Source organism: Lepus europaeus, chromosome 4, assembly GCF_033115175.1.
Source record: "Lepus europaeus isolate LE1 chromosome 4, mLepTim1.pri, whole genome shotgun sequence".
In the NCBI taxonomy this organism is placed as follows: Eukaryota; Metazoa; Chordata; class Mammalia; order Lagomorpha; family Leporidae; genus Lepus; species Lepus europaeus.
In genome coordinates this window covers 10,191,286-10,704,828 of record NC_084830.1, presented here as the reverse complement: position 1 = coordinate 10,704,828, position 513,543 = coordinate 10,191,286, and the positions used below count along the sequence as shown (strand labels likewise).

The following is a 513,543-nucleotide window of genomic DNA, read 5'->3' as shown; positions in this document are numbered from 1 at the left end:
TGGCCATTGCAGGCATTTGTAGGGGGTGAACCAGTGAATGGGAGATCTATCTCTTTCTTTGCCTTTCAAATAAATATTTTTTTAATGTGCTCTAGTAAAAATCAAGTTGCCGAGTGGATTCAGTCCCACATATAATGGAAATATAAGGCCCTAACTGCTAGACATGAAATATGGCTAAGGTAAAGGTAACAGTGTGCTTATGACAGCTCAGTTGCCATCTCTGTGTCATTCTTAAGATTGAACCTAACTCCTGCTTTGTAAATTACCTGAAGTTTTTTGTAAACAACAACAAAAACGTCTCTAATATCGTATGCCACCCTGGTTTGCTTGTTGTGTCACTCAATAGCTGTGCATTGTAGTCTAATGGGGCTCAGGTACTTCCTGTATGAGGCAGTGTAGTGTTCCAGTGGGGGGAGCTTGGACTCCACATCCTATCTGAGGGAATTTAGTCAAGTGATTAAACTCATCTTAAAATGAAGACAGTGACTTCTACACTCACAGCTTGGATGTAAGGACTAAGTCGACCACTTAGAAGAGGTTCCTGTGCTGTGCCTGTAGTAAAGAGTTCACATTCAGTTGTGTTTGTTGTTAATAATCCTCCCTGAGGCCACTATGCTAGGACTTAAGGACCCTAGGTAGCTGTCTCAGCTCTATCATCTGAGGCCACTCTCCCCACATTTCTAAACCTGCATGCTTAAGATGAAAACTCTGTATGATAGGTGTCCTACATGCATTCTTTCCATCTTGCTGTGACCCTCTTGGCTCTTCTCTCACCTCACAAGTTACGGATCTGATGTTAACTACCGGATTCACGTGGATGAATGTGCAGAGCCAAGGTGGAGCCTCCAACTGCTGCTTCGTCTTGCTCTATCCAGTGCTTTCCTTACACTTTGACTCAGGTAGCAAGGCTATGCTTCAGTCTAATTTTCCTTGACCAGGACCTGAAAGAATGCTTCTCTGAAGGTAGTTAGGGAGTGATCCCAGGAACCCCAGCAAAGGGATGTATGGTGAAATAGGAAGAGAAAAATTCCTAAGGAATCTCATGAAATAGTCTCAGAACCATCCACCCAGGAAATGAGAAAGCTGGGAAAACATTTATCCTCTGGCTTTTGTTCCTGGTCAAGGGTGGCCCTGTTGGCATTAAAACTCCCATGTTTATGGGTTGCATGTGCTTGAATGCTGAGCTATTAGATTATACCACACCTCATTTTCAAGAGAAGTCCTGCATCAGAGCATGGGGAGAGAGGTACAAAGCAGGCAGTTAGATTCCACCTCCACGAGGCAGTCAGAGCCTATGTGGAATTGTTTCTCAGCAGTGTCTGGAGTGAAAGGTGCAATTAGAGAATGTGAAGTCATGCGAGAGACATCTGGGATAGTACCACCTGATGTGATGGTGAAGAACAGGCTAAGTCTGGGGCCAGCCTGTATGTGATTGCTAATTCCCCTCTTGCTCGGTGATAACCTCACGGAGGGCTCTTTAGGTTGCCCCTTGCCTTTGTTACCCTATTCGTCACTGCTAAGGAGTCAGTTCTTTATTGAACTGCTGATTCAAGAAACTAAAGAGCTGATGAGATCTTAAAGTCAGGTTTGTTCACACCTTTGTGTTATACAGATGAGAATTTGGATACATGCAATTAAAACTGACACGGTTAATACTCATTCCCAAATGTTGGTCTGCAGAACATTGAGACTATGCCATCTTTTGACTATGCATCAACTTAAGCACATCTGAAAATTAGGAATACCATTCAGTGCCCCTAATGTAATACTAAAATGTAAAACGTAATCATCTAGGGCTTGTGTTATGGTGTAGCAGGTAAAGCTGACTCTTGGGATGCTGGCATCCCATATGGGTGCCATTTCAAGTCCCAGCTGCCACACTTTGGATCCAACTCCCTGCTAATGGCCTGGGAAGGTGGTGGAAGATGTTTCTAGTGCCTGAACTCCTGTCACCCATATGGAAGACCTGGATGAAGCTCTTGATTTCTGGCTTTGACCTGCTCAATCAGCCATCTGGAAACTGAACCAGTAGATGGAAGATCTCTGTCTCTCCCTCTCACTGTTACTGCCTTTCAAATAAGTAAATCAAAAAAAAAAAAAAGCAATTATCTCAAATGTAGTCATTATAAATCATTAAATGAATTTTAAAAAGTTGAAATTTGGAGGGTTGGCGCTGTGGCGCAGTGGGTGTTAACACCCTGGCCTGAAGCACTGGCATCCCATATGGGTGCTGGTTCAAGACCTGTCTGCTCCACTTCCAATCCAGCTCTCTGCTATGGCCTGGGAAAGCAGTAGAAGATGGCCGAAGTCTTGGGGCCCCTGCACCCAAGTGGGAGACCCGGAAGAAACTCCTGGCTCCTGACTTCAGATCAGTGCAGCTCTGGCCATTGTGGCCAATTGGGGAGTGATCCATCGTATGGAAGACCTCTCTCTTTCGCTCTGCTTCTCTTCTCTCTGTGTAACTCTGACTTTCAAATAAATAAATAAATCTTTTAAAAAAAGTTGAAATTTGGGTATGCTACATTCAAGTCCTTAAAATGACAGTTTTATGGAGATATTCACATGCCATAAAGTTCGGTCCTTTAAAATGTACAACTAAGTGACTTTTAAAGTATATGCATAAACCTAAGCATCGATCACTGTTGGCTAATTCCAGAGCATTTAAATCACCTAAAAAGAAACCCCTTGCCTGTTAATCAGTAACTCAGCATTCCCTACTCTCCCAGCTCCTGGCAACTACAGGTTCCCTTTCTCTATACATTTTTTAAAAATTTATTATTTACTTGTGAGGCAGAGTTACAGACAATGAGAAGGAGAAGCGGAGAGAAAGGTCTTCCATCTGCTGGTTCGCTCCAAAATTAGCCCCTACGGCTGGAGCTAGGCTGGAGCTGGGCCAATCTGAAGCCAGGAGCCAGTAGCTTCTTCCAGGTCTCCCACACAGGTGCAGGGTCCAAACACTTGGGCCGTCTTCCACTGCTTTCCCAGGCCATAGCAGAGAGTTCGATTGTAAGAGAAGCAGCCGGGACTAGAACCAGTGCCTGAGTGGGATGGTGGTGCCACAGGAGGAGGATTCACCTGTTGCACCATAGTGCTGGCCCCTCTGTATAGATTTGCCTGTTGTGGAAGATTCCTATAAATGGAATTATAAAATCTGTAGCCTTTTGTGTCAGATTTCATTTATTTGGAATGTTTCAGGGTTCAAAATGGATGAAACTGGAAAATATCATAGTTACTGAAATAAGCCAGTCCCCAAAGGACAAATACTATTATGTTTTCCCTGATTTGTGATAATAGAGAACCTAAAAGGTAATCTATAGAAGTGAAATTGACACTCTGAGATGTAATGACATTGAACAGCCCTTGTCTCAACTGTTGAGGAAGTTTTTTTTTTTTCCATAATTTTTTGAACTCTTAGTATAGAGTTAATCATATGTGTATAAAGTTAATTGAATATAGAAATTAGTAAAAAAATAATACTGGGAATGGGAGAGGGATGAGGAAGAGGGTTGGGAGTGTGGGTGGGAGGGTAGGCACTGTGGAAAGAATCACCATGTTCTTAAAGTTGTACTTATGAAAAGTATGAGGTTTGTATTGCTTAAATAAAAGGTTTCTGGGGAAAACAAAACAAAATGAGATGTCACTTCAACTGGACCAGGATGGTTATAACAGAGAAAGACAAGAACAAATGTTAGCAAGGATGTAGAGTATTTGGAACACTCACAACTGTCCTGGTAGGAAATGGTGCCATGACTTTCGAAAACAGTCTAGGATTTCACCCACGATTTAACAGAGATGCCACAGGATCCAGGGTTTCCACTTTTAAGTATATATCTAAGAAATGAAACCTATTTCCGCACATACACTTGAATACAAATACCCATGAAGCATTATGTATTACAGACAAAAGTACAAACAACTCACATGTTCATCACCTGAGGTGTGATAAATAAATGTGGTATATTTATACATGCAATATTATTTGATCATGAAAAGCATTGAAGTTCTGATACACGAACACTTCACCTGAAAACATTCCAAGAAATTGAAACAGTAATAAAGGCCCTCCCAACAAAGAAAAGCCCAGGACCAGATGAATTCACTGCTGAATCCTACCAGACATTTAAAGAAGAACTAACTCCAATTATTCTCAAACTATTCATAACAATTGAAACAGAGGGAATCCTCCCAAATTCTTTCTATGAAGCTAGCATCACCTTAATCCCTAAGCTGGAAAAAGATGCAGCATTGAAAGAAAATTACAGACCAATATCCCTGATGAACATAGACACAAAAATCCTCAATAAAATTCTGGCCAATAGAATGCAACAGAACTTCAGAAAATCATCCACCCAGACCAAGTGGGATTTATCCCTGGTATGCAGGGATGGTTCAATGTTCACAAATCAATCAATGTGATACACCACATTAACAAACTGCAGAAGAAAAATCATATGATTCTCTCAATAGATGCAGAGAAAGCATTTGATAAAATACAACACCCTTTCATGATGAAAACTCTAAGCAAACTGGGTGTAGAAAGAACATTCCGCTATACAATCAAAGCAATTTATGAAAAACTCACGGCCAGCATCCTATTGGATGGGGAAAAGATGGAAGCGTTTCCACTGAGATCTGGTACCAGACAGGGATGCCCACTCTCACCACTGCTATTCAATATAGTTCTGAAAGTTTCAGCCAGAGCCATTAGGCAAGAAAAAGACATTAAAGGGATACAAATTGGGAAGGAAGAAGTCAAATTATCCCTCTTTGCAGATGATATGATTCTTTATTTAGGGGATCCAAAGAACTCTACTAAGAGACTATTGGAACTCATAGAAGAGTTTAGTAAAGTAGCAGGATATAAAATCAATACACAAAAATCAACAACCTTTGTATACACAGGCAATGCCATGGCTGATAAAGAACTTCTAAGATCAATCCCATCCACAATAGCTACAAAAACAATCAAATTCATTGGCATAAACATAACCAAGGATGTTAAAGATCTCTACGATGAGAATTACAAAATCTTAAAGAAATAGAAGAGGATATCAAAAAATGAAGAAATCTTCCATGCTCATGGATTGGAAGAATCAACATCATCAAAATGTCCATGCTCCCAAAAGCAATTTATAGATTCAATGCGATACCAATCAAGATACCAAAGACATTCTTCTCAATCTAGAAAAAATGATGCTGAAATTTATATGAAGACAGCAGAGACCTCGAATAGCGAAAGGAATCTTGTACAACAGAAACAAAGCTGGAGGCATCACAATACCAGATTTCAGGACATACTACAGGGCAGTTGTAATCAAAACAGCATGGTACTGGTACAGAAACAGATGGATAGACCAGTGGAACAGGATAGAAACACCGGAAATCAATATAAACATCTACACCCAACTTATATTTGATCAAGGATCTACAATGAATTCCTGGAGTAAGGACAGTCTATGCAATAAATGGTGCTGGGAAAACTGGATTTCCACGTGAAGCACAAAGTAAGACCCCTACCTTACACCTTACACAAAAATCCACTCAACATGGATTAACGATCTAAATCTATGACTCTATACCATCAAATTATTAGAGAACATTGGAGAAACCCTGCAAGATATAGGCACAGCCAAGACTTCTTGGAAAAGACCCTGGAGGCACAGGCAGTCAAAGCCAAAATTAACTATTGGGATTGCATCAAATTGAGAAGTTTCTGTACTGCAAAAGAAACAGGAAAATGAAGAGGCAACCGAATAATGGGGAAAAAAAAATATTTGCAAACTATGCTACAGATAAAGGATTAATAAACAGAATCTCCAAAGAGATCAAGAAACTCAACAACAACAAAACAAACAACCCACTTAAGAGATGGGCCAAGGACCTCAATAGACATTTTTTTTTTTTTTTTGACAGGCAGAGTGGACAGTGAGAGAGAGAGACAGAGAGAAAGGTTTTCCTTTTGCCGTTGGTTCACCCTCCAATGGTCGCCGCAGCCAGCACGCTGCAGCCGACACACCGCGCTGATCTAAATGCCGGAGCCAGGTGCTTCTCCTGATCTCCAATGGGGTGCAGGGCCCAAGCACTTGGGTCATCCTCCACTGCCCTCCCTGGCCATAGCAGAGAGCTGGCCTGGAAGGGGGCAACCGGGATAGAATCCGGTGCTGCGACTGAGACTAGAACCTGGTGTGCTGGCGCCGCAAGGCAGAGGGTTAGCTTATTGAACCGCAGTGCCGGCGTAATAGACATTTTTCAAAAGAGGAAATCCAAATGGCCAACAGACACATGAAAAAATGTTCAGGATCACTAGCAATCAGGGAAATGCAAATCAAAACCACAATGAGGTTTCACCTCCACCCTGGTTAGAATGGCTCACATTCAGAAATCTACCAACAACAGATGCTGGAGAGGATGTGGGGAAAAAGGGACACTAACCCACTGTTGGTGGGAATGCAAACTGGTTAAGCCACTGTGGAAGTCAGTCTGGAGATTCCTCAGAAACCTGCATATAACCCTACCATACAACCCAGCCATCCCACTCCTTGGAATTTACTCAAAGGAAATTAAATTGGCAAACAAAAAAAGCTGTCTGCACCTTAATGTTTATTGCAGCTGAATTCACAATAGCTAAGGCCTGGAATCAACCCAAATGCCCATCAACAGTAGACAGGATAAAGAAATTATGGCAAATGTACTATACAGCAGTCAAAAACAATGAAATCCGGTCATTTGCAACAAAATGGAGGAATCTGGAAAACATCATGCTGAGTGAAATAAGCCAGTCCCGAAGGGACAAATATCATACGTTCTCCCTGATCGGTGACAACTAACCGAGCACCAAAAAGGAAACCTGTTGAAGTGAAATGGACACTATGAGAAACAGTGACTTGATCAGCCCTTGTCCTGACTTAATACTTTATCCTTTTTAGTATTTTTTGTCCTACTTAATGCTATTGGTTGAACTCTGTAATTAATACACAATTATTCTTAGGTGTTTAAATTTAACTGAAAAGTGATCTCTGTTAAATATAAGAGTGGGAATAAGAGAGGGAGGAGATGTACAATTTGGGACATGCTCAATTGGACTTGCCCCAAATGGTAGAGTTAGAAACGTGTTGGGGTATTCCAGTTCAATCCCATCAAGGTGGCATGTACCAATGCCATCTCACTGGTCCAAGTGATCAGTTTCAGTTCACAATTGATCATAATGATAGGATTAAGAGTCAAAGGGATCACATAAACAAGACTAGTGTCTGCTAATACTAACTGATAGAATTAAAAAGGAGAGAACGATCCAACATGGGAAGCGGGATACACAGCAGACTCATAGAATGGCAGATGTCCTAAACAGCACTCTGGCCTCAGAATCAGCCCTTAAGGCATTCAGATCCAGTTAAAAAAGCCCATGGGAGTATTTCAGGCATGGAAAGCCAAGACACTCTGGAAAAAAAATAAAAATAAAAAGACCTAAATGAAAGATCTCTGCGAGTGAGATCCCAGTTGAAAGAATGGGCCATCAAAGAAGGAGGTACCTTTCTCTGAAGGAAGGAGAGTACGTCCACTTTGACTATGACCTTGTCTAAATAAGATCAGAGTCAGCGAACTCAAAAGGCTTCCATAGCCTTAGCAACTCATGACAAGAGCCTAGGGGGATTACTGATGCCATAAATAAGAGTGTCAATTTGTTAAGTCAACTACAGGAGTCACTGTGCTCATACTCCTTATGTAGGATCTCTGTCCTTAATGTGTTGTACAATGCGAATTAATGCTATTACTAGTACTCAAACAGTACTTTACACTTTGTGTTTCTGTGTGGGTACAAACTGTTGAAATCTTTACTTAATATATACTAAATTGATCTTCTGTATATAAAGATAATTGAAAATGAATATTGGTGAAGAATGGAATGGGAGAGGGAGCGGGAGATGGGAGGGTTGCTGGTGGGAGGGAAGTTATGGGGGGGAAAAGCCACTGTAATCCATAAGCTGTACTTTGGAAATTTATATTTGTTAAATAAAAGTTTAAAAAAAAACATGAGTGGGCATCCTTGTCTTTTTCCAGATCTCAGTGATAATGCTTCCAACTTTTCCCAATTCATTAGGACATTGGAAGTAGGTTTGTCTTAAATTCCATTGATTGTTTTGAGGAATGTTCCTTGCATACCCAAATTTCTTAAAGTTTCATGATAAATGGGTGTTGTGTTTTATCTAATGCTTTCTGTGTATCTGTTGAGATAATTATGGTTTTTGTTCTTCAGTTTGTTAATGTGATGTTTCACATTGGTTGTTTGCCAATGTTGAACCATCCCTGCATACCAGGGATAAATCCCACTTGGTCTGGGTGGATGATCTTTTTGATGTGTTGTTGGATTCGATTGGCTGGTATTTTGTTAAGGATCTTTTTGCATCTGTGTTCATCAGGGAAATTGTTCTGTAATTTTCTTTCTATGTTGTATCTTTTGCTGGTGTAAGAATAAAGGTGATGCTGGCTTCATAGGAGGAGTTTGGGAGGATTCCCTCTCTCTCAGCTTTTTTTAATAGCTTGAAAATATTGGAAGTTAGTTCTTTAAATGTATGGCAGAATTCAGCAGCAAAGCCATCCGGTCCTGGGCCTTTTTTTGTTGTTGGGAGGGTCTTTATTAATGATTCTATCTGGCTTGGTTATTGGTCTGTTTAGATATTCTATGTCTTCATGGCTCAATTTAGGTAGGTTGTATGTGTCTAGGAATCTTAATTTCTTCTCAGTTACCCAATTTGTTGGCATCCAGCTCTTTGTAGTAATATCTGATGATTCTTTTTATTTCTGTGGTGTCTGTTGTTACATTTCCTTTCTCATCTCTTATTGATTTGGTTCTTTCTGTTTTTTGTTTGTTTAGTTAGAATGATGGTGTGTCAATTTTACTTCTTCAAAAAACCAGCTGTTCGTTTTGCTAATCTTTTGTATTTTTTTGGTTTCTGTTTTGTTTATTATCTAATTTTAATTATTTTTATACTAGTCTTGGGTTTGGTTTGCTGTTGATTTTCTAGGTCCTTCAGGTGCATTGATAGCTCATTTATTTGATGCCTTTCCATTTTCTTGGTGTAGGCACCAACTGTTATAGTCTTTCCTTTTATCACTGCTTTTTCTGTGTCCCCTAAGTTTTGATATGTTGTATTGTCATCTTAATTTGTTTCCAGAACTTTTTGATTTCTTCAGTGACCCACTGTTCATTCAGTAGCTTGTTGTTCAATCTCCATGTTTTCTAGAGATTCCTCATTCCATTGTGATCAGAGAAGATGCATGGTATGATACTAATTTTTTAATTCGCTGAGACTTGCTTTGTGGCCTAGCATGTATTCTATCCTAGAGAAAGTTTCATGTACTGGTGAGAAGAATGTGTATTCTGCAATTGTAGAATAGAAAGTTCTGTAGATCTCCATTAGGTCTATTTGGTCTATAGTGTAGATTAACTCTGTTTTTTTCCTTGCTGATTTTCTGTCTGGTTGATCTGTCCATTGCTGAAAATGGAGTATTGAAGTTCCCCATTACTATTGTATTGGAGTCTATGTCGCCATTTAGATCTATTAACATTTATTTTAAATAGCTAGGTGCCCTGGAATTAGGTGTATGCATATACATTTATAATAGTCACATGTTTCTGTTGAATTGATCCCTTAATCAGTACATACTGCCCTTCTCCATCACTTTTAAATTTTCTATAATTATTTCACTAAAAAAGTCTTCTAATCTATTATCTCCATGCTTTCAAGAATTCGCAAAACCCATATCTTGGTTTGTTTGATAGTATCCCATAAATCTCTGTTAGTGTTTTTTAGTTTTCTAATTCCTTGGTTTTTTTGGTTTTTTTGTTTGTTTGTTTGTTTGTTTTGTTTGTTTTTGCAGTCTAATTGTAAAATTTCCAGCGATTTGTCTTCTAACCTGGATATTCTTTATTCTACCTTTTTGAGTTTGGTGTTAAGGCCTTCCACTGCATTTTTTGTTACATTGAATTCTTCATTTCTAATATTTCATTTTGATTTCTCTTTAAAAATCTCAATTTCATGAGAACAATTTTTATTCGTGTCATGTATGGATTTCTTTAGTTTATCTATTTGAATCTGATTACCTGTAAGTAATCCTATGATCAATTTTTTGAATTCCATTTTTGGCATTTCTTCAGTCTCTTGATCTTCACATTCTAGTATTGATGTGTTATGTTCTTTTGGGGGCATCTTGTTGTCTTCCTTAGGCTTGTATCTTGAATTTGCTGTGTTTATTATTAGGCATTTTTGGAGGTACTTGGTATTGTAGTTTTTCCCTGTGATGGCTTTTATCTTTGAACTGTGCCTCTCTGGCTTAGTAGAGTCTGCTCTTTCAGTGACTACCCTGAGGCATGTGCTGGGTGTGGTCAGGGAGCTGTGTTCAGTGCACCAGGGTGAGGGGAGCATCCCAGGTGACACCCAGTTGGGTGTGATAAGTTTCCCTCTATCTTTTTTTTTAATCAGAGGGGATGTTTGTTCTGTTTTGTTGTCGTATTCTCATGGTCACCTTCTCTCCTCAAAGGAAACCAGTGCCTGGGCCCTAGCCCCAGTGGGTACAATATTCATCCACGTCGCCACAGGTACCACACAGAGGATCCATGCAGTCCTCAGTGTGAGCCTGGATCATGCAGTAATGACCCACAGCAGGGAATTGGAGCCCAGAGCATGTTGAGCCACTAAAAGCCACGCCCTGCACTCTGCCACACAGCCACAGTGTCTTCACTGTCCCAGCACACAAAGCTAGTACCTTTACTTGCCCCAGCCCCCGTCACTTCTCCCAGCCAGACTCAGACATCTCATCTCGGCTGGTTGCTGGGAGCGTGGAAACCAGCTGGTACAGCTATTAACGAATGTACAAAATGGTACCTACCCTCTTGGCTAGTTACAGGATGCTGATACCAGGTGGTTTGGGAGAGAGAAATGTGACCCCTTTTTTCCTCTAGGTTAGCAGGTACACTGTCCCCCACAGGGCTCCAGGTCGAGCTCACGCCACACTCTTCCCTCAGCTTTATCACCAGTTTCTTGGGCTTCTGCAGTCTGGTCTCACCTCACTCTCCAAAGTCCTGAGTTGTGCGTGTCCACACTCTCCTCATGGGTCACAGTGTCCCTGTAATTTGCATCGAGTTTCCTCCCTAACTCTTCTTTCTGGTTAATTTTTAGTTTTGCTTCTGGGCTGATCTTGATGAGATATAGGAAGCACTGCTGAAAATAAAACACCAACTTGCTTGCCCACATGTGGGTTTTCCATCATCTAACGCCACCCACCCACAAGGGAGACCCAGATGGAGTTCTTGGATCCTGGCTTTTTCTTGGCTCAGCCTTGGCTGTTGCAGACATTTGGATGGAAGATCTCTCTCTCTCTCTCTCTCTCTCTCTCTCTCTCTCTCTGTGTGTGTGTGTGTGTGTGTCTTCATGTCTCTCTGTCTTGCAAAATACATATAGATTTTTTAATTTTATTAAACTCTGGGGCCAGCACTGTGGCGTATTGGCTAAAGCCACCGCCTGCAGTGCTGGCATCTCATGTGGATGCCTGTTTGAGTCCTGGCCACTCCACTTCCAATCCAGCTCTCTGCTATGGCCTGGGAGGGCAGTGGAGGATGGCCCAGGTCCTTGGGCTCCTGCACCCATCCACGTGGGAGACCTGGAAGAAGCTCCTGGCTCCTGGCTTCAGATTGACACAGCTCCAGCCGTTGTGGCCATCTGGGGAGTGAACCAGTGGATGAAGAACTTCTCTCTCTCTGCCTCTCCTTCTCTATGTAACTCTATCAAATAAATAAATCTTAAAGTTTTTTATTAAACTCAGGGCTTTTTATTAGACTTTTTATTATTATGTTTATTACCAACATTCAGAATGCCCGAATCCTGCCATTCTGCTGTTACCTAACCAGAGCATGTTTCCTGAGAAGACATTAACAAGAAACAAGATAGTACTCAAACTACCACTTTATTCCAAGCTACACGACCACCTGGCATCCCTTTGAAAGACTAATGAAGACCATTTGGTCTAAATGCTGCTGTCCCTGGCAGGACAGCACAGGACTGTGGGCCAACTCTATGCTTAGCACCAGAGTAGCTGGACGTTGCTGGTGAAAGAGACCAAGGGAGGTAGGGCCCAGAGAGATTATTGATTGATTGTTTTAGGAAAGTTGTAAGGAAAACTTAATGCTGCTTCCTAGGTTGTGGGCTAAACCGTGTTTGGTAATTGGCTATGTCATTCACTAAGGCAGGAAGAGTGGAGAAACAGCATGTTTTGGGGATGCATAAAGCTGAAATTCAAGGGTGGGCTTTTTGTTTGTTTGGTTTTGTTTTTGGCTAAGTTAACTTTCGGGTGCCTGAAGACAATCAAATGAACATTTAAGATATTATTTAGAGAAATGAGTTTGCAGTCTCAGTAAGGCAGACATCAGTACTTTGTAGGAAGAGGGAAGACAGTGTCTCAATGACTCTGTCCTTGGCCAAACTGGAGTGAGGCTCCTCAGAGCCTCATGCCTAGGCTTCATCCTTGCCCTGTGAGAAATGCAACTCTCAAGTGTTTCTTCCACTCCCTAAGGGACTTGGACAAGCACAGCTTCAACAACTCGAGGGCACAGCGTTAGGATGGTGACCCCTGCACCTTTAAGTTCCTGCTAAGAAAGACCAGTGCTGCCAAAATAATGTATTCTTTGTTGCAGGCAAAACTTGAACATAGGCTCTGTTCTCACTTTTCTTAGAACATTTAGCAACTTGCCAGTGTGAAACTTCCAGAAGAAAATAGGGGAAAACTTCTTGACATTGGTTTTGGAATTAATTTTTTGTATATGACCCCAAAATCACTAGCAGAAAAAAGCAAAAGTAATCAAATGGAACTACAACAAACCCAAGTTCTACACAGCAAAAGAAAAGAGTAAAAAACCCACCTACAGAATGGGCGAAAATATTTGCAAGTCATTTGTCCAATAAGGAGTTAATACCAAAATAAGGAACTGATACAACTCAATATAAAAGAGAACTGAGGGGCCTGCATTTTGGCACAGCAGGTTTAGCCTCTGCCTGCGATGCTGGCATCCCGTATGGGCACCAGTTCGAGACCTGACTGCTCCACTTCTCTGATCCAGCTCCCTACTGATGGCCTGGGAAAGAAGTGGAAGGTGGCACAAGTGCTTGGGCCCCTGCATCTATGTGGGAGACCTGGAAGAAGCTCTGCCTCCAGGCTTTGGCCTAGACCAGCCCTGGCTGTTGTGGCCATTTGGGGAGTAAACCAGTGGATGGACAATTCTCCCCAACCACCCCCCTCCTCCTCTCTAACTCTGCCATTCAAATAGTTTTTTTTTTTAAAGAGAACCAATTAGACAATTGGCGAATGACTTAAGTAGACACTTCGAAAAAGAAGTAATTGAGGTGGCTAGCAAGAAGATGAAAAGCTGCACATCAACATCTCTAGTCATTGAGGAAATGCAAATTATAACCACAAAGAAGTATCTCGCATCTGTCAGGACTACTGTTATCAACAGCACAAAAGACAAGTGTTGGTGAGGATGTGGAAAAGGGGACCTGTGTACACTGTTGGTGGGAATGCAAATTATTGCAACCATTATGGAAAAGAGTATAGTGATTCCTCAAAAAATCAAAAATAAGATGAGCAGCATTTCCACTTTTGAGTAGACATCCAAAGAACTGAAAACAGGATCTCAAAGAGGTGTCTGCACTCCCATGTTTATTGGAACATTATTTGTAATAGTCAAGAGAGTGAAATGTATTATTCAACAGATAAACAGTTGAATATTATTAATATTAACTGAGTATTAATATTAATGTATTAATTGAATATTATCATATTAATTGAATATTAATATTAAATGTATTATTCAACAGATAAACAGTTAATTGAATATTATTAATATTATTAATTGAATATTATTCAGGTTTAAAGAGAGAGAAATGCTGCCATTTGTGACATGATTGGAACTGGAAGACATGTTGAATGAAATAAGCCAAACTTAGAAACACTGCATGAGCTCACATGTGAATTCTCCAATAGACTCATAGAAGCACAGAGTAGAATGGTAATTGCCAGGGGCTGGAGGGAAGGGGGAATGGGGTGATATTTATCAAAGAATACATCATTTCAGGTATGCAAGATGCGCTCAAATGTACAGCATGGAGATGATAATAAAAGATAGTGTATTCTGTACTTACACATTTCATTTAGCAGAGTTTGAGCTCAGGTTGCACTGAGGTTTCTGCACTGGTGCAGTAGCATTGAACAAAACCTGTCTTGCCATTTTAAACAAATTCTGGTGCAAAGTTTTCTTGAATGAGAGCTAATGCAGAGCCCTGAGGTAGAAATATTTAGAGGGTTGCAAAAGAAGAAGGAGTAAGCAAAGAATGAGGAAGAGCAACCAGAAAGGTGCAATGAAAACCAGTAGCGCGTTTAGTCATTTTGCAGATATGAGGGTAAGGTGGAGGGAACAATAGTCAGTTGTGGGATGATGATGGAGATAAGAACAGAGAAGTGTCCAACGTTTTAGCAACAAGGAGGTCATTTGAGACCTTGACAGCAGCAATTTCTGTTGAGTGATGGTGTTTGCCAGATTGACAAAAATGTGAGATGTACACAATTCCTTGAGAAGTTTTTTTGGAGGAGTAATGGGGAAATGGGACCATAAACCAGAAAATAGAGCTGTTAAAGACGGAAGACTTAAGGTCATGTTTGCATGCTGATTAGTATGATACAGAATGCAAGAGAGAGAAATCGATAGAGAACAAAGGGGAGATACTGGCAGGAATTGGATCCTGAAGAAGATGAAGGCATTATGCCCAGCACAGATGGGAAGTTGGCCTTCAGTGAGGAGAAAGAGCATTTTAATTGTAACCAGAAGATCAGGAAGACTATCAGATGGAATGTAGCTTTGGTGGCAGGAAGATGAGAGCGCTCAGTTTCCTCGGCAGATGATTAAGGGAAGTCATTGTTGCTGAACAATTCCTGCTTCGTCTTGCACTTCTGCATGTCTCAGGAGCCAAGGTGTTGCCTTTATTCTGCACTAACTTTTCCAGGATGAAGTATAGCAAGAAAATTTGGAAGACAGAGATAGCATCTCCATTTAGAGCCTTGGGCAGAAATACTTACTGTCCAGTGTAGTAATGATAATAGTTCCTTCCAGGGTCAAAGTCAGGTAGGCGTAACAGATCTGGGTTCCCTAAAATCAGGTTTCTCCTATGTAATGAAAACCACTGTGTGTGTGAGCATTCCCTGTCCCTCTTTCATTATCTCAGAGTGCAATAAAACAATGCAATGTTTTCACTTGTCCAGGTAAATAAAGTCTTTGGTCTCTGATCCAAGCAGCATCCTGTCTTCTGCCAGCATCCTTGCAATGCAGACTAACTTGTTAAATTGCAATTAAGGTAAAATATCAAGTCCTTCAAAGTTCTTGACATCAACTGAGAGTGGGAGGTGGGATATGGGAAGATTGAAGAGAAAAGAAAGGACCAAATAGTTGTTTCGGAGAGCAGGAGAATCGACTAATTAAGCAGAGGCTGAACAGCCATTTGAGGTTTTGTAGTCATGAGCCTGAAGTGCAATGGGTCAGCCCCATTGCATTTTTATCTCCAACAGCATTCGGCTGCATCAGGTAATGATGTGGACAAGGCAGATGCTCATCGTAATGTGGCTGGCCTCACTCAGTGACTGCCCCTGGGCGTGGACACTTAGTAAATCTCCACTGGGTTAAAGGAAGGAAGGAGGATCCAGAAAGGAAGCAGTCTGTTAGCTGCAGCTCATGCCATCAAGGGCATGCCTCCACCCTCATCATTTCAGTGCCCACTGGTTGGCTGCCTACTGTTAGCCCTTGGATATCCTTGCCTGAAGTCTCTGGCCCCTGGAGCCCGCCTACATTACCCGCACTGTGCAGTAGGGAAGAAGGAAATGGCATTCTGCCCAGGAGTATTAACTGCCAGAAGTTCATCTCTCTCCCTCCTGTGTGTGTGTGTGTGCGTGCGCACGTGCACTTTCTGCTTCCTCTTCTGTCGGATGAGATGGCTCTGCAGTGTGTATCCTGCCCTGCCTCCCAAAGTCCTCTGGTAGTATGTGTTCCAGCTGCCCACAGAGGTAATTGACAACAACACAGCCTTCACGGGTGCCTCTCCTTGCTTATTTCTTCACCCTCCTCATGGTGCTGTCTCTGTTTTTCTTCATCTCCCAGATAAACTACTTGCCCCCACATCCTTGTCTAAGGGCCCTTGGCTGAGAGAACCCAAATTTAGGTCATTGGTAAGTTCACATTGTTGAAAGATTCCAAAGTGTTGGATTCATCCAAAGATGCTCATTGCACAGTTTCTCTTGAAGGTTGGGAAAGATATTAACTCTTGGTTTGGCACCAAGATTTTAATTTCTTACAGTGTTGCCAGCTTCAGAGTATTTTCATGGCATGAAAAAGCAAATACTGAACCTTTAGAATCTCTGCTTTCCTGTGTGACTGGGGAGCAAGCAGAAACTTGGTGTTGTATCTGTGGGACTTGGGAATGTAAGAGGTGATGTGAACCAGAAAATGTGTGTTCTCTTTGGACATGCAGAGAGCTTCTAACAGCACGTTGCTTTTTGCCTGGCTTGCAGTTAAGTCTCAGTATTGAATGGGTTTGTGGATGGAATTTCAGGTTTCTACAATCACTGTGATGTTAAACTACCTGTGTCACAGTGGGCATTTGGATCCTCAATTTCCAGCCACTGGAATCAAACCAAGTTTTAAAAAATCAAGTCTGGGGCCAATGCTGTGGTGCAGCGGGTTAACACCCTGGCCTGAAGTGCCAGCATCCCATCTAGGCACTGGTTCTAGTCTCGGCTGCTCCACTTCTGATCCAGCTCTCTGCTATGGCCTGGGAAAGCAGTGGAAGATGGCCCAAGTCCTTGGGCCCCTGCACCTGCATGGGAGACCCAGAAGAAGCTCCTGGCTTCGGATCGGCACAGCTCTGGCTGATGCAGCCAGTTGGTGAGTGAACCATCGGATGGAAGACCTTTCTTTCTCTTTGCCTCTCCTCTTTCTGTGTAGCTCTGACTTTCAAATAAAAATAAATATTTTTTAAAAAATCATGTCTAGGACACAGTGACTCCTCGTGGTACTTGCCATGGCACATGGCCACTCAATGACAAAGGTGGCAAGAATATTTTTGAGGGCAGATACTAGAAGAGCCATCATCTCAGTCCTTAGCATACATCATTGGGGGATTACTAGCAACTTGTCAGTGATGCCATAAGCTGATGAAATACACTCTTATTTTTTTTTAACAACAAGTAGCTTTCAGACATGGAGCTCAGAGTGCTTTGCCCTGCATTGGATCTGTCTCACCTTTACAGACGTCTCATGTGCCAGCATCTATAAGTAAAGATTTCTTAAAAGCAAAACAGACGTGTTGATTGGAGGATTTATTGTGCACTACAGTGAGTATAAAGTGCCCGTGTCTGCCTTTGCCCATTGCACATGCACATGTGAGTTGGCAAACATCACAATGCACGTGGGCAAGGTTCTCAATGCCTCAGTTCCCTCTGAGCCTTTGCTAAATCTGCAACAGGCCAGAGAGGCTGAGAGCCAACAGGGGGTAAGGAAGTGAAGGAGTGGACCTACAGGGTGTGCTTGTCATGCTCTGGAATCTCTCTTCCATGGAGTGGCCTGGTCCCCAGGGAACCAAGCGACTTGCCCAGAAACCTTCTGGTTCTTCTCTGACCCTCCTTGTGGGACGTGGCCTCCTCGCTGTTCTCCTCGGAGCTGGAGCCTAGGGAAGAGGCCGCGGGCCCTCCTTGCATGCCATCTTCACAGGACACCCGCAGGCCCTGGCATTCTTGCCTGCCTGGTGACTTGAGGCTTTGGTTAAAAGACGCAGAGGCCATGCACTCCGCAGCCACCTGGTCACAGGCACACAGCAGCTTCTGGCACAGGCTATGCCCAGCACCTTAGAGAGCAAGAGCAGAGCAGCAGACATGAGGCAACGTGGGGAGGCACAGGAAGGCGGCTGCGGCCACCACACTGCCCCTTGAGCCCCTTCCCCTTCACCCCCACCTTCTCTGCCTTGCTGGCTCTGGGCATCTGAAACGCTGTCTGTGGGGAGGCGTCCACCCTTCTCTTGCTGGGAAGGCCCTCTGCAAGTCCTACGCTCAGCTTTCTCCTTGGATTAATCCACGCTGGTCCAGCAAGACTAGCCTGGCACCCCTCCTCCAGGAAGCTTTACGAAGCCTCTTGTTTAACGAAGGGACTTTCCTGTGGGCTCCCTCAGATCCCCTCTAGGCTGCAGTCAGCACAGGTTGGGTTACCACAATGGACGCTATCTGCTTAGCTTTCGCTTTGGCCCTTGGGCTGCACGGGGACCCTTAAAGGCAGAGGCCACGTATCCCAGCACCTCACTTTGTCTTAGAAAGTGTTTCTGGTGTTAGTGTCCAGGAGATATGTGTGGGCCTAAACTGCTACTCCCTGCTTCTCTGAACCAGCATCTCCCCAATTATCAAATGTAAACTCCGACCACCTTGTTTTAATACGGCCTGATAAAATACAAGAGGAGCAGTTAAATTTGAGTTTTGGATAAACTTCAGCAAGTTCATGGCACTGGAGTGGAAAGTTTATTTTGTTGCAAAAACATTTTGAAATCCATACATATGTGAGGTCTTCAGAAATGTTGTGGAAAATATATATTTGGCTTTCAAAAATTTTTGCACCTAAAAATCTTTTAATTTCATTTTTTCCAAAAACATTTCGAAGTACCCTGATACATCTAAAAATATGTTTGCTTAGGATAGAGTTAGACTAAAAATTATTTATTGTTTATCTGAAATGCAAATTTAATTGGGCTTTATGTATTTTTATTTGCCATATCTGGCAAACCTGCCCAATTTCTTTAATGCCTAAGTTATATTCAGTAGGGGTAGTGTCAATCAAGTGAAAATAATGTGGCTGGAAGGTGCTAGACACAGATAAGCTTTTTGCAGTCATCATTATTATCTGTAGTTGTCAATGCAACAAATATTTACTTATTTGTAAATCTAATCCCACTGTGAAGTGTCCCTCAGTGAGATTTTTTTCTCTATTGACCACACAAACACTCCAAACCTCCTAACCTGGTTTCCACACCAGTGACGGACATGCTGGTGGCACTTTAGCTTTGGGAAGCAGCAGGACGAGAGGAGACAGGCGGAGGTAAGGGCAGCATGAGGACACTCACGGGCCCTGTTCTCCAGATCCACTCCGTCCTGCTCTGCTCTCAGAGTCAAGACAACACACAGCAGGCTCTGAGAAGCCTTCATCCCTCATTAACCACCTGGCGGCCCCTGTGCAGGATACTGCTCGCAGCTCGTAGAGGGCAGGCTCCCGTGCAGTGACCACCCTCCCTAGTAGCTCCTGAGTGGATAGTGGAGGGGAGACAATGTGCTCCAGCCGAGCAGGCGAGACCTTCTGGCCTGACTGTATCATGTGACAGTAACAATCCAGCCCTGTCACTCACATGCTCTAGACCCACCAGGGGCTCCTCCTCCCCTGTGGGACAAGCTGTAAACTGTTCAGTCTTGCACACAGGTGCTTTGGGTTAATGCTGTGGCTCCTGTCTCTCTCCCCAGCTTCCACTTTGCACCACCACCAGCCCCTCGGCCAGCAATGCAGAATCACGGTAGTTCTGAGATACCAGGCATTCCCCGAACACCATGGTCTTTCTCTTTTCCCTTTGCTTGGGACATCCATGCCCAATGTGACCACCCAGGAACCTGTTAACCTCTTGTCTAATCTCAGCTTGCTACCTCTTCTGACTGCTCCCAAATTCTCTGGTCTTCTCTGCCATACTGCACAGTCAAACCTCCTTTGCTTGCACTCGCCAGGAACCTGCACTGTTAGCACTTGTCACGTGAGATTAGAATGGTCTCCTGTCTGTCTTCCTGCCCAGTGATTCAAGGCAAGGATCAGGTAGGTCCATTATGTTCTTGACTTCTGATGAAAGTTTGCTGGGTGAACAGCTGAAAGAATGAGTGGGTGAGTGAGCGACTGAGTGACATGGAAGCACGCCACTCCTGGGACAAGAGCCACGCATGGTGGAGCAAGGCAAGATGGTGGCACACTGTGCCAAAGGGGTGCAACGCAGGGAGGAGGACCCACTGAAGGCTATGCCAGCGGCTTCCCGGCGACGAAGGAGGAGGGGAAGGAAGCTTCCAGGCTCCTGTGAACTTGTAGGGGAGGCCTTTCCTTTCAACTGCAAAGACATCTGCTGATGTGGATGAGGGCGGGGAGCCAGAGGAGGCAGACAAGGCCATCCTCAAGCAAGCCTGATTTGCAGTCAGGCGGGATGCTTACCTGGCGTCGGGGTTGGGATGACAGTTTTCAGATTGGTCTCTGCCTGAAGTTCTGAATGGGACCCCAGGCTCGACAACAGGCGGAAGTGGGGCTGAGCACCCACCTCTCGCTCCAGTCAGAGCCTTCCCACTGTGTATGGGGAAAAGGGTTCTCAGGAAAAGAAAACATACTTTGAAGCCCATTGAGATAGTGAAGGGTCAGTTCTAGTCTGAGAAAATAGGGTTTTACAGTACAGATCCCAATTCTACCACTTATTTCTAGCTGTGTGATCTTGGGCCTAGCTCCCCTGTGAAATGGGAAGAGTGACAGTGGTACCTCAAGGATCATCGTGAGGACTAACTCTGTCCATAGGTCCAAATAACTTAAAATAGCACATAATGTGTGCTCCATAAGCGTGAGCCGGTGATAGTATTCCCAGCCTGTTCTGAACTGACGTTGTGACCTTACACAACCCAGTGTCCCAAAACTCGGTCTCCCAGCAGCGGACTAGGTGTAATAACGTCGCCCCAGAGCTCTGAGAGTGCTGGGTCACGTTCTAGAGGAGGAAGTGCCTGGGAAGCCGTCCGACACGTGAGCTCACAGGTGCTCAGCTGGAGAAAGCACTGATCCCCGAGCAGGTGAACAGCACTTACACTTGGGGGTGTGATCCTCGCACACGACCGCTGAGCGGGGAAGCCTCTCGGGCAGGCAGCCCAGCCTTCTCATCTGCTCCAGGCAGCAGTGGTGGGACAAACAGCACCTAAGACCAAGGAGAAACCTTACTGCCCCGAGTTCCAGTTCATTAACCCAGGATCCCTGCCTGAGGCCAGCTTCTCCCAAGCTCCCTGTAGCCTCAAGAGAAGACAGTGCCTCCTCGTCGGTGCACATACGACTGACTCCTGCGCACCCAGAGCCGGACTGTGTGCTGGTTCGGGTTGTGTACTGCATAAAACACTGCATGTAGGGCAGTATCATTCATTCCACATGCGTCTGATTATTTACAAATTTTCTTGTATTTTTGTGATGACTGTTGATGATAAAGAGCAATTTGCATATTTATTACACCAGTAGATGGAGATAAAGAGTCTTGAAGAAGAGGCAGCTTTTTTAAGTTTACCCAGAGGTTTCATATGAGTTAGCACTAACCCCACTCCCTCCTTTTACAGAATAAAACAGTTAATCCCCATCAAAGGACACCCTCTTTGCCCTCAGCCTTTTAAGAGGGGAGAGTCACTAACCTGAGTGTTAATGAAGAGCTGTGTCTAGCCAAGTAGAACCTCAGAGGAGACAAAGGGATGAATCAGTGTTTGGCTTTTGCAGTTCACCCATTGGGGCCTAATTTAGCCTCACAAGCTCGGTGTCAGCTCTGGCCAGATGGACATCCTTAGACTGCAACCAACAGGGAGCTGCAAGTGCTCCCTGAATCCATTCTTCCCTGCCCTTTCATAATGCTCACTCCGTCTTAGCACAGCGCAGGCAGGGCTGTCACATACTCTCGCAGTTTCTCCACAGTCCTTGTCCTCAGCCCCATGTCAGCTTTACCCTCCAGTCCTCACTGCCTGCTGTTGGAAGAGCCACCTTGCTCACAATGGCTCAAGCTCATCGCCTGCCCCGTTTGGCTGTTAGTACGAAAGAGCAGGTGATCTTGTGTGTACATTTGTTAGGGTTGGATGAGAGTAGATAATTAATATATCACCTAAAGACTGAGTGATTCAGACAATGTACATGTTCACAATACTCATGAAAATCACAGAAATCGTGCATGATGTACAGTAGACTTGGCATAGCCAAGGGTTTCCTCCTGTGACTTTTAGTTTTTCAGTTTCTTCCTAAGGACATGAAAGAAGCCATTTCCTAGCTTACTTGCCTGACTGGTCAAATTTCACGTTTTTGTGCGATGGGTTCTGTCACCAGGAAACAACTATGCTAGGCAGTGGGGACATAAATGTGATTAAACCCAAATAAACCAGGCCAGCTGCTTGTGGTCAATAGGGCCTCCCATAATGGAGAGGATGAAATCATCTCCACTCCCTTCACCTGGGGCTCAGTAGTGTACAGCGACTGCCCCTGGCTGGATTCCTGTCTTTGGCCTTATCTCTCTGAGTGCTTGGGACACAGGAATCGTGACATGGAGTTGTTTTCTTTATCTCAAAGAGCAGACACCGTGTTGTTGAGCTGCTGATTATGAACACGCTTATGATTCCACAGTGTGACATCTTTGATAGGTAAAAACTTCCTTAGTCCTCTGGTGAGAGGTCAGTTTTGAAGGTTGCTTGTGCAGCACAGCCGCTGATGTCCTTCACTGAAAGTCTGGAGGGGTGGAATTAGGGGCAAAGTTGCTGTGGCGGAGGTGGAGGGGAGGTGGGGGAGTCATGCAGCCATCGAGACAGCATCTGACCTGCAGCTGACACGTTCTGTGTTCCTGCCACTACGGTGTCCTTGTATTAGCTTCAACTTTCTCTGCAGTTGTGGATTTTGCTCGAACAGCTTCACCACCTGACGGAATGTATGCCTTCCAATGTAGGCCTCTCAATGGGCCAAGGAGTGAGGCATTCCCCACGTAAATCATTTAAACTTTTTCAACTCTACTTTCAGAATATTTTCCAACTTAGACTGAGTCCTTTACAGCTTCCCATGTTTCCCAAACATCATCAGTTACCTGGGGCGAAGGTTTTGTATGTTTCTTCATCCTCTCCATTATGGGAGGCCCTATTGACCACAAGCAGCTGGCCTGCTTTATTTGGGTTTAATCACATTTGTATCTTCACTGCCTAGCATAGTGCCTGGCATGGAGCAAACAATCAAGAAACATGGGTTGGGGCCAGCGTTGTGGCTCACTTGGTTAATCCTCCGCCTGCAACGCCAGCATCCCATATAGGCACCGGGTTCCAGTCCCAGCTGCTCCTCTTCCAGTCCGGCTCTCTGCTGTGGTCCAGGAGGGCAGTAGGGGTTGGCCCAAGTGCTTGGGCCCCTGCACCCGCATGGGAGACCAGGAAGAAGCACCTGGCTCCTGGCTTTGGATCGGCGCAGCACCGGCTGTGGTGGCCACTGGGGAGTGAACCAATGGAAGGAAGACCTTTCTCTCTGTCTCTCTCTCTCACTGTCTATAACTCTGTCAAATAAATAAATAATAATAAAAAGAAACATGGGTTGGGTGCATATACAAAAGAGTGAATACATTAATGAATGCATGAGGTTAGAGAAAATTCTTCTAAGTGGAAAATTTAAGAAAAATGGCTGTTAACAGTTGTAGAGAGGCTAATTTTAATGTGGTCTCTTATAGAGCAAACCAAGTGGAGACCCCAATTTTTCATGTGGATTCTTGCAAAATAGGCAGACTTGGCCATATCCAAAGTCTTTGCAGTCTACCATCCTAGAACATCAAGGCACTATTTGTGGTCATGCTGAAGTGTCTGGCTCTGCTCCTTCCAGGTCTTTGTGAGGCCAAAGTGATATCCAATGTAGAGGAGGATTCTGACTCTCACAGACACAGGCAGTATCAGCACCAGCCACCCTTACCCGGCCTACCTGTCCAGGGCATCCTTGGGCTCGCCTCTTCCTTCTTGTCCACAATAGCAGCCATAAAATTCGAATTCCTCCGGGCACCGGGATGTCAGGCAAAAGAGCATCTCTCCCAGCTGTGGCATCACCTGTGTGTTGTGCCCACTTTCCAGGTGCAGGAAGGTGAGTCTGTCACAGGCTGAAGGGAAATAGGAACTCTCAGGAGGGCAGTGCTCCAGATTGTAAGAGGACAACTCTGGTCCTACCAGGAAACCCTCTCTCCTGTGCCTTGGCACAACATTCTTAAGAGAAAACTGCAGGTGGGCTCATTCCATTGTCTGGGATGCACTGATGCTCAGAGAGCAAGTCTTTCCCTTCCTTCACAGACTCCTTATTGGATCTCCTTTAACAGGATAAGGACTTGCCATGATGGAAGGTGCTCTCTGGGCCCCATTGTTACTGAGCAGAGCCCAGCATGTTGGGGGTAGGGAGGAGAGGCCCTATCCTCTTGGGCTTTCAGACCACGTCAGCTTTACACACATGGCTGAGTTTGACTCTCAGAGCCCTTGGTTTCCTTTCTCTGTCTCTCTCTAGGTCTCCCCTCCTCCAATGCTTGCTCCTCTGCCTGCAGTGTTCAGATGCTGCACACTCTGCATTGGATACTGTGGAGGACCAGGTCAGATCTTCACAGGTTTCCTCTGTTTCTCCCTCCCTATGTGTTCTTGTGGGTACAGGGCTTTTGGTAAGGGTTTTATTTCCCAAAAAACCCTTTTATTTAAGGAGTACAAGTTTCATACGTAAAACTTTAGGAATACAGTGATTCTTCCCACCATACCCACCCTCCCACTCCCACTCTCACCCCGCCTCCTTCTCCCATTCCCAGTCCCATTCTCCATTAAGATTCATTTTCAGTAACTTTATACACTGAAGACCAACTCTATACTAAGTAAAGATTTCAACAATTTGCACACATGCACACACACACATACACAAACTGAGAACAAGATTTACAGTTAACTCTCATAATACAATTCATTGAGGATGGAGGTCCTGCCTGGGAAGTTAGTGCACAGTGACTTCTGTTGTTAATTTAGCAATTAATACTCTTATGTATTATGTCAGTGATCACCTGAGGCTCTTGACATGAGCTGCCTAGGCTATGGAAGCCTTTTGAATCCACAAACTCCATTAGTATTTAGACAAGGCCATAAGCAAAGTGGAAGTTCTCTCCTCCCTTCAGAGAAAAGTACATCCTTCTTTGATGGCCACTTTCTGCTGGGGTCTCACTCACAGAGATCCTTCATGTAGAACATTTTTGCCCCAGTCTTGGCTTTCCATGCCTGAAATGCTCTCATGGGTTTTTCAGCCAGACCAGGAAGCATTAAGGGCCAATTCTGAGGTCAGAGTGTTACTTAAAGTGATTGTCATCCTATGAGTCTGCTGTGGTGACTACTTCCCATATTGGAACATTCTCTATTTTATAATTCTATTATTATTACTAGACATTTGAGCCTATTTATATGATCACTTTAACACTTAATCTTATCTATATTTTCACTTTAACACTTAATATGATCACTTTAACACTTCAGATGACATTTTTACAATCCAGTTTAATGGGATTTGGGATCCCATGGCAAGTTTTTAAACTGTGCCCTTAGAATTAAGTCCATAGGAATGTATGCAGAACTATACAGCTTTACAGTTACAAACTTCCTCCTCCCTCTCTTACTCTCACTCTTATTTTTTATTGAGATCTATTTTCAATTGACTATATACACATATGGTTAACTCTATGTTAAGTAAATGGTTCAACAAATAGTATGAAGAAGAAAAACCTGTTGCTCAACAGTCAAGACAAGAGTTGTTCAAGTCATTGCTTCTCAAAGTGTCAATTTCACTTCTACAGATTTCCTTTTAGATGCTTTATTCTCACAAATCAGGGAGAACTTATGGTATTTGTCCCTTTGGAACTGGCTTATTTCACTAAGTATGATGTTTTCTAGATTCCTCCATTTTGTTACAAATGACTAGATGTCATTTTTTTTCCAATGGTATAGTATTCCAGAGAGTACATATCCCATAAATTCTTTATCCAGTCTTAGGTTGACAGGCATTTAGGTTGATTCCATGTTTAGCTATTGTGAATTGAGCTGCAATAAATATGGGGTGCAGATAACTCTTTTATTTACCATTTTCATTTCCCTTAGGTAAATTCCCAGGAGTGGAATGTCTGGGTCATATGGTAGGTTTAAATTCAGATTTCTAAGGTATCTCCAAACTGTCTTACGTAGTGGCTATACCAGTTTACATTCCCAACAACAGCAGATTAGGGTACTTTTCCCCCATATCCTCACCAGCGTTTGTTGTTTGTTGATTTCTGTATGAAAGCCATTCTAACTGGGTGAAACCTCACTGTGGTTTTGATTTGCATTCCTCTGACGGCTAGTGATCCTGAACATTTTTTCATGTGTCTGTTGGCCATTTGGATTTCCTCTTTTGAAAAATACCTGTTTAAGTCCTTTGCCCATTTCTTAACTGGGTTGGTCATTTTGTTGTTTTGGACTTTCTTGATGTTTTTATAAATTCTGGTTATTAATCCTTTATTAGTTGCATAGTTTGCAAATAATTTCTCCCATTCTGTTGGTTGCCTCTTCACTTTCCTGAGTGTTTCTTTTGCAGGACAGAAGCTTCTCAATTTGATGCAATCCATTTGTTAATTTTGGCTTGGACTGCCTGTGCCTCTGGTATCTTTCCCAAGAACTCTTTACCTGTGCCAATGTCTTGTAGGGATTCCCCAATGTTCTCTAATAATTTGATGGTGTCAGTTTGTAGATGTAGATCTTTAATCCATTGAGTGGATTTCTGTGTTAGGTAAGGTAGGGGACTTCCTTCATACTTCTGCATGTGGAAATCCAGTTTTCTCAGTACCATTTGTGGAAGAGAATGTTCTTCATGGATTGGTTTTAGCTCCTTGGTCAATTATAAGTTGGTTGTAGATGCTTGGATTAATTTCTGGCATTTCTACTCTATTCCATAGATCTATCCATCTGTTTTTGTACCAGTACCAGGCTGTTTTGTTTACAATTGTCTTGTAGTATGTCTTGAAATCTGATATTGTGATGCCTCTGGCTTTGATTTTTATTATGTAAGATTGCTTTAGCTATTCAAGGTCTCCTATGTTTCCATATGAATTTCAGTATCATTTTTTTCTATATCTGAGAAGAATGTCTTTGGTATTTTGATTGATATTCCATTGAATCTGTAAATTGCTTTTGGAAGAATGGACACTTTGATGATATTGATTCTTGCAATCCATGAACATGGAAGATTTTTCCATTTTTTTGTAGCTTCTAATTCTTTCTTCAATATTTTGTAATTCTCATCATAGAGATCTTTGACATCCTTGATGAAGTTTATTCCATGATATTTGATTGTTTTTGTAGCTATTGTGAATGGGAATGCCTCCAGCTTTTCCCAATTCATTAGGACGCTGGCTGTGGGTTTGTCTTAAGCTGCCTTTATTTTGTTGAGGAATGTTCCTTTTATACCCAATTTGCTTAGAGTTTTCATCATGAAAGTGTGCTGCATTTTATCAACTTGCTTTCTCTGCATCCACTGAAACAATCACAGGGTTTGTTATTGTTGAACCATCTCACTTGGTCTGGATGGATGATCTTTCTGATGTGTTGTTGGATTTGATTGGCCAAAATTTTGTTGGGGAATTTTGCATCTATGTTCATCAGGGAAATTGGTCTGTAATTCTCTTTCTCTGTTGCATCTTTTTTCAGGTTTAGGAATGAAGGTTATGCTGGTTTCATAGAAGGAGTTTGAGAGGATTTCCTCTCTTTCAATTGTTTTGAATAACTTGAGAAGAATTGGAGTTATTTCTTCTTTAAATGTCAGGTAGAATTCAGCTGTGAAGACATTGGGTCCTAGGTTTTTCTTTGCTGGGAGGGTCTTTATTACCAATTCAATTTCTGTCTTGGTTATTGGTCTGTTTAGGTTTTCTGTGTCTTCATGGTTCAATTTAGGTAGGTTGTATGTGTCCAGGAATCTATTTCTCCTAGGTTTTCCAGTTTGTGGCATATAGCTCTTTGTAGTGGTTTCTGATGATTCTGTTTCTGTGGTGTCCATTGTAACACTTCCATTTTCATCTCAAATTTTATTGATTTGGGTCTTCTCTCTCCTTTTTTTGGTTAGTTAGGCCAATGGTGTGTCAATTTTGTTTATTTTTTCAAAAAACCAGTTCTTCATTTTACTGGTCTTTTGCGTTTTTTTTTTTTGGATTTAATTTTGTTGATTTCTTTAATTTTAATTATTTCTTTTCTCCTACTAGTTTTGGTTTGGTTTGCTCTTGTTTTTCTAGATCCTGGAGATGCATTGATAGCTCATTTATTTGGTGTTTTTCCAATTTCTTGATGTAGGCACCAATTGCTATAAACTTTCCTCTTAACACTGCTTTTGCTGCATCCCATAAATTTTGATATGTTGTACTTTCATCTTCATTTGTTTAGAGAAATTTTTTAATTCCTCTTTTGATTTCCTCAGTGACCCACTGTTCACTCAGGTGCTTGCTGCTCAATCTCCATGTGTTGGCATGTGTTCTAGAGATTCATTTGTTGATTTGCAGCCTCATTCTATTTTGGTCTGAGAAGATGTATGGTATGATATTGATAGTTTTGAAATTACTGAGATTTGGTTTATGGTCTAGCATGTCATCTATCCTAGAGAACGTTCCATGTACTGGTGAGAAGAATGTGTATTCTGGAACTGTAGGATGGAAACTGATGTAGCTATCCATTAGGTCCACTTGGTCTATCGTGTCGATTAATTCTGTTGTTCGCTTGCTGATTTTCTGTCTGGCTGATCAGTCCATTGCTAAAAGTTGGGTATTGAAGCCTATGTCTACCTTTAGATCCATTAACATTTCCTTTAAATAGCCACACACCCCATAATTAGGTGCATATACATTTATAATAGTTACATCTTTCTGTTGAATTGATCCATTAATTATTACATAGTGCCCTACTTCATCTCCTTTAACAGTTTTAGTGTTAAAGTATATTTTGTCTGATATTAGGATGACTACACCAGCTCTTTTTTAGTTTCTGTTTACATGGAATATCTTTTTCCATCCTTCACTTTCAATCTGTGCATATCTTTGTTGGTGAGGTGTTTTTCTTTGTAAGCCACAAATTAGATGGATTTTGTTTCTTAACATTCAGCCAGCCTGTATCTTTTAGCTAGAAAGTTGAGGCCATTTACATTCAAGGTGACTATTGATAGTTAACAACTTTGCCCTGCTATTTTCCCATTAATATTCCTATTGTTTACTTTTGATTTTCTTTTACTTTTACTGGGAGATTTTCTGCCTTCACATTCTTTCATAGTGATGACTATGTTTGTTTCTGTGTGCAGCAGAAACATCTTTTAAGCATCTTTTGTAGGGCTGGATGGGCGGTGACAAATTGATTCAATTTCTGTTTGTTATGGAAGGTCTTTATTTCACCTTCATTCATAAATGAGAGCATGGCAGAGTATAGTATTCTGGGCTGACAGTGTTTTCTCTTAAGAGTTTGAATACATCTCACCATTCTCCTCACTTGTAGGGTTTCTGATGGAAAGTCTACTGTGAGTCTAATTGGAGATCCTCTGAAAGTTATCTGGCATTTCTCTCAAGTACATTTTAGAATCTTTTCTTTATATTTTACTGTGGAGAGTTTGATTACAATGTGTTGTGGTGAGATCTTTTCTGGTCATGTCTACTAGGAGTTCTATGTGCTCCATGTATTTGGATGTCCATTTCCTTCTCCAAATTAGGGAAATTTTCTGTTATTATTTCACTAAAAAGGCCTTCTGAATCTTTGCCTCTTTCAACTCCTTCAGGAACTCTTAGAACCTGTATGTTGGATCATTTGATGGTATCCTCTAGATTGTCAACAGTGATTTTTAGTTTTCTAATTTCTTCTTGTTTTTTGTCTGTACAATTTCCTGTGCTTTGTCTTCTGTGTAATCTTATGATCAATTTTTAAAATTCCATTTCTGGCATTTCTTCAATTTCATCATCTTCACAATCTAATATTGAAGTGTTGTGTTCTTTTTGTTGGGGTGGGGGCTTGTTGTTTGTCTTTCTTATTCTTGTTTCTTGAATTGGCATGTTATTCAGCATTTGTGGTAATATTCATTGTTTTCTTCTTCTTCTTCTTCTTCTTCTTCTTCTTCTTCTTCTTCTTCCTCTTCTTCCTCTTCTTCCTCTTCTTCCTCTTATTCTTCCTCTTATTCTTTTGCTGTGGTAGCTTTTTTTTTGACAGGCAGAGTGGACAGTGAGAGATAGAGATATAGATAGAGAAATGTCTTCCTTTTGCCATTGGTTCACCCTCCAATGGCCGCCGCGTGCTTCTCGTGGTCTCCCATGTGGGTGCAGGGCCCAAGGACTTGGGCCATCCTCCACTGCACTCCTGGGCCACAGCAGAGAGCTGGCCTGGAAGAGGGGCAACCAGGACAGAATCTGGTGCCCCAACTGGGACTAGAACCTGGTGTGCCAGTGCCTCAGGTGGAGGATTAGCTTATTGAGCCACGGCACCAGCTGTGGCAGCTTTTATCTTCATACTATGTCTCTGTAGATTCGTGGAGCGTGTGCTTTCAGTGACTACTCAGAGGCTTGTGGTGGGTGTGCCCAGGGAGCTCTGTTCAGTTCTCCAGTGTGAAGGGCTTAACTAAAGGGATTAAAGGGATACATCCAGGTTTGGGTAGCAACTCACTCTCTCTTTCTCTCTCTCTCTCTCTCTCTCTCTCTCTCTCTCTCTTTAAATCAGAGGAGAAGTTTATTCTGCTCAACTGAGCTCCTCTCCTTAAAGGAGACCAGTGCCTGAGTGCTAGCCCCGGTGGGTATGAATTCATCTGCCTTGCCCCAAGGACCACACAAAGGATCTGTGAAATCTTCAGTGTGAGCTCAGATTCCCCAGCAATGTTCCTCACCAGGTAACCAGGAAGCCCTGAGCATGTGGAGCCTTCCACAGTGACTGCCAAAGTCCCAGCCACACTGTGAGTCCTCCCACACAGCCTCAGTTTTTCCACAGTCCCAGCACACAAGTCTCCCACAGTCACCAGCAGCCAGCCCCTGTCAGTTCTCCCTACCAGACTCAGCAGTCGCCACTCAGCTGGTTGCTGGGAACATGGAAACAAGCTGGTACAGTTGTTACATATGTCCCAAATGACTCCCGCTCTTTATTGGCTTGTTACAGGACACTGTTGCAAGGTGGTCCGGGAGAAAGAAATGTGCTCCTTTTTTTTCTCCTCTAGTTTGGCTGGCACACTATCCCCCACAGGGATCCAAACCAGATTCCCTCTAGGCTCTTCCTGAATCTTCATCACCAGTGGTTCGGGCTGCTGCAGTCTGGTCTCACCACACTATCCAGCGCCGATGTGGAGGTCTCTGCTGCTGGGGTCCTGAGTTGTGGGCATCCATGCCTTCCACAGAGGTCCACTGTGTCCCTCTAATTTGCGTAGAGTTTCCTCTGCTGTTTCTCCTTAACTCTTCCTTGACACTGCACTCTTTCCACTTTTTTTATACTATCTTCTCCTAGAATAGAGCAGCAAGCTCCCTCCCTACTCTGCCATCTTAAACCACCCCACATTATCTGGTAAGGTTTCACAGTCAGGAGAGACAAGGAATAGGATTATGCAGACCCAAGTGCCTCATTCTTTCCAATAAGCCCTGGAGTCAATGGTACCAACCCTTTCCTTGTGGGTTAGTTGGAGTGGGGAGAGTACAAGGTCACAGACATGTTTTAGCCCCTCTGAGCCTCAGTGTGCTCATCCTGGAAAGGGGTGATACCTTCTACTCACAGCACCACAATAAGATAAGGTGTCCCCAGGTGCTTTGCCAATGACATACCCACGAGTTCCCAAGGACAGAAAGGACAGACACTCCTCTGACTGCTTGGTTTTGCTCACCTTTTCCAGTTGTCTCCTCTGGACTATTTTCTACCGATGACATCGCCAACCCCAAAGATTTAACACCAGCCGAAACAAGAGATATGCCTTTCACTGTGGAAACAATCTCTGCAGATTCTGAAAATGCACAAGGTTATTGTTCAGATAAGCAGACGACTCGAGGAGATCTGCAGATGGACACATGAGGCCAAATGCAGGCAGATATCTCAAACACCAAAACGTAAGGAGAGTGTGCCTCAAATGGGTGTGCAGACATCAAAGGATATGTTCAGGGATCCAAGAGTTAGATCCATGGATAATGTCCAAAGTTTCTATGAGAATATTAGCACCGACAGGAGCCTACGCTAGATCGGCTGGAAGCATCCCACAGATGAAAATGTTCACAAACTCCCAGGTGTGTGTTTGGGTCATGTTTACTATAATGTGCCACTGCCTGAAGCTCTCCTAGTGCTCATGGCAAGTGAAGAGGTAAAAAGAATGGTGGCTGGGGCAGGTTTTAACCCAGTAGTTAACACTCCAGCTAAGCTGAGTCCCACATCAGAGTACCTGGATTCAAGTCCCAGCTCCAACTGCTGACTCCTGTTTCCTGCTAATGCACACCCTGGAGGTAGTGGTGATGAGCCTAATAGTTGGGTCCTTGCTACCCACATGAGAGACCTGGTTTGTGTTTCTGGGTCCTGACGCCAGCCCTGTGCTTGATCAGGTCATCGCAGGCATTTGAGGAGTGAGCCAGTGAATGGGAGCATATTCTCATTTTCTGTCTCTCAAAAATGAACAAATAGATAATTTAAGGTGCGGTGAGGACATTAAAGCAATTCCTGGTGCACAACGATGGAATCAGGCAAAGCTCCCCCTCAGAGCCCAGTATCTCATTACTCAAACATCGCCTCATCTTCTCATCATACGCAGAATTAAGTGCAAGGTCTGGCCCTCCTCCTGCATCATCTCATCCCTCACAGTCTTCCATTGTCTCTCTGGATCTCCTCTGGCCTGGTATGTCAGTTCTACCTACCCTCTTAGCTGGAGACAGAGCGCTATGCAGCTCAGAGCCAAATCCCTAGCTCAGTCAGGTCCAGGAAAAGGAACTTGTATAGGTTCAGCCCCACCAATCTGCTGACCTGGCTCAGCGCTCAGAGCACTGGGTAATTCCAGGCCATTTTGTGCCATGGATCTGCAGTCTTGCCCCAAGACCACCATCTTGATTTGTCTCATGCAACTGGTCTTCCTTCTCCTGCTCCCCAGTCTGGTTCCAATGGCACCAAAGTCTTATTGCAATCTCACCCTCCTAGGTTGGTACCTGACCCAGTTTTCCCATCCTACAGATAGAAACCAGTTTACTAGGTTCTTTCTACCATGCTGTTGGTTTCTGGAAACTCACCAAGGCAGTAGTGAGTTTGAGTTTGAATTTTAGCTCAGCATTATACTATATGTGTAATCTTGGGCAAACACACACTCCACATTGTGCTTTGTCCACTTGCACAAATAGATCCATAGTACTTTTTTGTCTGTGAGTCCTTCTAGCTAAATACCTAGCAATTAGGAAACAGCCATAGTAACTCACTGGCTCTCCAGTGAGTGTGAAACAACTATACATTGAATCCAAAGATACAGACTTTCCAGGTGGAAAGTTCTAGAAGTACATGGAACTTTCCAGAAGCCCTCATCTGAAGAGGAAAACCTTTCTGGATCACTGGTGCTAACCAATGTCAGGTACCCTCACCCCCTTTATCTGAGGGCAATTGGTGTGAATCCCCCCATCTGGATCACCTGCCCCATTGGGGAATAAATTCCTGCTTCTTGCCCTTTTGACCGCCCATGATGAGGTCACAGTGCATCTCTGACAACAGTCAGGCCAATCCTCAGCCATCTCTCTTCTGGTGCTGACCGTGCACTTCTGGAAATTCAGTTAAGATTTGGGAACTTAGGTTTGACTCCAAGTTTCTAGAGTGTGTGGCCAGCCCAGCTCAGGGACCAAAAACACCACTTTTGATTTTCATCAGAGGACTGAAGGAAAAATAGAGCTACTTTTTACATTTAAAAATGCACAGAAGTCTTTGCTTATTTTTATTTTTTTAAAGATTTTTTAATTTATTTGAAAAATAGAATGAGAGAAAGAGCAAGCATCCATCTACTAGTTCATTCCTCAGATAGCCACAACAACTGGAGCTGAGTCAAGCCAAAGCCTGGGGGCTGAACCTCCATCCTGGTCTCCCACGTGGGTGTCAGGGATCCAAGTACTTAAGCTATCATTGGTTGCAACCAATGTATATTAGTAGGAAGTTGTATTGGAAGTGAAGTAGGTGAGATTCACACTGGTACTCTGATATGGGACACAGTCTTCCCAAGTGGGGGCTTGGCCCACCGCATCACAATGCCTGTCCTCTGTTTTTAAATAATGGTGTCTAGTACTGGCTACCAGAGTATACGTATGAGTGAGTGCACATCGGCTCAGTTTTTCTCTAGGGCAATTTTGCAACATTTCAAGAGCCCTAAAGAGACTGCATTCCTTATCCAGTAATTCAACCTCCAGGTATCTGTCCCAACAAATTAATCAGAAGTAGATGGACATAGAGAAAGGGCATAGCAATTATTTAAAGTAACAAAACATTTGAAATAATCAGTTAAATAAATTATGTTTCCATATGAGGAATTCTTGTCCAGCCAATAAAATTCATGTGATGGGCAGGTGTGGTGGAGCAGCAGAGTATTGGAATATTCTAAAACTCCAAGCACAGCTCAGCATCTCATATCAGAATGCCTGGTTCAAGTCTCAGCAACTCCATGCTTCCAATCCTACAGATGTGCCTGGGAGGCAGTGCCTATCTGTCCACGTGCTTAGTTTCTTGCTACCCATATAGGAGACTCGGATAGAGTTCCTGGCTCCTAGCTTTGGCTTGTTGTGGGCATTTGGGGAGTGAACTAGCAGGTAGAAGCATTCTCTCTCTCCTTCTCCTTCTCCCTCTCTCTTTTTTCCCTCTTTTTCCTCATCCCTTTTTCTGTCACTTTGCCTTTCAAATAAATAACTAAATCTTCAAAAAGAAAATAGAAAACACAGTTAGCCCTCTTTATTCATGGATTCTGCATCTATGGATTCAACCAACCAGGATCAAAAATATATGTGAGGTGCCGGCATTGTGGTGTAATGAGTTAAGATGTACCCTGAAATGCTGGCATCCCATATGGGTACCAGTTCAAGTTCCAGATGCTCCACTTCTGATGCAGTTCCCTACTAATGCACCTGAGAAAGCAGCAGATGATGTTCCAAGTGCTTGACCCCCTGTATCCATGTGGGAGAGTCAGATGAAGCACCTGGCTGGTTCCTGGCTTCAGCCTAGCCCAGCCTTGGCCATTGTGACCTTTTGGGCAGTGAATCTGCATCTCTATAACTCTGCCTTTCAAGTAAATAAATGTTTTTAAAATATATTTGGGAAAAATTGTGTCTATACTGGGCATGAATAGATTTTTTTCTTACCATCATCCCCATATAATACAATATCACACTTCTTTACATTGCATTAGGTATGGTAAGTAATCTAGAGATGGTTTAAAGTATACCAGAGGATGTACTTGGGTTCCATACAAATACTGTGCCATTGTATAAGGGATTTTAGCATTGTGGAACCGGTTCTCTATGGATACCAATGGACAACTGCATAGTCTTCCTATCCTTCCAAATGCATCTCTTTACCAGATAAGTTTTCATTTTTTTCCTGCTAATGTGTCTATTTTTAAATTTATTTTGTGTACCTTTTCATTGCAGAATGATGTAAAATAAATTGGCTTCAATGGTTTCTTCCATTTGGGGTTTGGCCCCAAGGCTGCCTTGGAGCCCACTTGATTTCATACACTGGAGACGAAGACAAGGCAAGAGGAGCTGAGTGTGCTTACCTGGAGGAGGGGTAGCCCTCGCCGCCCCTGTGTCTTCTCCATCTTGGTCTGGATCAGCCAAAAAGGAAGAGAGAGAGGGTAAGTAGTGTCAGCCCTGGCCTGTCTCCCTTGCTCTCCAGCACTGCCTCCCCTCTCATTGGACACAGGAATCCTGGTGCCCTTGGTGTCACCCTGGTCTGCTTCACACTGTGCGATTTCCTGGGAGAGCATGTCAAGGTCACTGGAGTCAGACACAGCCTTGCAGGCGAATGTCACTGCAGCTTGTCAGGCTGGAAGTGAGCGAGTTTGTTGAAATGCCAGTTCCTCCTGAATTTAGGAAAAATGAATACTGGCAGAAAATCCCATTTGTGAACAGAGGTTCGTGCGGCATGGAGGCAATGGAAGAGTGTGGCTGAAGCTGCTGGCTCTGGAGCTCCTGTACAATGCGTTGTTGTTCTTGCTACTGCATGTCAGATACGGTAACAAGGGCTTTCCCACTAGATCTCCATGAGTTAGTACGGTGCCTGTGCTCATTCCGAGATGAGGACGAAGATACACAGGAAAGTTAGGTCACTCACTCAAGGTCACACAGTTAGAAAGAGACAGATGCTGACTCAGCTTGGCTGAAGTTGGCAGTCTTAAACACAATGCCAGGTTATTACTTCATGGCTGGCTGGATGGCCAAAAGCTAGATTTGGTAACTTAAAAACTCTTTGGAAAGGAGGAAACCGCCTTAAATGGAATGTACTCCAAGATCAAGTCCATGGAGGAGTTCCATGAAAATCGGGCTGTGAAGTTCACCGATGTGAAAAACGCTCCAGCAAATACAGAAATCTGGATCATTGCTAAGCTGGGGCAAATTGTTCTCTTCCAAAGCAAAACCTACAGACTTGGAACAGAGGGCTACTAGGCTGGCTAGCCTGGGCAAATGACTCTACCTCTCAAAGCTTCTCCTCTAACTGTAAAATAGAGATAAGAGTGGACTTCTTAGGACCAGGGAGAAATAATTCTGCACAAGTAAGGGGTTTGGATTATGCTGGCACATCAAAGGCCCTCATCAATGTCACTGCCCATTTACTATCCAGTAGTAAATAATTGTCATCATGTATGTGTACTGATTAGTCAAAGGTCTAGGGTTGCTAGTCACCATCAGCAAAGTTAGGTTAATCCTGCTGATGCAATTTGGCCTAGATATTTTTGGGAAGGACATGGTGCACCAGGAGTCACTGTGGAACCTGCAGTCTGGCCTCAGACGCAAGTTACTGGCTGGGTCACCTCCCTCAGCCTCCGCTTCCTACAAGTTCTGCAAAACGAGTATCATAATCTTTCCTGCAGGCCCTGTCCAGAGTGGTCTCCAGAACTGGGTGTGAACTTGCAGATCGCTTTTCTCCACGGCATCCCACTCTATCCTCTTCCAAAGCCCCTCTCCTTACTTGGGCCAAAGACTGTGGTCAGCCTGTCTGCTCCGGTCTCGGCAGTCACTGTGGAAAGAAAACAGCCAACTTCAGGTCTCCGCTCAGCTGGGAGTCTAAATCAGACAGAGGTCAACTGCGAAGGACACAGGCCTGGGGGGGGGGGTGTGCCTAAGAATCTAAAAGACACGGCCCAGGGCAACGTGAGCAGGGGATAAGGCTTTATGTTGGTGCTTAAGTGGGTCCCCATCCAAAAACGAGGGCCAGGCATGTCTCAGGGCAGAAGCCCAGCAAGCAACATCTCTGGGAGTGAAGGGCCGCGGTGTCTCCGGGCAGGAACAAGTCCTTATGCTAAGGCAGCTGCAGAGGGTGTTCAGGCTGGAAGTGGGGCAGTGGAAGCTTGGGGGCCTCCAGTTTGCACTCAGCTGTGTGTCTTGGACATGTTATCTCTGCTGCTCACGTCTTTAGGTGTATACATTCCTAGGTTTGCGTGAACACTGGTGTAGATTCTCTATATGAACAGGTCATTCAGTATCCAGACTATGATTTGACAGTGTGTGCTGATTTTACAGGCATACCACATTCCTGGAAGAAGATGCTTTCTAGAACCTCCCCATGTTCTCTCTCATCAATCCTTTGCCACTCAAAAGGTTGGGGGTAACCATCCCTTTTTCAGGAATTTATAAACTATGGCCTGGCCCTCAGCCTATTTGTAAATAAAGTTTTATTGGAATGTGGACACACGTGTTCATTTACAGATTGGCTGTGATTGCTTTCATGCTACAAGAGCAAAGCTGAGTAATTTCGGCAGAGATCCGGAGGCCTGCAAAGCCTACAAGATTTACTACCTGATCCCTTACGGAAAATGTTGGCCAAACCCCGCTTTGTCAGACGGTGAAATTGAAGCTTTGAGAGGTTTAAAGACTTCCAGAGCCATGTAACTGAAAAATGGGAGAGAAAAGGCTCAATCCCAATCTTCCTGACTCAACACCCTAAGTGTTTCATTGTGAGATGGGAGCTACACAAAGCTCGGTATCTTTTTCTCACTAACCATTTGTGTGATTTTTCCCACATCTTTATGCCCAGGAGCCTACTTCTCTGGAAGTGTGTGTTCCCTGTGGAAGTCATGGATGTGAGTCGCGAATGTGCCGGTCCATGACTTCCCTTTCTCCAGTTAGACTTTGGACTCCGTGAGCAACCTGATTTCACTGCATCTTCCCAGGGGTAAATACCAGCATTTCCTCACACCACAAGGTGAGGACAGTTAAGGCTTAAGAACTGAAACTTTGCAGAATGCAGCACTTGGGGCTTATTCTGTGACTGCCTGGTGGGGCTATGAAGCCTGCCGCAGATCCTCACGTTTGAGACTGGGATTTTCTCAGAACAGAATGGAAGCTGCTGCTGTCAGGACAGGAAATGTAGTAGGGCTTTGGCTGGAGAAGGGGGACCTTTCCTCTTCTTGCTAGACCTGCACCCTAAGGCACAGGCTGGCTGGGAGCTCTTGGGGCTCCTTGGCAACATGGGGGACAGCCAGGAGTGGGCAGCCCCAAGTCCTCTGCCTCTATCTTCCTGGCCCAGCAGTAGTAGTGGCTGGGGGAAATAACACAGTTTCAGGGACCCTGGTGGGCTCCAGAGTGATCTCCCTGAGGGCCGGCTTGGCAGATTTAATGAGTGAAAATCTGGCTGGTGCCGTGGCTCAATAGGCTAATCCTCCACCTGGCGGCGCCAGCACACCAGGTTCTAGTCCCGGTTGGGGCGCCAGATTCTGTCCCAGTTGCCCCTCTTCCAGGCCAGCTCTCTGCTGTGGCCAGGGAGTGCAGTGGAGGATGGCCCAAGTGCTTGGGCCTTGCACCCCATGGGAGACCAGGAGAAGCACCTGGCTCCTGCCATCGGATCAGCGCGGTGCGCGGGCCACAGCACGCCGGCCACAGCGGCCATTGGAGGGTAAACAAACAGCCAAGGAAGACCTTTCTCTCTGTCTCTCTCTCTCACTGTCCACTCTGCCTGTCAAAAAATTTTTAAAAAAAAAGTGAAAATTTAGGATGTCAGATCGGCATATATATGGCAATATATATAATGGGTCAATTCTGTAAGAAAGCCAGACAGGGGACATTTTAGGGGAGCTGATGCTTGGTGACAGAACAATCAGGACATGGGTATGTGGGTCGTGTGCCAGCCCCCTTGGTGGTGGCCCAGTCAGCTATGGGTACAGGGATTAGTTCCGTGCCAGCTCACCTTCCCCTGAGAGGGCTGTCAGGCTGGTATCTGTAGGCTCCACAGGAAACACTGGAAAAACAGAAACCCAAAGCAATGACCAGTGCAACACAAAGTCAGCACCAAGTGTGGGATCTCAAAGAGCAGGCTGCAGCCACTGGACCGAGGGAGGAAGGTAGCCATGAAAGGCCTTGCTAAGGAAGAGCCATCCACCATCTGTCTGAGGATCTCCTCACCTCTCTTACACTCCCCAGAACATGGGGGCACCCAGAACGTCTCAGCTCAGGAGGGACCACAGCCACTGGACACTATTGCACCTGGGCTGAAGGCAGGGAGGGGGTTGCTAACCCCACATTTCCCACCTGCAGAACACCCCTATTCAAAAGGGAGCCAAGATGGTAGGGGGAAAAGAGAGGACGTGGGAAACTTAGAGATACATGATACACACTCACACACACACACACATTCACACCCCAATACACCCGTGCATGCACACTCACACACACATGTCCATACACACATGTGGGCACACCCTTCCTCACTCTCATACACACCCCTGCACACACACACCTATACTTCCCCCACATACTCTTACACACATGTGTACATGTGTACACACACATCCCTACCACATTCACACATACACGTAGACATGCTTGTACATCCCCATCGACACATCATTCACACACTCACACACACACTCACACACACACTCACACCCCAATACACCCCTGCATGCACACTCACACACACATGTCCATACACACATGTGGGCACACCCTTCCTCACTCTCATACACACCCCTGCACACACACACCTATACTTCCCCCACATACTCATACACACATGTGTACATGTGTACACACACATCCCTACCACATTAACACATACACGTAGACATGCTTATACATCCCCACTGACACATCATTCACACACTCACATGCACACACACACACAGGTTTCCTCGTAAACAAATGTGCAAGAGTAGCTGCAGGAGAGAGACCCCAGCCACAGGAGAGGAGGGGTGCTCTGCTGAGGTACAACTTGAACTTGTACTCTGGACTTCTCATCCCTGGGTACCCAAAGGTCCTGGGGCTGGGAGATTGTGGAAACTTCAGTGTACAAGGAATGACAGTCATAAAAGTGAATCCCATATTTTAGAGTAAGAACACAATCCCTGGATGGTTACTAAGAACCCACCCTGCTCTGAAGAGTTGCAAGACAAGCAGCCTCCCTTTTCAAAGAGCTTTCCTCTAAATCCAGGGCGTACACACACCCCTCTCCAACCTCACACACACAGACACTGTACAACCTCACATACACGCACACACTCACACACTTCCAACATGACCTCTTCCACACTCATCCACAAACACACACACACAGGCACACACACACCCCCTCCTGCTGTGGCTCCAGAGAACAGATGAAGGAGAGGGAGGTATGGATAGAGGAGGCAGCAGGTCTGTCTCTGGGGCCCACAGTGATGGGAGCTCACTCAGCCAGGAGGGCCCTGCTACCTGAGCAGTGGCCACACTGCATGGCAGGGCCCTGATACCTGTCCATGTAGCAAGAGACAGGGTCCACACTGAGACCACTGGATGTGGCATGTTTGGGTTTAGCAGAAGCAATCCCATCTTTTGACCAGGGAAAGATAGGCATGTCTAGGCCAGGGGTCACTCCAGCCTCCAAGAGTCAGGCCCAGTGATGGAGATGCATCCACTGACTCCTGTCACTGTCATCCATTACCCTTCCATCACCTTTGAGATCCCAGTGAGAGCCAGCTTCCCTGTGAGGCCTCACCTTTGGGCAGAAGTGTCAGCAGCTCCTTCCTGCTGGTTGTCTCTGGAAGCAAAGCACATGGGCAGTTTTCTTAGAGCAGTGGGCTTGGTGAGGGACCCCATGTGGAATGTGAAGATGGCATCGATCGGCCCCATCCCAGTCCTGCCCTGATTGTCAACCCCTGTGTATGCAAGGCCCCGTCCTTCCTACCCACAGTCTGAGCCAGGCAAAAGGAGGCATCTAGAAAGTTCATGGAAGAGTTGATGCCAGACTGAGCCAAGCACTCTATGGCAGTCTTGTCACAAGTACACAGCAGGTGTTCACAAGTGTCCTTGGACTCTGTGCATAGAGAAATGGAGGAACAGGTTAGAAAGATCTTACGGAATCCCAAGGGACACTGTGAGTTCCAAAACTGAGCTCCTGGTCTGCCCTTTGAGGATCCCACTGCATTTGCACATCAGCACCATCTCTTCAGTTGTATGGACCCACACTCGAGGTCATGCCCACTCACTTTCTCTCACACTCAACCCAACCCATCAGCAATTCTTCTCACCCCACTTTCAACATACTGAGAGCCTGATCTTGTCCCATGTTTCCACTCTGCCACGCTGGCCGAGTCACCATCATTAAATGCTGGCCTGGGATGAGTCCCTGCCTTCTTCCTTGCTGCCCAGTCTCCTCTCAAGCAGGAGCAAAAACAACCTTTGAAAAGCTCCGGTCAAGCCACGTCTTTGTTCTGTGTAGAACCCTCTGATGCCTTCCCATCACCTGACTGTTTCCCACCAGATCTCTCCTTCCTGTCCCCTCACATGAAAATTGTCAGTTACATCTGCACTCCCATATCTATTACAGCACTATTCACAATAGCTAGGACACAGAAATCGCCTACATGTCTGTCTACTGAAGAACGGACAAAGAAAACGTGGCATCTGGTCGCAATGGAATATTCTTCAGCCACAACAAAGGATGAAATTGCAACAACATGGGTAGAACTGGATGTCATTATGTTAAGTAAAGTAAGCCAAGCATAGAAAGGCAAGTATCATAGGATCTCAGTCCTGTGTGGAGTCTAAAATAGTCATCTCATAGGAGAGAAAAGTATCGTGAGGGTTACCAGAGGCTGGGAAGGGAAGAAGAAGGAAGGAGAGGGAGAGGGTTAATTGGTGGGTACTGGGCTGGAGCTAGATCAGAGTAAGAATTGCTGGGTTTCTGTTGCACACCAGGGTACTACAGATAACATCAATGTACTGTATATTTCATTATAAGAAGGAAAAAAACTAGAATATAGAGTTTTGGATGTCTTTGCCATAAGGAAATGCTCAGTGTTTGAGGACATAGATAGGTTTACCCTGATTGCACATTATTCAATGTATACATGTATCAAAACAACACATGATACTCCATAAATGTGTCCAATTTTTATGTGTGTTACAAATGTTTTTTCCCTAAATACAAATAAAACAGTCTGCTAATCAATAATCTGCTGATTTGTTTCCATGCATAAAACATTTATTGTGCATCTGCTCCATGCAAGCGGCAGATGCCATAGCTCCAGCCCTCATGGGCTCTCAGTAAGGACCATGACGATGCCAATGGCCGTGAGGGCTGCAAGTGGATTCTGGGAGCCCTGGGCTTGGCCAGGCCTGGGCCCTTGGACTGTCCATTCTCAGCCCAGCCCCCCGGAGTACCGGGAGATGCTCACCACACATGATCTTCTTGCCGATGCAGTCCACATCTGCACCGAGCTTGCCAGGGTCTTGCAGACAGTCCATCTCAGCCGCCTCCTCGTAGCACCTGCGGTGCTGGAAGCAGCAGCTGTGGCAGGGACGGCAGGGTGAGGTGAGGGTCAGGGTTAGGGGAGGGGAGGGACAGACAGGTTCCGGTCATTCTGTGTCTCTGGATGGCTCTTGGCAGTGATCTATTTCAAATACTAGGTGAGCACACGCACACACACACACACACACCCCATCTGCTATCTTACAAGCTTCAGATGGCAGTGGGTCTTTGTATCCAGCCAGATGCCCTGGATCTCAGGATTTACTGAGATGGCTCAGTGAAGGTCAAGGTCAGGCCTGCCTGGTCCTCACCCTGATGTGGTCATTGGATGCTCATTCAATCCCACTCCCTGTTGCTGTCCACAACTGTTTATGTGGCCAGCCATCATAAACAGCAGCTGTCTGTCTTCCTGTCTTCCTTCTGCCTGGCCTCACACAATAGCTGAGTTCCCCAGCCCTTCCCTGTTTGCTGCTGATGGGAGAAACAGCTCCACCACGTGCTCAGACTGCCCTGTGAAGATGAGGCCCAGGCCGATGTGGGGGTCTCACGTAACGCCTTGAAATGAAGAAACTGACTCTTGACCCATCAAGCTCAAGTTACTAAACCCGAAAACCATGCAGCAAATGGAAAGAAGAGCAGATCAGCCACAATAGGGGCCTGGCACCTTCTGCCTGTGCGCCCCTGCGTGAGATTGCACGAGGCAGCCTCATGAGCAGGTGGCTTCTGTATTGAGAAATCATCCGTCTCTCTACATGCTTGACAGGTGGTGAAGTTGACACTCCCAGCAAGAGGAGGGAGGAGAAAGAGCAAGCCTCATATTCTGAAGGCAGGGAATGATGAAACGCTAAGACCAAGAACTTTGCAGAGATCAGATACGATTGGGTCACACTAATAAAAAGAACACACAGGAGAACACTTGGGGGTGAATGTGTAGCTTGCTTCTGCCCTGCTGTGAAGATAAGGATTTGGGGGCCCAGGGAGGGGCTGTGACTTCTGCGAGGTCACACAGCAAGTTTGTCGCAGAGGGAGTGAACGGCCGTGGCAGGGCGCTATGATTCAGCCCCAAGCATGGCATAGACACAGCACACGGTGGGCAATGTAGGTGCTCCACTGCATAAACACGGAACAAAGTCAGAGCAAGACATAGTCAAGGACCAGGGAATCCGCCTTCTTGGCCAAAAGTGGATTCTAAGTGGAGAACTCCTCTGGCTTGAGTGGGAGGCCTTGGGTTCCAGCTGGGTTCGTTGGAAACTTAATGATGTCTGATGACCACTGAGGGAGGAGGGAGCAGGTTAATATAAACCTGGGCCCTGGAGGAGGCAAGTGAGCTGCCTTCGGATGTCTCCTCAGGCTGGGAGCCACTCCACTGCCTGGCTCCAGCCCAGGAGTGCTACATGGGGAGGGCGGCTACTCCAGGCACAGCCACCAACCTTCCTCGTGCTCTGGGGACAGGAGAAAGTGCTGAGTGGGGTTCTGCAGCCACACAGAGAGACTCTGGATCCTGGCTGTCCGGCTTCCTGGCAACTTGTCACAGGCAAGTTACTGACATCTATCGAGGATAACGTTACCGCTGGGGAAACTGGGTCTCGGAGCCGTCTGCTAATAATGGTTAAGACGTTAGGGTTTAACTCCAGGGACTCCTCCAGACACTTCACATATAATGCTTGTGACAAGCCTGCAAGTGAGGCGGTGCTGTCCTTATCTTATAGGACATTGAAGCCCGAAGAGGACTTGCCTAAGGCTGGCACAGCCACGCAGGGACCCGGCTGGGGCTTGAGGTCCAGGAATCAGGCTCCAGAGCCTCGCTTTTTAAACGCTGCCTTCCCTGAGAGAGCAGAAAAGCTGGGCTGGAAGCCAGGGGATCCTGGCTCCATGGCCTGTGCTACTCCTGCACCTCAAAGTGGCTTTGTGACATTTTGTTGGGCAAATGATCACCTCCCTCCCCCGACACACCCACCCCAGGGAGATTGCACTCCTGCCTGGAGGTTGGTGCAGGAATCACCTATGGAACGCTGGGGAGGACGGAGGTGCTGAGCCTACTGTGGACAAATCCTCAGGTACTGTGTCTACACAGGACCCCAGTTCTGTGCCTGGGAGAGAAGTTAAGGTGGGGCCTTGGCCTTAAGGGCCTTGGTGACTCTCATGGGAGCTGGTTGGCAGAACAGGCCCTGAAACAGGCCGGGAAAGGGGGCTCCTTAATTCCATGGTAGCAGCTGCTGGTTGTTGAGTGCCTACCAGGTGCCACTCTTTGTGTTAGCTCATTCTGCCCACGTGGAGCTTTGCAGCAGGTGCGATCACTGCTATGTGCATTCCCAGGTGTGTACGCTCAGGCACACAGGCTCTGTAAGTTGCCAAAGTCCAGGTTCGGCACAGAGCAGAGCTGACGCTGAACGTGGCAGGTCAGGGGGCTCCTGCCGTGCAGGCAGGAAGTCAGTGGAGACCAGTAGAAAGAAGAAAAATATCCAGGCAGCCGGTGACCTTGGGCAAGCTACTTGATTTCTCACACTGAGAATCTGGGGGCTCAAGAACACATTTATATAGACCCTACCACGTGGTAGGCACTTGGTAAATGGTAGTAATTATTTTTGGAATTTGGTGTGCGATTTTAAGGTGGATATGGCCTGTCTTCCAGGAGTGTGGAAATCCCCACTGCAGTCCATTGAATTGTGTAAAATCGGAGAAATTGGGTGCCACCCGTCGTTCTGCCAGCCGGGGCATTCGTTTGGGACTGGAGACAGTGATGAATTAGTGTTTCATTCTTTGATGTCTAGATACACAAGTTGTTTTATTTTAATAATTAAAGGAGGTGGTAAGGGAGGACCTAGAAGGAAAACATCCCCAGAAAGGGCCTGGCCCAGTGCCCCATATGGAATCGGCCTCTCCCGTCTAAATGTCAACCAGCTCACTCCAGGAATCGGTTTGCTCATGGTCCCTAAAATGGGAAATTGCCCTTTCGTTCCAGAGGCAATTTATACTCCCACTTGCAGGTGTGGAGGTGTTTAATGGCAAAGCCATTATTTTTTGTCAACCAAGGGTAATCACTTTTTTTTTCCTTCATTTATTTTTAATCTTTGAAGAGCCGTTGCAAGCTGACCACCCAGGCAATTGGTTAATTTATGTGTCAGGTACTGTCTTCAGCACGAGAAGTACAAAGACCCTCACACAGAACAGACCTTCCTCAGGCTGCTGAGTGGAGTGCAGAGACAGAACCTGCATGCGCGTGCTAGACTGCGTGATAGGTGCAGGACAGGGAAGCACAGGAGTTTGGGGAGGACAGAGATTGCCCTGGTACCTAAGAGTCGGGACATTCACAGAGGGGGTCCTGCAGGAGAAATTCCAGGCAGAATTGAGCTCTGCAAGATGTTACAAAGGGACTTGTATGAGTCAGTGCAGATGAAAGACTCCATCACACTGGGTCTGGGAACAGAGGGAGCTCCATGGAGTGAGGCATGGCTCAAGGAGTAGAGACTGGGTTCAATTTCCTACTTCTGCCTGTTTTTGTTGCTGATGCTATCATTATAGCTACAACTACTATTACTACTACTTTACTAGTACTGCTGCTACCACTCCCATTACTGCTGTTGTCGCTATTACTACTACTGCTACTGTTAATATGATTTTTACTGTTACTACCACAACTAGAGCCCTGCTTCTAAGGTTGCTAATGCTACTGCTACTGAACACTAATAATTCTCAGACTTCGTAAGACAGGCAGCATTCCAATCTCTTGAACGTGGTAACTTAATCCCAGGTAATAACTGTGCAATAGATATTATCATTACCTCCACTTCACAGATGAAGAAACTGGAACACAAAGAAGCTAAATAAGTTTATCTTAGATAGCAGAATCAGTAAGGAGCATAGACGAGGAAGTACTGAGGCACTGGTAATATCCTTAAACGTTAACAAGTAGCACCAAATTTCCCAAATCGGTGCATGTCCCAATTAGCCCTCCTGTTCCAGTCCCTCCTTGTCACCTCCTTGCCAATGCTTAATGCTTCTAGAGTTTACACCTTGTTGCTAATATGATGGGTGAAACTTGGCATGCTATTTTAATTTGCAATTCCCTTGTAGGGAAGGAGGGAGCATATCTTTATTGGCCTCTTTTCTTTGTAGTCTCCATCAGACATTTACCTGTGCAAAGAATGGATGGTGTTCTGTTTATCATATGCTCAGTGGCAAATTATTGCTTTTGGTTGAAATGTGTTGAAAATGGAACAGAAATCTTCATAGATGCTTTACCTCTCTTGGCCAGAACTGCTCTGAATTAGAAATATTTATCAAATGTTATTATGCAGAAGAGTCACCGGGGGAATTGTTTAAAATTCACACTCCCAGGTTTCACTCAAAGGTATCCTCAGTCAACAGCTGTTGAATGGGTCCCAGGAACTTGCATTTTAACAAACACATAGGTGATTCAGAGGCAGATGAATCCAAACTTGGAAGAATGCTAAAATGAAGCCCCACATAAATTAACAGGTTAATATCCCACTGGAATGAGAGGAGACCAGATTGCACTGTAATGTGAAGATGAGGACAACAGTTGCCTGGGATTAAGGCGTTGTCTGAATCTCCGGGGCAGGGCCGTTTCCATTTTTCTGCTCCGCCCTCAGATACCAACCACGCTGTTGCTTGCTCACCCAACAGCCTTGATCTCTTCTTCCTTACCAACAAAACTGAAGGAAGCGGAGCCTCCTCAAGTCCCTGGCGATGTTTCATGAGCATTCTCAGAGGACCATGGTAATCCCATGCGCTCACATTTTGGGGCTTGCTTACCTGTGGATCTTGCTCACCTGTCAGGCTCATCAAGGGGTAGCCCTTCCATTTCAAATCTACAGGCGCAGCCATAGTCTTCGAAATCCCGGGGGCAGAGACCAGCCACACACTTCATGCCGTTCACGAATTGCAGCAGTGCAGGGAAGTTGGTGAAGACAGCCTGAAGCCAGGTGAAGTGGGATCCCAGGCAGTCTAGGGGGAGGGGCAAAGGTCCTGATGGGTTCTGGGAACCAGGGTCTAGGAAAGGCCCCCTACTCATATACCTGGACTCTATACCTTGGATTTCCCACAACGTGGGCTGCTGGTGCTACTTCAACCTAGCAAGCACCTATTGTGTCCCCAGACTGTTCTGGAAAGTTGGAGGGATGCAGGTTCAAAGCCACAGCCCCTGTTGGCTGTCCACCTAACAGTCCTGACGCCTTCTTCCATGCTAACGAAGCTGAAGGAAGACAAGCCTTCTCCCTAAGGCCCTGGCAGTTCTCAGACTCATGGTCATCCTATGCTTCCATGCCAAAGATTGTGCTGGAGCTGAGAGTGGAATTCAGATCTGGTCATTAAAAACCTGAAGTCCTAACAGCTCCTGGAAAGTACTTCCTACTAGACAATAAAGGCACGTGGGGAAGATTCTGTTGATCTACACCTTCCTCCCCCGCTGAGTGTGGATGAGGTTATTCTGGTTAGAACTGTGGCTGTTTCCACCATGAAGCCTCAGCCTAAAGTTAAAAATCACTATGCTCAGGGCAGCAGTAGAACAAGACAGAACGAGAATGGTGCATCTTCACTAAGGCTATGTGTGTTGAGCTTCTTGGGCCTTCATACTACTTGCTGTTTTAGATAGTGACATGTCTGTATTGTTTAAGGTGCTGTTAGTTTGCTGAGTGGATCTCAAGTGATACGGTGCTGGCTGGTACTGTAGACCTCCAAGCCAGTGTAGGAAGGAAAGGGGTACAGACACAAGCTTATGTGCCAGAAATTGCACTAGGTGCTTTAATTTGTCTAGTAGGTGAGCTTAGTACACTGCACAGTGTGCCAGAAAGCTTTCATTCTGTTATTCCATAAGCCTTGCTTTAATCCTGTCACCTCCATTTCACAGATAAAGGAAAGGTCAGAGACTTTCCCAAAGGATCAGCTAGGGATAATAGTTTGCCCTAAGCATACTGCAAAAAAATTGGTGAGACCACTGTGGATATTTTCTGACTGTAACTCTCATGTTCACCTTTTCCATTCTGTGCTCTTCTGGCTAGAGAACTATTAAGTGCTAAATGGGGTGATCTGATATGACTGACTAAAATGCATAGGGCCACACGAGGCAGCTTGCAGGATCAAGGAGTCGTCTGTGGGCCAGTTCCACCCCTGACTGCTCTGGTTTCTCTCCACCTCATTCACACTCCCTGTCTCATGTATTGTTTCTACAAAGCCCCACCAGAAAAATTAAACGATTCTATACTGATGGGAAAAGCCACTTAGGGTGAACACCTCCCTCGTCACCGTGTGGCTTTAGGTGAGTCACTCAATTCTGACTTAGACTCAGTTCCCACAGCTGTAAAATGAGGACACCAGTCTCTTCCTGGCCAGTTTGTAGTCAGGACAATGACCGGGTGCATCATCCTGCAATGAAAGCCGTCCCTTCGCCCAGCAGAACCCGGGTGTCATGGTTGGGAGCCTGCTAGGACAGCTGCGGGCACTCGGAGGACGGAGACCAAGGCCCTGGTAGCTTCCTCAGATTTCCCACACATACTTCATGCACTGCTACTTAAAAGATACAAGTAACTTACCAAAAACTTCAGCCACACCTTCCACGTTTTTAAACACCCCATTGAAGAACGTGGTATCTAAGTGGAAGAAAGAGAAAATAAATTAAAAAGTCTTGGTTTCTCCCTCTTTGCTCCTCCAGATCCAGAAAGGTCAAAACTTTCCTCGTCTAAGGACAGATTTGATCTTGGACTAACTTTCTAGACACACAGGTTGCCACGGAAACCTGAACACTAACAGTGAGTTGTGCTAGTGGCATTATTGATCAATGATTTAAAAACAAAACTGAGCCCCACATGGGAAGGGGTAGCAGGCCTGGAGGAATGGTGGGTGTGCTGTGGATAGCTGGTGGGCGACCATTGTCTTGGCTGTTTCAGCATGATGACTCCTGCGACTGGAAACGTTCCCACTGAGCATCCTACGTATTCTATCTAGGGAGTTGTTACTAGCGATGTGGATATCCATGCAGAAGGAAGGTGCCGGGCCAGAGCGGCTCTGTGGTTGCTCCCCATGGGTCCCACTCTCTCACACCTCGGGGGTTACCTAGGGGCTCCTGAACTGCTTTATAGATCCTTACGAGGATGCTGTCGCTGAAGAGGGAGGACTTCTGTGGCCCACAGGCATGGAGGCTGCTTTGCTCTGATCCTGCCCAGTGTTGGGTGTGACCTGTGAGTCTAAATGTGTACTTGCAGAAGACCCCTTGAGGGAACAGTTTTCCCTGGGGTCTCTGCCGTTTGTCCTACGGGTTTGTGTAGGACTGTCACCTTGCTTGCAGGGGTTCATGGACAAAGACTGATCAGCTCCTCTCTAAACGGTTGCAGATGAGCCTTTGCTTGAGGGCTGACATCACCAGCTCGCTTACCACACCTTATGTTCTCCAGTGATGCCCACATCAGGACCATGGAGGATTCTCTGTAATCAAGCACCAGAGCAACTTCCCCTTTCTCCTGGATCAAATGTATTTATATCTCTATCCATAGGTGGATCCCCTTGTACCTATATCCATAGGTGGATCCCCCTTATTTTAACTCGAGCAAACAACGCGTCATTCTCTTGTCTGCCTCCTAGGAAGCTCACTTTGAAGCTGATGTACAGTGACTTCATAACTCTCGTGATCCCTTCATTACTTCATTTTCCTACTTTCGCTTTTCAGCAGACCTCTGTCTTGGAGGAGAGACTGGCGGGTCAGGTTGGGAGAGATTTCTGGGGAGATTTGAGTTCCACTTGAGTCACTTTAGTAATGCCACAGCAGTAAGTGGCTTAGGGTATGTTCAGAACATATCGTATTATCTGCCAATATCCTAGACAAAACCTTCTACCCAGATCATAAGAAAAATTCAAAGAGTTTTTACTGATAGTTTTTGTGAGTCCTGGAGGCAGCTCCTGAGGGAGATGTGGTGTATCCAGAACATGGCCCCCTGCAAATAAGGAAGAGAGATGAGGGTTAGCACTGCTGTCACACACCTGCCGCCAAAGGCTGGGAGGTGACAGCCAGGAAGACGGCAGCAATGCATGCCACTCGATTCCCTGCACATTTTCCTGGTACCTGCCATGCGCTAGACCTCTGTGGTTGCTCTTGAAGGTAACGAAGGGGAAGCTGGGATAGCCCTGGTGTGCTTTTCTTTAAATATTTATTTATTTGAAAGGCAGAGTTGCAGAGAGAGAGAGAGGGTAAGAGACAGACATCTTCTATCTGCTGATTCGATCTCCAAATGGCCTGGCCCAGGAGCTTCGTCTGGGTCTCCCACCCAAGTGGCAGTGATACAAAGCACGCGGTTGGTCTAGAGAGATGCTTGTGTTTTAGTATCAAATGGACAGTTTTGGAGGCAGACGTCCGGTTCATGCTGTTGGGAAATCCCATCAATTGGAACCCCGGCCTTCCCAGAAGCACACTGGACACAATCAGCTCAGGGAAGTGAACCCCAACCCCCACTTCCCCACCCCCACCGTGCCATGATGGCTGGCTTTGCCCTCATTGGTTTAGAGCCTCACACCATTGACATTTGGGGCTGGGAAGCTTTCTGTTGGGTGTGTTTTTCCGTGCCAGTAGAACCACCCTCCAGCCAGCTATGGGGTACGTGTGTGTGCACAAACTCTACCAGCCGACACTGAGCAGCTGAAAGGGAAAGAATCTGGGTGAGGAGGGCTCCTGACTGACGAGCAGCCATCTGTCCAGGTCCTCTCTCCTGCCATCCTCCCGAGTAATCGTCACGAGCTGCCACTTCCACCCTCTTCTGATTGAACTCAACCTGTTGGAGTTTGCAGAAAATCCTGCTGGGGAGTCCCTGGTCCTTCCCCTTAGCTATGTGGGCTTGGGAAGACCTAGCCTCTCAGACCTCTTATTCCTCACCTGTAAAACAGGAGAGCAGGGACAAATGAGTCACCCAGGGCCTTTCCAGATCAAAGGACAAGGACCCTAGACTTTGCCCATTCCCCTGCAGACATCCACTGATGGCAATGGAAGAATAGGAAGCTACTGAGAGAGGAAGCTCCGGTTCACTGGCTTAGGGCAGGGCAGTCCATTTAGCACCAGAGATTTCTGTCCCGTCCTCCTGGGACACATGATTCAGTGGCTCAGCCCCAGATCATCAGGTGGGGTGGGCTGAGGGTGAAGTTTAGCTTCACGCTGCTGGATGTGCTTACTGGTATGCACATGAGCCAACGTGGCTGGATCACAGACGTAACCAAACCCTCCTTTGAAGGGGTACCTGAGATACTTGTGTACAAACTGCTACCCAAGTGTGGGATGCAGGCATCCCAAGCAGCAGCTCAACCCGATGTACCACAATGTCTTCCCCTTGGCTCAACTTTAAAGTCAGAATATTGTGCAGAATAAATGAAGCCAGGCTGGCGCTGACTGCAGTTTGCAGGTGAGAAGAAGGTACTTTGCCTTGGGTGTTCAGGGTGGTTGGAGGGGGGGCATTCCTCCATCTAGGTGGGAAGGAGCAGGCCAGTGAGCTGGCCAGAGGCCTCTCCATGTCAGGTGCAGCCACATTGCCTCTCTATCAGGCTCTTGACATGGAGAGGACATTCCTTCTTGCCCGGGAGCTACTGGATTCCAGGGGACAGAGTCCCACACACCCGGAGGGAGACTCCCAATGTCAGTTCCATTGGAGCCCTTGTCACAGCACCTGTGTGATTGCTCCGGCTCTGTTTGCATTTGGGCGCAATTGCCTCTGAAGCTACCAGATCAGTACAACCGCCAGCAGCTAAGAAAACCTGTAACCCACTTAAGCAGCAATTCTGTGATACTGCCTGTTCCTGAGTGATTACTTCACCACTGCCCCTTTGTGCAGCTGATAATGAAATTCCTCTCTGGAGGGTGGCAGGTGGGCGTATTAATACGGTAGGCTCTCTCCCTCACACGCCTGCTTACTCTGCGGCTGTCACACCCACACCTTTGCAATCGTAACTACAAGAGGCACTCTGGATTCTCGGTTGTTTCTCCTGGAGGGCTGAGAATTCGGTCAGTGTCCCGCAGCAGGTAGGGGGTAGCATGGAAGGTCAGAGCAATGGCAGGATAACGTGCACCAGAATAATATTGATTCCAAGCTGGGGAGGTGACTGGCTTCATCCTGCTCAGGGAGCAGAGCCCGTGCTGTGTTTTGCGTCATCGCCATGTCTGATGGTGCCCTCAGGGCCAGGCACTTGTTAGCATTTCATGAAACCCGTACTCTGAGGACAATCCAGCACCTCCTGACCAGCTCATTAGGCCTGCAGCCTCTGTGTCTTGTCCCCTACCTTGAACTTCATGCTCCCACCACGCTGCAATCTATGTGTATAAGACGCCCAACTCCTTGCTGTTATCCTACCTATGCCTGGGCTGTGCCCAGGGCCCTGGGTACCCTCCACCCTGTGCCTGCTCTCCTGGCCTTACAGCCTCCTAAGTTTTCTGGTTCTATTTGCATATGAGAAGAGCAAAGAAATGTGCCCTGAATAATAAGAGCTTTCAGTTACCTGGTGCTCGACCATCTAGGAAAGGAGCAAGTCCGGGTATTTGAGAGATGTACAGATACAAAAGCAAGAGCGTAAGCAGGAAATGGGCCAGAGCCTCCAGGAGAACTTGAACTGCCAAGGAACCTGCTTAGATGTCTTTAGGTTTTTGGGGTGCAGAACTCGGGAACGTGGGGATGAAAGAGCAGGGGACACTGCTGTGCGTCAAAGGCCAGCACTCTCCGGACGGAGAACAGCAGCCCATGACCAAAGGTGGGGCAGCAAAGTGCTCAGGTGAGGGGGAATTGCTCAGGGGCCAGTGCTTCCCTTCGGGGCTCCGTCTTGTTCTCTACGCCATCTCCCACCCCCAGCTTGCACAGCAAGGTGCTCCCCGAAATCCAGTGAGCTCATTGCTGATGTTTGAGCCCCATCACTCACTGGGCAGGGGAGATGAAGAAGTGCCAATAAGTTCATGAGTTGGAATTTGACCACCTCTCCCTGTGTTCCTGTGAGAAAGCAGGAAACGTGGTGTCAAATACAAGACTCACCGGCAGGGGGCACCAGCAGCACACTCAGGAGGAGAAACGCGATCATGGCAGGAGAGCCAAGGGCAGGACTGGGGCTTCGATTGGAGCAGCCTCCTGGGAGAGAAGCGGGCAGATATGATGAGTGTGGCTTCAGGGACCCCTCGAAGGGACTTGCACGAGCTCTGCCCCTCCTCTGATCCACATGGGGTGCAGTAAAAGCAGAAAAGTCCTGGAAGTGCTCTGTTGTGGCTTTGCCTCCAACACGATGGTGTTAGGGAGACCCCATTCTCTGTCTGAGACTCGGTTTACCTGTCTGTCAAATGGAAGCTTCACCGTGAGCTCCTGGAAGACACCACTGTGGTCTCATTGATTACCCTGTGCTCATGGATTGAGGTCGGCCAGGGGTCGGGCATCAAAAATTCAGAATTGAATGCAAAGTGAGGAAAACACACGTTCCCAGGCTACGAGCTGTTCACAGGCCCGTAGAAAAGGGAAGTAATTGATCAATTCCTATAATTTGAACATCAAATAACCCGCACGTTACAATGCACCAGTATTCCAAATATACCTGTGGCAAGCAGGCTCTGAACTTTTGTACTGACATCAAGTAACAAATTTGGTGACCACATGCATGTGGCCTGCTGGCGTGTCTTGCCACGTGCATGTCTGATTTCTCAGAGTCTGCGAATGCTGTATACTGGGCTGCCATCCTAAGGGTTCGGTATTTAGCTGTGCCTTAGCGGCTGCTCCAGGACAACAGGACCGGGTGTGCAGAGCACAGGAACCCTCCTGCATCCCAGTAGCAGCTTCTCTGTGCTCAGATCAGCACAGATCGAAATAAGCACTTACGGGACTTGAGCTAGCCAACCATATATTAGAAAGGGGAAACATGGATCAGGGATTTTTAAAATGATGTTCGCTTCTTGGCACTGTAAACTCCTAAAGAATGTAAAATGGTTGGCCTCTGCTTTAGAACATGATTTTGGGACAAAGAATGAATGACAACATAGCAGGACACAGGCCATCCCAGGGGTCCACAGAGCATTGCTGATAGGGTTGCCTATGTGGTGCACTGAACAAAGGTGCTTGCCAAGGAGGGCAACTAGAGACCAGCACTCAGCTGGTGCTCAGCTCCCCGGCTTGCCCTTGCAGGGTGTCATCAGCCTGGAGAAATGTCTGTGAGTTGTCCTCCCAGAGGCCGACAGAGCCCCACGGGCTGGTGGCTCACTCTGCCTGTGGACAGGGCTTGGGTTGGGAAGGTGTTCCAGAGGACGCGGTGGGCTCTGGGATCAGGGCTCTGTGAACCTGTCCCAGGGCCTAGCCTCGCTTCCAGTGGCTGCAGGATAAATACCTGCCTAATGCGTGAGAAAGGGTCAGATGTGCGTTCTTGGAGAGTCCCACTGGGCTCGGGCCTCCTCTCTGTCCTGCTCCGCTTACCACCTGCTCGGGCCACACAAACGCCTAGAGCAGGTTCATGTTCCAGGCTGGACAGGCGCTCTCTTGTTCTACAGAAACTCGCTTCTGAATGAGTCCTTCTCAGGCCGTGAGAGCTGGTTGAAAACTGAGAGTTTCCAGATGGGAAGTGGAAACGCCACAGGTGAGCAGCAGGTGACACTTAGGGGTGTCCAGTGGCGCTGCTGAGGCCGCCCTGACCCCGGGCAAGGAGGTGACTGCCTGGCGCTGGCTGGGGCAGCTGTTCTCCATCACGCCCTGGAGGAAGGGGCACCTGAATCGCCCAGGCCAAATCCCATTTCACAGATGGGATAACTGTGGCCCAGAGGTGGACAACTTGTGGCAAACACTCCTCCTCCCCACACCTCCTGGCTTCCAGCCCGGCACTGATACACCAGCAGCTACCTACGTGCTTGTGGTGCGGACTGGCTATGTTAATCCACGTGAGGCACTCGGGAAGCCCCTGATCCGGGGAAGTGGCTCAAACACTAGGAATTAGAGGACCAGGCCCACTGGAAGGTAGCGGTACAATAAAGGCCTTCGTGTTGTTTCTTAAGTGTGGTCTGAGAGGGAGCCCCTGATCACCGGCTGAAGCCGCATCCCCAACAGGCATTGCTGCAAGGGGAGCGGGGACAGCTGCCAATCTGGGGCCAGCCAGTCTGCTTCAGCCTTTGCTCCATGGCCAGCTATCCGATCCCAGGGGGGCAGCCTGGTAAATATTCACTGCCTAGCTGCCATGATCACTGTTGTCACTTGCTTAGGAAGGCCTTCAGTGTGGCCAGCTGCTGTCTAGGTTGTGGCTGGACACCGGGTTGACACCAGGTTGACTCTCCCTGCTGACCCAAGAACATGGAAGTCCTGCTGCCAGCCAGAAGGTGGCAGCAGACAGACAGCTCTGAGCTGAGGGTGCCTGAATCTCAGGGTCCTGGGAGAATGGCGCAGGCTGTGGCTGAAACCCAGCAGCCTTCTATGGCCAGCAGGTGCCCTGGGGTGGATGGGGTGGGAATTGTTCCCTGGAAGCCTCCAGGGCAGTCAGTAGCCCTGAGGGGGGCAGTGCTGTCCCTGTGGGCCTGAGAGGGGCTCTGCAGGCCTCTCCTTGGTCTGCAGGTCACGTTTGGGATCCTGGTTCTCCTTACTGTTTCCTGATGAGCAAGTCCACAGCAGCCTGCTGGCTGGACAGACCTGCCGCTGGCCAGCAGGAGGCAGCACATAGCCCTATGGTGGGGGGTTTAGGCTCTGCCTTTTGCTCGTTAGGTGTCCAGAGTCAGATGCTACAGCACCTGGAACACATTTTCCTGGGCAGCAAAATGCACATTTGAAGGCTTTCACGGGGAGTAAATGGGATAAGCCTTACAACAGACCTGGCACCCACTGAGTGCCCAGTCAAGACTGCCCACCATGAATCATGACTGCATTTCCACACCAGGTGCCCTGGGGAGGGTGCTGGGCCCACACAGGTTTGCAGGACCCTTGCACGGTGCTGTAAATTTCTCTCCCAGGTCAACTCACCAGATGCTGGGCCTCTGGTCTTGCATCTCCTCGTACAAGGGCTCAGAGTGGCTTTGGGTTTCTCGCTACATCCTGGAGCGACAGCCAGGTCTCCAGAAGCCCCCAGGAATCCTCCCATCCATCCATTTCTCCTTCCCTGCCTCCTCCTCTTCCCTCCCTCTTTCCTCCCTCTCTGGCTCCCCACACCACCAGAAGTGGAAGCCTACCGTACTGTACTCCGTGCAGTGCAGCTGGATGAGTGGTGCTTGGCCTTGAACAAGGGGGGGACTGTGTTCCTTTATATCCCAAGGAAAGACCCTTAGTCATGTGAGCCCTCACCCCTCCTCACCTGCACAGCCTTTCATGAGTGCTGGCAGGTGGGCTGCCACGGAGGGGCGGAGGGCATCCCGACAGCACAGCTGGGAACAGGTGAAGCCTTCATAGTAAGAGGCCCCCTTTGGAGCCTCAGAAGAGACCCAGGCTCTAATTAGAGCACAATGGCTCGCCTGTTCCACACCCACCTCCCCTCAAAGGCTGGGAGGCCCAGGGATTATGTCCCTGGGGTCATCAGGGGAGCTCTGGGGGGATGAAAGATAATGAGTGTCACATAGGCTCTCCTAAAGGAAGAAAGGCGGGCTTTGTCTGGCAAGAGGAGCTCTTCGGGGTGATTGTTCTTATACGTTCCTGGCCTCAGACCTCGGAATCTGATGCCGCTTTTCTTTAGGGGTTTTCAGTCCCAGCCACGGGGAAGGCTGAGCTGGGCTTTTTAATCGGGTACCCTAGGTTCCTGGCCAGCCCTGCTTCTAAGTAACAGGTGTGATCTCGAGGTTGTCACTGCTTGGTCTTGGCTCCTGCATTTGTTAAGTGGGGATAATTTTATTAGGGTGGTGAGGAGGAAGGAAGCCGTGTGCAATGTGTGGGATGGGGGCTCTTTAAATCCTACTTTCGCTCTCCTCCTTGAATCCCATGGGACATGTTTTCTTTCTTGAGTTTAACAAGCAGAGATAACATTTATTAAGCGCCTGTTGTGTGCCACTGTGTTTCAAAGGATTGTGCCCTTTTCAGCCCCACAGCAACCCTACTGTTGCTGCTTTTGTAATCCCAGGAGGGACAGCATGAACTCTGTTGTACCAATGAGAAAAACACGGTCGACAAGATGGTGACACTTGTTGATTCTCAGGTGTGATGGGATCATTCTTAGGTACAGGTTAGCCCAGCTGCAAACCCTGAGTTGTTCACTCTACCCCTGCCTTCTGCAGAAGAATTCATCCAGTAGTTCAGGGCACAGTTGTGCCTTCCCAGAAGTAGTTGTCTCTCTGCACTGAAACCCTTGTTTGCAGGTCGTTAATGATCAGTCAATCTCACGTGCACAACATTGTTCCTTGTCCTGTCTCAATGGCACAGAAGGGCCACCATGTTTGCACCCTGAAATCAGTGGGGATCTGTGGCTCAATTTCACAAAATTCTCTGTTGAGCATCTCAAGAACATACTGCTGCTCAGCGCTAAACTGTAATGCGAGCTGCACAGGTGTGTTGCTGTAGCCGTTTTTCAGGGATTTGAGAAGCCTCATTGTCCTCCTGTCGCCTACAACAGGGCATCTTAAACTTAGTGCTGTTGACGCGTAGGGCTGATCGCTCTTTTCTGGGGGAGCTGGCCTCCGCGTGGCCTCATTGCCACTAGATTACAGTTGCAGTCCCCAGCAAGGCGTGACAAACTAGAGGGTCTGGAGATATTGCCCAGTGTGTCCTGGTGGGGCAAAACTCACACTGATTAAGAACTACCTGTCTCAATACCCCTGGAGTCTTGGTCTTTTTCTTCTCTGTTGCAAGCATACGGTGAGAATGACATTATGAGAACTCAGACATCAGAGAATAAGGCTATTCCAAATAAGGGCTTAAATTACAGACTTCAGGTGCTATGATAGCACCGAAATTCTCACTCATGCAAACCCACAACATAGTGCATTAAAGCAGAAATAGGGGGACGTGTGTGCATGCAAACACACAGACACACACACTAGGACCATGAAACACCAACACATTTCTTCTTCTCTCCCAGCCACCCCTCTTTCTCCTCCTCACTCCCTCCATGTTTTCTTCTCTTGCCGACCTAGCTCATCTCTTGGGAATGGAAGAAATAGAAATGTACCAGCACTCTTGCTGCTTGAAAGAATGCTGTTTAAGGATATAACCTGTGCAGCTATATGCTCCTGTATCATCTGGGAAGCAATTACTGCCCGTCTCTCTTGCCTCCTCAATTAACCACTGGTGGCCACAAAAACACACATAATGGTAAGGACTCAGTTGACAAGCATCCCTTGATGTCTCTTCATTTCTCTAATCATAACCTAAATAGGGTTTTAATCTGCTCAGGGAGGGTCAAATCTTCCTTACACTGGAGACCTTTGCACTCCAGGCACTGGTCAGTTCATTCTTGGGACCTGTTTTCCTCCTGGCATTATTGTTGCTGAGACCAATGGAGTGACCAACTGTAGAAAACAGGTCCCACATGTTCCTCTGAGCCTTTGCTCTTCATGACAGATTCATGACTGGGCCTCAGAAGCCTCCAGACTGAGCCTTCCCAAGGACGTGGGAGCTGGGTCCATGAGGGCTTTCCCCAGGAGTCAACAGTCCTGGTCTTGGGTCCAGACCTTCAGTCCATCTTCCACCTTCCCTAATGATAATTTATTCCTTAGGGGATCTTGGGGGCCCTTTACTGCAAAATGTTTAAATTACTCTGAACTTCATCAGAGAGTAGTCAAGTTAACCCATTCTTAACGATTGAGGTGGTTTCCTTTATTCCCGTCTGGGTAGCAGTCACTTCACCCTGTGTGTGCCCTTAACCTTTTCAAATGAGGGAATCCTTTCAGACCCCAAAAGTCATGACAATACAGCAGGTACTTATGAACTTGGCACTGTATGACCTTGAGGCTGTCAAGTGTTCCGAAGGTCGAAAAGGGGCCTTTCTGGGCATTGTTGGACAGTAAAGTGGCTACTCGGGTTCCACCTCCCTAAGCACCTCGCTGTTTACACACGGTGCCTGGACACTCAAGTGTCTTTGGTGGGGGGTGTGGTGGGGGGATGGAGAGTGTCACTGTCTTGCATCTTGAACACAAAGTGACTTTTGTTACCAAACGGCGGAAGTGTGATGACCAGGCAGAGCCCTAAGATGATGGTGTGGAGGAGGAGCCCTGCTCCATCAGAAAGAATGCTGTCCCTGGGAACAAGGATGGAAGCGCTCTGCGAGGGGCCACTGCGCACAGACTTGGCATTAATGGGTATTGGAGCAACTGCAGACCTGGGTTAGTTAAAAGGGACCTGATACAGAGAAGGGGTCACATAATATGTGGATGTGCAGTAGAGGGCCAGCTTTGTAAGTATAGGGCACTCACATATTGTACCTTTCAAGCAAAGGTCTGACCTTGGACCAGTCCCAGGGAGCTAGCCTGTGGATACCCTGGTTGAGAAGAGTGTCTCTGTGTAACATAGTGATTTATGCTGAGTCTTGAGTTGCGTGGCACCTGTTTGACCTCTAGAGGGGTGGGGGACAGTGAGTGGTTCAGCCATGTAGGCACTCCATTCCTGTGTGAATGAGCCCAATAAAACCCCTGGACTCCAGGGCACAGATGAGCCCTCCTGGATGGCCATTCTCTGTACACACTGCTGCACAACTTTGCTGGCAGAACTCAGTGCAGTGTGCAACCCCACCTAGAGAAGAAAGCTTGTACCTGGGCTCTCCCGGGCTCTGCTCATGGTGCCTTTACTGACTTTTATCTGTGTCCTTTTGCTGTGACAAATGGCAATTGTGAACACAGTTTTTCCTGAACTCTGTGCATCCTGCTAGTGAATCATTGTACCCCAGAGTACAACATACGTACCTGTGGATTAGATGGTAATAAAAGCTCTACATCTTCTCCCAGTGAACAGGGCTGGGGAGAGCCTAGATCTTGTGGCAGGTCTGATTGGCTAAATATATCCCAGTTTTAGTGTAAATAGAATAAATGCATTCGTGAATCTCTCCCAGTAAGGATTCAGCCTTCCTCAAGCTACCCTCTTGTTTTTTGTCTTTTCAAACTGTTTAAGTCACCCTGGGTACTGTGTCAGAGTCTCTGGCTGGGTCTTATCTGTTCATATTAGTGTGCAGCCTGCCTCCCCATTGTCCAGTTATCATGTGTTATGGACATGTGTTATGGGAGTTTCTTGAGCAGAAATGTTAGGTTTACATGATAGTAAAGCAGGCAGGGGATTCCAGCATTACTGCATTAATTTGAGGCTTCTAACAGGATCCTTCTACCTGCCAAACCTTATACAGCTTCATAGGAGAGAAAGAAAAGCTACTTCCAAAAAGGGCCATGCTCAATGCATCCATAATGTTCTGATGCCTGGATGAACTCTGCAAATGTAAGCCAGCCAGGGCCAGTGAAGGCGCAGCTCCTGAATCCACGGATGGAGACGCATTTTTCTGCCAGGCCTCACACAGACTTGCAGATTTTCTCAAGGCATTTTTGTTTTAAGGCTGAAAAAAAGAGAAGAAACCCAAGGTCCTGAGACAGAAACCCGACAGCTGACATAAATCAGACTATGACAGTGCAGAATCATCTGGGGGCACATGTGGGGAGTCGGAGTCAGAGTGGAGTAGAAAGGACTCACACAGGTCTCCCTTCTAGCTGGCAACATGTCCAGCAAGGAGTAGACTTCATGTCTCTCTGCCCAGAGCCCTTTTTCCAATACCCAGTTGCATCTAACTCACAGCCCCACTTTGCATGACGCTGATTTAACTTCATTAGCACATTGTTCAGTGAATGTAATATTTTGTATAGAGATTTCAATGAGGGCAATGTTGAAAAAAAGAGCTATTATATTCATAAGATTTCCTGTTCCTATCACAGGCAGGGATTTCTGTCTTTGATTTCTGAGCCCTGAAGCTTGGTTTTTATAAAGCAGAATGAAGGTGAAGATAGATTTGCACAAGAAATGAGAGACCCATGGGAGTTCTTATGACTTTTTATAAAATCTAGTTAGATACTTCTTTTTTAAAAAATGTTGATTATATTTATTTTCATCTACTTAAAAGGCAGAGCTGGAGAGAGAGATATTAAGATTTTGATTGATTCTATCCACTGGTTCACTCTACACAGACAGGGCCAGGCCAGGCTAAAACCAGGAGCCCAGAACTCCATCCAAGCCATCACCTGCTGCCTCTCAGGATGCATTAGCAGGAAGCTGGATTGGACACAGAGGAGCCTGGACTTGAGTCGGGCACTTGTATATGAGATGTAGGTGTCCCAAGTGGCAACGACTTAACGATGGGACTCGCATCTGGGAGAGAAGGAAGGAAGAAGGAGGTAAGGAGAGCAGATGCATGGGAGCAGAAAAAACCAGAGAACCTGGCTTCTGGAGAGTTACTGAGTAGCATGCTGGAAAATGGTAAATGCAGACTTGGAGGAGGGCTCTTGTAGGAAGTGAGAGATACAGGAAGGCAAGAAGAATAAAGAATTTCTGGGTTGGCAGGGATCCCAAGGATTCCATTTGGTGCTCTTTAAGAGCCCCAGGAAACCTTGGGTGGCTAAACTATTTTTGAATTTTTTTAATGTAATACCTGATCAAGCCCTGATGACATGAGCAAATAGCTTATATTTGGTTACAGTAAGAAGCAGCTTCTCACAGAGTTCAATATAGTTGCACAGTTCTGAGAAGGCCAAGTCCCTAGGCAGATGGTCCAGCCAGGTGGCACTGATAAAATGTTCACCCATTGGTTTGGAGACCAGAGGACCAGACCGATTGCTTTGGTTTGCAGGACGGGGGGAAGAAACAAGATTGGCATGGGCATAACTGGCATGCGTGCAAGCAAGGCTTTAGAGCCATCGAGGTGAGCAGAGAGGGGTTATAGAGCCAGTTTTGGACTTCACATTGCCTGCTTTTTCCTTGAATTAACTGTATACATTTTCGTGTAGTTGGGAATTTCAATGTTTATGTGCAGTTTGACTTTCGTTTAACTTTTGTCTTTTTAAATTGGCTGGGGACCCAGAGGCTATGGAACTTGCTTGAATTCACACAGAAAGAAACAGTGACTGATTGGACTGACTCCTGCTTTTTAATATATCTCTCATCGTAAATGTCAAGCTGTTGATTAAAGGGGAAACAGGAATAGCCTAGCCTCTCTTTGTCTAGAATGAATGATAAGTAGATGAGCTGCAACACGGCTGTGACACCTGCTAATGCCAGAACATCTTGGAATTCCAGACCCCTTTCACGGAGCACATGCATGCAGGGTCACAGTGTCATCAGGCTATGGACTTACTGTGGGAGTGGGGCACCCTTTTCACCCTTGGGCAGACAAACGTTGCATTCTTCAGAAACCAGGAATAGTGTTCAAGACAGTACCTAGAGATGGAAACCAGAGTTAAGCAATCACTATGTTGTGATGGCTTTCAAAAGATAGGCAGAAGTAAAAGAGCCAGTGAATGAACATGAACCTATGACCATGTACTCACATCACAGAACCCCCAGTCCATCTTTCTAGGGTAGTGAAAGAGTTAGGAGAGGAGGATGGATGGGAAGGAGCTCAGATTTGGGCATTAGCAAAAATGTTCAGTCCTAACCCCACTACTGTTCAGGGTATGTAACTTCAGGTTACTTTTATAGGTCTCTGGACCTCGGTTCCTTTATATAATTGAAAAGTAATAAAGCACCCACAGTAACAGGCTGTTGAGGATTAAGTGACATAGCACATATAAAGTTCTTGCACAGCATCCAGAATACAACAGATGCTCAATAAATGATGGTGTTTGTTTATTTACTGTTGTGGGAGGCAGAGACACAAAGTAGAATGCTGCTGCAGTTGGGTGTACAGAAGACATGGCAAAACAGTGCTCTATTCTTGGGCGGGGCAGCAGGAGTTGCTTTAGGGGCTGTAGTGAGAAGATCACTGTGTCATCAGAGCCCTCAGTGGAGGCTGGGTCACTGGCTTGCTGCACGCCTGTGGAAATGAGTGTCCCCTTCCATCCCTCATCTGACAGGTGCAGAAGTGGGCTAACCATTCCCGAGTTTCTCATCCTGTACTCACTGCATGTGCTAGGGAGCTATGCAATTAACCACACAAGGAAACCTCACTGTAAGATCCCCCAGTTGCTATCACATCCCACTTACAGGAAACTGTAAATTGGAGGAACCAAGCCACAGAGATCAACTGGCTTTCCCAAGGACACAGGGTTAGAGGGGGGCAGTTCTAGATCTTAATCCTGGTAAGCCACTCCCTGTGGGAACACATGGCTCACACGGCTGTTCTAGTAAGCAGTAAAACAAACATGTAAGTCAAGACCCTGCCAGGAAATCGGAACCCATGTGGTTTCAATGAGGGAACTGAACATTGGGAATGAGTCACAAAGGAGTTAGAAGAACTGCGAGAATCATCAGGGGAAGGTACAACCCTCTGGTTAGCAGCTGTAGTAGTCAAGAGGAGGAAGAATTGTAGTCAGGGCAGAGAAGCAAATGGCTTCCTTCCAGGCAGCTGGGACTACACAGGTGGGGCTTTTGTGAGGAGCCCCTGTGGAACCCAAAATCAAAAAAGTGATGGAGCCATTTCTGAAAATATTGCCTGCAGTATCAAGAGCAGGAGAGAAATTCCCTGGCTTCTCCTCTCTGTGGTCCTCCAATCAGCTGCTGTCTCCAGTGGATAAACACAGGAGGAGCTGGTTGGTGAGGTATTCTGGGAAATGTAGTTTTCACAATTCTGGCCCTTGAGGACAGGGCAGAATAGAGAAACCGCATGGAATGAATCAGTAAGGAGGCAAAGGATGAACACAAACAGGGCAATTTTTCCTGTGAGCCTGGACTCCATGTGCTCAAGATATTGTGTCAGAGGCATAACAGATGGAATAATTAGGCTTGGTTACCTCGGCAGCTGACATGACCACAAGGCAATTGGTTGCCACAGCTACAACATAACACGTATGCTAGAAATGAGGCTCCAGCTTGGCTGGGGGTGTGGACAAGGGAGCAACACATCAACAAGGACAACAGTGTCTTCATCAGCAATCCTGGTGCAGCTTTTCAGGTTCTACACAGGGACACTTCGATGCGTCACTTCATTCTGTTCTCACAACAATCTGTCAGCATAAGCAAGAGTGCTGATACCTCTGGAGTAGTGCGACATGTGAGCTGGTGTGTAGGCGGGACCATACTCACTTTGCAGATAAACCAACGGAAGCTGGAAGGTGTAAATGACTAGTCTGAGAACACATAGCCTATGAATGGCAGAGCCTAAATCTGAAACCACATCTGTGGCCATTCAGCACATTAAGCTACCTCCTAGCTGGGGGCCCTTCCTTCATGCTAGTTCATTGCTCCTCATCTACTTTGACAAGGTGCAACACATGTTTTCTAACAGCAACCCCTCCAAAAATGTCTCGGGGAACTTCCAACAACTGCCAATCAGTTCCATCAAACTTCTCCATGGATCACTGTTTTAGAAGATGATAAACACTGTCCCAGCTCTAGCCTCTGTGGATCTCCAAGATGTATGGCCAGAACTTGCTAAGCTACGACCACAGACACATAGCCCACACCTTCACAAGTGCCTCCATTCAATGTGGATGAATTCATTGCTGGATGAATGGAAATCTCCTTGGTCTATGACCAGGAGAGAAACTATTTAAATGAGATACTCCAACCCCAAGCCTCCCGGCAAACATTGCTCTGTAAATGAAGAGCAGATTCATGGCAATGGTTATTACCTTGTCAGAATGTAGTCAGATTTGTGCTAATCCCATGAATATATTCTTCTCCTATAGTCTAAAGGGAGAATTTCTCATGCAGAAAATGCTAGATGGGCACAAAAGAAAATAGTGATAAAGGTGACCTTTGGGCTCTTCAGAGCAGATATCAGCCACAATGCCGTGGATAGAATGATCTGGAACTGGTGTTGAAGCACCCACCATTGCAGAAGTTCCTCCCAGCGCCAGAGCCACTGCACTCACTGTGTAGTCAGCAGCAGCCAGGACAGAGCAGGAGCCGTGGGCATCTGGGGCCCACGGCAGTCCCAGAACTTGTAAGACACCAGGCAGTGAAAGGGGCAGAGCTTCATCGCCCTGCAAGAGGAGTTTATCTGTCCTAGGAATCACGCTGGGGATGGTAAATAGGAAAGGTTTCAAGGGAGGACCACAGGAGGAAGATGATTTTGGGGGAAAGGAGCTTAGGGAATCTTAGTTGAGGAATGGATTGGATGGGGGGTGGGGGGCAGGCTTCAAGGATCCTGTGTGCTTTATTTCGTCTGAGTAAGGATGGAGTAGAAAGCTTGGAGATGCAGCCTGAGCTCTTATTTGTAAATGGTAATTCAAGTGCTTGAAGGGGCAAGCCTGTCCCAACAGGGATATATGTCAGAACATGGTCTTCTATCTTTGCTTTATCCACACTGAGTATCTCAGTGGTCCTAGAAGGCTGCAGGCTGCCTCCCACTCCGTCTTTGCATGTTCCATTCTTTTTGTTTGGAGTGGCTTACCCTGTTTTCTGCTGGGAAAATTCCTATTTCTTCATCAAAACCTATTAGTTATTTCTTCTGGGGTGCCACAGTGTGTTATTCAGAATCTTCTTGTGCACTTGTCATGCTTCTTTGAAATTTGTGTCTTTTTATTGCCAACTTCCTCTCTGCATATTAGTTTTCTTTAATTGGAGAGGCTGTCTTATTGAACAAACATTCTGAGTAATTCCATCCTCCTATTCTGGTATTTTTGGCCTATATCCAGGGCCTAGTATGAGTTTGTGGTACAATTCACTATTCAGTGAAAACACAGAAGAAAGAAGAGACAAGCCCAGGTAAACAAATCCTGTACTGATCTAAATTTAAACTAAAGCTCTGTAAACTTGTACCTTCCCATTTATTCAACAAGCCAATATTTAAAATACACGTTTTTGGCCGGCACTGCGGCTCATTAGGCTAATCCTCCGCTTGCGGCACCAGCACTCTAGGTTCTAGTCCTGGTAGGGGCACCAGATTCTGTCCCGGTTGCCCCTCTTCCAGTCCAGCTCTCTGATGTGGCCCGGGAAGGCAGTGGAGGATGGCCCAAGTGCTTGGGCCTTGCACTCACATGGGAGACCAGGAGGAAGCACCTGGCTCCTGGCTTTGGATTGGCACAGTGCGCCGGCCGTAGCGGCCATTTGAGGGGTGAACCAGCAGAAGGAAGACCTTTCTCTCTGTCTCTCCCTCTCACTGTCTCTGCCTGTCAAAAAAAAATACATGTTTTCAAATATACTGTCCAGAAGAATATGATTGATAGGTTTTTGCCTGAGTGTATAACTTGGATCTATGGATTTCTTATACATAATTAAATTTGTTTGATATTTTCTTCCTCCTAATTATGAAATCCTCAGATTCTGAGGCTATTGCTGATTCACTTGGGTATCCCTATGGCTTAGCACAGTGTATGACTGCCACAAAGTAGATACTCAATACGTCTCGTTAATTGAAGGAAGTGTAAGTGAATGATCTAATACAGCAAGCCGATCCTAAACAATTAGGAATGTACTGTTGCAGAGGTGCTTTCTTTAGGATCAGCCTGTGCTGGGGAGAGATGCTTCCATCCTGCTTACTAACACTGTTGGACTATGGGTATTTGTTGTCACCCCTTCAGGAAGCGGGGAAGTTGCACACCACTCGAGAGATCCTAGAGCAGGACCAGAAAGGAGTGATGGGAAAGAGCTTGAGACTCAGAGGCAATAGATCATGGAGGTCTGAAAAGCTGAAGGATCTTGTGAGTTAATTTTGAAAATAGTATAAAGTATCTGAGAATCTGCCCCCTGGAGTACTGGAGCAGCAATATTTACCTGCATCATTCGGTTCCATATAAACAGCCAAGAATAAATCCAAGGAGAAAGGCGAGCATACCAGCACTGAGGCAGGAAAATGTCCTGACTTAAATGTCTTCACATAAATCACATTTGTGTTCTTATTTCAGTTTTACAACTTCCTCATTCTACTGGAAGAAGACACTAGAGATCTGAGAAAGATCTGGAATCTGTATGGTAGACATATCTTTTGGTCATTCTTCCAATAAAAATCTCATGAGGCTGAGTGAATTGGGGTTCAAGGACCAAAGTCTTCAACAGTAATTCCACTTGATATAATGCAACTTAACTCGCTTCACTTTAATCCAACTCAGTAGAAACTTCTCTCCCCACACATCACCTTGACTCAATTCATCTCAAACCAACTAATTCAACCCAATCCAGCTCAACAAACCCATCCCAACTCAACCCAGTGTATGTCAACCTAACCCAACCCAACTCAATTCAATCCAATATAATTCAACTCATGTCAGTCTATCTTACTTACCATGTTAGGCTCTATAATTGGTTTTGAGGACCCTGAAATGAATGAGTTCCATCACAGCCTTCAAAAAAGTGAGAATTTAGTGGGGGGTAGTCACTGGGAGTCCTCTATTTGAGGTAGTCTCTATCACTTGTCAGTGGACTACTTGTTGCCTGAATACCTTGTAGCCTTCAGAAAAGCCATATATAACAAGAAACTTGCAAAATTGGATATGAAAAGCAGCAAGTGGGCCATGTTACCTCATGACTTCTGCCTTGGAATTTCTCTGGCTCATGCAGAGGCATTGCTGAAAGAAGCGGCACAACTCCATCAGGCATGGGCTGAGCTTCTGGATGGCCAGGCTGAGAGGAGTTGCTGTCATGGTCACCTCTTTGAGGAGTGGCTGAGGACATCCTGGAAGATGCAATCCCAGACCAGTCAAATAATTAAGAGTTTAACAAGCATCTTCCATTGGGTAGCCCCTGTGCCTGGTGAACAGTCTTGCCTTGATATGAATAGCTTGAGATTGACAGGTAAACATAATGTTTGTTCATAATTTCCTGGTAAATCTACTGTGAGAGTTTCCAAAGACAGGTGGAGAGAAGGTGGGAATCAAGTTCCTGGGGGAGATCAAAGGTAGTTTCAGTGAAGAGCAAATATTAAATAAGGATCTAAAACACCAAACAAATGTACCAAGTGGAGGGCATATTGGTGCAAGGTACAGAGTATACAGTGATTCTGTGTCATGTTAAGGGATGAGATGCTGAAGGAAGAGTAGAGAATAATTCAAACGGAGGTGTGTATGCATATGTGTGCACATGAAGATAAGTGTGTGTATGAAATGTGTGTGTACGTGTGTGGTATATATGCACATGGATGTTTTTCCATGTGTATGTACATATGTGTACATCTGTGCAAGGAGGGGCACATTGAAAGATAAAATGCTGAGTCACTGGAATACCAGGCTCCCAGGTTGTGGGTTCTGAGTTTGTAAAGATTATTTATGTTTCAGCAAACTAAAGTTCATTGTTTAATAGTAATATTTTTCTTTAGGAGAAAGCAGTAAATGACAAAAGAAGGAACAACAGATTTTTTTAAATTTCAGTGTTTTGAGATCTCCTGAGCATCATCCTATGAGTATATCTATGTTTCCTCAAATGGAAAGTAAGGAGATCCACGCCTGTCACTTAGAGTGACTGGGAGGAGTAAAAGCAACAATTTATACCAAGCACATTGAAAAGCTCCTGATGAAATGAACAATAAATTACAGAATTTATTTATTTACTCTTTATTTATTTAAATTTATGCAACATCAACTATGTACCAGATGCTGCTACCAGACAGTAAAGATTTAACAACAAATAAGAAAGGACATTCCTCTCTGAGCTTATCTTCTAGTAACTTGGATATAGGATACTGATAATAATCTACCAACAAATGATCACTAATACTATCAAGAAAAATTATCTAGAGGAGTGTTGGATGTCCTTTTACTATAGTTCTGCTTGTCTAGCAGGCTCTCTGGGGGGGTTACCTGTTTGTATGGGAGCGTGCCCTTTTAATTGATTTTTAATTGGATGATTTTACAACTTTGAAATGGAATAAGTTAACTGATAATCACATTAATTCTTGTCTGAGAGCCATGCAAATGCTTGCTCTCCACAGCAATGGAAATAATTATTTTCTGGTGAAGGTGTGATTGATTTTTGTCTAATAAAAAAGAGTTTATCACTACAGGATATTAATTAGAAAATTTATTTGAGAATTTCTTTGATTATATAAATGCCTGTTCCTCAGCTTCTCCATTGAATCAGCTTTAAAATATTCCTGGTTTCCTCATTCATCAATGAGTTGAACAGCATTTTTCTACGTTGATGCCTATTCTTTTTATATTATCATTAGAGTCATGTTTTTATATTCTTGAAAATTATAATTTAGCAGTAGCAGATTTATTGTAGTGGAGAATAATCTTAGACAAAGGCTTAAAAAATGTAGAAAGGAAGTATTTTATCCTAAGTCAACTAGAATATTAAACCTTCCAGAGCACTGATGAAATTCCACCAAGTACCATGACCTTTTCTTTAACATTTATGAGCACCTCCTATGTATAGCACATCTTCCTAGGTCCACACTCATAAGTACCCCACACTCTAGTACATGAACTTACTTAGCCTGAGAGTCAACTCTCATGTTCTCTTCTGAGCCATTACTGCCCCCCACCCCATACACACACAAGCCCTATCCTGCTCCATCTCGGGAAAATGCTCTCAGTTGCTCATACTTGGGCATAATTTTTGTTTCCTTTCTGATACTCATACACCCATCCATGCAGCATCTTGATTCTCTTTTTAAGCATCATCCAAGTCTCCCCATCTTCATGGTCGCTTCCTAATTCTAGTCTCCATCATCACTGGCCATCATCAGCACAACGGCATCTAATTCATCTAATTCCATTGTTCCCAGCCTCCCCTTTAGTCTCTACTCTGCAGTTAGAGAAATATTTCTGCACACAAATCCATTCATTCTGTCCCCATATGTCTCAGAGAAGCCTTGACCAATAAGATCCTGGTGATCTCACTCTTGCCAAACTTTCCAACTTCATCCCACACTACTCTCACCTTTTGCATCAGAATTCAAGCCAAAAAAGGTCTTTCCAAGTTCCTGGGTAACATCAGTTGTTTTATGCCACAGTGCCTTTGCTTAAGCTATGTCTCTGCTTAGTGTATGTGTGAAGAGGCAATCTTGTTTAGATGCCACTTTCCCAACCAACAAACTCCTGAATGTTTTCTCCAGCCATAAGAAATCTCTTCCTCTTCAGATACATGACACTGATTTTTCTCTTAACCTTACCACATTCTTCCTTAAATTGCTGTTGTCTCTCCATATGCTACATCTAGGGAGAGGTAACAAGATGGAATAGCACAGACTTTGGAATTAGATCTGGGCTCAAAACCCAGTCTCTGTATCTATAGAACTCACCAGAACTGCTTAGTTAAAACATTATTATTTACATTGTAAATATGGCTATTTATACAATTGTGAAGAGAAAATAAAAGGGTGCCTGGCACACAGTAGGAATTCATTAAATGTTCATATATTTATTGAATATATGAAAGATTGGATGTCAATGGCTCTGGGGGCATACTATTTTTCTAGATGAAAAGAATAGTTTACTAGAAGATGCCAGAACTCCTTTATTTTACTATTACATTCCTCATTAAGTAGATGATTAGACAGATGATGGATAGATAGCAGATGGATAGACAGATGTCAGATAAATGGATAAATTGTGTATAGATGTATATGATATAGAAGGATAAAAACTAGATAACTATATAGAATGATAGATATGCAGGTACATGGTAGGAGAGTGGTTAGGTGGGGGATGAGTGGATAGGTATAAATCTATTAGATGAATGCATGGGTAGGCAAATGGATATATACATGCAAATATAGATAATATACACAAAAATGATACATAGAAATATGTAGGTGTGGATATAATTACAGATGATACAAAGATACATAGATACAGTTAAGTTATTTTCTAAAACTCCATCTGACAACTGCTCCCATCTGCACCACTAGTGTATCTCTGTAGAACTGGGGAGACAAAGATATAATCATTTCCTTTGGTAGCATAATCACATCTCTGTGTCTGAAAGGCTCATTCACCACAGGCTGAGCCTGGGGCGGGGGCAGAACTGAGGAGATGTGAAAAGGGAGACTGTGCAGGCTCCAGTAATTTAATAATGCCCCGTTGACAAATGGCTGGATGGCTTAGGAACATTCAGGAAACTTGGCTCAACAGAAAAGAGGAGAGTGGGACATCCATAACCTGGAAAAGTGTAGAAAAAGAAACACGGAAGCTCAAGTGTCAGCTACAGGGCCGGGAGACGGTTATCCACTAGATCCACGAGAGTTAAGAGTGTAGAGGTTCTGTAAAACAGAACAGCAGAAATGGCGCCCAGTGAATGGGGATTGAATTTTGGAGTAATCTTTTACGCCTTCCTCCCTCTGCCAACAACCCACCTTGTTCTAAGGGCAGTTTCCATTTTACAAAGTGTCCAGCAAACAGCTCAATGGACGATCACTCAATAACAGTTGGTTAAATGCCCGTTATACAGAGCTCTACCATTCCAAGTCACTCCCACACACACTATCTTACTTAGTACACAACCCTAAGAAACAAACGCTCACAACCATTGTGATGATTCTTGTTTCATGATTGAGAAAACTGAGTCTGGGGACAGAAGGCTTTGAATCCCAGGAGAGGGGCTCTCAACTCTCCATTCCATGAATGCATTCAAAACAAGCACGAGCAGTAATAGTGACCAGGCTCTGGTACTCACTTGAAACTCGGTGAGGTGCTGGGACCAGGATTGACTCTTCCCTGGGGATGAATGACCACTCCATAGGAAGATCACCTGCAATGGGCAACAGAGATCCCCCAAAGGTCAAAATGCAATGGCCTTTGATTACGTGTGGAATCGGAATTATAACTGGTTAAAGACCGCATTCTCGAAATCTATAGGGAAATTGTAGCCAGCAGAGGGGAAGTGATGTATCCAGGAACACATAGCAATTCAGCAGCACAGGGAGGCTTATGAATCTGTTTAAAGTACAATGATCAGCCTGGTCTGACTGCTGGCATCCCCGTCCCCATCACACTGCTGCCCCCAGGCTATGTCTCCCCTGTGATACTGCGTTTCTCACCTGTATGTGGCTCTTTCGGGGCTGGTGCCTTAGTTGGAATTGTGGTCTGTGTGCCAATGGTGAAAGTTCCTAGGATGAGATTAAAGGAGGATGAGCCTTCGTCTCTTTGAAGAGAGCTTGGTTGGGAAGAAGAGAGTCCATGCCGTCAGTCCTGCCCTATCCAATCAATGCCAGTTATTGAGCCACCCAATTCGGCTGGGGCAGGCGACATCTACGGAGGCAAAGAGCACAGTGCCAAAGCAGATAGTGCTGTCCTCTAGGGGTAGCCTACTGTTTGCTACTATCCTTTGCAAAATGTCTCCTGCAGCTGGTCTCAGTGCCCCCATTTGTGGGCAGGACAGCAGGAATCACCAATAATTGAGTGCTTCCTGATGCTATGCATTGAGTGAAACACCTCACGGATGCCACCTAATTTAACTATCACGGCAACTCCGGAAACTCCCATTTTGTAGGCGAGAAAGCCGGGACTCAAGGAAACTGCCTGAAGATGCAGAGTAATTGGCAGGCCCAGTTGTGTCTGAAATAGAGAGCAGAGTTCACAGCCTCCTGGCTGCTGTAATCCAGCTAGCCAAATCCAAGCTTGCATTTTCCCCTTCATTTATGAATGATGTTTAAACCGACTGAACTCATACAATTATGTCAGGCATTCATATGATTAAAATGGCATTCCCAGACCTGTTTGTGCAGTTGAGATTTGAGCCTAAAGTCACGACTTTACATGTATATCTGTTGAAATTCATTTACCCCTCTCCTTGTATTCCTTATGATAGTCAGTGTTTCAACCAACTTTTGCTGAATGCCTACTGTGTCTCACAGGATCCTGAGATGAAAGACATAATTCCTTGAGAAGAACATACCCCAGAGAAGAAAGTCAAGTTCACACACACTATGATACACTTTACTATTTGTGTTTATTTTCACTTAATTTGAAAGGTAGAGAGACAGATCTGCCTCTGCTGGTCACTGCACACACGCCCACAACAGCCAGGGCTGGGCCAGGTTGAAGCCAAGAGTCCACAACTCCATCTGGATAATGTACCTGGATGCCAGAAACTCAAGTACAGGAGTCATCATCCGCTGCCTCCCAGGATGGGAATTAGCAGTGTTGGAGTAGCCAGGACTTGAACCAGGCACCCTGATATGGGCTGTGGTGTCCCCTGTAGCAACTAAAATGTCTGCACAAAATGCCTGCCTCAAATACACCTTACTATTCATTGATCATGGAGAGCATGGGAAAAGGGCTTCTGGCCATGCTGCAGGGCTCAGAGGAAGTTATTTTTAAAAAGTAAATTTTTGTTTTATTATAGTGATAGTAAATATGGAAAATCCATAAAATTGGAATAAAGAAATAAAAATCAGTATGATTCTGCTACCCAGATATGGTCTGGGAACCATAAGCTTAGATGTAAGGTTAATGTGTTATAAATTTCTTCCAGTCTTCTTTTGCTTTGTTTTTCATATACCTGTAGGTACAACCATACACATACAAATACATATGAACACCCAAAATTGGGATCACACTCAATGGTTTTTCTTCTGCTTTTTGGAGCTCTTGCCTTTCTCACTACATGATTACATATTAGCATATGTGTAATAATATTTGTATATATAGTGGACATTTTAATATTCTATCACAAATTCATAATGTATATGTAATTCAATTTTTTCTATACTATGCCAAAAAATAGTTGAGCTGTCTTGAGTGAATAATGCCAGCTTCTAGTGGGTCACTTATTTCAGGGACTGGAAGGGAAAAAGAAGAGAGGTTGGGAAGTGGGTACAAATCAAAGAGGAGGAAGAATCCTGTAAAGAGGGAGTTCCCATTCATGCAAAGAGGATAGGAAATGAGTGGGGTCAGGAGAAGGAGGAGAAAAAGAATTTGCTTTATGATTGATTATGTTGCTTGCCTATGTTTTATTCCTTTTCTGTAAATGTGCAAGTTTCAAAAATTCAGAAAACGTTTTCAAAACAAGAAATGCTAAATTCAGTTGGAAAATTAAGGAGTAGATCATCTTCTCTTACCTGAGGCTGGGCTGGTGGGTGTAGCCATCCCAGCAGGTGGCTCCAAAGGCCCCGTTGTGTGGGTGGCCTCCTGGTCCCCTGCAGTAGACATCAGTGTGGAGGAATGTATTTCCCAGGGAGGCCCTCCAGGTTTTTTCTCACGGATGGTCTGAGCCCAAGTCTGCCTGTTGGCTGTCACCCATGGTGCTCTGGACACCCTTCTGGTAGCTACAAGTTCAAAGTGACAGTTACAGGACATTGCCATGCTGGACCACTTTGCTTCAAATGACATTAAAATATGATCAAAGGGCAACTGCCAAGCACATGTTGTAATGTAGATAAAGAGGCTTAAAGATTACCCTGAACTGTAATTTATGGACCAAATGGATTTTTATTTGCCTAAACACTTGTCAGGAAGGAAAAAGTCTCCAAATCTCTTGAGTCCTCCCCACCCTTCCCAATCAGCTAGGGTGTACGTGTCTAGCGACAGCACCCAGTGGTAAGAACAGTGAGTTCGGGTAAAGAGGTCTTGGGGTATTAGTTCTGCCCTGCCTTCTCCATGCTGTGAATTTTGGAGCAGGTGGCTTAACTCATTTCAGTTTTGTCATTAAAATGAGGATAAAATAAAAATGGTAATTCCCACTCTAAGGCATCACAGGGTTGCTATCAATTACAACCAATCTTTCCTCATTGATCTTTTGAAACTGTTAGATGTTTTCACCTATTCATTCCCATGGTAGAAATTTAAATCATTTCTTGCAAAACTAATCCCATTTAAGGATTTTTACATTTGTAAGTTAATTTAGAATGTTTTGAATGTTCAAAATATTTAGATTTCTCATCCATAACATGGTATATCCATTTATTTAAATGTTCTCTCATTGAAGTTGGTAGTTTTTCCTGTATAAAACTAGCATTTTTCCTTTCAAAGTTATAATTTGGCATTTTATGACTTTCCTTGCGTCTAGCAATCACATCTTTTTTCATAGGCTACAGGAAAGGTTTCTAATTTTATGCAATTGTCATATTGCCAACTATTGTACTCACCTTCCTGTAATAAATGCAAGAACTCTAGTTAGTGAAACTGATTCCTGGTCTTCCCTACCATCCAGTGTCCTTGTTTCTTTTCCTGCCTGCCTCTTTCCAATTGTTACCTTTCTGGGGAAGCCAGTGCCCCTGGCTACCTTGGCTAGGAGCCCGCCATTGACCTCTACATACACAATAGCTCTTTATAAGCTGGGTCGTAACTACGGTGACTTAAACCCAAGAGGAAAGGTGAACATTTACAGGGTTAGGGGTTATTTTCCTTTTTATTTTTGATTAACATAGAAATTATACAGATTTATGAATACCATACATGTATGATACATACATACATTGTGTATTATTCAGTGAGGGTACTACTCCTCAAACATCATTTCCTTATGGTGAAAACATTCAAAATCCTTTCTTCAGGCTTTTGTGAAATAACAGTACATTAACATTATGGCATTATCTTACTGAGCAATAGAACCTCAGAACCTATTTCTCCTAAGTACAGTTGAGTAACATTAGCTCATTTTCCCAATCCCTCTCACCTTCTACCCTTCTCAGCCTCTGGTGGTCTAGCCTAGCATCTGATAGCAAATGTATATTTTGATGAGTGAATGAATCAATTCTGATGTCACTGTTCCATCACGGGAACTCAACAAGGCAATATTGACAATTAATAACAGATTTCCCATCTTTTATACTTTCTCCAAATTTGTGTCTTCAGTGACAACACTGATGATCATGTACAGAAGATGAAGAGGGAGGGGTCTCTTGCATAGCCATTGGCTGCAACTTCTCATACTGGTGTCAAATTGTTAACATATTCTTGGCATTGTTATCTGGCCAGTTGCAAACTAAACTACCCATGCCACAAAAGCGTGACTTCATTTTGCCATTTCATGTGAATTTCAGAAGAGAGATTGCTAAATGATTTGTTGAATTGGAAATACCTCATGCCACCATGTACCATTCTGTAAGATATTTGCTTTACAGGAGGTTGGGTAATGGGTACCAGAGAACTTTCAACACTACTTTTGCAACTTCTTGTGAGCCTTGAATTATTACAAAAGAAAAAGTTATAAAAACAAATGTTAGAGGTCCATTGTATCAATGATACTGGCACCTTGCCTGACGATTGGACCAGTGCTTGCTCCTACTTAAGGGAAGCTGAAGCATAGCTTCAGGTGGTGGAGAAGGGATAAAGGGAAGGATTGTACTTATTCATGTGTGCCCAGAGGGACAGGAAGGAGACACAGCAAAGGAGAGGAGCGGTGAGAAGGCATCTTACCCGTGGTGGGTAGAGTGTGAGGGGCACTACTCCAAATGCCCGAAGCCTCTCTCTCTGAAACAGTCGTTGTCTCCATCCATTGAGGACGACTCGGAGCAGACGGCCGTAGTGTGTTCCAGGCCCAGTGCGGGGGCCCTCGACTTGGTAGTGTTTGCTGGCTTTTGGTTGTGGGCTTTGGAGTCCTGGCTGTTACCCTGGTAGCTCCACCTTCAGGGAGATAACCAACGGCAGCTGTGCCACGTGTTGACACTTCAGACATAAAGAACTGTTGAGCTATGGAAAGGTCATTGAACAGCACGTATAAAGGATACAGAGATTCCAAACTTCCCCTGAACAGTGTCAAATGAGAAAATTAGCGAAAATATCCATCCCTAGTAAAGGTGGGGGAAGAATCGCATAAAGCTGTCAGTCCTGAAAGTACTAGACATTAGGTGATGGGGCTGGAGGGTGGATATGAGGATTACTGGTTCCCACTGGCCATAGGATCCCTTCCTCTTGGTGGTCAAAGATGCCTGGTGGGCAGAGCCCAAGTTGCATTTTGGCTTCCACTTTGCCCTGTGGCAGGTAACTGCACAGAGGGCACATCTGCAAGAGATGGCCTGCAGCCTCATTTCTTCTACCCTGTCTTATTTCTGGGCCCCCTAAGACCCCACATGCACCTGAGCCTTGCTTCCTGGTCTATTGGGCGTGGGGCTAGGTACATCCCAGCCAAGCTTTCACTTAGCCAGACAACTGACTACCAGCACATGAACCTTAGGACCATTTTGTGAATCCGTTCTCTCTTCCTAAGCGTAGGTCCTTACTGAAGTAGCACAAAAGGGAGCCTGATTGAGATTGGAAGTGGAAAGGTATTTCAAGGACTCTCCAAATAAGGGAGATTGACTTGGGCCTCAGATAGGTCCTCACAGTCTGGCAGGTGGAGGAGCCTGCTCAGTGAACCCACCAATGCTATCAAATGTTCTTATCCACACGAATTGCAGTTCCTCCTGCAGCATAACCAAGAGATGCCTTTCAACATACTTAAATAGAATCAGCCCATTGATAAAGTTGGAGATTAATCCTTCATTTTACTGCAAGAGTCACTGATAAAGAGCCTACTGTGTGCAAAGGGCTTTGAGGTGCTCAGGGGAAGGCAGAATGTGGAGCTCAGGGAGAGTCTCTGCCTTCAAGCATCATTCTTTGAGGAGATGCTCCTGGGAATGTCAGTGTTGTAAGACCACCAAAGACTGGGGACCTTTAGAAAGGAGGTAGTGCCTGGGCTGGCAACAGACAGGTAAACAGGGTTCTGAAATATGGAAACATGGGGAAGGAGTTGCAATCACAGATAACAGTGTGAGTGGTCTCACGGGTGGGCATGGAGAAGTATGCCACCTGCTAGACAGGCAGTGATTTTAGTGCAGTTGCTTCCTGGAAAAAGCAGGAGATGAGAGAAATGCATACTCCAGGCTAAGGATGTTGGACCCACTGCTGCTGACGGAGGAGTCCTAAGCAGTAAAAAGAAGCAAGCTCTGTTTGTTAAGGTTATCATCCTCCTTAAGGTGGAAGGATAAAGGAGACTCAAAACCATGACAACCCAAAGGTAGGTGATGAACACTTAGCTAAGATCATCCCAGCCCCAGGAGGTCATCCCAGAGGATCAGTCACATTCCAGGAGCTTTGTGCTTCTAGAAATGCCAGTTCAGTGCAAAGGAGAAAGAGGACCTAAAGATGGTTCCAAAAATTCCACTTGGTGACAGGGAAAAGGCAGGAGCATGGGCATGTGTGTGAGTGGGTAGAGCAAGGCTGAGTAGGAGAGGACTATTGTAGAGTGGCCATGTCTCTAGAATGGAGTCACAAACTCAAATATCTACAGAATCCAAGTATCTAATAAAAAAAGATGCCAGGCAACAGGGAACAGAAAGGACTGTGGAAAATATACAAAAGGGATCCTCCTACGGAAGGCTGGGGACAGTAGCTCCTCAGCTCCAGTTATTTGTGGCCATGGATTTGGAGGAGGGAAGATCCAAGGTTGCCAGATATTTTTTTAGAGGATCCAGAAATTCATTTTTGTAAATGGTGAGATCGTATGGTTTAAAACACATTAAAGCTAAAAGAAGCACCCACAGTGGGAGCCTAGTCCAAAAAAGTCTTCAGGAGTTTGGGAGGTTTGCACTCACTCAGAACACCAGCCACGCCACTGGTAAATGTGTAATTGATAACAGGGGACTTCTCCGCCAGCTCCCAGAAGTCAGAAAGATTCCTGCCTGCAAAAAAACCACACCATCAGGATCAGACTGTGGGTTCACATGCTGGAGAGCTGTGTTGACTTCTCAGCCCAGAGACCTTCCCGAGGGGTGGCTGGGGCTCACCTGACCTTCCCGTCATCACGCAAATGAAGATGCAGTCAGATTCATTGGTTTGACTCACTGGAAGATGAACCAGGACACAACAAGACTTAGCTGTGGGTCTGAATCCTTAAGTCATTGGTTGAAATGAAAATGAAGCTGCAAGTACTTGGGATGCATACAGGAAAAAGAGCCCTGATCTGGTTTCTTTATTTTGTTTGGCAGGACTAAAGGAATGGTGTGATACAGTGTCATGGCTAAGGGCACAGCCTCTGGGGTCCGCTTCCAGGCTTACCGTGTCAGTTCTGCCATGTAATGTGTGAACCCTGAGTGAGCCTCTGGGCTTCTCCAGGACTCACTTTGCTCATCTTTAAAATGGTGAAAATGTCAATCGCACAGCCCTGTAGTTGCAGTTCTCAAATCCCCAAATCTGTCAGATGGAAAGTTGGTAGGAGTATGGTTCATGTGGTTGCAAAGTCAGACTAGGCAGGTGTGAGGCTGTCATTGTCTTTGTCTCACTTAGTGCAAACAGACTCACATTCTGCTAAATGAATAGTGATGTGATGTATTCCAGTAGGCTTCCCTGGATGCTCTTGGAGTTGTCACATCATGTGCAGTGTAGACACTGTGTTAGACCTTCCAAAGTCTGACAATTTGGGGATTTCTAAACATACTTGTGTGTAAAAGGACTGTGAGTATGGAACTGCAGGTCTGTCACAGAATTGCTCTATGGAGTCAATGAGACAGTTCCTGCAGAGTACCAAGTATGGTGCCTGATGGATAAATGAGATCAATAAATAGCCAATCATTATTATTATGTTAATGGGGTACTGTTATTTATATAATTTGTATTGGTTATTATAGTGAGCAAGACCATGGGCTACGGAGCCAGATAGCCTGGGTTAGAATTCCATCTATAAGAGTGATGTTGGTAAGGGACTTAGTCTTTCTATGCCAGTATCCCACCTGCAAAGCGAAGGATAAATATAGTAGTTACTTAATCAGGTTGTAGTGAGGATCCAAGAAGAGATGTGAAAAGCTCTTGGCAAGAGTCTTTGATAATTAATAGTTGATATTGACTTTGACAACTAATAGTTAATATTGAGTCTACTTCTTTCTCCCTCCCTCTCTGCTTTTAAAATGGAAACTGCTCTCTGTTGGGACACTCAGTGTTTCTGAGGACACAAACTCTTGGGGTATTGCCTAGCTCTGTTTTTCAAAGTAGATCCCAGGAAAATGTGATTTTCCTGTGACATGAAATCACTTAAAAATGAGGTATACATTTTTCAACTACTTAAAACTACAGCTTAGGCTCCTTAAAGACCCAATCTAAGTTCTGGCACCAACCTCGAGCCAAATAGTCAGCCTCCACGGATCTCGTTTTTTGTCATCCTTGAAACGATGCCTAGCTCTTCACCAACGCAGTTTGCTCACATCTGCCTACATTTCCCCAACACTGAGCCTTGGGTTCTCCCTCCAGACCCCAGGAATAGTTCTCGTGAAAGATTGAGCCTTTAAGTACTGGTGTCGGCAAGTGGGACACTGATAACCTAAATGAAGCTCTCATGAAGGTTGCTGGCAGCCTGGCTGAAGGCAGAGTGTGGAGTAGGAAATCTCATGGCTCCATCATGCTCCACAGTGGATACCGAGCCTCACATTTGGTGACCACACCTGAGAGGATGGAGGTTGACTTAAAAATCTCCGTGAGGTAGCTGGTTGAGTTTCCAATGATGTCCACCAGGAGGGCTGTGAAATCTGCAAGAGATTTAAGAAATTTGCATTTCAAATTTGGAGACTTCAGGGGAAGAGTATATTACACCTGGATTGTCCAATACAGATTTCACAAGATCGATTTAGTTCCAGATATTGAGGGAGACTAACAATTGTAGAGAAATATTACTGAGTCAATCTAAATGGAACAGCCAACTTCAAACAGGAGGGAAATTGTTGCACCTTTTATGACTCCTGTCATGCTCTCTCACTGCTCTCTGCCCTGACCCCTCCTCTAACAGGCCTCGTTGTTGACTGATGGCTTTTCTCCCTTATCTAACTCAGTTGTGGAATATCAGCTCCATCGGTGCGGCGGGGAGCAGCCCCAAAGTCATTTAATGTGAATTTACACAATATTGAACTTTCTTATTTTTAAATTTTAGTTAAGGTGTATAGATTTCATGTATTTCCCATATACAGATTCAGGAACATAGTGATACTTTCCTCTCTACCCTTCCTCCTGCCCCTGCCCCCACATTGCCTCCTCCCTCTCCTGTTCTCATTCTTATTTTTTTTTTTTACAAAGATCTATTTTCAGTTATCCTCATAAGATTAACCCTACACAAAGTAAAAGGTTCAACAAATAGTATGAAAAAACCACTGTTCCTCAATAGTCGAGGCAAGGGCTGTAAACAATCATCGAATCTTAAAGCATCAATTCACTCTTACAGATTACCTTTTAGATACTCTGTTATTTACCACAGATCAGGGAAAGCATATGGTATTTGTCTTTCTGGGATAGATTTTCAAACTGCAGTGTTCAATTTGGCAGTGGGTTATAAACTATGAGCTATCAAAAGAGACAAGACTGTGTACAAAATAACACCAGGAATCTCTCCTTCTGCCCCACCTTGCTAAGAGAGCAGATGGTGGGAGACTGGGGAAATTTGACAAAATTCCAATTGATACAACCTTGTGGGCTTTCTCTCTGAGCAGAGTTTGAATAGGGCCATTGTTCCACATGGTATGAGCTGTTGACCAACAAAGGCTCTTCATATACTTCTTTACCAATAACTGCCACTACCTCTTCTGTTTACTTGTGGTTTTCCAAGAACAAGTGAGGTCTTGGCTTCTAAAACAAGGGGGAGGTGATCTGGGAATCACAAATAGTGCTTTCCTAAAAAAAGCTTCTTGCACCTGCTAGGTAGTTTCACACTATGCTTTGGATAAATGCTTCTTAACTAATTAATGGGATTCTGCATTTTGACAGGAGCAATCTGACTTGAAAATACAGAATCCAAACAGGCAGGTACATGTAATATAATGAGTAGTAGGATGTGCAGCATCCTGAGATCACACAAGCATTGTACAATGTGCGACCAGAGCTAAACTGTGATCTTACTCCATCTTCATGGACACATGTTTAATTTCATGAATAGATGTGGTACTACCTATGTTGGTGTAGTCATGTGCCTTTGTAGAAGATCGGCAAGTGTAGTCATCTCCCCTTCCATGGATATTGTAGAAATTGAGGAAGGATAGTATTTCAGTACTCATTCCATCTATTTACTTCTACTTTTTTTTTTAACAGGCAGAGTGGATAGTGAGAGAGACAGAGAGAAAGGTCTTCCTTTGCCGTTGGTTCACCCCTTAATGGCTGCTGTGGCCAGCGCACTGTGGCCAGCGCACTGTGCTGATCCAAAGCCAGGAGCCAGGTGCTTTTCCTGATCTCCTATGGGGTGCAGGGCCCAAGCACTTGGGCCATCCTCCACTGCACTCCCAGGCCACAGCAGAGAGCTGGCCTGGAAGAGGGGCAACCGGGACAGAATCCGGCGCCCCGACTGGGACTAGAACCCAAAGTGCCGGCGCCGCAGGTGGAGGATTAGCCTATTGAACCGTGGCGTCGGCCATATTTGCTTCTACTTTTCAAAACTTCTTTGTCTAATATTCATGCAGTGTTTACAGAGTACTAGAGAGTTGTGTAGACACACAAGATGTGGGGTTAATGGGAAAGAGATTTCTAAACAGACAAGTCAAGTGCAATGTTGAAATCCACTATTAATATTGCTTGGAAGCTATAATTCTGGCTCTGGAGCCAGACATGAAAGGTGGAGTCCAGATCCTGCCTAGGACTCAGGAGGTGGTGGAACCTGCCCAAGGTCCCGCGGTACAGGGCAGCCCTTGGATTTCAGCTGAGGCCTCCATCCACCAAAGTTTCACTCTGCCCCATATTCCCACTCCATTCATACAGCCACTTTCTCAAGACACTTTATCAACCCTTTCTTTAGAACTACTTTCACAAACTGATTATTAGCCTTGGGGGGAAAAAAAAAACCTGTTATCTCACAGATGGTCTTTGTTTTACAGAAATTTTTCATTATCTAATTTACAAGCAATGATCATAAATGAATTATTTCAGACTAACTTCATATATAAATAGAAGATAGGGGAAATAACTCCCATGTCTAATCAGTAAGGATTTAAGACTATATCTTAGTGTCAAGTATTGGCCAGAGTGTGGAAAAATATGTGTTCAAAAATTGCTGGTAGGAGTGTAGACTTAGGCAAGATTTCTAGAAGAAGTTTTAGCAATTTGACCACCACACAATTGTTTCCCTGTCAGCCAACACTTCTGGTCCAAGCACTTCATCCTACTGAGATAATTGGGCAGGTATTCCAAGAGATTTTACACAGCTGGTCATCACAGCATTGTTTATAATTGCAAAACTATTGGGAGCAAGCTGAATTTCCATCAAAGAGAAACAAATTAAATCACAGTGCATTCTATAGATGAATACCACAAATTCATGGGAAGAAGATGTATTTATATTAATTGGGACAGAATGGCTTTTTAAAGACATATTGACTAAAGGTAGATTTTAAAACCCTTGAAACAAGATCGATGCTGATGGTTGTCTTCTAAAACCCATTTGCCCATTCTCCTCTAACAAGAGAACATCAGATTGTAGTCAGGCATGCTATGGTTTAACATAATGACTACATTTGCAAGCTCGCTTTGCAGAGTGGGGTGGCCATGAGACCAACGTGAGGGGGACAATTGTGAACCATTCCCAGGCTGGGTTTAGGGTGACAGGCATGACTTTGAATCCCTTTCTTCTCTTCCTTGGAACTGGAATCTGGATGAGTCTCAAGCCACCTTGCACTATGAGAACAGAGCACACCTTATGGAAGGCAGAGTAACAAATTATAAAGCTCCTGGGCCCACAAACACCCAAACCAGAGCAGCCCTGGTTTGCCTGCCCAGATAGAAACCCATGAAAATAATGAATCTGTCCCTTCTTTAAGACACCCTACTTTGGGGTCATTTGTTGAAGTAGGCCAGCCTCTGTTCTACATAGTACAAAGAACGGATTCCTATACATAGAGTAGAATGGCTAGATAAAGGGTAGTTAAGTGGGGTGTATAGGTAAGTTAGATAAGAAGGTAGTTGGCAGGTGGCTTAGATATGTGGGTTAGAGAGGTAGGTTAGATAACTTCGGAAAATGCTCTTCAGAATGATAGTAATTATCTAGAATAGTATCAGGTATTTCTGATTTCTTGGATATAGCTGTCCACGTCGCATAGCATTTTAACATCATCATGTGATGTTTTTTCAAATAAATAGAATTTAAGAAGTTTCACATATATATATAAAAGGATATGTAAATAATGCTCTCAAAGGAGAGCCCTTTGTGCAGAGTTGAGAATATTCAAAAGAAAATGATATAAACCTGGAGATTATTCACAAAGACATCCTTCCCAAAGGCTTTAGGTATTGTCAAGATGTTGCACCAAGTAAGTGTCCAGCCTCTCACGATAGCAATATGAGGGGAGAGTCGACATCAGGCACATGGTGACTTGTCAAGCACCGAGAAACTTGCTGTGATAGGCCAGACTGGCAGCATCCTGTTTTTCAGTAGATAATGATCCATGGATCAGTTCTTTCTAAAGAATTATTTCAAGCATGTAGAAATACATTTTGGCTCATTACAATTATTAATTTTCGCCAGGCAGATGTGACTTTTAAAACTTTTTTTTTTTAATTTATCCGAGAGAGAGAGAGATCCGCTTCATTCCCCAAATGGCTGCAATGACCAGAGCTGGACCAATCTGAAGCCAGCAGCCACTAGCCTCTTCTGGGCCTCCCACATGGGACCAGAAGTCCAAGGACTTGGGCCATCTTCCACTGCTCTCCTAGGCATATTAGCAGGGAGCTGGATGGGAAGTGGAGCAGCCGGGACCTGAACTGGCGCCCTATATGGGATATGTGTGCTGCAGATGGCAGCTACGCCACAATGCCGGCCCCGAATTTTAAACCTTTTTATCTTTCACACAGTCAGGGTGGGGACTCCCACACTGCAAAACTTGGCCCTCAGCAGGGGCTAGGTGAGTTGGTGAGAAATATGTGATTATTAAGAGCTTCTTTCCTCCAAATTGTCTTTGTTGATGAGGTACACAGGATGAGTTAAATAAGATAATGAATATTAAGTACTCAGTGCAGAATCTGGCATATGATACTGATTAAAAATTAGTAATTATTATCTTTAAAATGTACATGCTGGAGCTGGTATTTTGGTGCAGTGGTTAAGCCAGAGCCTGTAATACCACATCCCATTCTGGAGCACCAGTTTGAGTCCCTGCTGCTCCACTTCCTATCCAGCTCCCCATTAATGCACCTGAGAAAGCAGTGGAAGGTGGCCCAATATCTGGGCCCCTGCCAACCACATAGAGGCCAGGATGGAGTTCCAGGCTTCTGGCTTCAGCCTGGACCAATCTTGGCCATTGCGATTGTTTGGGGAACAAACCAGTGAATGGAGGGTCTTTTTGTGTCTGTCTCTCCCTCTATGTTTCATTCTGCCTTTCAAATCTCCAGAATAAAATGTTCAGTGCTTCTCTTAGAAATCCCAGTTTGGGAAATCTCTCTTCGTGAGATAATCTACAACAGGGAAATGCCTCATGTACAAAGATGGTCAGTGCAGGATTCTTTCTATTGGGAAAATCTCATCTCCATCTAAAAGTTCAAGAACAGCATCCTAGCTAAAGATAGGTTACATATCATTATAAATGTCTACACGAATTTGTGATATCATGGACAATAGTCTTAAGGTTTGGCTAAGTGGGGAAAATCTTTCACTAGGGTCAGTCCTTGCTTTCCTTACAGTTTACTCTGAGTAGCCAGGGAAGGCCCTTCCTGGGGTCTGAGTCAAAGCATGTTGCTCTCCTGTACAGGCAAGCATGAAGGCTGCTTTCTTATTTTAGAGTGGAAAATTAAAATCCTTACAGTGGGCCATAAACTTCTATTTTATCTGCAACACCTTCCCCAGCCTGCCCTTACTTATCTGAGCCCATTTCTCATATGTTTCTGCCCTGTCTCACCTGCTCCTGCCATATTGGTCTCTCTGGTCCTCACCCTGCTGCCCAGGGCCTTTGCTAGAACCAGAAACCACAGGACTGGACCCCCACTTCCTACAGGTCCCTCTCAGCTCATTAGAAAAAGCTCCTCTGTTGCTCTTATATGTAGCAGCATCTCTCCCCACCGTCACCTCCCTCATCCCGCTTCCCCTGGCCAGGTGATCAGCAGCATCCTCTGCATTTGTGTGTACATATTAAAGCACATTGGCTATTGCCACATTTTCATCTTTCTAGAAGGCCACAAGTAAAACCAAAGTCACAAGAGTTGCAAACCTCCCGGCTAGCTCCACCCACCTGACAAGTCGTTGGTCCGATTGTTTAAACAGTAGCAGTATCTTGTGGGGAACTTGGCCGGGTCCACTGCCTTCAGGTTAGAAACTGTGAAGGGAAATGGTTCACATGGGGACCCCGGCAGGCTGGCCCTGCAGGGCCCCTCCCCAGCCACCACCACCCCCAGGAAGAGCCAGCCCATGCTCACTGTTGTAAATGGCCACTGACAACTTGTGGAAGGCGAAGGAGCTATAGGAGGTAACACTCAGCAGGGAGAAGAACTTCTTGCTCTCTGCTGAAAGAGACCGGTAGAGGGACACCTACTGAGACATATAGTAATAAATGAATGATAATAAAACTGAGCCAACAGATGTGAGAATAATAGGGCAATAAACAAATGATTAAGAAAACAATAAAATGACAAATTACAGAAGTAAAACCAAAACCCTACAGCATATGTGTCTCTCGGCTCTATGATGTATCTTGAAACCTATTAGCTCTCTGGGAAGCTTCTGCAATGAATATCCATAGTCTTTGTTCTGGTAGATTGATGAGCCATTGATTGAATACCTGCTACTTATAACTTCTTTTGCTAAAAACTGAAAGAACATAGAAGACTGGGAGAATATCATAAGCACTCGGTAGGACCCCTCTTTTAAAGAAAAATTCATAATCCTATTCACTTAATGAGTAATTGAAAACTTCTGATAATAGGCATAATTGCAAAGCCTGTGTATGTACTACGTGTGGAGCTGTTTGCTCTACAAATGCTCATAAGCCTCCCACTTCGTGTTGTTTGCCGTCTCATCGCGTGTTAGGCAACACCCCATAAGCTCTACCCTGGCTACGAGGAAACGGAGAAATGCCGTGTCTTATCCAGGTCACAGAGCAGCCCGGAAGAGAAGCTAGGACAAGACAAAAATGGGCTTGGATTGTGTCTACAGAATGATGTACCTTTTAAAGCTCTGTTCACCATCCCATTCACGAGCTCTGTGAGGTTAAGCGTAGACAGATCCACTGACCTTGCAGGGAGCTCTGAAAGATACGCAAAGATAATGTCACGGACAGACAGTTCCTTAGTGCCAAACTTCAGGCAGATACATTTCCTCCTGGGACACGTGCTAAGCCCACACCAAGTGCCAGGCACAAGGGGTTCAAAGATAAGAGGCACGTCTCATCCCCAGGAGGTGATAGGCAATGACACAGTGATGGATGTCGAGAGAAGTCCGAATGAAACACATGTTCTTAGTGACTATTTTATCTCTATATTTGAAGAGAACAGAAATGGGTGGAAAATGCCATGTCGACGGGAAGCCCAAGGACATCACAGGCATTCTCAAAAGCGCTGCATTTGGAAAGGCTCACAAGTGATGGAGACGTTCAGTCCCTGGCTGCGCAGTGACATCGTCTGGAAAGAAAGATGGTTTTTTGATCCCACAGTAATTACGCTTCGGCTCCAAGAGAAACAGATTTAACGAGGCTGGCAGAAGACCCCAACAGCAGTACTTAAAAAAATAAAATACCCCAGGTGTCAGTGTGTGCAGCCAGGTGGCACGACACGGCTGGATTAAAGTCTCCGCTTCTCACCGATGTGCCTTGAGGACTTTGAAACAACAGCTCATGGATGGAAATAGTGGTTGAGGTTCTTTGTAGTTTTATAATGTCCTTTTCAACTTAACGTTCAGATGATGAGTAGAGAGATGCTTTCATCCCCACTGTGTGTGTGTGTGTGTGTGTGTGACACAGGCCCAGAGAAGTGGGACAATATGCTGGGCGCCACAGAATTGGGGTGAGGTCTCACCTGTGGTTGCAAGAAATACCACCACCTTTTCCTTCCTCTCTCCTCTTCTAAGGCCAGATGCTGGGAAGGGAAAAAGTTATCATCAGAGAGCTGCTAGAGTCCAAAGCCAGCCTCATTGAGCTGGAGAAGGTGGGAGACACCTGCCCCTCTACCTCTAAATCTCCTTGGACTCCCTGTGGCCCAGAATCCCACCTTTAAATAAATATGCAAGATGATTTTAATGGAATAGGTCTAATCTTGTCCACTCCCCTAACAGGGTCAGAGAGAAGTAATTTGCATTAATTTGCACAACCAAGCAGTGGAAATGAAGGGCTCAGAAAGTACTTCTTAGACCTGTGGAGCAGCAAGTGTCCCTTCCAGACTCTCATGCTGCCAAAGACAAACATGTCAAAAGAAGTGTCAAAGGCACTCCTTTATTCATTCAATCAACAGATACCCAGTAAGGGCTGAGCAATAGGCTAGGTGTCGTATGTAAGGAGATAAATGGGAGAGAATGAGGCATTTGGCCACATGGAACTTCCTCTGTGTGGCCTAGGCAGAGAAGAGGAGATTCTGGATGGACAAATGAAGAGGGTCGGCAAGGGAGCAGCTGGCCACTGTGAGCACTGGCCTGACACAGGGAGCCGCAGAGGGCCACCCCGTGGAAGGGACTTTAAGCAGACCTGGAGGATCAGTTGTTTTGTATTAGATATCGACTCATTCTGCTTTTGTTACTGTGACTCACAGAAAGCATTTTGCATGTTACATTTGGATAGAAAAAGTGCTTTATGATAATTTAAAGTTTTATTATTTCTTTGAGAGGCAGGCAGAGTTCCTATTTGCAGGTTCACTCCCTAAATGCAACACAGTGGCCAAGACTGGGCTGGGCCAAAGCTGGGAGCCAGGACTTCAGTCCAGGTCTCTCATGTGAGTGACACAGAAACCTAACTACTTGCACTGTCACTTACTGCCAGCCAGGGTCTGCACTGGCAGGAAGCTGGAGTTGGGAGCCTTGGCCATGTGTTGTGCCCAGGTACTCCAATGTGAGATGGGGGCATCTTAACTACCAGACTAACAGCCTACCCCTCTGTGACCATCTTATAGAGGGAAAAACCAAGGTACAGTACATTGAGTCAGAGTTGGGGGCTGGCCTCCTACCTGTTGCACCAAGGAGAGCCCCATCTTTTTCTCTCTTAACTTCTTTACTTCCAGACACTGAAATAACAATGTTTTAAATGAGTGAAATAATATCCTGGCAGTACAAGCTTGCACAATTTATAACGTCCTTGGAAGCCATAGTGATAGACCAAAATCCCACATCAGGCTAGACACAGGTAGTTCAGCTCTTTGTACGAGTTGTCCTCTCCCAATTTACTTTTTTTTTTATTGTGGTAAGAATATAAAACATAGATCTACCTCCTTAAACCGTTAGGTGCACAGCATCATGTTGTTAACAGTAGGCACTATGTTGTACAGCAACATCTCTAGTACTCACTCATCTTGCATGCCTGAAACTTTATGCTCTCTGAGCCACAAGCTTTCCAATCCACTCCCCACCCCGTCAGGCCAGGGGGGCCACCTTTCTGCTCTGTGCTGCTAAGAGTTGTGACTACGAGGTCTTTCATGTAAGTGACATCATGCAGTATCTGTCCTGTGACACTTGTTTCATTTAGCATGATGGCCTCAGGGTTCATCTAGCAGAATTTTCTTTTTAAAGGCTGAGTAATATTGCACAGTGTGTGTAGACCACATTTTTGTTCTCCATGCATCCACTGAGGGACATTTAGCTTGCTCCTCTCTGCTTGTCAAGTGCCCTGGTGAAAACCAGGTCAGCTCAGTTGTTGCCTGCTTAACCCTATTTGGCTTTGCCAGTTACCAAGTGTTTCAGTTCAATATTAGAGCTTTTGGGGTTAGAGCTGGGAGGGGTGTGTGGGTGTCCTTTCCTGCAGTGAAATTATTAGAGGTGGGGGCTTATGCTACAATGAAAGGAAGTCTGAGACAAGTATTTATGATTAAGTGGGCCAGAAGCTATCCAGCAACCAGAGTCCAACTGTCTCCCTGCACCACCCAGCCCTGTGCACGAGCATCTAGCTCTGTAGCAGCTGCCATGAGCTCTGTGGGTGGCACACTGACCTTGCTTCTCATTTGCCCATGCAGATGAGGGACCCAGCATCATCTGAGCTCCAGATAGCCAGGCTGCTGCTGGGCTGGCAGGATTCTTGCACCTTTCTAGCTGCAGTAGTAGGCCCTGTGCAGTCTTTGTTCTTTTTCTTTTTCATTCTTTCTTTTTTTAAGATTTATTTGAATGGCAGGGATAGAGAGAGAGGAGATCAAATGGCTGCCACGGGCTGTGCTCTGCCAGGCTGAAGCCAGGAGCCACATGGGTGGCAGGGACCCAAGCACTCAGGCCATCTTCCACTGCTTTCCCAAGCCATCGGCAGGGAGCTGGATCAGAAGTGGAGCAGCTGGGACTTGAACCAGTGCCCATGTGGGATGTGGGCACTCCAGACAGCGGCTTTACCCATTAGCCACAGTGCTGGTCCCATAAATAAATCTTTTTTAAAAATGTCACCATAGTGGCAACATAAAGCTGGCACTTTTCTCACTTCTTCAAGCTTAGTATTTCATCACTTTTTATCTTTGTGACTACCTGCAGAGCAAAAGTTCTCATTTAAAAAGGGGAGAACATTAGAGACTCAAATATGGTAAATATCTATGGAAAACTCTCATTATTCAAAATACATTGGAACAATTTGTATTCTCAAGGACACCAGTGGCTAGAGAAGGATGAATTTATTTGTTTATTTAAAAGGCAGAGTGACAGTGGGAAAAACAGATCTTCCATGTGCTTGTTCACTCCCCAAATGCCTGCAACAGCCAGGGCTGGGCTAGGCTAAAGCCATGGGCCAGGAACTCCATCCAGGTCTCCCAAGAGGGTGCAGGAATCTAAATACTTGGGCCATCTGCTGCTGTCTCCCAGGTCCATTATCAGGAAGGTGGACTGAAAGCACAGAGTAGCCAAGACTTGAACCAGCACTCCAATATGCGATGTGGGCAACCCAAGTAGGCCCATGGTGCCCACTGCACCACAACACCTGCCTGGAGGGAGCTTTTTAACTATATAAGCACTTGAACCTTTTGCTATTTGAATCACATGAATGTTCTAATTAAAAACAAATACAATTTTAGAAATAAAAATCAAATTATACCCCAAAATTATCCTGCTTGTTTCCCAAATGCTCAGGAGGAGACACCCAGTCCCTGACTCCTGTGTGTGCTCTGTGCTACAATGCCTTCACCATCACTCTGCATAGCCTGTTTCAGGCCATCAGAATGGGAGAGATGATGATGGCCAACATCAGTACCTCTCATTACAACATCTTCTCTCAAAAACAAAATATCATGATCTTTGTGGATTTGATAAGATCCTGATAATCCAAGTATTCAGTGAGTCATAAAGTAATCAGCAGATCATAGGAACCATTGCTATCACTGTGGAGCTTTAGAGAGTGACAATTTCCACTTAGGGTTGGAGAAACTGGTGTCACTGAAGTCAAGGAATTTGCCCCAATTTGCTAGCTTGGGAGGAACACCTGCCCACTTACCTGTTACAGGTAGGAAGGTCATTCTTTTCTCTCTCTTGATTTCTCCTCTACTGCCAGACACTAAGGTAAATAAGTTTGTATCAGAGAAATTATAACCCAGATATAACATCAGAGAGAATTTAATCTAAAATACCCATTCTGTAGATAAGAACATTAAGATCTGCAATTGTGAATTAATGTGCTTAAAATCCCACATCTATTGTGTTCTTTCATTCAATCATTTGTCATCATTTATTGAAATACTATAATAATGATAAAGTTATTAAGCCCTCCCCCTAGATTTTGCTACATGCTTTGTATACTGTAGAGGCAGACAGCAAGGAAGTGAACTCAAGGATGTAATTATGAAAACGTTGAATACTTTGAACAAAACCATGAGTGTGTTTAATACAGAGCATGATCTTGTCTCAGTGACCCAGAGGCCTTTGCTGGGAGGAGCTGCTGAACTGAGATTTGAAGGATGGAGGGCACTGCTTAGTCAACTGATGGAGTGTTCAGTGTGCGGGGAACACCATGTTCCCAGGGTCTGCTTCCTTCAAATAACCATCTGAAGGTGGACAGTGATGGAGCATAGGAAAGGAGGTAGAGATTTGCAGGAACTAGCACTAATCAGGCACATATGATCAGAGAACGTGCAAAGTGCTTGAGATACTCTCCAAGGAGGAGGGAGTCAATGATGAACTTGGGGGTGTGTGCGAATGAGGAAAGAGCTTGGAAATTGGCTTTTGAAAACGTACAGAAAGATCACTCAGGCTGAAGAGTGGAGAACAGTCAAGAAGAGACAAGAGGAGAGGCAGGGTGCTAATGAACAAAGCTCTCTCCTGATCAGAAAAGAGAAACAATGGTTTGGAAGGGAACAGTAGCAAAGAGAATGCTGTTGCATGAACGAGACTCAAATGCAAAAGTCAAGGAGAAGAAAAAAACAGGCAAAGGGAATTGATGATTACCTAATTGAGCAAACTCAGGATTCCAAGCAGAGATGTTGACTGCTGAGACTCTCTGAGGCACATGAGCACCCAAACTTAACACAGGCTGAGCACCCCCAACCCCAAGATCTGAAACCCAAGATCTGAAACTTTCTGAGCATCCACACAATGCCCAAAGTGAAAACTCTACACCGTGAAACTTTGCTTCACACATGAAGTCATTATCCTCAGGCTAGGTGAATAAGGTGTGTTTGAAGCATAAGTGAAGTTCATGTCTAGACTTGAGATATCTCATGATGGAAATGCAACTATTCCTCAATTCAAAAAATCTAAAAGCCAAAGCTTCCTGTCCCAGTCATTTCAGAGAAGGCTTACTCAACTCATTCCGGAGGTAACTCGACTTACCTGTGTTCCAAAAGGTCAGGACACAGGTGAGGCCTACACACAGCCTTCCTGGAGAACACTGGAGCAGGAATCCCAGCATGGTTGTAGCCACCTGGAAGCAAGCAAGCAAGCAAGCAAATGCTTGAAGGAAACAGGTTGGATCACCAAGTATATTTATGCTGAATGTTCTTTGAGAACAGTACCTGCAACTCATCAAGATTAAAACCTGAAAAAGGCTGTGTACTAGTGAGGAAGGTGAGTGAATGCTGAGATAACTATTTAACTCCACAATCTCATCTACTTAATTCAACAACAGAACCTGAATTCTTGCTTATTTCCCTCTTTCTGGTGGCCTGAGAGGGGATTCTCCACACACCCACCTTGGACCCTTGTTGGTGGAAGCTCCACCGTCTTGTATTTCATTAACTGGTGGCAAGGCCTCCTAAGTCACTAAGTTACGTGGCAGTGGAAGGGAGAGAGCTGGAGGTTTACTTAGCAACTCTCATGCTTTGGAAGGAAGTGATGTGTTTGCTGTTACAGATCATACTGGAATTACTCCACATTTCTCTGTTTTAAGTGCAGGAAATCTAGGAATATGAGGCTGGCTGGAGCATGCCTATTCAGGGAGTATTAGTATCTCTTCCTTGGTTTTCCTGGCTGTTTAGCTGGGACACAGTCTCCAGTTCATCATCACTACTGCTCACACAGAGGAAAATGATACATGAGTACCTATGAGTGTCTACAGCACTGGAGGCCATTTGCTATGCAGAATCAGGATAATTAGAGGTGACAGACTGAGGCTAAAAGGAGTGATGGTGAGGCTTTATTGTGCATTTGCTGTGTGCCAAACAGTACTCAGAATGCTGAAGACTAAACTCTGAAAATGACATGATCACTGTGCATAGGTATGAAAGTAACACCCATTTAAAATGTAGGCTGTGTAAACTTCACTTGAGAAGAGCAGAAATTTTCCATTGGTAGGCACTGGAATCAATCCGGAAGGTGAGCTGGGAGGGGAAGAAATTCCTGAGAATTTGCTGTGCTTGGGTTTACTTCCCGGCCCTGCCATTTGTTATCAGACAAGTTAATAAACTTGGTGTCTCAGTTTCCACATTCAAGGCTGTCACAAGGGCCAAAATGTGTTATAAAAATGATAAAATAGCATATATGGTGCCGAGTAAGTTTCCATAAGAGTGTTTAACACATAGATACAAGATGTTGGTACTCTAATAGTAGGCAAGACAGACAAGGGTTTCCACCTGATGGGATTACAGTCTTCAGTTCTATCTTAGACTGGATCAGATGGCCAAAACTCCTAAACAAGGTTGTCATTATTGCCCTGCAGTCTCCATAGCTATTTTTGGACAATTATTCATAAATCATTGTTTCTTCAATGACACTTGCAGAAAAGCAAGTCATGTAAAGATAGACAATAATAATGTACTGGGGAGGATTAGAATAAGCCAGCCCAAAATATGCCACTTTGGCACATGGATTATTCTGAGCTTCAGGCCATACAGTCAGCAGCTGTAGAAGTCTTCTCAGAGCTTCCCTTATCGGATCCAGTGCAGGAATTTTGGAGGAGTGAATACTGCTGTAAATCCCCTTTCCCGGGGGTATTTCACAACCAGGAGGAAAACAGCTGGCCTTGAGCTAGGCCTGCATAAGCAAAGCTTACTAAGATAGCCCTTATCTTCTATTGGTTCCCCCATATATTTTCCTTCCCACCACGTTCCACCTCTAAATACCTCTAAACCTTCCAAGCCTCTTCCCTTTGTCTTATTACTTCGTTGTGGATTTATTGAATGCTTGCTAAGAAGGTATAAAAACCTCCAAGTCTGACTGTCCCCTTGGGATTTTCATTTCATTTATTTGAGCCCTCCTGCCCCAAACCAATGCAATAAGCCTTTTGCTCCTGTTAATCCATTTTTTGGTCAGTGCAATTTGCAGGGCTCCAGGCACTGAATGTAGGAGGACAGACTGAACAAATGTTCCCTCGATAGTGTAATTTATTGAGCCTCCACTTTGGGAAAGAATTTCTGCTAGTTTGCAGTCATCCTATGAGAGAGATACTGCTACTGCTATTACACAGAGAAAGACCTGGGGATCAGAGAAGGAGCCGCATCCCCCTCATGAGCCCATGGCCATTCCATGGGAGAAATGAAACTTGGACCATCTCTCAGACACTTTTTCCAAAATCTTATTCTGCCTCAACATACCATCCCAGGGGAACACCAAAGGACTAGATGTTGAAAACAAACGAAATTGGTTATTTCAAAGCATTTTGGAGGACAGGAGGGGTTAGAAATCCAAGCAACAATCCTGGGAGAAGGACTGAGAACTTCTGTGTAGTCAATGAGCAAGGAATCTCACCAAGACCCTTGTGGATTAATTCACAGTCCACATTGTATCCTGGATCTGAACGTGCGCAAAGTCTCTGGAGTCTCCACTGGGCCTTGTATTACTTTATCTGTGTATCACAAGGATCACAGATCAACCCAGATTAGTTTAACCTGACAAACAAGCCTGCCTTTCTCAGCATACTATGAAGCAAAAAAGACACAGAATCAGCAGACAGTAGGGAGATGAGAACCATCCGGAAGTAACACTTGATTTAGGCCAGTGCTAGATGTTCTTAACACATTATGATGGCTCATTCACTCAGCCATCTTCCCTGCCAGTCCCAGCTCCCTCTTCATGAAGAGGGACCCAAGGCTTGGGGACTGGTTCAATGGCATTAGGTGATGAGACAATCTTGAACTTTAAAATCAGGTGGTTGTCCCCAGAGTCTGTGAGACAACACCAAAGGTTCAGGGTTTGCCTTTAAGCTAAATATCTAATGAAAGAGTGGTGAAGACTAATATTTGTTGACTATCTAATCTGCAAGGAGTTTGCATATGGTAACTCATTGGTCATCAAAGCAAGACTTCTCATTAGGTTCTACTCTTATTTTACAACTTGAAGAAACTGAGGCTTGGATGTGCAAGTGACACAAGGGAATGCAGGCAGGTCAATCAGGATTGGAACCTTTCTATTTGCCATCAAAATTCACAGTTGGTTGGCTACTGATTAAGAAAACCCAGTCATATATCATTTAATGACAGGGACACGTTCTGAGAAATGCACTGTTAGGCGAGTTTGTCATTGCATAGATATCACAGACTGTACTTACACAAACTGCAATGGCTGTGGCATCACTGGGCTGTATAATCTTTTGGGACCACCTTTGTATATGTGGCCTTTCATGAGGAGCAAGAAAGTACAACTTGGAGCTGTTCCCTTGAGGCCAGCCATTTTGCTTATTCCAATTCTTTCGATTGAAGACTACGTTTCCTTTATCACAGATACGAGGACAAGCCATCCTCTCAGCTGATGATTGCATTAAGATCCTAATCAATAGCTTAAGGGGCAGAATGGAAAGCAATAGACTGTGATCAAGAGATGGAGTCTTAGCTAAGCACAGTGTAGATACTGGATGATAGAAATTGCTCTCGTATCATTCAGCATCCAGGAGCCCAGAGCTGGGAATTATAGCAGGCGCATTCCTTAGCTGGCCTCATGCTTTGGGGGAGAAGAGGAACCAAAGGGGTCTTAAAATATCTACAGTATACAGCTTACCTGGCTCCTGAGCAGGATAAATGACTTCAAAGAACTTACACAGCCAGAAAGATTAACAGCTAGGTCAGAGCTGTGGGGTTTATATGAGCTCTTAGTGAAAGATAGAAGGAGTGGGGGAAGGTTTGACAACTTTGCTTTAAATCCTCCTGAAAAAAAAAATGGAATAATAATCCTACCCAAAACTCTGGGCAGTGTAAGAGGATCAACTCTATTGGAGGAAAAAATGCCTGTGTGATAAGCTGAATAGAATCCGTGAGTGGAATGACAATCCATCGATTCAGCAACGGGTGGGAAACCTTCCTGACGATAATTACGCGTATTCAAGGAGCAGAATAGGAGGCACCTGGTGATGATTTCGCCTTCCTGTCGTACAGGTCTGTGGGCCAAGCACCATCTGGCATACAGACCAGTAGAAATCTTTCAAAGAGAAGGCTGGTCCATTTTGTCAGGTACTTGGAGCAGGAAAGGCAAACCCCATTGCCTGCGTTTATATAGCCTATGAGCTCAGAATGGACCTATATTTTTATTCTGTTTTTTAATTTTTTAAAGATTTAATTTATTTGAGAGGCAGAAGTTAGACACAGAAAGAAAGATCTTCCATCTGCTGGTTCACTCCCCAAATGGCCGCAATGGCTGGGGCTTGGCTGATCCAAAGCTAGGAGCCAGGAGTTTCTTCCAGGTCTCCCATGCAGGTGCAGGGGCCCAATCACTTGGGTCATCTTCCACTGCTTTCCCAGGACATAAGCAGAGAGCTGCATTGGAAGAGGAGCAGCTAGGACACGAACTGGCACCCATATGGGATGCTGGAGCTGCAGGCGGAGGCTTAGCTGACTACATCACATCGCTTGTCTGGTCTTAGGTTTTTAAATGCTTGAAAAAATTCATAAAGATTATTTTGGGATATGCTAAAACTGTATGTCCTTAAACTTCAATGTCCTTTAATAAAGTTTTATTGGAACATTGCTATACTCCTTTATGTATCACAGATGGTAGCATTTTGTCTAGACCAGCACAGTGGAGCATTTGTGATAGGTATTATATGATAAATAAAGCCTAAAATTTTTACTGTCTCTTTATGGGGAAAATTTGCCACCTCCTTGTCTACAGGAACTTATATAGCTAGATTCTTTATACTTTTAGGCACCGCATTCAAGATGCTTATCTTGGCTATAGAAGTTGCCTGCCAACTTATCACTAGTGCTATTGTTGCAACACAGTTTGTCATCTCCAAAACTCATGTTGAAATTTAGTTGTTGGGAGGTGATGAGACCTGCAGGAAGTAATTAGATCATCAGGAAGTATTAGTGTCAGGGGCCGACCCTGTGGCACCGTGGGTTAAAGCCCTGGCCTGAAGCACTGGCATCCCATATGGATGCCGGTTCTAGTCCTAGCTGCTCCTCTTCTGATCCAGGTCTCTGCTATGGCCTGGGATAGCAGTGGAATATGGCCCAAGTCTTTGGGCCCCTGCACCCATGTGGGAGACCCGGAGGAAGCTCCTGGGTTCAGATCAGCACAGCTCTGGCTATTGCGGCTATCTGGGGAGTGAACCAGTGGATGGAAGATCTCTCTGTCTCTACCTCTCTCTGTAACTCTGTCTTTCAAATAAATATAAATCTTTCTTTTCTTTTAAAGAAGGATTAGTGTCTTTCTTACAAGAGTTCTCACTCTTGCAGGACTGGGGTAGGTACTGCAAGTGCTGGTTGTTACAAAGCAGGGCTGCCATCATGCTTTATCTCAGATACCTGTTTGCCCTTCCACTTCCCACCTTAAGTTGAAGCAGCACAAGGCTCTCAACTGAAGCCAAGCAGATGCTGGCACCATGCTCTTGGGCTTCACAGACTGCAAAGTCATGAGCCACAATAGACCTCTGTCCTTTGCTAATGACCCAGTCCCAGGTATACTGTACCTGGACACCTTGCTACCATCTTGTTTCCCTGATTTATTTTCCATTACCTCAGCCATAGTGAACTTTCAAAAAACAACCTAGTTGAGGCATAATGAACATATTATTCAATTCACCCATTTTAAGAATATGGTTCAGGCCGGCGCCGTGGCTCACTAGGCTAATCCTCTGCCTTGAGGCGCCGGCACACCGGGTTCTAGTCCCAGTTGGGGCACCGATCCTGTCCCGGTTGCCCCTCTTCCAGCTCTCTGCTGTGGCCCGGGAAGGCAATGGAGGATGGCCCAAGTGCTTGGGCCCTGCACCCCATAGGAGGCCAGGAGAAGCACCTGGCTCCTGCCATCGGATCAGCGCAGTGCGCTGGCTGCAGCGCGCCTACCGCAGTGGCCATTGGAGGGTGAACCAACGGCAAAAGGAAGACCTTTCTCTCTGTCTCTCTCTACTGTCCACTCTGCCTGTCAAAAAAAAAAAAAAAAAACAAAAGAATATGGTTGAATGGCTTTTGGTAAATCCAGCAGTCACCACATTCTAGTTTGAGTATTTCCTTGCTGCAATAAGATTTCTCCTTCTCTTTCCCAGCTAATCCGTATCTTTTCCCAACGCTGCAAGACAAAACCATGCATCTCCTTTCAATCTACAGATTTCCCTTCTCTGGATAGTTCATGTTTGTGGACTCATAGTATGTCAAAAGAGAAATCTCTTGCATGAAAAAAATTGCTTATTTGAGAGGCAGACAGAACAAAAAGAGTCAGAGTTTGTACACACTGGTTCACTTCCTAACCATCCACAACGTCCAGGATTGGGCCAGACCAAGGTCACGAGCCAGGAGCTCAATCCAGGTCTCACACAAGGGTGGCAGAGACCCAGCTACTGCAGAGCCCATCACTGCTGCCGCTCAGGCTACACAGGAGCAGAAAGCTGAGATTGGGAGCCGAGCTAGGATTTGAATCCAGCCACGCTGATAGAGGATGCAGGCATCTCAATGGCCAGGCCAAATGCCCACCCTGAAAAATCTATTAAAGAATTAGATTATATAATTTGCCTTGCATAAAATCTTCCTACAGCATTTCTAGCACCTATAATAAAATTCCACTTTTTGAATTATTTACTTTAAGGAATACATCTTTATGTATTTAATATATACAGATTTGGGAACATGATGATTTCCCCCCCTCCCACTCATACTTCTTCTCTTCTTTTTCTTCCCTCTTCCTCTCCCATTCTTATTTTTTACAGAGATCAATTTTTCAGATAATTTTTGTACTCATACAATTAACCCTACACTAAGTAGAGAGTTCATTGATTACTATGAAAAAAAAAGAAAAAAAAACTAAAAAAAAAAATTCCTCAACAGTCAAAGCACAGGCTGTTCAAAATCAATGCATTCAAAGTGTCTGCATAGATTACATTTGAGGTACTCTGTTACTATGGATCAGAGCGACCATCTGGTATTTATGTTTTTGTGTCTGGCTTATTTCACGAAGTATAATGGTTTCCAGTTGCACCCATTTTCTTGTAAATCAAAGGATTTCATTTTTTTTCTCCTGCTGTGTAGTATTCCATAGTGTATATATCCCATAATTTCTTTATCCAGCTCTCAGTTGAAGGACATCTGGGTTAATTCCAAATCTTAGCCATTGTAAATTGAGCTGAGACGAACATGTTGTACAGATCACTCTTTCATATGGTGATTTAATTTCCTTTGGATAAATTCCTGGGCGTGGGATGGCTGGATCATATGGTAGGTACATACTCAGCTTTTTGAGCCATCTCCATATTGTCTTCCACAGTGGCTGTACCAGTTTACATTCCTGCCAACAGTAAATTAAGGCACCTTCTCCCCACATCCTCACCAGCATTTGTTGTTTGTTGATTTCTGTATGAGAGCCCCTCTAATGGGGGTGAGGTGAAACCTCATTGTGGTTTTCATTTGCATTTCCTGATGGATAGTGATCCTGAGCATTTTTTCATGTGTCTATAGCCCATTTGAATTTCCTCTTTTGAAAAATGTCTGTTCAGAACCCTTGCCCATTTTTTGACTAAGTTGTTTGTTTTGTGGTTGTTTAGTTTCTTGAGCTCTTAATAGATTCTGGAAATTAATCCTTTGTCAAGTTTCATAGTTTGCAAATGTTTTCCACAATTTTGTCAGTTACCTCTTCACTTTGCTGAGTGATTTTGATTTTCTTTTAATTTGCTGAGACTTGCTTTGTGTCCCAGTATATGGTCTATCTTAGTGAAAGTTCTGTGCACTGCTGAGAAGAATGTTTTTTCTGCTACTGTGGGGTGAAAACTTCTGTAGATATTCGTTAGGTCCATTTAATTCATAGTATCAATTAGCTCTGTTGTTTCTTTGTTGATTTTCTGTCTGGTTGATCTATCCAGTGATGAAAGTGGGGGAGTTGAAGTGCCCTGTTACTATTGTATTGGAGTCTATGTCTCCCTTTAGAGCCTTAAAAGTTTTTTTTAGGTAGCCAGGTGCCTTGTAGTTTGGTGCATATACATTTATTATTGCCACATCTTCCTGTGGTATTGATTCCTTAATCATATATAGTGTCCTTCTTTTTCTCTTTTAACAGTTTTTGTGTTAACATCTATTTTGTCTGATATTAGGATGGCTACACCTGACCTTTTATTTTTCCCTGTTAGTTGGAGTATCTTTTTCTATCCTTTCACTTTCAGTCTATGTATATCTTTGTTGGTCTTTCTTGTAGGCAGCAAATAGATGTATCTTGTATTTTAATCCATTCATCCAGTCTATATCTTTTAACTGGAGAGTTGAGACCATTAACATTCAGGGTAACTATTGATAAGTAACCACTTGGCCCTGCCATTTTTCCATGAATGTTCCTATCATTTATTTTGGACTTCTTTTGTACTTTTACTGGGGGGGGGTGTTCGGTCTTCACATTCTTTCATGATGATGGCTTTCTTCCTGTGTTTCTGTGTATAGCACATCCTTAAGCATCATTTGTAGGGCTGGACAAGTGGTGATAATTTTAAATGTCTTTTTGTTATATAAGGTCTTTATTGGGTTGACAGTTTTTTTTTCTCTTAAGACTTGAAATATATCTCCCCATTCTCTCCTAGAATGTAGGTTTTCTGATGAGAAGTCCGCTATGAGTCTAAATGGAGATCCTCTGAAAGTTATCTGGCATTTCTCTTGTGCCCATCTTAGAATCTTTTCTTTTTGCTTTATTGTGGAAAGTTTGACTACAATGTGTCATGATGAAGATCTTTTTTTAAAATTTTTTAATTAATTAATTAATTAATTTTGACAGGCAGAGTGGATAGTGAGAGAGAGAGAGAGAAAGGTCTTCCTTTTTGCCGTTGGTTCACCCTCCGCTGTGGCCGACGCATCTCGCTGATCTGAAGCCAGGAGCCAGGTGCTTCTCCTGGTCTCCCATGCGGGTGCAGGGCCCAAGCACTTGGGCCATCCTCCACTGCCTTCTCGGGCCATAGCAGAGAGCTGGCCTGGAAGAGGGGCAACTGGGATAGAATCCGGCACCCCAACCAGGACTAGAACCCGGTGTGCCGGCACCGCAAGGCGGAGGATTAGCCTGTTAAGCCACGGTGCTGGCCATGATGAAGATCTTATCTGGTCATATCTGTTAGGAGTTCTATGCACTTCCTGTACTTGGACATTCCTTTCTTTCTCCAAGTTAGGGAAGTTTTCTGTAATTATTTAAGTAGGCCTTCTTCTAGTCCCTTCTCATTCCATACCTTCAGGCACTCTTAAGACTCATATGTTGGGTCTTTTGATAGTATCCCCTATATCTCCAACACTGTTTTTAAGTTCTCTGATTTCTTCTTGTTTTTGATCTGACTATAACATTTCAGAGATTTGTTTTCTAGCTTGGATAGTCTTTCTTCTGCCTCTCCAACTTTGATGTTAAGACTTTCCATTGTATTTTTTATTTGATCTATTGAATTCTTCATTTCAAGTATTTTATTTTGATTTCTCTTTAAGATCTCATGTCATATGTAGTTTTGTTCATGAATTTGCTTCTGAGTAATCTGATGATTAATTTTTTGAATTGCATTTCCAGCATTTCCTCAGTCTCCTCTTCTTCATATTCTAATATTGAAATGCTGTAGTGTTGGCTTGGGGGACTTATAGTGTCTTCCTTATTCTTATTTATTGAATTTTTGCCTTTATTTTTAGGCATTTGTGGAATTTTCTTTGCCTGATGGCTTTTACCTTTGATTGGTGTTTCTGTGGCTTAGTGGTACATCTATACTTTCAGTGAATACCAAGAGGTATGTGCTGGGTGTGGCCAGGGTGTTCTGTTCAGTGCTCCAGGATGCTATGAGTATCCAGGGTAAGATCCCAGTTGGGCATGGTATCTCTCCTCTGGTTAACTGGATGGAGAGGAATGTTCACCTCTGTTGGTGCAATCAGTCCTTCTTCTCTCAGCTGAGGAATGCCCAGGTGTTAATCCCTAGTGTGCTCAGCACTCATCAGCACTGCTTTATGAACTACACATATGATCTGTGGAATCTTTCCTATGAGCTCTGTTCCCACTGCTATGAGTGCTCTAGGCAACCGAGGATTTTGTGGAAGTGTGTAGAAGCACTCTGTGGGTGCCCAGAACCTAGTCACACTCTGCCTCCTCTCATGCAGTCACTGTTTTCTCAGTCTCAGCTCCCAGGGCTCTCAGGGTCCTGGAGTGCCAGTGGGGCTACTCTGCCCGCTAGCAATCCTATCTGCAAGGAAACTTAAGTGTCCTAGAGCTGCTGTGAGTGGTCCTTCCAAGCTGATTTTGATGTCAGTGGGGAATGTCAGTTTTTCTCTCTGGTTAAGTCTGTGGTTGGGAGGCATGCAAAGTATCCACCTGCTGCAGCCATGCCTGCTTTATAATTATGCTGGGCAAGTATGGGAATCCCACAGGCGGCACTTACCCTCCACTGGGGCAACTCCCCTCTTCTCCACTGCCAGGCAACTGGTACAGTGGAGGCCCTCTTCCTCAACTGCTTCTGCACTGGAGTGGTTGCCCTTGCAGACAGGATGGAGGACGACCCCAGTATTTGTTGGGTGCCTGCACAGGAGCTGCTACCTGCCTGGGTCCAAAAATGGCTGCAGGTCTCTGCTGTAGCAGGGAAGAGGGGGGAGAGATGTGCCATCTTTTCTCTCCCCACCACCCGCCTCTGGGTGATCAGTCACCTGCTGCTGTGGGGGATCCACATGGAACTTTTTAGAAGATAAAGTTCACCAAGCTCTCCCTCCTGCTGTATCAGCAGCACTGTGGGTTTGTCCACTGTCACCTGGTTTGCTGGGGTGGGCATCTTCCTCCTCAGATCCAAGCTGGTGGATCTTTTGCTGCATGTCTGCTCTTTCAGCATGGTCTGGACCACTTCTACTACTCATGTAGGATTTCCCACTGCAGTTTCCCCCAACCCAGATTTATCCTGAGAGTAAACTTTCTCCCCTCTTTTAAAATATTAACTTTGCCCTGTGCAAATCAGACCATCCTGTTGCTAGTCTATCATCTTGGAAGCAAAATTGCACTTTATCCTGACCCAGAAGAACTGATGTAGTAGTTTCCTTCCTATGTCTCTGCCACATGTCATGATACCTGCCCCTTGTTGATAGCCTGCCGGCAGTAGCCTTAGGACCTTTGCACTGGCAGTTCCTGCCAGTTGGGATGCTCTTCCTCTGCCCTTTCAAATACTAGCTTCTTTGTATCTCTAGTTATCACTGTAAATGTCACCTACTGAAGGTGTTGAACCAAAGGAGATGTTGTAATTATTCTTCTCAGCACCATAAACTCTAATTTTATTGTATTTGTTAGTTGGCTTGCTCCTCTACCATCTAGCTCCTTGCCAAAGATCTCAGATCCTTGACACCAGGGCCCCTGATCTTGCACATTCATTTATCACCATGTCTTAGCATATGCAGTGCCTGAAGACTCAGTTCTTGGATGTCTTCTCTTTTCTCTCCACGCTTGTTCACTTGGGGATCTTATCCTACCTCATGGTTGTAAATGTTATGTATACTTGGGTTGATAGACATAGATATGCATATATAAATATAAGCTATAGCCCTGAACAATTTCTCTGACTTCATGCTCAACTACTTACTGGGCCTTTTGATGAGATGTCTTATATGTGTTTCAGATTTAAGGTATACAAAGCCAGGTTCAGCTGTTATTGCCCAATCTGCTCCTTCCTCAGTCTGTATCTCAGTTAACAGTAACTTCACTTATCCAGGTACTAGTACAAAAAACTCTACCATCATCCTACATGATTCTACCTATCTCACCCCTCATATCCACTACATCAGGAAATTCTACCATGCTCTTAAAAAATTGTCCATATTTCAAATATTTCACACTTTCTCCTGTTATCACTCTGCTCCAAGCCATTCTTTGTTCTCACTTGCATATTGCCAGTACAATATTGCTTATGTCCTCTCCCCATCCACAGCAGCCAGAGAAATTCCTTTTCTAAAAACAAATCAGATTTTCATCACCCTTCACACAAAAGCTCTGCAGTGATTTCCTTCTGACTCAGAGTAAAAGCCAACGTTCTTATAATGGTCTAGGAGATCCTTTATGACTTGTTTCTTGGTGCTTCTCTAATTTCATCTCTCATTTCTTTCTTCTACTAACTCTGCTCTGGCCTGAGGCTGAACTGCCCAGAACCAGAAGATAAACTGGGCATGTTTTCATATCTAATGTAGGGGCAGGACACAGAGCAATTGGACTTTTTTCAGGGCAGACACTTTACATGTCTGCAGTGTGGGGAAGCCACTGGGTCCTAAGCCCTGTGGATGCCCGTGCTCATTGTTGGAAGCTGACATTATTGGGCACAATAATTGGTTCCCAGGAGTGCCTGGGAGGTGAGGTTATTAATGGGCTTTTGCTCCATTTCTGCAGATAGAGAGGGATTTTCTCAGGGATATAATTTTTATGTTCTTTCTCTGTAGGTCATGCCATCACCAGAGATGAGGGGTGGCTAAGTTTTGTTAGCTAAGGAATATGTGGTGGCAAGAGGCAAGCCCTTTGCAGAACTGTAAAGTTGGCCACAGGCCTTGGCTGTGTCAGATGTGGATCTTGCAGATAGATGATGGCTGTCCAGCAGATGATCAGTGGTTGTCTACCTTGCCTTTGAAAGGCTGTAGGCACTGTTTCTACAATGAACCAAGTCTGTGGGTCATGACCAGCTCGCCAATGTTCAACACTGTCTTTTGATTCACAGAGTATGTCATGGCACTCTGGCTGAATTTCACTTTACCGTTGTGTATGCAGTGTTTTCAAGGAGGTTTATGTGCTGGATGCTGCTGATGCCCTGTCCCATATCCTTTCTCCCTACCTTTTGGTTTTCCTGGAGTCGCGGTGGAGTTCCCAGCAAGCCCCTCATTGGCCATGTCTCCCTGCTTCCCTACCTTAGGACTTCACTGTGTTGAAGCTTACTCAGCTACAGCACTGGGAAACATGAGAGCATAGGGGATTTAACACCCAGGGACAACCCTCAGCCAACAAAGAACAGGAGTCAATAACACAGAGTGAGTGAGTGCCCTCATTGGAAAGGTTGTTTGGTGCGTATCACATAGCCTCTCAGAAGGTTTCCCATAGAATTGAGCCCAGTTGCTCACAGGGATTAGCTCCCTCATTAATGGCCTTTGTCCCTCCTGGTTTCACTCTACTCCCTCAGATTCTGTGGGATTGTCTTGCAAGTAAACTACTTATACCCAACATCGCATCTCTATTTCTGTGCACACTTAAATTAGGACAACTTGCTGTGTGGACATAGGACAGAGGCCAAAGCTGTCTCTCAGTGAACATCTGCTCTGTGCTGGGTCCTTTGCTGAGTGCTCTACAGTGATTGGTCCAGATGATGAGATTTCAAGGTAGGGTAGTCTCCCCATTTTATAGACAGTAAACCAAAGCACAGAAAGCTTAGATAACTCTCCCAAAGTTCCCACCCCAACTATCTCCCTCTCGTAAGAAAGCAGTTCTCCCTAAGGTACTGACAACAGAGAGAAGCAACATGATGTAAGGATCACTAATTTTCTATCCCATCAATTCAGTCTCTCTGAGAAACCACTCTTTCTTCAGCCCACATGGCCACATGGTCTGGGAGGTGAAGCTTCTCTAAAAGAAATAGTATGATGCTGCAGAGTAGATGGTCCTGGGTTCAGGTTATGACTGTTTTACTTACAGGTCTCAGTTTTCTGTTATAAAATGGGAGTAATAATGCCTAAAACTCATAATAATTGAATAATGCTTTAAGTAAACCATGCACCTCCACACACTGTGCTGCAAGTGGCACCAAAGGGGTGTTTGATTAACACCATGCTCTCAGAAGCTACTTCCTTCTCTTAGGGCAGGTGCAGAGCAATGCCTGAAACCATGATTAGAGCCACAACCTAGACTGTACAGGTGACTTCCTCTTCCAGCTCACGCTTTGACTCCGTTCTCCCTCGTAACGACTCTCAGGACCCACTTTCTGAGCTGCTTCCTCCAGTTCATCCCAGACCTTTCCATTCTCTTCTTTACTGCCCAGTGATTCTTGGGAATAGTCCGATTCTTCTGCTTCTGATGAGTAATCTTCATAACTGCTCTCTTCCTCATAGTCATCATCTGATGCAGTAAGTCTCTTTGTGGCTACAAGCTTTACTTTTGCATTTGATTGTTTTTTCCCCCTCAATGTCATTATCCCTTCAATTACCTGTGTTCTTTATCCTGCCTTCCTCTCGCCATCTTTCCTCATATTTTATGAATACATTCCTCTCCCCAAGTCTCCTGTAACAATAGCAAAATGAAATGACTTTGTCACTTAATGTCTTCAACGCTTGGTCTACATTTTTCCTAAAGTCCTTTACATCTAGATTCTGACTCCCCCTTCTCATGGAAGAGTTCCTTAAAACTAGTTACATTATGTTAATCCAGTGACCTCTTTCCCACTCACATTCTGCATGACCTCAAATTCTTGGCATCACTCTACCTGTGAACCACCATGATCCCTGCATTCCCAGTCTTCCCTCTCTTTAGTTCCATGACCCTCTCCTCATTTCCATCTCTACCGTCAACTCTTTCCTGACTTTTCTTGTGTATTTCTCTTCCTTTGCCCACCTTTAAGGTGAATTTTCCTTGAGGTCCATGCTCTTCCAAGATTTGCCTTTCTATTTCAGGTGCCATAATTTCATTGTGATTGCATTTTTGTTTCTTAAAGATCAGCTTGGGGCTACTTACCAGGCTTCCTTTACCTTTGGGTTCAGACTTCCTTTTTGTTGGGTTTAGTTAACAGTAAGTAGCTCAGAGCTTCAGAAGTGGGGAAGCGACTGAGGTTATAGTAGTAATTCCCTGAGCATCATCTCTGCTGGTTAGGTACTGGTTGGTTGTGTACTGTGCCCAAACAGCCCAACCGAGATTACAGCCCTTTACAGGTAGATCTTGCAATACAACTCTGGGTCTGGCCCTTGCAGGGCTAAGTGTGTGTAGGGCTCCTTGCTGTTGCTAGCTCTGCTGGATGATACCATCCCAAGTTGATTTTGCTAAACCTTGATCAAATTTTTGTAGGTAACCCCTTTGTTAAAATCTCAATTCGGCTGGTGCCGCGGCTCACTAGGCTAATCCTCCGCCTGCAGCACCGGAACCCTGGGTTCTAGTCCTGGTTGGGTGCTAGTTCTGTCCTGGTTGCTCCTCTTCCAGTCCAGCTCTCTGCTGTGGCCCAGGAAGGCAGAAGATGGCCCATCTGCTTGGGCCCTGCACCTGCATGGGAGACCAAGAGGAGGCACCTGGCTCCTGGCTTCGGATCGGTGCAGTGCGCAGGTCATAGCGGCCATTTGGGGAGTGAACCAATGGAAGGAAGACCTTTCTCTCTGTCTCTCTCTCTCTCACTGTCTAACTCCGCCTGTCAAAAAAAAAAAAATCTCCTCAATTCATCTAAATGTGAATGTGGCTCTTTTTTCCTACTTGGGCCCTGAATGGTAAAAGTGTTAGAGAAGCAGGGAAGAGTCTGAAGTGAGCAATCATAACAGTGAGTTCAATAAAGGTGAACACATTTATTCCTTATTTAGCAAACAGGGATTTTTATTCAAAATAAAAGATTCTACTGAATTAGTAGGTAAGAATAGAAGAGTCAGAAAACGGAATTACCAAAAAACATTGGCTTTAATCTTATGTGTAAGAGAATTGGGGTTGGGAGGGGCTTCTAGAGGTTGCCGTCAGAGTTGTAACAAATACCCTGTTAGCTGCAGGAAGGAGTCTGAACTCTGATTTTCCTCTCTTTGGTCCAAAGGATAACACCAAGTTCATGCTGACTCTGAGAATTACTCCAGTTTCTTAATGTGGCTGATATGCTGTAAACTGGTCCCAGTGACCTCATCTCCCGGTTCTCACTTGTGTGATCTCCTCTCCTTGAGAATGGGCAAGATGTACCACTTGTCCTTAACTAGAAGAATCCAGCAAATGGGAAGAGATGCCCATCATGTGACTACGTTATATGAGACTACAACTTCTATCTTGCCAGCAGCCTCTCCCTGAGTGCTTTGATGAAACAAGACCTTGGCTATCAGTTGCCCTGTGGACAGGCCCACAGGACACAGCCCTGAGAGGAGCCTCTGCCCAACACCCAGCAAGAAATGAAAATCCTCAGCCCAGTGACCCTCCAGGAGACTACTCACGTGAGCTTGGAAGTGGACTCTTTCTTAATTGAAAGAGAAGATGACAGCTCCAGTTGACTGTTTCATTGCAGTCTTGTAACATCCTAAAGCCTAGTTAAGTTGTATCTGGACACCTGATCCACTGGAGCTGTGAGATAAGCAATTTGTGTTGCCTATAGCTGTACAGATTGTGACAGTATTTTTACCCAGCAACAAACAGGTAATACACTCACAGATACCATAGCCACATTCACTTGCGGTTTCATTCTTGAGCACTTACTGTGCTTGTTTCTGGGGGTAAAGATTTAGGAAAACTCAATTTATGTCCTCAGGCAACTCACAGACTAGTGGTGATGGTGGGAAGGAGACAGACAGTGAAACCAGTGAGAACATCAAGGAAAGAGCAAGAAATAAATCTTGGTTGTAGGTAGGCCATTGATATTTATGGGTTTTCTTCTGCAGAAGTCAGTGCTGTTCATCTTCAATAATACAATTTAAGAAGAGCCATTTTGAAACAAATAACATTGTTACACATAACCATTGAAACATCTATTTATTAATAAGTGGTGCAGTATTTTTGAGAGAGAACATAAAAAATCAGATAAGAATAGTTTGCATAATATATATGGAAATCAACCTAGTAAAGTTGTTCAAATATTAGACAGAGCCAGAATATAAATTACACATACAGTTTAAAAATTACAGGAAATCATATTATAAAGAGCACTAAAGGCCACTTGTGGAATAGTTGTGTTCCCGTGTAAGCCAGAATGTGAAGGAAGCCTACTCATAGCACGGAGACAAATCCAGGGAGCAAGGCACCAGAATTCTATGCCGTAAAAGGGGTTAAAGAAAATACAATCCAAAATCAAATACAATGGTTTCATGTCATGGAAACCTCAATTTGTTTTTCAATAACTGGTGTTTTCCACCATGGTTCCATTAAAAAAAAAGGGGGGGGGGGACAAGCCATCTCCCATTTGAGACAAGGCAGACATCATTTTTCTCTTGAAAACAAGGACAGAGTGACAAATCGGATGACGTTCACTTGTCCTCGTTAAGGACATTCTTCAGGATGGGGTAGAGCGGGCTTTGCCTCTCCCTAGGCAGAAATCTCTGCTGCTTAACAAAAGGACTCCCCCAGTTCTTTGCATTGAGTCCACCCCTCACCTCTCAGGGGAACATTGGAGGGTGGAGTTGCCCCCCTCCTCCTCCAAAAAGTTCTAGAGGGGAAAGAAGGGCCCAGTTACCAGATCGAGCGGTCTTCCATGGGGAACCTGGATGCTTTGCAATAAAGACAAAACTGTTCTGAGCTGTTGGCCTCCCAGACAACATTTTTACAGACTACCCAATTCTAGAAGGTTTCAAAGCTCTGAAGTAAATGTCTAAGGACAAAAGAACAGAGTCAGCAGACAAGCAGATGCTTGAACTTGTTCGGTTAAAAACAGAAAAATGACAGGAAAACCTTTCGAGAGAGAACAAGAAGTGCTTGTGAGATTATCTGCAGTCACACCAAACTCTGCGAGCTAATGGATTCCAACATGAACCAGGTGAATAATTTATGCAGCATAATCTTCTGCCCCTGACAGTGGACTATGAAACCACTTGAAAGACCTGCTCAATAGCCAAGTGGAGCAGCCACCAGGCATCCTTCTTGTCTCTGGGGAACCCATGGATCTGTGATCACCTTACTATCAAGCCATAGAGGAGAGCAAGGCATTGTGGAGAAGTACAAGGCATGAGTTCTGAGCATTTCCACTCATCTGGGAGACTTCGAGTCAGGGAGCAGAGTAGCAGAGAGTGATCTTGTAGGTACATGGGCTTGGTTAAAATCTCATCTACCTCTTATAAAGCTTGACCTTTGGCAAGACCTCTCCCCCCTCAGCTTTAGTTTCCTCATCTATAAGATGGACGCAGTAACACCTCTCACGGGAGTCTGATGAGGTGCATGGAATCAAAAGAGCAAAGGACCATGTTACATGTAGCTCACTCCTAGTGAGGGATTAGGATAAGTTTATTTCCCCACCTCTGACCTCAGTTTATAATAGGAAAACATGCTCTCACCTGTCATTCCTCTGAGAGATCAAACTGCAGTCCATCTGATAATTCTAAGAGCAATCAGTGTGTTTTCTGATGTAGTAGGTTAGGCTTTTGACTGCTTAATTGTAACCATCCTCAAGTTACTCATACATAGACTGTGTCAAATAATTATTTCCTTTTGAAACTTACTCGAACCCCAGAAAAGTGCTATTTGGAGAAAGAAGATAGGTAGAATGACAATCTAGAATGACTGAGTCAATGACTGCTATCCAACAAACTGGACCACTCTTTCTGTCCACTGAGAGCTTTTAGTTCAACCTGACTCAGAGACCAGAACATACTTACTACTAGGTTTAACTGGATTGTGAAACCAGGGCTGTTGGGGAACCCTGAAAAACTCTGGCAAATCTATCCCAAGCACAACCTAAATAGAAACCAACTACAGAGATACTCATTTGAGCCATCAGAGATGTGTTTACTTCCTAAAATAACTTCCTAGTAATAGAAACAGGAGATGCCTCATGAGTTGAATCCTGTTTGCTTCCTTGTAGCCTCTGGTGAAGGTCCTAAAATATGCAGTTATGACCTATTCAATCTGGGTAGTTTTTTGGGACAAAGTAGGAGTAACCAGGCTGTACTCTGGTGCAACTTAGAGATCCTAATACAAAGGAACATTTTTGGTAGAACTGGAAAATTGGGGCCGTAGAGATTCCAAAAGAAATCATATCCCATTTCCTAAAATCAAACCCATAGAATTGTTTTCAAGGAGGAATTCTGTTTCATTGGTTTACAGATGAGGGTACAGCCTCAGGGTATAACTCTGGAGCTAAGTCCAAGTGATGGATGCAAGAGGTGAACCAGTTCAAGTGTAGCAAGACAAGCTGGGTACAAAGAGAAGACAAAGGAGTAGAAGGTGGGATTGCTTCCATGGTCAAGGGATAGTCATTCATTTCATTTGTTGACTGAATCCAACAGCAGAGGTTTTTGCAAGGCCTTCTACAGATAGAAGGGGTTTGGAAGGAGGCATGTCACCGTTTTGCAAGGCATGGGAAATGGGAAGAAGCCCTCAAAGTATATGTGTGTTTGCAGTTTCTCAAGAGGGCCACAGAATTACTCATTTTCTGGACTCATCAGCAATAGTTTGTTAAAGCTTGCTATTTCACTTTTAGATTTTTATCTCCAACATCTGACCAGAAGTAAGGAGACTTGGTTTCTAGATTCACTCTGTTAGTCCATCACTTGTCCACTCAGGAAGCCACCTGATGGTTCCCTTCACTCTGGGCCTCCGCCTCCTGAACCTGGGTGACCGAGGTGTCCTTTTGTTCTGTGCACCTAAGAATCTATGATCATAAATCAAAATATAGCACTAGCTGCACTTTTCCTACAGGGATGCTGAAGATGAAGCTGTGAAAATTGCAGCAAATTCTCCTGGGGTGCGTTTGAGCAAGTTGTGATTCTTTCTGTTCATTGCTGGGTGTTGTTGGACAGGTATCATAGGACAACCGTCAGCATTAGACTGGCGTTCCCCAGGGAACCAGGAGTCCTTTCATGTTCAATTATTCCTACCATTTGGCTTTAACCCCTACAAGCCGTCCTTTGAGAGAATGGTGTAACGTCTGGCATTGTGTGTCCAGTGGAACTGCCACAGCCCAGCCACTGGGATCCAACATCCCTGCTCTCTTCATTCGAACACTCCTTTTTTTTCCCATGTTGATGGAAAAAACATTTTTATTTGTAGAGATGTATTATTTTAAAAAGCAATTGTGAGGGTGCCTTATTTTGCCATGAAATAATGGGATTTTTATCTCTACCACTCATTCTGAAAAAGATTTTCTTGTGTAAATTTGGACTCCATAAGTAATCACAATGAGCATCAGGGAGAATTCCCGGGAGGTGTCAACTTTTCGTCCAGGTCATCTCTATAGCCTTACTATCTCTGTGACACTACCAGCACTGGTTTCCAAAACAACTAAAGCTATGCAGATCGTCTGATTCCTAATATTTTCTCACCAGGGTATCAGTGAGAAGCTAACTGCTCCCTTGTTGAGGGGACAGCTGGCTCTGTTTCAGATGATGTAGTATCAGTAACAGAAGAACATCAGGCTGATCTGGATGCAAAGGAAGGATTTAGTCTTTTAAACAATTCAACCTGAAATAAGTAAGGATTCAAGGAAAAGTGAGGATGTGGAGACAATTCCTAAAGATGCTTAGGGTCCAGAAAGCAAAAGGAAAATCTTTGCAGTCCTAGGTGTCTTGGAAGCATATTGATGAAAACCAAAGACCAGTTAGCTGGCATCTTCTGGGGGAAGCAAAGGGTTGAGGGAATCCTGGGCTTTGTTTCGCAGCACTGTCCAGAGTACAATGAATGGCTTAGGCCACTGAACGAGTTTCTTCTCTTGCCCTCAAAGAAGTGGATCTGCAGGTTCCTACAGGCAGATAACATCTTCCTCTTGAAAAAGTTACTGTGCCATCCCTCTTGGTCAATGATAGAATGTAAGTAGATAGAATGTAATAGCTCAGATAGAATGTAAGCAGCTCAGCTCCTGACGTGCCTTCGATCCTGGTAGGGATTTACACAAGAGGAGAAAGCTGGTCCCAAGCACCTTCTTCAGATACCCTATAGTTTGTTCTCGCACAGCTTACCTGGAGCTATAAAGTCTGGAGCATTGAACTCACACTCAGATTCCCCATCCAACCTACTCAGCCTCCCCTGGGCTGAAGGAATCGTTGTCATTTTGATGCAGAATCTTTGCTCTCACTTTCCTCCATGTTCAACATCTCATTGTTTCCAAGCTAGAAAGCACTCTTGTCGGCAAGGATTTGTCCACAGGGATGGACTCAGATAGTCTCCACTCCTAGCAGGTACAGTTTGAAGGGACATCTGATATTTAAGGCATCAGATTCATAGCTTTTTGATGGGAGAAACTGCATTTCTAATCTTTGAATTTCTGTTTCACAGTTACTGGCATAATCTTGTCAAATGAGTAAGTAACTTTTTCTTCATTACATGTTCATTAGTTTCATGGGATTGTGAGAGTGGTTTTAGAAAATCAACAGCAGATTAGATTAGGGTTGATAATGATTCTCTCAATTTCTACTGTCTAGGAAGTGCCTTGCACAAAATAGGCATAAGATGCACAAATGTTGATTAGTTAGTTCATTGTGGCCTATATATATGTTGGGCTTTTCTAGTTTTTTTTTTTGTTATGAACTCTAGGGCTTTGTCATGTCAGTGTTACCTAATAAATCTAAACTCTCAGTTTTAAGAACAACCACAGTAACTAAATGGAACTTTGTCAATTTGATGACTTTCTTTTTCCTTATACAATTTTTTTTCTTGAACTTTTGGTGTTTGCTTGTGTGCTGCTATTTAACAGTCAAAACTCACATTTCATCTCAAATACCTTTTCTTTGCCCAGTGGGATCACATTTCACCCGGAAATACCAAAGTTGATTTATCTCATTCATTGTGATCCCACTGAAATATGACCTCTTAAATTTTTCATGTGTCATATGAGTATTATGACAGAGACCAAATACGTATGAATATAATGGGAACATAGTTGTACCTGAGAAAACCATTCCTAGTTTTGTGATAGAAGTCATCTGTCATCCTTTCAAGGGTTTTGCCAAAACCACTGGGATTTCCTGGCAATGTTCTGGATAATTCTGCTATCTGAAGTAATATAATTTGGGGTTATGTTAGTAACCAAATCCATTGAATTATCGCATCATGCTGTACCTCTGTCTGACATAAAGATCTCTGGAAACACACATTGTTTCTTCCCACAACTCAAGTTAAAATTCTTACTTTGTTTCCTCAATGCCGGCCACGTAGGGGGTGTGGTATATGGGCAAGCAACTTGAGGTTTGGTTTGCTTTCTACAATGTATTTTTCAACTAAGCTAATTTTAATTTTGGTAATTAAGGATTGTCAGAGCAGGATCACCCTACAAGATTAATTTTCTTTTCCCTTTAGTTTTCCTTTTTTGTGTTTCTGAAAATATCTCTTAATAGTCAAATCATTTTATTTTATCAGGAAATGTGAATTTTGTCTGTGTCCACATTGATAAGAGCAACCTACTAGCTGTTGGACACATAGTAGTGATCAATACAAACCCAGTTTTGCTCTCCTGGCCTTGTGATCCAGCAGGAAGGCAGACTGCCAGCCTACGGTTAGGGAAACAATGCATGCTCCAATCGAAGATTTCATATGTTTGAGAATTCCATTAAAAATATATCTGTTTGCAAGGCGCTGAAGCTGGTAGGCAATGCAAGAATTCTTAAGTTAAATATATGTAAAGGGTTTGCTTAGTTCTCCATTTGTTTGGTTTTCAATCATTTGTGTATACATAAGAAGAGTTTAGTGACCTGCTGGATGGTGGGTAACAGTCATTTCTGGTCAAAGATTCCAGGAAGATGAAAATCAAACCCCAAGCCCAGACCAAGGAGCATAATGCTCTCACACATATTCAAGAAAGTGAGAAAGCAGGGCCAACTGATGCAAGCCCTTTGTTTTTCAGGTTGTCAGAAGCTCAGATACAAAACCATTGCCAGGGGGCTTCATGTCTGATGTATGTGGCTATTTTGCAGATTTCCCATCTAAGACTTCAAGGTCAATATCCCACCACTCAAGGGACCCTCCACGTAATTCTTCCTATCATCCCCTTCCATCACTCATACTGCCTAGCCTTGGCCAGGAACTTGGATTGTTCAGTTCCTGATGTCAGTGTCATGCTTCCATCCTCACTGCATTGCGAGCCCGCTGCACAGTTTGTTGACGTGGATTGAAACAAATCTAAGTAGCTCCTCTCTCCAGCACAGCGTAGGGCCCCTGTGTTATGTAGTGACGGAACTGCCAACCAGGTTTCTGGCACAGCACAATGGTTCTTGATAAGCCTGTGAAGAGCATGCATGGTAGATGCCTGCAGACATTTGTTTAGGATATTTTGATTGGCTTCCTGGTCCCCATGGCAACCACCCACAGCTAGGTGAAGAGAGTGAGCTGGTAATACTGCGGTATGGTTATCTACCTAATTCAGCCCCAGCCTAACAAAAACCTGTTCCAGTAAAGTTTGCCAGAGTGTGGTACCATCTCATGTGAGACCACAGAGTGCCTTGTGTTTCATGTGAACACACAGAGTAGGTCAGTGGTCTCCAGGCTATTTGTTTACTCCTTAGCTAGTCTCATGGCTGTATGTTGCTTTGTCATTTTCATTTTTAAAAATTGGAGGAGAAAAATAGCACAGTTCTGGATTCTTCCTGTTTGTATGGTAATAGGTGTTATAGATTGTACTGGTTTCTTCTGAATCCAGGATGCAACGCATTTAGTGAACATGTTTGGCGATAAAAGCAGACGTCCCGCTCCTACCAGATAAACTGCAGGGAGTGCTTTCCACATAACTGAGTTCCAGTGTTTTGGCACAACTTCTGGGTCCTGTTGTGTGAAAGGTAGCGTGTTGTGAGAGGAGACCAGTGCTGGGAGGGAGTCAGCCGACAGGATCGACACAAGATGACAGAGCAGTTCTTATGCTCACTTCACCTGATCAAAAGAGCTCTGTCATTTTTAAGAAACAAATACATGGAGCAGGAAATTTCTGTGTGCCCTCTTGAATCTAATCTAGATGGATATTTTGTCCGTTAAGTATCCTGGGGGGAAAATGTGAGTTTGAAGCTCATTTTGAAAACACTGAAGTTAGCTCCTGCCCTGAGAGGCACCCCACTTCTGATAAATTTTATTGTCTTTGGCTACATAAATAGGGAACTATTTTACCTTGCTTGTGTGTCTGTGTATGTGTGTTTTCTCCCTGGCAACTCATAACTCATCCAAAATGCTCTATATGGGTTACTGCCACCTTTGACAAATGAAGAAACTGAGGCACGATACCAAAAAAATATGAAGTCACTTTCAGAGCCTTCAAATGGCTTTGACAGTTTGCCTTAACAATCGAATTTTGTAACTGCTTGGTTTTGGAAATTTCAGCAATTATCTCACTCCTTTCCTCCTATTAGTTCAGTGGCCAGCCTCATTAGTATGCGACTTTTTTTTTTGGTTTTTGGTTTTTTTTTTGGAGAAAATGATTTCCTTGCTTTAGGAAAAGAGTGAACAACTGGAATATTTCACACAAAGGGGCAGTGATCCTAGAAAGAAACAACTCTCTCTGCTTTACCAAACCAAAACCCCAAACCCGCCAACCAAACAGAAGAACAGACGGCTCGTCAACAATTTCTCCCTGTTCTGTCCAATCGTGGTTAGAAGTATGAACAGCAGGTAAGTGTGTAGCCTAGAGGAGATTAGCGGTACCATTTCTATAGCGTCAAGTCATGCAAAGCATGCTGGAAAGGGGAGGGAGAAGGCCAGGAGAAGCCCCTCCTTGGTGGGGCCACCTCGCACTAGCATGCATTTGATGCAGCCACTGGCGTCCCCTCCGGGAAGCGTAGGGTGAGAGAGCGAACTATACAAAGTGTGTCTACGTTACAGGAGGAGTCAGCCAGTGACCCCTTTCAGACGGGCTTGTTGGAAGGGGTCCATATCGAGTCGGAAATCCCGTCCCCTGTGGACGACAGAGGCATGGAGCCACTGGGCGTAAAGGGGTCTGTGTCTGTGTCCGTCTCACCCTCCGCGAGGTACCGCTTCTCCCGCATCCAGCTCGACCCCGCGCTGGGGCCGAATGCATACTCGTCTCTGTCTTGGGAGATGCTGAAGCCACTGGGTGACCGCTCCAGCTCCTCATGGTTGAGTGACATCAGCGACAGAGGTGTGTCGCTGTCCCGGGTGATGCTGCGCCCGTGGCGGGGGGAGATGTGGTCCGAATAGGGGCCCTGCAGTTCAGCCTGGGAGTGGTAGCTCACTCGGGAGTCGAGAAGAGTCAAGATGGGCAGGACGGTGGGCCTTTCTGCATATGTGGTTGCCGAGGAAGGAAGGGTTGTCGGAACCGTGGCAGAACTGGGTCCCCCACAGGGCAGGTTCACTTGGTCATGTGCAAAAAACCCATAGGGGCCGACTTTGTCGACGGGCACCTGGTGCAAGCTGTAGGGAGGCTCAGGGGGGCCTGTCTCAGAATAGCTGCAGATGATGGTTTTCAAATCAGAATACCTGTTGTCCTCCTGCTTCTCCACCTCAACGGGCGAGGAGGTCCCCTTGGTCGGGTAGTACTCCGTGACGTGCACCTGCAGCCGTTCCATATGCTGCATGTGCATGTCCACGAGGAAATCCAGCTTCCTCCCCATGTCGTGCACCTGTAGATTACAAGGGAGCAGAAATTACTGCTTTCTCGGGGTGTGGGGGTCATTGGTGCTGGCTGGGAGGAAATACTATGTGCCATTCCAAGGGGAAGAGAATTCTTGCAAGTCTTAATAATGAGAATAGCAGCTGAGCATTTATCTTGTGTCCCTAGGCGAGGGATTTCTAGAAGCAGACAAAGTGTTTCAGACCTTCTTTGTCCCACAGCTGGAGGTGGCCTTGCTGATGCTGCTTGAGAGAAGGAGTGGGAGTCCTTGATTTGCAAACGTGTCCTAAGAATCACACGGGTTGTTAGCATAGGTTTCTGCTACATGGTGATGTAAGCTCTGAAGATGAGTGGAGGGTGCTTAGCAAGAATTGAGCTGCTCAGAGCTGGAGACCCCACCTCAAAGCCTTGGGGGACAGTGGAGGCTGCATCCACTCCTGCATAAATTGGAGCTTACTTGAATTTTTCTGAGTGCATACACGTGATTGTGTGTGTGCATGCGTGTGCGTGTACATGTGTGCTTGAGTATGTGTGTGAAGTCCTTGCTCTAATTCACAACTCACCAGGAAACTCTGCAGGCAAGTGTATCATCCCATTTCATAGATGTGAGTCACTGCACCAGATTATACTAATTTACAGAGGAGTTAGCAGCTGACTGTTTTATGCACCTTGTTAGCTCACTTACTTTTCACAACAACCCTCCGAGGTGGATACTGTTACTATCTTTATTTCAGGGGTGAGGACACAGAGGCATAAAGAGATGATGTAATTTGTCAAAGGTCACAGAACTGGTACACAGAAGCACTCTGATTATAAATTAGAATGTAAAATTGAAAAATGATATTCCTTATATAGCAAAAAGAATTATCACTGAAGTTTTCTCTCTGCTGTCAAGCACAAATTCAATTTTGGGTTATAAATAAGCTTAAAGGATTGGCACAGATCCTGGGGAAAACTGGTGTAAAGTTAGGCAAACAATGCTGGAACCCAAGCTGCTTTCCCACATTTGTATATTATGGATGATGACAACTGAGGCTCAGAACAATGAATTAACTATTAAGTGATCACCCAGTTCAATCAAGGCTTTACTTCCCACATCCTTTTTGAGTGGTAGATGGTATTACCCAAGTATCTTCCTCCCTCTGGGGAAAAAAAAGACATTTGAAAATAAACTCGATACCCTTGCTTTCTGGGAGTGGAAAGAAAAGACTTACCTGTCTTTCAACTTTTACGAATTTTCCCATCATGCTTTGGTCTTCAATTTCTGATGTGGATGCTCTGGCTACATATGGTTCATTCCTAAGAAAAAAACAACAATTCCACAAGATCATTATAGCAACTTTTGCTTTGTGAGGTCATTCCAGCTAGGCAGTCCATGGCCATGGAGCCAAAACTCTTATTCTCTCAATTACACAACCTGTGAGAGGCTGATCCAACTCCAGGGATACAGGCGAGTTGCAAAAATCCAAACTTTTCCAGCCTCCAACATGGTATCTCTTGCCTGCCTTCTCACTATAGGAAAAAGTGAAGCCAAACATTAAGCTGTTGTTAAGGTGGCTTTGTGATATGTTCAAGTTAAGAACACTCCTGGTCTCACAGGCATGGAAAGCCATGACATGGTGGCAAAAACCAATCTAAATGAAAGAACCTGGTGAACAAGACCCCAGCAGAAGGAACAGGCCATCAAGGAGAGAGGCGCCTTTCTCTGAAGGGAGGAAGGAACCTCCACTGTGAGACGGCCTTGACTAAACAAGTTCAGAGTCGGTGAACTCAAGGGGCTTCCATAGCCTAGACAGCTCATAGCAAGAGTCTTGGGTGATTGCTGACGTCATAAATAAGAGTGCCAATTGTTAAATCAACAACGGGAGTCACTGGGTACAACTCCCCATGTAGGATCTCTGTCCTTAATGTGTTTTACTATGAAACTTAAAAACAACACTACTAGTCGAACAATACCCTATACCTTGTGCGGTTGTGTGATTGCAGCCTGTTGAAATCCTTGCTTAGTATATACTAAGTTGATCTTCAGTATATGAAGGTAATTGAAAATGAAACTCGATAAAGGGCAGGATGGGAGAGGGAGAGGGGAGGGCCACAGGAGGGAGGGAGGTGGGGGGGGGAAGCCACAACAATACAAAAGTTGCACTTTGTAAATTCACATTTATGAAATAAAAAAAAAGTAAAAAAAAAAAAAAAACCACTCCTGATGGTGCCTAGAGTGTTTAGTCCCTTTACACCCCTCTTGCAGTCTCCGACTGCAGGTAGAGGGCTTCTACTCTGAGCTATGTGAGTGTGTGCATGGGGAGAGGGTGGTGGAGGGGAAAGGAGGTGCTATGGTAACTCTGAAACAATGTACAGTGGGTGTAAGTATTTCACCGGGCTCATTTTGTGCAGAATGGAAAACAAAGCTGACTCTGGAAAGCCACACCAGGAGAGTGCCTGTGGGGAATAGGATTGAGCTGTGGCTGCCTTGGCTCTCTGGTCTACACCGTTAGCGTCTGCCAAATTCCAGCTGGCTTCAATATTTCTGTGTTTGAGGCAGATAAGACCCTTCCGGGGGAATACCTGTTGTTCAAGATCATTCATGTTAGCCACTTTCTCCCTAGCTGAGTTTCTCTCATCAGCTACTGACTCCTGCTAAGTCCCGGTCCTGTCCTGGGCTGAGTGGTCTTTAATTAAAGCACAGGTCAAACACCTGTGGCTCATGTGCTAAAGCCAGTCTTCAATGTTTCCCTTGTCCTATTCATGACTGTAAAACATTGCAGACAATCTTGAGATGGGGCATTTTACATAAAATCTGGATATTCAACTTTTCTTGAAAAATTGGGCTATGTGGAAACAGGATTTTCATGCTTACAATGGCAACAGAATAGAAAGCAATTGGCTTCTTTAGAAGGAACTCCTGGAAGTTCTCTGGGACTCCATGACCCCACCATTCCCTATTCCATCCCAAGACCAAGGCTGAAGATTAGATGCATCTTATTATCATGCTTTTTATCTTCTTTATAAGAGGTAGGTATATAACATTTCTTAGGCCCGACTCCATTTATTTATGTTAGCTGCCTTGAAGACATTTGTAAAGAAAGAGATAAACTCTGGTAGTGGACTGTCTAAAGGACACTTCCTTTAAATGATTTTTCAATTGAAGCAAATGTTCCCTATCTCAGGGGCCTGTTGTCTGATTGCTCCTCTGGCTTTGTTCTGGGGAGGGGGAACGGGGAGATATCAGTCAATCAATGACTGTGCAGGAGAGGCCAAACCAGTTGACCAAGAGTTCATGAACTTGGCTAACATGAAGTATTCTTCCCATCCAATAAAACTCATGTCTCCTCTCCTCTTGTTTAAGAACAAGGAAACCAGTGGGCTATTTAAAAAAAAATAGAAAAGAGTGTGATCCAAATGGTCTGGAAAGAGGAGTGGGAAATCTTTTGTACAGAAACCCTTTGAGGGCAACAACCTTCAAACTCTTTCCCTCCATGTTAATTAGAGAAGCGGCAACTTCACCCACACACAGGGTGCAAGCTGAGCTCTGAGGGAGAGAGGACCCTCCAGCAGCTTTGCCCCACACAGCCCAGGGGTCCGTGCCTGTAGCCCCACCTGGGAGATTGCTGGGATGGGTAGGTGAATGCTGGCCCTTTCTGCGACTTCTTATGTTTTGGAGTGGACGGTGGTCCAGGGGTGAAAATCATATCGATTCTGAAAGAAACAAATAAAGGAGGAATTAAATTACACAGAGCTTTGTTTTGGCAGGAAAATACATTATTCTGTTCTCTCTTCAATCAGATATGGGTTTGGGATATGCAAGAGTTAGGCGAGAGAGGGAGGAAGGAAAAGAGCATCGTCCTTTTTATGGCCTGCCTGTGCTGAGAGCATCTTCCCATCCCGGGGAGAGGCTGTGTCTCCTTGTTTCACATGGGACACGTCACTTTGTGTGCAGCAAGCCTATCGCCCACAGCTTTTATCCCCCCCCCCCCCAACAGCTAGTGAGGGAGCATTACCGCCCAACGCTGGGCTCCGTCTTCAGCCATGCAGAGCCCTGCTGCTCAGGCACAAGGAGTGTGCGTCCACCTATGCCTCCCACCTGCTTCCACTTCTGCATGAAGCATCAGCAAGCCTGCTGAGCGAGGATCCACAGGAGGGAAACGCTTCCATTGCACTTCGGGGCTGAGGCGGGAGTCGGGTGGGAACAGGCCCGTTAAGACCGTGCCCCCAGACACAGCAATGGTGGCTCCATGTCTTCTCTGGACAGCCAGCTCCTCCTCCAAGCAAAGCCATAAACCGTCTCAGTTCCAACCACACAGTGTCATTCAATTCCAACCTGTTTGGTGTGATGCTCCTGTTAACTCTGCAGGGAACTTACACAGGAAGCTGAGGTCCAGCGAGGACTAATGTCAATAAAATCTCAACACACATCAGAGAATCAGCTGCAAATAGGAATTTGGTTTCCTGGCTGTTATTCCATGAGTCTTGACAGCATTCTGTCTTCTGATTTTTTGAGGGGAGGTGTTTTTTAAGTTTTGTTTACTTGAAAATGGAATCAGGGAAACCTTCCAGAAGACTTTAGCTTTTCCTGTCAAAAGCTTCTATTGGATGTACCTGCTTGAGTTCCAGACAACTATATCCTCCATTTCTACCTCCACTCCTGGTATTACCATTTTAATGGACAAATCTTTGGTGGAAGTCACTAAATAATGTCCATTAAATGGGAAAAATGTGTCTTTTGCAATGCCACTTTTTTAAAGAAGGCTTTTATTTAATGAATACAAATTTCACAGGTACAGCTTTAGAAATGTAGTACAAAGTATAAAGTATTGTTTGAGAACAAGTTTTACAGTTAATCCTCACAGTACAACTCATTAAGGACAGAGGTCCTACATGGGGAGTGAGTGCACAGTGACTCCTGTTGTTAATTTAACAATATTCTTATTTTTGATGTCAGTGATTATCCGAGGCTCTTGACATGAGCTGCCAAGTCTATGGAAGCCTTTTGAGTTCACATACTCCGTAAGTATTTAGACAGGACCATAAACAAAGTGGAAGTTCTCTCCTCCCTTCAGAGAAAATTACATTCTTCTTTGGCCCCTTCTTTCCACTGGGGTCTCACAGAGATCCTTCATGTAGGACATTTTGTGCCACAGTGTCTTGGCTTTGCATGCCTGAAATGCTCTCCTGGGCTTTTCATCCAGATCTGAATGCCTTAGTGGCTGCTTCTGAGGTCAGAGTGCTGTTTAGGGTATTTGTCATTCTATGAGTCTGCTGTGTGGACTGCTTTCCATGTTGAAACTTTCTCTCCATTTTAATTCTACCTGTTGTTATTACCAGACACTTGGTCTTATTTACGTGACCCCTTTGACTTAATCTGATTTATATGATAAATTACACACTTTATATGATTATGTTAACAAATAAGATGGCATCAGTACCACCCAGCTTAATGGGATTTGGAGTCTCATGGCAAGTTTTAGCTTACCCTTAGGGGTAAGTTCATAGGAATGTGTACTGTAGATCTCCTCCCTCTCTTATTGCCATTCTTATTTTTCTTAATGGATTTATTTATTTATTTGAAAGTCAGAGTTACACAGAGAGAGATGTGAGGCAGAGAGAATGAGAAAGGGGTCTTCCATCTGCTGGTTCACTCCTCAACTGGCTGCAATGGCCACAGTTGTGCTGATCCAAAGCCAGGATCCAGGAGCTTCTTCCAGGTCTCCCACATGGGCGCAGGGGCCCAAGGACCTGGACCATCTTCCACTGCTTTCCCAGGCCATAGCAGAGAACTGGATTGGAAGTGGAGCAGCCAGTTCTTGAACCATTGCCCATATGGGATGCTGGCACTTCAGGCCAGAGTGTTAACCCACTGCACCACAGCATTGGCCCCCCTACTCTTACTTTTTACTGGGAACTATTTTCAATTGACTTAATATATCTATGATTAATTCCATGTTAAGTAAAGAGTTGAACCAATGGTATTAAATATAAAAAAATAATAAACTTCTTCGACAGTCAAGACAAGAGGTGTTCAAGTCATTGTTTCTCATAGTATCAATTTCACATCCACAGCTTTCCTTTTAGGTGCTCTGTTATCACAGATCAGGGAGAACATAGGGTATTTGTCCCTTTGGGACTGGATTATTTCATTAAGTATGATAATTTCCAGATTTATCCATTTTGTTGCAAATGACTGGATTTCATTTTTTTTTTACTGCTGTATTGTATTCTATAGAGTACATCTCATAATTTCTTTATCCAGTCTACTGTTGATGGGCATTTAGGTTTATTCCATGTCTTAGCTATTGTGAATTGAGCCACAATAAACATGGAGGTGCAGACAGCTCTTTTATTTGCTGATGTCATTTCCCTAGGGTAAATTCTGAGGCGTGGGATGGCTGGATCGTATGGTAGGAGTATATTCAAATTTACAGAGGTATCTCCAAACTGTCTCCCATAGTGGTTTTACCAGTTTGCATTCCCACCAGCAGTGGGTTAGGGTACCTTTTTTCCCCACAGCCTCAGGAGCATTTGTTGTTTGTTGATTTCTGTATGAAAGCCATTCTAACTGGGTTGAGGTAAAACCTCATTGTGATTTTGATTTGCATTTCCCTGACAGCTAGTGATCCTCAGCATTTTTTCATGTGTCTGTTGGCCATTTGGATTTCCTCTTTGGAGAAATGTCTGTTTGGGTCCTTTGCCCATTTCTTGATTGGGTTGTTTTGTTGTTGTGGAGTTTTTTGATCACTTTTTATATTCTGATTATTAATCTTTTATCAGTTGCATGGTTTGCAGATAATTTCTCCCAATCTGTCAATTGCCTCTTTACTTTCCTGTTTATTTTGCAGTAGTGAAGCTTCTCAATTTGATGTAATCCCATTTGTTAATTCTGACAAAGACCTGTGCCTCTGGGGTCTTTTCCAGGAACTCATTGCCTCTGCCAATGTCTTTCAGGGTTTTCTTAATGCTCTCTAATAATTTGATGGTGTCAGGTCATAGATTTAGGTCTTTAATCCATTTTGGATGAATTTTTGTGTAAGGTGTAAGGTAGGGGTCCTGCTTCATACTTCTGCATGTGGAAATCCAGTTTTCCCAGCATGGTCTTTGCTCCAGGGAATGGTTTTAGTTCCCTGGTCAAATATAAGTTGGTTGTAGATGCTTGGATGATTTCTGGCATTTCTATTCCATTCCATTGTTCTATCCAAATGTTTTCATACTAGTACCAGGCTGATTTTATTATAACTAGCTTGTAGTATGTCTTGAAATCTGGTATTGTGATGCCTCTGGCTTGGTATTTGTTGTATAATACTGTTTTAGCTATTTGAGGCCTCCTGTGTTTCCAAATAAATTTCAGCATCATTTTTGGTAGTTCTGAGAAGAATGTCTTTGGTATTTTGATTGGTATTGCATTGAATTTGTAAAGTATTTTCAGAAGAATGAATGTTTTGATGCTAGTGATGGATCACTAATGGAAAAAATCCATGAATATGGACATCTTCATTTTTTGTGTCTTCTTCTATTTCTTTCTTTAAAGTTTTGAAATTCTCATGGTAAGAGATCTTTGACATCCTTGGTCAAATTTATTCCAAGGTATTTGACTTTTTTTGTAGCTATTGGGAATAGGATTGATCTTGGAAGTTCTTTCTCATCTGTGGCATTGTCTCTGTATACAAAGGCTGTTGTTTCTTGTGTGTTAATATTATATCCTGCTATTTTACCAAATTCTTCTATGAGTTCCAGTAATCTTAGTGGAGTCTTTTGGGTCTCCAATATGTAGTTTCCTATCATCTGCAAATAGAGATAGTTGGACTTCATCTTTACTGATCGGAATCTCTTTGATTTCTTTTTCTTGAATGATGGCTCTGGCTAAAACTTTCAGGACTATAATGAATAGCAGTGGTGAGAGTGGGCATCCTTGTCTGGTTTCAGATCTCAGTGGGAATTCTTCAAAGTATTCCCCATTCAATGGGATGTTGGCCATGGGTTTGTCATAAATGCCTTGATCATATTAAGGAATGTTAATTCTAAACCCAATTTGCTTAGAGTTTTCATCATGAAAGGGTATTTTTTTGTCAAATGCTTTCACTTTATCTATTGAGATAATAATATTTTTTGTTTTGCAATTTGTTAATGGGATGTATCACATTGGTTGATTTACAAATGTTGAACCACCCCTGCATACCAGGGATAGATTTGACTTGGTCTGGGTGAATGATATTTCTGATGTGTTGTTGGATTCAATTGGCCAGAATTTTGTTGAGGATTTTTGGACTATGTTCATCAGGGAAAGTGGTCTGTAATTTTCTTTCTCTGTTGCATCTTTTCCAGATTTAGGAATTAAGTTGATGCTGGCTTCACAGAAAGAATTTGGGAGGATTCCCTCCCTTTCAATTGTTTTGAACTTGAGAAGAATTGAAGTTAGTTCTTCTTTAAATATCTGGTAGAATTCAGCAGTGAAGCCATCCTGTCCTGGGCTTTTCTTTGTTGCAAGGGTCTTTATTACTGATTCAATTTCTGTCTTGGTCATTTGTCTATTTAGGTTTTCTATGTCTTAATTACTCAGATAGGTTGTATGTGACTAGGAATCTATCCATTTCTTCTAGGTTTCCCAGTTTGTTGGCATACAGCTCTTTGTAGTAATTTCTGATGATTCTTTTTATTTCTGTGGTTTCTGTTGTTACATTTTCCTTTTCATCTCTAATTTTATTGATTTGGGTCTTTTCTCTCCTTTTTTTGGTTAGTTGGGCCAATCTTGTGTCAATTTCATTTTTTCAAAAAACCAGCTCTTCATTTTGCTGAGCTTTTGTATTTTTTTTTGTTTCAATTTTATTAATCAATGCACAATCATTCTTAGGCGATAAAAATTAACAGAAAAGTGATCTATGTTAAACATAGGGGTGGGAATAAGAGAGGGAGGAGATATATAGGTTGGCACATGCTCACTCAGACTTACCTCCAATGGTGGAACTAGAAATGTGCCAGGGGATTTCAAATCAATCTTACCAAGGAGGCAGGTACCAATGCCAGCGCACTTGGTAAAGTGATAAGTATAAATACACAACCGATCAAAAAGATAGGGTATATGTCGAAGAGATTTCACAAATAAGATCAGTGTAAGCAAATAATGAAGGATAGAATTAAAAGGGAGAGAATGATCCTGTGGGGGAAGCAGGACACACAGCAGACTCATAGAATGGCAAATGCCCAAAACAGCACTCCTGCCTCAGAATCAACCCTTGGGACATTCGGATCTGGCTAAAAGGTCCACGAGAGTCTCAAAGGCATGGAAAGCTATGACACGGTGGCAAAAAACAATCTAAATGAAAGAACCTGGTGAACAAGACCCCAGCAGAAGGAACAGGCCATCAAGGAGAGAGGCGCCTTTCTCTGAAGGGAGGAAGGAACCTCCACTGTGACACGGCCTTGACTAAACAAGTTCAGAGTCGGTGAACTCAAGGGGCTTCCATAGCCTAGACAGCTCATAGCAAGAGTCTCGGGTGATTGCTGACGTCATAAATAAGAGTGCCAACTGTTAAATTAACAACGGGAGTCACTGGGTACATGCTCCCCACGTAGGATCTCTGTCCTTAATGTGTTTTACTATGAAACGTAAAAACACTACTAGTCGAACAGTACCCTATACCTTATGCGGTTGTGTGAATGCAGCCTGTTGAAATCCTTGCTTAGTATATACTAAGTTGATCTTCAGTATATGAAGGCAATTGAAAATGAAACTCGATAAAGGGCAGGATGGGAGAGGGAGAGGGGAGTGCCACAGGAGGGAGGGAGGTTGGGGGGGGGGAGCCACAACAATACAAAAGTTGCACTTTGTAAATTCACATTTATGAAATAAAAAATAAAAAATTTTTTAAAAATTTAAAAAATTTTTTTTATTGATTTCTTCTCTTAATTATTTCTTATCTTCTACTGGCTTTTGGTTTGGTTTGCTGTTGTTTTTCTAGATCCTTGAGGTGCCTATATCATTTATTTGGTGCCTTCCAGTTTCTTGATGTAGGCACCAATTGCTATAAACTTTCCTCTTAACATTGTTTACACTGTATCCCACAAATTTTGGTATGTTGTATTGTCACCTTCTGTTTCCAGAAATATTTTGATTTTTCTTTTGATTTCTTCTGTGACCCTTCATTCAAGAGCATGTTGTTCATTCTCCATGTGTTTGCATATGATACAGAGATTCTTGAGTTGTTAATTTCCAGCTTCATTGAATTGTGGTCTGAGAAGATACATGGTATGGTTTTGATTTTTTTTAATTTGGTGAGACTTGCTTTATGGCCTTGCATATGGTCAATCCTAGAGAAAGTTCCATGTACCCGAAAAAAAAATGTGTATTCTGTGGCTGTATGGTGGAAGGCTCTCTAGATCTGGTCTATGGTGTTGATTAACTCTGTTGTTTCCTTGTTTATTTTCTGTCTTGTTGATCTGTCTATTGCTGAAAGTGGGATATTGAAGTCCCCTATTACTATTGTATTTGAGTCTATGTCTCCATTTAAATCCTTTAACATTTCTTGTAAATAGCCAAGTGTCCTGTAACTAGGTGCATATACATTTATAATAGTCACATCTTCCTGTTGAGTACACTGTTCTTCTTTGTCTCTCTTAAGGGTTGTTGTGTTAGAGTGTATTTTGTCTGATATTAGGATGGCCACACCAGCTCTTTTTGGTTTCTGTTAGCATGGATTATCTTTTTCCAACCTTTCACTTTCAGTCTGTCTGCATCTTTGTTGGTGAGATGTGCTTCTTGTAGGCAGCAAATAGATGGGTTTTCTTTGTTAATCTATTCAGCCAATCAGTGTCTTTTAACTGGGTAGTTCAGTGACTATTGTTAGGTACCGACTTTGCCCTGCCATGTTTCTGTAAATGGTTCTGTTTTTGTATTTTGGGTCATTTTCTGTCATTTTTTGTATTTTGGGTCATTTTCTGTCATTTTTTGTATTTTGAGTAATTTTCTGCATTCATCTACTTTTGTAGTGATGTTCCTGTTCCTGTGTTGCTGTGTGTAGCACATCCTTGAGCATCTTTTGTAGGGCTGGGTGAGTAGTTATATATTCTTTCAATTTCTGTTTGTTGTGGAAGATCCTTGTTTCTTCTTCATTATGAGAGTTTTGCAGGTTACAGTATTCTGGGTTGACAGTTTTTTTCTCTTAGGACTTGGAGTATGTCTCACCATTCTCTCCTTTTCTGTAGCATTTGGGATGAGAAGTCTGGAGTGAGTCTAATTAGGTTTCCTCTGAATGTGATTTGTCATTTCTTGTGTGCACATTTTTTTTAAATTAAACTTTTATTTAATGAATATAAATTTCCAAAGTACAGCTTATGGGTTACAATGGCTTCCCCCTCCCAAAACTTCCCTCCCACCTGCAACCCTCCCCTTTCCCGCTCCCTCTCCCCTTCCAATCACATCATGATTCATTTTCAATTCTCTTTATATACAGAAGATCAGTTTAGTATATATTAGGTAACGATTTCAAGATCTTTTCTTTATGTGTTATTGAAGAGAGCTTTGCTACAATGTGTCAAGGTGAAGATCTCTCTGGTCTTGTCTATTGCGAGCTCTGTGTTCTTCCTGTGCCTGGATGTCTCTTTCTTTTTCCAGATTGAGGAATTTCTCTGTTATTATCTCATTAAGAAGGCCTTCTAATGTTTTCTCTTTTTATGCTTTCTGGAATTCCTAGGATTCATATGTTGGGTCATTTGATATAATTTTGTAGATCTCCAACTGTGTTTTTTTTTTTTTTTTTGACAGGCAGAGTGGACAGTGAGAGAGAGAGACAGAGAGAAAGGTCTTCCTTTTGCCATTGGTTCACCCTCCAATGGCCGCTGCGGCCAGTGTGCTGTGGCCGGCGCACTGCGCTGATCTGAAGGCAGGAGCCAGGTGCTTATCCTGATCTCCCATGCGGGTGCAGGGCCCAAGCACTTGGACCATCCTCCACTGCACTCCCGGGCCGCAGCAGAGAGCTGGCCTGGAAGAGGGGCAACCGGGACAGAATCCAGTGCCCTGACCGGGACTAGAACCTGGTGTGCCGGCGCCGCAAGGCGGAGGATTAGCCTGTTGAGCTGCGGCACCGGACCAAACTGTGTTTTTCAATTTCCTAATTTCTTCTTCTTATGTTTGGTCTGACTGTGTTAGTTCCAGAAATTTGTCTTCTAGTTCTGATAGTCTTTCTTCTATCTCATTTATTCCATTGTTAAGGCTGTTTACTGCCTTTTTTATTTGATCTATTGAATTCTTCATTTCTAATATTTCGTTCTGACTTCTCTTTAACATCTCAATTTCTTGGGAACACTTTTCATTTAGGTCATGAATTTGTTTCTGAATTCTTCTTAAGTAATCTGACGATTAATTTTCTCATTTCCATTTCTGGCATATCCTCGATTTCTTCTTCAAATTCTGTTATTGAAGAATAGTTGTACTGTTCCTTTAGGGGGCTCATACTGTCTTCCTTATTCTTAATAAGGTTGTTTCCTTTGTTTTTTGGCATTTCTGGTTGTTTTTCTGTTTAATATGTATCTTGGTGCTTGTGAGATTTCCCTCTGCTATGAGCAGCTATGTATCTGTGTGTTGTAAGTGGAAGCATGCGGGCCTGCCCCTGGGAGTCCTGCTCCCTTCTCAATTGTGATTGGGACAGGCAGGAGAGCTTTGGTGCACTAAGTCCTGCCCACGGGGGCCAGGCTTGCTTCTCACTTGCTTGTGAAACAAGCTCAGGATTTTGATATTTAGGACTTCTCCTTATTGTACAGCTTGTGTGGTGGTGGGGGAAATTACTCTGAAATGTTGTGATCCTCCTTCCTGGGTAGAGGGGGTGTTATGAAGTGGCTCCCACAATTGATGGGCATGTGCAAGGGAGGCAAATGCAGTAGTCCCCTGCTTACATTCGAAGATGTAAACAAATAACATGGCTTCTCCCAGCAGGCTGCAGGTCCAGTTGGGGGGAGGTGGGAGACACAGATGGACAGGGCATGCCCAACCTCTCCATTTGTTCCCCTATTCTTCCTGCTAGGAACTTCAAATGCAGTTCTCCAGGACCCCCTGCCCGCTGTCTCTGCAGCTCTGTGGACCTGTGACCTCACGTCTCACCTGGTCTGCTGGAGGGAGTGGCATCAATCTCTCTGGCTTCTCTGCTGTGCCTCCAACACTTTTTGCTCCCTCCACGTGGACCTACTCAGTCTCTGTTGGACGCCTGGGCTTCTCTTTGTGAAATTCTCATGGCTCTGTTGCTGGCTTGTATCCCCTTTCCTTATTAACTATCTATTTTGCCTTGTGTGACTTGGAATGTCCTGTTTCTATACTGCCTCTTGGCTCTTCTTCCCAGTGCATACCATTTTAATCAGAGCAGGTACCATTGTTTCCTCAACCACCATTTTATTATTGAGGGAGTATGTGTATTCAAACAGGGAATTTGTAACCCACCAGACCTAGTTTGATTCCCAGTTCTGCTGCCAATGAACTTGGTAATTTGGCGTAAATGCCTTACCTCTCAGCTTCAGTTTCTCAGAAAAATATCACTTATAATGCAATACATAGCTTACAGGGTTACAAGTGATGCCACACATACACAGTACCCAGGTGCTCAGTACAATGCTAGCAACTGATACTTGGGCACTAATGCTGTTCCCATGTATTCACTATTATAAACAACACACTGAAGTTTTGAAAACATAGAATTTGTATTTAGAATGAGCCAGTTGAACTCTGTTGGGATGATCTTGATTTTGCTGGCAACATGCAAGGCCATGGGGCCAGGAGACAGTGGAACACACGCTGGCTCCTCTCCATCAGGCCTGATCCAGGAGCTGACTTTGACCACGTTTGCTTGGTGGCCTCGAGATCCCCCCATGTTTTATGAACATTTTGTGCTTAAAATCTCTCCCCTGAAGTCTGGACTATTTCTGTGTGCCTTTGGAAAAAAGATTTATTCATTTAGCTATTTGAAAGGCAGACTGAGAGAGAGGGGAGAGAGACAGAACCTGCCATCTGCTGGTTCACTGCCCGGACAGCCGCAATAACCAGGTCTGGGCCAGGCTGAGGCCAGGAGCCAGGATTTCCATCCCGATCTCTTCAGGTGGGTGGCAGGGGCCCAAGTATTTGGGCCATTTTCTGCTGCCTTCCTAGGTGCGTTAGCAGGAAGCCGTACCAGAGGTGCTGCAGTGCGGGCTGCCGGCATTGCAAGTAGTGGCTCCACCTGCTGCACCACACTGCCAGCCCCGAGTGCCTCCCACGTGCAACTCTAACATCCATGTGGCTCTGATTTCCCGAGTGTTAAGGACAGCCTGGCCCCTCCAGATGGCCCCGTCTTACCTCGTCTGCAGGTACTTTATTCTGGAAAGCATGTCGAGATGCCCCGCGGAATACTGCTCGATCACATCCTTCACGTCATAAGGCCTCAACGTCTCCTTGAACTTCTTCTTATAGAGACGGAACTGGAGAATTCTGCAAGGCAAAGTGGAGCTAAGGTTTGTCATGGCTAGAGAGGGAAGGGAACTCTCACATGAGGCTGCCCACTTCAGGGGCAGGAGGAGAAAGGAAGGAGAGAGGAAACAGTGGCACGAGGGATAACTTCCAACTCTTGGTCCTGGTGCTACCCCTTCCAACCTCAGAGAATTCGGCTGGCTCCTATGGACCCTTCATGACCAAGAAAACCACAGTAATGATGATAAGAGCTAACATTCACTAGCATTCATTCCATGCTGGATGCTGTGCTAAGTGCCTTACGCACAGTCCTGCTTAAAACTCAAGTCACAGATGATGTCATTGTGGCTCAGAGAAGGGCAGCCTGTCCCCAGGTCACAAAGCCCAGGATGTCAGGGCTGGTCCTCAGTCCCAGGTCTGTGTGCTCCAAAGGAAAGATCCTATCTCCATCACTGTCACACTGCTCTGTATCTGAGGGTAGCTCTTCTCTCTCCTCTGGAATAGCCTCTTCACGTCTTTAGCTTGAGCTCTTAGAATGCAAAGGCTGGGTTCTGTCCCTTGAGGTTTTGCAGGTTCCTTATAAAGTAGGGTGCCCAAAACTGGTTAGATGAAGTCAAACCCTCGTCTCCTCTCCAGCTTCCTGCAAACCACCAAATCTCCCTTGATGGTTAATGTTCCTGAAGAATAGTTTCAATCAAAATTCCCACGCACACTCAGTATCAGCAGCCACAGTCTGCTCAGGTCCTGCTTTCTAATAGTTGCATGGCTTTTTTTTTTTAAATGGCACACTCAAAGTTAATTTTGTCATAACCCATGGCTCCAGTTTCCAAATACTATTTTAACATATTGGTTACAGCATTCAATTTACTTGCTATCCTTCCAAATTTGATATCATTTTATAAGCCTGCTCCTTATGTTGTTTCATCTAAGATAAAGTCAATAAACCATGGCTCCCAGGCCAGACCTGACCCACGCTGTCTGCTTTTAAAAGGAAAGATATATTGGGCTCCAACCACACTCATTGCTGCACTGTCTCTGGCTGCTTCTGTGCTACCATGGAGGAGCTGAATTCTTGCAACAGAAACCTTTGGACCACAAAGCACAAAATATTTACTATGTGGCTCTTTATGGAAAATATTTGAGTTAAGGTATTAATAATGCTTTGGACACCGCATCATGGAACATCTTAGCAGGTACCTCCCTCTAGGGAAACACAGGTTCATTCGCTGGTTTTCTTTGAGTCAGATCACTCAGTTATGAATCCATGTAGTTCTGTTCTCGTCCAATCATAATGGATCATGAGAAACCATAACATAGGCTGTGCTGAGGTCCAGGTATCACAACACTGTTGTGCTTCCCTGGTCAGTTCGACAATAAATCTTGCAGAATATATGATGACTAGTGTTTGCAGATGCTACCTAGCTTCTAGAGCTCACCACATCTTTACAAAGAACATATCTCAACAATGTTTACTTGAGTAGTAGCATTTAAAAAAAAATACTTTCTTGCAGAACTCTAAAGCAAAATAGAAATAGGGTAGATTATGCTCTCCTCTCATACAGACACAAAATCTGTGATTTACTGTGTTAACTTGATGAAAACAAACCATTATGGATGAAGACAGGAGAAGAGCTATTTTCAGTAAGAAGTTTATACCTCCGTGCAGGTACACCCCCCCCCCCCCCGCCCCGATACCCTTCAAACTGAACGGTTAATCCTGGAAGGGGGGGCTGTGAGGAGCGCTGTAGAAGCACTCTGCTAACAAAGCAAGGAGGAGCTGCCAGCAGGACTTGTTACGGTAGGGGTCATCGTTCTCAAGTCAGCAAGCCCTACAGTGTTCTGGACTCAGGGCTGGGTCCTGGAAGAGCTTCCTGCCCCTCTTCCCAAAGCCCAAAGGCACTCTCGGGCCACATCCAGGGAGCAGAGCTGGGGCCCCAGAGGCATTACCTGACGGCTCGGATGGCGGCTTTCAGGGTGGGGATCATGTCTTCCATGAGGAACTCGTTCCCATAGCCCCTGTCTTCTGCCATGGGGTCACCGGTCCCAGCATCTAGGAGGGAGACGCACAGATCAACAGCAGGCCGGGACCACAGAGACGCTCAAGTCAGAGTGTCCAGGCCCCCAGGTTTGTCAACTCTAAGTCATTGTTACCCCGGGGAAGCTCGGCAGCAGTCTCCAGGTGTGACTGAGTCAGCCTCTCTCAGCACTCTTGATCCATCTCCTGTAGTCAGAGCCAGAGTGTGTGTGAGGCTCCTGGCTGTTGGAGTGGAGAGGGCTGGGAGGGAGACTGGTGAGTTCTACAGGTCCACAGTGGCCCCATGGAGGCAGCAGGGGCCACAACGCAGGCTTCACAGTCAGATGGACCTGAGTCCAGATTCTTGCTCTGCCAGTCTCCATCCTGGGGATGCAGGAGGTCACCGTCTGAGCCTTGCAGACCTCAGAGGTCTCGTGCAAGGCTGAGTGATACACCGGAGCTCATGGGCTTGGGTGGCCTCAGACGTGGAGGGTGCAGCTTTCCTGCTGCCCTTTTATTTTCATTGGTGAAGGTGGCCCTTGGGGCCATTGCTACTCCAACTGCCACAGGGAGCTTTTCGGACATCTCTTCTCACACCTGGGGGTGCCTGGGGCCTCCCACTGCAGGCCTCTCGACACCTGGCCCCCAGTCCATCATTCAAGTTGACCTCCATGACAATTCTCTGTGGTGACATGCTCCAGGGCTCCCTGGAGGGCTGGTGCTGATGCTCCGGGCCCAGGCAAACAGCCAACGTGGGAGCCTCCTACGCTCTATGAGTCAAGGCATTGCATCACAGCTGCCTCCAGCCTGAGGAACGTGGATACAGCGAAGGAGGAGGTTGGTTCAGGGAAGGAAGGGAGAGAGGTGCACTTTGTGGGCACAGGAGCTCTTCAGGGGGCAGAGGGGGAAGTGAGGATGGAAGGGGGCTTGGGGGAGGGAGAGGAGGAGGAGGAGACAATGGGAGGGAGGACGGCGTTACCTTCAGAGCTCTGCCAGAAAGCGTAGGCTTTCATGCGGAAGGCGGTGCGGAAGCGCTCTTTATTGTTTAAGCCCACGGGCTTTGGTTCTTTAGAAGGACTTTCTTCTATGGCATCTACATTCAGAGGGGTAAATAGCTTTCCTTTAGTATTGCTACCACGAGGATTAGAAAGGCGAACCCGATCCAAGAGACCCAGCTTTTGGCTACAAAATAAGCAAAAGTGAACAATTTTCCTCCTTCAGTGCAGGCTCTTGTAACTTCCCACCCCTCCATAAAGACTCCCATTCTCCTCCAAGGGTGAATGGGGGCTGTGCACCCACAGTGCTACACCTGGGCTAGCAGCTCAGAATTGGACAGGGCATCGTTCAAATATGAGCTCAACAATGTATGGAGCTATCTCACCTTGGGCACCTTTCTTGGCTGCTGTGAGCTGTGTTTCCTCCCGTGCCATGGTGGAGGTTACGTGAGAGGCTGCCTATGGTGCGTGCCTGGCTCTTGGAAGTGTGTGTGAAGAGCTGTGCCTTCTCCATGCCCTTCTCTGCATCACAACGTTCTGTCTTTCCTTGGAACCACCTCAGGATGCCCCGACAGTGACTTATGGGGACAAATCCTTGTTCACTATTCTTTGGAGCTGACATGAGTGACGGAACTCAGTCCCCTTGGACCTGCTATCCACAGAGAAACCCCGCTCTGCATAGAATCTGGGGTGGGAAAAGTGGCATCCTTAGTTTACTAAATGCTAACTAAAATTTAGAAGAAACCCCAACAATGGCTTCCACAGCTGACTGTCCACAGTGGGAATCACAGAAAGTTTTGCATCCTGTCATTTCCAGGATGTTCATGGACACTGCTGCTTCTCATTCACAAAGCAGCACACGGCAGTGCATCTCAGATTGTCAAGCATTTTGATGCTGTCTCAGTATGATCAGATTCTTTTGAGCCTGTATATTAGATTTGACTTGGGAGCCCATGTTCTCTGCCAAATTGTTACAAGGGTGCTCAACACAAAAACAAGTTAATAACTCCACAATAAAGCTGCCCTGGTGCAAAAGAGAAAAAGGCCATTGACTCTGGACTCGTAGCCCCAGGTCACCCTTGCCATCTGGTGACCTAGGACAAACCTTTGAACTCGGTCACCTTGGCTACAAACCGGGACGGCGTTTCCTGCTTCCTGTGGTTGTCATGATGTGATGCTTATTGAGGATTTGGCATGGAGTCTGACACACAGTAGGTGCTCTATAAACATGAATTTCTTCCTTCTGTTTCTCAGTCTCTGCCCTCTTGCCCTAGTGGGCACTAAGAATGAACTCCTCTTTGTGTAGTGCTTCCCAAAGAGAGCGAGCGAGAGAGAGCGAGCCATACTGTTTGTTTTGTCTGTATCTCTTCAGTGTGCTCAATGCAGAGCCTTCCTCTCCATAATCCCACACAGCCTGGCACACAGTAGGTGCTCATGTGCTTGTAGAATAATTGGAAGAGGAAAGGGACACGAATGCTCCCATCAGTTCTGTGTGAGCCGGGGACCACTCTGCTTTCTGTGATGGCAGCTACAAGCTTCTGCCCCAGCTGCTGATGTCTTTGCAGCCTGGTACAGTGTGCAGGCCATGGAGCTGAGGCTGCAGAGCTGAGCTGTGAACTCCCCTCCTGCTGAGCAGGGGCCCTGCGCTCTCAGAGCACCAGCTCCTCGTCTGTTAGGGGGGCCTGATGACACCTGCTTTGTAGAGCTTTTGGGAGTATTACATGTGATGTTATTTGTAAAGTTTCTTTCCTATAGTCTGGCATAGAGAAGGCACTAATGAATATTTGACAAGCAATTGAATGAATGGATGAATACATGAGTGGGGTATGGGTGACCATTGTGTCTAACTCCCCCTGGACCTGATATCCCTCACTCTGCACTTTTTACTGCAATTTCATTGAAGCATTTCCTTAAGAATCTACCCAGGGTAAATCCAGAGAAACTCCAATACTCAGGTCCATCTTCCCTGAGCTGCGGTCAGCACTGTGGAGCTGTTGTCCCAACTGATGTAATGAACGACTAGTAGGACAGAGGAAACGTCAGGACCCATGGGCTAAAAATAGACAAGACAGGAAGCCAACTGAACACACTGAGAAGGTGTTTTCTGCCCATGAGCCGAGTTAGAGGGGAAGTGAGAACAAATACTTGCCAAGCCCATGTCCCTGCCTACCTGCCTTGCCCTCCCTCCTAGGGGATCCATCTTCTCATCTGCACCAAGCCCTTTGCCCTTTCCCAAGCCCCCGACCCCCTGTATGCTTTGGCACACACAGGTCCTCCTTGCAAAGGCCTGTCTTGCCCTCTCAGCTGATGCCATTCCTATCTGTCCTGTAGAACTGTGTCCAGTGTCCACTCTGAGTCAGGTGCTCCAAACATGCACACTGTGTTTCTGCACAATATGGTGTGCAAATTGTGCTTTTCCATGTGCACTTGCCCTGGATCTAACTAGGCCTGGTTGTCTTGGAGCCCAGCACACACCCAGCTCAGCAACCTACATGCTCAGCTGAGCAACCCAGGTCCTGGGCTTTGGGGCAAAACCAGCCTGGGAGGGACACCCTGACAAATCACGTGACAGACCTTAAGCTCTCTGGTCCCCAGCGTCCTCACACACAGAATGATGACCTAAACCCACATTCATACAGTTGTTGAAGGGTTAAATGAGGTAATGCACACGAAGTGCTCAGCCTGCTGTTTGGAATGCAGGAAGCGTTCAATAAATGCTGGCTGTCATCATTATCTCCATAAATAATCCTCTTCCCACAGAAGCCACAAAGGCTGACAACACGTGAGAAGAGGGTGGATACAATTTCCTGGGCCACAGAAACCGGTTTCTTTTTAAAAAATAAGCCGAGATGAGTTTGGAGGGGATTCACATATTACCCTATGATGCTTCTTAATGCTGGTGGCAAAACCTCAACACTGTCATGCTGCACATTGGTAGCAGATAAGTATATTGAGGAGCTTAACTGGAGATAAACTAAGACAAAATTGATGGAAGCCACTCCATCCAACTTGAAATTTCAGCATAATTGTTGGATAATACGAAGATGATGGCAAGGCCCTCTTGCTGCTCTCAGTGCTGATATTTAGGATTTGCTTGCTTGGTATTTAAATGCTTCACTGCGACTTCTCACGGTATGCATTACTTTGGACATGTTCACTTAATACCACACCGGTCATGGATGGCAGGTTGGACTGGGTTATAAAACCAGATGCATCAGGCACAAGTCGGAACCCTCGGTTCTGAATTACAGCCCTTCCATCTAAGAGGCTTACGGAATTCCTCCTCTAGCAAAGCGGGTGATCAGCTTACTTCTTAATCGTGTGGTCTGAAATCCAAGACCCCAAAGAATGATCAAATGCAAGGCAAGGTTCACCCCTGAAGCTCAAAACCCTTCTCTGACCTCTCCATATGGGTTTCTAGGGCATAATCCAGGCCTTGTTCTCGGGCTACTGCAGACCTTGCAAGAAAAGCCCTCCTTAGAGGGCCTCCTTACAGCTGAAATCAGATTTCCTTGAAAAGCCCACTCCCCTGATTTGTTGAGGGCAGACAAACAACTTCCAAATAAGAATCAAAAAACCTGCAGTTTGATGGGATGGAGTCAGAAAGGTAAAATCACGGTTGCTCTGTCCTGGCAGATAAAGGCCTTGTCTTGGGTTGCTGCCTCGGGTCTCTGTGCCTACAGAGCTCCAGCCACGTTCAATTCCATGCAGGTGCTGTGTACCCTCTGCCTGGGAGCACATGCATCGCCTCTGGGCTCAAACAACTCTGATTTTTGTCTAAAGCTTGGCCCTAGCATCAGTCCCAAGGCTCAGTTTTCAGCACCTCTGGACATTCAGTATAGCAGCTAAGTTCCAATGAATCATTCACTGTGGCCATGGCAATCTAGGCCCTTCTCATTCCTGCACACTGTAGTGAAATCTTTGACTCCCTATTGACTCTCCCACTAAGTGATTCTCAGTAAGGCTGATTTTACCTCCCAGGGGTCACTGGCACTGTCTGGAGACATATTTGGTTGATGACACAACTTGTGGAGCACTTCTGGCACCTAGTGGGTAGAGGCCAGAGCCGCTGCTGAAACATCCTGCAATGCACAGGACAGTTCCCCACCACCTGAAGTATGTCCTATCAACAGTGCTGGGGTTGAGAAACTAAGAGCCAAGTCTTTGAAGCACAAACTACCTTGTTCAATTCAGAAATCCAGAGCATCGTGATGTTGAAAAAAGGAAGGACTAAATATCAGATCTTCTGCTCATTAAATTAACCCCACCCCAGCTGAGTGAGGGACTGCTGTATAGTACAAGGAGTGTGGACTTAGGAATAAGAGAATGGGTTCAAATATCTGATCTGCAGCTAATATCAGCTCTTGCTGATTCAATTTTTCATCTGTGAAAGGAAGCTCAACAAAACTGTGTTCAATACCTTGTACATTCTAGGCTTTTGGTAACTTGCTGCATATATAATAGTGACTGAAACTGTTGTGGTTTTCAGCCTCCAGTATGCTTATGCTAATGTTAAGGGGATTACAATCAGCAAACACATACAAATATTGCTAGACTATCACAAGGAAATAAAGAGTGCAGTAACAGGAAATAACAGGTGGGTACTTAGGTAGGGTGATGAGGGACGGTCACTTGAATGAATAGGAAAGTGACTAGGAAGCCACATTCAGGGTTAAGGTGATAGGGCCCTGGGGCCAGCACTGTGGCGCAGCGGGTTAATGCCCTGGCCTGAAGTGCCGGCATCTCATATGGGCGCTGGTTCGAGTCCTGGCTGCTCCTCTTCCTATCCAGCTTTCTGCTGTGGCCTGGGAAAGCAGTAGAAGATGGCCCAAGTCCTTGGGCCCCTGCACCCACACAGGAAATCCAGAAGAAGTTCTTGGCTCTTGGCTTCGGATCGGCACAGCTCCTGCTGTTGCACCCAATTGGGGAGTGAACCATCAGATGGAAGATCTCCCTCTCTCTGCCTCTCCTTTCTGTGTAACTCTGACTTTCAAATACATAAATCTTTAAAAAAATGGTTAAATCTTAGAAAGCATGGACTTTTGAGTGCTGGGCAAAATGCATTCATTAAAAAAAAGGAGATACGGCCCAGAATCTGAAACACATACTTGAAGGATGAAAAGAAGCTGACCCTCAAAGCAAAGGCATGAGATGTCCCCAAGTGGACATGAGAGGACTGGGTTTGTGTGACTACAGGGAGGGCAAGTGGCCAACACACCATAAGTGAGGGTGGAGAGGCACTACATGAGCACTACAGATTGCCAAGAGGAACATATCAAGTTGGACTTTTCAAAGCTCATACATATTCATAACATCATTATTCACAATACTCAAAAGATGGAAGCAACTCAAAAGTTGTCCATCAATGGATAAGTGAATGCACAAAATGTGTAGACATACAATGGGATATTATTCAGCTGTAAAAATGAGGAATATTCTGCCATATTCTACAACACGGTTAAACCTTGAGAACATTATGCTAAGTGAAACTGCTAAGTGACATAAGTCAATCACAAAAAGACAAAAACTATCCAATTCTATTTACATGAGGTGTTTAGAGTAGTTAAACTCTGAAACAGAATGGTTTGGGCAGGAAACAATGGGAAGTTCTTGTCTAATGGTTACAGAGTTTCCGTTTTGCAAAGTACAAAGTTATGGAGATTGTTCAACTATGTTAAGTATACCAAATACTATTGATATACTATTGAAGTGTACACTTAAAATGATTAAGGTGGTAAATTTTATATGTATGTTACTATAATTTGAAAACATTTTAAAGGACACAGTGGCTTCTTGGTGGAGAATGGATTGGAGGGAAGCAAGAACAGAAAAGAGAGATAAATGAAAAAGTAGGTGAAGATTTCCAGGCAATTTGGTGATGGTATAGACAAGGGTGACTGTTGGTGGAAGAAGGAAGAGACTAGAATCTTGAGATATATTTTAGAGTTGAACAGCAATGATTTTCCATGACGGATTCTATGTGGGCTATGAGGAAAACAGCAAAGGAACCACTTCTGGTTTTTTACCCCATAAATGGGCGCCTGGTGTTGCCATTTTTTGAACTGAGCAAGGCCACAGATAAACGATGAAGAAATTAGAAGTTGAGCATGGAAGGTATTACTTTTTGGAAGACTGAGAAGAATTCTTTCAAGCAGTCAGTTGGGGACCTTGTCTGCCACTCATATTCAGATTCATACATATTAAAGGCCCTGGTACACAGGATGGTCTTGAATAAATAGATGCTTCAATGATGGATGGATGGATAGATGGATGCCATGTCACTACAGATAAGAGTATTTTGAGGAACTAATCTGTCTTGTATTGTTTGATATGACAACTCTATACAGTGGTACAAACTAAAAGACCAGTATAGGGCATCGAATCCCACTCCAGAGGTTGAGACTAATTTTATTCCTCCCCTTGTTCATTCTTTCATCCTTCCATTTTACCACATGGAAAGGGTGGGGAATATGAGACCTGTAGTCATCTTTAAGGAGACCCTCCAACACAAGAGTCATCTTCACAGAGAAGGCATACTGGTACCTCCAAGGTGTCAAACCTTTGGGGATTTGATGCCCAGTTTTTCTCTGGTAAGAGCTGTGACTAAAAACAGCCATTTCTCCCTTTCTTTTCTAGCACAATGAGAAAGCTTCACTGGGAACAAGATGATGGGGAATAGAGTGGCCAGCTGGGCCAGAAACTGAAAGGCTTCCTCGACAGTGTCCGTGTTGAGAAAGATGGTGATTTCTTTAAGCTCTCATGCTGTTCACAGTAGAGCTAAGAGAACCAAAAGATACACATCGTTATACATCATTTGTATGATGGTTAGTTGGATGGGTCAACTTGGCTAAGCAATGCCCAGATGTAAGACATTATTTGTGGGTATCTCCACGATGGTGCTTCTGAAAGAGATTCACATTTGAATCAGTAGGAAAGATCAACCTCACAAATGTGGGTGGGCACCCTGCGATTTACTGAGGGGAGATCAGATGCAGCAAACGAGGAGGGCTCAGTGGATGATGAGGCATCTCATGAGTGGATGTCTTCAGGCAGATGGAACCAAGCCAGGGAGCTGTGACCATTACTGTGTTCTAAGGTACAAGGTGCTCACAGAGAGAAGGCTCCATGCAGCACACAGAGGACAGAACTTTTCCATGTGTTTGCAGTCTTAAAAGTAAAATTTCCACTCTCAGAAAAACTAGTAGGAAGCCTCTAACCCTCTGTTAGCTTCCCCCCCAGGGGAGGAGGGAAATGATTTGTTCGGGTTATGGGGAGTGTGCAGCAGCCATTGATCCATTGTCTCAGTGGGGTGGGCACCATGTTAACCATCAGGGCCCACACATGGTCTTCCTCCCAGAAGCTCTTGGTGTCCAGCAGGAACAGACAGGAGCAGATGTGCCCCTGCTTTGACCTGCACTGCTCCCAAGGCCAGACTTGGTGGGAAGTGTTATGAAGTTCACTGTCATTCACAGAGCCAACCTTGCTATGAAGCCGGAAAACACAGCCCATGTTTTGATCTTTCCCTGACGTCTGTGTCTATGTCTCAGCTGGCCCATAATTCAGTCTATTTATAGACTCCCCTTCATTATTCCCGGAGGAGAATTGAGACTAAGCCTTCTGGAAATGTCAGGGATCACTGTGAGGTTCAGCAAAGCTGGTCCAAATCCGACCTCTACAACTCTGTTACTATGCAGGCTGGGGCCATGTTGCAGGGTCTGAATGACAGTGGAAAACACTCACAGCTACGGGATCATGGTCAAGCCTCTTGTCTGGCTGGGTAACAGTTTTCACATCAGTAAAATTAGAGGACTGCATGAATTGATCTCTACACTCCTGCTTATCTTTACCAGTTGTTGGTTCTAGCATGTGGGAGGTGGTTTACTACCAATGTCATCCACGACTCTGAGATGAATTTCCTGTGGCTGCTGCCCCACAGAGAAGGTAAAGTGTGAATCACAGCATCTACCCAAAGCCTCCTTACTCCACAGCAGATCCTGGCTCTGTGCCCCTCTTCGCCTGCACAGCCTCCTCTCATGGCAGGGACTTTAGCCCTGTGAGCCAGGAAATGGTAGAAGCAAGTAAAACAAGCAAAGGAGACAACTGCAGTGATTGATTAGGTGGCTGTTCCCAGCTGGCACAGTGGATGCGACCATGAACTATGAAACTAGACAAACCAAACCCAAGCCCTGTGCTTGCAACTTTCTAGCGGTAGACCTCGTGCAATTCACTCAGCTCTTCAGACCTCAGTTTCTTATCTATCAAGTGGGTATCAAAAACAGTCCTACCTATTAAGGTGGCTATTGGATTTGATGTGCTTAGCACTTCACCTGGCAAACAGGAAGCATTCTTGATAAGTTAGTTATTATACCTGAATTTTTTCATCCAAATAACCTTCCTCTAGCTCTCTGATAGGGAGGATATAATAACAAGGTTGGAGATGAAGGTACCTGTGACAACTTGCATCCCTCTCTAACGACAGATACCAAAAAAATATAGAATGTTGAAGGATGCTATTGAGGTGGAACTGTTCAAATATACAAAGTAACAATTGAGCTAGGACAAGCAGTTGTCCTCAAAATAGCTACTTGTTTGGAGTATTCAAAAAGTCTAGTTTCCATCAAAGACTAGTTTCATCAAATGATGCCTCTACTTATGAGTATTGCTGCATATCTAATAAATAGGCTGTAAATGATGTTCAAAATGATAGTCCTAACTCAAATGCCAAAGTCTTTTTTGGCAAAAATCTATATAATAAATAAACTCCAGTATGGTTTACTGTTGATGTTCTTCAATACAGTATTATTGTTAGGAACTGGGACATTTCCTGGAAGAATTTATGACTGTGGTGGACAACTATTGTTTTGTCCCTAGATCTTTGGTGTGGGGAGGATGCTACTGTTTTCAGGAACTTATTCCTGATATTAGAACCAAGTGACTTTAATGGAGGCTGCCACTCTTAGCATCTTATGCCCACACCCACCTAGTTTAACAGGTGGAAACACAGCCCAGATCTGGGTACATAGCCTCTGCTCTACCAGCTGCAGATTGTTAGGGTGTCAGTATGTGTCTCAAATTGGGCCAATCTGCGTACTCCCTGAGAATTTTCAAACTGATGTTGGATGAATGGTAAGTGGACAGAATAAAGAGGGAGACCTATTTGATCCTGGTCTGTTGGCATCCATATCTCCCTCAGCGTGGAAAGAATAAAATCACAGAGAGAGCAGAGATAATTGATGAAGACAGAAAACCCAAAAGGGCTGCATCCTTTTTCCTAAGGATGCCTAACCTCTCCAACAGGTGTCCACATGAGCCACTACAGCTTCCTGTTAGCCTCAGGCGGTTTAAGTTGAGTTTATGCCACTTGTGTGTATATGTAATATATAAAATACAGAAAAAACATACACACACGAGGTTTTTTCAAAAAGTTCATAGAAAGCTCTATTATGAAAAACCTATGAAGGGAGTTCAAACTTTTTTACACTAAGTAGTCTTTGAGTTCAACTTTCTCTACAAATTTTCTGAGATCCTCTGACACACAGATGAGTATCTCTATATGCTTTGCTAAGGAAGTTATGCATTCTACCTAAGGCACCGTGAGTAGAACATGCAAGCCAGGTGAGATGGGAGGGGCAGATGCCACCTGGGAATCAAGATGACAGAAAGAAAGCCCTTGGCTCCTAGTGAGCCCAGAGTAGAAGTTGGTGCTCTTTCTTTTGCTTGACCTTTGGAGAAGGAGGCACAAAATGAACAAAGCCAATCTCTTGTTCATTGTAATTCAGCTCACTTTATGTTCCTCAAACAAGTCCACATAAATCAAAATAGTCAAGACAGCTCTTATAAAGCCATGGCTTTATAAGCAGCTATGGCCTTGAGGTCTTTGCAATAAGCTGTCTAAAAAGTTCTTTTTCTTACCCCCAACACAGCTCCAGGATCTGTTAAGTCACAGAGAGTGTGATTCTTTCTTTAGGTTGACAAGTAAACTGATGTGTGGCCTACCTATTCTAGAGGAAGGCAGCAAGATAAACTCCAAATGTGACTCTATTTACAAATAATAAATTAAGATTGGAGCACCAAGTGATAGGCAGCTTGTTGAAGAAGTTAACCATCAATACATGCCAGTAAGTGCCCTGCTGGCCATCTGTGGTGCCCTTGCTCTCTGTCTTCTTGGGAAAAGTAATCAATCTCTCTGTTGACAATTCACCCATCCTCTCTTCAAATCTTGTTCCCTTCCTCCAGGCTGTGCAGCTACAATTGCACCTGACATCTCACCTGCCAATCATCACCCCAGCCAGACTGCTGTTCGAACTCTGGATGAGGGAGACTCACTGGCTTACATAACTAACCTTGATCTTCTTGGAGAAAGATGAACAACAAACATCCAATAACTCTAACCCTGAGAAATCATGGACTAGATTTTCCTTCTGAAGCCTGACAGAGTGGAGCGTTTTGAAAGGGGCACAGGTAAGTTGGTTAGTAGATTTCAGATAGCTGCTCTGTAGAAACATCCTCAAGAAGGCCACAAAATGCATCCATCTGATCCATTACTAAGCCAACAGAATCCAATGCACAGTGAGATGCACAGACAACAATCCTCTCTTGTTTCTAGGTTTTCTTTCCCGTGGCTCCAGTTATCTACAGTCAACCATGATCTACAGTCAACCATGATCCATGGCAATTCCAGAAATAATGCATCAATTTAAAGTTGCTTGCCATTCAGAGTAGGGTGATGAAATCTCAAACTATGCCCTTCCATCCTGAGATAGGAACCATCCCTTTGTTGATCTTGCCCACGCTGTATACACCAGCTGACTGCTAGTCATGGAGTTACAGGAGTGGCTGTTACAGTATCACAGTTACTTGAGTTCAAGCAAACTTATTTTACTTAATAATGTCCCCAAAGTATAAAAATAGTAGTGCTGGCAATTCAGATACACCAACGAAGCTGTAAATACTTCCTTTAAGTGAAAATGTGATAATCTGAATAGATATTTTGAGAGTCCACATTCACAAAACTTTTATTTTAGTATACTGATCCAATTGTTCTTTTAGCTGCTTTTAACCTCTTATTGTGTCTAATTTATAAATTAACCTTCATCATAGGTATGAATATGTAAGAACAAAACATAGGCTATCTGGGTTCTGTGTCATCTATGGGTCCAGGCAACCACTGGGAGTCTTGGAATGTATACCCTATAGGTAAGAGGAGTCGTCATTTCATTCCAATTTGGCTGAATTCTGTTCCTATCTGTACAGAAATGGCTCTAGAGGTAGGTTTAATCATTTACCCACAATGTCAACACCTGCATGATTTAAAACCGTGTTGGCCAGTGCTGCAGCTCACTAGGCTAATCCTTCACCTGGGGCGCTGGCACCATGGGTTCTAGTCCCGGATTGGGCGCCGGATTCTGTCCTGGCTGCTCCTCTTCCAGTCCAGCTCTCTGCTGTGGCCCAGGAAGGCAGTGGACGATGGCCCAAGTACTTGGGCCCTGCACCCGCATCAGAGACCAGGAGGAAGCACCTGGCTCCTGGCTTCGGATCGGTGCTGTGCGCCAGCCGTAGCGGCCATTTGGGGGGTGAACCAATGGAAGGAAGACCTTTCTGTCTCTCCCTCTCTCTCACTCTCACTGTCTAACTCTGCCTGTCAAAAAAAAAAAAAAAAAGAAAAGAGAAAAAAGAAAAAAACCGTATTGAACATCACGTTGGGAGTCTTGAGCCCTGAATCTCATAACAACTGATATTCATGGGCTGTGTGACCTGGAGGGAACTTGTATCCTCAGGAGGCCTCAGTCTCTATAAAAACATCTAGAAGGGACTCTGAGGTCTGTCTTCCCACTCCGCCTCTGTGAGTCACAAGCTGCTGCAGAGCCTCCCGCTAATGTCCTCCGACACTGTCATTAGTGATCCAGTCTTCCCTAAAGTCTCCCCAAGTGCCCCCCACAGTGCAAACTGGAGCCAGGCATTTGACAACGCATGAAGGAGACGGGAAGACTGGTTTGATTTCCACATGGGAGTAAACCAGTACTGCTAGCAAAAGTCTCTTCTAAGAGGAATTACCTGTGGACCTCGGATCATGAACCACACTCAAGAGGCCTCCGCTCAGCTCCCCAAAGGCCACTGGTCTCAAGCGGTTCCCCTACCAGTCCAGGCTCCTGTCACCCCCTCTGCCCCAGTGCTGTTGTCTCTAGAAGATCAGCAGTTGGACTCGGGGTTTGGCCACAGTAACAGTTCATATTATACATGTAAATGTATATGCACAGATGTATAAGTAGTTTAAACAGCTGTTTTCAAGAGTTCGTTTCCTAGGATCTGGGATAGAGCTCAGCTTTCCCAACACAGTGACAGCCTCTTAAGAGGAAGCAGATGGAGGGTTAGAGAAATGCCATGGCCTGGAGGTTCCTCTGCAGCCTGCAGTGACCCTGGCCTCCTGGGGGACAGTCACAGTTGTGGGGATCATGATTTACAGTCTCGAGTCACTTTCTGAAGTGTCACCTTTAGGCCCAAGAAGCAAATGAAACAACATGTAATTGAAACAATGTCTTGATGTGATGGGGAACCCTGACTTTGAATTCTGGTTGCATCCTCAGGCACTCTGTGATCCAAAGGGAAAGACTCAACCTCTCTGGGCCCCAGTCTCCCCATCCATGGATGAGGATGTCAAGGCCTCTCTCGTAGTTAAAGACCAACTGAGCTCACAAATGCAGTCCTTTGGGCATAGAACCAGGCCCAGAGCAGACAGATGTAGCTGCTGCCGTGGTTCCTATTAAGCTGTCCTGGAACAACTGCATGGAAATGGCAGAGGATTACGGTGGTCAGCAGCTACAGTGAGCCCTGTGACCAGCACGGTCACCAGGGACCCTATTCCACATGGAACTGGGCCCTCAGGCCCAACACTGGGCTGGGAAGAAAGGATTCGTAATCAGAACCTACCTGGCTGCTGCTTCCAGTTGTTCTTTCCTATACGGAGAAAAGAGAAAAAGAAATAATGCATAAATATACAGAATGGCTGCCTTCTTCCTGAGTTTTCCCCAAGTTTCCCTTTGAAATGATGGTGCAGAGCTCTGGGACACGATGGTGAGTGTGGGAGTAACTAAGTCACGAGGGGGGTGTCGCCAGCCACACCCCAGATCCAAGTGGCTACCATTTGGCTCTGAGCTCTCAAGGTTCTTCTCAGCTACTCATGAATCTGCTTATCCAGAGCACCTACTCTGTGCTATTATCAGGGAATCTGTCTACTGACGAGGCTGAGGGAGCCAGGAGGTCACAAGACAGCAGCCACCACCACTGTCACAGTCAACATTCTCACTACCACGTACTGAACAATAATCAGGCACACGTGATGTTTTAAAATTAGAGAGGGAGAAGGAGAGAGAGAGAGAGAGAGAGAGAGAGAGAGAGAGAGAGAGAGACAGACCTTCTATGGACTCCCTCCACTGCATGCCTGCTATGACCAACATGCTAAAGCCAGGAGACAGGAACTCAGCCCAGGTCTCCGACGAGGGTGCCAGGAGCCCAGCTACCACTGCCATCACTGTTGCCTCACAGGGTCTGCATTATCAGAAGACTGGAATCAGGAACAGGAGCCAGGACTCAGACCCAGACACTCTGATGGGGACCATGGCTTGGGGTGTCAACTGCTAAGCCAAACACTCACCACAGACTGATACTATTCCAAGCTTTTGTAATGGTTAACTAATCATCATAATAAACTTATGAAATAAGTACTATTGTTCTCTTATTCTCCTGATGAAGAAATTGAAGCACATGGCCTCAGGAAGCTGCAGTCAGCATCCACCCCTAGGAAACCATACTCCTAACCAACAGGTGCAACATAAGCACTACACACACGTTCACAACACCGAACCTTTGCTGAGGCTGTCCCCTGCCAAGAATTCTTCTTTCCTTTGACTGGGATAGCCTCACTCACCTGCTGAGTTCCATCTGAAGGGGCCCACCCTTAAGTCCATAAATTGGTTCTCATCCAACTGCCCAGGGTCAGGACTGAGTTAATCTTTTTACATGTGGGGTTGTACCCTGTGATTACCACTTGAATCATCTTTTTTTTTTTCAGATTCACATATTTATTTGAGATAGAAGGAGAGAGAGAAACAGCGAGAGCTTCAATCAACTGGTTCACTTGCCAAATGGCTGTAACAGCTGAGGCTCAGGCCAGGTGAAGCCTGGAGCCAGGAGCTTCTTCCATGTGAGTGCAGGGGACCAAGTTCTTGGCCCATCTTCTGCTGCTTTCCCAGGTGCATTAGGAGGGAGCAGGATTGGAAGTAGAGCAGCTGGGACTTGAACTGGCACCCCTCTGGGATGCCAGCACTGTAGGCGGAGACTTAACCTTATGTGCTAGTCCCTGGATCATCTTGTTGTAGAATGATGTGTAACCCATGAGCTGGTGGAGGGCAGAGCCTGTGGTTTTCAACAGCTCTAAAATCTCATCACTTGCATCCTAGCATGTGAGGAGTATAGACTAAATGATGAAAGAACATCTGACTTACCAGCGGACCCAAAGGTGAGGGGGGTAGGGAGAGAATAAGAGGAAGCATGGAAGAGCAGGCAAAGGGCATTTCCATCCCACAGTCCATGCAGCAGCCAGCTCCAGTGTGGCGGGCATGTCAGATGTCCCTCACCTGACCACACAGAGGTGGTGATGACTTTGACTCCTGAGATCTCTGTGGTCCCACTGTGGAGTCATTTTCCTCCTACACCCAGCCCCACCCACTGGGCATCCATGGGGTGCCATGGATGATGGGCAACTAGAACCCATGCAGTCTCCCACACCCTCTTCCAGTCCCTCTCCTCCCCCACTGCTCCCCCATGTGTCCTTTGCTACTAGACCCCAACCATCAGGGAAAGACTGCCTGGAACCACATCCCACACCAGCTGCCATCTGAGCTTGCTGTATCCCAGCTGCTCATTTCCCCTTCACTCTCAATTCCATACGTCTGGCTTCCATGCCCTATGCTCCTCTGAGATTATTTTAGGCAAAGTCCCAACAAACTCCAAGTGACAATGTCTAGTGGGCATGTCCCTCATTTGTCTTCATCAGCCTATGGCAGCTAACTCCATCTAGTTCACTGTTAGAGCCCTGTCCCAAACACAGCACCCAGCACATAAGACAGTGAAAGTCTGCTCAATGAAGGGACTAAATAGATAAAATGCTTTAACCACAGTCTGGACAGAGCATTCTAGCTCTGTGCTCACCAATGGTGGTTTCCATGATTATAATTTGGGAGCTTAGGGTGTTCCGTCCCCCCTCATCTCCTCTGTGCTGTCACATCAATGCTTCCTCTCAGCCCAGATCAGCCAGCACAGACCACACCTGCTATGGGCCAAGTGCTAAGACAACCACTTTTGATTTGACCCTCACAACACCAATCTTCAGAAATAGGTATTAATGTTCAAATAATCCTTGTCTCACATTACTTTACACCCAGTTTTCTCCTCAAATAAACTTTTCTTCCCAGAGATACAATGGAAAGAATGGGCATTGGGAGATTATCCTGGTTCCAACCTTTGCTCCTTCATTTACTAGTGAGCTAACATTAACCAAGCCAAGTAATTTCATGGACCCTCTGATTCTCCACCTATACGACGGAGTTGTCAGAGGCCGGCATTGTGGTAATGCTGCCGCCTGCAATGCTGGCATCCCATATGGGTACTGGTTTGTGTCCTGGCTCCTCCACTTCCAATCCAGCTGCCTGCTAGTGGACTGGGAAAAGCAACATAAAGAAGGTCCAAATGTTAAGGTCCCTGCACCCATGTGGGAGACCTGGAAGAAGCTCCTGGATCTTGGCTTTGGCTTGGCCCAGCCCAGGCTGTTGTGGCCATCTGGAGTGAGCCAGTGAATGGAAGGATCTCTCCCCTCTCCATATCTCCATTACTCTGATTTTCAGATAAATAAGTCTTCCAAAAAAATGGTGTTATGAAAAATGGAGTATTTGTATTTATCTTCTAAATGTTAAACGAGATAGCATTTATAAAAGATCCAATGTTATTTTGTCAGAGGAAATGATTACTACACATAGTGCCCCACCCCCCAATTCTAAGCACTTGACCCTGGTCACAGAAGGAACAAATTCTGGTTACAAATGAACTCTTCTTGTTCAAGAATCTTTTTTAAAAGATTTTTTAAATATTTATTTGAGAGAGGTAGAGTTACACTGAGAAGGAGAGATAGAGAGAAAGGTCATCTTCTGTCCACTGGCTCACTCCCCAATGGCTGCAACAGCCGGAGCTGGCCGATCTGAAGCCAGGAGCCTCCCCCTGGTCTCCCATGTGGGTGCAGGGGCCCAAGGACTTGGGCCATCCTCCACCGCCCTCCCAGGCCATAGCAGAGAGCTGGATTGGACGAGGAACAGCCAGGACTAAAACTGGCGCCCATATGGGATACCAGCGCCACAGGTGGAGGACCAACCCATTGTGCCACAGCACCAGCCCCAACTTCTACCTTCTGAGCCTGTCTCCTCATCTCCACTTCAGTTCCAATTATCTAAGAATTCTAGAACTATGCTGTCCAATTTTGTAGTCACTAGTCACATATGAGTATATAAAATTCATGTATTTTTATTTATGGGAGAAGGAATGGAAAAAGGGAGGGAGGAAGGGAGAGGGAAGGAAAAGGTAGAGAATCTTCTTTCCATTGGCTCATTCTCAAAATGACTGCGACAGCCATGGCTGGGTCAGGATGAAGTGAGGAGCCAGAAATTCAATGTGGGTCCTGGAACCCAAGTACTTGAGTCATCACCTGCTGCCTCCCAGAGTGCATTAGCAGGAAAGTAGAGGGAAAGCAGAGGTGGGATTTGATCCCAGGTACTTCGAAATGAGATGCAGGTGCCCAAGTATTGTCTTAACCCCCTGCACCACAAAGACAGTCCCCAAATATGGCTATTAATATTAAAAGCTAAATTTCTTGGTTTTACTAGGAACAATCAAATGCTCAGTAACCACACGTGGACAGTGGCTCCCATCCTGGACAGCTGCCACTGCAGAAGGGTGAAGTACAATGTAATTCTACCAATGAGCAAGGACATGCTCTGTACTCTTCTGTTGAGGTAAAGCAAAGTCTGGTTTTTAACATTTTCCCTCAACCCTGCCTGCGTAAGAATATTCTTTCACAGGCTGGCGCCGCGGCTCACTAGGCTAATCCTCCGCCTTGTGGCGCCGGCACACCGGGTTCTAGTCCCGGTCGGGGCACCGATCCTGTCCCGGTTGCCCCTCTTCCAGGCCAGCTCTCTGCTGTGGCCAGGGAGTGCAGTGGAGGATGGCCCAAGTCCTTGGGCCCTGCACCCCATGGGAGACCAGGAGAAGCACCTGGCTCCTGCCATCGGATCAGCGCGGTGTGCCGGCCGCAGCGCGCCTACCGCAGCGGCCATTGGAGGGTGAACCAACGGCAAAAGGAAGACCTTTCTCTCTGTCTCTCTCTCTCACTGTCCACTCTGCCTGTCAAAAAAAAAATTTATATATATATATATATATATATATATATATATATATATATATATAAAAGAATATTCTTTCACTACCACTCACAGCATCAACCTGTACCTTCTCAGACTCCTACCACCTACTTGGTCTAAGTCTCAGCAGTTCCCATTGGCCAGCAAATCAGCGGATCTGAGTTTGGTCTTAGTCATGCCCAACACGAAAAGTGACCTTGATTGAGTCTGAACTTCTGGAATCTCAGATTCTTTTCACACAAAATTGAGTTTGGACTTGAAACTCTGAGGTTCTTTACAATTCAGAAGCAATGAGTTTATAGTTACAAGTAGTAATAAAAGAAAATGGAATGCCATCATTCACCACAGGTTCTCCTCAAGCAAGTAAGTAACCAAGGACTACACTGAGCTGCAGATTCTGGTGTGGAGACATAGCTACAAACTGAGCTACACAACTTTTTCCTTCATAATCTGTGGCAGGGATACAAAATGTGCAGCCACTGTGGAAAGCAGTCGGGCAGTTCCTCAAAAGGTAAAATGTAGAGTTCTCAATGCAACTCCTAGGTAGATACCCATGATTTAAAACGTATGTCCACAGAAAGTGCAGACAGCAGCATTACTCATGATAGCCAAAAGGTGGAAACAGCCCAGATGTCCATTAACTCATGAATGGAGAAACAACATATGGTCTATATAATGAGATATTCTATCATGAAAAGGAATAAAGTTCTAGTGCAAGCTACTACATGGGTGAAACCTGCAAACCCTACACTAAGAGAAAGCAAGCACACATAAAGAGCAATGATTACATGATTGTTAGTACATGAACTTTTTTATAATAGGCACAAGAACAACAAAACGTAGAATAGTGGTTGCAGGGGCTGGAGAAAGACAGAACCAGGAGTAACTGTTCCCAGGTGCAGGTTTCCTTCTGGGGTGACATTTTTCTGGAATTAGATTGTGGTGATTGATGACCAAATTTGTGAGTAGACTAAAACCAGTGACTCATCAGCTTTAAAAGAGGCATTTTTTACGGTGTATGGAATCCTTTTATTGGTTGTGAAATATATCTCAATAAAGTTGTTATTTAAAATATAGAAGAGAAAAACTTTAGAGGGCAAATGAGGATGCACCTGGGTACTGTCAGCTACTTTTTTGCCATTATCATATGGGTGGGTTGGAATTCAAGGACGTTTCTCTTCCTCCAAGGGACTGCCTTTTTTTTCAGAAAGGTTTCTAAAAGAATTTCTCTGCTGACTTTGATTTTCAAGGACAAAATATAAAGAAAGAAGGAAATGTTCCCTTTTAGTTTAGAAGCCATTCCCATATCACAGCAGCTGTCGGCAGCACAATGTACTTCTCCAAGTCTCTGACAGCTAGGACAATGCCTATTTATAATAAATCAACCCAAAAGAATGGGCTCACTGCCAAGACCCTGGGATGCACAGCAAACAAAAATCGTCTTGGTTCCGCATCCAACATGGTTGCACATGTTCTTTTTTGAGTTCAAGGTCACTCTCTTAAGGGGAAGCCACATGCTTTTTTTGACAGGCAGAGTGGACAGTGAGAGAGAGACAGAGAGAAAGGCCTTCCTTTACTGTTGGTTCACCCTCCAATGGCCACCGTGGCCGGCGTGCTGCGGCCGGCGCACCACACTGATCCAAAGCCAGGAGCCAGGTGCTTCTCCTGGTCTCACATGCAGGTGCAGGGCCCAAGGACTTGGGCCATCCTCCACTGCACTCTCGGGCCACAGCAGAGAGCTGGCCTGGAAGAGGGGTGACCAGGACAGAATCTGGCGTCCCGACCAGGACTGTAACCCTGTGTGCCGGCGCCGCAGGCGGAGGATTAGCCTATTGAGCTGCAGCGCCGGCCACCACCTGCTCATTCTAGGAAGACTATGTTATCCAAAGCCATAAGTGACTGCAGCAATGATAGAAGTTAGAACCACCTAGGTCATCTTCTGAGCAGGTTAGCCTAGTCACAGTGAGAAGACTCAGTGAGTAAATCTACATTTTGTCATTCATTTATTGAAGACTTGGTTTCTCTCTTCTTTCTAACCCTTCTATCAGTTTCTTTAGCTTCGTCTCTTTGAAGTCCTCTCTCTGCTGGCTCATCATACTGATTTTTACCTTGCCCCAGCCCTCATCCTCTTACTTGAACTCTGCAACCATTTGCTAGCTGATTTCCTTGCCTGGCATCTTGGGTCTGACTCACTCCACACTTGCTTTTGTCATCTTTCTGAAATGCAGACCCAATCACGTCATTTCCAGGCTTGTTTGGTTTCTCGTTGCCTTCAGGGTCAAAGCTAGATTCCTTTGCAAGTCACCTTGCTTGTCCCTGCTTTGGCTCAGTGCTTGGTGTATACAAGAAGCTCAAAGGCACTGATGAACTGGATGCCCTGGACACAAAGCACCAGCCACGAGAATTTCTCAAGGAGGGAAGGCAAGGTGGGGGCAAGGGGAGAGCAGGCAGCAGGAGCCCATTTGTGACGCCCTGAACCTTATGGTCGGGTTTTGGACTTTCTTGTCTTTGTCATGCTTGCCTGTTGGGAGTTTTTGTGTAGACAAATGAGCCACTAAAACTCAAATTTCTTGTGTTTTCTTATAGCCTTACTGCAAACCAATGTTGAGGGTGGAAGGGTGAACTGAGGCAGAGTTGAGAGGGGTCACAGGTCCAACAGAGACTATACGGGAGAGTGAGATGGGGACAGTAGTGGGCCACATTTATGATCCATTGAAATGACAGACACATGCCAGAGACACGCCTCAGAGCAGGTGCCCGCCCTGGCTACAAGGCTAACTGTGTCTCTAACTTTTCCTTCCAAGTCATGGGTTGTTGGGAGTCCACCATTTTAGCTACAAACTGAAAACCCTGAGCACAGGACCACAGTACCTAAAACCTGGAGGGTAAAAACCTGTCTTAGAATCCCCAAAACTGAAAAGATCAGAGGCATTGAGGACCCGACCCTGGGAGAGGCGTTCAAAGTTTCTGAGCCTCACCCAATCATCTGCCAGGGGAAGCTGGGAACGCCTCTCACGCAGGCTCACTCTAATTATGCAGTGTGGGCCAGGGGGGCAGAGTCACCTGGGGGCTTCCCTTCATGACACCTTTCCCAACACACTTCCATCGGGACTGCTGAAGCTGGACCATGAACCTGCATCTTCCATAAGGCCCCCTTGATTCTAACACATCTTAACCTCTCTCCCGGGCTACCTGTGAGGAAATAGGAACTTGGAAACCTGAGAACACAAAACAGCACCTCTGGGTCTTAGGGCCATGCCAGGCTGGGGGCACATCCAGGACAGGTAGCATGGTCCTTAGTGCTGGACCACAGCCTCAGCCCATTCGTCCTGATCCTACATTGATGGGGCCCTCCCCTGTCAGTCATTCCACACTGTTCAGCTGGTAACCCCTGGCTGGTGACACTAGGCACTACCTGGGGATCTTTAAAACAAAACAATGCTGACAAGGTCAGGATTGTGATACAGTGGGTAAAGCAGCCACTTACGACTCCGGTATCCCATGTGAGCAACGCTTCAAGTCCTGGCCGCCCCATTTGTGATTCAGTTCCCTGCTAATGCACCTGAGCAGGCAGTGGATGATGGCTCAAGTACCCGGGCCCCTGCCACACACGTGGGAGACCTGGATGCCTGGATGTAGTTCCTGGCCAGGGCCTGGCCTACTCCTGGGCATTGCAGCCATTTGGGGACTGAATCAATGGATGGAAGATCTGTGTCTCTCCTTCTTTCTGTTTCTCTCCTTTTCAAATAAAGAATCTTAAAACATCCTGCTGTCTGGGCTCCAAGTGTGGGAGTTGTACTTGATCAGCCTGGGGTATGGCCTGGGTATGGAGAGCTCTTCAGCTCACAGATTGATTCTAAGGTGCAGCCCCTGTAGGGAGCCACCACCAGGAAGAACATCCTCCAGGAACCCAGGAGGCCACAGACACAGATGCAGACCACAGAATGATGGTGACCCATGCCCTGAGCACTTTGGAGTTGCTACTTACCTGAAGAATGGGAAAGAGACGACAGATTCATAGAACCTCCACGTCGCCACCAGGTCTATCCTGTTTGGGTTGGTAGCATAATACCTCCATGCAGCCTGGGGAGAAGAGTGGCAGGAGTGAGCCACTGTCACCTGGAACTTTCACAAAGAATCCCACGACACTGAGGCAATTTTTAAGCTCTTGGCTCCTGAGAATTTGAGTCTGTGTTGAGCCAACATTCAAGATTCCTGGATTTTTGTAGCTCCTTTTGAGAAGAAAAACCTTCCCTGGCCATCTCAGAACTATGACTGATATTATGGAGGGTGGCTTTGAAAGAGTTACAGTGGAGGGAGATGAGAAGGTACAGAAACCGTGAAAGAGGGACCACTCTTTCCAGAAGGTTCTCTGAGACTTCTCAGTTCCAATAGATAGGACAATTATGGTCTTTTGTGCCACTCCTGAGTAGGAAAGAGAGCCTAGAGGAAGCCTGGGTGCTAAGATTTTCTAGAACTCCTCAAATGCCCTGGTGATCTGTGGTTTGCAGGAGTAATGGGGCAGATGGTTGGAGATGGCAACCGACTCAAACTACAAGACATAGGATGACTTCATACACTGTCCTTTGTCAGATACTTGTAGTACCACAGGGAGACTCGCTACAGCTGGACACAGGTTCAGGGGTGGGCGGCCATGCCCTAAGCGTTCAGCTCACTGTAGCCAGGACAGAACTTCATGACAACTCCCAATTGCCCATGAGGTCATGAAGTAGCAGCTCCCACTGAAGTCTAAGAAGGAATACTTCTGCCTTTCTTACTGTTTCTCACTACAATCTCCAGCCCCTCGTCCACAGCCAGGGGAGTGAGGGAGAAGTGGAGAGCTGGCAGTGGTTCATGACTGTCTACTGGGTAGGACAAACAGGTGAAATGGGTCATTTTTTTTGTCACATGTAAGGCATGTCTTCCTGCCTTGGCTTAGGGCTATCTATCCTAATGGGTGTGACGGAGCCAGTTCTTCTTGTACCCAAAAAAATAAGTCCCTGGAATTATAAATGATTCTTCCCTTTAGGTCAAATTTCAGTCAAGTCTTAGATTGGAAGCAGAAGTAGAAGGAAGCCTAGTGTGGGCCCCAAGTCTGAGCCAAATTCTCTACTCCAGCATTATCAGGAAAACCAGCTGAGAGGTTGACCCACTGTAGTCTATTTCTTGCTTGGCTTGGAGGTGGGATGGGAGTATGACAGGACTCAGCCCCAGTACATACCAAGATAAGTTATAAAGCTCATGCTGGCAGCGACCATAGCCATCCATCCACAAGTGGGCATAAGCAAGCAGGCCTGCTCCTGTTTGGGAATGTGCCGTGTGCACACATACATGTATGTATACACACACACACACAGGCTCCTGGTGCCTATTCCAGGTCATAAGCTTGAGGATGTCTTTTTTCTCTGGGGACATGTGGGTGCATTCTACACATACACACACACAATCTTAGACCCACCACCGTTCATTCCCAGGCACACGGACCTGGATGAGCTCGGCAGCTGGCTTCCTCCTTTTCTCAAAGTGCTTCTGACGATGCTGCTCCTGCACCTTGAGTGCCAGCCCTGATCCCAGGATGCCCTGGAGAGAGAGGGTAAGACAGTGAACAGTCCCGCTGCACTGTCCTGGTGCTGCTTCCCCACCGCCAGGGTGGGCAGTGTGCTCACAGCCCAGCCAGGGTGACACTGCAGAGAGAGGGGGAGAAGGGAACAGCAAAGGAGTCTTGAAGCCAGAAAGGCCTGGGTTCCAATCCCAAGGTCGTGTCCAGCTGCAAGAACGTAGGCAGACCTCTGATCCAGGCTCCACCTCACATCCTTCCACAGGGCAGTGAGGTCATAGGACCTGCCTCACACTTCTGATAACACAAAAGGGAGATGACACACAGGAACTGCCTAGTGATGGATGGCACCGAATAGATGCCTGGGAAATGCTAACTGGGTTTTGAAGGTATTTCAGTTACTTGAACTTGAATGTCACTTGAGACATTCACTGTAGCCAGAATCTTCCCCAACTTGGGATCCAATTCGATGTTCAGGTCTGCTTTGTCTAAAGTGGACAGAAACACAACCTTTTCAACACGAAAAGAGCTTAGCAATTGTGTGGCATCCCTACACCCCTCCCTGGCTTCATCAGTGAGAAAACAGGAAGGGAGGTCATCTTCCTGTGCTCCAAAGGCTCAGGGGAAAAAGAACACAGCAGGGCTGCCAGTGGTGAAAGAACATCACCACGGACGGATGGGAGAGCAGAGAGTGGCAGAGGGACTGCTGTCTCAGAACGTTTTGTTCAAGCTTCACAATCCAAAGCCAGGCTTTAGAAGCAGATCCCTGGCAGTGGTTCATGACCGAACCCAAGAGCCTTGGGACTGTGGAAAATCCACAAGCCCAGTGAAGTCTCGGCTTTCTCACGTGGAAAACGAGCTAAATACAGCAGCCAACTAGTGTTGCCTGCAGTTTAAAGGAGGTGATGAAGGTAAGATGTTGGCATGATTGGGGGCACAGCTCAAGTTCAATAAGTGTCACCTGTTTTTATGGTTACTACTACACATCCGTAGTAGTGAGATTTGGGGGAGTTGTTTCACTACACTGCCTGCAATGAATTCTTCTTAGGCAAGTACAAGTTTTATACAAACTAGCCAACGTTATGGCAAAGGAAGGGCGCTCACTCACGTGAAGGACGTGCCCTGCGGAAGGTGCTGGGAACCACGGGTGAAAGAGAGAGACAACGGAATATTACTCAGACATAAAGAGTGAGAAAAAAAATAAAAGATAGCCTATGAGCCTTCGAGGAGTTCACAGCCCCCTGGTGGAGGCAGGGAGAAATGTGCAACCCAGAATGAGGCCAGGAGTGCTTCTACAGAGCTGCATCTAGAGGGAGCCATGAACTCAGCTACAGAAGGCAGCCTGGAAACTGGGTCTTGGGACAGGAAGTCTTCAGGGGCATCACAGTAATGCATAAGAGGATGGCTGGTGAGCGGCTGGGTGTGGGAGTTAGGGGGTGAAAGGATGACGCTGAGGCTGGCGGGGGGAGGAGTCCTGCACATCACACTTACTGCTGGGAGGGCAAAAAAGGAGACGCCAATTAAGGAAAAGGTGGCAGCAATCAGACGGCCTTCCCACGTCTTGGGAGTCTTGTCTCCGTAGCCAATGGTGGCCAGTGTGATCTGGAGAGAGAAGAGACTGTCACTCCAGGAAGAGGGGACTCAGCGACTCCTTGGCTGAGCTCCATCCAGAAGTTTCCAGAACAGCGTGAGGGCTGCTCTTGCTCACCAGAGTCCCATGACAGATAAGGCACCAAATATCTGAGCAACTTAGGCAGCAGCCTTGAGACCACAACCTGTTAATAAGTTAAGGACTTCCTACCTACAGTCAATCAACATATATTCCAGACACTGTAGACAGGTGTGTGTGTGTGTGTGTGTGAGAGAGAGAGAGAGAGAGAGAGAGAGAGAATGAGTGATTTTGTGCACAGCCACTCTCGTGAGTCAATGTGTATTTTCACATGTTTCTATTACCAGCACATGTATACTTACACTTGTATATCTGCATGTGCAAGGCAGGCTGGCAACACAGTTAACCTCATGGCATTTGGAAACTGACTGTTCTTCGAATCTCAGGCCAAACATGCAGTATCTGAGAGACTTTGAATTACTTCCTTAACCTCTTCATGACTCAGTTTCCCCATTTTTCCCAAGGTGCTGATAGCAGGACTGAGTTTAAGGTATATAAATGGAAAGTGTTCACAGTGATGCTCTTGATAATTCTGCATTAGGATGATGCGTGCTTGTTGGGGATACACCTCTGTGTGGGCACTCAGGTCTGTGTTGCACCCAAGTGCACCTGCCGCATTGTGTGTGTGTACCCATGTGGACCTGCCACAGTATCTGTGCGCACCCATGCAGATCTGCCACACTGTTGGCCTCTGCATGACTTTGCTGATAACAGCCTATGACTTAATAAGCTAAGATCCCTCAATGAGCACGAGAAAACTGTTCTGAACACTGACTTCCTTTGTAAAAATTTGTAATTTTAATTTTTTAACTTATTTGTGAGGTACAGGGAAAGAGATGGAGAGAGAACTCCCATGCATCAGATCGTTCACCAAATGTCCAGGAGCTGGAAACTTAGCCCAGGTGTGCTATGTAAGCCAGGGCCAACCACTGAGCCATCAGCAGGAAGCTGAAATTGGGAGAGAAGCAGGAACTCAGGCCCAGGCTGGGAACATCCTGAGGAATGTCTACCCAAAGCCTGCCCTGGCTTCCAGCTCTGCCTGCAGAGTGCAGTTGCCTGAGTGTGTCCATGCCACACCCTCTGCCTCAGCCCTACCAGTACCCACAGGGTTGCCATTCGATGGGGCGACTCACCAGCCCCCACCACAGGGCATCTGCATAGGTCTCAAACTCCTCCTTCATCTCCTCTCCCTGGGCATCCACTTCGGGCACATCTTTCTCCACCAGGTAGACAAGAAACGAGGAAAGAATGAGCGTCAGGAAGCCGATGTACCAGGCGGTGATGAGTTCCTGGAGGAGGAGGCGGGAAGGAGAGGAGGGGACACTGAGTCGTCACTGCATGGAAGCTGCCAGCTCTGTGACTGTGCGCCCGCGACTCCCCCTCTCTGGGCCTCAGCTCCAGCACTGCCCAAGGGATCTGTGATGAGGTTCTTGTTCCTCTCGCTAACTAAGAGCCAGTGTGTGGCTAGGGAAGGAGAGGATGATTTCTGGCTCCAGGTGACCTCCATGTCACAGCTCAGCAGGCTTCCCAGGAAGGGGCAAGGGCAAGAGGAAGGGACCAGTGCCTTTGAGATTCGCTCAGCACTCAGGGACTCAAGGACTGTGCAGAGCAAGGATAAAGCTCCGTGCTACCAGGAAATCAATGGCAGCAGAGAGCAGGCGTGGCAGAGAGGGTAGAGCTGTGGACAGCGACCCATCCTGCCACCAATGTACTGTGTGATCCTGGAACATCTCCCCTCTCAGCCTTAGTATCCTCAGCTGAAAAGTGAAGGGTCCATATCACAGAGCTTCTGCCAGCATCACGTGCACCACCGGGGGATTCAGATAAACAGTGATTGTGTTCCATAGTCACACGGCAATTTGGAACACAGCCAAAATAAGCCTAAGTGGCACACCAGGCCTGTGATTTTACAGGTATTATCATGTGATAGAACAGGACATATGACTAAGTAAACAAACAGAAGTTGTTTTTGTTTTTTTAAGATTTATTTGAAAGGAAGAGTTGGAGGGAGGGAGAGAGAGAGATCTTCTATCTGCAGGTTCACCCCACAAATGACTGCAGCGGCTGGAGCTGGGCCAGCCCAAAGCAGGAGACTGTAATTCCATCTGGGTCTCCCATGTGGGTGCAGGGGCCCCAAGTACTTGGATTATCTTCAACTGCTTCCCCAGGTGCATTAGCAGGGAGCTGGATTGGAAGTGGAGCAGCCTAGACTTGAACTGGTGCCCATATGGGATGGAAGCATCGCAGGTGGTGGTGGTTTAACTCACTATCCCACAATGCCTGCCCAAGGAAATTGGTTTAAAGAAAAATGTTATGGGACCGGCGTTGTGGCTTGTGGGATTAAGCCACCATCTGCAGTGCCAGTATCCCATATGGGCGCTGGTTTCAGTTCTGCCTGCTCCACTTCCAATCCAGCTCCCTGCTAATGTGCCGGTGAAACAGCTGAAGATGATCCAAGTACTTGGGCCCCTGCACCCAGGGGAGAGACCCAGATGAAGCTCCTGGCTCTGCCTTTGGCCTGGCCCAGCCCTGGCCGTTGCAGCCATTTGGGGAATGAACCAGTGGATGAAAGCTCTCTTTCTCTGTCTCTCCCTCTCTCTCTGTAACTCTTTCAAATAAATGAATAAACCTTGGGAAAAAACACAAACAGAAAAAAGAAAAATGTTACTAAACAGTAAGGATAGTACAGAGAGAAGACCAAGATCAGCAAATTGCAGAAGTTTCAACACCCTGCTGGAGGAAATTCATAAGGTTCCCTCTGTCTCCAGCCTCCTCTGCTTCTCTTGGGTTCCCATTTCAAGGGCTAACAGGGTAGCCTGGATGGGAAGATGGTCGGGTTCCTGGAGAACACAGTTCCTGCTGAGTCATCACAGAGAGCCCAGCTGTTCATGGTGATACGCTTCCTGCACCTGACCAGGGTCCATTAGCTGCCTCCTGGGTTGAGACACCCTCACTCCTGGGGTTGCTCCCGCCTCTGTCCATGCCTCGATCGATGTGGGTCCTGCTGCCTGAACTGCCCTCCCTTGATGGGACCAGTCACATGGCATCATCTTCCGACTTTGTTCTGCACATTTGCTTCTGCCACAGGAGACAGAGTGCACCTGTAGTTCCTTCATGCCTCACTCTTTTCTAGCCTGCCCACCTCTCTAACACTTCACTGTGCTCCATGAACACGGTGTGTTCTTCCCCACTGCAGCCCACGCACAGCACAGTGAGGGTAGCTTAGTTGTCACAGGTGATCCGTAGCAGTGACTCGGACAGTCCTTCCCCAGAGGTGGGCTGAGTGTGGGCCTCTCGCCTTCTGGAGTGTGGTCCCAGTGGTTAACAGTTTCTTCACCCTCTCTGGCCCCTGAATGAGAGTCAGAAGCCTCATCTGGCTCTGACCCAAAGAAGCTGCTGGGCATTGATATGCACAGGAAGACTGGCTGTGCTGGATTAGTAAGAGACTCGTGGAACGGTCGTCAACGAGGAGTGAAAATGGGTCCCAGCTCTGCGCTTTGCCGTCTTTGAAAAGGCAATTCCAGGCGATTCTGACTGCACCTGTCTTCTGCCAGCAGCCGTGCAGCAGAACCGTGGCAATGCTGTGAGGTCCACTGGGTCCTCCACCTGTGAACCTGGGGTGAAAGGGCTGGGCGCCCAGGCAGTGGGGACATGATGGGAGCAGATCCCTAAATCCATTCTGTGGGATATGCCAGGCCCCTTGGCCCTGCCTGGAGGACTCGGGGTCTCATATTCAAAACAGATGTGGCCCACCCAGCACACAGCACTAGGAAGGCCTCAGTGGTCTTGTGCCAGGTGGCACAGATGCCAGGCTTACCTATTCTGGGAGCACAGCATGGCCTCCCCTAACTAGGAGCAGCACGAGCTGTAGGTGTCTAGCTCTGCAGTCCACAGGCCTCCTAATCTGAGCGCCTGGAGGAGGTGAGGGCAGGACTCGGCCCAGAGCACAGTGAGGGAAGGAAGAAACGACCTGGTAAACGCCCACAAGATCACAGGCGACATTCTCATGGGAAATGCACCCTCCTCTGAGCTCTGGCCGAGAATTGTGAGATCTTCACGGGCACTCACAACAGACTCTGGGGTTGAGCGAGAACCAGGTAAAGCTAAGTGTGTGAGCAGAGAGTTCTGCTCCGTAGCCTTTTCCCAGCCCTGGGGAAGTGTCCCTGTTTTGGGTGCCCGGCTTGCTGCAGGAGAGCCCATCTTCCCTCAGGGATTATCCTGCAAACATCCAGCAGGTGCTGATCATCACATGGTTAAAAAAGGAGGTCAGCAGGTGCAGGGGTCTATTGTGGTGTGAAGGAACACCTGCCGTGTGGCCAGCTCAGCACCAGGATCACAGGGCACCAGCTGAGCCCAGGAGGGCCGTGAACATGTCCTCTGATAACCCAGAAACTGAAGGTCAGGAGGAAGACACAATGCTGCAATCGGAGCCCTGACCCAGGGATGCTGTGGCCAGAGGCAGCACAGCCAGGGCGTACAACATTTATGGCAAGAATTACATTCTCAGATGAAAGAGTCCCAGGTGTTTTGTGTTTCACTTTATTTACACATTCATTTGTATGCTTTGTGATGAGCATGTTCAGAATGATAGGGTGAGGGTTAGTGTTATGGTTAGGGCTAGGGCTAGGGCCTGGGCTAGGACTACAGGTAGGGCCAGAGCTCTTAATAAACACCTGCCAGTTACCAGGCCCTGAAATGCAGCCAGGGTCTCTTACTTTACCACTGGGCAAGCTCACCCAAATACTCTGATGTTCTTAAGCTGCATGGCGGCTCAGCTGCACTTGGGACCCCAGTGCTGTCTGACTCAGCAGCTCGCTGAATTCCACTATGCAATGTCATCTCATAGGAAATCACCCGCAATGTAGCTGGGTGTGTTTTTGAGATACAAAAGCCAGGAGCACCCGGTTGCCCCTCTTCCAGGCCAGCTCTCTGCTGTGGCCAGGGAGTGCAGTGGAGGATGGCCCAAGTGCTTGGGCCCTGCACCCCATGGGAGACCAGGAGAAGCACCTGGCTCCTGCCATCGGATCAGCGTGGTGCGCCGGCCGCAGCGCGCTACCGCGGCGGCCATTGGAGGGTGAACCAACGGCAAAAGGAAGACCTTTCTCTCTGTCTCTCTCTCACTGTCCACTCTGCCTGTCAAAAAAAAAAAAAAAAAAAAAGCCAGGAGCTGTACGGCTGTGGCCTGGGGCTGCTGGTGGGAGACAGCAGGTCATGTGAACATTAGTTATGAAAACTCTTGAGCTTCCTAAAGTCAATCAGGCTCGCTGCCTCAGGACTGGCTCCCCAGATGCACAGACTAAGACAGGGATTCAGTCACATGTGACTGAGGAAGTGGCCAGAGGGTTCCCAGCAAAGGGATCTGGGCAGGGCATCAAAAGCATCCAGGATGCTCACCAAGGTTGGCAAGAACAGATGTTTTTTGAGAGTGGAAGGCGGCCTTGATTTTGCACCTGTGGAAAACATCCCTCCCTCTGATTTCTCCTGTCTTGGCCTCCTGGGGTTCTGAGCTGATATAGGCATAGCCCTTTCCCTCTCCTGGGTCCAGGTAGGGCAGACGGGCTCAAACCAAGTGGTATCGAAGGTTTGGGTTAACAATAGGAAGAGGAGAAATGGGGAAGCATGAATCTGGATAGCCTGGATTCCACGTGCTTGGCCTCTACACCTGCTCAACCACATGGGACTCTGGGAGGGTACAGAACTGAGTCCCGCCTCTCCAGGCTCCCGGCCTCCTTAGAGAAGTGGACCCTGCTGTGGTCAGCAGCAAACCACTGGACGAGGGCTCTGGAGAGGGACTGCCAGAGTTTGTGTCACTCTGTGTGAGTGTGGGCACGACACTTCCTCTTTCCGTGTCTGCTTCCTTATCTGGGGCAGCTGGTCTGGATGAAGCATAGCTTCTAAGTGCTGCTCTCTGGGCTCCACACAACACTAACTGAATGATTTCTATGAGCTGGGTACACCCCAAGTGTTCTTCACATCCACCCATTTCATCCTCAGATTAGTGCTTATCATTCTCACTTGACAAACACAGGAACCAAGACCTACAGAGGTTACATCGAGTCCCTGTAGTTACACTGGCAGAGTCTGGATTCAAACAAGTCTGCATAACTCCCAAACCTTTCCCTCCCATTGCATGTTGCCTTGCATGAGCTCACTCCTGGAAATCGGCAGGAATAGGAATTAGCATTCCTATTTTAGAAGCAACGAAACTGGAGGCAAAACAGGGGTGAGTGATGTGGCAAAAGTAATTTGCATGCAGTGGAGCTGAGACTTAAGCCCGGGTCCACCTGTTCCTGCTCATCCCACCACATCTGCTCATGCCCCGCCTTCTCTTCCTATTTTTTGTCATTATCGGGTGGCAGAATGGCCACCCTCTAGAGACACTGTGAGGGAGGGGGTGCCACGGAAGGCCACAGGTGGGTGGGTAGCCCATGGGTCTCATGGGGTCTCCATGGCACTTACTTTGCTGTGGGCACAGATGGCTGAGCCCAGGAGCTTCCAGGTGCCGCCCCTCCGGTCCATCCGCAGCATGCGCAAGATCTGCAGGAAGCGCAAGCTTCGCAGGGAGGTGGCCAAGACATTGCCCTGGTTTCCCACTGCAACCACTGGCACAGAAGCAATCAGCACAAAGATGTCTGGGAAAGAAGACAGAGAGAGCAGCAGAGGAGAGGGAAGAGGAGGTGAGGGGACAGCAATGGCATCATCATCGCAGGGCTATCTGTGGCAGATGGACGTGTGCCAAGCAGCAGCCAATCTAAGTATTGTCGTGTTGAATCTTGACATCAACCACCTGTCACAAGTAGGATTCTTCTCTTGTGACCCATGAACAAAAGCTCTGAGCATGAGCGCCTTCCTGAGGCCACGCAGTTGGAAGTAGCTGACTTGGGGTGGAATGTAGGCTTGAGAACTCCAATGCTGACTCTAAATCCCACGGAAGTGATTTCCCAAGGCACTTGAGAGTCCCTCAGCCAGAGAGGAAATCAGAAAGCCCCTCAGAGAGTGAAGGAAAGAAACAAGTAAAGGGTTACTATCCAGGTCACTGTTGGGTCATTTGAACACCTCCCAAGATCACCCCTCTCAAAGATGAGAGGCTTGGATATGAACTATGGCTCTCGTCCCCTGCTGCTGGTGGGTCACCCCTGCAGCTATTAATGGCTCCTTAATTCTGAGATGCACTGCCCTACTGTCTTCCCCAAGGTTCAGAGAAAGCCTCGGGGTAGACTGGAAAGATGTGAAGGCTACCCATGACATGGGATGTGGGTATGAGTGTTGGTTGAAATCAGAGATGGACAAAGGGGATGGGACTCTGCTGAGAGGGATAAGCTGGCTCCTGGGTCAGAGTCAGGTACACAAGGAAGCAGACCTGGTTGTTTTCCTATGCCTCAGTGGCACTTAGTACCCATCAGTTATCTCCCCACTGTCCTTCAGAGGGCTAGGAAGTCAAAACAACCCATGGTCAAGTAAACTTGGGAATAACACAGTTAAATGGATTGTGCAAGACTCCCTAGAGCCTTTACTATGCCAATATGCACTGTTGCACATGGTCATACAAATGAAGTATGGAGTTTCCCCACAGACATTCACCATAGGGCTATGTTTCTGCAAGAGCATCAGGGTTCCAAGAAACCCACTGCTAGGACGATTAGCCCACTGTGCAAACTATGGGCTCCTCAAACTCCTCTGGTTCCTCGGAACCTTCCAGAAGCATGTGTGGTCTTCTGCACACACAGGGCTCTCTCATACCTCTGCATCTTTGTAGTCACTGGTCTCTTAGCTCAGGACACACTGCTCTGTTCAGATCTAGGTAGGTTTGTCCAAAAAGCTCATGCCCTTTCTACCTACCAAAATGTCCTCCAGGTGTGCCTGACCTCTGGGAAAACGTAGGGGTCAAACATCTGGACACACATAGGTGTGTGCCACTGGCCAGGCCCCTCAGTTTATCTGTGGTTTCTATCCACTTAATAATGATTGCACTCAAACCAAAAGGAAACCCAGATGTGGCGGGGAGGGGGGGATGCTATGGTCCGTGATGCTCCATGAGGACATGGAGCTCTGTGACTTTAACCCTTTGCAGATCTGCAAAGTGGAGGTGCCTGCACCCAACGAGGAATATCTGAGGAGGACAGATATGGAGGCTGCAATGTTCATGGATACAACAACCACACTCTTGTCAAACACACGGAGAAAAGCAGCATTTCCCACAAGGACAGTGCTAGAGTTAGAGCAAATTCCTGCAGAAACAGTCCCCAAAGCCTGATGTCAATGGTATTAAGAGGCTGGAATTGGTAGTATTTAGAGGTGAACCTTTGGGGAATGATCACATTTGATTAATTTACTAGGAGCCTCATGATTGGATCATTGTGGCTTTATAAGATGAATGAGGAGACGTAAAAAATTAAGTGGAGGGGCTATTGTGGGTGATGCCAGCATCCCATATGGTTGATGGTTCATTGTCCCGGCTGCTCCACTTCTGATTCAACTCCCTGCTAATGGCCTAGGAAAGGCAGCAGAAGATGGCCCAAGTACTTGGGCCCCTGCCATCCACATGTGAGAGCTTCATGAAGCTCCTGGTTTCAGCTGGGCCAAACCATGGTATTGCTGCCATCGGGTAGTAAACCAGTGGAGGGACGATCTCTCTGGCTCTCCCTCTTTCTCTGTAACTGTTTCAAATAAATACACAAACCTTTTTAAAAATTAAAAAATAAAAAGTTAGTGGAGCCAGCTCTGTGGCATAGAAGGCTAAACCTTAGCCTGCAGCACCAGCATTCCATATGGGTACCCGTTCATGTCCTGGCTACTCTACTTCCAATCCAGCTCCCTGGTAATGCACCTGGGAAAGCAGCGGAGAATGCTTGTGCTCCTATACTCCTGTGGGGGACCTGGAAGAAGCTCCTGACTCCTGGCATTGGCCTGACCCAGCCCTGGCCATTGTGGCCCTTTGGGAAGTGAACCTGTGGATGGAAGACCTCTCTCTCTCTCTGCCTCTCTCTCTCTGCCCCTCCCTCTCTCTCTGCCTTTCAAATAAATAAATAAAGTTAGTAGAAAATGGAATTTTAAATTTTGTGTCCAAAATCTTGAAATCCCTGCATAGTTTATAATAGAATATAGATTTCCCTGAACTTTGTGAAGCTCCCCACATAGACACCCATGCTCCCTGTCTTGCCCTGTGATGCTCTGTGCTGCCCAGGGATGCTGCCAGCAAGAAGGCCATCCCAAGAGGCTGAAGCAATCAGTCCCACCCAAACTTGGACCGTGAACCTACAGAACTGTGAGCCAAAATAAACCTCCCTTCTTGATAAAGTAGCTTGCCTCAGGTATTTCATTATAGTAACAGAGTGCTGACTAATGCAGGCCACACCGTGGGAGTAGCCAAGATGCAGAGAGTAGAAAACAGTGATGCAAGGAAAATAAAACCAGCAGGGATGCTGTGATCTGAGGCCTGGCCTCGTCTCCAGGGCAGCTGGGGAGGGTGGCCTGGAGCTCTGTGACTTCAGCTCCATGGGAACACACCTGTCCTGGAGGGACCCAGACCCCACTTTCTTGAACTGTTCTTGAACTGAATTTGGGCCAAATTCATCACAAATACATGCTCCCCACAGCCAACACACACACACACACACACACGACTTCTGGTCAGCACTGGACAGGGCACAGCAAACGAGAAGTCTACTCAATATGATTTCATTTGCAAAAGATGCAGAAGGAAAAAATGGAGGACAGGAAGGCAAGCGGGGAGTAGATATGGAGACAGCAAAGGAATAAGGAAGACCAGGGACTAAAACTTCTTCCAAAGTGTGCTCACACATACACACCTACACACTCGTGCATTTAAATTCTGAGAGCAAACAGAAGCTTAGAAGTGCAACCTCAATAGTGCGGGAAGGACGTGGCAAGGAGGTTTCACTGGCAGCAAGGAAGGCGACGTGCCCCCAGGCTGCTTGGTGGGCAAGGCACATGGGCCAGTGCTTCTCTGGGCAGGCCGTGCGTGCCTGAGCGCTGTGTGCAGTCCGGGTGATCTCGGCTCAGAGGAGAAGTGAGGCATGCGCAGTGTGCTCACAGGAGAGGCACAGGGCTGCTGAGAGCAGTGATGTCCCGCTTGTTCTAAGCACATGTGATCAAGTGCAGAGGAGGACTACAGTGGCTACACTCAAATGTCTGACCCTCCCCCGGGGACTGGAGGTGCACAAGCAGGAGTGGGGTAACCACCTACGAAGCTCCACCTACAAGGGGTGCTGGACCGTCACACAGGGGTGCAGCTTGGGCCAAATGACTTTGGAGGCCTTTCCAACCCCAGCACTGGATGGCTCTGTGACTTTAATCCTTCCCAGAGCTAAGATGCTCCCAAGTCTCCTGGTCATCACTCAGGCAGTCTGTCCTGCTACAACACGATTTTAGTGGCATTTTGAGGCAGAAACCTGTGGGTGCATGTTACAGTGTGCACAGTGACGCTCCTCACTCTCACACTGCCTGCATCTGGATGGAGGGGTTCCAGTGACATCTCTCACAGCAACCTCTGGATCAAGACTCAAAGTGATCACATGTGCCGGGTTCTTCCAGACGTGGGTGTTAGGATGGAGTCTGCTGCTCACCACCTGTGTGCCTGGAGAATGACTCAGCTCTGCGTGCCTCAGTTCCTAGCTCTGCCACACGGGCACACCACGGTCTCACAGGTGTAACTTCTCAACCTGCAATGGTGTCTCACCTACCACTGCTCTCCATCCGGCCTGGAAAGGCATAGGGATGTGAACTGTCACAAGTCTAGGGGTGCTGCTTGTCTCAGAACGAGAGCTGCTCAGTCCCCTCAACCTGCTGGCTCCTTCCCAAACCAAATGCAGTACTTCAAACCACTGCCGTGGACAGATGTTGTGGGCAGGAGCAGAGCCGGTGCTGGCCTCCCAGAGCCCCCAGAGGAGCCTCCTATGATCTCCCTGTAGAAACAATGCACCAAAGACAGAGACTGAGGCTGCAACAGACACAGGGGTCAGGGCTTACCCAACATGCACAGGGGCTTCCTGGCAAACTTCAGTCGTCCCCGCCAGCCTTTGTATCGGCAGCAACATCCGGCAGCCCAGATCCTCAAAGCAAACTCGGCTCCGAAGATGAAAATAGCAAATGTTTCCTGCGTGGAAGAGCATATGGAGAGGCACCAATGAATCAGGACCTGGTTGGAGAGAATGAGGGCTTTCTGTTCCGAAGATCTGAAGACTTGGATTTCTGCTGTTTGGGTGGGGAGGTGGGGCAAGGGGTGGGGGGAGGAGAACAGGTTGGTCCCCTTTGCCCTCTGATGTGCTGACTGTCCTGAAGGCGGGTGGCCCTTGCAGAGTGGTTCTGATTCTTTCCCGGTTTTCATTCCAATGGATCCTAGTCTTTTAAGTTCCTTTAATGAATGCATAGCCCCTAAGAAGGGCAGCTGCTGGTCGCGGGAAATGCTTACTAGGTACGGGCCAGGCACCCCCAAGTGCCATTCTGAGAAACCAAGGCACAAGATGCTCGGGCAAATTTCCTCAGACTGTGAAGTGGCCAAGAAAGGGTCCTGGGCTCAGTTAATTAGACCCCAGCACCTACGTGCTCAAGCATGGTGCCAGGCTGCAAGCAGGACACTGGGGACCTCCACCCTGCTGCACCCCATTGTGGCTCAGACACTGAGGCCTTGGCCTCTCTCTCTCTCTTCTGTGATCCCCAGGAACCCATGACGTGCTACAGCTCCACAATCTCCAAAGCCTAACTTGGCCCATTCAGGTCTCGGTTTGGGGTCCCGTGGGTTAGAATGCACTGACTCTGGGGCCACAAAGACTCTGCTGTTGGTGAACTCTAACCCAGGAGTCAGCAATCCTTCCCCAGGTGGAGCCCAGGGCCTCACCCCATGCAGCACCATCACCCTAAAGAGGCAGGGCTGACTTCTACTCCATCAGGGCTGGGTGAGGTCATTGGAGCTGCAGGGTAGCCAGTGCTGCCCAGGGCTGGGAAGGAGCAAGCTTCTCCCTAAAACCTCCTTCAGGACAGGTGCAGAGCCTGAGCCCAACCCATCCCAGCACTTGCTCTTCATCAACCGTCGGTTTTCTGGGGGCAAGAATGTGAAGAAGCTGTAAGCTTGGGACATGAGAAGGAAACTCGCCCAACAATCCGCTCCATCACAGCACTGAGTGAGAACATGGAGTGAAAGACAGGAGACCTGGAGGTTCTATGGAGCAGCGAGATTGTGTGCTTGACCTTGAAGAGAGTGCGAAGTTCTTGGGTCTAGGCTGTAGGATACCAGGGAGACAGTCCAGAGGCAGACGTGGGGATGCAATCTGCCTTTGTGCTAACTCTCAGAGGCTGGAGAACCTACCGTTTCTATTTTTAAAATAGGTAATGGCTACGCTGTGAAGTGTTCATGCCCCATATGTCTAATCAGGAATAGCAAGTCCTTATCAGGAAGACCAGTCCCCACTCCATCTGTGCCCATGTAGGCATTGCCAAATGATGGAGGCACTGCTTTTCCTTGGGCGTGGATTCACCTGCAGCCCCCAGGAAGCCGGAGCCACCCAGGCAGAATTACGCCCAGGGAGCCCTCTGTTGCCTCAATGTGGGAGGTCCCAGCAGAGGTGTCCACTCTGCTAGGCAATGTCTCACCGCCCGGTGTCTCACCAGCAATAGGAGCCAGTCTCCAGAGACCGTCTCGTACTCCTTGAATGTGGTCAGCACAGCCAGGATCAAGCAGCCCAGCACGATCAGGAACCTGGAGCACAGGAGGGAGAGAGGAAAGAACTGTTAGCCCTGGAGTGCTCTGCAGGTGTGGGCGAGGGACAGCATCAGCCCCGATGAAGCTGCCTCCTTTGTGGGACACTGACATGTGCTTCCGACATCATTCCGCAGACTGCATGACGGTCCGTAGGGCAGGTGGGAATCCTTATCCCAGTGAAAGAAAACACAGCTGAGAGAGTGGTTGAGCACGCTTTTACTTAACTGGCTAGTGAGTGGAGGGAGTTAGTGAGAAGGCAAACTAGACCCTCCGGTCCCAGCCCTGGGGGCCTGCAGACTCCTGAAAGAACCAAAGCGACCACGCGATTTTGGTACAACCAACAAAAATATATGCAAGTTGATGCCACATTCTGAGCACACTGGATGATCATTTTAAAATGTATTTTATAATTCTTAGTGTGAAAACACAATTTACTACAAAGACCGAGAGAGGCAGAGGGGCTCTGTCACCGTGTATGGAGAGTACTCATTGTATAGTCAATGCGACTGCAGGAAGCCATCCCTGCCACTGGCCATGCTCAGAGCTGTTTTGCAAAGAACAGGATCCATCATCCCAAACACTGCTGAACACTGAGCCTTTACAATTCACAGAGAGGTCTCCTGGCTCATACCTCTGCTCAGGCTGTAGCAGGGGACCAACACTCCTTGGAGAATATTATCTTCATATACACTCTGTGTGTGTATGTGCATAGTAGGAAGGGAGGCACAGGAAAACAGTTCTTCCTTTTGGTGGACAACCTTGGTAGTCAGGTTCCCTGGGTGTCTGAGTCAGTTCTCCAGGGCAGCTTGGCAGCACAAAGTGCAAGCTCACTCTCAGCTCCTAGGTTCTGTGCCTGCTCTTTTGGCTTTTGTTCATTCATTCATCAAACGTCTACATGGCAGATACTGGGAACACAGAGCTGGCATCTGGCAATGAAAATGTGGTGTCTGGGCCGGCGCCATGGCTCACTAGTCTAATCCTCTGCCTGCGGTGCCGATACTCCAGGTTCTAATCCCGGTTGGGGCACCAGTTCTATCCCAGTTGCTCCTCTCCCAGTCCAGCTCTCTGCTGTGGCCCAGGAAGGCAGTGGAGGATGGCCCAAATGCTTGGTCCCCTGCACCCACATGGGAGACCAGGAAGAAGCATCTGGCTCCTGGCTTCGGATTAGTGCAGTGCGCCGGCCGTAGCGGCCATTTTGGGGGTGAACCAACAGAAGGAAGACCTTTCTCTCTGTCTCTAACTCTGCCTGTCAAAAAAAAATGTGGTGTCTGTCCCCATGAGCTCACGGGCCAGATCAACACAAGTGTCTCATGTGTGACAGCAAGGACGTGATGAAAGGGGGCACGTGGACATCTGCTCCTGGCCTGGGCTGGACCCCACAGCCTGGCTCTGGCCTTTGGGGGCCCTGATCTTATTTTCTGATTGACAAACCTGCTGATCTGCAGACAGAATCTGTTTCCACCACTGCCTAGAACCATGAACAAGATTCCCAATGCCGATTGGGTTTGGCCATTTGGTTTAAAATTCGTGACTTTGACCCAGGCCAGGAATCTGTGAACACTCAGCCACAAGTACTCTCAGATGATGATGATGATGATGATGATGATGGTGGTGATGGTGGTAACACATCAACGACTCTCACCACACCCAGTCAGTGAGCCCCTGCCACTTGGGCCGTCACACACATCGCTCGTCATCTCACTGCAGCCTCCTGGGGGACACATGACCCTGCCCATTTTGGAAATGAAGAAAATCATCGGCCGGCGCCATGGTTCAACAGGCTAATCCTCCGCCTTGCGGCACCGGCACACCGGGTTCTAGTCCCGGTCGGGGCTCTGGATTCTGTCCCGGTTGCCCCTCTTCCAGGCCAGCTCTCTGCTGTGGCCAGGGAGTGCAGTGGAGGATGGTCCAAGTGCTTGGGCCCTGCACCCACATGGGAGACCAGGATAAGCACCTGGCTCCTGCCATCGGATCAGCGCCGTGCGCCGGCTGCAGCGCACCAGCCGCAGCAGCCATTGGAGAGTGAACCAACGGCAAAAAGGAAGACCTTTCTCTCTGTCTCTCTCTCTCTGTCCACTCTGCCTGTCAAAAAAAAAAAAGAAAAGAAAAAAAAAGAAAATCATCAGAGTGAACCTCGGCATCAGGGTGAGCGTGTTGTCAGCAAAACCGCCATGGAGCCGAGACTGGAGACCAAAACCATGCTCTTCACGTGTTCCTGAGCTGCTCACGGACTTGGGAACTCATTCATTGGACAGGAAGAACGAATTCACCCAAGCTCACGTCCCTTGTGAGATGTGATGGATGTGGGGAGCCCTCTGGTCACCTCTTTAGGATCATGGTACTCTCAGGCACAAACCCATCACCATCCAGCCAGGCTCTGGGGACCCAAGCACTCTCGAAAGCTTCTACAAGTTCACGTTCAAGTTCTCTCAAGACCCTATTCACTCCCAGGCCATGAGAACAAGACCTGGGTGGCAATCCTCTTCCTCCTCTTCTGATTTGTGTGTTCTTAGATGAGTTACACAACCTCTCCATAAATCAGTTTCTTTACCTATTAAATGGATCCATTGAAAGTGCCCATGTCCTCAGTGACATAACCCATATTGGTGCCTGGAGCAGGACCTTGCACACAGTTAGCCATTATTTTACTGATCTTTCATAATGATCAGGCGCAGTACTGGTTTCAAGGCTATAAGTATAAGTAAAGCTTATCCCTCAGTTTCAAGGACCCCTTTCAGTGGGAGAAAATTCTGGATGAATGTGGCTGAAGTTCTGATTCCACTATCCAGCATGCACTCTGGGAGCACCCAGGAGGAGCTGTGCCCATGAGCTTGCAGTGCTAGGCCAGGCTCAGCTGCAGATGAGCACAAGGCCCAGTTTAGCAGGACACTCCTCCTCCTGTATGTGTTGACCTGGAGCGTGGCCCCAAGGTACTGCAGAGAGTGCAGAAGTCCACACACAGAGAACCCGGCCCAATCTTCTCCCTTAGCCAGGAGTGTGGGCTTCTCAGGATCTTGCCTCATCCTCTGCTGCTTCCCCCTCCTCAGCCAGCCACCCTGAAGGAGACTCTCAGAGCCCTCGTGCCACCTGTCTCGATGATGCTCCTCTTCCCTCACACTCCCCCCGCATCCCCCATCCTCACTTGCGAAGGCCTTGGCACTGCCCACCATGTCGCATGTCCATTGCCTCCCAGCAGGCTCACCTGTGTGACCCCTTCCCTGACACCCCACAGCACCCTGATGCCTTTCTACTGCAACACTGGACATAAACCACCAGCATCTTGCAATTGTTTGCTTGCAATCCCATCTCCAGGCCTGGCTCCAGCACTCCACTTAGGGAGGGTCCTGCCTTTGTCTAGTGAAATACTTCCTCAATTCAGCTGAGCTGCAGCCCTAAAGGCATCAGAATGATGAGCCACTGCCAATACCAGTTAACCAGACACTGGAGATGGGAGTTGTTGTTGAGGACAAGGATGACGAATAACAGCAGAGGATATGGTTCAGCCACCTCCTGAGAGAATTTGGGGAACAGGATTGTCTGGAATTTTAAATTCTTGGTGCTGAAAGGCCAGTCATGAACCACAGCCTTGTGTGGATGGCTCTGTCTTCCACTGGCACTGAACAGAAAACGAGCCCAAAACTGGGGGAGAAGTGACAGCTGAGAGTCCCATCAGTGGAATAATCTGGCAGAAACAGGATCTGAGACCCTACTCAACCTCCTGTAATTGGGATGAGTCTATATGATGTGTGTGTGTAGGAGTATGTGTATGAATGTGTGACTGTGTATATGAGTGTGTGTCTGTATATGAGTGTGTGTATATCTCAATGTGTGAGTTTGTATGAGTGTGAATGATTGCGTGTCTGAGTGTGTCTGAGTGTAAGTGTGAATGTGTATGTATGAATGTGTGAATGTGAGTATATAGTGTGAGTGTGTGTGTATGAATGTATGTCTGAATGTGTGTGTGAATGAGTGTGAGTGTGTATGAGTGTGTGATTGTGTTGTGTGAATGCATAAGTGTGTGTATGTGAATGTATGAGTGTGTGTATGAATGTGTGTGTGCATGAGTGTGAATGTGTGTATCGGTGTGTGAATCTGTGTAAATGAGTGTGTCTATGAAAGTGTGTGCATAAGTGTGAGTGAATGTGTGTGTATGTCTGAATGTGAGTGTGTGTGAATCTCAGTGTGTGTGAATGTGTGTGTCTGAGTGTGTGTATAAGTGTGTATGTGAATGTGTATATGAGTGTGTTTGTATAAGTGTGTCTGTGAATATGTGTGTGAGTGAATGTGTGTATGTGTGTGTATACACATGTATGCACACCCACGTGCTGGGCATGGCCCCAGGTGATGCTTGGTGACTCCTGCCCTTGTGCAGCGCCTCTCCTGAGAGCTGGACTGGTGACTTGCTTCTGACAGCAGTACGGCAGAGGCTATGGGGCACCACTCCCTTGCTCACACTTTGCTATATGAAGAAGACAATGGGAGCGACTGTGTTACCTCATAGAAGGCGGTCTTCACAGACTGGAGCAGAGGTAGGACCGTGTTTTTCTGCCAAGGGCCATTTGGATTTATTTAACATTATTCATGGGCCATACAAAATTATAACTTGAAACTTAACCTGCAATAGATTTATTGAATTCTGAGTCCCACCTGCAGTGGCCCTGACAGGGCCAGGCCAAATGATTCATGGGCCTCGTATGGCCTGCGGGCCACACGTTCCCCACCCCCTGCCCCAGATTGAGAGGCGCCTGCATCAGCCTTGCAGTGAGCAGCCCTGCTGGAAGGGGTTTGTGTGGCACAGAACTGCAGTGGCTCAGGGGCCTGGGGGAAGCCCCCAGCTGGCCATCAGCATGAGAGTGGCACCTGTCCTACAACCATAAAGACCAACAACCACACAAACCTAGTTGGGAACCCAAGTTGGGAATGGAACACAGCCCTGCCCACCCCTTGACGCTGCTTCCCAAGAGCCTGCGAGGAGGACCCAGCTCAGCTCAGCCCAGACGCCTCACCTGTGGACACCAGGAAATAAACAAAAAGTGTGTGTTGCTGTGAGCCACCAAGTGAGGGACGACTCATTCGGCAACAGGAAATGAGGACCGTGTGGGATGGGGATTTGCACCAAGGGCATCAACTTTTATACGATGGCTGACCTGGGTGATGTCTGGGCTGCATTTGGGTGCTCGGTCTACCAGCCTACCTTCCTGCAGGGCAGAGGCTGCGTCTCGCTCTGCTCTCTACCCCAGGGGCTTGCTCAGAGCATGCCATGTAGCAAGAAGCAGCAAATGTTTGGAGAATGGGTAAAAGCAATGGAAGAAATTAACAATCATCCTGCTGTTGGAATTAAAGGCAATGGATAGGAGGTGGGCATGGACAGGCAGATCAGTAAGATGGGAAGCATTTCATAGGCCAAACAAAGAAGCTACAGATAATCTTTAAAAACAAACTCGATCTGCACACCCCACCCTTGTCCAAGTCCACGTGCACAGGTAGATGGGTCAGTGGTCAGGAGGCTGGTGTCATGCCTGCTGAGAGAGGATGAGGATTGATGTGGACAAACTATGAAGGCCATGAGGTGAGACGCCTCCTGGTGGCCCAGGCAGGTTTGTGACTCGTGACAGGCTGAGCACGGGAAGCACAGGAGGGTCCTCAGGTGGGGGCTCCAGGAGGATGTGTGATGGGCCGACGCGGCTGGTTAGGCAGCTATGTGAAGACTTACTTGCTGAGGTTGAGATTAGGGGGAAATCTCAGGTTTACCGAAATAGAAGTCAAAAGCTTAGGGAGAGGTCAAGGCTAAGACCTAAGTCTTCTTCCCCTGCAACAGGCTGAGAGCCAGGACAGCGAACAGTTCAGCTGTCCCCAGATATCAAAGTGATTTCAATGGAGCTCCCCTCTGCAGGGGATATGCAGAACTGAGATTTCGCCAGCAGGGGGCAGCAAACACCTAATTTCCTGCTGCAGACTCACTCCTCCGCAGCTGCCTGGGGATGGGCATTCCCGAGATTGGGCAGAAATCATTACCGCGTACAGCTCAAATCATCAAGGAAATATCCTTTGGTCTCTGGCACATTTCTATTTAAATATGCACTTGATTTCAGAGTGAGACTGAATTGTCAGTGCCGCTGCCATGTCACGGGACCCTGATGTGTGGTTGTGTGTGGCCTCCCCTGCCCCTCCACACTTTTCTCCCTGTGACTTCCTCTACAGCCTCGATTGTCTCCTTCTTCTCCCCTCTCCCTCCTTCTGCCTCTTGCCCCTCACTTCTCCCTGTGCCCTGCAGGCGTGAGTGACGATGTGTGGCCAGGAGGGCAGCCAATAGCAGCCCAGCTGTCTGCAGCATCCCAGCCATCTTTGCAAATGATGCCATCCAGGGTCCAGGGCCTCGGGCTTGCCTTTCGCTCAGCTGTCGTCTCCCACATGCAGCTGCCACCACCCCTCTTCCCAGCCCCCTGTCAACTTCCACTTTGGGGCTAGGGAGGAAACAGACACCAGGAAGGCCACTTAGTAGCTACCCCTGGTTCTGAACTGTAAGATATAGGGGGGTTTTGAGACAAGAACCAAGCAACCTGGCCAGGCCCACTGCATCCCATACCTGAGAGGTGACAGGGAGGCAGGGAGAGCAGTTCCTGCAGAAGCAGCTGTGAGGGGTGAAAGGCAATGGTGCCGGGGCCGGCTCCATGGCGCAGTAGGTTAATCCTCTGCATGCAGCGCCAGCATCCCATATGGGTGCTGGTTCTAGTTCTGGCTGCCCCTCTTCCAATCCAGCTCTCTGCTGTGGCCTGGGAAAGCAGCAGAGGATGGCCCAAGTCCTTGGGCCCCTGCACCTGCATGAGAGACCGAGAGGAAGCACCTGGCACCTGGCTCCTGGCTTCGGATTGGCGCAGAGCACAGGCTGTGGTGAGACCAGGGAGAGGGCAGGCTGATGGCTCCCGGTGCAGCTGTGGGGCACAACCCTCCCTCCTCCTCAGAGAGGTGCTGAGGTGCCGGCTGGCTCCTGCTCATTGCAGCTGCTCCTGGGCAGCCTTGGGAACATCCCCAGGTTATGAAAGGCCCCAGACCATGGGAGGAAGGAAGTGGCCGACCCACCACACTGCCCTTCTGACAATCTTCGTCTGTCTGCTGGTTGAAATTCATAGAAACATTTTCCTCCCAGGGGAGGGCAGGGTGTAATCACTCCAGGGAGCAGGTGTTGCTGGCACCACAGGTGGCCCCACCTGTCCTGATCCTCGGCCACCCCTGGTTCTCAACCCAAACAGGCAGTTAGCAACCTCAAAATGCCAAAATGCATTACGATCCTACACTGTGTGCCACAGATTTCCTATTGCCTTGAATTATCTCCCAAAAGGGAGGCTTGGGTCCTTCTCTAGGTTGGTGAGTCATTGTTATCTTGCAAACCCATGAAGATGGGTGTGTTGAGGCTGGCCGGACTTCTGTGTTGAAAAGATTCAGATTTCTGACAAGTTAAGAGCAGGCCATTGCTGACTGGCCATGCCTGTCACAGGTGCAAAGGAGCATCAAGAATTTTCTGACCCCTTGGAACCTAGGCACCAGGACACAACCAGAGCTAAGACCATTTTTCCATTGATTCCTTAGCCTGACTTGACCCATGCCAAGCACTTACCAAAATTCAACTAGCTGGAACTTTAAACAGACCTATTTTTGTTCCTTCATCTCACAGAAAGGCAATCTGCACCACAGAAGTCGGAGTGATTCACCACTGACCACCAATGCCTCCGTGTACAAGGTGGTGAGGACCCTGGCTGCCCAGCCCAGCTCCCAGCCCGGTGCACCTCCTGTCGTGCCACTCCCTGCTGCCTTTGGACAACTAAAGACTCAGTCTTTGTTTCTGGTTTGTGTAGCTCTTAACCACTGTTTCCTCCTAAGGAATCTACCAGTATCAGGGCAGGAGGTGAAAGACCACAGGCCAGAGGCACTCAGGGAATTCTAATAAACTGCAGTGTTCAATTCCCCCTTCGGGAGCTGACTTCCACTTTTCCCTGATTACTATTTACCCATTTTCTCTCCCCCGAATACGACATGTGCTTATTTGTCTGCGAGGTGCATGGCAGCTACACAACATGCCATCAAAGGTCATGGAGAATGTAAGGAGCAATTCTGAAGTCATTGCAAGGGCTGCATCTCTTAAACCACCTTTAAAGAGTTGCCAAACTCATGCCTAGAAGTGCACAGGGGGCAAACAGATAAACACCCAGCACAGCAAGGCTGTATTTCAGAGTCGGCAGGTGCCGCACAGCTGGGGAAGCAGTGGCAGGCGTGGGCTGGTCCCTGTGGATGCCTTCAGTGCTCCTTCGCCCCATGAGCTGGCGAGAGCAAGGTCTAGAGAAAAAGACACAGGAGAGCGTTTTGGGAAAGGATGCCTTCACCCTTCCTCTCCCACATCCATCACCCTTCCTCTATTACATCCATCACCCTTCCTCTCCCATGTCCACTCCACTCCACCCTCCACACACATCCCAGCATGATCTTTTTTTTTTTTAAACCAGAGACATCTGATTATGCCAATTCACTGTTTACACAGGGCTGTGGCTGCTCATTCATTTTAGGGTAAAGTCTCAGAGAAGGTAAGCCAGTTCCCCCAAATCAAACCATGCCAATGAAGAATGATAAAAGGCATAACCTAACTATACCAGTGTGCTGTCTGCATGAGACTCATGTTACTTAATGATTTATTTTCAAAATTTTGATTAACATGTAATACTTGGACATTTTGATGGGGCATGGTGCAATATCCCAATACATATACCCAACATAAATTTATCAAGTTAGGCAACTGAACTCATTTTAGATTCAAAGACACAGATAAGTTGGTGGTAAAAAGACAGAAATGCGATCCCATGCCAACAGTAACCAAAATAAAGCTAAGGTAGCTACAGTAACACAAGATGTTAATAAATAGATAGATACATAGACAGACAGACTTTAAGACAAAAACTACTATGAGTGACAAATGAAGACAACATACGGTAATAAAAGGGCCAACCTATTAAGGAGATACAACAGTTATCAACATAGGCAGCCCTAATGAAAATACATCAGACTTCCTCTCTAGGCAAATCTCTTTATTCTTTCTCTCATGGGCCACACCACCCTTACAGCTTAGTCCGAACCTGCAAGTCCTTCAAGGTCTGTTCCCACCCCTTCATATGCTTTCTTCCTCTCACTGAGCCAACTCATCCTTGTCCCGTTTAAGACACCTCAACTATTACATCCTCTACTGTCTCCTGCATCCATTCATTCACTCTATGACCTACTTACCAATCAGTTATTTTACGCTAGGAGTGGGGGTGAGAAAGTTCTTGTCCACTAAGAGCTAACAGTGCAGCCTCTCTCATTCCCCAAAGAATGCTGGGAAAATCTTCTGGTGTGTTCACATAGGATCCTGTTCTCATCTCATATAATTCATCCAGTCCATGACACGTACTTACCACTGTAGGCCCCAAGAATTCAGCAGCAGCCAGTACACATCACACCCTGCTCGCGGCCCATGCATCGTGTTCTGCCACAGGCTGGCCTAACGAAGCAGGGATGCTAGATTTTCCTCTTGGGATCATACAGCCTGGACAAGGAATTAGCTGAAGCAGCTACATATCTCAGTTCTATTTCCAGCTCTAATGTTCATTCACTGTACGAACTTGGAGAAGTTCTTTTCTCTCTCCAGGTCTCAGTGTCCACATCTGTCAAATGGGAAGACAGAAGTGGATGCCTCAAAGGGCATTCAGGCTCTGACTTGTTTGGGCTTTCAGCAAGCAATGCTGGTGGGAGGGCCCAGAAAGGCTTTCAAAGATGAACAGAGTTAAAATTGAGATGTTGGCTCTGCCACTTCCTGTTCCTCACCTGCAAATGGGAATGACCACAGCTCCTAATTCAAGAGTGTGGTAACATTAAAGGAGACGGCGCTCCTACACTCTGTAGCCCCATGCTTGGCTAAGCACCAAAGCTTGATGCACATTAGCTAGTGCAGGAATAGATTGCCGCTTGGACGGGTCAAGCCCATGACTGTGTCCTTTATGGTTGATGGCATGTTTCTCCATTTCATCAGATATGGAATTCCTTATCTAGAATGAGGAGATCAGCAGGAAATAGGAAAAGCCCTAGCACTATTCCATCACACACTGTCCCATCCACACCACTTAGCTATTTCAGAGGGGCTCCTTCTTGTCAGCATTCCCGGATCTATCCGACCCTACACACCACACTTTTGGAAAGCAGAGGCCTCTGCCTGGGACAGGGTTATCAGCCTTTTTCATACCGAGTGACTGCTTGTGGCCCTGTCTTCCTCCAGACTAGCAACATTATCAGCTAGAATACACAACAACCCCATGAGCACAGGTGCCAGCACCCTCCCCAGTAGCCTCATTCTCACTTGACACCTGCAGATAAAGGCCATGCTAGCCAAACTCTGGCAGGCCACACCCCTTTCTCCCTGTGGATAGATGTGGGAGCCGTTAGCCACACATTTCCGGATTCTCAGAATCCCTAGACCATCTTGGGTGAGCAGGCACAGTGGGAACCTGGCCCAATCAGGAAGAGAGAAATGGTCCACTCCCGCATGTTTTCTCTTTTTCCTCCAGCACCAATCATGTCTCTGATAGATCCTGGGATGTTAAGGCCAGTCTTCCCACAGTGGTATTCAATGCGCCATTCACGGCACACCTCCTGAGTCTCAGCAATGCTAGGCAGTGAGGGGTCTGCCTGCCCTCAGGGACTGCTCTCGGAATAAAGCATTTTTATTAAACATCCAAAAGTCACATGCCAGGCTGCCAGGTGTCACACAGTGATGTGAGCTTATATTTTCAATCATCTACTTCAAAGTGCAAGTACTGACCGGGTCCCTTCCATAACCTAGGGTCACAAAGGAGGAGGAGGATTTCAAAGGCTACTGGTAGCAAAAAGACCCTCAGATGACCCTCAGTGACCCTTGCTTCCCTCTGTTCCCACCCATGAGTAATCTGCTGTGCTCCAAGGTGGCTCAGTTCTGTGACTTCTTCCTAGACAACAGAATATTGTGAATATGATGGCTGTCACTTCCTTCCAGGTCTGGATTACAAGATTGTGACTTCCATCTTCCCAGTGGACTATCTCTTGTGAGTTTTTGGATTTTTTTTTAAAGATCTATTTATTTATTTGAAAGAGTTATAGAAAGGGGGGAGGGAGGGAGAGTGTAGAGGGAAGGAGGTGGGGAGGGAAGGAGAGAGGGAGATATCTTCCATCTGCTGGTTCACTATCCAGATGTCCCCAACAGCTGGAGCTAGGCCAGGATAAAGCCAGGAGCCTAGAACTTCTCCCAGGCCTCCCGTGTGGATGGCAGGGATCCAAACACTTGAGTCATCCTCTGGTGCTTTTCCCAGGCCATTAGCATGGAGCTGGATCAGAAGTGGAACAGCCGGGACATGAACTGGCACTCATACGGGGTGCCAGTGTCGCAGGCAGCAACTTTACCACTATGCCACAGTGCTGGCTCTCTTGCTGGCTTTGAGTGGCCATCTTAGAGAAGTCCATGTTGGACAGAACTGTGGTCATCCACGAGGAACTGAGACCTTCAGTCCAACCGTCCTCATGGAACTGAATTCTTCCAACAACCACCATAGAAAGGCTGGAAGAGAGCAGTTTCCTACTCAGGCCTTGCGACAAGACCCCAGTCCAGGCTGACACTGTCATTGTAGCCTCTGAGACAGACCTGGAGTGGAGGGCCCAGGTGAGCCTCATCAGGACTCCTGACCCACAAAGTGCGAGATGTATGTTGTACTGAAATGCTAAGGTTTCAGACAGTTTGTTTTACAGTAATAGGTAATCTGAATCTTGATTCAGGATTTAGCAACCAGATGACGTTGGGAAGGTTTATACGTCTGAACTTCAGTTACTTAGCTATAAAAGATGAATGACAAATCAAGGACTTTTGTTGTCTTATGGTTCTTTATCCCCTGTTTTACACTGGAGCTACTGCACAAGGCAGTAAAAATCTTCATAATCAAAGCACTACCCCCGAATCAGATCTCCATGCAAGTATCCTTGACAGCACCTGCTACCCCGTGCTTGTCATAGCCTGGCAGGTCCGTCTCTGCCTCACCATTCGTATGGCATCCAACAGTACAATGTGAACCATTTGCAAAGTAAAAAGGCAAAGCTCACAAAAAATGCAGGATTTCATAAAGTTGATGGAAATGAGGATGGATCGCAATTTCATTAACAAGTGACAATCTTGCAAGAAAACAGAAGACAAACCAATTGTTACAGTCATGCACCATGTAACATCTTGGTCAATGATGGACCACATGTGTAAAGATACTCCCCTAAGGCTGTATCACCAGTGGAGTCATATAGCCACTTTGTGGAAGAGCATTCAAAAATATTCACGCAATGCAGCTGCCTAACGACCAGTTCTCAGAATCTTGTCATTAAGTGACACCTGGCTGGACTGGAAAGGATTAAAAATCTCACACAATCCTCCCTTGACAATTCTGGAAAAATAAAATGTTAAGTCATCCTGTATTATATAATTTTTCTTTAGAAAATATACCCCTTAATTTTGGGGTAAGCATTTGGTATATCATTTAAAATGCCTCTAAGGGGGCCTGCATGCCATGCTTGAGTTCCTGTGTTCAAATCTTGGCTCTGCTCTTTCTGAACAAGGGTTTTCTTTTTTTCAGATTTTCATCTACTTGAAAGGCAGAGTCTGTCTCCTCTGTCTTTGCAACACACGCACAAACAGTGAGTGATGGAGGGAAGGGTGGGAAAGGGAGGGAGAGAGGGAGAGTGAGAGGAGGAGGCAGAGGGAGAGAAGGGAGAGAGGGAGAGAGAGGGAGAGAGAGAAATATCGTCCATCTGCTGGTTCACTCCCCCTCAAATAACTGCCACTTCTAGGGCTGGGCCAGGCCAAAGTTAGCCTGGAATTCATCTAGGTCTCCTATGTGAGTGGCAGGGGCCCAGGCACATGACCCATTGTTTGCTGTCTCTCTGGATGCATTTGCAAGAAGCTAGATTAGAAGCAAAGCATCTGGTATCTGAACTAGCACTCAGATATGGGGTGCAGGTAACCCAAGGGGCAACTTGCCTGCTGTGCCACAGTGCCCATCCCTGCTCCTAATTCCAGCTTTTTGCTAATGTGCACGTTGGGAGGAAACAGGTAATTACTCGGGCAGTTGGGCCCCTGCCACCCACATGGGAGACCAGGATGGAGTTCTCAGCTGGGAATGGGACCTGGGTAGTGGACCTGGGGATGAGAGATCTAGTTCTGTTTCTCTCCTTACCTCTCTTCCTTTCAAGTAAATAAGAATAAAAATCAAAAAATAAACACATCCCCTAAATGAACACTGCATTCATTCTTTGTTCATTCTAAAAAGTAGAGGACAGTTACGATCATAACCTAAAATTTGTTAGCTATGAGATACAACTGTTCTATTTGAATTACGTTTTGGAGATAAAGTTCTCTTAAGGTATTTTTATCTTCCCTGCTTGGTATGAAGTATCAATCCCCATTTTCAACAATTCCCTTTAATTAAGGAGATTTTCCCTGGTTCATATGAATCACAGAATGAAAGGCACTCTTGAAGCTACCTTACAGGGCAGTCAGGTGCACTAGAGAGTTACTTGGACGAGTCAGTACATAAAGATGCCTGGGATTCTGGCAAGCAGCGGGCACTGATCAATCACTAATTCCTTTCCTTTTTCCTTCTTGTCTTACGCTCACTGACTACTCGGAACACTGACTCAAGAGCAGGTGGCAAAGAAACCATTATCTTCAAAAATTTCCATTCATCTTAAAAAGGGGAAATTAAATCATATCTGGAAATACAGCTACAGATTAACCCATACATCTATACCTATAACATCTATAGCTGTGTATCGCATTCCTGTGTATAAGGAGCTTCCAAGCCAGGAGTTAGCAAATACAGCACCCAGGCCAAGCCCAGTCCACCGCGTGCTGCTGTAACTGAGTTTGTAGTATCTCACGGGCACCCCGTTTGCTTGCATGCTGTCTCTGGTGCTCCTGGGAAGCGGCAGCAGCAGAACCGAGTCCCAGCCACACAGACACTGGCCCACAGAGCTCACGCTGTCTGCCATCTGGCTCAGTGAGAAAATGTTTGCCAGCTCTACATCTCAACGGAGAAGTCAAGAGCAACTGAATTCAGTGAGCACCAAACTGAAGATGTTACGTGTCTGATAGCACACGGAACACTACTGAAACTCACAAGGACATCGTCTTCAGAACACCTCTGCAGAAACAGACGGCAGAACAATGAAAATGACGGGGCGAACAGGATGGGGAGACGGCCTGTTTTGGAAATCTGTCTCTGGAACTGTTCACGAGTGCCTGTTTGATGCTATGTGAGCCCATGGTTCTTCCTGAGGGCCCTGTCTTCTCATGAATCAACAGCCTGGGCTGAGCCCCCTGGTGCCTCCCAGGTGACTGTGCACTGCTGTGGCTGGCACTGAATGGGGACTCCTGCAGGAAACATCTCCAAGACACGACCAATCACCACAGGGAGCTCCTGTGAGGGCAGGAGCGGGCCCTGGGGCTAGGCCCATGGGGGTCTCCAGTTCAGCCTGGCCACTGGGCGTCAGATTGTTCATGAACAGAGCAGGACCTAGGCACCTGCACTGAAAGAGGATTCCATGAGATGATGGAAAACCTGTCCTGGCAGGTCCCCCACCTGCAGAGTGCTGACAAAGGCTGATGCCTTGCCGATCACTTATCACTGGACACACACACGTGGGCGTCAGGAAGTGAGTTTACATTCTGGCTGTTCTAGGTACTGCTGTGTGACACTGGATAAATAACCTAACCGCTCTAATCCTCCAGTCTCTTGTGTTTTTTATGGGGATGATTATTTAAAGTCACATAGCTATCGGGAGGGGCACACAGGCCTTGATTTCTCCATTTATTAAACAGGGGTAGCAAAATGCTTAGGCCAGTCCTGGATAGATGTTAGCAACTGCTACTTCTAATAGGACTACTTTTTTATTATTACATACAACAGGGCCTGGGGAGTTCGTAGAGTCTCAATAATAACTGGAAGCCACTGTCATTTTGACAAGACGTTTGGACTTCAGACACATTCCATCTTTGGGGACTCTAGCAGGAGACACTTTAAATGTATTTCACAGCCTCTCAGATGCTCTCTGTTGCAAGACATACCATAATTGTGTAAATCACTAGGAAAGAGAAACTGCCAATTACACTATGACAGCTCTTGACTGCACTCTGCATTCTCATTCCAGAAACGTGAAAGGGGGAACAGATAGGCATCTCAGAATCGGTCTCTAAATCAATTTCTAAATCGCAGGTAGTAAAGGTGCCTCCTGACTAAGTCTTCCAGGAGAAACCCCTTGGACAACGTCAGGTTCAAGCAGGCATTCCTGGCGGGTCCCTGGCGGGTCCCTGGCGGGCTGCAGGCAGACCCCATGTCTCCAACACGGGCAGGACACCTGCTACACTTGGTCTCAGCTCTTCTCTTTCTTCTTGTCCCCATTCCCACACCACAGCTGTGTGCCCCCTGCCCTCCAGGGGACAGGAACCTTTCTGCTGACAAAGGCCATTTAGATATTTACAACATCTCTCAAGGGCCATACAGAATTATCAGCTTAAAAATTATCCTGTTATAGATGTATTGAATTTCGAGTCCTACCTCTGGTTTGCCTTGGCAGGGCCAGACCAAATGATTTTGCAGGCCTTATACAGATGGCAGCCTGGATGTTCCCTACCCATGAAGCTCACTAGCAGGTTACATCTCTTCTTGCTGTGGAATAGCGGTAATATTGTCCATCTGGCCTACCTCTCTCTGGCTCCAAGACAAAGGCCCTAGTCCAGCCATAGCCACTTCTCCCCATCACCCATGTGGTAGGCTCCTGACTGGTTCCTGCTGCCTCCTGGCTCTTGCGTCCAGGCCTAATGAGAGCCCAGGCCTATCTTTCCCCAGTCTCATTCTACCCCTTACCATCCTCTGCCCATCTGACCCCTGGGCTCCACTGGACACTGCTGTGCTCATCCCCTGGCACCCTCTCCTCCTCCACTGCTACCTCCTCACCCTCCACACTGCACATGCACAGAGCCACTCGGCACTTGGGCACCTTAGCATCTTACCGAGCAAAGGGTCTGAGACAACAGACAGATCTGGGGGCAAATACTGGGTCAAGTTTCCAGTCACCTGCACTTAACCCCTTGTCTTGTCTCTGGAGACCTCAGTCTCCTTCTCCAAACAAAGAGGCTAATGAAAGGCCAGCGTGAGCACCTGCTGGGGCACGGCTGCCCCAAGGCAAGTGAGGAGGGAGCCTCAGCAACACTGGGAACTTTCAGACCCTTCCTGCCACCACGGCCTGGGGTACACAGCCCACCCATTTTCCTTGTAAACTTGCAGCCATGGAGATAGGACTGTGTCCATTGTACACAATGATGGCACAACACACCCCGGGAGCCTATTCAGGAAAGCTGATCACAGAAGGTCAGACAAGACACAAGAGTACTTGAACTTCATCTCCACCGAGGAGCATTTTTCTTGACTTTTTACACTGGACATCAGAGAGCTGGGGGCGGGGCTGTTTGGAACTCACCCCCAAGCAAGAGAAGAAAGTAAGCCCTGAGCAATACGAAGAGAGAAAGAGCAAGTGTTTACTAGCCAGCGTCCATACAACACAGCAAGGTGAAAAAACAAAGGTATTATTAAAAACCAAAGTCCAGACACCTTTGTAAACAAAATATTCTTTGCTTTGCACTATGGGTGTATTTGCTGAGGTCTGAATTCGCCCTTCCATGGATATGCACTTTGCCACAATACTGAATGTCAGGGAACATGAATGTCTACAGAATGTCAGGGAACAAACACTAGCAGAGCACCTGCTATGAGCATTGTCAAAGCACCGACTGTCTACAAGGCACTAACCCAAAGGTGGTGTGCACTTGGAGAAAGAGCATCCACTTCAGAATCAGACATGCCTTTGATCCCAGCTCCTTCTCCTCAAGTTTCTGTGTTGTTTCATTTCTCTTTGCCTTAGATTCCTTATTCTGAAACTGGTAATGGCCCTGTCGGCTTTGCAAGACTGTGGTAGAGAAGGAAGCAGCGTCCCCAGCAGATCTATGGCAGGGGGTCCACAGTAACATGTGAGCGCAACAGCAATAACACAGCTGTGGCTGGTGGTGGCCGGTGCAGCACCTTCTTCCAGAAGACCGGAGCAGAAGCATCTAGAGCAGTGGTAGGCGTGGAGGTCACAAGGAGGGAGGCCACTTCTCCTTGTACAGAGGTTCCTCAGCTGTTGTTCCCTGGGCCTGGGAGAAGCAGGCCTTTGTATGTGAGGGTGGAGGTGAGAAGGTAGCACAAGGGATGAGAAACAGGCTGCATGCGGCCTCTACCCGGCACGGCTTCCAGAAGGAGAAGGCACATCTGTAACAGGCTCACAGTAGACGCCAGCATTTCTCCCCAGCCCAAGTCTGGTCTACTGTGCCTGCTCCAGGCCTTCCCTGTCCCTCCACCCCCACTGCCCTGTCTCCATGGTCACCCAACCTTCTGGTTCTGCCCTAATAGCCTTTCCTTCTGATCACCACTATGAGTCCAAACTGTAGCATCCTTCAAAACATGCTTTTACTTTTATGTTTTTTATTTGACAGGGAGAGAGGGAGGGAGGGAGGGAGGGGAACAGTGAGCAAGCACTCCAATCAATAGATTCATCGCTCAAATGACCAAAATGGTGGAGACTGGGCGATTCTGAAGCTAGAAGCTGGCAGCTCGGCTCGAGTTTCTCAGGTGGCTTCAGGGAACCAACTATTTCAGCCATCACTGCTACCTCCCAAAGTCTGCACGAGCAGGAAAACTGGAACTGGCAGCCGGAGCTGCATATTCCAGTGTGGGACGCAGATGTCCCAACGGCTGTCTTAACTGCTAGGCCAAAGGCCCATTCCTGTTCCAACTTTGACTGCCTATCTACAGTCAGACACCGGCATCCTGATCATTTCCAACCCTCTGAATTTTAAAGCCTCAATCCACAAAAGACATTTTAAAGCAACTCATGGAAGCCAAAATCAGAGAATCATAATATTGAATTCCAAACCTAATAAATCAATTATTTTCATCTTCCACTGTCCCCTTTTCAGCCCAAAACCACAGTCATACACATTTTTAACAAATTTGCATTGTTAAAATGTTGTATTTTGCATTTTCTCTTATTAAAGTATAAATTTCCTTCTTTTAGCTATAAAATATTCAAAGCAGCATGTTTAATGAAAGAGTAGCAGTCTATGACATCAGCGCTCTGAAATATACATAAGCACTCTCTAATCCCTAGATACTTAGGTTTAGGCTGTTTCCAACTCTGTATTATTAAAATAATGCTAGGGCAAACATTTCTGTGCATGTAGTTTTTCTTTATCTAAGACCAACTCCTTTTACTGTATCTCTGGAGTATCTGGACTTGGAACATCCATATGGATTCTTGATGCCTTCCTGTGGACTACTTTTATGCACTGTCCCCAGGGATAGAAGAGGATCCCCGTTTTCATCCTGATTTCCCCAGCATTGGCTACTCACTTTTTTTTTTTTGCTATTGTTTTTGCTACTTTAAAGAACACCTGGAGTTAGCATTCTAACAGGGAAGAAAGTCTTGCCCTAATGGACAAGGCATTTCTCAGGGGACTTCCAGATGAATCAGAGGTTCTGGAGGAAAAGAGAGTCAGTCTGTCCAGCAGCTCCGAATTTAACTCTGAGTAGGCATTTACCTTCCTCACCTACACAGCGGCCACATCAGACTCCACATTTCCTGCCTGCAGGCTGAAGACCGTGGGAAGAATGCCAATGTGTGATTGGCGTATTCCTCACTTTTCTTACCAGGCCTTGGAGACTTTTCTCATTCAGATATAAAAATTGGTCCTCTCCTGCCCAAACTGGAAATGCGTAAATATCTTACATTTTCTCGTCCCATTAGCATCTTTTTTTTTTCTTTTTGACAGGCAGAGTGGACAGTGAGAGAGACAGAGAGAAAGGTCTTCCTTTGCCGTTGGTTCACCCTCCAATGGCTACCACAGCTGGTGTGCTGCGGCCAGTGCACCACATTGATCCGAAGGCAGGAGCCAGGTGCTTCTCCTGGTCTCCCATGTGGGTGCAGGGCCCAAGGACTTAGGCCATCCTCCACTGCCTTCCCGGGCCATAGCGGAGAGCTGGCCTGGAAGAGGGGCAACCGGGACAGAATCCGGCGCCCCAGCTGGGACTAGAACCCAGTGTGCTGGTGCTACAGGCAGAGGATTAGCCTATTGAGCTGCAGCCCCTAGCCCCCATTAGCATCTTCTTACAAATGGCCTTGCTATTCTTTTGAGAGCCAAGCACCTGGACACAAAATAAGTTCTGAGTCCCATGCTGATTTCTCCCAGCATGGATTCTTCTAGTTTTTAAACTCTTTTTATTTTGAAAATCTCATTAGAATGGAAACATTTAGTGGCTTCAAGTTTCCAAAGTGAGACAGATTGGAAGAGGGAGAGAGTGGGAGAGAGAGCGAGAGCAAGAGAGCGTGAGAGCATGAGAGAGTGAGAGCGAGAGCGAGAGCGAGAGCGAGAGCGAGAGCGAGAGAGAGAGAGAGAGAGAGAGAGAAAGGAGACAGAGAGAGAGATCGAGATTGAGTTTGCACCATGCCAGCATTAGCATGGAAGAGAGGGCTTGTTTACCCAGCTGTTCTACAGACAAGGGCCATCACGGCTGATTGTCTCAGCATTTTCCTTCTCAACCTGGGCTCCTCGTTCATCTCTAAATGCTCCTACATTTAACACACACTCATTCAGCCCTTTGTTAAATATAAGCTTACTGAGCAATTACTCTCTACTGTGCCCTGTGTCACAGAAGAAGATGACCCAAGACTCCCTTCTGCCCTCAAGACACATATGGCCTCATAGGAAACCTCCCCTTTCATTGGAGTGTGCTCACTGTTAACACGGACATGGCATATGCTACTCTGCTGGGTCAGCAGCACCATCTTGACCTCTTGATGGTTACGGACTCTCAGCTGCAATGTTAGAATTGCACAGCCTTGTTTGCATCAGGGTCTGGGAGATGCATGAGGGAGCACTCCAGGATTCAGGCTATTGAAGAGGAGGCAGACAAGATTGCCTGTGTACAGCTCAGAAGAGGCCTTAAGGGTTCAATTGCCTGGGAATGGCGGTGGGAAAGCAGCTAGGTCCTTTCTCAGGGATCGTGACCTGCATCCTAGGAGAGATGGGACATGTGTGGGTGTTCAGCTGCTAAACAAGCTGGGAGGAACTTTATCAGGCCCTGTCTTCTCCGAGGATAACAGGCAGCCGGGCTCATACTCATTGGCCTCTTCCTGTCTCATCCATCCTGGCGTCCCTGGCCTCTCTGCAACGTGCCCTCCTCATTCTCTAACCTCCATGCTTTTCCATTTTTTTGTCCAGAGCATTTGTTAGAGCACCTGGGGAGGATGGTTGGTGCCAGCCCAGCACAGACTGAATGGGGCACTGCCTTCCTTAGGCAAGAACTGGGTGTAGACAAACTGCTCCAGGGGAGGATTGCGCCTGGTCTGGACTATTAGGTTCTAGCCCTGTTCACCGTCTTGGAGCTATTTAGCAATTCATTTTTTGACCCATGTAAGCAAGCAATGTATGTATAACAATAAATAAGTATTATGTCCTAAACGTGAATGACAGTCAGAATTGTACCTTTTCCAGGAATGTATCTTTTAACAAGGATACTACTCTGGATGTAATAATTACTTGGATTTCCTGATCACTACCATGTCCTGGAACAGTAGACTGCAGTTAGCTGCAAATTAAAATGCAGATCTTACAAAGCACAAAATCTATCCATGGCTTCCCTCTACCTATGTATCGTCCAATGAACCTGCTCTAGGCAGGAGCAATGCTGGAATAGGCTTTCAATTTTCCCATGTGACAGTCAGGTGTAGGCAGGGTTGAGAGTCACTTTTTGTATGAGGTAAGTCACTAGCTGACACTGTGGGCTCTGGAGTCTGACTGCCGATGTGAATCCTATCTCCAGCTGGTCAGCATTCGGCGAAGCCCATGAGCCTACAATGAGTCCCCGCCATCGGAAGGGCTGGTCTCTGTACTCAGAAACAATGGGGTTTGAATGACTGCTCTAGCGCTTTTTAGGGAGGAGCACTGGGTAAGTTACTTGACAGTCATACCATGCAATTAAGACCATAGATGTACCTGCTGAAAATGACATACAGTTAGCATCTCACTGTGGGTCAACAGTTGTAGGTCTTCTGCTTAAGGTTTCCATCAAGGTGTTGGCCAGGACTGGGTTCTCATCAGATGCTCAACTGGTGGGCAACTTGCTTCCAAATTCCCCAGGTTATTGTCAGAGTTCATTTCCTCTGACTGCAGGGATGCATCACAGCTTGCTTCTTCCAAGGAATGGAGAAAGAGGAGGTTATCTTGTGTTTCAGAGGAGATATTATGGGGCCACCTCCAAGACATAATATATTGGCATAAAATTACTGCCATTGTCATGATGGGTAAATGAGACTATAAAAAGCGTAAGGAGACTGCACCTCAGTAGAAAACTCTGCACTGGCAGGTCACAGCCTTCCAGGGCGCCCGACTCTCATCTTTCATTGTCTTTGAGCTATTTTGCAACTCTGTAAATGGTGAGTAGTTGGTAATAGTGTAAACTTAACTCCTGTCTTTAGATGGGTGAGTTCTGTCTAGTAATAGTTCAATTGTCTTTATTTATCTTTTTGTGAGAGAACTAAGGGTACCTCCATTTGTTTACCCACCCATCTCAACAGTCCTGATCCATTCAAGTGTCGGCTTTTCAGACAACCCACAGAGTTCTTGAGAACCTTTGCCTTGCTCTTTCATTGCCCGATGAGTTCAAGAAAATCGTTAACATGCTTTTATTATATTTCTGTATGAGTCCTGTGTTTAACTTCTTAAGTGAGTTTACCTTTTAACAAAGTTTCATATATTTTCCAAGCCACTTGGCTAATAAGTGCTAGGGCTGCCATTCAAATCCACCCAGGTTACTCTGGCATCAAGTCTCACCTCCTTGACCATATATTGCAGAGCTGCACACAGGTGGGTGCCCTCTGTGCCTTGAGGACATCTGTAGCCAGCTGACCTTGACCATGTCAGAATCATCGGAGAGAACACACACTCCCTTCCCAGCTCCAAGGGCTTACATGATTCTTGCAATCCCTACAGCTTCAGATAAAAGGCTCTCATTATGGGTTGCAAACACCAAAACCTCGTCAAGTCCTTACCTTAAAGGAGCAGATACCCACTTCCCCATAATCTCGCCCAAGTGTACTTTCGTGCCCTCTGGAGACATCCAGAAATTCCACCTTTCTTCCAAGAAAGGGTTGCTCAGGCACTGGAAGGAAGCTCATCAGTTCTTCTGTCTTTATGCATTCAGATCTTTCAGCTTGGCCTGTCAGACTTTCCAGGGTCTTTGGCATCCTGAGCATTCTCTCTGGGACATGTCCTATCGTCCAGCTACACTGACAGAGCTGCCCTTCAACCCCTCCACAGGATTGTCTGAGCCATGTAAGGTGACAGACAAGTCCTGGAAGAAGGACAACTATAGGGGAAGAACTGGAACTTGCTGGTGTACCGGCCCAGGAGGTGTGCTCCTTCTGGTCACAGCACGGGCACGTGCAGACTGCCTGTGAATGCAGTGGGTTCTGGGGCACCTGCTGACTTTTCCAAGTGAAGCTATGGAGAACTGAAACCCAGACTCCTTTTTTTCCTCATATTTATTATGATGGAACCATGGATCAATGATCAGCCGACGTGTAACTGACTTCTTCAGAGACCTCAGTCTAGGCTTCACCTTTGTCTTAGTTCAATTGCATCCTAGACCCAGCCCACACCTCCAGCTACTGCCATCATCTTGGAAACTCAGTTCTGCTGCCAGAACAGTGACTGTCACTTCCAGCTCTGTCACCTGAATGTTGATGGTCCCACCAGTGGCACAGTGCACTCTGCTGCAATGGACAAGGAACCACCCTCCTTCCACAGCTTCCCATGGCTTCTGCCACAGCCCCTCCCAGGGAAGAAGGGTTCTGTCTATGGTGTCCCCTTTCATTGCCTTCAAGTTGGAGGATTGGATTTAGCTTCTTAAGCCTGAGAGCAGCAGCTGAGAACGTGCAGGATCCAAGCCCAAAGACCCAAAGCACCACCAGTCACATTGAGCTCCTGTGAAGTGCGCACCGCCCCCTCCTGCCGTGAGCAGGTGGCAGAACTCGCCCTTGTCTGTCCCTCCCTTGTTCACAGACCTCAGACTCAAGGATGTGGAGAGGGAGAGCTCTCTGAGCGGGCCACCCTGGAGGCTGACCATGCCCTCATAGGGCATTGCGGGCTCTGCTTTCCCGTCCTGGTCACAGGAGTGAAGACCCCAGATCCATTTACCAGGGTTCCCTTGACCTTCCAGGGCTCTAACAGGCACTGAGTAGGCAATGCTTCCACAGACTGGGTTATGGGACTGCCTGGAAATACGTCATGAGTGCAGCAACTCACTAAAATTTCTCCTTGAAATGAGGACAAGAAAAAAACACAGAAGGAAAATATACAGAATGACTCAGAACAAATGTACATAGCTAATGCCTCGTGCGTGCGTCTACTTGTCTTGACTCTAAAGATACAGCAGGGCAGGGAGGGGAGGGTTGTGAAGGGATCCCAGGTGTCCAGGACTAGCCCTGACCAGCCATCTGAGCAACTTAGGATGAGTCCCCTCACTTCTCTGAGCTACACTTTCCTCAGGAATAACTAGGTAATTTCACTAAAGCTTTGGCTCTACTACACAGATGCAGACCACAGGTCAAGCAATGGGTGAGCTCCTCAAAGCAAGTGGGTAATCTTGTCTCCCCAAACTGAAGTCAATTTTAAATGAACCAGGCCAGTCTCTCTCCCTCTCCCTTCCTGCTTCTCTTCCTTCCTTACTTGCTTCTTCTCTCTCCTTCCTTCTTTCTTTTCTTTTAGGAACAGAATCTTGTCCTCAGATAAATCTTACACAGATGTCCAATAAATATAACAGGAAAAAGGTGATGGTTTATGGGGGTGAGGGACAATGCTGATGTTTCTTCATCCTTAGCATCCTTTCTTCTGCTCCACCCTCCCCGCCTCCCCACTTCCCACACACATGCAACTGGCATCACTTGCAAGGCAATGCATCTGGGGCGCATTGCTTCTTTGACAGAGCCCTTGTTCAGATGTATGTGCTACCTGGGAAAGCACCAATGACAGTCACATGTAGCCAGAAAGTCATTATGTTGTTAAGTCTTCTCTGCAAATCTGCCAGGCTGGGGATATACCCCATGCCAGAGGGAGAGCTGGAGAGTCTACTGGGTCACGGCTGTATTCTGGGCACCTGGGAACTGTGGCTGGAGCATTGGGTGCTCCTGGAGTAGCTGTCTAATGACTCTGTAATCAAGGATCATTCCCTGTTCCTGGGTTTCTGCCTGTAGGTGCTCTGCTTCCTGGGGGAAGCAGCCCATGGGCTCCTGTAGCTGCTCCATCTGTGGTCAGGGACAGAGAGCATGGAGGGCATCCAATGAGTGGAGAGTGGGAATGAGGCAGGAGTCTCTGGCCACCTCTGGTGGGGACAGCTGGGAGGTAGGTGTAGCTCCAACTGCAGAGTCCTGCTGTGGGGCCAGAAAAGGCTGCCTCATGTGGTGGCTGGGTCTTTGTTCAATTTCCTGCTTATTTTTTTTTTTGACAGGCAGAGTGGACAGTGAGAGAGAGACAGAGAGAAAGGTCTTCCTTTTGCCGTTGGTTCACCCTCAAATGGCCGCCACGGCTGGCACGCTGTGGCTGGTGCACCGTGCTGATCCAAAGGCAGGAGCCAGGTGCTTCTCCTGGTTTCCCATGGGGTGCAGGGCCCAAGGACCTGGGCCATCCTCCACTGCACTCCTGGGCCATAGCAGAGAGCTGGCCCGGAAGAGGGGCAACCGGAACAGAATCTGGTGCCCTGACCAGGACTAGAACCCGGTGTGCCGGTGCCGCAAGGTGGAGGATTAGCCTGTTGAGCCATGGCGCCGGCCTCCTCCTTTTTCTCCCTCTTTGCTTTCCCTCCTCTGCTGCTTCCTGGCATGAATCCCCACACCTGGGAGCCTGATTTTGGTCAACTCATCAGGAAACAGAGGAGAGACTTTGAACCCAGGGTCTACAGTTATCAGTAAACACAAACAGATCTGAGGATATGCAAAGAAAGCAGAGTGTCACATTTCCCTTATGATAAACTGCTTTCAAGATTCGTCATGAGTCTTGCCTTTTCAGAAGAGTTCTGGGACAGGAGCCCTGAGAAAGGGACGATGGGAGGCTTGCAAGGGGAAAAAAGGGCCCAGCCACTCAGAAACTTAATACAGCAGCAACAAAGCATTCCACTGCAGGACCTCCAACTGCTGTCAGATCTGCTCCACGCACAAGCCCCTGTGTGCAGGAAACTCTGGGGTCGCTGTGGGGAAGGAGCTGTGCGCCAGGTCTGGGGCGCCACCTGCATCAGAGAGGATGCAGTGGTGCTTCATAGGGTTCCCGTGCAGGTCCCACCACCAGAAGACAGTGGGCCAATGGAACCACTTGCAGAGGGAAGCTGACTCCACCCAGGTGCTGTGCCTTGGGACTAATTCCACTTGGGTCCCAGAGATCAGGGGGCTTCAGCTGGCATCTGGGGTTCAAAATTTTGATTGCACAGACCCCAGTGGAAAGGATGAGTACATATATTACTCTCAACACATAATGCAAAGGTGAAAATTCTACAAAATGGGGGGCAGAGGGCTGGGAAGGGGCACTCTGCAGAGGGACAGGACACATTCAATCACTGTCTCTTGCATCTTAGGGAGCTCTCTGAGCTTAGGGTCCTCCCAGACCACAGTGAGCTCAGAGTAGAGCCACATTAAATGGGCAAAACCCAGTGGCATGCTGGAGTCATGGAGGCATGCAGAGCAACCACTGTTAAATTTGTAGGAATTCTGCAAAGCTGGTAATTAAACACCACTGTTATTTAAGACAATTATATAAGCTTACAATTAAATAATCTGAAAAATAAAGGTGATAAATGCTCAAAACATCATTTCTTCAATGTTCTGCATTTCTCTCTTCTCTGTGTACCTGCAATTATTCACGTCCCTTTATCTGCCTGTTGAAATGCTGCCTCATGGTGCAGCTCTCTGCTCAAGTCTGTGCTCAATCACCACATGGCAGTAGCTTGAAATGGACCAGGGTGGGAGCGTTTACACCAGAGAAATGGGCAAACACTACAAAACAGGGCTCTGCCTTTCCCTGCTCCGAGCCTGTTGTTAAATTTAATCAGCACACCACTGCAGAACAGCCCTAAAGAGAATCCAGGCATAGTTCAGAGGAGACATGGAACGGCTTCATCCCTTCCACACCTGTTTACTGATCACCTACTATGTGCAGTTCACATTTGGTCAATTTCTTTTTTCTGTAGCATCACACTCACTCCAAGAGAATCCATTGAACTAATTGGCATACACGTCCATGAAAAACACCAGGAGTCTGAACTAGCAAGCATCTTTCAATTAAGTGCAACTTGATGAGTTTCCAGCTCCTGTGCAGTGGCTCCAACAGCTGACAAAGAGCTGCAAGGAGGGGCCTGGCCAGGCGTGTTTCCATAAGTAGATAAGGATCATTTAAAAACAGCCCATTAAGTGTTTGCACGCAAATGGTCCTGCCAGGCTTCTTGAGAAGCAGTTTGTTCTTAGGAGGTTAAATATTTTCAGTCTTGTTTATGTTATTAATTTGCTTAGCCAAGTGTGTGGTTGTGGGTGTTATTTTTAATAGAGGATGCAAAGACCTTGCAAAACAAACCATATCCCTGAAACCTAAATGAAGGAGGTTTTATGAATCCCATTAAGATGACCACAAACCTGGCCTGAACCTCACAGAGAATAAATCTCTCCTCCATTCAGATCAGGTCACCCCGGCACAGGTGCAATCCATGGAAGGGGGCGTGAAATAGATAAATGAGTAAACCCAAGCATGGCTGGCACTGTGGAGCAGGGGGTTCAGCCGCTGCTTGGAACACCAGCGTCCCAAATGGGAGCACAGGTTCGAGTTCTGATTGCTCCACTTCTGATTTGGTTCCCATGATAGTGTAAGTACCTGGGCCACTGCCACCCACATGGGAGGCCCAGATGGAGTTCCAGGCCTCTGCAGCCATTTGGGGTGTGAACCAGAGGATAGAAGATCCCCTCTCTCTCTCTCTCTCCCCTCTTTCATTTTTTTTTGACAGGCAGAGTGGACAGTGAGAGAGAGAGACAGAGAGAAAGGTCTTCCTTTTGCCGTTGGTTCACCCTCCAATGGCCGCCGCGGTTGGCGTGCTGCGGCCGGCGCACCGCGCTGATCCGATGGCAGGAGCCAGGTGCTTATTCTGGTCTCCCATGTGGTGCAGGGCCCAAGGACTTGGGCCATCCTCCACTGCACTCCCTGGCCACAGCAGAGAGCTGGCCTGGAAGAGGATCAGCCTAGTGAGCCGCGGCGCCGGCCTCCCCTCTTTCTTCCTCTCCTCCAACCCCCAAATTTCAACAAACAAACCAGTCTTTATCCCTTACACCTAGGACAGCGCCAATCACCAGAGAGCCCGCAGGCTGCATGCAGTAAGAAATAGAAAAGTCAACAGACCCAGCTCTGCTCCTTCCCTAGCACCCAGAACAGCATCTGGCACATGGTAGGGACATAGTAAATTTTTGTTGAATGAGTGAAAAATGAATACTCCTATCCCATAACTCTAACCACCATTTTGGGCAGAAACAGGTCTTTTTATAGAAAGTAAGCAATCATAGACAAGAAAGAGGGAAGAATGAATAATAAAAAAGCGTTAGGCTCTTTTCATGTCCTATCTCATTTAACCTCACAAACACCTGGAAGGCTTTGCTATTCCCATTTTACAGGGGAGAAAAACTGTGATTCTGCTGTCTGCCCCGCGTGATACAGGTAGGAAGTACAGGTCAGACTCTCGACTGTGTGACTTCAAGACCCACGCTGCTTCCCAGAACTGAGAAATGGGGGCAGATGTCCCTGAGGCACAGTCCACTTACAAGGAAAAGCTCCCTACCTCCAAAGCAGGCATGATGAATCGCTCTTACAGGAGAACACAAGCAGTAGGGAGCATGGAAAACTGAACACTGACACTGGAAGCACCACTCGACCCAGCAAGCATCCTCACTTCTGTCCTGGATTACGTAAGAATGGAGGTGTGTGTGCCTGCATGCATTCTCCTCCTGTCCTCCTTCCCTTCCTTCCGCACTGACATGGACAGGCTTGGTGAATTCTACACCCCAGCATCTCTGTCACCCAATCTTCCAGGCAGACACTGTGTCCTACATGGCAGGAGTGAGAAAATCCAGATAAAGGCCGTGCAGTGGCCAGGGTCACCTCCAGCAAACACAGCACACGGGGATCTGGTGCCAGTTCATCTGCCTCTAAAGCATTTCTCCACCCACAGCCCTCTAAACTCCAGGGTGCACAGGCATCACTCGGGGGCCTTGCTAAAGGCAGATTTTGATCCTGCAGACCTGTGGCGGGGCCTGCAATTCCCCAGGGGGCTGCCAAGGCTGTTGGCTGCAAACTGCACTGGACACGCAAATCCCCGCACTGCTGCCTTACTCACGCTCAGCTCTCAGCTCATCCTGCTGTGTGGGCTCAGTTCTTGGTTCTTCCTCTCATCTTGGTCATGTGTCCAGCTGATCAACTGCACTGCTGACTAGATAAGGCCGGGCCAGCAGCCACCTGTCCCTGGGGGAGCCTGCTGCCTACTTCCCTCTCTAACTCCCCTGTGTCCCTGGAACCCAGTGCTGTTTGCCCAGGAACCCTGGTAACTTCCCTGTTCTTTTCTCCTGCCCAGCTTACAGTAAGTGCTCTGTAAATGGTCTCTCAACCTGCAGTCTTGCTCCTTGAATTGGCTTTTCACCACAGTCAATGTGAGTTACTTAAGTGTAAACCTGATGATGTCATTGTAGCTCTTAGATTCCAGAAAGGATCAGCCAGGAACTCCCTCATCCTGCCCTAAACCCTCTTCAAATGGAGCATCTTCGTTTTTACCTGCAATGAATGTTGTGGCTCGACACAAACTGTACCTGGGAAGAAAATATAACACTGTGCTGGGAAAGAAAAGAATACATCATACCAACCCAGTCTATTTCCCCCATTTCACAGATGGTGAAATTGAGTGCCCAGGAAGTTATACCAGGCTTCAGATGGCCACCCGGAAGCAGCAGCGCATCAGACACGAGCCCTAAGACCCTGCTGCGTGCTCTTGGCCTCTTTGCTCTTTTTCTCAATGTACCATGCTCCTCTTCATCAACATCTTTTCTGTTTCTCCCAGATATTTATCCCCTAACATCCATGGGGCAAGGTCACTTACTGGCCAAGAGCAAAATACTCACGCCTGCTCAACTCCTCCAAATCTGCCCCCTGCCCTTCCGGGCAGGAAGAATAGCAGAGATGCCCTCACTCTTGGCTTGTTTTCATCAGCACCTGCATAGGTGAGGCCAATGGCTTGGCTGTGAGATCTGAAGCATAGGAGGCAGTTAGGGACAAGTGAGCCACACTGAGTGTAGCCACCAGCACCCCTCTCGACAATGGAGCACGACACTGTGGCCAGCAAGGGCTGCCTTGGCACCTGATAGGGTGAGCACCATGGCCAGTGAGCGACAAGTACACCTGATACAGTGAAAGCAGAAGGTCCTCAGAATTGCAGGCATGGAAGCCAAGACACTGTGGCAACAAATGTCCTACATGAAGGACCTCGGTGGGTGAGACCCCCAGTGGAAAAAAGTGGTCATCAAAGAAGGACATGCTTTTCTCTGAAGGGAGGAAAGAACTTCTGCTTTGCTTGCGGCCCTGTCTAAATACTGATGGAGTTTGTGGATTCAAAAGGCTTCAATAGCCTTGGCAGCTCATGTCAAGAGCCTCAGGTGATTACTGACGTCGTACATGAGAGTGTTAATTGTTAAATTCACAACAGGAGTCACCGTGCACTAACTCCCCATGCAGGGCCTCTGTCCTCAAAGAGTAGTATTATAACTATGTCTAAGTGCTAGCAAAATATGTATCATTCTTGGGTGCTTCTTTTTAAAGTTAATTAAGTTTAAAAAAAGAAGTGAATTAACTTCAAGATGCAATGACTTTGAACAGCCCTTGTCTTGACTGTTGAGGAATAGTTTTTTTTTAATTTTTTGTGTGTAAATTGTTGAATTCTTTACTTATTATAGAGTTGGTCTCAGTTTATAAAGTTAATCAAAAACAGATCTTAGTGGAGAATATGACTGGGAATGGGAGGAGGAGGAGGGGTGGGGGAGAGGGTGGAGGGCTCATACACACACACACAGGGTCGGTATATGAGAACTTTGGCTGATGGGCTTTTCCTGAAACCCATTAAAAGTTAACCCTCCATTTTATCACTGAAATCACAAAGTGAACTGAAAAAAGCCTCTGCTGACAAAGTTCATGTGAACAAACAATGCTCTCCAAAGCAGGTGAATTCCCATAGAAGCCCCTTGATCTCACAGCTACACAGGGCCGTGTGGCTGGGAAGCATCACCCAGGAGTCTGTGCACCTGTCCTGAGTGAATGCAGACACAAAACCCAGAGTTCCCAGATGACACCAAGCACTAGGCGAGCAGCTGACTGCCAGGGAGGTCTAGAGAAGGTGCCCTCGGGGTGGGCCTGGAGACAGGGACCGTATTCTAGGTGGGCTCTGGGGTACGTGGAGAGCAGAAAATTCCAGGGGATCCTGCAAAGAGCAGAGCCCAGAGCCAGGGAGGATGTGTGCTTGTGTGTGAACGTGAAGGAACAAGGCTGGAGGAGAAAGCCAACAGCCAGATATAGATGTGGAATTCTGAACAGAGCGTTCTAGCACCTGTGTGGTCAGCCCCAGGAGCTGGAGGGCAGTGTCTTTCACAGTGTGGAATTTACCCATGGGCAGACACAAGGAATGGTTATTCATGCTTACACCACTAGGTGTTTAATGTGGATCTGAAACAATATATACCTTAGTGCATCATCAGATACAGGACTTCACAGATAGAACTGCCTAGGATGGGGCTGTGTGAGAGGAAGAACCAGTGTGTTTGCTTAAGGAAAAAATATTAAATCAACATCAGGTTGATTCGAGAATAGCTGCACAAGTGGTGTGGGAACAATCGGAAATGGACAAATGATTAGCGAAAGCAATTACGTGTCAGTGAGCATTGCTGGTTGTCTCATCACAGGATGTATGTGAGTCAAAGAGCTTCTCTGTGCATTCATTCATTCACTTCCAAATGTGTGACTTCATACACTCAACCAAACAGACGAAATGAGTTAAAGATGATGACGACCAACATGGTCTTCACTGGGGAAGGAGATTGAGGAGGGGAGGAAGAAGGAGGGAGGAAGGATTTTTAGGGACCTACTAAGAACCAAACACTGGTCCAGGTCTGGGGATTCAGAGGTGAGGGAGGCAGCCCTCCCCCTCTAGAGTCTTGGTGCACACAGGGAGGCAGGCGGCTACGAAAATCACCGTAGCCATGTGAGACGCACCACCCTGGAGGCACAGACAAAGCACACAGACCGATAGGAGCCAGGCAGAGCAGGGCAGCTTCCCAGAGGTGGGGCATTAGTGTTTGGCACACTGTGCCAGATGGGGCTGTCATTTCCTATTAGTTATAATTGAAATGATTAGGGAGTTCTGCAGCATGGGTTCTGAGACATGACAATCACTGGAAAAGCAAAATGTAAACTAGGACTACCATGTTTCCTGTAAGAAACAACAGCCAACTAGTGTGCATGAAGATGCAGAACTGTGGAACTCACTTAAAAATGCACATTTTGCAGCTCCCTCTTATAGGGTCGAACACAATGTGCTGGGACTGTGGTTGGATTCATCTGAAGTTTTTATAAAGCTGGAGAGGTTCTCTGATGCTTTAGTGAGAATATACTTTGAGAGACTAACCCAGAGAGGGTGGGGATTCCTTCATGGAGAGCACCTGGCAAATGGCAGGTGCTGAATCACTATTGGGTGAATATTCAAAAACAATACACTATTAAAAATCCAATGATGCATCTGAGCTCCAGAATTCCATTTTATTTTCAAGTGTCTTTCATTTATTATTTAAAATTTATATTTGCATCTAGAAAGTAATAGCCCACAATTAAAACAGACACATCCACAAAAACAGGATTAATAGTCTCTTAAAATTTAATTTTGTCAGTTGATTAACTCATGCTTAGGCTGATGGCTGTGAGGCTGCACTCTGAGGGTACAGACTTAGCATCTCAAAGCCCTTGACAGGGAGGACCTGTTCCTCTAAAGAGCATCCTGCCTTGCTCCTGCCTGACTCCCGCTGACCTCCCCCACTAATTGGTCTCAATTAGTGGAGTCTGATGCACCTGCTTGTCCATCAGCAGGCACACACTCTACCCTCAAGAAACAAATGCAAGGCATGCTTTCTCATTTTGCTATACTCTGTGTCCCCAAAACGTGTTCAAATTAGATTCATTATGGGTAATTGAGTCAAAGGGAACAGAACAATCCTTTTCCTAAGTAGTTGAAAAATAAGCCAATTCCTTAGTCTGCTCTCAACTCAGATACCCTGATTTGGATACATTTTTGAGCTCTGAGCAATTCTGTCTTAACTTTCTATTCTGCTTAAGGGACACTGTTGTGCCTACCACTGGCTGCCTAATGGCCAGTTAAGTGGAAGAGGCAAGGAAGAAAAGATGGAAGGAACAAAAGAATGAAGGAGGATGGATGGGAAGTAGGAAGGAAGGCAGGCAGGCAGGAGTGAGAGAGGGGGAGAACAAGGAAGAGAGGGAAGGGAAAGATGTGGTCCCTTCCCTCTCCAAGTTGACAACTCACAAGAGGAGGTACAGAAACCAAGTAGACTTGCAGTAAAGATTGATACCGAGTGGGTCCACCCGGCATCTTCTATTGGCAAAAGAGGAAGATCCAGCAGTGACTCCTGCAGGACCTGCTCTGTGTGAGTCCCAAGAGGAATATCTGCTGTGTTGGTAGGAGCAATGGTGAGGCGGTGTTATGTTCAAAGGAGAACTGCTGAAATACCCTCACGGTTCCAGAAGGGATATGACGAGGCCATCATACAATTAGCCAGTGCCAAGTCCCTATTCAGAGGTGGAGGGCACTGAGAGAGTTGAAAAGTATTCAAGGAGAAGTGTGGAAGTCAGCAAAATCCCTGGAATCATTTTCAGGATCAACACGGATACCATGGCTGGGAAGGAAGTGCAGAACTGTGAGTTCCTCTAAAAACTGACCAGAAACAAGTGGGATCAGGGGCAAGTTAGGATACAGAGGATGGGTGGGTGAGTACATGGGCTCAGGACCAACACCTGGAAGGCTATGAAAGATCCGTGCCCTGACTGGAACATGAGCCCAGCTGAGTAGCAGTGGTGTGCTGGAGCCCGTCGTCACCGTGCGAAAGTCCGTTGTGAGCACCTCTTCTTAGTCAGGTTTCAGTCACGTCACATTGTTAGCTGGAAATTGGCCCTAGGTGAGTACTTACAGCACAGGAAGTGGCAAAGGGTGATTTATGAAATATCACACCCCTGGTAACAGAACCCAGACCAACAGTCTGGAGGACCTGCATGCAGCCAGGAGTTCAGAACCAGAGTCCCACCCAAGCAGCCCTGGTGGGCTTGGAAGCGGAGCATTTCCCCCACCTGATATCAGCAAGGACATTCAAATATCAGATGGGGACATGGAACAAGTGACTTCAAAGGCTGCACCCTACCCAAAGATTCTGTATCCCTATGATAAAAATGTACAAGGAGGGTTTTATGACTGTCCTGATGGCATACATGTGAGAATTAAATACCACACTGTACACTGCCTTCCTTCACTGCTGGTGTGTGTGTGTGTGTGTGTAGGCAAGTTAGGAGACCCTGGTTTCATGGTACACGTAAAATGAACTAAGGAACTGACAAGTGGTCAAGGCCCAAACTGGAGTGAGTTCTAAGAAATAGAAAGCCAGAATGCCATAATCTCAAACCCTAGGAATGACATTCTTAAAAACAAATGCCAGTGGTAGAAGGACCATCCCTTGGCCATCCTGGGGAGACAGCAGGGCATCAAGTATCCATGAGCTTGGGGACCTGCAGTCCGTACTGAGCAGAGGAACATGTCTTACTGTAGATACTGCCAAGAGCAGATCAAAGAACACAAACTGGTGGGGAGGATGTCATTCTGCACTGCATTTTGGCAAGGCCCTGAGATATACAAATGAAAATAGGAGGCTGGTGCTGAGGCATAGTGGGTAAAGCCACTATCTGTGCTGCTGGCATCCCACTTGGGCACCAGTTTGAGTCCTGGCTGCTCCACTTCTGATCCAGCTCCCTGCTAATGCTCCTGGGAAGGCAGCAGAAGATGGGCCCCTTCACCTGTGTAGGAGACTTGGAAGAAGCTCCCAACTCCTGGCTTCAGATTGGCCCAGCTCCAGATGTTGTGGCCATTTGGGGAGTGAACCAATGAATGGAAGATCCCCTCTCTCTCTCTCTGCCTTTCAAATAAATAAATCTTATAAAAGAGTAAACCATCTTTAAGAAATAAAAATAATTAACATTTATAAAAATGTTGAGAAACGTCACATTATCCTGTTGAATCATTACAGGATCCTGAGGAAAGAGTATCATTGGGTTCATTTTTCAGAAGACAAGACTGACTCTCAGCAAGGTTAAGTCACTTGTCCTTAGTCACAGAGAAGGAAGCGGTACATGCAAGTGAATGCATAATCAAGTAACGGAGACATTCCTTACCCTGCCAGATCCATCCAATGGTCCTTATTTCTTCCATTGAGACAGAGCCACAGTCCTTCTTCCTTGCCCTAGATGCTACATAATTGAGCATTTATATCAGAGATTGATGCAGAATGGGCCCAGCATCACAGACATGCAACCTGACGTCAGCTCACTCTGGCCCGATTCTTCACCCACGATTCCCCATGTACCAGTAGCTCTGGTCACACTGGCTCTCTAAGATGGACAACACACTAAGACTTTGCACATGCTACTCACTCCGTTCCAGGTTTTTTCCCTCCCATTCTCTATTTATCAAAAGTTTAACCGATTCAAAATTTAGTTCAACATTCACCTCTTCAGTGGAGCCTCTCTAGACTCTCAAGAGAATGTTCTTGTTTTCGCTCTTTCTTCACTGTTCTTTGATCTCATTTTTGCCACTGGGGACAGAGAAGTTTGGGATCTACTATGGGCTGTATTACATATCCTGCCAGATCCATATGTTGAGATGCTAACCCCAAGGACCACGGAATGTGACTGTTTTTGGAGGCACAGCATTTAAAAGGATGAGTAAGTCAAAACAATGTCATTATAGTGCACCTTTACCTACTATAATTTGTGTCTTTATAAGGAGAGGCAATCTGGAGACAAACAAGAAACCAGAGTTTGCATGCAAAGAGCAGAGGCCATGCACACAGCAAGATGGCGACAAAGGAAAGAGGCCTCAGAGGAAACCAAACTTGCTGATACCTTGATGGACTTGAAGCCTTTGTAAGCTAACTTTCTGTTGTTTTAGCTGCACCACATCTGTGGTGACAGTCGATGGCAGTCAAACAAACAAGTACAGGGTTCCTCACTGACGGGTGTTTTGTGCAAATCTAAGCCCACTGCAGAGTGAGAATTATCTGTCCAGAGGCCTGTGCTAGTGGCATCGTGGACCCTGGCTGTGAAGGTGGCAACTGTTGTGCTCCCAGGACTGCAAGGGGAACAGCAGTTCATCTGCGACTCCTCACCTCTCCTGTATCATCATTTTTATCTTTGGATGACAACAAACACTTCCCATTTCCAATCGCAGCACTCCCTGGATTCTCCGTACCCTCTGTCACCATGCCCATGTTCTGTTCTCATGAAGATCTTGTGACTCATTCCTGCTTTGCTTCTCCCTTTCTGATGCATACTTGAAGGTGGCAGATCACGTTTTGATATACATATATAGTAAAGATTACCACTGTTCTGCAGTTTATCTATTACCTTCCTGTAACCCGTGTGTGTGTGTGTGTGTGTGTGTGAGATGAAGCACCTGAAATTTCCTCTCTAAAATACTCAGTCTCCAATGCTGTCTGTGAAGTGCCGCCCCACACAGTACATTAGCTCTCAGACTCACTCATCCTACGTGGCTGCAAGACTGCACCGTTTGGGCTCTTTTCTCCATTTCCTTCTCCCCCTCTCCACAAGGAACCACTGTTCCATTTGTTTTCAATTTCTTTTCAGACTCCACATTTAACTGAGATTATGCAATATTTGTCTTTTTGTCTGGTTATTCTCTTAGCGTAGTGTTCTCCAGGGTCATCCAATTTGTCACAATGGCAATGTCTCTGTCCCTTCTACAACTGAGCAGTACTCCACTATGTATGTGCCGTAATTTCTTAAGCCATTCTTCTACCAACAGATACTTAGAAGGTGTTAAGACCCAAAATATATAGAGAATGTGTGTATATATATATATATATATACACACAATATATAGCAAAATAAACAAATAACCCAACTGAAATTGGGCAAGGGACACAGACATTTTCCCCAAGAAAAGACCATGCTTGTTCTGTGTTTTGAAGATTATCTTTCATCAAAAGGCACCAACTCTTGAGAAGAAAGTCTTCTAACTTTTCAAGCCCATAGCATCTGCAAATTTCATGTCAGTTCAGTGTTTCTCTGAAAACAAATAACTACAACTGTTTTTGCTTACCTCTTTACATACTGTCTTACCTCTTTACATACTGTCTTCAGTAAATAATTGATGTATTTTAAATGAGATAAAATATTCTAAAGTGCTCAGCCCAGTGTTTGGTACATGGTAGGAGCTCAGCAAGTTTGATCATGGTAACTGATAGTTAACCTTGGCTTTCCATGATATGAGAAGGTGGTGCCTCACTGATTATTGATAATAATAACTTGATTATTACTAGTTTGTAGGATGTTTTACTATTATGTACAGCAGGTTCTACCACCATCTCTATTTATTCATTTCCCTATAAGATCACAATCCCCTTGTCCCCATTGCCCTGCATCTTGCAATGTCTCCTTGACACAGGAACTTCACTTTTACCAATGTGACTTCTTTTATTTGGTAGAATAGAAGCATAAGTGGCAGGGGCAATTTTCTAGTGCACATCCTGTCTCATTGCCTTCTGCTATTAAGTAATATGTCCCATGTGGGGGCTACTCTTTCCCATGGCTAGATCCTGTCCCGGGATGGGAATACATCTGGAGCAGGCTGAGCCACCACTAACCCAACAAGGACATGTAGTGCAATCAAGAAATAAAACTTGGTGTTGCAAGTCATAGGGATTTTAGGGTGTTGGTTCTAGCAGCCTGATCCAGTGAAATCTGATACAACACAAAGCTGCTAAATACTTTAAACAGGGAAACAGGAAGGAGTCATAACAGCAGCCTTGAAAGAACGGAGTCTCAAAAGGTTCCAGGAAGAAGGTAAATTAAAGGTAGAACAGACCCAGGTAAATATCTGAGCAGACTTCCAAATGTACCCACACAAATGGAAAAGATAAAAATAAAAAATACCAATTTACCAACATAACCTCCATCAAGTTCAAGATGCTTATGTAAGTGATGGTACCCGCCATTGCATCTATCCCTGAAAAACTGAAGAGCCTGGGATTTGACCATGTCAATGCAGTCCTTCTTGCATCATTAACTGATGGAAAACAGATGGCTTTTAAAGATGTTTTTTAAATTAGGAAATATGCAATCAGAAGAAGCCAAATCAGGCCTGTTGAGGACTGTAAGGTGGATGCTTAATGACATCCCTCTGAAACTCAGAAAACTGCTCTTGTTTGATGAGAGGGAAGAAGAAGGGCACTGTCACGGCAGAGAAGGACTCTGATGAGGCCTCTCTGGGTGCTTTATGCTAACGCTTTGACTAACTTTCTTAAAAGGCTCCTGATAAGCAGATGTTGTTATTCTTTGACTCTCCAGAAAGCCAACAAGCAAAATGCCTTAAGCATCCAAAAAAATGTTGTCCTGACCTTTGCTGTTGGTTGCTTTTGCTTGATTCAGACATCTCTTCCTCATTGCCTTGACTGTGCCTTCTCTTCAAGACCACACTGGTAAAGCCCTGTTTCATTCCGTTACTTCAGGAACTCGATCCCTCTTGCTTAAAATTTCCATTGAAAGCTCCGCTCTGCTCTGCAGCTGATCGGGGTGCGATGGTTTTGATACTGATCAAGTTCAGCTTTAATTTTCCAGTCAGAATGGTACAAGCTGGTGGATCTGAGATGTCTATGATGTTGACTGTTGGTTTTGTTGCTAATTGTTGGTCCTCATCAATTAAGGCATAAGCAAGATTAATTTTCTCCTGCAAATTGAGGAGAAAATGTGGATGGTACACCACTGCAGACTTCCTCTTCGACATCAACCTACCCTTTTGAAAAAAGACTCATCCATTTGAAAATGCTGATTTCTTTGGAGCACTGTCTCCATAAACTTTGCATGAAGTGTCAGTGATGTCACCATTCTTTAGGGTCACCATACAGTTGATGCTTGCTCCTGCTTCAATTTTAGCAGAATGCATATTGCTCTGATGGGAGCTCTTTTCAATGTGATGTCTCATCCGTCTTAGTTCTTCAAGCTAGATGCTGCTCATGTTATAAAAAGTTATTTTGAGTTTAATTTGGTGCAAAAAATAAAATCCATGAATGGATTTTTCATCACACCTGTTTTTTTGTGAACTTTTTGAAGACCACTGATAAGCAAAAACAAACAGTTCACTGCTCAAAGAAGGACACAGAGACTTAGGGGAGGCAGAACTTGAGGTGGAATGCTCTTCCAGCCTCAGGAAAGAGAAGAGATGGGAACGTGCAGTCGCTCTGCTCACAAACTTTGGAAGTAGGGAAATTTACATGGAAAAGGCCAGGATGAGTGTATTACACCCACACGAGCTCAGGTCTGATACAGCAGAATGGATCACTGCTTCCAGGAGACCCCTGCTGGGAGTAGGGTCCGAAGGCACCACCGTTACTAGAAACCTGGAAACAGCTGCAACTGTGCTTCTGCTGCAGCTGATGATAACAGTGATGATGAAGGGCATGGAATGGAGAAGAAATAAGAGGAAAACTGGGAGGAGAAGCACAGGATAGGATGTGCATATCTCATTACAACAGAATTCACAAACTCCATTTTTCTATGTTTTTTTTTGTTATTATTTTTTAAATCTTGATGTCAGGTGACGCCTACCTTTTGGTGATGATGATGACTAATCACTGAGATCTCAGGCAGTGGGAGGGGACAGAGATAGTAGGCCAGCAAGGCCCATCCACTGGTCGGGGTTCCTACAGGACAAGCTCCCTGGGGGAAGTGCTGTGGTTGCTGGAGGGAACAGAAACCGAGCAGAGAACAGTCCACACTGAGAGCTACAAGCAGGCCTGCCATATGCCTGTAGAGAGCCCAGCATCGCAGAGCTTCTTGCTTTCTACTCCCTTTCCAGTGGTCCCTCAAGTTGAACAAGTTTGTGTGACTGAAGAGGTCCATCCTCGATGGACACCTGCTATGCACTATTACTCTTCACTATTTTCTATGAAGTTGGTGTTATTACACCAATTTTTCAGATAATGCTCAGGCTCAGAGAAGGTCATGAACATGCTAAAGTGCAAATGGAAGATAAAATCAACAACAAGAAAAACCAACACGATCGTGTTTAGCTCCATCAACAGTGAGTAACTTGCTTTAGATGTAAACTCCTTTGCTCATTCAAAATTATGTTGACAAAATCAAAGCTGTGCAATTAGTCAGAGGGAGCTCTTATTAATCTGTCATACATTTAGTTAGGATCCAGGCAGTTTTGCCTCAGGGTGAACTTTTATGATTTACATGAATCAAGTCCACAAGATTTGTCAAGTGTAAGACTTTTTTTCCCCCAAGAACTCAAAATAGTCCCCAAAACAGCAAATGAATAACCTTGTTGAGTAATAAAGACAGAGGAACATCATAGTACATTGAATAATTCACTTACTCATCTACCCAGCTGGTCTCTTACTCTTTCAATCAATCAATCAGTCAGTCACATGATTTGGATATGATTTTGAGTGTGGACCTCAAAGGTTCATGTGCTGGAAGCTTGGTCCCTGTGCAGCAGGGTTAGGGAGATAGATCCAATAAAAAAGAGTTAAGGTCTAGTGGAAGAAATTTGGTCACAGGGCACTGTAACCTTGGGAGGGAATAAAGTCTCTTGGGACTGAATTAGATGGTGTAAGGACAGGTTATTATAAAGGAGCCTGGGACCTGTTTCCAACTTTTCTTCTATGTATGCCACCTGCCACTCCTGCAAGTGTTCCTGCCACTGTGATGCCCTTCACCATGGGGCCTTCACGAGAGCTAAACAGAGGCCAGCACCATGCCCTTGGACGTCCAGAACTGTTAGAAAAGTAAACCTAGCCTCAGGAATTTTATTACGGCAACAAAAAGTGGACTAATACACTATCTCTATAGAGAGCATCTACTGTGTGTCTGGTCTAGAGTTAGACATAAAAACAGAGAATTGCAAAAGAAATAGCTCCTGCTTTCAAGGAGCTTCCAATTTGATTCTTATCCCATGGAGCTGTTGCAACTTTTAGATTAATTACTATATAGAAACACAGAAGACATTCAAAAATATGCCTCTTACTTTTTTATTGTTGTTATATGTTTAGCCCACTGTGAGCTAAACAAAGACAGTAGGGTTGGGAGATGGTGCAGTGACCAGCCAGTGCCCTTCATGGAGGATGGTAGATAAGCATGTTCTGAAAGAAAGATGATGAACTTAATTTCAAACATTGTGTTCAAGGTATCTGCAGGGTGGTTTCAAGGTAGTGATGTCTGGTCAATAAATGCAGGCTGGGAATCCCAAGAGAATCTGACTTGGAGCTAGGACTTTGGAAGTTGTGAGCTCATAGGTCATCAGCTGAATCACAGGAATGCACAGTCAGGTGGGGCACAGGAGCTGAGCAGTGGCCAACAGGGGGCAGCTCTAGACCTTCCAAAAGACACGTGCTTGTCACTGCATGCACAGATGTTCCCTGACTCAGGGTGGTTTGACTAAAGATTCTCCAGGTTCATGATGGCATGAAAGCAGTGTGGACTCAGTAGAAACCATACTTCTTCAAACTGTAATCTTTTCCTGGGCTACTAAGATGATATTCATCTGTGATGTGGGGCAGTGGCCCCAAACAAAAGATACCAGTCAACCAGGTGGTGCTACTTTACATACAGTGTACTGGGTGCCAGCACTTTTTGGGTACAGGTACTCAGTAAATGAAATATTATATTTTATAACATAGGCCTCACATTAGGTGATTTTCCAAATTAGAGGCTAATGTACGTATTCATGAGGATGTTTAAGGCAGATCAGCCTAAGCTATGCTGTTCGGCAGGTTAGATTTATGGTACTTTCTATTTATGGTATTTTCAATTTACAATGGGCTGATCAGAATGCTAAGTTGAGAAGCGTCTGAACTAAGCAAGGACTAAATATAGCATCCTCCTCACTCCGCCCACCTCCGGGATGAAACATAACAGGTAGAGAGAAGCCCTAGGCCGGATGCATTAAAACACTAACGATAGGCCACAGTCTCCTACAGGGAGAATGGGGGCAGAAGCTGGTAAAGCTATCAATTCACACAACTGGCACCTTTTACAGAACACTTTCAGTGCAGAGGGACTGCTGACTCTGAGAAGAAAGGGCAGGATGGGGCCGGATCACTCTGTTCAATGGAGCGGCCAGTACCTTCCAGAAATCTGGGAAGTCAGCTCTGTCAGAAACTGCTTGTCTTTCTACCTCAGGACCATGCTTGTCTAGATCACCTGTTTATAGGTGATGGTACCAAATACCCCTCCCCACTTCTCCCTAAGGCCGTCTTCCCTGGAAAGATCCAGCCAGCATCCAAACTGGCTCCTTTCCAGATCGCCTGGTAGGAAGTGCCCCTGGAGGCTGCAAAGTCCTCATTTGCAAACCGACTGTCACTGCTTCATTTCCCAGGCTAGGATAAAAACAGCTTCATACCTTCCAAGAAGAAGCCCCTTCGAGAGGAAAGACACACACACCAGCAGAAATGCATCTTCCATTTTCTCAGCCTGTCACTGCTGAGACACAGCAGCTACAGCCATGAGAGAGAGAGAGAGAGTGAGCGAGCGAGAGAGACAGCGTGCTCCAACCTCTTACCATATCAAATCACAGACATTTTCTTACAACGTGTCTCACTGCCACTCACCTAGGAAGGTCCCTGTGACATTGTTTTGAAAGTTTTTGCAGAATGCAAAGAGATGAGAGCTTAGCTCAAAACACAGTCAGCTGAGCAAGGAGAAGACAGACTTCCTGGGGATCTTTCCGAAAGAAAGCCCTGTATTTCTCCACTTGCTTCCAAACATTTTCCTGTGACCACATACACAACATTAAGTTGCTTCCAAAAGCTTCAATACCCAATTCCCCTCTAGAATTACATCCACCTTGCTTCTCTGGTGGAACTGAAGTCTGATGGAACAAGGACATAAGACTCAGCCAATTCAGGTTCTTGTTACCCTTGCATTCTTTCAAGAGACCAATTCTGTCTCACACCCTGTAGTGTTCCCACCCGGCCTCCTGCATTCTTCCCCAGGTTTGGAAGCCAGTGAGCCAAACTTGAAGATCCAGAACAGAGCAGCTCATTTCTGCCTACTGCACTGCCTCCGCCCACCTAAGATATAAAAGGGCCCAGCCTGCTGGGTCAGGGCCTCTGCCACGGCTTCGGTCTGTGAGCATGATGGCCGTTGTTTGACCTCTGCAGGTTTATTTTCTCTGAATAAATTCGAACTGGCTGCAAGCTTGTATTCTGTCTCCCCTCTGTTCTGCACTCTTTCCTAACATCTTGGTGTCCTGTGAGGAGGCACCAAATCTGTACTTTTCCTTACGAAGTCCCCACCCCCAGTACTTTGGAATGTGACCTTCTAAGGACAGAGGTCTTCACAGAGGTGAATTAAAATGAGATCGTTAAAGTGGATTCTAATTCAATATACCTGGTGTCTTTATCCAAATGGGCAGACTGGGAAGCAGAGACACACATGGAGGGAAGATAAAGTGGCAACACACAGACAACACCTGTGTGACCATGTGATGAATTGACAAGCCATGGAATGCGTGTCAAAGACAGCCAGTAACCACCAGCAGGTGGATGAGCCCACGAAGGACTGTCCTAAAGAACAGAGAGAGAATGGCCCTGCCAGTACCCTGGACATCTGGCTTCCAGACCTACGAGACAGTGCGCAATCTCTCTTGCCTCAAGCCACCAACTTGGTGGTACTTTGGTCCAGCAGCCCTAGGAAGTGCATGCCCTGAGGCAGGAGGGTATCTTCATAGATGCCTTCCAGCTCTTCCTCTGACTTGCGATGTTTACATGTTCAAATGAGTATATGATGCCCTAACGCCCATTGTAATTTTTTGGAGATAGGGCCATAAGGGAGGCCATTAAAGTTACATGAAACTGTCAGGGATGGAGCTGATACCCTTATATGACAAGAGAGACAGGCCAGAGACGCTCTGTTTCCATGCACACACTGAGGTCACAGTAAGGAACTGGCCATCTATAAGCCAGGAAGAGAGTCCTCACCAGAAAGCAATGTGCTGGCGCCTCCATCATGGATTTCTAGCCTCCAGAATTGAGAGAAAATGTCTGTTATTTAAGCCACCTAATTTAGATGACATGTTGCGATGGCAACCTGAACTAATTCAGACCCCAATTCTCTGCCATGTTCCCAGCACCACAATGCTTTGCATGATGGCCCCAAGTCATAATGCTTGTTAGCTCTTTCCCCCAGTCCTCAGCTACAATGACTCTAAACCCCAATAGTGATTCTAATTTTGAAGATTAGAAATTCACATTGATTGAGCCCCCACAATTTATCAAGCAATGTGTTCAACATTTGGATATCCTGTCCCTGACAACCTCCCTGTGGAAATGACTATCATTCCAATAAATACCAAGATAAATAGCTAAGCATCAAAAGCTAAGTAGCTGATCAAGGCCACCATTTGGGAATGGAGAGACCTACATTTCAGCCACAAGTGAATCTTTAGAATATGCTCACTCCCCTGCACTACAGGAGAACCTCCCTGGTCCTTGTTCAAGTTTACAATCTTGTTTCTGCAAATGTGGGCAAGCCACCCTGAACTTCTCAGTCTTTAACAGGCACATGGATCACTGAAGATTCCTGGTAAGTGGCAGATTCTGCATCAATAGATCTGGGACGGGACCCAACACCTCCCAGGTGATGCTGCTGCCTGGAACATCCTCTCAGTCACGGGGATCCATATCACAGGACTTGACAATCATTTCATGCGTCTTCTTCTAACTGTGGGGTGAAGAAGTTCTTCATCTCACACACTATGATCCTAACACTATGCTGCATGATATGTGCACAGGAAAGAAATGACAAAATATTTAAAATTCTTTAAGGGCATTAGCAGTTGTCTTGACTTCTTTGCCTTTGAATAACCAACACAGTGGGCAAATAATGACCACTTGTTCAATATGTGTACACCCCAATTTCCAATGCACAGAACTCAAGTAACAAAATTATAGCTGAAATGCACTTTTGTGACAGCTGTTCTCAGTGCACTACTACCATTCATGCTCCTTCTCTGCCTTCCTAACGGAGCCTAATTTCATAAAGAACAGCCCCAGAGTCTCCCTTTCCCAGCTTCCTTTGTTGATCGAGGTGGTCATGTGACATGCTTCTGGCTAATGGAACGTGGGAGGAAGTCTTCTGGCTTCTCCTTACAAAAGGATTCCTGGGTCTTCCTTCTTGCATCTTGTACAGGGATTTAATGCAGGCAGATACAGTGTTTCAGTGATGCTGTTGCAACTAACCAGAAGGAAATGTAAAAACAATCATCAAGACACTGGTCTAGGCATTGTGGTGCTGCTCAACAAGTATTAGCCACTGACTTGTTCATCTATCTTGTTATGTAAGAAAAATAAAATCATGTCCCATAGGCCAATCTTATTGGTGACATCTACATACAGCTCTAAGATATCTTGACAGACAGACTTTTCCCAAGTCTTGCCATGTTACTCCTGGCACCTGCTGAGGTGAGAGTATGCTATTCAAAAGTTAGAAGCTAAACTACATTTTTTTTTGACAGGCAGAGTTAGACAGTGAGAGAGAGAGAGACAGAGAGGAAGGTCTTCCTTCCATTGGTTTACTCCCCAAGTGTCCGCTACCATCAGCGCTGCGCCAATCTGAAACCAGGAGCCAGGTGCTTCCTCCTGGTCTCCCATGTGGGTGCAGGGCCCAAGGACCTGGGCCATCCTCCACTGCGCTCCCGGGCCACAGCAGAGAGCTGGACTGGAAGAGGAGCAACCGGGACAGAACCGGTGCTCCAACAGGTACTAGAACCTGGAGTGCCGGCACCGCAGGCAGAGGATTACCCTAGTGAGCCTCAGTGCGGCCTTTTTTATTTTTTTATTTTTATTTTTTGACAGGCAGAGTTAGACAGTGAGAGAGAGAGAGAGAGAGAGAGAGAGAGAGAGAGAGAGAGAGAGAGAGAGAAAGGAGAAGCTAAGCTACATTTTCAAACACCAACAAGCAGCATATCCCATGACTTGACCTGGATTCTGTTAGAAGCAAATCTTCAGTCTTGTTTTCACTTTCTCTAACTTTCTACTCCAGATTCTATTAGTCCATTTCACGGAACTCTTTGAACTCAGATGCTGGTATGGAAAATGTGAGGTCCCAGGGTTACTGAAGAGTTGCCAGCTCAACGTTGCAATTCTGTCTGTCGTGTGTGGGAAGCCCAGCCCATTTAGGCTACATTTTGGGTTATCTTTGGGCTGCAGCCTGAACATTAGCATTGACTCATAGCTAATAAATCATCTGGACTGCCTGCTCTAAAAGCATCAATGGAAGTTTGGTTTCCTCCTTAGACTTTCAATGCTGATGAGAAGAAAAAAGCAGACCTAACATCCTCCTTTCTTCCATTCATCTCACACACAGATCCATCACTCATCTGAGCTGCTGCAGAGAGAGAGATAGCAGCCTAAACGGGGCCTTTCATTTCCTTTTGTTTCTTTGCTTTTATTAACATTTTATAGGAACTCAGTACAGATCTATAACAAAGTAGATTCCACGGATATCCAGTTGAGCCATCAAATATTACACTGACTTTAGATTCTCAAAGTGAAGACATAAATGAAAATTCCTTTAATAATAACAAAACACAGTCGCCCTTGAAGATCTCCAAACTACTCTTCAGTTGTCAGGACCCAGAGCCTCTGGTATTTCAGTGGAAACAAGAAAGAAAGAGGAATAATTTGAGCTGTGGGAAGGCAATTAAATGAATACATCAGGTTACCAAATAATTTATTGTCCAGACGATGCTATTTTTGTGAGTGAAAGGTAGAGCTACTGATAATTGTGCTGGAGCTACAGGCATAATCGAGAATAGCCCTGAACAAATCAGGACTAACGTTGGTTATCCTATCGATAAAGGCTATGTCTTGAGTTTTGTCCCCCATGTACATATACCTTAATGCTGGTCAGAGCCACGTCCAGAGAGGCCTCCATGCTGCACCTGCACATGAACCACACCCCAGATGACTCCACATGTGCACAGCTGCCCATGGTCCCCACAGCACCCACCTCATGTCCAGGTCTCACTTAGCCCTCGCTTTAAAAGGTGGGGGTCAGCATCCTCCTTTTTGTAAACGAGGACACAGAATCTCAGAGCAGCTGTGATTTTCATAGGACCACACAGGTTGGTGGCAGAGGAGTGAGAACCTTACCCACTTTTCTCCATGAAATGTGTTTTTTATTATTATTATTCTTTTCTTCTCTCTCTCTCTTTCTTCAGATTCAAAGCCAAACATGCGTCCATAGGACTTTTTCTAGGTTTGGGAAGCTGGCTTAGAGGGAAGCCTACACAGAGCTCCTGAGAGCCAGCTCCAAGCAAGGGTTGCCTTCTGAGGGTGAGAGGAAATAAGGAGATTGAAACTGGGAAGTCTCAAAAAGAAGAGAAACAACACTCAAGGCACACATGGCACTCTGACAGACATCGTTACGTCATATCTCATTTGATTTTCACAACGAACACAGGAGGCAGGAATTTGTATTTCCATTTTTCATATTGGAAAACTGAGGCTCACCCCAAGTAAGTGATTTGTCTACAGTTAGGCAGCTAGTAGGTGACAGATGCAAAGTGGGGTTGTCCAGGCCTATAACTTGAGTTACTGTCACAACTGGTTTGCTGATTTGATAAATGGGAAACCCTCATGACTACTGCCCTGGTCCAGCCCCTATCCAGTCTTACCTGTGCTACTGAATGAGCTTCTTTGCCTTACCCTATATAATCCACCTGGTATACACCTTATATAGTCCACTTGGTATACACCCTATATAGTCCACCTCGTATACACCTTATATAGTCCACTTGGTATACACCCTATATAGTCCACCTGGTATACACCCCCTATATAGTCCACCTGGTATACACCCTATATAATCCACTTGATATACACCTTATATAGTCCACTTAGTATACATCCTATATAGCCCACTTGGTATACACCCTATATAGTCCACTTGGTATACATCCTATATAGCCCACTTAGTATACACCCTATATAGCCCACTTGGTATACACCCTATGTAGTCCACTTGGTATACATCCTATATAGTCCACTTAGTATACATTCTATATAGCCCACTTGGTATACACCCTATATAGTCCACTTGGTATACATCCTATATAGCCCACTTGGTATACACCCTATGTAGTCCACTTGGTATACATCCTATATAGTCCACTTATTATACATCCTATATAGCCCACTTGGTATACACCCTATGTAGTCCACTTGGTATACATCCTATATAGCCCACTTGGTATACACCCTATATAGTCCACTTAGTATACATCCTATATAGCCCACTTGGTAAACACCCTATGTAGTCCACTTGGTATACATCCTATATAGCCCACTTGGTATACACCCTATGTAGTCCACTTGGTATACATCCTATATAGTCCACTTAGTATACATCCTATATAGCCCACTTGGTATACACCCTATGTAGTCCACTTGGTATACATCCTATATAGTCCACTTAGTATACATCCTATATAGCCCACTTGGTATACACCCTATATAGTCCACTTGGTATACATCCTATATAGTCCACTTGGTATACACACTATATAGTCCACTTGCTACAGGCATAAACTAAAATTGTACAAAGGAAATCAGATCTAGTGGTAATGGTTGTCCAACTTGTGAATAAGTTAAAAATTACTGCATTGTGCATATTTAACTGGTGAACCATGTGATATGTGAATTACTTCTCCAAAAAAGATACTAGGAATCCTACAAGCAGCACATAATACAGTTTTAAAGATGTAAATTCAGCTCCCACCACTGTTTTCCTTAGCACTTCCTAATGGCACCCATTGCACCTCCTCTGGAACAGCATTCTCTGGATGCCCTACAGAGCCCAGGCAGTCAGTCCTCATCTCCCCGACCTGCAGCTTTCCCCCTAGCTCACCCTGTGCCACTCATCTCTCAAACACAGCACATCAACTCCTAGTTTCTATGCATGTAACCGCCACTGTCTGCATTTATACCATGTTTGGAATTCTCTGCTTGTCTTGGTGGAGCTGGCTCCTTAGCATCCATCATTCAGATCTCAGCCCAAATTTCATTTCCTTAAACAGGCTTCCCTTGAGCCGTCAGGGTAAGTTAGCAGTTCTCTAAGTCACGTTCAATGACATCACCCTGCTTACTTCTTATGGCACTTGACCTTGTCTGACGTCATCTGATGTACAGCGTTATGAGTCACTGTCAGCCGACCACTCTTGGCATGTGGTCTTGGTACAAGCAGGTTCTGTGCTGGCCTTTTTCACAGCTCTCTGTCTCTCTCTATGACCCAGCACCAGGCCTGGCAGGAAACAGCAGACGAACTGGATTCTCCGACAGACAAAGCCATCTGAAAAACTGGTTTCTCTTCCATCTGCCACCTACACTGAAATGGCAGTGGCACTGAACAAAACCAGAAAAAGTGTAGAGATATCTACTCAGCTCTTCTAAACACTGTAACTAATGGAAAGACTTTCCTGAGTGTAGTCACAGAATCACAACCACAAAGGGCAAATCGTTCTCATTTGGGAAATCTCTGAATTTGCCGGAGATGGGAAAATTTTGAAAATCCTTCCCTAAGGGATAATTGTTTCCCCAACAGTTACAGCTTAAACATGATCTCTGTGGGGTTATTCAGTGCAAACAAAACAACCAGCATATCTTTGAAGATGCAGGGATTCAAATGTCTCCTCCATTACGTAAAAACAAACAAAAGAAGGTGGTATTGACACTGAGAAGATGAGGACCTGATTGAGAACAAGGGAGATTGATGCTAATAACTAAAATGACAAAATATTGCCAGCATTCAGTGAAGATCTGCCATTTGCCAGATCCCAAGCTGAGAGTTTAACTTGCCTTCTATCTTTGTAGGCCCAGGTGGCAGACAGAATTCCAAGGTGGCATCAGGATTCCTTGTCCCCGTGTGATCCCTAGGGCTGTGAATGTGATGGATTCTACGCTTGCTGCTGGCTCTCTTTAAAGTGGTGCAGTGGCCTCCAAGGCAGGGAGAGTATGTGGCCTGAAGCCACCCCAAGAGCCCTTTAAATCTGAGACAAGAGGTCAGACACAGGATCTGAGGGAAGAGAGGGGTTCATCCCATGTGAGAGTCCACTGCTGGCTCTGAAGAGGAAGGGACCATGCCGCAGGGAACCTGGGTGGCCTCTGCAGTTGAGAGTGGCCCTGACGGACAGCCAGGAAGGAAACTGAGACCTTGGTCCACTAACTGCAATGAGCAGAAGTCTTCCAGCCAGCTGACATGCAGGATCTGTGTGAAAATGTAGCCTGGCCATGCACCTTGCAGAGAGCCCAGCCCCAGTGTTATCCCTGGGTTTCTAATGTATGAAACTGGGAGCTAACAAATGGGTCTTTTGTTAAACCACTGAGTTTGTGGTAATTCATTGCTGCAAAGGAAAAATAATTCAACCACAATAACCTCAGAGAGTAAACTCAGCCTGGTGGCACGGTGGAGTGGATGGTAGTGATGGTGATGATGATGGCTCAGCTAACATCTCCTGAATCCTCACTTTGTGCCAGATGTCAGGCTTAGTGCCAGGCACACACTCATATTATCCCAGCTGATGACCACCCCAAACTTGGTAGCACAGCAACTAGCAATTTTATTTCTCTCTGCAGTCAGGGAGACTTAGGATCAGGTACTGAATCATGTCACTGGCTCGACATTCTGCCGTTAGTAAGAGCACAGCCACGGTGGATTCCAACTCAGAGTCTTTTTGGTCCATGTAACCAGTACACAGCACTACTACCTCCCATGCCCATGCGGAGAAGCGGTACCCAGGTGGGCCATCTAGGCTAAGGGGCAGCCCCACCACAGGCCTGGAGGTGTTAGTCTGGTGAAAGGTGTGGGAAATGGAAGGAGGGTGGCTTATTGGAAATCTGTGCTTCAGTAGGATCTATTGATTGTTAATAATAGAAATTTAAAACCAATTAAGAAATAAAGGGGCTGTATTATTAAAACCAAAATATAAATAAAGCAAAACCAGTATAGTGACAGCACTGAGCTGGGTCTGTGGTATCACCAGAACCAGGCTTAAGCATTCCCCTTCTCCATTCCTGTGTAACACAGCGATTCTTCACTCCTCCTCTCTGTTTTCTCCTCTCTCTCTGTCCTGCCCCTCAAGCTCCTTCACTTCTTTAGGTAAACATGATTTCCAAAATCCACTGCAATCTAAGCTCTCAGAAACAGAATGACAACTGATGGCATCTCTCAAGCTCAAGACCAATTTCGAAACGCAGGAATCCTACTGACCTAGCTTGGATCCAGGGTCCACACCCAGCCCAACCATGTATATACATGGGGTAATATGGTCCTGACCTACAAGCTCATGCTTCACCCACAGGGACAAGGGAAGGAAGAGACAAGGTGAGATAAAAGGATATTGGGGTAGCTACTCCACTGCTATTCCCAATAGTGAAGTAGTGCAGAAAAAAAAAAAGACTTTGGAGGGAAAGATAGGGATAAGGAATGGAATACTTCATGGTATCCACTGAAGACTGATTAATTGACGGACCAAGACAAGGCAGAATTTTTAATTAGGAGAATAACATTACAATGAAAGTCCTGGATGCCTTCAACTGTACCATTTAGGGACTCAGACTCCTCTAGAATTAAGACCAGCCCTGGAATGGAGATGGACGTTGGACATGCTGGAGAAACCAAGGCTGCCTCATGCTGCACCACAGCCCTCCTTCCTGTTCCATCGGATTCCATGGACCGAGAGCTCCCACAGCACACCCTACCCCTCTCTGGCAAGTTGCTAAACCCAAGAAGATATAATCAAGCACGTTCTAACACGTGACTAAATAAAAGCTGAGTGAGTGAGTGAGGGAATTTAACACCTCTGTAAGTACCCTTAAGGTTACTGCTTGGAGAATTAAAGTGCACTTCAATGAGAGCTGCTGATTCAGGAAGCTGGTGATGTCACGAATGACAAAACGAGACTCAAAGTCATTGGAGAAAGGAAGAGGCTGCAGGGAGACTTAGCTCCCCAGGAGGCCATGGGTATTAGCACGAGGACTGACATGATGCAAAATCCTCAAGACCATGTCTGGTGCTGTAATCTGCCAAGGCCAAGGGTGACCTCTGTAGTGAATTCCAGTGCCACATCACCTCTAAGGCAGGCTCCAATGATTGAATCAGACCCCTTATGTGGCCAATTATAGATCAAATGTAGAAAAATCTTCAGTTAAAGATAGGAAAGTAACTCCTACATTTGAATCTTAGCTGTACACTGACAGGTGAGTGACTTTGGACAAGACATTTCAATTCTCTGAACCCAGTTTCTACGTTGGGAAAATAATATTTGAGTTGCTGTGAATATGTAAAGGTCTGATATCATAATTCAAAGAAAGGCTTTTGACACAAAATTGGTAATCCCCATCTTCCCTTTCACTTCAGTAATGTAAAGGTCACCACATCCACCTCTCCTGCACACAAATCTCAAAAACACAAAGCAGCCTTTCCCCCAGACAGACAACTTCAATGCCAGACCCATCACGGGAAGTCTGTGAACCCTGGACCTAAGTGGCCCTGGCACCACCTCCCCAGGTGGGCACAGACACCTGTCAGCTTTCATCATGGCTGTATCCCAAGCACTTAGCATTGTGCCTGGTATATTAGCTGGCTCCCAATAAATGCTTTTTTGAACGAAACACAGAATACGTGAATTAGTTCATGAGCATCTACTAGGCACCAGACACCATATTAGGAATTTTATATATGCTAACTACTTTAATTCTGCCAGTAGCACTATGAGGTAGCTGTACCTGCTTTATTAACCATTTTACACTTGAGGAAACAGGGTCAGCCATGTGAAATAACTTGCCCCCGGTCACACAGCAGGGAAACGGCCAGGAATTGGCCACTGTCCTCATCTGCCTGAGAATACAATGTGAATTCCTCCTGTGGAATTACTTCCCATAACCACTTTTTACAGTAACTGTTAAGCACCACCCCCCTGTATCCTTAGAAAAATACTGAGTGCATGAAGGAACAAGGCTAATCCCAGTTTTCACAGAAGTGGATCAGAAGGGGAAATCAGACTGACTCACTCAGACGCACCAGGCATTGCCCAGTGAAGGGCATCCTGGGAGACCAAGGAGATTTTCACTGGCTTAGGAACTCACCTGCTTCTGTATAACCACTTAACGGTAACAAAAGATTTTTTCTTCTGAGCCTGGAAGTACACTCAGCTCATTTTTCCTGGCATGCATTAGTGGGAGAGAAGTATCTATTTGAGTCACACAGAATGGTAAGAACCTCACATGTGGGTAAGTGATATTTGCTGACCTGAGAGGCAGTTAATGCATCTGCTTGCTCCTCTCCAACAATTTTTACTAGTCCATCAACAAACAGTCATTGAAATATACACTGTGTATAGGATTCTGAGTAAGGAGTTATGGGGGTGAGGTGGGCAAAGTCACGCCCACCTGGATTAGAATTGGACCAGTCATTGATATCTGTATTGCAACTTGATCCCTTGCCTCATCCGGCTACCCAGTCTCAAGGTCTGCCTAAGGCCACCACACTGGGAAGTGCCAGAGGTGGGATTGGAACCCAGATCTCTGATTCCAGAGTTGTAAGTTTAACCCCTGAGCTCACCAGCTTCATCGTTAGAAACAGATTATAATAATCTATTTCCTGATTGGGTAGATGGTAGAAAACGCAAATTTGTACCTTTACAAAAACTGTAAAGCCCAAAGGCCATGTTATTCACTGCTGCATCTCCAGAACACAGGACAGTGCTAGGAACGTGGTAGGCACCAAATGAACATGTACTGAATGAATACTGCACTAGTTTTTGTGTTAGAATCCCCAGGTTCACTGCAATAGTTAATGTTGCTTTTTTTTTCCTGAGGACCAGAATGATGCTTGTCATTATTTATAGGCACTTCAATTCCTGTGAAGAAGGCCTTTCTGAGTTTTTTAAGGAAGATCTATTTATTTGAAAGGCAGAGTGACAGGAAGGGGAAAGACAGACACAGAGATAAATCTTCCATCTGCTGGTTCACTCCCTAAGTAGCTGCAACGGCCAGGCTGGGTCAGGCTCAAGACAGGAGCATGGAGCTCCATCCTGGTCTCCCCCTGTATTATGTGGCAGGGACCTAAGTACTGGGGCCATCTTCCATTGCCCTCCAGGTGCAACAGCAGGGAACTAGATCAATGGCAGAATAGCTAGGACCCATAACCACACTCCAACAAGATGCCAGCTTTGCAAGCAGAGGTTAAACCTGCTGAGCCACAACACTGGCCCTGTTTCTGAGTTTTATAGGTAAAAATGTAAATCTCAGAGAACCAAGAAGCAGCTCTGGGTTGCGCACACCTTAGCCAGAAAGACCAGGACTCCACCTCCATCATCCCACCTCTGTTTCACACTAGGGGTCAGGAGCTGTCTCTAAATGCTTTAGAGGAAGAGTAAAACCACTGAGTCCCATCTAGAATGCAACTCTAGAGGCAGGAGGTCAAAGGCATAAAGATGGGAAGACAGCAGACGGGAGAAAGACACAAGCCTGTGATGATTGTGCCAGTTTGATAAGTGCTGAGAAGTTTAACTTTTACAATGCTGAGCCCATTCCACAGATGAGCAAGTAGAGACTCCGAAAGGTTAAGAAGCTTGCCCAAATGTACATAGCTAATCAGCGTTACAGCCAGGACTGGATTCCTGAGTGTTAGATCTGATCCCACCTCACATATCTGGTGATGAGTCCCTGGTCTCACCACTGAACACTCAAAAATGGAAAAGAAATGTGGGCTGGGATGATGCCCCACAGCTTCCTGGAGGAGACGACAGACTCATGACGTTGGTTTGGAAAGCAAACCAGGTACAAAGGGAGCAGAGAGTGAATTCCAGGAAAACCAATGGCAAAGGCTTAGGGGCACAAAGGGAATGCCTACAGGTCTCTGAAGGAATTCAGCCCACTGGGAACACAGTAAAAAACAGGAGGTAAAAAGATCATCCTGTTCTCACTTCTACGTGAAGATTGAACTGGGATCTACCTCAAATAAGCCAGAAGTGCTTCATGGGAAGAGTGACAGCTCTGGAATCAGAGGTTTGGTGTCAGAACCAGATTTCCAACATAACAGCTGTGTCCTTGGGTAAATGATTTAACCTCCCTGCACTTTAATGTCATAGCAAGATAAAGTGATGGATGGTTTAACATGCACAGACGTGCTCAACAATGGTTCATCTCCATCGATGGCTTCCTTTCGCTAGTGATCATGTACGCAGAGATCCCCAGCAAGCATCCCTGCCTCCAGATTCCAAGCTTATGGAGTATGCTGGCCTCACAACCCAGGCTGTGCCCTTCCTGGATTTGCAGGAGGATACGCTGACTTCTCAATCTCAGCTGGGTCCTTTCTGAACTCTGCACATGGACCTGCCCTTTACGTGAAGTCGGATGGAGAGCCGTGGCAAAGGGCATTTACAAAATTTACAAATCCCTCAAATGCCAGGCACTGGGAGCAAAGCTGCAGCTTAGCAGAGGGGCAGCTGTCCTGGATGCCACACACACACCAACCACTCCTGAAATGTCAGAGCTGGTCAGGACCAGAGGCAGCAGATACCTGGGGTTTTCCGACTTTGATGATTTCTCCATAGTCATTCAACACCTGGAAACAATAACCTATTTTCCTAAGCCTGAATCATATTTTACCATGAAAATACATTCATATTTATGTTTAAATAGAAACTTTATATAATGACTTGCCATTATGTATAGATGGGAACTAGAAAAATAAGTACAGCGGGAAAAAAAGGAGATTTGGAGCCTGGGCTTACTCTTATTCTGGTTAAGATAGAAAGAAAGAGGGAAGGGAGGGGCAAGGGCAAGCCATAAATGAGAGGTCTAAGAACATACTATTGCCAAAGTGATATGTTCTCTCTTTTAAAAAAAGGTGTATTTATTTATTTGAAAGACAGAATGATGGGGGTAGGGGAGAGAGAGAGAGAGAGAGAGAGAAATCTTCCATCTGCTGGTTCACTCTTCATACGACTGCAATGGCCAGGGCTGAGTCAGGCCAAAGTCAGGAACAAGGAGCTCCTGTGGGTGACATGGGCCCAACACGTGGGCCAGCACCTGCTGCCTCCCAGGTGCATTAGCAGGAAGCAATCAAGCACTTGGATATGGGATGCAGGTGTCCCAAGTAGCGGCTTAACCTATAGCACAAGGCCTGTCCCAGACACTTTCTCTTTTTAACTAGAAAGATCCAAAGAATGTAAAGGCAAAAATGTGGCTCAGTGTCACCTAGCATCCTGTTTCCCTATTTGCCTTCTGGAGCCATCAGCTGGGAAAGAGGGGCTGGTGCTGCAGCCTAGCCAGTAATGCAACCACTTGCAGTGTCAGCATCCCATATGACACCAGCTCGAGTCTCGCTAGCACCACTTCTGACCCAGCTCTCTGCTATGACCTGGGAAAGCAACAGAAGTCCCAAGTCCTTGGGCCTCTGCACCTGAGTGGGAGACCGAGAAGAAGTTCCTGGCTCCTGGCTTCTGATTGGCACAGTTCCAGCCATTGCAGCTACTTGGAGAGTAAACCAGTGGATGGACAACCTCTCCCTCCCCCTCCCCTGCCTCTCTGTGACTCTGTATTTCAAACAAATACATAAATATTTAAAAATATCCACATTTGGGACACAGGGACCCAGCTGCTGGAATTGCACGATTCAGGTCTGATGTCGCCAGCTGGAGTCACGTGGCACAGACACAAGCCAGTGTCCATTCTGCTCTCTTTCAAGCACACAGAAGCCTCTGCTCTCCCATAATGGTTTATTGGCAACTTTGCAGCCTCAAGGTAAAAGACTTTTCATTATTTATAGAAGCAGGTTTTTTTTTTTTATTATGAAAGTAACGTAACCACAGTACCCAACTCACCCGATGAAAAGCTGCAATGCTACCCACAACTCCACTACTCCATCACACTGGCATTCTTCGGTCTGCATTTTAATGCATTTATTTGCATAGCTACAATCATAGTATGTATCCTTTCTTAACATCTTGAATGTTCTTGTGGTACATAAACTTTTAATTCATACCTGTGCACAGAAATAACCTAGGGAAGAACTGAGTTTCTCTGGAAAATCTTCAGGGGACTATCTGTCCCTCACTCTCCTCATGTGTAAAATGGGGAAATTCTATTGTATTTGCTCACAGGGTGGAGGCAAGGGTTCAAAGATATCCTATATGTAAAATAGCTAGAAGAGGAACATGCATGCAGAAACAAACATTCGTAAGTGTCTCCCATGTTAGTCTAACTCTGTTGACCTTATCTGAGCCTGAGGCTTCAAAGCCAGAACTGGCCAAGTCTCAGAAGCTCTCTGTAGGGACCTAGAGCTGATATCAGAAAGCTGAGATGAATTCAGCTCTGGTTTAGGGCCCATTAGCCTCTCCTCACTGTGCTCTTCAAGCCCCTCAAGATCTAGTTCGTCACCTGTCTCATTCCACCTCCTGCAGTGGTTCTGATCTCTGTGTTGCTTAGTTTCAGCACTCTGGAGAGCTCCTATCCACTTGTCAAATCCAGATGTGTTCTCTTATAGAACTTCCCTTCTCCCTGAAACAATCTCCTTGTCTATTACGTCTACAGACCAGACACACAGCTAATGCTGCCTTTAGCAAGTGCTCTCTTATATATAGACAAAGGATCCAGTTGTTGGTTTTAAAAGTTACAGAACGGCTGGTGCTGTGGCACAGCTGGTTAAGCCCCTGCTTGCAACACGTGCATCCCACATGAGGGTGATGGCTCCCGTCCCAGCTGCTCTGCCTCCAGTCCAGCTCCTTGCTAATGCACCTGGGAAGGCAGAAGATGGTCCAAAGTATTGGGCCCCTGCCACCCATGTGGGAGACCTGGATGGGGTTCCAGGCTCCTGGCTTAGGCCTGGCCCAGAAATGGCTATAGGCAGCCATTGGGGAGTGAATCGACAGATGGAAGATCTTTGGCTGGCTGGCTTTCAAATAAACAAGTAAATAAATCTTTAAAAAGTATAGGTAAGAGTAAATAGTTCCAGAGTTTCTTGTCTACCAAGAAAAAAACTCAGTTGCTTCCATCACTCACCTTCTAAGCTAACTAGCAAGCTGACACAGGTTTCCAAGTATCTCTTATGTAGCTGTATCATGCTCACTTTATTTTTCTACTCAGTGCATTTTTCTACTCGGAAATTTAAGCATATTAGAACACACAGATAGGGACTGGTGCTATGGCTTAGCAGGTAAAGCTGCTGCCTGCAGTGCCAGCATCCCATATGGGCCCCCGCTCGAGTCCTGGCTGCTCCACTTCTGACCCAGCTCTCTGCAATGGCCTGGGAAATCAGTAGAAGATGCCCCAGGTCCTTGGGTCCCTGCACCTGAGTGGGAGACCCAGAAGAAACTGCTGGCTCCGGCTTTGGATTGGTGCAGCTCTGGCCATTGTGGCCATCTGGACAGTGAACCAGCGGATGGGAGACCTCTCTGTTTCTCTGCCTCTGCCTCTCTCTAACTCTGCCTTTCAAATAAATATTTTTTTAAAAAAACACACACAGATCACCTTGCTTTTTCTAACTACCGTGCAGCACTCTAAGGCAGAAGCCTGCCACAGTTTATTTCATTTATTCCTATCGTACACGTCGCTGCATCCTTGTACATGCCTTCCTAGGAAATCACCATTTGTCTGCTCTTCTAACAGCTAGACTGTGAGTTCCCTGGGAATTTGATTCTACACCTGTGCCTCTGCAATCCTTCAACCCCACAGAGTGCCTCTTACATATGAGAAGCTCAATGAGTAGTTGGTGAATGACTGAATAAAGAGGACATCAAAAGATCCTTCTAGAATTCACACAGAAACTAAAAGCCTTTCTGGGTGTTTCTTCCCCAACCCACTGACCTTGAGAGTTTGGAGCATGCTCAGTTTGCCCCATGGGGCATGGCCAGGAGCCCTCAGTTATTTTAAGGGAGGCCAGCTGCTTACAACAACCTGACTGTCTGTCCCATTTTCCAATTCTTCTGCAAATGCCCAGAGCCCTTTGGATACAGGCAAAGGGGATTTAAATAAACCTATGAGAGAAAGAAAATATTGCTTCAAAATAGACAAATGAAATATTTCCAATAAACCATTTCTCGACAGGAGTGAGGGAACACGGGGGGAAAATGCCCAAAGCAGCACATTTATGAAGCAGCTATAAAGTTAACGGAAATGGGAGGTTTGCAGAGCGACGTGCAGCTGGAGCGTGGCCTCTGCAGGGTATAGCTGGGGCGTTTGCTGCTGTTATGAGGCCGGAGTAAAGCTGGAAACACAAACAATGCTTTCAATCATTATTTAGCAAGCGGGGAGCAATTTCCTTGCGTAGCCAAGCCCGATGGCTGCTGTGATAATGTCGCGTCTTCATTTGTTCTCTCTCTCCAAGAAGCTGGAGACACTGATGGATGGTCACAGTCTGTGCATTTGTCATAACATCCAACTTGGTACTGGAGCCAGCCCACTCTCAGCCCTCCCTTCTTCTGTCTGTGCTGTGCTGTCCACTTGGAAGGGCTGCTGTCACCCCCAGCTTTCCTAACCCACTCTGCCGATGTCCCAGCATGCAGTGCAAACGTGACTGTCTCCAGAAGGTCCTCAGAGCCACTGGGAAGTAGAACCTCGGGGCTATTAGCGCCAGGCTCTGTGTGTGTGTGACTTCCTGCTGTGCGACTCTAGGCAAGAGCTCTTCATTCTGAGTTTCATTTGTATTTGTTATAAAATGGGGAGCCTTCTGGCACCTGCCTCACAGAGTTCATGTAAAGATGAGATAAAGTGCTAGCCATTGCCCACTACCCCACAAATTATAGTCACAGTAATAAAAATTATTATGCTTTCTCCCACCTGATGCTCCCTCTGACAAAGCTGAGCCGGGGCCTCTCCTCTCCACATTAGTGGCTCTGTGGTGCTTCTTTCTACACGTGCCTGAGGTCATCCATTTATCTGCATGTCTCCCAGTTTCCCCATGAACTCCAACACAATTCTGAACTTTATGAACATACATGCACTTTCTTGCCTCTGTTATTTTATTTGTATCATGAACCTAGAGAATCAACTGGTATCTTTTATATTTTCTTTGGACAGAAGAGAAAGTGATGTGATGTCACCATGCTCTTCGAGCTCCGATGAAGTTCAAGCATCCCCTGACCAATTCTTTGCCCTAGTCTAGTCTTGCCATCATCTATGTCCGTCATTGCAATGCCTTCTTTGTTCAAAGTGCTGGTGAGAGGACTGAACCCAACTCTTTGGAACATGAGGGGAGAAAAGAAAATAATAGTAACAAACATTTATCTACCACTATCAGGAGCCAAGCATGGTTCTAAGCACTTCCCAAACACAGTATCCACCCCACTCCCATCGCTGGTTTCACCTTCCACAGTTTCAGTTATCCATGGCCAATTGTGATCCAAAAAGACTAGCTGAAAATTCCCTAAACAAACAACTTAAAAGTTATGGCCAGCGCCGTGGCTTAACAGGCTAATCCTCCGCCTTGCTGCGCTGACACACCGGGTTCTAGTCCCGGTTGAGGCGCCGGATTCTATCCCAGTTGCCCCTCTTCCAGGCCAGCTCTCTGCTATGGCCCAGAAAAACAGTGGAGGATGGCCCAAGTCTTTGGGCCCTGCACCTGCATGGGAGATCGGGAGAAGCGCCTGGCTTCTGGCTTTGGATCAGCATGATGCGCTGGCCGCAGTGGCCATTGGAGGGTGAACCAATGGCAAAAAGGAAGACCTTTCTCTCTGTCTCTCTCTCTCACTATCCACTCTGCCTGTCAAAAAAAAAAAAAGTTTTGAATTGGGGCCACCATTGTACCCTAATGGGTTAAGCTGCCACCTGCAACCTCTATGGGCACCAATTCCTGTCCCAGCTGCTCCACTTTCAATCCAGCTCCCTGCTAATGCACCTGGGAATGCAATGGAGGATGGCCCAAGGGAGAGACCTGGAAGAAGCTCCTGGCTCCTAGCTTCAGCCCAGCTCAGTCTCAGGCATTGTGGCCATTTTGGGGAGTGACCCAGCAGATGGGAGATCTTCCTTTCTCTAACTTAGCCTTCAAATAAATAAAATTTAAGAAGTTATCAATTGCACACCATCCTGGGGAGTGAGATAAAGTCTTTAAGATACTCCAGTCCTGGCATGTGAGGCAGCCCCTTCCACAGTGTGTCCACGCTGCATCCACTCCCCGCCTGTCAGTCACTCTGCCCTCATCTCAGGTACAAGAGCCACTGCCACAGGACAGCAGTGCTTGACCAGGTAATCCTGACTGTACCTAATAATGGCTCCACAGTACCAGAATACCGATGCAAAGGAGGCTGCGAGGCATCAAACATGGAAAGACAGAGTACTTCCGGTGCTATGTGGCAGCACTGTGCAATGTAGAGGCAAAAGCAATGTACAAAGTTCAAGGCATCTGTGGTTTCGGGTATCTGGTGAGTAGGAGGTAGGGTCTGCTCATTTAATCCTAACCACATTGCTAGGACAGGGTACTGCCATTGTCCTTACAATACAGAAGCAGGGAACAGAAACATTAAACATGACCAAAAGTCACACAGCCAGAAAACGGCAGGTGTCTGTTTTCACAGCCTGATCTCTTGGCTACCACACAGCATTACATCTCTATGAAGTGTAAGCATCACAAATACATGTCAGGGTGTGGGAGGGGCACACCCTACTTCTCCTCTGGCTTTCTGGAAATTGCAGTACCTCTTCCAGGGCAGAGTACTGAAGGAGTTCTAAAGTCTTCAGGGACTTCCACACCTTTCCTGACACCAGATCCCACGTTAGTTGCTCCCAAATTGTCATACATAGATACAGATAGAACATGGACAAGACAGTTTTCTCTTTCCAAGTAAGTGCAGGAATAAGCACAAGAATCTCATAAGGTATTACTGATAGTTACTTCATGGATACAACATTTCCAAGGAAAACCACCCAAGTGGCCAGAGCTCGATTTCTTATTTTGGCCTCTAGGAGGAGCTCAAGACCCACCTCCGTCCATTGTGAATCTTTCCATTGAACAGGATGGACAAAGTGTAGAGACACTTCCCATTCCAGCAAGAGGTACTGAGCCACTTCTTGTAATAGCAGCTCCCCAACGTTCTAGTCTTCTCTCTCCCACATACTCAGTCCATGGGATGCACTTCCTCCACCCCCACCAGGAGTAGGCACAGCCCCCCAACTCAGCCAGTCAGCAGACTACCTCTGCTTCCAGCCAAGTGAGGTCCATTAGCGGCAAAGAAAGTCAATGACTGTGGGGAAGTAGTTCTGTCTGCTGAGATGGCTCACAGCTAAGCCATAACCATGACCTCAAGGTGTCTTAGGAGGGGAGGGTCTGACCAAGAATGAAGCCTACACAGAGAATACAGAGGCAAGAGATAGAGAAGCAGATTCCTGGCAATATCATTTGACTCCCTGGACTCCACCCAGTTGGAAGAGTCTCATCAATTTGAGAAATAGAAATTTGACCCATGGTGTATCCTCTATACTAGGGCCACGTGCTTTGGCCGAAGTTAACTATCTAGTATATAGTGTGTGGCTATGACTTCTTACTGTGAGGAGCATAATGCATTTTAAAAACTTCACAAAGCCTGAAGTCTCTGACATGAACTAAAATAGGATTCAAGTTACCTTAAAATATGGAGTATTTAATGGCCTAGTTGTATGGGGCATGAACAAATCATAAAAGTAATCTCTGGGGGGCACTCAGAGCCCATGTGTGAATCATTTCTCCACCTCCAAAGGGGTTTGGTGGTGCTGGGGCTGACACTTGGCAGCTCCCTGCAGGGTGCTCTGTGCATGGGCCGCCTCCTACCTGGCAAAGTACAGCAGCACTACCCAAGGAGCTCAGGGCTGGCGATCACTATCCCTTCTCTCTAGAAGACTTTGGCCGAGGGCGACTAGGGAGGCCTTTGTGAAGTGCCATTCATCAGCTCCCCCAGATGTTGTGACATCGATCTCAGACCAGATAGCAGTAGAAAGACTCACTCCCGGAGAGCTACCTGCCTTGAATGACATAGATCCGGCAATGTGTATCAAAGGTCTAGATTAGAAAAAGCAGCAACAATGGCATCCACTGTGAGGAGGACTCCTCCACAGCGCTCTAGGAGATGGTGCACCTAATATCCATAGTATCAGTTAACAAGAGAATCCCGGGGTGACTCCTGTATGGCAGGTGTTTTCCTAAGCCATTGCATCTTTGGTTTCTGTGGTCTCTTCTGAACGAGATGCTTTGTTGTTGTGTGTTGCCAACTCTAAGGCAGAGAGCCAGTCTACACCCCTGCAGAGAAAGTGTATTGGTTGAATTAGGCTCACCCTTGGCTCCCATGGTTAATATTTTATGTATCATTTTTGGTGACCTCAAGTCCTTCTTGAAACAAGGCCTCCTATAAGATAATGGCCAGGAACATGGTTAGAGAGAGATGGGAAGTGTCCCAGGGGCCGTGAGGACTCTACCCAAGTCAAGTGAGGGCCTCTCGCAGAATTCTCTCTTAACAAAGGCATTTCTATCTGGATCTTTCCATGTACTGCTACGCTCTGAAGGCTGATCATCACAGTACCTGATAAGTGTGGGAGGGAAGGATGCAGTTTTTCTTCTAATCTGAGGACTATTGAACATTTCTAGTCTTCTGGGTCTTGGGAAATTCTATAGAGTTCTTGTGTCGGCCAAGGCCCCCAGAGCAGGTGTATTCCTTGTCTTCTCCCGATGGGGAGGATCGTGGCCACTCTGCATCATCCCACTTGAAACATTTGCTAGTTCTGCTTCAAGGTCCCTGGAGACTCTGCTGCATACTATGAAGATCCTAGTGGTCCCCTAGTAAAACTTTGTTTATTTGCTTGTTTATGGGAGATGGATAAATAGGGTGAGTTTCCATCTCATGGCTCATTCCTCAAATGCCTGCAACAGTCTGGGCTGGGCCAGGCAGGAGCCAGGAGCTGGGAACTCAGTCTAGGTTTTCCACATAGGTGGCAGGGACCTAACTACCTGAGCTGACACCATTGCCTCACAGGATCTGCAAGAACAGGAAGCTGGAGTCAGGAGCCACAGCCAGGAAGTGAACTCCCATACTACAGTGTGGGATGTGGCATCTTAATTGCTAGGCTAATTTTTTGTCTCCTGAATGGCCTCTTTTAATCACAGATCATAGACATTTAGAGGGTGATACTGTTCCAGGTAAAATACTGCCCTGGGTGGGGGGTTGGGAGGCACCACTGGTTGAGCTTCTGCCTCTGATGCCAGCAGTCCATATGACTGCCAGTTCAAGTTCCAGCTGCCCCACTTCCAAACCAGCCCCCTGTTAATGTGTCTGAGAAGGCTGTGGAAGCTGAAACAAGTACTTGGGTCCCTGACATCCATGTGGGAGACCTAAATGGAGTCTAGGCTCTTGGTTTTGACCTGGCTGAACCATGGCCATTGTGGCCATTTGGGGAGTGAACCAGTGGACAGATCTTTTTCTCTATGCGTCTCTACCTCTCTTTCTAACTCTGTCATTCAAATAATCTTTAAAAAAAAACCCTGACAATTGCTTTAAGTAGCACTCTGACCTCAGTATCAGCCCTTAAGGCATTCTGGTCTGGCTGAAAAGCCCAGGGGAGCATTTCAGGCATGGAAAGCCAGGGCACTGTGGCAAAAAATGTCCTACATGAAGGATCTCTGTGAGTGAGATCCCAGTGGAAAGAAGTGATCACCAAAGAAGGATGTACTTTTCTCTGAAGGGAGGAGAGAACTTCCACTTTGCTTATAGCCTTGCCAAGCTGGTGGATCCAAAAGGCTTCCATAGCTGAGGCAGCTCATGTCAAGAGCCTTAGGTGATCACTGATGTCATACATAAGAGTGTTAACTGTTAAGTAAACAACAAGAGACAATGCTCTAACTTCCCATGTAGAACCTCTGACCTCAACGAGTTGTATCATGAGACTTAATAGTAAAACTTGTTCTCAAGAATCACTTCATTTAGCCTATTAAGTGGAGGATATTCTTATGTCTCATAGTTATAGTTATGTCTAAGAACTCACAAAGATGTATCACTCTTGGGTTCTTCTTTAAAGATAGTAAAGTTCTAAAGGAAACAAGGGGAAGAAAGGAAGGGAAAAGAAAGGGAAGGAAAGCTAAATCACCTTCAAAATGCAATAATTTTGAACAGCCCTTATATGGACTGTGGTGGAACAGGTTTTTTTTTTTTCATTTTTTAAAAATTTTTCTTTTTCATACAAAGCATTGAACTCTTTACCTAGTTAATCCTCTGTATATAAAGTTAAATTAAAATAGATCTTAGTGAAAAACAACACAGGGTACAGAAGAGGGAAGAGGGGTGGGAGAGTGGGTGGGAAGGTGGGTGTAGTGGGAAGAATTACTATGTTCCTAATTTTGTATTTTTGAAATGCATGCAAATAAGTAAATTTTTAAAAAACCCACTGCCCCCCTTTTCACCTCTTTGTCATGAGCGTTTAAGAGTCAGTCCATCTCATCACCATCGTCGATAGGATGTCTGCACCTGGCCACTTCTTCAGAGAGTTTTACAAAGTCACTGCTATAACCATTTCCAAAATTCACCCACGACTCATTCAAGCATTGGCACATTTTACAGAAGGTCTTCTATGTGCCAGGCACTGTGATAGGGACATAAAACCTCACATAGATCCCAGTAGCTTGCCTTCTTGCAGAATATGGGGTTCACTCCAAGAAGCAAAGACAGAAAGACACAGGCCACTCTTCTGGCTCTGAGTCTGGCTGCTGACCTTGAACAGGTGTCTCTCTCTGGGCTTCAGTGACCCAGTCTACCAAGTGTGATAATATTAACGTCTTGGCAGAATTAGAAGAATAAATGACTTAATGGATGATAAGGGCCTAGCCAAGTGCCCAGGGGTAACAAAAACTGGTGAACCTAACTGTCTACTGGATTCCAGGGGCTCTCGTAGATCCCGATGTTCTACAATCTGCCAAAGCCCAGAGGAACTTCATGCCACCGGTAAACATGAGCTCCAGGATTTGGACTTAGGCTGTGCGTCTCCAGAAGCAACTTCCTGGGCTGCGGCTCCTGAACCCCAGTGGCCCCTCAAGCACATGCATTTACCTTCTCTTTCCGCCTCGCTTTCCCCTGCTCTACACTCCCCCACCCTTCTCCTCCCCTGCTCAGTGGACTTAGAGAAAGTTCTGCAAAAGATACCTGGCACGGTTTGTAGCCACGCAGTTCTGTGTGTCTTCTAACCACTCAGTCTTGTATGTTTTGTAGCCATTCAGTTTTGTTTTGCAATCATTCATTTTCTCTTGGCATCCCCTTCATACTCACTAATAACGCACAGCACTCAGAGTATCCGACCATGATCGATTTTACAGTGACCTGGAAATCTCCTCCATCAGTTCCTGGCCTTTGATCAGAACCTCCCCAAACTTCACGATGGGAGACGGGCTTCTCTTCCATTCTGAGGGCTCTTGGAGCAAATCCCACAGGTTTTTTTCAGCGACCTACATTCTAAAGTTCAGGAGAATAAATAGCCCAAGTGGGGAAAGCAGGTGGAAGATATTTTCTATCAAGAAGATGCAGGGACTGGGCTTTGGGAGGCCAGTACTCCTTAATCTTTAGGACCCTGTTACAAAAAGTGTGGCCCATGGCCCAGCATAAACTGACAAGATGTTAAAAATGGAGTCTGTCAGGGTGATGTGGTGCAGCAGGCTAAGCTGCTGCTTGTGACATTTGTGTGCCATATCAGAGACCCAGTTTGAGTCCTAGCAGCTCTGCTTCTGACCCAGCTTCCTCCTAATGCACCCCGGGAGGCAGCAGATAATGGTTCGAGAACTGCAGTTTCTGCCACCCAAATGGGAGACCTTGATGGAGTTCATGACTCCTGGCTTTGGCTTGGCCTACCCTTGGCTCTTGCAGGCATCTGGGAAGTGCACTACCCAGTGGAAGATCTCTTTGTCTCCGTCTCTGCTTCCATCATTCTGCCTTTCAAGTAGGTGAAAATAATCCTTTTTTTAAAATCCAAACTCTCAGGGTGGGTATCACAGCTCAGCAGGTTAGGTCTTCACCTGCAATGCCAGCATTCCATATGACAACACTGGTTCTAGTCCTGGCTGCTCTGCCTGATCCAGCTCCCGGATAATGTGCCTGGGACAGTAGTGAAAGCTGGTCCAAGTCCTTGGGTCCTGGCCACACATGTAGGGGACCTGGATGGAATTCCTGGCTCCTGGTTTCAGCTTGGCCCAGCCCTGGCTATTGCAGCCACTGGGGAGTGAATCAGCAGGCGGAAGATACGTGTGGTTGTGTGTGTATGTGTGTGTGTGTATGTCTGTCTCTAACTCTATGTTTCAAACAAATAAATCTTTTTAAAAAATGCAGACTCTGTACTCACCCCAGACCAACTGCATCAGAATCTGTGGTTTTAAGGATTTCATGTGCCCAGGGAGAGGCCAGAAGGATACATGGATCCTCCCCAACACCACCTACGCAAACGCATGATTGACAAGCACACCACACAACAGTCCCAGGGGCCCTTATGGAACACACTGGCAATTTCAAAATACCACTTGCATAGCCAACTACGAATATAGACAACACAGGTCGACATTGGGCCTGGCAGTTAAAACTCTGCTTAGGCTGCCCACATCCTGTCAGAGTGCCCGGGCTGAGTCCCGGTCCAGCTCTGGTCCAGAGTCCAGCTTTCTGCTAATGTGCACGCTAGTAGGTAGCACGTGATCATTCCAGTACTTGTCTCCCTGCCATGCTGTGGAGACCTGGACAGAGCTTCTGGTTCCCAGCTTTGGCCTGGCCCAGTCCTGGCTGTTGCAAACATTTAGGGAGTGAATCAGCAGATGGGCTATCGCCCCATACCACCACCACCACCACCACCACCACCACCACCACCATCATCACCACTTTCTGCCTCTGAAATAAATGAAGACATGAATAAACATTTAAAAACACTGTTTAAAAACCTGAAAAACAGAATACAGACAATGCATAACGTGAGGTTTATTAATCTATCTCCTGAGGACACTACCTCAATCACAGAGGTTCTGCATCCACTGATGTACACACATCATGTACACTCAGGTGTATACACTGATGTATATACATCCACTGATGCTTTTGCACATTATATTTTTGGACCGTAAGTGTCTGCTTCCTTAGAACTGTGAGCTCTCTCAGAGAGCAAGATGTGCACATGAACCCTTTTTGCATTTCCAAGGGCTGATAAAGGCTACAAGGGTGAATGCAACACCTGTTCAGGGATGGTACAGGATCCTAACGCCCTCTCTTCCATAAAACCTACAAGAATATAACAAAGTTCTCATCCCTCTGGAAATTAACTTAGTCATTTTAAATCTGTTTTGGAAGTCAAACAGAAACTATGTATAAACAACTACAGGAAGTAGGAAAACCATGTCTCACTAAATAGAGGATATCAACAAAGAGAATTATTTTATTTACTTAAGAGGCAGAGAGATAGAGTTCTTTAATCTACTAGTTCACTTCCTTGATGTACACAAGACCAAAGCCAGAAATGCAATCCAGGTCTCCCATGTGTGTGGTAGAAACCAGTTACTTGGGTCATCATCACTGCCTTCCTGGGTCTACACTAGCAGGAAGCTGGATTCCGGAGCTGGATGCTGGATTCAGATTATCCAATGTGGGATGCAGTCATCTTAAGTGCTAGGCTGAATGGCCACTTGGAGAGCTGGAACTTACATGTAAACAAAAGAGCAAAGGACATTATATGAAATGAAAGACTCACAGAACTCCACACCTTGTTTGATCCAGCAGCAGAAAGAAAAGTCATAATGAAGACAAGTCAGTTGAAATTCCCCATTCTGAGTAACAGAAAGGAAAAAAGAGAAGAAAATGAACAGGCACCAGAGATGTGTGGGTCACCATCAAGTGCACGTACATGAGGGTCTCGAGGGAGAGTAGAGAGAAAGGGGAACAAAAAGACATTTGAAGTGCTGTGGCTGAAAACTTGGAGATTTGATTTAAAAAATTAATCCAAACTTCAAAGAAGCTCAATGAATAAAATGAGTGAACTGCAGATACTTCATAATCAAACTCTCAGCAATCAAAAATAGGGAATTTTGAAAGCAGCAAGAGAGAAACAACTTGTTGGGTATGACTGATCCTCGATAATAAGAACTGATTTTTCTGTGTTTTTCTGATTTCATCTGACTGTGGAGGTCAGACAAGAGTAAGAAGACAGATTTAAAGTGATGAAAGAAAAACATTGTCAACCAAAAATCTTATATTCAGAAATACTTAACCTTCAAAAGCGGAACAGAAATTAAGACAATTCCAGTTTTTTTTTTTTTAAGAGGTTTTGTATCTACAGCTCTGTCCTACAAGAAATACTAAAAGGGGTCTTTCAGGCTGACAGCAAGGGACACTAAACAGTAACTGAAACCCATGTAAAAAATGATGACGCCAATAAAGGTAATTATACAGGTTGAACATGAAAAACACTATAAATGCATTTTTGCTTGCAGTTCTTTTTCTGTATCTGATTTAAAATATAATGGCACAGAGTAGTAATTATAAATCTGTGTTTATGGACCTGCAGTGCACAGAGATATATTTGGCTTGGCAATAGAAACACAAAGGATTGGAGAAGGAATGGTGTCATAGCAGAGCAGTTTTTTGTAAACAATTGAAATTCAGTTGGCACTAATACTAAACTAGAAACATTACAACTTAATAAGAAGTCTCTTAAAATCTCCAGAGAAGAACTCAAATTTAATTAAGGAAAAACCAAGGGCATTAAAAGGTATACTAGAAAATATCTGTTTAATGTAAAAACAGATTGAATATAAACCATAGGAAAAAGCATACCATACGAATAGCAACCAACAGAGAGATGGAGTGGCTATATGAATCTCAGAAAAAATAGACTTTTTTTTATTTTGACAGGCAGAGTGGACAGTGAGAGAGAGAGAGAGAGAGGTCTTCCTTTTCGGTTGGTTCACCCCTCAATGGCTGCTGCAGCCGGCATGCCGCACCGATCCAAAGGCAGGAGCCAGGTGCTTCTTCCTGGTCTCCCATGTGGGTGCAGGGCCCAAGCACTTGGGCCATCCTCCACTGCACTCCCAGGCCACAGCAGAGAGCTGGACTGAAGAGGAGCAACCAGGACAGAATCCGGAGCCCCGACTGGGACTAGAACCCCGTGTGCCGGCGCCGCAGGCGGAGGATTAGCCTAGTGAGCCACGGCGCTGGCCAGACAAAATAGACTTTAAGACAAAACCTGTTAATAGATACAAAGCTGTCCATTTTATAATAACAAATAAGTTTATAATTGGAAAGAAAATTATAAGCATCTGAACTTCAAAATATTTAAGGAAAATAGAATTTGAAAAGTTTATTTTGGTGCTGAAAAATCAAAATCCAACTCAGAACTTTCTCATAATATGTACTTCCATGAATTTTTTGAAAATCCTTCATATGAATGGATTTTACTTTTGCACCAACATAAATTTACCTTTTAATTCACTTATTCCATGAACTTTATGAAGCACCCTTGTATATGCAATAATAACACAACCCTAAATACATGAAGTAGAAAGGAGAGAACTGAGGGGAGAATACACCATTCTGCAAAGATCTCTGGAGATCTCAACACTCTATATTCAATACTGACAGAATAAGTAGATGGGAGATCAACAGGGAACCAGAAGACTTACATAACAGTAAAAGCCAAGTGGACCTAACAGACATCTACAGAACACGCCTCCCAGCCACAGCAGAACACACGTCCTTCTCCAGCACACATGGAACATTTCCCAGGAGACACCATATGCTGGGCCATAAAACAAGTTTCCAAAAATCTCAAAGGATTGGAATCACACAATATGGTCTCTAATCACAAGGCATTAAAATGAGTAATCAATAGAAGGAATTTTGAGAAATTCACCAATACACAGAAATTAATACAATTTCTAAATAACTTAGGGGATTCAAGACGAAATCATAAGGGAGAGCAGAAATATTTCAAAGTACATGGAACAAAAACTCAAAGCTATGGGATACAGTAAAGCAAATACTTAGAAATTTACAGCTGGGAATGCCTGTATTAAAAAAGAAAAAAGATCTTAATTAAAAAACCTCAACTTCTACCTTAAACTTTAAAAGAAGGAAGAGAAGAATAATCACTAGAAGAGACATCAACTAACTAGAGTTGATTCAACAAAATCAAAAGTTCATTCTTTGAAAATATCAACAAAACTGACAAGCCTTTAGCTGGAGTGACGAAGAAAAAAATGATTCAAATTACTATAATAAGCAATTAAGTCAGGACATCACTACTTATCTCAAAGAAACAAAAGGATTATAAAGAATGCTATGAGCAATTACATGTCAAAAATTGACAACTTTGGAGCATACAAGTTCCCAGAAAGACACAAACTACCAAAACTGATTCAAGAAGAAACAGAAATCTCAATAAACTTTAATAAAGAGACTGAATTGGTGACAATAAAACATCCTCTACCCCCCCCCAGTACTATGACAAAATGCCATTACTGATCGTTTCAACTAAACATTAAAGGAAGAATCAACACTAACACTTCAAAAATTCTTCTACAAAACTAAAGAGGAGTGAACACTTTCCAATTCATTCTGAGTCCAGTATTACTCTGATAATAAAATCAGAGAAAGATATCACATAAAAACAAAAGTTGCAAACCAACATCCATTATAAATACTGGTGAAATAGACTTCAAAATATTAGCAAACTGAACTGTCACAAATTAAAAGGATTACATACACCACGGCCAACTGCGACTTTCCCCAGTAATGCAAGGTTAATTCAGTGTATAAAACCAACCAGTGGGATACATTTTATTAATAGCATAAAAGTCAAACAAGCTTATGATTGTCTCCACAGACAGAAAACAAAGTGATAAAATCTAACACCTGTCATGAGAAAAAAAAAAAAAACAAAATATAAGGGGACTTCCTCATCCTGATAAAAGCCACCTAAAAAAACCTACAACTCACATCATACTTAACAGTAAATCTGAGGGCCTGGTGCTGTGGCTACCTGTGGTGCTGGCATCCCAGCTGCTCCACTTGTGATCCAGCTCTCTGCTGTGGCCTGGGAAAGCAATGGAAGATGGCCCAAGTCCTTGGGCCCCTGCACCCACATGAGAGACCTAGAAGAAGCTCCTGGCTCCTGGCTCCTGGCTTCGGATTGGCCCAGCTCTGGCCATTGTGGCCATTTGGGGAGTGAGCCAGTAGGTGGAAGACTCCCCCCCGCCCATCTCTCTCTATGTCTCTGCCTCTCTGAAACTGTCTTTGAAATAAGCAAATAAATCTTTAAAATCTGATTGTTTCTCCCACTACCAAAATCAGGAACAAATAAGACAAGTCTGTTGGCTCTGACCACGTCTATTCAATATTATTCTAGAGCTTCTACACAGAACAGTAAGACAAAGCAATCATAGGGATATGAATTAGAAAAAAACAGAACTGAACCATCTCTGTTTCCAACTGATACATTCTTGTCTTGTGTACAGATAAACCCAAGAATCATCTAAAATACAATTTAATAAATTCAACAAATTATAGGATGCAAGGATATCATTCAAAAATCAACTGTTGTTTCTACCAGCAAGGAATAGTCTAAGAATTAAGTTAAGAATATAATTTGATGAACCACAGCATCACAAAGAACAAAACATTCAGGAATGAATTTAATCAGAGTTACAAGGCTTGTACACTGAAAACTATAATACATAAAAATTACTTTTTAAAAATTTAAATAAATTTGAGAAACTTTGCATTCATAGACTAGAAGATGTAGTGTTATTAAGAAGAAAATATCCCCAAATTGATTCAAATATTTAACACAATCTCCACCAAATTTCTATTTGCAGAAATCGACAATCAGGGGCCAAGTAGCTTCAATTTGAACAATAACCGCAGTTTTCTTCCCCAATTACACAGATGGGTTTCAAACATACGTAGGTTGCACAAAATGCATGACAGTATCTCGTGTACATTCTCCTCTGTCTGAACTGTGGGGTAAGAGGTCTGTGCCATCCCTTCTCACAGAAATGAAGATAACCATTTACTTAACTGTTGTTTACTGAACACACACTCTTCGTCCAAGGTTGTCTATGAGCTGAAAATACAGCTATGACCAGAGCAGGGGAAAATTCCATTTTGAGGAGCTTGCCTTCCAATGGGAGTGTGGGAAATTGAAAGTAATGATCCATACATACACATTATGTCAGATTGTGGTAAGTGCTATAGAGAAGAATGAGGCTGGATAAGAGGGAAAGGGAATGAATGTCTAGCCAGGGGTGGGGATCTGACACATGCTTGGGAGCTGGCGGCTGGGGTGAACGTGGTCTGCAGAATTTCTTCTAACAATGAAGAGGACTTTTAACCTGTGGTGGCCTTGCTGCGCACCATGGCTCCCCCCATCTCCTCCCATCCTTCGTAAGACAGCAGTTAACTAAACGCTATCTACTTGGAACCTCCACTTCTGCCTTCATCCATCCATCCATCCATCCATCCCCCAATCTATACAACTTCTGTTCATCCATCCATCCATCCATCCATCCCCCAACCTATCCAACTTCCGTTCATCCAATCACATACCATCCTCTCATTCATTCATCCTTTTATGCTCGACATATAGTTCACACAAGATAAAATTCACTCTTTAGAATTTTACAGCCCAGTGGTTTTCAGCAGTCACTGTATTGGCCAACCATCATCACCACCCATTTCCAGAACGTTCTCATATCCTTTAAAAGAAACCAACTCACCATTCCTAACAGCCCTAAAATTTAAGTCTATGCTAAGGTGGCCAGTGGCAGAGTAGGGACTGGTAGCTGGGAATATTTATTGCAATTCAATTCTGAATCTGGAGCAAATTTAGAAAATTAGGGATGTGAGGCGGTATCTTTGAAACCAGGGGTCCATTTTGATGTATTGTTTTTCTACCTGAAGACAGAGTTGCCTCCTCTGCTTTATCTCCATGCTTTCCGGCATGACCACCCTCACACGTGCCCGACTCTCCTATCCCAATCAAGGCCCCTGCCATGCTCAGCAGAGAAACGCTGCTAAATGCCCATGCAGGATTCCACTGAGCTGGCCCGTCCGCACTGCGCACGTGCAGCCCAGGCTCTCAAGTATTCTTTTGTTCCCTGATGGACTGCTTCCTCTTCTCCAGCTCTGCAGCAGGCCTCGCAAGTGGTGCTGCGTGTTGTGAAGTCTGGAAAGGAAGGGCAACACGCACCCTTCTCTCTGCCTGCTGTGGGCAGGAGGCGGGCAGCAGGATGTGTGGGTGGCAGACTCAGTGGCACTGAGCTGCCAGGAGCAGATGTGACTGGCAGAACAGGGAAGAGCTGCAGTGGAGAAGGCTGGCAGGAGGCGCTTTGACCCTGTTCTCTGACACAGCTCCCTGTTTCCAAGCTACACTGCACAGCCCCTGTATGCCCATGCCGACACCTGCTTTACTGGTTTACATCTAGGCCATGGAATAAAACGCTTCCTAAGTTGTAACAGTGCTGGGCCTAGGGTGGCATGAGTGATACATGCTGGGCACAAAATTTAAGCAGGTACTTGTACACAAATGTCATGGTAGCATTAGCCCCAAGTGGATACAACTCAAATACACACCAGCTGATAAATGCATAAACAATTTGGGGTACAGTAGCTCCCCTCTTATCAACAGGGAGATACATTTCCAAGCCCCGCCCCCCATTCATGCTTGAAACTGTGGATAGTACAAAACCCTATCTCTCCTATGTTTTTTCCTATGCATACATCCTTACGATAAAGTTAAATTTATAAATCACATACAGAAAGAGGCTAACAATAATTAGTAATAATATAGAGCAAGTGTCACAATAGACTATTGCTTTACTGGGTTGGATCTACCCTTTACCAGGTTTCCCCCTGAGGCTCCAAACTAAAAATAAAATAAAATAATAAAAGCCCCGTGTCACATTTCCTTATTCCTGTCCTACAGTTTCCCTGCTTTGTGCTTTAACAATGGATCTGATCATACATTTGTTCAAGTTCCTGCTTTCCTAGGAGAGCTGCTAAGGACACAGTCATGCAGGTGTAGAGTGAACACACAGGAAAGACTGCACACCATGCACCATGGCCACCTGCAGAAGGAAGGCCTAACCTGAAAAACCAGAGACCACAGTGAATAGGAACTTACAAACTGGACAGAGAAATGCTCAGTTACAGCCTTTCTTGCTACATGGGCTCACAAATGGCCAGATTCCAAGTTCGTCTAATCAGAACTTGCTCACTCTACACCTTGGTTTCCCCACAATTCATATACACTCTCTTCATCCCCAACCCCATGGTGCTGGTGCTGTTGCTGGTGCTGGTGGTAGGTGGGGGCTATTTGAGTCCTACCTTCTGTTTCCTTTGTTGATCTGTAAATACTCTAAATTTGCTTTTGTTATACAATATTGTGAACATAATTTTTTTATTTTTTAAAGTTTTATCTAATAAATTAAATTTCAAAAGTACAACTTTTGTGTGGGTGAACATAATTTTTTAAAAACAATATTGAATTATACAAATCAATTGGGTAAAATGTGAGTTATAGCTCAGTGAGAATCTTAGGAAAATAAACATAAGAGGGTACCCACCGAAGATCTTAGCAATCATGATAAATAATATTGAATGCAATATTTAAAAGACTCAAAACACAAAAACCTATGATGAACAAAACACCCAAGTTAAATAATGATAGAATCTCACCCTGTAGTTTTCCCTGATCAGCGACAACTAACTGAGTACTAAAGGGGAAACCTGTTGAAGTGAATTGGACACTATGAGAAAAAGTGACTTGATCAACTCTTGTCCTGACTGTTGATGTACAATGTAATACTTTATCCATTTTAGTATTTTTTGGGGGGTTCTAGTACTAGTGGTTGAACTCTGTAATTAACACATAATTATTCTTAGGTGTTTAAGAGAGGGAGGAGATGAATAATTTAGGACATGCTCAATCGGACTTGCCCCAAATGGTGGAGTTAGAAACGTGCCAGGGGATTCCAATACAATCCCATCAAGGTGGCATGTACCAATGCCATCTCACTAGTCCAAGTGATCAATTTCAGTTCACAATTGCTCACACTGATAGGTCTAAGAGTCAAAGGGATCACACAAACAAGACTAGTGTCTGCTAATACTAACTGATAGAATGAAAAAGGGAAAGAACGATCCAACATGGGAAGCGGGAGACACAGCAGACTCCTAGAATGGCAGATGTCCTAAAGAGCACTCTGGCCTCAGAATCAGCCCTTAAGGCATTCAGATCTGGCTCAAGAGCCCATGAGAGTATTGCAGGCATGGAAAGCCAAGACACTGTGGCAAAACAAACAAACCTAAATAAAAGATCTCTGTGAGTGAGATCCCAGTGGAAAGAACGGGGCCATCAAAGATGGAGGTACCTTTCTCTGAAGGGAGGAGAGAACCTCCACTTTGACTATGACCCTGTCTGAATAAGATCAAAGTCGGCGAACCCTAAAGGCTTCCATAGTCTCGGCAACTCATGACTAGAGTCTAGGGAGATTACTGACGCCATAAATAAGAGTGTCAAATTGTTAAGTCAACAACAGGAGTCACTGTGTACTTACGTCTCATGTGGGATCTGTCCTTAATGTGTTGTCCAATGTGAAGTAATACTATAACTAGTACTGAAACAGTATTTTTACACTTTGTGTTTCTGTATGGGTGCAAACTGATGAAATCTTTACTTAGTATATACTGAATCGATCTTCTGTATATAAAGATAATTGAAAATGAAAAAAACTTGGTTTTAAATTGGAAATTGCATATAAAATTAATTTTAAAAAAAATATCATGTAGGATCTCTGTCCTTAATGTGCTGTACATTGTGATTTCATGCTATAACTAGTACTCCATCAGTATTTTTCACTTTGTGTTGCTATGTGAGGGCAAACTGTTGAAATCTTTACTTAATAAATCTTTATTAAAATCTTTATTTAAAATCTTTACTAAACTGATCTTCTGTATATAAAGAGAATTGAAAATGAATCTTGATGTGAATGGAAGGGGAGTGGGAGCGGGAAAGGGGAGGGTTGCGGGTGGGAGGGAAGTTATGGGCGGGGGGAAGCCATTGTAATCCATAAACTGTACTTTGGAAATTTATATCATTAAATAAAAGTTAAAAAAAAGAATCTCACCATGTGCTAGTGCAACCCATCCTCACCACTCCCTCATCTAGGCCTGTGTAGCAAACTCTGTGACACAGAAACTCCAGAGAACAGTGCTACTTCTGTAAAGGGACTCTAACCTGGGTCGGGGCAGGGCGTTGGGCAGTATACAAGGGGCTTCTACTTTCTCACTCCTAATATTTCATTTCTCAAGTTGGATGGTGGGCTCATTGATGTTTGCTGTGTGAACCTCAGTGCTTTTTTCAACAACAGAATGGTCATTAATGCATCACAATTTTTAAAATATTTGTCTACACAGATACTTAAATAAAAAATGTGCATTACTTGAAGCTAAAGCACAAAAAAATCATTAACAAAGCAATCCTAGAAAGTTCTCTACTGAGGCATAGTGAACTCTCTGGTGACTCAACCTCTCCCAGGGCACAGGTCTTTGCTGGGCACCCATACTAGGGAAACGCAGTTGAGGCTGCTTCTGGGTTGGGAGTTGATTACCCAAGATAGCCAGTGGCAGATGGAGTCAGAACTGACCTAAGCCTAGAAGTTAAACCTACCATCAGACCCAAAGTAAAAAAACAAAAACAAACAAACAAGAGAGACAGTGAGTGCAGAAACCAAGAATGAGGGGAAAGACACATCAGTAAGGAGGAGAGGGGGCCCCGGACCTTTGAGTGGGGAAAAGTGGTGGCTCCGTGTTCACTCATGGCTCCGGTCAGAACAGCAACCTCCCTGCTCTGCTGGTCTACAGGGATGTGTACAATTTCATCTTGGGCTCCCAGAGCTGTCTGTGCCCCAAGCCTTTGTCCACACTTCATCGTTTGGAATCTGTGTACTCTCATCTAGCTGAAAACGTTTAGCTACATCAACCCTGGTCTCACTCTAGTGGTTCCAGCTCCTTTGCCCCACCCAGTTCTCCTTGTGTAACCTGAGTGCTTACCCTTACCACTCCTTATATAACCTGAGAGCTTACCAAATGTTAGGCACCAAGTCCAGTACCCTTCAAAGACCCAATAAAGTCCTCACTATGATCCAAAGGAGCAAATGAGGTCATCCTAGCCTGACACCAAGGCTTGGAGAAGCTCAGTGACTTGCTCCGGTTGTCCCAGCTAGCAAGGGGTGAAATCAGCACCCAAATTCAGGTTTGTCTGCCTCCCTCACCCATGTTGTCAGCCACTGCCTCATCTCCAAATCCTCACCACCACCCCTAACCCAGAAACTATATGATACACCTAGCAGCTGCCCACAGGTACCAGTCCACATGTTGCTTGAAGCACTGGGTGGGAATGGCACCAGGTTAACATTGCTTACTACTGAGCTGTGCAGGGAAGAGTCATGACCTCAGCCCCAGGCCCCAATCAACAGGAGGGACTTGATGCTGGGATCAACTCTCCTGTCCCTGCCCCAGGCTCACCAAGGCTGGTGTGTCCCGAGTCCCACGGGCAGACCCCGGATGGTCCTTGCAGGCACCCAGCATGGACTCTGTGTCAGAACCCTCTATGTGAATTCAAACAACACTACCTGTGCCAGGAGTCCCACCTCAGAAATCCAAAGGCCATCTTGCAGGTCTGGGTAGCAGAACATTTAAGTGAACAGACCCCAGAGCCCACCTGCCTGGGTTCAAGCCCAGGCTCTGCCACTTACTGGCTGTGTTGCCTTGGGTAAGTTCCTTCACTTATCTGTGCTCAGGCTTGTCATACACATATTCCAAGATAACGACTTCTAGCATTTATGTGAAGTTTAATTATGAATGCAGAAGCCTCAATACGCAGCTAAGGTTGAGTTGGTATAATCTACTGGCTATGGCTTTTTAAAAAGCCCCATGAGTTGAGAACAAAGGAAAAAGGAAAGAGCTGGTGTGGCAGAAAGAAACCCAATTTGGGCTTAGGCAGACCTGTGAGCTGTGTGACTTTAGGCAAGACACAACCTCTCTGAGCCACAACTGCTCCCCTGGCAAGGTAGGAATAGCTACCCAGCAGGGCTGTTTAAAGAACTGGTGGTAACTAAGGTACAGGGACTCACATGGTGCCTTGCACAGAGCAGGAGCCCAGCAAATCACAGAAGTTGTTGTTGAGACATTCTAGGATGAGAGGCTGAGCTACTTTCATTGGATCTGGTGGTTTTAGGATGTGCCACTGCTCCTCTGATGAGATGAAACAGGTCCTCGACATTTTCAGATGGGGAATTTGTGTCCGCTACAGCAGCAAGGCCACCCAGAGCCAGACGTCACGAGTGCGCTTAGAGCCTCAGCAGGGGCCTACTAATGGGGCAACCTGAATTCCACGGTGGTGCAGCCGCCTATCATTTCCCAGGTCTCCTAGGACATGGCATGACAAGGGAAGGGAAAGGAGCCTTGAATTCCTCACGGAATGCACTGCTCCTAAGGGGTCTGCTGTCCCCAGAGGTCCTTCCACCTGGCAGCCAGTGCTGTCTGAGAGACGCAGCTAATTGCCATGGAGATGAGGGCTTTTCCCAGAGACGCAGCCAGCAAGCTCTTGTTCAAGGAGGCTTCTGCGTCACAAGCCTTGCATCAGCAGGGCAGATTTTAGCAGTGAAATACGCAAACGGTTCAGACTGACGTCCCTGCACACCACGGGCCCCGTGTCTGCGGCCCATGGATGCAGCTCCCCTGGCTCCTGGATGGCGCCACGTGAGTCAGTCTGTCTTAGGTCCCTTTTCTTTACTTCTTTAGGGCCAGGTGAGGAAGGAAGCACACACAGACACACTCACTGTCATGATCTTTCTCCGTCTCCCTCCTCTCAGTCAGAGTTCCTGGAGCTCTGGGTATTCGCCTTTTTACTTCTCAGCTCTCCCACACCCTGGCGGTGACAAGCCAGGCAGAGCAGCAAGAGTTGGCTGAACCGTCTCAGCCACCACACACCAGTTGGGGAACTTTTGCCAGGCAAATTTCTCCCAAAGCCCGGAGTTTCTCCTCCATAAATGAGTTAAAGGTAGGACTTTGGTAAGTGCAGTCAGAGTGAATGCTGCAAGCTATGTCAAGTACTCTGTAGCTAGGCAGGCCTCATTCAACGCTGTCTTAACTTCACTAATACCAGGGCGCACCTGCTTGAGCTGACTAGCAGACAGATCTCTCAGGCTGTGTTCTTGCAGAGACAGACCATCCTAAATGATGAAAGCGCCATCATCTCTGGCCCATCTCAGGGACTTGGGGCCACATGGGTAGGGGGCTAATGAACACTGGGAATCTCTTCTGAGCCAGGAGCCAAGGACATATTTTCTCCTGGAGCCCTCGCCGCAGCCCTGTGCATGAGGCATTACCGTCCCAGTTTTACAGGTGGGAAAAGGGTCTGCTAGAAGCTCATCGTGACCTTGGGTTGTTTTAGTTCTTTCTGGACACTCAGAGAGCCAATCCCAGTGTGCTCTGTAGTAAGTACGGCCAATGCAATGGAGAGGACAGTGGCTGGGGCACCATCTGGACACACTCAGGCAAACAGTAGGTGTATAGAGGGCTTCTCAGAGTTAGGTTGCCCTGGAACTGCCCGAGGTGTGGAAAGCCCAGCCTGCCCAGCTCCATCCAGGGCTCCAGATTCAACAGCGCTGGAGGGAAGCCTTTCTTCCCAACAGGCTCCCCTTTGATGCTGCTGGGCCAGGGCCACTCGGCAGCCTGTGTGCTACCCAGGATAGCAGAGCCGCACAATGGAAAGTGCCTGGGTCCCAGAGTCACAGCATGGAGGACGGCCTCCTGCTGGGTTCAGTTACATATCTGAAATGTGCAGGTTTATTTACTGCAGCTGTTAGCAGGACCGCAAAAATGATGCCTCAAGAAAAGATTTTCCCAGGATTGGTGTTGTGGCATAGCGGGTTAAGCTGCCACCTGTGACACCTGCATCCCTTGTGGGCACTGGCTCATATCCCAGCTACTCCACTAAGATTCAGCTCCCTGCTAATGCAGCTGGAAAAGCAGTGGAAGATAACTCTGCACTCATGTGGGAGACTTAGATGGAGTTCCAGGCTCCTGGCTTTGGCCTGGTCCAAGCCTGGCTGCTGTGGCCATTTGGGGAGTGAACCAATGGAAGGAAGATCTCTCTACCTCCCACTCTCTATAACTCTGCCCTTCAAATAAGTAAATAAACAAACCTTTTTTTTTAAAAAAAGAAAATATTTTCCCAAAGTGAAAATGGGTGACTTTCATTGGAAACCGAAGCTTCTAAATGGGAAAGGAAGAACCCTGAAATTTACATGCAGATCTTACCACCTCTGATCCTTCATTAAAGTCCAATATGATTTTTGTTGGCGGAAGTCAGGATATCAAGAATCTCCTTCAAGTTCTACTACACAAAGAAGTGACCGTAATCCGTGATCAGGCAAACAAGCAAAGAAACAAAACTGCCAAAGTGCTCACTTAACCAGCGTCCCTGGTCATGTTAATCCTTCAGTGCTGGCTTTAGCAAACCCCTTCCTCTTGGTTCCATCACCATGACCTTGGCTCAGGAGAAAATATTATGACTAAAACATGCCGCCCACTTCCCCGGTGCCAGGCACTACTTCGACCTTCATGTGCCTCCAAGCATTTAATCCTAGCTTGTGTTTCTTGGACGTGTGCAATGGCTTCCTCTTCATGGCTGGCAGATTAATCTTCTCCAAACAGCATTCTGAACCTGTCACTTCCTTTTGTAGCCCACAGAGGAAGTCTAAACTCCAGCATGACCAATTCTTTCTAAAACCTCACACATACTTCCTTGTCAATCCTAAATGCTGATTTCAGTCATTATTCACGATTCCTGTATGCTAGTGGAGAGCAGAATCCTTGGGCAGATTCCCAGGCCCTCACCAATCTCCCTAGTGAAAATAGCTGTTTTGCTGGAGCCTAGGAATCTGCATTTTAATAGACTTTAGTTTTTAACTTTATACCAAAAATGAGCAAAAAATAAGGTTCTCCATACATCTCCTGTCCCAACAGATGAGTGGCCCACCTCATCAACACACGCGACCAGAGTAGTGATTTTGTCACAACTGATAAAGCTACATTGGCACATCACTGTCACTCGGAGTCCACAGTCTCCAGGACAATGCCGCTCAGTGGTGCACATGCTTGGACAAATGTAGAATGACATGTCTCCACCACTGGGCTGTCACTCAGGGTAGCTTCACTACCCAAGACCTTCTGCAGGCCTGACCCTGGCCTCACTAACCCCTGACAGCCCTGGGTCCTCTCCCTGTCTCCATAGTTTTGCCTTTTTCAGGATATCATGCAGTAAGCAGCCTTTCAGCCTGGCTTCCTTCACTTAGGAATAAACAATACATTTCATCTGGGCATTTCCTGCCTGGGGAGCCCATTCCTTTTTTGTGGTGGTTGGGCCTAAGTTTCTAAGTTTTGGCAATGATGAATAAACTTGCTATAAACATTCATGTACAGATTTCTATGTAGACATAACATTTTATTATGCAAAATAATTTTATGCTGTGAAAACCTTTTTTTCCCTCTTCTTTATAATAATTTTAAAATTTTCATTTTATTTGAAAGGGCGAGAAGAGTGAGAGAGAGATTGATTGATTCTATCCATTGGTTCATTCCCCAAAGGGCAGCAACAGCCAGGCCAAAGTCAGGAGCTTAGAACTCAATCTGGTTTTCCCACAAAGGAGGCAAGGAACCAAGTAACTGAGCCCCCATCTGCTGCCTCCCAGAACTCCGGACCAAAGCAGAGTAACTGGGACTCAATGTAGGCACTCCTAGATAGAATGCTGGCATCCTAAGCAGCCACTTAACTCCTATGCCATACATGCACCCCTGGACACAAGATTCCAAGTCCTTTGAGTAAACACCAAGGAGCATGATTACTGCATTAGATGGCAAGAATCTGTCTAGCTTTCTGAGAAACTAGCACACTGCCTTCCAAAATGTCTGTACTGTATTCATTCCCACCAGCGATGAGTGACAGTTCCTGTTGCTCCACATGCCGGCTAACATTTGATGTTGCCCCTGTTACACGATGTAGTGGTGTCTTATTGTTGTTTTATTTTGCATTTCCCTGACTCAGTGCATGCATATATATGGTGTATGACATGTTTTCATATGCTTATTTTTTTTGACAGGCAGAGTTAGACAGTGAGAGAGAGAGACAGAGAGAACGGTCTTCCTTTGCCGTTGGTTCACCACCCAAATGGCTGCTATGGCAGGTGTACTGCGCCGATCCTAAGCCAGGAGCCAGGTGCTTCTCCTGGTCTCCCATGCGGGTGCAGGGCCCAAGCACTTGGGCCATCCTCCAGTGCCTTCCCGGGCCACAGCAGAGAGTGGACTGGAAGAGGAGCAACCGGGACAGAACTGGTGCCCCAACCAGGACTAGAACCCGGAGCACTGGCACCACAGGCAGAGGATTAGCCTAGTGAGCCGCGGTGCCAGCCTTCATATGCTTATTTACCATCTGTATGTTTTCTTGTGTGGAGTGTCCATTAAGATATTATTTGTGTTTCTATTGTAGCATATTAAGAGATCTTTGTATATTTGGAGTAACAGCCCTTTATCTGATGAGTCTCTTGCAAATACTCTTCCAATCTGTGGCTTGGTTTTTCTTCTCTTGATTGTCTTCTGCAGAGAAGAAATTTCTGATTTTTTTTTTATATTTTTGACAGGCAGAGTGGACAGTGACAGAGAGAGATAGAGAGAAAGGTCTTCCTTTTTTTGCCGTTGGTTCACCCTCCAATGGCCGCCGCAGCAGGTGCGCTGCTGCCAGCGCACTGCGCTGATCTGATGGCAGGAGCCAGGTGCTTCTCCTGGTCTCCCATGGGGTGCAGGGCCCAAGGACTTGGGCCATCCTCCACTGCACACCCTGGCCACAGCAGAGAGCTGGCCTGGAAGAGGGGCAACCGGGACAGGATCGGTGCCCCGACCAGGACTAGAACCCAGTGTGCCAGCGCCGCAAGGTGGAGGATTAGCCTAGTGAGCCGCGGCGCCCGCTGAAATTTCTGATTTTTAACAAAGTCTAGTTTAACAGTTGCACCTAAAATGTCATCTCGTGGTGCTGTGGTGTAGCGGGTAGAGCTGCTGCCTGTGGTGCTGGCATCCCATATGGGCACTGGTTCAAGCCCCAGCTGCTCCACTTCCGATCCAGCTCTCTGCTATGGCCTGGGAAAGCAGTAGAAGATGGGCCAAGTCCTTGGGTACCTGCACCCATGTGGGAGACCCGGAAGAAGCTCCTGGCTCCTGGATTCAGATCAGCACAGCTCCAGCTATTGCAGCCATCTGGGGAGTAATCCAACGGATGGAAGACCTCTACCTCTACCTCCACCTCCACCTCCACCTCCTACCTCCTACCTCCTACCTCCTACCTCCTACCCCCACCCCCTACCCTCTACCTCTACCTCTCTCTCTCTCTCTGCTTCTCCTTTTCTCTGTGTAACTCTTTCAAATAAATAAATAAATCTCTAAAAAATGTCATCTACACCATGGTTCGCCAGATTTTCTCAGACAGTATCTTCTAGGGATTTTAGAATTGTTTTTGTTTCTTGTCTAGGTCTGTGCTCCGTTCTGAGTTCATTTTTGTGAAGGGTAGAACGTCCTTGTCCAGACTCACCTATTGTTTGATTGTATGTGGAGCCTACCGTTTCAGCACTGGTTATTGAAAAGATTCTCTTCCCCATTGCCTGCATATTTAACAAGCTCTCTCAGTGAGTCTGGCGCATTTGGTACAAGGACCATACCTTGGAAGGCAATGCTTTTCATATACTAACATAGTGTTACTCATTATCACGGGAACCATTGCTTACCGGACATAACAGGAGACAGGAATTACCGTGTGGTTTAACCCCCCTCCCTTACAGCAGCTAGCATCGCCTTAAGAAATGAATATATCTAACCTTCTCCACTCAGCTACAGGGCTCTTGATGAACCAGGGCCCCATCTAGTTTACCCTGCCTGTGTCTCCCCTGACTGTCACCCTGTCTATCACAGCCAGACCTCAGGACCATAGTGCAGAGCTGGGGCCACGACACGTGTCAAAATGCAATCTCTGTCTTGTGTTTGTGGTCATGGAAAGAATGGGCGGGACTACAGCAGACAAGGATGTAGCTCCCTCTGCAGGCCGTGCCCTCCCTGACACATCACATACAGTTGGATCACCATCTCTAAAGGGGTACCTGTGTCAAGGAGCTTCCTCGTGGCCCCTCTGCTTTCTCTAACCATCCCACTTTATTACTGAGCACCTGCGGTTTCCCTCGGATTTCTACGCTTTAGGATTTTCCTGAAAAAGAAATGAGGCAGATTTTATTATCCAGTTTTGCTAAAGTCACCAGAGACAACTTTAACTAGACACATCCATGAAAACTCTGGCAATGGGTGTTGACACTGCCAGATTGAAAACCCGTGTTTGGGAAAAGGCTGTTTTTCTAAAAATACCCAATTCAGAATCCTCCAGTTTGCAATGACATGAAAGAGACTCTCCCTCCATATGTGGTCGGTCCTAGCTTCTCATGGCAGAGAGGAGCACGCTGCGTTTTCCAGACATGCTGGGCTGAGATTGTCCTCCTAGGAGATGCGACAATGGAGGAAAATGTGCTCTCCCACCCCCTGTTACTGTTAGGTAGACAAGACTTGGAGCCTCTTGGAGCCTCGCTATCTTCACTTCCAAAGTAAAGAAGTCTGCACTCACTGACTGGCAACTGGCAAAATCCTCTGTGCTTTTGCAAATAAAGTTTTACTGGCACACAGCTGCAGACATTCATTTCAGTATTGCCCATGGCTGCCTAACGTGCAGAGTCAAGTGGCTGCACCAGAGACCTACCAAGCCTGAACTATCTACCACATGGGTATTCTTACAGTCATATTTCCCAGAATGCTTTTCACAGAAGAATGCTCTTCCAGAATATTTCTTGACAAAACAATTTGCCAATCTCTGGAAGGCACCCTCTCAATTCTAAATGTTCAAGATGAAGTTCATGTGTTCATTTACTCATTCATTTTGAACCTGAGTACCTGGGATGGGACTCAGGACTATTCATTCTAACAGGGCCCCCAGAGACACACGTGCCTTCTGCAGGGGAGCGAATGCGAGGCAATGATATGTGAACCTCTCAGTGACCATGCGAAGAGGAGGGGAGACTCAATCGCACATTTTGGCAAGCGTGAATTGTGCCCTATGTGCAAGGCCAGCTCTTCCAGCTGCTGCACATAGGAAAGGGACAACCTGGGCACCCTCACTGCAGTCATGATGCTAACGTGGTATCCATGACCCATGGAAGGTCCAAGGCTCTGGCATGGAGTGGGCAGAAGTCACACCTGCCACTGGCACTGCTGGCTGACCTCTGCATGCCACACACATCATTGTGAGGGGGCCACAGGCCCACAGGAACCTGCCATGCACCATGTTGACTGGTGCCAAAACTAACTCGGGCCTCTTCGATGACCTTTTCTGGTATCACATTGTGTGATATCATGTTCATTTTTAACCTCGGAGAACTCTGCTACCCAGCTCGTTTCTACAGTTTTGGCTGCCGGATGTTTCACTTCTTGTAACTTTCTTCATTCCAACTTTGTCCCCTGGGATCGCCTGGTTGCTCACTTTCTTATGCTCCTGTACTGATTAATGTCTTTTTATTTTGTACTGGGTTGTGGTCTTCTCAAATCAATTTGCAAAAGAAAAATATGAAAATGAATATAAGAAGTGTACTCTAATGACTAGCAAATGCAATATCAAGTGACTGCTTCTCTCTGCCTGCACAGCTCCTCGCCTTTAGGGGACCGACTGCCTCCCCTCTTCCAGAAGGGAGAGGAGGCCCAGTGAGCCAGGGAGCCCAGCTGAGGGAGACTTGCACACCCAGAACCATGATGTCTGCTGCCAGCAGAGCAGGCACTGGAACACATGGGCTCTGGGCTCATCCTGCCCTGGATGCAGATCTGGCTTCATCTCTCCCTAGCTCTGGGTAACTACCTTGAGCCTCGTCTTAGTCTTGCCGAGTCTCAGTTTTTTAATCTGTAAAATGGAGAGAATAACCTATGCAAAGTGCCCAGGGTGGCTCCTGGCCTAGACTGGCTCCCAGTAACAGATAGATTCCCAGACCTTTCCTCTTCCTGCCACTGGCAGTGCTGGGCAGGCTCGTCGGGAGCTCTTGGGACTCAGAAGGGGGTGGCTGGAACCCAGACTATGCTCAAAAGACACGTGACTGGTCTACAGGGCCATGCGACTCACATCTGTCACCATTTCTTGGCCACTGGCCAGCCAGCAGCCAGCATGAGCACGTCTGATCTCTGCCACCGCTCAGGCCAGGGACTGAGCCCCCCCATTTCTTCATCTGCTATGTGAGAATGACCATGATCTAACGAGTCCATGAAAGGCCGTCTAGCCCCCCACTCCCTTCTGCCCAGCACAGTACTCCCGTCCTCCTGCCTCTGCTGTATCGGAGCTCATGCTGCAGGATATACTGTGCTAAGTCTGGGACGTACTTGTCTTCAAGGAACTTGCCATTCAGTAGCAGAGAGGGAAAGGGAGAGGGAGATAGGGAGAGGGAGAAGGAGGAGAGAGAGAGGGGTGGAGAGGGAGAGGGAAGTGGGAGGGGGAGGTGAGAGAGGAAGAAGGAGAAGGGGAGGGAGAGGGAGAGGAGGGGGGGAGAGGAGGAGGGGGGGGAGAGGAGGAGAGGGGGAGGGGAGGGAGAGGAGGAGAAGGAGAGAAGAGAAGCAAACCCAATGAATTCTTTGCATGATCCTTTGGGGGAACAAAGCTACAAAATGGCAGTGAAGGAGTTCCAAGCACAATTGGTCGTCCACAACCAGCTCTCTGTATCCAGTTGTTACCAACAGTGCTGCCAAATCCTAGCCTTTAGGAGCTAGAAGGAACTTCAAGGGTCATTTAAATACCTCCTCTCCCCAGTCACCATCATCAATACCCAATTCATCTCTCAGGAGATCACTCTGCAAATCAGCAGAATATTCCATGTGAACAATGTCACTGGCAACACCTAGAACCCTCATTTGGATCCACCTACTAAAGGCAAATAATGAACCAGAAATACAACTGCTATGGCTGCACTGCTCTCTCTGAGTTATTGAGCACCTAGTAGATCCCATCACTGTCCTGGCCACTTGAACTCGACCTCACCCAATCTACCCAACAGCCCTTGTTTTCTGGGACAGCTATTCAGGCAAGGGAGTCAAGCTGCAACAGAATCCAATTTTTACATTTATAGCTTATTAGTACAGGTTGACAATGGGACCAGCAGCTACATATATTGTACCCTCATCAGAAAAGGTTCTGGATAACTTTACATGGATTATTTCACTCAGGCTCCCACCCACTCTAAGTGGTGGGTGCCCTTTTGTGGGCTTTACATAAGAGGAAATGCAGGTGCAGGAGCTTGGAATGACTCAGCAAAGGGCACACAGAGAGAAACAGCGGAACAATCCACAGAGCTCTGGCTTCCAGGGAGCCTGGCATTCACCTGCTCCCTCATGGCCTGCCCTGCTGCAGCTCTGCACTCCTGGGTCAGACTTTAAAGGTGGGGAGTTCATTACTCCTAACAAAGCCACCCGTTCCAGGTCAGCTCCAGGCAGAACGAGCATTTACAATTATTTCCTTACAATGACTCAAAAGGCGTCTCTTCTCACTTCTACTGTATATTTTTATCCCATGCTACCTCAGAGCCACACCTGCATTATTTTGAAACGTTGAAATTATTCTGCACAGCCAGCACCAGCAACCTCAACACCGACTGAATGCCATGAAGAGAACATGTCAGACAGAACCAAACAGAACCTGGCTGAGTCCACACCCTGTCATTCAGAGCTCTGCATGTGGAGGACACCCCTCAGCTACTCAGATTCTGTGTCCTTGTCTGTACAATGGCGAAGATGACTACAAAAATAAAGTCCATCTCAATGCAATGTTCTGAGACGAAGGGGTCATAATCCATTGACAGACTGATAACTTTCTCATCTTCCTAGCACAAAATGATCTGACCGCGTCAATGTGAGACAAAACATACAACTGAAGAAAATTGTAATAGAACTGACTTGAAGAAGGCAAAAAAAAAAAAAGCAATTATTTTTTAAAAGGAGCTCAAAAAGCTTTGTGGAAACTCCGTAGGTGCTGGGCAATATGTTTTTCATGTTTGTGTTTTCTATTGTAAATCTCTAATCTGCAAGGTGATGTCACCAAAGGCACAGGACTCAGAGGAGTGGAGCGACCTGCACAGTCAGCTTTTAAGTGGCAGATTCAAACTCAGGACTCCTGCCCCAAATCCAGTCCACTTTCCGCTCCCAGTCTTCCTTCCCCCCATCAACAACTGGCCAAGCCAATCCTGGAATGCGTATGCTACAGATATGTGGGGAGCCAGACACCCACATTTGCAAAGCAAATCATCAAGGCTGTCACAGGAGGAGGAGTGAGGCAGCAATCCATCCAAAGACAGACTCCAAAGAGAAGGATTGAAGGGGAAAGACTGGTTGGGGAGACCGTTTTGAGCGTCTTTTCGCAAAATCTAAAAATTATTAACCTTCTACATGTCAAAAAGATTTATTTTTTCTCAACACATGCAAGAACGCCCTGCTGAGAAGGAGCCCAAAGGAACAGATGGAGGAATTCGCAGACTCCAGACGGTGGAGCTGGAGAAGCCTGCCGACAGCTCCAAAGGACAAGCCCAGAAACCCAGGGCCCAGCCCCGCCCTGGAGCTGGGCTGTGTTCAAAGCCTCCCCTGGAAGTCTGCAGACTGCTGGGCCCTTTGTTAACCAGGGCAGGTGGACTGTGCTGTTTTGCTCCTTCCCCCTTATGCTAGCCCCGCCTCTGCCTTCCGCTCCTATCTCATCTGTGCTTCGCACTTTAGGTTCCACAAGTGCTCCGCTGCCTCCAGCCCTGCAGAGCCCAGGACAGGTAGGAACTCACTGAAGGCCACAGAGCTGGGCTTAAGTCTCAAGGCCACAATTGCACCCAAATGTGGTGGGACCCTCTGTCTGGGGTACCACATTACCTCTCAATGCAGCCAGAATCACCCTCTCACACTCCAAACATTTGCAACTCACAGATATCATACAAACTGCTTGCTTCTCACATAGGACAGATAAAATGAACATACAGAAGTAGAGACATTAGTGGATTAATTACAATAGGGGTTAATGTCTCTAATCCCCATATCATTCCTAACTGGGTTCTGTGCTTTTTGTGGCCAAAGCAAAAGTAAGTGGGCAGAGAAGAGGGCGAGAAACAGAGGGGAGGAGGACGAGGGAGGGGAAGACTGATTACAGGGTCAGTGTCATCCACAATGAAATGTCCCCCAGTGCAGGAATGACAGTTTCTGGTACCTATGTCTGGAACAGCAGCTCCCATGGACTCATGGGAGGGGGCAGTGAGACTCACTCTCTGCCTGCCCACATGTAAGTGGAGTAGGACCCCTGAGCCAGACCTGCCGAGGACAGTCCCATGGGGCTAAAAGAATGGGGTTCCTATGGAGGATTCAAGGGTGCTGTGGCCTCTGTCAGTGATCAGATCAACCTACTTACTGCTCCAAGTGTGCCCTGAGGACAGCAGCCCTGGGACCCAATCAGACATGGATAACTGGCCTAACCATCAAGGGCTGACTTTGGTGAGACCAACCAAAGATTCTGCTGCACATTCGAGTTTATGAACACTGCTCTGGAGCAGTGCTCCTACTTACTCTTCTTTAAGAACTGGGTGTCCACTGAAAAACAGATTTCCCAGCCTCCCAGAGAGCCTGCTCTCTGGTCCTTGACTTTGCACGTTAGTATTGCTGGAGGGACTTTATAAAAAATGCAGAGGCTCCGATTTATTTCGCCTGGGGTGGGGACTACACATCAGGATTTTAAATGTTACCCAGGAGATTCTCCAGTGTAGATTGGGTTAAGGAGCCCTGGACCCAAGGACCATCGTGAGTCCTGCTAAACAACTCATCTGAGATGTCAACGGCCACCAGTGTTGTGGTGAGGGTGGTTTAGGATCAGTTAGATCTGGGTTCCTGCTCTACACCAATCAGACAAGAATCTACCCACATGAGAACCAAGGCTCCGAATAGTTTTAAAGTTCCCCACTGTCTCTCGTTTGCAGCCAAGGTTGAGCATCCCTGGCTGAAGCAAGTTACATAGCATCTGGCACACAGTAGCAGGTGATTCATAAAGGTTATAGACTATTGCTTAATAATAAATGATTGCACTTGGGTTAGGCAACTGAAATCAACTAACTGACTCAGCTGGCATGCTCCTCACTCCTCTTCTGCATTGACCAAAGCCCACAGGAAGTAGCCACCAAGGCAGAGTTCCATCTGAGACGGTCTGGTGGGAATGCGCTTAGTGGGGCTACAGGTTCTTCCCATGGCCTCAGATCACAATCCAGCCCCAGCAGTCAGCCAGGCCTGCTCTCCCTTACAATGAGGAGTTTCCAGAATAGCTACAGGGATCTTATGAGGTATACAGAAGGTTCCAAAAGCTGCTTAGACAAAAACATCTCAGGGGCTGGCACCATGGCTCAATAGGCTAATCCTCTACCTGTGGCTCTGGCACCCCAGGTTCTAGTCCCAGTTGAGGTGCCGAATTCTGTCCCGGTTGCTCCTCTTCCTGTCCAGCTCTCTGCTGTGGCCCGGGAGTGCAGTGGAGGATGGCCCAAGTGCTTGAGTCCTGCACCCGCAAGGGAGACCAGGAGAAAGCACCTGGCTCCTGGCTTTGGATCAGCATGGTGCACCAGCCACAGCAGCCATTGAGGGGTGAACCAATGGAAAAGGAAGACCTTTCTCTCTGTCTCTCTCACTGTCCACTCTGCCTGTCCAAAAAAAAAAAAAAAAATCTCAGGAACAACCACCTACAACAACGAGGCAACACACTGGGGGAAATAAGGAATCCTAATGACCTACATTCCCGGACTTAAGACCCCTGGTTTCTAGTGACACCTCTGACATTAGTTGTACAGTCACTCTTCCTCCCCAGACTTAGGGTCCTTGCAATGGCTTACTCTTCTGTGTCAACCTGGTTGGGCCACAGTACCCAGACATGTGGGCAAACATTATTCTGGGTGCTTTGGGTATTCAGAGATGAGATTGACATCTAAATCAGTAGACACTGCGTAAAGAAAATTTTCCTCCATCTTATGGATGGGCCCTGTCTCATCAGTTGAGAGTCCGAACACGACTGCCCTTCCCTGAGCAAGAAGGCCATAGCTGATGACCTCTGAATTGTACCTGCAACACCCACCCTTCCCTGGGTCTCCAGCCTGCAGGTCCACCTTGCACATCTTGAACCTCCCAGCCTCCACAACTGCTTGAGCCAATTCTTGTAATAAGAATCTTGATAGGTACACATGTATGCACACACACACACACACACACTCTATCGGTCAGAGGACCCTGACCAATATAGCCTTCACTGTAAAATGTGTTTGTATGTTTGTTATGGGATGTTGGTTTAACGGAGCATTTCCAAAGTATGATTCATGATCACAGGAGCTTCTCAAAGCATAGAAAAAAACTGTGGCCATACATATTTGGAAAGATGATTTTACATAAACAAAGTTTTGTGCAGGTATTTGAAGGACTTTTAAACCCTGTTATGCTCATTTGTACTATGATCTAGGTATTATCTCCAACATAACTTCATTATTCATTTGTTGTTTGAACATTCAAGACTTCTTCAAGTAGTCCACAGACCCCTTTGCCTGAAGCAAAGTGTGGATAAATTTCAAGGGCTCCATCCAAGAAACTGCATGACACAAAATTATTTATTTCTATTGGCCTCCAACATAGGCATCAGTGACACAATCCACCAGCCAAATTTGTCCCCATTGCCTGTTTGTTGAAATAAAATTAGAATATTTTATTGGGACACAGCCACATCCATTCACTAACATTTTGTCTATGACTGTTTATTGCTACAACAGAAGTGAGTAGTTGCAGCAAAGATTTATGTTCCACTAACATGAAAACTCAGAAACATTGCTATCTAGTTATGTATAGCATGATATTGTGATTTTTACTAAGAAATACATGGTTTTCATGGTTTGGTTTTTATTCCCTATTCTGGGATGAGAGAGCCTAAAACCCTTCTGATTTCATGAGTGGGAGGGTTGACAGGGGCACCTTTTGTTCTAAGACGAAAGGTCCTCAACATTTTCATGCAAGTTCATGTTATGAAAACAATACGGGAAAGGGGAGGGTTGCGGGCGGGAGGGAAGTTATGGGAGGGGGGAAGCCATTGTAACCCATAAGCTATACTTTGGAAATTTATATTCATTAAATAAAAGTTTAATAAAAAAAAAAGAAAACAATACAGGTGGACTTGAAACTTCTTTTGTGCCCAAGAATAAGCCTCTCCTTTAATTGCATTTCCCATGAACTTCTTGAAACTTCTTGTTTTTTATCTTTGACCCAAGCTTCCGGTTGAGAGGTCCTACTCCTTGGCATGTTCTGGGTGACAGCTGCATCTTTTGTTCTGCAGAGACTCTTGGTGAGTTCCTGTATGGGAGCTGCTCCCCAGAAAGACCAAGCCATGATCAGAGCTTCCCCTACCCCTCCAGGACATGGTGAGGGGCTGGAGCCTGGTTAGTAAGCCATGATGTCTTTGGGGAAGCCCAATGAAAGGAGCTGATATCTTGTGGGCTGGAGAAGAAGAGCAGCTTACATGCAGCAGAGTGTACCCCCTCATTCCTCGGGCTCCCACTCTCAGGACCCTCCAACCTTAAGCCTGCATTCTCTGGACCTCCATATCCTTCGAAAAATCCTTGGCAGTAAGCCTGCAGTTGTAAGTCAGCTGCTTTCCTGGGTTCTATGAGTTGCTGTCACAAAATATTAAACACAAGAAGGGATTCAGGGGCCCTTGACTGTAGCTGAGTTGAGAAGTAGTCACACGTGATCTGGAGACCCACTATTTGTGTTTGAAAGGCTGTCTTGTGGAACTGACCCCTTAACGGGATCAGACACTGTCTCTAAGTTGATGTTGTCAGAATTGAGTTTTACTGTAGGACATCCAGCTGGTGTTAGAGAAGTGGTCAATGCAGAAATAGACCTCACACATCATCTCATCATGGAACGGTTGAGTATCGAGAGTAGAGTAGAAGGCAAAACTGTTTTTTCCCTCTGAACATACAGAAATAGTTTATACTCACCTGCTGTAATTGAACTCTATCAATTCCTTTGATTATGAATGCATGCAGAGAAAAGTAATATTTATAATGCCTACAACTTTCTCACCAGTAGAAATCAAGTATTTTAATATCACAGTATTAACTCTATGAGATATCTTGAAATAACATTTACACTCTTCACTGCTTTGCAGTGAGCCTGGCTTTGAGGTCCATCACTGAATCTTGCTATTTATTGTGTTAATAAAGATGCACATATTTTGTATTTCACATATATTTTCTGCAACTGTATTTCTGTACAGTTAGCTCCCTTGTAATCCTATACATTTTATTTTATTCATTTTAACACATTTTCTGAGAAGACCATAAACCAACTGCCAAAGGGTCCATTGCATAGGCAATGCTCATATCTAAGGATGCTTATTATCTAGGAGTAGGTATTTAGCTAGTAGTTAAGAAGCTTGCATTCAGAGCAGGTGCTATGCCACAGCAGGTAAAGCTACTGCCTACAGTGCCAGCATCCCATATGGGCACCAGTTCATGTCCTGGTTGCTCTACTTCTGATCTACCTCTCTGCTATGGCCTGAGAAAGCAGTAGATGGCCAAGTCCTTGGGCCTTAGTACCCACATGGGAGATCCAGAGGAAGCCCCTGGCTCCTGGCTTTGGATTGGCTCACCTCGAGCCATTGCAGCCATTTGGGAAGTGAACCAGCTAATGGAAGACACCTCTCTCTCTCTCTCTCTCTCCCTCCCTCCCTCCCTCTCTATAACTCTTTCAAATCAATAAATAAATCTTTTTTAAAAAAGCCTACATTCTACCTCTGAGTACCTGGGTTTGACCCCAAGCTCTAGCTCCTGTCTCTAGATCCTTGCTAATGTGGGCCCTAGGATGCAACAGTGATGGTTCAGGTAATTGGGTTCCTGCCACCTATAGGAGACCTGGATTGTATTACTGGCTCCAGGCTTTGGCCCCTGCACCTTCCTGGCTGTTTATGTGCATTTGGAGAGTGAACCGCAGATAGGAGCTCTCTGTTTCTCAAATAAATAACTTCAAAATAATTATTTTAAAAAAGAATGCTGATCTAAGATACTGGTTTCCTAGAACCCCACTTGGTGAACTGTTTGCCTCGAACGTTTCTTCATTTCTCCAGACTCTAGGGAAACAGGTAAGCAAGTGGTAGAATCTGAAACAGGACCCAGAGCTGGCAATTTCAATTAGGATCGGAACACAAGCATTGCTGTTCTTAAGTCAGGGTCTCACTGTCCCTCCCAGCATCCTGGGCAGTCATCAGCAATGTGACCTTACAGATGAGGAAACAGGTCACTTGGCTCTTCTCGGCTCTTGGTCACTTCTGGTCAACAGAGACTCTGGCTGCAGCTGTGAATAGAACAGTCTTCAGGTCTAGATTTTGCTATAGGAGACAACAGGATCATTTGATCATTTTCTCTATCTACTTCTTTCCAGTAACTGGGGGTTAAAATGCACACAAGCCTTGGCAGATAGGAGTCTCAGGCACATGAACCCAGCTTCCTCAACTGCAAAGTGCAGGTGCCATTGCCCGCTCTGTAGACCGGGGCAGACGCTGATAGACACACGCATAGCCGCAGGCACACCATTCCTCTCTGGGTCTACAGATCTAGAGAGCCTGAGAGACTACACCTCAGTCACCATGGGTTGGGAACACTGGGGCAGGGGCTGATACCTAAGCCATGTTCAATGATTGGAAAAGATCCGAAATAGACCTCTTGACAACAGAACCTGGGCATGCACAGGAGGAAGCCTTGAAGCTACCACCATTTCCTCCTCATGGGCCAAGGAGAGCTTCCCAGAACCAGAACATAGGAAGGGACCCTTACAAATGCAAGGGGTCCATTGGTCAGAAAGATCAAGAAGTTCTAAAGCTCCCAATCAGAACTTGCTTTGTCTGTACGTCCTACACATCCTGTCCTCCGTGACCCATGAAACCTGCCCCAGACTCTAAATTTGGGAGATAGACTTGAGCCTTGCCTTTTCTCTTCTTGCTGGTCAACCTTGCAAATAAAACTTTTCTTCTCTCAAAAGCCAGTGCCACAGTAATTGATTTCCATGTGTGTTGGGCAGCAAATCCTTCTTTGGAATCACATAAACACATGTATACACACATATACACACACATGAATGTATACATATATATACACACATACAGTATACAAATGCATATGCTTATGTATCCATACAAATATGCACACCCACATATGCATGTAGGCACATTCATACACACTCATTGTTGTACAGGTATATGATTGTATATACATTAACTTATGTGCATATGTATGTGTGTAAATTATGTGTGCCCACACATATGACTGTTAGATGCTTGAGGGAGACCATGGATCAGGGGAGTTTTGACAGATTCCATGAGGAATTAACAATTAGGATAAGGGCATGGATCTAAGTTCACTTGTTATTCAACATAATCCACTGAGTACCCAAAATACATCAGGTCCAGGTCTAGGTGCTGGAAATATGAGAGAGTAAGAAAAACCAACTCTCTAGCCCAGAAGAACTTATGTTTTCATGAGGGAAAGACAAGGAATGAATAAAAAACAAATATTTAAGATCATTGCCGTGAGAAAAACGGCATGAAGAAGATACTCCAGGTGGCCATGACTGAGGGCAGGGGGAGGTCAGAGAAGGCCTTTTGAGGGAGGGGATATCCAAGCTCGGAGATGAAGGACCAAGGAGGAACCATAAGAAGACCTTCTGGAAGTATGCTCCTGGAATCAGGAAGTGTGATGCAAAGATCTTACAGTGCCTAATTTATACACTAAACTTCACCATGGGTCTGCATGTAGAAAGAATAGTATATATAGGAGTCAGAGTTGTCAAAAGCAGACATCCACTGGGGGCCTTGGAACACATCTTTCTGGATAAGCAGGAGCCTCTGTCATTGTCTTGTGGTGCAATTGTTTGTGTTAGAACTGGCAGAGAACGCAGGTAGGACAAGAGCATAGTGAACTATGCTGGGGTTTGTTGCCAGGGTTAAGTGCACAGGGTTTTGAACTGGGAAGAAGAAAATCATGCAGTTCCACTGTGTTTGCTGGAACAGTAGGGATTCCAGGAAGAGCAGAACGAAGCCAGCATCAAGGGTGATTGTCCAGCTATGAGTGGAAGCGAGAGCTGAGGTGGGGAGCTCACGTTTATTAAGGAGCGGCTATATTAAGGGCCAGGCAGATATTGCTTCATTTGTCGTCCTTGAAGCCCTGTGGACAGGATGTCATTAACTCTGCTGGACAAATCTGGAAGAAGAGATTGAAGCTAAGTGCCTTGTGCAGCATTATCACAGAGATCCCGTGTGCTCTTCCATTAGGACCTAGCCATGGGCCCTGGAAACTCAGCTGCGAGAGACCATAGAGACAAATCTCAGCTGTGTGCCAGCTCTCCCCAGGATATGCCAGCCCTGCACAGCTTCCGGTACCTGTTCAGTCCCTGCCCTTCCTCCACTGTGATGTTACTCCAGGAATGAAGCATGGACTAATAGCTACATCCTTCATCTGCTTCATTTCATCTTCCCTCCCAGTGAAAGCTTCCATGTGGACCAGAGTAGCAGCCTCCTACCTGGCCCCTCTGGTCACTCCTGAGTTAAAGGCAACTCACTCAGCCTGGGAGAACTTTACAAGGCAGGCTCATGCAGACTTCTGCAGACTCAACACCATCCCCCAGGTCCCAAGGAGCTCCCCTGACTCACCTGGCTCAATTCTCATCTCATTGCTCAAGCACATGGCCTTGGTCTCTGAGAATGTCAATTTGACCTCTCTCTCCTGCCTAGGTACCTCTATCCCTCTGTCTCACTCTCCTCATACTCTTCATCTGTCAACTCCAGCTCTTCCTCAAATGGTGGCTCACATGCACCTACATCACAAAGTTTCTGCAGACAGCACTGCACCGTCACCATACAGCTCCACAGCACCCATGTCCACAGCACCCCGAGAGACCCATCAGAGCCACCTCCCACTCCTCATCATGCATCGTGGGCTCAAGCACTGCTCCTGCCTCCCGAGGCTCCAGTGCAGTTTCAAAACCCTGTTGGCCCAAGGACAGTGAACCATGCAGGCTAAGTAGCATAACCTCTAAGGGTTAATCTTCCAGCTTTGTATCTGCTTTCAAATTGGCTAATTTTAATAGGATCAGAGCCTTCAGCCCAAACTTCCTTAGCTCAGGAAGGGAATCACAGGAGAGGGAAGGCTGACATCTTAGTCCCAATCCCATCTGCCTCTTTGCCTGGTTTTGGGGGACTGAACAGTTTTGTTCTTGGCACCCCTTGCAGTAGCTCCCAGGCTCCCTTTGTCTCTTCTCCCCTCCCAGAATGCTTATTCCCCCCTCCTCCCCTTCCACCCCAGCCAACATTTGCTATTTGCATTTTCCCTCCTGTTTCCCTTTGAGAAAGATCCTACTTCTAAGACTCATGCTTTGCCAACCATTTGGCACAGCCTCCTTCTCCCGGAGTTGCTTGCCAGACCGTCCTGGGCACCAAGGCAGGCGCCACCAGCCTCCCACCCCCTTCTTTGGCATCCAATGTCAGGAGTGCTGCTGGCCTGAAGCTTTCAAAATGGAATTGTGCTATGACCGCCAGTTAGCAGGTCACCCTCCCGATGGGCAAGCCTGCCTGTTACATGCCAGCAGCCTGGCCTCACAGCGGCAGGGATGCTCAGAGGTCATGGGATTCCTACAGAGTGTGGGTGGGAGGGATGGGGCAGGAAGGAGGCAGGGCTGGAAGAGGGAGCCAGGAAGAGAGAAAAGGAAGGGATGGAGAGCCCAGCGTGGAAGCCAAGAGAAGCCTGGGCAGACAGGAGAAAAGATGGTGATGGCTGGGCAAGGGTCTTGGATGGGAAACGAAACAGAAGGAAGCAAGGAGGAAGGAGGGACATGAGGCGAGCTCTCTGAAGTTGTGTTTTTCTTGGTGGAAGATATATTCAGAAATTCTTATATTGTGTCTGTTCCACTGCTCCTGAGTATTTGCTCAGGGCTCTTTGCCAAGAAGGCATTATTGTAAATTCTCATTTTCCAGAAGTGCAAATGAGGTTCAGAGGGGCAGAAAGCCCCAGTACTTACCTTTGACCCACTAGCACACAGTGCAGTGCTGATGTACAGAACAGGCTCTGTCTAGCAGAGCGCTGCAGGGAAAAGAAATGGACACAGGAGTGGGTTCACTGATTCCAAGTCCTGCTCTTTTATCATATTTTCCTGCATTTCTCTCTGCAGAAAACACACACATGGAGGAAAGACCAGCATAGTTAAGTGAACAAATGTGACTTATTTGTTTCTGTATGTTGTTGGGTGTTTTGCTGGCAGAGACCCCAGCACTGGGCAGGAGAGTCTCTCCTGGTCTTGCTTGAGCCATCAGCAGCAGCAGTCAGCAGAGACAGGGGGCTGCTGCCTCCATACACTTTTTTTTTTGTTTTTGACAGGCAGAGTGGACAGTGAGAGAGAGAGACAGAGAGAAAGGTCTTCCTTTTTCCATTGGTTTACCCTCCAATGGCTGCTGCAGCCGGCGCACCGCACTGATCCAAAGCCAGGAGCCAGGTGCTTCTCCTGTTCTCCCATGCAGATGCAGGGCCCAAGGACTTGGGCCATCCTCCACTGCACTCCTGGGCCACAGCAGAGAGCTGGCCTGGAAGAGGGGCAACCGGGACAGAATCCGGCACCCCGACTGGGACTAGAACCCGGTGTGCTGGTGCCGCAGGCGGAGGATTAGTCTATTGAGCCATGGCGCCGGCCTCCATACACTTTTTTAACACACCCCTGGCATACCTTCATCATCATTATCTGATACCAGGCTGGACGATGGAGAATTTAATCAGCAAGATACCACACAGAACCAAAAAGGGCTCTGAAAGTCTAGAGAGATATACACACATAGGGGAGGTGATCTATGCTGCTGTTACATGTGTAGTAGTTCTATAAAATAGGGGAGGCATGTCTGACATCGTCCTTTACAAACCAGTTCCTTATAGCTCTAGGAAAATATGGGCACAGCCCCAGTAAGATCATAGATGGAAGCCCTAGCTCCTGATTTCTACTCACTCATTCAACAAGCATTTGTCAAACATCTACTTCTGCACTATGTTAGACACTAGGTACACAGATGGAGCACCTGTCTTCACAGAAAACAGACAGGAAGGAGACAGTGACACCCCAAACAAGAGGACAAAAGGAGCTACAAGCTGAGCTACAAGCAATGAAGAGAAGTGAGATGCATCCTGGAGATGTGCTCTGGTGACAGTGAGACAAGAAGGTCTCTCTAGGGAAGGGACCTTGGGGAACGAGAAGGCAGGTTCCAGGTGAAAAGATTACCAAGAGGCATTCCTGGCCCAGGGATCTGGAGGCAAATAGGACTCATGCCTCAAAAGTAAGAAAGTGAAGGAAATCCCAGATTTGGTTTGATTCAATAATAGCAACCACTTATTAACCCTTCTGTGTCCACGTGATCTTGGGTGGCACAGCTGGAAGTAGCCAGTGTGGTATTTGAACTCAGAGCTATCTTTCTATGCTTTATTGCAATTTCTCTACATTCTCTTTTGAAATGAGAAAAGGGGAGTAAATGCCAGACTCTGCGTGGAGGGGATTTTCCACAGTGTTTTCACAAATATTTTCCCACGGAAAAAAAGTTGAAGCCATATAGACTATGAGTAGACACTTAGAATACTTGGATGAAAAGATATGTTACAATAACTTCATCGTTTGTCCTTAATTTTGTAATAGAAACACAGCCTCAAATAATTAAAAATTCTGCAGAATCATTTTCCATGGCCACGTTTGTAGGCTGGCTGAGGGTGGTCACACACCCAAATGGGATGCCTGCAAGGTACAGCGGAACCTTAAGGTACATGTGTGAAAGTTACAAAACTGCGAATTCCTGGAACTGAAGCCAAGCTGAGGCCTGTGGGCCCAACTGAAGATATTCAACTTCAAGTTTTAAAAAATTTGACAAACCAGTGACCTTACTCCTAGGCATGTACCCAGAATAATTGAAAACACGAATTTAAATAAAATTTGTGTGCACGAATCTTCATAGCAGCACTGCTCACAACAGTCAAAAAGTGGAGACACTCAAACATTCATGAATGGGTGAAGGGATAAACAGAAGTCGGTCTATTGGTACAATGGAATATTACTCAGCCGTAAAAAGGAATGAAGTGTTGATACATTCTATAAGGTGGATAGACCTTGAAAACATGATGCTAAGATAAGTTAGATACCAAATATGCCTGATTTGTGTGTGTGCCTCCACTGCTAAGAAATATCCAGAGTAGAACTGGCATTGTGGCACAGCAGGTTAAGCTGCCACACTCAAGTCCTGGCTGCTCCACTTCCAACTCAGCTCCCTGCTAATGGTCTGGGGAGGCAGAGGAAGCTGGCACAGGTGCATGGGCCCCTGCTACCCATGCAGCAGACCCACATGGAGAGCCTGGTTCTTGACTTCAGCCTTGCCTAGCCTTGGCTGTTGAAGTGAACTAAATGATGGAAGATCAATTCTCATTGTCTCCCTCCCTCCCTCCCTCCCTTCCTCTCCAAGTATACATTTCAAGTAAATAAATAAATCTTAAAAAAAGAAATGAAGAAATATCCAAAATAGTTAAATCTACTGGGACAGAAGGTGGATTAGTGGTTGTCAGGGACTAGGGAGACTGTAATGGGAAGTAGTTGCATATGGTGTATAGAGTCTCCATCTGGGGAAATGAACATGTTTGAAACTAGAGAGGGGTGATGACTGTGCAACACTGTGCATGTAAAAAATACCCCTCAAATTGGCACTTTAAAATGGTTAGTTTTACATTATGAGAATTTACCTCAATTGTTAAAGATTAACAAAAATGTCCCATTTCTGTTTTTGGTTACCATTTTATGAGCTCTAGAACCTATGAGTTCAGTAACCAGTCCCTTCTTCTTGGACATATAAGTTATTTCCTGCTTTTCACATCATTAACATCAATGCAATGAACATCTTCAAGAATGACATCTGCACATTTTGCCTTGAGGACAGGTTCTTGGGCACTGCATTCCCAGGGTGTGGAGGCATCATTCTCAGGAAAGAGCACTGGGTATTTTTATGCTTTTAAATATATACTGCAAAGTTATTATATAGTAAAACTGGACCAGCTCCACCTCCCACAATGCTATAGGAGGCCTTGATAATTTCACCCCCACCTCTTTCACAGGACATTGCTATGTTAAGGAATTTCTTTCTTATGCATCTGTTTTGCTTTCCATATTTTGAAATACTACAGTATAGGACTAATATTTACAAAACTCCAAGTTGAATTGAATCTGTTAGCACAGTCTCTGACTCACCTTCCACCCAATTTATTTATCTATAAACGTACCAAGGACATCTCAACAGTACAGAGGCACATAATACTGATAGAGCTATTCATGGTGAAGGGAAAATGTTATTGTTGATGCTATTGATTAGCAAGGCCTTGTGCATGGGACATGATTACATTTGCCAGGAGGCAAAAGGCAGAAGTTCCAAGTGGTGAAACTATGCCTGGTGCTCAAGTGACTGAAGAATATTTCACTGCGATTCTGAATGCAAAAATATCAACTGACCTGCAAGGGCACTGGGATAGAGAGTAGGTAGGCTAGAAAATAAGTCACCAAGATACAGTCTCATCTCAAAGTTACAAAGCTGGAACCTTATTTAAAAAGAGTATGCACCGTGAAGGCTGGAGAATGCAATTTTATGGAGCGCTAATTAAAAAAATGATGGTTTCTCAAAGGTGAATACTTCTCACTCCTCAGCATTTACATGATCAATAATTCAGGTGTGGATTTCCTTATGACTTCAACAAGTGGCTGAAAACAACCCAAACAATCTTCTTGAATATCTGGAACTGAGAAAGTATAAAACCAGTGGACTATAAAGAGGAGTCATTTTGGCCGCCCTTCTTCCCAACGCTCTGAAGAATCTTCCTTGCCTCCTCCAGTTTTTGGTGACTGATGGCATTCTTTGGTTTGTGGCTATATCCTCTAATCTGTGTTGTTGCCCCATTGCCTTTTCCTCTTCTATGCGTTAAATTTAGCTCCTGCACTGCAAAGGAAACACTCGACAAAGTGAGGAGGCAACAACAGAATGGGAGAAAATACCTGCAAACTGTGCAACTGAGAAGGAATTAATACCCAGAAATTATATAAGGAGCTCAAGAAACTAAAAAACAAAAACAATCCAGTTAAGAAATGAGCAAAGGACTCGAACAGGCAATTTTTAAAACGGGAAATTTAAATGGCCAGCAGGCACTCGAGAAAATGCTCAGGATCTCTAGCCACCAGGGAAATGCAAATCAAAACCACAACTGGGTTCCCCTCCCCTGGGGTTAGAATGTCTCTCATATAGAAATCAAAAAAATAAATAAAAGCTGGCAAGGATGGGGCAGGAAGAAGTCTCCTAATCTACTGTTCCCTAATCCACTGTTGGTGAGAATGTAAACTAGTACAGCCATTGTGGAAGACAGCATGGAGATTCCTCAGAAATATGAAACTAGATCCACCATGTGACCCAGCCATCCTATTCCTGGGAATTCACCCAAAGGAAATGAAATCAGCATATGGAAGAGTTATCTGTACCCTCACACTTATTGCAGCTTAAGTCACAATAGCCAAGATAGGAATCAACCCAGATGTCTATCAGCTGATGACTGGATAAAGAAAATATGGACTGCCACTCAGCTCTAAAGAAAGAATAAAATCCTGTCTTTTGCAACAAAACAGATGCAACTGAAAACCATTAAACTTAGTGAAATAAGCCAGTCTCCAAAACACAAATATATTTTCTCTGATCTATAGTAACTAATACAGTACAAAAAATTAATGTCTATGGGCAAAATAGACACTTTGAGATCTGATTATTGTTTACATCCCTTGTCTCTACTGTTGAAGAATAGTATTTTTTTCTTCTTTTTATTATTTGTTGAATTTTTTACTTAGAGGAGTGTCACACTTATAAAATAAGCTGAAAGTATGTCATTGTAAAAATTAAAAGAAAAAATAAGAAAAGAAGGAAGTTGGAGCTTGAGCAGGAGGGAGGATACAGTGAGAAGTATCACTATGTTCCTAAATTTGTATATATGAAACACATGAAATTTGTTTGTCTTATGTAAGTAAAAAAATTTTTTTAATTTGTTTTCTATGTCTCCGTCTTAATAAGGATGCAAGTGACTACAGTTAGGGCTTACCAGGATAATGAAATAACCTCTGTATCTCAATATGCTTAACTTAATCACATCATCAAGGTCTTTTCAGAATTATTTTTTTGCCTTATAGGCAATATTCAAAGCTTCCAGCAATAAGGCCATGAATGTTTCAGGGAGCCACTATTGAGTCTAACACAAATACTTGCATATAAGCAGGAATATTTTCAGCTTGCTATAAAGCTCTAAGACAATGAATGCAGGTAGAAGCTTGCCAGGTCTTGATGGTAATGCCCCAGAGCAATGGGAATCAAGGGCGTGCTTCATCTGGAGGCAAGGAGCTGGGGACTGGCATGTCTGCGTGGTTACTTTGACTCCAGGACAGACATTCACAAGGATACAGCAAGAATAATTGGTAGAGGCTGCAGTAGTCTGGAATCAAGAGGTAGAAATTCCAGGAGAAATTTGGAGATAGGGCCAAGAGGACTCAGTTATCAGTTGAAGGCAGTGGGAGAAGAAGAGGGAAGTATTGAAGATGTTTTGTAAGTTTCTGGCAGAAACAGGTGAATGCACGTCCCACTAGAGAACACGTGAATGTGACCAGGTTTGGGAGAAGAGATGAGATATCAAAATGATAATAAGAAGAAGGCAAGTGATTACTTGGACTGGGAGCAGATACACACTGTGAGTGATCAGTGCATGGAAGAGAACTGCATTTCTGGGTGCTGATGGGATTCCCTAGGGTTAGTATTCTATAGGGAGGGACAGGTACTTGTAGGATGACAGAAAACCAATAGTCAGAGAGAGGGGAAGAGGAGAAAAACCAGGACACAGATTGTCACGGAATCTAAAGGCAGAAGAGATTCAAGAGGGCTGATTTTCTGCTAGTGTCCAAGGCAATGAAAACAGAAAGGCACCACTGGGTTTAATGTCCTGGATTAAGCAACTTCACAAGAGTCCTTTTGGTAGATGGCAGAAAAAGAAGACTGGGGTGGGTTTAAGAGGATCAAATGGAGACAGCAGTTGAGACAAGTTTTGAAGACTCACAGAAGCTGCTAATGTATACGAAGCACTCAGAAGTGTTAACACCTAGCAGGTGAACAAAATTGTTTGTCTTTGCCTTCCTTACCTTGGACACAAATTGTCTTTCCCTTCTAGAAACAGAGAGGGAGATGAACAGCACTAGTAAAGTATCAATAAAAATGATTTTCTATTGCCAAGATATAGCCTACTGATATAAAATATATTATTGTTGTTATCATCACCAAATCGTCTACATCTGAAGACTGTGTGTTAATTATGTATCTGAAAGAGAACTCCTTTCACTAGAGCTGTTGGACATGTTTCTCAATGACGCACAATTCAGATAATATTATCTCCAATTGCATACATGATTGCACACCTGAGTCATGCTTGTTATTTGACAAATCCACATAAGAATAAAACTTTTCACTATTTGAATAAATGGCACAAAAAAACTATGGAGTCCTGTCTAGAGAGAGGATCCTAGAACCAGGCTCTCCAAACCACTGGGCCGAGCAACTCATTCATGCTGTCTACAGCTAAGTACCAGAGGCTGGATGAGGACCCCAAGGGGGAAAGTAATGATAAAGAAAAACAACATTAAGCCAGTCTTGGAAAATAAAAATTAAATAAGATCACCTGGCCCCATGGGTGCTGGACCAGAGATGAGAGATAAGTAAGGAAATATTCTGCAGGCAGTGCACAGCTGGACTGACACAGAACAGGCACTGCTCTGGGGGCCAAATCTGAGACCTTCTGTCTCCAAAACAGCTCTGCCTCACCCTAATCCTGTCTGTCCATTACCCACACAGTTAAGAGCTCTGAGGTTATTTTATGTATATATATATATTTAAGTCTATATATATGTGGACTTAAAATCCACAAATGAGATGCTGGACTGACCTGACAAATACTGAAATAATCAGCTGCATAACAGGCAGGAGAAGTTGGATTCCCTCTGAAGAGCTCCTAGTGGATAACTGAGCTTCACGTGTCTCAATGTCTATAGGAGGTGATTATTAATAGTTGGCAGTGACTGACGGCTTAACTATATTCAGGAAGTAGCCTGGGACATTATGGGCATGAGGTCATGTAATTCTCACCCAACCCTAGGAGTATAAAGTAGAATAAATACCATTCATTCTTATATGGAAATGACGTTCTGAGACACCAGGTCATGTGGTGGTAATCTACAGAGCTGGAATCCAAGCCCTTGCGATCTCACCCCAGAGATGGGGCTGCTGACCCATCACACACATTCCATGTGGGTGGGTACAGAGCTTGCAGAGAGGGAGAGAGGATAGGTAGAAACCCAGCTGGATAAATCCAGGATGGCTGCAGAGCGATGGACCAACAGAAGGATGAGTGGGTGGGTGCAGAGCTCGATGTTTGTCTCAAGCTCAGGAAAAGCCTTGAACTTCCCGGAGGACTAGAGACATTGGTTGCACACTGACTCATCGATCCAGTCGCACTTGGCAGAATGACTCAGGCGTCCCTGCAAAGCTGCACCCCTGATGAAGTGGTGGCAGCAGGCTGTAGAAAAAGCATTCTTCCCACTGGGTAACTGAGCTGAGAGGAGCAGCCCTGGGCGGGGAGAAAGGCTATGGCCTTTCAGTCTTGGCGATGGGAGAGCCACGTGTGAGGCACAGGATGTGCTCTGGATACTGGGTGATTTGCTGTAGGGCAAGAGGCAGCAAGACAAGCGCTTGTTCCCTTCAGACCTCAGAACTTGAGACAGAGCCAGTACATCCTGGTGAGAGACCCAGAACTCTCCTTCACAAGCTGCCTCCTCGACATTAGATTCCTTCACGGGCTCTGACGTGACCCCTCCAATGTTCTCCTTAGGTTCAGCAAGGTCGTTTTGAAAGGGAGACATCATTTCCATGATGTTGCTCTGATCCTGAGGCAGTGGGCTGGGGATGCTGGGGGCCAGGATTTCAGGGACCAGTGTTCGCCCGGGCTGAGAAGGAGCACCATACAGAGAGAGGAAATGTGAAAGCTGACTTAGGAAGGAGATGGTCAAGGTTCCGGGTCCCCACTCCAGTGGCAAAGTCTCACTTTGGGGCTAAACTTTGGAAATGTGAAGATTTGCTTCAGTAACTCTGTGAGTACCTGCAGAATCTCTGCAGGGCCAGATCCTTGGTCTTTGCTAAATGGCAGACATCTCTGTGTGAGACTGACTGCATCACGAGGGTCACACTGGCAGCTGCCCACCTACCACTGTCCCCAGGGAGAGGAGTTTTATGCATCCATTGCCGTACTGGATGTGGACCAGAAAAAACATTCTAAAAGGAACATTGCACGACTATTCCAGGGCAGGTATTTTAGACATATCTTCTCAACTTCTTAAAGCTACTGAGCATTTGGAATGTGGCTAATGTGACCAAGGAACTAATTTTATTTATTGATATATTTTTAAATATTTTTATTTATTTATTTGAGAGGCAGAGTTACAGACAGTGAGAGGGAGAAACAGAGAGAAACGTCTGCCTTCCGTTGAGTCACTCTCCAAATGGCTGCAATGGCCGGAGCTGTGCCAATCAGAAGCCAGGAGCCAGGAGCTTCTTCCTGGTCTTCCATGTGGGTGCAGGGGCCCAAGCACTTGGGCCATCTTCCACTGCTTTCCCAGGCCATAGCAGAGAGCTGGATTGGAAGAGGAGCAGCTGGGACTAGAAAGAGTGCCCCTATGGGATGCCAGTGCTGCAGGTGGAGGATTAACCTACTGCACCACGACACCAGGCCCAGGAACTAATTTCATTTATTTGGCCACTGGGTGCCATATTGGGCAATTCTGAATAGCACATTTTCTTTTTTTTTAAAGATTTTATTTTATTTATTTGAGAGGGAGAGTTACAGAGAAGGAGAGGGAGACAGAGAGGGAGAGGGAGAGGGAGAGGGAGAGGGAGAGGGAGAGGGAGAGGGAGAGGGAGAGGGAGAGGTCTTCCATCCACTGGTTTACTCCCCAAATGGCCACCACAATTGGAGCTGAGCCAATCCAAAGCCCAGAGCCAGGAGCTTTTTCCAGGTCTCCCACCAGGGTGCAGGGGCCCAAGTGCTTGGGCTGTCTTCTACTGCTTTCCCAGGCCATAACAGAGAGCTGGATCAGACGAGGAGCAGCCGGGACTAGAATCGGCACCCATATGGAATGCTAGCACTGCAAATGGAAGATTAACCTACTGCACCATAGTGCTGGCCCCCTGAATAGCACATTTTCATCATCAGCTAGGATTTCTAACAAAAGTAGTGTTTCAAGGCTGTCCTGTTAGCTCTGTTTTGACAGTAGAAGAAACTAAGACCAAGATGTCACCCCATTGCCCAAGGAGAGGTACATGGTCACCGAAGCCAGGATTTTTGCATTTGTCTGTTTGCTTGCTTATATGATTATTTTAACTTTTTTATGAAACAGAATTAACAGACTGAACTGAATATATTTAAAGGTACAGTTTAAAATTTTTGATACATTTATATATCACAAAATCAAAACAATGAACACATCTTGGTCTGACTTCAGAGCCTCATGTTATTTCACCACCCTGTGCCACCTACAATTCTGATTTCAATAATTTGCTAACTAGCAATTGCTCCTGTCCGAGACGGCTTAAAGCGTTTTCTCCCAGAGCCTTTCCCATTCAGCACAGTTACTACCTAACCCTGTGCCATAAATATACTCTGAATTATTTTAAATAGGTATGTATCAGTGGATCATGATAGGATAGTTTATGCTACAATAACAGTTGTTTAGGGCGGGTGTTGTGGTATAGTGCATTGAGCCACTGTCGACAATGCCAGTATCCTATTTGGGCACCAGTTCGAGTCCTGGCTGGGCTGCTTCTGATCCAGCTCCCAGCTAATGGCCTGGGGAAGCAGCAGCAGATGACTTGGGTCCCTGCACCCATTTGGGAGACCCCTGATGAGGCTCCCGGCTCCTGGCTTCACACCTGGCTCATCCTTAGCTATTGGCAGCCATTTAGGGAGTAAACCAGCAGATGGAAGATCTCTTGCTCTGTCTCTCCCTCTCTCTTTATAACTCTGCCTTTCAAATAAATTTTTTAAAAAGTTTTTTAACCTCTGTGGCCTAACATGATGAAGTTCATTTCTGTCTCACCCACAGGTCGAGGCCAGTGTGGGTTGGGGCAGGGCTCTGCTGAGGGAAGTCCTAGTGCCATCCATTCTTCTTCTACCACCATGACCCTCTACCTCATAAAGTGGCCAACCGGAAGGAGGCATTACTTCTCTTCCCAAGTCACAGTCCACCTCCAGTGGTGGAAATATGTGGGGCACACACTAATGACTTCTACAAGAAACTCACTGCTGCCATTTGTCTCTTTCTCTTTTTTTTTTTTTTTTGACAGGCAGAGTGGACAGTGAGAGAGAGAGACAGAGAGAAAGGTCTTCCTTTGCCGTTGGTTCACCCTCCAATGGCCGCCGTGGCAGCGCGCTGCGGCCGGCGCACCGCGCTGATCCGATGGCAGGAGCCAGGTGCTCATCCTGGTCTCCCATGGGGTGCAGGGCCCAAGGGCCCGGGCCATCCTCCACTGCACTCCCTGGCCACAGCAGAGAGCCGGCCTGGAAGAGGGGCAACCGGACAGGATCAGTGCCCCAACCGGGACTAGAACCCGGTGTGCCGGCGCCGCAAGGTGGAGGATTAGCCTAGTGAGCCGTGGCGCCGGCCTGTCTCTTTCTCTTTTTTAAGATTTATTTACTTGAGGGGCATAGCCACAGAAAGAGAGAGAGCGAGACAGAGAGAGAAGTCTTCCATCCACTTGTTCACTCCCCAAATGACCACAAGAGCAAGAGCCAGCTGATCCAAATCCAGGAGCCAGGAGCCTCCTCCAGGTCTCCCATATGGGTGCAGGGGCCCAAGCACTTGGACCATCTTCTACTGCCTTCCCAGGCCATCAGCAGGGAGCTGTATCAGAAGTGCAGCAGCTGGGACTTGAACTGGTACTCATATGGGAAGCCAGCATTGCAGGAAGAGGCTCAACTTACTACTTCATGGTTCCAGGCCCAATTTGTCTCTTTCTCTTAAAAATGGGTTTTAAGTTATGGGAGCTGTTTGGTTGCTCCGATTCTGAAATCACGGTCTGCATGCTCTTGTTTCTTCAAGAGCCATATGACCAAGGAAGCCAGAGAAGAGAACTGAAGGGCTGTGGTGCACGCTGGCCAGGGCGGACATGTACAGTGACCCACTAACCCTGTGTGCTCAGGACCAAGGAGCTTCTAAGTCCTCGGGATTCTGTGTGTTGAAAATACAATAGTCCTACAAAGCCACTTCTTCATTTAAAATTCCATGGGTCACCACCATCCTGTTTGGTTGGTGATGCAAAAGCAAGAGATAGGTTGGGAACAGATATGTCCTCTGACTGAAGACGCTGGCAGTGGTTTTTGTCAATCGGGATGTCGGGACGGAAACTCAGGGGTGGTGGGACGTGTGTGCCAGGCAGGAGGAGGAGCACATGCCGACGTGTGGAACCCAGAGAGAATGAGGCCCAGAGAACTGCCGATGGCAGAGTACGGCTGGTGGGAGTGCACCCTAACATGCTAACCTAGAATGCCTAGCAGGGAAGTCTAGAGTCTTTAAAAATTTATTTACTTCTAATTTTCATATATAATTATTCTCAAATGGCAACACATTACATGACAGAGTTCAATAGGGTGCAAAATGCCCCTCCTTCTACTCGCTGTTTGGACAACTGCACCCATTCCCATAGGCAACCGACAGTTCCAGATTCTTACTCACTCTTCATATGTATTTTGTGCAGAGAAAATATATTTCTCTCCCACCAAAAAATCCCCACTGGTTCCCATATAAATGTTCCCAGACTACACATTCTCACACATTTGCTTTAATCACTTAAAAATCTCAAAAGGGGGTGGTTCCAAAGCATTTGTACTCCGTGGGGAGCTAGATCCTTCTGTGGGGACAGGAGGGTGGGCACTGTGGGGAAGTGGGCTAAGTCACTAGGGAGCACCAGTTTGAGTCCCAGCTACTCCACTTTTGGTCCAGCTCCTTGTTAATGTGCCTGGGAAACAGCAGAAGTTGGTCCCAGTACTGGGACCCCTACCACTCATGTGGGAGACCTCGATTGAGCTCCTTGCTCCTGGATTTGGCTTGGCCCAGCCCTGGTTATTGTGGGCATTTGGGGACTGAGCTAGTGAATGGGAGTTCTTTCTCTCTCTCTCTCTGAAACTTGGCCAAATAAATAAACAAACCTTTCAAAAAATCTGGGGGAAGTTTTCCTATTTCCTTCACATGTCCCTGTGGCTGGTGGTGCGAGGGAATGAATGAATAAATGAATGTGGTGAGAGAAGGGAAAATGCATTTTTAAAAAGTGATAAGAATGGCAAACAGGAAGGAAGGACCTGATTAATATTTAATCCCTCGGAGACATCTCGCTCCAGGATCTGAGGAATGGCAGGGCCCTGTTTGGAAAGTGGAATGTAATTAGGGAGGTGCCAGACTGCTGAGCCTGCAGGTCCCACAGCCTCCTCGGGCATCAGACAGGCACCTTCGCTAGCGTCTCAACCAAGCATTGCCTTCCTGCTTCTCTAAAAAAACTGAAGCGATTTAAATTCTGCTGAGGTCACCGAATCAAGCCCAGTGCCAGGCAGGGTGGGGAGTGCTGTCCCTGCTGGCAGCAGGCACCTGGCTTCCTAGGAGCCCGTGTGCTCCTTCTCTGCTTTCTGAGAACCCCATGGGGCCTCCAATCCTGCACCCACAGCATCTGATTAAGTCTGCTGCCCCCCACTAGAGGACGCTCCACGAGGACGGGAGGGATTTAGGTCTCATTCGTCTTTGTCTCTGGCAACATCCCTGCAAGACAGGGCGCATCCTGGGTAAACTGAGAGAGAACTGCAGGAACGTGTCCGTCAAGGAAGAAACTAAAAGGCAAGCTTAGACCAGGGGTGGTTCTTTTGTGGGAAGCGACACTGCTTTTTGCCTCTTCCTTTCCTGACAGGGAAAACCCTTTCCTGAGAGTCCACCTGCACAATGTTGGCTGCGCCACCTGCCCACAAGCCAGGGGTGCTCTGCACAGAGATAAAAATACACGGGCTTGTTTCATGACTTCTATTTTTGTTCCTGGTAGGCAGGGCTATTTCTGTCTCAGCTGAGGGGCTGCGAAGGCAGGCACACCGCAGTGCTTGTTGGCGGTCAGGGAGTGGTACATTTGCAGAAGGAGCACCTGCCAGAGGTGCCCTGTGGGCCTTTCTGGGGCTTAAGGTGCCAGTGAGAGGTCCAGAGCTGCAGGAAATACCAGTGCTTGGCACCACAGCCCTCTAACTACAGCATCCGAACCAGGCTGGGTCTCGTGCCCAGGCAGGTAGGAACAGCTACAGTTTACAAAACTACCTAGGGAAGTGACTAAAGTGTGCACTAACACAGAATCTCTGGGGAACCACGCTCAACAAATGATGCTCTAAACTCTCTCTTGGGCAGTGCCCAAGCCCCCAGATGCTCCTTCTCCTCCGGGACCCGCAGTGGACCCTCCTCTGTATGGGATCTCACAGGCTGGTTGTAATCAGGCAATGCGATAAGCAAGCACTTTGACAGCCATAAAGCACAAATAAGAGTTCAACAGTACCAGGATGGTGTGGTTATTATCACAGCTTGACCCTACAACAAGGGATGAAGCCACCAAAGAAGAATGAGAATGTCACAGGCTTAGCCAATTTTTGGCCAACTTTGCTCGAGAGAAGGCTCATGGCTGTCCAGTGACTGGCAGGTCAGAACTTGTAAGCCTCCCTGGTCTTTTCTCTTCCTCCCTACACACCTGTGTCATTCTGATGGCCAAACTGTCCCTCCAAACACTGCCCGCCAGAAACACCCGCTCTCCAAATGTCTGGTGTCTTGCCTAGTTCCCAATGAACCCCAAGCCCATCTGCTTCAAGACTCCTCTGCCATCACCCTTTGCTCACCTTGTACCAGTCCCTTCCTACCAGGGACACATCCATCCAGATCCCCTGCTCAGAATCAACAAAGGTACCTATTTTCTGATCCATAAGCTCTGGGCCTCCAGACCCATCATCCCTCCCCATTCCCAACTGCTCCTAGCAGGTCAGCACCTCCTTCCTGCTGTAAAATGAACCCTGCTCATTCCACCCACCGAGTCCTCCCAACCACTGCCTGTGATACCTCTTTTGTCTTCTACCTGGTCCCCAGCTCACCCAGTCAGGATTGTCTCACCCAGCTCCACATTCCTCAGGGAGCCTTCCCCGACTGCCCTTTGCTTTGCCCTGAAATCCTAAGAGATTCCAGGCTTTTAAATCCTAAAAGAAGCGTGTCCTGTCCACCTGCTAAGCAACTCTGAGGGTTGGCTGAGAGGTGTGCTGAGGGAAGAAAATACTGAAAGGGGAGTTTGCTCAGTGACTGAAGAGATTCAGGAGGTAAGAAAGAGGAAGGTCCAATTTCTGGCTGGAAAACTGGGGTCAGGATGCTGCCACTCAGGGTGATGGGGACGCAGGCATGGGACCAGGCTGGAGGGAGGTGAGGTGTATCTGTTGAGGTGAGGCACCGCTGAGCCCGAGGTTGGCAAAGCTCTTGGGGAAGGAGTTTCAGCAGAAGGTTGTCTGTGTGAGTGAAACGTGCATTCTCAGAACTCCAGAACTCTCTAATGTAGGAAAGCCACAAATGAGGCCACGCACTATCCACCAAGTAGTCAACACTACAGACAGGCGAGAACAGACCAAGAGAGTCCAGATGAAGGAGGAAGTAAGTGCCTGGGAAGGTTGGGAGATGTATGAAGGGGTGGACATGTGGGCTGGTGCTTGCAGGAGGCGTACACCCTTACATATTAATGGAAACGGATGAGTTCCTTCGCTGGGACGAGGGAACAGCAGGTGTGGATGTAGCAGGGCATGGAGGAGGAGGAGGCAGCAGCTAGCAAGTGAAAGTGGCTGCAGATTCAGGACAATGCACTGGGGCAGTGAGAGGGCTGCCACTCTGACTTCAAATACACTTTAGTTGCTCTACAAAACAGTCTAAGATGTCAGAGATTTTTCCCCCAAATCCAGGTTCCCCACTTGTGTTGAAAGAAAAGGGGGAGCCTAGGATTTCATTCTCACAGGTGACAATGATCCAAAGAACAGTGGTTGCTCCCTTGCAAGCCACGGCCTTCCTGTGGGCCACATTCCCCGAACCCCAGACTGCCACTTCACTCCGGATGTTCGTCCCTTGGCTCTGCTGGCCACTGACATTCGACCCACTGCTGGAGCTGGCCACCGACGCTAACAGGACTGGACTTTCTGATAGCAATGCAGAGTCACGGAAGGCAAGGAATGGCCGTGATAGCCAAACCAATAGACACATGGACAAGGTTATTTCCTTTGGATGCCTTCTGAACGCACTGACCCCTGACTGCTCCGGGGTAGGTGCCACTGGGAGGTTCTTTGGCCTTTACTGTTGGTTTCTGAGGATTCCGCTTCCTGCCTGCTGTTCTCTCAGTTCTCAGGTTCACCTGTAACAACTCTATTTCCCAGGTACTGAATCAGACACTTGCACTCAAGTTTACCTGGGCCTCCAGGCTCTGCCAATCCACCAGACTGGGAGGAGTCTGGAAACGTGTGACTGCTGGGGAAGAAGGAGTCAAGGCAAAAGGGCAGCAGGCTTAAAATATTCCCAGCCAGAGCCATCGATCGACCAGGAATGGGAGTGAGGCAGGGGCCCAGGAGGGGGGCAGCCTGGCCTGAATCTTCTCTCAGCAGAGATCTTGTTGATCTACAGGATTTACGAAGGAAATAGATGCCATTGCATCTGTGAGCCCATGCTACAGCACTGGCCCTGCAGTGCTATGGAATCCATGAAGGTGACAACAGTGATAAGACACTCATCTGCTCAACTTTCTCTCTGTGCATGTGACAGACCATGCAGAGTGACTTAGTTTCAAGAAATCGGTTTATTGAGAAAGGGGCTCAACCAAACGACTGTAATATAGTGTGCAAGGTCCTTCGGCTGTCATGTTTACGAGGTACAATGGTGAAATATCTTCACAACTTTGCTTTGAATATGGAATCAACCTGGATGTCCGTCAACTGCTGATTAGATAGAGAAAACGTGGTAGAAAAACATGATGGAATACTACTCAGCCACAAAAAGAATGGAATCCTGAAATTTGCAACAAAATGGTTGAAACTTGAGATCATCATCCTAAGTGAAATAAACAGACTCAGAAAGGCAAACATCACATGTTTTCTCTTATTTGTGCAAGTTAGTATAAAGATGATGTGCTGTCACATCATCTGGCATGTGGTCATACACGCTGCTTCACTGAGTCAGACCACGCACAAGACCATATCTCCTTCTCCCCCGATGCCATGATCACTGAAATGACTCTCTCACTTCCGATATTAATATTTACATTTTCAAGAAAGATAAAATTAAGAAAAAACAGGGAGACAGAACAGCTGGAACTTGAAGAACTAGTAGGAATCAGTCAAATGTCTTGGAAGGAGGCTATCCCAGCAGAGGACACACTTGGGGTATGAAGCGGAGTTTCACTGGAGCCAGTGAGAACTGGGTTGTTGGCCTGGTCTCACCACTGACCAGCCCTGTGACCATGCACGTCTTACACAGCCTTGCTAGGACTCTGTTTCTGACATCTGTAATGAGGACATTAAGAGAAGCCCCCATAGGGTTATTTAGAGCACCACTGTCCAATACAAAAGCCTACTCATTTGTGGCCCTGCAAGTGTACCTAAAATTAAATAAAACCCTAAATTCCAGGATCTTTCCTCCAGCAGTGATGGTACTATTGCTCAACAGTCACACACTCCACAAAGCAGGATGCTGGACAGGTCACAATACAAAACACCCCCATCACAGAAGAAAGTTAGAGTGGCCAGGACGGACTTGGAAGACAAGACTTCCGGGTATAAAAGTCACCTTGCATAGTATTTGGTACATAAACCAATGTATTTAATTTGCAAAGGCCTGGAACAATGATTCTCAAAGTGTGAAAAGAATGGTGGGAAGAGAGATATGGAGATAAGAAAGAGTTTGTAACAACTGGGAAGTGAAGCGATGAGAGAGGGAGGGAAAGAAGGAAGAAGAGCAGGTAGGCAGGGGGGCAACACACTGGTTCTTCTGCATGGGTTACCCAGACCCACTTCTCTCTGGCTTGTTCTGCTTGATGCATGAGAAGCTGGCCTCTGCAGACTGCCTGCTATGAATTCCCTGGCTGGCTGGCTTCAGGTTGGATTTGGCTAATGGGAATGAGAAATAAACCAGAAACCAATTTGCAAGATGAACTATGACCTGGAAAAGGGATAAGCTAAACCAGCCAGGGCACACAACACAAATTAAGCTCAACATGTTTTTAAATGTTAGCCCAGTCAGTCCTGTATATTCCACAAGAAGACAACAAAGTGATGTGGCAATCATTTGGGAAGGGCTTATAAGTTCCAGGGATAAAACCACTGACTGCTCCAGCCAACTGCCCAGTTCCCGAATCCTGACCAATCACCATATGGACCATGCTTGCTAAATGTTCCCTAAAGCCATCCCATGACTAACCCGAGCCCCACAACGTCACAAGTGCTTCCCTCCTGTGGCAAGGCGGCTCCTTTCTTGCTTATCTCACTGATGGACCCACTTGGTAGGATCACATGTTATCTCTGATGGTGGCTGCTTTGACAGGCAACAGAGGCAGGAGCCAGGAGGGTGGGAAGTAGGGCGAGGTACTCCTTTCCACGCTGCCCTGGCCCAGCACCAACCCTGCAGTAGCACAACCCTCTCCCCAGCTTTGCTTTCTGCTTGGGGGACCCCCTTTATGGCTCTGGTAACAAACCATCCCCTTCTTGTCCCAACAACCTGGGCATGAAAGTAGCTTCCTAAGCCTTTGGGAGTCTCACTGTCCCTCATTTGTTCCTGCAACCCTGCCCATTTTCTACACAAAGTCCCTTCATATAGAGTTTTTCTTCAGCGGTAAATTGTGTTTCTTGGCGACAGAGCCAGTTACTATTTAAGGTCATGTCCTGAGCTATGTCTCTTTCATGGGTCCTCTTGGACACCTGTACCACAGGTACTCACCCCATTTTACAGAATAAGAGATTGAGTCCCAAGATTAAGTGGCTCCATCAAAGTTATGCTGATCAGTGTGCCATGCAGGAACACAGCTTGCAAATTCAGACGTCTGTGTGCTTTCTGATGCTATGCCCTGGACCCATGTGTGGGTGTTTGAAATATGGTTCTTTCCCTCCCTCAAGTGAGTGTTCCGTTGTCTCCTAAGGCTGTTCTCAGTGTTTATGGTTTTGTTTTCCCTCTCTCTCTCTCTCAATCCTGGTAATACTCTGACTTTCCACCAAGCTTTCATGGCTTCCCTCAGGAACTGACATCTCCCTTCCTTCCTCCAAGAAGCAACCACTTCCTCTCCTCACAGAACTCTGATTATCCAGCTCCCCACCTTGCAGGATCCCAGCGCTCTGAAGCCCAGCACTGCAGCCACCAGACTGACTTCTCAGCAGGGCAGGGTCCCAGCTGGGGGACCTCGACTGTGTCTTTCTATCCACTGTACAAGTCTCTTTCCCAGCTATCTCCAGAGGTGTGGCACAGTTCCATCCCCCCAGTGAGTGCACATCTGAATGTATCCCAGAGAGAAAATTCTGTGGGAATTGGGCAAACTTAGCAGCACTCAATCTTAATTAGAAATTTGTCTAAAGGGTAACAAAAAGCTTCCCAGAAGGATGGAGTAGGTAACCTTAAAATGGTATTTAAGGGGGAATCTTGAGTGATATCCCTTAGTTACAAGACACACACACACATGCACACACACACATACACACACACCCCGCCCTTCTGGAACCAAATAATGAGATAGCCTCTAGTCTAACAAAGGAAGAGCCTGAACAGCTTCTCTTTACATCCCGAGTTGGGAGGTGATGGAAGATTCTGCATAAGATAGGTATGGAGATTCTAGATGGGAACAAACCACAGCAGGATACAAAGTGACTACAAAGTGACTAAGGTTGGGGAAGTCTTGGTCAATGACTTTAATATAAGAGTACCATAAAAGGTTTGTGAGAAATGGAATTGAATCATGTTTATTTTGAGGCAAAATTTTTCTTTTGAAATCTATGCATATGGGGTGTCTTCAAAAAGTTAATGTAAAATGTGTATTATGAAAAAAGCTGCACATGAATTTCAAACATTTTGCACCAAAATAAACTGATCTTTTAATTCCACATTCCATGAATTCATACATGGGTCATGTAGGGGAAAGCTGGTTCCAGTGTTCCTGCAGCTGATGCTAACGCAGCCACATAGCATGGAACTATTCTTTACCAACTGATCTATGTGCATGTACGTCTAAAACTAAAGAGGCTAAATCCTGGGGCCAGCGTTGTGGTATAGTGAATAAAGCCATTGCCTGTGAAGCCAGCATCACCTGTGGGTGCTGGTTTGAGTCCTATCTGTTCCACTTCTGATCCAGCTCCCTGCTAGTGCGCCTGGGAAAGCAGCAGAAGATAGCCCAAGTACCCGCGGCCCTTAACCCCTGTGGGAGACCTGGATGAAGCTCCTGGCTCCAGGCTTCAGCCTACCCAAGCCCTGTGCACAGGGACCATTTGGGAAGTGAATCAGCAGATGGAAGATTGTCTCGCTATCTCTCTGGCTCTCCCTCTCTGTAACACTGCATATCAAACAAATAAATAAATCATGAGAAAAAAAGAGGATAAATCTTGCATCCCAAGTTTGTGGTATCCTAGAATCAAGTGTAAGGAGTTAAGCTAGCAAGAGCTGCTATGCTGGGTAAACTAGCTACCACTGGGCTGTGCAGAACCTGTGATCCACAGCGCCCCATGTGGCAGTGAGGAGTTACAGCAAGCGAAAGCTGATCAGATTTTCCAATTTTCTTTACAGGAGCTTTAAAAGCAAGACTGGCTCCTTTATGAATTACATGATCCCCTTGAGATTGCGGCTAATTCAAGACAGAGTTACTGGTTTTGTTGCTGATAAGTAATAAGTGGGAAGAGTGGACACGAAGTAGATTATAGCACTCACATTGGGAAACCTGGGGTTTAGCTTTGGGGCTTTCACTCGCTGTGTGTGACTTAGGTCATTTCTGTGGGCCTAATCACCCCATCTTTAAAACATCCTTTTCATATCCGAGACTCCCAGAGGATTGTAAGCTCTTTCACAGCAGGCCAGCATTTCACTCACTGCAGTGCCCCCAGAGCCCACTGGAGACACAAAGCACACACTCATAAATGCTGGTTTAATTGAATCAAATTAATGACCTCAAGCAGGAGTGATTCCTTAATAAGCTTAGTCTTGAGGCAGGAAAGAAAGAAAAATTATCATTGAGCCAGGATATTGGTCACCAAAGGAGTTACAGTATAGTTGAGGACATGGTAGCTGGCCATCAAATGTCCATCCCATCGTAACAGAAGATCAGAGAGGTTGTGCAACTCTGTGAGCCACACAGCTCCCCAGGCCTCTCCGTTAGGACTGCCTTTATGTTCCCTGTGACAGAAACGTGTCCGTCAATTTCTTTTCTCCCCAGACCAGCTGGCTCCTCCCACGAGAGCCTTGTTGGATGGCAACATGTACTTCCTGTCCCAGAAACCAGCACTGAGGCTTCCTGGGGCTTCCTGAGAGATTTCAGTGTCAGCCCCGCAGGAAGCCACAGGCAGGCAGGAGCAAGAACAAACAAAGACAAGCGACATCTCCAGGAGGCTCACAGCAGCAGCTGCAGCAATCCCAGGATTCTGGTGGAATAAATGCAGAGCTGGGAGCTGGAGCTCCCTGTCCTGTGGTCTGCACAGTCTCCCAGGTCTCCTACTTGCTTCTGTGCCAGCAGCTCCACCTGAAATCCTGCTCTCCACAAGCCTGGGGCTGTGAGGAGGAGAGCAGTAGAGGCCACTCGGCAGGCAGAGGCAAGCACTATCAGAGGAAGGGGGACAGAGGCTGGGGGAGCTGGAGAGGGAGATCATGATCTCAGCCCACAGAGGTGGGCTGGGCAAGGGACCTGGCTCTGGAGGGAGACAAACACTGAGCAGCCAGGAAGGGGGGGGGGAGGGAGGAGGGGGAGAGGAGGGAGAGAGGGTGAGAAATGAATGAATGAATGAATTCATACCCATTGGTTCACTCCCCAAATGCCTATGCTGGCCCCTGTTAAGAACTGAAGCTGAAAGCTGGCACCGCGGCTCAGTAGGCTAATCCTCCACCTAGCGGCGCTGGCACACCGGGTTCTAGTCCCAGTCGAGGCGCTGGATTCTGTCCTGGTTGCTCCTCTTCCAGGCCAGCTCTCTGCTGTGGCCCAGGAGTGCAGTGGAGGATGGCCCAAGTCCTTGGGTCCTGCACCCCATGGGAGACCAGGAGAAGCACCTGGCTCCTGCCACCGGATCAGCGCAGTGCACTGGCCACAGTGTGCCGGCCGCGGCGGCCATGAACCAATGGCAAAGGAAGACCTTTCTCTCTCTCTCTCTCTCTCTCTCTCTCTCTCTCTCACTGTCCACTCTGTCAAAAAAAAAGGAACCGAAGCTGAGGGCCGGGAACTCAATCCCAGCACTTGAGTCCCCCCTGCTGCCTCCCCGGGCTACACGTGTGAATGTACAGATCCTGAGATTCAGAGAGGTTAACTGCCTTGTCCAAGACCCTCCCCCCACCGGGGGGGAAAGTGGCAGAACCAGGATCCTAGACTGGGCCGACCTGGCCCAGAGTCTGAACTGTGCCCTGCTGCTCTTTCAATGACTTCATTCATCCCACATTTAGTAAGCACTTGGCACGTGCCAGGTCCCACGTTGATGTCCCGATGTTTGATGCAGAGGCAAATGCCCAGAGCGCAGACACAGAGTGGAGCTCCCTGCACACTGGAGGCGGGGTGTGAGTACAGGGGTGATTCAGCCCCTATTCAGCTCAGGCACCCCCAGCACCCCAGCCTGTGTCGATGGGAACAGGGAGTCAGCTCCCAGCCACACTGAAGCAGAAAGGGCAGTAGCAGGCAGCAAGAGCCACACAGGAGATGCCCCCTCTCACCAGGCTCCAGCTGAAAGAATGAAGCAGTAACTGCACGGCAAGGGCTCTGCAAACACAAAGCACTGAAGTGGCCTAAAGCCTGCATCCCCTACTGATCGCATGTCTTGAACTCAGGCTCCCCAGGTGTCTGAGTCCCTAGCTGTCTTGGAGCAAACTCTGAGCTCTGAAACACTGACCGTGGAAGGGACTAAAACCCAGGGACTAAAACCCTCAAGACCACCGCAAACGGCAGCAGTCACACACTCCTGGTGCCACCTTTGCTCTGTCCAGGTGCCATCTCTACAATGGATTGTTACTTTGTGTATTGTTTTCAAACAACTTGCTTTTCCACTTACATCCAATTACAGCACAACAAATGGCAATGTTCGGTCAGGACATTCAAATAGGTATGTGGGAGCCCCATGCTGGCCCCAGGCTGTCATTAAGTTCAATGCAACTCTTTTAAATGATTTATTTATTCATTTACTTGCGAACTTCTTTATGGGAAAGACAGAATATTAGATAGAAAGAGAGATCTTCCAACTGCTGGTTTACTCCCCAAATGTCTGTAACAGTCAGGGCTGAGCCAGGCCGAAGCCAGGAGCCAGGAACTCCATCTGGGTCTCCCATGTGGATGGCAGAGGCCCAGGCACTCCGGCCATCATCCATAGCCTTCCCAGGTGGATGGGAACAGGAGTGGCAGGAACACAAACCAGCACTCCACAGGGGACGTGGTGTCACAGGCAGCAGCTTCAACTGTTGCCCCTTGTGCTTCTGCTTTTTCAGCAACTTCCTAACTTGATTCATTCAATATTAATTTTTCTAGAAGTTGCTGCTGTTTTTTAAAATTTCATGTTGCTTTTAACTGATACACAAAACTAGTACATACACGGGGTACGATATGATTCAGTGTGTGTATATTGTGACGTGCTCAATCAGGATAAACACACATGTCTCCTCAAACACACTTATTTATCATGAGACCATTCAGTTCAAGTCCTTTCCTTCTTTCTTTTGTCAGGTAGAGTTATAGACAGTGAGAGAAAGAGAGACAGAGAGGAAGGTCTTCCTCCCATTGGTTCACTCCCCAAATGGCTGCTGCAGCCGGCACTACACCAATCCAAAGCCAGGAGCCAGGTGCTTCCTCCTGGTCTCCCATGCGGGTCCCAAGGACCTGGGCCATCCTCCACTGCCTTCCCAGGCCACAGCAGAGAGCTGGACTGGAAGAGGGGCAGCCAGGACTAGAACCCGGCACCCATATAGGATGCAGGCGCTGCAGGTGGAGGATTAACCAAGTGAGCCATAGTGCCGGCCCCTCCTTCTATCTTTTTTAAAAAGAAAAGCACACAGTACATTATCTTACCTCTAGTCCCCTTACTGGGCAACACAGCCCTTGAACTTTTTGCCCTATCTAGCTGTAACTTACTCCCCTTTAATCAACCCTTCCCCAACCTCTTTTTCCCCTCACTCTCCCCAGCGTCTGATCTCCATCTTAAAAGAGGGCTCAGAGATTTCGTAAAACTGTATTTGAAAAAACTCTGGGCTGGCATTGTGGTTCAGCAGGTGAAGATGCTGCCTACAGTGCCGGAATCCCATAGGAGCGCCAGCTCAAGTTTCGGCTGCCACACTTCTAATCCAGCTCTCTGCTATGGCCTGGGAAATCAGCAGAGGATGGCTCAAGTCCCTGGGCCCCTGCGCCCACATGGGAGATCCAGAAGATCTTGGCTCCTGGCTTTGGATCGGCGCAGCTCCAGCTGTTGCAACCATTCAGAAAAAGAACCAGCTGATGGAAGATCTCTCTCTCTCTCTCTGTCTCTCTCTCTCTCTCGCTCTATATGTGTAACTTTTCCTTTCAAATAAATAAAGAAACTTTTAAAAAGAAAGAAAGAAATCTAGGAGTTGAGTCCTAGAAAAATGAGACATGGTTATTAAACTTGTGGGGTTTAGGCAGAGGGAAAATAGGTGATCACTGGGCAGCAGCGAAGATTCACTATGAACGCGTCATGTCGGGGTCACCCTTGTCTGTTTTTAACAAGACATCTGCCTGGCAGATTACGATTATTTATTCAGTAAACCTTCACTGAACACCAGCAGTCAGTAGGTTTTTGCTCGGTGCTCTATATTCTGGCTCAGGAGCAGACAAATGCCCCGAGATGATTTGGAAATTGAGAAATTAGAGGACTGCTTTATTTCTGATTTTATTTCTTATTCTTATATTCTTATTTCTTTATTTCTGATTCATTTAAGATGCAAGCAAACAGGGCCAGAGGGCAGATATGCAGTGTCCCTAAAGAGACAGAAAGGTTGAAATACCCCAGTCCAGGCTCCTCCCACTTCGCACTGAGGATGCAGGAAGAGAGGGAAATTTTTCTAACTCACAGCCACACTAAAAGTCAAGACCAAAAAAAAGCCAACAGTACCAGAATTCAGAAAGAATTTTAACAAAATGTGATGAGCTCACACGGGTGCAGGGCGCAGAGCATACAGAATTGTCAAATAATTGATCAGAATTATTAATAACATCAAAGGCGCTGGAGAGACACAAAGAAACCACTGACCTTTGCGAACACTGTCCTGTGACAGAAACATGCCCCAGAAGAGCTGAGCGGGTACAGGGGACTGCACAGTGTCCTCCAAGGTCAGTCTGCTGGGAACCTCGGCCAGTGACCTTGTTTGCAAACAGAATCTGCAGATGTACTTAGTTCGGAAGGGATGTTACTGGAGAGGATCGGTATCACATCCAATGACTGCCTGATGCCCCTCAACACGTGGCGAGGACACAGGGACTCACACCAGAGCAAAGTCCAGGCAAAGACGGAGGCAGAGATGGGAGAGGTGCATCCCCACCAAGCACTGCCAGGGTCCACTCTTGGCACAGGAAGCTAGGGAGATGCAGGGAAGGACTCTTCCCTGGAGCCTGCAGTGGAAGCCTGGGCCGGCCGGCACCCTGAATCCACACCGCCGGGCTCCTGGACTTTGAGAGAGTAAACACCTGCTCTTTGAAGCCACCAGGTCTGTGGTTCTTCTTCAGGCAGCCCCAGGAGTCCAGAGGGACCGGTTTCTTCTCCCCACTGGTGGAGAGCCAGGGCCTGCTTCCACCAGGAAGATGGGCCTGACTGCTCCCTGAGGCTGCTCTGTGAGTCAGGGGGGACCATTTTCCGTTACTCCCAGGGAAAAGCTGAAGCTGAGAACAGCCAGGACACACTGAGTCCTGGGGACGTGGTCACCAGGGGAAAGCCTCCCACTGTGGGGAGAAGAAGGAAGACACTGAGGGATTTAAAATGCAGGAGTTTGGGTTCTGCCATGTGCACCACGGCTGCAGATGCGTGGACCACTGGACGGCTTGGAAATAAAGGACCCTTCCTCGCTCACCAAAACCACACAAAACAAATGGCTGTGCGGCCCTGGGCCCTGGGCCAGGCGTGGTGCACACCGATCTTCAGCTGCACGTCTGGGAAAAGGCAGTGGGCAAGGCCAAAGGCCATCCGCTGAACTCTGCCCATTGGCAGAGGCCGGCCTGGAAAGATACTCTTCATCTATAGATAAATTAGAGGAGAAGCTAGCACACAGCCTGTGAAAAGAAGATGGTGAGAGGCGTTGAAGACGAGGCTGTCCTGGAACCTCAGAGAGTTTCCCTCGGAAAACGAGGTACAGCAGAAACCAGAAGACTATACTAGAAAAGCAGACGACTTTGGCCACAGGGTATCAGACAGCCTGGTGTCTATGAAGCAGAGAAAGGTTCAAGAAGGTGAGTGACAAGGCAGGGAGAATCGAGTCTGATCAAAGGCACACATCTCATTAAGGAGACAGCTGCAGAAGTCTTGCATGTACATGTTGACATACAGACTGAAGCACGGTATTTTAAAGAACTAACTCACCAGGGCTTAAACAGGGTTTTTCAGGAATGCCACAAAGGCCTAAAATCAGCAAATCACTTGGTTATTTGTATCAGTAAAACATTTCTTCAAAGTCCTTATCTAGTCTTTAAAAAGTCTCTAGGACAGGCATTTGTGGCACAGCGGATTAGGCCACGGCTTGTAATGCTGGTATCCCATACTGGAGCGCCGGTTCAAGCCTGGCTGCTCCACTTCCGGTCCAGCTTCATGCTAATGTGCCTTGGAAAGCAGTGGAAGATGGCCCAAGTCCTTGGGCCCCTGCACCCATGTGGGAGACCTGGATGTGGTTTCTGGCTCCTGGCTTCTGCCTGGCTCAGCCTTGGCTGTGGTGGGACTTTGGGTTGAGTGGATCACTAGATGGAAGATCTCTCACTCTTGCCTTCCAAATGATTCTTTGTACAAAATCTAGAAACTAAACACAAAGTTGTTTTGTTGACATGAGAAAATACCTCATTAGCAAGCTATGAGATGGGATCTAAGTATCATCTCAGGCCAAGACAAGGATCCACATTATTATTACAGTAATTTAAATGTCACCCTCTAAAAAAACTGCCGCTGGAGGAATGAAAACCACAAATGAGAGCGCTGACCTTTGCAGCAGCAGAGACAAATGTGCCATTGTCTTCAGTAATGTGACCGTCCACCTCCAGGAAAAGCTGCCATTAACCGAATCCTCACGAGGCCCAGACACTGGCTGGCACGTCACATAAATTCCCCAGCTGAATCTCCACAGCACGCACGTGCCATAGGGTGCTTTGATCCTATGTCAATGAGCTGATAAGGAAGATGGAAGAACCAAGAAAGTAATTTGCTCAAGATAACACAACAGTAAGCACAGGGCAGATGTGTTGGCTCCAAGATCCCTGCTCTGAGCAAGTGCTCCGAGGCAAACCAATAGAAAAGAGAGTGAACCAAGCAACCAAGCCAAACCAAGCACTGCAACTAGTAAGACAAAGTGGTAAAGACTGCATATAAACACAAATACACCTTCCCAAGGATAAATTCCCTATCTATAAACAGGAAGATACAATTTTAAAAATAGTAAGTACAGGGTATGCATTTAGCCTAGCAGCTGAGACAGAAGCTAAGATACCCGCTATGATGTCACACTGCATACCACACTGATGGACCTGGTTTCAACACCCAGTCCCAGCTCCTGGCTCCAGCTTCTTGATGACACAGACCCTGGGGAAGAAGGATGATGGTCCCTACCATCTGTGTAGGAGACATGGATTGAGTTCTCAGCTCCTAGCTTTAGGCTAGCCCAGCTCTGGCCACTGCAGGCATTTTGGGGAGTGAACCAGCAGATGAAAACTCTCTCTGCCTCTCAAATAGATAAACAATATTTGAAACAACAACTACCCCATTCAAATGAGTAAAATCAACAATAATTCCTGCAACTGTATAAAGAGGGAAAGGAAGTTCCAATATCAGCTATTCATTTATATAGAAAGATAAGAAAAATATAGGCTCCTTAGAGGAAGAAATTAAGATTTGGATTACTTTTCTATTAATTTTAGGCTTAATGTAGTTGCTAACAAAATCCAAAGATTCTGCTGGAGGCATAAATTGATTGATTTTAAAGTAAACCCATGAGAATACACCAGGATGTTTAGAAAAACAGAGCAGTGAGGAGTCTTGTCCTTAAAGAGAATGAGACAGCTTTAATAATGAAAACTGTGAGACAGAAGTATTGTGATTTTTATAATAAGAATCGTGGGGTAAAAGCAATGAAGCAGAACACGGAGAGAGGTCCCAGTCATATGAAATCTACATTCTAGGAAAGGTAGCATCACACAGAAGTAGAGGAAAGAGTGACCCAATAAACATTTTCCAACGTGATTAGAACAGTGGGTCTCTCCAAACGTCAAAGGAAAACAGCAGTCTTGATGCTTGAGAGAAGTCTTCAAAATGAACAGGATCATGTCAGAGAATCAGCATTTACAACGTGCAGAGAAACACACATGCTAAGTGTATTGTGACACAGCAAAACCATGCTGTTCATTCACAAGAACTTGTTTGTATGCTGGAATAGCCAGATACATGACAGAAGACGTAAATTGGCTGCAGTCATAGAGTTAATTTACACTTTGTCCTATAAACAGTGAGGAACCAACCACTGAATAATTTCAAATGGAAGGCTGACTTGCTCAGGTGAGCAGTTTCAGGCTGCACCAGGAAGAGACTGGAGAAACAGCAGCTGGCTATGATTGGGAGGCCTGGAGAGGCCACGAGGAACGTGACGCACAATGCAGGGTAGAGCAGGGCTTGTGGGAGCGGATGGAGCCGAGGTCTGTTCAGGAACACAACCCACTAGATGAGCCCCAGGATAGGCAAGGAGAGAGTAAGACGTTGGCATGAGGCAGGAGGAGAGGTGGGAAGAGGGAAGAAGAGGGGGAAGGTCTCATTTCTGGCTGGGCAGCAGCAGGGTCACAGGAAGAGGACAGAGGAGAGATCCAGCAGATGGAAGACGGTTAGGGAATACCTTATGGGTCACAGGGCAGAGGCTGCTGAGCTGTGCTCCAGGGCAGGTGTGTGTGTGTGTGTGTGTACACACATTCTGGGAGGGGGCAGATGCAAACATTCCCACTCCCAGAGTTGGCATTCTCCACAGTCTACCTTCACATAAGAGCTGGAATGTTGCCCTCAGGTTCATTTTTCTTGGGGGGCCCTTGGGGCTGGAATCCAGGGTCTCTCTTACCAACAGCTTTTTCTCATTTATTCACGCTGGGAAGTGTCACCTTTCCCCTGGCAGCCCAGCTGCTGTTTCTGCTCCCTTTCCAAGGACAACACACGTCCTCTATTCTCTTCCATCTGAAATGTTTCTATTCAATTAGCTAATTTCTCCCTGAAGCCATAGCTTCCACTTTAATAAGAGCAAAAAGAGGCTGTTCTATGTATTATTAAACTTCATTTCAGGCTGAAATTGAATTATAAACTACCAGGAGTTCCTCTCATCTATCACAAGGTATTGGTCTATGACTCACACTTCTCAGTGATTTGCAGCCTTTGCAAGGGGGTGGGACAATTGCCCTAAAATAGCCCGACTGCAGCTCTCTGGGTGTGTTTGAGATGCCTATAATTTTGGACACTTGTCTATAAATACTTTTACTAATGATGACCCTGGACAGGAACGCTGCTTCAGGCTCTGAACATGTGTGCTACCGTTTCTCTGCTTATTTCTTTGTGCTGCATGCAGTGGTGTTTTGAAAGACTGTATCTATCCCTAGGAGAGACATGGAGATTAAACAGGCCTCATTCAATCAAACTTCAGGACTTCCATGGGTCACTCTGGGTGTGAACGCTCTCTGCATCACCCTGTCCTGGGTGATTCTATTGAAAAGCCCACCTTGCTTGTCTCTCCTCCCCTTCTGAATCATTCGACCGTCACAAACTCTCAGTGCCACACAGCAGGGTCAGCAAGGACAGGAGACATGCTGGTTATCAATTAGGTTTCCACGCTCAGCCCTGGTTAGAACCCTGGCTCCCCCAGGTCCCTGGCCTGTGACTCAGGGCACCACGTCCCTGATATTCGCCAGGCTGAGAGCAAGAATTCTTCAGGCTTGGACCACTGGGAGGCTCAAGGTAGGACCTTGGACAGCGCTGGGCTGGTCCACACCTGCAGTACATGCTCTCTGCTGGACACACATGCATGGCGTGCCTTGGCCTGGGCCACACGCTACTGCAGTCCAGCTGTGTGCCCCAGGGTGAGGCACCCACCCTCTCTGAATGTCAGTCACCACCGTACCAAAGCGGCAGAATGACAGGAACGGACAACGCACTCAGTCACTGAACAAATGCTGCTGGGTGCTGACTGCTGGAGACGCCGTGTTAGGCACCCTGAGAACATCCACTGACCCTAAATCCTCGCACTGCAGGAATCCCGGGCCCTTATGTTTCAGGATATCTGCATCCCGTGACCTTGGACTGAAAAGAGACCCACAGGATGTGAGTGCAGGAAGCTGCTAAGGAATGGAGGCCAGAAAGCAACACGTGCTAAACACCAAGGAAGACAGTGTCAGAACCCTGTGACATCACGGGATGGAGGCGGGATCCCCCAGGGTGGCAACCCAGAGCCATGGAGAGGCTGGAACAGGGCCATGTCCGCAGGACGGGAGGGCACACTGCGGCAGTGACGGGATCTCTCCACGACCCGACAGCAGGAAGTACTCCCGCATGTTGGGTTCCATCGTTACATATCACCAGGACCATCTGAGGCGCAGACGATCCCACATCCAACACGATGGGGACGTGACTGAATCTGACACCTTTTCTCCAGAACCTTCTTTGGCAGCTTTTTTTTTCTAGAAGTCTCTCCCTTACTGGGGAGCCTGCCAGACACTGCAGAGCTTGAAGTGGGGGAGCAGGGAGGTCTCCTTCCTGGCGTTCTGACCGTGGCGACCCCGCGAGCACACTCATGCCGCTCTGAGAACTACCTTGTTTCACACTGGACAGGACAGGGACCCTGCCTGGTTTGCTCTTCTTGTCTTCCGGTACCCACATGCCTAGCACTTACTTGCTGAGTGAGTTAAAAGAATAAATCGCCACAGAGACAGCTTAAAAACCGCCTGGCATGGGAACGGAGGACAAAGGGAGATTTCTCACCTGTTAGACTCTCTGCCCAGGGCCCTGCACACCCCGAGGCTGCTCCAAGCCTGGTCTCATGAATAGGAGCCACTGAGTTCCTACAAAGCTGCTGCACTGCCAGAGGTGGCGGCTGTCACGGCAGCTCCCGTCCCCATGGGCCCTCGTGTCCCCTCGTGCCCCCTCGTGCCCACCTGCGATCCTCGCATCATGGATGCAGCAAGCAGAGTAGGCCCTCCACTGCTCTGACAGCCAGGCCCCTCAGCATGCACGGGGACACGGCCTGGAGCCTGCTCGGGACTCTGCAATGGAGGACCTTTAACAAAAGTGAGCAGTGTCTTAAGGTGACATCAATCTCACCTGTGCAGTGCCCCTCACACAACTACCCCACTCCTACAGCATGCATGGGAATGGTGGCCAACCTTGGACAAACCTGGCTTCCTTCTGGGGGACTGGCTGCATGGGTGAACAAAATGACAAATGAATAAATTCCAACTATGATTTCCAATAAACCCATTGATCTTACTTCCATGGAACTTAACAGCTGTCCATTTTAAAAGTATAATCCTGGGGCCGGCGCTTGTAGCATAGCAGGTAAAGTCACCGCCTATAGTGCCAGCATCCCATATGGGTGCCGGTTCAAGTCCTGGATGCTCCATTTCCGACCTGGCTCTCTGGTATGGCCTGGGAAAGCAGTGAAAGACCCAGAAGAAGCTCCTGGTTCCTGGCTTCAGATCAGCACAGCTCCAGCCATTGCAGCCAATTGGGGAGTGAACCAGCAGATGGAAGACCTCTCTCCCTGCCTCTCCTTGTCTCTGTGTGTAACTTTGACTTTTAAATAAATAAATCTTTTTTTTAAAAAAAAGTATAATTCTTAAAAAAATGAGTATCTGCTAGGCTTTGCATAGTGTCCACTTTCTATGCCTTTTCACACATTTTATCAGCTAATTAAGAATGTGCCCTCTGGGACTGACATGTTGAGGCAGGAATCTCAGCTTTTCACATACAACATATGTAACCATGGATTAGCTACTGAACTCCAGGCCTCAGTATTCCCATCTGTTACATGGGCTAATGCAAGAAGAGTTGAGATAACCCAAGTGACAGGAGCTGCATCACCTCCCTGTCTGAACGCTGGCCTTGGCCTGCAGGGATGACATTACCCACTTGACTGCCTGTCACCGTGGCACCAGAACCCAGAACACCAGCTGTCCACCAGCCAGTCACTTCCAGTCTGAAACTTACCCAGATTGTTGATGGTGCTGGGAATTCAACTCTGCCCACAAATGCCCCATGGGAGTGATCTGGAGAGAAACTGAGGCAACAGGCTTGGTGGGGTCATCTCTGGTGGCTGCAGGCAGAGAGGCCAACAGGCCTGCTTCCCCCTATCCCACACTCTGAGTGGCAGGGATTAAAGGCTTGCCCAGTAGGCTTCTCAGAATAACTGGGTCTGTGACCTGCCCAGCAGACCCTTTTATGAGAACCTCAAAGACAGATACTGGATGACATGCTACGGCACGATTACCACCCAGGCTGGGCCTCAAGGCCATTCCAGGAACGGACACCCACTTGTTCAGCCCTTCTCCTGGATGCTGGCTCTCGCCTTGGGCTCCTACGGTCCCCCACGTAGCCAATTAAAAACAGGTGTTTGGAGGCTATGGCCACAGCGGTGAGACCCCAACCAAGGGAATGCAGATCACCCCAAATGATGACATTGCTCCGGCAGCCCACGGGTGAGTGCGGCCCAAGCTCCTTGCCAGGTGACTTGGGTGGTGCCCCGCTGAGCAGCTCGGGTGCTGTTTTGGAAGGCGGAGATGTTCCCAGCCCAGGAATCGTCCCCAGCTGTGCTCCAATGGGATGCGCCTCCCCTGCCCATCACAGAGAGGTGAGATTTCATCTGTCCTCAGGAAGCAAGAGAGGCCACTGGCATCTGTATTGGAGCCTGGGCCAGGTACCCAGGCACACACTCCGGACCCGCAGCTCAGAGGCCGCCCGCCTTCCTCCTCTCAGACCAAATCCCGATTTTGCTCACTTGAGGAAGAGAGGCACAACAGGCAGAGAAGCGTTTCCCTCGGGAAAGGGGACATCAGGCTCCCTGGTCCCAGCCAGGAGTCAGCTAACCGTGGCCTTACGGCCAGTGCAGCCTGCCACCTGCTCTATAAATGAAGTTCTACTCAGTCCGGCCCAGTTGTTTCTGGATCCTCTGTGGCTGCTCGCATGCTCCAACAGCAGAGGTGAGAAGCTGTGACAGAGGCCACGTGTGCCCCACAAAGCCCCAGCATTCACTCGTTCTCTGGCCCAAGCCAATGAACGCTCTGCCCCAACCTCTGACAGGTCCTTACAGGTGGTGAGAGCTCAACTTCTGAACAGTGATCCGAAGTGAAGCCTGTTGAGAATGGTTTTCCTCCTTAGGAGACAGAGTGGAGGGCACCCTACTTCCTTCTTTCCGAGTTCTGAACAGAGCTGTGTTAGGAAATGATGCTTGGAGCCACAGCAGCCATCTTGCAGCCATAAGGTTCACAGGTAGGAAGAGAAAATGCTAATGTTTCAGGATAGTGGAGGAGGAATTTCTAATACAGGAAGACTATTAGATGGCTTTACTGTTTGGCAGTTGTTGCTTAGCTGTTTTATTAGATGCAGCTGGAAGCATCCTGACAGAGGAAGTTATAGATATGCTCATTTAGTCCTCACAGTGACCAAGAGTCAGCACGGCTGTCATCAGAATACAAAGCAAGCAACTTGCCCCAAACCACACAGCCAGGAGTTGAGCCCGGGGCAGCACTGGAGTTAGAGACCCAGAACCCCCTCAAACCTCAGTGCAATCACAGCCTCCTTAGGAACAGTGGACCTGGAGTTGGAAGGGGCCTGAGAGATCACCTTGGGCCCACCTCCCACTGCACAGGGCAGACTCCAAGCCCAGCTGGAGTCTGGCCCCGCCTTTGCCGGTCCCACCCAACTGCACTGCTTTGCCCGTAGACTCCGCCCTTCCCAGGTGCTGAGCCAAGGCAGATCAGGGATGAGCAGTCCACAGCCCTCGGCTCATCAGAACCAACCGTCCTCAGTGAGCGTCCCTGTCTGAGAGGAGCTTTGTGCTATCTTGTCAGCTGCAAAACCGCTCACCCACTGTGTGCATTCCAGCCTGACTGTGTGCTCCACCCTGACCCACTGTGCATGTTCCACCCTGACCCACTGTGTTTTACCCTGACCCACTGTGTGTGTTCCACCCTGACCTACTGTGAGTGTTCTACCCTGATCCACTGTGTTTTACCCTGACCCACTGTGCGTGTTCCACCCTGACCTACTGTGAGTGTTCTACCCTGATCCACTGTGCGTGTTCCACCCTGACCTACTGAGAGTGTTCTACCCTGATCCACTGTGCGTGTTCCACCCTGACCTACTGTGAGTGTTCTACCCTGATCCACTGTGTTTTACCCTGACCCACTGTGCGTGTTCCACCCTGACCTACTGTGAGTGTTCTACCCTGATCCACTGTGCGTGTTCCACCCTGACCTACTGTGCGTGTTCCAAACTGACCCACTGTGCATGTGCCAGCCTGACCCACTGTGCACACTCCACCCTGACCTACTGTACATTCAACTCTGACCTACTATGTGTTCTACCCTGACCTACTGTGCATTCTACCCTTACCCACTGTGCATGTTCCACCCTGACCTACTGTGCATTCCACTCTGACCTACTGTGTCCATCCTGACCCACTGTGCGTGTTCCACCCTGACCTACTGTGAGTGTTCTACCCTGATTCACTGTGCGTGTTCCACCCTGACCTACTGTGAGTGTTCCACCCTGACCCACTGTGCATGGTCCAGCCTGACCTACTGTGTGCTCCACCCTGATCCACTGTGTGTGCTCCACCCTGACCTACTGTGAGTGTTCTACCCTGATCCACTGTGCGTGTTCCACCCTGACCTACTGTGAGTGTTCTACCCTGATCCACTGTGCGTGTTCCACCCTGACCTACTGTGAGTGTTCCACCCTGACCCACTGTGCATGGTCCAGCCTGACCTACTGTGTGCTCCACCCTGATCCACTGTGTGTGCTCCACCCTGACCCACTGTGTGTGTCCCACCCTGACCTACTGTGCATTCCACCCTGACCCACTGTGCATGTTCCACCCTGACCCACTGTGTTTTACCCTGATCCACTGTGCATTTTCCACCTTGACCTACTGTGCACATCCTACCCTGACCTACTGTGCATGTCCACTCTGACCTATTGTGCATACTCAACCCTGATCCACTGTTCCACCCTAACTTAATGCGTGTACTCCATCCTGACCCACTGTGTGTTTCCACCCTGACCTATTGTGCATGTTCCAGCCTGACCTACTGTGAGCATTCCATCCTGACCTACTATGTGCATTTTGTCTGGAGCATTTACTCAGCCTCCCGTTGCCAACCTTCCTTCCATGACACCCAGGCTGAGAACGAGCTGGACTCTCTGTTGGGAGACTGCCACAGGTCCAGCCTTTAAGAAGAGTTTGCCATGTGCAACCATGCACCCAGTGTGTACCACCCCAATTTGGTCCTGCAGCATCCTTATCCCAGGACGTCAACACCCCTGAGACCAGGTTCCTCTTACTTTGAACACTCTCTAAGCAGCTGGGTTTCTTGGAATAATCCTCTCCATCTCTGTAATTCCTAGCACGGTCTTTCTCTCAAGCTTCCAATTCTAACTATAGTCTAGGTCATTCTGCTCAATTCTAGATTCAGCAACCCAGCTCTCTGCTGGACTCTCCTGCTCAGATGTCCCACTGGCACCAACTTTGACTGTGAACATTCCTGAGCTCAACTTCATCCCACAGTTGCTTCTTCCTCCTGAATTCTCCCACCTAGGGAAGATTCCAGCAGCAGGTTCTCTCCATTTAGATGTCCCATACAGCCCCAAACTTGACATGTCCCAAACTACAATTCCTTCCCCCTTGCAAATCTGCCCCTAGCCTGTTCTGGTGACTGGCAAGATCCCTGAACTCACTGTGAAACCAATACTTGGGCTTATTCCTCAACTCCTCCCTCTCCCTCTCCTCCCTTTTCCCCTGAATACACAAAGAAATCTGACTTCCAGGTGCCTGTTCCCTTTTCTTACCCCTTACAATAGCTGAATCGAGTTTTATCTGGATTCTCAGCTGAGCCATCAAGATAGCCATGGCTTCCAGCCTTCACCTTGGCAGTCAACGCTCCACTCCCCACCCCCCATCTGAGCCATGGCTATTGCTGCAGCCCCTGTCCCAGGGTTACTGCTGTGTCAGTTTGTGGCCCAGCCATGCCACACTGCGTATGGCTGCTCTGGAATTGCTGGGCTGCTTCCTGGCCTGGTTCCCCATGCTGTTCCCTCTGTCTAGAATCTCCCTCCAGATGCGTTCCCCTGAATTCTCCTCTCCATGGCTTTCGATGTCATGCCAAACGCCAGCTCGATTCCAGGACGCCTTCCCTGGTGTCTGATTTCTCCCATTCTCCTCTCACTTGTACCTGCTTCAGCTTTTTGTTCACCCTGACTCTACTTCAACATCTGCCCTCTCTCGCCCTCCTTCCCTCAGCAAACTGAACAATTCCCGAGAGCAGGGACCCTATTTATGGAGCTCCGTATTCCCAGTCTCCAAGCACAACATCTGGAAATAAGTAGATGCTTGGTAACTGTAGAGTGCATGCATTTAATGAATAACCAAACCTCTACTGGGCCATCTGAGATAACTCTTTCCTCTGTTGCTCTTTATCCTGTTAATGATGTCTCTAAGGAAGGGCCACCCCTGGGAACAAGGGCAGTGAACACAGTTTAATATGTGAGATGGGGATAACATCTGAACAGAATTCCCCTCTTCATTACGCATGCACTGGAGCACTTACTATGTGCCAATGTGCCAGGCTTTCTATATGGATGGTTACCTCAAACCATCTGAAATTGTGATAAGCCTCCCTAAAATGCACCCAAATTCTGGTTTCACATCCATCAGGAAGCAAGGACAAGGGGTAGATGGTCATCAGTTTCCAGGATAAGCCAAGAGGGTGACCTCCCTAGGCGCTGGCAGCTGGCAGGCTGTGGCACAGAGGGCAGGACCCAGCTCTGCAGGCCTCAGGGCTCAGCTCGTGCCATCACAGTGCACTGCCTCCCCAGGCTTCCCTGCAGCCGAGCTCTGCTTGCTATTTCTCTGTTTTATGAAGCAAAGTGAGAGGCTTCCCAGCTTGAACAGCCCCAGAATAATTTTGTATTCTCTGTCCTAGTTCGTTTTTTTTAAAAGAAGAAAATAAATCAGGGCAGCGTGTTCCCTGGCCTCAATCCCGCTGTTTCTAGGATCACTGCACACCACAGCTCGGGAGGAGCCCTCCAGTGGGCAGAGCCAACACCCACGCAGCGGCAGGCTGGCTTTCTCGAGCCTCCGCCTGAGGCCTTGGAAGGAGGGATGGGGGGAGGCAGCAAAAGAGGAGAAAACTGGCTCTGTGTGAGAGCTGCAGAGGGCCTGCCAGGAGCATCGGTCACACAGGGTGGAGAAGGAAGAACTAGGGTCCTTCCTGATCCCACGTCCACCCGGGGCACTGCTCAGGACCTTTCCTTACAAAGGAGACAGCTGGGTGCGTCACTGGCTGAACTGTACCCCCTTCCCTTCTGCCTGCCTGCCCATCAAAATTCCTGTGTTGAAGTCTTAACCCCCAGGGATCTCAGCATGTGACTGTATTTGGAGGCCATTGGATTACAGAGGTAATCAAGTCAAGGTGAGGTCACAGGTGTGCTCCATAATCCAATAGGATGGTTGTTTCGCAAGAAGAGGAGATCAGGACAGAGATAGCCAAAGAGGAAAGCCCATGAAAGGCCCTAAGAAGAAGACAGCAAGGACAAGCTTAGGAGATGCCTCAGAAGATACCAGCCCTGCTGACACTCATCTCCAACAGAGGCAGGTTTCCCTGGGCTGTGGTACTGCCCAAGCAGCCCAAGACAGCTGGACAACACAGGTGCACAGATTCCGTTCCACCTGGATAGGCAGACGTGTCCATCCTGGGTTCCTACTACAGAGTAAAAGGATCACAAGAGCCCAGGAGAGGTGGCCACATAAGGAACTGGACCTCTGTAGATCAGACAAAAAAATACAGGGCAAAAAAATACAGACAAAAAAAATCCCATGTCAAAGGGAAGACACTTGTGGGACCCGGTGGGAAGACCTGGACACCTGGAATGAAAGCAACAGAGAAGTGTGATGTCAGCACCGGGATGGGGCCACACAGCTCAGGGTGCTGAGCTGCTCATCTCGGGAGGCATTCAAGTAAAAACCCAGAGTGTCTTGTCTAGCTGATGCACAGGGCTGCTCAGGAGGGGCCGTTGTAAAGGCACAACTTTGGAAAGCGTTCTCAACAGGGAGGCAGACTGCCGTTAAATAAAGGCATGGGACTCCTGGGGTCCACGGCCTCCTGTCTTAGGCTGGGTTCCAAGGCCTCCTGCAGAGGTGGTACAGACATCCACTGCTGGTCAGAGACTACACCAGTCAGAATTCCTCACCATCAGAAAACCCTCCTGAGCTCCTCCCCACTGTGCGTCAGACCCAGTGCAAGAGGCTGCACAACAGAGGAAAGCCCCAGGTCCTGCCCTCAGGCACTGAACAGTCACTCACTCATTCACCATTCACTCACTCATTCCCCCATCAAAGAGCCTCCCTGACCCCCTCACTTAGAGCAGCCCTTGCAGGCCATCTACCCCATGTTATACTGTAGCCCCTACAGCCACTGGGCACCCGATATATTAGCTCCCATGTGCTGTCAATCTCCTGCAATAAAGTAGAAGCCCCAGGACCACGCAGCTGAGCCATCAATGCATGCTGACCACATGCAAGGCCCAGGGGCAGGAGCTGGGCACAAAGGAGTGCCCTGTATAAGGTGAATTTGACAAGCCAGGTCCTTGTTTTCATGATCCTTAACATGCTACAGGACTTCATGTTTGAAGCACATCAGTGCAAAGACACTGGCCAAACAGCAAGACCAAGTACTCTGGGGTGGCAGGACTGTGTGCCAAGTCCTCTAAGACCTCACGCCTTATTTCTTTGGAACTCCCATAGTCTCGCTATGAAGTGTCATTATCCCCATTGTACAGAGCAGGAAACTGAGGCTCACCCCCAAGGCACATGACAACTGGGTTTGAACCCAGCTGCGTGAGCAGTGTAGACCTGGGCTCTGAGAATCCAGGAACCTCCTTTCTGGATCTTTCAGGGCTCTTCCAGGTCTCTCTTTCAGCTGTGCCACATCTCATAAGGGCAGGAGTCCACCAAGCCAAGGGGATGTGCCCACCTGGGGTGTGTGTACCCCTTGTGTCCTGCAGCTGAGTACCCAGGACCATGTATCTCTTGCCCAGCATCCCTAGCACTTGCTGGCTCCTGGCCCCTAATCCTGGTCCTATGCTCCCTCGAGCAACCCAGACTCAGCCCGAGGCTGAGATGTTTAAGGCAAAGCTTGGGTATGGGATGTTGGGTTGTGGGGTGGAAAGGACCTAGGATGGGCGGGCTGAGGGTCCACACGCACGCACATGCACAGGGCCCCCATGGTGTGGGATGAAGCTGGATGGGAAGAGAAATGGACAGCCCCACAGCCCCTGTACTTGTGTGGTACCCATGTCTTCCAATGATCAGGTGGCAGGACAGTGTAGGGGACTCCAGGGCCAGAGTCCTTAACTTCCAGGCTACACGCCTGATGTCTTACCCACCCCAGAGCCAGGCTGGGGCACGGGCGAGCAGGACGCCTGCTCTTTGAACTCGGGTAGGATGCTCATGCTGTGGCTGAGCCAGAGAGGGGACTGCAGCCAAGGTAGCTCTGGTCCTTCCACAGCCCACCGTATCCCCTGGGAGCTCTCCCCATGCCAAACCTCTGAAAGCAAACCTTCCACAGCTTTCTGTTCGAGTTTCTCTGAGCTCAGCTCCCCACTACTTCCTGTGCTTTCATACTTGTCCCCACATTCTAGAAGCCAAACCCTGCTACTTATCAAGCCTAGGAGAACAGGAAATGGGTCTTCCCTGTGCAACTCAGGAATTATACACCCTGGAGTTGTTCAGTGCACAACCTGAAGAGCCACCTATGGTGGACCCACAAAATGGACTGAACTGTGGGCCTTCAGAAAGATAGGTCCATATCCTAATTCCCAGAGTCTGTGGATGAGGTTTTATTTGGGAAAATAAAATTTCCCCCCAAAATTTATTTTATTTACAGAGGTACTTCAGTTAAGGATCTTAATACGAGGAGCTCATCCCGGGATTATCTGAATAGGCCCTAAATTCAGTGACCAGTGTCATGATAAGAGAGACAAATACAGACAACAGAGAGGCCATGTGAGGACAGAGGAGGAGACTGGAGGCTGTGGCTGCAAGCCAAGGAATGCTGGGGCTGGTGCAAGAAGCTGGAAGAAGCAAAGACATCCTACTCTGAGGGCACATAGCCCCAACGGCTTTTGGGGAGGGCGCAAAGCCCTGATAGCATTTGGACAGCTGGCCCCTAGAATGGTGAGCAGATCAATTTCTATTGCACAAATCCCCCAGTTAGTGGTGCAGCAGTCTTGGGGGAAAGTTACAGCTAGATTGACATCTTAGTTGCAACACCATTCGCTCTAGGAAAGACGCTGGGGACCTCCCCTCCTGCCCTGGCTTTGCTGTGTGCTGTCTGCTGGCCACCTGGGTCCCTTTCACCCTCCAGGGGTCTCCAGTCTGGGACTCTGCCATCCATTTCTGGGCTTGTCTAGGAAGTGACGATGGCCTTATAGGCAAAACCTGTGTCCTCCAGACACAAGGGAATAAGCGGAAGTTCCTGAGTCCCTGATTTTTTGCAACCAGAGACTTGTATGTCAACACTTCAGGACCTTCAGGTGAGGTGCTGGCCATGCACCCTCTCTCCTAGGGGAGTGACATTGGCTGTCAGGCCTGTTCATCCCTGGTAGCTTCCCCAGGCCATACAGGACGATCTCTTGGCTGCAGAGTGTTACTCAATGGAGAGCCCTGGGCACTGGGGGCAGCAGCCCCTGCTGAGGGGCACATCTTTCCACCCCATATCTTGATCACAGCACGTCAGTGTGATGAAAGCATTGTCCCCCAGGGTGACTTCCAATGAGCCACAGACCTGGATGTCCCCATGTGCCTCCTTTCTCCTGGCACCCAGTCCCCTCCCACGGCTGGGAGCTCTGCCCACCACGGGACTAGGATTAGCAGCAGCCCTGACGTCCAGGGAGCCCCTTCCCTGCCCTTCACATGGAGTGACTCACTGCCTTCTGCACACCACACATGACAGAGCTGAAGGCAGAATCTTTCCTCCTGACTCAGTCTCACCCTAGAGGCCCAGCTGAGAAATGGGCTGTTCTCCATGTAACCACCCTTGGGCCCCCAGTTTGCAAGAAACTGCACCAGGTGCTAATACCTGGTTTCATACTCCAGCAGGCAGAGCAGGGCAGGCCATAGCATGGGCGGTGTCTGCGCTGCTACTGAGGCTACCTCCTCGCTCCTTCTCCTCTTCCTCCTCTTACTGAGCATCAGTCAAGCAAAGGAACCCGCGTGAGACACTGGGAATTTAGCACCACAGAGGAGATGCATTCGAGTATTCTGGGACGTAGACAGGAAAAGGGACAAAATGACAGATGTAGTGTGCTCATGGCTGCTGCAGAGAGATTTCCTCTGAGCCTGCCTTCTGAGGGGTGCAGGGAAGAGTGGTGGGATAGCTGCAGGCCACGGCCAGAGTTCCCTGAAGGCGTGGATCTCCAAAAGCCACCTGTGGACAGACCACAGAGCCGGGTGCAGCTCCCTGAGGTGCTCACCACAGAAACGCCACCGGATCTAGGGGGCGCTGCCATCACCTGCCTCACTCCCAGGCTGTGCCAAACTGCCTGTGCCACCTGCTTCTCCCCTCCCACTCCTGTCCTGCATGTCTGTCTCCCTTACCACTGCCTCGCCCTTTACATAAAACACAGACTTAAAATGTTTGTTACAGGGAGCGGGAGATGGGAGGGGTGTGAGTGGGAGGGAAATTATGGGGGGGAGGAATGTAATCCATAAACTGTACTTTGGAAATTTATATTTACTAAATAAAAAAAAGAAAAAAATATACTTTAAAAAAATGTTTGTTTCATCTCTTGAACAAAACTGCATGTTCCCTGGTTTAATGAAAATCTGATGAGCACCAAAATGGCAGAAATAGCTGATTGAGTACATAAAATTTGGCCAGCTCTCCTCCCAGCCCAGCCAAGTAATGAAAGTCAACAGAGTGCCTTCCCCTAGGAGGTTCACACCTCCCTTAGGATGTACCCCATGTGAAGAGATAGATAGGTCTGGGCCTCTTAACTTACAAGGCTTAAAGCCCACCAGATTATTATCAAGCCCCTTCTATCAGGTTCTATTTGCCTCTCAATCAGAAAAATTACTTGTAGCTTAGACAGCACCTTTCTTAGCTCCTCTAATAATGACTCTGTCCTTTGTACTAGACCCTGTCTAGTGCACTTGGGCCTCATTCCTTTGTAATCATAACCTCTACTCTACCACCAATGGCTCTACTCCCAACCTGTGTGTACTGATGGTCCTCTTCCCCACTTAATGCTGTATAATTGTTCAGACCTGGTAAATGCCACTCTTAGGATCATTGGTTACTATCCTCACTCTGTCTTTTATGACCTTGTCTAAATATGATCAGAGTTGGCAAACTTGGAAGGCTTCCATAGCCTTGGCAACTCATGACGACAGCCTAGGGTGGTTATTGGCGCCATAAACTAGAGTGTCAATTTGTTGGGTCAACAAAAAGAGCCACTGTGCACTTGCTCCTCATGTGGGATCTCTGTCCTTAATGTGCTGTACATTTTGATTTAATGCTATAACTAGTACTCAAACAGTATGTTTCACTTTGTGTTTCTATGTGGGTGCAAACTGTTGAAATCTTTATACTAAATTGATCTTCAATATATAGAGAGAATTGAAAATGAATCTTGATGTGAATGGAAGGGGAGAGGGAGTGGGAGAGGGGAGGGTTGTGGGTGGGAGGGAAGTTATGGGAGGGGGAAGCCATTGTAATCCATAAGCTGTACACTGGAAATTTATATTCATTAAATAAAAGTTAAAAAAAAATAAAAAAATAAATATAAAAAAAATAAAAAATAAAATTGTCCTTGCGGAAAAGTCAGGAGGCAGACCCTGGAATAGATGGTTCTCGGTATCATTTACCTTCTAACTTAGGCTACTCTGTGCTGTGTAAGCTTAAATCATAACTCTGATTTTCTTTTAGAAAAATTTTCAAATGAATAAAACCCTCACAGTTCAAGTACCTTTATGGTTTTTTAAAAAATTTTCTTTATATATTTATTTTAAAAGCAGAAAGAGGGAGGGAGGGAGGGAGGGAAGGAGGGAGGGAGGGAGAGGGAAAGGGAGATTGTCTATCTTCTGGTTCACTCCCCAGATGTGTATAAAAGCCAAAGCTAGGTCAGGCCAAAGCAGAGAATCTGGAACTCCATCTGGGTCTCCTAAGTGGTTGGCAGGGACCTAGGTCCCTGGGCCATTAACTGCTGCCTCCCGTAGTGCACATTAGCAGGAAACTGGATCAGAAGAGTGGAGATAGGACTCCATCCCAGGCACTCGCTTGAGTCCCAAGCTTTGGCATGACCCACTGCACCACGATGTTTGCCTCATCTTTAGGATTTTCTCTTGTAGGTCTTTTTCTTTATAGAGAAATCCCTAATGAAATCAAACAGCTCATCTCTCTAGGCTGATGACAGATTTCAATGGATTAGTCAAAAGAATAGAGTTCCCCAACTTGGCCTTAAGTACACAAAGTGGAACAGAATGAGTCCAAAGTCGAGGTTACAAAATGAGAGGCCAGAGGAAGACAGCCAAGTGGGAGAAATGCAAATAGACAGCATCATGTGAATTAAGGGAGGTAACTAAAGGGGCCTGGGACCCGGCCAAAGTTGGGGGAGTGTGGAGTCTAGGGGGATGGGGATGGGGATGGAATGCATGGTACTTGTTGGTTCAGACTCTAGGTTCAGACTCTGCACCCACCACTGACCTCCAGTTGGGAGGGGTGGGGCAGAACTTGACATTTCTGAGCCTCTCTTCTCATCTTCGAATGGGAACAACAACCACGGATTTGCAGCTCGCTTTCTCCCCTCCATCCACACCCTTCCTTTAATCTCAGTTGACACAGTGCTTCCTCCAGAGGGTCTTTCCTGTCAACCCAACCTGCAGAGCAGCTGGGCGTCATGACAAGGAGGAAAGGGTATGGCTTTGGAGAGAATGACCAGGAGAAGCCCTCCAAGGTCCAGGAAGATGGTACAGCCAGGGCAGAGGCCTGCAGTGGTGGGAAAGGAAGTCAGCCTGGCTGGACAGAATAACTCCTGCACCCAATTCTGATCAATGATTCAGGAAAGTTCTGGAGGAGCTGCCCTAAGCACCACTGCGTTCTCCCAGGTAGTCCAGATGTCTCCAGAGGGCACCAAGGAGTCAGGGTGCTGCCCTCGGAGGTCTCCACAGGGCAGTCTCAGGATGCACCAATAACCCCTGTCTCCTCATGGTCCTGTGCAAGCCCCATAGTTTCACTGTGACCTGCAGCTGGTGACTTACTCCCAATGCACAGAGCAGGAGGTGACGGATGTCACCTCTGACATTATGATAGGAAAAGACTTCTTGGAAGCCTCTCGCATCCCATTCTTACTTGAATCATCAGCCCTAGAAGAAGCCATCTGCTGTGGCATAAAGCAGTCCATATGTGGAGGAACCAGGGTCTAAAACCCATATGCAGGGGCTGGAGTTGTGGTTAAGCTACCTCTCGTGATACTGGCATCCTAAATCAGAGTTCCAGTTCGATTTCTGGTGGCTCTACTTCTGGTGCAGCTCCCCACGATTGTGCCTAGGAAAGCAGCAGATGTTGGCCCGAGCACTTGAGCCTCTGCCACCCAACATGGGTGATCAGGCTCCTGGCTTCAGCCTGGTCTACTTCCAGCAGCTGCAGCCATTTGAATAATGAACCAGAAGATGTCAGATCTCTGTCTCTGCTCCCAATCTGTGTCACTTTGCCTTTCAAATACATAAATAAATAATAAAAAAAGACATGAATATGCACCAATGCCATCTCACTAGTCCAAGTGATCAATTTCAGCTCACAATTGATGGCTCTGATAGGTCTAAGAGTCAAAGGGATCACACAAACAAGACAAGTGTCTACTAATACTAACTGATAGAATCAAAAAGGAAGAGAAGGATCCAACATGGGAAGCGGGATACACAGCAGACTCATAGAATGGCAGATGTCCTAAACAACACTCTGGCCTCAGAATCAGCCCTTAAGGCATTCTGATCTGGCTGAAGAGCCCATGAGAGTATTGTAGGCATGGAAAGCCAAGATACCATGGAAAAAAAAAGAAGACCTAAATGAAAGATCTCTGTGAGTGAGATCCCAGTGGAAAGAACGGGGCCATCAAAGAAGGAGGTACCTTTCTCCGAAGGGAGGAGAGAACTTCCACTTTGACTATGACCCTGTCTGAATAAGATCAAAGTCAGCGAACTCTAAAGGCTTCCATAGCCCTGACAACTCATGACTAGAGCCTAGGGAGATTACTGACGCCATGAACAGGAGTGTCAAATTGTTAAGTCAGCAACAGGAGTCACTGTGTACTTACACCCCATGTGGGATCTGTCCTTAATGTGTTGTCTAATGTGAAGTGATGCTATATCTAGTACTGAAACAGTATTTTTATACTTTGTGTTTCTGTGTGGGTACAAACTGATGAGGTCTTTACTAATTATATACTGAATTGACCTTCTGTATATAAAGATAATTGGAAAGGAAAAAAAAAACAACCTGGTGTTAAATTGGAAATGGCATAGAATATTAATTAATTTTTAAAAAATATTATGTAGGATCTCTATCTTTAATGTGCTGTACACTGTTATTTAATGCTATAACTAGTACTCCAATGGTAGTTTTTTCACTTTGTGTTGCTATATGGGGCAAACTGTTGAAATCTTTACTTAATATATGCTAAACTGATCTTCTGTATATAAAGAGAATTGAAAGTGAATCTTGATGTGAATGGAAGGGGAGAGGGAGCGGGAAAGGGGAGGGTTGCGGGCGGGAGGGAAATTATGGAGGGGGGAAGCCATTGTAACCCATAAGCTGTACTTTGGAAATTTATATTAAATAAAAGTTTAATAAACGAAAAAAAAAAGACATGAATAAGCCTGGAAGAAGTCCCTCCCTCCCTATTCTACCCTTCACAGGAAACTACAGCCCCGGCAACAGCTTGGCAGCAACACATGGGACACCTTGAGCCACAGGCATCACACCCACATTCCTGAGCCAAACAAACTGTAAGATACTACTTGCTCTTTTAAGCTTCCAAATTATGACGATATTTGTTAACTTCCAGTAGACTACAGACAACAAATAAAGGTCAGAATGGCACTGACACAGTCAATGATTTGGGGAATAACAGGGTCCTGGACCACTGAAAGAAATCAATGATGGGGTTTTGGGGAAAATGGCAGATTAGGAGCAGCGTGCTACCTAGGGCTGGGGAGAAACAGGAAGGAGAAACGTAGGAGGTATGCACTCGATGGAGATTAGAAGAAAAAACCACAGGGAAGCCCCACGAGCGGAGGGGAACCAGCTTGAACCAGTGTGGTGAGTGTTAGCACACACCCAGAGATCTCGGAAAACCAAAGCCATGGACAGAGCCAACAGCATTTTCAAGGGTGAGGGGCAGCAGTGGGTAGGGCAGAGGGCAGCAATCCATGAGTATAGTATTGTGTGGGTCCAGTGGAGAACCTAGGGAGCCAGCGTTTGCTGTAGGTTGCCTGAGGTCCAAGTGGAAATGGAGAGAAGCAGCTGATTCAAACCAATCTCAACAAAACAAAACCCAGGACCTGGATTAGAGAGATTGGACACCATTTTAAATCAGGACTACAACCAGGGAAGCCTGGTTGAGATGGGTGCCTGAATGCAGCGCTGGCAGTAGCAGTGGACAGGCGCTAAACCAGTGACTATCGTATTGGAGTCAAAGGGATCACATAAACAAGACCAGAGTGTCTGCAAATAATAATTGATAGAACTAAAAAGGAGAGAACATGCCAATATGGGAAGCAGGATATACAGCAGACTCATAGAATGGCAGATGTCCTAAACAGCACTCTGGCCTCAGAATCAGCCCTTAAGGCATTTGGATCTGGCTAAAAAGACCATGAGAGTTTCTCAAGCATGGAAAGCCAAGACACTGTGGGGAAAAATGATCTAAATGAAAGATCTCTGTGAGATCCCAGCGGAAAGAATAGGCCATCAAAGAAGGAGGTACCTTTCTCTGAAGGGAAGAGGGAACTTCCACTTTGATGATGGCCTTGTCTAAATAAGATCGGAGTTTGTGAACTCAAGAGGCTTCCATACCCTTGGCAGCTCATGACAAGAGCCTCGGGTGATTACTGATGTCATAAATAAGAGTGTCAATTGTAAAATCAACAACAGGAGTCACTGTGCACCTACTCCCCATGTAGGATCTCTGTCTTTAATGTGCTGTACTATGCAAATTAATGGTAAAACTAGTACTCAAATAGTACTTTATACTTTGTGTATCTGTGTGAGTGCAAACTGTTGAAATCTTTACTTAGCATATACTAAGTTAACTTTCTGTATATAATTAAAAATGAATTTTGATGAAGAATGGTATGGGATAGGGAGTAGGGGATGGGATGGTTTGTGGGTGGGAGGGTGGTTATGGGGGGAAAAGCCACCATAATCCAAAAGTTGTACTTTCAAAATTTATATTTATTAAATAAAAGTATAAAATAAAATAAAATAAACTAGTGACTGTGGCATGTGATCCAGTAGGAATGAGAGAATGGCCCACAACCCTCACCATCTCAGAGATTGACAGGGAAGTGGTTGGGCAACCAGCAGAAACCTGTGCCAGCAGCACCTGGGGTATCTTTAGGTGCTGAGATCTGGGGTTCTTACCCTGGAACTCGCCCCATCCTGGAGCATTGAACAGAGCCCCCAAGGCCACACCCAAAACAGTATTCGCAGAAAGGGCAGACATTCCAGGAAGCTGCAGAAGCAGGACCCCCAAAATAAGTCAACAGAAGAAAAAATTAAAAACCGACTACAGAAACGCCAAAATAAAGAGCTGAAGTTCAGATAACAAGAATGAGGAAGTCACCATAAACCCCGCAGAGGAACACATTTCAATAATACAATGTGAAGATGAAGAGATCAAGGAAATGCCTTTTAGAAAAAGTAATCATAGGATTATTCCCAAAAAATCAGAAGCAAATCCACAAACTAAAGAAAACCATACAAGACGTGAATGAAAATTTTTCCCAGGAAATTGAGAACATAAAGAGAAATCAAACTGAAATTTTAGAAATGAAGAATTCAATGGATCAAATAAAAAATGCAGTGAAAAGTCTTAACTGCAGACTTGAGGCAGAAGAAAGAATATTTGAACTAGAAGACAAATCTTTGGAAGTCTTACAGTCAGACAAAAAGAGAAAACTTAAAAACAATGTGGAGACCCATGGGATACTATCAAATGACCAACATACGGGTCTTAGGGGTGCATGAAGGAGTGCAAAGAGAGAATGGGGCATAGAATGCCTATCAAGTGAAACAATTACAGAAAACTTTGCCAATTTTGAGAAAGAAAGGGATGTTCAAATAGCGGAAGAAGCCGGTGTCACGGCTCACTAGGCTAATCCTCCACATGCGGCGCCGGCACCCGGGGGTTCTAGTCCTGGTTGGGGCGCCCGTCCTGTCCCGCTTGCTTCTCTTCCAGTCCAGCTCTCTGCTGTGGCCCAGGAGTACAGTGGAGGATGGCCCAGGTCCTTGGGCCTTCACCCACACGGGAGACAGGCGGAAGTACCTGGCTCCTGGCTTCAGATCAGCGCAGTGTGCCAGCCACAACGCGCTGGCCATGGCGGCCACTTAGGGGGTGAACCAACAGAAAAAGAAAGACCTTTCTCTCTGTGTGTCTCTCTCTCTCACTGTCCAACTCTGCCTGTTTAAAAAAAAAAAAACAGAGGAAGCACACAAAACTCCTTAGACATAACCAGAAGAGATCTTCATCACAACATATTGTAATCAAAGGCTCCACAATAAAATGTAAAGAAAAGATTCTAAAATGGGCATGCTAGAAATGCCACATTACTTTCAGAGGATTGCCAATTAGACTCACAGCTGACTTCTAATCAGAAACCCTACAGGCTGGAAGGAAATGGCAAGATAAAGTCCAAGTCTTAAAATAAAAGAGCTGTCAACTCAGAATACTATAACCTGCAAAGCTTGCATTTAGAATGAAGGTAAAATAAAGACTTTCCCTAGGAAGTGCCCTTCTCTGAAGGGAGGAGAGAACTTCCACTTTGATTATGACCTTGTCTAAATAAGGTCAGAGTTTGTGGACTCAAGAGGCTTCCATAGCCTTGGCAGCTCATGACAAGAGCCTCGGGTGGGCCGGCGCCATGGCTTAACAGGCTAATCCTCCACCTTGCAGCGCCAGCACACCGGGTTCTAGTCCCGGTTGGGGCGCCGGATTCTATCCCGGTTGCCCCTCTTCCAGGCCAGCTCTCTGCTGTGGCCCGGGAGTGCAGTGGAGGATGGCCCAAGTCCTTGGGCCCTGCACCCGCATGGGAGACCACGAGAAGCACCTGGCTCCTGGCTTTGGATCAGCATGATGCGCCGGCCACAGCGGCCATTGGAGGGTAAACCAACGGCAAAAAGGAAGACCTTTCTCTCTGTCTCTCTCTCACTATCCACTCTGCCTGTCAAAAAAAAGAGCCTCGGGTGATCACTGACATCATAAATAAGAGCATCAATTGTTAAATCAACAACAGGAGTCACTGTGCACTTGCTCCCCATATAGGACCTTTTTTTAAAGAAAGCTTTTCTTCAATAAATTTCACAGATACAGCTTTTGGAATATAGCGGTTCTTCCCCACACACCTGCCCTGCCACTCCCATTCCTGCCTCACCTCCTACTTCCTCTCTCATCCCATTCTTCATTAAGATTCATTTTAAAATTATCTTTATATACAGAAGATCAACTCAGAGCCATATGCCAACAAACCAGGGAACCTAAAAGAAATAGATAGATTCCTGAACACATAAAACCTAACCAAATTGAACCATGAAGACACTGAAAACCTAAACAGACCCCCCTTCCCGTAACCAAGATGGAAATTAAATAATAAGGACCCTCCCAACATAGAAAAGCCCAGGACCAGATGGCTTGACTGCTGAAAGCCACCAGACATTTAAAAAACTGGGCTGTCACTGTGGCATAGTGAGCTAAGCCTCCACCTGCAGTGCCAGAATCCCACATGGGTGTCGGTTCATGTCCCAGCCACTCTTCTTCTAATCCAGTTCTCTGCTATGGACTGAAAGCAGTAGAAGATGACCCAAGTTCTGGGGCCACTACACCTGCATGGAGACCCAGAAGAATCGCCTGGCTCCTGGTTTTGGATCAGCTCAGCCCTGGCTGTTGCGACCGTTTGGGGAGTGAACCAGTGGATGGAAGACCTTTCTCTCTCTCTCTTTCTCTTTCTCTCTCTCTCTCTCTCTCACTCACTCACTCTACCTTTCAAATAAATAAATAAAACTTTAAAAAAAAGAGAATTAACTCCAGTTCTTCTCAAGATATTCAAAACAATTGAAAGGGAGAAGATCCTTCCAAATTCTTTCTATGAAGCCAGTGTCACCTTAATTCCTAAACCTGAAAAAGATGCAGTAGAGAATTTCTGATGAACATAGATGCAAAATTTCCCTGATGAACACAGATGCAAAAATCCTCAACAAAATTATAGCCAATCAAATCCAACAACACATTAGAAAGAGCATTCACCTGGACCAAGGGGGATTTATCTTTGGTCTGCAAAGATGGTCCAACATTCACAAATTAACCAATGTGATACATCACATTAACAAATTTAAGAACAAAAAATTATCTCAATAGATACAGAGAAAGTATTTGATAAAATACAATAACCTTTCAGGATGAAAACTTTAAGCAAATTGGGTATAGAAGGAACATTCCTCAATACCATGAAGGCAACTTATGGCAAACCCATGGCCAGCATCCTATAGAATGGGGAAAAGTTGTAAGCATTTCCACTGAGATCAGGAACCAGACAAGGATGCCCACTTTCACTATTGCTATTAAATACAGTACTAGAAGTTTTAGCCAGAGCCATTAGGCAAGAAGAAGAAATCAAAATGATACAAATTGGGAAGGAAAAAGTCAAGCAGTCCCTATTTTCAGATGACATGATATTATATTAAGGGGATCAAAGAGACATCACTAAGAGACTACTGGAACTCACAGAAGAGTTTGGTAAAGTAGCAGGATATACAATCAACACACAAAAATCAACAGCCTTTGTATACACAGACAATGCCATGGATGAGAAAGAACTTCTAAGATCAATCACATTCATAATAGCTACAAAAAAATCAAATGTCTTTGAATAAATTTAACCAAGGGTGTCAAAGATCTCTACAATGATAATTACAAAACATTTAAAAAAAGAAGAAACAAAAAATGGAAAAACCTTCCATGTTCATGGACTGGAAGAAACAATAACATCAAAATGTCCATACTACCAAAAGCAATTTACATATTCAATGTGATACCAATCAAAATACCAAGGACATTCTTCTCAGATATAGAAAAATGATGCTGAAATTAATATGGAAACACAGGAGACCTTGAATAGATAAAACAATCTGATACAACAAAAAGAAAGCCAGAGGCATCACAATACCAAATTTCAAGACATACTACAGGGCAGTTATAATCAAAACAACCTGGTACTGGTACAAAAACAATGCCAGTACCAATGGAATAGAATAAAAATGCCAGAAATCAACACAAGCATATACAACCAACTTCTATTTGACTAAAGAGCTAAAATCAACCCCTTGAGCAAGGACAGTCTCTTTAACAAATGGTGCTGGGAAAACTGGATCTCCGCATGCAGAAGTATGAAGTAAGACCCCTACCTTACACCTTATACAAAAATCCACTCAAAATGGATCAAAGACCTAAATTTACAGCCTGATACCATAAAATTATTAGAGAATGTTGGGGAAACCCTGCAAGACATTGGCACAGACAAAGAGTTCTTGGAAAATACCCCAGAGGCACAGGCAATCAAAGCAAAAATTAACAAATGGGATTACATCAAATTGAGAAGCTTCTGTACTACAAAAGAAACATACAGTAAAGTGAAGAGGCAACCAACAGAATGTGAGAAATTATTTGCAAACTATAGAACTGATAAAGGATTAATAAACAGAATATATAAAGAGATCAAGAAACTCAACAACAATGAACCAAACAAAACAATTAAGAAATGGGCAAAAGACTTAAACAGACATGTAATCCAAATGGCCAACAAACACATGAAAAAATGCTCAGGATCGCTAGCCATTAGAGAAATGCAAATCAAAACCACAATGAGGGGCCAGTGCTGTGGCGTAGCAGGTAAAGCTGCCACCTGCAGTGCCGGCATCCCATATGGGTGCCAGTTCGAGTCCCAGATACTCCATTTCCAATCCAACTCTCTACTATGGCCTGGGAAAGCAGTGGAGGATGGCTGAAGTCCTTGGGCCCCTGTGCCTGTATGGGAGACCCAGAAGAAGCTCCTGGTTCCTGGCTTTGGATCAGCGCAGCTCCGGCCATTGGAGCCATCTGGGGAGTGAACCAGCAGATGGAGGACTTCTCTCTCTCTCTGCCTCTCCTTCTCTCTGTGTAACTCTATCAAATAAATAATAAATCTTAAAAAAAACCACAGTGAGATTTCACATCACCCCCATTAGAATGGCTTTCCTACAGAAATCAACAAACAATGAATACTGACAACGATGTGGGGGAAAAGCTACCCTAATTGAGTGCTGGTAGAAGTGTAAACTGGTAAATCTACTATGGAAGACAGTATGGAGATTCATTATCATTATGAATTTGAATATAGACCTACCAGATGACCCAGCCACCCCACTCCTGAGAATTTACCCAAAGGAAATGAAATCAGCATATGAAAGAGTTATTGGCACTTCCATGTTTATTGCAGCTCAACTCACAATAGCTAAGATATGGAATCAACCCAAATGCCCATAAACTGAAGACTGGATAAATAAATTATGGGATATGTACACTATGGAATACTACATAATGGTAAAAAAAATGAAATCCAGTCATTTTTAACAAAATGGATGAAATACAAAAACATCATAATTATTGAAATAAGCCAGTCCCAAAGGGACAAATGCCATATGTTCTTCCTGACCTGTGATAACTAACAGAGCACTTAAAAGGCAATCTGCAGAAGTGAAAATGACACTTTGAGAAGCAATGACCTTTAACAGCCCTTGTCTTGACTGTTGAGGAACATTTTTTATACCATTTTTGAAATCTTTACTTAACATAATCATATATGTTAATAGAAAATAGACCTTAACAAAAAATAAGAGTGGGAATAAGAGAGAGGAGGAAGGGGTTGGGAGGTGGTAGTGTGAGTGGGAGGAATCACTATGTTCCTAAAGTTGTAATTATGAGATGTATGAATCTTGTAACTGTAAAGCTGTATAGTTCTGCATGCCTTCCTACAGACTTACTTACTTAAAATCCGGCCATGTGATACCAGATCCCCATAAGCAGGATGGTAAAAAAAGCATTTAAGTGTCAAAGTGATCACAGATATAGGATTAAACATTAAAGTAAGCATGTAGATAGGATTAAGTGTTAAACTGATCATAGAGATGAGATTTAAAAGTGTTTGGTAATAATAATAGATAGAATTAAAAAGGAGTCAATACTCCAACATGGGAAGCAGTCCATATAGCAGCCTCATAGAAAGACAATTGCTTAAAGTAGCACTCTGACCTCAGAACCAGCCCTTAAGGCATTCTGCTCTGGTTGAAAAGCCCACAAGAGCATTTCAGGCATGGAAAGCCAAGAAACTGGGGGAAAAAGTATTCTACATGAAGGACCTCTGTGGGTGAGAACCCAGTAGAAAGAAGTGGTAAGCAAAGAGGGATGTGCTTTTATCTGAAGGGAGGAGAGAAATTCTACTTTGTTTATGGCATTGTCGAAATTCTGACAGAGTTGTGGATTCAAAAGGCTTCCATAGCTTAGGCAGCTCATGTCAAGAGCCTTGCATGATCACCGACATCATATATAAGAACATTAATTGCTAAATTAATAAGAGTCACCATGCACTAACTTCCCATGCAGAAACTCTGTCCTCAAAGAGTTGTATTATGACAGTTAAAACTTGTTCTCAAATCTTTACTTAGTTTTATTGTATCAAGTGGAGGATATCCTTATGTCTCATAAGTTTTAGGTAAGTCTAAGTACCCAACTCCATTGCCTATTTCCTAGGTGCTCCTTTGGTTAATGATAAAACTTGTTCGCAAAGAAAAGAAGTATATTATTGCAAAATTAAAAGAAAAATAAGAAAGGAAAGGTGGAAATGAGGGAGGGAGAGGGAATGGGGTGGTAAGTGTCATTATGTATTTAAAACTGTATTATGAGATACATGAAATTTGTTCAATCTATATAAATTTAAAAATTTAAATTCAAAAAGAAATCAATAGGATTGATGGACAAACCTATCATCCTAACCCATTCATTTCATGGATGCCCTGACATGATTTGACAGCTCAAAGAGTGGCCAAGGTCAGAATAAGGGATACTAAGCTCAAAAATAAATTCTATCCACAACTTGGCTATAAAACTTGGGCAAGTCCCTTAACTCTTCTGAGCCTCAGTTTTCACATCTGTAGAATGGAAATGGTGCCAGGTTCCTTTCCAAGATTACTTTCAGATTCAATGAGATGATAGCCATGAACATGTATCACAGCCTATCACTCCTCTGCATGGCAGGCATTGTGGTTGGGCCAACTGCCTCCTGGATCAGAGGCTAAGCACTTGTCCAAGTTCACCCAGTTTCCACAGCCTGCCTTGCCAGGAGCTCAGTCAAGAAGTCTGGAAACTGCCTTCGGGGAGGTTGGCCAACAGTACATTATTGTCAAATGATGGTGAGGCAGAGGCTTGGGGGCTCCTGTCTCCTGAGGCACCTGCTCTGCAGTTGGACACCTCCCATTCCTAAGCTTTTCGTGCTGAGGACATGGAAACAATGATCAATCCCTTTGCCATGTGAGAGCCATTGAAGGATGAGAAGTTGCTGATCTAACAGTGAATTCCTCTATTTTCAGTTTTCTTCAATCCTTACCATACTTTTCCCAACTCATTCTTGAATCCTTCTCTATCCCTGTCTCTCCCCTCACACAGCATTCTACTTATGTCCCCATATAGTCAGACCAAAAGTACTGCCCTGTTTCTGCTACGAAGTCTGTGCTCAAAACGTACCTTCCACTTAGAATCCCCTTCATTCTTGTCTGGCTTAAGTTCCCACTGTCCCCACAGGAAGACTTTTGGGATCTGCCTCCTCCGCCTGACTAGATGTTCCATCTATGGTGTAGTACCTGGCCCTTCTGCTTCCCTTCTACTTATGTTCATTATATCATGGTGCTATCATTGTATGTTTGCACATTTATTTCTGTGAATGTATTTTGAGCACTAGGAAAACATACAGTTCATTTTTGTATCCCCAAGACCTGTTCATAGTGAGACAGTGGGAGGATGGATGGATGGGTGGATGAATGAGTAGGTGGATATCTGGATGGTTGGTGGTGGTTGGGTAGATGGATGGGTGGACTGGGGAGGTAGGTATAGGGACGAATGCATGCATGCATGGGTGCAGGGATGGATGAGTGGATGAATAAGTGGATGGATGGGTTGGCGGGCGGGTCGGTGGGTGGATGGGTGGATTACTGGGATGGATGGATGGATGGATGGATGGATGCATGGATGGGTGTGTGGGTGGATAAATGGGTGAGTGGGTGGATGGATGGGTGTGTGGGTGGATGGATGGTGACTAAAGAGAGGAACAGCAGGCCCACTGATTATAGGACAGGGTTCTACTACCATGTGTCCCCCATGCCATCTGTCTGGGTATGTTCACTTTGTAAAGAGGCCTCCTTGCTGAAAATGGAACCTTTTCAACCAACTCCCAAAACCATGCACATAGAAGTATCCTGACTTCATTGATAAGTGAGTTGAGAGACAGACAAAAAGATAACAAACAAGAGAGAAAATGAGTCTTGGCTAAAATACTCCCATACTTCATGTTCTTATAAATTTTTCATGGGTAAGATGCTGTCCCATGTAAATGCAAACTCAGGGAAAAGGGTCATGGAAAAGCTGAGTCAGCCTTCAGAAGTTGTTTCCCTTCACAAACCTAACACCTTCTCACTATAAATAATGTGGAAGATAGACAGATAGATGGAAGAAAAATAAAAGCATTACTCCAAGTGCCCCCACCCAGAACCAACAGTTTTCAGTATTTAATAAACTTTGAACCGAGATTTCATTTATTTGGCATGACTAGATAATACCACATAGTCCATTGTGCACCTAGATTTTTCTTTTTTTGTCTTCCCAACACAGAAGCATCAACTTTATTTCTATATTATCAATTTTTTATGAACTTAAGTATTGGTGATTACATAATATTCCATCCAGAGTATGTGCCACACTGGAAGGCCTAAAAGCATCCAAAATCCAGTGTTGGAAAAAATGTGGTTGCCTTAGAGCTTCTCATATTTGGACATTTGTTTCAAACCTTTTTACAATTAGAAATAACGCCACAATGAACTTGGTTATCTAATACCCAATTCTTTACTTAAATTTAAGTTTCTAAGAAATGCAAGCAATGATCAAAGGTGAAAAATTTTCTATTGGCTCTTTATTTCCAGTTGTTTTCTAAAAGGGCTATACCCAAGGACCCTCTCCACAGTAGGAAACATCTTCCATGTGGCCCCAAAGTGGGTGCCATATAATAAAGCTTATAGCTGAGTGGACCCTGGAAATGTCTAATCAAGGCAGCATGGTGAGCGGAGCCCAATACTTACTGATGCATTCAAGAGTATTTCTTTCTGGAAAGATCTCACCCTTTTCACTCCAATCCAGACCCTCTTTGGCATATACTGGGGCTATTTAATGGCCCCTCCACCACAGTCCCATTGTCACTTCCTGACTTCACACATCTCTGGCCAGGGTCACACAGCACCTCCACCCTTCTGGTTAAACTTGTCCCCTTTCTTTACCCATCTCTCAGTCAAGCTGAGCAATCGTCATCAGGAGGGTGGCAATGGGATTAATGCACTTTAGCATGTCAAAATAGTGCCTACCACTGGGCGCTGTCCATTTCAGCACCACTGCCATTACTGTGGCCAGGGAAGGCAGAGCTTTGACAGTGTTGTGTGGAGGGAGGCTGAGGGTGTAGGCACACTTGGAGCATTAGCCCCAGAATTCCCAACTGTGCTCTCAGGAACACATAGCTTGTTTGTCAGAAAAGGCCCTTTCTTATTGAGAGGATGTTGACACAGAGAAAACTGAGCTGTTTCTGGCAGGGAGCAGCCAGGCAGGAAAACAGCTCTGGGGGTATCAATGGCTGGAGGGGAGGATGCAGGCCAGGACCTCATAAGAGATGGAGACCCCAAAGGCCTTCTACCTGGCTGCCTCAGTGAGCTTTCTCTTAATGAGGTTTACATCATGTAGGGAAGGGGGTGAGGGATGCTATCTATCAATCAGGTCAGCAGAGGCAGAGCAGAGGAGGGGGAGGAGGGGAAGGAGGGGGAGGGGCTGCATACTGAAAGCCTCTTCCTCCCTCGTTCACAGAGTATCTGGAATGAGATGGAAAATGTGTCACAATCAGAACTCAGTGAGCTGGGTTCCAGTTGCCGTACCATTAATCAGGCCATCTGTGTGGCCCTGGGCCAGTTGTCTCCCCTCTGGTGCCTCCTCTGGACAATGTAGGGGCTGGATCAGAGCCTGGACCAGGTGCTTACAGATACAAAAGAAACTTGGTGAGAGAGTAACATTATTCTGTGTTGTATATCCTCTTTTAACCCCTTCCCCCATTCATCCATTCACTCAACCTATTCAGATCAGGCAAGCAAGATCATGCATCCCTCAAACATCTGAACTGAGCAAGTCTGTCCTCTGTCAAGTCCAAAGGCTAGGAAAAACAAGATGCTTTCTCACATTATCTGGTGCTGGGTGGGGTCTCCCTTTTGTCTGCACCCCCAGATATAGCTGTCAACTCCTTGACTGGTTTTAGAAATCCATTCACACTAGACATTTTATCAGTTTGGATCCTTAAGACTGGGAGGATCAGCAAAGGGCCCCTGTCCCCTGGCTCCTCTGCTCCTTTTAGCAGTGCTTCTGCCAGCAATAGTAAACCAGTTTACCCTCTCTCAAGGAATAGTGAGCAATAGCTTCCCTTGCAAACCCAAGCCCAGGGGAGCATGCCTCTGTACAAAACCTTTTCTACAGAAATTCACTTTTCCTAAGGAACAGCCTGGAATTCAAGAAAGAACAATTGTTTCCTTCACTGTACCTATTTAAACAACTAAGCACCAGAAGCAGGCTACACACTGCAAAGTTTTCAGTCCATAGTTGTGCTGTCCAACACAGCTGCCACTAGCCCATACATGGTTATCTAAATTTAATTACCACTAAATCAAATTAAAAATTTGGTTCTTCAGTGGCACTAGCCACATTTTAAGTGCTCATAGTCAAACATGGCTAGTGGCTACCATATTGGACAACACAGGCATGCATGTAACATTTCCATCAGTTCAGGAAGTTCTGCAGGCTCTGGTCAAGCCAGAGCCAGGAAGGGAGGGAAAGCTATTCCAGCCAGGAGGCAAAGCACCAAGCATTAGGGAAAAGGTCCCCTTCCCCTGAGCTCAGCATCAATACTCTAACAACCACATGGGAAAGAGCTATTGATAAACCTCAATGGAAGAGGCATCTACTGGAGAACTGGCACATTTGGTAAGACGAAAATTCCATCTGCAGAAGAAGGCAAACCATCTCAAGAGGTTCACCCTCAGTGCCTCCACTTTCTATCTGCTTTCTCCTCTTAACATCTTAGTTTGTCAATTTCTTCACCCCTGACACATCCCTAAACATTCTACCTTGCATCCTAAGCATGTATGTATCTCATTGTCTGTGCTTGCTCTACCCTTGGTCATGACCACTTGACAACTGAATGAATGAATGAATGAGTCCATTAAAAATGACTGCATGAACAAGGAAGTGAATGAAATAATTCCCAGTGCTCCATTCCTTTGTGGGCTTAATCCATACCTGGTTTCTATGTGGTAAATCTACTCATTCACCATTGAACTTGTAGGGTTTACCATTTCTTGTCGGCAGCCTGGTTACCCTCTCTCTCATCTTAGACATCTGTGAGAAAGAGAGACATGCAGGGCTTGGCTACCTCCAATCACCCTGGGAAATGCCTGCACAAAAATTCTCGTGCAACCACGCAGTTTTTACATGACAAAAACAGCTCTCAGGAGTCGTGTTCTTTCTCTAACAGGATGATTTTCCATGTGTACTCTTCCACATAGCCCCCTCTTTCTTCCCCTTCCTGCTCTGTTCAGTCTTGGAGGAGTGATGTTCTTTCTGCTTGTTGAAGGAAAACTCTCAGTTCCTGATCCTATTGGAGTCCATTGCTCCCGGGTGAAATCCAAATCACAACTCTTCCTCTTCCTTTCACTCTTAAGCTTCTGTAGGGTACCATGCCTCACCTCTCACCTGGAATCCCCATCTTCATCCAGAGACATTTTTTTCAGATCACTGGCCCCGCTCTCATTGCTCAAACCACTGTCTAACTTTCCCAGTTTTCTCCATCTCAGGCATTGTTCTAAAGTATAAAGGGAGATAAACAGGAAAAGGATGGTCAACAAGCAACCCATAGGCGTAATTTTGCCAATGTTTCGCCAACAAAGTGTTTTAGAAATGGAGAATGTTGACATAACAATCCTGATTCTCTCTTTCTCGATAAATAATATCTCGTGACATTGGGCTCTCCTTCCCACTTGGCAGCAATAAGCAGAGGGAGTAACTGCTCCCTTTAAAGAAACTACAGTTTTCAGTTCTCCACTAGCCCCACTACCCCCAGTTGCCTCACACTGGTCATGTCATTTATTTGCAATACTTGACAAGACCCTATGGGTGGCTTGTTTGTAACTGCTAGAATATAAAGGTTCAGATCCATAACAACAAAAAGTTTTTCTCGTGGTCACTTTATAATAAAATTCTTCTAGCAGTTCTGAAGGTAGAGTCATACCGTTCAAAATCACTGAACAAACTGAGCATGGATTCTATGTGATTTCTGCTCACATGATAGGGCCTTTTTTTGCCTCATCACCTTCAGCCTCATCACAAAATTTCATTATAAATCAATTTTTTCATCACTTAGACCTGAGTCAAACAGGGTCACTTCTTCAAGGCCAATGCACTGAGCACTGTGGGCTCTTCCTGCAAGCTGATGTCTCTTTCTGAGGGCACTAAGACTACAGTACCCAGGTCTTCAACCACGTTGTACTCTGATGCTGTCTGCAGTACAAGGACTGCTTGGACTACCCTTTCATGCCTGAAGTGCCTCCCACTGATGTGGTGGGTTACTGGTAGCTCTCTCCATTTCATTCATTCATAACACTTATGCATTCTTTTATACAACTTTGCTAAACATGTGGAAGACACATCTGGCTTACATCCTTCTTGTAGGGTCTACATTATATTTGTCTTATGTTTATCTGAGGTCAGATCTTGGGATCATGACTGAGAGCCAGTCCCCAGGCCTAATGTCTCTGTCCTAAGCACTTAGATAAAGAAACACATCCAGAGAGACTCTATACATGCTCCTGGAATTGGACTAAGTCCATGGACCCCAACCTAGTCGAGGTTGGAGAAGACAGAAGCTCAACTCAAGACAGAAGCTCAACTCAAAGGAATCAATCATAGGCTCCAGCTAGTTTCACCAAGGGCTACGTGGACTGAGGTGACAAGGGCCAGGTCAGCCAGGCAGGAGGAGGACCACCCCCATGTTGCTGCCAGGGGCTTCCTCAAGAACTCCCTAAAGAGAGGGTGATTCTCCAGCTATTCCTAGCACCAAGAGATACTCCGTCCCTGACTGCCCAGGCTGGAGGTGACGTGCATGAGGGCACTGCCACCCCCTGTGCCGAGAGCTGTTGCTCATGAATCTCCCCACGTCCAGAGTGTGCAGTCCTCGGCCCCAGACTTTCTTTGCTACTCTGGAATAAAAGGCATATCTGTACAAATCAGCTCAGAGACGAGGCCAGGAAATGAAATGAGATGTGCAGCCGAGATGCGACTGACTCCCTTTTTCAATTTTAAGACTGTGGCTGAACAGGGGAAAGATATTATGAAAAGCTGCACATGTTCTCTGTGCTTAAACCAAGCTTGTCACTGGGCCACAGTTGACCTGTGCACACAGGTGCTTCTAGCTTAAAATCAAAAGCTGAAAACTGAGTTCATGACACCAGGAGAGATAACCAAGCAGGGAAAGGGATTTTTCCATAGGCACCGTGATCCCATCCAACAATATCCAGATCAAGGGAAAAAACTCCACTATTTATAGAGTATTATACCTACTGTGTATTCACAGAAATTTATAACCAGCCCCTGCATTTACTAAACATTTAGAAGCCTCCCCAGTAATTTCACAAATGCATCACATACAAAGAAATTGCCAAAGCTGTGTGTGCATGGGCCAAGAGGGCAGCAGTCTACCATGCATGCCTTCTTTTCCCATGTTAAAAGCACCTATTCCATTAGCAGGCTGTGGTGCTTACAATTGTTAAGTCCTGCTTCCCTTACAAAAGGACTGGCACTGTGGCATAATAGGCTAAGCCTCCATCCTCCACACCGGCATCCCATGCGCATGCCCGTTCATGTCCCAGTTGCTCTTCTTCTGATTCAGCTCTCTGCTTATGGTCTGGGAAAGCAGTAGAAGATGACCCAAGTGCTTGGGCCCCTGCATCCATATGGGAGACCTGGAAGAAGCTCCTAGCTCCTAGCTTCTAGCTCCTGGCTCCTGGCTCCTGGCTCCTGGCTTTGGATCGGTCCAGCTCTGGCTCTTGCTGCCAATTTGGGAGTGAACCAATAGATAAAAGACCTTTCTCTCTGTCTCTCCCCCTCTCTGTAACTCTGCCTCTCAAATGAATAAATAAAATCTTTAAAAAGGAGAGAAAAGTCTTACCAAATAGACAATTGTTCTATTTTTATAAGCTCATGGAATTACGTGGAAAGAAAACAAGGTACCCCAAATGAGGGAATAAATTCATTATTGAATATGATTTTTTTAAAAAAAGGCATGGCACTGAAAAAAATCTATGTCTGGATCTGGATTCAGAATAACACAAATTCTCACTCAGCCATCCCACAGCTTATAGGAGATTGTGTCTGGAAAGCACTAGTCGTGTGTTTAGAGCAAAGACAGGCATTTCCCAAGTCTGTTCTGGGTTCTGAGATCTGCCCTGAGCACTTTACATGTATTGAGCTCCCTGGCTCCCCAAGGAAAGCCAAGAAGTGGTACAATGGCCCAATTGTGCAGTCCCCTGAGTGAGGCCCAGCAGAGCTAAGAAGCATTCCAGGGGTCCCATACCCATCTGCAGTGGAAGCAGAATTTCAACCTCCAGAGCCTCAGTAACCACAATATGGCAGCGGCTTCGTTTACGTTCCTGGTAAAGACCACAACACAGGTTATAGGTTCAGGGCACAGGTGACTGATGGGGGGAAGACAACAGGAAAGTCAAACCCTGTAGTAGGGACAAGGTAGACTGGGGAAGAACAAGCTCATGGAATCCAGGCTGGGTACCTTAGGTGGGACGACTTGAAGGCAATGTAGTGCCTGGGGCTGGGGGTGGGCTGGGGTGGGAGATGTCAAGAGACAGAGTGCAAAGTGTCCCAAAGCAAGACCAGGGGCCGAGAGGGAGGGAGTGGCGAGCTTCCCAGGGTCAGCCCTGCCAGTCACGTTCACGTCGATGTGGCTCATGGGGCAGTCTCACTAGATCACACTCCCAGTTGCTGGGCTGAACAAGACATGCAGAGTGACGACTTTACATGAGTCCCTGTTCCTCTCTGGCCCTCAAAACACAGACATTAACACTAGCACTGATTTAGCAGTCAGGAATCAAGACTGGCGTTCTGGACAAATCAAAGAGTAGCTACACTCACTCCCTCCCTCATCTGTTCCATAGAACCACTCATATCCATCCTGCCTTCCTTAGATATGCCTTCAGGATTTAAAAAAATGCAATGAAGTCAATGCATTTGGAAGCCTGGAGAGTGTACATAAGCTGAGGGAGTGTAATGGTCTGGGAATTTGCTCAAACAACTCGTAAGTCCTGAGAGCCTGCGCGATGTCAGGGGCAGGCGAGGAAAGGGACTGGGCTTCAACAAACAAGATGGCCTCACCCACGAAACTAACATTAGGCCAGGAAGACAATTACTACACTAGGAATTATTTGAGTATGGCTAAATGAGCACCCGGAAGGAAAAATCCTGTGTACTGTGAGAATGCATCCTTTAAAGAAAGGCAACATCTAGGCTGAATCCAGAAGGATGCACCTGTATTTATTTTTCCCCATCCTGTAAACCATGCTAAATCTCAGCACTGTTATCTCTGAAACATAGGAGCCCTGGCGAGTAATGGGAGAGGGAGATGCCTGGTCCAAAAGTTGGCACATAATAGGAGCTCAATAAATAGTTCTTGTTTACTATCAATGAGACCATCACAGCGTTGACAATGCTGATGAAGATAATGGGATGATGCTGATATAACAGTGAGGATCTTCATGACAGATGGGATGGCAGTGATGGTAAAGGAGGATAAAGACAGACTGCTAGTGGTGACGATGACCATGGAACACTGATGATGGTGATGGAATGCTGATGGTGGTGACAGGGTGATCACAGGGACAACATGTTGATGATGGTGATGGAGTGCTGATGGTGGTGACAGGGTGATCACAGGGACGACATGTTGATGATGGTGATGGAGTGCTGATGGTGGTGACAGGGTGATCACAGGGACAACATGTTGATGATGGTGATGGAGTGCTGATGGTGGTGACAGGGTGATCACAGGGACGACATGTTGATGATGGTGATGGAGTGCTGATGGTGGTGACAGGGTGATCACAGGGACGACATGTTGATGATGGTGATGGAGTGCTGGTGGTGGTGACAGGGTGATCACAGGGACGACATGTTGATGATGGTGATGGAGTGCTGATGGTGGTGACAGGGTGATCACAGGGACGACATGTTGATGATGGTGATGGAGTGCTGATGGTGGTGACAGGGTGATCACAGGGACGACATGTTGATGATGGTGATGGAGTGCTGGTGGTGGTGACAGGGTGATCACAGGGACGACATGTTGATGATGGTGATGGAGTGCTGGTGGTGGTGACAGGGTGATCACAGGGACGACATGTTGATGATGCTGATGGAGTGCTGATGGTGGTGACAGGGTGATCACAGGGACGACATGTTGATGGTGATGGAATGCTGATGGTGGTGACAGGGTGATCACAGGGACGACATGTTGATGATGGTGATGGAATGCTGGTGGTGGTGACAGGGTGATCACAGGGACAACATGTTGATGATGGTGATGGAATGCTGATGGTGGTGACAGGGTGATCACAGGGATGACATGTTGATGATGGTGATGGAATGCTGATGGTGGTGACAGGGTGATCACAGGGACGACACGTTGATGGTGGTGATGGAGTGCTGATGGTGGTGACAGGGTGATCACAGGGACGACATGCTGATGATGGTGATGGAATGCTGATGACAGAGTGCTTATGACTTTGATGACAGAATGGTGATGATAATAATGAAATGCTGGTAATGGTGATGATGATGGTGATATTGCTGTTGCCAGCAGTGGCAGTAGTGGTGAAGGTGATGATGTGGATGACTGATGATGATCACTGAGGATTCTGGTCAGAGATGCTAATGTCAAAACATAACCACAGGGCCGGCGCCATGGCTCAATAGGCTAATCCTCCACCTGCGGCACTGGTACACCGGGTTCTAGTCCTGGTCTGGGCGCCAGATTCTGTCCTGATTGCCCCTCTTCCAGGCCAGCTCTCTGCTGTGGCCTGGGAGTGCAGTGGAGGATGGCCCAAGTGCTTGGGCCCTGCACCCCATGGGAGACCAGGAGAAGCACCTGGCTCCTGCCTTCGGATCAACGTGGTGCACCAGCTGCAGCACGCCTGCTGCAGCGGCCATTGGAGGGTGAACCAACAGCAAACGGAAGACCTTTCTCTCTGTCTCTCTCTCTCTCACTGTCCACTCTGCCTGTCAAAAGGAAAAAAAAAAACCATAGCCACAGGGCCGGTGCCATGGCTCAATAGGCTAATCCTCCACCTGCGGTGCTGGCATACTGGGTTCCAGTCCCAATCTGGGTGCCAGATTCTGTCCTGATTGCCCCTCTTCCAGGCCAGCTCTCTGCTATGGCCCAGGAAGGCAGTGGAGGATGGCCCAAGTGCTTGGGCCCTGCACCCGCATGAGAGACCAGGAGAAGCACCTGGCTCCTGGCTTCGGATCAGCGTGGTGTGCTGGCTGCAGCACGCCGGCTGTGGTGGCCATTGGAGGGTGAACCAATGGTGAAAGGAAGACCTTTCTCTCTGTCTCTCTCTCTCTCACTGTCCACTCTGCCTGTAAAAAAAAAAAATCATGGGCTGGTGCTATGGCACAGCAGGTTAAAGCCCCAACCTGCAGTGCTGGCATCCCATATGGGTGCTGGTTCAAGTCCTGGCTTCTCCACTTCCAATGAGGCTCTCTGCTATGGCCTAGGAAAGCAGTAGAAGATGGGCCTCTGCATCCATGTGGGAGACCATGAAGAAGCCCCTAGCTCTGCTTCACAGAGGTCCACAGGGACAGCTGAGTTTCCTTCTGTTGCTGTTTTGGGTGTCTTCAAGATGGAATGATTGAAGATATCCTGGACAATGTGCTGGCTACAAACCACTCGATGGGTTTTTTGACCCACTAATGGGTCAGGCCTTCAACGTGGAAAACATTGGTCTAGGATATTTGTTGACACAATTTAGGAGGGGAGGTGATGGTGACCCTTAAGATGTAAAGAGAGGGGGCCTGGCACTGTGGCGTAGTGGGTAAAGCTGCCATCTGCAGTGCTGGCATCCCACATAGGCTCTGGTTTGAGGCCCAGCTGCTCCACTTCCATCCAGCTCTCTGCTGTGGCCTGGGAGAGCAGTGGAGGGTCCTTGGGCCCCTGCACCCACGTGGGAGACCCGGAGGAAGCTCCTGACTCCTGGCTTCAGGTTGGTGCAGCTCTGGCCGTTGTGTCCAGTTGGGGAGTGAACTAGCGGATGGAGGATGGATCTCTCTCCCCCCCCCCTCTCTGTGTGTGTGTGTGTGTAACTCTTTCAAATAAATGAATAAATCTTCAAAAAAAAAGAAGCCCCTGGCTCCGGGCTTTGGATCAACTCATCTCTGGTCATTGTGGCCATTTGGGGAGTGAACCAGTAAATGGAAGACCCACCCCTTCTCTCTCCCTCCCTCCCTCCTTCCCTTTCTCTTTCAAATAAATTAAATTAATTTAAAAAATAACATGACCACAGCTGGTCCTACTCCCCATCACAGAAGACATTCACTCTCCAAGTGAGTTCAGGACTTGAGGCCACACGGTGCCCTGCTCTGGCTGAAGGCACACTGCCATCCCCACAATGGTTTTTTCCAGATATATTTCTCCTGGCCTCTGCTCATGCAAATGCCACCTCACTCTGAGAAATGGCAGTCTCTTTGAGGTGAACAGGAGCCTGGGGAGGCGGCGGGGGGGGGCATTTGCAAATGTCAGGATGACTCATTCTCTGGTGGTAGGACAACGCTGTGGGCACTAGGGAAAACCGTTCATCACAGATGCAAACTTGCCTCAGCATTACTCTCAACTCTTTCCCAAGCCTAGTCACGGCACCAAGATACTTTGTCTATTTAAGCAGCAACTAATGGGTCAACCTCACATCCTCCCATCAAACTCTGCAATGTTTGCCTGGATGAGTCTCCCAGGAGGTCCAGGCGGGAAGGCAGATCAGTGTCCAAGAAGCCCTCAATTCTCCCACCAGCCCACCTCCCTTCACCTGCAAGCCACAGCCTGAGTGACCACTGCAGGAATCTCAGCAGGAGGCGGCTCCCCCAAGCCTGGTGCTCTTTAGGGGATATGCTGAGGGCTGAGCTGCACCAAATGCAGAATGGCTGCTTGGTGAGCAAGGGGAGGGAAAGCTTGTGGAGATGCTGGGGAGGGAGAATCTAGCACAGAAGAGAGTGGTAACATTGGAGGGCAACAATCCAGGGTGATGACCTGGCTTTGATCTGGCTGAACTGAGCCCCTGTGGGTGGAGCTGCTGGGATGTTGCCACCATACTCTAAGTCTTATGCTGGCTGATTCACACATGTACAAGGAGACTTCCAAAAGTTCATGGAAAATGGAATCAAAAGATGTTTATTTTGATGTAAAACATTTGGAAGTCTACATAAAGCTTTTTCATCACACCCGTTTTCCATGTATCTTTTTTCAAAAGACTGATGCATTTATTTGAAAGGCAGAGTTAGAAAGAGAGAGGGAGAGAAGACAGGGAGATCTTTCGTCCACTGGTTTAGTCCCCCAAATGCCTGCAATGGCTGGGGCTGGGCCAGGTCAAAGCCAGGAGCCTGGAACTCCATCTGGGGCTTCCACATGGGTGGTAGGGGTCCAAGCACATTGGCCATCATCTGCTGCTTTCCCAGGCATGTTAGCAGGAAGCTAACAGAGACTCCCCCCACCCAAACACAACCCCCACTCCACCATTTGCTAGACTGGAAGTAGAGAAGCCCGGACTCGAGCTGGCACCCCTAAGGGATGGTAGTATTGCAGACAGCAGCTTCACCAGCCATACCACATGCAGGCCCCTTCCAAGAACTTTTTTAATATTCTGCATATGCATGGATTCCAAATAATTTTTGCACCAAAATAAACGTTTCATTTTCCGTGAACTTTCTGAAGCGCCCTCAGATGATATCCACCCGGTCCCTGTCTGAGTCGGTGCCGCTGGGCGGGATGCTCTTCAGGATCCCTTCTGCCCTAGAGTCTGTGCTTCTCAGAAAAAGATGCAGTGCACAAAGCTCTCGTGGATTCTAATCCTCATTCTGCCACCAACAAGGGGTGTGATCCCTGCCACGTCTCTGGCCCTCTCTTTATTCAGCAAATATTGCAAGAGCTCGAGGAACAGCCGGCCTTGACTTCCTGGGCTGCCTTGCGGCATGAAGGTACTGCACCCCTGCATCTGTTTGCTCTGTCTTTGCCTGTGGGATGCCAGGAAAACAGCAACACAGCCGTGGTCTCTTCTCCTGTGGAATCGTCTGCTGATGGGGACCAGAGAAATAAACACATGGGCAGAGGGTGGCAGGTGCAACAAGGTAAGAGGACATGTCCCTCAGAGCAAAGGACATCAGCAACCCGACGAATCTAGATGACTCCATCGAAGACCTTGTTTTAAGGCAAATGAGACAGGCAAGATTGGGTAGGAGTTATCCAGACAAGAAGGACAAGATGCATCCTACCATTCCAGAGAAAGGGAACAGCACCTGGGGATCTTCTAAGGCATGGGAGAGCCTGACTCTCCTCTGAGTTGTTACGTTTCCTGTAGTGTAACTGACATCAAAATATTATTTGACAAAGGGTTGCAAATCTTTCCTATGAGCTACCTCTAACTCACACCCAAGAGGAAGTCAACTACAATTGCAGCTTCCAATCAGGGACCAGTGCGACAAGGGCTATATACCAGGGAACGGACTGCCCTAAATTGGAATCCACACGTCAGTGGTGGTTGCTCAGCACTTAACAGACTGCTGCCTGGGTGAGCACCAGAGAGCTTGCTGATTTGTACAAGGGCTGCCTGGGATCATTTCTCACGGGTGAAATGAACGGTGCTCACATGGGAATCTGGCAAACTCTGCACTCCAGGCTCTACCAGGAAACCAAGGCTGCTCTGGTCATCAGAACCTGCTACATCTGTGCTGTGCAATGTGATGCCACCAGCTGCAAGGGACTATCAAGCACCTGAAACACGGCTAGGAAGAGCAAGAAAAGCTAAATGCTGAAGGGCATTCAAATATAAACGTAAGGAGCCACACGTGGCTGGCGGGCTCCGTCCAACCATATGCCCACACCCTGGCTAATCCATCTTCTCTCCTCTGTCGTGGAGGTCTCCCTGTCTGGTTGGGTCACAAAGCCGGCAATTCTTCTTCAAAGCATCATCGTGCCCTCTCAAAGTGGCCCTCTCTTGACTGTCTACACACGTGATAGATGATGTTCCTGGGCTGGCAGACTTCAGTCCTGGGTATGCTCTCACTGTGACTCAGCACATGTCAGCCAGCCCAGCCACCTCGCTCCTGTGTCCTGTGTCCTGTGTCCGTCATCCGTAAAAGCAGGAGGCTGAGCCCAGGGTTCCTGGGAGCCCCTCCCTGCTCTGGCGCTGGGAACTCAGACTGCCTAGAGCTGCCACTTGTGATGCACAAGTGTCACGCGGGAGTGCCCGGGTATGAGCAGCAGTTTCAATTCCAGCTTCCTACTCAGGTGTACCCTGGAAGGCAGCAGATGACAAGTATTGGGGTCCCTGCCACCTACATGGGAGACTTAAATTAAGTTCTAGGCTCCTGGCTTTGGCCTGGACCAGCCCTGGCTGTTGCAAGCATTTGGGGAGTGAACCAGGGGGATGAAAGAACTCTTTTTATCTCTTTCAAAAAAATAAAAATACAGGGCCGGCACTGTGGTGTAGAAGGTAAAGCCGCCGCTTGCATTGCTGGCATCCTATATGAGTGCCGGTTCCAGTCCTGGCTGTTGCACTTCCGATCCAGCTCTCTGCTATGGCCGGGAAAGCAGAAGATGGCCCAAGTGCTTGGGCCCCTGCACCCATGTGGGAGACCCGTAAGAAGCTCCTGGCTCCTGGCTCTGGATCGGCGCAGCTCCGGCTGTTGCAGCCATCTGAGGAGTGAGCCAGTGGTTCTCTCTCTCTCTCTGTGCAACTCTTTCAAATTCAAATAAATAAACAAATCTTTTTAAAAAATTAAAAAATAAAAATAAATAATTTGTAAAAGATACAGAGTTTTGTAGCTAGAACAGATTCAAACAGGACCCTGATTTCATGAGAAGCTGATACCCAGAGAGGGCAAGCAGCTCCTCAGGGTCACACAGCAAGATGGTGACTCAAGTGGGGTTGGGTTAGTGCGATTCCCAGATGGCACCAACTCCGGCCACAGCATCACTCATTCCAGGAACAATCCCCTACCAAGAGCCCCCAGCCAGGTGGGCCGTGCTCTGCCCGGGGACACACTGAATGCAGAGGGACAGAAGGGACAGATGCTCCCTGCTCCTTTTCCTGACTCTCCCCTTTGTCTTCCCGTGCCCAGGGTCCCGGGCTGCTGCTCTGTCTTCCTCACACACAGGAGTCTTGGTCCACACCAGCACTACTTAGTGCAGGCTGGGCAGCCAAGGGAGGAAACTTTATCAACCCCTCAGCCTGCCGGCCCACCCCACACTTCCACCAACCCTCCCTTTAGGAAGTCTCATCCCTGATATTTTTTTTTTTAAAGTGATCTTAGAATTAAAAATTTAGGAGAGGACTTGTTTTCTAACAAAGCGACTCAACTCTCTTGGCCTGTGACAGGAGGCTGGGAGTGGTCCTCAAGCCCAGGCACAGGGGCTTTGCCCCATTCCATCACAAACAGCTACGGCTCAGCACCATCTTTCCCCTTAACCTCCCATAGACACACATCTGCTCCCCCCAGCTCTGAGCCATGGTGAGGTTGTAGAAACTTAAATGGATTGTGCCCATTGTACAGATGAGGAGAGTGAGGCTCACAGACATAAATGGCCAGAGATCATAGAGCTTAACTGCTATCAGAGCCAGGCTGAACTGGTCTGCATGTGTCCCCAAAGACAGGTCCCCTTGGTCCCTTCCTACATTCACTCATTCACACCAAAACAAAACCCATATCCTTGGGGGTACAGTGGTGAGCAAACCCAAGCAGGAGAAATTGTCCACTACAATTCCAACCATGGGTAGCAACACTCAAGACACTGACGGGACCCATCCGCAGTGAACCCAAAGACCTGGGGAGACTGAGTACCACAGACACTATAACCACTCAAACCCAAGAGGCATCTTCTCAGTGGGGGTACAGGGCCAGAAGCTGGCCATCCCAACAGGTTCACCTGCTGACACTCTGGCCATGAACCTCAGCACGCCCAGGAGGGCTTCACCCTGCCTGTGGGTGGTGCCACTATGGCCTGAGCAGCACCACACCCACTGAACCAACCCTGCCTCAGTTTCCCTTCTGAGACCAAGAGGCACTGGCTGCAGAAGGTAAGAAAAGCACCTTTGATTCCCCCAGATCTGGATTGAAATTCTGCACCTGCTAGGTGGCGATAGCTGGGGTACCTCCACTCTTTGAGACTGCTTCTGTGCGGCACGGCTCCAGATGACCCAGTCCACTCGGCTCCAAGGCGGGGGAGGTCAGTCGCTGGAGCATCTTCACAGCTGACACTGATTCTGATCATACCATTTGCCAAGCAATGCTTTTGGTTCATGTTATGATTTAGCACATTTAATCCTAAATGAAATCCCCGTGTACTGTGAGGATGGCACTGTTATCAGGCCAGGCTTAGATGAGGCTGCTCAGGGAGATTACACGACTTTCCCAAAAGTACAGAAGAAGGGGCCGATAGGCCAGAGAGCGCCACCAGCTCCGGGAACACAGAGGGAGACCCCCTTACGGATGTCAGCAGAGGCTGCCCCTGCACTCAGCGGCACGAAGCTTGAAGGGAGGTGGGATCCGATTCAGCCCGGGGAGTAGCCGATCTGACCAGCAGATGGCGCAAGTAGGCGATGGCAACACTTACCTGGCTGTGCTCACTTTTTTTTAATTTTCTTTTTTGTTTTGGTAGAGACCATGCGATCTCAGCACTGCTATGGTAGAAACACAGGGCGATTCCCGTGTCATGGTTTGTGTAGCTGATTTCCTGTGTATCTGACAGCTCTATTGTGGTGGACGGTCAGGATCAGCTTCTGTCTTTGGGGTCTGTGCTCACTGCCCTCTGTCGTGACCCCAGTCCCACCTGTGGCCTGATGTGCGGTCCAGGCTGGTTTGGATGCACAGGAGGGAAGGCAGGAGAGCTGAGTGCATGGAATAGGCTGTTGACAGGCTATGGAGGGTGAAAAAGAGGGGGAGACTGAAAGGAGGGGTGGGGAATTCCTGGCAGGACAGGCAGAAGACACCCGGACAGACAGCTGAGGGCAGCCACTGGGATCACAAGACAGCTTGATGCTGGGAGGTGGACAAGTGTCCGGTCGGTTCTGGGCTTTTTCACTGAAGACCCGGTCATCACTCACAGCCTTTTCTTCCCAACTGCTTCGACGTGGCCTCCCTCTCTGTCCACTGGCTTCTACGCTCCCTGTGGACCATGATGATGAGCTGCTCCACACTGCCTGGCCCAAGGCTTTGACGGAGACAGCCTCCACTGTGTGAGCCCTGTGTGATGCAGGGGCTTGTCTGACTCCTCTCCTGGTGCCCAGCTGTCCTTGAACATGCACTGGACCCCCACTGTTCAAGTTTGAAGAGAAGCCAAGAAGATGTCTCCCAGAGAGGCAGCCGGCTGCAACCTGCCACCACATGATGGAACCCTGAGCCCTGGGTCTGCCTTTGTAAGTGCCTCCCCCTCCCACAGGTAGACTCATATGAACCAAATTCAAAGGGACTGATGTATAAAGCAGCATGCCAACTCACTACCACACAGAGAACAAATGCCAAGGATACAAACAAGGCATCCATCTGCAGGCCAGCCTATCTGCAGACCAGCTGTCACCAGCAGTTTGCTCTGTGAGACAGGAATCAAGACGGGGGCATTGGTTACACTATCTGAGTGTTTCCTGGCACCGAGCTTCAAGCCAGCCTGACATCTCCGTTACCACCACAAGGATACAAAGCCACTAAAAGCAACCAGGTCACATTCTTGGGTCGGCACAGCCTCTCCTCTGCACAATGTCAGAGGCACCTTTCTGCATGGCTTCTCAGGACCCCCATCCACATTTCACGGGAGATGTGCAAACTCCTCTCTTCTGTCTTGCTCTGGACGATACCTACTGGCCTCATGCATCCTGGCTCCCCTTCTGGAGGCCGATTCCCGGCTAAGCACTTCTTGTTCCCTTTACAGCTGGCTTAGGGCAACAGCGGGGCCCCTCAGGCTCCCGGGCAGCCCCTGCTCCCTACACATACAGCTGTGTGGCCAACTGCCCCAGGGTGGCTCGGGTGCAGGCGGCCTGGAGCATCACCCTAGCATTGTCCCTGTTCCTGCCCCAAGCACACAACCCAGAGGGCGACCAGCCAAGCGATGTCCTAAAACAGCCTGCAGGGCTGGGACGACAGAAACGCACCTGCTCTCAGGACGCTTAATTAAGGACGGGACTATTTATTGAAGTATCACCACGCACTCTAGCAACCAGGCCGCGGTCAGAATTTCCAACGCCTCCCTTTACCATGCTGAGCTGTGGGCTCAGCCTGCACACACTGCTGCTATAAAAAGACCTCAGGGCTATTTCTTACTCAGTGGTGAGCAAGGGTCTCGCCTCTTGTGAGTGTTCCCCCCCTACTGCTAGCAGGGACTGGGAAGCCATTAGAATCTCTGCTCCACCACCATCATCACAGCACCCCTGATGGCAGAGGGAAGCCTGCAGTCCCAGGCGGGGACCCCCCAGAGTTGCCTTCCAGACTGGAAAAATCAGAATGCCCCACCTCCATGCCACAGCGATTGGTCCTAAGATGACCATGTGACCCAAGCCTGCCAATTAGAAACTTCCAGATGAGAGAAAGAGCCCAAAGCGGCTAGAAGGTGTGAGATTGCAGCTGGGAGCAACCACGTTTCTGTGCTCATGGGGAAGCTGGTTCGGCAGAGAGGAGGCTAGGAGCGGGCAGGCCAGTGGGTCCTGGGTGTGTCTGTCCCTGATTTCTATCAAGCCTGCACGTCACACAGGGAACATGGGCTAATACAGACCCATGTGCCCACACTCATACAAGGGAGGACTCTGTCCCTTGTGAACCAGGAGTCTAGGCTTCTTGGACCCCTGGGCATGGTCACCCTGCTGGGGTGTTTGAGCTGGGTCCTTAACGACACCGGTCACAAGGTTTTGTGGCTGCAGGTGGTCCTCGCACTCAGAGCATGTAGCAGCAACACGCAACCGTGACCATGACTTCCACGCCAGGCAGGCTAGGACACAGGGCTCGCAGGGCAGGCTAACCTGGGCTTGAAGGTGACATCTCAGCGTCTCAGGCCAGCACATTCCCTCTCTGAGCCTCGACATCCTCACCTGTAAAATGGGAATTGTTGCAGGGTCTCTGGTGGCTGAGCCGCTCAGCACAGTGCAGAGCTAAGCTCTTTGACGTCCAAACAGCGGCAGGAGTCACCCGCTCTCTATCCTCTCACCTTCCACTGTCATGTTGGTAACCTAGCAACCGTGTCAGTGTCCACCCACAGCCACATGTCTGTAAGAAAAGCGTGTGGGGAAGAGACTGCACTGGAACCCGAGACCTCGCCTTAACTGGTCGTGAGACAGAAAGTCCTGGGCTCTGAAACCCGGCCTCATTGCCTGCGAACTGAGGGGGCTGGAGGGGCACCCTGGGATTGATGCCGCAGATGCTAATGGCTACTGGAGGATTCCGAGACGTTAAGAACTTTCTCTTCATAGTCTCATTTAATCTTTGCCACAGCCACATGAAAAAAAAAGGACATTTTCCTCCCCACTCTGCAGATAAGGAAACTGAGGCACAGAGAAGCTCGGTGGCTGCTCTAAGTCTGAGGTGCAAGGCAATGGTGGAGCCAGGATTCATCCCCAGCCTGACGCCAGGAGCTGCATCTCAACCACTGGACACACACACACACGGTACACACATGTATACACCAGCACATGTGGCACACGCCCTCACATGTGCAGACACATATGAACACACATGTACAGGTGTGCGATCCGCACACCCAGGGTGCAGGTGTGCACACCCACATTCCTCCTACACTATGAGATGAGCTGCTGCACAGAACAGCGAGCACTGCTGCTCAGCCCCTCCCACTGGTCAGTCTCCAGTGCTGGACTGTCAGACTGAAGCTCCTGCCCCACCTACGTGGGCCTCTGGCCAGCACACACAGGCCTGCTCTCCCCTGGGCAGGCAAACACTGCCATGCATGGTCTGGGCTTGGTTTCCTAGATGCCTCCTTCACCTCCTGCCCCCAGCAGGCCTCTCTTGGGGACTGTTCTGGGGAGAAGAGAACCCTGGTGTGGGAGGCAGGGCACTGACCCAGCAGCTCCTGCTATCACTCTGCCTCTCAGTACTGCAGTGTCCACACCTGTAAAATGAAGCCAGGAGTTTGGGTTCATCCAGGGTCTTGGGATCTCTCAGTGCTGCTGACATGTGGGGTCAGAGAACTCCTGGTGGGGTTGGGGGCTGTCACTTGCATTGCAGTGGCCCTGGCTCCCTCTACACCAGCAGCACTGCCTACTGCCAAATCATAACCATTACCAATGTCTGCAGACCTTGCCTAATGTCCCCTGTGGGGCACAGTGGCCTCCAGGTGAGAACCACTGAGTGTGCGGATCGCCAGGATCCCTCCAGGTCTAGCACGCTGCGGTCACCTCCACTGTCACGGTCACACCTGTGACAGTGCAATGTCCTCGGTGCAGAGGGAAGGTCTTTCTGGAGCTGCCTGCTTTGCCCAGGCTCCCTGTCCAGGTCATGCACCAGGCAAGGCCCAGAAGCACGTGCGTCCTGCTGGCCACTGTGCCTTCATCCAGCACAGGCTCTGAGCGGGCAGGAGTGATGGGTCACCCCTCATCCCTTTTCTTACTGTTCCACGAAAGCCAAGGCATGTCAACCTCCCCTCTCCAGGAAGCCAGCATGGCAGAAACACCTCCCGGTCTCCCCTTCACTTCCTGCCCAGTCCCCAGGGAGCAGGGACAGCCAGGACACATGACACGGCAGCAGTGCGACTTCTTCACCAGGCAGAGTGGACGCTTGAGGACCACACCCACAAGTGTCTTCCTGCTCCGGGGATTTGAGTCCTCTGGACGTGGGAGCCCCCAGGTTCACCCCAGTCCTCCATAGAGGGGGCTGAACGTGTGGGCTTGTCTTTCCCCTGGGGAAATGTCCGTGCTCTGGCTGTGGGAAGGGGAGCATCGGGAAGCTCTAGGGAGCAGGAGGAAGTCCCACTTGCTGATGCATGGCTACCAGCAACAAATCGGTGACCTACACGACCTCACCTGACGGCTGCGTTATCTCCCAAATGTTTTACAGCCTGGAGGGCAGGACGTGGTGAATAATGTCCCTCTCCAAAACCCTGGCACCTGACACTTACACAGGCCGAATAAATATTCATTGAGTTGGTTTTGTTCAGCAATGGCTCGGGAACCGGATGGACTATTTCACAGGCAGTGAGTTCCCCTTCACAAGAGGTTAAGACAGAAACAGAGGCTGGAGGCCACAGAGGCAACGTGAGCATGAGATCTGGAGTGGACTAAACATCTGTTAGGCCATGTGCTGGGCTTGAGGTGCTGCAGTCTTGTGGCTCTCCAGAGAATAATGTCAATGCAAAATATTTTATTAACAGTGATAATCAACAGCTCTGGAATTCTGGGAGTTGAGTCACTCAACTCAGCAAGACGAAGAACATCTTGAAGATCATACCTTCCTAAACGAGCTGGAGAATACCACGTTACTCAACTGGCCAGGCCGTCTGGCACAGATTCATTTGACTTAAAACAAAAATCACACTCACTTTCCTCTATGGCCCTGTCTTCACTTGGTTTTCCCCAAACGCAGAGCCCCAAGAAAGAGCCTGGGGGTGGGTGGTTCATTTGGGAGGTTTAACTCCTGGAAGCAAGGGTGAGGGAGTAGGCAGAGGTAGGGAGGGAGGGAGGGAGGACAGCCAAAGTGAGGGTGCACTGTGGGGTGCCGGGCTGGACACCCAGAGACCACCAGAGATGCTTATGAATCCTTTAGAATTATCTGCACAAAAATAATTCTGCATGACAGAATCTGGAGCACGTCTCCCTGCCTCCTCTCCCCAACTGGCTGAGCTGGCACTGGGGGATTCATGGACAGAGTTTGCACATATCACACTGGACAGGTCCAGTCCACAAGTCTGAGTTGCCCCACCTCCCTGCCCCAAGCAAGTCCTATCCAAAGGAAGACGTGGGGAGAGTGGAGGTGACCAGGGGTGGGAGCACAAACAGCTGCTGGCTCAGGCTCATCGCCCCAGCACCCTCCAGTGACCAAACTCACGGGCTGCATTTGTTCCCTGGGCTGCAATGCTCCTCAGATTGTGCCCCTTGCTCAAACTCAGCACGATGACGGGGCAAGTCCAAAACCTCTGCCTTCGTCATGGGACTCCAGTGCCCCTCCCCCCATTCACCTTCCCTTCCTGACCCCGTCCAGGGCTTCCTGCTTGACCCAGTAGCTCTCCCTGTCTGGGACACTCTCTACCTTTACTCGCATCCCTTGTACCCCACGGGGCCCTGGACAGCATAGCTGAAACACCCCTCCCTCCCTGGAAGGCCATCAAGTGCACCATGAGCTGTGAAAGGGTAGGTGCACCCTTAAGAGGGGAGCCTCTGAGGTCAGCTGCTCCGCGAACTTGGCCGAGCCAGCGCATGTTCAAGGCCTCGGGGCCCAAGTTCCTTGTGCTTTGGAATGAGGGACAGGGACCTGATGAATTGGAGTTCCGGAGCATTTTCTGCTAAGGACCTTCATCCTGCAGGCCTGAATGATGTGTCCTGAGGTGTAAGGGTTTGCAATCTGCTCCAGCCTTGGACCACCTGGGGGAGCCACTTGGCATGACCTAGAATTCTGTTCAGCTCTGTATCAGTCAACAATGGCCAGGCTCACTTACCCACAGAAAGTTTCCATTGTGAGACCTCCAAATAAGCAGAGGAAGAAGAGGAACAAAGGTGACGCTGGTCACCTTTGCCTAGGGATGCCTGTGGTTCCTTCCAGTGCTAGAACCACCATCAACTTCGGACTACACTGGACATTAAAAATGCATACTTTTGATTCAGAAAAAAAAAGTGTCCCCAAGTTTTGCAAAGCCTTTGGGAAGGCAGTGAGCCTGTCACCACAACTAGATTTTTTTCAAAAGAAAGAGAGACATTGACGTGAACTTCAAGTATGGGAACTGGACAACACAAGGCTTTCCTTGGGGGTCCACGGGTGTGCCTGTGGGGTTTGAACTGAGATTATATACTCAGGGTCTTCAAAAAGTTATTGGGAAATGTACCTTATGCTACAAAGTATAGATTTCTAATTTTCTGGTGCCAAAAATTTTAGTATAGGAAATTATATATGAAATCAATTCTTATTTGTATTGTTGTGGCTTCCCCCACCAACCTCCCTCCCTCCCATGGCCCTCCCCTCTCCCTCTCCCATCCTACCCTTTATCGCAACTCATTTTTTTCACCTGCTACGTCACAGCACTGGCCCCCAATTCATCATTTTAATCCTAGTTTCCCATGAACTTTGTGAAGCATCCTAATGTATGTGAATGCACAATAGTCCTCAATAAGGACTCAATGTTTTCAATGTATTCTAAGGGGACCTTGAGGCTAAGGACCCCTGGACTACATGATGGTCAAGGCTGGTAACCCGCTGGAAACCCAGCCAAACCCAACCAGTTTAAGGAAGAGAAAGCGCGGTGAGCCCATGCCATCCGTCCCCATTGCCAGAATCCAGCCTCCAATGTGCTCACTGAATAGTTCATCCGCACTAACTCTCATCATGCTTGCTATTTCTTTGACCTTGGTCCTGTAACTGACCTCTCCAAACCTTCCTTCCCTTATCTATAAAAGAGTATAATTGTGAAGGTCAAAGAAGATGATAAAACACCCTATAACATGCCAGTTTCATAGTAGTGAGATCTACTCAACCAAAGCGTCCTCCATTGAAACATCAGGAAAAATCCTTACTCACTGTAGTTTAAGAGGGAGAAATGTTTCATCTCAGAATCAGATCAGGGTGTCCTCCCAGCAAACCCACAGCCTGTATTTTACACCTAAGCTTTTCCCTGCTTTTCAAACTGTCCCAGTGTGGCGCATGGCTCAGTCCTTTATCTCTGATAGGCTTACGGCTCCTGGATACCTGCCCAGGTTCCTGCTGTGTCCTGCTGGGCCCCCTGGGGAAGAGGTCTCTTCTCTGCCTCCTCTGCCTGGGTCAGGCCACCAGTGACACATTCACCACGCAGCATTACAAGGCTCCCAGGGCCCTGCGGTCAAGGGTCAGGCTAGCAGATCAGAGATCTGAGTGAGGGCATGGCCAGCTGGACTTCTGCATCAGGAACAGGGCTGCCAACTGAATCTGATCACACACAGGGAAAGAGCATTCTTGAGACAAATCCAGCTACTCCAAGGGATAGGGCCAAAGCTCCTTTGCGCCCCCTACTGATGTGATTGCTTCTTAGAGAAACTGGTGATGATGATACTAATGTAACAAATAGGTTGAGGGGCATTTGCCAAGCACCTTTGTATTCTATTAATTCTATCCATTTCCCCTGGCATATGCAGGTCAAAGCGCTCACCTAGCAGGTGAATGAGGTCACTTTTTAGGAAGCCCAGGCCCACTCACTGCCAGCAGCCCAAGACTTCTCTCTTGATGCTCACTGACCCCTGCTTGCATTTGCCCAGCTTCTGCTTGGCATCCACACTGCTGCCCCTGCACTGCCACAGTGCATCAGGCCCTGATTCAGCTTCTCAGGCTTGAACGTGGGCACACCCCACCCCGGACACCCTCCGCCCTTGATTCTGGTGCTGGGTCCTGCCAGCAATCACTGCCCAGCACAGCTGCAGCTCCCTTGTTTGCTCCATCAGCCACCTGACAAAGTCCCTCTCCACGGCCTATGAAGCTTTAGCAAGTGGGCACCTCAGTTCCCCTCCGACCTCACCTCGTGCCTCCCAGCCCTTGCTCAGGCTGCTCCAGCGTGGCTGGCTTCCTGACCACTGCTGGAGTTAGCCACGGGAGCCTCAGTCTGGACATGTGCAGAGCTTCCTCCCTCAAGCCCCGCCCCCCCCGGCCCCTCACCTTGCTTTATTTCGTTTCACTTTGCTTCGTAGTCCTTAGGTCCACCTGCCCTAGGACATGTGGCATCTCTGTGGATTATTTACCACCTCCCACCAGAACATGAGCTCCATGAGGGTCGAGACTGTGTTTGGTTCACTGCTGGTGCCCAGCAGAGGCGCAAGGTGTTCACGAGCTGTTGGTGGACTAAAGAGAGATGCTGGGGTCCTCCTGGTGATGCCAGCACAGCTCCTTCCTATTGCCTGCTCCTGGAAGAAGGCTCCGAGCCTCTGTGAGAGTCCAGGCTGAGTCAGGCTCTCTCCGACGCCCCAGGCGTCCATCACCTGCTTTACTTTCTTCCCCCAGGAATTTCTGGTCCACAGCTCTCTTTCTCAGCCCTTTATTTTCTCAGTTTCATGCTTTAGAATCCAGGTATCATGCCTGAAGGTAGGAACTTGGTGTACTGTACCCCTAGGGTGCAATGCTGGCCACACAAAAGCCATTGCTAGCAACACTCCTGCAAGGGAGGAAGGCAGGGGGCTCTGGCTGCAGCTTTGCACTGTAGACCTGGCAGCACGATGGATCTACTCGGCTTCTGCTTGGCTGTTCATTACGGCCTCAATCCCCCCACTTTCTGATTCCTCTCTGCTGTCACGGAGTGATCCGTGCAATCTCCCCCAAAGCCCAGCGTCAGGTTGCTTTCTCAGGCCTCCACTTACCCAGGCTGGGTGCGGGGGTTTCGAGACAACAGACCCTGACCTCTCGGGATCATCTGAAAGCCGATCAGAGCAGAACCCAGAACCTCTGATGGGAAACCCCAAACCCACAGAGGCTTTGCTCTACTCTTTCTCAGAGGTGCTGATGGTCTCTGGATAGGAGACCATGAGGAGAACTGGAAGCAGACAGGGGCTGTGTTTAGAATTTAGCCTGTCCCTTTCAGGGCTGTCTGATGGGCCTGCTCCCCAGTCCTCCAGCCCAGTGGGTCTATTCCACAACTCATTCTCCCAGGACATCTCCCCGAATCAGCTTCAACCAAGGAAGGCTGGCAATGGAAAGGCTCAGGAACTGGATGCGAAGTTTAATGACTGCACAGCAAAGCCCCTTAAAATCCTGTAATTCCACAATGGATTCCACAGGGGAGGAGGCAGGACTGCCCATGTTTCCAACAAATGATCGCACAATACCTTTAATGTCCTGGCATTTGTACCTAAGTGCTGTTAGTCCTCAGACAGGCATCTTGTTTAGTATTCATTCCTGCAGTAAATCTGTATTTTCCACTGTGATAGGGAAAAATAAATAACAGGTGGTAAAACATGCTGCTGTTCTCAGAAAGAGAAGCACTAGGCAGGAGGGCTCCTGCCCATTTGGGGTCTTGGGAGGGCTACCCAGAGGACAGCTCGATCGGACTCCTGAGAGAAGGAGTCAGGATGAAAAGGCAGGAACTGAGGTACCAGACAGGTGTCCTGTCAGGATCCATCAGTCAGAACAGCCAAAAGTAAAAATGGAAGGTGAGCAAATGTGAAGACTGAGTGGAAGAGCAAATCCAGAAATGCATGCCTGTGGATTGGCTCGGGAGCCTCCATAGATACCAGAACCCAAAGATGCTCAAGTCCCTTTCAGATGGCTTAATATTCGCATGTAACCTACACATATCCTCCTGCATGCATTTTTAAAATCATCTCTATATTACCTAGAATACCTAACAATGCAAAGGCTATGTAGCAGTTATTATACTGTATTGCCTAGGAGATAATGACAAGAGATAAAACCTGCACGTGTTCCCTACAGTTGTAATTCTTCTCAAATGCTTTCCATCAGTGGCTGACTGCATCTTCAGGACCAACAGGGTTTTGCAGCCTGTACAGCCCTTTAAAGACAGAAGGGGCTTCAGGATCATCGAAGGAATCCGGGGCCATTTGTGGGGTACCTTTAACGAAAGATTGCTCAAGGGGCAGGAGAACAGGTCAGTTCTGAAACCAAGACAGGAAACAGTGAAGACACACCTAGAGAATGCCTACTGCACCCCAGGTACTTTCTATGTCACTCCTTCAATCCCCAGCACCAGCCTGTGATCCCATTTCACAGATGAGGAAACTAAGGCACAGGGCAATGAGGTCACCACTCTAAGGCAACATCTGGAAAGCCTATATGCTCAATGCCAGAGTCCAAAGCCCCAGCCAACCTTCTGCAGCCTCTTCAAAGCCCGGTCGTATGGTTTGAAGGAACAACCCCTGAGACCAACCCTTGTCTCCTGCTGTTTGGGTGGACAGACCCCACCCAGATACCCTTAGCAAAGCTCTACCCCACAGCACGTGTGCACCAGCTCCGGCACAGCTCTCCTTAATGTTCTTTTAGGTACTGTGCACTGATCTTATTAAAATTACTAGAACGTTTTCTATCCTCTGAATTTCTCAGGGTGGTGACCTCTTCGTTCACTAAGTTGTTAATTGTGCCTTAGAATAGTAACACTGTTTATCGACCTGTGTAATTTCTATTTGTGGGACATCTGCCCAAGATGAGAATAAACTAAAGGGACCTCAACAGACCACTCGAAATAAGGAGAAACAAGAGATCAACAAAGTGCCTATACCTACAATAGCCAAAATAGTAGTCCAAGAGAGGAGGATGGAAGAAAATTCCTTTCTCACAGGTAAAACTTAGAAGTCCAGAGAGCAGGAAAACAGGATTTCAATGACTGAGGAAGAGTGCTCTGGGTGTTACATTTTGGAAGTATTATTTTAGAATATACATACAATGAATAGAAAATGTAATTTCATATTTTGGACAGCAATGGAGATATAGTTGGACCTTCAAACTGTCCATTGATGTGTGCATAATCATGTAGGGGACCCAGTCCTAGTAAAACCCCTCCGCCTCACTTAGAACAATGTGACGGCAGGAAGCACTGCCCTGCTCATACCACACCAGGGGAAGGATTATCACCCAACCACTAATATTACATCCACACAAAAGTGTCAGCAAATGTTACAGAATAACATTGTAAAATACACGTTTTATAGACAAGGATACTTCAAAAGTTTGTGGAGAAGCAGAGTTAAAAGCTAAGTCCGTTTTAGTGCAAAAAAATGAAAACATAAAGAGCATTCAGAAACTTTGTGGACAATGTGTATTTTATGAAAATAACTATACCTACATTTCAAAGTGTTTTACACTAAAACAAACTTATCTTTTAACTCCATTTCCATGAACTCTTTGAAGTACCCTCATACCTAAAATGAGCAGAATTCTGAATTTTATGATAGAAACTGGAATAAAAAAATATGTAGAAAACCCTCTAAACTGTTAGTAGTGCTTTATATTTCCTGTATGGCTTAAACAATTTTCTTTATCAGTCTTTTTTCTATTACATAGTTTATGATATTTCAAAAGGGCAACCACTATTAATTTCATGCTAGTAAAAAAGTAAATGTAATATTAAAAACAAAACCTTAAAATGTTCTTGAAAACCATGCAAGATTTTCTTACTACATCTTAGTTCAGATCTACCAAAGATTCCAAACACAGGATCTGTTATTTTTCCAAGAAGGCCACACATTTATCTGTAGAAATCCATGACTCTTATCATTTATCCAAATTCAAATCGTGCCTTAAGGATCCGCCAAGCCACACTTTGCCAAGTCATTTGCAAACATCTACCGGGCATCAACCAACCGGTTCCATTGGAAACAGAAATAAACAAAAGCTGTGCCCTTGAAAAGTTCAGGTCAGTTGGGGAAAATCAATGCTTAGATAAACAAACAAGAAATGAGGACATGCTGGGGCAAACGCTCTGGGAGAGGAGGGTGAGGTGTGCTTGTTCCTGACTATGTCTCAGAAGGCACTGCTAGAAGGCAACCATCACAGGTACCCTGACCCAGAACCGCAGCTAGGTTATAAAGGGGCCATGGGCTTAGCCTGGCAAGGGGGCAGGAGAGCTGGAAGAAGAAATGAAACCAGAGTGCAAAGCCAATGGGTTGGAAGGGCACACAGTGCTTGGAGGAAGGGAAGTCACAGCTGACAGGAGAGCAGATGGATAGAACCAGGGAATGACGAGGGGAGGCTAGGGGTGTATAACCATGTTAATGAGAGTTGTAACAAGGTCCCTACATACATGTGGGGACACGGTATCAATCAGGCTTTCTGAGGCTAGAATGAAGGAGAAGAGGTAGGGAATCCTACCAGGAAACGGCGTGGATAGAGCAGGGGAAGCTACAAACATTGGAGCAAGGTACCATCACAGATGGGTGTCTGCCAGCCAGAAGATTCTTGGGGAATTTGATGACAAAATCAGGCAAAGGTAGAGGGCAGAGGATCAGAAAGCATGTTCAAAAGCAAGCTGGCCACTTGCAGGAGAATTAACAAGATGAGTTGAGCATCTCTCATTACTAAGCTCAATCTCCCAAAAGGATATTAGTAAAACAACTCAAGAGACACAAAAGGGTTCCATGTGGCAGATGAGTTCGAGAGAGGCTAATTTAAAGAATCTGTGTTGCTAGACTTTTTAGCTAATGCCTAGAATAACTCAACAAATGATGGATAGGTGTTCCCAAAATTATCTTGCCATTGAACACTTATTTCCACAATTTACTAGTACCCTTTGGGATGCACTTTGGAAAATGCTACCAGGCCATGCTGTGTTTGTATGTGTGTGTACCCAGACGTACCTGTAAGGCAACAGGACAAAGAGGTTCATCAAGGTAGGGAGCCCCTGTGTTTCTGAAATTGACAGCCCAAAGGCTGCTGTTAAAGGGAGACCTGATTCTGTGGCCCTCTGTCAGTAACCCACTGAAGGCTTCTTCTAGCCCACGGACGCCTCCCGGAGTCTAACAGTGTTTGAGGAATGCTTATGCCATTCAGTCTTGTTTTCTGAATAAAGTCCCATGCCCCTACCCACTCGGAAACCCCATATCCCACTGGCTCTGGTGCTTTCTGCTCACCTTCCTTTCTTCCTCCCTTTTATTATTTGAGTGCTAGCTTTGTGCCAGGCACTTGTGAACATCCAGCTGGGCTGCTCCAGTTTATCCCTGGTTGACCCTCTATTTAAAATTAGAATCTCAAAGAATATAAGCTCGAAGGAAGTTCTCTCTCTTCTGAAAAGGATCCCTTTGTATCATTGAAGTTTGTGCACTGGTGTTGGCTAGCAACAACATAACTCTCCTCTTCACTGTGGCCCTGATATTTGCAGAAAAATATTGTTCCCAAATGCCATTTGTTTCAACTCTTCAATCCATTTTCCTGACACTTAGTCAATGAATCTCTGGCTCTAATTCATCACATTGGACATAAAGCAAAAATTGAATTAAAACATTGCAGAGCAGGTAGAATACAGATTATGACACAGGATGTGGCTGGCACTGCGGAAGGCAACACTAGAGCAGATATGACTTGAAACATTTAAGAAGGAAATTACTTTTGGCAGGGTAGGGTGGCGTGGGAGGGACCACCCTAGTCATGGGCTCCAAGTTTTGGCAACACCTATATAACAGATTGCTTAGTGCTCTGGGCAGAAGATTTCATGTTATGTAACTATAATGGATTCCCCACGCTTTTCCCACTGAACCTGCTTTTTCACCAAGAAAAAGCTTCCTATCATACTAGAGGAAGCTAGCCCTGTTTATTCCTCCATGAGGCCTCAAGAAGTAAAGGGGTGAGGGTCCAGACTGGAGGCAGTGTCACTGCTGCTTTTCTGTAGAATCCAGACCGGAAGATACAGGTGTGTTTGATGCATCATCGTATGCTCAGGACCTAGGATAGCCCCTGATAAACAGTAGGTGCTGGACTGCATACTCAACAAATATGTCCAGTGGATGGATGGATGGGGGGGGGTGCATGGGTGCATGGCTGGATGGCTGGATGGGTGGGTGGGTGGATGGGTGCATGGGTGCATGGCTGGATGGGTGGGTAGGTGGGTGGATGGATGGATGACACACCAAGGGTCAGCATGTGCTCATGCCAATAGTACCATGATTATTAGAATAATAGTGATTTATGGAGATTTCCTAAATGAGTATTTTTTTTCAGCAAAGTTATGAAGCCCTCTGTTCACTCCCAGAGAAGTTCTAAAATGAAATTCCAGTAATACACTGGTGTAGAAAGAGCTAGACCAAGGCATCTCACTAACAAAGTGAGTCATCCACATGTTTACTCACTCACTCATTTGTCTGACATTAATAAGCCTCTCTGTAACACCTGGAAAAATAAGATAGCATCCCTGCTTTCAAGATCTTAAGAATCTAACAAAAAAAGTAGCTTAGTCCTAAACCATACAAGAAATTCAGCTACTAGATGGACTTCAGTTTTCAACTAAAAAACAGTTTTCCCCAGAATTTTTTTCATGTCTCTAATGTCTGCCAGCAACACTCAAAGATAAAACCAGACAATAAAGAATTACCAGGGTGAGATGGAGGCAGCAGCCCTGGCCGGGAGTCACAAGCACACCTGGCAGCTCCAGTGCTGTGGGTCATCTTGTACATTCTGCTCACCCATTTCTCCCAGATCACCTCGCAGAATGCAATGGTGTCACTGTGCTCCCCTGGGAATGTGACACCCAGACAGGAGGCTGCTTCCAAAATCCATGGGACAATGAGCTGTATACTTTCCACACACATATACACATGAATATATGCACAATACACACACACAATACATATTTTCTATGAATTTTTGCAGATGCCCTCATATGCATGGATTTCAAAAACATTTGTGTCAAACATAAACTTAGCTTTGAATTTCATTTTCCATGAACTTTTCAATGTCCTCTTGCATTTGAGAATCAGAGCTCCCAGAGAACAGCAGCATATTTCCAGGCATGGAGAGAGGGCTCACCAAAAAAATGACCCACCAACTCCTATTCACATTCCTTTTCTAAGGACTGCACATTATACTCAGTTGTCCTGTTCCTTAGACTTCTCTGGACGGAGGCAGTTCCTCACATTGGCATGTTTTCGATGACCCTGACAGGTGTTTTGTACCATGCCTGTCAATTTGAGCTTACAGGGTGTTCTCTTCATGGTCTGAGGCTGTGTGTTCAGAAGAGGTAGCGTGCCATTCTCATCACATCAAGGGCACATGCTCTGAACGTGACTACCACTGTTGAGACTGACCTTGAACATCTGGCTGAGGGTGTGTTTTGTCAGGTTCCTCCACTATAAAGCTGTTCGAACAGGAGGGAAGTCACTAGGTGCATACTTTAGCAGGTGGCCCGGGTGTTGTACTCCACTTCCTGGAAGGGGAGTTTCTGCATAAATTCTTTGGAATTCTGCACTGGAGATTTGATTAGAAGTGATACCACCTCAAGAGTAATAAACAAATCTACCTTCCAGACATTGGATTCTACCACCATGGTCCAAAAAACAGCGTTCCTATGGTTGGTTATGAGACTGGGGACAGGAACTACCAAACATGAACCTGGAGCATCACACATACTGGAAAGTAAGTAGGTATACACATACACACACACACAGAGAGACAAGGAAGACATGTCAAAGGGACACAGGCGCCAACAGAAAGTGCCCAAATGGCCAAAGCTGGAACAATCTGATCAACAACAAAAAAAAAAAACCACAATATTAGGTTATAACCCAAAGTCCGAGATAAATATCCATGCATCCTTACTGCTGTCAATAGATGATTGTGTTATCTGGTTTTAAAGATGGAGAACTGTGGCTCGGCAAGGGTCAGCAATTTGTCTCTGATCACACAGTAACCGGAGGTAGAGACAGGACTCAAAAGGACCCAGGAACAAGTTCTTAGGAGTCTGTGACTCACAGATGGCACTGCACTTCTGGAGGTGATGTGTGCACAGATTTTAGGGGGCATGGAGTACAGGAGGCTCTCGACTCGCATCTGCTATGGCAATGATCACTTTCAGTGTCTCCACCCGCACTGCAGCTCCCTATCCACACTCTTCCACCTCCAGGCCTCCCCTTGTGTTGCCTGGTTCCCTCTGCCAGCAATGTCCTCTCCCAAATTCCTTCCTGCCTGAACCCCACACAACTTTCCAGGCTCAGTCAATGCCTCTGATGACCCCCAACCAGGGAGACTCAGTCAACACGACCCTCTCTGCTCTTCCTCGGGACCCCTCCTCTACCTGGTCATGGTCTCCAATGACTCAGATTTCCAGGTTACCAGGCCCCAGGAAGGCAGGGGCAATGAACAACACACAGCAAGCACTTGATAAATATGCATCGCATGCCTCTGTGCACAAATGGGTGAATAGATTTTTGTTTGTGATTCCCTCGGTGCCCACTACAATATCTGAGCAACAGCAGTTGCATAATGCACTCTTGCTGAATGAATGGATGAAGGAAGGAAGCCATCAATTTCCTGCAGGAACCTGAGCTTGCAGAAGGAATAGGTGTCCTGGAACATTCTCCCACTGCCTGCCTGGAACGGTGGGTCCCCAAAGTGCTGGGGTGGAGAGGGAAGCCAGCTGCCGAGAGCCACCAGCCTGTTCTCTCTGGCAGGCCCTGCTTGCCTGCCACTAGAGTCTTGTCATTTCTCGTGGGCCACGATCGACCTCAATGGATTGGCAAGAAGCGAGCAAGGCACTCAGGCCGAATTCAGCTGGGGCGGGGGGAGCCAGGTGTAGAGTTGGCATGATGGGGAACCACCCATTCCAAGCCAGGCACACCCTGGGGTGCAGAGCCCACTACCAGGAATGGCCTTCTTACTGGTGCTACACGATACGATAATTGTGCTGATAATAAGAGACTGCTTTCTCAAATGCTAACCACTTGCAGGGCACTGGGCAAAGCGTTTCTCAAGCCTGATCCCACTGACTCCTCACGGTGCCCTAACAAGGCCACGGCCATCCCTTCCATATCGTATGTCAGGAAACCAAGGCAGACAGAGGGAATGTAGTTCGTCCCTTGCCAATAATTTTCACAGCAGAGACCTGAGCTCTGGAGTGCACTCCTACCTCTTCTTCAAATGTCCTTGAGGCCAGGGACGGGGCTCCACGCCTCCCTCGGTGGGACGGGAGGCACCTGATGCACGTTTGTCAGTCCATTGTCTCAGGGGAGATCGGTCATCCCCTGGCTCTCTCCTTCCTCTGGAGCCACTGGCCACTGTGTGGAACTGCAAGGCATCTACTGAAAGTGACAGTCCCAGAGCAGATACTTACCAGTTAGGTGGGTGACTTATTCTCTTGGAATCCACACTGTCACTCTCAATGGCATTACTTGTCAACCTTCTGGGGTTTTTTTTTTTTAAACTTTTATTTAATGAATATAAATTTCCAAAGTACAGTTTATGGATTACAATGGCTTTCCCCCCAACCAAACTTCCCTCCCACCTGCAACCCTCCCCTTTCCCGCTCCCTCTCCCCTTCCATTCACATCAAGATTCATTTTCAATTCTCTTTATATACAGAAGATCAGTTTAGTATCTACTAAGTAAAGATTTCAACAGTTTGCCCCCATATAGCAACACAAAGTGAAAAATACTGTTGGAGTACTAGTTACAGCATTAAATAACAGTGTACAGCACATTAAGGACAGAGATCCTACATGATATTTTTTAAAAACTGTACTACCTGCTTACTGAGGAATCAGAGACCATGGTTTCAGCAGCTCACAGACCAGGGCAGGAAGCAGATCTGGAAGCTGATGGCTTCACAGAAACTGATGAGGGCAGAAACCCAGGGAGGCAGGTAGCAGAGCCACAGGAGGGGAGGGCACCAAACGAGCCTGAGCAGTCAGAGGAGACTGCCTGGAGGAGGAGATGTCTGAATTGTCATCTAGGATGAGGTGGAAATGGCTGTAGGAAAGTGTACCTTGGGGCTACATTCAACATACTGGCTCCCTGTCTTCATCCCAATCTGGGACAACCAGGGAAAACCCAACATCTCCACCCATGAGCAAAATTAAGCTCTAGTCCTTTGTGATTCAAGCAGCACAGGCTGGATCCTGCATGGTCTCCTAGCAAACAGACAGTAACCCCGAGCAAATATCAGCAGAGGAGGCCTTGTGTTTCTCCAGTTCCCACTGCACACACAACAAACACCTTGTACCACTGCCCTTTGGCGAGGACCCTTCCTCTGGTGCTGGCCTGGGATCAGGTTTCAAGAGCTATTCCTGGGGCGTTTGAAGCCATTTAAGATGTGGTTCTGCACTGAGCAGGTGCAGCACCCAATGAGGCCCTGGAGGAGGCAGCAGCCAGTCATCCAGTCACACCGAGTCCTAGGCCTGCCTGTCGTGGCCCATGCCTGCTCCACCCCTGCCTGTCTCCCGAGCACTCTATCTTACAGCCCTAGCTCCAACAAGGGCACATCCTTAGCTCCTGAGCGGCTTCATCCAGGTTGCCAGCATCCTCATTCCATTGCCTAGAGACTCTGTCCCCCGTGCAAAAGTCCCTGTCTTGCTTACCCTGCAGGGTGAGGTCCACAGCCTTTTCTTTCCAAAGTTGCAGCTTCACTGTGGTTCTGGAATCAACTGTCTCTGACACTGTCCATCTCTGACACTCCCTGGCTAACCATCTCTGGACAACTTCCTCCACCTCTTGTAGCCTCAAGCTCTCATCTGTAAAATAGACACACTCGCATGGTACCAGGTCCCAGAGTTGCTCTGAGATGGAAGCGAATGGAGGCAGAAAAGCATCTGGAAGAATCTGCCAGGGTAGACTAGACGAGCACCCGCCGCTCTCCCCAGCATGAGCTCCTGGGCTTACTAGGAATATTAATAACAGAAATAGATACCAACTGCAGAGCCCAGCCCTTGAAGGAAGTTCCTGGTGACTGGTAGCTACAGTTGGTAAGAAGCCAGAGGAGGAAAGCATGGGAGCATAACCAAAGATCGAGCATCTCATAAGGTTGCCATGGCTGTGGCCTCTGACTTTTTCTCTTTTTTAAGATTTTTATTTATTTTATTTGAGAGGTAGAGTTACAGGCAGAGAGAGGGAGAGAGAGAAAAAAGTCTTCCATCTGCTGATTCACACCACAAATGGCTGCAATGGTCAGAGCTGGGCTGATCCAAAGCCAGGAGCCAGGAGCTTCTTACAGGTCTCCCACATGGGTGCAGGGGCCCAAGCACTTGGGCCATCTTCTACTGCTTTCCCAGGCCATAGCAGAGAGCTGGATTGGAGGTGGAGCTACTGGAACATGAACTGGTGCCCATATGGGATGCCAGCACCGTGGGTGGAGGCTTAGCCCACTATGCCACAGTGCTGACCACCTGAATCTCTCTTTAGGTGGACACCCAGGCTTACTTTCTTCATATCCGAGGGTAAGCACAGCAACTGAGCCCTCCCTGCAGTCTCCTTGTCTCCATCATGGCCTCTTCCACCACCAGGCTCTGCGCAATGCAAGTCAAGGAGTGGAGCCCAGCCATGCCGATACTCGTGGCCTCCACCATAAGAAGCGGGCACAGAAAAGTCAGCAACTGCAGCCAGAGAGATGGCCATGGAGACCCATCCTGGGGCAAGCCCTTCACCTCTCTGAGCCTGTTTAATTCTTAATATCACAGGCAAATAATAAAACCCCCAATAAGCAGGACTACCATGACAAGATCTAAACAGCTGTCTTAGCTCACTTTCTGTTGCTGTAGTTTATGAAGAGAAGAAATTGAGTTCTCACAGCTCTGGAGGCTGGGGAAGCAACATCAAGGCCTCAGCACCTGGTCAGGGCCTTCTTGCTGCCTCATCTCATGGTGGAAGGATGCTAGGCAAGAGTGTGCGTCTGAGAGCAAGCAGTTGAGGCCAAGCTGGCTTTACCAACAAACCCACTTCCTCCAGAGCCAACACACTGAGAGGCGTTGCAGTCTCGCCATTCTGAACCCCTGGGCATGGGCCTCTAAGGCAGGCACCCAGAGGTTCATCTCTGAGGACTCAGCTAGCTACAGTGCTCTCTCGGCCTGGCCTGCACCTGCTCAGCACGCCTCCTTCAGGGACCTGCCTCCACCACAGGCCAGGTGAGGGGTCACCTGGTGCTCTCTGCATTGTCATCCTAATGGGAGTCCCATCAGTCAGTGACTGACTATGGGCCCACTGGAGACACGGGTGTCATGTGTGAAGCCCACGGTCATCTCATGCCAGGCCCTCACGAAACAGTCACACCCATGTGTCTTAATCTGGCTGAACTTGTCTAGCATGCCAAATGTATTTTCTCTGCTTCATTTGTCCAAATTCCCATTCCCGCAGTTATCACTCTAATTCTTCAATTCCAAAGGACATGTTCCTTTCTCCCCAGCTCATTACACTGCTGAAATCAGAAAGGCTCAACTAGTTGTGTACATTTCGTGTTTCTGATATTTCTCAGAAAGTTGGGGTATAATTGACAGCCTGTCTTATAATCAGTGGCATTTTACATTATAATGAATATAATTACCCTGCTCCAAATATGATGCTGGCGACACAAGTGTGCATTTAACTAAGTGCTTCCCCACACCCCTCCCATTGTTCTCCCTATAACCCACCCAGCCCCCGGTGCAGGGAGCAATGTTCTCATTAGCTGGGAGAGGTTTTCTGGCTTGCAGAAAGTAAGGGGAGAATTTCAAGTAATGAACTGTGGTGAACTCAGAGAGAGAAGGTGCAAGGTGCCACCCAGCCTCAAGTCACTTTAGAGAAAAAAATGCTGCCCGGGTGCTTGGGACCCTCCAGACACTTAAGATGTTGGCTCCACCCCTTTGCCTTTAACACCTGCAAAATGTGACATTTATCTATCCACTGCCATTGCATAGATTGCTTTTATAGCCTTGGGGGTATTTGATCTTCCCAGGCATCAGATCTGAAATCAGGACAGGGATCTCCTGACTTCCTGGAAGAGAAATTTGAGGCCCAGAGGGGTAAAGGAGGGTGGATTAAATCAGAACAGCAGCCAGACCCTCAAACAGCAGAGCTCCAGCCCTGTGTTTGTCCCCTCTACCCTGCCACGGCGACCCTCCCCACAGCAAGGAAGAGACTGGCTAATCTAAAGGGAGCGAGGGAGAGGAGCGAGAAGGAGAGGGGAATGTGGTGGCTAATTTCATGTGTCAACCTGACTGGGCTGAGATGTCCAGGGAGCTGCTGAAACATGATTTCTGGGTGTTGATGAGGCGCTTCCAGAAGAGATCAAAACTTGAATCAGTGGACTGAGCAAAGATCACTGCCCCACCACCACCACCACCACCACCACGGGCAAAGGAGGAGCAAGCTTGCCGTCTCTGCCTGAGCTGGGCCACTCATCTGCTCCACACTCCTGGGTCTCGGGCCTTCAGGTCCAGGCTGCACCCACTCTTCTGCCTTCTCTGGTCACAGGGGTGAAGGCAGCAAGCAGATCAGGGGACTTCTCAGGCTCCACTGGCACAGGAGCCAGCCCTGCAGAACCAGTGTCTTTCTATGCATCTGTCTGTGCGTGTGATTCTCTCTCTCTCTGCAGAACTCTGGACACCACAGGGAGACAAGGTGAAACCAAGGGAAGCGAGAGGTGAGGAAGGGGCAGGTGAGTGAGGCTGGTTTGCTTGTTTCTCTCTCTGGCTAAGATGATGAAATCGAAGGGGTTGCAGATGTTGTCTGTCCTATTCATGATTCTAATCTATTCCTAGAGCTGAGCACAACAACAGGCAAAGAGTAGGTGCTCAATTAGTATCAGCTGAATAATTTATCTATATGGTAGACCTTGGCACCAGGATGACAATGGGCCAGTAACTTAGATTCCTCTGATTCAGTTTCCTTGTCTATAAAATGGGACTAACATGAACTTTCTTAGAGGCTCAGATCAAGGAGGAAATGAAATTGCTCAGTTGCAGGTACCTGGAACTTGGTGAGCATGGGCACTGGTCGACTTTGGTTCATGCAGTCTCAATGCTATCTTTGCTAACAGAGTTCACACAGGGAAATGGAGCCATTGATACATTGTACAGACTGGGAAGAAGGCTCTACAACTCACAGTGAAAGGCAATGCTATTTTTTCACAACATAGAAGGCACTAACTATAAAAGTAACACAAGCACATTTATTAAAGTGATGTAACTCTAAAATATCAAAATGAAAGTAAATGTAAGTTGTACACCAATCCTATGGCAATAATCACATTGGCATAGTAGTTATCACATGGAAATCTCCATGCATTTTCTTAACTCGAGGGACCGCCCTGTACACTAAGGCTGTCTGTGCACCCCCACACCATTCTCTAGCTTCGTTGCTAACGGAAGACTGTCTTCAGGATAGAGAGGCCATGCACTTCAGTTGAGATAACTCCTCTTCTCAAAACCTGCATCTTGACCAAGCCAAGGCAAATCAGGTCTTTCATTTTTCTCACTGACGTTGCTCTGCGAGTGGAAGGAAGAGGCATGGGGGCAGTTCTGGACAATAGGACCAGAGGGCATGGTGTAAGACTGGGTCAAGGCTTTCTAGGTTTTCAAAAGAGACCTATGGAAGGAACAGATGTCCTTTTCCTGCTTCTATATGTAACTGCACAAGGGTGTGATGTCTGGAACGGCAGTAGCCATCTTCCAGTCATGGGAGTGACTCATGGCTGACTTCAAGGGAATCACTAAGAAGCCAAGGGGAGCCCTGAAGTCACAGAATACTTGACCCAGTCAGGAGTTCCTGTGCTGTGGGGTAATACATGCCCCTCGTGCATAAGTCCCCTTGGGCTGTCTGTCCCTTGCAACCCAAAGTATCCTAATCCACCAGGTAGTATCTCTAACCTGGCCTGTTGTGCTTGCTTTTCCTCTTCTCTATTGTGCTGAACAATGAATGGAATAGCAACCATAAAAGATGTGTGTAAAGCACTTCCTACTTGAGGGGCACACATTGTGGCACAGCCAGTGAAGCCATCGCCTACGATGATGGTATCCCATATGGGCACTGGTTTGAGTCCCGGCTGCTTGACTTCCAACCCAGTTCCCTGCTCATGGCCTGCAAAAAGCAGCAGAGGATGCCCCAGGTGCCTGGGCCCCTGCCACCCATATGGGGAACCCGGATGGGGGGCTTCTGGCTTCTGGCTTCAGCCTGGTTCAGCCCTGTCTGTTGTGGAGTGCACCAGCAGATGGAGGACCTCTCTCTCTCTCTCTGTGCCTCTCTGACTTCCAAATAGATAAATCTTTAACAACAACAACAAAGAGAATTATTACTTGCAAGTACAGTCATTTCACAGTACCTAGACGCCCCCCTCCCCCATACCAAAATCGAAGGATGCTCAAATACCTTAAAACATGTCATTTGCATGTAACCTACACATTTCTGCCTGTAGAGCTTCAGTCACCTCAAGATGACCTACAATTCCTAACACAGCGTCAGTGCTTTGGAGACAGCTGCTCTATAGTATTGTTCAGGGACAATGCTTACACACGTTCAGTACAGACACAACTATTTCCAGAACACTTTCCATTGAGGGTCAGATGTGTCATGGACGTGGTACCTTGGATATGGAGGGCTGCTGACGGTACTTTATGAAACACATGACAGGGACCATCTCTCTCTTTTTTTTTTTTTTAATTCTCACAGCAAAGCTATGCAGTCAACACAATTCACCCTATCTTCTCAGAATAGAAAAAAGCCAAATCTTGGAAGGGACAAATGAACACAGGGAGTAAACAGGAGGGGTGTGAGTGTGACTCAGGTCCTCCAGGTAAGATTCCAGGACAGTTCACAAGAGCCCCCAGGGTGCACCCCCTCCCAGTTTCCAGCGCCCTCCCAGTGTTGGCCCCACCTAGCGAGGAGGGGCTTTCTCACTCCTCCCCTCCCCCTCCCCCTCCCCCAGCTGGACCCGTGCATTTTGCATCTCCAATTACCCTGAGTCCCAAAGACACAAAGCAGTGATCGTGCTCGGCTGCTTCCTCCTCTAATTCCACGTGACAGGTCCACTCCAATAAAAGTTCTTAATTTTAATTGCATACTCTGCTCCCTTTTCTGAGGGCAGGCACTTACTTACCCACCCAGCTAACTGTTCAGGAGACAAAGGCATGGAACATATCGCACCAAATTAAGTCTCTGCTACTCACTATCACCACCAGGGCTGCATTCTATCTCCCTATATCCTTCCTAGCGACGCCTCAGGAAATCTTGGCATTTTTTTTTTTTTAAATCTGACTGTTTTGCTTAGACTGCCTCTGATTATATAAAGGCCAACAAATCCTAGAGCCGCATTACTCATGGTGATGATAATAGTAATTAAGACAACATATAGACACACAGCCATAGGGTTGTGCGATGCAAGTAGAAACGGAATAAACTCGCAGGGTGCAGAGCAGAAGACACCATCAGCCCCTGTCCTCACTCTGGTTCTCAGCTCCTCAGGACATGCCTTCAGCCACATTTTGCGATGAGCACTTAGGGGCAGAGAAGCAAAGCCATTCGTCCATACTGGCACACAGCTGGGTAGCACAAGTGGGTTCTGAGCCTGGGCCAGGTAAAGCCCAAAGCACAGACTCCTATGGGGCTACCACACAGGCAGAGGCTCCCCATACCCTCACTGCCAGTCCCATGGGAGCTGCTTTTCAGGTACGGTCCCCTCTACAGACAGGAAGTGATCTCCCCAGCTTTGGTGGGTGAAGCCACGCATCAGAAGCCAGATGAAGATGCCAGAACACACGCCTGGGAGTAAGAAGGCTGCCCTGTCCGCTCCCTATGCTGCTTGCTTCCAGAAGGAGCAGTGCAATGCTCCGGCTACACATGCACCCCACACTTTCCACTTCCCCGCACCCTGCCTCCACACACACACCTGCAGCTGTGGGAACTGGGGCCACAGCACCAGCGGAAGTCTTGAGGGTTTTTCCTGGAGAATCAGTCTTAGCCTGAGTGTGAGAAAATACCTAGTGGGGAACCAGCAGTTAGCAGCCACTGAGACCCCTAGCTTGCACCTACCGGCACTGTGAGTGCAGAGATGGGGCAGCCCCAGCTCTGCACGCCTCCCAGGCCTGGTGGACAGTCCTGCCTCAGCTTGACCTCCTGGCTCCAGGGAGGACCTCATGCCCTCTTTCTACAGAAGAAGAGGGGAAACAGGCATCCGCACGGAGGCTTGAGACATGAAGAAGAGAGGGCAGAGCAAGGGCAAGATGGGCATAAGAAACCCAGGGGCCTCAGGGCCCACGCTGAGGACTGCACACCTGTGCTGGGCCCGCCTGGTCTCCTCACAAGGTCGACCCATTGTCCCTAATGCTACAGAAGTGCAGGCTGAGCCTGAGAGAGCGTTAGTCACTTGCTGAAGGCTGCGCAGCTGCAACATGACCGTGTTAAGTATCAGGGCTGGTGTGGTCCAACACCAAGACTCAGCTCTGGACCAGACATGGCCCAGATCAGTTTCCTTGGGAGCTTCACGACAGGGATGTCACTCTGACAGCTGCACGAGGTACAGCTGTGTACTGGTTGGGACTGCGCCTTTAGATTCACTAACGGCAGATTTTAACAAAGGGTGACAGCGCCGGCCGATGAAATGCTGATCTTCTGAGGGTGCTACAGCTCCCAGACTCCTCCACTACCCAAAATGTTGAGAGAGAGCCAGGCCTGCTCAGCTGGAACAGAGGAGGGGCTTCCCCCCAGGTAGACAGTTCCCCGCGCAACTCACTCCTGCTACCGTCACTGTCACAGCCCCACTCAGCACATCCTTAGTGAGCCCCTGCCATGTGCCAGCCACCCTGCTCGGTGCTGCAATCAGTGAACACAGCAAGTGCTGGTTTTGTGGTTGATGACAACACCGTGGCAGACACAGTAGGAGTGCACAAGGCCCTAGTATCCGTGTCCTCCAAATCCCAGACACACCCAGGTAGCCGGGCCCTGTGCTGAGCTTAGGATTCTAGGTGCAGAGCAGAAGAGACGCCCAGACGAGCTTTGTGTGCGTGCAAGCTGGGCTGAGTGGCAGACCTCGGGAAAGAACATTCTGGATGTGTGGGCTGGATAGTCAGTTCCTGTCTCCTCATGAACTCAGACACCCACAGCATGGGGTGAGTTGCTCCCCTTCGGGGCCCCCGCCCACTTGCACTGATGAGGCTGACAGCTTGTCCCAGCCACATGACGGAGTCACCGGTGCAGGACGCCTCCTGCAGCAGGTGCAGTGGGAGGGCAGACCATAACTCGCGGTTTTGAAACGTCACAGTATTGCTTTGACAACGGCTCGGGGAAACATAACTCACATACTATAAAATCTTACAGAGTTCTGAAGCAACTTATGATGAGGGTCACATGTTGGAAGCGAGGTAGGAAGACAGGAGTTAAGGCCCCAGGAGCCTTAAGTCTCAAGCAAGTCGGTGAAAACATGACTATGAGCTGCTCGGGGGAGACGCAGGGCCCAGGTGGAGCCTCCGGAAGAGCCAGGAGCCCAGGGATCAATCAGAGAGGCCCACACCCAGGTGCTGGCTCTGCTGCATCTCAGGCTCTGTGTAGCTGGGGAAGGTACTGCTCCTCTGCACCCCAGTGTCCCCACCTATAAATCAGAGATACAGCACCAGCTCCCAGCATGGCCATGAGAAGCATCCACTTCCTCCCAAGACTCTCAAACAAAAGGCAAACACACACCCCTCATCTTGGCAGGTGCATGACAAACAGCCCACGATGGAGCCCCACTTTGCCCTCTTTCTCACAGGTCTGGCAACCTTGAAGACCAGCATGGCAGGGCCCCATGGGGACACACAAGGGGCGGGCGTGCCAGTTACCAGTTACGGAGGAGGATATCAGAGGAGGCCCCTCCAGCTGCTGCCACGGCAACACAGGGGCTGGGAAATCACACCCGTTTCCACTGAATAACAACCTGGACAGCAAGAGGCAGCATCGCCATGGTGACAGGGCAGGGTGGAGAGGTGGGGAGGATGCTGGGCTGTGGGGAGGTGGGGTGGGCACAGAGGTCAGAGAGCGCCTCCAGCTGTGAGAGGGGGGATGAGGTAATTACAGGCAGCTCTGTCCACTTAGTGCCCTGGTGGCTCAGATTTCCTGGGTTCACGGATTCCACAAGCGGATTCCACAAACCTCAGCCGAGCCCTGGTGTCAACACCAGCTATATCCACAGGGCTCTGGAGAAGGGGATTGTGCTTTGTTTATTTCCATGACCTGCAGCACCCAATGCAGCAGGTGCAAGCAGGGGCCCCCATGGAGGAGGCTGGGAAGGGCTGCCTGGTGCAAGAGGAGCCACCTCCCAGGAGTTCATCGCTGTTTCCCAACATGGGTCAAGCTGGCCTCTGAGCATCACTGGATGGAGAACCAACCTGTGCCTCTGCTACTTCCTGACTGTGTGACTGTGGGCTAGCCTAGAAACATCTGGGGGCCTCAGTTTCTCCTCCGAAACATAAGGACTAACTCAGTGAATAGCAGGCAGGCATCTAGAGAGCTCCTGAGTTAGTCATTAGCTGGGGTTCACTGCACCGAAGCCCAGTGGAGGAGCCTGGGGGGGGGGGGCAGGGCTGGAATCTATGTCCCTGGCAATCTCCTGCATACCCTGCAGGTGCAAATCAGAACTCACCCTCCACAAGAAGGCTTTTCTTCCCCCAGGATCTCCTCGCCTGTCTCAGTGAGTCTCTGCTGTGTCTGTTCTCAGCCCATGATTCTCCACAACACCATGCTTTGCTTTTGGGTTTGTGGATTTGACTCCTAGCTCTGAGTCTGGCGGGGACTGGGCACCAACACCTTTCAGAAGAAAAATGAATGAGTCATTTCCCTGGGGGGGGGTGGAGAGAGCGTGCATATTTTTGCAATTCCAAGATGGAAACAGACTCCCAGGAGCACAGAAACAGAACAAAATTAAAAAGTCACATACGATGGAAGATGATAGAAGCCACAGTCCCTGAGACTTCTCGTCACGGTGCCTCAAACCTAGGAAGGACAGCCACATGCAGCTTATTGGGGAGAGGCTGCAGCCCAAAGATTCTAACCCTGTCAGCTGGTCACCTGTGTAACAGCCACAGAGGGAAAGACATGTAGAGCCACTTGAGAAATACAGGTTCAACAGCTTGCTTTTTTAACTTAAAAGCAAGTGCTAGGAAAACTGAGAGCTGGATTTGATTTGTACCTTCTAAATCAATGTGGTATATTCAAGTCAGACCGTCTGGGTTTGAGTTCCAACTCCATTGCTCTGTGCTTGGGAAAGGTTCCGTGGTCTACGGCTCTCTTGCTGTTCCATTGGTGAAATGAACCAGACAGTACCTAATTCAAAGCTCCTCTGAGAATGGAACAGGATAATCCACACACAAGCTCTGTCCACCAACCAGGACATGGCAGGCTGTGGGGGTGCTGCAGTGCCCTCTAGGTCCCCTTCAGGAACACAAGACCCAACCCCAGGTGCTAGACTGACACCAGAACACACGAGCACCAGCCATTAGAACGTGGCCTTGGCCATGGAAAACCTCTCACCCCAGATCACAGGGTGATGCAGGATCCAGGGGTGGTGGACAACCATCCCATGAGAAAACAGACCTGGCCTCCTTTGCCCCAACCGGGGACACCTCTGAGAGATCACCCCAGCTTCAGAGACCACAGAGTGGGGTTGGCTGAGGCCTTTGTGGGCACTGCAATGCGGCTTCTCACGCTACTCCATGTTGCTACCCTCCTTCCCTTGCTCAGGGACTAACTTCAAGGGCACTGCAAAGACTGACACTGACGATGCCAGCATCCATCTGAGACGCTGCCTTCCAGTGAGCACAACCTGCCAGCAGGGATACCATCACAGAGACCCTAACACAGACCACTGCTGGAAACCAACCAGCCAACCCAAGGCAATCGGAATCTATTGTACTCCTTCTACCCCGAGTGGGCAGCCAGCTGTGTAGACAGGAAGGGACCTGCATTCAAGCGTGGGTGATCCTGCTCTACATGCAGGGCCTCAGCCAGCACCACTGTCTGAGGACTGGCAGGGTGCGTGGTTGACCAGTGTCAGATTCCACATGACATCACGTCCAACCCAGGGCTCTGTCTCAGAGCAAACAGCATGTGGAAGTGGGCCTGCAGCCAAAGAACATGGCAGTAAGGAATAAGTGAGGAGATACAACCAACAGGAGGCACAGAACCAGACAGGATGGTGATGGCAACAGAAGCTCAAACACACAGTAGACCCTGTATATGCAGAGGATGCATCCCAAGACCTCCAGCTGATACCTGAAACCAAGGACAGTACTGACCCTCTGGATGGCACGCTCTCTCCTACATAGGCAACCTGATGACAAAGCTTGATTTATAAATTAAGCACAGTCAGGGGATTCCAGTTCAACCCCATCAAGGTGGCAGGCACCAATGCCATCTCACTAGTCAAAGTGATCAGTTTCAGTTCATACTTGATCATAATGATAGGATTAAGAGTCAAAGGGATCACATAAACAAGACTAGTGTCTGATAATACTAACTGGTAGAATTAAAAAGGAGAGGAGCCGGCGCCATGGTTCACTTGGTTAATCCTCCACCTGCGGCTCCAGAATCCCATATGGGTGCCGGGTTCTAGTACCGGTTGCTCCTCTTCCAGTCCAGCTCTCTGCTGTGGCCCAGGAAGGCAGTGGAGGATGGCCCAAGTGCTTGGGCACCTGCACCTGCATGGGAGACCAGGAGGAAGCACCTGGCTCCTGGCTTCAGATTGGTGCAGCGCTGGCTGTAGTGGCCATTTTGAGGGGTGAGCCACCAGAAGGAAGACCTTTCTCTCTGTTTCTCTCACTGTCTAACTCTACCTGTCAAATAAGTAAAAAAAAAAGGAATTAAAAAGGAGAGAACAATCCAACATGGGAAGTGGGATACACAGCAGACTCACAGAACAGCAGATATCCTTAACAGCACTCTGGCCTCAGAATCAGCCCTTAAGGCATTCGGATCCAGCTAAAAATCCCATGAGAGTATTTTAGGCATGGAAAGCCAAGACACTGGCAAAAAAAAAATGACCTAAATGAAAGATCTCTGTGAGTGAGATCCCAGCAGAAAAAACAGACCATCAAAGAAGGAGGTACCTTTCTCTGAAGGGAGGAGAGAACTTCCACTTTGACTATGGCTTTGTCTAAATAAGATCAGAGTTGGCAAACTCAAAAGGCTTCCATAGCCTTGGCAGCTCATGACAAGAGCCTTGGGTGATTACTGACGTCATAAACAAGAGTGTCAATTGTTCAATCAACAACAGGAGTCACTGTGCACTTACTCCCCATGTAGGATCTCTAAACTTAATGTGTTGTACTATGTCAATTTATGGTATAACTAGTACTCAAACAGTATTTTACACTTTGTGTTTCTGTGTGGGTTCAAACTGTTGACAGCTTTACTTAGCCTATACTAAATTGATCTTCTGTGTATAAAGATAATTGAAAATGAAACTTGATGTGAATGGTATAGGAGAGGGAGTGGGAGATGGGACGGTTGTGAGTGGGAGGGAGGTTATGGGTGGGGGGAAGCTACTATAATCCAAAAGTTGTACTTTGGAAATTTATATTTATTAAATAAAAGTTAAAAAATGAAAATAAATTAGGCACAGAAAGAGTTATAGCACAACCAGCTATGTCACCACCCACAATGCCAGCATCACATATGAGTACCAAACCCTTGGAGTCCCAGCTGTCCACTTCTGATCCAGTGCCCTGCTAATGAGCCTGGGAAGGCAATGGAAGACAGCCCAAGTGCTTGGGCCCCTGCCACCCACGTGGGAGACCTGGATGGAGTTCTGGGCTCCAGGCTTTGGTCTGGTTCAGTTCTGGTCTCTGTGGCCATTTGAGGAGTGAACCAGCAGATGCAAGAGCTCTCTCTCCCTCTAACTCATCCTTTCAAACAAATGAAATAAAATTTTAAGAAAAAGATTAACAATAAAATAGAAAAATTATAACAATACACTATTGTAAAAATTACATGAATGTGGTTTCCTTCCCCCCTCCCTCTCTCTAAAATTTTAGCTTTTCAACCGAAAGGCAGTACTTTATGGCTTCTGAATTGCCAGAATTACTGTTCTTGCACTTTGTGGCCATTGCCAAGCAAAACAGGGGTGGCTTGAACACAAGCATTACAGCACGATGCAGTCCCTGTGGCGCAGATGCCTGCTGATTGCCCAGTGGACAGCAGATGCAGGGTGGAGACCCTGGGAAGTGCATGACTCGTGTTTCGTGTGAGACTGTGGAAGACGTCATCACAGCTCAGAAAGGCATGCAATATAAAACTTCTGAAGTGTTCATTTCTGGAATTTTCTGTGCAATAATTTCAAACTACCACTGACCTCATTAACTGAAATCACATTAAGTGAAACCAGGGATAAAGAGGTACTACAGGCCGGTGCCACGGCTCAATAGGTTAATCCTCTGCCTTGCGGCGCCGGCACACCAGGTTCTAGAGTCATCCACTAAGACAGCAGAAGAAAAGCTTTTGGGAACCGAAACTCAAAAGGCAGGGTAGACTTTGTGCATAAAAATGTAAAATTTGTGAAGAAGAGGAAAAAGCAATAAGTAACAATTTGGGAAACATATTTGCAAAATATCAGGTAATCCAAACGTGACTGTGCATAATAAGGACCTCTAAGAAGATGTGAGCCATTAAAGAAAAAGAAACAAAGAGTTTTACAGATTACATGATAGGACACTAAAATGAAAATGTGATATAACTGTTTATCCATCAAATTAGCTAGGTTTTTAAAAATTGGTGGTTAAAATCATCAAATATTAGAAAATAAACAAGAATTATACATAAGTAAATAAATCATATTGTCAACAGCATGTACAGTACAACCTGAATTTGTAGAAATGTATCAAGGAACAAACTAATTAACATATTATTTATTTATTTTTTAAAGACATTTATTTATTTGAAAGGCAGAGGTACAGAGAAGGAGAGGCAGAAAAAGAGAGAGATCGATCAATCAATCCATCAATTGATCTTCCATCTGCTGGTTCCCTCTCCAAATGCCCACAACAGCCAGGGCTGGGCCAGGCCAAACCCAAGAGCTTGGTACAGGTCTCTACTTGGGCCATTCTCTGCTACTTTCCCAGGTGCATTAGCAGGGAGCTGGACCAAAAGTGGAGCAGGTGGGACTTGAGTCAGTGCCCATATGGGATGTTGGCACTGTAGGTAGCAGCTTAACCAGCTACACACAGCACAAGCCCCAACTCTTTATTTCTTTAAAAAAAATATTTTTTTGAATAGTCTCTACTAAGGGCTAGGTTCCGGGCATTACCAAATAGACAAGAAGCCTCCCCTGCTCTCTGTTTTTCAGATTTATTCTATGTATTTGAAAGGCAGAGTGACAGGGAGGGAGAGGAGAATAGTGGTGTGGGGAGACAGATAGAGATCTTGCAATTGCTAGTTCACTCCCCAAACCGCTGCAGCAGCCTGGAACTCCATCCTGGCCTCCCACACGTGTGGCAGGGCCCCAAGCACTTGGGCCATCTTTTGCTGCTTTCCCAGACACATTTGTGGGGAGCTGGATTGGAAGTGGAGCAGCAAGGGCTCACTGGCATTCCAATATAGATACAATGGTGCAGCAGGGGCTTAACCCACTACACTACAATGCCAGCCGGACAATGGCTCTCTTTGTAAAACAAATTAACATGGTTATTTCTACATGGTGGAACTAAGAGGATTTTCACCATCTTCTTTGAGATTTTATCCTTTTCCCCAAATATCTACATTAACAATGATTTCCATTACAGTGCAGTGGTTCAGATCCCAAGGGATAATTTGGAACCTCCTGGGAAGCACACCCAATACAATGCCTGTGCTGACAGAAGAGAGTTCTCAAAATACTGCCCTGGGGAAACTGGGAAAAACAACCCCCTCCCCATCCACACTCCAGGTGGGGGGGAAATACCCACCTCTATCCTGGCCTCACACCATACACAGAAATCAATCCCAGGAGGATGAGAGCTAAACAACGAAACTCCATAACTTTCTCACAAGGAAATCCTGAGCTCTCCCACTGTGTAACACGAAGAGCACTCTGTCCAACAGGCAAAATAATAACAAGAAAAACACGAAGACAATGAAAATCCAGAGTGAGGAAAGACATCTGCTCCACACGTACCTAATAAAGCAACTGTTACCCAGACTACAGGAAAACTGAAGCAACAGAATGGCAAAGCAAGGCAGAGACCCGAGGATCCGCTCCGCCGGAGACGCTACCTAAATGCTTTGCACCAAAGGAAAAGTGAGCAGCCTCACAGGCCACCAGGGAAATGCAACCTAACACCAGGGAAATGCAACCTAACACCGTGCTAAGATCCTTCCACACGCCCTCCAGAATGGCGAAAACAGAAATGGTGGACAATCAGACGGCTGTTGCGACGCGGTGTACAGAGAATGCATGTGTGACTGCTAGAAGTATAAGTCAGCACCCAGGCGTCGCGTGCTGCAGTTTAAGATAAGTATACCAGCGCCCGCAGTCCTGGTATAAACCTTGCACCAACATGTGCATACAGGCGACAAAAACCACACACACATAAAAACCTCCTAACAACGCCATGTGCAACATCCTAATAGAGGAAGCTGCCCACATGGTCCCCCATGGTGACTGACGGTATGGTTTGCTGATGGAATTTTACAGCACAATGAAAATGGTTGTACTAGAGCAGCACGCACCAGCACGTATGTATGTGCCCAGGACGAGGAAAAGGGGGAGAGACAGGGCCGGTCCTGCTCCCGCTGCACACACCTCACACTCTGTGTGCTCAAAGCACTCACTCAAACTGATCTCTGGTAGCTTCTCTGGCTGTGGCGGTCTGTCTCCCCCCGACCCTTGTCCAGGACAATGCTGCAAGACCCTGGCACATCTGCTGAAAAACTAGCTCAAGGGAGAAAACTGTTTCAGATTCCCCGCCAGCGTTGCCGTGCCTTCTTTTTTTTTTTTTTAACTTTTATTTAATGAATATAAATTTCCAGTGTACAGCTTATGGATTACAATGGCTTCCCCCTCCCATAACTTCCCTCCCACCCACAACCCTCCCCTCTCCCGCTCCCTCTCCCCTTCCATTCACATCAAGATTCATTTTCAATTCTCTTTATATACAGAAGATCAATTTAGTATAAAGATTTCAACAGTTTGCACCCACATAGAAACACAAAGTGAAACATACTGTTTGAGTACTAGTTATAGCATTAAATCACAATGTACAGCACATTAAGGACAGAGATCCCACATGAGGAGCAAGTGCACAGTGGCTCCTGTTGTTGACCCAACAAATTGACACTCTGGTTTATGGCGCCAGTAACCATCCTAGGCTGTCATCATGAGTTGCCAAGGCTATGGAAGCCTTCCAAGTTTACCAACTCTGATCATATTTAGACAAGGTCATAAAAGACAGAATGAGGATAGTAACCAATGATCCTAAGAGTGGCATTTACCAGGTTTGAACAATTATACAGCATTAAGTGGGGAAGAGGACCATCAGTACACACAGGTTGGGAGTAGAGCCATTGGTGGTAGAGTAGAGGTTATGATTACAAAGGAATGAGGCCCAAGTGCACTAGATAGGGCCTAGAACAAAGGACAGAGTCATTATTAGAGGAACTAAGAAAGGTGCTGTCTAAGCTACAAGTAATGTTTCTGATTGAGAGGCAAATAGAACCTGATAGAAGGGGCTTGATAATAATCTGGTGGGCTTTAGGCCTTGTAAATTCAGAGGCCCAGACCTATCTATCTCTTCACATGGGGTATATCCTAAGGGAGGTGTGAACCTCCTAGGGGAACCAGGAGGAAAAGAAAGCTAGGCATCAGAAGCAATGGGTGCCAGGCCTATTAATGGCTGATCTGTACAGTGATCTGCCCTCAAGGAGACCCAACAGGCCAGTCCACTGCAGTGGCTTTCAATGTGGTAAGCCTGGGCTTCAGCAGAAGTCAGCTTGTGAAGAGCCCTGGCAGCTCTGCCAAGAGTTGGATCACTGCAAATGGACCTGCCCTGGAGTCGAAGGATGCCCAGGTCAGAGCCACAGATCTTATTGGCTCTAAGCTGAAAAGCCCTTCACTCAGCCCAACTTCCAAAGTGACCACTGCAGCTGAGGGGATGGTCAAGTAGGGTCAGCAACATTGCAGGCAGAACTGTAAATTTCTCGTTAGAGATGCCCCCTGCCTTGACCTGGCCAGCTCTCCTCCCAGGCCAGCCGTGCCCACTTTCTGCCTCAGTCCTGCACTCTTGGTTACAGCCTGGTTGTCTCTGCAGCGCTGCCCTGGTGAGTCTCAGGCACAGGCGACAGGTGCAAGGGAAAACACAGGCTCCCTGATCTGTGTGCCTGGGCTTCAGTGCAGCCTCCACGTCACCTCTGTGACTGGGCACTGGTCTGTGCAACTGAGTGCAGGAACAGCACTGGCCCGATGAGATTCTAAGGAGCGTGAATGCCAGTACCTGGGAAGGGTTTACAGCATTGTCCAATGCATTTTGAAGGACCCAGTAAGATTAGGCTGCTACCTTTTTCTTTAAAAAGCAGCAACAACACATCTAATTTTTAATGAGATTGTTTGACTGGGAGGGGCTGACATAATTGCATTTAGTAGGCATTTACATAATGTTATCGCCATTAAATATCAATTCCCACAATCTCAAGGCATACTATGGTATTCCTCAGTTGTGGACGATCCCTAGCCTTTGGAACGCTGTGAACACAATGTCAGAAAAGAGTCAACATTACTGAGAAACCACGACCTGTAGCACCGGCATCCCAAAGTCCCAGCTGCTCCGCTTCTGATCCAGCTCCCTGCTGATGCACCTGGGAGGGCAGCAGAGGATGGCCCAAGTTCTTGGGCCCCTGCACCCACCTGGGAGACTCAGGTGAGGCTCTTGGCTCCTGACCTCAGCCTAGTCCAGCCCTGGGCATTGCAGCCATTTGGAGACTCCCTCCCCCTCTCTCTTTCAAAATTAATGGAAGGAGGAAGGAGGGAGGCGGGCAGGGAGGAAGTGAAGAAGGAAGGAAAGAAGAAACTAACCAGAGGGAGGAAGGGCTGGAAGTGAGTGGGTATTATTCTTCCTTCTAGCTTTTCATTTTTAAAGCCCAAATCCTTGCTGTCTCAGTTCTGCAGCCTTGTCCCCAGCGTGCCTTGTGAGTGGTCATGGCAGGACTTCTGTGCACTGAGGCTCAAGCTGTCTAAAGGTCAGAAACCAGCCCTCTGTATCCAAGGGCTGGGTCCTGAAATTTCACTCCACCCTCTGCTGGCTGCAGGACGTCCAGCAGGGCAGGTGAGCCCTGCAAGCCTCAGTGTCCACATCTGTAGAATGGACAGAATGACAAAGGCAGCTTGCTCGCTGGCTCTAGATGCATGGAGAGAAGGGACATACAACTCCTAACATACAATGTGTGTCCAGGTAAAAAGTGCCTGGCATCCCCACGCCCAGTCGGCTAGTAACACTGAGGAAACAAACTGCAGGAAAAAAAAAAAAACAACCACAAACTCTGCAGGCTGATCTGGATTTCCGGAGCCTGTCCAGCTAAAATAAACATCACCAAACCACTGAGCACACAGGGATCAACATTGAAAGTGGAACCAGCAAAATCCTCTCCCAGCAGACTACAGTAACTAGAGCAGAGAAACAGCTCGCGCCTTCCCACAGTGGGACACGCCAGAACAGCCGCCCATCGCTCGTGGAGCTAAACCCCTCCAGAGACATTCTCACCCAAGCACCTGTCCGCCTTCTGCATTGCGTTCTGCACATGAGGCCGCACGTGCAGCCACCAGCTGTACAGATGCTCTCAGCTGCACCTGACGCAAAGCCCCAGGCACCTGGCTGGCTGCTGTCTTGGAAACCGCTCATGCACCAGCACAGGGTGGCTGTGGACATGGTATGTTTCCTTGAGCCAGAAAATGAAAAAAAAATATCATCTATTCTGAAGCTTCACCAAATATACGTTGTGACAAGGACCTGGAAGAGCAAGGGTCTGTGTCCGTGGACCCCACCCATCTTTGCACGTCTACATTCCACTGTCAGAGACCACAATGGACTCGACTCTCCCAGAAGCTTCAGGCCTGATCCATTTAATGCTGTCAACATCTGGCTTCCCCCCTGGAGACAGACACCTAGTTACAACATAACTCCTCTGAACTACACGGAGTCAGTTTCTTGTCAAGGAAGACAATGGCTCCTCATGTACAGGGTCGATTTTATGGGCATTTCTTTAATAGAAACCTAGTACAACTCATTTTTAATTCCTGCCATGGCTTAAAACTTTCCAAAACAGAATTCACCATTTGGAATCTGACCTCTGGCTCCCACTTGTGGCCCACTATGTCTCTGATCACAACTGTTACTGCTTGCCCTCTTCCTAATCTATCCAAGCTACACTAGCTTCTTTGCTGTATCAGACACATTTCTACCCCAGGGCCTTTGCACTGGGACCTGTCTCCCTAGCAACCAACCCTAACTGGATTAGTCAACTCCAGTGTCATTCATTCGTTCAATACGGATGGGAGGGAAGTATTAACAGGTGCTTCATCAATGGTCCCCTTCCAGCCCCTGCTCTTCTCCTGGAACTCTGCATCCAGCCAATGTCCTAAAAAAAGAATCAGGGGACCTAATGCAACAGCACAGAGAGAGCTCAGCATTCGATCCCACTCCATGCAGTTCAAACCTAAATGGCGCTCTCTGCCAGTGCCAGTCCAGTGCCAGCAGCTCTCTGCCACCAGTGACAGTCCTTTTTAGAACTCAGCCAAGAAGGTTAGCTCAAGGCAATTCAGTAACATAAAAACAAGCCCGAGAAAGCAAGGAGGTTTTAATCCCACAGTAGTAACACTTGGTATTCACCTTGCTTCTCATGCTAAGGAGATTTCTGATGCGCCAAGTGTCTTGGACCTTCTACGATACATCTGGGGTTTTCTTCAAAGTGCTGCTGTTTGATCTCAAAACTTCCCTGGAGGTACAGGGACCAGCCCTATAGGGGCTGAAGTGGAAGCTCTGTGAGCTTAAGGGCTTCTCCAGGCCACACCGGGCTGTCAGTGGCATCACCTAGGGGGATGTCACACGTCACTGAAGACCAGAAATGGAAAATACTCACGGGGACACACCACTCAGGAAGCATTCTACCTATGGGGACAAGGCATTCAGCAGTGACTCAGGCCAACACTGTCCCAGAGAGACGTGAATTTAACCTCAGATCTGGGGGGGGGGGGGGCAGTGTTGTGCCAGAGCAGGTGAAGCCTCCACCTGCAGTGCCGGCATCCCAAATGGACACTGGTTTGAGTCCTGGTTGCTCCATATCAGATCCAGCTCCCTGCTAATGCATCTGGGAAAGCAGCAGAGGATGGCCCAAGTGTTTGAGCCCCGCTGCCCATGTGGGTGACTTGGATAAAGTTCCTGGCTTTGGCTTGGCCCAGCCCTGGCCATCGCGGCCATCTGGGGAGTGATACAGCAGATGGAAGATCGATATCTCTCTCTCGCTCGCTCGCTCTCTCACTCTGCCTTTCAAATAAATAAATGCATCTTTTTAAAAAATTCAGTCCCAGCTCTGCTACTGAGAGCTGCATGGACTGCAGTGTGTTATTCCCTGGTTCTCTGAGTTCAACTCCCTCCCCTGTAGACAGAGCTAACTCCAGCAACTGTGCCAGGATGGGGGTGAGGAGCAGGTGCGATGCTGCACGAGGCGCCCTGAGGGACACCTGCTATTTCTAACCCAGGCAGCCTGCTGGAGCTTGACACACACCGTCTCCTTTGATCTTCAAAATGGCCCACTGTTTGTCCCATTTCACAGGGCATAAAACAAACATTTGGATCTCCGCGTTCAGTTTCCATGGAAATCAGTTCTCTAGCCGCTACCCACACAGGGAAGTGAGATCCAGCAACCAAGAGCCACGGTCTCTGCAGACACTGAATGTTCACGGAAGAGAAACTTCCACTGTACAGAGAAGAGCTAAAACCAAGGCCCGGGCTCCTCAAGCCGCATCAGTGGTAGAAAAGCAGCACCTGACAAGGCCTCGTCCCTGTGCCCCACCGGCAGGAGGGAGAAGTCTCCTCTTCCGGCTTGTAGATTTGGTCTCAGACTTGGCCAGTCTCCCCAGTGCCCAGACGCCTGGACAACGGGAACCACCAAGGAGGCAAAGACAGCTGTTAAGAGCAGAATTCTAAGACAGCCCCCAAGATTCTCCACGCCCTGGAGTCCACAAGCCTGGCTGGGGAGGCAGTGAACAGGAAGGCAGGAGATTCTGTGAAGGACTCCTGCCTCCCACAACAGTGGCTGGCGGATGAAGACACTGTGCGGCAGAGACTAGCCTAGGGAGCCTGACCTAACAGAGAGTGGTCTCGGGAAAGGAGGCCAGAGAGACACACACTTCAGCTGCCAGATGGGTCACGCCAGAGTAACCTGTGTCAGTCAGGGAGGGCCTCTCTGAGGTGGTGTCATCTCTGTTCCAGTAGGTTTATTTATTATTACTGCAGTTTTTATTTCTCACAAAAAGCACCACTTCCTACAATACATGTTCAATGCAGTTGATCCAGTCTGATGGCGGCTCAAAAGATTGAAATCTCCTTTTACCAAATTCTGGAAACCTCACTCCGGGGTGCAGGGGGCCGCTCAAGGCGCTCTGGCCTGCAGTGACCATTGTCCCCTCTGCACCCCTCTCGGCGCACAGGAAGCTGGGAAAGGTGGCTAACAGCAGGCCCTGCAGGTGTGTGGGAAGCCACTGGGCTTGGGAGCAAGGTGCCAGCTCGCACTCAAGCCGCCGCCTGCTGCCGGGGGAGCCTGGCTTCTAAGGGCCCAGGCTGCTTCTCCTGGTGAGCAAGACAGAGGAAAACACCACATGGGGGTGGGAGGGACCACCACAAAACCCTGCGCGGGGCTGGAGTGTGTACAAAGTAGGTGCTAATGAAGTGCTCTGCTTTCTGGCTGTGGTCCTGAAGAGACTCAGACATCAGGTGAGAACGTAGAACAGGTTGTCAGCTGTGTTCAGGAAGGAGTCACCGTGGGCAATGCTGTCCGTCCCCCAGGGAAGCTGCTCACAGACCATCGAGCGCAAAGAGGGCGCTGAGATGAGCAGTTGGTACAGCAGTTAAGGTGCTACTCTGCTGGGGAGCATCCCACAGCGGGGCGCCTGGCTTGGAGTCCCAGCACCACTCCCAGCTCCCTGCAAATGCATATCCTGGGAGGCAGCAGGCAAGGGCTCAAGTACCTGGGTCCCTGTCACCCACTCAGACTGAGTTCGAGGTCTCCTGGTTTTGACCCTGCCCAGCCCCAGTCATTTTCAGCATTTGGAGTGGGAACTAGCAGATGGGAGATCTCTGTCTGTCTCTCTCTTGCTCCATTTCACAAATAAAAAGAAAGTAAATAAAAATGTATAGAAGAAAGGTCCATTCTTGTCATTTAAAAGTGAAATAGAGGGGTTAAATAATAATTCCAAGAAATGTTAAGCAACTTGATCAAGGGGACCCAGAAGGACTCCGGATTATCCTTATCTCCACCCAAGTTCAAGAATGGTCCTTTTGTATATTGTGGTCCATACCAACCATCCACCGGTCTATATAACTATGTAGCTTAGAAAGTCCCAGGGTTGTCTTTTGAAGGGAAAATACAGCTACTATGAACAAATAAATAGACTCTACACCATATTCACCACTGTGCAAAAGCATCACCAGGTTGCTTGTGTGTTTGTGTATTTGGACGGTTACACAGGGCTAACAGAGAAGACAGATGGTGTTGGAAGCAAACACTGAGAATTCCAGCTTGAGAGAAACACCAGATCCCACAACAACTTAAAAAAATCATCGAGTTTCTAGAGGAATCTCTATCTCCTCCAAAGTATGCATAAATCCCAGAATCAGTATTTACTCTCTCCCAGCAGTACACCTGCTGATCCAAAACACAGGAGCCGTGGACTCCAGGCCTTCGTTGTCAGTCTGAGACTAGTCGGTAAGTTTCATTTTCATATTTCTGTTTCATATTTCTCAAATTTCGGAGGCTCTTGGTTCTGCTTTTACCTTCTAGTATTATTTTTAATGTGTTAGAATCAAATAGAATGGGAAGAACTCAACTTATAGCAGCTTTTTTTTTTCTTTTTCTTTTTTTTTTTTTTTTTTTTGACAGGCAGAGTGGACAGTGAGAGAGAGAGACAAAGAGAAAGGTCTTCCTTTTTGCCATTGGTTCACCCTCCAATGGCCACTGCGGCCAGCGCACAGCGCTGATCCGAAGGCAGGAGCCAGGTGCTTCTCCTGGTCTCCCATGCAGGTGCAGGGCCCAAGCACTTGGGCCATCCTCCACTGCACTCCCTGGCCACAGCAGAGAGCTGGCCTGGAAGAGGGGCAACCGGGACAGAATCCGGCTCCCCAATCGGGACTAGAACCCGATGTGCCGGCGCCACAAGGCGGAGGATTAGCCTGTTGAGCCACAGCGCCGGCCTTATAGCAGCTTTTAATTTTTAGATAGCCTGTTCTGAAATGATTCACTCATTATTCACAATTCTAAATTGTTTGAGAGAGAGAGAGAGAGAGAGAGAGAGAGAGAGAGAGAAAGAAGTCTTCCATCTGCTGGTTCACTCCCAGAGTGGCTGAACCAGGATGAAACCAGGAGCTAAATCTTGGTCTCCCGTGCAGGTGCAGGGGCCCAACACTTTGGCCATCTTCCACTGCTTTTTCCAGGTCATTAGCAGGGAGCTGGTTCAGAAGTGGAACAGCCACGACACAAACAGAAACCTATATGGGATGCTGGCATTGCAGGCGGCAGCTTCACCCACTATGCCACAATGGTGGCCCACTCTAAATTCTTTATGTACCTTTCTCTGCCAAAAAAACAAACAAACAAAAAACATTCAGAGCCTCAAATGGCAGGACCTCCCTTGGGGTGCCCCTAGAACTCAATATGCTATTAAAGGTTACTTGCATAATCCTTCTGCCCTATTAGAATTCTGTTTTAATTTTTGCTAGACATTCAGAAATAGGATAAATCAGCACAGATTAAGAGGCTGGATACACAGAGGTGGGTAGAGATTGGCTGATGCCAGAAGTGTAGAGGTGGGAGAGGGAGGGGGGAGGAGAAGTGCAGAGAAGCAGAGGAGCCGGAGCGAGGGGTGAGAAGGCAGGCAGCAAACAATGACATAGTGAGTTGGACGGCTGGAACCAACCAGGTTTCCCAGAACCCCCAGTGAGAAGGAAGCTGAACTTCAGGGAGCATGCCCCAGCCAGGCTGAGCTCTGGCTGCACCTGCAAGACCTGCGGTCATGGGACCACTGACCAAGAAGCCAACAAGACAGCAGACACCCAACGGGCTCAGCATAGCCAGAGGCCCACTGCCCTTGAATGGGGTCCTTTCAGAGGTCCATGGACCAGGTGGGAGGGCACCCCCAGATCTCCAGCCACAACACAGGAAGTGTCCACAGAGATGTCGGAGCATACAGCACTGCCAGAAGATGCACAGGTGACTGAGACACTATCGACAAGTCTCTGTGTGCAATAGAATCACCTCGCTTTGCAGGTTTTTAACAACATTGCAGGAACAACTCTTTGAAGGCTACAGAAATAGCTCTTCCTCTGTGAGCCCCAGAGCAGTCAGCCTGTGCTGTGGGGTGGGGTGGGGTATTTTTTTTTTTCCTTCCAATACCTTGGATGTTTTTTGCAGGAAGCAGTTACAGTTGAAGGCAAGCAACCAGCTACTTTCTCCTCCGGAAGGTATGCCTCCCACACATCCGAGTCCTCCTGTTTCCTGGTGTTGACTTGCTCGGATCCCTCCTTCCTTGCTCGCCTGGCTTTCGGGAGTCATTTGTATCTGAGGCTCACAGTGCCAGGAGAAGGAAAAGATTAAACTGCACCCCCACCCCCCAAAAAGGAGCTAAGATTTCAGTAGCTCCTTACACGATCCAAAATACTAGGCACTCTCATTCGACAGCTATTATCCAACAATCGAAAGATAACAAATGCAGTGGGGCCCACCTCACTGTTGGTGGAAATGCAGATTGGTACAGCCATTATGGAAAACAGTATGGAGATCTCAGAAATATGAAAACAGATCTACCATATGTCTCGGCCATCCCACTCCCGGGAAGTTACCCAAAGGAAATACAATCAGCACGTGAAAGAGTTACCTGTATCCTCCATGACTATAGCAGCTCAGTTCACAATAGCTAAGATACAGAATCAAACTAGATGTCTACCAACTGATGACTGGGTAAAAAAAAAAAAACGTGGCATATGTACACGTGATGGAATACTACTCAGCCATAACAAAGAACGAAATCCTGACATTGACAACAAAAGGGCTGGAACTGGAGATCATTATGCAAAATGAAATACGCCAGGCCCAGAAAGACAAGCATCACATTCTTCCTCTCATTTGTGGAAGTTAAAACAGAGAGATGGTAGAAAAGATTGTGTGGGGGCCAGCGCTATGGCGTGGTCGGTAAAGCCGCCACCTGCAGTGTGGTCATTCCACATGGGTACCGGTTCAAGTCCCTCCTGCTCCACTTCTGATCCAGCTCTCTGCTACGGCCCGAGAGAGCAGAAGATGGCCCAAGTCCTTGGGCCCCTGCACCCACGTGGGAGGCCTGGAAGAAGCTCTTGGCTCCTGGCTTCAGATTGATGCAGCTCTGGCCATTGTGGCCAATTGGGGAGTGAACCAGCAGATGGAAGACCCCCCCTCTGCTTCTCCTTCTCTCTGTATAACTCCGACTTTCAAATAAATAAATAAATCTTAAAAAAGAAGAAAAGATTGTGTGGATATTGCATCATTCAGTATATGGTTATAAATATTGCTTCACTGAACCATACCGTGTACAAGACAATAATATGCCCCCACCCCAAAATATCAGACACCATGAACTTGCCTGTCCATCCTGGATTATTGAAAGACCTTTACAGATAGTCTATCTAAGTACAGAGATTCCTCAACTTACAAAGAGTTTAGGTCCAGATAAGCTCATGCTAAGTCTGAAAGCTCATTAAGCTCATAATTCACTTGCTACACACAGCCTCTGACCATCCTACTAAGCTGTGAACATCTAGTTTTGCAATACAGCACGGTGCAGTGTCCCTTGTTACCCCCTGGTGGCCATGGGGCTGACCGGGAACCGCGCCTTGCATCAGCAGAGAGGACGGCACCCCATGTTGCCAGTGGGGCCAGGTGAAAGTTCCAGATGTGAAGTGTGGCTTCCACTAATGGGCATCACTTTTGCAGCATCAGGAATTCAAAACATCCTAAGTTGCAGCACTACCAATCAGGGACTCTCTCTGATGTTAGGACAAGTGTATCCCAGCCAGCTCCAGGGGCCAGCCCCATGTCCACCCCCTTTCCCAGACACTTGACATCAGATACATGTTCCCTCTAAGCCTTGGTTTCTTCTCCTACAAAATGGAAACACACCCTCAGATCTCTCTGTGACCAGAGAGCAATCTGAGTCCACTCAGGTCTGTGAATGAGCTTCCTGGATGCTCTTATTTATTTATTTGAGAGCATAAACACAGAGAAGCAGAGACAGAGCCAGTGAGTCATCTGGTCCACTCCCCAAATGCCTGCAATGGCTGGCACTGGGCTGAGCCAAAGCCAGGAGTCAGGGACACAGTCTAAGATTTCCACATGGGTGGCAGAGACTCAATTATTTGGGCCCTGGTCAGCATCCACAGGAAGCTGGATCCAGGAGCTGGAATCCAGGATTGAACCCAGGTACTCTGGTGTGGGGCACGGGCACCTTAGCCACTAGGCCAGATGCCTGCCCTTTGGATGACCATGAAACCAGGTTTCCTGACTCCCAGCCCTGGGCAGCAGCAACCCACCTGTTGCCCCTGCCCCTTCTGACCACCGATTCTAACTGACTTCAAGATGTTTGAGAGTAGACTCCCTGCTCTTCCTTCCACAGTCTGTTCTCGCTAGGAGCCAGAGAATCTATTCAACCTGATTCAGCTTCTGTCACTCCTCCAAACCTTGCAGGCGCTTCTCAGACCTGCAGGGTAAAGGTTCAGGCCCCAGGATGGCCCCCAAAGATACCCTCAGCCCCTCATAGCCTCTCATGTTACCATTGGCCCAGGGCTGGTCTCCTTGTAGTATCTAGAACATTCCAAACCTGCTACATCCTGCTACAATGTTACTTTCCTCACTGCTCCCTCCCTCCCTCCCTTGAGCTCTCAGCTCCAGCAGCACCCTGGGTAAGAGCCGTGGCCACCCAATGTCAAATAGCACCTCTACTCCAGTACCAGCCCTTGCTTTAACATCCTGCTTAGCATCTGACCCCATGGTCCCATTTCTTTCACCTTTTTATGTATTTGTCACCACCCCATCCATGACCCTGAGACAGGAGCTCTGCGAGGGCCTGGGCTTTTGTCGCTCCTATTGCCCTAGAATCTAGAACACTGGCTGGCACACACCAGGGCCTTAGGCACAGCTTGTTTGCTTCCATCAAGAGGAAACAAACACCACGTGTAAGAGCAGTCAACTCCACCGGCTGAGGACACAGCTGGGGACAAGGGTGACCTCCCAGGAGAAACCTCTACTCCCTCCTCATCTGGGTTCTGTGCATGCTGAGGTCAGATGAAGAAGGATATGGGGGAGTCCAGACAGCCTTCCCCATGGCAGGCAGATGCCCCCAGTGGAGACAGGAATTGACACCAGCACAGACAACCTTCCAATGAGCAGGCGGTAACCTATCTGGTTTTGGTGACCGGAAAGGGCTTCTGGAAGCCAGGGTGGGGACCTGGGTGGGGCTTGGGAGGGTGTGCAGGATGTCAGTGAACAGAGGTCTGGAAGGGCGCTCTGGTTCCGAGGCAGCAGGGCCACAGAGCAGCAGGAGTGTATCAACCTGCTCAAGCCATGGCAGGGGCCACCCACTGTGTGTCCTGCTGTGCACCCAGAGTCCTGCCTGGAGCATCACTGCCTGGAGGCTGAGATAAGGAAGGAACAATGGAAAGGCTGCGTTCAGGCCCTGCGGGGTATGGAGCCCATGTCAAAGGGGTGCAGCAGCTGGGAGGAGGACACCCGGGAGAGGTGTGGGGACGGAGGCTGTGATGCTGGCCGGACCGTGAGAACTGGTCCCTGGGAGAAGGGACCAGGAACGCAGAGAGCTCAGAAAGAGACAGCGCCTTTCCTTCGGGCTTCCCCATCCTGCAGATGTCCAGGCCAGGCTGAAGCTCACTGTCCTGCCAGCCCACCCTCCTCCAGTGCAGCAGCCTCGTCGATCCTGCCTGAGCCCTCATCTCAGGATCCACACGCACCCTACGTGGATGGTGAGGAGCTTGGCAGGCAAACTTCCAGGTGCACCACCTGACTCGTCCAAAGCCTAGCGATGTGTCCTGGGCAAGTGACCCCTCTAAGCCTCAGGCGCTGCACCTGCTACCAGAAGACGTCAGTAACGAGTGGTTGGGAGTGCTACATGGGTCGCTACAGAATACGTGCTGCATGAATATTAACAGCCATTGCTACCCCTGGCGCAATCCCTGTCACTTCTCTTCTGGAACTCTCAGGAAACCTCCCAACTGCTAGCCAGCTTCTGCTTTTATCCAACTGCATCTCATTCTTCACAACCCTCTCTGCCCACCAGACTAGGGGCTGAGCCATCCAGAGGACAGGAATAGGAAGTCAATCCCTCTAGTGCTTCCTGCTGCACTTGGGATAAGACCCAAGGCTCTGCACGGCCAGAAGGCTCTCTGATCTCACCCCACATCTCCTGCTCTGGCACCTAGTCCCACAGCCACAGCTCCACAATATGCTCCTCCTGCCTTGGGACTTGCACAGGGACCTTTCTACCTGTGACGATAACTGACTCTCGTTAGAAAACCTGGCTGCACGACACCCCGTTGCAAAGGCCCTTTCTGACTGTCCTGTCTGAAACCTGTGGCCAGCCCGGACCCATAACTGCCCTCTGTTTTCTTTCGTACGTGTTAGGGCAGTGGCTCTCCTCCCTCCAGGTTTGAAGGCAGAGCATTCTCCCGAGTGTCTGGGTGCTGAATTCTCAGCCCGGCTCTTAAAGTGGCTCAATAAACATCTACTAAAGAACAAATGACTACATTTCCCTGTTTACAGAGGTAGCACCAGGGGAGAGAGCAGAAGTCACACATGCTACTGCTTGGCTCTCTCAGATAATTTGGCCCCTGATTCTATTTTATTTTCACTGTCCCAATTCTTCTCCAGAGTCAGTTATTACAGCCCACAAGGAAATACCATCTTCCATCTCTCTCGGGCCTCCTGGAGAAAATAAAGCTTCATTTGGAAGAGGTGTTGCTCAATCACATTCGGCTTCAACCAACCAATCATTCCTTTGTTCATTCGGTCACTCCTTCCCAAAAGTAGTTTATCATCTGTATTATGTGCTGGCCACCGCTGGAGCTAAAATAATAGACGTGGGCCAGCTCTCAGGATACTAAGTCTACTGGAAGAGCAAACATGTAAAGAAAGGCAACATGGAATGATACAGTAGCTAAGCAAAGAGCAGGTGCAGGAGGACCCAGCTTGGTTATGGGGAAAGCTTGCAGAAAGCAATGACACCTACCCAAGACTTGGGTGGTGAGTGGGAGACGGCCAGGTGGAGGTGCAGGTTCAGGGTGAGAGACAGACATTTAAGTGCAATTCACCATTTCACTCATTTCTGTATCCAGCATCCCGATGTGTGCCTCTTCCCTCGACCTGCCTCCTTTGTGACATGAAGGAAGACATGAGATGCAGCTCAAATCCCATCCACCTTGAACATTTCCCGCTCAATCCTGACACAGAGCTGAGTTCATGGTTCATGTGGCCAGGTCAGATTTACACCTAGCTCTGGCCTTCCATACACTTTGCCTTCCAAGTGCAGATCTTGTACAATAACCTACCTGGAAGAGACAACTGATCAACTTTGAACAACTGACTCGCAACAGGACAGCCATGGGTGACCTAAGCTAAGGGAACAAGAGCCTGTCTGTGGTTCACCCGCATGGGCCAGGAGACAGCTCCCAGGCTCTGGGGACACCACCACAGGGGTCCCCACATTGACACTGGCTGTGGCTGCCAAGCTAACCCAGCTGGGTACCAGCAGGCAGATGTGCCCTCTGGGAGGGTCTTTTCTCCTGGTTACTCCCGTAAGGAAAACAGGTGCAGAGTCGGGAGGGGAGAGCTGGGTGCTGGGTGTGCAGCGGCAGAACAGCGCGGCTCTCCAGAGAGCAAGAGCTGCAGGCTTCACCCAGGGTCTGGACACGAGCACATCCACTCTGCCTTTTCCATCCCCGCTCCTTGCACGGTCCCACCTGCTCCTTGCTATGGTGTCTCACCCATCTGTGCACAGGTTGTTTACAAAAGTCTTCCTGGGTTCCACGTACTGTTTCAAAATTCCTTCCAACAGGTGGAGCACTGAGGAGTCTTCAGGGTGAGGAAACTCTTCTGTGTGAAACTATGGTGGCACACAGAGGACGCTGCCTGTACAGCAAAACCCACAGAACTCAGCATACAACACGAAGGGTGAATCACAATGCAATCCGTGAAGCGCCCTGAATAGCAACACATCCATACCGGCTCATCAGTGGCAACCAATGTGCCACATTAATGCAAGATGATAACAGCAGTGGAAGCCGTGTGGAGGAGGGAGCTCTGGTATATGGGAGCTCTCTGTATAAGTGCCTGATTATTCTATCGCTGTAAAACTGACAAAATAAAGCGTATTAACTTAAAATTCCAAGGCAAGAAAATGTCCAGATGAGAATCTGTCTAAGAGAGTCACAACCAAAGGCCAACCTATGGGTTCCCAGGCTCCTTCAGACCCTAGGAGGGCCCCAGGCTGCTCCTGGCTACCCCTGGCTCCTGTAGCTGGACAGGGACCCCGGGCCCTCCAGGGACAACCAGAGGCAGCTGAGCCTCTGTTCACCAACTGGCAGCCCATTCCTGCTCTTCAGGGAGTAGACTGCTCCAAAAGCTGAGTCTGGCACCCTCAAACAGTGGTTTGGGGTTCACTAATTAGCTTAGGCAGAGTGCAGGCCTGGACTGGAAATGTGATTCCTGCCTCCATCCCAGGACCTGGAAATGCTGCCTTCTTAGGAACATCAGGGATCCACCTGAAACCCTGCAGATGGGGAACCTGGACCACCTGCAGGGAAAATGTCTTGGCTTTTCCACTGGCCACCATCTAGAAATCCTTCACCACTCGGCTCTGGGTCATCTCCCCCAGAAACCTCCTCTGACCCCATCAGAACTCTGGCTTTGCTCTTGCAGTATCCTCACAGTGCCCCGTTACCCTGCTGGAGAGAAACACTTCAAGTCTTCTCTGCTCATTTAGTGGGTCTTGCCAAGAATAGGCAGCTTGTTTCCATTCATTCCTGGGAAACCTCAGGAAGCATCCCACAGCCTGGCTTGTATTCAGCTACTGAGGTCTCACCACAAGGCCAGAGCCAGGGGGTGGACATGACACTATCCTCTCCCAGGCCTGCTTTGGGAGCATTTCACCTCAACTCTCTGTGACGCCCTAAAGTCACCCTCATCCTCCTCCTGCACACTGATTTGCCCAGCACATCTTAGACTTGTCCCATCTCATCCACTCCCCCATAAAACTCACAGCACATGAGAGATGAGGTGATACAGGCACATGTTGACTAGGGAAGCAGGAAGGAGGAAAAACGTCTGTTCTGGAGATCAAGAGGCCAAGCTCAGCAACACAGCACACGCCTGTCTGGCACCAGGAAAGAGGGTGGTACTGCAGGTCGCTAGCAAGGAAGAGATCAGAATTGCAGTTTCTAGCCAGTGCACATCACCTCTGCACCATCCTGAAGCTGGAAAACCACAAGTAGAAATGTTCTAAGTCACGGACTGTCTTCCTCAGTTTGGGGCTGAAGGGAGCGCTGCGGCTTATTTCCCCAATATCTGGAAGATGAACTTCAGATGTGGTTGGCTGACGACAACTTGATTCCATCAGACAACTCTGGCAGAGCACCCACTGGGTGGCAGAGGCCGGGGCAGTTAGGTGGGCTGCACAGATGAACAGACAGGGGTCTACCTTCAAGGCTTTGTAACCTAGGGAGGAGATTGCCCTGACCCTGGCTGGGTCAGGGAATGGTCAAAGCCATAGAAGGGTTTGATCATTTATTCATCCCACCAGCAGTTCTCCACGCAAGCACTGCACATGTGGTATTGGAGAAATGCCACCACCATGATGCACAGAGAACATGGCTGGGGGGGGGGGGGTTGGGACTCCAGAAAAGCACTGGAGCAGAGGGGTCCTGAATGGACAGCTCCTTCCCTGAGACAGAAGAACTTCTGAATTGCTACAAACAGCCTGCAGGTTGGAGCAGGCAAGGGCGCCCCCCCTCAGCAAGGCAGGTGTGTCCCAGGTGGGTGGCCATGTGGGCGTGACTAAAGTTTTCTGCACAATGGCTTTATCATGTGCAAACTAGGCATAACAATGCCAAGTTTTTCAATTGTATAAGGCTGTGGTGAGAACAAAACCATCCCATCCAAGGAAGGATGATGCCTTTAAAAAGATTTAACCCCAGGTATGGTCTGGAAACTGATTAACCAGAGCAGAAGGTGGTACTGGTGGAGGTGGGGAGTGGGAGGAGGTTGGGGTGGTGGGTCCAGTGTTAACACTGTCCTTGCTGGATCAAGTGGAGCTTGGGTATGGCTGAGGGGACTGGAGTCTTGGGAGCCTGGGGATGCAACTACTCTCAAACCCAATCAGGACGGCTTCATTATCCCAACATTTGGGGGATACCCACTGACTGTCAGCTCCACTTCAAAGGCTTCCTTGGCTCAAGGACAAAAGGAACAGCATTGCCATGTTTTATATGATGGAGAGCTTTCCCTGCCCAATTTGCATCTCATCCCCCCTAACACTCGATTCCTGAGTCCCACACACCCAGCATACCTGCACACATGCACACACACAGCTGTACACACCAGCAGTGAATCGCCATGCTTCCTCAATTCAGTCCTATGATGGCAATAAGCTTAAGGAACACCATCAACCAGGGCAGGCATTTGGCTCAGCAGATCAGATGGCCACATCCTATACCAGAGAGCCTTGGTTTGAGTCTCCTCTCAGCCTCCCAGCTAGTGCTAAAGCACATCCTGGAGGCAGCAGGCGATGGTCAAGGAGTTGGGTCTCTGCCACCTAGGTGGGAGACCCAGATGGAATGCTGGTCTCCTGGCTTCAGCCTGGCCCAGTCCTGGCTGTTGTAGGTATTTGGGGAGTGAGCCAGAAGATGAAAAATGTCTCCATCTTTCAATTTCTATCTTTATTTCTGTGGCTGTGCCTTTCAAATAAAGAGAGAAAACTAAAGAGACATTGTCAACTTAGCAACAGCCGGGGGCAGGAATGCAAGGAAGCAAACCTTGCATTTAACATACATAGGTCATAGATTCTCAACTATAATGGCTTAAAGCTGAAAAAAGAGTTTATGCAATTAAGGAAACAGGACAAGAAAATTCAAAGTGGTAGGAAGATAATTTAATGATATTAATTAAATATGTTTAAAGATAAATTTGGGGGATGGTTAAAGTACACAGCATGTCCTAAGACAGGAGTATAGTGAAACAGTAACTAGAGTGCAAGTTAGTATACCCACTGTTAGCAAAATGGTGCAGTGTGGCATGATCCACACCCTGACACCATACTAGGTTCTAGCTCTGCCGCCATTGCTGGAAGCCAGGTGGCCACATGGCCCAAACACCGGTGTTAAGCTCCACCCCCATCCTAATGGGATTCGCTGCTTTACTTCCCTGCCCACCCCCCAGCAAAGTTTTAAAAGGACCTGTTCCTGAACAAGTGTCTCTCTCGCTCTCTCTTCTTCTCTGTCTCCTGACCTCTGTCTCTCTCACGCTCTCCTTCTTCTTTTCCTTCTTCGTCCCTTCCCTCCGGTCTGTCAGATTTCCCCCAATAAACTCTTTCCCTTACTCTGGTGTTTGGTGTGTTTTGTCGCGGCCTTACACCTACTCGTGTCACAGTTAACAGTCTCCTCTTTGAACAGCCATAATCTACTCTTTCAGGCAAACTCCTTAATACAACCTGCTATTACTGCCCACTGATTTCACAGTGGATTGCTAGCCCTTTATACTTTTCCTTGTTTTTTTTTTTAAATAGGTTTATTTATTTATTTGAGGAGTACACAGGGAGAGGGGGAGGGAGGAGGGGAGAGAGGGAGGAAGGGAGGGAGGGAGAGATAGAGAGGGGTCTTCCATCTGCTGGTTCACTCCCCAATAGCTGGAGATGAGCCAGAAGCCTCTTCTGGGTCTCCCATATGGGTGCAGGGGCCCGAGCCCTTGGGCCATCTTCCACTGCTTTCCCAGGCCATAAGCAGAGAGCTGGATTGGAAAAGGAGCAGCCAGGACATGAACCGGTGCCCATAAGGGATGCCAGTGCCACAGGTGAAAGCTTAGTCTACCGCACCACAGCACTGGCCCTTCTGCTTGCCCCTCTTATGAGAGGAGCCCACCCCTTTGTTTCCTACATAAGTTGTCAAACAAGCTGACAATTTCACTGCAGCTGCTACAGGCAGGCAGGTGTGGACACAGCAAGACCCCTGCTCCAGGCTTGGTGGGCTCAGCAGAGCTATGGCCCCCGAGATGGACCAAGGGCCTCCTTCCTTGGGGGCCTCTCAGTGGCTGTCAGTGGCCTTCCCTGAAAACCCAGGCTCTGGCACCTTGTGTAACAGCAAGGGAGAGAGGCTTGCAGAACAAACCGACTGCCTTTGGTCCCCACCCTGGAAAGTGAGGACTTGGGAGCTGGACTTGGAAAGGATCAACGTGTGTTGCCCTCTGTCTCCTCCTCTTCTCCTCCCTGGAACACGGCTCCAGGTCTATCCCCACGGCCTCCTCCCACCACGTGAGGGGCGCATGCTGCTGTCTCCACCATCCCTCCCGGCTGGTGGTCCTCAGGCTGCCACCGCCCTCCATGACCTGGTGAGCTGGTGGCGAAGACATCTTCCCGGCACCCCCCTCCCCAGAGTCTCATGCAGAAATGTGTCTCCCCCTGCTCCCCAGGTGATGAAGCTCAAGCAGACCTTGGAGCCTCTCCTGAGTTAACTCTGTGCAAAAGGAAGAGGGCCGACTGGGGTACAGTCCAGCGTCCACCCAGGTTGGTGGAGGGAGCTTCTGCTGGTAGATGCTGGCTGCGGTAAGCTTAAGATGCTGACGCTGATGTGCTGGGCTGGAGGTTAAGAAATGCATGAATAAATAACTTCATAACAATGGACCTGCTCACTCACTCCCCCACCCACCTACCCATCCAGTTAATTAGCTAATTAAGCTGCGTACCAAAGACTTATCACAAGTATTATGCAGGCTATAAATGCTGGGTGGCATCCTATGTTTTTTTTTTCTTTAATCATTGCAGGCTAAATTCAGCAGCCTACTTCTCACGCACACAACATAGAATACGTTTCTCAAAATTTTCCCTAGAAAACTTTGGCGTAGCCCTCTTGGGAGAGACTTCCAGGAATCCACAGGCCTCATGCCTGTCTGCCAAAGGCTGCTGCAGCGAGTTTCCATCTCCCACTCCTTCTGCTTAGGCTGTGCATTTCTGGCTGCCTTGGGCCCCTTCCTGGCCCTGCTCTTATCTTGCAAGCAACTTCTCAGCTTCCAACGGAGAGAGCAGCTGGTCCCGGACCCTGTGCTGGGCCCAGGGCACATGGGGATGAGTTAAATATGCGACCTATGGTCCTACATGCTCTTATATACGATGACCCCAACATTCCCACCCCCGCTGTGCATTCAGGGATGGTGCCTCCCCTGCAGCAGAGATCAGGGTTACCTTACCTGACCTGGCAGAAGGTACTGTGTGGATGTAGCCAAGGTCTGGGCAGCCTTAAGTTAATTCAAAACGGAAGTTATCATGGGTGGGCCTGGCCTAATCAGGCGAGCCCTTAAGAGCGGTCAGAGTCCAAGTGAGTGCGGCCCAGGGCAGATAATGGAGAAGGCTACATGGGAGCAAATGACCCCCCTGGTACCCCAGAGCTGGGAATGCGCCCTGGCTGCCAGCCAGCAAGAGCACAGGGCCTCCGTCATACAATCGCCAGGAGCTGAAGTCTGCCAATAGCCAGGGAGCTTGGAAGAGGACCCTGAGGGTTAGATGAGAAGCAGCCCTGCCTGAAACTGAAACTTGACTTCTAGGCTGGGGCACTGAGCAGAGAACACAGCTCCCTGGTGACAATGCTGGTGCTTCCAAGGCCACGGCAATCCCTGGCTCTCTCCCATGTCAAAGCTGAGCCTGGCCAGCCTGCAGCCCTGCCTCTGTGTCCACGCCTTCCACAGACATGCTCTGGGACCCTGTTTCATGCCTGACACTGCTCTCAACCCCAGGCACCCAAGGTGACCCAGATACCATCATGGTGCTGTGACCTCAGCTCAAAATGCTCTTCCCCAACTTCACGCAGCCCACAGATGCACACACCACCTCATGCATCTGAAATCAAACGGCTCTGACCTCAGCAGCCTCACAGCAAGCTAAGCACGGCTTCCTGCTTACCAGTGAGGTACCTGGGCCATGAGGCTGTGAGCTCCTTGGGGGCAGAGACCACGCCCTCACTCTCTACCTGCACAGCCCAATGCCTGACACATGGAAGAAGGGGCTCAGGTAGCACCAAGTTGAAGAGTGAATGTCCAGTCCACCTCTGCATCTCCTTACCAACTGGCCCTGGGTTCCCCCACTGTACTGGTCAGTCCATACTGAGGTGGGAAGACGCTGAGACGTGGATATTCAGCCCCCTAATAAGACCCGGGCTTCGACCTGGCCCAGCCCAGGCATTGTGGCCATTTGGGGAGTGAACCAGCAGGTGGATGATCTCTCTCTCTCTCTCTCTCTCTCTCTCTCTCTCTGTAACTCTCCCTTTGAAATAAATTTTTTAAAAAAGAAAAAAGTCACATAAACTTTGTTTTATGCCACCACTGATTTGGACAGGATTGACGGTAAGTTAAAAAAAAATACAGAGAAAGTAAAACTAAAGATTTTGGAAAAGAAGCAGCTCCATTTACTAGGAAGGAGACAGCCCAGGAGTCTGGAACAAGACAATCTCCAAACTTCCTGAAAAATCACGACAGAGGGAAAACGCGCTCTTTGGCTGTTGCTGCCAGATGCAAGCCCTCAAGCCCACCCCCCGGGGAGAAAGCTGTCCTGGGAACCTGATTATGGGAGCCCACGGGTGAGCTCCATGAGGAAGTGCACGTGTGGACAGAGTCGTCATCACACCACCTGGGATACAGCAAGCACCCAGCAGCTGCCTGCCAGCACACAGTCCTTGGAGAGCTGGGGCCAAGGAGGGAGAGGAGAAAGGGATGATTAGCAGGCACTCCGCTATAGCATCATAGCGGCTGGGGCGCTGTTGCCCAGCAGGGGGCTACCGATAGAGCTATGTTGAACAATACTCGTATTTTGTAAAAGCTCGAAGAGACGAGTGTTTTCATCAAAAGGAGATGATGATGTTTGAGGAGATAGTTATGTGTACCCTGAATTGAATATTGCACAATACATACATGAATCACAACCCCACATGGTATCATAAATACAATTCTTATGTACCAGTTGGAAATAAAAACCGAAAAAAGAAGAGGCAAATTGAAGGGGATAGAACATGCTACCTTTGTATATAAGCCTAGAGAAATTCAGCCATATTTTTCTAACAAGCATTTGGGATACTCCGAGGTCCCCGTAGGCCATGCTAATAGCATTCCACAGAAACACGGCAGAGATATTTGGGGAGTTAATTTACCGATAGTGTGACAGATGGCAAAATGGAACTCTTGTGTCTCAGTTTCAGCCAAGCCCTCATACAACAGCTGCCTCCCGCCCCCACAACTCAAAGGGAGGCACATGCCTCTGACCTCACTGTACGTGCCAGGCACCTGGGCATCTGGCTCCAGCCGCTCCTGGATCGTTAGATCTGGGGTGGGTGCAGGCTGCCCGCTGCTATAAAGCTGCAGGTGGGGCTGACACTGTCTGTGCAGGTGCAGCCACTTCTAGGAGCAGGCGCTGGGCAGCTTGCACAAAGGCCGCTGGGAGCCAGGTGGGAGACCCAAGCCAAGCCTCTAGGATCAACATGTGCAGGATTTTACCTGAGCAGGTGAAAATGAGAGCGAGTACTCTTTTCAGAGAAATCCCCCGGCATCTTTGTGATGTGTCCTCTGGGGGACACATCAGACCTAGCGATGAGACCTGTCAGACCTGGAGAGAGGATGCTGTCCCCGGACCTCAGGGACACAGGATGGAAAGTGGCCCAGAGAGAGGGCTGGCTGAGTGTGCACATCAAGCAGGGAGCTCCTACAGAGCCCCGGGCTCCTGTATCATTGGGTGGTGCAGCAGCTTGGATTCCCAGGTGAATCGAGTAGAGGGAGGAATGGCACTAGCCAGGCCAATGGGGCTTCTGCCTGCATGGCCACTCCCCTGCCTCAGGGCTACAGCGAGAGACCTGTCGGTCACTGTCCAGCAGCACACTGGGGCCACGTGCAGCATCTTAGGGACAGACCTCAGCTGCAAGGGACCTGCTGTGGTTTCTGTCCGACCGAGAAGAACTCAGTAAGAAAGCGATGCTGGCCTGAGCTCTGCGCAGCCCATGGGGAGTGGCTGCTGTCCTCCCTCACCGCTCACAGGGAAGGCAGCACGCAGCAGGCACTTCGCAGTATCTGGTGCACCAGTCAGTGAAGAAGGGGGCGAACGAACGAATGTGCGGACTTATCTCCCAGTCTGCAGATTCCCTTTCTGGAACCCATTCTGTGTGATGCAGCTGGAGTCAAGTGACACCGAGTTCCCCGTCCACCTAACACCTTCCAGGGAGCAGGAGTATGTGCAAAACCATCAAGGTGTCCCAGGCTCCACAGTCCAGCTCCTGCCTGTATGTACCAGTCATTTGCCTGTGTTTCTTAAAATCTTCCTTCCTCTGGGTTATTCCAGGTCACCCTCCAAACTTCACTTGCATTACTGCCTCCTCCAGGAAGCCTTCCCTGACTGTCCCAGGCTGCACAAAGTAGCTGTCCATCAGCAGCTATGCATTAATTCAGCAGAAAGGGGCTGAACATACATTCTACATCAGAAAGCCCTCCTTTGAGTTCCCCATATCTCCATGTAGCCCTGTTCTCCCACACCCAGCACAGCCCCTGCAACACAGCAAGCATGGAAGGATCATGGAATGCAGAGAAAAATCGGAGAGCGGTGTGCCCCAAGGATTAAAAAAATAAAACTTTGTCAGACGTTGCCAAGGACACAGCGGGTGGAAAATACCCCCTTCCTTCCTGGGCCGAGCAAAGCGTTGGCCCCATATGGTGCCACAGCAGATGCGCGCATCCATTTTCAGACGTGGAGGTTCCTGCCCGTCTTCTCCAAGGAGCAGGGCTTCCTCCGCGAGGCTGTGAGTCAGGCCGTCTGCAGCGGCACGTGACTGGGGAATCCCATCTGCTCGCGCTCAGCACGCACGCCCACCCTTGACAAATGAATTCATCGGCAGCGCTTGCCAGGAGCTGCTTGGAGAAGGGGGGGGCGGGGGAGCACAGGAGGCTGGCAGGGGCATGAATTATTCATGCCGGGGATGGGATGCAGCCCGAAGAAGCCCCCATCCCACTCCACCCCGGGGCCGCAGGGCGCAGCTCCCATCACACAGAGTAAGAAGTGGGAATAACAAGAGCGGGTGCTGCAGAGTGGGTGCCGCAGCACGCCCTGCTAGGAGCCCAACCTGCACTGTTACTGCATTTCCTTTTCAGCACAGCCCCCCTGGGTGGCAGGGCTCATCCTCTCCACGCTGTGCATGCGCAGAGAAGGGGGTAGCCCCGCAGAGGGGGAAGGCCGCCAGCTCCCGCTCCCGCACCTGGAGAGCACCGGGAGCGGGGGAGGGGAAGCCCAGGAAAGCCCAGCCCGGGATCCCCCTCTGGCAGAGCTGAGAATGTCTGGCCTCCTCCCACCGCCGTCACCGCACTGCAGCTAACACGCACAGCAGCAGGCGGATCCCGAAGACCAGGAGCCCTGGCCCACCCTGGCCGTGGCCATGGCGAATGCAGCTGCTCCTTCCAGCAGCTTCTCTACCAGAGCAGCCCTGTCGCATTGGATACGGCCGAATCGATGATTCCACAGCGCCTGCAGCTAAGGCACCAAGAGTCGCAAGGAGCCGGGGTTGAAGCCGGAGGAGGAGGCACTCGGTGGGCGCTCACCCCTTGACACAGTTGTCCACCCCAGGGTCTGATCACAGGAGAGGCACTGCTGAGGTCCCTTTTCAGAGTGGACTAGGAACGCAGCTGGGTGTGGTGGGAAAGAGCCTGAGGAGGCAGTAGAGACCTTGGTTGTTAACAATTCAGGTCCTTTCTCTCATCAGAAAATCCCTTTGGAATTACACACTTTGGCAAGGCAGAAACATGCAAAGGAAGAACTGGAGGAGTGCCCAGCAAGAAGGGGCAGAGGCAGGGATGTGCAGTGGACACCTTAGGGCTCCAAGCCCCAAAGCCCCACCCCAGAGAAGCGGCAGTCAGCTGTCAGGACAACAGGAGGCAGTCACCATCACCGTGTCACCCTGGGGTTTTCCCCGCTAGTCTGCGTTAGCTATCTCATCACAACAAAGGAAATTCAAGGCAGCAGGCTGGGGCCACTGCAGAGTATACAAGGGGGAGGGGGCCTGGGCAGCCTCAGCCTCCCCAGAGCCACAGGGTCCCCCACACCCCGCCCCCTCCACCTCATTGGTCCTTCACTGAGCTTCCTCCAGGCTCTGCTGCCAGGTCTGACAGCTTTGCCAAACTGAGGGCAGTAGGGGTGAGGATTCAGCAGCCCCCAACGCAGCCTGGCCCAGTGCACCAGGCACCAGGCACCAGGCACAGGTACCAGCAGAGCCTCCACCCTGTGATTCCTGCTGTGAGCTTCCCTCTGCCACGACACCGAGAATGCTGGTCCCTGGAGCATGGGGGTGTGGGTGCCGCCATCCTGCAGGGGTGGTCTGAACAAACAGCCCTGACCCCCAGCCTCAAGACTCGTCTTCCCAAGCGGCGACAGTGCACAGGGGCCCTGGCCGCCCTGCAGGCTAGGATGGGATTGGTTTTTTGTGTTTCTTCCTCTACTCTGACCCTGAGCTTCTCAGAGAGCAGGAGCCCGCCAGCTCCTCCAGGCTGCGGCGCTGTCCATGGTCTAGACAACTCTGTTAGCCAACATAAAGGACAAATTGCCGTAATCACGCATTCCCAAAGGAGACAAACAGTGGAACCTGGGGAGCAAAAAACAGCTTAGCTCTTGTGACACACGGTCTACCCGTGGTATGAAAATTTCATAGGAGGAAGAAACGGTCTGGAAAGGTTAGTTAGGGCAGTGACCCTGAACAAAGCATTGAGGAACATTTATCTGTGCTGCATATACACGATGGTCCAGCCCAGCCATGGCCTCATTTCTCAGAAAAGGAGCCAGCAGGTCAGGCAGGACCCATGACTCACGCAGAGCGCGGCAGTGGAATAGACGTAGGGTCCTGGCTCTGAGATGCTGGTGCTACCCCCAGAGGCCTCCAGCAGCAGCGGCGAGATGTTTGTCTTAAGGCACCCAAGTGTGTTGTTATTTTTTTAGAGCAAGCTTTCTAAGCAAGAAGGGATTTTCCTTTTTTGAAAAAAGGAATTCAGATCTCTAAATAGTCCTTGCTAAGATGGCATTTCTCTAGACATTTTGCCTTCTCTTTAAAATTCCAAATTACACGTACTGTTCAGAATTCAATGACTTGTATTCTTGGAATTCCAAAGTTGCCAGTGCTTAATAAATGACTCGGTAATTCACCAAAAGGATGCATATGTTAGTGGCGACCAGGGTGTGGGGCACTGAGGCTACAGAGAGACATGAACCACAGCCCCTGCCCTGGGGCTCACAGCCTGGGGGTGGGCAATGCTCAGGGAGGGGCAGCTCTGAGGCTGGCAGACTCAAAGAGCTACAGGGTCAGCGGAGGAGGCTGGACATGGCAAGAGGCATGGCACAGGAGACTGCCCCCTTGTGGAACCTTAAAGGCAGGATGGGAGTTCCCTGCTGGGCGAGACCTGTGCGGGGGTGGGGGGCTGGAGGGTAGAGATGCTCACAGTTCTCCAGCCAGACTCGTGTTTAAACACCACCACCTCTGCTGTGACTGGCTTTTCCCTCTGCCCAGAGAAACGGGGGAGCATGGACCCCAGCCCTGTCTGACCAGCTGTAGGAATCTGGATGCTACAGAGTAACAGGGACCATTCACAAAGCTGGGGAAGGGTTTAGGGAAATCAACAAGCAAAGGCCAAATGTGATGGGATTGGCAATAGCAAAGAGCAGCTGCCACCTCCAGGCCTCGGGGGCCAGGGGACAGAGCAGCTATGGGCAGCCAGGAAGGCTCTCCCCAGAACAGGAGCTGGGGCCACAGCAGCGCAGCCTCCTCCCAGCTCCCACTCACCAACCCACCCATCTTCTGCTGTGCTTCCCGTATCTGCACCCAGAGGGGAAGGAACCAGAGCTGGCAACAGAATTCACAGCTCCTGCGAGTTTCCTGTGAGCGCAGAGCAGGTGGAAAAATGGATTTGGAGAGGCAAAAAGGAAACAGCCCAGCACATGGATAGGCATGGGAGACAGTAACTTTTTCATAACCTTGTCTGCCTGCAATCCCAGCGTGCAAACCAACTCACATTCCACGTGGCTGGGGAGGGGATCTGATCCCTTGCCAGGAAGACAGGCATGGGACTCACTCTGGGCACTGCACCCAGGCAGGAGGATGTGACTGTGAACAAGCCAACACTAGGCCACCCTGACACTCCATCCTGGACGCTCCATGGGAACAGACATTCTCTTTCTGTTCCCAAGAGCCAGCCCAAGGGGAAGCAGAGTAAGGAGCTGGCGTTGAGGACCCCACCCCCAAGGCCCGTGGCCCACACCGGCTCACAGTGGAGGGGGCTGTTTCAATGCCCTTCCTCATCTCCCAGGGACTTGCTGCAGCCAGCAGGGGTCTGAGATAAGACACTGATGGCTGAGTAAGAACATGATTACACACACGTGGAGTGACCCACTGGAGAGAGAGGAGGGAGGAAGAGACAATTACTTTGGAGCTCAAGGCCTGATAAATCTGAGCTCTGTGCATGGGTTTCTGATGAGGACTGGCATTAGCGGGCAGCCAGAAGACAGGCATCCCTGGGAAACATCTCTGGCTTCTCTGCAGGCTCAATGAGAGGCTCCCAGGAGGCAGGCGCCAGTGCAGCACGGAAAGCAGGCAATGGAACCGGGAGCTGCAGGCCCCCACGTTTCTTCTCCACTCGTGGTTTCAGCGTCCTGGGTAACTGAATTCCATGCCTAAGGGAAGTGGGCACAGCGAAAGGTGCCATCGGTGCAGGGACTCCAATCCCGAAGTGAGCTGTGTGGAGCAGAAGGCAACTGGCTCCCTAAGCCTCACTTTTCCCATCTGTACTGGGGCGCCTGAAAAAGTTCATGGTAAAATAGAACCAAAAATTTGTTTGGTGCAAACTTTTTTTTTAAATCAATGCAAGGCTTTTCCATAGCACACACTTTCCAGAAACTTTTTGGAGAACCCTCATAGAACAGGTGTGGCTGAATCGCCATAGAGGCGCCTTGGTGAGGGCTTAGGCACATGAAGATGCCCGTGGCAGGGCACACAAAAAGGACTCAGCCTCACCGGGAAGCGCCGCTCCACAAAGGTATGTATGATACTTCTCAGGCCAGACGCTCTGGGGGCCAGGGCCAGGGCCAGGTGGTGCTCCTGGGAGGAGGCGGGACTTCCTTCCCGCCAGGCTGCCCGCTGCTCAGCACAGCTCTTGCACCGGCAGCTGAAGCGTGGCACCCCACCTCTCATGCCCTCCGTTTCAGCTGTAAGCTCCTTGGTCATTAGTACCGTGTTTGTCTGGATTTTTGAATTCATAGCTCCCAGTCACAGCTGAGCCACCTGTCAAATGTACTGAGTAATATATATTTTTTGATCTGAATATTGCTTTTAAGACCATCCTTTTACTCTGTTATTAGAGTAGTTTCACAGAAACCTAAAGCCATCTGGGAAGTCCTTGGAGTCCTGATTCCGTGGGCTAGACACAGCCCTTAGCAGCTCCAAATTACATGCCAGAAAAAAATATCCACAACCACACCAACCTCCACCACGAAGCTGCCGGCACCTCAGAGAGTGCCCGCTTGAGAAGAAAAACAAGACATGTTGCCAAGGGGCCAGGATGTGCTGGGGACTATGCAAGGCATGGCCCAGCCTTGTGGTAATCCTCAAGTCTGTGATGGTCAATATCTTTAGCCCACTTCAGAGATGGGGAAAGCGGGGCTCAAAAATCTCTAAGTGGCTTGCCCAGGCAACACAGGAACACAGCATCAGCAACAGCAGCTGATGAGGCCAGGATGTGCGCACAACTGTCATCCAAGCACATCATTCTCTCTTATAAAGGAGAACACACAGAGCCGCCATATTGGAACACGCCTGGGTGGAGACCGTGACAACAGCATTGCACAGATGGACGGCTTACACACATTTCACCAGCCCTGCAGGGCAAGAAAAGGTACCAGCATGGATGGGCTCCAGTGAGAGCCCCCTCTGGCTGCACCTCCCAAAGACCCCATCCCCCGAGACCATCACCCTGGGTGGGGGGTGAAATTTCAACAGGTGCATTGCATGGGGCGGTGATGGGGAGGACACAGGCACTCAGCTCCTAACAGGCATGCACCCAAGGGGATGAGTATCTGTGTATGCCTCAGACAACAGCAGTTGCTGCAGTGTCCCAGGCAGGGATGACGGGGATCCGCCAGCCTGCTGGGCTGTCACAGCCAGCAGAGCCGCAGAGTGGCATGTGCCACTGGCTGCTTGCCCTGGGGCTGGCAGCCAGGAGGACAAGGACCAGATGTGTCCTCAGCTGTGTTCTTCATTCAGGTGAAGACAGGCCTGAACGGGATCCCAGGTGTTGCACCAGGGAGGTCAGAACCGACTCTGGGCCAACGCTGGGGTCTTCTCCCTGCCTCCACACCTCCGTGACTGATGGCTGTGCCAGCCCAAGCTCACCATTCTCCAGCTCCATGTTTCTGCACTCCGGTACGTTCTGCACTGCCTAAGTCCACGAGGACAGCACCTCTTCTCCAGTGGAGGCTCCCAAAGCCTGGATGCACAGCACAGCTGGCCCCTGACATTCTCCATGACAACGGCAGGATTTACAGAGGGAAATCGGGGGGTCTGGTGCATAATAGCTGCTTAAAAGATACTACTGGGCTGGACACGGAATACATTTACACTTTAATCCAAGAGATAAATATCATGTTTGAAAGGTAAACTGGACGGCGAGGCAGGTGTATACCATGGGAGTCTGAGCAAGGAGACGGGCTGTGGGGTCAACGTGTGTGTTGACAAGCCCTCTGCTGTGTTTTCTAAGTTGTCTCATGAGATGTGTGTGTGTCTGGATATGCTATATCGTCTGTGCATAGCTATCTGCAAGTATGAATAATAATATATTTTGAGGTGTTTGATGACTAAATAGATTCCTGCACGTGACCGGCATGCAGGAGCTCCCCGTAAAATGGTAGCTTCCCCTGGCCCGAGGAAAGCTCTAAGAAAATGAAATTTGACAATTCAGTCACAAATCGTTTGATAAGAAGTCTCAAGAAGCCAGGGTCGGGAAATGGGAAATGCGCTCCCACAACCACAAACGACCAAAGGGCAGGTGCAAAACGGGATGGAGACATGATTGATGGGCCAAAGCGTTTCAGATCTACAGGGGCCCCAGGGAAACGCCAGCCCAGAGGAGCGGGGTGGGGGGGCACAGCAGGGGCAGCAAGGCAATGCTGTCTGACCCCATGGCAGGGCAGGGGATCGCAGTGGGGGTGGATGTGGGGTGGGTCGGGGTGGGCTACAATGCAAGCAAGGGAGAACGGGGTCTTCTCCTGCCAGTGGACTGTTTTCCAAGCTGGAAAGTGAGGAACAAACCCCCAGTCAAACTGGGACATGGGAAAGACAGTGGCTGTCATGGGAACCTCCACCAACTCTGACTGCAGAACCACAAGGGAAGCGTGTTTTGTGAAACAGGAAATGTAGGAGACACTTGTACCCCAAAGATGAGCCAAGGTGGGCCCCAGTTCCCAAAGGGAATCAGGGTAGACTCTTGTTCAAACCATCCTAAACAGTTTCTGTGTCCACTCCCTTCTTCTCCCCCATCCAGGAGGCTATTCAGGCCCAGAGGTCCGGGGTGGCTCGGCAGCAGCAGGACAGTGAGGCTGTACCATCCTCTCTTAGCTGCAGCCCTTCCCGTGCAACTCCGTGCTCAGGACCTCCACAAGCCCTAATGGACAGATAAACAGGACCATCAACCTCCACCTCATCCGGAGCACAGCCTTGGGGTTCATGTCCAGATCGGGTCCTTTCCACGGCCACTGTTCTCAGAGATCAGCACCACCACAAAACCCAGATGTTCCATCAGAGACCCACAAGGCAGCCCCAGCCCCGTCCTCTCCTTCACCTTCACATCGACTTCCAGAATAAATCCAGAAAGTTCTGACTTCCCTTCTCCTCTACTCCCAGCATTCAAGTCCATCACCTCGGGCCTGTATCACTCCAGTGACCTCTCACTGGTCCCCCCAACAGCTCTGTTCTCAACACAGCAGCCAGAGGGGTCCCCCCAAAAGCACCCTGAGATACGGCCATGAGCAGATACTGAGCAGGTGCGAGGTCTTTATCTGAGCACGGGGTGGTCGACAGCTCTACTCACAAGACTATAGTGAAGGCAGATGAGCAAACCCCCATGAAAGGAAGCCACACTCACCCTCACTGTGCCTCTGATTGAACTGGGCTTCAAAGACCTTAGTAGCTTAGCCAAGCCCACACCGCTCCAAGTGGCAGAGCCCATGTCCCTGACCTCGGAGCCACACCCACCTGTCAGGTCCCAGGTGGAGCCCATCTCTGAGCACCCCACCCAGCCAGCATCACCCTGAGCAGACAGGCAGTCCTGAGGGATGTTCTGGGGCACTGAACAAAGCACAATATCTTTCAGCTCAGTTAACTAGAATCACATTTTGAACACGACCAAAACTAGGTCAAAAGAATTATTTCTGGGATTAAAAAAAAAAAAAAAAAACAACCTGCATGACTCTCCTAAATGTGTCTCCTGTCATTTGTAGCAGATAATCTCACATGAAGGGCTTGTTTTTTTTTTTTGTTTTGTTTTGTTTTTTGGTTTTTTTTGTTTGTTTGTTTCTTCCCCACCATGTCAAATCGATGTTCCCAACTGGAATGAACTGGCTCCAACTGGCACGCCACACATCCCCTTGTAAGCTGCCATCCTCAGGCACCGTGAAGAGAGAATGAGGCAGAATTAGCTGCTTACTCCAACAGGTGCGGACACCCAGTCTTGCTGCACATTCAACAAAGCAGATGTGACACCTGTCCCCAGCCCGTCCTCCTCTACTGCCCCATGGCTCTCCAGCCCCTGACCCCATCCCAATGTTGTAAGGACTTGGAAACTCTGATCTCCACGGCTCCAAGGACTCTAACCTCTGTCTCAGGTCATCTTGCACTCCTGTTTCAGAGTCTCCTTGCCTCAACCACCTCCTCTTGTTAGAGAAGAGGGTGCTGAAGCCCACACAACAAAACAGACCACCCCAGTCCCACAACCCCTTAATGGCAGACCCAGGCACCAGCCCAGGGCTGCCCATCTGCCTGCCCCAACAGCAGAGGGGGATCTTGGGACACCACGGATGCTCTGGCTGTGGAGGGTTCCCAACAAAATTACCATACACTTGGTGGCTTAAACAACATAAGCGCATGCTGCTACAGTTCTGGAGGCCAGAAGGCTGAAATCAAGGTGCAGGCAGGCAGCATTGCCTTGAAGGCTTGAGTGGAGAATCCTCTCTCACTGCTGGTGACTTCCAGGGCTCCTCAGCTATGGCTGCACCCCTACCACCATCACCTCTGCCTTCACCTGCCCCCCTCCTCTCCCATACCGTCCCCTTCCCTTCACCCCTCTTCCCTTCTCTCCATCTGTCTCTCCAAGGAGAAGGGCACTGCCACTGGATTTAGAACCCACCCAGGTAAATCCAGGATGAGCTCATCTCATGATCTTGAACTTAGCTATATCGGAGAAGACCCTTTCCCAAGTAGGCTCGCATTCACAGGTTCCAGAGGTTAGGACAAGGATATATATTTGGAGAGGTGTGGACATCAGTCAACCCATGATAATGAGTTTCTACTCGGGGATTCCAGATGCCTTTGGAAATCGTAGACTTGTAGACGCTGCTGTGGGTAAAGACCCTCAGGTCCAAGCTACATCTGCACATAGGGAGCTCCTGGACCTGCAGCAGGGACCTGCCCACCGCTGGGTATCAACACCCACAGTCAATGTGATACATATAATCCCCACCCCAGGAGATCGGCTGGAGTAGGCCATTTGGCATAGCAGTTAAGATGCCACTGGGGACATCAGACTCCCATGTCACAATGTCTGGGTCCAAGTCCTGGCTCTGCTTCCTGTTCCAGTTTCCGGCTAATGTGCATCTGGCAGGCAGTAGGTGACAGCTCAAGGAGTCAGGGCTCTACCACACACATGGAAGCCCCAGACTGAGTTCCTGGCTCCTGACTTTGGCCTGAACCAGCCTGAGCTGGTCAAGGTCATTTGGGGAGTGAACCACCAGATGGGAGGTCTTGATCTCTCTGTGTCTCTCTCTTCCTATCTCTCCCTTTCAAATATATTTAAAAAAAAAAGATCAGACACTGCTTATAGAAGGTACTCTGCAAATCAGGCACTGTGCTAATGGTTCTACACACAGCCTTCCATCCTTACAACCATGCTGCAAGGGTGCATCAATTACTAGCTGAGCCTCGGTCTTCCCATCTCAACAACAGCCTTGGAGAAGCCTTTATCAAGACAGAGAAGAAAATGTATGGGAAATTCCTAGGCAGAGCGACACCTCAGACAACACCGTCTTCAACTCAGACTTGTACCATCATCCTCATTACTCCTCTCTGCATGCGATGTCAACCGTTTAAAATAAAGGCTGTATCTCCTTTTATAACATCTGTGGCCCCCCAAAGCTCCACAGGGTATAAACAGTAGTTATACACTCGGAATATTGTGTAAAATGCACGCAGGAAGTTTACTGCTTAAAGGAGTCCCAGGGCATGGCTTCTGTAAGGCGGGAGACCTCGCAGGATGAATATTAACCAGGGAAGGTATCTGCCTGCTCATTTGCATTCATGGTCACATTCTAGTAATTTAACTGGGGCACAACTCCTGCCAGCTCAATGAAGCTGTGTTTTCCAGCCTGGTCGTATCCACTCCCATTGACTGGCTGCCTCATTCTCTGATTGTTAGACAATGCCTGAATTCATTTAAAATGTTTTGGTTCCCCCAACCACCACAATGCAACAACACAAAGAGAAATTGGAAAGGAAATGAATTCTATCACTAAACAATGCCCAGGTGCAATGAAGCAGAAACACACACACAGCTCAGAGAATGACTGACAAGGCCAAGAAAACAGGAAGAACCATTGACTCAACATTGGATTTGCCACCAAACTTTTGGCAGGACCCATGTCGTGGGGTGGGAAGGGGTACACACTTGGGAGTTTTGTGGCCCTGGGGTCAAATTTCACGCCTGCCTGTCCCAGGGGTGGAGTGAGGTCTAGCACTGAAGCTCACAATGATGCACCTGCCTCGACACGTGGTGAAACTAGGCGGGCCTTGAGGAGCCTAACCACAAGTCTCGTCCCTATCCGGCCCCATGGATAGGGTCCCTTAGACACAGGACCCTACCTGCCATAGGGACCAGCCACAGTTCCTGCTTATCCCAGAGAGCAGGTTTCTGGTCCCTGTCAGCCCATGGTTGCGAAGGCAAGTCAATCACCTCCCTGCAGAGGAACCAGAGAGCACCCTGCTCTCCTGCTGCTACAAAGACTAGCCTCCACAGGACCCGGCCCTTCACCCTGACCTGAGTACAGTCCTCTTGCAGACCTGCATGACATGGGGCATCCTCCTCCCCCCAACCCTGGGCCTGTGGCTGCCTGTGAATAACTAAGTGCTGTGGACAGCAGGTATCCAGCCATTCCTGCACCCCATATTCCTAGGTTGGGAGTCCCATCAGGTGTGTGGACTTGGCCAAAGCACTGGCTGATCACCTCCCAAGGGATCATGAGTAAACCCATCCAGAGTGGACTATACACTGCCCCCACTCCCTTGCTTCATGCGTAAGCAACGCTGGTTGCTTCTGGTAGAAGCTTCATGCAGAAGTGATCCCTTCCTCCCAAGGAAGAGACTAGATTGCTGCTTCCTCTAATGTTACAGGTGTCATTATGAACCAGTGGACAGGGGTACAGGCTAAACAGTAAGCTCTCTACACAGACAGTGCTGTGCAGTGCAAAGAGAAGAAAGAAGATTCACCCACAGGGCTGGTATTTCCCCTGGGCTCTGCAGCAGCAGGTCATGATTGATTAGTAATGCCTATGGTTGGTTAGTGATGTCTGCCATAGACAGGGCAGTGAGTCAGTCGGGCAGCAGGCTGATGGCCTCATTGTTTTCCCCTATCAACAGCAGGGAGGGCACCTCAGCCTCACATGCAGAGCCCTGGCATTCCAGTCAGTCACCTCCGAGAGGTCTGGGTCTCTGTGAATGAAGCTGAACACCATCCCCGAGACCCCATCCTCCTCTTTCTTGCCCTGTCTCTTTAGCCTAATTAATCACATCGTGGAGAAGGGCCAGGAGGAGCCCCTGGAGATGAAGGAAGGAAACCACCCCGATCACCCTATGGGTCAACTTTATTTTTTGCTTGATTAACCCTTAAAAATCCCTGCAGTTCTGACTGCCAAGGAAGCCATAGAGGCAAGGGACTTGGTGCACACAGTATTCAGCTCTCTGCAGTGGCAATCTGGCAAACACAAATAGCAGTGTCCCCCTGCCAGGCTTGGCATCTGAGCCCAAAGACAAAGACACCAGGGCCCATGCTGAGGCTCCCTGTGCACCTGCTCCCCATCACCAGGGGAGGGGAGCTCCCCAGCCCCATCACAGGCAGGGGGAAGACAGGAGCAAATTCACACACACAACCCCAACAAGTGAGACAGCTGCTGAGCACTCGGGAGAACATGACCCACACTGCTCTCTCTTCACTCAGGGGGCCGAGATCTTTTTCCAATAAAATGGCCTTTAATCACATTAAAAATGTAGTTGAAAATCCCCCATGGGCCAATTACAGGCAATGCTTCCTAACCACGATCTATGCGGCAATCTTGCCGAATTCTTCCCATGCCCCAGCCCGCAGATGCTCCCTGAGCTGCTGTTGCCACTGCATCTATCTCTGCCTCTGGTTCGGAGCGTGCGTCCCCATTTCTGTCTCTGCACCCTCTACAGCTCCATCTCTCTCAACTCTACCTCTTGATCTCCACATCTCTCCTTTTCGAAATGATAGGCAAAGAGATAGCTAGATAGATACACAGATGGATGAGAGACAGTGGGGGTGGGGGGTGGGGGCTTCCATCTACTGGTTCACTCCAAAATTCCATGACAGGTTGGGTGGGGCTGAGCCAAAGTGAGAACCAGTTACTCACTCCAGGTCTCCTACTTGGATGGCAGGGACCCAAGTACTTGAGCCATCACTGCTGCCTCCCAGGGTCTGTATTAGCAGGAAGCTGGAGTCAGGTATTAAACCCAGACATTCCCATCTGGGACTAGGAACTCCCAATCTATGTGTTAACTGCCAGGCCAAATGCCAGCCCCCTCTGCATCTGTGCTCTTTCAAGGCCAAACTGTCTATCATATCTATCATATCTATGTATCTATCATCTGCCCATCTACCATCTATCTTATCTATCATCTATATTGCCTATCTGTCTACCTTACCTACCTGTCTTCCTCTAAGTCAGTGTTTCTACCTGGAGGCTGTCTTTCTACTCTTCCTGCCTTCAGGAAGTCCCCTCCCACATGGAATGACTGCCATGAGTAGTCAAAAATTCCTTGGAAACACATACTCTAACCTACATTTGTATAAGGCGACTTATTTACAAAATATTATTATAATCATTAACAAAAACAGCTTAAAATACCAATCACAGCCTCTAGTTCCTGGAAACCAGCACTCAGAAATTAGCACCCTTTCCCTGCCCTCCCAACCCAAGGGGAAATTACACACACACACACACATTCTATTGTTCACTAAAAATGATTAATCCTTAAACTGCTAGCAAGTTTGTGATTTCTTTTATTACACCTAAAAATATACTCAGCTTAAATCATATATATAAACTGATACTTTATAAAAAATTTGGCAACTGTCTCACTGGAAGCATACTTAAATTCATTTGAAAACATCTTCCCCATTGGAGCAGAACTATATTCATAGAATTAAATGAACATAATACTAACTGATAGAATTAAAAAGGAGAGAACAATCCAACGTGGGAAGCGGGATACACAGCAGACTCATAGAATGGCAGATGTCCTAAACAGCACTCTGGCCTCAGAATCAGCCCTTAAGGCATTCAGATATGGCTGAAGAGCCCATGAGAGTATTTTAGGCATGGAAAGCCAAGACACTCTGGCAAAAAAAAAAAAATGACCTAAATGAAAGATCTCTGAGAGTGAGATCCCAGTGGAAAGAACGGGCCATCAAAGAAGGAGGTACCTTTCTCTGAAGGGAGGAGAGAACTTCCACTTTGACTATGACCTTGTCTAAATAAGATCGGAGTTGGCAAACTCAAAAGGCTTCCATAGCTTTGGCAACCCATGACAAGAACCTAGGGTGATTACTGATGCCATAAACAAGAGTGTCCATTGTTAAGTCAACATCAGGAGTCACTATGCACTTACTCCCCATGTAGGATTTCTGTCCTTAATGTGTTGTACAATGTAAATTAATGCTATAACTAGTACTCGAACAGTATTTTACACTTTGTGTTTCTGTGTGGGTTCAAACTGTTGAAATCTTTACTTAATATATACTAAATTGATCTTCTGTGTATAAAGATAATTGAAAATGAATCTTGATGTGAATGGAATGGGAGAGGGAGTGGGAGATGGGAGGGTTGCAGGTGAGAGGGAAGTTATGGAGGGGAAAAGCCATTGTAATCCATAAACTGTACCTTGGAAATTTATATTTATTAAATAAAAGTTTAAAAAAATTAAATGAGGACATATTAAGCCCCCATTGTTTTCTGGGGGCTTACATAGAGACCTTCCCTCCCCTACAGGTCTCAAACGCTGACAGAGGAAACAGACACCCACACAAAACTGCTGTGTGGCAGGGGCAGTCATTGAGCAGACCCATACCATGAGCAGTCAGCTTATCTCCTGATGTCACCGAGACACCTGCATTGGATTAGTGCGTATATTCTTTAAAAATGTGAAAGCCCCTCCCCAGGCTACACCTCTTTTGGTTCTTACACACACAGTGCCAGCCATACTTCAGGAACCAGAGGCAGGCTTGTCAACCACCGGTGGAAGAGCGTGTGCTGCCAATACCCCTGGGGCACATGCATGCACCTTGCCTCTTACCTCTGCAACCTCAGCACCTGGCCCACACCTGGTGCCTAGCAGACGTCCCATAGGTGTGTACCAAATGAAAGCCTGGGTGAGGCAGGAAGTGGAGGCAACTGTATCCTTGATAGGTGCTGAAACAAACACTGAACAAAATCCCACGGCCATGGACCCCCAGCTAATTAGGAGCCTCATTGAAACCAGAATAATCATTCACTATGAGACTCCTCAATGCATGTGCTATTAATACTGGGTTTCTTTGTTATCCTGGGGGACAAACATTTCTAGGTCCAATTGCAAAGTTCTGTCTTGCTATCAAGACATGGACCAGAAGCAGAAGGAATGCTACAAATAAGAGTTTTCTAATCACTCTACCCAGAGAGTCCTCATCTACTCCGGCCTTAGAATATTCCCAGGATCAAGTGCTCCAAAGGATTCATTTAACAGGCAGAGACTCGGGCGCAAACATTCACCACCTGCCATGCCCTGTGACACTGGGCATAGAGTTAGGGACTTCCCTGAGCTATTAATTCAACCAGAGACCGGCTCAACCAGAGAGGACTCTTTGCTTCTTCATTTTAAAGCTTTATTTGTTTGTCTATTTGAAAGGCCAGGTGACAGAGAGGGATGGAGGGAGTGGTGGACAGAGAGAGAGAGAGAAATCTTCCATCCATTCGTTCACTCTCCAAACGGCTGGAACAGCCAGGGCTGGGCCAGGCAGAAGTCAGAAGCCAAGAACTTCACCTGGGTCTCCCATGTCAGCGGCAGGGGCCCAAGCACTTGGGCCATCAGCCACTGCTTTCCCAGGCACGGTAGCAGGGGGCTGAATCTGAAGTAGAGCAACCCAGACACAAACCCGTTCTCCAGTACGGGATACCAGCGTCACAAGTGCCAGCTTAACTCGCTGCACCCCAACACCAGCCCCTCCTTGTTTCTTTCATGAGCTATCTTCCTAGAAAGTTCTGCAGAGAAATTCTGTTCCACCTGTGCTTTGTTCAGATTTCTGCATAGGGTCTGGCGCTGTGGCGCAGTGGGGTAAGCCTCTGCCTGCAGTGCTGGCATTCCAAATGGGCACCAGTTCGTGTTGTTCTACTTCTAATCCAGCTCTCTGCTATGGCCTGGGGAAGCAATAGAAGATGGCCCAAGTCCTTGGGCCTCTGCACCCACATGGGAGACCTGGAAGAAGCTCCTGGCTCCTGGCTTCAGATTGGTGCAGCTCCAGCCGTTGTGGCCAACTGGGGAGTGAACCAGTGGATGGAAGACCTCTCTCTCTCTCTCTCTTTTTTCTCTGACTCTCCTTCTTTCTCTGTGTAACTCTTTCAAATAAATAAATCTTTGCAAAAATTTCTAATCTTCCTTTGAAAGCATTGCCTGAAATTAATTTAGCTGAACCAAAGTTTCTCACCTAGCTACATATTAGATCACCCAAAAAGATAAAAGAGGAATCCTCATCTCAGCCCCTATCCCCAACCAAGTGAAATCAGAACCCCCACAAGAGAGAAGGGGCTCAGAAACAGCATCTAATAATTTCAAGGATGCCCAATGATCCTGAAGAATGGAGCTCACAGGGGCCACTGCAGCCAGTGTCCCTGCGGTATCCTCCAATCAATGTGACACGGAACCATCACCGAATCAGGACTCCAAGGCCCCAGTGCCAGCTTCGAGTGTTCCCGTAAGCTGCCACAGGACTTCTGGAAAGTCACCTCCCTTCCCCGGGCTCGGTCCTCTCCTGTGGAAACAGAAGATCCACTGGGGCCTTTGCAGCTCCTCTCAGGGCTCAAGATGGTGCCTGTGCAACAAGGCACAGGACCCGGCCCCTTGTGCCCACAGGATAGCTGGAGCCTGGCTTGACGGAGAGAAGACCCCATGTAAACCTGTGTGCAGACTGAACTGTGTGTTCTGGCCATACTGGCCGTCCACCCAGCCCCAGAATGGAAGCACACGTCCATCGCTGCCCCACTGCACCTTCATCCTTCCTGCTGGGCCATGCACTGCCCACCCTGTGCAGATCCAAGAGAGGGGGACACGTGAGGCCGGCCCTGTGCTCTCAGCCAGGCACGGGCTGAGCCCTCTCCACCTGCAATTTTAACCAGAACCAGGGGCTGCATTCATGGCGCACTTCTTTCTCTCTCACTATCTGTGCCGCCCTGGGCAGTGACTTCACATCTCTAAGCATCAGTACCGCCTTCTGGGAAGTGATTTTAAACACAGCGACCTCATGGAGTTGCTGGGAGGAACCACTGAGAACCCTGGGTACATCACGCTGACTTCACTTCACTGAACCCAATACATGTCCAGTGGGTCCTTGCACATTCCCCCCGATCTGTAACAGAATGCAGAATCCCAAGGGCACACGCCATGCTTATCATCTCATCGGCAATGCCTGTGAGGAGACAGGGCATGCAGCAGGCCTCAGCACGGCTTGCATTAATCAGGGTCAGGATCAGGGTGAGAATCCATGGCAACTCAGCCTTCAGTGGTGGAGACGTGACCAGCTAAGACATCCAGGGCCTAAGGCAGAAAATGAATATGGCAAAAACCCGAGACATAACAAAACTGCAATCTGTCAAAATACTGGACATGTTGTTTTCAAGTCCAGAGTTTAAAATCAATCAAGAGTCTATATTTAAATGCATGAAAGCTGAACACCCAGACTGGGCTGAGCAGAATGCACAATGCGCTGTCCTCTAAGGTCATCCCAATAATGTCTTCTGCAGCCACCTGACCTGCTCTTTGCTGCTCCTCCACTCTAAACCCAACACTCCAGGCACAGTGATCCTTGTAATGCAAATCACCTGACTTCCCTGCCTAAACTTTCTATTCTGCTGTTGCGACTTAGAACCGCACCAGCATCTAAGGCCCGCCTACCTCTCCCATCTCCCATGTCCCCCAATCTGTATTCCAGACACAGTGCCCTTAACTATACCGAATCCCAATTACTTATGTAAAGGCCTGTCTTCCCCGCTGGACCAAAAGTTCCACGAGGGCAAGAACTAGTAGGTCTTGTTTGTATGTCCAGGGACTGTCATGGCACCAGGCACAGGGAGAGTTCAGAGTGTTTCTGTTGCTAAGAATACATTGGAAAGAGAGAACATACACACTGACATAGCAACCACACACTCAAATTCTGGGTTAGACAAAACTCCAAGTCTTTTAGCATAGATGAGGAGTCCCCACGAAGGGTCTTAGGGGTATTGGCCTTTTCAAGGCCCAAAGTAACGGGGGGTCAGTGAGTGCCGAGTTCTCCATACGTTATGTGAAGGCCTACATCGCTGAGATCATTTGCCCCTACTAGTTCCAATTCAAGGAAAAGCTAGTGGACCAATAGCCATCCTGTTTATGGGAAAGAGCCCCCTTCTGTGTGACATGCGAGGCTTCTCTGACTCAGCAGAGGATGGAGCACAGCCAGATGCTTCCCTGTTTCCTTAGAGGTCTGTTTCCTTTTCAAGCCAGCCAGTGGGTGCTGGTCTCTGACCACAGACGAACACTGGGGAGAAACCACCATTGACGCACGTGGGAGGGCTGGCCACTGTGTCTGTGGACATTAAGATAACCTGGTGGGCCTCCCTGGGACTGCTTTATCTCCCTTAGCACACACTCTACAAATAAACCAACACTCCCATGGGATTTTAAAGTTGCTAATTGGCAGTCAATCATTATTTCGTCCCTCTTATCCTGCTGTTTTTCTCCCTAGATTTTTTTCCCTGTTTACCACCTGCCTCCTCCAGCTACAATGTCCATTCTACAACCAGGGGTTATTTTCTCTCTCTGTTTCGTGGACATGTTCCAGGCCCCTGCTGGCACACACTAATGTTGGATAGCTATTTGCTGAACGAATACACCAGATCACACGACCACCACAGTCTTCTCATGCGATATTTTTATCCCCATTATGCCAAGAGAAAAATGGAGGCTTGGGGAAATTGCTTCTTGAGATCATGCCTCAGACTCAGATATGGCTTTACTCAAAGCCAACTCAACGTGAATGTAGGCGTGGGTGTCCGCTGTAAGTTAGGACATCCCTTGTGATGCTCACACTCTACATCAGAGTGCCGGGGTTCAAGTCCCAGCTCCACTCCCAATCCCAGCTTCCTGCTAATGTCCATCCTGGGAGGCAGCAGGCGAGAGCTCGAGTGGTTTGGTCCTCGCCTCCCACACGGGAGACTCAGACTGAGCTCCTGGCTTCAGCCTGGCCCAGCCATAGCTGTGGCCGGCATTTCAGGAGCAAACCAGCAAATCAAACATTCTCCCTCCCTCCCTCCTTTCCTACCTCCCTCTCAGATAAATCGATAAAAATGTAAAAATTATGTGACTGCAGGAGGCTTCCAGGAGCCATACCACAAAAGATCAATGGACTGAGAGAATGCCAGCAGGACACGGACAAGGGGAAACCATGCTTGGTCAGGACCAAATGTTGTCAGCTATTTACAGAAAGTGCTGGAAGGAATAGAGGAAAAACGGATCCCTGGTCCAAGAAAATAAAGGGATGCTCCAGAGAGGAGATACCACAGGGACCAGCTGGCCCTAAGGGGGTGGCCGCAGTCAGCATTATGTGGAAACAACACAAATATCTAGAAGATTTCCTGAGTTTGAACATCTTGAGCCCTACAGTTCAGTTCCCTGGATTTACGGCCTACCGTGGAAGGGATCCATTTATCCCATGCACATTTCCTGAGCACCCCGGAAATTCCAGGGGTACTGCCCCAGTGTTCAGTGTGCCGAGCTGCACCAATAGGGGGCGAGGTGAGAGGGCATGAGACGCTCAAGGTCACTGATCCAGGGCTTGCACTAAGTACCTGGTTTGTCCAGCATTTCTCTCATTTGTAGCTGTATTCTTGTTTTTAGCACATAATAGATGCTCCAATAGTTCACTGAATAGAATAGTGGGTAAGCAAACAAGTATGTGAACAGGTGGGGAAGCTCAGGGCCACCTGTCGGCTGACTGGCAGTCTGGTTCCTGGCAGAGAGCTTAAGGAACCACCTAGCAAGGATGCTAGCCTGAGTCTGTGTGGCCTTAGCCCCTGCGGCTACCTTCAGTACACCTGGTGTTCACAGCAGCCCTGGGGATGCCTTTATCTCTGCTTTGTGGATACACCAGCTGAGAGTAACTGGCCCCAAACCAAGCCAGACTCGAATACAGAATGAGCAGTGAACAGAAGCAGAGAATTATTTATACAAGCGCCTCCGTGGGGAAGGCCTCCTGCCCTGATTCACCCGTGAGTCTTGTTCTCATCACTTGGTCAAGTCCTTATCACCCCCACCAGCTGCCACACCCTGCCCCAATTCTTTTCCACTTGTTAATTATTTTAATGTCAGCTTCCAATGATTTCCTTTTCACATTTGTTCATCATTCCTGTCTCCTGATACTTCTTTTTTTTTAACGGAATCCCTTCCTCTTCAAGTTCCGTTCTAGTTGCTCTTGGAGTTATTCTTATTTTTGGTATTTTTTTTAAATTTATGTATGGTATCATGTCAATTTCACTTGCGTTTGCCAGAACACAGCCCAGGAAAACGCATAAACCCATTACACAGATGGTGGAGGTACGGAGGCATGAGGCCAGCTTCCCTGAGTGACCCCCACAGCGTCTAAGGCCAGCAATGTCCTGCCCCACGTGGACGTGCCCGCCCCAGGGACCGTCTGTCACAATACAAAACCAAGGCCCCAGCGTCCTACCAGACAGACACTAAGGCCTGAGTGAAAAGGTGATTTTCTTAGGAGAAACGTTTGGGGAAAATGCGTGTGTTCAGGCCTGAGAGGCAAAATTCTGGCCTCTGTCCTAACCCCTCACTCGGCCAACACAGGAGGCTCCTTCTTGTGCAAGTCTGCTTGCCACATGTCAGTTATGCATGACAACTGCTGTATAAAAGTCACGTGTGTCTTTGCTCATGAGAGAATACAGTCACTTGTTATAGTATGTGGCTAGGACTGTTCTATTTCATTACTACTTACTGTTCTTAACATGAGTCTAGTTTATAAATTAAACCTCACTGTGGACATGGACATATAGGAGACAACATAGCATATACAGGATTTACAACTATTGGCATCTTCAGGTGTCCACTGGGGGACTTGGAACACATCCCCCAAGAAGAAAGGGGGACCAGCGCACCTGCAGTCTCTGGCGCTTGGCCCCTGCTGTCTGGACCCTCGGAGCTGTCGGGCTGGGGGTCAAAGCTGCTGCGGGCCTTCCTCAGAAGCCAAGCAGAGGCTGGAAACTTGCTCCTTCTATTCCAGATCCAGGAGGCAGAGCAAACCTCTTTTTATTTTATTTTATTTTATTTATTATTTTTTTTTGACAGGCAGAGTGGACAGTGAGAGAGAGAGAGACAGAGAGAAAGGTCTTCCTTTGCCGTTGGTTCACCCCACAATGGCCGCCGCGGTTGGCGCGCTGCGACTAGTGCACTGCGCTGATCCAATGGCAGGAGCCAGGTGCTTATCCTGGTCTCCCATGCTGGTGCAGGGCCCAAGCACTTGGGCCATCCTCCACTGCACTCCCGGGCCACAGCAGAGAGCTGGCCTGGAAGAGGGGCGACCGGGACTAGAACCTGGTGTGCTGGTGCCGCAAGGCAGAGGATTAGCCTAGTGAGCCGCGGCGCCGGCCTCAAACCTCTTTTTAAAGTAAATGACCCAGGGGACCATCAGCATCCCGTATGGCCATCAGTTCCAGTCCCTGCTGCTCTACTTCCGACCCAGGCCTCACCTGCCCCCTACCCTCACCACCACCTCTAGGCAACTAATGCACCTGGGAAAGCAGCAGAAGATGACCCAAGTACCTGGGCCCCTGCACTCATATGAAAGACCTAGATGAAGCTCCTGGCTCCTGGCTTTGGCCTGGCCCAGCCCTGGCCATTGCTGCCATTTGGGGAGTGAACCAGCAGATGGAAGATCTCTCTCTGGCGAGAGAGGTCCTGAGCCAAGCAATGTGGGTGGTGCCCCAGGAGCTGGACGAAGCCACGGAACAGATTCTCCCCCAGGAGAGATGCTGCCCTGCCTCGGCCTCGCCAGACCTGTGTGGGATGCTCTTCCCTTAACTGGGAGGGAACAAGCTTGCATTGCTTCAAGCCACTCAGTCTGCAGTGGCTCTCTCCCTACCGCCTTAAAAGAGAGAGCTAGAGACAGTGTCTGAAGCAGACAGGATGCCCCCACCATCGCACCCCCGCACACTCTGTGCAGACCTTTCGCCCGCTCACTCTTCCCGCATCATCTCCTCTCCCGTCCTACACTGGCCCTTGGGTCCCCAGCAGGTGCAGCTCTGAGAGGTGGCCCTTGAGTGTCCCTGCCCTCCCAGCACCGCCACCCACAGCCGAGCTGCATGGAGCACTGTGCCCACCAACAGCCAACACATGGATGCCTCGCTCACCACCCCACCGGGACATGCGATTCTCCACCCACATTCCCGGGAAGTGAGAGAGGCTCTGCAGGTAGACTGAGGCTCAGAGAAGGTATGTGGCCTTTTCCTCCGTGCAGGCAGGCAGCCAGGTGTGAGGAGGAAATGCCTCAGCCTTGGCCTCCCTCCATCTGCACGGGAACCCACCTCCACCACTTGCCCACATCTGGGGGAAGCTGACCCCAGGCTTCTGCACTTCCCTGAGCTGAGGCCGGTGGCTTGCCACACACCACCCCCCAGCTGTTCATGCACTGTCAGCCTCAGCACAGGCACTGGGGAGCCCTGAGGAACCAAGGGGAGCCCCCAGAGGGCAAGGACCTCGTCCTAAGTCAGAAGTATGGCATAGCCTGGCCAAGGTGGGGCACAAAGGTGCTGCTACAGCCCCCCTTTCCCTGCCCCCAACACCCATAGACCTGAGAAGGAAACCTGATTTATTTCAGTTCCAATGTGTGTGACACCCACTGTGGGCTTCCTCCGGGCACCACCCACCTGTCCTCTGGGGAGCCGATCATGGCGGCCACTTTACACTTATTCCTGCGATTCCTGGACCATATCTGTCTTCCCGCTGAGCTTTAAGCTCCGAGGAGTCAGAGGAGCACTGGGCTTTGGTTCACTGCTGGTGTTGTGGATGCGGACGCTCACCTGGCCCACAGCAGGGGCTCTCTCTGCAAGCAGGCTTCAGTGGTCAGTGGTTAAACAGATCATGCTTATCTGCTGATGCCGAACTTCCCAAACGCTGGCTTCCCCCAAGACAGGCCAGGTTTCCTCCCTGCCCCCCCCCCTTCAGTGGGTGGGCAGCCTCTGGCCTGGGGGCACAGCTTGTGCTCGTGACACTATGACGTCATCAAAGCCATCGCTCTCCCAATTACCCAGGGCAGCAAGCCCACTCCTACTGCGTTCTAAGCATGCTACTCTTTTAGACATCAGTTTCTTGCTTATTTTATTCATAACCAGGCAACCTGAAGCTTTAGCAGGATATGTTTCTCTCTCTTTCCTCCAAATTTAGAGGAAAAAAAATAGAGATATTTTTAACTGAGAACACCCAGCCCCTTCCCCCAACTGGAATCTGTGCTCATTCTCATATTCTCATTCTCTCTTTCTCTCTATCTCAACCCCCTGCAGCTGGGCCATAAATCCCCATCCCAGGCTTATGATCTGCTGCAGAGGAGTGACAAATGTCCTATTTATCCCCAATTCCAAGGAAATTAGAATTACAAATTGGAGCCATCACTAGACCCTCTTGGGCAAAACCTTTGGAAAGAAAGGTGGGGAGGGGGTATCTGGGAACACTGGCATTTGACTGGCTTGTTTCATTGTCAGGTTCACTTTGAGAGAAATCCGCCCCCTCATTGGGAATCACGCCCTCCCCTCCCCAGCACCGCCAATTAGAGCCAGAACTCTGGGGAATTTACACAGCTTTGCTCAGCGCTCAAGGCATCGCAGAACCAGGTAAGCAACAGCTTCCAGTGAAAGCACAGAGGATTGCTTCTTTAATTGGGTAGATTCTAGGGCTAAAAATAATTTAATTGAAGAACAGCATTAATGAGAATCAGAAGGATTTGAGAAAGGGCCAGGTCAGAGATGCCCACAAGTCAGAGATGAGTGGGAACCCCGTTCTTGAAGGTTGTGTTGACCAACAGCTTGGACACAAGCCTGCCCCAGCCCCAGGCACGGGCACACACTTCTATTGGATCAACTTTGAAAACCATCACCTCATCTCCCAAATCACAGAGAAGCCCTGAGGACTGTGGGTTTTGCTGCTTTCTGTCTTGGTTTTTGGAGACACAAGGAAGGCAGAGTGGATCACGGCGGGGGGGGGGGGGGGGTTCAGGGAGTCCTGGGCTCAGATCCCTTTCCCATCAGCACTGTGACCCTGGTGCAGACACCAGCTCTTGCATGCTTTTATCCACCTGTCTGTCAGCTGGACTATGCTCGGCTAAGTGGCAGACCCTGTTCTCAGTGTTTTATGAATACCAAGGCATCGACACCTCCCTCCAGGCCCCGGAGACAAACATGGTCTTGTGTCCCCTTTTCTCCAAGTCAAAAATCCGAGAGGCACGGGCGGGCTCAGAAACTTGACCGCATATGTATGTCAAGAAGCCAGGATTCGAACCCCGGGCAGTCTGGCTGCTGAGCCCACATCTGGCAGTGACATGGAGCTGATGCAATCACTCAGCTCATCTCTGCTTCCCAGCATCGCCAGTGACAGCTGAGAGGATGTGGATGAGGTATCACGTGATTTAGCCCAAGCACCCTGCAGCCCCTCCTTACCCAGGCACCACCACTGGTCCCCGCACCAAATTCTGTTGGTGCACTTTGTGCGAGTCACACTGGGAATTCCAAGTAGGTGTCTCGGGTTTACACCCAGGATCCTGCACCTGCTGGGCAGCCTCTGTATATGGAAAATTACAATCATTTGTATTATTCCAAATAGGCACAGATTCATGACAAAAAGTCAGAGCCTGCAGAGGACGGGCAGGGACTCTGCAGCCCAGCAGCCTGGGTGTTCCCTCTGGCAAGGCTGTGTGCCGTGTCCGTAACTGCAACAATACAGAAATAAAATCAGGAAGCCTGCTTTCCAGAGGTGCGCTGGTTGGGCATGTCCAAATAAGCAAGGCACATCAGAATGCTGCAAAATGCAAAAATGCAAAATGCAAAAATGGGGTTGAGGACCCATGAGGTGTGACTGTTGGCACGGTTACCGCTGATGACAAGGTGTGGCAGTTCTGCCAGCCCCTCTGCTGGAGGCAGCTTTCACAGGGCGTGGGATTTGGTGGCACCCAACCACCAAATCAAAAGTGGAACCAGGGACACACCCCTCAGTGTCTGTGGACCTGACTCCTGTTCTGTGACGGAAAATGAAAACAAGGACATTGCCCACCCATCTCACCATCCAAACGCAGTCAATGCATGCATTGTGGAATGAAATTGGTTGTTCAGAAGCCATAGGGGGCGCTGGACTTTAATCACAGAGGCTACAAGCTTCAGCATCTTTCCAGGAAACATATTCTGCACCCCAGCCATGTCGTCTTCCAGTTACCACAGTTCTGTGCCCATTTCACAGATGGAACATCAAGGCTCAGAAAGGCAAAAGGACCCACTGGTGACACGGACGGTGGTGCTTCGTCGTGGCTTTGCACCGTCACAACCCTGCTACTGCAGTTTCACGGGGAAGCCAAGAGGTGGCCTTTCAGAGAGGAAGACACAGACTCAAGGCCATTCGCAGAGTCATGGGGCAGGGGAGGCTTGGGAGAGGCAGGGCCACTCCCCAGACACTGTGGCACCTCCTGCTCTGCTCACCACTGCCCAGCACAGGGCAGCGCTGGCTGGGCCCACCTGTCCCCTGCACGTGAGTGAGCCCACTGTGGGCAGACACACACTCAGCCCCTGCACACAACCAAGTGAATGACACGGCTCAACCAGGACACAAAGGAAGGTTGGGATAAGAACGAGAAAACGGCTCCAATAGTTAGCAAGGCTAAAAGACACCTCCCCAGGGCACAAGTCAAACTCACGTTTCTGGGGTGGACACTTCATGCGGCAGCTAAGGTGTCCCTTGGAACACCTGCATCCCATGGAAACGAGTGCCTGGCTGGGTCCCTGCCACTGGCTTCTGGCCAGCTTCCTGTCCATCTGCAGCCTGGGGAGCAGCAGGGGCTGGCTTGAGTGCTGGGGTCCCTGCTGCCCACAAAAGAGACTGGATGGAGTCCCAGGTTCCTGGCCTTGACCTGGTCCAGCTCTGGCTACTGCAGGCATTTGGGGAGTAAACCAATGATCAGAAATCTCTCTCCATCTCTCTCTCCCTCTCAGCCTCAATCTCTCTCTCTCTCTCACAAAATGAAAGAAAAACATTTTGTTCATTTTTCCTTTCTCTGCCCTCCCAGTATTATTATTTATTATTCATTTGGTTAATTACCATAACAAAATCAGTATACTAACACCATCAATTAAGCTGTTACTATGTAGCAGGTAATTCCAATTACGGAATCTGATTCAAACTTTACAACCACCACATCTTACAGAAAAGGAAACTGAGAGTCATGGGGGCTGCAAGGTCAGAGCTAGGGAAAGCCTGGTTTAATCCTAAGTCTGCTGCTGGGGCCAGAATCCAGCTGTCTGTCTATATTCCCTAACCGCCTTAAAGCAATGATGATTTTCCAGGCAAGACGTCTGTCCTGCATGGCCCTGTGCCCCAGGCCCCTTGTACAAGCCCAGGCACAAAGCAGTGTGCTCTACAGTCATGCACAGGGTGGAACTACACTCAGTCACCCATGTGTGATCAGCAGCTAGGTCTTCAGGGAACATGGGCCTGGAAGGGACGCAGCAGGCTCCAGTTTCCCTCCAACCTCAGCTCCTGTCCAGACCTCGCTTCACTGCGGCCAGTTAGCGCCCAGTTAGTAACTCATTTGGGAAGTCCTGTGTGAAACAGCTTGGCAAACTGCATCACACCACACCTTAGCTTCTCCTACTGTTCCCCTATGTGGAAGTGGACAGAAGAGTGCAGGGGCTGGGAAGACGCAGCTCTGGAGTCCCGGGCTCAGCTCCTGTTGTCAAAACCCTTTGCTCTTGGGGCTCAGGCTCTTAACCCTCTAAGCCAGTGGTAGAAGCAGGCCCATGGGCTGTGTTTAAGGCCGTCTGGTCTGGTCCTGTCGGGGCAACTGCAGGCGGGACTCGGAATTCAGTGCACCTACAGCGGGCTGATGTGTACATTGCTAATTTTGCACGGCCCCTGGATGGTGCTTTACATACCCAAATGGTCCCTTGGCAGAAAAAAAAAAAGTTTCCTCCCCTGCAGCTGTCAGGGTGGGTAGATTGTGAAGGCCTCTTCCAGGTCCAAGATCCCACAACTGCAGGACAGGCGAGGCCAGCAGGGCGACTGTGCGACTCGGCAGGAACTCCCAGGCAACGTGCAATTGCTGGCACTTCCCCAGCTCACTGAGAACTCGGGGTAATTTCCAGAGGATTTACTGCGACTCTGAAAGCTACTCGGTGAGGGACGTTGTGTATATCGAAGACCGGCGGCACAGGGGGAGCGGTTCCCTATCTCCAAGCCCATAAACTATCCCCGGAGTCAGGAGGACAAAACGCCCAACAGCTCGTGCCGCACAGGCTGCCTCCCTGACAAAACCCAGGATTTATGGAGCACTGTGCGACACGTACAGGAGGAGATGATGTCAAAGCCACGGCAAGTGAGTGGCACGTGAGCACGCGTGTGCACGCATGGCCGCAGGATTCAAAATGGAGAAGTCAAAGGCCGGTGCTGTGGCACAGCAGGTTAAGCCTCCGCCTGCTGCACCGGCATCCCATGCAGGCACCAGTTCGAGTCCCAGCTGCTCTACTCCTGGTCAAGTTCCCTGCTAATGCACCCAGGAAAGAAATGGAAGATGGTTGAAGTGCTTGGGCCCCTGCACCCATGTGAGAGACTTAGAAGAAGCTCCTGGCTCCTGGCTTCAGCCTGGCCTAGCACTGGCTGTTGTGACCTTTTGGGGAATCATTTGGGGAAATAACCAGCAGATGAAAGGTGTCTCTCTCTCTGCATTTCAAATAGACAAATCTTAAAAAAAGAAAAAAAAAAAAAAAAAAGAAGAGAGGAATGGCCATGCATCTCACAGTCAGTGTATCTTATATTCAATTCCACTCCAAAAACTTTTCTAGCACCTTTTTTGGGTATCAGGCACCTGCTGATGGATGGTAGATGTGAATAAGTCCAACGGGGACCTGGCCCCTGGCATACGTATGTGGCTCCCACCCTCTCCTGTGAGGCTTGAGTTCCTGATGTCCACATGGCCCACATGGCCCATCCCCAGCCTAAGTCACAGGTGTTTCAGAGGTATCAACAGATAACGTGAGCCAGACAGACCATGACCACTTAGGGGTGACAGGGCTACAGGTGACTCCAGCACAGAGCAGCCTGGGTGGGCAAGGCCATCACAGAAGCCCTGGGAAATGTTTCCGGGAGAGGGGATGCACACTTCGCTGTGAGAAAGAAGGTGGAGGAAGGGCCACACAGTGGACGGTGGGAAGAAGGGAGAGAGAAAGAAGAGAGAGGGGCTGGCACTGTGGCATAGTGGGCTAAGCCTCTGCCTGCAGCACCAGCATCCCATGCTGACACCAGTTCAAGTCCCAGTTGCTCCTCTTCTGATCCAGCTCCCTGCTATGGCCTGGGAAAGCAGTAGAAGATGGCCCAAGGACTTGAGCCCCTGCACCCGTGTGGGAGGCCCGGAGGAAGCTCCTGGCTCCTGGCTTCAGATTGGTGTAGCTCTGGCCATTGTGGCTAGTTGGGGAATGAATCAGCAGATGGAAGACTTTTCTCTCTGTCTCTCCCTCTCTCTGCCTATAATTCTACCTCTTAAATAAATAAAATCTTTAAAAAGGAGAAAATGAATAAATGGAGATTAAAGAAACAGTAGAGCAGTGGGTGAGCTGGGCTATGGGAGAGAAGCATCAAAGAGAACACAAACCACAGACAGAACAGGAAATCAATAAAAAAGGCCAAAGTTGGTTCGCCACGAGCCAGCGGCACCAGCGCGTGATTTAGAGACACAGCCAGAATCACCAGGGCTGCCCAGAGTGGAGAGAAAGGCGAGGCTGTGTGGAAGGGCGCTGGGGGTGGGCAAGGACCAGGTAGGGCCCTGGCCTTTCACGTTAACCTGTCCATGCAGACGGGAGCCTGAGTCAGGCACGCACTCCTCAGGTACCAGAAGAACCAAAAACACTCGCAAAGCAGGACGAGGGGATGTGAACGCTGTGCCGGCACAGCCCCCAGCAACCCATCAATGCTGTCTGGCACTCTTCACCCCAGGCACCCCGCAGGGCCATCACAGCCTCTTTTACTGCCCTTCTCCCTGCAGCTGGGGGGCCTGAAAGGGTTAACACAGTAAAGCCCCCTCACCCCCCACCAAGAGCAAGCTGCAATGCAAATGCTCAGTAAACCTGGATTTCAGTGACCAGAGGATGAGCTGCTGGGCCCTCTGCCCCGTGTTCTGCAGAAACCCCCAGAATCTCTGAGGACCCTCACCCCCAAGGACACAGGGAAGAAAGGGGACGAGCAGTGAGTGCCAGATTCCAGCTCAGACAATGAGTCCCTAAGGAGAGAACCAGAAACTCAGTTCAGTCCCTGTCCAGGCACGGAGACAGAGAAGGCTCAGAGACCACAGGTGCCCAGAGTTCATGCCACGCAGGAAGCCTGCAGAGAAAAATGGAGATGGCGGCCCACGGCTGGGCAGCCCTCCAGTCCAGGTGCTTCTGGCCCCCAGGAGTCTGTGAGCCAGCAAGTCCCTGGGGTTCCCCAGCTAGCTGCCTGGGCTGGGCTCTGTCACCAGGCTCTACGTGTGTCACTGGCATTCAGAAGCCAACAGCACATAGGTCTCCACAGACAGCTGAGCCGTGATGTGGAGGCAGAAAGATGCTGAACCAGGATGGAAGAAGGCCATGCACTGTGCATCTAGTGCTATTGTATGGCCAAGAAGAGATCCAGTGGAACAGTCTGGTCACGGCTAGCAAACTATCTGCATTTCCACCTTCCCAACCCACACCTGTGCTGTTTAGATTTCAGGGTCTAAGAATATCTCCCGAATTTCCAAGTATGTTGGCAAGAGCTGGTAGACACCAATTTTTAATCCATTTGCAAATGTCTTTGCATGGCTCTTCCCCCACCCCCCGCCCGCCCCCAACCCTACTTCTTGCTGAATCACCTCTATCCTTCGGTTAGACACTTATCATGAGCAGGAAGGGAGTCATCTTGAACACAAATGTCAGCCCTGGCCCCAAGGACCGCTGACGGCAGCAGGGAGTGGGAGGAGAGCAAGGGCCAGCGAGGGCTGAGAGTGGAGGTGCTGCCATCGTGCAGCAGGAAAGAGCACAGGCTCCAGGGCTGCTATGCTGGCTGTGCGATCCTGAGCAGAACACTGGACTTCCCTGTACCCCCAGCGATGCTAAAATTCAGTTTAGCAGAATGTGGACAGAGGTTCGTTGGATGAGAGCACCCAGTACACTTCCTAGCATAGGCAGGAACTTAATAAATGGCCCCAAGGCCTCCACCTGGGGACACCGGCATCCCACATGGGGGCCGGTTTGAGTCCTGGCTGCTCAACTTCTGATCCAGCTCTCTGCTATGGCCTGGGAAAGCAGCAGAAGATAGCCCAAGTGCTTGGGCCCTGCACCCAGATGGAAAGACCAGGATGAAGCTCCTGGCTCCTGGCTGCAGCCTAGCCCAGCCCTGGCCGTTGTGGCCACTTAGGGAGTGACTCTGCAGATGGAAGAGATCTCTGCCTCTTCCCACCCCCACCTCCCCATGACTCTGCCTTTCAAATAAACAAATCTTTTTTTTTTTTAATTAAAAGATAAATGGCCCATTCTTACTGTCAGCTGCCACCTAAGAAAACATTCCATGATGACCATAGGAATTCTGATGGTCCCATTCCTTCTCCAGCATGTAGCAAAGCCACCTTACAAAACACAAATCTGGCCACACCACCCTCTACTGAAAAGCCCACTGGCCTTCAGATCAGAGCAAGATGTCCACTAGAGTCCACGAGGACACTTCCGAGTCCTCAACCAGCCTCCCCAGAGCCTGCCCCACAGCCTCCAGCACGACAAGCCCTTGCTGCCTCTCAGAGTCTCATCTTCACGTTCAGGCCTGCCAAGCAGCCACATCCTCGCTCTCGTGCCCTTCCCCACCTCTGCAGACCCCCAACTCCTAGTAGCAAAGCTGCAAGAAGCACCACACTTCGCACCATCACCCCACACTGCCTACATCTCGGCCGGTATCATCTCCTCTTGCCAGCTCCGACTGGCCAACACCGGGGAGGCAGGCCGACTGGCAGATTCCAAATGACATGCTTAAGAAGAGGCAGGGATAAAGTCCCCATGGAACAGCTGGTGGGGAAAATGGGGGTTCTATGTGGGAGTCAAATGACCAACAACAGTCAAGGCCAGGTCCCATGGACCAGCCACGATGGGGCAGGGACCACTGACAGCCACAGCCAGAAGAGACCTTCAGTGCTTTACAAATTGGGAAAATAAGGCAAGATAGGTCCACATGGTGCTCAGTTCACACTCAGGGCCATTACCAAGCGTACAGCCTCCTTCCACGCGATCTTCTGTTCTGACAGCCCCCCACCCCCAGGAGAATGCCTGCAGGATTCAGCCCCTTTCCCACTCAGCAGTGACAGCCACAGGCTGCAAAAGAGGATGCAAACCATGGCTCCCGAACATGCCATCGCTCCGTGGGGCTGACGCCACGCCGCCGCTCACGGACAAAACCCGCACGACCCAGGCACAGACGGGGGCAACCGTTTGGATTGAAGATGACTACAGGGCTCCGGGGAGCGTCCTCCTTTCCATCAGAGGGTGTCAGCATGCCAGCTTTCCCTCCTTCCTCCTCCTCATCTTCCTCCTCTCTCTGCCCCTCCACCGGTGATGGCAACAAGGGAAGAGGAAGGAGGAAAGATGCAGAGCTGGAGAGCAGCCACAAAGGGAGGCAGGAAGGCCTGACCCAGGAACTGTCTTGTGAGTGGAGCTCCTGACGGTGTGCCCCTCTGAAGACCCCTCCTCACCCCCCACTCAAGTGCCCCACAGCCCCAGGCAAACTTTGCCCTGCCCCTCCTGTGTTCATGAGGCCGGGTCCACATCACATGCATTTCTGTGCTGGCCAACCCCCTCCACGGGCATCCTGCGGCAGGAAGTCGGCAGGTGCTCAATGAGCGCTTAATGAAATTAGTTCATGAAGTCCAAGGGCAGAGAGCAGGGGGGAGTCAGACTTGGTGGGGAAATCAACAGCGAGGCCTGGGGAGAGAGAGGGCTGTGGTGGGTCCAGAGACTCACATGGAGGGGAAAAAAAAAAAAAAAAAAAAAAAAAAACGCAGTAAGGGAAGCTTTTCAAATGAAGCTCAATTTGAATAGAACTTTCCATCCTGGAGAGGAGGGAACCTCTGGAGAGTGGGATGATTCAAACACCCACAATCACGCTTTCCTTCCTGCAGCATGGCCAGGTGTTTGTCGTGTGCTATGTGGGAAAATCCACACAACAGGAAATGTCCCACTTCAACCACTTCCGAGCACATAGCTCAACAGCGGTGAGTACAGTGCCAGTACCACGCACCGTCCCCACCATCCCTCCCCAGGACTCCGTCTGTATTGCAAAGCTCCACCTCTGTGTCCACTCACGCCCCCACCTGCCCTGCCTCCCAGCCCTGGCCGCTGTCAGCCCGCTGTCTGTCTCGATGAGTTCCGCCGCTCTGGGTGTCCTGGTTAAGCAGAAGCAGATGGCACCTGCCCCACGCGCCTGGCTTGTTCCACTAAGCCTGCTGTCTTCGAGTCCTCATCCAGGGCTCCTCCAAGCTCCATAGACTCCACCTGCCCAGCATCACAGGGGCTAACCTGTCCCCCCAGACGCACTCCCAGGAATCCACCTGGCTGACATACCACGGCTGTCCCTGCGCTGGGCGCCAGGGACACCCCATCCCCGTGAACTTGACATGGTCCTGGCCTGCCTGGAGCTCACATTCCATGAAGGGGAGATGCACACGTTAAAAAAAAATTACGACACACAGCTGGTGACACTAACGGCTTCCGACAGGGAGCTGTGACGGACATGAAGGCGCCTAAGGCTGACTTGGGGTGAGCCGGGTCAGGAGGCCCCGGCTGGAACCCAAGGACGTCATTCCTCTGGACGCTGAGGAACAGGTCAGTCCTCAGTGCAAAGAGAATGCGGTGAGCAAAGGGCCTGGGGAAGGGCTGCCGGGAGGAGAGCAGGGAATGCTGGAGCTGGCGGCACGCAGAGCCCCGGGGCCGGAGCCTGGCTTCCATCCCAAGGTCAGACAGCCCTCGGACCTTCACAGCATGGGGGATGTGACCTACTTGACCTCAGCCAATCCTGGCTGCCTGCCGGGTGGACAGCAACTGGGCCAGAGTGGCAGCCCCAGGAGAATGAAGATATCGCCCCCACAAGGAGGTGGGGGCTCCTTGAGGCCACGACCATGACACAGCCACCTCTGTATCCCAAGAGAGCAACACAAGGGGGCTGTCCTGGCCTGAGAGGCTCAGAGGCCGCTGGAGCTCCTAGGGACCCCTCCTAACACGCTCGCCCCCTGCCCTATGAGCTGAACGGTAACCAGTCAATTCCTATCGATCTGTTTATCGTCACCTTGGAGCACACACATCAACTGACTGAAAAACTGGACTAAAATCCGCACACAACAGACTCCAGCAAATTCTGCTCACTGTCCAGGGTGGCCGTGAAGAGCTGACAGAGGCACACAGCTGAGGCAACCGGAGGCGAGGATCACCTTGTGGGCTGCCCAGCCTCTGCCAGGAGCCCTGTGCCGTCCCACGGGCAGCCAGCCACACTCAGCCTCCCAGGAGCGGTTTTCAGACCCGTGTTCAGATCCTGGGTTTTGTCTGGAGCTCTGCTGGATTCCACAAGGCCGAAGGGATTAGTCGCCAGCATTGCTACCACACGGAGCTCATGCCAGCACCCAACACCTGGTAGCCTGACTGAAAGAGAACAGTCACACGTGGCCCTCACCTGCACGGGATGCTCACAGCAGCCCCCAGCAAGGCAAAGCCCCGACACTGGATGCATCCAAGACGCACTCCACAGGAGCTCAGGGACACGCTCCACGGGGGCTCAGGGACACGCTCCACGGGGGCTCAGGGGGACACGCTCCATGGGGGCTCAGGGACACGCTCCGCGGGGCTCAGGGACACGCTCCATGGGGCTCAGGGACACGCTCCACGGGGGCTCAGACACACGCTCCACAGGGGCTCAGGGACACGCCCCACGGGGGCTCAGGGAAACGCCCCACGGGGGCTCAGACACACGCTCCACAGGGGCTCAGGGACACGCCCACGGGGGCTCAGACACACGCTCCATGGGTGCTCAGGACACGCTCCACGGGGCTCAGGGACACGTTCCACGGGGGCTCAGGGACACGCTCTACAGGGCTCAGACACACGCTCCACGGGGCTCAGGGACACGCTCCACGGGGGCTCAGGGACACGCTCCACGGGGCTCAGACACACGCTCCACGGGGCTCAGGGACACGTTCCACGGGGGCTCAGGGACACGCTCTACAGGGCTCAGACACACGCTCCACGGGGCTCAGGGACACGCTCCACGGGGGCTCAGGGACACGCTCCACGGGGGCTCAGGGACACGCTCCACGGGGCTCAGACACACGCTCCACGGGGCTCAGGGACACGCTCCACGGGGGCTCAGGGACACGCTCCACAGGGGCTCAGGGACACGCTCCACGGGGGCTCAGGGACACGCTCCATGGGGCTCAGGGACACGCTCCACGGGGCTCAGGGACACGCTCCACGGGGGCTCAGACACACGCTCCACGGGGGCTCAGGGACACGCTCCACGGGGGCTCAGGGACACGCTCCACGGGGGCTCAGGGACACGCTCCACGGGGCTCAGGGACACGCTCCACGGGGCTCAGGGACACGCTCCACGGGGGCTCAGACACACGCTCCACGGGGCTCAGACACACGCTCCACGGGGCTCAGGGACACGCTCCACGGGGCTCAGACACACGCCCAACGGGGCTCAGGGACACGCCCCACGGGGGCTCAGGGACACGCCCCACGGGGGTTCAGACACACGCTCCATGGGGCTCAGGGACACGCTCCATGGGGCTCAGGGACACGCCCCATGGGGGCTCAGGGACACGCTCCATGGGGCTCAGGGACACGCTCCACGGGGGCTCAGGGACACGCCCCACGGGGGCTCAGGGACACGCCCCATGGGGGCTCAGGGACACGCCCCATGGGGGCTCAGGGACACGCCCCACGGGGCTCAGACACACGCCCCACGGGGCTCAGACACACGCCCCACGGGGCTCAGGGACACGCCCCACGGGGGCTCAGGGACACGCTCCACGGGGGCTCAGACACACGCTCCACGGGGGCTCAGGGACACGCTCCACGGGGGCTCAGGGACACGCTCCACGGGGGCTCAGGGACACGCTCCACGGGGCTCAGGGACACGCTCCACGGGGCTCAGGGACACGCTCCACGGGGCTCAGACACACGCTCCACGGGGCTCAGGGACACGCTCCATGGGGCTCAGGGACACGCCACACGGGGGCTCAGAGACACGCCCCATGGGGCTCAGAAACACGCCCCATGGGGGCTCAGGGACACGCCCCATGGGGCTCAGGGACACGCCCCACGGGGGCTCAGGGACACGCCCCACGGGGGCTCAGGGACACGCCCCACGGGGGCTCAGATACACGCCCCATGGGGGCTCAGACACACGCTCCACGGGGCTCAGACACACGCTCCACGGGGCTCAGGGACACGCTCCACGGGGGCTCAGACACACGCTCCACGGGGCTCAGACACACGCTCCACGGGGCTCAGACACACGCTCCACGGGGGCTCAGACACACGCTCCACGGGGGCTCAGGGACACGCTCCACGGGGGCTCAGGGACACGCTCCACGGGGCTCAGGGACACGCTCCACGGGGCTCAGGGACACGCTCCACGGGGGCTCAGACACACGCTCCACGGGGGCTCAGACACACGCTCCACGGGGCTCAGACACACGCTCCACGGGGCTCAGACACACGCTCCACGGGGCTCAGGGACACGCTCCACGGGGCTCAGGGACACGCTCCACGGGGGCTCAGGGACACGCTCCACGGGGGCTCAGGGACACGCTCCACGGGGGCTCAGGGACACGCCCCACGGGGCTCAGGGACACGCCCCACGGGGGCTCAGGGACACGCTCCACGGGGGCTCAGGGACACGCTCCACGGGGGCTCAGGGACACGCTCCATGGGGGCTCAGGGACACGCCCCACGGGGCTCAGACACACGCCCCACGGGGCTCAGACACACGCCCCACGGGGCTCAGGGACACGCCCCATGGGGCTCAGGGACACGCCCCACGGGGGCTCAGAGACACGCCCCACGGGGGCTCAGGGACACGCCCCATGGGGCTCAGGGACACGCTCCACGGGGCTCAGGGACACGCTCCACGGGGCTCAGGGACACGCTCCATGGGGCTCAGGGACACGCTCCACGGGGCTCAGACACACGCTCCACGGGGCTCAGGGACACGCTCCACGGGGGCTCAGGGACACGCTCCACGGGGGCTCAGGGACACGCTCCACGGGGCTCAGGGACACGCTCCACGGGGCTCAGGGACACGCTCCACGGGGGCTCAGGGACACGCTCCACGGGGGCTCAGGGACACGCTCCACGGGGGCTCAGGGACACGCTCCACGGGGGCTCAGGGACACGCTCCACGGGGCTCAGGGACACGCTCCACGGGGCTCAGGGACACGCTCCACGGGGGCTCAGACACACGCTCCACGGGGCTCAGACACACGCTCCACGGGGCTCAGACACACGCCCCACGGGGCTCAGACACACGCCCCACGGGGCTCAGGGACACGCCCCACGGGGGCTCAGGGACACGCCCCACGGGGGCTCAGGGACACGCCCCACGGGGGTTCAGACACACGCTCCATGGGGCTCAGGGACACGCTTCATGGGGCTCAGGGGCACGCCCCATGGGGGCTCAGGGACACGCTCCATGGGGCTCAGGGACACGCTCCACGGGGGCTCAGGGACACGCCCCATGGGGGCTCAGGGACACGCTCCACGGGGGCTCAGGGACACGCCCCACGGGGGCTCAGGGACACGCCCCATGGGGGCTCAGGGACACGCTCCACGGGGCTCAGACACACGCCCCACGGGGCTCAGACACACACCCCACGGGGCTCAGACACACGCCCCACGGGGCTCAGGGACACGCCCCACGGGGCTCAGGGACACGCCCCACGGGGGCTCAGGGACACGCTCCACGGGGGCTCAGACACACGCTCCACGGGGGCTCAGGGACACGCTCCACGGGGGCTCAGACACACGCTCCACGGGGCTCAGGGACACGCCCCACGGGGCTCAGGGACACGCCCCACGGGGGCTCAGAGACACGCCCCACGGGGGCTCAGAGACACGCCCCACGGGGGCTCAGGGACACGCTCCACGGGGGCTCAGGGACACGCCCCACGGGGGCTCAGGGACACGCCCCACGGGGGCTCAGGGACACGCCCCACGGGGGCTCAGGGACACGCCCCATGGGGGCTCAGACACACGCTCCACGGGGCTCAGACACACGCTCCACGGGGCTCAGGGACACGCTCCACGGGGCTCAGGGACACGCTCCACGGGGGCTCAGGGACACGCTCCACGGGGGCTCAGGGACACGCTCCACGGGGCTCAGGGACACGCTCCACGGGGCTCAGGGACACGCTCCACGGGGCTCAGGGACACGCTCCACGGGGCTCAGGGACACGCTCCACGGGGCTCAGGGACACGCTCCACGGGGCTCAGGGACACGCCCCACGGGGGCTCAGGGACACGCCCCATGGGGGCTCAGACACACGCCCCACGGGGCTAGGGACACGCCCCACGGGGGCTCAGGGACACGCCCCACGGGGGCTCAGGGACACGCCCCACGGGGGCTCAGGGACACGCCCCATGGGGGCTCAGGGACACGCTCCACGGGGCTCAGGGACACGCTCCACGGGGCTCAGGGACACGCTCCACGGGGCTCAGGGACACGCTCCACGGGGCTCAGGGACACACGCTCCACGGGGGCTCAGGGACACGCCCCACGGGGGCTCAGGGACACGCCCCACGGGGGCTCAGGGACACGCCCCACGGGGGCTCAGGGACACGCCCCACGGGGGCTCAGGGACACGCCCCACGGGGGCTCAGGGACACGCTCCACGGGGCTCAGGGACACGCTCCACGGGGGCTCAGACACACGCTCCACGGGGGCTCAGACACACGCTCCACGGGGCTCAGGGACACGCTCCACGGGGCTAGGGACACGCTCCACGGGGCTCAGGGACACGCTCCACGGGGGCTCAGGGACACGCTCCACGGGGGCTCAGGGACACGCTCCACGGGGGCTCAGGGACACGCTCCACGGGGGCTCAGACACACGCTCCACGGGGGCTCAGGGACACGCTCCACGGGGGCTCAGACACACGCTCCACGGGGGCTCAGACACACGCTCCACGGGGGCTCAGACACACGCCCCACGGGGCTCAGACACACGCCCCACGGGGGCTCAGGGACACGCCCCACGGGGGCTCAGACACAGGCTCCATGGGGGCTCAGACACAGGCTCCATGTGGCTCAGGGACACGCCCCATGGGGCTCAGGGACACGCTCCACGGGGCTCAGGGACACGCTCCACGGGGGCTCAGGGACACGCTCCACGGGGGCTCAGGGACACGCCCCACGGGGGCTCAGGGACACGCCCCACGGGGGCTCAGGGACACGCCCCACGGGGGCTCAGACACACGCCCCACGGGGGCTCAGACACACGCCCCACGGGGGCTCAGACACACGCCCCACGGGGGCTCAAGGACATGCCCCACGGGCGCTCAGACACACGCCCCACGGGGGCTCAGTGACACGCCCCACGGGGGCTCAGGGACACGCTCCACGGGGCTCAGGGATATGCTCCATGGGGCTCAGGGACACGTGCCACGGGGGCTCAGGGACACGCGCCACGGGGCTCAGGGACACGCTCCACGGGGGCTCAGACACACGCTCCACGGGGGCTCAGACACACGCTCCATGGGGCTCAGACACACGCTCCACGGGGGCTCAGGAACACGCTCCATGGGGCTCAGGGACACGCTCCATGGGGCTCAGGGACACGCCCCATGGGGCTCAGGGACACGCCCCATGGGGCTCAGGGACACGCCCCACGGGGGCTCAGGGACACGCTCCAGGGGGCTCAGGGACACGCTCCACGGGGGCTCAGGGACACGCTCCACGGGGGCTCAGACACACGCCCCACGGGGGCTCAGGGACACGCTCCACGGGGGCTCAGGGACACGCTCCACGGGGGCTCAGACACAAGCTCCACGGGGGCTCAGACACAAGCTCCACGGGGGCTCAGACACAAGCTCCACGGGGGCTCAGGGACACGCTCCACGGGGGCTCAGACACACGCCCCATGGGGCTCAGGGACACGCTCCACGGGGGCTCAGGGACACGCTCCACGGGGGCTCAGGGATACACTCCATGGGGCTCAGGGACACGTGCCACGGGGGCTCAGGGACACGCTCCATGGGGCTCAGGGACACGCTCCACGGGGGCTCAGGGACACGCTCCACGGGGGCTCAGGGACACGCTCCACGGGGGCTCAGGGACACGCTCCACGGGGCTCAGGGACACGCTCCACGGGGGCTCAGACACACGCTCCACGGGGCTCAGACACACGCTCCACGGGGCTCAGACACACGCCCCACGGGGCTCAGACACACGCCCCACGGGGCTCAGGGACACGCCCCACGGGGGCTCAGGGACACGCCCCACGGGGGCTCAGGGACACGCCCCACGGGGGTTCAGACACACGCTCCATGGGGCTCAGGGACACGCCCCATGGGGCTCAGGGACACGCCCCATGGGGGCTCAGGGACACGCTCCATGGGGCTCAGGGACACGCCCCACGGGGGCTCAGGGACACGCCCCACGGGGGCTCAGGGACACGCCCCACGGGGGCTCAGGGACACGCCCCACGGGGCTCAGACACACGCCCCACGGGGCTCAGACACACGCCCCACGGGGCTCAGGGACACGCTCCACGGGGCTCAGGGACACGCTCCACGGGGGCTCAGACACACGCTCCATGGGGCTCAGGGACACGCTCCATGGGGCTCAGGGACACGCTCCACGGGGGCTCAGACACACGCTCCACGGGGGCTCAGACACACGCTCCACGGGGCTCAGACACACGCCCCACGGGGCTCAGGGACACGCCCCACGGGGGCTCAGGGACACGCTCCATGGGGGCTCAGACACACGCCCCATGGGGCTCAGGGACACGCCCCATGGGGCTCAGGGACACGCCCCATGGGGGCTCAGGGACACGCTCCACGGGACTCAGGGACACGCTCCACGGGGGCTCAGGGACACGCCCCACGGGGGCTCAGGGACACGCCCCACGGGGGCTCAGGGACACGCCCCACGGGGGCTCAGGGACACGCCTCACGGTGGCTCAGACACACGCTCCACGGGGGCTCAGGGACACGCCCCACGGGGGCTCAGGGACACGCCCCACGGGGGCTCAGGGACACGCCCCACGGGGGCTCAGGGACACGCCCCACGGGGGCTCAGGGACACGCCCCACGGGGGCTCAGACACACGCCCCACGGGGGCTCAGGGACATGCCCCACGGGCGCTCAGACACACGCCCCACGGGGGCTCAGGGACACGCCCCACGGGGGCTCAGGGACACGCTCCACGGGGCTCAGGGATATGCTCCATGGGGCTCAGGGACACGTGCCACGGGGGCTCAGGGACACGCTCCATGGGGCTCAGGGACACGCGCCACGGGGCTCAGGGACACGCTCCACGGGGGCTCAGACACACGCTCCATGGGGCTCAGACACACGCTCCACGGGGGCTCAGGAACACGCTCCATGGGGCTCAGGGACACGCTCCATGGGGCTCAGGGACACGCTCCATGGGGCTCAGGGACACGCCCCACGGGGGCTCAGGGACACGCTCCAGGGGGCTCAGGGACACGCTCCATGGGGGCTCAGGGACACGCTCCACGGGGGCTCAGACACACGCCCCACGGGGGCTCAGGGACACGCTCCACGGGGGCTCAGGGACACGCTCCACGGGGGCTCAGACACACGCCCCATGGGGGCTCAGGGACATGCTCCACGGGGGCTCAGACACAAGCTCCATGGGGGCTCAGGGACATGCTCCACGGGGGCTCAGACACACGCCCCATGGGGCTCAGGGACACGCTCCATGGGGGCTCAGGGACACGCTCCACGGGGGCTCAGGGATACACTCCATGGGGCTCAGGGACACGTGCCACGGGGGCTCAGGGACACGCTCCATGGGGCTCAGGGACACGCTCCACGGGGCTCAGGGACACGCTCCACGGGGGCTCAGACACACGCTCCATGGGGCTCAGACACACACTCCACGGGGGCTCAGGAACACGCTCCATGGGGCTCAGGGACACGCTCCATGGGGCTCAGGGAACGAGCTGGGAGAAGCTTGGGCCCGTGCTCAGGCGCACCTGGGTTCTGCCCGGGCTCCAGGGCCACCTGCTGTGCATCTCTGGGAAAATCACCCAACGTCTCTGAACTCCGCCTCCTCATGTCCAGACAGGGTGTTAGTATGACTAAAACCATGTAGAATGGACCACCAGTCTTACATTCACAACAGTAGCTTCCTTGTGCCCGACGCTGTACATAAATGAACTCTCCAACACTCTGCCAGGAAGCCTATGTGTCCCCATTTTACAGATGAAGATACGAAGACTCACAGGAATGATGGACTTACCCAGCTACCCAGCTAGCAAGTGGCACCTCAGTGCCTCATTCTCACATTGTCCCTCCTCCTCCCTGACCACCATGGAGCAGTGAAATGAAAGGGGCTTGGAGAAGCAGAAAAACTGAGCGAGGGGTGAGGGCATGGCTGAAAGCATTAACACGGCCTCATACTCCTGGTGTCACAGCAGCACAGTCACCATGGCCAAAAGGTGCAGGCAACCCAAGCAGCTCCCAATGATAAACATGGCAAAGCCACACAATGGAATACTACACAGCCAGGAAAGGGCATTGACACCTGCTACCACAGGGATCATAGTTGGGGACACTATACCAAACCGGTCATAACAGCACAAATAGGACACGGTTCTAGTCACAAAAGATACTCAGGACAGTCAAACTGAGAGAGACAAGGGCAGGCATTTGACCTCATGGTGAAGACCCTGATTAAGACTCTGGTGAAGATGGCTACATCCCGCCGCAGTGTACCTGAGATTGACAGCTGGCTCTAGTTCCTGACTCCAGTTTCCTGCTGATGTGCACCCTGGGAGGCAGCAGCGATGGCTCAGGTAGTTGGCTTTCTGGTACCCACATGGGAAACCAGGACTGAGTTCCTAGCTCCTAAGCTTCAGTCTGGGACATTGCGGAGATTTGGGGAATGAAACAGCAAATGGGGTAGTTTTCTCTTTTTTATCTCTTAAAAAAAAAAAAAAAACCTGAGACAGAAAATGCAATGGTGACTGGGGAGGGGGAAACGGGGAGTCACTGGGTCCTGAGTGCAGAGCTTCAGTTTTGCGAGACGAGCAAACGCCTGCTTGTGCTGCGGTGGTAACGAATGTACAGCAGTGCGTGTGTCACAGTGGTCCAAATAGTAAAACCTATGTTATGTGTATTTCACAAGTAGAAGACCCTTGAATCTGGCAAAGGAGGACCAAGCCCCACCACCTATCCCGGTGTGGATTGGTCTCTCCACTTGGTGTTCTGTGAGCAGCTTTGTTTACAGCTAGAATTCCATGGCCTTCATCTTCCTCCTCCTCCTTTTTTAAATTTTTTTTTGTTATTTGACAGACAGAGTTACACAGAGAGAGGGAGAGAGAGAGAAAGGTCTTCCTTCTGTTGGTTATCTCCCCAAATGGCTGCTACGGCTGGAGCTACACCGATCCGAAGCCAGGAGCCAGGTGCTTCCTCCTGGTCTCCCATGCAGGTGCAGGGGCCCAAGCACTTGGGCCATCCTCCATTGCCCTCCTGGGCCACAGCAGAGAGCTGGACTGGAAGAGGAGCAACCGGGACTAGAACCCAGAGCCCATATGGGATGCCGGCGCTGCAGGTGGAGGATTAACCTAGTGAGCCAAGGAGCCGGCCCCTTCCTCCTCTTCTTCATCATCACAGAAACTTACAGCTTAGTCTTCATCTCTTTTACGTGCTTTACCTTTATTTATTTAGTCAATCCTCAAAATCGCCCAAGTGTGAGGGGGCTGATATCCCCACTTCACTCATAGTGAGGCTGAACCCCACAGAAGTGAAGGAAGGTGCCCGAGTGCACACAGCTGGGACTCAGTCTGCCTACCGACTCCGGGCTCCTCCCATCTTTGCCATCGCAAACATAGCCTCGGTTTTCACCCGCATCCTCCCCGTTCCCCTCAAGCCAAAGTCCCCAGACTCCTGCAGCCTGACGAGCATCTGTGCCCAGCGCTATTCTGGAAACAAGTGCCCGGCTTCTGCTGTTTGCAAAGTCAGCAGTTCCCACTGCTCTTCTTTCTCCAGATCAAGCAACCTGGTCCCCAGCTTAATTTGTTTCATGCAGTGACACTAATTAATGTCCCAAATTTCAAGGCATGGGGACTGAGGTGTCTGCAGGTGCACGTGCGTGCACACACACACACACACTCGCGTGTGCAAGCCTCTAGTTTGTGTTAGATAACTTTTATTTTCAAAATGATGTGTGTGGATATTTCACCCGAGCCAAATTGTCTCTACTTCAACCATCGGTTTTGCTTTCTCAAAGTCATACAAACCCCACATGGGATCCAGCCTCCTGCCTGCTACCCAGGGGGGGTTTGGCTCGACCATCACCGACAGCACGGATGCTAGGACTCCAGAGCACTCCTGCCCGGTGAGCAACAGTCCCGTCCACGGTGCTGACAGCTTCTCCCCTGAGGAAGCATAGAAGGTATCCAACCAGCTCATTCTACAGAGCACAGAGACACTGGAGTTTCTTGTTCAGTCACACGGGGCTCCAGCTCCGTCTCCTATTTCACCCCCTCACCCCTCAGCCACCCCGCCCACCCTTGAATCACCAGCTGCATATTCTCATCCCCAAGGTCTTGCCAGTCACTCCCATAGCTCAGCCCCAACCCTGACCCTTGGCCATTCCACACTTCCATGCCTGGATCGAAGCTGTCTTCTCCCAGAAGGAAGCCTGCCAGGGCTCCATCTCAGAACCAACGCAGAGCAGTCCCTCTGTATTTTGACTTCCAGGCTGTGTGCCAATCTGCCTGGAGACAAGCGCTGTTCCTTCCATCACTATCAGCAGTACTTGTCCAACCATTATGCCATCCTATGGTCGCCATGGTCTGCTGCTGCAGGTCCTATTATCCCTTTTTACCAACGCAGAACTTGAGGCTTAGAGAAGTTGTGCACCTTGCTGAGGGGGGCACAGAAGCACAATGGGGACTAGCTCCCAGCCATGGAAGCCAGAGCCTGCTCTGTGACCACAAGGCCGACTGCCTCCCTGTGGGCCATGAGTACCTCTGCTTCCAGTCTGGAGACTGAAGTCTTTGAAGGTGGGAGCCGTGCCACTTGTATCCACACCTACCAAATGGCAAACCCTCCATCACCCATGTCCACGAGCCTGGGCATCAGACTCCTGGTCCAGGAAGGGCAGGCCTCCTGCTTTCTAGTCCAGGGCCAGGCCATTCTGCAGGCCACCTCTGGCTGGACATGACCTCCCTTAAGGAGCATGGTGGCCTAGGAGAGTCCTGGAGTGAGAAGTCCCGTAAGCTGCCCTGCCTCCTACCCCGACCACCAACAACCAGCTACAATGAGCTAGAGTAGCTTCAGCCACTCAGGATGACTAACTCTCGTCACTGCTTTCTGCTCAACAGGCCGGGAATCACAATGGTCAAGGCCTGCGAGGGCTTCTAGAACCTTCTCCCACATTCACAATGGTGGGACAATGCTGAAGCCTTTTACAGCCACTCAGGCAGGGTCCGGGGATGGACGCTGATGCTGTTGGACCAGAGGCTCCGGCTCCGTGGTGGCCTCCTGAGAGCATAACATGAAAGACATCGTGGCTGCTCACCTGGATGCCACAGCCCCGTCCTCCTTCTCCCAACAGAACCCCATCTGGCCTGGTACCAATGTGCCTGGCCACAGAGAGTGGGTCAGACATGTTCAAGTCCACTGTTGGGGTCCCTAAGCTTCACCTTGTTGTCCAGGGCAGAGGGAGCAGGTGACCAGCTCTGGTCAGTGCTACTCCAAGAGAATCTATTGTCCCCCCTCCCTGCTGGGCTGAGAAGGACCGTGGCTCTCATGTGCCCATTCAGCCGACAACCACACACAAATGTGCCCTCAACATCTCAGAGAAATCATCATTCCACGGGTGGTATCTAAGCAAGGGCAGAATAAAGGGGAGGAGAGAAAGCTGGGGTAGCCTTGGAACCAGGCAGCCCAAGTCCCTATCTCAGCTGCCGCTCAGCAACTGTGGGGTCCGGGGTCCAAGGTCTGTGGACTTACAAGTGTGCTCTAAGCCTTCACGCACAAACCCACCAACTCTTTTTTAAAAAATTAATATTTCATATTTTTATTATTTTCTGTTTACAGAAATACCAAGAATGCAGTAGTGTTCCAGTACACCTGCAGTGTTCCCCATAATTAACATCTCCCACTAGTTTGCCACATTTGTTACAATTAACAAGTCAATACTAATGCGTTATAATTAACTAAAGTCCATAATTACTCAGCTTTCCTTAGTTTATACCTACTGCCTGGTTTTCTTCCCCAGGATGCCGCATTTCATTTAGCTGTCCACATTTCCACAGGCGTCTCTGTGCTGTGACTATGTCTCAGGCTTTTCCTGCTTTAGAGGATCTAGAGAGCTACATAAGCTGTCTAGAGCGTGCTTAGGTGTCACGTGTTAAGTGCAGACTCCTCTGTCGGAATTTGTGTGGTTGCACAGCCTCATGCTGAAAATGGGGTGACAGGCTTTGGAAGTCTACAGCAAAATGCCATTTTATGACGTCACATCAACAGCACCTACTATTTACATGACTAATCACCATGGATGCTACCCTGGGTCCCTTGGCTTCACGTCAGGTTCCTCCACGGTCATGTTCTTTACGAAACCCCCTTTCCACACTCTGCTCTTTGGGAGGACATCACTCTATGCAGCCCAGAGTACGCTCCCTCTCCTGGAGGGCACCGTGTCTGCATAGATGACCTGGAATTCTTCTCCTTGGAATAAGTGTCTCTCCTCCTTCTCCTGCTTATTCACTCATTTATGTATACCACTGTGAATTCATGGTTATTTGTTCTATACTTTGATTATATTCCAACATGAAGACAACTCAAAAAGTTTGTGGAAAAAAGGATTAAAAGATAAGTGAAAGGCAGTTAGGAAGCTGGTTGGGACACCCCTACCCCAATATTGGAGTTCAAGTCCCAGCTCCACTCCCGATTCCAGCTTCCTGCTACAGCAACTGTGGGAAACAGCAGATGATGCCTCAAGTCATTGCATCCAAGCCACCCATGTGGGACACCGGGGCTGAGTTCCCATTCCCAGCTTCAGCCCACCCAACCCTGGCTATTTGGGGAGTCGATTAATGAATGGGAGGGCTCTCTCCCTCTCAAATAAGTAAACCTCAAAACCATTTAAAGATGAGTTTATGTTGTTGCAAATTAAATGCACGCATCTTCCATGCAATGCTTGAAGCTCCCCTTTCGCATGGGTCTCTCAATTTTTTTTTTTTTGCACCAAATTAAACTTAGCTTTGAATTCCATTTTCTACAAGCTTTTTGAAGAGCTACTTTTTTCTTCCTCAAGTTGTTCCAGCTCCAACCACACTGCTCCATGACGGCTCCCATGTCATCACTGGGAGTTTCCACCCATTTCCTTACTTTCTGGCAACACCAGAGGTCCTAAGCTTTTCTCAAATTGGATCCTGGTTTCCTTTTCCTGCAGAACAGTATCAGAAACCAAGACCTGTGTGCTAGGTGTGCATGTGGCCACCAGGGGAGTTGACCTTGTAGGCCTACTCAACTGACAGCACAAGAAATGTGTGTGTGTGTGTACATGGGCCCATGCATCCACATGTATTTACAGATATTGCTATACATAGCCACCTGTGTTTATATTAAGCTAATCTAGACTCCTTTGCTCTTCTGTGAATCCTCACTCCAATGGTGGAAAGCCTCGCTCCACCATCACCATCACTTTGCTGAACTATTCCGCTCCAGGATACACAGAACAGCATCAGAATCACCGCTTGTATCCCTATGGGAGCAACTTCACCCCCTGAGCTGCAGTGCTTATGTGCCGCTCCTTTTGCTTTCAGTCTCCCAGGCTCCACTCATTGTCAAAGTTACACCGGCCAGCACCTTTTCCCTCCATCATCTTCCATGAGAAAGTTTCATCTACTTGTAACCCTGCTAGATTCTTTAGTCAACATCTATATTCTTCCTAGGGTTCCCTTACCTCATCTATATAAGTTAATCTGTAAACATTCATTCCTTGTGTTGAAAGTTCTACCGGATTTGACAAATGCATGAAGTCATGTACCTACCATTGCAGAATTCATTCCATCACCTTAAAATATCGCCTGCGCCTCATCTATGCAAACCTCCTCCCTTCCTCCGAGCCCCCAGCATCCACGGATCTTCTCAGTCTCTGCGTAGCTTTGCTTTTTATGTTGTGTGATTAAAATCATCCAGTGTGTAGGCCTTTCACACTGGCCTCTCTCACTTAGCAATCGGCATTTAAGCTTCATTCATGCCTTTCAGAACTTGATAGCTCATTTCTTTCCATTTTTAAGATTTAGTCATTGCATGTGAAAGTCAGAGTGACACAGAGAGAAGGAGAGACAGGAGGAAAGGAGCTTGTCCATCTGCTGGTTTACACCCCAACTGCCACACCGCTGAGGCTGAGTCACGCCCACGCCAGCAACCCCAGCTGAGTCTCCCCGTGTGGGTGGCAGGGGCCCAAGCACTTCGGCGGCCATCATCCATTGCCATTAGTAGGAAGCTGGATCAGAAGTGCACGGTAGCCGAGACTCTGCCCAGACACTACAGTATGGAATGCAGGCATTCCACATGGTGGTTTAACTGGCTGTGCAACAACGCTCACACCAGCTCATTTCTGTATATAATGAATTATAATCCATTGCATGGATGTGTGATAGCTTTTTTATTCATTCACCTATCAAAGAGCATTGTGGTTGCAACTCTGGATGATCAAGGTAAAGCTACTATAAACACTGGCATGAAGATTCTAGCGTCGATATAAGACTTTGGATGAATTGGGAAAATACCATGCAGCATAATTTCAGGATTCTGTAATAACACAGTGTTCAGCTTTGTAAGAAATGGTCCAACTGTCCTCCAAGGCTGGCTCCAGTTGTCATCCCACCAGCAGTGAAGTAAAGTTCCTGTTGCTCCACATTCTCACCAACATTTGCTACTTCCATTGTTTCGGATTTTAGCCACACCCATTCTACTAGGTTTACAGTGACATAGATTGTAGTTTTAATTTGCAGTCCCCCAAGATACTGAGCATGTTTGTCATTTGTATATCTTCTTTGTTGAAATTTCTATTCAGATATTGCGTGTTTTGTTCTTTTTTGTTTGTTTTTTGTTTTATTGTAAATGGACCGTACTTTAATTGTTTAGTTTCCACCTGACAGGCATTTGCACTGTTTCTACTACTTTGCTGTTATGGAGAATGCTACCTTGAGTAACCTGGAGTATTTTGCAGCTACACGAAATACTGCCTTACACACGGTTTCATATTTATGAAGGAGAATCCTCAGGGTAAATTCCAGAAAAGGGTTAGTTCATATACATGATTTATTAAAAACTTTTTCTTTAAATTTAATTGAAAGGCAGAGTGAGAGATAGAGACACAGGGGAAGGCAGAGACCGAGGAGACAGAGAGAGAGAGAAACGTCTTCCGTCCACAGAAAGAGGTGTTTCCTCTGGTGCTTCACTTCCCAGATGGCCACAAGAGCCATGGCTGGTTCAGGCTGAGGCCAGGAGCCAGGAACTCCACCTTGGTCTCCAACATGGGTGAAAAGGCCCCAAGCACTGGAGCCAACATCTGCTGCCTCCCAGGTGCATCAGCAGAGGCGGGGCCGGAAGTGTGGAGTAGCCGGGAATCAGAGCGGGGATTGTGATACAAGAAGCAGAGGTGCAGAGTGGCGGCTTGACCTGTGGCACCACAATGCCTGTGCAGCACGTGTGATTGTTAGATGCACTCACACTGTACTCCTCAGGGATTCTAAGATTCTGCACTCTCACCAGCAATGTAAGCAGAATTTGTTGTCCCTAGCCTTGCTGATGAAACACGTTTTTAAATTTTGCCAATTTATAAAGAAAAATGGGGGCACATTGCAGCCTAGTGGGTAAAGCCACCCCCCTGCAATGTTGGCATCCCACATGGGTGCCAGTTCAAATTCCAGCTGCCCCACTTCTAGTCCAGCTCCCTGCTAACGTCCTGGGAAAACAGAAGATGGACCAAGTGTTTGGGCCACTGCTACCAATGTGGGAAATCTGGAGGAAGTTCCTGGAACCTGGCTTTGGCCTGACCCAGCCCTGGCTGTTGTGGCCATCTGGACAGTGAACCAGCAGATGGAAGATCTCTCTCTCTCTCTCTCTCTCTCTCTCCTCTCTCTCCCTCTCTCTCTTCCTCTCTCTCTTCCTCTCTCCCTCTCTGTAACTCTTTCAAATGAATAAACCTTTAAAAAAAAAAAGAAAGAAAAATGGTATCTTGGTATGGCTTACATTGCTTTTTTGTTATCTACACCTTGTTGTTCTGTGTTACCATTGTTTTCTATGTTGTTGCTGAACTTTTGTTATGTTTGTATTTATTCAAGCTGCAGGGACAAAGAGCTCTTCTTTCCATCTACTGGTTCACTTCCCTCAATAGCCCATTGCCAGGAGCCAGGGAGTCAATCCCATATGGAGGTGAGCACTCAACTGCTAGAGCCAACACCTGCTGTTTCCAGGAGTGTGCACCAGTAGGAAACTGGAATCAGAACAGAGCCACATCTACTTGTAACTGAATTGCTCTTGGGATTGTTGAGTTTGAAGAGTTCTTTGGATGTTTTATACAAGCTGTTCATCTGATGCATGTCTTGCAAATATTTCTCCAGGCAATGGCTTGTTTTTTCACCCTATTAGCAGTGTCTTCTATGGACTTTTCTTATGAGAAAAAGAATCCAAATGATTGTTTTAATAGTGGCATGCTAGTCCAGACTAACACTAGTCAGTGAAAACTGTACAAATCAACCAGGTATTGCACAACCTCATAAAGAAACTAAAAATTACTGACTTGCAAACCTTAAAATAGTGATTTTTAAAGTATGCAAATTCTACTACAATAAAAAAGCCTCTGGAAGAAAAGAAAATCAGTAGCCAGGGAGTGACCATGTTGGACGTGACCCCAGAGCTCCTGACCCCAGCACAGCTGCCGCATTCACAAAGTATCAAGCGAATTCCTGGTCCTGCCCCTGGAAAACCCTGTGACATCAGACCACTGTTCTGAGCCTCAGTGTCCCCTCTGCAAATCAGGCCAATGTTACACATCTGATAGCATTGCGACAAGGAGCCAACGCAGCAATGCCTCTGGTTAATCCAGCACCTCGGGCAGAGTAGGTCAGTAAAAGACAGAAGGGATGATCCCGTTGCTGGCACCTGAAAATTGAAGAGTAGCCTTTCTCTTTCCACCCAGCACTCACCCTCCCTCCTCTCTCTCTCTCTGCCTCCTTAGACACACACACACATACACTTCATTCGACACAGCATCCAGAGCCACTGTTAGCTCTCATGGAAGACACTGAACAACTACTTTAACCTTCATCAGGTTTTGACTTGCGAAACAACTGTTTTTGGAAGATGCAATTTGGTCCAGGGCATATTCCTAACCATGAAACAACCTAGACTCATTGAGCAGGTTTCAAACCACTAGTTAGTGTGGGTTTGCTTGGTACATTCCTGCACTTATTTATAAAGCTCCTATCAGGAGCCAAGTTCTGTGCTTGTACACAGCAGTTTCTTCCTTCCTCCCTTCCTCCTCCCCTCCCTCCCTCCCTCCCTCCCTCCCTCTCTCCCTTCCTTCCTTCCTTCATGTACTTCCCCAACAGGAGGCATCAGGGAAAGACAGAAAATATGACTGCAAATAGCAAAGAAAAGTTAACATGTATTTGGAATAGGAAGTGTCATCCAGACAGCCTGAGGAGAGGAAAAGTCTCCAGGAAGAAAGAACCCAGAACGAGAGTCTCTAAGGTTTTTGCTCTACTGGAGTCGGAAGTCTGGCACAATCCTGGAAGCCAACGCGAAAAAGAGAAACTGGTGCATTCAACAGAATTCATTTTCCACCAGATACAAACACAACAGTGCATTCAGAGAGAAAAGGTGCTGGCTTCTCATACCCACAGACACAACTTTCCTTTCCGGGCAAGTGAGCAGAGTGCACAAATGTTTGTAAGCCCCGTAGAATTGCACACGCTCGATCTGAGGCTGTGTTCTAGCGGGACTGCATCATAGGCAGGGCATCACTTGGGGTAGAGGTCGCAATATCTACTCCAACACTACTCTCACTCACTGAACTTGTTATTACCTTAGCATGATGGAGAAATAACAGGGAAGGAAAGGCTACTGAACCAACACCCACCCGAAGTCCAGACCAGACTCTGGACTGCGTTCTGGTCATTTCATATCTTTCTTACCCCATGGAGAGGCTGCTCTACGCCACATGTGAGAAAACACATTGGAGTTGAGTAAGTGGTTTGCTAAAAAGGACACAGCCAGGATTCCAAACCAGCGCTTCTGTCACTGAAGCTCACACCCCTTGGGTGCTGGCAGTGAGTCGAGTAAAGCAGCAAGACTGGCAGGTGTGTCAGTGCTCTCTTAGACTCCGGCATGTGCAGAAGGGATCCTTGTACGTATGAGAGGCACAACGCAAACCCAGCTCCAGGTCTTCTCTCTCCTGCTTTATGATTCTACTGCAGTGAGAACATAAGCCAAATCTTCGTCCCTAAATGTGTAGTGCAGTCATGGCCCCCATTGTACATGAAGGCAGGAGTGGGCTCAGGACCTCCCCTGAGCCATTGAAATGGCTTTGGCAACTGAGCTGAACCCCAACTCAACATGTGCTGGGACAGACTGAATAGGACCTGGCTCCCAAAACTCATGCATGTGTGTGAGCCCCCAAGTCTAATCATAATGGTTAATGGGTTAAAAGTGGCTGGATTAAGGTAGACTTTGGATCCCCTTATGTTGCCTGCAGGTGAGGCCTTTGGGAAGTGATGGCATTGCATCGAGTTGCTAGGACACAGCCTATAAATGAATCACAATGATTTTAAAAATTCTTTCATTTTATTCAAAAGGCAGACAGATACAGGTACACAGACGAAGGTCTTCCCTCTGTTAGTTCATTCCCCAAATGCCCATGTGGCAGGCATCTCGTCTCCCAGGCAGGTGGCAGGGACTGGAGCACTTGAGTCATCACTTCTCTAAGGTGCATCTCAGCAGGAAGCCGGATCAGAAGCAGAGGAGCCAGGACTCAAACCAGGCCCTTTGATACAGGAAGCAGGCATTCAAACAGCACCTTAGTTACCATGTCAAAGACCTGCCCTTCCTTATGATGGCCTCATAGGAGAGAACACAGAGTGGGTGGAGGGAGTTTCGCTCCCTGTGTCACAGAAGCCACTCAGGACTACACAGCCAGCAGGACCGAAGTCTCCACACGTCCTTCAAACAACCACTATTTTATTTGGTGAGGATTACATATGTGAGCCCACCTCCGTCCCAACCAGGAGCCGGCTCTTTGCACCTAAGGCAGACAGCACAAGCTTCCCCAGGTTCTTGAAAGCTCCATCACCTTGGCACACAGGAAGGGCTCCCTGCTATTAGACACCACGTACTGAATCCACGTGTTGAGATCCTTGTAATTCAGATGTTCTTCCTCAATGGCGAAGCCCAATGAAAAATTAATGAGAGGAAAAGACGCCACAGGGTTACCGTGACCGCTAGGCCTGCAGACTTCCTATGCCTAAGAATACTAAGAAAACAGCACATTTGGGAACAGTAAGTGACAGGAATGTCTTCAGTGCAAATGCACAGGTTATGGCCAAGGGATGTCTCTGTCCCCGGAAGCAGTCCTTGGTTGGTGGTGGGTGGGGTTCAGGGAACATTCTGGGCTCTTCCACACCACACTCCACAGTTCCCCAGGAAGACTGAGCAGCATGGCTCCTATAGCTGCCTGCTTCCTCTTCTCGTCTTGCCCATTTTCCACAAATTTACTTTTTTCTCCAAGTTTTCTCAGACTAATCTCCTAAATCAGGCCTTCTCTATAGGGTGGTATTGCCTCCAAGGGAGCAAACTTGGTTCTTGCAGGGTGGGATAGGGTAGGAAAAAAAAATTAACTTCCCTTATGTATCAAGCTCAGATACGCACAGAGTTCCCAACACCAGACACAGTGCAACCATAGTATTAAATGTTCAGGCAAGGCTGAAAAGACTCCTCAAAAGGAGGTTACTAAAACAAGATCCAGCCACTCTGGGTTAAGGCCCCGACACGCACACGAGCTCCTTGCCTGAAAGTGGGGCTTGGGGCAGGGGCTGCAAACTAACATGTGACCACGGCAGACTACCATACAAGATGCGTGTGGAGTAAGACCACTAACTACTTAAGCACCACAGAAGGCGGGGAGCATTAGGTTCCTTTCTCAGATGAGCAAACTGAGGTTATAAGACGTTAAGATGACTTGCAGAAGCCTACAGAACAAGGCTGCAGAAGACTCAAGGTGAGATCCTGGGTTTCCCAATGGCTGGGCCGGGGTCTCCTGGACTCTCAGCCACACCTCAAGGAGTCATCGAGAATGCTTAACCCAAAGGCATGGAAAAGTGCACCCGAATCGTCATGAACTGTTACCAGTGAAAATAAACCAGGAACGGAACAAATGCTGGTGCTGCCCCCAGGTGACTTTGCAAACAACCCAGTAAATAGCAACTTAGCTGTCACTGATACAAGGGTTTGCAATGCCTCAGCTCAGGACTATGCTCAATGGAGACCAGGGACTGACTTGCAGGCTTCTGGCCCGAGGGCTGGACTGGGTTGGAGAGGAGGGGGTGGACAAGAGAGGATCTCAGCTGTGCTATTTCAGCAGGAAGAGAGGCCCTCCTGGCGAGGGGGCACCTGGTGCAGACGCCTGATCAGTCAGCCTGCGCTTTCTTCTGAACACGAATAAATAACTCGCAAGAATCCAGGTGAAAGTGCAGCCGTGGGCAGTAACTGCTTTGCCTCTGAAAGCAAACATTCTGAACAAACAGTCCCAGCTTTCCTGAAATACAGCAAAAGATCCTATTGAGCCAGCACACTTTGGACAGGACTGGATTCAGGTTCTCAGTAAGACAGTTGCAATCCTACAGGACCCAGGCCTTCAGTCAGTCCCCCTCCCAAGCTGCAAGGCTGCCTGGAGACTGTAGGGGGAGCCTGCAATGGAAGGAGACCCCCTCAACCGTGGGGTCCTCCCACGGGTCAGCAGTGTGACCTCGGGTGAGTTTCCAAGGACCCTGGGCCTCCGCGTCCCCTACTGTGCAGTCCCTTCTAGCTCTGCCAGCCTCAGTTCTTCAATCTGCCAGCTGCCTCTCTCAGTGCCATGCTTATACATCCCGGCAACGGATGAGAAGTAACTCTCTGTGGATGAGCCTGGTTAGACTGTCGACTGTCTGATTACTGAGGCTGCCGCCTTCATTTCTGGACTGGCATCACCAGGCGCAGGCAAGTCCATGATGGACATATGTGGGGTGGGACGAAGCAGGCATGGGGCAGAAGTGGGAGATGGGGTTCAACAGCTTCCCAGGAGGACAGGCGGGCTGGGCTGGATGAGTCCAAGTCTCATTGAACAAGATTCCTCCCCATCCCCTTAAGAAGACATTATGGTAGAAATGAACTTAAGCAGTTGTGACAAATTCACAAAAATAGCAATGACAGAGAAGCCTACATGGAGCCTGCCCGCTTCCCCAGTACAGCATTGGCTCAAGAACACTGGACGTGGTCATTTGTAGAAGGCTCCAGCTGCAGCTTCTGTGGTTACTAGTATATGAGAGAGAGAGAGAGAGAAGGCAACCATGACATTGGTCAGATGGTGGTACTTCCCAAGAGGCGACATGATAAGCCATCAGATGATGTAAAGTGTTAGCTGTCATCAATATGCTGGTTTACACACCTCTACTCAACTGCCACACTCTGTTATAGCATCCAATCTCACAGGGTTCCTGAGGGAGGGAGGGACAGGAGGAAAGGAGATCCCGGCCCTGGGGTCATCAGCATGGAGAAAAGCCCACTTCAGCAGGAAGCTGACCAGCGTCCATGTATGGGATGCCCATGATAACAACTGCCTAAGTGCTTATTCCCATCTACTCACAGACCACATGCAAGAGGCAAGCTTGTCCCTGAGGTACAGCCCAAGTGTTCTCTGGACATTTCAAGAAAAGAAAATTCCTGTCTTTTATGGGGCAAAATGAAATGTCCCTTCCAACAAGCCTGTGGTTTCGTGGGGTCTGACTAGCATCCTATGCCACCTGCAAAGCCAAGGGGGCCTGGATTTCCATCCTGACTTCGATCTTGCCGTCCCCAAAGCTTTTATTCTCTTCAGTCTTTCAAAAGTTGCTCATCCTAGAGAAGCCAATAGCCCTGCAGGTACAGGTGCCAAGTTATCTGGCTAACAGTTTCCTAAAACAAGCAGCGAAGGTCAGGTGATGCAACGCAGACAGAAGCTGGCGGATCCGACCCGGGCAGCTGCTGCAACCTGGCAGGGCTGAGGTCTCGACTGTGGGAGCCACCTGATCTTTCTAGAACTTTAGGAAAATGCACTCTCAGAATGCTGCACACTGGGTCATTGTTAAAGGGCCCCCCGACACCTTGGCTCGTGGGGTTCTCACACCAATCCTGCGCAATGCTCATTGCAATGCCCCTTTTGCAGAGTGTGATAAGAGATTTGTCCAAAGCATCCAGTTAATGACGCTCTTCTCAAGCACATCCAATGCACCTTCTGACAAACCTACAGCTGTCGTGGGCCACCCAGAACCACAGAGCACAGCACGTGGAAAACAGTTTTTATTTTGGCCAGATTCAAAGACTGACTTTGAAGGAATGTTTTCCTTGGCCTCTACACCACCCCAGTTGTTAAACAAAGCTTGTTTGCATTCTGTCTGAACCTCCAGAACCAGAAGAAAAGAGAGAAAGGAGCAGAAACTTGACCTTGACTAGGGGATCTCGCTTATTTATGAAACTTATAGACACCCATGGACTTAAACGGTGAATACAGACCTGAAAGGGAGACCTTCCAAATAATGCAAGAATGATAACTTGGCACTGAATTCGACTCAGGATACAGTTCTGCACACAGGAGAGGGAAGCTAGTCCTCGAGTGGGCACGCAGCAGACCCCTCACCCGTCTCTACCTCCTTGCAGCTCCCTAGGAGAAGGCTCCCTGGCTACAGCCCAGGGGTCAGTGGGGCTTTCTCTTGCCTGCCCTCCTGAGCTCCTCATTTGCATTCTATCATTGCATTTGCTAGGCTGTTTAAATTTAGCTGTTGCAAGTGTCTCTCTCCAAAGGGAAAGAACTTTGGCTCATCTCCCTCAACGGCATGGCACAAGACTTGGCACTCACAGGGTCGCAGCAAGTGCAGCCTGGAAGTGAACGGGCTGTGTGCACACTAAGTGGCACCTTTCCGCTGGGTGTCCATCTACCTGGGCCAAGTCCAAGGCCGAGAGGAGCCTGGAGCTATGGTCTACTGATGCAATCCATGGATCTAAGAAGGCCCATTCAGCTCGGCCAGCGTTGCTCAGGCCTGGCTTTGTACAATGCCACTCCTCGTATTCACGTGTGTGCCCTGTGTGTCTGTGTTGACTCTTTTTAAAAAAATTTTTTAACTTTTTAAAAATATTAAGTTAAAAAAAAATAGAATACTTGCACATTCTCTTTACCTAGATTCACCAACTGTTGATAGTTTTTGCCATATTTGCTTCTTTTTCTCACCCTCTCTGCATGTGTACCCACATCATCAGAACTATTGACGGTAGGCTGCTGGCACAATGACTTGTCACACCTATGGCAGCACGCATGTCTTCAGAAAATAGAACATTCAGCAACAGAGCGGCCACAATGAAGTTCTCACACTCAAGAAATTCAATTCTAGGGGCCTGCACTCTGGCATACCAGGTTAAGCCGCTGCCTGCAGTGCCGGCATCCTATTTGGGCGCCAGTTCTCAATAAGAAGGAAGTCAACACTGTAAGGAGGGTGGGATTCAAAGAGGGAGCTGAGTAGGATGAGATAAGCTGATAGTGGCCTGCGGTCGACTAGAAAAACCAAGAGAACATCAAGAGAAGTGAGAGAAGAATGGGCACAACAGAGAAATGAAGCCAGCCTTGTCCAGGGAGGAAAGCTGGTATCCCTTCAGCGATGGATCACAGGCTGCAGGGCCAGCCAAGACACCAAGGAAGGATTCCTCCTGCTCTGGCCAGGAGGTTGACCAGATGACCCAATTCTGAGCTTTCTGCTCACATTAACAATCCTGTTATCAGGACATATGTTCCATGGGGTAGAAATTGGATTGTCTGGTTTTGTTTACTGTTGCATCTTTATTATCTAGAAGAATGCCTGGCACAGAGAAAGCACTTGAGAAATAGCTGTGGACTGAACCACTTTCCTAACCCCGGTAACTACCTATGATTGCGCACTTCTCTGCAAGGTGCTCTTGGCCTCACAGAAGCCTATGAGACTGAGTCATGGCATTGTTCAGATGAAGCAAGTCACGGTGACAGATACAGGAACTAGCCTAAGGCCATGCCCGCTGTAAGAGGCAGCACAGCAGGCCTGGGAGCCCAGTGTTCTCCCACTCCAAACTTGCCAAGACCAAATGAATCCCTGCTGGAGTGAGCAGGAGATCTGCCTCTCCCCCCGACCTCGGGGACTTCAGATCCTCCAGGCCCTTTCCATCCCAGGGCAGCTGCTGGTTCCTGTGTTTCCTCACTGGTCCCTGGGGCCAGCCCACCTCAGAACGTATCAGGGGGCATTGCAGTGTGCCAGCAGGGTGCCTGGGCAGTGCCAAGCCCACCACAGTGCCAATATGGAGCCGGCATCGCTCCCCTAGCAGGCCAGTCACGACATCAGGTGTGTAAGACTTTTAAGGAGATCTCTAATCAGGATCAGATAACGAATACCAAGTGCTGGAAATCTGGGCTCTCTATATGCCTAGACACTGTCTTCTCCAAGCCGAAACACCACCATGTGTTTCTGCACACACATACACACGCACACACCCACTTCCAGGTTACCCCTACTTTGCCTTGTGCAAAGCCACGAAGACTTAAGGCAAAATGCAGACGTGAACTCCAAGGCCACCACATCAGAACCTCTTCCAGCCATGAGGATTAAAATGGCAGCGAGGAGCTCGCTCGCACGGGGTAAGGCATGGCTGGTCTGTCTTTTTGCTCTTCCTGCAGTACAAGACTTCCAAGGATCACTCTCCTCACCAGAATCCTGTTGGGCTGACTCTGCCTACTTAGTGTCCTCATGACAGATAATGGATGCTTCGAAGCATGACTTTCATTGCCTTGCAAAACCCTGAATCATCAACGAAAGGTTCAGTTATGTTCACTTGACAGGACTTCCTTGGAAGCTGGGGGAAAGGTGTTGGATGCATCACTTACCAAGCTTAAGTTCTGAGTATTAGCAGCTCATGCCCAAACCAACATGGATTTCCCTGTACAACTCCCAACTCATCAGGATCCACAACCTTCAGCCCCCACAGCCCAATCCATGCCACACTTCCCTACACTGTGTTTCTGGGTTCTAACCAGCTCCTGCGAACACTCACTTCCCACCTTTGCCAACTATGTGCAGGACCACTACAATGGGCCCTGGGCATGCCCAGTGGCTTTTCACAAAACACCCAAAGCCCACCGATTGTCAGCAGGAGGTCAGAACCAGGATTCAGGCTCAGCTACAACAGGTTTGACCCACTGTATTCCAATGGGAGCTCCAGAATGTTAGCCATGTGATCTTGCACAAGTGATCTTATGGCTGAGGTGTTCACCTCCTCATCTCTAAAATGCCGACCATAGTTCCACGCAGGAAAATGACCAGCTAAGGCCTGGGATTCCTCCTTCTCACAAAGGCTCACATTCTGCTGGATGCTCCTGGGAACCTGAGGCTACAGTTTTGGCATTATCAACCCTGCTGCTAGGGGACGGAATAATTCAAGAGCAGGATGAAATTGAGGCTCTGTTTGTAACAGGCCCTGGCGATCCCTTGCCCACAGTGGGCAAGGCAGGGCTGGGATGTTGGCTGGGAAAGGTGAGAGAAGAAAGAGCGACTCCACCGGCTCCAGTGGGAACTCATACCCACTAGATGCAGAGCGTCATTTACACGCAAGGGACACGTGAGGCAGTGCGTGCTTGTGTACACTCAAATAACATGCTGTGCCTTTATTTTTACTGTCACATATTCCAAGATGCACTTCACTTCAGTGTAACCAAACACAGGGCAAATGAAAAGGCAGTTCTTGCTAAGCCTCTCTCCAGCCAGCTCGCTAACACCTGCCACACATGTGTGCACGCACACACCAAAGGCTGGATCCGCCCGGAATCCATGTTTCTGGCAGAACACTCCCCACCCCATGCCTCCTGCTGGGTCCTCGAGTTTCCAGGGAGGCACCCTCTGCAGGCTTTGGTCACCTCTGTGAAAAAACCTGTTGCTAAGTCTTAAGGTTCTGTGTGGACGCCCCCACCTGGTGGCCAAATCAGGAAGCGCACTTGCAACCAAGGAAGATTGGCAGGTGAGGCGAGAACTCCGCGGTGCCCTGAGACCCTCTGACCACCTCAATCGGTTGATTGGAGGAGGCGGAGAGAAAAATCCACTGCCTAATACGCAAGGTGGGGAGGGTGTCGTGGTCACGGCCGATCCCCGGTGATGCTGCAGCTACCTGCGAAGCAGTCGGCAGGACAGCTAAGCCACAACCAGGAAGGGGCTATAGCTGGAAGTGCCCTGCCAGCCCCAAGAGGAGTGCTGGCCAACAGGACCCGGCCTGAGGAGCCACCGCTGCCGCCCTCTCTACACCCCCAGTGTCAGGTGCAGAAGGGAGTTCTATTCCTTCTGGGCACGCACTCCAATCCAGATTAGCAAGGAGATTCCTCCCCCGTGCTCGAGAAGGGACCTCTGACCCAGGGGCTCCCCACCCCCAGTGCCCTTGATCAGCCAAAGCAAAACAGGGGGCAGCAAGGGAGACTAAAAGGAGATCAGAACCCAAATCATGGAGATGCATCAGCCAAGATAATCCCCAGCCCCCTCATCTGGCTCCATGAAGGCCCAGCTCCACAGCCTAGGCTGAGACACACAACCCCGTGCGCACGGGCGTGCGTACACACACACACACACACACACACACTTCCCGGGAAGAATCCAAAGCTATGCATTTTGACCAGTGCAAGCTCCCAGAGCAACACCAGGTTCCTTCCCATACCAGTACAGAGCCCTAGGAAGGGCTGCACACGCAGGCAATGTGCACGCGCTCACACACTCACAGACCCAGAGACGCACACCTACACACATTCACTACGGACAGTGCGCACCGCTCCCACCCCCAACTCCAGGAAGCTCAACTCAGCGGCGAGCCCCACAGAAGGCGGCCGCCCCAAGCAGCAAGCGTTCCTGGAGGGCTCGCTCGGTCCGCTTCAACGCCACCGTTATTTAGAAAATACGCAGAATTCTCTTTCGCTTCAACACCAACGCCCGAGAGGGTGCCACAAACGCGCACCGCGCGCGCCAGGCCGCCCCTCGCCCAGACAGCCGGGAGCCGCTCTCGGGTCTTCTCCGCCCCGCCGTCCAGCGCCAGGAGGGCAGAGAAGCGCGCGCCCGGGGCAGCCCGCTCCCCGACCCCGCGGGACGCAGCTGCGGTTTTCCGAGCCCGGAGCCACCTCGGCTGCAGCCCCACCCCGAGCCCCAGCCGCGCGGGGGCCCCTGGCCCGGTACTCACACGAGCGCGTGGTAGAGCAGCGCCCAGCCCCGCGGTCTCTCCAGGGCGTCGTAGATCAAAGTTTGGATGCGCCGGCACTTGGCGTTGTTCCTGTTGGCCGGCCGGCTCAGCGGGGTCTTGGCCAGCAGCCCGATGCCCTGCGGGGTCCGCCGCAGCCCCTCGTCGCGGCCACCGCCCTCCAGCAGCAGGGTCCCGTCTTTGTCGGCCCCGGCCCCGAGCGCCAAGGTGACTTGCTCCGCGTCGCCGGGCGCCAGCCCCACTTTCCGCTCCTCGTCGCCGGCCGCCGCCGCGTCCCCCCCGGCTGGGTTAGCGGCCCCGCCGCCCCCGCCGCCCCCTTCGCCGCCGCCGCCGCCAGCCGCCCCCGCCGCCCTGCGCGCCTTGAGCCCCATCTGCCTCGCCCCCGCCGGCTGCTTCGCGGTTTCCGCTCCTGCTGGGGGAAGAAGGGGCGCCCGGGGAGCGTGGACGAGGCGGCGGCGACGGCGGCTGCAAGCCCGGGGAACTCCAATGCCATGATCCGCGCGCCTCTCCCCACCCACCCTACCCCCAAAAGCAGGCACAGGCGGGCCCCCCGGGGGGGCAGGGGCGGGGGGCCGACGGGGTCACATCCCGCACGGGTCAGCCGCGGGACCCCGAGGGGGCGCGGACCGGGGGGCTGCAGGGAGCCGGCGCGAGCGCGAGGCTGGAGCCGAAGCGCTAGGGCGCGCGGCGGCGGGAGCCTGGCACCTGCGCTCCCGGGCGGCGGCGGCGGCGGCACCCGGGCCGGCGAGCCCGAGACAGCATCGCAGTTTATTTACAAGCCTGGTGCCAGCCGCCCGCCCGCCCGCGACACGCGCTGCCGCCGCCTCCCCCTCCCTCCTCCGCGCTCCCACCCGTGCCCCTCCCCGCCCGCTCCAGCCTCAGCCCCGCAGCAGCCGCGAGCAAGCGCGCCGCGGGCCGAGCGCACGCCGCCTCCGCCCTCCCTCGCCGGGGTGGGGCCCCATTGTCCCGCCCCGTCGCGGCGGGAGGCCCAGGCTACGCCCCGCCCTCCTCCGCGCCCCCCACCCCGGCGAGACCCCAGGAGCCCGGGATCGCTGGGGCTGCCATCCCCGTCGCCCGCATGGCCCTGCGCGCTGCCACCGCGGGGCGGGACTCCCTGCGCTCTCGTGTGCGTTGGGGCTTCCCCGGGTGGGGCGCGGAAGGGGAGAGGAGAGGAGTGGGCGGCGGGGGGTGCGGGGTGGCACTGGGCTCACCCCCCCGGCCCTATGAAATCCAAGTTGGGGGGTGGGCCCAGGCCGAGCGCACCGCCGGCGGTGTGGTGGCACCGCTCCGGGCTCCCTGTCTCGCGTGCTTCGGGGTTTCTGGTGGTTCTGCGGCTCTCACCTCCCCAGCCCTGGAGTGGGGCCTCCTGCGGCCTGGGTGGGCAGAGGGCGGAAGAAATGGAACACACAGACTCCGATTCCTAGTTTCTTGCTTGGCTCCTAACTTGCCACTGCAGACTTGACACAAGTCGGCCCCTGCGCGCCCACACCTGCGTGAGCGCCTCAGGCAAAGGCGCGTGGCTTGCCCTGCGAAGGCTCAGGGCCCAGTGAGAGGTGGGAGATGGTTAACAGGGAAAACAAACACGGGCAGCCTCATTTCCCGCACTGGTAAAGACTGTGCAGAAACAAAATCGCGAGCTGGGTTGGAGCGAATCCCAGGCTCTTGAAAGGGGTGGTTTTGAGAGGCCAGGAGGTGACATTTGGAGCAGAGACCCACAGGACAGGCTGGGGGTAACCCGGAAAACCTTCCCGCCTGAACCGCAGGCGAAGCCTGGCTTCTTTGCTGAGAAGATGGGGCTCCATCTTGTAAATTGACCGCAGAAAACCAGGTGCACCTGCTCTTCCCTCCTTCATCGTGGTCACAGAGGGAAGCCTTCCATCCTGCTACCCCCATAGAACCTGGTACCACCTGCACCTCTCACTCTCTCCTCACCTGTCGGTTTGCTGAGGGGAGGGATGGTGAGTGAGGTCAAGGCCAAGGATCTACCTCTGGATGGTGTAAGTGAAAGCAGGCATCAGAGGCCAGCTCCAGATACCAGCGCTGGATTTGTCTGGAGGAGTTGGCCAAAGAAAGTGAAAGGGTAGGAGAGAAGGGACGGGGTTACAGGGGTTCCACCAGTACAGAAAGAGTTAAAGGAAGGACCTCAGATCAGATGTCTGGAGGTCAAGACTGGAGTTTCCAGAGAGAGACCTACCATTGGGCTGAAGTCATTAAGACGGTGTGGTTTGGCATAGAAATAAACTGTTCGGTGCTACAGAATAGCTTGCCCAGAAACTGTCGTATGAGAACTCCGTATGAAGTAGGAAAAGTCATTACAGCAGATCGATGGAGACAGATTCTCAGGGGTCGCTGGGCTGTGGGGTGGATTCTGTGGGGATCCGTGAAACAGCAAGTGGAAATGTACCAGCGCCGTGCTCAGAGGGAACCCGGTGTGCTGATGAGTAGGTCAGTGCTCAGCGGTGAGTTGAAGCACAGTGACGTCCCAGTTCCAGGAGGGAGAAAAGACTCGGGGAGAGGAAATAGGCTAGGCTGGAAAACCTCCAAATGGCAGCTAGCACCCGGCGCCTGCTCCTGCCCACGTGTTGACTGCCACCCACCACACACCAAACACAGGTGCTTTCCCCACCCCAGTTCCAGCTGCCTAACCAGAAAGTGTTCCTTCATATACAAGCACTTTTCTCAAGCCCCTCGGCCCCTTCCCCTCTTACCCACTCCTAAGAGAGGTCTACAAAGAGCTCGTGGAAAATGCATATTACCAAAAATCCCATGGGTTGTGATATTTTTTGCACCAAAATAACCTCTATCTTTCAATTCCATTTTTTGACCAACTTTTTGAAGTCCCCTCATGTTTATTGCTGCCAAAAATGACCTTCATGCCTTGGTTACCCCAAACATCCTGCCTGACACCCATGTCCGTGTCATAGGCTCTCAATGCGGATGCACAGCGTGAATGAATGAGGAGTGGGTGAAGCCTCCAGCGCAACACGTGATACACAATTAAGCATGCAATGTCTGTCTGTAGATGAGATTTTTTTTTTTACACTTGTGAAGGTCTTTATTCTTAAAAGGTCTTCTAGTCTTTGCAACTTATGAAACGTAGTAACAAAAACTTTTAGACAGGAGTTCCTATAAAGTGCCTCACTTTATAATGCAAGAAGTGGGTGTTGTGCCTAGTGGGTGGGACACTGGGTCCAGTGCCCACCTCCACACCTGACTCCAGCTTCCTACACTGCAGACCCAGGGAAGCAGCAGGGATGGCCCAAGTAATTGCACCTGCCGTGGGAGACCTGGATTGAATTCCCAGCTTCCAGCTTCAGTCCCAGCTAAGCCTTGACTGCTGTAGACACTTGGGGAGTGAAGTGTACTCTATCTCTTTGTCCTTCTGCTGCTCAAACAAATAATTTCAATTAAAATAAATGCATCTATGTACATTTAAAAAAAAAGATGTCAAGGGTCACATGGAAAGAACACATGATGATTGGTTACTGTGTAATTCATCAAAAGCTCAGATTTCCAAAGAGCCAATTTGGATCCTCAGGTAATGAGAGGAGACTCCTATTTTAATCAGAGCCCCAAATTCTCGAATATTAATGCTTTAACATAAAGTGCAGGGGCTGTTTTCATGCCTCTCATAAAGAATGAGGCAAAGTCAATATCAAATTCATAACCCTGATCCAATTAAATCCCATGATAGGGAAACCACCAGGCAGTTGAGTCTGGGAAATCGATTTGTTTCAATGGTTTTACAGCACAGTAGAGAATGCCTGGAAATGTCATGAAAACCCCAGAGTGCCGTGTTGGGCTGTGGGATCACAACGCTCTCCAGCACGGGTCTCACCCACAGGAAATCAAACGTCTCATCTCATGGGAAGGGGTCTTCGCTGAGGTCTCCAGGCTCTGAGAGCCTCGGGTGCCAGGCAGAGGTGCCAGGCGTGATGCAGAGTGAGGATTACTGATAGTGAGTCCGCAGGCCCAGGCCAGGGGCAGCAGAACCAACAACAGCACATTCCCCTCCTGGCTTTGAGTCCCAGCTCAATGGGTGATGCTGAAATGTAGCCACTTGCGAATCCTCCAATGTGCCACCTGCTTTCCCCACTTCCTGTCTTTGGTTTTGTTTTCCGGTTCCTAGTCTTTGTCTCTACCCTGGACATGTGCAAATGAACTCTTTCTCCATTGCATGGGAGGTGCTTCCTGGGAATGAGTAATGTGGGACAACAGGGCTTTCTCTGAGCCTTGTTTTCTGTCTCTACAAAATCTGCTTTCTGGAGTTATAGGCATCTAGTGATGAGGTGATAGGTGATATGCTGATGATGGTTATTATGCCTTCAATCAAATGAGCAGCAGGGTCTCAGGGTCACAGGCGTATATTTGGTGGCCCTGCCTGCCCCCTCACCCCATTCCCAAAACACATTAAATTTACTTTTCTTGTTGTGCAAGAAATGCAAAATAATGGTGGAGAAATTCTTACATAGAAACCAGCAAAAAGGCAGTGATCATTTTTGTCCCTTGTTACACAGAAATACCGTCTGTTAATCTGGTAGTAACAACCGCCAACAGGCCTGCAGCATGCCTGACTTGCAAGCAGCTGAATCCAATGCTGAGCCCCGAGGATGGCAGCTTCCAGGGGCACCAGCTGGCCACCACATGGCAGGTGCATGTCACTGGGTCTTCCATCATGTGTGGGAGGGCTGCACTTGGGTCCTCCCTGGAATACAGACCTGTCCCGAGGATGGAATCACCTCCTTGGCCACCACCACCCATGCACTTAGGAATCCCTTATTACCATCAAAGAGTTCCATGCAAAACTGCCCCTGATCTGGCCAGCACTGCAGCTCACCAGGCTAATCCTCCACCTGCGGCGCCGGCACCCTGGTCAGGGCAGTGGATTCTGTACTGGTTGCTCCTCTTCCAGGCCAGCTCTCTGCTATGGCCTGGGAGTGCAGTGGAGGATGGCCCAAGTGCTTGGGTCCTGCACCCGCACGGGAGACCACGAGGAAGCACCTGGCTGCTGGCTTTGGATCAGCGGGTACGCCAGCTGTAGCAGCCATTTAGGGGTGAAACCAACAGAAGGAAGCAAGACCTTTCTCTCTGTCTCTCTCTCTCACTGTCTAACTCTGCCTGTGGAAAATAACAACAACTGCTCCTGTTCAAATAATTTACCCCCCAAAACCATTTGCTCTGGACCTAGAAATAACTCTATGTCAGGCAGGAGCCAGTAGGGCAGGTCTGTCTCTACAGCCAAGGGGAGTATCCTTTGCTTGTTTGGAGGAGAGAGGGGAAGCTCCAGTCTTGGGTCAAAAGCAAACATGTTTGTAAAGAAAGGACCCTGAGACTCCCTCACATGTATCCTTTATTCTTATAAACCCAACTTCAGTAAATCCCGTACTATGTGTGGGGTTTGCTCCGAGCCTGGCTACTCTTTTAGCTTCTCCTGGACTTTGTATCTCTCTCTGTTAGGGCAAAGGAACCTGCTCTCCTCCACAGGTGCAAAGCCTTGCTGGGAATGAAGACTTATAGGCAAAAGAACAGCCCTGCAGAGGAGGGCAGCTTAAGGCATGGCGTTGAGGTGGTCCTGGCTCTGTGACTTTGAGCTTAGTGACCTTGGACAAGTCACGAGGCTTGTATTTAGCCTCAATTTCCTCGTCAATGGGCCAACATCTCCTACTCTCTTCGCTTCAGACGTGGCCCGGATCCATGTTGAGGTGGAGCTTTGTGGGCTATGATGTACTGCGCACACTCGCTGCATTGTTTGCAGACAACTGGACACAGCGGCGTGGAAGGCAGCTCCAATCAGGCGTGATGGGGAATGCGTGGGTCCAAGCCAAATGGCGCTCACCTTCACTCCAGATGGCAATGCGTTAAAGGACTTATCAGAGCTCATTCTCAGGTGAGAAGCATGTTTCTTTTTTCTGCCTTGCAATTGCAATTTTCCCATTAACTTTTAAATTAATTTCGCATGTTTCTAATGTCACTTCAGTCTCTTTCCCTTAAATAATTATGTTGGGTAAGATTTTCAATTCATTCACCTAATGAAGTCATTCATTCAACCTTCCAGTGAGCACTTACTGATTGCCTGTGTCACGCCTTGCTCTCCATCTCTGGAACACAGGGAAAAGAAAAGAAAGTAATGAGTTTCATATTTAGTTGCAAAGATAATATAAACAGATGCAAAGCCAAGTCACTGCTCTCTGTATTGCTGTTGCTTGTCGATGATCTGGGTCATGATAAATGTTTATCATCATCATCACAACATTAATTGAGTGTTTACTGTATGCCTGGCCCTGGCCTAAAGGCTTTATGAAGATCATTTCATTACATCCTTGCAACAAAGTTATAAACTGGGCATTCTGGCGATGGCACTCTCTGTCAACCATGACGAAACGGCACCTGCCCAGGGTTACACTGCTAAGAAATGACCATCCCAGGATTCCAGCTCAGGTTCTCTGACCCCAGAGTTTGGGTTTTAACCACGGCATTGTCACTTACTGAGCCAAGGCTGGGAGATCAGACAGAGCGTGGTGTTCCCAGGTCAAGTGGCTGAGATGGCTGGAGGGAAGTGTGAATGGAGCCAGGGGCCACACGGGGCGGGCTGGAGAACTCACCAGGCCTAGAGACTTGGGGAGCAGGGGGTGCTGAAGGCACAGACGGAAGTGCCCCCTCCCCAGCTGTTTCAGAAAGGGCTCTCTGATGACGCTGGAGGACGGGCTGAAAGTGAGATAAAGTCAGTCCGCGGGAGCAGTTCCAAAGCTGAGCCCAGCCGACCGACGCTGAGGTCCCAAGATGACGAGCAGCTGTCAGGGGACTTGTAGGAAGCAGCATCGTGAAGAATTGGTACATGACAGGACGGCAGGGTGGGGTCACAGGTCACAGGGACAGAGATGAAGCCAGTGAGCACCCAGGCGCCCTCCCTCCGGGCTCTGAGTCTCTCTTCTGGCTCCAGTAATTGTCTCCCTAGGCAATCTGTGCTTTCCTCCCCAGCAAATCAAGCTGATTCTCTTAGGGCCCCACTTGTTAGAACACCTGCCTTTCCGTGCTGTTTACATGTTCCAGTTACCCACAGCCCGGGGACTTGCGTTCAGGAGGGTCTGGGGCGAGCCCGTGGGTGCAAGGCAGCTGAGCCGGTGGGCAGAGCCGCTCCTCCGTGTGTGGCTTCAGACAAGGGGCACGGAGCCATTCTTCTCACTTCCTCCTGTGCCTGCAGGACCCGCTCCCGAGAGAGCAGACCTCTGGGTCTCACTCCTCGGCCCCCACAGACACCGCATTACCCTGCTTACCTTGGAGGCGAGAAGAAAAACCCCACGCCAGCCGGGGAGGTGCTCTGTGGCCGGCTGCGATGATAAAGGGCCCATTGTACCTGTGGTCAGGGTCATGTGAATTTCCACCTCAGAATTCCATGCAGGGGCGAAGCTGAAGGTCGGTGCTAAGTAACCAGGCAGGGGATTGTGGGTAGCTAAACAAGGATGCTGAATGGAAGGCTTCCACCTTCTGAGTGCCTGCTCTGGGTGGGGCTCTGGTCCCCAGAAACACTACGTGCTTGGCCCTGGGCAGGTTAAGTAAGCGGGTTCAGCTGCACCTGCAAAATAGGAGTAATATGAATTACCTGGGAGCAATGTGTGGCATTAACAGAGCTGATGTCTGTCAGAGACACTTAGTATATATTCCTTGAGGGGCTGGTGCTGTGGCACAGTAGGTTAATCCTCTGCCTGCAGCGCCAGCATCCCATATGTGTGCCTGTTCTAATCCCAGCTGCTCCACTTCCAGTCCAGCTCTCTGCTATGGCCTGGGAAAGCAGTGGAGAATGGCCCAAGCACTTGGGCCCCTGCACTCATGTGGGAGACCCGGAGGAAGCTCCTGGCTCCTGACTTTGTATCAGCCCAGCTCCAGCCGTTGCAGCCATTTGGGGAGTGAACCAGCAGATGGAAGACCTTTCTCTCTGCCTCTTCCTCTCATCGTCTGTAACTCTACCTCTCAAATAAATAAATAAAATCTTTTATAAAAAATATATATTACTTGAAAGGCATAGTTACAGAGAGAGAGAGAGAGAGAGAGAGAGAGAGATATCTTCCATCTACTGGTCAACTCCTCAGATGGTCTCAATGACCAGAGCTGGGCCAGGCCAAAGCCAGGAGTGAGAAGCTTCCTCTGGGTCTGCCACATGGGTAGCAGGGCTACATCTTGGGCCATCTTTTGCTACATTCCCAGGTCATTAGCAGGGAGCTTGATCAGAAGTGGAGCAGCCGGGACCCCAACCAGCACCCATATGGGATGCCCATGTCGTAGGCAGCAGCTTAGCTCACTGCCACAATGCCAGCCCCTACTTTTAAATTATTATTTTTACAGTCAAATTTTCAAAAAATATTTGTTTATTTTATTTGATAGAGTTACAGGGAGAGAGAGAGAGAGCAAGGGAGAGACAAAGAGAGAGAGGTCTTCCACCTGCTGGTTCACTCCCCAAATGGCTGCAACAGCCAGAGCTAATTTGGTCTGAAGCCAGGAGCCAGGAGTTTCTTCTGGGTCTTCCACATGGGTGGCAAGGATCCAAGCACTTGTGTTGTTCTCTGCTGCTTTCTTAGGAGCATTAGCAGGGAGCTGGCTCAGAAGTGGAGCAGCCAGGACTGGAACCAGCACTCTTATGGGATGCTGGTGCCACAGGCAGCCTCTGTCTGCTTCACCACCACGCTGGCCCCTACGGTCAAATTAGAAGAGAACTTTTGGTCACCACGTCCAATGCTGCTGCATATCTTGAGACAGGGACTCACATTTTTTTTCCACAATGCAGTCCACGCAACACAATGTACACACATCTTCTTGAAATGGTGTTTTCTATTCTGTGCTTTATAAGACTCTGTCTCCTACATGGATGTCAGGGAAGTCAGGTGCCTGGGCCGTTCACTGGTGCTTCCCAGGCACGTTAGCTGAGAGTTGAACAGGAACTGGAGCGGCCAGGACTTGAACTGGTGCTGTGATATGGGAAGCTGGCAACACAAGTGGCAGCTTAACCACTGTGCCATGACAGCCACCCTCCAGTCTCGGTGTTTCTAAATGACCTTGGGAGGCTGTATCAGTTTTCTCAGACACGGTTTCCTGTCCAGGAAAGTAGATAGGAATAACGTCTACCCCCGGAGGTGGTGAGGTTCAAAGCTAGCCGCAGAGATCTCAGTACTTACTGCTGCATCCGAGCAGGTTCATTGGGCCATTCTCATTTTGAACTTCATTTTTTGTTGCTATCATCCTTGCATTATGCATTGTCTCCATAACCACTTCCTTAGGAGAGTGTGGAAAAAGGAGATGATGTAAGAGAGGTATGACATTGCATGGTTTAGAATTCAGTTGCCTTCACATTCCTTCTGATGGTACCACCTGATCAAGGGAAAAAAAGAAAATATTACCTTCTCATTCCGATGGAAAAGAATAGCCGAGTCTCTCTGATCTTGAGTTAGGGCTACCTTTTAAACAGTTGTTAATTTTAAGATTTTCTAAAACCACCCCAGGCTTCAGGGGGGCACATCCCAGGCTGAGTTTGCAAACCCTGGTGTCAGAGGGCAGGGCCGGTAAAGCAGCAAGTCAGACCTTGAGGAAGGTGCTATGCAGAGCACCGGCCACAAGAGGGCGCAGTTCATAAATGGTAGGAACCGGTATGATGGTGATGAAGGTGAGAAGGAGAAAAAAGAAACACAGGGTGAATTCAGAGAAAGAGGAGACTCTGGAGCACCCCACCCCCGCCTCCGTCCTGGGGCAGGCAGTGATGCCCCACCTGCTTCCCCTCGCCCTGCTCTGAGGCAAGGCCCTGTGCCGTGAGTTTGTGGCTTCCACCAGCTGCCTCTGGGGGGACACCCCAAGTGGCTGCCAACAGAAACTGAAAACCCCATCCTTTTTCTTCAACCCTTTGCCGTTAGGTGTTTTTCCTGTTGATAACTTGTGGCAATTTCAAAACATCCATTAAAATCGTAGACACCATTTACTGTCTGCATGGGTCATCCTACCCGAATTAGATCTTTGCTCAAGATATTGGAGTAAGCGCCACACTCAACACGAGTGCTCAGTCACCGTGTCAGATTCTTCCCCTTCAAACCCAGCTGTGAAATCCCAAAGGGCTAGATGTTCGAGGGAAGATCATCCACGAAACTAAGCATCAGGGTAATTCCATCTCCAGTGACCCTTTGCCAGCCAACTGCATCCTCTTCATGCTTGGGAAAGGGGCACAGGGTCGCCACGGGGTCTCTGTGTGGCAGAGACCTGACCCCTGTAAGGAGGAGTTCAGACCCCAGGGAGCGGCTGCCCTTCCAGCCTGGGCTCCAGAATGAGACCCGTGGGCCAAGCTGCACCAGCGCCCGGCAGGCTGTGAGCAAAACAGAGGCTCATGACAGCAAGGGGAAACTTGGAGGTCCTCCAGGGGTGCACCCCGACCCTTCCAGGACCAATGTGAGGCTCTAGGAGTCCACACCGGTGGCTGATTTCCCTCGTGGATGCTGCTTCCCATCTCTGCAGGGAGGAAAGTTCACTTGCAAGGCGTTGACCTGTGCCCTCCAGGAAAGTTAACTCCAAGGTCACATTTTGTGGTCTTTAGAATATTAATATAAATTGACAAGTTTACTTCCACATCCATGCCTGTCTATATTTCTTAGCACTCTTAAGGATTTCCTTCAAACTGGTCTTACATATTGCTGATGCGCCCATTAGTTGATTAGTTGGATAAAAAATTTTGACAGGTATTCATTATATGTGTGTGTGTGTGTGTGAGAGAGAGAGAGAGAGAATTATATATTTTAATTATTTATTTCTTTTCATTTTTACTTGGAGAGAAGAGAGAGAGAGAGAGAGAGCGAGGTCTTCTATTCACTAGTTTACTCCTCAAATGCTCACAACAGCTGGGTCTGGGCCAGACAGAAGCCAGAATCTAGGATCAGGCCAGGTCTCCAGGTCTCAGCTATGCGCATGTCAGGGCCACAGATAACTTGGGCCACCCCCTGCTGCCTGGCCGTGTATGTATCAGCAGGAAGCTGTGAGCAGAGGCAGAGGGGACCCACACCCAGGCGCTCCCATGTGGGACGCAGGCATCCTAAACAGCGTCACAGAGGCTCTGCCACATGCCCACCTGAGAGTTCTATTTCAGCTTTGAGAATAACCTTTAGCAATTGCTGTGAGGCGAACGTGGAGGTTCTGGTCCAGCCTTGGCTGTCAGTCTCACCCTGAGCGTCATAAAGAAGCTGCAGGGCCTGTCTGGGCATTGGTGCCCTCATCTACAAAGTTAACACACAGAGTTCCTCCATGTAGTTCTAGTTGGGAGGGGTAGGGAGAGAGTGTGCTATAAGCCCATTTTACAGATGGAAGTGTTGGGATGTGGAGAGGTTTAAAGACTTCCTGAAAGTCACAGGATTCCTTTCACAAGAGAACACCATGTGCAAGTCCACACCTGGCAGGACAGTCTGCTGGCACAGCTGAGCGCTTCCCATGGCTATTGCTCCAGGTCTTTAAGAAAAGAGCAGGAGGGGCTAGCAATGTGGTGTAGCGGGTTAAGTCTCCACATCCCATATGGGCACTGGTTCGTGTCCCACTGCTCCGGGGTCCAATTTCCTGCTAATGGCCTGGGAAAAGCAGCAGAAGATAGCCTAAGTGTTGGGCTCCTTCTATCCATGTGGGAGATCTGGATGAAGCTTCTGGCTCCTGGTTTCACCGTGGCTCACCACTGGCTATTGCAACCATCTGGGTTGCAACTCTGTCTGGGTCGCTCTCTGTCTCTTCGTCTATCCCTCTCTCTGTAACTCTGATTTCACAAAAGGCAGGATGGGGCGGGTGCTGTGGCACAGTGGGTTAAGCCATGGCCTGCAGCATCTACATCTCTTATGGGCACTGGTTCAAGTCCCAGCTGCTCCACTTCCAATCCAGCTCCCTGCTAATGTGTCTGGGAAAGCAGTAGAAGATGGCCCAAGTCTTTGGGGCCCCTGCATCCATGTGGGAGACCCAGAAGAAGCTCCTGACTCCTGACTTTGGCCTGGCCCAGCCCTGGTATTTGCAGCCATTTGGGGTAACTCTGCTTTTGAAATAAGTAAATAAATCTTAAAATACAAAATAAAAAAATCGGGAGCAGACATTTGGCCTAGCTGTTAAGATGCACACATCCCACATCCCACACTGGAGAGCCTCGGTTTGATTCCTGGCCGTGGCTCCTCACCTCAGCTTCCTGTTAATGCAACAGTGATGGCTCATGGAATGGGGCTCCTGCCACCCACTTGGGAGACCTGGACTGAGTTTCTGACTCCTGGCTCTGGCCTTGGCCCAACCTTGACCACTGTGGGCATTTGCGGAGTGAACTAGGGGATTTGTGTTCTCTCTCTCTCTCTCTGCCTTTCACATACACTTTTAAAAATAAAAATGAAATCTACGTACAAATGAAACAAGAAAGAGCAGACTGTGTAGAGTCTGGCTGTACAAACGAGCAGCTGCTTAACCTTGGGCAAGTCGCCGCCTGCTTCTGAGTGCCAGGTTCCTAGGATGAGACATGGGGATACAAATGTGTATTTTATCACGTGGCTATAAAATGACAAACGGATAGCACCCAATACAGCGTCTGGCACACAGTGGGACGTCTACACATACCACTTTCGCTCTCGTCTGTTTTAGCAGATGAGCTCTGTGTTCAAAACCTGGCCCTGTAGGTGTCGAGCTGGGGCTTTGAGTCGGCCAGAAGGCGCCCTGTGTCTTCCTGCTATCATCAGTGAGTTGAAGATGCTGGTGGTGACTCTCGCTGCTCCTCTGAAAATTACATTGGCCAATATCTAGGACCCAGGGGGCCACGATGTAGGTACAAAATCACTGTTCTTATCAGTAATTGATGATGAAAGCTCTGAGGCAGAGGGAAGGTCAGAGCCAGGACCTTGGAGTGGAATTTTCAACAGAATCTGACTTAAAAGGCACACGGACATCAACGGGGCTTCAGACTGGGCAGTGTGGACTCGGGCAGCCAGGTGCTCCATTGATGGTTCACAACTGCACAAGGAAAGAGTCCCTGCTTCATCAAGAGCTGATGCGAACCCTCATTGCTCCATGTGTTAATGATGGGCACTGTCATGCATTTATAAGCAATTCCAGAAGATTTATGCAGATCTTAATGGCTGGAGATGTCCTTCAAATTTTCCATCTGCCCTGCACTAGGTCTAATGTGATAATAAACAGGAAATTGACTGGGCTAAGGGACATGCAGTTCTGTTTTGTTCCATAAAATACACAAGGCTGCTGACATTGCATATTAATTAGCTGATCCTTCCCTTTGCCACTGGAGAGTTTGGTTTTGTATTACTCGCACGGAAGTAATACTTGGCTCCGAGGTCTGGGGTGTATGCGATCTCATTCATTAATGTCTTTAGAGCACCTGAATAATTTCTAGGATCATCCAGGTTTGGCAAGGGTGAGGTAAGACCTGACCTAGACCATGGAAAATCTCTCACTCTCTAGGAAGGTGGAAGTGGGGGATAAATCGAGCCTAACAGTGGTCACAGCGAACCATGCCAGAGCTTCTCCATTGTCCAAAGCATCGCTGTGATCTCCCCTGCAGCCTTGGGGAACCTGTGAGCGTCTCGCTTTCCTTTGGCCAGAGAAAGGCTAGAAGCTGGTTTCCCCTGTGCCGCACTTCCTGTCTGAATGTTTGAAAATGCTTCTGTTCACTCATTTGGTAAATAGTTATCCCACGACTTCTATGAAGGAGGTCTTCAAACAGTTTGTAGAAATCGGCACCATTAAAAATAACTATGCATGGATTTAAGAAAAATTTTTACATTGACATAAACTTACTTTTGATTCCATTTCCATGGCTTTTCAGACGTGCGCTTCTATATGCTAGGGATTCTATTGGGTGCTAGAAATACAGCTACAAAAAGGGCAGGCAAGAATCCCTAGACTCAGAAAGCTTACGTTCAAGAATGGGAGGTCAGCAGACAACCCGAAGGCAGGCAATAAGAACAGAATCTGTGGGGGAAGATTTCAAGCGGGCACAGATGGGAGAGTCTGCTGTTCCTGCTTTGCCATCTTTGGGCCTCAGCTGGGCGGAGCCAGGTCAGCTAGGGTGAGAGGATCCCACTTCTGCAGCAGGGGTGGTTGGAATGCGGACCCCGCTAGCACTACAGGCTGGGGTACTTGTACATGGCTTTCCCAGGGTGTCATGTCGGGATGGCGGGGATCCTTGTACTGCAGCCAAGCGTCCAGTGAGTCATTCAGAAACTGCCTTTCATGGCTTAGCCTCAACATTCAGTGAGTGTCTGCTGTTGGTCAGAGGAGCCAAGGCTCATCGAGATTCAGGAATGTAGAACAGACTCAAATAATTTGTGTTTTGGAAGCCAGCACGCTGCTTTAGGTTCATCCATTTCCACGGTGAGGGAGCTCACACTTCAAGTGAAATGAACAGTGGCAGAGGCACCTGTTCATTCGCTTAGCCAATATGACGGGATGCTGTTTGCTGTGCTAGGTGCTGGGGGCTCTGGGTTGGACACGATGCAATCCTCCCTCCCCCTTCCCCCAGCCATACACAGAGCTCCCAGCAGAGCACGAACGGCTGGTGACCAAACACCCTGTAATACCCTTTGATCAGTGTGGTGACAACATGTGGAGTGAGCTGAATGAACCTGGACAAATGGTACAAAACCTCTCCTCCCTTACCTTACTCCTTTACGGAGGCTACTAAGACCCACCTCCTTAGGTTGCTACAAGGATTAGATAAGGAATCCAAACAGCCCCCGGTGATGTCTTCACACCGTCCCGTTTAGATCTGTGGAAGTCCCTTGTGGCTACCTGGCCTCTCCCTACTTGGCTTGTTCACTTGCTGACCGCCTGAACGTAGCCTGAACATAAGATAGGCAGTGTGTCGCTCTGGCTGCTGTGTAGAAATCCGGGTGTTAACTCTCACCTTTCACAAAAACTGCTGACAGGTTGCCTAGTGGTTCTGTCTAACTTGCACCCTCTAACTCCAGCCGTCTGCGTTGTGCTCGCCGTTCTTTCTCCCACAGCACTTACCACCGCGCAACGTGAACTCTGTAAGTCTCACAGGGATGAGTTCATTATCCCATCGTGCTAGACTGTAAATTCCATAAGAACAGGGACCTTTGATCTTTGTTCTCACTGATGCATCACCAGTGCCCTTCTCCTCCATTTAAGAGCGAGATGAGTTAGGGGCTGCTTTGGGTATCAGGAGAGGTGTGAGTGGTTAGCCTGAGATCGAGATCCTGACAACAGAGAGATGTGAACAGCTTTAAGATTTATAGATGGGAGGTAGCACCAACATTATGCTAATGGCCTGAATAAGAAGGTGGAAAGAAGGAAACCAATGCTAACTGATAGGGCTTGGTTTGAGTAACTGGGGGTCTAAAGTGATGGCATTGGGTAAGACTAAGTGATGTGTGTGTGTGTGTGTGTGTGAAAGTGGTCTGTGTATGTGTGAAAAATATTCTATGTGTGTGTATGCTGTGTGTGTAGATATGTGGAGTGTACATGTATGTTGTGAGGTGTGCTGTGTGGTGTGTGTGTATAGTGTGGTGCTGGTGGAAAGTCAATCAATGTTTTCTCTTGAGTATTAGGCTTCCTAGCAGAATACTGTTCCATCTAGAATCCAGCTGAAGGAAATGGTGAGGAGTGTACACACGGCTCAAGGAGATTCTTCATTACATTAATTTGTGAGTCCAAAACGAAAGCTCCCATTATGTCCAGAATTTTGAGATTGGCAGAGATAATTAGAATCCTCTATATCGCTGAGGAGTCCTTGGTCTGGCTGGCCCTCATCTTACAAAGATGATATTGAGAATGGGAAATTCTCGTTAGATACACATGGGGCTGGCTGAGTGTTCACTGCGTGATGTGTACGTGCTAGAAGAGAAGTATCCACAAACGCTGCTCGTCACAAACTCTACAAATCATGGCCACTTAGAGACACAGGAAATCTCAGGGCCACCATTCCATGCAAAGCCCTCCAGTAGAGTGAGAGGAAGGATTAGGGTGCACTGGGGCTGGGGTGCTGCGTGACACTGTGCAATTTGATCCTATTAGAGGAGAAAGATGTGAACTGTTTAGGTCTGGTGTCCTGTCCTGGGCTTGCTGCTGCTTCCCTGGATGGCCTGTGATGCTGGAAGCCTGTCTTGGCTGGGTTTTCTCACGGTGAGATGGTGAGAATCCCTTGGCTCGCTCACTTCTGGGTTTCCGTGGTTTGGAAGCCACTACTATTATTCCCTGTAGTGCAGAGCATTGCAGCTAGGGGGAGCCGTGGCGCTCTTCTCTCCCCCAGTCCCTCCCTGAATTCAGAAGGTGGGGAAGGCAGGAGACCTTCCCAAGAGCACACCACCTTATCTAAATCCCTTCACAGGCTGCAGCCCAAGAGGCCCAAGCAAACAGGAAATAAAAATTGGCCCCTAAAAGAAAAACAGACGATGCGGGGGGGGGGGGGGGGGCGAGGGGGGTGACAGTTGGCATTGCTCTTAAAAAATCCTCTGCAACTTGAATTGATTTTAGATAAAATGTCCCTTGCTTTATTTACAGGGTGTATTAGCTCATGGAAAGTTATGCTTGCATTAAACAGATAGCTTTGCCATCTTAGGCATCTGTACTTTTTTTTTTAAAAAAAATGTATTTATTTATTTGAAAGTCAGAGTTACACAGAGAGAGGAGAGGGAGAGAGAGAGAGATCTTCCATCTGCTGGTTCACTCCCCAGATGGCCGCAACAGCTGGAGCTGCGCCAATCCGAAGCCAGGAGCCAGGAGCTTCTTCCTGGTCTCCCACGCGAGTGCAGGGGCCTAAGGACTTGGGCCATCTTCTACTGCTTTCCCAGGCCACAGCAGAGAGCCGGATTGGAAGAGGAGCAGCCAGGACTAGAACTGGCGCTCATATGGGATGCTGGCGCTTCAGGCCAGGATGTTAACCCTCTGCGCCACAGCGCTGGCCCCAGACATCTGTACTTAAAACCATGACATGGGCACCATTTCCTGTGAGGCAAGGAGCAGAGTCCCCAGTCCTGGCTCCACCGCCACCCACAACTGCAGCCCCAGCCATTCCTGCCTCCATCATGGCCTCTGCCTGTCTCCCCCCAGGTGTGCCAGTTTGTCTCTAAGCCTCCAGTCTCTGCTTGGGTTCTGCTCTGGTCCTCCAACCACCTCCCCACTGTGGTTCGCCAAGTGAGCATCTACCCATCTTCCCAGACTCGGCCACGCATCCCCTTCTCCGGGAAGACAGCTCCTGCCCTATCAGATTTGCTGGTTTTCTCCTGTGTGAGTTATTGTGCTGAGCTCTGCACCCTCTCCTATCCTCCCAACGTAACATGGCGTGGCACTGATTTCTTCATCTGCTCCTCCTGCTTCCCTGATTCAGACTAAGGTCTGTTTTCTTGGAAACGGAAAGTATGCTATTTATCTTGATATCCCCTAAACTTGTCCTGATCCTATCAATGCACTCATTTAATTATTTATATTTATTTTATTTGAGAAGCAGGAAGATAGACACAAAGAGACAGAGATCTCCCACCTGCTAGTTCACTCTCCGAAATGCTCACAATAGCCAGGGCCAGGCCAAGGTTGAAGTGTGGAGCCAGGAACTCAGTCCAGGTCTTTCAAGTTGCTGCAGCCACCCAACCACCTGTGCTGTGGCCACTGCCTCCCCACGTTGCATTAACAGGAAGCTGGAGTCAGGAGCTGAAGCTGGGAAACAGGCCCAGGAACTGCAGTGTGGGAAACAGGTGTTTTGACCTGTGTTGATTAATTCTCACTGTCTTAAGTGAGCATCTCAACTGCTAAGCCAAATGTTTAACTCCAATAAAAATTAGTAACATACCTCCTAAGTTCCCTGCATTGTCGTAGCTACAACAGACACAGCAGAGTAGCAAAAGCAAAAAGGAGACTTTGTTATCTGGGCACCTAGACATCCAATTAAGGATCGTGTTTGCCGGCATTCCGTGCAGGTTTGTAGTCAAAAGAACAAGTCCAAGCTACTAGGGTGTGAGTGGAAGTGTCATGTGCACCTTCTGGGTCATCATCTTAAAGGGAAGGAATGCTCCTCCCTCTCTTTTCCCCATCTGTGTTGGTTGGACTATAGATATGATGGCAGGAGCTGCAGTCGCCACTTAGGATCATGAGATGGGTGCCGCGTGTTGAAGGTGGCAGAACACCAAGGTGGAAGTAAGCTCATTTCCCCTCTCACCAAGGCTTCGCATCCTCTAAATGTCCACTACAAGGAGAAATGAACGGACAGCTTGTTCAATCAGCGTTCTGCTCTGTTACACAACCTACGCCTAACCTTGCCCGTCTAGATGGTGTGGAAGGCAGCCCCGATGTCATTCCCACTGAAGCTATTTAACACGGACGCTGAGCACGTGGCCAGCTCAATGCCTCAGTGAGTGAGCGGAGAGTTCAAGGTCCGATTAGAGGAAGCCAGGAAGAATAAATAATTGAGCAGTTTGCCCAATGGGAAGCCAGCAGTCTGAGTGATGGGATTTAGGTCATCCGGACGCTGTGCCGCAGACAGCAGGACTGGGCGCCAATTCCCCCACGCAATGCTGTCCATGCTGTCCTCACTCTGTCCTCCCAGGGTTTCCACATCTGATGCAGATCCTCATTACCTGTTCCCTAAATCAGGGCAGTAGTGAGCAAGCCGGCCTCTCCACCCTCCCGGTCCTGCTAGGCCTCCTCGGAGCTGTTGCCATGGCAATCTCGCCCAGCCTCGGGGCTGATCAAAACCTTGGAGGGCGCCCCGTTGCCTTCAGGTAGAAAAGCCAACCTCTTTGAACCAGCTCCTTGCTTCGGCCCACCCCACCCTTCCCGCCACCTCTCCCACTCACATCCCTCACCCACGCCGTGTCCTTGCCCCACCGCACACTGGCCGTCTCCGTTTTCAATGCCTTTTTTTTTTTTTTCCCCAAGCTGACCTCTTTCATGGGAAGGACTTCTGCCTCCAATGTCACTCTTAGCTCTGGCTGTTAAAACCCTGCCCTGTTTCAGTGTCCAGCAAAATGCTGCCTCTCCTGGCTCTCTGTCTTAGAGTCAGAAGGATTTTAGCCTCTTGCTGTACGTTCCCACCCGTGAGTTCTCATTCAGCAGGTATCACACTGACATGCACTTCCGATGCAGGGTGGGTAGGATGGAAAGACATCGCAGGTTCACACTACTCACAACAATGATAACGTCTAACTGCTGAGCCCTGACCATTCACTAAACACAAAAACTTAGACAAATTATTTCACGTCCAGTCAGGTCTCTTGACCTCACCTCCCAAGTGTCGGGTTGAGCCATTGTTTTAACTTTTAATGTTTTATGCATTTTCAGTTATTTGAAAGGCAGGGAGACAGGGACAAGTAGACAGAGATCTTCCTTTCTCTGGTCCCCTCCCCAAATGCCCACCACAGGCAGGTCTGGGTCAAGATCTTGGAACTTGATTCAGATCTCCCATGTGAGTGGCGGAGACCCAAGTATTGTGAGCCATCGCCTTCTGCCTCCACGCATGTGCAAAAGCAGGAAGCTGGACTGGAAGTGGAGGCAGGACTCAAATCAGGGACTCCAGTATAGGCTGTGGGCATCCCAAGGGCATCTTAACTGCTGTGCCAAGTGCTCCCGAGATAACGTTCCATGACATACCGGATTGAGAGTGTCCGGGCCAGTTCCTTGTACATAGTAGGCACTCAGCTCCTGCTGTCTCCATGTCTGCAGGGCTAAGTGTGTAGCTCCCATCTCATGACAGCTGATGTATTTCTCTGCACATAGTAGGTGCTTGCTGAACCTCATGTTTTGGCTTGAACACCAAATTCCTGGTCAGTCTATGCTCAATGTTTGAGGTAAGTGGCACACTAGTGCTGCTGTTAGTGTCTGTGACCCAAGGTGCTAGTGTCCACTCACACGCCCTTTTTTGCTAGTCTACCAGTAACCAAAACCACACATTTTAACTCACTCACTTGCCTCTCTTGTTGCAGAAGATGACTGTCAATCCCATCCATGCATGTGGGCGAGGAGATGTAGACCAAGTGCATCTTCTCCTGCTCCTGGAACGAGAACATCATGGTGACCCCCAGAGACCATGCAGAGGGCAACAGCCTCGGCAGGGAAGAATGATGACGTCAGGAGCCTGGGGCCTGACAGCTTCCATCAAGACTGAACCATGAGCACAAGGGACCTCCTGGTTGGTTGAAGCTCCAGTATTGGAACTTCTATTGTGTGAGCCCAGCAGAGTCCACTGCCTTTCTCGCTAGCTCAGCAACCCTGGGAAATGTGTGTAGCCCTAGCGTCTCAGTGCCGGCATCTGTAGAAGGTAGCCGTGGCACCTGTGCCACGGGCTGCTGTGAGGACACAGGAGACTATGTATATAAACAGCTTGTCACACCGCTTGGCACACACAGGGAGCTCAATGCCTTGGCGATCATTGTTATCACAAGTCAGCTGAAACTGCGGCTCCCCAGATGCCGACCCCTGTGTGGAGCTGGGGCGCTGATTCTGTGCCTGAAATAGGCAGTGATCTCATCCTCCCATGTTTATAGCAATCGCTGCACAACCATGTCTCTCCCAGGCACTGATGTCATCCTTGCCCTCCCCCACTCAGTCGGGGCTGAAGTGAGGGACGGCTCATCGCAGTCCCAGGAGGGCAGAGGGGAAAGCCACAGCGCTGTCACCGTGATGCACTTCCGCAGTGGCCGCCGGGTCTGCAGGGCACAGCTTTGCTCAGCAGGGGCTCGGGAAGGAAATGCAACTTTTGCAGAGCATCTCCATGGCCTGGAATGCTCAGGGTCTCTGTGCCGCTCACACAGTGCTCACTTGCCCTGTGTGTGGCCATTGATAGAATTGCACGCCTGTTAATGTTGGATGAGAGGCGTGAAATGATTGCCGCTGGGTCCCACAGCTGGGCAGCTTGAGGGTGGATGGCAAGGGACGTGGAGAGACGGGCTTCGATCAGACCGCTTGCTGGCTGAGGCTGAGAGCACACCCGTGGGGAAACTGCTTTACGTGAGATTTAGGGAAAAACCCCTTCTGAAAAACAGCTCTGTCCTCTGCCACTTGCCTTCTGGCTGTGAGTTCCACTTCCACTGGGTCCTCCACTTCGAGGCACCCCAGGGAAATAGGACGCCTTGGGCTCATCCAATGTCTACCCCTTAAAGCTGCTGCCTCTCTGACCAGCACACAGCCTGGCTTCCTGGGTCGCACTTTGCCCTCACGTTGTACCTCATTGTCAGTAACAGAGACTGCAGATCTTGGAAATGGATATTCAGTAAGCAAAGCAGTTATCAATCATGCACCTGTCCTCAGGGATGGTACTGAGGACCCCCGTGGTGTGCAGGTCATGCAGGTCCTTGTTGTGGCACCCAGGGAGACGATCTTGGATCCAAGAGGTGGCATAGGTGAGCCACTCTCCCACTGGCCCCCAATGCCATTCTAGAAGCTGAATTAAGATTTGTTTCCCATGTTGGATTTCACCGAAGACGTCATCCTGGACAGCGATGGGTTTCTACTAGTAGGAACAAGAGTGAACAAGTGTTAAAACTGTAAGTAAACTGGACAAATCTCACGTAAGGGACAAGTGAACTCTTGTTTGTATGTGATGCTCTGTGAGTTCTTGGGAAGATTTCCCTACCTCTCAGAACATCCATTGTCCATTTGCCAATTGGGAAAAACAAAAGCCAAGTGTGGATTTGGAGGGTTGCTCCTGACCCTGAGCTCCCAGGCGGTTTTTACTGTTATTCCACGTTCAGAGGCTGACCTGGGTTCTCACCTTCTCATGAGGCAGGAAATCACAAGTCACAGAGTACACAGTCAAGAGGCATTTAAACCAGCATTCTCACAACAGTTTCTCAGTAAAAAATGCTGGCTGACAGTGTAGATTTCTCTCCTTTTTTTTTAAAGATTTATTTATTTATTTGAAAGGCAGTTACAGAGAGAGAAAGAGAGGAAGAGTCAGAGAGAGAGAGAGAGAGAGAGAGAGAAAGAAAGAGAGGTCTTCCATCCACTGGTTCACTCCCCAAATGGGCGCAATGGCTGGAGAAGGGCTGATTTGAAGCCAGGATCCAGGAGCTTCTTCCAGGTCTCCTACAAGGGTTCATGGGCCCAAAGGCTTGGGCCATATTTTACTGCTTCCTCGGGTGCATGTAGGGAGCTGGATTGGAAGTGGAGCAGCCGGGACTCGATCTGGCACCCATATGGGATGCCGGCACTGCAGGTGGCGGCCCAACCTGCTACGCCACAGCGTCGACCCCACAGTGTAGCTTCCTGAGCTCAGTGCATAACTATCACATGAAAACCTCACGGAGTGTGCTGTACCTCTGAACCCACACATTCAAGGAGCATCCTAGGTAGCCCTCATGCGTGTGGAAGGATGAACATTCGTGACTAAGGTGATGACCACTGACAATACCTGCACAACTCCTAAAGAGCTAAAATTAAAAGGTTGACACCACCAAAAGCTGGCAAGACAGTGGAACAAGCAGAATTATCAGACACAGATTTTAAAATTATATAGTTAGGGGCAGGCACTTGCACTAACAGTTAAGACACCTGCATCCAATATTGGACTACCTGGGTTTGAGCTCAGGTTCCAGCTCCCGATGCTAGCTTCCTACTAACACCAACCCTAGGAGGTGACAGTAGTTGGGTCCCTGCCACCTATGTGGGAGACCTGGTTTGAGATTATGGCCCCTGGCTTCAGTCTATCCTAGCTATTGCAGCCATTTTGGAATGAACCAGCAGTTAGGAGTTTGTTCTCTTTCTCTACCTCTTCACCCCATATCACTCTCTGTCTCTCAAACAAATAGATAAAAATACATCAGATGATCTGATGAATGTACAATGGTGTAATGACCTCAGCAAACTGGAAGTATCTACTAAAACGAAAGGTATAAACTTTCTAGGAACAAACAATTCCACTTCTAGGTATGTACTCAAGAGAACTGAGTGCATTTGTGCACAAAAGATGCACAAAAATGCTGATAGAAGCTTAACTCATAGTAATTGCAAACTGCAAACAAATGCCCAGTGAGAAGCAATTGGATAAGCAAATCAAGGCGTGCTCAGATGGTCAGGAAAGGTGCTCTCTGGCTGGGTGGGACCTCCAGGCCCCCCAGGGTTGCTGAGTGTTCAGGGTCTGCCCTTCTTTCTGTTGACGGAGCAACCTTATGACCCTGGAGGGCTAGAAGTTAAGTTATGGGACACTGATAACAAGCACATTTTCCATGTTTACAACAATGCAATCAAATGCTTTCTGCTTATAAATGTCAGTTGTTGGTCAAATTCTCATTGCAACCTTCTTGTAATGTTTCACTGATCCTCTGATACATCTCTGATACACGGTCAACTTACATGTCTATAAAAGTCAAGATTTTGCTGCCGGCACTGTGGTACAATGGGTTAAAGCCCCAGCCTTCAGTGCCAGCATCCTATATGGGTACCAGTTCAAGTCCTGGTTGCTCCACTTCCGATCTAGCTCTCTGCTATGGCCTGGGAAAGCAGTAGAAAATGGCCCAAGTCCTTGGGCCCCTGCACCCACATGGGAGACCCGGAAGAAGCTCCTGGCTCCTGGCTTTGGATCAGCTTAGCTCTGGCCGTTGCAGCCATATGAGGAGTGAACCAGAGCAGATGGAAGACCTCTCTCTCTCTCTCTCTCTCTCTCTGGCTCTACCTCTCTATGTAACTCTGCCTTTCAAATAAATAAAATAAATCTTAAAAAAAGTCAAGATTTTGAGGCCGGCATTGTGGTGTAGCAGGCAAAGCTGCCATGTGGGACACCAGCATCCATATGGGCACCTGTTTGTGTCCTAGATGCTTCACTTCCAATCCAGCTCCCTGCTAGTGGCCTGAAAACAAGCAGTGGAAGGTGGCCCAGGTGTTTGGGCCCCTGCCATCCACGTGGGAAACCTGATACAGCTTCTGGCTCCTGGCTTTGGCCTAGCCCAACCTTGGCCATAGCAGCCATCTCTGAAACTCTTTCAAAATAAATAAATAAATATTTTGAAGTGAGATTTTAACTTTGGAAAACTACAATATAGATGTATGATTGATGACTACCCAGTAAGATGAAAGAACAAAGTACTACAATGTGAATGAATCTCTAAGATCTTATGTTGATGAAAAGAAGCTAACCACGAAAGGATGTCCACTGTGTAATTCTTTTTTATATGAGGAACAAGAACGGGCAAAAACAAGCTGAAGTTTTGGAGTTCAGAGTAGAGTGGTTACCTCTGACGGGTGGGTGGGTCCATAGTTACCTCTGACGGGTGGGTGGGTCACTCCCTGGGAAAGGGCATGGGGTGTTCTCAGGAGGTAATAGTGTTCCATGTCTTGGCACAGGCGGTGCCCACATAGAGAACACATCTATAAAATGTTAAATGTTCTCCAGCTGCTCACGTAAGATGTGCTCACTTTTCATATGAAAGTTGTACCACAATTCTTAAAAATAAAAAAATATTAACAGTTTCTTACTTTAAAAATTTTTAAAATATTTGTGTATTTATTTGAAAGCATGAGAGAGAGGGAGAGCAAGAGTGCTCTTCCATCTGCCGATTCACTCCCCCAAAATGGCTATGAGAGCCATATCTGGGCCAGGCTAAAACCAGGAGCCAGGGCAGCCAGTTGGGTCTCCCATGTGGAAGGCAGGGGCCCAAGCACTTGGATCATCATCTACTCCTTCCCAGGTCCATTAGCAGGGAGCTATATCAGAAGTGGAGCAGCCAGGACTCAAATCAGCACTCTGATACAGGACGCTGGTGTCACAAGCAGTGGTTTAACCCGCTGTGCCACGTGCCGGTCCCTCATTTTGACTTGTAACTGACAGGCAAAATGTGTATGCTATTTGTAGGGTGCCACGTGATGTTTGGAGGCACGTACACATCTAAAGGATGATCCTTCATCCGCTTAGCCCTGGTGCTGGCCTGAAACCCCGCTGTTTCTGCAGTTCGGCCAGCTCTGTGAAGCCTGGAGCTGGGCACAGTGGGGGATGAGGGACACACATGGCCCCATGGCTGGATCACCTCATGCTTGCGGCTGCTGCAAGTCTCCCTCACCCACGTCTCCAGCGCTGAGACCGATAACTCCCATCACCCCCTCTAGGAACTTCATGAACGTGGCTGAGGCCAGAGATAACTCAGGCCCAGAGTCCTGGGAGCACATAGGCGCTTCTCATTTTATAGCTCAGCAAAATGTATTTTAAAGAAGCCCTAAAGAGCTTTACAAGGAAAGCATGTCAAAAATCATCACCAGCATCCCTCTCTGAAACGGCTCCATCAGCAACATCTTTATACCAAACCGAAGCAAAACAGGATCTCTGCCCAGAAATAGGAAATTTCAATACAGTCTTGAGAGTCTTTCATAATTACAGGCACCATCCCTGACTCCCTGAAGAACATTTGCACCAAGGAGTCGTGCAGCCCTTATTGCTGACAAGGGAGCTCCTCGCCTCCCGATGCTTATACAGTCAGGTGCTGCGTGGCGATGCTTCGTCAGTGACAGAGTGCACGTGTGATGAGGGCCCCAGTGAGTGTCTTGTGCATTGCCTAGTGATGTCGTGGCCATCCTAGTTTGCGTGAGTGCCCTCTGCGATGTTTGCACAATCATGAGGTGCCCCACAATGCATTTCTCAGAACGCATCTCCACCATTACACAACGCAAGACTGAAACTCAGATTTATTGAGGAATTCCTTGGACTTTAGCCCTCACGAGCCAGCCGGGTAGGTGCTGTTATCAGCATCACTACTTCACGGATGAGGAAACTGGGAAAGAAATCAACTTATTTCTCTCATCCTATTCTTATTTTGGGAGTCTCAAAAATAAGAGTCTTTTTGCCGCCAAGAAGAGGTCAGCCCTCCTTGTAATCATCTCCGTCTTCCTACTGGTCCACTTGATCTGCAAAGTCTTTCCTTAGTCTTTGCTGCAGAATCTCCAAGCTTGTGTGGTGTGACAATGTAGCCAGCTTGAAAGCAACATTTCCCAGCTTCCTGGGTGTCTATGTCCAGTAGTGGGAGATGAAGCTTTAGTATTGGTGATGTCATGTCAGGTAGGGGGTCATAGTCTCCACACTTAGCAAAAGCAATAGAATCGTCTGGCCTTCAGACTCAGCGGAAGCTCAACCGTGAAGTCTCACGTAGCGGCTTCGTTTTCTTGGATTAGTTCATGAACCAGCTGTCTCGCTCTAGGTTCTTTCAAAAGCGAAGACTGAGGCTAAGCTTAGTTGGATAGGTATAATCCCAGGAAAGCAGGAGATAGGCAGGGAAGAAAAGAAAGCAAATGCAAGCTGGGCATAGCTTCGGAATAAAACACAGTTGATGGCTTAGTCGGGAGAAATCTTGGGCGAGGCTGTAGGGAATCATTACATAAAGGGAGAAAGGACAATCAATTCTGCTTGCAGACTTCTCGTCTTATAGATCACAGGTTAAAAATCCATAACCTAGGGCTATTGATACACTTCAATATTTAATTAGTGTTTTCTGTACTCCCACTGGCATCCACTAGGGGAGCCAGAGTCCAGGTGGACCCTGAGGGTAGAGCAGGTTCAGCTCCCTGTGGGATGGGCTGGCTTGAGACCAGGCTGAGAGAAGGGCAGTGTTAGGACATGAGACTGTGGCACAAAGCTTTACAGCCACAGAATGGGCTGAGCCGGAAGCTCTCTGGAAAGAGAGCTGCGGGGATCTCTCACGCACTGGATAAATGGGGCTGGTATACCTGTGAGTAACTGCTTTCTTTTCCACCCTAGTCTCCATTCATTCTTTGCTCTGCACCCTGGCCCTAAGGAATGCAATGCCCTATCCTCTTTCTGTGTCTCGTTTGCTTGGATTCAGTCACTGGGAAATACCTCCAAGAGCTTGGAAACTGGAGGGAAGCATGGCCAGGGAATTTCTTCACTGCCACCCCAACACTTTGGCTCTAGCAGTGGCCGCGTCCCTCTGTGCCTGTTGGATGGCCCTTCCACGATGCCACCAACTTTGCCCTTACTAGGGCTGGTGAGGATTTCCTGTTGTCACTAGTACTTGTGTTCTTCAGCATTCCCCGATGGTACCTCCTACACTGGGCAGGCTCTGTCAGTGGAGTCTTCATCAAAACCCCAGGTGAGTGCCCTCCATTTCCTACTGGAACCCTAAGTCTATATTTTCTTTGCTCATCTCATTCTGTTGTTTTACCAATTCTTTGAGTTTTTGCTATTCTAAATCAATGTTCTTATTATTCTATAGCACAAAGCAATTATGACACATTGCTTTCCCTTCTCTAAGTTGTGTGTGTGTTTGTAGGCTGGACCCTTTGTCTTCTGCATGGTGTGCTCATGTCCATGTGTGTGTATTTCTCCTGTACTTTGCTTTGTCATCGTGTCATTTCTTTCCTTCTGGACCCTGCATGGACTGCTCCATGCAGATGTTCTATGCCCTCTGAAACTGTGGGGCCTGAATTATTATTGACTCTTGTCTCAGGGCATCTGAATTCAGTTAGCTTACCCTAAGGTGCACTATGAGTGGATTTTTTCAAACCCAGAGAGAAGAGCGGAGATGCCTACAAGAGTGTCCACACTCAGTATGGAGACTGTCAGAGTTGCTTGCTGTAGTTTTCATCAGAACAGCTGAGGCTTTGTTGCTTTCTGATATTTTTGCTGTTTGCTTTATCTAGCTACAGAACATACTTTAAGCCTTCGAAGAAAACCCTGAGGCTTTGAAAGTTCTCTCCAAGTCATTGATGTGAAGACACTTGCAAATGACTCAACCCAATATTCTGACAAGGACACCTGCAGCTTTTCTTATTAGTTGCCTGGGGATATTAGTCAACTATTACTGCTGTGGTACATTGCTACCAACCTGGGGGTTGAGAACATGCAAACTGATAATTGTTTAGTCTGGAAATCAGAAATCTAAAGCAACAGGGCTGCAATACTTCTGGAGACTGTCAGAGGAGTGCGCTGGGTTGGACACCCTCTGCTCAGTTCAGAACAGGACGGGTTTTGCCAATGTAATTCATGAAATTAAAATGAAGTCATAGTGCATTTGAGGTGGGCCCTAAATCTCCAGTGCTGATGGCCTTATAAAAGGAAAGGAGACATAGATACACACACACACATACATACACAGAGAGAGAGAGAGAAAGAGAGAGAGAGAGAGAGCAAAAAGACAGAGTGGAGATGAAGACAGAAATCGCAGTGACACAGTTACAAGCCAAGGACCAAGTGTTGTGAGAAACCAACAAAATCCAGGAAGAAGCAAAGGAGGATTCTTCTCCTGACCCTTCAGAGGGAGCATGGCCCTGCTGACGCCCTTGATCTTGGACTTCTAACCTCCCAGATACTGAGAGAGCACATCTGCATCTTAAACCACCCAGTTTGTTTCACTGTCAAGGCAGCCCAGGAAACAAACACCGGGAGAATGCATTTCCTGGCTTTTTCGGCTTCTCCAGGCTGCCCCAATTCCTTGGCTCGTGGCCCCACACCACTCTGATCTCAGCTTCCCTTGCCCTGTCTCGTCTCTGCCTCTGACCTGCCACAAGGCCTCTTGTGGTCACACTGTGTCTACTGAGATAATGCGTAAGATCTCCCCAGATCCCCATCTTAATCCCATCTGCAGTCTTTGTTGTTGTTGTTGTCGTCGTTGTACAGGCTAGTATTCAGATTTCTGGGATTAGGACACAGATCTTGTTGGGAAGTGAGGTTGAGAGGGTATTATTTGGCAAACCAAAGCTGAGTGGACTTCCTGACAGCTGAGACACGCCAATGACCTACGGTGAGTTAGGCAACAACAACCAAACAGGACTTTCTCTGGCCTTACAAGGAGGGGGGCCGGAATCAGCACAGACTCACCACAGCGGATCTGAGAACCCATCCCCCGACTACGTGACCTGCGACGGCTCGAGAGACGCTCTCTCCATGAAGGAAGGGATGTGGTTGTGAATGCCACGGTGGCATTTCTGGGAAGCTCGGGACAAGGGTCACAGTTGGCGATGCCCCCCTGGGCCTGGGTTTGCTAACATTGGTGAGGATGATGAAGTTTCTGAAGCAGTGACCAGGCGACAGCATTTAGCCTCTAGAGCAGGGGTGGGGAACAGCCTGCCCGTGGGTGGCTTAAGGCCTGCAGAACCATTTGGCTTGGCCCCACCAAGGCAACCACAGGTGGGAATGGGAATCCTGTCCATCTACAGCAGGCTAATTTTAAGTTGGTCATTTTGCATGGCCTGTGAATGACGTCTTCCATATCCAAGTGTTCCTGGGCAGAGAAAGACTTCCCGACCCCTGCTCTAGAGGAAACGTGAATTTATGACCCCAGCTGCAAGGCTGGTGATCAGAGCACTCTGGCTAAGAGACCGTGGTGCTCTTGTGGGCAACACAGACGTACTGCTTACTATCTGTGATAATGAAAGTCATGAGGGCGTACTGTTTACCATGCACAACAATGAATAACTAACAGCGAACCAGCAGAAGGCTGAGGTCGGCCACCTCCGCGGAAACCTGAGGTCCCCGTCGTCAAATTCCCAAGCTCAGACACTGACAGACACACCGTCTCGTCAATTGAAGAGGGAACTCTGGCTCCTTTGAGAAGGACTCTGGAAAGTCCACACAAATGCATGCAATCAATATCTCTCCCATACCTTCTCCAAGGTCATAGAACAGAATCTATGTCCCTGGGGAGGAGACAACGCCTAGATACTTTGGAAGGCATTGTGTGCAGAACACCAGTGGACAAGCATACAGCACCGGGTCCCTGAGTCACCTGTTAGGGTGCATACATGTGTGTATGGAGGAGAGCTCACAGTGGAGCCCTGGCTCCAGTCCCTCTCATGGTGTGTGAAAGGGCTGCTCCTTCCTCATTTCCACACTTTTTTTCTGGAATCATCAGGAGGGAGGTTGAGTGCTCCTGTATTTCAGGAGAAAGAAAGACTGAAACTGAACATTTGCTTTTTTCACACAGAGCCAATGATTAACTCGTCGGCAGAGAATGAGTTGGTGGAAAAGCTCTATTTACTCATTGCCTAAGCTTGCATTTGCCAAAAACCCTCGGAATCGGCATCCTCCCCTATGCGCTGGGGCAGAGGCACACTCTGCCAGGTTGGCAGGGAGACTACACGGAGAGGGGTGTGGTGTCTACAAGGTTCCTGGTGAACAGCTGCATCCCCTCGCTTCCTGGGGGTCTGCTCCCCTCCGGGTCAGAGCCCGTGTCTCTTTCCTCTCCAGTGACACCCAGAGCACGGGAGGACACGGTTCAGACCACGAGCCCTGGAGGACGTGCCACCAAACAAGCACATTCCATGATGGAATGGAAGGAGATGCATGTTCGCAGCCTTAGCAGCCTGGAGTTTGCCCTTCTGAGAATCACTTTCCTTTAACAATGGCAGCTAAAGGGAACAAATGGGAAAGCAGGCGCTTACTGTTTGGCACAAAAAGAACTCAGCACCACTAAGCATGAGTCAGGCCCCACACTGGAAAAGCCTTGTTCCGAGCAGCTCACAGAAGGGAAGGCAGGGGCCCTGGGCTGGGCAGGGGCTGGAGAACAGGGTGGGCTTTTGGTTCCTTGACAGGAGGGGGAGGAGGGCTGTTGGGCTTTTGGAGTTGAATGGAGGGTATGAACGTCTCAATGAAGAGCCCACTGAGGAGTGTGCGAGAATCAGAAGCTCCACTCTGCCCCACCAGATGCACACGTGTCCATGTGTGCGTGTGTGTGTGCAAATCCACGTGCATGCGTGTGTATGTGCATGTGTGCATATGAGCGTTGCACATGCAGGCATGTGTGGTTGCTTTGTGTCCACCTGACAGGTCAAATGGAATGGTGGACCCTGGGGGCCTCACTGGGCTGTGCAGCACCTGGGGAATAGAGCCCCTGCTGTTCTCTCCTAAGCTCTGCCACCAGCTCCCTACAGTGATGTCAGCCACCTTTTCTGTGGTCAGCAAGGGATGTTTGATCGTGTGCATTTACAGACAAGTGAGTGACCCCCCCCCAAGCTTCCCAGAAGACCACAGGCCCCAGAAGCAGTGTGCTCCAGGCCTGGGATTCTGGGGGAGTCCAGGGGAGGTGGATGAAAGGCAGGCCCCCCCGAGACTGAAGCAGGACTTGCTTGTTGATGCCAGCTGTGCTGGGTCACTGCTCGGCCAGCACTTCTCATTCGTGCGCTCTGCTTTCTAGCAGCCCTGGTGGATCAGTATTACTGGCTCCTTTGGGGGACAGGAAACTGGATCCCAGAGGTATCAGGTACAGCAGCCAAAGTCAGAGTCGAGCAGACGCGGGAGGACAAAAGCCATCGGAGCCCAGGCTGATTTCAAAGTTGTGCTCTCATCCAGTAGGTGAGGGTGCTGGGGATGGGTGCAGGTTGGGGTGCACGGCTTGGTTAAAGGAGAGGCGATCTCTATGGTATCAGAGTTGCCCTTCTCTTCAGAAAGGGCTCTCTATCCAGCCCGAGGTGTATACCATGCGGCCACGATGGCTTCTACAGTAGGTGGGTGGGGATTGAATAAGCAGATGGAGTCTGCATTTGGGCACAAGTTTCTAACTCTAACGGGGATCTGCAGGGATGAATCAGCCGTCCACTGCTGGGGAAGGCCACCCCAGGCAGATGAGGCCGCGAGTCAGAGCTGGGAGGCTAGGATGCTGTGTGACCTCAGGAATGCCTGTCCCCTCTCTGGACCTCAGCACCGGTGACTTACCCACCCAGCTTTCATCTGCTTCAACTCCAACAATCTAAGAATGCCAGGAAAGAAACCTCGCATCTGGTTATGAGGAGCGAGTTAGGACAAAGGGAGATTCCGTTACGTAGCAATAGCGCTGGGGGCAAGCTGCGTTTGCAGGTGTGGAGAGAGCGCTCCTCCAGCTGGGGTGATATTGGCCTCCACGTTATCAGCTCTTGGCTTTTAGAGACAACAGAATCCTATGATTTATTAGCTAACTCTGCCTTGCAGACTGGTCCTGATTGGCTAGCAGTGGGCGTTGCAAAAGAAACAGCGTTTTTCTACAGGGCATGCCCTCGCCGGCGGGTCACAGCCCGTCCGCCTTGCTCTCGGCTCTTGACAACAACACGGCTTGGGCATTTGAGTTTGTGCCTCCAATTAGACTCTTGATTTGTCTTTGCAGCACGCTGTTCAAAGCCTGCATTGCCTTCTCTTCCTCCCTCGCCGCCGCAGGCGAAGGGGGAAGCTGTAATTTGTGGGCTGTCCTTTCATTGTAAAGCAGGAGCACCACAAATGCCTTGGTCCTCTCCTGCCCTGCAGGCTGTGCACGCAGCCAGGCCCCTGGAGGACCCGAAGGGCGGCGGGAACGGGATTCTCCTCCATGCATTATTCACACCAGTGCTTCCCTTTCTATTTTTAATGTTCAGCGTGTAGCAGTTCCCTCCGGCAGCTATTTTTAGCATCTTTGGCTGCCAGCTGACAGCAGGGACAAAGGCACCGAGGCACCTTGAGAATGACAAATGGCGATTTCAGTGTTGAAAATAGAAAGGCTATTTTTCTTCCTGGAAAGAAAACATCTAACGTTGCAAAGTTGCCGGGGTTTGAATTGAATTTCTAATTTGGAGCACACAGACTGCCACGCACATAGAGCGTTTCCTTGCACACACACACACACACACGCATCCTTTGTGCCAGATCAAACACACTCTCCTTTGTTGAGCTTGCTCTGAGGCTCCCCTCTGTCCCCGGTGACCCCTCCTCTCTCAACAAGGAACACCCCATTACGGGAATTCCCACGCGGTGCTGCACAGGTTTGCTTCCCGCCGTGCCATGGACTCCTTGAGGGCAAGGGCGTGTTTCAGGGCTCCATTGTCTCGTGTGAGGAGCCACCAGCCGCCCCTGCCTGCCATTCGGAAGCTGGCTAAGCACCACAGGGAGGCCACATCGTTCTCCTGTTGGATGTCCACCGTCCTACAGAAAACCAGCACCAGAGAAGCTTGGGCTGAGCCCACACCAAAAGGAAACAATACAGGATCGGTTTGTCGGTTTGTGATTTTGTCTGAGCACAGACAGACTGCTGTGTCACCCACCAAACAGCACATGTCTCCCCCCCTTCTTGGCTAAAGTGAGTGATGCTGCTTCTCTGCCAATCACAGTTTTTCCCGTCTGTTTGGCCCTCCCTAGAGAGGAGATTTATGGAGAAGCCCAATAATTCAGGGGATCCCGCTTTCTAACCCCGTCCGAAGTGAGCCCCAGCTTCTTTAGAGCTACCCCTAAATACTCAAAGTCTAAATCCCATAGGAGATTCTTTCCAGCACATCCTACTGAGACCCCCACGATTCCCTATGAGGTCTGTACTTGGCTGTGATGAGTAATAAACCTAATTTATTGGGTGTGTTCTGGGGGCCTCTGGCTGATGGCACAAAAACCACACACAGATGGGAGGTCAGGGCATGTTTGGTGGGTGACGTGAATACCTGGGGCTGTGAGTGGGATGGCACAGGTGGGGTGCCCCGGGCGTGGATCTGAGGCCCTGGGCACCACCTGCAATGCACTCTGGTTCCAGCCCTGTGACAGCTGACACGGTGAGCAATTGCTATCTGCTGTATGTGTATCTCACAAGAATCTCGCTGCGTCTCTCAAGCGTCCTATGAGGTAGGTACCATCATTTCCATTTTACAGGAGGTTATTAAGTGACTATTCCGGGTTGCTTAGGTCTTGAAGGGTAGAGAAGGGGCTGTAGCAGCCATGGCTGTGTTCCTGCCGTTATGATACACTGCACGTGTGGACCCGAGGAATGAGTGGGTGCATTTCTACACAAACGCAGACTTCCAGGTGCTGTGGGGAATTTTAATTTCAGGAGTGTCTGCCTGCACGGAAGGTGCTGAGCTGAGTGACATTTAAACACACACACACACACACACAGCCAAGGTGAGGCTGCTGCTGTCCCCAGGGAATTGTTCGAGCCATTTGGGCAATTACTTCCTCCCTGCCGGTGAGCGGCTCAGAAACCAATATTCGACCGAGTTCTAGGAACTGAGACATGGGAAGGAAGTCTTCTGTGGGGTTTCTGGGAAACGAGGCCCTGGAAGAGGCAGGTACCAGCGTACAGTGTAAGGGTGCCAGCAGAGCATTGCTGTGGCCAGGGAGCTTCCAGGCCAGTCCTGAGTGTGACTGAACCACCTCCTAGTTGTATGAGCCAAGTATGCCCTCATTGACTAAGTCGGTTTAAACCCTAATCCACTGTTGGTGGGAATGTAAACTGGTGCAGCCATTGTGGAAGACAGTATGGAGATACCTCAGAAATCTGAATATAGACCTACCATATGACCCAGCCATCCCACTCCCGGGAATTTACCCAAGGGAAAAGAAATCAGCACATGAAAGAGTTATCCATCCCCTATGTTTATTGCAGCTCAATTCACAACAGCTAAAATATGGAATCAACCCAGATGTCCATCACTTGATGACTAGATAAGGAAATTGTTGCATAGATACACTATGGAGTACTACTCAGCCGTAAAAAATGAAATCCCGTTTTTTTTCAACAAAATGAATGAGACTGGAAACCATTATACTTAGTGAAATAATCCAATCCCAAAAAGACAAAAACCACATGTTTTCCCTGATGTGTGGTAACTAATAGAGTACCTAAAATGCAATGTGTAAGAGTGAAGTGGACATTTTGAGCTTTGATGATTATTTATAGCCCTTGTCTCGACTGTTGGGGAGCAGTGTTTCGTTCTTCTTACTACTTGTTGAACTCTTTACTTAGTGTGGGGTTAATCTTATGACTATAAAGTCAACTGAAAATAGATCATTGTAACAAAATCAAGAGAGGGACTAGGAGAGGAAGGAGGAGGGAGGGTGGGAGGGGAGGGTAGGAAGTTTCACTATGTTCCTAAACCTGTGAATGGGAAATTTGCATGGAAGTGGAGTGTCAGCAGAAAGGAAGGTTGTAAGTAAGGGCTCCACCCTCCTCCTACGTAGGGTTGAGTGCACCCCACATGCTGTTGTGATTCTCAACACACAAGTTCACTTGGAAGCATTTGGAATTTGTAACAGCATTGTTTTCCAAGAAATGGATCTTGAAGATACAACTAATATTCTAGAGGGAATGGTGAAATGTTTATTAGTCAAAGTGACTTCTTGAAAAAGCCCAGGACGGGGGAGCCGGTGCTGCAGCATAGTAGGTAAAGCTGCGGCCTGCAGTGCTGGCATCCCATAAGGCCACTGGTTCTAGTCCCAGTTACTCCACTTCTGTCCAGCTCTCTGCTGTGGGCTGGGAAAGCAGTGGAAGATGGCCCAAGTCCTTGGGCCTCTGCACCTGCATGGGAGACCCTGAAGAAGCTCCAGGCTCCTGGCTTCCGATCAACCCAGCTCCAGCTGTTGCAGTCATTTGAGGAGTAAACCAGCGAATGGAAGACCTCTCTCTCTGCCTCTGCCTCTCTGTAACGCTGCCTTTCAAATAAATAAATAAATCTTTTTTATTTAAAAAAAAAGCCCAGGACTGTATCATTATAATAGCTCCAAACACAAGTGGGAGGAACCAGCTCAGACAATATTCGCAACCTTCCTGCTGTGGCCTGCATGTCTGGGTCCCCCCGGGGGAGATGGCACTGAGAAGTGAGGTCTTGATGAAGAGCCTGGCACATGAGGGCGGAACTCCCCAGACCTGGATTGGTGCCATTCCCCGGGGAGTCCTGGAAAGTGGGGCTGTGCCCTTTGCCCTGCAGAAGCATCTCTGGGCCAGGAGGTGGGCCTGCAGGAGACAGCAGGGTTTCTGGCACCTGCATCGAGACTTTGCAGCCCCCAGAATGGTGAGAAATGCTTTGCTGTTGCTTGTGGTCCATCCAGTGTATTGGTATTTTTTTATGTCTGCCTGAACAAACTAAGATGCTTCCAGACTACTGCTTAGATCCTGAGTATTCACCTTCAACACAACAGTGGTCCACAAAAAAAAGGAAACAAAAACAATTAGCAGCATTAAGACTCACGTGTGTGTCTGTGATTTAGTTTGTCATTAAGAGATGCATTATTTTTATTTTTTAAATATTTATTTTTATTCATTTGAAAGACAGAGTTACAGAGAGAGAGAGAGAGAGAGAGAGAGAGAGAGGTCTTCCATCTGTTGGTTCACTTCCCAGATGGCCACAATGGCCAGAGCTGTGCTGATCCAAAACAAGGAGCCAGGAGCTTCTTCCAGGCCTCCCAAGTGGGTGCAGGGGCTCAAGGACTTGGGCCGTCTTCCACTGCTATCCCAGGCCATAGCAGAGAGCTGGATTGGAAGAGGAGCAGCCGGGACTAGAACTGGCACCCATATGCAATGCTGGTGCTTCAGGCCAGGGCTTTAACCCACTGCACCACAGCACCAGCCCGAGATGCATTATTGAACAGTAAGTGCATGTTAAAAAAGAGGAAAGTGTATTTATAATTCACTTGTCCAGATATTTACTGTTCCCAATATAAACTTAAGACTTAACAAAATAAAGCATTTGGAAAGGCCACAGAAATGTCACGTCCATGGCCTTGAACTTCAGACATCCCCTGGAGTCATCAAGGCTGAGCAGCCTGTAGGAGCTGAGTTCTTTATGGAGACACAGCCTCTCAACTCCCTAACATGGTTGAAAGAAGCAGGCAGCGGCTCAGAGCTGCAGCTGGACTAGTTCAGCCAGCCACGAAGGAGGCCTTTCCCAGTGCTGGAACAGCAGGAGCTAAGGTGCCCCCCAGAATGCACAGCCATCCTCATGTTGTGAAGCAGGCGTTGGAGCGTGTTTGTCTGCTTACCTAGATCAAACAGCACCTACAGAAAGACGAATGAGCTTAAGGAAGCAAAACTGTACTTAAGTATTCTAAGGAAGAAATCAACAGGACTTGTTTCTCCAAGTCGGGGATGATGCATGGGCTGCAAACCAGGAGACCTGTGTTGCGGCTCAGTTCATCAGAATTTTAGCCCTGACCTCAATCACCATAGGGCTGTTTCCCACCCTATTGCCTTGGGCAGGGTGGGAGTCGGGGTGGTTGGTGAGACCGGAGAGAACCAGAAGATAGAGCTGCGGTTTTGTGATACTCACAAGTGTGGAGAACCAGTCTGTGCACAGGGCCACTCAGGAAGCTGAGGATTGGTCAGGAGGCATGGGACAGAGAGAGAGGGAGAGGGAAGTAGAGGGAGAGGGAGAGGGAGAAGGAGAGAGAGAGAGAGGGAGGAAGTGGGGCGGCACCAGCACTGGGGTCTCCCGGAGGCAGAATGGGTGAGGCAGGGTCATCAGGCCGATGCTTGGCTACTGTGAAGGATTTCAGCAGGTTGTGGGGCACCAGGCTGGCCTGGGTGTCTGATACCTGGGGAGATCAGCCCAGGGATAGTGGTTCGGGGTATGGGAGGGTGGGAAGGGAGATGGTAGGGGGTGTGGACCTGACCAGTTGCCCAGGAAGGTCTCAACTCTGGGTCGAGGCAGCACTTGTGAGACTGTTTCACGCAGACATGGACCCTGTCTGGGCCTTCATCTAGGCATCTTTAGCATGGGAAGGTGAAACTAAAAAGTTTCTCACGTCCCTTCCATTCTGAAGCTATATATTCGAGGACAGCACTTCCTGAGATTATTCGCAACATTGCTAATTTAACATTAATAACTTTCAAAAATATTTCCAGCATCGCCTTGGACGCAAAACACCACAGAAGAAATACGCAGCACAGATGTTATGTGGGAGAGCGTCTGAAGACCTGGGAGAGTCACCCTCTACGTCGGCATTGTTCCCACGGGAAGTGCAGACTGCAGTTCCAAAAGCTGTGCCCCAATTTGCCATTGTCACGCAAACTGCGTCTCCAGGGATGCTCCTTGGCCCCTATGCAGTGTTACCGTCTTCGAGAGAACCATGCATCCCACTGCCCCTTCATTCATTCACTCGGTTATGCCGCCATCCCACAGGCATTGACTGTCTCCAGATTTCTATTTACCAGCACGGTGTAAGCACCAAAACTACAAAAATAAATAAGGCACCGCCAGTGCCCTGGGTGATTTCAATGTCTAGGTCAGGGAACCAGCTGCTTATTTCAACAGACATGCTAGGGAAAGTGAGAGAGTACAGGAACTCAGGAACTTGTCACAATTGTCATCAGGACCTAAAAGAACGGCCACCCAGAATTCCTCGTGTGCAGTAAGTGGGAGAAAACGGCCGTGACAGCAGTGATGGGTGGCTCCCTCTTTCTGGTCTCCCTCTTTTCTCAGTCTCTCTTTACAGAGCGCCACCAGGTAATTCTGTTGGAGTGTGCTTCTCCTCAAGGTAGTCTGTCCCCCAGTGTCCCCTCCTTCCCTCCAGCAGCCCAGCACTTTATCAGACTCACATTCCGTAGCCAAGTCTTGTCAGGTGAACAACCTGAACATTCAGACTTGAATCATCATCCTCGTCTTCTATTTTAACAGTTCTTCGAGTATTTTTTAAATTACACACAGAGACAGGGAGGGAGGGCGGGAGAGCATGAGAGAATGCACTCATCACAGCAAACGAGACACCAGAATATGAAGATTTATAAATGCAAAGATCATTATCTTCCTGTCTTCCACCTCCGTCCTATCTCCCTGGGGTAACCAATATTATGAGCACATCTTTCCCATAATTCACACAAACACATAAGGACGTAGAGAGACGGGTTGTCTTTATTTTGCAGCAAATTGATATCATAACCATTGCTCTGCAGCTTATCCTTTTCCTTTTAAAATAGATTGTGAACATCCCCACGAGTCCCTGGAACACTTCTATCTGGTCATTTTGCCTGGGCATAAGCCCTTACGAAACGGCCACAGATAAACCCAATTATGGTTCTATTTGGCTGCATGTAATGGACAAGGCGACAGGGTAAGCAAGACTGAACTTTATCTTCTTTCATTTAAACAAGGTCCAGAGGTGGGCTGCTGAGTCATAGGGCGTCGAGAGCTGATGTGGCAAACCCATAATCACCAGAAAATCAAATTTCTAGTCTTGCTGTCTCAAGGTCCAGAACGGCTGCCCGACATCTAGCCATTACATGTCTCCCACACTAAAATGGTCTTGTCTCTCTTCCTGGCTGGCTCTTTCTTGGAAGTTACATATAATGCTTCTGCTCACACCTCCCTGAGCAGAGCTTAGTCCCTAGTGCAAGGAACGCTGGGGAAAGCCGACCTTTCCCTGGGCAGTCAGGTGCCAGATGAAAGATCAACTGTTTCATTGGCAAGCATGGAAGCTGGGAGCCTCACATGTGTGTATGTGTGTGTGTGTGTGTGTGTGGTCTTGTCTAAATGAGACCCCATGAGTGAGAACAGACAAAAGCATGCCTTGAAGCCACACAAGAAGGTCTTCAATGATAGATTTGGGTTAGGTGGATTCCATATCCACTACATCTACTACATTGAGTTACTAATTCAAGGATTCGATTTCCTTTGTACCTACCTTTCTCCTCCTCCAGCCACTGGGTTCATACATTCTCCATGACCCTCATCTGGCATCTGCCTGTAATTCCAGGGGCTTGGGAATCTGTGTGGTTTGCTACAGGACCATAACCACGGGCCAGTGAGTCAGCGTATTTGAAATCTTGCTCAGCCTTGCCACTGGCCAGCTCGGACTTCGTGGCAAACCATCTCCTTGCTGGGCTCCTCCTCCCTCCTCCAGGCTCAAGTGCCTCCTGCAGAGAGGGTAAAGGAGCACACTCATGGGTTCAACTCTTCCCTCTATCACTGCCTGGTAAGAGATGTAATGGAAGCTTTTAAACCCATAGAACTAGCATACTGGTTACTGCCTTTTGTCACAGTTGTAAGAATTAAAAGCTATAGCACGAAAACCACTGATCAGAGTTCTAAGCCTGGTTGGACTGATTTATTGCTGATGCCGATTAGCATTTTGTCTTCCTGAATGACTACTTTCAGAATTTGCTTATTTTATTTGAAAGGCAGAGAGACATACATATTTCCCATCTACTGGTTTACCCCCCCCCCCCCAATGCCTGCAGTGGTTGGGGCTGAGTCAAGTTGGAAGCAGGAGCTGGGAACCCAATCTCACAAGGCTGGCAGGACCATCGCCGGGTGCTCATTAGTGGGAAACGGGAGCAGAGCGGGCACCCAAACCCAGGCACTCTGATGGTGGATAAGGCTGTCCCAAGGGACGTCTTAACCACTATGCCAGTGTCCATCCCACTAACCAACATTAAACCGATATAAATTCCAATTCTCCTGGTGTGTCTGGACTCTTGATGACAATAATAGCAACAACCATAAGCACACAACATTTGTTAGCAGTGTGTTTGGTAGTACTGATCAGAAGAGCTGGCATATTTTAGAATCAGACAATATGAGGAGCCTTTAAAAGATTCATGGAAAACGTGTATTATGGAAAAAAAAAAACCTACGCATGAATCTCAAAATATTTTGTACCAAATAAATATACCCTTTAATTTCATTTTTCCACAAACTTTTGAAATACACTTGTGTGTGCAATTCAATTTGTAAAACTGAAATATCCCAATGCAGTGTATTTGAGGGACTATGGAGAACAGTTGCACAGTACCATGGAGGGGACTGGTGTGGTGGTGTAGTGGGTAAAGACACTACCCGCAATGCCGGCATCCCACATGAACTCGGTTCTATTCCTTCTGTTCCACTTCCGATTCAGCTCCCTGCTAATGCGTCTGGGAAAGCAGCAGAAGCTGGGCCAAGTCCTTGAGCCCCTGCACCCACAAGGGAGACCCAGATGAAGCTCCTGCCTCCTGGCTTCTGCCTGGCCCAGCCCTGGCTGTTGTGGCCACTTGAGGAGTTTGAACCAGTAGATGAAAGATATCTCTCCCTCTCTCTCTCTGTAACTCTAACTTTCAAATCAATCAATCTTTATTTTTACAAAAGGTATCATGGTGGACAACAAGGAGGAAGAGGTCATCTTGTAGCCGCAAGCGTGAAGAAGGCATGCAGTTGGTGCTGGGTCTATGTTAGTTCTCATTCCCAGAGGTCGATTTGGAGTCGATCCTTGGGAAGTGGAGAGTGAAAACCGAAGGCTTCACGCTGAGACTGAAGCCCCCTGCTGATGCTGTTAGGGTCCTGCAAATCGCATAGTGAGGAAAGCCACGGACGGAGCTGACACGTGCGAAGGACAGGCAGACACGTCAGCAGCATGTGTGGCCCAGGGGAGGGGCTCGAGATGCTCTCACTCAGAAGGAGACCACCCAGGGTCTGCACTCAAGGCCCCTCACTGTGACTTAGCATGCTGGGAAACGTGGGCGTCAGCACCTCTTGAGAGCGGATGTCCGTCAGAGCCACTGCGAGTTCACCGCGGTTCGTGGAACGTGACTTCTGCCTGCCTGCTGTGATCTGTGCGTGGACGGGTGAGCAGAGACGTTTACTGAGTTCACGTTCTGTACAGAGCACCGTGGCGGGCAACTCCCCAGACTGACCCCCTTGGTCTCCCCGGTAGTATTATGGGGTGGACACTCCCATTTTAGATATGTGCAAAATGAAACCCAGGGTAGTGAAGAGGCAGGAAGAAACACCTGGGAACCGGGCAGAGATGACCAGGGAAAATAATGTCCAGCTCGGAGAGCATGAGTCCAACCAGGAGTTAACCATTTTGGGTGGGTGGGGGTGGGTACGGGGAATCTGCAGTCACTGGGAAGGATCTTCAGCAGGAGGGGCTCAGGGCTTTGGTGTTCTCCTGCTTTCTGTTTTCCTGTGCTGCTGTGCCTGTGTGCTTCCCTCCCCTGGGATCTTGTCTTTGCTACTTTAACAGTTGTGTAGCCCAGATGCATACACTTAGCACCTGAGCTCCACGCACTGCCTCTGCGCCTGTAGCTTCCCTTCCCCGTGTTGCTGTGGTGAGGGTTTCCACCTGGATGTCCCCCAAGCACAACACGCTCACAGCCAACCTTGCCTTCAGCCCCATCTCCTTCTTCTGGCTCACGGGGTCCGCATCCCCCAATCTCCTTGACTCCCCTGTCTCCTCCCTGCCCTTTGCCCTCAAGGTCTATTGATTCTGTGGGCACTTGGCACACCTGTCCCTCCTCTCCATCCTCCGGCCCTGTTCCTGCTCAGGTCCACATCCCTGCCACTTGGAGCTCTGAGTCTGCCTTCCCTGGCATCCAGGGGAAGGCTGCTAAAGAACTGAGGTTGGTGGCCCCAGAAGCAGTTGCTGATGAGTGGATGATTTCTGGGGCCATGAGCCCTGGAGAACCTTCTAAGGAGGCAGGGGAAGCAGAACAAGAAGGGAAAGAAGCCGGGTGAGAATGGCCCAGCCTGGTCCCACGGGGAGCTCTGGAATAGAGCCCGTCTCAACTCGGGTGAGGAACCCGGACTTCCGGTCCCTGCCCCAGTGAGTCCTTGACTGAGGACCCCCCAGGAAGACTGAACGTCCAGGTGGGTCCTGTTAGCTGCTTGTGCAGGCTGCAGGAATCGAAACGCAAGAGTGGCAGGTGCAGGCCTCTTGGAAGAAAACCAAAAAGTGGTTATGTCACTCCACATAGGAAATAAGCCAATATACTCACTTATTCATGAGAAGTAGAGAAACGAGGGGAGCACGGAGCAGCAAGGCAGGCACAGGTGATGGGCTGGGCACAGCCTAGGGCACCGTCGCCAAGGAGGAGCCCCAGGGATGGGATAGCCTAAAGGACATGATGAAGGCGAAAGTCAGACCTACTAACGATCAGAGAATGAGGTACCTGGTAACATAGATGAAGCAAGCGACAAACTCACAGGAACCAATGCTGGCTCCAGGTCCAACTGCACCCGAGAAGGACCAACAACGCCTTGTTTGGAGGGACTGACGTTTGTTACAAGTGACTTCCCAGCCTCTTTCCTGAGACACTCACTGCTCCCACTCATGGCCAATCCCTGCTTCTCCCCACCCCTGCTCAGAATGTTCCGCGCAAGCACCAGCCTCATGAAGAGCAATGCCACACCCCCTCCTGGTGCTCCCTGGTTCTCTGGAGTGTGGCCTCCTGTTGCAGCAAGCCAGCACATCTTGTGTTTGCTAGCAGGTGCGTTTCTGGTGGTCTGCATCAGGTGGGCGGGACTTGTAATGGCCAAGGGCCATCGCAGAATCCACAGTGAGAACAAGACACAGGCGGGTACTCAGAGGTGGTGGTAACCAGGAAACTGTAACTCTGCCAGGATTACTTGTGTGGCTTTAGCGTTCCATGGAGCTTGTGGTTGTGACCTCGATCAAATCAACATGCAGGAGGAGCTCCTGCTACTTACATCCCAGTGTTCATCATCTCCATCTCTTTTCTGGCAGCCTCCCTGAGTTACTGGACCTACGGCTGTCCAACCAGGGGCTACACTTTGAAGCCTTCCATGCACCTGAAGGTGGCCTTGAGCCTCGGCCTAGAAATGTGCACAAGGTAGAGATACAGATGTTAAAATGGAAGCTCCTGGGCTGGCGCCGTGGCTCACTTAGTTAATCCTCCGCCTGTGGCACTGGCATCCCATGTGGGCGCCAGGTTCTGGTCCTATTTGCTCCTCTTCCAGTCCAGCTCTCTGCTGTGGTCTGGGAGGGTAGTGGAGGATGGCCCAACTGCTTGGGCCTCTGCACCTGCATGGGAGACCAGGAGGAAGCACCTGGCTCCTGGCTTCGGATTGGCACAGCGCTGGCCATAGTGGCCATTTGGGGGGTGAACCAAAAGAAGGAAGACCTTTCTCTCTGTCTCTCTCTCTCTCACTGTCTATAACTCTACTTGTCAAATAAATTAATAATAAAAAAAGACGGAAGCTCCTTGCTGTCACTGGGTCTTCTTCCTGTCCCGCAGGCTGCCACTCACAGTTGGTGTTGGTGATTCAGCTTTGGTTGTTGTTGTTCAGGGGGGAACACAGATGCAGAACCCCAGCACCACCAATTATGCAGTTGAGTCATGGGGTCATGGGGTCAGCACGTCTGGAGGGCAATGGCAGCCTCACCGTGAGAAATCTGTCTTGGTGGTCATGGGCCACGATAGCTTCCAGCCTGGGAAGTGTAAGTCAGCCTTGATGCTGTAGACAAAAGCAGCTGATTGGAGGATGATGGAGCTTTGACATAGCAGGAGCGTGGGCATCTCTATAGCCTCACCCAGCATCCTCACCACCACACCCCTGCTAACCAGCTGCTAACCACCTACCTCAGTGAAGAGAGAGGGAAGGAGGGAGAGAGAGGGAGAGGGAGAGGGAGAGGGGGGGAGAGAGAGAGGGAGGGAGGCAGAGAGAGAGAGGGAAGGAGAGAGAGAGGGAGGCAGAGAGAGAGAGGGAAGGAGAGAGAGAGGGAGGGAGGCAGAGAGAGAGAGTAAAAGATAGAGAGAGAGAGAGAGAGAGAGAGAGAGAGAGAGAGAGAGAGAGAGAGATTGAGAAATGAGCACTGTTTGAGTCCCTTAGATTTGGGTGTTTCTTTGTGGGAACAACTTAGCCTGTTCCTCTCAAAGGATTAGGAGACCCAGCTCATAATGATGCCATGTGACAAGCAAAGCCAAGTAGGAATCTTGTCAAGGTCATGGGCCAGGCCCGCTGGTGCAAGTCTGTGCTCCTATTGCCCTTCCACTCAGTGCCTGGCAGGCACCTGATTCTGAGCAGCTTCTAGGAGCCCTGCTTCCCGTCCAATATTCTGTCTCTCTCAGAAGCGCTCAGCCTGCCTGCTGTCCCCCACATCCTTCGAACAGTCAGCTCCAGAGTTCAGGTGGGAGCATGATGTCTCCATGCGGATGGACCACCAGGCCCAGAGTGTGCTGTGGGACAGAAGCTCTGTGACGATTGCCCTGGTGCCCCTGCCATGTGTGCATGGCCGAGGGTGGGGCTCATTGAGTATCACTCTCAGGGCCAGTCATCCTTTACAATGGAGGAGGGGATTGCATGCTTTCCACAACACACCTGGGTGTTTTGTTTTTGTTTTTTTTTTTTTTTTTAAGCAGAGAGATGGGACTGGCATTGGGGCATACCTGGTTAAGCCACCACCTGTGGCACCGGCATCTGGTATGGGCGTGGGTTCAAGTTCTGACTACTCTCCTTCTGATCCAGTCCCTGCTAATTGTCTAGGAAAGCAGCAAAGATGGTCTAAGTATTTGGGTCCATGACTCTCATGTGGGAGACCTGGAAGAAACTGCTGGCCTGTGACCCAACTCTGGTCGCTGGAGCCGTTTGGGAAGTGAACCAACAGATGAAGATCTCTCTCTCTTTCACTCCCTCTCTCTGTCATTCTTTCAAATAAATAAATCTTTAAAAATAAGTAAAAAATAAAAAGAGGGAGTGAAGGCTCTGACTCCAGGGGGAGCTCCATGCCTCTGTGTGTTTGTAACCCAGGCTTTGGCCCTCGGGGGTCAGGCGGGGACATGTGGGTGCATGGGCAGGCTGAAGAAAGGCCATGGGAGAGGAGTCAAGTGGAGGAGACCGGCTCCAACGGTCCAACACGATCCCCTTGTGGCATTTGGAGGTGGACAACGACAAATCCCCCCATCCCCTTCCCCAGCAAGTGGACGAGGAGCTGTGCTGTTGTCCCCTCCATCCCAGCTCTGGTGTCCCAAAGAACCAGCTCCCTGATGGCTGCTTCTGGTGACTTCCATCTGCAATCCTGCAGGTCGGATCAAATGATCACTCGCATCACTCGGGCTGTCTTCAAGATGTGCAGCCTGACCTCCCACTGTCAATCTCCCCAGGATAGGGGCGGATAACAGAGGGTGGCTATGGCAACCTTCACATGGGCATTAGATTTGGCTTAGAAGTGAGCTCCCCAGAAAGAAGTCACTGTGCCTAGCACACCTGCTTTGGGTACCTCATCCTCACATCTTCCCACAGGGCAGCCTCCCAGAGCACCTGACACCTGGGTTTGACTTCAAGCTCCTGCTAACTGATTCTGTAGCCACAGGTGATTCTGTTGACCTTCTCAGCCTCAGTCTCCATGTTAACAAAGTGGGTATGATCCTAGTTGGGTGAGAGTCTCAGAAGCAGCACTAAGAATGGCTGACACTGCTCAAGTGCTACCTATTTGCCAGACACCAACCTAATATTAACACAAAATCCTTTCTTCCTTGTAATGACTGCAGGAGGTGGCTTTGTCATTTTCCAGGGTAGGTGCAGGCTAAAAGCCTGTGAGGGACTGACAAGAAACAGAGGCATAGGGAGATTAAGCAGCTCCCTAGTGCTCCACTGAGTGGACCCAGAAAATCCGGCTCTGGAACTCATGATTTTGATCCCTACCTTTACCACTGCCTTGCTGCACTCCCTCCCGTGGCTACTGTGTCAGCCTGTGCTCCTGTACTGGACAGGGACCTGGGAGCACACTGACACCCAGAGCAGCCTGCCCGGCTCACGTGGCTGGGAGAGGCAGGCAAGAGCCCAGCTCTTCCCAGAGCACTTTTCCATCTCTAATTCCGTTTGCTAGAGTCATACAAAGCAAGTGCTACTGCTGTCCCCAACTTTGTGGGGTTCCCGAGAAGACAAGGGACTAGCAGAGCCGGGTGGTGGCAAAGTCACATGCAACGCCCAGTCCTCTGTCCTTGACCTAGGACAGGGCAGGGAGCAGAGGGCGTGTTCCCAAGGACCACACTGTGGCCAGGAAAACTGTACACTGTGGAAGAGTGCGGATCAGAAGGGAAGTGTGTCTGCTAGCAAGGACTGAGAACTGGGATCTGCGGAAGGAAATGGGTGGAAATTACATGTGTGTTTGAGTGTGAGTGTGTGTGTGTGCATGTGTGCTTGTGAGGGTGAGGTCATGCACACCTCCGGGAGACAAAGGGCATGTGGAATAGGAGAAGACAGAGGTAAGCAGAGAAGAGAGGGAGGGGAGAGAGAGAGAGAGAGAGAGAGAGAGAGAATGCCCCAGATGTTGGGTCATTCTCCAGTGGACAGGACTGGGCCCATGTCAGAGCCAGAACGTGGCTCTGTGACAGCAACACATTTTCTTGAATCATCACCGTTGCCTCCCAAGGTCTACATGAGCAGGAAGCTGGAATCGAGAGCCAGAGCCCGGACTCGAACCCAGGTACTGGAGTATGAGACAAGGATGTGGTACCTAGGCTAAACACCTGTTCCTGCATGTTTATCTTCGTGGTATTTACTTACATAGAGATGTTTGCATGTAAATCAAAGGAAAATCTCAAAGAAACACTCATTTCAAGAACAACTTTTAATAATAGCAGTGATTCGTGATTCGGCGTCTGGAAACACAGCGGTGGCTCTGCGGGTTGTGGGGAGAGTGTGCTCCAACCCAGCAAGAAGGGGCATGCAGAGCAGGTCTCTGGTGGAGCCGAGGAGCCAGGAAGCAAGGGGTAAACTTTCATAACAAGCAGAGGGAGCCTCTTCCCCACACGTAGGTGTCGTGTCTGCCCACCAGGCACTGACACCCAACACACATTCTGCCCCCTTAAGTGCAGCCCCAAACCGCCTTGAACATGGCCTCTGGTTCCATCAGACTTGATGCAAGGGAGGATGTAAATGTGGGTCCCACCCTCCTAGCCACCCCACCTTTGAAAAAGCCCCTCCACGCCGCCCCAGTCCCTCCAGCTTCACCCTTGGCAGTGGCTGACACAGGCTGGGTTTCCTCTGCAGTCTCACTGTCTGATCGTTTTCCCACCGTGACCTCTGGTGCATTTGTAAAGCAGACGTTACTCTTCACATCCCGTCAGGACTTGGAAACACATAGCCCAGACGGTTCCATCCAAGCCCGGGTCATCATGGGAACCGTGACGTAGGTGCTGCCTGAGGATCCGGAATAATTTTAAGAGTCTCAAGTATTCACAGACCTGGGTACTTGGTCTCACCTCTGAAATTAGCTGTTAAGTGTGAACGAAGCTAGCTAGCTGGTTTTGCAGCATGAGTTCTGAGATGTTACCTTATTATGTCAATCAATAGATAATTTTAGTAGATACAGTAAGAATGTTTAAATAGAAATTTGGGGGTAATAATTGAATAAATGAGAAACAGCAAGTTGGAAAAAAATTTTGATTTTCTGGGATTCCTTTTCCAAAACATTTTAAGAACTCTTTCTTCATAAGGAGTCCTCTTGACTCCTTACATACATTTATTTAAGATTTATTTATTTGAAAGGCAGAGGGACAGAGAAGGACACACACACACACACACAGTTCTTCCACTTGTCTAATGGCCCCAACAGTCAATTCTGGCCCAGGCTGAAGCCAGGAGTGGCAGGAGCCCAGGGAATGGGGCCATCACCTGCTGCCTTCCTGGTCTATGAGCAGGAAGCCGGATTAGAGGTGGAGCAGCCAGGGGGCCGGCGCTGGGGTGCAGTGGGTTAATGCCCTGGCCTAAAGCGCCGGCATCCCATATGGATGCCGGTTCTAGTCCCGGCTGCTCCTCTTCCAATCCAGCTCTCTGTTATGGCCTAGTAATGCAGTAGAAGATGGCCCAAGTCCTTGGGCCCCTGCGCCCATGTGGGAGACCTAGAGAAAGCTCCTAGCTCCTGGCTCCTGGCTCTGGATCGGCACAACTCTGGCCATTGCGGCCCTCTGGGGAGTGAACCAGCAGATGGAAGGCCTCTTTCTCTGTCTCTAGCTCTCTCTGTAACTCTGTCTTTCAAATAAATAAAATAAATCTTAAAAAAAAAAAGAAGTGGATCAGCTAGGACTGGCCTCAGCACTCTGATACAGGACGCCAGCCTCACGAGGGGCAGCTTTACCCACTGCCTACACACATCCATGCTGATTAATGTAGAGGCAATAAAGCGTTCACCTGTTTATCCCACGCCATTCACCACTGAACAGATGCTTACTGAGCACCTCTCATGTACAAGGCCCTGCGCTGGGTCCTTAGGACAATGCAGAAGTGAAAGGCTGACCATTTAGGAAAGGATCGAGATGGAGACCTACACAGGAACACGCATGGTCTAAGACAGAGAGTGTTTCCAGGGAGACACACGGGGGACAAGACAATTCGGGGCAGGGGAATTTCACGCCATCCTTTTGGACATCTTTGCCGTAACCCCCTCTGTTGCAGCACCGCGCACGTTCCATGGAACAGGAAGGAGGGAAGCAGAGGCTGAACAAATAGAAGCCGCCGGGCCACTCCTCCTGTCTTAGCTGTCAGCCTTCTTGGGTCAGACTCACCAGCTTTCTGCTCGCCACACCCCAGAGCCCCTTCCGAGTGAGAGCTGTGGGGCCAGTCTCTGACCCGGCTGGAAGTGTCCTCTCCAGTTTCTGCTGACCAATCCGCAGCTCCTACTCAGCCTGTGGGCTTCATCTATTTATTTATTTATTTATTATTTATTTATTTTTTGCTGAGTCACCCTCCCAGGATGCCCCCATGGCTTCTCCTAAGAGAAGACTCTCCATGACTCACAAAACACTACCTGGGAATATGACTGTCCATGTCCTCCATAGCAGTCATACCCGGCACATCGCCAATCCGGTAAATATAATGACATAAGGCTGGGGGCACCGAGTCAGGTCACAGTGGCTCCTTTCTGACGAAAAGTCCTGGTGGAGACCCCGCCGCCATTTCCTTGCTGTGCTGGGGATGCGGTGGGGTGGGCTCTAAGGATTCTTGCTCAGTGGGGTCAGGGGCCGTGTGTCCTCCTGGGATCCAGCTTTTAGCATCTTGTCAAGGCTTCCCGGAGATCCCGTGACCTTGTGATCCTGGAAGAAAAGAAAAAGCAATGCCTTATGCTAGCAGAGTTGAAATGCTAGCATTGCAGTGGCAGCTGGCTGAGGAAGGGCTGGCCGGTCTCGGGGGAATGGGCACGCTGGAATTTATCAACCGTGTCTGTATCGGGGAAGACTCTTCAGATGCCTCGGGGCAAGGCTCAGGGAACAAATATTTGTCCAAGGGTACAAGGACTACTCTGCTGAGAGGGCACCAGCACCACACAACATGGCGGATCTCCTCTGTCAGCCGAGGACGATGTAGGGTTGCACTTAGAGAACTTGCCTTGGGGCGAGCATTCGGCACAGCAGTTAAGACGTTGCTCGGATGCTCAAGTCCCATAGCAGCTCCAGTCCCAATTCCAGCCTCTTGCTCAGGCATAGCCTAGAGGCAGGAGATGGTGGGTCAAGTACTTGGGTCTCTGCCACCAGTGTGGGAGACCTGGATGGAGTTCTAGCTCTCGGGCACTTGGAGAGTGAAGTAGCAGATGGAATCTCTCTCTCTCTCTCTCTCTCTCTCTCTCTCTCGTCTCCATCTCTAAACAAATCAAATAAAAACTAAAATGATAAAAGACCTGCCTTTCAGAGAACCCTTGGGACCACAGCACTCTGAAGACGAAGGAGTTCCCCTGGCTGCACTTAGCAGCCAGAAACCTGGGGGCTGCACGTACCATAACTTTCAGGCAGGGGGCGCTTATCTCTTTAAGTAGAGAAGATAAAAAAAGAAGCTGAAGACGTCTGGTTTTATATGAATGCACTACAATTTGATGCTGGAAAGATAATGTGGGGACCAAACGTGAAGGAGCTTGGAGGCCTCCTTGGGAATATGAGCTTTCTCCTAAAGGCAGTGAGAAAGCATAAACAGTTCTAAATTAGGTCAGCACATCTCCCAAAGTAAGAGGTCAGCATTTGGGAAGAGTCAGGTCTCCTTGCGTGCATTTATTCAGGGAATGTGAAACAGTCCTCGTTCCTGTCCTCAGAAACATGAGAGCTTGATCCAGGAAGAGACACGTGGGACTGTCACTTAGGCAGGCCTCATTTTGTTCTGCATAAACACAACATTCCTTTTTTTAAGAATTCGTTTATTTGAACACTCTGGCCTCAGAATCAGCCCTTAAGGCATTCGGATCTGACTCAAGAGCCCATGAGAATATTTTAGGCATGGAAAGCCAAGACACTCTGGAAAAAAAAAAAGAAAAAGAAGACCTAAATGAAAGATCTCTGCAAGTGAGATCCCAGTGGAAAGAACGGGGCCATCAAAGAAGAAGGTACCTTTCTCTGAAGGGAGGAGAGAACTTCCACTTTGACTACGACCCTGTTGGATTAAGATCGAAGTCGGCGAACCCTAAAGACTTCCATAGCCTTGGCAACTCATGACTAGAGCCTAGGGAGATTACTGACGCCATAAACAAGACTGTCAAATTGTTAAATCAACAACAGGAGTCACTGTGTACTTACGTCTCATGTGGGATCTGTCCTTAATGTGTTGTCCAATGTGAAGTAATGCTATAACTAGTACTGAAACAGTATTTTTACACCTTATGTTTCTGTGTGGGTGCAAACTGATGAAATCCTTACTTAGTATATACTGAATCGATCTTCCGTATATAAAGATAATTGAAAATGAAAAAAAAAAACTTGGTGTTAAATTGGAAATTACATAGAAAATTAATCAATTCTTAAAAAAAATCATGTAGGATCTCTGTCCTTAATGTGCTGTACATTGTGATTTCATGCTATAACTAGTACCTCCAACAGTATTTTTCACTTGGTGTTGCTATGTGAGGGCAAACTGTTGAAGTCTTTACTTAATATATACTAAACTGATCTTCTGTATATAAAGAGAATTGAAAATGAATCTTGATGTGAATGGAAGGGGAGAGGGAGCGGGAAAGGGGAGGGTTGCGGGTGGGAGGGAAGTTATGGGGGGGGAGCCATTGTAATCCATAAGCTGTACTTTAGAAATTTATATTCATTAAATAAAAGTTTTTTTTAAAAAGAATCGTTTATTTGAAAGGCAGAACAACAGAGACAGAGGGTGAGAGAGAGAGAGGGAGAGAGAATCTTCTGTCCCCTGGGTCACTCCCCAAATGCAACAATGGCCAGGGCTGGGCCAGACTGAAGCCAGGAACCTGGAGCTCCATCCTGGGTCTCCCACGTGTGTGGCAGGGGTCCATGTACTTGGACCATCTTCAGCTGCCTTCCTAGTCACATTAGAAGAAATCTGGATTGGAAGTGGAGCAGCTGGGACTCAAACTGGTGCTCTGATATGGGATGCCGGCATTGAAAGTAGAGTCTTAACATGCTCTGCCAGCCCCAAGACACAGCACTGAGAAAGATACCAGGCTATTATCATTCATCATAGTGTCTCTGGGAGGCCATTGACTTACTCCATTTCTTCCGTCATGGCAAGCTCTTTTTCTACGCCTGCACCTTTCACGTGGCTGTCTCTCTCTCTGAAACCATCCCTCCTTTTTGGCCTGGCTAACACAATTTACCCCTCAGGCATTTGTCAAATGTAACCATTCCCTTTGATCTTTCCAGGCAAACTTAGACTCTCTAATCCCATACATGTACATTATTTTGGAAACATTTCCGATATAGTGATGATTTCATCACAATAATCTATGCACTAGCACTAATGCCAGTGATCTTGTGCTAGTCCGTGGGCACCTCCAGGCTGGACCAGTTCTTACCCATCTTGCAGTCCCAGCATCTAGGAAAAAAAAAGAATTCTGGCTGCTAAAGTAGCCATCTCAAATATCACTGAGGGATGTGGTGGGGAGAAAAAGAGTTGCAAAGTCCACACTGGCTCTTCAAGCTTCAGTTTTTGGAATGATGTAGCAGTTTCATTCTCTTTGTCAAAGCAAGTCATTTGGCTGCATCTAGATTCGCAGAGACAGGGATGTGCAACACTATTATTTTTTTAAAAATATTTTATTTTATTTGAAAAGCAGAATGAGAGATAGAGATAGATAGATAGAGAGAGAG

The 513,543-nt window shown here is 48.2% G+C and overlaps 3 protein-coding genes across 3 annotated transcripts; all 3 read right to left on the bottom strand.

Moving 5' to 3' along the window:
- Nucleotides 1-17,607: 17,607 nt before the first annotated feature.
- OC90 (otoconin 90) lies at nt 17,608-53,856 on the bottom strand. Its single transcript, XM_062189416.1, has 13 exons — nt 53,811-53,856; nt 50,682-50,747; nt 49,353-49,409; nt 47,595-47,769; nt 42,728-42,840; nt 41,236-41,364; nt 41,047-41,088; nt 39,265-39,315; nt 35,639-35,686; nt 31,751-31,867; nt 23,819-23,990; nt 20,944-21,050; nt 17,608-17,936 (listed from the first exon to the last, which is right to left on the bottom strand). The coding sequence occupies exons 1-13, from the start codon at nt 53,854-53,856 to the stop codon at nt 17,608-17,610; spliced, it is 1,452 nt and encodes a 483-aa protein (XP_062045400.1).
- A 7,345-nt stretch (nt 53,857-61,201) lies between these two features.
- HHLA1 (HHLA1 neighbor of OC90) lies at nt 61,202-93,582 on the bottom strand. The gene is made up of 16 exons (XM_062189415.1): nt 93,504-93,582; nt 92,173-92,232; nt 88,589-88,648; nt 87,742-87,822; nt 86,996-87,079; nt 86,812-86,895; nt 81,067-81,150; nt 79,420-79,476; nt 79,228-79,314; nt 77,072-77,278; nt 74,773-74,979; nt 72,751-72,819; nt 72,387-72,461; nt 68,295-68,448; nt 63,031-63,113; nt 61,202-61,245 (listed from the first exon to the last, which is right to left on the bottom strand). Exons 1-16 carry the CDS (start codon nt 93,580-93,582, stop codon nt 61,202-61,204), a joined length of 1,515 nt encoding a protein of 504 aa, XP_062045399.1.
- Nucleotides 93,583-118,150: 24,568 nt separating this feature from the next.
- Nucleotides 118,151-461,532, bottom strand: KCNQ3 (potassium voltage-gated channel subfamily Q member 3). The gene is made up of 15 exons (XM_062189451.1): nt 461,144-461,532; nt 173,610-173,700; nt 171,975-172,101; nt 167,445-167,617; nt 162,119-162,274; nt 160,808-160,918; nt 159,244-159,339; nt 157,748-157,842; nt 149,225-149,251; nt 136,282-136,484; nt 135,236-135,338; nt 133,178-133,309; nt 122,473-122,571; nt 120,090-120,174; nt 118,151-118,885 (listed from the first exon to the last, which is right to left on the bottom strand). The coding sequence occupies exons 1-15, from the start codon at nt 461,530-461,532 to the stop codon at nt 118,151-118,153; spliced, it is 2,622 nt and encodes an 873-aa protein (XP_062045435.1).
- Between the last annotated feature and the right edge of the window lie 52,011 nt (nt 461,533-513,543).

Bases quoted from the DNA above. Each gene is read 5' to 3' on its own strand.
- KCNQ3 (XM_062189451.1), bottom strand. From the start codon at position 461,532: ATGGGGCTCAAGGCGCGCAGGGCGGCGGGGGCGGCTGGCGGCGGCGGC. The intron at 120,175-122,472 runs GTGGGGCTACAG...TTTTTTTCTTAG, and splicing joins CCATCCCAGCAATCTCCCAG to GAATGAACCATATGTAGCCA. The intron at 118,886-120,089 runs GTAAGTCTTTTC...TGTAATCTACAG, and splicing joins TCGTAAAAGTTGAAAGACAG to GTGCACGACATGGGGAGGAA.
- OC90 (XM_062189416.1), bottom strand. From the start codon at position 53,856: ATGATCGCGTTTCTCCTCCTGAGTGTGCTGCTGGTGCCCCCTGCCG. The intron at 23,991-31,750 runs GTGAGCAAAACC...ATTTCCCTTCAG, and splicing joins AGAGGAGACAACTGGAAAAG to CCTGTGACAGACTCACCTTC. The intron at 21,051-23,818 runs GTAGGCCGGGTA...CCTTGGTCTTAG, and splicing joins CCCAAGGATGCCCTGGACAG to GTGCTGTTTGTCCCACCACT.
- HHLA1 (XM_062189415.1), bottom strand. From the start codon at position 93,582: ATGCTGGGATTCCTGCTCCAGTGTTCTCCAGGAAGGCTGTGTGTAGGC. The intron at 79,315-79,419 runs GTGAGCCCCAGC...GTTTTTTTGCAG, and splicing joins CGTGATGACGGGAAGGTCAG to GCAGGAATCTTTCTGACTTC. The intron at 72,820-74,772 runs GTAAGAGAAGAT...ATCTCATCCTAG, and splicing joins ACCCACCAGCCCAGCCTCAG to GAACTTTCACCATTGGCACA.